The sequence below is a fragment of the Scyliorhinus torazame genome, chromosome 6 (assembly GCF_047496885.1).
Source record: "Scyliorhinus torazame isolate Kashiwa2021f chromosome 6, sScyTor2.1, whole genome shotgun sequence".
Classification (NCBI taxonomy): Eukaryota; Metazoa; Chordata; class Chondrichthyes; order Carcharhiniformes; family Scyliorhinidae; genus Scyliorhinus; species Scyliorhinus torazame.
The window spans coordinates 76,424,674-77,001,389 of record NC_092712.1 but is presented as its reverse complement, the minus strand read 5'-3'; the positions used below and the strand labels follow the sequence as shown (position 1 = coordinate 77,001,389).

The 576,716-nt window shown below is 47.7% G+C and overlaps 1 protein-coding gene and 1 non-coding gene across 4 annotated transcripts; one reads left to right on the top strand and one right to left on the bottom strand.

The window, feature by feature from the left end:
* Window positions 1-178,951: 178,951 nt before the first annotated feature.
* Window positions 178,952-507,846, bottom strand: LOC140424848 (enhancer of polycomb homolog 1-like). Of its 3 annotated transcripts, none has more exons than XR_011947709.1 (15): window positions 410,771-411,310; window positions 303,444-303,603; window positions 246,927-247,072; window positions 246,301-246,507; window positions 242,809-242,957; window positions 241,191-241,350; window positions 240,600-240,776; window positions 239,265-239,354; window positions 232,783-232,931; window positions 225,040-225,395; window positions 191,608-191,726; window positions 189,924-190,059; window positions 185,747-186,113; window positions 183,891-184,043; window positions 178,952-180,352 (listed from the first exon to the last, which is right to left on the bottom strand). XR_011947709.1 is itself a non-coding variant. In XM_072508345.1 (15 exons), the coding sequence occupies exons 2-15, from the start codon at window positions 437,077-437,079 to the stop codon at window positions 180,280-180,282; spliced, it is 2,340 nt and encodes a 779-aa protein (XP_072364446.1). In that variant the 5' UTR covers window positions 437,080-437,163; window positions 507,669-507,846; the 3' UTR covers window positions 178,952-180,279. The 3 variants fall into 3 exon arrangements, 2 of the variants coding, with proteins under 2 accessions (XP_072364446.1, XP_072364445.1); XM_072508345.1 differs by lacking the exons at window positions 183,891-184,043; window positions 410,771-411,310 and adding exons at window positions 437,029-437,163; window positions 507,669-507,846; XM_072508344.1 differs by lacking the exon at window positions 183,891-184,043 and having other exon boundaries at window positions 410,771-411,309.
* On the top strand, window positions 454,809-455,006 carry LOC140425882 (U2 spliceosomal RNA). Its single transcript, XR_011948046.1, has one exon. It is a non-coding gene; the product is annotated as a U2 spliceosomal RNA (small nuclear RNA).
* Window positions 507,847-576,716: the final 68,870 nt, after the last annotated feature.

Genomic DNA, 576,716 nt, shown 5'->3' with positions numbered 1-576,716 from the left:
TTTGAACCAGCAAACCAGCTTTTCATAAATTGCGTACCAAATCCTGAAATCTCTTCCTTCCTTGGCAATTCTCCATTTAGCTTGGAACTTGTGAGTAACTACATTTGTAATTAGCAAAGAAAGGAAGACACGGTCCTCGTTCTGTTCAACAGTTACTATGAATACATTTGTACTCGTGAAGGTTGAATCAATAAATAGTGAAGTGTAACAGCGATAAACACAAAAAGCAATGAGACTGTCCTGACTTAGTAGCTAACGGTATCACATGATCTGGTATTGACATCACAAAACCCCAGGTTCAATCCTGACCTCTGCTCAGTTGGAAACGGTCATTATCTTTAGTGTACCTGTGAATTACATGAACACCATAGCCAAATTGATCAGTAATAATAATCTTTATTATTGTCACAAGTAGGCTTACATTAACCGTGCAATGAAGTTACTGTGAAAATCCCCTAGTCGCCACATTCCGGCGCTTGTTCGGGTACACTGAAGGAGAATTCAGAATGTCCAATTCACCTAACAAGCACGTCTTTCGGGATTTTTGGGAGGAAACCAGTGCACCCAGAGGAAACCCATGCAGACACGGGGAGAACGTGCAGACTCCTCACAGAGAGTGACCCAAGCTAGGAATCGAACCCGGGTCCCTGGTGCTGTGAAGCAACATTACGAACCAACTGTGCTACCGTGCTGCCCTAAAAAAAAACATTTCCTTCAATACCAAAGGATATCTTTGTATTCTCTACAGTCTTCTGCTAATCCAGCTGAGGTATGGAAGGAACAATGATTAAATCAATGATTATAACAATGATTATACTGAGAGGTGTTGAACTTGTGTGTTAGTATAGTGTGTGAGTCAATGTTTTGCTGAGATAAACTCCTTCCAGGCTGGTACAGTTCACACCAATCACTTTGCTGCCCATCAGTGTATTGATCTGGTGGCTCGTGCCCACTGATCAGTGAATGCAGTAAAACAGAACTTCCCAATTCCATTCAATTGCTGAAGTACAAGGTGGGATAAATGGCCTCCATGTTCTCTCTCAACTATTGTCTATAATTCAGCAGCCTTCATGAAAAGAAGACCAGGTCCATGTGGTGCAATGTGTAATGCCCCTGACTCTGAGACAAGCTCCGGGTTGAGTCGCACTTCAGGACTTGATGGCCAAGGAAGGTGTGTCCATAACACAGGAACAGGAGTGTTATTCTTTGCAGAATTCCCAGCTTCTGACCTGCTCTTGTAGCTACAGTATTTATGTGGCTGGTCCAGTTTGGTTTCTGGCTTATGGTGACCCTCAGGATTTTGATAGTGGGGATTTAGAGATGGTGGTGCCATTGAATATCAAGGGGGATTGGTTAGATTCTCTTTTGTTGGAAATGGTCATTGCCTTGAACATGTGTGACACAAAAGGTTACTTTTCATTTATCAGCTCTAGCCAGAGTGTTGTCCAGGTCTTGCTGCATATGGACATGGACTGCTTCAAATCTGAGGAGTCACGAATGGTGCTGAATATTGTGCAGTCATCCACAAACGTCCCCATGTCTGACCTTATAATGGAAGGAATTCCATTGATGAACAGCTGAAGATGATTGGGCCTAGGACACTATCCTGAGGAACTCCAGCAGTGATGTTTCAAGACTTAGATAATTGACTTCCAACCACCACAACCATCTTTCTTTGTGCTAGGTTATGACTCCAACCAGTGGAGAGTTTCCCCCGGATTCCCATTAACTTCAATTTTGCCAAGGCTACTTTATGCCATACTTGATCAAATGCTGCCTTGAAGTTAAGGGCAGTCACTTTAACCTCACCTCATGGGTTCAGCTCTTTTGTCCATGTTTGGTCCATGGCTGTAATGAGGTCAGGAGCTGAGTGGCCCAGGCAGAATCCCAACTGTGCATTAGCGAGCAGGTTATTGCTGAGTAACAGGTCTTCATAGCACTGTCCACCACACCTTCTATCACTTTGCTAATGATCAAGAGAAGACTGATGGGGCAGTCTTTGGCAGGGTTGGATTTGTTCTGCTTTTGTTTCTCTCCATAGACATCTATTGTCTTCTATGCAATCCACTATGAAAGTAATTGGTTAACTTTAATATCAATCACTCAATGCCTTATACCAGTATTTTTCGAACTTTTCTTCCGGGACCCACTTTTACCAATCGGCCAACTTTCGGGACACTCGCTGGCCGACCTTCATGACCCACGCCGGCCGACATTCGTGACCCATCATTTTCTCTTACCTTTAATGCGAGAGATGAACCTGCTTGGTCCTTATGATCTCACTTGTAGCCACCTGGGTTGGCCACTTCCCGACTTAAAATGGAGATCCGCAAAGACTACAGGGAAATTCAGCCAACACAGGCAAAAACTAGCAGGTGCAAAGTCTCCTGTGTATTATACTTTGCAGAAACCCAGACAGCACTGAAACCAGCAGCCATCTGCATATTAATGAGCGATCCCGGGAACAATTGGAAACAGTTAAGGTAAACAAGGCCAAGCCAGACTCCTCGGCGCCAGCAGGAGCCAAGACAAAGGAAGGCCAACGGATACTTAGGAACTGCCCAGCGATCAGGGAACAGCTCCAGTATTGGAGAAATCCATCCAAGTGATCAGAACGCAGTCCAATCACTTGGAACCAGACACGGGGTCCGCCCCGAACTGCGTGAAGCCCCCAGGGACTATAGAGTCCCCAAGTTCAAATCGTCCTTCTTGGCAGGGTCACTCAGCAACTCGAACCAACCCTTGACAGTGACCTGCCTAGCTGCTGCACCAACCAAGTAAGTCTCCAGCCAACGCACGCTACGAGATAGGCGCTCCGAGCTACCAGTCCATACCAGCTTTGAAGCCTGCAGACTCAGAACCTGAACGAAAGGCCATTTTTTCCCCTGACCTGGTGGGCCAGTCCAAAGCTAAGTATAGGTCTATAGTGTTAGAGATAGTCTAGAAAGTAGAGTTTATGCATGAGGAGTGATTTACTGTGTATAATAAATGTGTTTTGATTTGAAACTTAATAACTGGTGTGTTGAGTTATTGATCATTACTTGAACTTGAACCTCGTGGTGGTATCATAAAGATACCTGGCGACTCTAGAGCAAAGGTTATAAAACAGAGCAAATTAAGTAAAGACGCAACGAGCAACATTTAAGAGCCAACCAAAAGTTAGCAACACACTCCAATCAGCCCATTTCCTTTGAGCCAGAATTGAACCAGCGACCTGAGGATATCTTTGTACACTCTACAGTCCTCTGCTCTACCAGCTGAGCTATTGAAGGAACAATGATTACATCAATGATTATAACAATTATTAAACTGAGAGGTGTTGAACTTGTGTGTTAGTATAGTGTGTGAGTCAATGTTTTGCTGAGATAAACTCCTTCCAGGCTGGTACAGTTCACACCAATCACTTTGCTGCCCATCAGTGTATTGATCTGGTGGCTCGTGCCCACTGCTCAGTGAATGCAGTGTAACAGAACTTCCCAATTCCATTCAATTGCTGAAGTACAAGGGGGGATAAATGGCCTCCACGTTCTCTCTCAACTATTGTCTATAATTCAGCAGCCTTCATGAAAAGAAGACCAGGTCCATGTGGTGCACTGTGTAATGCCCCTGACTCTGAGACAAGCTCCGGATCGAGTCGCACTTCAGGACCTGATGGCCAAGGAAGGTGTGTCCATAACACGCCAGACAGGTTAAGCCCAGGACGATCAAGCTCCCAGTTCCTCTGTTGCCCTGGGTCTAAGCCCCTGAGCTGAGATCCAGGGTGATGACATGGCGATCAGAATATACCCCAACAATTGTATCTGCAACGTGTACGGTTTGATTCTCAGGACAGTCGCCAGCCTGTCCATGGTGGAGGCTTGGTACTCTGAAGAGTAGGTGATTGCAGCACTCTTTACCTGGATGGACACCTCCACAGTCCAGGCCACAGCACTTTGGTATGCAAGCCATATCTTCACGGACATCACGCTGCACATCCAGTGTCTGCCACCTATGGCTAACTCCAGAGGTTCATCATCTGACTCGGAATCAGTCTCTGGATCAGCTTGGGCCCTCCGCCTACTGCCCGAGGCCTGCCCCATCACATTCTCTAACCGCCACACTTACAATCCTGAAGTGTCCTCACAAGTGCATACAGTACCCCTGTCCGATACACTGCACCCTGCCGAAGTGCCAGTATCTGCAATGGTGCTGGGTGCCAAGAGAAGATGTGACGGTGCACCCTCCGAGGGTCGCTCCTTGGAGGAGGATGGATGTTGGTGAATGGTCTCCTATAGAGTCATGGCTGAAAAGGCCTCTCCTGTAATGAACATAAATTATTCAGGGGGTCACCGGTTAACATATTGCTAAATGCATGACGTCTAATCTCTTGACTCGCATGCCCCATCTCACAGCCAGTCATGCATTAATTACGTCTGTGGAAACAAAGCATCAGTGAACAGAGATGTGGACTCGCTCATGATAATAACTGTCCAAGGTGTCGAGTGTGCAATCCCAGCACCAAACACTGTGCATTTATCCATTACACCTTTAAACCGCACTGGCCATTGAATCTCATCACCCAATATGATACTTTTGCCATCTTACCAGAACCAGGCGTCCCTCCAATCTCGCCATTGCCTATACTCCTCGAAATCTGATTGTCTACAAAGGACAGCTCTTGTTCCTCAACGGTGTTGAGGGTCTCTAGCCTTGCAATGCTGCACCTGTGCGGGGGTGCACGTGGACATTCTTGGCTTGCTTCTCTTGAAAAGATTTGGCATGGAGTTGGCATCAGCAATCTCAACTGGTCACATATCTTTTCTCAGCATCATTATCACATGAGTCCATAGCCAGCTGAAGCCAATGCGCAAATGCCAGAATGTAACCGTGCCAACCAACTGCCAACCAAAGTAACAACTGCATTAAGCCCAGAGAATGCCAGCAGGTCTGGCACCACTTGTGGAGAGAAAAGCAGAGATAACGTTTCGAGCACATATGACTTGTTCAGAACTCTGAAGAAGTTATCTGCACTGGAAATGATCCCTCTGTTTCCCTCTCCACAGATGATGCCAGACCTGCTGACTTATCCCATCATTCTCTGCTGTTTTTCAGATTTTCAGTTTCCGCAGTTTTATGCTTCATCCTTTTTACTGGTTGGAATGATCCATGGCGCGGTTCAGGACAGCTCTGCGCCTGTGTAAACATCGCTTTTTTACACCTGACCCACACTGGGCACATCTCACTCATACTGATGCCATGACAACCTCACCAGGTCATTGAATCTTTCCTGACACTGAGTCCAGCTCCGCCTGACCACAACAACACTGGTGACATCCCCAGGCACCTGCTCTCACGCAGCATGCATCGTCTACGATTCCTCCTCTTGCCGCCACTCTGAATGAGGTGCTCACATCTAGCCTCCACTACATGGAAGAGTGCACCGAGGGCCAGGTCCGTGTAACTGGGGACAACTTTGCTCCTTCTGGGGCAACTTTACCCTTGCTCCGATGCTGCAGACGTCTATGCATGGGAATATGAAATAAATGCACAAATCCTCAATGTATACAGATAGTAGACTTGCTGGATTATTAAACTTGAGTTCTTGTGAGGCTTCAGATGGCCGGCAGATGGCCGGCAGACATAAGGCACTGAGACCAGTGGGACTGTAGTAGTGGGACTGCTGTAGTCCATGAGGCTTCAACAAAGAGGAATGTTTCAGATAGCAGTGCTCTAGGTGGTAGAGGACAAGGGTTTGGATGGTGCTGTTGAAGGGGCCTTGATGAGTTGCAACCATATCAACAACTACCTCAATGGAGGAGCTTTTGTGGACAGAGCACTGAGACACTGTGGAGCACATGAGATGAATGGACTCCCCCATTCGCATCCTATAATTCAACAGTGCCTCAGATAACTCCAACATGTGGGCACACATCCCACATTGGTTCTCCAGGTAGAGTCACCTGTTTTGAGATTCCCTAGGGTCTACATCTCTGCTATGCTGAGCAGGAATGCACCTGTTCTTCATCCACCATTAGAGACTGGCCACGGCTGACTTTGCATCCTCCTGTTCCGACGTGGTCCACTTCACCTTGCGCAAGTATCCACTGAGGTACAAGAAATGGCTGTGCTGGTGGAGGAGGCACTGGTCAGATGTGGCATTGCAGGCCTCAGGCGTCTTCCTCCTCTGACCCCTCCGGAATTTGTGCTTGATGTTGTGTGGGCTCCTCCCGCTCTGCAGCTGGCCTGTGGAGCACATAAGAGCCTTGTCTCCGGCGGGCTCCGTCTCCAGCATTCCAATGGTTTGCCACACTCACCGGATCAAAGTGTCAGCTCCTCAAAATGTGACAATTCCTTGAGCTGGGCTATCCCACCATCCAGTCATGCCCCTTCGCTCTGACTGGCATTCATCGCCTGTTTGGGGAAATCTGCTGTTAAGTCTATGCCCCTCTCCTTCACCACTGGGCTAAATCGCTGGCTTTTAAAGCAGACCAAGGCAGGCCAGCAGCACGGTTCAATTCCCGTACCAGCCTCCCCGAACAGGCGCCGGAATGTGGCGACTAGGGGCTTTTCACAGCAACTTCATTTGAAGCCCACTTGTGACAATAAGCGATTTTCATTTTGCATTTCACTAGCTGCTTTACATTCAGAAGCAATGTGTCACTTTGTATTGCAAAAATATGCTTTATTTGTAAAATATCTGAAGGAACATGACAAACATTTCAAAATGACCATTACACAAAGTTCCATAATATTTCAGGTTCTTGACTTCCGGTTGCGGCTATGCTGAGCTGAGTCGCACGTTCGGCAGCTCCCGCCAGAAACGGACTTTTGGGCTCTTTTGAGGGGCCCCAGCGGCATTTGTTTGACGGTTCCCAGTGCGGGAAGGTGACAGTACGATTTCCCCGGCACTGTATGGATTGGACCAGGAGTGGAGCGGTGAAAAAAGTAATTTTGGTGCAGCGAAAAGTGCGAGGGAGGAAAGCCAAGATGGCGGCGGGTGGAGACCAGGCAGCGTGGGCGCAAGAGCAGCAGGAGTTTCTCAAGCGCTGCTTCACGGAATTGAAAGCAGAGCTGCTGGAGCCGATGAAGGCTTCGATCGACAAGCTGGTCGAGACCCGGAAGGCCCAAGGGGCGGCGATCCGGGAGGTGCGGCAGAAGGCCTCGGAGAATGAGGACGAGATATTGGGCCTGGCGGTGAAGGTGGAGGCGCACGAGGTGCGGCATAAGAAATGGCAGGAGAAGTTCGAGGACATGGAGAATCGGTCGAGGAGGAAGAATCTGCGGATTCTGGGTCTCCCGGAGGGAGTGGAGGGGTCGGATGCTGGAGCATATGTGGTCACGATGCTGAACACACTGATGGGCGCGGGTGCCTTCCCGAGGCCCCTGCAGCTGGATGGGGCCCACCGAGTCCTGGCGAGGAGGCCCAAGTCTAATGAGCCGCCGCGGGCGGTATTGGTGCGGTTCCACCGCTTGGTGGACAGGGAATGTGTCCTAAGATTGGTAAAAAAGGAGCGGAGCAGCAGGTGGGAGAATGCAGAGGTCCGTATATACCAGGACTGGAGCGCGGAGGTGGCCAAGAAGAGGGCCGGGTACAATCGGGCTAAGGCGGTTCTGCATCGGAAGGGGGTGAAATTCGGGATGCTGCAGCCGGCGCGACTGTGGGTCACGTTTAAGGACGGGCACCATTACTTTGAGACGCCGGAGGAGGCGTGGACCTTTATTCAGGCCGAAAAGTTGGACACAGACTGAGGGTCGGTTGTGAGGGGAGGTCGCGGGGTGTCTACTGTGGTTACTGTGCTTTGGGGGATGTTCTGTTCTGTTCTGTAATGTTTCCTTGGGTGCTGGGTGGGGTAGGGTGAATTGGTTCGAAGTGGGGGTTTTGTGAGAGTGTGGGCGTCGGTGGTTGGAAGGACGGGGCCCCATTGGGGGGAGGGGGGATGGGAGGCCCGAGGTGGGGAAGCTGGGATTAGGCCGCAAAAGCGAGCTGCGCCAGAGAGGGCAGGGCCGGATGATGGAAAGCGTGGGCTTTTTCCCGCGCTAGGGAAGGAAGGGGGCGGGGCCAGGGGGGAAGGGCGGTGTTGGAGAGGAGCGCCCGCTGATGGACAGGAGGGGGGGGCGGGGGAGACTACCACACTGGGGGGTCAATGGAGTGGCCGGGGTCAGCAGGAGTCAGCTGACTTACGGGAGTGCTATGGGGGGAGAAACGCAGCTAGGGGGGGACCTAGCTGGGGGGGGGGGGGGGGGGGGGGGACTGGGTTGCTGCTGCATTGGCCAAAGGGGGCTGGAGCTCGGAGAGAGAGTCGGGGCGGGGGTCTGCCGCTGGGGGGAATGGAGAGTGCGGGAGGCGCGGGTACGTGGCTGGCCTAGAAAAGGGGAATGCTAATCGGCAGGGGGGTGGTGCGGGAAGCCCCCGATCCGGCTGATAACTTGGAATGTGAGGGGCCTGAATGGGCCGGTCAAGAGGGCCCGTGTGTTCACGCACCTGAAGGGACTGAAGGCAGATGTGGTTATGCTCCAGGAGACGTATTTGAGGGTGGCAGATCAGGTTAGGCTGAGAAAGGGGTGGGTAGGGCAGGTTTTCCACTCGGGGTTGGACGCAAAGAATCGAGGGGTGGCGATTTTGGTGGGGAAGCAGGTGTTGTTTGAGGCGCTGAACATCGTGGTAGACAATGGAGGTAGGTATGTGATGGTGAGTGGTAAACTGCAGGGGGGTACGGGTGGTATTAGTGAATGTATATGCCCCGAATTGGGATGATGCCGGATTTAAACGGCACATGTTGGGCCGGATTCCGGACCTGGAGGTAGGGAGCTTGATAATGGGGGGGGGACTTCAACACGGTACTGGATCCAGCATTGGACCGCTCCAGGTCCAGGACGGGTAAGAGGCCGGCGGCGGCTAAGGTGCTGAGGAGGTTTATGGACCAGATGGGAGGAGTGGACCCATGGAGGTTTGTCAGGCCAGGGGCCAGGGAATTCTCTTTTTTTTCCCACGTCCATAAAGCCTACTCCCGGATAGACTTCTTCGTTATGAGCAGGGCACTAATCCCGAGGGTGGAGGGCACGGAGTATTCGGCCATAGCCATCTCAGACCATGCCCCGCATTGGGTGGAGCTGGAGCTAGTGGAGGAGAAGGACCAGCGCCCGCCGAGGTGCCTGGATGTGGGCTTGCTGGTGGATGAGGAGGTGAGCGGGCGGATCCGGGGGTGTATGGAAAGCTATCTAGAGGCTAACGATAATGGGGAGGTGCAGGTGGGGTGGTCTGGAAGGCATTGAAGGCGGTGATTAGGGGTGAGCTAATCTCCACTAGGGCCCACAAGGATAAAAAGGAGAGGAGAGAGAGGGAGATATTGGTGGGGGAGATTTTAAGGGTGGATAGGAGGTATGCAGAGGTCCCCGAGGAGGAACTATTCAAGGAGCCTCCAGGCCGAGTTCGACCTGTTGACCACCAAGAAGGCAGAGGTGCAGTGGAGGAAGGCGCAAGGGGCGGTGTATGAGTACGGGGAGAAGGCTAGCCGGATGTTGGCACACCAGCTTCGGAAGCGTGAAGCAGCGAGGGAGATGGGGGAGTTAGGGATAAAGGGGGGAACACGGTGCGGAGTGCGGTGGGAATAAATGGGGTATTTAGAGACTTTTATGAGGGGCTGTATAGGTCTGAGCCCCCGACGGAGGAGGGGGAGGAATGCGTCGATTTTTGGATCGGCTGAGGTTCCCGAGGGTGGAGGAGGAGCAGGTGGCTGGGCTTGGGGCTCCGGTAGGGCTGGAGGAGCTGGCTAAGGGGCTGGGGAGTATGCAGGCGGGGAAGGCACCGGGGCCAGATGGGTTCCCGGTGGAATTTTACCGGAAGTACATGGACCTGCTGGGCCCTCTATTAGTGAGGACTTTCAATGAGGCGAGGGAGGGGGCCCTACCCCCGACGATGTCCAGGGCGCTGATCTCGAAACGGGACAAGGACCCATTACAGTGTGGGTCGTATAGGCCAGTCTCTCTCCTCAACGTGGACGCGAAGCTGTTAGCGAAGGTGTTGGCTACCAGAATTGAGGACTGTGTCCCGGGGGTGATTCACGAGGACCAGACGGGTGTTGTTAAGGGAAGGCAGCTGAATACCAATGTGCGGAGGCTCCTTAACGTAATCATGATGCCTGCAGTGGATGAGAAGCGGAGATAGTGGCAGCGATGGATGCGGAAAAGGCCTTCGATAAGGTGGAGTGGGGTTACCTCTGGGAAGTGTTGAGGAGGTTTGGGTTCGGGGAGGGGTTCATTAGTTGGGTTAGGCTACTTTACGAAGCCCCGGTGGCGAGTGTGGGCACGAATCGGAGGAGGTTGGAATACTTTCGGCTGTACTGGGGGACGAGGCAGGGTTGCCCCCTATCCCCCTTGCTATTTGCATTGGCAATTGGGCCTTTGGCTATGGCTCTAAGGGAGTCCAGGAACTGGAGGGGGCTGGTCCATGGGGGGGAGGAACACCGGGTTTCATTGTATGCCGATGACCTGTTACTGTATGTGGCGGATCCAGTAGGGGGGATGCCGGAGGTGATGCGGATTCTCAGGGAGTTTGGGGACTTTTCCGGGTATAAGCTCAACGTGGGGAAGAGTGAGCTCTTCGTGGTACACCCATGGGACCAGGGAAGGGGGATAGACGAGGTTCCGCTGAAGAGGGAGGAAAGGAGTTTTCGGTACCTGGGAATCCAGGTGGCCAGGAGCTGGGGGGACCGACACAAGCTCAACTTGATGAGGCTGGTGGAACAGATGGAGGAGGAGTTTAAAAGGTGGGATATGCTGCCACTCTACTTGGCGGGTAGGGTACAGTCGGTGAAGATGACGGTGCTCCCGAGGTTCCTTTTTATATTCCAGTGCCTCCCCATCCTGATCCCTAAGGCCTTTTTTAAGCGGGTCAGTAGGAGCATCATGGGATTCGTGTGGGTGAAAAAGACCCCGAGGATGAGAAGTGTGTTTCTGGAGCGGAGTAGGGACAGAGGAGGGTTAGCGTTACCTAATCTGTGTGGGTATTACTGGGCTGCCAATGTGGCGATGATACGCAAGTGGGTAATGGAGGGGGAGGGGGCGGCGTGGAAGAGGCTGGAGATGGCGTCCTGTGTGGGCACAAGACTGAAAGCGCTGGTGACGGCACCGCTGCCGCTCCCGCCGACTAGGTACACCACGAGTCTGGTGTGGCGGCGACTTTGAAAATTTGGGTGCAGTGGAGGTGCTACAGGGGTGAGGTAGAGGCTTTGGTTTGGTCCCCGATCTGGGAGAACCATCGGTTCGTCCCGGGCAGAATGGATGGAGGGTTTCTGAGCTGGCATTGGGCAGGAATTAGAAGGATGGGGGACCTGTTTTTAGATGGAACGTTTGCGAGCCTTGGGGCGCTGGAGGAAAAATTTGGGCTTCCCCCCGGAAATGCCTTCAGGTACATGCAGGTAAGAGCGTTTGTAAGACGGCAGGTGAGGGAGTTCCCGCTGCTTCCAGCACTCAGGATCCAGGATAGGGTGCTCTCGGGGGTGTGGGTTGGAGAGGGCAGGGTCTCAGCGATCTACCAGGAGATGCAGGAGGACGGGGAGACCTCGGTGGAGGAGCTAAAGTGTAAATGGGAGGAGGAGCTTGGGGAGGAGATAGACGAGGGTATGTGGGCGGACACTCTGGGTAGGGGTAATTTTTCCTCTTGCGCTAGGCTTAGCCTGATACAATTTAAGGCTCTTCACAGAGCGCATATGACAGGGGCGAGGCTGAGCAGGTTCTTTGTGGTGGAAGGCAGGTGTGGGAGGTGCTGGGGGAGCCCAGCAAATCACACCCACATGTTCTGGGCGTGCCCGGCGCTGGATGGGTTCTGGAGGGGCATTGCGAGGACGGTGGCTAAGGTGGTGAACACCCGGGTTAAGCCGAGCTGGGGGCTTAGCACTATTTGGGGTATCGGACGAGCCGGGAGTGCAGGAGGCCGGTATTCTGGCCTTTGCGTCCCTGGTAGCCTGGCGGAGGATTCTGCTACAGTGGAAGGATGCGAGGCCCCCGAGCGTGGAATCCTGGATCAGCGACATGGCAGGGTTCATTAAGTTGGAGAGGGTAAAATTTGCCTCGAGAGGGTCTGTGCAAGAGTTCTTCAGGCGGTGGCAACCGTTCCTAGACTTTCCAGCGGGACGTTAAGAGGTGGTCAGCAGCAGCAACCCGGTTTGGTGGGGGGGGGGGGCGGTGGGGGGGGGGCGGGGGTGGAGAGTGGGGGTGTACTTTGTGTTTTCTACTGTGTTAATTGGATTGGATTGGATTTGTTTATTGTCACGTGTACCGAGGTACAGTGAAAAGTATTTTTCTGCGAGCAGCTCAACAGATCATTAAGTACATGAGAAGAAAAGGGAATAAAAGAAAATACATAATAGGGCAACACAACATATACAATGTAACTACATAAGCACTGGCATCGGATGAAGCATACAGGGTGTAGTGTTACTGAGGTCAGTCCATAAGAGGGTCATTTAGGAGTCTGGTGACAGTGGGGAAGAAGCTGTTTTTGAGTTTGTTCGTGCGTGTTCTCAGACTTCTGTATCTCCTGCCCGATGGAAGAAGTTGGGGCGTTAGGAGGTGGTCAGCAGCAGCAACCCGGTTGGGGGGGGGGGGGAGACTGGGGGTGTACATTATTGCTTAATGGGGGGTTTGTATATTGGGGGAATTTGTGATGTAGTTGTAAGATGTTTATTTATGTGTTCTTTGTTTTTCTTTTTTCTGTTGAAAATATGTAAAAATTTGAATAAAAATATTTCTAAAAAAAATAAAAATATTTCAGGTTCTTTACCTATGGCATGTTGCACTCTTGAGGTGATTCAATACAGTCAAAGAAACATTACAAACAGTTCAAAATGGTCATTACAAATGGTGCAATGGTATTTAAGTTGTCCTCTAACATCAAGTTGCACTCTGAGGTGCTTCAATACAATTGTGAAACATGTATTATTCACTGAATGCATTCAACGTGAGTCATTCAGTCTGAGGAGGCTCTGTACAATCCCCCTTCCCTTGGTTCATTGTGTCTGAAAGGTCTTAGACAACACCCTTTCCCCATTGTGCCTCTGTGGCAGCTGCCCCAAGCTTTAATTCATCCTGCGGCACATAGTCCTGGGCTTTGGAATGTGCCAGTCTGCAACACTCAGTTGGGGACAACACTGCACTTGAAGACCATCAGGTTTCGGACAGACAAAAGTGCGTCTTTCACCACATGCCATCTGGGTCCTGCACTATGTCCAGCCCGTCCTCACCATCCCCTGCTGTTAGCCACCCTCAGCCAAGCCTTCTTGGTGAGCCTTGTCGGCTTTCTGTTGCCGCTGGCAAGTGACAGAATGTTTCTTTCTATAGTCACCTCCTCCAGCAGGTCCTCCAATGATGTGTTGGGGAGGGGGATTGTTGGGACATTGGCCTGGCACAGGGTCCTCCTTGCCTATTCCCTTCTATGCAGCTTCCCCTTGCATTGTGGGAACAAAAGGCTACCTCAACCGAGAGGCAGGATTACAGGGCCCCGACCAATGGGCGGCCCTGCACCAGCCAGTGCATTGAACATCCAATCAGAGCCAGATTACTCTGCATTTGCTGACGTGGGCCTATCAGTAGGCAACACAGAAGTGAAATCAGACTCTGATTGGTGAGTCTCAAAGAACGGGATAACACTAGTCTGAAGGGTTAACTTGAGGCGCGCACTCATGAAGATTGAAGAGTGGCAACTAGGCAAGGAGGCAGAGGCTGCTGAGATTTTACCGTTTTTGCAAAAGGTGAGCAGGTTTGCAACTCAACTCAGGACAGGTCAGCAACTGCGTTGTGGTGTTGGGTGCTCTGAGGTACAGACGAACCAACACGGTTGCGATTGGTACAACGCAGTTTTATTCCAACCAACTATTCTTCGGCAGGTGCTGACCAGCCACCGTCTGGTAGGTGGATGCGGACATTGTCTCCAGGGGCCAGGAAGGAAAGATCATTCGCCCGTATGTCGTACGATCTCTTCTGGCGATCGCGCTGCAGTTGCATCCTATGCAGTATTGTTGGTGCCAGGATGGAAGGCACAGTGGTTCTGAGGGCGCGACCCATCAGCAGCTGTGCTGGTGAGAGACCAGTGGCTAGTGGGGCTGAGCGATAGGCCAGCAGGGCGAGGTAGAAGTCCGACCCGGCAGCAGCAGCCTTGCAGAGGAGCCGCTTGGCAATGTGAACGCCCTTCTCCGCCTTTCCATTGGACTGGGGATGCAGAGGGCTGGACGTCACGTGTGTGAAGCCATACGAGGCCGCAAAGGACGACCATTCATGGCTGGCAAAACAGGGCCCATTGTCCGACATGACAGTCATCGGAATGCCGTGGCGAGCAAAGGTGTCCTTGCAGGCCCTGATGACAGCAGACGACGTCAAATCGTGCAGGCGTATGACTTCAGGGTAGTTTGAGAAGTAGTCAACTATGATGACATAGTCCATGCCGAGCGCGTGAAATAGGTCGACACCCACCTTCGCCCAGGGGGACGTCACCAGCTCATGGGGCAGAAGCGTCTCAGGAGGTTGCGCCAGCTGAAACCTTTGGCAGGTTGTACAGTTGAGCACCATGTTGGCAATATCGTCACTGATGCCCGGCCAGTATACCGCCCCTCGAGCCCTCCGTCTGCACTTCTCGACCCAGAAGTGGCCTTTGTGTAGTTGATCGAGAACCAGCTGGCGCATGCTGTGCGGAATCACAATCGTACATTGTAGAACTGCGGGCACTGCCCTTTGAGCCATCCTCCCGTCATGTGGCGCATTACACGTTGTAGAAGGGGGTCGGCCGCTGTCTCTCAGCGGATGCGGGCCAGACTGGAGTCGTCAGCTGGCAGATTTGCTGCTGTAAAAGCCACCTGTGCCTCGACCTGACATACGAACCCCTCCGCATCTGGCGGCGTGCTCACTGCTCTGGATAGGGCATCCGCCACGATGAGGTCCTTCCCTGGAGTGTAGACCAGTTGGAAGTCGTACCTCCTGAGTTTAAGTAGGATGCACTGGAGGCGAGGGGTCATCTCGTTCAGGTCCTTGTTTATTATGCTGACCAGGGGGCGGTGGTCAGTTTCGACCGTGAACCGTGGAAGACCATAGACGTAATCGTGGAACTTGTCTAAACTGGTTAGCAAGCCCAGGCATTCTTTTTCGATTTGCGCGTAGCGCTGCTCTGTGGGGGTCATGGCCCGCGATGCATAGGCCACTGGGGCCCATGATGCCGTGTCATCCCTCTGCAGGAGCACTGCTCCAATGCCGGATTGGCTGGCATCAGTTGAGATTTTGGTGGCACGAGACGTGTCAAAAAACGCCAACACTGGTGCCGTAGTGAGTTTGCGTTTGAGCTCCTCCCATTCCAGCTGGTGTGTGTGTTGCCAGTGGAACTCTGTGGATTTTTTGACGAGGTGGCGCAGAGTCGTCGTGTGGGAGGCAAGGTTGGGAATGAACTTCCCCAGGAAGTTGACCATGCCAAGGAAGCGTAGGACAGCCTTCTTGTCGGCCGGCTGCGGCATGGCTGTGATGGCGCTCACCTTGTCTGCATCCGGACGGACCCCTGACCGGGAGATATGGTCCCCCAGGAACTTCAACTCGGTCTGACCAAAGGAGCACTTGGCTCGGTTGAGGCGCAGGCCGTTTTCACGTTTGCGGGCAAAATCGCGTTGGAGACGATGTATGTGCTCCTGCGGTGTGGTGGACCAGATGATGACATCGTCCATATATACGCGCACCCCTTCGATGCCTTCCATCATCTGCTCCATGATTCTATGGAAGACCGCGGATGCCGAGATGATGCCAAATGTCATCCGGTTGTAGCAGAATCTGCCGAAAGGGGTGTTGAAGGTACATAGCTTTCGGCTGGACGTGTCCAGTTGGATCTGCCAAAATCCTTTAGAAGCATCCAGTTTCGTGAATATCTTCGCCTGGGCCATTTCACTGGTGATCTCCTCCCGTTTGGGTATGGGATAATGTTCCCTCATAATATTATTATTGAGGTCTTTGGGGTCTATACAGATGCGGAGCTCGCTGGAGGTCTTCTTGACACACACCATGGAGCTGACCCATGGCGTGGGCTCCGTGACCCTGGATAGGACCCCTTGGTCCTGGAGATCCTGCAGCTGCTGCTTGAGGCAGTCTTTAAGTGGCGCAGGAACCCTGTGAGGTGCGGGAACGACCGGGATGGCGTCCGGTTTGAGGCGAATTCAGTCGGTGTATGGCAGTGTTCCCATGCCTTCGAATGCCTCCTGGTTGTGGGCGAGGAGCGATTGGAGCTGTGCGTAGAACTCTGCATCCGGGAAGTCAGACGTGCCGTCTGGAGAGAGAGAGTGGACTCGTTGCACGAGGTGGAGAGCCTTACATGCCTGTGCGCCCAGCAGAGAGTCCTTCGATGAGCCAACTATCTCAAACGAGAGTGTGGCCGTGTGTGTTTTGTGTGTCACCTGGAGCTGGCAGGATCCCATGACCGGGATAACGTTCCCGTTGTAGTCGACCACCTTGCACCGGGATGGCTGGATTGGTGGTCTGACCTTCATGGCATAAAAGGCTGACCATGCTATGAGGTTGGTGGAAGCGCCAGTGTCCAGGCGGAAAGTGATCGGCGATCAGTTGACCGTTAGGGTGGCACTCCATTCATCGCCCGGATTGATGCTGTTGACCCGGTTTGCATCAATGACCGCAACACGGAACATGTCCTGGTCATCTGTGTCATCGGTTTGGATGTCGTGATGTGGAGGCTGAATGGTCCGCACGTTCCTGCGAGGTTGTCGGAGATGTGGAAGATCAACAGGTTGAGCCGCTCGACAGTAGGCAGCGTAATGGCCCATCTTGCCACAGTGTAGGCATTGTCGGGTTTTTGCAGGACATTGCCCTTTTAAATGTGCAGCTCCACAGTTGCCGCACGTCATGACGTCATGGCGTTCGTTACGCCACTGTGCATGCGCAGTTCGGTCTTGCGTCGGTCGCGCCTGCGCAGCATGTCCCTCAGTGTTGCCGTAGGTTTTGGCGCGCACAAACGCGGGAGGCCTTAAAAAACGCGCCAAACGGCCGCCCTCGTCCGGGCCGCGGGCCGGGAGAAACTCGATTGCCTGGATGCGTTCGGCCTCGTGGGCGGCCTGGCTTGCCGATTCGATCGTGTGGGACCCCATCCGTGCCGATTCGGTCGTCTGAAATTGGGCATAGCGGCTGGTCGCATTTTCATGCAGGACACAGGCCTTTAATTTTTAGAAGCTGCTGGCGTAGGCCACTGGAGGCAACGCCAAAAATGATCTGGTCCCAGATCATGGACTCTGAGGTGGTGCCGTAACCGCAGGACTGCGCGAGTATGCGGAGGTGCGTCAGGAAGGACTGAAAGAGCTCATCCTTACCTTGCAGGCGCTGCTGAAAGACATACCTCTCAAAGCTTTCGTTGACCTCAACATTGAAGTGCTTGTCGAGCTTGAGGAGGACCGTGTCATATTTAGCTTTGTTCTCGCCTTCCGCGAACACCAAGGAGTTGTAGACATCGATGGCATGCTGACCTGCGGTAGTGAGGAGCATGGCAATCTTTGTTTCGTCCGAGGCGCCCTGTTTTTCATTGGCTTGCATGAAGAGTTCGAATCGCTGCTTGAAGAGCTTCCAATTTGTGCCCAGGTTCCCAGCGACTTGCAACGGCTGCGGTTTGTTGAGGGTGTCCATGGCTCAGGATGGCAGATTTGCCGGTAGGTATCGATTCACTCCTGGTATCATGAGGTGTTGGGTGCTCTGAGGTACAGACGAACCAACACGGTTGCGATTGGTACAACGCAGTTTTATTCCAACCAACTATTTATACATCATACTTGGTACTCAGCACGTTGTGACTGCGTGAGTGTCTTGCTAATGAGGTCCTGGCCCTGTGCTGTCTCCAGATGGACTGGCCAGGAAGTGTCGTGTTTCTTGTCTTATACTGTGTCTGCTCTTGTCTGTGATTGGCTGTCGTGTTATGTGTGCTAATTGGTCTGTTGGTCTGTCTATCATTATGTATGTGTTATGATGTATGTTTGAATATCATGACATGCGTGGCACAAGTCACCGAAAGCCGCTGAGCGAGATGAGCAGGCGACTTGACCCAGGGCTCAGGGCAGGCGAGCGACGCACCAAGAACCACCACGAGGTGAGGTCTGCTGCTAAGCGGACCAGGTGAGGCGAGCAGGTTTGCAAGTTGACCCAGTGCAGGCCATTAACAGCGAGGCACCAAAATCAAGCCACCATGAGGTGAGGTCAGCCGTTGGGAAGGCGAGGCGAGCAGCTTTGGATTTGATCAAGTGCAGGCCAGCAACAACGAGGCGCGAGGCATGACCCCCCCGTGACATTAAATGTAAGTGTTAATGAAATGTCTAAATCAACCACTAGAGGAAGCTAGAGCTTCAACTATATGAGACAGGCATTTTCAAAGTCGGGGGTGCAACCCGCGGGTGGGTCATGGCCGAACGTCGGGAGGGTCGCGGAGCTATCCGTCGTGGCGCTCCCAATTGCGCAAATCCGCACGCAACAGCAGCAGCAGCCGGCTTTTAACAATGCCGGCTGCTGCGGCCTTCAACATGGCTGTGAGCATATAAAACAAATGCGGCCGTGCACCGATGAGCGGGCACGCATGCGCAGTGCAGCCACATTTTTTTTAATATGCTCGCAGCCTTTTTGAAGGCCGCAGCAGCCGGCTTTGTTAAAGTCCGGCTGCAAAATGTTCGGGGAGAATGATGTGATTGGTTGCTTTCTGAACTTTGATGCTGATAAAGTGGAAGTCTCTTACTCCAAGAATGGTCAGGATCTGGGTGTCGCATTTCAGATTGGGAAATGACAGTCTCGCTGACAGAGTCTTATTTCCGCATGTTCTGTGCCACAATTGTGCTGTGGAGATTAACTTTGGACAGATGGAGACTCCATACTTTCCGACACCGGAAGGCTTCACCTTCATCCAACAGGTTCCATTGGAGGAGCGTGTACGAGGGCCAAAGGGACCCAAAACCATTTCCTCCATTTTGTTGCAGCAAACAAGGTAAGAGAAAATGTGGGTCACGAAGGTCGGTTGGCGTGGGTCGCGAAGGTTGGCTGGCGTGGGTCGCGAAGGCCGACTGGCCTTGGTCGGGAAGGCCGGCCAGGTCGGGTCCCGAAGGTTGGCAGGTTGGTAAAAATGGGTCCTCGGAAAAAAAGTTTGAAAAACGCTGATATAAGGCATTGATGCTAATCCTTGTGGGGAGAGATGTTAAGGAGATAACTAGAGTACAGACTGAAGGAAAGATAATGTGTATGAGAGCAGATCATAGTTAATGTAATAGTGTAGATATTAGAAGTAGATGAGTGTAGATTGTATGTTTATTATCAACTGTGTATTATATAGGAGTAAGTGTCAAATCCAATTAAGTAGTGTTAATAAATTTATAGCTTTGTTCAATTTATACGCTATTTGTGGTCTTTGTGAACACTATGCCAACCATCCTGAATTTAACTACACAAAGAACACCACACCCCCGAATCAAACTTGAGCCACGAGGGGATGACAAGTGAGGCAGGAGCTGCCTTGAAGACCCCAGGCAAGCAAAGTGAGTGAGATTGTGAGAATGGAGATTGTGGGAGAGACTGTGAGGGAATGGGGTTTGGGAGGGAGGGGAGGGAAGAGTGTGAGTGCGTGGAGGGAGGAAAGTGTGTGATGGGGTAGGGGGTCCACGGGGAGGGAGAGTTTGTGAGTTTGTGAGGAGGGAATGGGCAGGAGAAGAGCAGAATGAGTGCTGTTTGAAATCCAGAATCACAGCTTCATAGTTAAAGGATGAATCCAGTTTTTGCAGAGCTTGAACTGAAGCTGACAAAAACGTGGGATTGACTGTGTAAACGCCTGCTCATTCAGACACTTCATTAAAATCAAAATCAGCTTCTTTAGCAATCTGAAGCGACACTGTCAATCTGGCATCAAAAAAACAGAAAATTGAAGGCGAGGCAAGAGGACAAAGCTGGGCAAAAAGAGTTTGTCATTTTACTTTAAAAACTACGAATTATCAAATAATGCACAAACTGCACATTCAGCCTCATCCACAAGTATGGGTGAATTATCAGATTACTTAGACTTGCCGATTTCCGGAGAAACCACATTGCTTGAAAAAGTTGAATGCGACGTCAACTCTGAAATGACAACAGAAGTTGTCAATATTGTGGCTCAGGGAAGACCAACTTTTTAATGCACCAAACCTATGATAACTTCATCACTATAATGGCAGAGCGGCTCAGGAACCAATTCATAATGAAGTAAAAGATACCAAATCCTATTCCATAATAATTCACTCAACACCAAATGCGAGTCATGTGGACCAATTAACATTCATTTTAAGATATGTGACCAGCGATGGTGAAGCTGTTTTGTCCAGCTATAGTCCCACACTTATCAGTGTCTGAAGACAACAGTTTTGGAAATCATTGCAAATTTAGGTTTGGACATCAAAACACTGTCGTGGGCACAGCTTCGATAATGCCGCAAATATGGCAGGAAAATATTCATGTCCACAGGAAAGGTTGAACAATGCAAGCCCCTGTGCTGTATTCATCCCATGTTCCAGTCACTCCTTAAATTGAATCTGCAATGCTGCAGCTGAATTCTGTGGGGGAGCTATACATTTTTTTTGACTTTGTTCAAAATGTGCGTGTCAGTGGAAAATGTTGCACCCACACTTAGAGCAGGAAAGTGGAAAACATTTGACAGTCAAAATAATTTGTAACACCAGATGGTCCACTCATCCAGATGCTGTTTTGTCTTTGAAAATTAACTTTGCTGATATAAAGGAAACCTTATTAGACGTAACCGCATCAAATTCAGAAAAACCACATGTGAAAGCTGAAGCAAAATCCTTAGCCGAGAAGTTGGATATTGCTATTTTTACTGTTTTGTGAAACCATTTACTTCAAAGAATTAATGCCATCAGAAAATCACTGAAAAATGTTCATACAACTTTATTTGTTAGCCTCAGTTAAAACTTTTGTCATGGAAGTTCAAAATGACTATAGCTCGGTGGAAGCAGAGGCACTACATTAACAAAAAATTAGGACCCTCTGAAGTTGAGAAGTCTACAAGATACAGGAAGTTATTTTTCAATGTAACTAGCGACAATGAAATCATTTTAAAAGGGAAAGGGAAGTTCATCGTTGAGACTGCCATTGTTATTTGTAACACAATAATGATGCAATTGCAGAGTGGAAGTGAATCTCTGGAGAAAACTGTTGATTTATTTTGCGTGTTTTTTGACAGACGTTTGGATGAAAATGGTCAAATCTACTGCAGTAAGAAATTAAGAAATTCTACTGGGAGGACATAGACACAAATATTTTTGAAGGTGAAGTGAAATAATTCATTAATTTAATTGTTAATGATGAGCTCTGTGCTTCGAGATCACCAGCTGATTTGTGCAGACTTGTATGTGATGGCTTACAGGCAACTTTTCCAAACGTGGAAACCATTCTGAAAATATTTTTAGCAAACTTGTCACAAATGCCTCCAATGAACGATTTTTCTCTGTTTTGAAAAGAGTTGAAAATGATTTGCAATGAGTCAGGGATGAAAAGCAAGATGGCGCTGGAGTGAGCTCTCTCACTCAGATCCTCTTCGTACAACTCTTATAACCGCACTAACCCGCATTCTCCCCGTATTTGCGTGGATTTCACCTCCACAACCCAAAGATGTGCAGAGTAGGTGGATTGGCCACGCTAAATTGCCCCTTAAATGGAAAAAGTGAATTGGGTACTCTAAATTTATTTTTAAAAAGAAAAAAAAATAACCGCACTAAAACTTAAAACTTAATTCTGACACTAATACCATCTCTAACCTTTCTCTTTTATGTTCTCTTGCAGGTCTGAAGATACTCAGATGCCCGTGGACTGGCACAGATGACCCAACCAGACTTGTCCCGGCAGAATTCCTCCAACAGCCTGACCCTGGCCTCGACCTGGAAGTGAATGAGGCCCAACCTGGATGTCCAACCCCGACCTCGGCTCTCGGAGCATCCGACCAGGCCTTAGAAGAGATGCCAGCACCTGGGCCATCCAATTCAGCCGCCGGAATGCCCGACCCGGCCACCGACCACGAGACCTATCCCAACCCAGAGAGGCTCACTCAGCAACCCGACGCACAGAGGCACGCCTAGGGCCCCGACTTACCGGAGGATGGAAGGAAGAAGAATCGACATGGAGGTCCAACCAGACCTACTCCAAGGCCCAATTCCAGGAGCACCCGACAAGTCCACCAATGCTGGAACCGAACACGGGACCCGGTCCAACCTGACCCAGGAAGACCCTGCCTGCGACCCAAACCCGGAATAAAGACCCCCAAAACGGCGGAGACCCCATGCGAGGACCCGAACACAGCGAAAGGTACACCCATACTCGCGAATCCCCAGGGTCCGACCGGATCGCAAACATGCTCTTCCCCCGGCAACCCCAAAATCGCAACCAGCATCTGGGACACTGCCAGACGAGATCCCCAGCGCCCTGGCCCCCGTCAGATGCAAACACCTATCTTTCATAAGGCGAGACCACTGCCACCAGATCCCGGGACCACCCAGAAGCAGCTGCGAGGGAAGCGAGGGAAAGGCGGCGGTCTGCAGGTGAGACTAAAACAGTGGGGTTTCAAGTCTTCTTCTCCAGCATACACCTGGCAAATGTCCAAGTGATCGAAAACAAGCTGGACGAACTTAACGCTAGACATACCTCTCAGAACGGGCAGGAATTGAACGGTTTGGGAACCTATTCAATGGGGGAAGCTTTCAGAGCTTGGAGGGGTTGGTGGAGGAATTTGAGTTGCCCGCCGGGAATGGGGTCCGGTATTTACAGGTGAAGGATTTTGTCAGGAAGCAGGTACCGTCTTTCCCCACCTGCCGCCCCAGGGGCTACAGGACAAGGTGGCGTTGAAAATAGGGATAGGTGAGGGTAAAGCGTTGGAAAATTATAAGGAGTTGATGGACTGGGAGGGAGCCCCGATAGGGGTAGTGAAGCGAAAGTGGGAGGAAGAGTTGGGGAGGGAGGTGGAGGCTGGGGTGTGGGAGGAGACTTTGGGGAGGGTGAACGCATCCTCGTTGTGTGCTAGGCTTAGCCTTATTCAGTTCAAGGTGGTCCACAGGGCACATATGACTGTGGCCAGGCTGAGCCGGTTTTTTGAAGGGCTGGAGGATAGGTGTGGGTGGTGAGTGGGTGGGTCCGCGAATCATTTCCACATGTTTTGGGCCTGTCCGAAGCTTGGGGGACAACAGCACCTATACTTTCTCAGGAAACTAAGGAAATTCAGCATGTCCACATTGATTCTGAAGAACTTTTACAGATGCACCATAGAAAGCATCCTATCTGGCTGCATCACTGCCTGGTGTAGCAACTGCTCGGCCCAAGACCCTAAGAAACTACAAAGAGCCGTGAACACAGCCCAGTCATTCACACGAACCCGCCTCCCATCCATTGACTCGGTCTACACCTCCTGCTGTCTTGGGAAAGTGGGCAGCATAATCAAAGACCTCTCCCACCCGGGTAGTTCACTCTTCCAACTTCTTCCATCGGAGATGAAAGATACAAGGAGATACAAAAGTCTGAGAACAAGCACTAACAGATTCAAAAACAGCTTCTTCCCTGCTGTTACCAGACTCCTAAATGATCCTCTTATGGACTGATCTGATCTCTTCACGCATCTTCTCCACTGAGTACTACACTTCTGCATGCTTCACCCAATGCCTGTGTCTATGTATTTACGTTGTGTATTTATGTTTGTCCTATGTATTTTTTTCATGTATGGAATGATCTGTCTGGACTGTACGCAGAACAATACTTTTCACTGTATCTTGTTACACGTTACAATAACTAAATTCAGCAATTTTAACAATTGAAAGTGCGTCTTTACAGGATTTTACCTACGATGATGTATTGATGATTTTGTGAATAAAATGTGAAGAAAAAAGCTATCTAAATTGCCTTGCCAACAAGGGATGAAGCAGGTTAATCTTAAAAGTTTATTCGTCTTCCATATTCTCTTGTTTAAATTCTGTTTGTCAAAATGGACCATTGCTGGTCTGATATAATGGCTGCAGCTGGCCACGTGCTGATAGTTTTAACCACCATCGCTCTCAAGACTGGTCTTCAGAAAGTCTCCTCAAGGACATAGAATGGAATCCTGCCAGATAGAGGCAATGATATGGATTGGACTCACTGGGCACTCCACTCACGTGATTTATGGCAATAACGTCTTGAGTTTTGTGAGAGGAAGTAAGGAAGTAAACTTTATTTTTGAAGCTGAATGAGACTCTGAAATATACTGAATGGCAGCATATACATTTTGGTGTTTGGAGTATTTGTTCTGCATTGGACTGGCTGATTCTGTCCTGCATTGTTTGCACTGCAGTGATGTCATAGAGTCTTTGAATCATAGATACATAGAAGATAGGAGCAGGAGGAGGCCTTTTAGCCCTTCGAGCCTGCTCCGCCATTCATCACGATCCTGGCTGATCATCCAACTCAATAGCCTAATCCTGCTTTCTCAGCATTGCCTTTGATCCCATTCTCCCCAAGTGCTATACCCAGCCGCCTCTTGAATATATTCAAAGTTTTAGCATCAACTACTTCCTGTGGTAATGAATTCCACAGACTCACCGCTCTTTGTGTGAAGAAATGTCTCCTCCTCTCTGTCCAAAATGGTTTACTTTGAATCCGCATGCTGTGACCCCTGGTTCTGGACACACCTATCATTGGGAACATCTTCCCTGCATCTACCCTGTCTAGTCCTGTTAGAATTTTATAAGTCTCTATGAGATTCCCCCCCTCATTCTTCTGAACTCCAGCGAGAACAATCCCAACCTAGTCAATCTCTCCTCATATGACAGTCCCGCCATCCCTGGAATCAGTCTGGTAAACCTTCGCTGCACTCCCTCGAGAGCAAGAACATCCTTCCTCAGAGAAGGAGACCAAAACTGCACACAATACTCCCAAGTGTGGCCTCACCAAGGCACTGTACAATTGCAGCAACACATCCCTGCTTCTATACTCAAAACCTCTCGCAATGAAGGCCAACATACCATTTGCCTTCTTTACCACCTGCTGCATCTACTTGCTTACCTTCAGCGACTGGTGCTCAAGGACACCCAGTTCCCGCTGCACACTCCCCTTCCCAATTTACAACCATTCAGGTAGTAATCTGCCTTCCTGTTTTTGCTTCCAAAATGAACAACAGTGATGCACGATCAATGACCACTAAAGCGACGTTGTAGGCTTTACTAAGCTAGATGTTTCCCCCAGCAGCTCACGTACAGAATGAAGGCTGCTGGGGCAGCACGGGTTCTTATACCCTGCCTATCAGGGCAGAGGTATCATACATTCTACCAATAGAAAACATACAGTTTCCACCAATGGTGCTTTAGCCTGTCAGGTACCGTAATACCTATAATACCACATTCACCCCCTGTTAAAAAAGAGTCCAGCGGGGGTGGTGGCCTGAAACTACAAAACATGGCAACATGGTATAATTAGTTATGGAGGTACCGTAATACCTCCGTACAGTGTTTAGTAACTATTTACAATTCTGATAGCTATGTATATTTGATGGTTTATATTTACAGATTACAATTAAAATGAAGCAATCAGTCGATCGGGGGCCCTGGTCGTCCTCTGCGATCATCGGAGCTTCGGTGGTGACTCCGGTGGAGGCTTGGGCGTCTGTGACTCCGGGAGCGTGGCTTCGATCTCCATGGCAGCTTCGGCACCCCTAGACGCCGCTGGTGGGGAAAACGGTTGACCTGGGAAGGGAGCGCCTGCGGGGGGCGTCGGTGGGTGGGGGAGCCTAGACGGGGCCGGCGGAAGGACCGATCCTCCTGTAAGGTGCTGCGGTGGAGGGGAGGGTGGGACTGGCGGCTGGAATGTGCGTGGGGTTCCGGTGGGTGCCAGGTCCCGTAGGGAGATCGTATCTTGTTGGCCGTCGGGGTACGCCACGTAGGCGTACTGGGGGTTAGCATGGAGCAGATGGACCCTCTCGACCAACAGGCCCGACTTGTGCGCCCGCACGTGTTTTCGGAGCAGGATGGGTCCGGGAGCCGCCAGCCAGGTCGTGAGCGAGGTCCCTGAGGAGAACTTCCTGGGGAAGACAAGGAGATGTTCGTGAAGTGTCTGATTGGTGGTCGTACAAAGCAGTGACCGGATGGAGTGGAGGGCATCGGGAGGACTTCTTGCCAGCAGGAGACTGGGAGGTTCCTGGACCGTAGGGCCAGTAGGACGGTCTTCCAGACCGTTCCGTTCTCCCTCTCTACCTGTCCGTTACCCCGGGGGTTGTAACTGGTCGTCCTGCTCGAGGCGATGCCCTTGCTGAGCAGGAATTGACACAGTTCTTCGCTCATAAAGGAGGACCCCCTATCACTATGTATGTAAGCGGGGAACCCGAACAGTGCAAAGATGCTATGGAGGGCCTTGATGGCGGTGGTTGCGGTCATGTCAGGGCAGGGGATGGCAAATGGGAACCGGGAGTACTCGTCAATCACGTTCAGGAAGTACGTGTTGTGGTCAGTGGAGGGGAGGGGGCCTTTGAAGTCCATGCTGAGGCTTTCAAAGGAATGGGAAGCCTTTATCAGGTGCGCTTTCTCTGGCCGGTAGAAGTGCGGTTTGCACTCCGTGCAGATTTGGCAGTCCCTGGTGGCTGTGCTGACCTCCTCGATGGAGTAGGGCAGGTTGCGGGTCTTGACAAAATGGAAAAAGCGAGTGACCCCCGGGTGGCTGAGGTCCTTGTGGAGGGCTCGGAGGCGATCCACTTGTGCGGTGGCACATGTGCCGCGGGACAGGGCATCGGGAGGCTCGTTTAGCTTCCCGGGACGATACAAGATCTCGTAGTTGTAGGTGGAGAGTTCGATCCTCCAACGCAAGATCTTATCGTTTTTTATCTTGCCCCGCTGTGCATTATCGAACGTGAAAGCACCCGACCATTGGTCAGTGAGGAGAGTAAATCTCCTGCCGGCCAGGTAATGCCTCCAATGTCGCACAGCTTCTACTATGGCCTGCGCCTCCTTTTCGACTGAGGAGTGGCGGATTTCGGAAGCATGGAGGGTACGAGAGAAGAAGGCCACGGGTCTGCCCGCTTGGTTGAGGGAGGCCGCCAGAGCTACGTCGGGCACATCGCTCTCCACCTGGAAGGGGAGGGACTCATCGATGGCGTGCATCATGGCCTTTGCAATGTCTGCTTTGATGCGGTTGAAGGCCTGGCGGGCCTCCATCGACAGGGGAAAAGCTATGGATTGGATCAGGGGTCGGGCCTTGTCTGCGTAGTTGGGGACCCACTGGGCATAGTAGCTAAAAACCCTAGGCAATGTTTCAGGGCCTTGGGGCAGTGAGGGAGGGGGAACTCCATAAGGGGGCGCATGCGTTCAGGGTCAGGGCCTATAACTCCATTTTGCACTACGTAGCCGAGGATGGCTAGACGGTCGGTGCTAAACACGCATTTATCCTTGTTGTACGTAAGGTTAAGGATTTTAGCGGTCTGGAGAAATTTTCGGAGGTTGGTGTCGTGGTCCTGCTGGTCGTGGCCGCAGATGGTGACATTATCGAGATACGGGAATGTTGCCCGTAAACTGTACCGGTCAACCATTCGGTCCATGTCGCGCTGGAAGACCGAGACCCCGTTAGTGACATCGAAGGGAACCCTTGAGAAGTGATAGAGCCGCCCATCTGCCTCGAAGGCAGTGTATTTGTGGTCACTAGTGCGGATGGGGAGCTGGTGGGGTAGGCGGACTGGAGGTCCACTGTAGAGAAGACCTTATAATGCGCGATCCTGTTTACCAGGTCGGATATGCGGGGGAGAGGGTACGCGTCCAGTTGCGTAAACCTGTTGATGGTCTGACTGTAGTCGATGACCATCCTATGCTTCTCCCCGGTCTTTACCACCACTACTTGAGCTCTCCAGGGACTGTTGCTAGCTTCAATGACCCCTTCCCTCAGTGGCCTTTGCACCTCTGACCTAATAAAGATCTGGTCCTGGGCACTGTACCGTCTGCTCCTGGTGGCGACGGGTTTGCAATCTGGGGTGAGGTTCGCAAACAGGGAAGGCGGGTCGACCTTAAGGGTCGCAAGGCCGCAGACAGTAAGCGGGGGTATAGGGCCGCCGAATTGGAAAGTCAGACTTTGAAGGTTACACTGGAAGTCTAAACCCAGGACTGTAGCCGCGCAGAGGTGGGGAAGGACGTAGAGACGGAAACCTTTGAACTCCCTTCCCTGGACTGTGAGATTTGCCACACAGAACCCCTTTATCTCCACTGAGTGTGAACCAGAAGCCAGGGAGATTTTTTGATTAATGGGGTGGATGAGGAGAGAACAGCGCCTTACCGTGTCAGGGTGTATGAAGCTCTCCGTGCTCCCAGAGTTGATTAGTCAGCTCATCTTGTGCCCGTTGATGAATATGGTTGTCGTAGCAGTTGAGAGTGTTCGAGGCCGAGACTGATCCAGAGTCATCGAGGCTAATCGCAGCAGTTGAGAGTTCTCTTCGGGCAGTGCGTGGTTAGCCGAGCTGGGGTCCTTGGGGTTCATCCAAGATGGCGTCTCCCATTGGTCGCACATGGCTGGGGGTGGACAAAATGGCGCCACCCATCCCTCCGCGGAACAAGATGGCGGCACCCGGGATCCGCACGTGGCCCTGGGATATGAAGATGGCGGCGACCGCTGGCCGCACGGGGCCCATGGAGAAGTTAGTGGTTGCGGTCCGCATTCGCTGATGGAGACCGCGGCAACCGCCCAGGCCTGGCATACCCCCACAAAATGGCCCTTTTTGCCGCATCCCTTGCAGGTGGATGCGCAGGCCGGGCATCGCTGACGGGGGTGCTTTGCCTGCCCGCAAAAGTAGCAGCGGGGCCCCTCGGGGTTGCCAGGCCACCTTGCAGTGCAGGCCTGTGGGGGAATGGGGGAAGTCTCGGGGTCGGCCGCGGAGGGGTTCCACGCTGCCCAGGGGGCTGCCGCGCAGTCGGGAACGTGAGCACGGGCGTACCTGGAGGCCACGTCCAGGGAGCCTGCAAGGGCCTGTGCCTCCCTGAGACCCAGGGTGTCCTTTTCTAACAGACGCTGGCGGATTTGTAACGATAGCATACCTGCCACGAAAGCGTCCCGGACTAAGAGTTCCGTGTGTTCGCTTGCCGAAACTTGCGGGCAGCCACAGCTTCTGCCCAACACCAGGAGTGCACGGTAGAATTCCTCCAGCGATTCCCCAGGGGTTTGTCGCCTTGTTGCAAGCAGGTGCCGGGCGTAGACCTGGTTTACCGGGCGAATATAGTGTCCTTTTAGCAGCTCTATTGCTGCATCAAAGTCTTCCACTTCCTCGATAAGGATGTAAATCTCCGGGTTCACCCTTGAGTGCAGGACGTGCAGTTTCTGCTCTCCCGTGGGTGCGTTTACGGCCGTCTCGAGATACCCTTTAAAGCACACCAGCCAGTGCTTAAAGATTGCCGCTGAGTTCGCCGCGTGGGGGCTAAGTTGCAGACACGCCGGGCTGATTCGGAGCTTCATCCTTTCTTCTTAAAATCTTGCTTATTAAATTGATGCACGATCAATGACCACTAAAGCGAGGTTGTAGTCCAACTGAAGGCTTTAATAAGCTAGATGTTTCCCCTAGCAGCTCAGGTACAGAATGAAGGCTGCTGGGGCGTCACTGGTTCTTATACCCCGCCTATCAGAGCGGAGCTATCATACATTCTACCAAAGAAAGCATACAGTTTCCACCAATGGTGCTTTAGCCTGTCAGGTACCGTAATACCTATAATACCACAAACAGATACAGCACAGATAAGGCCCTTCGGCCTATCGCATCTGTGCCAGTCAAAAACAACCACCTAACCATTTTAATCCCATTTTCCAGCACTTGGCCTATAGCCGTGTAAGCCTTGGGATCATAAGTGCACATTTAAAAGTTCTTAAATTTTATGAGGATCTCTGCTTCCACCACCCTTTCAGGCAGCGAGTTTTCATAGATTTCATAGAATTTACAGTGCAGAAGGAGGCCATTCAGCCCATCGAGTCTGCACCGGCTCTTGGAAAGAGCACCCTACCCAAGGTCCATACCTCCACCCTATCCCCATAACCCAGTAACCCCACCCAACACTAAGGGCAATTTTGGACACGAAGGGCAATTTATCATGGCCAATCCACCTAACCTGCACATCTTTGGACTGTGGGAGGAAACCGGAGCACCCGGAGGAAACTCACGCACACACGGGGAGGATGTGCAGACTCCGCACAGACAGCGACCCAAGCCGGAATCGAACCTGAGACCCTGGAGCTGTGAAGCAATTGTGCTATCCACAATGCTACCATGCTGTTCCAAACTCCCATCACCCTCTGGGCAAAATGTTTTTCCTTGCATTCCCTCTGAACCTCCTATCCCTCACCTGAAATCTATGCCCCCTGGTCATTGACTCCTCCACCGAGGGGAAAGGTTTGTTCCTGTCTACCCTATCTATGCCCCTCAATCATGTCCCCCCTCATTCTCCTCTGCTCCAAGGGAAACAACCCAAGTCTATCCAATCTCTCTTCATACTAACACCCTCCAACCCAGGCAACAGCCTGGTAAATCTCTGTCAGCATGTCATCAAATGTCATCAGCTGATCTTCCTATCTCATTGCTCATCAGCCAGTTCCATGTCTACTCGCCTCAAGACACAGACACCACAATATTGACCAAGTGATAAGCTGGGTTTCCAATTCAGCAATTATTCATGCAAGGGTGTTTTTAAAGTTAAAAAGCAGTGATTAATCTGCATTTTCGTGGCTTCCGCCATTGTGTTCTGTGGGGCGAGGGTGGGTGGGGTCAGGAAGAACGTGAGGTTGTGTGGGGGGGGGGGGGGGGGGGCAGAAATGAAGGTGAGCAAGAGGCCTCATGAGCTGTAAATCTGTCTCCGGCCTCAGCAATGGCTGCTGCTCAGCATTTTAATTGGACACACTGCTTCCTATGTGACCACCATCCTGCCTCTGCCACTACCAACTGAATGCCGACTGAAACGCTGGGCCAATTAGCTTGTTCGCACATTTAAATTGCATCACGCACATGTTGCCGTGTGGTCCAGAGTCAGGATCTAGAAGTGACGGTGACATCAGGGTCCCGATCCTAGAATTGAAATTCCGTCCATAGAGTGGATGCCCCATTTAAACCTGGCTAATGACATCCTTGAAGCAAATGTGGGACAAAATATAAGGATTTGTACAATAAGGTTCATGTAAGCACCAAGATCATTTTTGTGCATACGACTTGCAGCTTGAAACAGCTTTTCAGATGTACAGACAGATCAGGAGCCAAATTACTGGACAGCAATCACAAGGTCTCTGCAAACATCACTTGCCATAAGCTACATTGTTTTGCTCCATTATGAAACTTAGCCACAGAGGAGGGCAATTGTTATAACCTCAATGGAGGTCCCGGGATCAGAATCGTACGGTTTTCCATGACTTCGCTGGAATATGAACTTCCCCTTTAAGGGTGCGGCGTTTCCCCTTAACAAGGAGAGCCCCATTTTGTATAAAAACCCTGACCTGGGTGCAGGTCAGGGAAGGAGACCCTTAGGGAAGTGGAGAAGTTTTGCATTTGTATCGCCAAAATCCTTGTTCGTTAATTTCTACTTATCGTTTGTGCATTCTGCTTATCGTGGATTCTGCTGTAATGTCAGTAGTCAGGCCAACACAATGCATGAAAGACCAATGCAGGTAGGCTGCTTGGTAAACCAGGTTCTCAAATATTTCACTTTTTATTCTGATACATTTCACTTACTAGGTGAGCTGTCTCTTTAAGGAACCTTTCTATTCACTTGTGCAAAACAAAATTGCCCCAAATCCCTTCAGCAACACTGTCCACTGCACCGCTTTAGGTACTTCTTCAGCCCTTACCCTCCTTCACACCAAATCCCATTTCCCCATCACCCCTGTGCTCACTAACTCATATTGACCTCTGACCTGATGACATCTTGATCTTTGTGCTCCTCCAATTCTGGCCTTTTGCATTCCCGTTTCAGCCAGGTTCAGCATTTGAAAATCGTAGCACCTTCATTAAACATTTTTTCCTGAAGGAGGTTAACATGTTTTACTTAGTCATTAATATTCCACATCCCATTCAACTCATTCATGCCTGATTCTCATTGTTATTGGACATAATGTACAAGACACATTGCTGTCCATTTCCCATTAGCATTGCATTGCTATTCTTAATCCTCGATCACCTATACAGGCTCCACTACTGACAACATCCACACTCGAAACACCCAGCTGCTTATATCAGCCAAAAAGTGATAACCATTATCTATTTGCATTACCACCCATTTCAGAGTTGCCAGTAACAGCATATTATGTGCTCTGATTATTTCAGGCAGAAACAGCTGTGTTTACTCACAAGTGCGCACCTCATTAGGATTTCTCTTTCATTAAATCTATATCTGTGTATCCCGCCCTATCTTCTAGTTTGGCATACTTTGCAATGTTGTTGCACTCTGATCTTTTTCACTCAATTCATATTCGCACAGGCTTTGCACTGCCAATCATTGATGTTGAGAAGAAAAGAACTAGAATCATAGAATGGCTCCACCATATCCCTGTAACCACATCCCACCTTTTTTTGGACACTAAGGGCAATTTATTATGGCCAATCCACCTAACCTGCACATCTTTGGACTGTGGGAGGAAACCGGAGCACCCGGAGGAAACCCACGCACACACGGGGGGAACGTGCAAGCTCCGCACAGACAGTGACCCAAGCCGGAAATCGAACCTGGGACCCTGGAGCTATGAAGCAACTGTGCTAACCACTCTGCTACCGTGCTACCCTACTTTCTGCATGAATCTTTCCAATTCCTGTTCTTCCACCACTCGCTTTGCTGCCATGTGGAAAGAATTGTATCGCGCAGAGAACTCTGATGTAATATAACGGTCAGTATAACACCTGAAGAAAGTTGCCTTTCTCTCTGTTTCTCCTCCTCTGATGATCCACCAGCACCGCCTCTGTTTCCAGCTTATTCAAAGGGAGTGGATCAGATGTCAACAAGAAACAATTGCATCTGCAACAATGACAGGATATTTCTGGGTTAAAAAATGTAGAAATGCCAATTTACAAGTAGAGCAAATGTTTGTTGAAGATTTCAACATTTGTAAAAATATTGGTACCTTATTCCATATTGTTAGAAATAGGATAATTACAGAACAGGAGGCTATTTTGCCTATCACACCCATACTAGCTCCCTTAAGGAGCTATCCAACCCCCCCCCCCCACCCGCCCCAACCCCCACCCACCCACCATCTCGTTGACAGGGTACTCAACAATGTGCGACACCTCTTTCCCCACCTCATCCCCTCCCTCCCAGAACCATGATAAGACCACCCTTGTCCTCACTTTTCATCCCATCAGCCTTTACATTCAAAGGATCATCATCCTCTGCCATTTCCACCAACACCAGCATGATGCTATCAATAAACACATATTCCCATCACCCCCCCTGCTCCTCAGTGACACCATGGCCTACTCCGCCATCACTCCAACCCTTCATTCTCTTCTCACGGCACCTTCCCATGCAATTGCAGAAGGTGCAACACCTGGCCATTTACCTTCTCCCTCCTCACGGTCCGAGGATCCAAACACTCCTTTCAGGTGAGGCAATGTTTCACTTGCACCTCCTTCAATTTGGTCAATAAGGGGATCGGGGCGAAGGGGAGAAATCAGGAGAATGGGGAGGAGAAAAATTTCAGAGATTTGTTTCCATGTTTGCTGTAGACTTTTTTTAACAAAGAAAAACAAATTAGAACCTATTGAAATTGTTCTCACTGTCTTGTATTTTGAATTGTCATTGCTATTTTGAGTAAAGTAGTTTTTAACCAATTGCTTTCCGTATGAAACAAACTCTCAGCCATGATTGAGTGATGGAGCAGATCCGATGGACGAAATGGCCTAATTCTGTCTTATCATATTCATTGCTCCCAATACGATCACTTCTACACTGGGGAGACTAAACGCAGAATGGTGATCACTTTGCGGAACATCTTTGTTCCTTCTGCAAGCATGACTCCAACCTCCGGTCACTTAGCATTTCTATCATTTGTATATGTCTTGGCCTGCTGCAAGGCTCCCAGCATAAATGGAAAGAACAATGCCTCATCTTCCAATTAGGTGCGTTACAGCCTTCTGGACTCAACATTACCCCGTAACTTCCTAAGAGTGCCAATTTCCAGCCGGGATTCAAAATCCCTCTCTGGGTGAGACTGAAGGGGGGAGGGTCGGACTGGACCAGAGATGGAGGGTTGGATCAGACCGGAGAAATGGGGGAGGGGGGTGGGGGGGGGGGGGGGGTCGGCTCGGGGATAGGGGGTGGCAGGTTGGGGGGGGGTGGGGAGGGCCCAGAGAGATGGGGGTGGGGGACAACCACGGGGGCGGGGCGGGGGGGGGGGGGGAAGGAGAGGGGACCTCAGAGGAGGGGAATGGCCGGAAAGGGGGGGTCAGTACGGGAGGGAGGGTTTGGACCGGGTCACACTTGGGGGGGGGGGGGCACACCAGGTCGCACCGGGAGCGGGTCGGGAAGTGGGGGGTTGTTTGGGCTGGGAAGGGGAAATCAGGCTGGGAGGATCTGGTCTAGTCGTGTGTGTGTGGGGAGTGTCCCATGCAAGGCTTTTTCTGGATTTTTCAAATAGTTACTCCGGAGTTAGAAGTGATTCTTTTCCTCTAACCCCTTCAGTGTAACTATCAGTGTAAAACTGGTAGAACCATCTGAAGTTAGTGATATAACCACTTCTGTCAGATGGTTCCCAGTCCAAGCAATTGTCCAGAGGAAGTTAACACATCTGTGTAATTGCCAGGTAAACCCTTACATGGAAACTTCCGAGAGCAGCGGTTCCCAACCTTTTCTGCACTGTAAATTCTATGCTTCTATGATTTTCCTTTATTTGAGCCACAGATCGTCATCAAAAGGTTTTGCGGACGCAAGTCATTTTATACATTACTGATGGAAGTCAAACTTATATATCAACAGGTCTTAAAAACGCAGCTATTTTTTAAAAAATAACATTTTAATTGAAGTTTTCATTTTATAAAACACAATATAAACAAATACATACAAAACCCCAACCCTTGAAAGAAAAAAAGCCCAAACCACAAAACCCCTTACCACCCACCCCCACCCCCGAACTATTGACTGACCAATTCCTAAAGATAGAAGACAAAGGTTGTCAGCCAGCAACCCCCGCTCAATGCGACACAAAGAAAAGCCCTTAGTCCCCTCAGATTCCTCCCCCACCCCCTCAACCCACTCCCCCTTTCCCCCCCAAACACCTGAAAGGAGCTGACCAGAAAAAGGGACTCCCTCCTCTCTGCTCCACTCCCCCTACCAAACAAACAAGATGGGCTCACAGAACCTTGACCAAACAAGTCCAACAAGCCCCAGCCCCAACCCCCAACCTCACTCCCATTCACTAGTTAAAACTCTATAGCTAGCAAAGGTAATAATAATAATAATCACTTATTGTCACAAGTAGGCTTCAACAAAGTTACTGTGAAAAGCCCCTGGTCGCCACATTCCGGCGCCTGTTCGGGGAGGCCGGTATGGGAATTGAACCTGCGCTGCTGGCCTTGTTCTGCATTACAAGCCAGCTGTTTAGCCCACTGTGCTAAACCAACCCCTATAAATTTAGAATATCCAATTATTTTTTTCCAATTAAGGGGCAATTGAGCGTGGCCAATTCACCTACACTGCACATCTTTGGGTTGTGGCCGTGAGACCCGCGCAGACACGGGGAGAATGTGCAAACTCCACATGGACAGTGACCCGGGGCAGGGATTGAACCCGGGTCCTCAGTGCAGTATGTAACAGTGCTAATCACGGCGCCACCAGCCGCTCAGGTAACCCCCACCCAGGGTGTACACTCAAAGAACAACGAGAAAATGCTCCCCGGCCTGTCCCGGCTACAGAAGAGTAAACAAAACCCAACACCCTTACAATACTCCCCGGGTCCCAAACATACAACAAATACAAACTACAACACATCTCAAACCAACCCTTCCCAACCACCCCATTAAAGTCCCAATCAAATCCATTTAATTGCTCTGAGGACGATCACCAGTGGCTTGGTTGCTGGGGCGAACAGAAGCGGGACAGCAGGCTTCCCTGTCTTGTGCTCCTGTGCAGCTGGAAGTATTTAGAGCTGGTGGTGTTAGTCCGCACACTCACCTTGGGAGTGCTGCACAGAAGTTTCACCCTGGCGGTGAACCCTGAACCAATCCCACACTGCTCCAGTACCTCAATGAGGTACTTCCACTCGACTCTGTCAAAGGCCTTTTTTGTGCCCAGGGAGATGATCACCTCTGGCGTTCTCTTGTGATGGGGGTCAGTATCTCATTCAGCAGGCGCCTGTGTTCGATGTTAGCTGCCTACTCTTGACAAAGCCTGTCAGGTCCTTTGCGACCACTCCTGTTATGCAGTTCTCCAGTCGCCTGGCCAGGATTTTGGGCAGGATTTTCGCTTCCACATTGAGCAGCGAGATGGGTCTGTATGACCCGCACTCAGTCAGTTTTTTAAAATTTAGTTCATGGGACATGCCAGCATTTATTGCCCATCCCAATTGCCCTTGAGGGGGACAGTTAAGAGTTAATCACATTCCTGTGGGTCTGGTGTCACATGTAGGCCAGACCAGGTAAGGACAGCAGATTTCTTTCCTAAAGGATATTAGTGAACCAGATGGGTTTTTAACAACAATCGACAATGGTTTCATGGTCATCATTAGACTTTTTAATTCCAGATTGAATTCAATTTCACTATCTGCAGTGGTGGGATTTGAACCTGGGCCCCCAGGGCAAGTGTAGTCAAGAAGGCATATGGCATGCTTGCCTTCATTGGCCGGGGCATTGAGTATAAGAATTGGCAAGTCATGTTGCAGCTGTATAGAACCTTAGTTAGGCCACACTTGGAGTATAGTGTTCAATTCTGGTCGCCACACTACCAGAAGGATGTGGAGGCTTTAGAGAGGGTGCAGAAGAGATTTACCAGAATGTTGCCTGGTATGGAGGGCATTAACTATGAGGAGCGGTTGAATAAACTCGGTTTGTTCTCACTGGAACGAAGGAGGTTGAGGGGAGACCTGATAGAGGTCTACAAAATTATGAGGGGCATAGACAGAGTGGATAGTCAGAGGCTTTTCCCCAGGGTAGAGGGGTCAATTACTAAGGGGCATAGGTTTAAGGTGAGAGGGGCAAGGTTTAGAGTAGATGTACGAGGCAAGTTTTTTACGCAGAGGATAGTGGGTGCCTGGAACTCGCTACCGGAGGAGGTGGTGGAAGCAGGGATGATAGTGACATTTAAGGGGCATCTTGACAAATACATGAATAGGATGGGAATAGAGGGATACGGACCCAGGAAGTGTAGAAGATTGTAATTTAGTCGGGCAGCATGGTCGGCATGGGCTTGGAGGGCCGAAGGGCCTGTTCCTGTGCTGTACATTTCTTTGTTCTTTGTTCTTTGTATTACTCTGGGTCTCTGGGTTACTACTCCAGTGACAATACCACTACGCCACTGGCTTTTCGGTATTCGCGAGTTTGCTAGTGTTGATGGCAGAGTGCCCCTTACTAGCGAGTCTGCGAACATCTCCCGCAAGTGCAGGGCAAGTGCTGGTGCAAATTTTCTGGAGAAGTCCACCGGGAATCCATCTGGTCCCAGTGCTTTCCTCGCCTGCATGGAGTTGATACTCTCCATGACTTCGCCCAGTTCTACAACTGGCAAGTCCAGTCCATCGAGGAACAGTTTCATCCCCGTGTTCCCCTTGGGGGGCTCGGAGGGGTATAGCCCCCGGTAAAAGGCCTTGAATGCTTTGTTCACCTTTTCCGGTTCGGCTACCAGCCTGCCCTTATTGTCCCTGATCGGTGCTATTTCCCTCGTGGATGCCTACCTTCTCAGCTGCTGAGCAAGCATGTGTCTGGCTTTGTCTTGGTGTTCGAAGAATGTCCCCTGTATCTGGCGGAGTTGGTGCACTGCTTTCCTCGTGGAGAGCAGGTCAAAGTCCATTTGTAGTTTTTTCCTCTCTGCGGAAGCTCTATGGTCAGGGCCCCGGATTACCGCCGGTCCACCTCCAGTATTGAGTCGACCAGCTTTTGCCTGGCCGCCCTCTCATTCCTGTCTCTGCATGCTTTGTAAGCGATAACCCGTCCCCTGATCACAGCCATCAGTGCCTCCCAGAAAACGGAGGGTGAGACCTCCCCGTTCTGGTTATTGGTAGTGTACCTGTCTATTGTTTTACAAAACCCCTTATCGGCCAGGACGGTCATGTCCAGCCTCCATGGGAGGCGCTGGGCATGGCCCGTCTCCAACTTCACATCCATGTATTGTGGAGTGTGGTCGGAGATTACAATTGCGGGGTATTCCCTTTTACTACCCTGGAAGCACCGATTTCCCCACTACAAACAAGCCAATCCGGGTATATAGTTTGTGTACCTGGGAGAAGAACTCCTTCTCCCCTGGTTGTGTGAACCTTCACGGGTCCACTACCCCCATCCGTTTCATGAAGGTGTCTAGTTCCGTTGTCATTTTTGATGTTTTCCCCGATTTGGGGTTTGACCTGTCTCTCCGTGGGTTCTGTATGAAGTTAAAGTCTCTCCCCCCCCTTCTGTGCCCTGCTGCTCTTGCCCCCACCTATCTGAGCCTTAGCTCCCACATTCAAATCGAGGTCACGCAGTCCCGCACAAATCGTCTTTTTAGAGTCTCAGTTTGCCAGGATGTCCGCTCCATCTCTGGCTTTACTGCTGTTCTCCAAGCCCGTGTCTATGGACAAATTTGACGGTGTAAAAAGGTGCAGTGAAATAGTGTTCCTTGCCCTGGAAGGTGCTCCATAGTTTAGCTGGGTACAGCATTCCGAATTTCATCCTGTTTTTGTACAGGGCCGCCTTCAATCTATTAAATTCCGCCCGGTGCTTGGTCAGGCCTTGTCCCTATGTCCTGGTAGATCCTGCTAGAACAGCTAAACACGTGGCTAAACAGCTGGTGTAGGAGGGAGGGTTTCCATTATCTGGACGACTGGGAGCTCTTCTGAGGCAGATGTGACCCGTATAAGAATGATGGGTTGCATCTAAACTGGAGAGGCATAAATATCTTGGCCGCGAGGTTTGCTCGTGTCACATGGGAGGGTTTAAACTAGTATGGCAGGGGGGTGGGTACTGGAGCAATAGGTCAGAAGGTGAAACCATTGAGAGAGAATTAGGGAATAGGGACAGTGTGGCTCTGAGGAAGAGCAGACAGGGAGATGTTGCTGAAAACAACGGGTCCGGTGGCCTGAATTGCATATGTTTTAATGCAAGAAGTATTAAGGGTAAGGCAGATGAACTTAGAGCTTGGATTAGTACTTAGAACTATGATGTTACAGAGGCCTGGTTGAGGAAAGGACAGGAGTGGCAGCTAAACGTTCCAGGATTTAGATGTTTCAGGCAGGATAGAGGGAATGTAAAAGGGGTGGCGGAGTTGCGCTACTGGTTAGGTAGAATATCACAGCTATTCTATGGGAGGACACCTCAGAGGGCAGCGAGGCTATATGGGTAGAGATCAGGAATAAGAAGGGTGCAGTCACAATGTTGGGGGTTTACTACAGGCCTCCCAACAGCCAGCGGTATATAAAGGAGCAGATAGGTAGACAGATTTTGGAAAGGAGTAAAAACAGCAGGGTTGTTGCGATGGGAGACTTCAACTTCCCCAATATTGACTGGGACTCACTTAGTGCTAGGGGCTTGGACGGAGCAGAATTTGTATGGAGCATCCAGGAGGGCTTCTTAAAACAATATGTAGATAGTTCAACTAGGGAAGGGGCTGTATTGGACCTGATATTGGAGAATAAGCCCGGCCAGGTGGTAGAAGTTTCAGTAGGGGAGCATTTCAGGAACAGTGACCACAATTCAGTAAGTTTTAAAGTGCTGGTGGACAAGGATAAGAGTGGTCCTAGGGTGAATGTGCTAAATTGGGGAAAGGCTAATTATAACAATATTAGGCAGGAACTGAAGAACCTAGATTGGGGGCAGATGTTTGAGGGAGAATCAACATCTGACATGTGGGAGGCTTTCAAGTGTCAGTTGAAAGGAATTCAGGACCGGCATGTTCCTGTGAGGAAGAAGGATAAATACGGCAATTTTCGGGAACCTTGGATAACGAGAGATATTGTAGGCCTCGTCAAAAAGAAAAAGGAGGCATTTGTCAGGGCTAAAAGGCTGGGAACAGACAAAGCCTGTGTGGAATATAAGGAAAGTAGGAAGGAACTTAAGCAAAGAGTCAGGAATGCTAGAAGGGGTCACAAAAAGTCATTGGCAAATAGGGTTAAGGAAAATCCCAGGGCTTTTTACACGTACATAAAAAGCAAGAGGGTAGCCAGGGAAAGGGTTGGCCCAATGAAGGATGGGCAAGGGAATCTATGTGTGGAGCCAGAGGAAATGGGTGAGGTACTAAATGAATACTTTGCATCAGTATTCACCAAAGAGAAGGAATGGTGGATGTTGAGTCTGGAGAAGGGTGTGTAGATAGCCTGGGTCACATTGAGATCCAAAAAGACGAGATGTTGGGCATCTTGAAAAATATTAAGGTAGATAAGTCCCCAGGGCCTGATGGGATCTACCCGAGCATACTGAAGGAGGCGAGAGAGGAAATTGTTGAAGCCTTGACAGAACTCTTTGGATCCTCACTGTCTTCAGGTGATGTCCCGGAGGACTGGAGAATAGCCAATGTTGTTCCTCTGTTTAAGAAGGGTAGCAAGGATAATCTAGGGAACTACAGGCCAGTGAGCCTTACGTCAGTGGTAGGGAAATTACTGGAGAGAATTCTTCTAGACAGGATCTACTCCCATTTGGAAGCAAATGGACGTATTAGTGAGAGGCAGCATGGTTTTGTGAAGGGGAAGTCGTGTCTCACTAACTTGATAGAGTTTTTCGAAGAGGTCACTAAGATGATTTATGCAGGTAGGGCAGTGGATGTTGTCTATATGGCCTTCAGTAAGGCCTTTGACAAGGTCCCCCATGGCAGACTGGTACAAAAGGTGAAGTCACACAGGATCAGGGGTGAGCTGGCAAGATGGATACAGAACTGGCTGGGTCATAGAAGGCAGAGAGTAACAATGGAAGGGTGCTTTTCTGATTGGAGGGCTGTGACTAATGGTGTTCCGCAGGGATCAGTGCTGGGACCTTTGCTCTTTGTAGTATATATAAATGATTTGGAGGAAAATGTAACTGGCCTGATTAGTAAGTTCGCAGACGACACAAAGTTTGGTGGAATTGCGGATAGCGATGAGGACTGTCAGAGGATACAGCAGGATTTAGATTGTTTGGAGACTTGGGCGGATAGATGGCAGATGGAGTGTAATCTGGACAAATGTGAGGTAAGGCATTTTGGAAGGTCTAATGCAGGTAGGGAATATACAGTGAATGGTAAACCCCTCAAGAGTATTGACAGTCAGAGAGATCTAGGTGTACAGGTCCACAGGTCACTGAAAGGGGCAAAACAGGTGGAGAAGGTAGTCAAGAAGGCAGACGGCATGCTTGCCTTCATTGGCCGGGGCATTGAGTATAAGAATTGGCAAGTCGTGTTGCAGCTGTATAGAACCTTAGTTAGGCACACTTGGAGTATAGTGTTCAATTCTGGTCGCCACACTACCAGAAGGATGTGGAGGCTTTAGAGAGGGTGCAGGAGAGATTTACCAGGTTGCTGCCTGGTATGGAGGGCATTAGCTATGAGGAGCGGTTGAATAAACTCGGTTTGTTCTCACTGGAACGACGGAAGTTGAGGGGCGACCTGATAGAGGTCGACAAAATTATGAGGGGCATAGACAGAGTGGATAGTCAGAGGCTTTTTCCCAGGGTAGAGGGGTCAATTACTAGGGGGCATAGGTTTAAGGTGCGAGGGGCAGGGTTTAGAGGAGATGTACGAGGCAAGTTATTTTACACAGAGGGTAGTGGTGCCTGGAACTCGCTGCCGGAGGTGGTGGTGGAAGCAGGGACGATAGGGACATTTAAGGGGCATCGTGACAAATACATGAATAGGATGGGAATAGAGGGATACGGACCCAAGAAGTGTAGAAGATTTTAGTTTAGACGGGCAGCATGGTCGGCACAGGCTTGGAGGGCCGAAGGACCTGTTCCTGTGCTGTACTTTTCTTTGTTCTTTGTTCTCATTTGCCGGACTTTTTAAAAAACTCTTTTTATTGGCATTTCTCTGGTCTTTGCCTGGTCTTCGATTTTCCCTTTTAGGATCCCCTGTGTTGCCACCAACCTTGCCACTTCCGATTCCAGTCATGATCCGGCCACTCTGGTCCATTGAGACCTTTCCCAGTTCCTTTATGGTGTTCCCCTGGGTCTCCAGCTGCCTCTCCACGTTATCCAGGGCGGCCTGCATGGCGATCAGTGCTTCCGCCACTGCCACCCTGACTGTTGCCCTCATGTTGGCCTTGATGGCCGCTTTGAGTTCTTAAAATTCCTTTGTAAGGAACTCCCTCACCCGCCCACTGGCGAGGCGGAGCTCCATGTGCGGCCTCGCGGTCCCCTTTTGTCGGACGTAGCTGGGTCTATGTCGCCTTGTGCATTCGTCGTCTCCCCTGTTTGCTTCTCCAGGCTTTTGTTGCCTTTCGCCTCTTTTCGAACCTTGGAGCTGCTACTGCTAGGCATCATTAGTTCTGTTGTTATTGGAAGTGGGTAAGGGGATGTTTCTTGCCCATTCTGGCGGATTATCTTTGGTTAAAAGTGCCTGAATGCAGGGCGGCACGTGGCACAATGGCTAGCACTGCTGCCTCATGGCGCCGAAGTTCGAATCCCAGCCCTGAGTCACTGTTCGTGTGGAGTTTGCACATTCTCCCCGTGTCTGCGTGGGTTTCATCCCCACAACCCAAAGATGTGCAAGTTAGGTGGATTGGCCACGCTAAATTGCCCCATAATTGTAAAAAAAAGAATTGGATACTCTCAATTTATATTTTTTAAAAGTGCCTAAATCCAAATTCTCAGTAGGATAGACCCTTTCATGTGTCTGCTCAGCACATCCCGTCACTGGAAGTCGATCCATCACTTAAGTAAGTCCCACCCCTATAATCAACTGATGCGAGTCAGGCTCAGGGATGGGCGGCAGCACCTTCTTAATGAAGTCTGTGTCATTGCAATTCGGCACATGTCCATTCATTAAGACCACGGGAGTGCCTGCCAACACCGCACTCACTATCTCCGCCCTGAGTCTACCACAATATTAGCCACCAAAAAGGTCACCCTCCTATTGATCAGCACCAAAGATCTTCAAAGCTCAAGTGGAACACTTGCCTCAACCACCCTTCTGCAGTCCTGTCTGGTCCCAAACTCTCAGATGTCTCTCCTGAAAGAAAACCACATCCGTCTTCAAACTCTTCAGATGGGCTCTGGACCTTTTAACTGGCCCATTTTACCTCCTCACATTCCATGTAACCACCCTGTTTGGGGGCCTCTGGGACCCCCCTCTACTATTACCAGCCAAATCTCAAGAGGAAGTCCACCAGCTCCAACTATTCCAGCTTCAGGCCCACCCAAGAGGGCCACCATCAGCCCCCCCTTAGCCAGGTCGTCAGCAATGCCTCCCCTCCACACCCTGCCCCACCTCCCTGAGCACCAAATGGACAACCAACCCAGCTCCAGCAAACCCCCCCCAACAAACAAAGAAAACCCAACCAATCTTGGCTTGTTACCTTAACGAACAAAAGAAACAACCCCCCCCCCACCTCAGGTAACCAGCCGCAGCTCTCTCCCACACTTTGCTCCCGTTAACTAGTATAACTGCTGGAAGGGTGACCCCCCCCCAAAGGGCTACCCTCCCCAACCTGGGGGAAAATCAAAGTTACAACACAATAGATCAGCAAACAGCCCCCCTACCCAAACCCATCTTTAATATAAAACATTTCAGGGAAAAAAACCCAACACAAAACCTACACCCAATCCCTCTCTCCCAAACATTTCCACCAATACAGTAAAAGACAAAACAGACGAAACACAAATCCAGACAAAAGGCAAAGAAATAGCAAAACAGATAAAAGAAAACCAACAATCAGATGTAATCAACAACATCGTTCAATTCTCCCCCTGTCCATACTTCTTTACAAAGTAATTCGCCACCTCCGTGTTGCGAAATAATAGTCCCGATCTTTGAATGTGACCTGAAGGCAAGCCGGGTGCACCACTCCAAAATGCACCTTGCTCTTGTAAAGAGTTGTCTCGGCCTTGTTAAACCCTGCACGCCTTTTTACCAGTTCTGCCACAACGTCCTGATGGCCCTCCCAACAACTCGCGTGTCCTTCGCCCACCTCAGGATCTTCCCCTTATCCAAGTATCTGTGGAGTCAGACTATCATCGCCCGTGGCGACTCCCCAGACCTCGGTTTCTGTCTCAACAACCAATGGGCCTGGTCCACTTCAGGAAGGTTCGCTAAGACTCCCTCCCCCATCCCAAACATCTTTGCCACATACTCTGTGGCACTTGTACCTTCTATGCCCTTCAGCAGCCTGACAATCCTCAAATTCTGACGTTTCAAAGAGCCTTTAGTGGAGTTGACCAGTGGATGTGATTTATTTAGACTTTCAGAAGGCCTTCGACAAGGTTTCGCATAGCAGATTGTGATGTAAAGTGAAAGCCATGGAATTACGGATAGTGACTTGAGATGGATAGAAATCGGGTTAGCAGACAGGAAGCAAAGAATTGGAATAAATGAGTCTCATTCCAAATGGCAGGCAGTGACTAGTAGGGTACAACAAGGATCAGTGCTAGGACCCCAGCTGTTCACATTATGATTTGGACAAGAGAACTTAGTGTATTATCATCAAATTTGCAAATGATACAAAGCTGTGTGGGAGGATGAGCTGGGAGCAGGATGCAGAGGTGCTTCAGCGTGATTTGAACAGGCTGAGTGAATGGGCATATGCATGGCAGATGCAATATAACGTGGATAAATGTGAAGTTATCCACTTCGGCAGCAAAAATAGGAAGGCAGATTATTACTTGAATGGCTGTAAATTGAGAGAGGTGGATACTCAGCAAGACCTTGGTGTTCTTGTACATCAGTCATTGAAAGTAAGCGCACAGATACAGCAGACAGTAAAGAAGGCAAATGGTATGTTGGCCTTCATAGTGAGAGGATTGGAGTTTTACTGCAGTTGTATAGGCCATTGGTGAGGCCACACCTGGAGTACTGTGTGCAGTTTTGGGTGTCTTTATCCGAGGAAGGATTTTCTTGCTTTGGCGGAAGTACAGTGAAGGTTTACCAGGCTGATTCCTGGGATGGGAAGACTGTCATATGAAGAGAGATTAAGTCGGTTAGGATTATATTCATTGGAGTTTAGAAGAGTGGGAGGGGATCTAATTCAAATTTATAAAATTCTAACAGGATTAGACAGGGTAGATTCAGAAAGAATGTTCCTGATGTTGGGCAAGTCGAGAACTAGGGGTCACAGTTTGATAATAAGGGGCAAACCTGAGAGGACTGATGTGAAGAGTAATGTCTTCACCCAGAGAGTGGTGAATCTGTGGAATTCACTACCACAGAAAGTAGTTGAGGCCAAAACATTGTGTAATTTCAAGAAGGAATTAGATTTAGCTCTTGGGGCTGAAGGGATTAAGGGATATAGGGGAAAGGTGGGATCAGCGTATTGAACTTGATGATCAGCCATGATCATAATGAATGGCGGAGCAGGCTCGAAGGGCCGAATGGCCTCCTCCTGTTTCTATTTTCTATGTATGTTTCTGCGTATTTTTAATGGAACTTTTAATGAGCAAAACTATTTCTGCAGAGCTAGTTGCTACCAGGTGCATTTGATAGCTATAATTAAAGTGTGTTAAATCTCCGCAGTAACTTTTCCAAAAAGAGAAAAAAATTAACATCTGTTCCTCCAACCACAACACAAGCAACATCTGAACTACCATCTGTGAAACGGATTTAAATCAATGGACAAAGAAAGATTAGCAATGAAAAATTCAAATTGGCTGCAGGGTGATTGTGGACAGGCTCCCAGATACACCAAATGAAAAGCCTGGAAACACACACAATGCGGCCTGACTGTGCGGCCAGCCATTGCACGGGAAAAGGATAATAATCATCAGAGTTAGTTGTAATGTGTGGCTTACTGGCATTTAAAAAAAAAAAATTTAGAGTACCCAATTCATTTTTTCAATTTAAGGGGGCAATTTAGTGTGTTCAAATCCTCCTACCTTGCACATCTTTGGGTTGTGGGGGTGAAACCCACGCAAACACGGGGAGAATATGCAAACTCCACACAGTGACAGTGACCCAGAGCCGGGATTGAAACCTGGGACCTCGGCGCTGTGAGGCTGCAGTGCTACCCACTGCGCCACCGTGCTGCCCCTACTGGCATTATGAAAAACATCAATGTCCCTCCAGCTTGTTAACTCCATCGTAAATTAATATTTTTTATTGGTGAGTCTTCCTTCAGTTCATTCCTGTACTTTGGGTGTCACACACAGGAACATAAGAAAGCGGAGCAGGGGTTGGCCATTCAGCCCCTCGAACCTGCTCTGCCATTGTATACGATCATGGCTGATCTGACTGTGACCTCAACCCCATTTTCCTTCCTATCCCCACAACCCTTAACCCATTGTCGATCAAAAATCTGTCTAACACAGCCCTGAATACACCCTGCCTTCACTGCTCACTGCGGAAGAAAATCCCAACCATTAATGACCCTTTGAGAGATGAAACCCTTCCTCATCTCCATCTTTAATAGGAGACCCCTGATTTTGAACTGTGGCCCTTAGTTCTAGATTTCCCCCCACAAAATGAAACATTCTCTCAGAATCCACCATGTGAAACTCCTTGAAATTTAATATGTTTCAATAAGATCAACTCTCATTCTTCTAAACCCCAATAAGTACAGGTTCAACCTGCTCAATCTTTCCTCATAAGACACCCCCTCGCATTCTCCCCCCCCCCCCCCCCCCCCCTCATCCCAGGAATCAGGCTAGTGGACCTTCTTTGAACTGTTTCCAATGCAAGCATGTTCATTGTTAAGTGTGGTGACCAAAACGTCACACAGTGCTATAGCTGGGGTCTCACCAATGCCCTGTATAGATGTTGCAAGACTTCCCTTGCAATAAAGGCCAACATTCCGTTTGCCTTCCTAATTACTCACTGTGCATGATTTATGTACAAGAACACACAGATCCCTCTGTATTACAGCATTTTGCAGGCACCATCAATTTAAATAATATTCTGCTTCTCTATTCTTCCTGCCAACATTGGCAACATTATACTCCATCTGACAATTTTGTGCCCACTCGCTTAAGCTACCTATATCCCACTGCAGATACTTTGTATCCTCCTCACAACTTGCTTTGCTACCTATCTTCGTACTATCAGCAAATTTGGCTACAATACAGTCTGTCCTGCCATCCAAGTTATTAATGCAGGGCACACAGAGGCCCCAGCACTGGTCCCTGTGGCACGCCACTAGTTACAGTTTGCTATCCTGAAAATGACCCATTTATTCCAAATCTGTTTCCTGTTAATTCAGCAATCCTCTCTCCACCCTAAGGTATCACTCCCAACACCATCAGTAATCACCTTTTATATGGCATCCTATTGAATGCTTTTTGGAAATCCAAATATACTTCATCTTCTGGATCCCCTATACCCACCTACATATCACATTCTCAAAGAACTCTAATATCAGAAAACGATGCTCCATGCCTGTGGCACTTAATGTAATTATTCTAATTTTATGTAGGCTTTTACATTTTCCATGCAAGTAAAGTGCCTTTAAAAGAATTCCATTGTAGGTAAAGCTTCCATTATAACCCCACACATTAGAGTGAAAACCAGCATTTTTACATACTTTTCTGTAAAGAAAAGCAATTATTCTTTGAGAGAATATTGCTCTTTAGCAGTTGATACCCATTAATAGCAGAAAAATGTGACATACATTGAGGAGGAAGCTTTTCCTCCCTATTTCCTGGATCAGGTGCAGGCAGCTTTAATCTGATAATTAAAGAGAAGAGCTTCCCGTTTACTCAGGGGTAAAGCTGTGAATATTAAGATCTTTATTGCCAGGGAGAAGCTATACTATTTATGGTGCACTTATCCTCCATGGTTCATGTTAGTGCAAAGCTGTATTTGGTATCAATAAACTCAAAAGTGGCCATATAATGGAGTCAGATTTAACTCATGAAAGCATTTAGGCAAAGTCAGATATTTGCAAGACCTTCCTGCGGGAGACTGTATCAGAACTGTTTGACGTAGGCATCATGGCACCTCCCGTTAGCATGCAGGATTCATGTATGTTCTGGGCAACTCAGTAGAGAGTTTATCGGAGGAGCTCATAATGCGACATGGTTGCCATCAATCACACCTTGGTCTTTGAGGAAGGCAGCAACATAATAGTGCAAGGCAAAGTGAATGAACACCTGCCCCATGTGGTTAGCACTGCTGCCTCACAGCACCAGGGACCTGGGTTCAATCACCCGCCTTGGATAACTGTCTGTGCGGAGTCTGCACATTCTCCCTGTGTCTGCGCGGGTTTCCTCCGGGTGCTCAGGTTTCCGCCCACAGTCCTAATCTGTGCAGGTTAGATGGATTGGACATGCAAAATTGCCCCTTAGTGTCCAAATGTTAGGTGGGGTTATGGGGCTAGATTGGGGGATTGGGTCGAGGTAGGGTGCGCTTTCGGAGGATCGGTGCAGACTCGATGGGCTGAATGGCCTCCTTTTGCACTCTGGAGATTTTATTCACACTCATCTCATATCTTCATGGGGTCTTTGTGACCTGTAAATTATTTGAAGTGTGTATCCTCTTCAAATGCTGTCTTACCCTCGATCCTCACCTTCATCCTGCAAAATTACAAGAAATGGAACGCCCATTGCAATTTTCACAACTGCAGCTCATTGTGTGGGGGTGTGGGAACATCCCCCAGTCCCTCTGGCCCTCAGATTGTCAGAGGCAAAGGGTCCTCCAACTAGATGAAAAGGGGGGGTGGGGGGGGAACTACCCCAAAAACTCTTTCCAAACTTCAGCAGTCGCTCCTCAAGGTTTCATTTTGTGCTGTCAGCTGCAAGGATGCACAGTTGCAATGCTCTCAGCGATACTGCCAACGGATATCCATCTTTATACACACCTTTGGTAAAATGAGTACAAGCCAGGGGTTATAGCACTGGAATGCTATTTATCCTCATTGGGATCTATGCTAATAACTGCCCATCAGCATCAAGGACTTCAGACTATGATGGAAATGCCATGCAGTTATTATGGAGGAGAAACATGAAAAAACAGGTCCCTTCCCAAAATGTACTTGTAAAATTGTCTGTAGAATTGAATTATGAAACTTGCATCTTCAGGGCACCAATACGCCGCTCGATCACGGCCCTGGTTGCAGCATGGACACCGGTGTAGCGGGTCTCCATGCTGATCCGTGGCATCCGGATAGGCGTCATCAGCCATGACTGCAGCGGATAACCACTGTCATCGGAGCAAACCCTCGAAGGTGTCAGAACCATCGAGCGTGGCAGGATGAAGGCGCCATGCATGTTGCCTGGGTATCAGGCGCAGACGTACATGATATGCAACTCGTGGTCGCACACCAGCTGTATGCTCATCGAGTGGAAATCCTTTCGGTTTGTGACCTTGGCCCAAATCCAGGGGGTGATTGATGCGCATGGGGACATGCGTCCCTTCAATCACCCCCTGGATTTGGGCCATCCTGGCGATGGCAGTGAACCCCACTGCCCAGGCATCCTGTCCACAATGAATTTGATATATTGTGCTGAGTGGGCATACAGGGCCTCCGTGACGGCGCAGTTGCACCAGTGCACCGAGGTCTGCGAGATCCCAGATAGGTCGCCACTCAGCGACTCGAAGGACTCTGTGGCATAAAGGTTCAGGGTGACCGTCACATTGACGTCGTTATCAAGCCACCGGGTCATGGAATTCTGTCGGGTGCCCGGCGCCGGCCATGATTTTCAGCTCGTGATTCTCCGCCCAACTGCATTTTGTGATTGGGGCAGCACGGTAGCATTGTGGATAGCACAATTGTTTCACAGCTCCAGGGTCCCAGGTTCGATTCCCGGCTTGGGTCACTGTCTGTGTGGAGTCTGCACATTCTCCCCGTGCGTGTGTTTCCTCCGGGTGCTCCGGTTTCCTCCCACAGTCCAAAGATGCGCAGGTTAGGTGGATTGGCCAATGCTAAATTGCCCTTAGTGTCCAAAATTGCCCTTAATATTGGGTGGGGTTACTGGGTTATGGGTATAGGGTGGAGGTGTGGACCTTGGGTAGGGTGCTCTTTCCAAGAGCCGGTGCAGACTCGATGGGCCGAATGGCATCCTCCTGCACTGTAAATTCTATGTAATCTATGTAATTCCGGCATCGCTGGATGGGGAACCCTGCCCTGGTTTTTCATTAGTCTGACATTTACATTGCTTAAGGTGCTACATAAAAGGTTAATAGGCAAGATAAAGGCTCATGGGGTTTAGTGACGTGTAATGAAGCAGACCTGATTAGGGAACTTAAGGTGAACTAATCCTTAGGGAGCAGTGTTCACAATATGATAGAATTTACCCTGCAGTTTGAGAGGGAGAAGCTGGAATCAAATGTAACGGTATTACAATTAAATAAGGGTAACTACAAAGACATGAAGGAGGTGCTGGCCAGTGTTGTTTGGAAAAGGAGACTAGCAGGGAAGACAGTGGAACAGCAATGGCAGGTGTTTTTGGGGGTCATTCCAGAGGCGCAACAGAAATTCATCCCAAGGAGGAGAAAACATGCTAAGAGGAGGACAAGGCATCCATGGCTGACAAGGGAAGTCAAGGAAAAGAAAAAGCAAACAGAGTGGTGAGGTTTAGTGGGAAAAGAGAGGATTGGGAAGCCTTTAAAAGCGAGCAGAGGACAACTAAAAAAGCAATAAGGGGGAGAAGATGAACTTTGAGTGCAAGCTAGCTAGTAATATAAAAGAAGAAAGCAAAAGTTTTTTCAATATATTAAAGGTAAGAGAGAGGCAAGAATAGACATTGGACCACTGGAAAATGTGGCTGGAGAAGTAATAATAGGAAACAAAGAAATGGCAGACGAACTGAATAGTTACTTTGCATCAGTCTTCACGGTGGAAGACACCAGTGGGATGCCAGAGCTCCAGAAGAACCAGGGGGCAGAGGTGAGTGCAGTGACCATTACTAAGGAGAAGGTTCTGGGGAAACTGAAAGGTCTGAAGTTGGATCAATCACCTGGACCGGATGGACTACACACCAGGGTTCTAAAAGAGATAGCTGAGGAGATTGAGGAGGCATTGGTGGTGATCTTTCAGGAATCACTGGAGGCAGGAAGGGTCCCAGAGGACTGGAAAGTGGCTAATGTAACACCGCTGTTTAAGGAGGGAGGGAGGCAGAAGACGGGAAATTATAGGCCAGATAACCTGACTTCGGTCATTGATAAGATTTTAGAGTCCATTATTAAAGATGAGATTGCGGAGTTCTTGGAAGTGCATGATAAAATAGGACTGAGTCAGCACGGCTTTGTCAAAGGGAGGTCGTGTCTGACAAATCTGTTAGCGTTCTTTGAGGAGGTAACAAGGAAGTTAGACAAAGGAGTACCAGTGGACGTGATTTATTTAGATTTCCAGAAGACCTTTGACAAGGTGCCGTATAGGACGTTGTTAAATAAGTTAAGAGTCCATGGTCTTAAGGGTAAGATCCTGGCATGGATAGAGGATTGGCTGACTGGCAGAAGGCAGAGAGTGGGGATAAAGGGGTCTTTTTCAGGATGGTAGCCGGTGACTAATGGTGTGCCTCAGGGGTCGGTGTTGGGACCACGACCTTTCACAATATACATTAATGATCCGGAAGGAGGAACTGAAGGCACTGTTGCTATGTTTGCAGATGATACAAAGATAGGCAGAGGGACAGGTAGTATTCAGGAAGCAGGGGGCGGGGGGGGGGGGGGGGGGGGGGGGGGGGGCTGCAGAAGGACTTGGACAGGTTAGGAGAGTGGGCAAAGAAGTGTCAGATGGACCCAGTTGAGACAGCACTTCGGGATAACCAAAATGTCATCCATGGCCCCCATCTGTGGCAATCACAGATTGCCCCCAGCCATGCTAGATACCACCTTTAAAGGATGGAGGTGAGACGGGGGCACATTGACGGTCGGGGACTTCAATGTAGGGCACAGACTGGCAACACTGGACGAACTGACGAAGAAGTGGAAACTAGCAAAAGGACAGGAATTGAGACAGCTCCAAATAAAGCACTTCCTCCGCAAAGAGACAGTAGAGTACCCCGGGGCCCCAGAAACCACACTACTGGAGGACCTGATAGGCACAAGCAACGAGAAGGGGGGGCTATGTCTGAAAATATACGGACAGCTACTGGACAGAGCTCGAACACCACTGGACGAGCCCAGACAAAAATGGGAGGCCGAACTGGGGACAGAGGTAGGATGGGGACTCTGGAGCGAAGCACTGAGCAGGGTGAGCTTCACCTCCTCCTGTGCAAGGCTAAGCCTAATGCAGCTCAAAGTGGTGCACAGAGCGCACCTGACCAGAACCCGAATGAGTAGGTTCTTCCCGGAGGTGGAGGACAAATGTGAGCGGTGCCAGAGGGGCCCGGCCAACCACACCCACATGTTTTGGGCTTGCCCCAAGCTTGCTGGGTTCTGGACAACCTTCTCCGAGGCAATGTCCAAGGTTGTGGGGGTGAGGGTGAAGCCATGCCCAATAGTGGCAATCTTCGGGGTATCGGAGCAGCCAGAGTTACACATGGAGAATGGGGCCAACGCCCTTGCTTTCGCTTCCCTAATCGCACGCCGGAGAATCCTGCTCGGCTGGCGATCGGCAGCACCACCCACAGCTGCAGACTGGCTCGCTGACCTCTCGGAATTTCTCCACCTGGAGAAGATTAAGTACGCCACCCGAGGGTCAGAGGAAGGCTTCCTGGATACTTGGGGGCAGTTCGTCGGTCTGTTCCAAAACCTGTTTGAGGCCAGCAGCGAGGTGGAAGCTCAGGGGGAAAAAAAAGATAGGTGGGGAACCAAAGGACTGCGCAACCCGAGGGGGGGGGGGTGCGGAAGGAAGGTGGGAAACTACAAGAGAAGAGGAAGGATGCTGAAGCCAATGGGAGGGGGCAGGGGAGGGAGGGTAGGGGGAGGAAGGGGAGGAGGGAGTGGGAGGGGGGGGAGGAAGGGGGGAAGGAAGAAGGGGGAATCATAGACCGATTCAGAGGGCAACAAAATGTACATTGAGTTCGTTAAATGAAGGACAAAACAAACCTCTGTAAAATAAAATAAATTAGCGCGGGCAAGAAAAATGTAATGTACATACACAACAACTGCTTATAAATGGGAGAAAAGCCAATAAAAAGAGTTTTTTTTAACAAGTGTCAGATGGAATACAATGTGGAAAAGTAAGGTTATGCACTTTAGTAGGAATAGAGGCATAGACTATTTTCTAAAGGGGAAAAGGTTTAGGAAATCAGAAGCACAAAGGGACTTAGGACTCCTAAGTCAAGATTCTCTTCAGGTTAACGTGCAGGATCAGGCAGCAATTCGGAAGGCAAATACAATGTTAGCATTCATGTCGAGAGGGCTAGAATACAAGAGCAGGGATTTACTTCTGAGGCTGTATAAGGCTCAGTTCAGACACCATTTGGAATATTGTGAGCAATTGTGGGCCCCGTATCCAAGGAAGGACGTGCTGATCTTGGAAAAGGTCCAGAGGAGGTTCACAAGAATGATCCCTGGAATGAAGGGTTTGTCACATGAGGAGCGGTTGAAGGCTCTGGGTCTGTACTCGATGGAGTTAGGAAGATGCGGGGGGATCTTATTGAAACGTACATGATACTGAGAGGCCTAGATAGAGTGGACATGAAGAGGATATTCCGACTCGTAGGAAAAACTAGAACCCGAGGCCACAGCCTCAGACTAAAGGGACGATCCTTTAAAACTGAGATGAGGAGGAATTTCTTCAGCCAGAGGGTGGTGAATTGATTATCATAGAATTTACAGTGCAGAAGGAGGCCATTCGGCCCATCGAGTCTGCACCGGCTCTTGGAAAGAGCACCCCACCCAAGGTCAACACCTCCACCCTATCCCCATAACCCAATAACCCCACCCAATACTAAGGGCAATTTTGGACACTAAGGGCAATTTATCATGGCCAATCCACCTAATCTGCACATCTTTGGACTGTGGGAGGAAACCGGAGCACCCGGAGGAAACCCACGCACACACGGGGAGGATGTGCAGACTCCGCACAGACAAGCTGGAATCGAACCTGGGACCTGGAGCTGTGAAGCAATTGTGCTATCCACAATGCTACCGTGCTGCCCTCTTTTTTTATTTAAAAGAGAATCTGTGGAACGCTTTGCGCAGAAGGCTGTGGAGGCCAAATCACGGAGTGTCTTTAAGGTAGAGATAGATAGATTCTTGATTAAAATGGGGATCAGGGGTTATGGGGAGAAGGCAGGAGAATGGGCATGAGAATGGGCATGAGAATGGGCATGAGCCATGATTGAATGGCACAGCAGACTCGATGGGCTGAATGGCCTAATTCTGCTCCTATGTCTTATGGTCTTATGAGATTGGACGTAGTATTTCTGCATGGGTACATATAGGATTTTAGGGGTATAAAACCCTTCTAATGAAAATTTCTAAGTTCTGAATTCTTAATTTCTTACACTAGGACCCTCAGCTTGACCTAACAAGGTATGAATAACTAGTGTTTATGAATCAAGTAGAATTTATTTCGCAAAGATTTATATAAAAATAACAGTGATGTCAACATGGAAGTCCCTAAAAAAAAAAAAAACCATGGAAGTCCCTCATTCCTGAAGTTCTTATGGGTCCTTGAGCGTTTCCAGCACCGGCCATGCATTCCCTTCTCTGTCTTTGAAATGATGTTAAACTGTGTCCAGAAGAGTCCTACTCCAGAAGCCATGGTAACACTGTGTTCTGGGCCAGGGTTTAGAGAATCCCAAAGTGTATCATGGAGTTCACCTGACCCACAACCTTAAATAGACTGTGGTATGGGGAGCACACGGCCCACTCTACAGGTGTGGTACTGCAGAAATGGACAAGTATTTTTAAAAAGCAAAACAATGTTTATTCTATGAACTCAAGTTAATCTTTTTAAAACATACAGTGAACATCTTAGCAACCATTAATTCAAATACAACCCCCAAAGAGTACAACACTAAGTAATGCTTACGCTGTTCTTTTAACATCCAGCAGGCTTACAAAAAAACATAACCTTTAACAGAAGCACATCAGGTTAAAGTCACTACTGAAAACATTCATAATTCTGAATTCACCAAATGATCAAGAGATAGTCTTTTCATTACAGAGCGAACAACAGTACAGCTGCTTTGTCTGACTTCAGCTCCAACACTGAAAATGAAACTAAAACACACCCTGCAGCAAGCAGCCCAAAATGAAAGTAAAAAGCTGACAGACAGCCCAGCTCCACCCACTCTCTGACATCACTGCAGTAATAAATACCCATTTCTTACCAAGGTACTCTCACTACAGATATTTATATGCACACCCATTTATAAACACCCATTTCTTAAAGGTACTCTCACATCCCACCTCCCCCCCCTCAAAAAAAATAAACCATCAACTTCAAGATGGTTTCATTTTTCACCTTTTCACTATCCTTTAAGAAATGCACACAGTAAATATAAATTTTTGTTTCAAAAAGCAACACACGCAAACAGGTATAATAATATAGTCCATTGTTTTTTTGTTTGCCTTCCTCCAACTGGAATCCTTCTCGATTGACAGTCTCTTTGGACAAGAAGCACGACCCGTCTATTTCTCTACGTCTCGTGTCATGAGAATGTCACTTTAAGAAATGTTTGGCTGCTCATATTACTGCAGTGATGTCAGATTGTGGGTGGAGCTGAGCTCTGGTTCTGCTTTTTAGTTTCACTTTGAGAAAAGCTTGGGTGTGTCTGTCTTTTTGGTTTCGTTTTCAGAGCTGGATAGCTGCAGTCACAGCCAGAAGGTGTATGAATATCTCTCTGTAATCTAAGGACTGTAAATCAATCCTGGTGATTTAAACTCATAACAGTAGTGACTTTAACCTGATGTGTTTCTTTTTAAAGGTTTGTTAAGTCTTCTGGGTGTTAAAAGGACAGCTTACAGATTACTTAGTGTTGTATTCTTTGGGGGTTGTATTTGAATTAATGGTTGCTAAGATGTTCACTGTTTGTTTTAGAAAGGTTAACTTGAGTTCATAGAATAAACATTATTTTGCTGTTTTAAAAAATACTTGTCCATTTCTGAAGTATCCCTCTTGTAGAGTGGGCCGTGTGCTCCCCATATCACTATCTTTTAAAAGTTGTGGGTCAGGTGAACTCCATGATACACTTTGGGGTTCTCCAAACCCTGGCCCATAACACTCGGCATTTCTCTTTAAAGTCAGATACTTTAGTTTAATCTGATCACAGAGTCCCTTGTAATCCTCCAACACATGAGCATTGGTTATCACAGCTTTCAGGCCGTCAAATGCCTTTTGAAAGTCCGCTGTCCACTGAAATTTTTGACATTTCTTTAGCAAGTCCATCAGTGGAGCAATCACGCTACAAACATTTTTCATCAATGTTCGATCAAATCTACTCATGCCAAGAAATCGCATTATTTCCCTTTAACTCGAGGGTATCGGAAAATCCTCAAGGAAAGAGATTTGGGCTTTTCCAAATTCACTTTTGGCTAGGTTTATCACCAAACCCGCCTCCTGAAGTCGATCAAATAACTCCAACAGATGTTTTAAATGTTCTTTCCGTGACTGGCTGAAAATTACCGGATCATCGATGTATACCGTAAGAATTGGGTAATCCTGAAACGACTTTGTTAGTTAGCCATTGAAATGTGGCTGGGGCGTTTTTCATGCCAAATGGCATAACTTTGAATTGGTATACACCATCCGGAGTCACAAAAGCTGAAATCTCCTTCGCCCTTTCGGATAAAGGTACCTGCCAGTAACCTTTAAGTAAATCCAATTTGGAAATAAAAGCTGATTGTCCCACTTTCTCAATGCAATCCTCCAAACGTGGGATAGGATAAGAGTCTGTTCTTGCAACTGCATTCACCTTTCTATAGTCCACACACAACCATTGGGTACCGTCTGGTTTAGGTACCATCACTATGGGTGAGCTCCATTGGCTGCAACCCACTTCAATTATGCCACTTTTAAGTATACTCTCCATCTCTTTGTTAACGTGTGCCAATTTTAAAGGGTTAAGTCTATATGGATGTTGTTTGATTAGAACAGCATTTCCCACATCTACATAATGTATAGCCATTTTAGTACTTCCCAATTTATCCCTACAAACTTGCCCACATGATATCAATAACTCTTTCAGGTCAGTTGGTTTTTCCTCTGGAAGGTAACTCAACAATTTATCCCAATTTTTAGGAACATCTTCATTTTCCAATTCAATTTGAGGTATGTCAAATTCACAGTCATCTGGATTTGGTTCGTCACTTTGAGTTAGAATCATTAAAACCTCCTCCTTTTTCTCTCCTTCTCTTTCAAAGTACCTTTTAAGCATATTCACATGACACACTCGGTGAGACTTCCTTCAATCTGGTGTTTTTACCACATAATTCATCTCACTTAATTTCCTTTCAATCTGATAAGGTCCACAAAACCTTGCTTTTAAAGGTCCACCTACCACTGGTAACAACACTAAAACTTTATCGCCACTGGCAAAACTATGAACTTTGGATTTCTTGTCCGCGACCCGTTTCATCACATTTTTTGCAACTTGTAAATGTTGTCTAGCCAATTCACCTGCTCTGTTTAATCGATCCCTAAAATTTGACACGTAATCCAATAATGTAATTTACGATTTCTCACTCACCAATATTTCCTGAATCAATTTAAGTGGTCCTCTTACCTCATGACCAAAAATTAGTTCAAAAGGACTGAATTTGGTTGTCTCATTAGGTGCATCCCTAATTGCAAACAGTGCGAATGGAATTCCTTTATTCCAATCCTCTGGATAATCTTGACAATAAGCCCTCGACATTGTCTTTAATGTCTGGTGCCACCTTTCTAACGCTCCCTGCGACTCTAGATGGTCCGCAGTTGATTTAAATTGTTTTATTCCTAAGCGATACCACCTTTCTAACGCTCCCTGCAATTCTGGATGGTACGCAGTTGATTTAAATTGTTTTATTCCTAAGCTATCCATAACTTCTTTGAATAACTTTGAGGTAAAATTTCATCCTTGATCCAATTGTATTTCTGTGGGTAGTCCATATATAGTAAAGAATTTAAGCAATTCCTCCACAATCTTTTTAGCTGTAATATTACGTACTGGAATGGCCTCTGGAAACTAGTAGACACATCCATTATAGTTAAAAGATATTGATTCCCACTTTTCGTTTTAGGAAGCGGTCCTAGGCAACCAATTTGGGCCCTTGTAAAAGGTTCCTCAAATGCTTGAATGAGTATTAAGGACGCTGGTTTTATCACTGCTTGAGGTTTCCCTATCATTTGACATGTGTGACATGATTGACAAAATTTAATGACATCTTTATGTAGTCCAGGCCAATAAAAATGTTTCTGGATTTTAGCTTGAGTTTTCCTTATTCCCAAATGACCTCCGACTGGTACCACATGTGCAACTCGCAACCTCCTTTCTAAACCCTACCGGCAATACTACTTGATGAACTTCTGCCCACTCTTCATCCGCCTGCATATGTAAAGGTCTCCATTTTCTCATCAAGACATTACTTTTACGGTAATAACACTCTGGTATACACTCAGATTCCTCTTCCATGTATGCTTTCTGATACATCCGTTTTATTTCTACATCTTTCTGTTCTAACTCCGCCAATTTTCCTGAGCTAAAAATATCCGCCTCATCCTCCACCTGTTTTTGTTCTTTTTCAACCAACTGATCAAAAATCGGTTCTGATAATTGCACTTCAACTTCATCTTCACTCTTTGATTTCTCCTCTTGTCTTAACCTATGACTTTGCGAGCTTGTTACTACACAATCTGGAAAAAACCCAGGATATTGTTCCTTCAACACTTCAGTTGTCTGATTTTCCACTGGCTTATCAACCACAGTAGGCATCACTCCCACCTGCGATCCAGCTATCTCATTACCCAAGATAAACTGTATTCCTGGACAAGATAGTTTCTCTGTTACTCCTACTACCACTTCACCACTCTTCACTGGACTTTCCAACCTTACCTTATATAATTGAACACTACTCCTCTCACCCTGAATTCCACATATTACCACCTTTTCTGGCAACATTCTTCCCAAACTACATAACTCCTCATCTCTTACCGTTAAAGATTGACTAGCTCCCGTATCTCTTAAAATTGTGACTTCTTTACCTGCTCCTCCTGGTACACATGAGTAAACTTTACAAGTAAATTCTTTAAAGACATCTGGCACCTTCTTATCAATCACCTCTTGATCAGGCTGTACAATCTTTTGCACCTCCTTCGCTTCACTTGGGCTTTCCTTTACCAATTTAACAAACCCCACTGTCTTATCCTGTTTTACCACATCAGCCTTCCCAGTGCTTTTCTTCAACCACCAACACTGTGACTTTACATGGCTTAGTTTATTACAATGAAAACATTTGAAACTTTTCATTTCTTTTCCACCCTCCTGGATTTCCTTTTCAATCGGAGGTACACTCTCCTTATTATCTCCCATCAGATCACCTTTACCTTTACCACTTGAGTATTTCTCATGTCCCCAGTTTCTATCCCTCACAGGCTGAAACTGATGTCAGAAACCAAACTTTGATTTATGAACTAATTCATAATCATCTGCCATTTCTGCTGCTAATCTTGCAGTTTTAACCCTCTGCTCTTCCACATGAGTTCTCACTAATCAGGAATTGAATTTTTAAACTCCTCCAAAAGTATAATTTCGCTGAGAGCTTCATACGTTTGGTCTATTTTCAAAGCCCTTATCCACCTATCAAAATTACTCTGTTTGATCCTTTCAAACTCCATGTATGTTTGACCAAATTCTTACCTTAAATTTCTAAACCATTGTCTGTAGGCTTCAGGCACGAGTTCATATGCACCTAAGATGGATTTTTTTCACCTCCTCATATGTCTCAGATACCTCCTCCGGTAGTGATGCAAACACTTCACTAGCCCTACCTACAAGCTTTGTTTGAATCAGTAATACCCACATGTCCTGTGGCCATTTCATTTGTTTAGCTACCTTCTCAACTGAAATGAAAAATGCTCTACTTCCTTCTCATCAAATCTTGGCAATGCTTGGACATATTTAAATAGATCCCCACCAAGCCTTTGACTATGACACTCTTTCTCACTATCCTCATCACTATCATCCAAATGTACGTTTTCCTTCATGCCTGCAAATTTTACCTGACTGTCATGTTTCATGGCCATTTTCTGAAGTTCAAACTCTCTCTCTTTATCTTTTCCCTGATCTGTATCTCCCTTTCTCTTTCTTCTCTCTCTCTTTCTTTTTCCTCTCTATCTCTTTCGTATTCAAGCTGCTTTAATTCTGTCTCATGTTCCATTTGTTTAATTTGTAACTGAATTTTTTCCATTTCCAATGAGTCAAACTGTATCTCAGGCAACTTTAAATGCTTAGCCACTGCCATAATTACCTCTTCTTTTCGCATTCTGTCAGGTAATGTTAACTGCAATGTTTTTGCCAAATCTAACAGTCTGCTTTTAGTCTCTGTCCATAAGGTACTGCGTGTGACCGTCTCCACCCCCAAAAACTTCTGAGCCTCTGAAAGAGCCATTGTCCTCAACACACTCCCTACTTAAACTAGAATACCACACCTGAAAAGCAACCACAATATGCTCGCCCCTCACTGTCTTTCAGTTCACTAAGCCAATCCAATAGATAGACTTTTATCCCCCTCGAGCCCCCAATTTGTTATGGGCCAGGGTTTAGAGAATGCCAAAGTTCACCTGGAGTTCACCTGACCCACAACCTTAAATAGACTGTGGTATGGGGAGCACACGGCCCACTCTACAGGTGTGGTACAGCAGAAATGGAAAAGTATTTTTTAAAAGCAAAACAATGTTTATTCTATGAACTCAAGGTAACCTTTTTAAAACAAACAGTGACCATCTTAGCAACCATTAATTCAAATACAACCCTCAAAGAATACAACACTAAGTAAAGCTTACGCTGTCCTTTTAACATCCAGAAGACTTACAAAAAAACATAACCTTTAACAGAAGCGCATCAGGTTAAAGTCACTACTGAAAACATTCATAATTCTAAATTCACCAAATGATCAAGCGATAGTCTTTTCATTACAGAGGGATCAACAGTGCAGCTGCGTTGTCTGACTTCAGCTCCAACACTGAAAATGAAACTAAAACACACCCTGCAGCAAACAGCCTAAAATGAAAGTAAAAAGCTGACAGACAGCCCAGCTCCACCTACTCTCTGACATCACTGCAGTAATAAACACCCATTTCTTAAAGGTACTCTCACTACAGATATTTATATACACATCCATTTATAAACACCCATTTCTGAAAGGTACTCTCACATGACAACTGTTCCGACAAAAATTATGATTTTCCAACTTTTATCCCCCCTTATCATTATTGCTCCTGTCTTATTTCGAAATAGCCTAAATTCGCTGGCTTAGGCTGCGAGTTATCTTATGCTCCCCCGGGCCCCAAAACTTACATTCCAAACAAATGATACATTTCCAATAGACACAGAACAGTCACAAAGTCACATCCTCTTTTCAATAGCGCACCTAATGTAAATATTCACGTGAACATATTGTAACCCATTCCCACAAATGCTAATCCCATTAAGGGCAAATGTTAAAAACAAGTCCTTCAACTTGGAGTAAAAAAACTCTTGCCTTGTGGGCTATTAAGATAACATACAGCTGCTTGAACTCAAGACTCTCGGCAACTTAAGGTTGTAAAACAAATTAAATGTAGTTTCTCACAAATAACAGCTGCAAAGTATCCCAATTGCCTTGATAGCCCATCATCTCACTGACAGAAATTCAAAGGAAACTATTTAATGCAAAAGGTGATTAATAAAATTCATAAATGTTCCAGACCAACAACAAACCCTAAAAATTAGAATTATCGAAATCGTACAGTCCCCACCTCCAGGAGGAATTTGTACTAAGACTGATTCCTTGCTTAGCCTATGTTTAATCTGACTCTATCCACTCAAAATTGGAAGTTTGATTGAAGCATTGCATCCGTTACATTAGAACTGAAACATGATGTAAGCCTTCATATTGGCCAAATGAGGACCGTACCAAAACCTTTACTCTAACTCAGCCAAATTAATCAAGATTTTAGTTGTGGAAACTGGTACCTTTGATCCCAAGGGATAATTCCTCACCAAAAATAACAAATTATTTTAACAACTACTTTCCCAATGTGACAATCATTTCTCGGGCACATCGTACTACATTTCCCATGCTAAATCCTCAATTATAGAAATGTTTATGGTGAATCAGTAAGTAAATAACCAGTGGTACCTGTCTTTTACCTTAACAATAATATTCCTTCTATAACTCTTCACAATCTCTCTCTAATCTGTTCTAAAACCCAAATTATATTCTCAATTCTCCAGTTATTCCCTAGAATCTATCATGTGATTATTCCCTATTGTTATTTTCCTAACTCTTCAATCTACTTAGACAAATTCATTTTATTTGGTTTTATTCCCTCTAACCAAGCATTGTTAAATAAGTTTCTCTAGAAAGTATTGGTCAACGACTTGATAATCAAAAAAATTATTTCTTACAATGCTAACCATCTTAACCATGTCACACTGTTGTCCAATAGCTGAGCAAGTTTGATATCTGTTCTTCACTGCGTTTCACCATGCATTTTTCCATGTTCATCATTCCACGCATTCTTGAAAAACACGTGTCCAACTATAACTGCACATTGGTATTGGTATTTGCATATTCAACATCCTGTCATCCTTCCTGGACTCCATATAAAAAAATTGTTTTTTTATAGTAATCAATTATTTTTCTTTTCCAATTGAGGGGCAATTTAGCGTGGCCAATCCACCTAACCAGCACATCTTTGGGTTCATAGAATCATAGAATTTACAGTGCAGGAGGCGGACATTCAGCCCATCGAGTCTGCACTGGCCCTTGGAAAGAACACCCTACTCAAGCCCACACCATCACTCTATCCCCGTAACCCAGTAACCCCACCCAACCTTTTTTTGGATACTAAGGGCAATTTATCAAGGCCAATCCACCTAACCTGCACATCTTTGGACTGTGGGAGGAAACCGGAGCACCCGGAGGAAACCCACGCAGACACGAGGAGAACGTGCAGACTCCGCACAGACAGTGACCCAAGATGGGAATCGAACCTGGAACCCTGGAGCTGTGAAGCAACTCTGCTAACCACTATGCTACCGCGCACTGTCTTTGGGTTGTGGGGGTGAAGCCCACGCAGACATGGGGAGAATGTGCAAACTCCACACGGACAGTGACCCAGAGCTGGGATTTGAACCCAGGTCCTCAGCACCACAGTCCCAGCGCGCCACATACCACCCGTATATATGCATATATATGCATGCGGGAGGTCACTGTCATAACTTGCACCCGCACGGGACATAAGGCGTGGGAACGATTGCACTCCTTGCGGAATACGGCTTCCCTGCTAAGGGGGTGGGGGAAGGTCAATTAACATTTCATATAAGGTTGGCCAGTCCGGGACGCCTCAGACCTGGTTGGGTACTACCGTATTCAACTCAATATGGACTCCCTGTGTCTTCATAAAACTGGCGACGAGGAGTAAAATTAGTCTGCTGTCAATGCTGCGGTCCTGTCGGTTCCACCACTTCTCTGCATTTGTGTATCCTTGTTGGTGTCTTGCTTTTTCGCCATGCCTCTGTTCGGGTGGCTGGGCGCGTATGACACCGGAGTTGTGGATTGGACTCAATATATGGAGGGGGTGCACTGTTCTTTTCCATGCAAATAACATCACGGAAGATGTGCGCCAGACGGTGATCCTGCTGACCACTTGGGGCATCCATATGTGTGGGGTCATTGGAAACTTACAGACCAGGCACCTGACATCCACACCTTTAACCAATTTGTAGCACTCGGCGGTCAGCACTTCAACCCAACACCGTTCATTATAGTCCAAAGGTATCACTTCAATACGGTGGAAAAAGCTCCGGGTAAGTCGGTCACCAAGTTAATGTCCCGACTTCCAAAAATCACCGAGTTCTGCAAATATGGGTCTACATTGTCTGAGATGTTGCGTGATTGCCTGGTCTGCGGCATCAACAATGCAGCGACACAGAAAAAGCTCTTGGTCAAGCCTTCCCTGATCCTCCAACAGGCACTACAAATATCCTTATCCCGTGAGAATGTGGAGCGAGAGGTTCAGAAGATTCAGGGCATGGAGGTCCATGCCCAGGGATGCGGTCCCTCCCGTTGAGCAACCTCCCGCCGCCTGGGTCGGACAGAGGACGAAACCCTGGCCTTTGATCGCAAGCCCGACAGTCGCGTCGGGAGCCATCCCTGTAGTCTGCTGAGGGCGAGGGTGCCCTGTCACGACCACAAACAGCAGGGATCCCAACAGTCCAGGTGCCCTGGCAGGGGTAGATATAAGCCTCAGGACTGGAATTGTCACCTAGTTGAGCTGGAAGAAGAGGTCACTATGCAGTTGCATTGTGTGACGGCACCCTGTGTGGCCCACATATGGCTCCCGGTACAGGTGAATGGACATGTATTGAGCATTGAGTTGGACACTGTGGCAGCAAATTCCTAGTGACTCAGAGCACCTTTGATCACATAAAACGGGGCATGCAAACTTTGGCAGACAACGGAGTCCCTGGGTGAGCACTCAGAGCCTGCGCAGACCAGCTGGCTCATGTATTCGCAGATATCGTCACCACCTCACTCCTCCGCTCTGAGGTCCCCATAATACCAGTACCAAAGAAGAACAAGGTAGCCTGCCTCAACGACTACCGACCGGTGGCCCTGACGTCTGTTCTCATGAAATGCTTCGAGCGGCTAGTCATGAGATGGATCACTGCCAGCCTCCCAGACGGTCTCGATCCACTGCAGTTTGCCTATCACAGCAACTGGCCCACAGCAGATGCTATCGCCCTGGCTCTACAATCTACACTCGAACACCTCGACAATAAGGACACCTATGTAAGACTGCTGTTCATCGACTACAGCTCCACCCTCAACACCATTATCCGGACAAGACTAATAACCAAACTCCGTAATCTTGGACTTGACCCCTCCCTGTGCAGCTGGATCCTCAACTTCCTCACCAACAGACCGCAATCTATCAGGATAGGCAACAGCAACTCCTCCGCAATGGTCCTCAGCACTGGAGCCCCGCAAGGATGTGTGCTCAGTCCTCCACTGTACTCCCTATACACCCATGACTGTGTGGCAAGATTTAACTCCAACTCAATCTATAAATTTGCGGATGATACAACTGTGATGGACCGTATCTCAAACAGGAGGGAGATAAATCACTTGGTTGCATGGTGTACCGAAAACAACCTCTCTCTAAATGTTGGAAAGACCAAGGAACTGATCATCGACTTCAGGAAGCCTAGAACGACAAACACTCCCGTCAGCATCAATGGCTCCGAAGTGGAGATGATCGATAGCTTTAAGTTCCTGGAGTTCACCATCACAGTCTGTCCTGGTCCACTCATGTTGATGCCATCACAGTCTGTCCTGGTCCACTCACGTTGATGCAACAGTCAAGAAAGCCCAACAGCGTCTCTACTTCCTACGGAAGCTAAAGAAATTTGGCATGTCTACATTGACTCTCACAAACTTCTACAGATGTGCGATAGAGAGCATCCTATCCGGCTGCATCGCAGCTTGGTATGGCAACTGCTCGGTCCAAGATCGCAAGAAACTGCAGAGTGTGGTGAACTCAGCCCAATGCATCACACAAGCTTGCTACCCCCACATTCATTGCGTATGCACCTCCCGCTGCCTCAGGACGGCAGATAGCATTATCAGAGACCCCTCCCACCCAGGCATTGCCTTCTTCCAGACCCTTCCATCAGGCAGAAGGTACAGAAGTCTGAAGCCCTGCACATCCAGACATAGGAACAGCTTCTTCCCCACAGCTACCAGACTCCTCAACGACTCCCCCTCGGACTGATCTGTTCCCTGTAAGAAGACTATTCACGACGCCCTATGCTGCTCTTGCTCATGTATTTGCTTTGTTTGGCCCCTTGTTCCGCACTGTAACCAATCACTGTTTGTCAATGTACCATTTGTCAATGTTCTCTGTTGATTATTCTTTTGCCTACTATGTACGTATTGTGTAAGTTCCCTCGGCTGCAGAAAAATACTTTTCACTGTACTTCGGTACATGACAATAAATCAAATCAAATCATAATCAAAACATGGTGGCTCATTTGGCCACCTACACCGGGAGATAACTGTGCATAGTTGGGACAACGTTGACTCCTGTTGTTTATGACCATCAATCGACTCACCTCCCCCTTATTGTTGTTCGAGGGGATGGTCCCAGCCTGCTGGGGCATGATTGGTTGCGCTATTGCTGTTATTTGCATTTGGACTGGCACACATTCTTCAGGTGGAGTTTGGCGGACTGTGCTAGGTGCGTGCCAACTTTTTCATCCCAGCTTGGGGAGCATAGAAAGGGCTGTGGTCAAAATGCAAGTTGACCCGGAGGCCCAGCTGCGCTCCTTCCAGGTTCTCTACGGCTTGGTGGAGAAGGTGGAAGCTGAGCTTGACAGGTTGGAGAGATTGGACATTATTCACCCACTGGGTGGCACCGGTGGTCCCAGTCATGAAACCGGACGGAACACCTTTGAGGGGATTACAAGTTGATAGTCAATACAGCTTCAATACTCGATCGCTACCCCATGCTTCGCATCAGCTATGCCAAACTTCTGGTGGGTGTCTGTTTACAAAACTAGGTATGAGTAATGCATATCTGCAACTTGAACTCAACAGGTCCTCTTGTCAATATGTTATGATAAATACACACTGGGGCCTTTGCAAGTACACCCGGCTGCCTTTGGGTGCCTCGTCGGCATGTGCGATATTACAACATGTCACGGAGAATATCCTGAGGGCGATGCAGCGCGTCGCAGTGTATTTGGACGATGTGTTGGTCACGGGTGCGCTTGCGGAATCTGGAGGCGGTGCTACGACGCGTCTCAGAGTTTCCTGTCCACCTGCGTCAGGCGAAGCGTGTGTTCGATGCAAGAGTGGTAGTTGCCAGATCCAGTTGGGTACCACTGGGAGCAGTGTTCCTTAAACCTTGCAAATAGCCGCTGCCGCTGCCGCTCCCTCCAAGGAGGTATACCACGAGCCCAGTAGTGGTGGCGGCCCTCAAAATTTGGGGGCAGTGGAGGTGGCATAGGGGGGGAAGTTAGGGCCTCGGCGTGGACCCCATTACAGGGGAACCACCGGTTCGCCCCAGGAAGAACAGGTGGAGGGAACAGGTTGGGGGACCTGTTTGTGGACGGGAAGTTCGCGAGCTTGGGTGAGCTGGAGGAGAAGTACGGGCTCCCCCCGGGGAACACCTTCCGGTACTTACAGGTAAGGGCGTTTGCCAGATGGCAGGTGATGGAATTCCCACGGCTACTGCCACACACAGTACAGGACAGGGTGCTCTCGGGGGGGTGGGTGGGAGTGGGGAAGATCTCGGAAACTTACCAGGTGATGCAGGAGGAGGAGGAGGCCTCCGTGGTGGAGTTGAAAGGTAAGTGGGAGGAGGAGTTGGGAGAGGAGATAGAAGAGGGGACGTGGGCAGATGCCCTAGGGAGGGGGAACTCTTCCTCTTCATGCGCGAGGCTCAGCCTCATACAGTTTAAGGTGCTGCACAGGGCACACATGACCAGGACAAGGATGAGCAGGTTCTTTGGGGGTGAGGACAGGTGTGTTGGGTGCTCAGGGAGCCCAGCAAATCACACCCATATGTTCTGGGCATGCCCAGCGCTGGAGGAATTTTGGAAGGGCGTAGCGAGGACGGTGTCGAGGGTGGTAGGATCCAGGGTCAAACCGGGCTGGGGGCTCGCAATATTTGGGGTGGCAGAGGAGTCGCGAGTGTAGGAGGCGAAAGAGGCCGGAATTCTGGCCTTTGCGTCCCTGGTAGCCCGGCGAAGGATTCTCCTTCAGTGGAAAGATACGAGACCCCCAAGCGTGGAATCCTGGATCAGCGATATGGCAGGGTTCATTAAATTGGAGAGGGTGAAATTCGCCTTGAGAGGGTCGGTACAAGGGCTCTTTAGGCGGTGGCAACCGTTCTTAGACTTTCTGGCAGAACGATAGACATTGGTCAATGGCAGCTGCAGCTCGGGGGGTGGGGGTTACTTTATTTTTGTTTATGTTATTTACACTGGAAGGGTCTGAGGGGGTGTATACACCTGGTGTCTGAAGTCAGGGTGTTAATGTTAATTTATTATTTAGGTACAGGGGGAGAGGGGTTTGGGGGGTTGCTTTTTTAGATTGTGTTTTGTACTTAACCCTGTTGGGTTCTTTTTTCTTTCTCATTTTGTAATTGATATTTTATGAAAACCTTTAATAAATTTTTTTTTTTTTTTTTAAACCTTGCAAATAAACCTTTGTTTCCTTTGTTACAACTTGGTGTGCACTCCCCACGACTTCATAAAAGTCGCCATGGCAGAGTATTTGCTTACCTCCCACTTCATGGTCTCAATGCCTTGGCCAAAATACCAAATCCAAATCTCTGGGGGGGAAAAAACTCATGAACAAGGCACAAACATAACCAAGAGAAGCCCATCAAATTACTAATTGAATCAACACTTTCCTGACTCTTACTAAAACTTACATTCAAACCAGAATACACCCATAATATTTATCCCAATTTATTGTGGTGAATTTTCCCTTTATCTCTTACTCTCAGTCACTTGTTTTTTATACAGTTTACACATTAGTTATCATCCTATCTCATTCGTAAGCACTGAAAAAACATTACTTTCGATACAATGTAGAACTTTCCCCTCAGAAATTAAACATTACGTCTGATTCCAGGCCGTAACATTTTCTGTTTGTTTCTTCATTTTAATTATTTGGCACAGCTGTCTTTTCAATTCTGAATTTCTAATAATCATAGCCGAAACTTTTGTCTCCTCTTCGCATAATTTAAGTTAGCTGTCACCTTAAGGCTCAAATAACACAGTACAGTTAAAGTAGCTCATGTGGTTACCACACCTTTACCCGTGCATTGTGCAGTGGAAACTTACCTCATCATCGGTCTTTAAAAAATTTTTTTTTAAAATTCCAATTAAGGGGCAATTTAGCGTGGCCAATCCACCTATCCTGCACTTGTTTGTGTTGTGAGGATGAAACGCACGCAAACACGGTGAGAATGTGCAAACTCCACTTGGATAGTGACCTGGGGCCAGGATCGAACCCGGGTCCTCGGCGCCGTGAGGCAGCAGTGCTAACCACTGCACCACCGTGCCGCCCCGCCTCATCATTGTTCTCGACCACTCTTTCTTTCCCCTCGTTCATGAATAGTGTGATCTGCACAAATTTCACATTTTCCTCTTCTAACATAATTTTGTTTTCCATTCCATAACCCCAGATAATTAAATCTTATCTGTTGCAACTTCATTGACACCTCCCATCTGCAAATCACTTCACGCGTGAAAATGGGACACTCCTAATCCTTTTACATAAAGTCTTTATTCCTAAATTATTAACATGTAAATACATAGAATTAAAACAACAGGTTATGCATGTTCACATTGGCTTGACCTTAGACAACATTTTACTCATTATAGGTGGCCTGCCAAAAAACAAATGTTGCTTTTATATAAATTGTTCCCAATTTAAATAGAGACATTATAAACTGAGAATATGTTCAATTTACCTCTTCAAAGGTACTCAAAAGCCACCCAGATTGTCTTTTCATCACCCTTTGTTTATCAAAAATTAAAATTTATATATTTATTTTTATTCTTATTTATGGGATGTGGGTGTCGCTGGCTAGGCCAGCATTTATTACCCATCCCTAGTTGCTCTTGAGAAGGTGGTGGTGAGCTTCCTTTATGAATGGCTGCAGTTCCCAAGGTGTAGGTATACCCACAGTGCTATTAGGGTGGGAGTTCCAGGATTTTGACCCTGCAAAGTGAAAGAATGCCAATATATTCTCAAGTCAGGATGATGAGTGACTAGCAGGGCAATTTCCAGGTTGTGATGTTCCCGGTTTTCTACTGCTCTTGTCCTTTTAGATGGTAGTGATAGTGGGTTTGGTAGGTGCTGCCCAAGGAACCTTGGTGAGTTACTGCAGTGCATCTTGTCGGTGGTGGAGGGATTGAATGTTTGTGAAAGGGGGAGCAATCAAGCGGGCTGCTTTGTTCTGGATGGTGTTGAGGTTCTTGAGTGTAGTTGGAGGTGCACTCATCCAGGCAAATGGAGAGTATTCCATTACACTCTTGACTTGTGCCTTGTAGATGGTGGATGGGCTTTGGGGAGTCAGGAGGTGAGTTACCCCCTGCAAGATTCCCAGCCTTTAACTTGCTGTTGTTGCCACAGTATTTATATGGCTAGTCCAGTTCAGTTTCTAGTTAATGGTAACCCCCTAGCATGTTGATATTGTGTGTTATGTATTTACATTAATTCTTATTAGGTCGAGTGAAGCTATGTTGTTTCAATGTATTCGCAGGAAGTGACATCATAAGTCCTAGCATTGGAAACAGAGAGAAGAACAGCCATGTAAGAGATAACAACACGCTGTAAATAAAGCTCCGTGGTTTTAAACCTCTTCTCTCTAAAATCACACCTCCGTAACACAACAGTGGAGGATTCAGTGATGGTAATGCCATTAAATATCAAGGGGCAATAGTTAGATATCTCTTGTTGGAGATGGTCATTGCCTGACACCTGTGTGGTGCAAATATAACTTGAGGTTTGTCAAGCCTGGATATTGTCCTGGTCTTATTGCATTTGCACGCTGAGTCCTTTAGTATCTGAGAAGTTGTGAATGGTGCTGAACATTGTGTAGTCATCTGCAAACAACCCATTTCTGACCTTATGATTGTCATAATATACACCAGTACATCATGGTGCAGATACACACACACTGATGGACACACAGCGGGACCAATCAACACACACAACACCGCAGCCAATCACCAGTTAGAGCACACTCACTATATAGACAGGGGGCATCAGAGTTCCCACTCATTCGGGATACAGTCTCCTACAAGGACAGAGTTTACAGCTTACAGCACAGATCCTCACCATGTGCTGAGTGCATAGACTGGTTCGGACAGGCATCGGTCTTTAGTTTAATCTAACATTGTGTTAACCCACAGTGAAAGTATGTTCAACAGTTTCTAACTTAATAAAATAGCGTTACACTATATTAAGTGTTGGTGGCCTGTATGTGTTCCACGGATCCAGAGCACCCAACACATCATGATACCAGGAGTTGAGGGATATTAGAACTTCTTAGACCTACCTGCAAGTGATCTGCCTTCCACCAGCATACAGCCATCCTGCAAAATTGACAGCGTCCGCCCGCCGCCGCCGCTCAAATCACCAGTAACCTCGGGGCCAACTGGAAGATATTCAAACAACGCTTCCAGCTCTACCTGGAAGCCACAGATCGGGAAGCTGCCTCAGACACCAGGAAGATCGCTCTCTTCCTATCCACGGCCGGGGAACATGCCATCCACATTTTCAATTCTCTCACCTTTGCTGATGATGAAGATAAATCAAAATTCAAGACGGTCCTCCTCAAGTTTGACACTCACTGCAACAGAGAGGTGAATGAAAGTTTTAAGCATTATGTATTCCAACAGCGTTTGCAGGGTAAGGATGAACCTTTCCAGTTCTTTCTCACCCACCTCCGCATCCTTGCGCAGTCCTGTAATTACGGGCCCACCTCCAACTCCATGATACGCGACCAGATCGATTTCGGTGTTCAGTCGGACCCCCTACGCCAGCAGCTCCTCAAGGTGAAGCAGCTCACCCTGGCGACCACCATCGAGACATGCGTGCTACACGAACACTCCACTAGTCGGTATTCCCACATCCAAGCGGCTGAAACGGCGCGGCAAGGTCCCCACGAGGCAGAACGGGTCCAAGCAATCGAGCAACTCCATGGCCTCAGCCTGGATGAGGGCGGCCATTTCACGCGCTTTTCGCAGACTCCCTCGCTTGTGCACACCGAACAAGGGGACGGCGACGTCGACGAACTTACTGCGCAGGCGCGCACCACGTACGGCCACACCGCGCATGCACGGTGGTGCAGCGAACGTACTGACGCTACAACGTGCGGCAACTGTGGCTCCGCCCACTTAAAGCGGCAATGTCCTGCCAAATCCCGACGATGCCTGTGATGTGGCAAACTTGACCACTATGCTACTTTATGCAGATCAGCTCAGCCTGCCAATTCGTTTCGCTCCAGCCAGCTGCGCAGGAATTTCCGGGCCATTCAACCCACGGTCACCGAGTCCGATGCGGACCTACTACCCGATATTGACACCGAGGACCCGAAGGCGCCTTTTCGAGTCGGTATCGTTATAAAAAACAGGATGTCCCTGAAGCAAAGACACCAGCCGCTGTTGGTGTACATCATCGATCCAGACGATGAGTGGCGTGCCACCCTGACGGTCAACCGGTCCCAAATACGACTCCGCCTGGACACTGGTGCCTCCGCCAATCTTATTGACCTCCAAAGCCTTTGTCTCAAACCAGCCATCCTGCCATCAGCCTGCCAGCTATTAGATTACAATGGCAATGCCATTGCTGCCACCAGCTCGTGTCAACTTGAAGTGACGCACAAGTCACGCAAAGCCATCCTTCCCTTTGAAATCGTGGGCTCCTCGAAAGCCTCCCTGCTTGGCGCGCAGGCATGCAAACTGTTGAACCTAGTCAGAGAGTTCACTCTCTCTCTCCTGCTGACGCGTCTGCCTTTCAGGACACCGAATTCAGGACGCAGCTCGACGCCATTATCAACCAGCACCACAACGTCTTCGAGGGCATGGGCACGCTCCCGTACACCTACAAGATTTTATTAAAACCGAATGCCACGCCTGTGGTGCACGCACCTCGCAGGGTCCCAGCACCCCTTAAGGACTGCCTCAAGCAGCAGCTTCAGGACCTCCAGAACCAAGGAGTGATTTCCAAAGTCACGGAACCGACCGACTGGGTCAGTTCCATGGTATGTGTAAAAAAGCCTTCCGGCGAATTGAGAATTTGCATTGATCCCAAGGATCTAAATCGCAATATCATGAGGGAGCATTATCCAATTCCCAAGCGTGAAGAGCTCCCATGTGAGATGGCTCGGGCCAAGCTCTTCACCAAACTCGACGCCTCAAAAGGATTCTGGCAAATCCAGCTCGATTAATCCAGCAGGAAACTCTGCACATTTAATACCCCTTTTGGCAGATATTGTTACAACAGGATGCCGTTTGGGATCATCTCTGCATCAGAAGTGTTCCATAGGATTATGGAACAAATGATGGAAGTCATTGAAGTTGTTCGCGTCTATGTCGATGACATAATCATTTGGTCCACCACCCCGCAGGAGCATGTTAGTCGCCTCCAGCTCGTATTCCGACGTATACATGAGCAGGGCCTCCGCCTCAACAGGGCCAAATGCTCTTTTGGTCAGACGGAACTCAAGTTCCTCGGAGACCACATCTCCCAATTGGGCGTGCAGCCGGATGCGGACAAGGTGGCTGCCATCACAGCTATGAAACCACCAGAGGACAAGAAGGCGGTCCTCCGATTTATGGGCATGGTCAATTTTTTAGGGAAGTTTTTCCCTAACCTCACCTCTCATACCACGGCTCTCAGGAACCTGGTCAGGAAGACGACAGACTTCCAATGGCTCCCTGCCCACGAGCGCGAATGGGGAGAACTCAAAACAAAACTGACCACGGCCCCGGTCTTAGCTTTCTTTGATCCAGCAAAGGAAACCAAACGTTCGACCAATGCCAGTCAATCTGGCATTAGGGCAGTGCTCCTTCAACGTGATGAGGCCTCATCATGGGCCCCCGTTGCATATGCGTCACGCGCCATGACCCCCACGGAGCAACGCTACGCGCAGATAGGAAAGGAGTGCCTGGGCCTTTTGACCGGTGTGGTTAAGTTTCATGATTATGTGTACGGGCTTCCTCAATTCACCGTCGAGACCGACCATTGCCCGCTGGTCAATTTAATACAGAAAGACTTGAACGACATGACACCTCGCCTCCAGCGTATTCTTCTAAAGTTCCGGCGATATGACTTCCAGCTGGTATACACACCAGGCAAAGACCTCATCATTGCTGATGCTCTCTCCAGGGCAGTCAACACTCCATGTGACCCAGCGGGATTTGTCTGCCAGGTTGACGCCCATGTGGCATTCGCGGCCTCCAATCTACCTGCCACGGATGAACGCCTCGTCCAAATTCGCCGCGAGACGGCGGCTGACCCCTTGCCACAGCGTGTCATGCGCCTCCTAACAGATGGGTGGCTCAAGGGCCAATGCCCTCAGTTCTATAATGTCAGAGATGATCTGGCGGTAGTAGATGGGGTTCTTCTAAAACTGGACCGCATTGTCATCCCGCATAGCATGCGCCAACTTGTCCTGGAACAACTACACGAGGGCCACCTTGGCATGAAAAAGTGCCGCCGACGGGCCCGAGAGGCAGTGTACTGGCCCGGCATTAATGAGGACATAGCCAACACAGTGCTCAACTGCCCCACTTGTCAGCGCTTCCAGCCAGCCCAACCACGTGAGACCCTGCAGCCCCATGAGTTGGTCACGTCACCATGGACCAAGGTGGGCATCGACCTATTCCACGCGCTGGGTAGAGACTATGTCCTCATCGTGGACTACTTTTCGAATTACCCGGAGGTGATACGGTTGCACGACATCACCTCGTCTGCAGTCATTCTTGCATGTAAAGAAACCTTTTCTCGACAAGGCATCCCGCTCACGGTTATGTCAGACAATGGCCCTGCTTCGCCAGCCAGGAATGGTCCAACTTTGCCAGGCAGTACAATTTTGCTCATGTGACATCCAATCCCCTGTACCCCCAATCCAACGGCAAAGCGGAGAAGGGAGTACATATAGTCAAACGGCTCCTATGCAAGGCTGCTGATGCTGGGTCCGATTTCCACCTTGCCTTGCTGGCCTAGCGCTCCGCCCCACTGTCCACTGGCCTGTCGCCAGCCCAGTTACTCATGGGCCGTGCCCTGAGGACGACGGTGCCGTCCAGCCATGTCCCAGACCTCGACCACGTTCCGGTCCTTCGCCGGATGCAGATGTCTCGTGCACAGCACAAGGCGGCTCATGACTCCCGTGCAGCTGATCTCCCTGCTCAGGCTCCAGATGACAACGTCCGCGTCCATCTTCCGGATGGGGGCTGGTCTGCAACCGCTGTTGTCCTTCGGCAGGTGGCCCCCCCCCGCGTTCCTGGTTCGTCTACTGGATGGCTCTATTCTGCGCCGCTATCGACGCGCCCTTCGTCTCGTTCCACGCTCGCCACGTGATCCTCCACTGTCGCCTCGCCCTCCTGCTGACCCTGCCACGGACTATGCAGAGCTCCCTGTCACTCTGCATCCCCCTGACTCTGACGCAGTCCAGCCCACTCCTGAACCGGCGGCTCTCGACCCACCCTTGAGGCGGTCAACCAGAATTCGTCGCCCACCTCAGAGACTTGATTTATGAATTTTGCGGAATTAGAAACTCTCTGAATTGTTTTGTTGCTTTGTTTGATCATTTCCCTGGTTTGTATATAGTGTTGATCTCGTTACTCTTGTTGCATACTGCTTCTCTGCACCAGGCACCTTCCCATGTAAATAGCTTAGTTCTCATGTACATAGTCCTGTAAATATGTCTTCGCACCCCACACGTAGTTAGGAACATTCTCACCACACATTATTTATTGCCACACACCCACATTTTTTTATATAAAAGGGGGGATGTCATAATATACACCAGTATATCATGGTGCAGATACACACACACTGATGGACACACAGCAAGACCAATCAACACACACAACACCTCAGCCAATCACCAGTTAGAGCACACTCACTATAAAGACAGGGGGCATCAGAGTTCCCGCTCATTAGGGATGCAGCCTCCTACAAGGACAGAGCTTACAGCTTACAGCACAGATCCTCACCATGTGCTGAGTACATAGACTGGTTCGGTCAGACATAGGTCTTTAGTTTAATCTAACATCGTGTTAACCCACAGTGAAAGTATGTTCAACAGTTTCTAACTTAATAAAATAGCGTTGCACTATTTTAAGTGTTGGTGGCCTGTATGTGTTCCACGGATCCAGAGCATCAATGATGGAAGGAAGGTCTTTGATGAAGCAGCTGAAGATGGTCGGGCGTAGGACACTACCTTGAGGAACTCCTGCAGTGATGTCCTGGAGCTGAGATAATTGACCTCCAAACACCACAACCATCTTCCTTTGTGCTAGGTATATATATTTTTAATTTTAGAGCACCCAATTCAATTTTTCCAATTAAGGGGCAATTTAGTGTGGCCAATCCACCTACCCTGCACATCTTTGAGTTGTAGGGGCGAAACCCATGCAAACACGACTTTGTGCCAGGTATGACCCAAACCAGCGGAGGATTTTCCCCTTGATTCCCATTGACTCCAGTTCAGCTAGGGCTCCTGGATGCCATACTCGGTCAAATGTTGCCTTGATGTCAAGGGCAGTCACTCTGTCCACCTCTGGTATCTATCCTCTTAAAACTCAGGTACCTTTCCCTTTGAGTGCATGGAAAAGCAACTCATATCAATTTATTTAATCAATTCAAAATCAGGAGCAATTACACCCAGGCGTGGTGGTTTTACAATTATCAGAAACAGTAGTGTCTACAGTAGATATGGAAGTTAACTGTAACTATTTACAAATACTTTAGCCCTCAGCTCTCCCCCTCAAATGGGGAAAGCAGCCTATGGGAGTGTGGCGACTTTACTTAGATTCAATCTTAACAGCTCCAAACTGAAATCAAAACAGAATAGTCAAAGAAAATAGAGGACATAGTTTAATAAAGTCGCAGCATTCCCGATCATGGGAGAAGCACACAACGGCCACACTGTAATTAAAACAAAGATAAAAATGGGAATTCTCACAAGAAATGCTGAAACGTTTGTGAGTTAACAAACAACCTTTTTCAGCCACTGGCGACCTTTGAAGTTCCCACTTGGAACCGCAACTAAAGATGAGAAAGCTCACATTTTATTTGTCCCAGCAACACCCCTCTCCTGCCAGATCAAAGCAATTGCTTTAACAACTGAAACAGCCATTCTAAACCATTTTCATAACTGATCCTTTTCCGAACGAAAACACGCATTAAACAAGCAGCTTTAAAACAATTAACAGAACGAGACCGCAAAGGATTAACTAATGTCATGCAGTGACACAGGCACGCGATGCAGACAGGAAAGGTCAAACAGGACACCACAATGCACAGATAGAAACTTGGTCAGATACAGGTTTTCCTTTTCACACAGCCTGGCCATTTTACTGTGAGTGGCCCAGCACAATTCCACCCAACCATTTTCTTTAGCCCCAAATCGCTTTTATATTTTTCAGTTTCTCTTTGTACATGAAAAAGAGCTACAGCCGCATAACCAATTAGTTTAAACACCTGGTCGGCCATTAACTCTTTTTGATTCACTTTGTGAAAGAATGCCAAAATATGATCGGACAACACCCCGGAGTTTGAACATAAAATACCACCCCCCCCACCTCTCCTCCCATTCCCCTCCCCCCACCCCACCCCTCCCCCCAACCCCCCACCTCTCCACCCCCACCCCCACCCTTCTCCCCCACCCCCCACCTCTCCCCCCCACCCCCCCCATCCCCCACCCCCACCCCCCAACTTCTCCCCCCCACCCCCTACCTCTCCCCCCCACCCCCTACCTCTCCCCCCCACCTTCCCCCCCCCCCCCCCACCTCTCTCCCCCCACGATAATATTGTGTTTCTTGAGTGTTGTTGGAGCTGCACTCATCCAGACAAGTGGATGAGTCCATTACACTCCTGACTTGTGCCTTGTAGATGGTGGACAGGCTTTGGGGGGTCGCCATACGATTCCTAGCCTTTGACCTGCCCTGGTAGCCATAGTATTAAGTGGCTAGTCCAGTTCAGTTTCAATAGTAATTCCCAGGATGTTGATTGCATCTTCCAAACCTGCGCATCGTTGAACACTAAGAGCAATTTATCTTGGCCAATCCACCTAACCTGCACATGTTTGGACTGTGGGGACGAAACCTACCCATACACGGGGAGAAATTGCAAACTCCACATAGTCACCTAAGGCCGGAATTGAACCCCACCCTTGGTGCTGTGAGGCAGCAGTGCTAACCACTGTGCCACTATGCCACCCTGCCTTGCAGGTTAGTTTGTGTGTCCTAGCGCTCCTACATAGCACCACTTCAATGTCTGCACCATGGCTGGTTGAAGATTGTTAACTTACAGTGGGCGAGACTGCAGATAGCCCTGCAGGATGACTTTGAGAAGCTTTGAGCCGAGAAAGCCTGAGGGGCCTGGTGGCCCAGTGATTGTGTCATAGAATTAGAAGTTACAGTACAGAAGAAGGCCATTCGGCCCATCGAGTCTGCGGCGGCCCTTGGAAAGAGCACCCTACCCAAGCCCACATCTCCACCCTATCCCCATAACCCAGTAACCCCACCTAACCTTTTTTGAACACTAAGGGCAATTTATCATGGCCAATCCACCTAACCTGCACAACTTTGGACTGTGGGAGGAAACCGGAGCCCCCGGAGGAAACCCACGCAAACACGGGGAGGACATGCAGACTCCGCACAAACAGTGATCCAAGCATGGAATCAAACCTGGGACCCTGGAGCTGTGAAGCAGCTGTGCTAACCACTGTGCTACCCTAGCATTGCTGCCTACGGCGCTGAGGACCCGGGTTCGATCCCGGCCCTGGGTCACTGTCAGTGTGGAGTTTGCACATCCTCCCCGTGTCTGTGTGGGTCTCACCCCACAACCCAAAGATGTGCAGGGTCGGTGATTTGGCCACGCTAAATTGTCCCTTAATTGGAAAAAAATTATTGGATATTCTAAATTTTTTTTTTTTAAAAGAGGTGAGAAAGTCCTGCTTTGGACTATACCATTGCAGCATGGGCAGCAGCAATATAGTCTGGCTGGCTGACAGGAAACAGCAATGGCACAGGGAGAGTAGCAGTGGTGGGTGGGGTCCTGATAAAGGCCAGCGGGTATGTGCTCCACATAGTCATTGCCATTTCCCCAGAATAGCATCTCAGCAATCCAAGAAATCTGCTGGAGCGTAAATTATTTCACGATTGCGAGACCCTTTGAGCACTGGTATCCATTGCCATGATGGCAGCAGTGTGAGCCTGCATTGCAGCAAGCTGAGATTGCATGACCTCCATTTGAGCTACCCCTGCAGCACTGAGACATTGGGTAGCTTCTGCTTGTGCTACAATGGAAGCTGAAACACTGGTCATCAGACGCTGCGCCATGGGTCTGCAAGAGGGTGTTGGCCAACACCAGCTCCACATTGGAAAGGGTGGACTCTGAGCCCAGTACCAAGTTGGTGTCTGGCCCCTCAATACTCCTTGACAGTGACAACAGGTTTTCTTGCTGGCCCGTCAATGCACAGGCATTTCTGTACACATTCCCACCAGCCTTTGATCTGTGGGCTGTGCCACTGTCGTCTTTGTCTGGACCCGTGTGCGACCTCACCCTTCCTTGAGCTGGCCCATGCCGCCTTTTCCCCCTGGCCTGGAGCCCGGAACAGTTGTGCCTGTTGGCCCACCCCAGGCATATCCTCCTCCTGATCTTTTCTCTAAAGAATATGCCGTGCCATTATCTGAGCTGCTCGTTGTGAGCGTGAAATTGAGTGCTGGTGTTTCTTGGACTTCACGCTCTTGCACAACTGGCTGGCCAGATGTCAGGTGTTGGGTGTCTGAAAAGAGATTGGCATAAGGGTAGGAAGGGATGGGGGATGAGGCGGTGCCTGATTACACCAATTGCAGCTTGTAGATCAGAAAACATTGTGGGATGGGGGGTTAGTGGGATATTGCAAAGGTAGATGAGACAGGTTAGGAACGTGCTGTTATTTTATATGTTTCTGATGCGACCATCAATTCACACGAGATGGAGAGTTGAAGTGAACAGTGGTTTTAATCAGCTAGAACTGTGCCTGCCTGCGACTGCTCTGCACTGAGAGCCGCCTGCAGGGCAGCGGATCTATATTTTGGGGCGATGGATAGTTACAAGGTAGCGAGGAAGGATCTAAAGAGAGAGCTAAGACGAGCAAGGAGGGGACATGAGAAGTATTTGGCAGGAAGGATCAAGGAAAACCCAAAAGCTTTCTATAGGTATGTCAGGAATAAGCGAATGACTAGGGAAAGAGTAGGACCAGTCAAGGACAGGGATGGGAAATTGTGTGTGGAGTCTGAAGAGATAGGCGAGATACTAAATGAATATTTTTCGTCAGTATTCACTCAGGAAAAAGATAATGTTGTGGAGGAGAATGCTGAGCCCCAGGCTAATAGAATAGATGGCATTGAGGTACGTAGGGAAGAGGTGTTGGCAATTCTGGACAGGCTGAAAATAGATAAGTCCCCGGGACCTGATGGGATTTATCCTAGGATTCTCTGGGAGGCCAGGGAAGAGATTGCTGGACCTTTGGCTTTGATTTTTATGTCATCATTGGCTACAGGAATAGTGCCAGAGGACTGGAGGACAGCAAATGTGGTCCCTTTGTTCAAAAAGGGGAGCAGAGACAACCCCGGCAACTATAGACCGGTGAGCCTCACGTCTGTAGTGGGTAAAGTCTTGGAGGGGATTATAAGAGACAAGATTTATAATCATCTAGATAGGAATAATATGATCAGGGATAGTCAGCATGGCTTTGTGAAGGGTAGGTCATGCCTCTCAAACCTTATTGAGTTCTTTGAGAAGGTGACTGAACAGGTAGACGAGGGTAGAGCAGTTGATGTGGTGTATATGGATTTCAGCAAAGCGTTTGATAAGGTTCCCCACGGTAGGCTATTGCAAAAAATACGGAGGCTGGGGATTGAGGGTGATTTAGAGATGTGGATCAGAAATTGGCTAGCTGAAAGAAGACAGAGGGTGGTGGTTGATGGGAAATGTTCAGAATGGAGTACAGTCACAAGTGGAGTACCACAAGGATCTGTTCTGGGGCCGTTGCTGTTTGTCATTTTTATCAATGACCTAGAGGAAGGCGCAGAAGGGTGGGTGAGTAAATTTGCAGACGATACTAAAGTCGGTGGTGTTGTCGATAGTGTGGAAGGATGTAGCAGGTTACAGAGGGATATAGATAAGCTGCAGAGCTGGGCTGAGAGGTGGCAAATGGAGTTTAATGTAGAGAAGTGTGAGGTGATTCACTTTGGAAGGAATAACAGGAATGCGGAATATTTGGCTAATGGTAAAGTTCTTGAAAGTGTGGATGAGCAGAGGGATCTAGGTGTCCATGTACATAGATCCCTGAAAGTTGCCACCCAGGTTGATAGGGCTGTGAAGAAGGCCTATGGAGTGTTGGCCTTTATTGGTAGAGGGATTGAGTTCCGGAGTCGGGAGGTCATGTTGCAGCTGTACAGAACTCTGGTACGGCCGCATTTGGAGTATTGCGTACAGTTCTGGTCACCGCATTATAGGAAGGACGTGGAGGCTTTGGAGCGGGTGCAGAGGAGATTTACCAGGATGTTGCCTGGTATGGAGGGAAAATCTTATGAGGAAAGGCTGATGGACTTGAGGTTGTTTTCGTTGGAGAGAAGAAGGTTAAGAGGAGACTTACTCGAGGCATACAAAATGATCAGGGGGTTGGATAGGGTGGACAGTGAGATCCTTCTCCCGCGGATGGATATGGCTGGCACGAGGGGACATAACTTTAAACTGAGGGGTAAGAGAGAGAGGACAGAGGTCAGAGGTAGGTTCTTTACGCAAAGAGTAGTGAGGCCGTGGAATGCCCTACCTGCTACAGTAGTGAACTCGCCAACATTGAGGGCATTTAAAAGTTTATTGGATAAACATATGGATGATAATGGCATAGTGTAGGTTAGATGGCTTTTGTTTCGGTGCAACATCGTGGGCCGAAGGGCCTGTACTGCGCTGTATTGTTCTATGTTCTATGTTCTATATACCCCTGAGGGGGCGGAGCCCACAAGGGCACCAACATGATACAATGCAATATAATGTAATACAATGGTCCGTAGGTGGAGCCCACAAGGGCATCATCATAGTACAACGCAATACAGTGGTGAATGGTTGCCGTAATACATTCACCACAGTTTCAACCTCACCATTGTTCACAGTCTCAACTGTAACCGTACAATGATTGCCAGCACTGTCTCCTCCACTGGGACTGAGGCTGTCCGTGGCTGAGTATTACCTTATCCTGTATTTTCCACTCGACAATTGGTTTTGGTTAGAAATCTCCTGTCGCATTCCCTGCTATCTCAGTAATATACGGACGGTACAACATGGTGTTCAGCGCCCTCTTCAATTACTACAGCTCTGACTCAAGGTGAAACATTCGCTCTGTGTACCTGCACAGCTATAGAATTCTGCACAAATTCCTTCCAAACAACCTTTTAAAAAGACCTTGATCCGTCTTTTTTCTTTATTCAGAGCGTTTGGAGTCCTGCTTTTAAAAGGAAAGCGTGCTCAGAGCTGCCGTACACATGAACAATTTTTGTCTTCCCCTCCCGTTCCATTCTTCTTCTTCACAATCTAGCCAAGGTTCATAGACAGAAGAATGTCAGCTGTCCGATGGGAGGCAAAAAGCAATTTGTATTCATCGCCTGTGCTGCAGATCAAGGCTTAAGGCAGGTGGGGCAGCAGAGTTCACAAAGTAGGTGTCATGACCATTAGAAAAAGAGCTGAGAGGAAATGGTTGAAATTTTGTTTCTCCATTTCTGTTATGGATTAAAATTAATACAAGATGCTGTGATCAAGGTTTTCAGCTGTGCACCTCCGCTGTGGTGTCTGTAATAATTCCAGGAGGTGCAGGGTGAAAGGAAAAGCAGCTTTATTGTCCAAAACAAATAAAGCCGCAGCGACGCTGTACAGTCCAGGGGCTGGGTTCTCCGAAATCGCGCTCGGCCGGAGATTAGGCGTTCGCCATGACAGGGCGATGCCCTCGCTACGGCGGCCATTACGGCGGCCATGTCGATGGACATCCACACCTGGCCGTGGCTGCTGAGTGGGAGGGGAAGCCTACCAGGATCAGGGGAGTGTGGGGGAAGGTGGGGGAGACAGGATGAGCGGCTGGGAACCACCCACCATGACAGGGCGATGCCCTCGCAATGGCCACCGTTACGACGGCCTTGCCGATGGGAAGCCACACCAGGCGCTGGCCCATTGCAGGCATCACGGCCGTTTGGGTGTTTGCCAGGCCCCTCGCCGGCCACCCCACCCTGCCAGCGGCCCCCGGTGAGGGCTGTGCCATGGAACGGTTGCCCTGGCGGGAGGGATGGACGACAGGTACGGAGGCACCGACGGGGCGGCGGTGGGGGGCATGCGTGGCTGGAGCGCATAGTGCCAACCGGGGCGACCATGTAGTCCATGGCAACTAGTTGTGGACGGCTGCATGCGTCATGATAACATAGAAAATAGAACATAGAAAAATACAGCACAGAACAGGACCTTCAGCCCACGATGTTGTGCTGAACTTTTGTCCTAGATTAAGAACAAATTAATCTACACCCCATCATTCTACCGTAATCCATGTACCTTTCCAATAGCCGCTTGAAGGTCCCTAATGTTTCCGACTCAACTACTTCCACAGGCAGTGCATTCCATGCCCCACTACTCTCTGGGTAAAGAACCTAACTCTGACATCCCCCCTATATCTTCCACCTTTCACCTTAAATTTATGTCCCCTTGTAATGGTTTGTTCCACCTGGGGAAAAAGTCTCTGACTGTCTACTCTTATCTATTCCCCTGATCATCTTATAAACCTCTATCAAGTCGCCCCTCATCCTTCTCTGTTCTAATGAGAAAAGGCCTAGCACCCTCAACCTTTCCTCGTAAGACCTACTCTCCATTCCAGGCAACATCCTGGTAAATCTCCTTTGCACCTTGTGGTATTATCAGGTATTGCTATACCTAAGAGGCTGATGACCATTGGTTAAACCTAGGAGTTTACCATTGGCTGTTGATACGTAGCTCCGCCCTGACAGGCAGAGTATAAGAACCGGTGCCATCCCAGCAGCCTTCACTTTCTGTACCGAAGCTGCTGGGGAACAAGTTCTAGTCGATTAAAGCCTTCAGTTATGAAATCACTTCGTCTTGAGTGTAATTGATCGTGCATCAATTTAATCGACTAGACTTAAGCTGGAAGGATGGATCTCCGAATCGGACCGGAGTGCCTACAACTCAGTCCCCACACGGAGAACTTGGCGGTGATATTTAAACACTGGCTGGCGTGCGTTAAAGGCTACCTCGAGACGGCCGGAGGCACCCCCTCAGGAGAACAGAAAATGCATCTCCTGCACTCAAGGGTCAGCCCTGGGATCTACACCCTTATCGAGAAGGCAGAGGACTATGATGCCGCGATCGAACTGTTAAAAGGTCATTATAACCGCCCTGTAAATCAGGTCTACGCACGTCACCTGCTTGCAACTAGACGGCAAAGCCCCGGGGAATCGTTGGAGGATTTCTACCGGGCGCTACTGGTGCTGGGCCGAAACTGTGGCTGCCCGCAAGTTTCGGGGAGCGAGCACATGGAACTTTTAATCAGGGATGCCTTCGTAGCAGGTATGAGCTCCTCAGAGATCCGCCAAAGACTCCTAGAAAAGGACACCCTGGGACTTAGAGAGGCACAGGCCCTGGCAGGGTCCATGGACGTAGCCTCCCAAAACGGCAGTCCTATGCACACGACCGCGCGGCGGCCCCCTGGGCTGCGTGGCACCCCACAGCGGCAGCTCCACAGACCTTCCTCCTGACCCCGCAGGCCTGCGCTGCGATTCAGCCCGCTAACGCCGCCGGGCCCCGCTGTTTCTTCTGGGGGCAGGCGAATCATCCCCACCAGCGCTGCCCGGCCCCCGCACCGCCACCTGCAAAGGGTGCGGCAAGAAGGGCTACTTTGTGGGGGTCTGCCAGGCCCGTGCCGTGGCCGCGTTCTCCAGTGACTCCCGACTGCCGCGGCAACCCCCCCTTCAGGCCCCGACCGGCCAGCGCTCACCGCCACCCCCCTATCCTAGGGCCACGTGCGACCCACGGGCGCGGCCATCTTGCCCCCCGGACACCACGCTGGATGGGTGGGCGCCACCATTTTGTCCATCCCCGCCGCCATCTTGTCCATCCCCGGCCACCATGTGCGACCCATGGGGTCGCCATCTTGGATGGGGCCCCAGGCCCCCAGCACGGCCGACTACACGCTGCCCAATCAGAACTCGCAACTGCTTAATCTGGCCTCGGTGACACTGGACCAAAGTCGACCTCGGACATTCGCAACAGCAACAACGGTCCTCATCAATGGTCACGAGACGTCTTGCCTGATTGACTCTGGGAGCACGGAAAGCTTTGTTCACCCCGACACTGTAAGGCGCTGTTCACTTGTTACCCACCCTGTAAACCAAAGGATCGCCCTGGCCTCCGGGTCACACTCGGTGGAGATAAAGTGGTTCTGCCGAGCGAACCTCACTGTCCAAGGCAGGAGATTCAACAATTTCCGCCTTTATGCCCTGCCGCACCTCTGCGCGGATACCCTCCTGGGGTTGGACTTCCAATGTAACTTGCAAAGCCTGACCTTTAAAAATTCGGCGGCCCTATACCCCCCCCTTACTGTCTGCGGCCTCGCGACCCTTAAGGTCGACCCGCCTTCCCTGTTTGCGAACCTCACCCCGGATTGCAAACCTGTCGCCACCAGGAGCAGACGGTACAGTGCCCAGGACCGGATCTTTATTAGGTCAGAGGTCCAAAGGCTACTGAGGGAAAGGGTAATTGAAGCCAGTAACAGCCCCTGGAGAGCTCAAGTAGTGGTGGTAAAGACCGGGGAGAAACAAAGGATGGTCATTGACTACAGTCAGACCATCAACAGGTTTACGCAGCTGGATACGTACCCTCTCCCCCGTATAGCCGACCTGGTAAACAGGATCGCGCAATACAAGGTCTTCTCCACGGTGGATCTCTAGTCCGCCTATCATCAGCTACCCCTCCGTAATAGTGACTGCAAGTACACTGCCTTCGAAGCAGATGAGCGGCTCTATCAATTTTTAAGAGTTCCCATTGGTGTCACTAATGTGGTCTCGGTCTTCCAGCGAGAGATGGACCGAATGGTTGAACGGTACGGCTTACGCGCAATGTTCCCGTATCTGGATAACGTCACTATCTGCGGCCACGACCAGCAGGAACACGACACCAACCTCTGCAAATTTCTCCAGACCGCGAAAATCCTTAACTTAACGTACAATAAGGATAAATGCGTATTTAACACTGACCGGCTAGCCATTCTAGGCTACGTAGTGCGAAATGGAGTTATAGAACATAGAACATAGAACGATACAGCACAGTATAGGCCCTTCGGCCCACGATGTTGCACCGAAACAAAAGCCATCTAACCTACACTATGCCATTATCATCCATATGCTTATCCAATAAACTTTTAAATGCCCTCAATGTTGGCGAGTTCACTACTGTTGCAGGTAGGGCATTCCACGGCCTCACCACTCTTTGCGTAAAGAACCTACCTCTGACCTCTGTCCTATATCTATTACCCCTCAGTTTAAAGCTATGTGCCCTCGTGCTAGCCATTTCCATCTGCGGGAGAAGGCTCTCACTGTCCACCCTATCTAACCCCCTGATCATTTTGTATGCCTCTATTAAGTCTCCTCTTAACTTTCTTCTCTCTAACGAAAACAACCTCAAGTCCATCAGCCTTTCCTCACAAGGGGCAAAATTCTCCGTTATCGGCGGAAAGTCTGCCGATCGGCGCAAAAAACGGCGCAAATCCGACTTGCGTCACGTCAGAAAAATGGGACAATAGTCTGCGGCCCGAAATGGGCTAGCAGCAACGTAACGGGATCCGCGCTTGCGCAGTGGTTCACGCCGTGCAGCGTCATACGCCCCGCACGGCGTGACGGCTCATAAGGCCGCGCTGCTCCCCCCCACCCGACCGCAACACCCGACCGCAACACCCGACTGGATGGCTGGCCGTCGCTCAGCCCCGAGGTTCGAGTCACGCGATGTGGAGGCGCTCCTGGACGCGGTGGAGCAGAGGAGGGACGCCCTGTATCCCGGGCACGGCCGCAGAGTTGCCCCACGCCACAGCCGGCGTCTGTGGAGGGAGGTGGCAGAGGCCGTCACCGCTGTGGCCCTGACACCACGGACAGGCACCCAGTGCCACAAGAAGGTGAACGACCTCGTCAGAGCAGGCAGGGTGAGCCTCCCCCATATCCCCCCTCCCCCATATCCCCCCTCCCCCATATCCCCCATATCCCCCCTCCCCCCATATCCCCCTTCCCCCCTCCCCCATATCCCCCCCTCCGCCATATCCCCCCTCCCCCATATCCCCCCTCCCCCATATCCCCCCTCCCCCATATCCCCCCTCCCCCATATCGCCCCATCCCCCATATTGCCCCCTCCCCCATATCGCCCCCTCCCCCATATCGCCCCCTCCCCCATATCCCCCATATCCCCCTCCCCCATATCCCCCCTCCCCCATATCCCCCCTCCCCCATATACCCCCTCCCCCATATCCCCCCTCCCCATATCCCCCATATCCCCCCTCCCCCATATCCCCCCCCTCCCCCATATCGCCCCCTCCCCCATATCCCCCATATCCCCCCTCCCCATATATCCCCTCCCCCATATCCCCCCTCCCCCATATCCCCCCTCCCCCATATCCCCCATATCCCCCCTCCCCCATATCCCCCCTCCCCCATATCCCCCCTCCCCCATATCCCCCATATCCCCATATCCCCAAGTGAATCCAGCCCTAACCTTAACCTCTGCAATGCACGCGCAACCGATGGCGTGCATTCATATACCTGCCTAACACTGTTGCCTTTTACCCCTGCCACCCCCCCCCAGGAGAAGCGCGCACACAACAATAGGGAGCATGTGAGGACTGGAGGAGGGCCCGCTGATGAGAGGCCACTGACCATACACGAGGAAAGGGCCCTGGAACTGGCTGGCGGACCTGAGGACCGGGAGGTTGCTGATGCAGAGGTCGGGGGCATACTAGCGAGTGAGCCACCGACAGCCCGTCCCCATATCCCCCCTCCCCTATATCCCCCTCCCCGTATCACCTGATCACTGCCTGATGTCTAACCATGCATGCTTCATTGTGTATCGCAGGACCAAACATCCAGGCACCCATCCCCGCAGATGCAGACCGCCCGCAGGATGCCCCTCGGAGACCACAGGAGACGGAGAGACCCGCACCCTCCAGCATGCGACGCCCGCAGGATGCCCCTCGGAGACCACAGGAGACGGAGAGACCCGCACCCTCCAGCATGCGACGCCCGCAGGATGCCCCTCGGAGACCACAGGAGACGGAGAGACCCGGACCCTCCAGCATGCGACGCCCGCAGGATGCCCCTCGCACACCACGGGAGACGGAGAGACCTGGAGCAACAGGGAGACGACACCCCTGTCACTTGCGGGAGCGACCACCCAGCGACGAGGGGGGCAGCCACAGGCCCCCGTCACATCCGAGCCAGGACACCACTACCCAGGACACCACTACCCAGGACACCACTACCCAGGACACCACTACCCAGGACACCCCTACCCGGGACAGCACTACCCAGGAAGACGAAATACCGGACAGTGACTCAGAGTGGATGGGTGGAGACGAACCCCCACCCCAAAGTGCCATGGACTCAGAGTGGGACGAAGAGCACGACACAACGCCACTGCTGTCACCAACACCCTCCACCATCGCAGAAACACTCACCACGGTTGGGCACTTTAGTGATGAGGCGTCTGATACACTCACTGGTGCGCACAACACAGCCGTCCCGGTACAGCAGGTGGAGGTAGGAGCAGCAGAGGGACCGGGCGGTCGGAGGGCAGCCCAGCCCAAGCGAACATCTGCCGCCCAGATGGATCCGGGTTCCTGCAGTTACCACACCCACACAGAGATCCGATGCAACCACCGACCCGGAGACGAGCGAAGAGGGTGACGGGCGGCTTGCGGCGGCTGCGGTCGCAGGTGGAGGAGTCCACCCGCGTCCAGGATCTGGGAGTGGTGCCGGTCATGCGTGCCACCCAGGCCGACACCGCATGGGTGGCGTCCGCGGTGGAGGCAATGGGTGCGACGGTGTCAGACATGGGGAACGGTTTGCGAGGCCTGGGACCTTCCGTGCAGGCGGCGTCTGTGGCCCAGGAAATGGCTGCCCTCTCACAGGAGGCCATGAGCCAGCGCCAGATGGCAGAGGCGCTCAACGCCATAGCCCAGTCTCTGCAGGCCATGGCCCAGTCTCAGCAGGCCATGGCCCAGTCTCTGCAGGCCATCGGCGCCAGTGGCCATGTGCGAGCCAGCGTCGCACTGTCACAGACAGGGTTTGCCAACCCCCTGGGCTCCATGGCTGCAAACCTGCAGACCCCTGTCGATACCAGCACGGGCCTCCAGGACTGGCAGCGCCAGATGTCGGGGGGGGCGTCGGATGGCCAGTCCGTTCGCATCCCCCACCCATGTAGAGGCCTGGGGGCCATCGGGCACCCCGAGGGAGAAGGAGGTGGTGTGGTCCGTCCCGGCTCCCTCTGTAGGGGAGGTCCCGGTACACCGCGACACCTCGGACTCCCCCCCTTCCGTCCCAGGTGCATCGGGTGGGCAACGGGCAGGACAGGCTGGCAGCTCGCCATCCCAGTCGCCCGGGCCGCAGCCTGGCCCATCTAGGCCAGGACGCCCCAGGAAACGGCCGCCAAAGGGATCCAGTGTCAGAGGGCAGGAATCACAGGAGTCCACCTCCAGTTCTGCTGTACCGTCTGGGGAACCACGTAGACGTAGTCAAAGGGCCCGTAAGGCCAAACAATTAGACACTGAATAAGTTGGCACGGGTGCAGGGCACAGATGAGTTTTAGGGGCTAGGGCACGTGCATGAACTCCTTTGGTTATTAAAGTCAATGTTACACCTACCGAAGCTGCCTTTGTGCTCTGTCCAAAGTGTGCGGGGGTGTCATGTACGTTGAGCGCAAGTGTGTGTGTGAGGGGTGGTCTTACCTCAGCCCCAGGTGAGTCTGCCCCCTTCCCCCTGGGCCGCCATCAACATCCCCCGGGCAGAGGACGGGACCGTGCACTGCAGTGTCACAGCCGCATGCAGGGATGGTCCGGGTGGATGGTGGTACTGTGGCCATGGGTCAGACATAGTCCAACGATGTAGAGCCAGGAGCTCATCGCAGGGCGGGTTGTCATCATCCTCCATGGCCTGCGATAGACACGCGTCCACCCGCAACTGGGTGAGCCCGGCCCGTTGTGCCGCAGGTGGATCGGCAATGGGGGGGGTGGTGTGCATGCGGGTGGGGTGGGTGGGGTTGGGGAGGGGGGTGAGGGTGCTGGGTGGGTGGATGGGTGGGGGGTGTGGGTGGTCGGCTGTTGCCATGGTGTGCGGTCTGTGGCCATACTACCCGATTCCCACGCCCATCTAGTCCGTGAAGCGGGCGGCTATCAGTCTGTCCCGTGCCCGCTGGGCCAGCCGGGACAGCCACCCGCCTGTGTCTACCCCGTCTGCCCTGACCATTGCCCCCATCCCCCTCATCTGGGGAGGACTGCGCCTCTTCCTGCTGCTCCTCCACTCCGCCCTCCTCTGCCTGCGGCACATCGCCCCTCTGCTGGGCTATGTTGTGCAGGACGCAGCACACCACAATGATGCGGCCGAGCCTATCTGACCGATACTGGAGGGCGCCCCCAGAGAGGTCCAGGCACCTGAAACGCATCTTCAGCACGCCAAAGCACCTCTCGATCACTCCCCTTGTCGCTACATGGGCATCATTGTAGCGGTTCTCCGCCTCATTGCGTGGCCTCCGTATAGGCGTCATCAGCCACGATCGCAATGGGTAGCCCCTGTCGCCCAGCAACCAGCCCCTCAGCCGGGGATGGCGTCCCTCGTACATGCCGGGGATGGATGACCGCGACAACACGAATGAGTCGTGTACACTGCCTGGGTGACGGGCGCAGACGTGCAGGATCATCGCAGACCACCTGTACGTTCATCGAATAGGTCCCCTTCCTATTAGTGAACACGGCCCTGTTATCTACAGGTGGCCGCACGGCGACGTGCATCCCATCGATCGCGCCCTGGACCATGGGGAACCCGGCCACGGCAGAGAAGCCCACGGCCCGGGCATCTTGGCTGGCCCGGTCCACGGGGAAGCGGATGTAGCGGTGCGCCATGGCATATAGGGCATCTGTCACTGCCCGGATGCACCGGTGCACCGATGTCTGCGATATGCCGGACAGGTCCCCACTCGGTGCCTGGAATGACCCCGTTGCATAAAAGTTCAGGGCCACCGTAACCTTGACGGACACGGGGAGAGGGTGTCCCCCGCCAGTGCCACGCGGTGACAGGTGTGCCAGCAGGTGGCAGATCTGTGCCACGGTTTCCCGGCTCATCCGGAGTCTCCTCCTGAATTCCCGGTCCTTGAGGTCCTGGTATGACTGCCGGGGCCGGTACACACGGGGTGCCCTCGGGTGCCTCCGTTGCCGTGGGGCCGCGACGTCCTCCTCCCCCTCCCCCTCCTCGTCCTATCGGTCAGGTGTCCCTCCAGCCTGGGCGGCTGCCGCCTGCACCTCTGCGGCAGCCTGCGCCGCCTCTCTGGCAGGCTCCTCCTCCTCATCCAGGGCAACATAGACATGAGCGGCTGCCACCACGGCGGCCAACATCGCTGGATGATCGGAAAACATGATGGCCTGGTGGGGGGGGAGGGGAACGATGACATGTCATCATTGCCCATATCCCCTCCTCCCCCCAGCCAGGTGGCATGGACCGCATGGGTCCAACTGTTGGAGGCTGGCACCTGGCCAGGTGGACCAACTCACTTGCCCTCCCATCCCCCTCCTCGGCACGGACCCCCCCACCCAACCTCCACCCCAGTACGGACCCCCCCAACCTCCACCCCGGCACGGACACCCCCCCAACCTCACCCCGGCACGGACCCCCCCCCAACCTCCACCCCAGCACGGACCCCCCCAACCTCCACCCCGGCACGGCACGGACCCCTCCCCAACCTCCACCCCGGCACGGACCCCCCCCCCAACCTCACCCCGGCACTGACCCCTCCCCCCAACCTCCACCCCAGCATGGACCCCCCCAACCTCCACCCCGGCACGGCACGGACCCCCCCCCAACCTCCACCCCGGCACGGACCCCCCCCCAACACGGACCCCCCCCCCAACCTCCACCCCAGCACGAACCCCCCCCCAACCTCTACACCGGCACGGCACGGACCCCCCCCCAACCTCCACCCCGGCACGGACCCCCCCCCCAACCTCACCCCGGCACGGCACGGACCCCCCCCCCAACCTCCACCCCGGCACGGACCCCCCCCCAACCTCACCCCGGCACGGACCCCCCCCAACCTCTACCCCAGCACGGACCCCCCCAACCTCCACCTCGGCACGGCACGGACCCCCCCCAACCTCCACCCTGGCACGGACCCCCCCCCCCCAACCTCCACCCCAGCACGGACCCCCCCAACCTCCACCCCGGCACGGCACGGACCCCCCCCCATCCACCTCCCCGGCACGGACCCCCTCCCGGCACTCCCCCAGAGCCCAGCCTACTCTAACCACCCCCCCGCCGCACACACACACACACAACCCGAGACACACCTCTCCTCACGCATTCAGACTGCGGCCACGCCATTGCCTGCCCAGAGCCAACCTCCCAGGCCGTCACTCACCTCCACGCTGGTCGGCGTGAGCCTGGAGCACCGGGTCACGCCGATGAAAAGGAGGTTTAATTTACGTCGACGTGAACGGTCATCACGTCGACGGGACTTCGGCCCATCCGGAAGGGAGAATATCAGCAGGCCGAAAATCGGCTGCCTTGCGCAGACCCGTGACATTCTCCGCGGCAGCGGCGACATTAACGCCCCGCCGACTTTTCTCCCTTCGGAGACTTCGGCAACCGGCGGGGGCGGGATTCACGGCGGCCAACGGCCATTCTCCGACCCTCTGGGGGGTCGGAGAATGACGCCCAAGATTTTCCCTCCATACCAGGCAACATCCTGGTAAATCTCCTCTGCACCCGCTCCAAGGCCTCCACGTCCTTCCTATAATGCGGTGACCAGAACTGTACGCAATACTCCAAATGCGGCCGTACCAGAGTTCTGTACAGCTGCAACATGACCTCCTGACTCCGGAACTCAATCCCTCTACCAATAAAGGCCAACACTCCATAGGCCTTCTTCACAACCCTATCAACCTGGGTGGCAACTTTCAGGGATCTATGTACATGGACACCTAGATCCCTCTGCTCATCCACACTTCCAAGAACTTTACCTTAGCCAAATATTCCGCATTCCTGTTATTACTTCCAAAGTGAATCACCTCACACTTCTCTACATTAAACTCCATTTGCCACCTCTCAGCCCAGCTCTGCAGCTTATCTATGTCCCTCTGGAACCTGCTACATCCTTCCGCACTGTCGACAACACCACCGACTTTAGTGTCGTCTGCAAATTTACTCACCCACCCTTCTGCGCCCTCCTCTTGGTCATTGATAAAAATGACGAACACCAATGGCCCCAGAACAGATCCTTGTGGTACACCACTAGTAACTGGACTCCATTCTGAACATTTCCCATCAACCACCACCCTCTGTCTTCTTTCAGCTAGACAATTTCTGATCCACATCTCTAAATCACCCTCAATCCCCAGCCTCCGTATTTTCTGCAACAGCCTACCGTGGGGAACCTTATCGAACGCTTTACTGAAATCCATATACACCACATCAACTGCTCTACCCTCGTCTACCTGTTCAGTCACCTTCTCAAAGAACTCGATAAGGTTTGTGAGGCATGACCTACCCTTCACAAAGCCACGCTGACTATCCCTGATTATATTATTCCTATCTAGATGATTATAAATCTTGTCTCTTATAATCCCCTCCAAGACTTTACCCACAACAAACGTGAGGCTCACCGGTCTATAGTTGCCGGGGTTGTCTCTACTCCCCTTTTTGAACAAAGGGACCACATTTGCTATCCTCCAGTCCTCTGGCACTATTCCTGTAGCCAATGATGACATAAAAATCAAAGCCAAAGGCCCAGCAATCTCTTCCCTGGCTTCCCAGAGAATCCTAGGATAAATCCCATCAGGCCCCGGGGACTTATCTATTTTCAGCCTGTCCAGAATTGCCAACACCTCTTCCCTCGTACCTCAATGCCATCTATTCTAATAGCCTGGGTCTCAGCATTCTCCTCCACAACATTATCTTTTTCCTGAGTGAATACTGACGAAAAATATTCATTTAGTATCTCGCCTATCTCTTCAGACTCCACACACAACTTCCCATCCCTGTCCTTGACTGGCCCTACTCTTACTCTAGTCATTCTTTTATTCCTGACATACCTATAGAAAGCTTTTGGGTTTTCCTTGATCCTACCTGCCAAATACTTCTCATGTCCCCTCCTTGCTCGTCTTAGCTCTCTCTTTAGATCCTTCCTCGCCACCTTGTAACTATCCATGGCCCCAACTGAAACTTCACACCTCATCTTCACATAGGCCTCCTTCTTCCTCTTAACAAGAGATTCCACTTCTTTGCTAAACCACGGTTCCCTCACTCGACGCCTTCCTCCCTGCCTGACCAGTACGTACTTATCAAGAACACGCAGTAGCTGATCCTTGAACAAGCTCCACTTATCCAGTGTGCCCAACACTTGTAGCCTACTTCTCCAACCTATCCCCCCCACAAGTCACGTCTAATGGCATCATAATTGTCCTTCCCCCAGCTATAACTCTTGCCCTGCGGTGTATACTTATCCCTTTCCATCATTAACGTAAACGTCACTGAATTGTGGTCACTGTCCCCAAAGTGCTCTCCTACCTCCAAATCCAACACCTGGCCTGGTTCATTACCCAAAACCAAATCCAAAGTGGCCTCGCCTCTTGTTGTCCTGTCAACATATTGTGTCAGGAAACCCTCCTGCACACACTGTACAAAAAACGACCCATCTAATGTACTCGAACTATATCTTTTCCAGTCAATATTTGGAAAGTTAAAGTCTCCCATAATAACTACCCTGTCACTTTCGCTCTTATCCAGAATCATCTTCGCCATCCTTTCCTCTACATCCCTAGAACTATTTGGAGGCCTATAGAAAACTCCCAACAGGGTGACCTCTCTTTTCCTGTTTCTAACCTCAGCCCATACTACCTCGGAAGAAGAGTCCCCACCTAGCATCCTCTCCGCCACCGTAATACTGCTCTTGACTAGCAGCGCCACACCTCCCCCTCTTTTGCCTCCTTCTCTGAGCTTACTAAAACACCTAAACCCCGGAACCTGCAACATCCATTCCTGTCCCTGCTCTATCCATGTCTCCGAAATGGCCACAACATCGAAGTCCCAGGTACCAACCCATGCTGCCAGTTGCCCTACCTTATTTCGTATACTCCTGGCATTGAAGTAGACACACTTCAAACCACCTACCTGAACACTGGCCCCCTCCTGCGACGTCAAATCTGTGCTCCTGACCTCTATACTCTCATTCTCCCTTACCCTAAAACTACAATCCAGGTTCCCGACCCTGAGTGCATGTGCCCCCTTATGGAGTTCCCCCTCCCTCACTGCCCCAAGGCCCTGAAGCGCTGCCTCGGGTTTTTCAGTTACTACGCCCAGTGGGTCCCGAACTACGCAGACAAAGCCCGACCCCTAATCCAGTCCACGACCTTCCCTCTGTCGACCGAGGCTCGCCAGGCTTTCAGCCGCATCAAAGCAGACATTGCAAAGGCCACGATGCGCGCCATTGACGAGTCCCTCCCCTTCCAGGTCGAGAGCGATTCGTCCGACGTAGCTCTGGCGGCCACCCTCAACCAAACGGGCAGGCCTGTGGCCTTCTTCTCCCGTACCCTCCATGCTTCCGAAATTCGCCATTCCTCGGTCGAAAAAGAGGCACAAGCCATAGTTGAAGCTGTGAGACATTGGAGGCATTACCTGGCCGGCAGGAGATTCACTCTCCTCACGGACCAACGGTCGGTTGCTTTCATGTTCGATAATGCCAGCGGGGCAAGATTAAGAACGACAAGATCTTGCGGTGGAGGATAGAACTCTCCACCTACAATTACGAGATCTTGTACCGTCCGGGGAAGCTAAACGAGCCTCCTGATGCCCTGTCCCGCGGCACTTGTGCCACTGCACAAGTGGACCGCCTCCGAGCCCTCCACGAGGACCTCTGCCACCCGGGGGTCACTCGTTTCTTCCACTTCATCAAGACCCGCAACCTGCCCTACTCCATCGAGGAGGTCAGGACAGTCACCAGGGACTGCCAAATCTGCGCGGAGTGCAAACCGCATTTCTACCGGCTAGAGAGGGTGCACCTGATAAAGGCTTCCCGTCCCTTTGAACGCCTCAGCATGGATTTCAAAGGCCCCCGCCCCTCCACCGACCGCAACACGTATTTCCTGAACGTGATTGACGAGTACTCCCGGTTCCCATTCGCCATCCCCTGCCCTGACATGACAGCAACCACCGTCATCAAGGCCCTCCATAGCATCTTTACACTGTTCGGTTTCCCCGCGTACATACACAGTGATAGGGGGTCCTCCTTTATGAGCGACGAACTGCGTCAATTCCTGCTCAGCAAGGGCATTGCCTCGAGCAGGACGACCAGTTACAACCCCCGGGGAAACGGACAGATGGAGAGGGAGAACGGAACAGTCTAGAAGACTGTTCTACTGGCCCTACGGTCCAGGAATCTCCCAGTCTCCCGCTGGCAAGAAGTCCTCCCGATGGCCCTCTACGCCATCGAGTCGCTGCTCTGTACAACTACCAATCAGACACCTCATGAACTTCTCCTTGTTTTCCCCAGGAAGTCCTCCTCCGGGACCTCGCTCCCAACCTGGCTAGCGACACCCGGACCCATCCTGCTTCGGAAGCACGTGCGGGCGCACAAGTCGGACCCGTTGGTCGAGAGGGTCCACCTGCTGCACGCTAACCCCCAGTACGCCTATGTGGCGTTCCCTGACGGCAGGCAAGATACAGTCTTCCTCCGGGACCTGGCGCCCGCCGGAACCCCACGCGCACCCGAACCATTACCCCCCCCCCCCCCCCCCCCCCACAGCACCTCACTGGAGGGTCAGTACTCCCGCCGCTCCTGCCTCGGCCCGCCCGCCGACGCCCCCTACAGGCGCCCCCCCCCGTGTCAACCGTTTACCCCAACAGCGCCGCCTAGGGGTGACGAAGCTGCCAGGGAGGCCGAAACCACGCTCCCGGAGTCGCACCCACCTGGACCCCCACCAGAATCACCACCGAAGCCCAGACGATCCAGAAAGACGACCAGGCCACCTGATCGACTGATTGCTTCGCTGTGACTTTAACCGTGAACGAACACTTTGTAAATATTCTCGACAGCCCTGTAAGGAGGTATCACGGTACCTCCATATCTGATCATACATGTTTAAGGCAACTGTTACCACTGGCCACCACCCCCGCCGGACTCGTTTTTAACAGGGGGTGAATGTGGTATTATCAGGTATTGCTGTATCTAAGAGGCTGATGACCATTGGTTAAACCTAGGAGTTTACCATTGGCTGTTGGTACGTAGCTCCGCCCTGACAGGCGGAGTATAAGAACTGGTGCCATCCCAGCAGCCTTCACTTTCTGTACCGAAGCTGCTGGGGAACAGTTCTAGTCGATTAAAGCCTTCAGTTATGAAATCACTTCGTCTTGAGTGTAATTGATCGCGCATCACACCTTTTCCAAAGCTTCCACAGCCTCCCTAAAATGAGGCGACCAGAACTGCACACAGTACTCCAAATGTGGCCTTACCAAGGTTTTGTACAGCTGCATCATCACCTCACAGCTCTTAAATTCAATCCCTCTGTTAATGAACGCTAGAACACCATAGGCCTTCTTCACAGCTCTATCCACTTGAGTGGCAACTTTCAAAGATCTATGAACATAGGCCTCTGCTCCTCCACATTGCCAAGAAGCCTACCATTAACCCTGTATTCCACATTCATGTTTGTCCTTCCAAAATGGACAACCTCACACTTTTCAGGGTTAAACTCCATCTGCCACTTCTCAGCCCAGCCCTATGTCTCTTTGCAGCCGACAACAGCCCTCCTCACTATCCACAACTCCACCAATCTTCGTATTGTCTGCAAATTTACTGACCCACCCTTCAACTCCCTCATCCAAGTCATTAATGAAAATCACAAACAGCAGAGGACCCAGAACTGATCCCTGCGGTACGCCACTGGTAACTGGGCTCCAGGTTGAATATTTGCCATCCACCACCACTCTCAGACTTCTATCGGTTAGCCAGTTTGTTATCCAACTGGCCAAATTTTCCACTATCCCATGCCTCCTTACTTTCTGCATAAGCCTACCATGGGGAGCCTTATCAAATGCCTTAATAAAATCCATGTACACTACATCCACTGCTTTACCTTCATCCACATGCTTGGTCACCTCCTCAAAGAATTCAATAAGACTTGTGAGGCAAGACCTACCCCTCACAAATCCGTGCTGACTATCCCTAATCAAGCAGTGTCTTTCCAGATGCTCAGAAATCCTATCCCTCAGTACCCTTTCCATTACTTTGCCTACCACCGAAGTAAGACTAACTGGCCTGTAATTCCCAGGGTTATCCCTATTCCCTTTTTTGAACAGGGGCACGACATTCGCCACTCTCCAATCCCCTGGTCCCACCCCTGTTGACAGTGAGGACGAAAAGATAATTGCCAATGGCTCTGCAATTTCATCTCTTGCTTCCCATAGAATCCTTGGATATATCCCGTCAGGCCCCGGGGACTTGTCTATCCTCAAGTTTTTCAAAATGCCCAACACATCTTCCTTCCTAACAAGTATCTCCTCAAGCTTACCAATCTGTTTCACACTGTCCTCTCCAACAATATGGCCCCTCTCATTCGTAAATACTGAAGAAAAGTACTCGTTCAAGACCTCTCCTATCTCTTCAGACTCAATACACAATCTCCCGCTACTGTCCTTGATTGGATCTACCCTTGCTCTAGTCATTCTCATATTTCTCACTTGTGTGTAAAAGGCCTTGGGGTTTTCCTTGATCCTACCCGCCAAAGATTTTTCATGCCCTCTCTTAGCTCTCCTAATCCTTTTCTTCAGTTTCCTCCTGGCTATCTTGTATCCCTCCAGCGCCCTTTCTGAACCTTGTTTCCTCAGCCTTACATAAGTCTCCTTCTTCCTCTTAACAAGACATTCAACGATCTTCCGGTTGCGGCTATGCGGAGCTAAGTCGCACGTTCGGCAGCTCCTGCAGAAAACTGACTTTTGGGCTCTTTTCAGGGCCCCCAACGGAATTTTTTCGATGTGTCCCGCTGTGGGAAGGAGAGTACAATAGTTCCCCGACAGTATATGGCTTTTACCAGGAGCGGGGCGACTAAAAAGGTGGTGGCGGACCCGAAGAAGGTGCGAGGGAAGAAGAACAAAATGGCGGCGGGTGGAGACCAGGCAGCGTGGATGCAGTGGGCGCAGGAGCAACAGGAGGTTATCCAGCGCTGCTTCAGGTAGATTAAAGCGGACCTGCTTGAGCCGATGAAGGCTTCTATTGATAAGCTGCTGGAGACACAGACGGCCCAGGGGGTGACTAAAGATCTCTGACAATGAGGACGAGATCTTAGGCCTGGCGGTAAAGGTGGAGGCGCACGAGGCGCTCCACAAGAAATGGCAGGAGCGGTTCGAGGAGATAGAGAATCGGTCGAGGCGGAAGAACTTGCGGATTCTGGGCCTCCCAGAGGGGCTGGAGGGGCCGGACGTGGGGGCCTATGTGGTCACCATGTTGAACTCGCTGATGGGAGCGGGGTCCTCCCAGGGGCCCCTGGAGCTGGAAGGGGCCCATAGAGTGTTGGCGAGGAGGCCCAAGGCTAACGAGCCTCCGCGGGCGGTGCTGGTGCGGTTCCATCGGTTCGTCGATCGGGAGTGTGTGCTCAGGTGGGCCAAGAAGGAGAGGAGGAGCAGGTGGGAGAACGCGGAGGTTCGGATATACCAGGACTGGAGTGCGGAGGTGGCGAAGAGGAGGGCCGGGTACAATCGAGCGAAGGCGGTGCTACACAGGAAGGGGGTGAAGTTTGGCATGTTGCAGCCGGCGCGACTGTGGGTTACCTACAAGGACCGGCACCATTATTTTGAGTCTCCGGTGGAGGTGTGGACTTTCTTCAGACCGAGAAGTTGGACACAGACTGAGGGTCGGGATGGGCGTTTGGGGATTGCGGTTGATCTGTTACTTTTTGAGGGGGGGTCCTTTGCACTTGTTTTTTTCTTTCTGGTTGGGTGAGGGTGGTGAGGGCGGGTTGGGCACTGATTTGGTTGGGTTGGTCGGGGGGGGGGGCTCTTGGAGGGGGGTAAGCAAATGGAACAGGGGTGGATGGCCGGCAGTGTGATGGGGCCCCGCGGGGGAGGGGGAGGCCCGAGTCGGGGGTAAGGGGACCGGGCCTGTAAAAGGAGCTGCGTCAGAGGTGGCGGGGCCGGGTAGGTGGTAAGCGCGGGCTTTTTCCCGCGCTGAAGACTGGAGGGGGCGGGGCCCGGGCGGGGAAGCGCGGGCTTTTTCCCACGCTTGGGATGGAAGGGGGAGGTGGAGAGCCTGCGGATGGGGAATGGAAGAGGAGGGCGTGTCACACAATGGGAGGAATCGAAGGAGAGGCGGGAGTGGCCGGGGTCAGCATGAGTCAGCTAACTTTCGGAAGTGCAATGGGGGGAGTAAAGCAGCTAAGAGGGGTCCTAGCCGGGGGTGGGGGGGGGGGGGCGGTGAGAGAGGGGGGGGAATCGAGTTGCTACTGCTATGGTCAAGGGGGAGCTGGAGCGAGTGGGGGGGGTCTGCCGCCGTGGGGAATGGGCTGAGCGTAGGGTGCGGGCACGTGGCTGGCCGAGAAGGGGTTATGGCTAGTCGGCGGGGGAGGGGGTGGGTCGCCCCCTGATCCGGCTGATAACCTGGAATGTAGGGCGACTGAATGGGCCGGTCAAGCGGGCCCGCGTACCTGAAGGGCTGAAGGCGGATGTGGTCATGCTTCAGGAGACACACCTGAAGGTGGCAGACCAGGTAAGATTGAGGAAAGGGTGGGTAGGTCAGGTGTTTCATTCGGGGTTGGATGCCAAAAATCGAGGGGTGGCGATCTTGGTGGGAAAGAAGGTGTCGTTCGAGGCGTCGAGCATTGTGGCAGATAATGGCGGTAGGTCCGTAATGGGTAGTGGTAAGCTGTAGGGAGAGGGTGGTACTGGTCAATGTGTATGCCCCGAACTGGGACGATGCGGGTTTGATGTGGCGCATGTCCGAGGAGATAGGAGAGGTGCTAAATGAATATTTTTCGTCAGTGTTCACACAGGAAAAAGACAATGTTGTCGAGGCGAATACTGAAATTCAGGCTACTAGACTAGAAGGGCTTGAGGTTCATAAGGAGATGGTGTTAGCAATTCTGGAAAGTATGAAAATAGATAAGTCCCCTGGGCCGGATGGGATTTATCCGAGGATTCTCTGGGAAGCTAGGGAGGAGATTGCTGAGCCTTTGGCTTTGATCTTTAAGTCATCTTTGTCTACAGGAATAGTGCCAGAAGACTGGAGGAGAGCAAATGTTGTCCCCTTGTTCAAGCAGGGGAGTAGAGACAACGCCGGTAACTATAGACCAGTGAGCCTTACTTCTGTTGTGGGCAAAATCTTGGAAAGGTTTATAAGAGATAGGATGTATAATCATCTGGAAAGGAATAATTTGATTAGAGATAGTCAACACGGTTTTGTGAAGGGTAGGTCATGCCTCACAAACCTTATTGAGTTCTTTGAGAAGGTGACCAAACAGGTGAATGAGGGTAAAGTAGTTGATGTGGTGTATATGGATTTCAGTAAAGCGTTTGATAAGGTTTCCCATGGTAGGCTACTGCAGAAAATACGGAGGCATGGAATTCAGGGTGATTTAGCCGTTTGGATCAGAAATTGGCTAGCTGGAAGAAGATAAAGGGTGGTGGTTGATGGGAAATGTTCAGACTGGAGTCCAGTTACTAGTGGTGTACCACAAGGATCTGTTTTGGGGCCACTGCTGTTTGTCATTTTTATTAATGACCTGAGGAGGGCGTAGAAGGATGGGTGAGTAAATTTGCAGATGACACTAAAGTCGGTGGAGTTGTGGACAGTGCGGAAGGATGTTACAAGATACAGAGGGACATGGATAAGCTGCAGCGCTGGGCTGAGAGGTGGCAAATGTAGTTTAATGCAGAAAAGTGTGAGGTGATTCATTTTGGAAGGAATAACAGGAAGACAGAGTACTGGGCTAATGGTAAGATTCTTGGCAGTGTGGATGAGCAGAGAGATCTCGGTGTCCATGTACATAGATCCCTGAAAGTTGCCACCCAGGTTGAGAGGGTTGTTAAGAAGGCGTACGGTGTGTTAGCTTTTATTGGTAGAGGGATTGAGTTTCGGAGCCATGAGGTCATGTTGCAGCTGTACAAAACTCTGGTGCGGCCGCATTTGGAGTATTGCGTGCAATTCTGGTCGCCGCATTATAGGAAGGATGTGGAAGTATTGGAAAGGGTGCAGAGGAGATTTACCAGAATGTTGCCTGGTATGGAGGGAAGATCTTCTGAGGAAAGGCTGAGGGACTTCAGGCTGTTTTCGTTGGAGAGAAGAAGGTAAAGAAGTGATTTAATTGAGGCATACAAGATGATCAGAGGATTGGATAGGGTGGACAGTGAGAGCCTTTTTCCTCGGATGGTGTTGCCTAGCATGAGGTGACATAGCTTTAAATTGAGGGGAGATAGATATAGGACAGATGTCAGAGGTATGTTCTTTACTCAGAGAGTAGTAAGGGCGTGGAATGCCCTGCCTTCAACAGTAGTGGACTCGCCAACACTAAGGGCATTCAAATGGTCATTGGATAGACAAATGGACGATAAGGGAATAGTGTAGATGGGCTTTAGAGTGGTTTCACAGGTCGGCGCAACATCGAGGGCCGAAGGGCCTGTACTGCGCTGTAATGTTCTATGTTCTAACCTTCACACATGTCCTCGGTAATCTTGCAAGAGCTTGCAGCAAAGGGAGGGTTACTAGGCATTCCTTTTTTTGAACTTCGAGAAATGTTTTTTCACTAAGGGATAATTAATTTAGAAATGCTCAAAACTGAAGTCCTGCTTGTAAAACAGAGAAATTTCGTGACAGATTATCGTGAGGTGTGGGCTGTAATGTTCTATGTTCTATGTTGGGTCGGATCCCAGATATGGAAGGGGATGGGAGGGGTGGACCCTTGGAGATTTGCAAGGCCGGGCAGGGGCTAGGGAATTTTCATTCTTCTCACATGTCCATAAGGCTTATTCCCGGATCGACTTTTTTTATTTTGAGCAGGGCGCTGATAGCAAGAGTAGAGGATACGGAGTATTCGGCAATAGCCATTTTGGATCACGCCCCGCATTGGGTGGACTTATAGCTGGGGGGAGGAGAGGGACCAGCGCCCGTTGTGGCGCTTGGAGGTGGGGTTGTTGGCGGACGAGGAGGTGAGTGAGCGGGTCCGAGGAAGCATAGAGAGGTACCTGGAGGCCAACGATAACGGGGAGGTCCGAGTGGGGATGGTATGGGAGGCGCTGAAGGCGGTGGTTAGGGGAAAGCTGATCTCCATTAGGGCCCAAAAGAGAGGAGGGAGCAGAGGGAGAGGCTGTTGGGGGAGATGGTGAGGGTAGGCAGGAGGTATGCGGAGGTGTCTGAGGAAGGACTGTTGAGGAAGAGGTGTAGCCTCCAGGCCGAATTCGACCTGGTGACCACCAGGAAGGCGGAGGTGCAGTGGAGGAAGGCCCAGGGGGCGATTTATGAATATGGGGAAAAGGAAAGCCGGATGCTGGCGCATCAGCTCCGGAGGCGGGACGCAGCTAGGGAGATCGGGGGAGTTAAGGATAGAGGAGGGAGTGTGGTGCGGAGTGGGGTTGGCATCAATGGGGGTCTTCAGGGACTTTTATGAGGAACGGTATTGGTCCGAGCCCCCACTGGAGGAGGGAGGGATGGGCCGCTTTCTGGACCAATTGAGGTTTCCGAAGGTGGAAGAGGGACTGGTGGCGGGATTGGGGGCCCCGATTGGGCTGGAGGAGCTGTCAAAGGGATAGGAAGCTTGCAGGTGGGGAAGGCACCGGGGCCGGATGGTTTCCCGGTCGAATTTTATAAAAAAATATATGGACCTGTTGGGCCCGTTGCTAGTTAGGACCTTTAATGAGGCAATGGAGGATGAGGCAATCGTCGGCCTTGCCCCCGACGATGTCCCGGGCACTGATCTCCTTGATCCTGAAGCGGGACAAAGATCCCCTGCAATGTGAGTCTTGCTAAATGTAGATGCCAAGGTGCTGGCGAATGTCTTAGCCACAAGGATTGAGGATTGTGTGCCGCAGATCATCCACGAAGACCAGACTGGGTTTGTGAAGGGGAGGCAGTTGAACGCGAACGTGCGGAGGCTTCTGAACGTTATCATGGTGCTGGCGAGGGAGGGAGAGGCGGAGATAGTGGTGGCGATGGACGCTGAGAAAGCCTTCGATAGGGTAGAGTGGGGGTACCTGTGGGAGGTGCTGAAGAGGTTCGGGTTTGGGGAGGGGCTCGTCAGCTGGGTTAGGCTGTTGTACGAGGTCCCGATGGCGAGTGTGGCCACGAACAGGAGGAGGTCTGAGTACTTTTGGTTGCACCGAGGGACGAGGCAGGGGTGTCCCCTGTCCCCCTTGCTCTTCGCACTGGCGATTGAACCCCTGGCTATGGCACTGAGGGAGTCGAGGAACTGGAGGGGGTTGGTGCAGGATGGGAAGGAGCATAGGGTGTCGCTCTATGCGGACGACTTGCTGTTATATGTGGCGGACCCGGTGGGGGGAATGCCGGAGATAATGAGGATCCTCAGGGAATTCGGGGATTTCTCGGGGTACAAGCTCAACATGGGGAAGAGTGAGCTGTTCGTGGTCCACCCAGGGGACCAGGAAAGGGGGATTGGTGAGCTCCCACTAAAAAGGGCGGAGAAGAGCTTCAGGTATTTGGGGGTCCAGGTGGCCAGGAGCTGGGGGGCCCTGCATAGGCTTAACTTCACAAGGCTGGTGGAGCAAATGGAGGAGGAGTTCAAGAGGTGGGATGTGTTTCCGCTGTCCTTGGCGGATAGGGTGCAGTCAGTCAAAATGACGGTGCTCCCAAGGTTTATGTTCCTGTTCCAGTGCCTCCTTGTGTTTATCCCGAAGGCCTTTTTTAGGCGGGTCAACAGGAGCATAATGGGGTTTGTGTGGGCGCGAGGGACTCCGAGGTTGAGAAGGGTGTTCTTGGAACGGAGTAGAGATAGGGGGGGGGCTGGCGCTGCCCAACATCTGTGAGTACTACTGTGCCGCCAATGCGACAATGGTGCGCAAGTGGGTGATGTAGGGGGAGGGGGCTGCATGGAAGAGGCTGGAGACGGCATCCTGTGCGGGTACGAGTCTGGGGGCGCTGGCAACGGCGCCGCTGCCGCTCCCTCCAAGGAGCTATACCACGAGCCCGGTAGTGACAGTTGCCCTCAAAATCTGGGGGCAGTGGAGGCAGCACAGGGGGGAAGTTGGGGCCTCGGTGTGGACCCCAATACGGGGGAACCACCGGTTCGTCCCAGGGAGGACAGATGGAGGGTTTTCAGGGTGGCACAGAGCAGGGATACGAAGGTTGGGAGACCTGTTTGTGGACGGGAAGTTTGCGAGCCTGGGTGAGTTGGAGGAGAAGTATGGGCTCCCCCCGGGGAACACCTTCAGGTACTTACAGGTAAGGGCATTTGCCAGGCAGCAGGTGGTGGAATTCCCGCAGCTGCTGCCACGCATTGTATATCCAACAATTGAATGGGATCATACAGGACACCCAAAAGCAACTTAAAAGATGGGGGCCAACTTTGGAGCAGCAAAATAAAGGCAGCTTCCATTGCAGTCATGTAAGGAAATATTTGCAGTCATGTAAGAAAATATTTGCAGTCATGTCAGGAAATATTTCATAATTTATTTGCTTAGCTTTCCCATAGTTATCACATTTAAGTCTAATTTGAACGAAGAACAGAAGCTACACAACATGTAGGCCAATGTTAAGGTCAGCCTGACTGTGATTCCTCTCTCTGATCAATATTAGTTTCCAGGAGCTGAATTGATCCCCCTATGTGCAATTTGGCACTTATAGGAAGATTAATTCATTTTTTAAAGCCTCTTGTTGCACATTTCTGGCTCTAATCATAGAATCCTTACAGTGCAGAAGGAGGCCAATTGACCCATCAAGAGCATCCTACCTAGGCCCACTCCCTCACCCCACCTAACCGTTGGGACATTAAGGGGAATTTAACATGACTAATTCACCTAACCTGCAATTCTTTGGACTGTGGGAGGAAAGCTGAGCACCTTGATGAAACTCACACACTTACGGGGGAACGTGCAAACTCCACACAGTCACCCAAGGTCGGAATTGAACCTGGATACCTGGTGCTAACGCCGCCCATGGTTCCTGTTTGTTCAACACTCTACTGCAGTCAGAACATGGGTCAGGGTCCATGGTTTGTCCAGCATGTCTGTGTCCATGTTGTAATATTTAACACTGGGGGACTGTGCCAGCTTTTGGACAGGAGCTGTTCTCATTCTGCATTCGTTTACACACCACAAGACATCTTTGTTTCATCATTTGTCAAATTACCCCATTCACTCTCATCCTGCCATCCTTGTCAATTTACCTGTCCTACCATGCACCTGAACACAAGCCTTTCCTTTTATTCTTTTGCCCTTCTCCTTTCACTTGCTTAAAACCAATTACTTGTCTTAGTAATGATGTGGAGATGCGGCGTTGGACTGGGGTGAGCACAGTAAGAAGTCTTACAACACCAGGTTAAAGTCCAACAAGTTTGTTTCGAATCACTAGTTTCAGAGTACTGCTTCTTCCTCGGGTGTCTTAGTAAGGTAATCGATCTGAAACGATAACTGTTTCTCCACAGATGCTGCCTGACCTGCTGAGTATTGCCAGCATTTTCTGTCTCCCTTCTGCCGCTGTGGAGTCCTATGTAGGTTTAGAAACATGCAGCTCTTTGTGGGGAAAATGTTATGTATCATTTTATGATCAAATTTGGAGCAAACTCTTTAATCAGAACAGGAGGTCCTGATAACTCGTGCAAGTCTACAAGCATGTTGCCTCTGCACTGAGGACCACCTAGGCTCTGGCAGCATGAGCTGGCACATTAATTACGTTGTGATATTCCAACATCTCTTTCAACGATTCAACTATGTGACTATTTATTGACTACAGCTCCGCCTTCAACACCATAATCCCAGCCAAGCTCATCAAAGCTCCAAAACCTAGGACTTGGCTCCCCACTCTGCAACTGGATCCTCGATTTTCTGACCAACAGACCACAATCAGTAAGAATGAACAACAACCCCTCCTCCACAATAGTCCTCAACACCGGGGCCCCGCAAGGCTGCGTACGTAGCCCCCTTACCCTACTCCCTGTACACACACGACTGCGTGGCGAAACTTGGTTCCAACTCCATCTACAAGTTTGTTGACGATACGACCATAGTGGGCCGGATCTCGAATAACGACGAGTCAGAATACAGGAGTGAGATAGAGAACCTAGTGGAGTGGTGGAGCGACAACAATCTCTCCCTCAATGCCAGCAAAACTAAAGAGCTGGTCATTGACTTCAGGAAGCAAAGTACTGTACACACCCCTGTCAGCATCAACGGTGCCGAGGTGGAGATGGTTAGCAGTTTCAAATTCCTAGGGGTGCACATCTCCAAAAATCTGTCCTGGTCCACCCACGTTGACGCTACCACCAAGAAAGCACAACAGCGCCTATACTTCCTCAGGAAATTCGACATGTCCACATTAACCCGTACCAACCTTTACAGATGCACCATAGAAAGCATCCTATCGGGCTGCATCACAGCCTGGTATGGCAACTGCTCGGCCCAGGACCGCAAGAAACTTCAGAGAGTTGTGAACACTGCCCAGTCCATCACACGAACCTGCCTCCCATCCATTGACTCCATCTACACCTCCCGCTGCCTGGGGAAAGCGGGCAGCATAATCAAAGATCCCTCCCACCCGGCTTACTCACTCTTCTAACTTCTTCCATCGGGCAGGAGATACAGAAGTCTGAGAGCACGCACGAACAGACTCAAAAACAGCTTCTTCCCCACTGTCACCAGACTCCTAATTGACCCTCTTATGGACTGATCTCATTAACACTACACCCTGTATGCTTCATCCGATGCCAGTGCTTATGTAGTTACATTGTATATGCTGTGTTGCCCTATTATGTATTTTCTTTTATTCCCCTTTCTTCCCATGTATTTAATGATGTGTTGAGCTGCTCGCAGAAAAATACTTTTCACTGTACCTCGGTACACGTGACAATAAACAAATTCAATCCAATCCACAGTACAGGACAGGGTGCTCTTGGGGGGGGTGGAAGATCTAGGAAACTTAGCAGGTGATGCAGGAGGAGGAGGAGGCCTCGGTGGTGGAGGTGAAAGGTAAATGGGAGGAGGAGTTGGGAGAGGAGATCGAGGAAGGGATGTGGGCAGATGCGCTAGGGAGGGTGAACTCTTCATCTTCGTGCGCGAGGCTCAGCCTCATACAGTTTAAGGTGCTGCACAGGGCACACATGACCGGGACAAGGATGAGCCGTTTTTTGGGGGTGAGGACAGGTGTGTTAGGTGCTCAGGGAGCCCTGCAAATCACACCCATATGTTCTGGGCATGCCCAGCGCTGGAGGAATTTTGGAAGGGCTTGGCGAGGACGGTATCGAGGGTGGTAGGATCCAGGGTCAGACCGGGTGGCTGGGGGCTCGCAATATTTGGGGTGGCAGAGGAGCTGGGAGTGCAGGAGGCGAAAGAGGCCGGAATTCTGGCCTTTGCGTCCCTGGTAGCCCGGCGAAGGATTCTTCTTCAATGGAAGGATGCGAGGCCCCCCAAGCGTGGAATCCTGGATCAGCGATATGGCAGGGTTCATTAAGTTGGAGAGGGTGAAATTCGCCTTGAGAGGGTCGGTACAAGGGTTCTTCAGACGGTGCCAACCGTTCTTAGACTTCCTGGCAGAACGGTAGATAATGGTCAATGGCAGCAACAACTCGGGGGTGGGGGGGGGTAACTTTATTTATGTTTATTTACACTGGGGGATCTGAGGGGGTGTATATATTTGCTATGTTGGCTCTGTGTTAAGTTGGGTGTTAATTTATTGTTTTCGTACAGGGGGGAGGGGGATATGGAGGGTTGTTTTTTGACTGTGTTAAGTATTTAACCCTGTTGGGTTCCTTTTTCATTTTGTTATTCATATTCTGTGAAAACCTTAATAAAAATTATTTTAAAAAAACAAAAACAAGACATTCAACCACTCTTGTCAACCATGGTTCCTTCACTCGACCATCTCTTCCCTGCCTAACAGGGACATACATACGAAGGACACGTAGTATCTGTTCCTTACATTCTGTTTCCCCTCACTCCCTGCAGATCATAATGCTTGGACACCACCCAGTGGCGTGGGCTGCTGCCCTGCATGTCGCCCTGTGGGAGTGTGAGCGGGGGCGGGCCACAGAGGGGCATGTGCCAGCCGCTCAGGCTGCAGGTCGGCCTGCCCGACAGGCCGAGGAGGAGGAACCAGACGAGGGGGAGCCGCAGGATGACGAGGGGGAGGAGAAGGAGGAGGAGTAGGGAGCACACTCCAGTGGAAACTACGTCCCCATCGCCAGTTGCAGCCAGCCCCAGCACAGCCCATGGCAGACCCTGGGGTCATTCCCCTTGATTCTTTTAAAATGTAGAGATCCCAAGGCTTTCCAAATGCTCAATTTCCATCTCTGTCTTAGTAAGCAGAGTATGGAACTGGCTGAGTCCTGAAATATTTGTTAATGACCTTGTACAAGCTACTGATCCCGAATTTAAACATTTCCAGCCAATTCAGTCGTATCTTTTGGAACTAATCCCTGCCCATGAGACTAGGTCCTGATCCTCGGGAAAACAGCAGCCTTTTTCTGTGGCTACAATAAAACTGTGTTAGTCATCTACAGGCGCCTCCTGGGTCTTCACACTGGCAATTACAATTCTGCACTTTCCAGCCGCACAGGAAAGAGAATGGAGAAGCTTTGAAAATGCCGCTCTTCAGGAAATTAGAGGCCTTTGATGCAAGCCAATATGCCAAATGAATGCGGTATTTCTTGCAGGCAAATGGCATCAGTGAAGAGGACCAATGGGAGGTAATCCTCCTGACAGCCTGCCAGCCCACTACCTTCAGCATAATCAACACTTACCCAGCAGCCCCAGACTCAAAGTAGTTTGATGAACTTGCCAATGGCAAATCATTACGACTCAAAATCGGCCGTGATAATGCAACGGTATCGGGTTAACACAGCTGTGAGAAACTGGGGGGAGTCGGTGTCGGAGTTCGGTCCATCCCTCTCTGAGATGTTGGTGTGCGGGAACGGTTGGTGTGCGGGATCGGTTGGTGTGCGGGATCGGTTGGTGTGCGGGATCGGTTGGTGTGCGGGATCGGTCGGTGGCGGGATCGGTCGGTGTGCGGGATCGGTCGGTGGCGGGATCGGTTGGTGTGCGGGATCGGTTGGTGTGCGGGATCGGTTGGTGTGCGGGATCGGTTGGTGTGCAGGATCGGTTGGTGTGCGGGATCGGTCGGTGTGCGGGATCGGTCGGTGTGCGGGATCGGTCGGTGTGCTGGATCGGTGGGTGTGCGGGATCGGTCGGTGTGCTGGATCGGTGGGTGTGCTGGATCGGTTGGTGTGCTGGATCGGTTGGTGTGCGGGATCGGTTGGTGTGCGGGATCGGTGGGTGTGCGGGATCGGTTAGTGTGCGGGATCGGTTGGTGTGCGGGATCGGTCGGTGTGCTGGATCGGTGGGTGTGCTGGATCGGTCGGTGTGCGGGATCGGTTAGTGTGCGGGATCGGTCGGTGTGCTGGATCGGTCGGTGTGCTGGATCGGTCGGTGTGCTGGATCGGTCGGTGTGCTGGATCGGTCGGTGTGCTGGATCGGTCGGTGTGCTGGATCGGTCGGTGTGCGGGATCGGTCGGTGTGCTGGATCGGTGGGTGTGCTGGATCGGTCGGTGTGCGGGATCGGTCGGTGTGCTGGATCGGTGGGTGTGCTGGATCGGTCGGTGTGCGGGATCGGTCGGTGTGCTGGATCGGTGGGTGTGCGGGATCGGTCGGTGTGCTGGATCGGTCGGTGTGCTGGATCGGTCGGTGTGCGGGATCGGTTGGTGTGCGGGGGATCGGTCGGTGTGCTGGATCGGTCGGTGTGCTGGATCGGTCGGTGTGCTGGATCGGTCGGTGTGCTGGATCGGTCGGTGTGCGGGATCGGTGGGTGTGCTGGATCGGTCGGTGTGCGGGATCGGTTGGTGTGCTGGATCGGTCGGTGTGCTGGATCGGTCGGTGTGCTGGATCGGTCGGTGTGCTGGATCGGTCGGTGTGCTGGATCGGTCGGTGTGCTGGATCGGTCGGTGTGCGGGATCGGTCGGTGTGCTGGATCGGTGGGTGTGCTGGATCGGTCGGTGTGCGGGATCGGTCGGTGTGCTGGATCGGTGGGTGTGCTGGATCGGTCGGTGTGCGGGATCGGTCGGTGTGCTGGATCGGTGGGTGTGCGGGATCGGTCGGTGTGCTGGATCGGTCGGTGTGCTGGATCGGTCGGTGTGCGGGATCGGTTGGTGTGCGGGGGATCGGTCGGTGTGCTGGATCGGTCGGTGTGCTGGATCGGTCGGTGTGCTGGATCGGTCGGTGTGCTGGATCGGTCGGTGTGCGGGATCGGTGGGTGTGCTGGATCGGTCGGTGTGCGGGATCGGTTGGTGTGCTGGATCGGTCGGTGTGCTGGATCGGTCGGTGTGCTGGATCGGTCGGTGTGCGGGATCGGTCGGTGTGCTGGATCGGTCGGTGTGCTGGATCGGTCGGTGTGCGGGATCGGTTGGTGTGCTGGATCGGTCGGTGTGCTGGATCGGTCGGTGTGCTGGATCGGTCGGTGTGCGGGATCGGTGGGTGTGCGGGATCGGTCGGTGTGCTGGATCGGTCGGTGTGCTGGATCGGTCGGTGTGCGGATCGGTTGGTGTGCTGGATCGGTGGGTGTGCAGGATCGGTCGGTGTGCGGGATCGGTTGGTGTGCTGGATCGGTCGGTGTGCTGGATCGGTCGGTGTGCGGGATCGGTCGGTGTGCGGGATCGGTCGGTGTGCAGGATCGGTCGGTGTGCGGGATCGGTCGGTGTGCTGGATCGGTCGGTGTGCTGGATCGGTCGGTGTGCTGGATCGGTCGGTGTGCTGGATCGGTCGGTGTGCTGGATCGGTCGGTGTGCGGGATCGGTGGGTGTGCTGGATCGGTCGGTGTGCTGGATCGGTCGGTGTGCTGGATCGGTCGGTGTGCTGGATCGGTCGGTGTGCTGGATCGGTCGGTGTGCGGGATCGGTTGGTGTGCTGGATCGGTCGGTGTGCTGGATCGTTCGGTGTGCTGGATCGGTCGGTGTGCGGGATCGGTCGGTGTGCTGGATCGGTGGGTGTGCTGGATCGGTCGGTGTGCAGGATCGGTCGGTGTGCTGGATCGGTCGGTGTGCTGGAACGGTCGGTGTGCGGGATCGGTCGGTGTGCTGGATCGGTGGGTGTGCGGGATCGGTCGGTGTGCTGGATCGGTCGGTGTGCTGGATCGGTTGGTGTGCTGGATCGGTGGGTGTGCTGGATCGGTCGGTGTGCTGGATCGGTCGGTGTGCTGGATCGGTCGGTGTGCTGGATCGGTCGGTGTGCTGGATCGGTCGGTGTGCAGGATCGGTGGGTGTGCTGGATCGGTCGGTGTGCTGGATCGGTCGGTGTGCAGGATCGGTTGGTGTGCTGGATCGGTTGGTGTGCTGGATCGGTCGGTGTGCTGGATCGGTGGGTGTGCTGGATCGGTCGGTGTGCTGGATCGGTTGGTGTGCTGGATCGGTCGGTGTGCGGGATCGGTCGGTGTGCTGGATCGGTGGGTGTGCTGGATCGGTTGGTGTGCAGGATCGGTCGGTGTGCGGGGGATCGGTCGGTGTGCGGGATCGGTCGGTGTGCGGGATCGGTCGGTGTGCAGGATCGGTTGGTGTGCTGGATCGGTCGGTGTGCTGGATCGGTCGGTGTGCTGGATCGGTTGGTGTGCAGGATCGGTGGGTGTGCGGGATCGGTCGGTGTGCTGGATCGGTCGGTGTGCGGGATCGGTCGGTGTGCTGGATCGGTGGGTGTGCTGGATCGGTTGGTGTGCAGGATCGGTCGGTGTGCGGGGGATCGGTGGGTGTGCTGGATCGGTTGGTGTGCTGGATCGGTCGGTGTGCGGGGGATCGGTCGGTGTGCAGGATCGGTTGGTGTGCTGGATCGGTTGGTGTGCTGGATCGGTCGGTGTGCTGGATCGGTCGGTGTGCTGGATCGGTTGGTGTGCTGGATCGGTTGGTGTGCGGGATCGGTGGGTGTGCAGGATCGGTCGGTGTGCTGGATCGGTCGGTGTGCTGGATCGGTCGGTGTGCTGGATCGGTTGGTGTGCTGGATCGGTGGGTGTGCTGGATCGGTGGGTGTGCTGGATCGGTCGGTGTGCGGGATCGGTAGGTGTGCGGGATCGGTTGGTGTGCGGGATCGGTTGGTGTGCTGGATCGGTCGGTGTGCGGGATCGGTAGGTGTGCGGGATCGGTCGGTGTGCTGGATCGGTGGGTGTGCTGGATCGGTTGGTGTGCTGGATCGGTCGGTGTGCTGGATCGGTCGGTGTGCTGGATCGGTCGGTGTGCGGGATCGGTTGGTGTGCTGGATCGGTTGGTGTGCGGGATCGGTTGGTGTGCGGGATCGGTCGGTGTGCTGGATCGGTGGGTGTGCGGGATCGGTTGGTGTGCAGGATCGGTCGGTGTGCGGATCGGTCGGTGTGCTGGATCGGTCGGTGTGCTGGATCGGTCGGTGTGCAGGATCGGTGGGTGTGCGGGATCGGTCGGTGTGCGGGATCGGTCGGTGTGCGGGATCGGTCGGTGTGCTGGATCGGTCGGTGTGCTGGATCGGTTGGTGTGCTGGATCGGTGGGTGTGCTGGATCGGTCGGTGTGCTGGATCGGTGGGTGTGCGGGATCGATCGGTGTGCGGGATCGGTCGGTGTGCTGGATCGGTTGGTGTGCTGGATCGGTCGGTGTGCTGGATCGGTCGGTGTGCTGGATCGGTCGGTGTGCTGGATCGGTCGGTGTGCAGGATCGGTCGGTGTGCTGGATCGGTTGGTGTGCTGGATCGGTTGGTGTGCTGGATCGGTCGGTGTGCTGGATCGGTCGGTGTGCGGGATCGGTCGGTGTGCTGGATCGGTCGGTGTGCTGGATCGGTCGGTGTGCGGGATCGGTCGGTGTGCTGGATCGGTCGGTGTGCTGGATCGGTCGGTGTGCTGGATCGGTCGGTGTGCGGGATCGGTGGGTGTGCGGGATCGGTCGGTGTGCTGGATCGGTCGGTGTGCTGGATCGGTGGGTGTGCGGGATCGGTCGGTGTGCTGGATCGGTGGGTGTGCGGGATCGGTCGGTGTGCTGGATCGGTGGGTGTGCGGGATCGGTTGGTGTGCTGGATCGGTGGGTGTGCTGGATCGGTCGGTGTGCGGGATCGGTTGGTGTGCGGGGGATCGGTCGGTGTGCTGGATCGGTGGGTGTGCTGGATCGGTCGGTGTGCTGGATCGGTTGGTGTGCGGGATCGGTGGGTGTGTGGGATCGGTCGGTGTGCTGGATCGGTTGGTGTGCGGGATCGGTTGGTGTGCAGGATCGGTTGGTGTGCTGGATCGGTCGGTGTGCTGGATCGGTCGGTGTGCTGGATCGGTTAGTGTGCGGGATCGGTTGGTGTGCAGGATCGGTTGGTGTGCGGGATCGGTTGGTGTGCGGGATCGGTCGGTGTGCAGGATCGGTTGGTGTGCGGGATCGGTTGGTGTGCGGGATCGGTTGGTGTGCTGGATCGGTGGGTGTGCAGGATCGGTTGGTGTGCTGGATCGGTGGGTGTGCAGGATCGGTCGGTGTGCAGGATCGGTTGGTGTGCGGGATCGGTTAGTGTGCGGGATCGGTTGGTGTGCTGGATCGGTGGGTGTGCAGGATCGGTGGGTGTGCAGGATCGGTTGGTGTGCTGGATCGGTGGGTGTGCAGGATCGGTTGGTGTGCTGGATCGGTGGGTGTGCAGGATCGGTCGGTGTGCAGGATCGGTTGGTGTGCTGGATCGGTTGGTGTGCGGGATCGGTCGGTGTGCTGGATCGGTGGGTGTGCAGGATCGGTTGGTGTGCAGGATCGGTCGGTGTGCTGGATCGGTCGGTGTGCGGGATCGGTTGGTGTGCTGGATCGGTTGGTGTGCTGGATCGTTCGGTGTGCGGGATCGGTTGGTGTGCTGGATCGGTCGGTGTGCTGGATCGGTTGGTGTGCTGTATCGGTCGGTGTGCTGGATCGGTTGGTGTGCTGGATCGGTCGGTGTGCGGGATCGGTTGGTGTGCTGGATCGGTCGGTGTGCGGGATCGGTCGGTGTGCTGGATCGGTCGGTGTGCTGGATCGGTCGGTGTGCTGGATCGGTCGGTGTGCGGGATCGGTCGGTGTGCTGGATCGGTGGGTGTGCGTGATCGGTCGGTGTGCTGGATCGGTCGGTGTGCTGGATCGGTTGGTGTGCTGGATCGGTCGGTGTGCGGGATCGGTGGGTGTGCGGGATCGGTCGGTGTGCTGGATCGGTTGGTGTGCGGGATCGGTCGGTGTGCTGGATCGGTGGGTGTGCAGGATCGGTTGGTGTGCGGGATCGGTGGGTGTGCGGGATCGGTCGGTGTGCTGGATCGGTCGGTGTGCTGGATCGGTTGGTGTGCGGGATCGGTCGGTGTGCTGGATCGGTCGGTGTGCAGGATCGGTCGGTGTGCTGGATCGGTTGGTGTGCGGGATCGGTGGGTGTGCAGGATCGGTTGGTGTGCGGGATCGGTGGGTGTGCGGGATCGGTCGGTGTGCTGGATCGGTGGGTGTGCAGGATCGGTTGGTGTGCGGGATCGGTGGGTGTGCGGGATCGGTCGGTGTGCTGGATCGGTGGGTGTGCTGGATCGGTCGGTGTGCTGGATCGGTCGGTGTGCTGGATCGGTCGGTGTGCTGGATCGGTCGGTGTGCTGGATCGGTGGGTGTGCTGGATCGGTCGGTGTGTGGGATCGGTCGGTGTGCTGGATCGGTGGGTGTGCTGGATCGGTCGGTGTGCTGGATCGGTCGGTGTGCAGGATCGGTCGGTGTGGGGGATCGGTCGGTGTGCAGGATCGGTCGGTGTGCTGGATCGGTCGGTGTGCGGGATCGGTGGGTGTGCTGGATCGGTCGGTGTGCTGGATCGGTCGGTGTGCTGGATCGGTCGGTGTGCTGGATCGGTCGGTGTGCTGGATCGGTCGGTGTGTGGGATCGGTCGGTGTGCTGGATCGGTCGGTGTGCTGGATCGGTTGGTGTGCTGGATCGGTCGGTGTGCTGGATCGGTCGGTGTGCAGGATCGGTGGGTGTGCTGGATCGGTGGGTGTGCTGGATCGGTTGGTGTGCTGGATCGGTCGGTGTGCAGGATCGGTGGGTGTGCGGGATCGGTCGGTGTGCTGGATCGGTTGGTGTGCTGGATCGGTCGGTGTGCTGGATCGGTCGGTGTGCTGGATCGGTTGGTGTGCTGGATCGGTTGGTGTGCTGGATCGGTCGGTGTGCTGGATCGGTCGGTGTGCTGGATCGGTTGGTGTGCTGGATCGGTAGGTGTGCTGGATCGGTCGGTGTGCTGGATCGGTAGGTGTGCGGGATCGGTCGGTGTGCTGGATCGGTCGGTGTGCTGGATCGGTAGGTGTGCTGGATCGGTCGGTGTGCTGGATCGGTAGGTGTGCTGGATCGGTCGGTGTGCTGGATCGGTCGGTGTGCTGGATCGGTGGGTGTGCTGGATCGGTCGGTGTGCTGGATCGGTCGGTGTGCTGGATCGGTTGGTGTGCTGGATCGGTTGGTGTGCTGGATCGGTGGGTGTGCTGGATCGGTCGGTGTGCTGGATCGGTCGGTGTGCTGGATCGGTCGGTGTGCTGGATCGGTAGGTGTGCTGGATCGGTTGGTGTGCTGGATCGGTAGGTGTGCTGGATCGGTCGGTGTGCTGGATCGGTCGGTGTGCTGGATCGGTGGGTGTGCTGGATCGGTCGGTGTGCTGGATCGGTCGGTGTGCTGGATCGGTTGGTGTGCTGGATCGGTAGGTGTGCTGGATCGGTCGGTGTGCTGGATCGGTGGGTGTGCTGGATCGGTCGGTGTGCTGGATCGGTCGGTGTGCTGGATCGGTTGGTGTGCTGGATCGGTAGGTGTGCTGGATCGGTCGGTGTGCTGGATCGGTCGGTGTGCTGGATCGGTCGGTGTGCTGGATCGGTGGGTGTGCTGGATCGGTCGGTGTGCAGGATCGGTCGGTGTGCTGGATCGGTGGGTGTGCTGGATCGGTCGGTGTGCTGGATCGGTTGGTGTGCTGGATCGGTGGGTGTGCTGGATCGGTCGGTGTGCTGGATCGGTCGGTGTGCTGGATCGGTTGGTGTGCTGGATCGGTGGGTGTGCTGGATCGGTCGGTGTGCTGGATCGGTTGGTGTGCTGGATCGGTCGGTGTGCAGGATCGGTCGGTGTGCTGGATCGGTGGGTGTGCTGGATCGGTCGGTGTGCTGGATCGGTCGGTGTGCTGGATCAGTTGGTGTGTGAGGGATCGGTCGGTGTGCTGGATCGGTTGGTGTGCTGGATCGGTCGGTGTGCTGGATCGGTCGGTGTGCTGGATCGGTGGGTGTGCTGGATCGGTCGGTGTGCGGGATCGGTAGGTGTGCTGGATCGGTGGGTGTGCTGGATCGGTTGGTGTGCTGGATCGGTGGGTGTGCTGGATCGGTCGGTGTGCTGGATCGGTCGGTGTGCGGGATCGGTCGGTGTGCTGGATCGGTCGGTGTGCGGGATCGGTGGGTGTGCTGGATCGGTGGGTGTGCGGGATCGGTTGGTGTGCTGGATCGGTTGGTGTGCTGGATCGGTCGGTGTGCTGGATCGGTTGGTGTGCTGGATCGGTTGGTGTGCTGGATCGGTGGGTGTGCTGGATCGGTCGGTGTGCTGGATCGGTCGGTGTGCTGGATCGGTGGGTGTGCGGGATCGGTGGGTGTGCTGGATCGGTCGGTGTGCTGGATCGGTCGGTGTGCTGGATCGGTGGGTGTGCTGGATCGGTCGGTGTGCGGGATCGGTGGGTGTGCTGGATCGGTCGGTGTGCGGGATCGGTCGGTGTGCTGGATCGGTCGGTGTGCTGGATCGGTCGGTGTGCGGGATCGGTCGGTGTGCGGGATCGGTGGGTGTGCAGGATCGGTCGGTGTGCTGGATCGGTGGGTGTGCTGGATCGGTCGGTGTGCGGGATCGGTCGGTGTGCTGGATCGGTGGGTGTGCTGGATCGGTGGGTGTGCTGGATCGGTCGGTGTGCTGGATCGGTCGGTGTGCGGGATCGGTGGGTGTGCAGGATCGGTCGGTGTGCTGGATCGGTGGGTGTGCTGGATCGGTCGGTGTGCGGGATCGGTCGGTGTGCTGGATCGGTCGGTGTGCTGGATCGGTTGGTGTGCTGGATCGGTCGGTGTGCGGGATCGGTCGGTGTGCTGGATCGGTCGGTGTGCTGGATCGGTCGGTGTGCTGGATCGGTGGGTGTGCTGGATCGGTCGGTGTGCTGGATCGGTTGGTGTGCTGGATCGGTCGGTGTGCTGGATCGGTGGGTGTGCAGGATCGGTCGGTGTGCTGGATCGGTGGGTGTGCTGGATCGGTCGGTGTGCTGGATCGGTCGGTGTGCTGGATCGGTGGGTGTGCTGGATCGGTCGGTGTGCTGGATCGGTCGGTGTGCTGGATCGGTGGGTGTGCTGGATCGGTTGGTGTGCTGGATCGGTCGGTGTGCTGGATCGGTTGGTGTGCTGGATCGGTGGGTGTGCTGGATCGGTGGGTGTGCGGGATCGGTTGGTGTGCTGGATCGGTCGGTGTGCTGGATCGGTTGGTGTGCGGGATCGGTCGGTGTGCTGGATCGGTCGGTGTGCGGGATCGGTTGGTGTGCTGGATCGGTTGGTGTGCTGGATCGGTGGGTGTGCGGGGGATCGGTCGGTGTGCTGGATCGGTCGGTGTGCTGGATCGGTCGGTGTGCGGGATCGGTTGGTGTGCTGGATCGGTCGGTGTGCTGGATCGGTCGGTGTGCAGGATCGGTTGGTGTGCAGGATCGGTTGGTGTGCTGGATCGGTGGGTGTGCGGGATCGGTTGGTGTGCAGGATCGGTTGGTGTGCAGGATCGGTTGGTGTGCAGGATCGGTTGGTGTGTTGGATCGGTCGGTGTGCATGATCGGTTGGTGTGCAGGATCGGTTGGTGTGCTGGATCGGTGGGTGTGCGGGATCGGTGGGTGTGCTGGATCGGTCGGTGTGCAGGATCGGTTGGTGTGCAGGATCGGTTGGTGTGCTGGATCGGTGGGTGTGCTGGATCGGTCGGTGTGCGGGATCGGTTGGTGTGCGGGATCGGTCGGTGTGCAGGATCGGTTGGCGTGCTGGATCGGTGGGTGTGCGGGATCGGTTGGTGTGCTGGATCGGTTGGTGTGCTGGATCGGTGGGTGTGCGGGATCGGTCGGTGTGCTGGATCGGTCGGTGTGCTGGATCGGTCGGTGTGCTGGATCGGTCGGTGTGCTGGATCGGTCGGTGTGCGGGATCGGTCGGTGTGCTGGATCGGTCGGTGTGCTGGATCGGTCGGTGTGCGGGATCGGTCGGTGTGCTGGATCGGTCGGTGTGCAGGATCGGTTGGTGTGCTGGATCGGTGGGTGTGCTGTATCGGTCGGTGTGCTGGATCGGTTGGTGTGCTGGATCGGTCGGTGTGCGGGATCGGTTGGTGTGCTGGATCGGTCGGTGTGCGGGATCGGTCGGTGTGCTGGATCGGTCGGTGTGCTGGATCGGTCGGTGTGCTGGATCGGTCGGTGTGCGGGATCGGTCGGTGTGCTGGATCGGTGGGTGTGCGTGATCGGTCGGTGTGCTGGATCGGTCGGTGTGCTGGATCGGTTGGTGTGCTGGATCGGTCGGTGTGCGGGATCGGTGGGTGTGCGGGATCGGTCGGTGTGCTGGATCGGTTGGTGTGCGGGATCGGTCGGTGTGCTGGATCGGTGGGTGTGCAGGATCGGTTGGTGTGCGGGATCGGTGGGTGTGCGGGATCGGTCGGTGTGCTGGATCGGTCGGTGTGCTGGATCGGTTGGTGTGCGGGATCGGTCGGTGTGCTGGATCGGTCGGTGTGCAGGATCGGTCGGTGTGCTGGATCGGTTGGTGTGCGGGATCGGTGGGTGTGCAGGATCGGTTGGTGTGCGGGATCGGTGGGTGTGCGGGATCGGTCGGTGTGCTGGATCGGTGGGTGTGCAGGATCGGTTGGTGTGCGGGATCGGTGGGTGTGCGGGATCGGTCGGTGTGCTGGATCGGTCGGTGTGCTGGATCGGTTGGTGTGCGGGATCGGTCGGTGTGCTGGATCGGTCGGTGTGCTGGATCGGTCGGTGTGCTGGATCGGTCGGTGTGCGGGATCGGTCGGTGTGCTGGATCGGTCGGTGTGCTGGATCGGTTGGTGTGCGGGATCGGTCGGTGTGCTGGATCGGTCGGTGTGCAGGATCGGTCGGTGTGCTGGATCGGTCGGTGTGCTGGATCGGTCGGTGTGCTGGATCGGTCGGTGTGCTGGATCGGTCGGTGTGCGGGATCGGTCGGTGTGCTGGATCGGTCGGTGTGCTGGATCGGTCGGTGTGCGGGATCGGTCGGTGTGCTGGATCGGTCGGTGTGCGGGATCGGTTGGTGTGCTGGATCGGTCGGTGTGCTGGATCGGTCGGTGTGCGGGATCGGTTGGTGTGCTGGATCGGTCGGTGTGCGGGATCGGTCGGTGTGCTGGATCGGTCGGTGTGCTGGATCGGTCGGTGTGCTGGATCGGTCGGTGTGCTGGATCGGTCGGTGTGCGGGATCGGTCGGTGTGCTGGATCGGTGGGGGTGCGTGATCGGTCGGTGTGCTGGATCGGTCGGTGTGCTGGATCGGTTGGTGTGCTGGATCGGTCGGTGTGCGGGATCGGTGGGTGTGCGGGATCGGTCGGTGTGCTGGATCGGTTGGTGTGCGGGATCGGTGGGTGTGCGGGATCGGTCGGTGTGCTGGATCGGTGGGTGTGCAGGATCGGTTGGTGTGCGGGATCGGTGGGTGTGCGGGATCGGTCGGTGTGCTGGATCGGTCGGTGTGCTGGATCGGTTGGTGTGCTGGATCGGTCGGTGTGCGGGATCGGTCGGTGTGCTGGATCGGTCGGTGTGCGGGATCGGTCGGTGTGCTGGATCGGTCGGTGTGCTGGATCGGTCGGTGTGCTGGATCGGTCGGTGTGCGGGATCGGTTGGTGTGCGGGATCGGTGGGTGTGCTGGATCGGTCGGTGTGCGGGATCGGTCGGTGTGCTGGATCGGTCGGTGTGCTGGATCGGTCGGTGTGCTGGATCGGTCGGTGTGCTGGATCGGTGGGTGTGCGGGATCGGTTGGTGTGCTGGATCGGTCGGTGTGCGGGATCGGTCGGTGTGCTGGATCGGTCGGTGTGCTGGATCGGTCGGTGTGCTGGATCGGTCGGTGTGCGGGGGATCGGTCGGTGTGCTGGATCGGTGGGTGTGCGGGATCGGTTGGTGTGCTGGATCGGTCGGTGTGCTGGATCGGTTGGTGTGCGGGATCGGTCGGTGTGCTGGATCGGTGGGTGTGCAGGATCGGTCGGTGTGCGGGATCGGTCGGTGTGCTGGATCGGTGGGTGTGCTGGATCGGTCGGTGTGCTGGATCGGTGGGTGTGCGGGATCGGTCGGTGTGCTGGATCGGTGGGTGTGCTGGATCGGTTGGTGTGCGGGATCGGTTGGTGTGCGGGATCGGTTGGTGTGCGGGATCGGTTGGTGTGCTGGATCGGTTGGTGTGCGGGATCGGTCGGTGTGCTGGATCGGTGGGTGTGCAGGATCGGTCGGTGTGCGGGATCGGTCGGTGTGCTGGATCGGTGGGTGTGCGGGATCGGTTGGTGTGCGGGATCGGTCGGTGTGCTGGATCGGTGGGTGTGCGGGATCGGTTGGTGTGCTGGATCGGTCGGTGTGCGGGATCGGTCGGTGTGCTGGATCGGTCGGTGTGCTGGATCGGTTGGTGTGCGGGATCGGTTGGTGTGCTGGATCGGTCGGTGTGCTGGATCGGTTGGTGTGCTGGATCGGTCGGTGTGCTGGATCGGTCTGTGTGCGGGATCGGTTGGTGTGCGGGATCGGTCGGTGTGCTGGATCGGTCGGTGTGCGGGATCGGTTGGTGTGCGGGATCGGTCGGTGTGCTGGATCGGTGGGTGTGCGGGATCGGTTGGTGTGCGGGATCGGTTGGTGTGCTGGATCGGTGGGTGTGCTGGATCGGTCGGTGTGCGGGATCGGTTGGTGTGCGGGATCGGTCGGTGTGCTGGATCGGTGGGTGTGCGGGATCGGTTGGTGTGCTGGATCGGTCGGTGTGCGGGATCGGTGGGTGTGCTGGATCGGTGGGTGTGCGGGATCGGTTGGTGTGCGGGATCGGTTGGTGTGCTGGATCGGTGGGTGTGCGGGATCGGTTGGTGTGCAGGATCGGTCGGTGTGCTGGATCGGTGGGTGTGCTGGATCGGTTGGTGTGCTGGATCGGTGGGTGTGCTGGATCGGTGGGTGTGCGGGATCGGTTGGTGTGCTGGATCGGTCGGTGTGCGGGATCGGTTGGTGTGCGGGATCGGTTGGTGTGCTGGATCGGTTGGTGTGCGGGATCGGTCGCTGTGCTGGATCGGTCGGTGTGCAGGATCGGTTGGTGTGCTGGATCGGTTGGTGTGCTGGATCGGTTGGTGTGCTGGATCGGTGGGTGTGCTGGATCGGTGGGTGTGCTGGATCGGTCGGTGTGCAGGATCGGTCGGTGTGCTGGATCGGTCGGTGTGCTGGATCGGTCGGTGTGCGGGATCGGTCGGTGTGCTGGATCGGTCGGTGTGCTGGATCGGTCGGTGTGCAGGATCGGTCGGTGTGCAGGATCGGTCGGTGTGCTGGATCGGTCGGTGTGCTGGATCGGTCGGTGTGCTGGATCGGTCGGTGTGCTGGATCGGTCGGTGTGCGGGATCGGTCGGTGTGCTGGATCGGTCGGTGTGCTGGATCGGTCGGTGTGCGGGATCGGTCGGTGTGCTGGATCGGTCGGTGTGCAGGATCGGTTGGTGTGCTGGATCGGTCGGTGTGCTGGATCGGTTGGTGTGCTGGATCGGTCGGTGTGCGGGATCGGTGGGTGTGCTGGATCGGTCGGTGTGCGGGATCGGTCGGTGTGCTGGATCGGTCGGTGTGCTGGATCGGTCGGTGTGCTGGATCGGTCGGTGTGCGGGATCGGTCGGTGTGCTGGATCGGTGGGTGTGCGTGATCGGTCGGTGTGCTGGATCGGTTGGTGTGCTGGATCGGTCGGTGTGCGGGATCGGTGGGTGTGCGGGATCGGTCGGTGTGCTGGATCGGTTGGTGTGCGGGATCGGTGGGTGTGCGGGATCGGTCGGTGTGCTGGATCGGTGGGTGTGCAGGATCGGTTGGTGTGCGGGATCGGTGGGTGTGCGGGATCGGTCGGTGTGCTGGATCGGTCGGTGTGCTGGATCGGTTGGTGTGCTGGATCGGTCGGTGTGCGGGATCGGTCGGTGTGCTGGATCGGTCGGTGTGCGGGATCGGTCGGTGTGCTGGATCGGTCGGTGTGCTGGATCGGTCGGTGTGCTGGATCGGTCGGTGTGCGGGATCGGTTGGTGTGCGGGATCGGTGGGTGTGCTGGATCGGTCGGTGTGCGGGATCGGTCGGTGTGCTGGATCGGTCGGTGTGCTGGATCGGTCGGTGTGCGGGATCGGTCGGTGTGCTGGATCGGTCGGTGTGCTGGATCGGTGGGTGTGCTGGATCGGTGGGTGTGCTGGATCGGTCGGTGTGCGGGATCGGTCGGTGTGCAGGATCGGTCGGTGTGCGGGATCGGTTGGTGTGCGGGATCGGTTGGTGTGCGGGATCGGTTGGTGTGCGGGATCGGTTGGTGTGCGGGATCGGTTAGTGTGCGGGATCGGTCGGTGTGCTGGATCGGTTGGTGTGCGGGATCGGTCGGTGTGCTGGATCGGTGGGTGTGCAGGATCGGTTGGTGTGCGGGATCGGTCGGTGTGCTGGATCGGTGGGTGTGCGGGATCGGTTGGTGTGCTGGATCGGTCGGTGTGCTGGATCGGTCGGTGTGCGGGATCGGTCGGTGTGCTGGATCGGTCGGTGTGCTGGATCGGTCGGTGTGCTGGATCGGTTGGTGTGCGGGGGATCGGTCGGTGTGCTGGATCGGTGGGTGTGCGGGATCGGTTGGTGTGCTGGATCGGTCGGTGTGCTGGATCGGTTGGTGTGCGGGATCGGTCGGTGTGCTGGATCGGTGGGTGTGCAGGATCGGTCGGTGTGCGGGATCGGTCGGTGTGCTGGATCGGTGGGTGTGCTGGATCGGTCGGTGTGCTGGATCGGTGGGTGTGCGGGATTGGTCGGTGTGCTGGATCGGTGGGTGTGCTGGATCGGTTGGTGTGCGGGATCGGTTGGTGTGCGGGATCGGTTGGTGTGCGGGATCGGTTGGTGTGCTGGATCGGTTGGTGTGCGGGATCGGTCGGTGTGCTGGATCGGTGGGTGTGCAGGATCGGTCGGTGTGCGGGATCGGTCGGTGTGCTGGATCGGTGGGTGTGCGGGATCGGTTGGTGTGCGGGATCGGTCGGTGTGCTGGATCGGTGGGTGTGCGGGATCGGTTGGTGTGCTGGATCGGTCGGTGTGCGGGATCGGTCGGTGTGCTGGATCGGTCGGTGTGCTGGATCGGTCGGTGTGCTGGATCGGTCGGTGTGCGGGATCGGTGGGTGTGCTGGATCGGTTGGTGTGCTGGATCGGTCGGTGTGCGGGATCGGTCGGTGTGCGGGGGATCGGTTGGTGTGCTGGATCGGTCGGTGTGCTGGATCGGTCGGTGTGCGGGATCGGTGGGTGTGCTGGATCGGTGGGTGTGCTGGATCGGTCGGTGTGCGGGATCGGTCGGTGTGCGGGATCGGTCGGTGTGCTGGATCGGTGGGTGTGCGGGATCGGTTGGTGTGCGGGATCGGTTGGTGTGCTGGATCGGTGGGTGTGCTGGATCGGTCGGTGTGCTGGATCGGTCGGTGTGCGGGATCGGTCGGTGTGCGTGATCGGTCGGTGTGCTGGATCGGTGGGTGTGCTGGATCGGTCGGTGTGCTGGATCGGTCGGTGTGCGGGATCGGTTGGTGTGCGGGATCGGTCGGTGTGCTGGATCGGTGGGTGTGCGGGATCGGTTGGTGTGCGGGATCGGTTGGTGTGCTGGATCGGTGGGTGTGCTGGATCGGTCGGTGTGCGGGATCGGTTGGTGTGCGGGATCGGTGGGTGTGCTGGATCGGTCGGTGTGCGGGATCGGTCGGTGTGCTGGATCGGTGGGTGTGCTGGATCGGTCGGTGTGCTGGATCGGTTGGTGTGCTGGATCGGTGGGTGTGCGGGATCGGTCGGTGTGCTGGATCGGTCGGTGTGCTGGATCGGTCGGTGTGCTGGATCGGTCGGTGTGCTGGATCGGTCGGTGTGCTGGATCGGTCGGTGTGCTGGATCGGTTGGTGTGCGGGATCGGTCGGTGTGCTGGATCGGTTGGTGTGCGGGATCGGTCGGTGTGCTGGATCGGTCGGTGTGCGGGATCGGTCGGTGTGCTGGATCGGTCGGTGTGCTGGATCGGTGGGTGTGCTGGATCGGTGGGTGTGCAGGATCGGTTGGTGTGCTGGATCGGTCGGTGTGCGGGATCGGTCGGTGTGCTGGATCGGTCGGTGTGCTGGATCGGTTGGTGTGCGGGATCGGTGGGTGTGCTGGATCGGTCGGTGTGCTGGATCGGTCGGTGTGCTGGATCGGTTGGTGTGCTGGATCGGTGGGTGTGCTGGATCGGTGGGTGTGCTGGATCGGTCGGTGTGCTGGATCGGTCGGTGTGCTGGATCGGTCGGTGTGCGGGATCGGTCGGTGTGCTGGATCGGTCGGTGTGCTGGATCGGTTGGTGTGCTGGATCGGTGGGTGTGCGGGATCGGTCGGTGTGCGGGATCGGTGGGTGTGCTGGATCGGTTGGTGTGCTGGATCGGTCGGTGTGCTGGATCGGTCGGTGTGCTGGATCGGTGGGTGTGCGGGATCGGTCGGTGTGCGGGATCGGTGGGTGTGCTGGATCGGTTGGTGTGCTGGATCGGTCGGTGTGCTGGATCGGTCGGTGTGCTGGATCGGTCGGTGTGCGGGATCGGTAGGTGTGCGGGATCGGTTGGTGTGCGGGATCGGTTGGTGTGCGGGATCGGTCGGTGTGCTGGATCGGTCGGTGTGCGGGATCGGTTGGTGTGCGGGATCGGTCGGTGTGCTGGATCGGTCGGTGTGCTGGATCGGTGGGTGTGCTGGATCGGTGGGTGTGCTGGATCGGTAGGTGTGCGGGATCGGTCGGTGTGCTGGATCGGTGGGTGTGCTGGATCGGTCGGTGTGCTGGATCGGTCGGTGTGCGGGGGATCGGTCGGTGTGCAGGATCGGTCGGTGTGCTGGATCGGTAGGTGTGCGGGATCGGTCGGTGTGCTGGATCGGTGGGTGTGCGGGATCGGTTGGTGTGCGGGATCGGTTGGTGTGCTGGATCGGTCGGTGTGCGGGATCGGTCGGTGTGCTGGATCGGTGGGTGTGTGGGATCGGTCGGTGTGCTGGATCGGTTGGTGTGCGGGATCGGTGGGTGTGCTGGATCGGTCGGTGTGCTGGATCGGTTGGTGTGCTGGATCGGTGGGTGTGCTGGATCGGTCGGTGTGCGGGATCGGTTGGTGTGCTGGATCGGTCGGTGTGCGGGATCGGTTGGTGTGCGGGATCGGTTGGTGTGCTGGATCGGTCGGTGTGCGGGATCGGTTGGTGTGCTGGATCGGTCGGTGTGCGGGATCGGTTGGTGTGCGGGATCCACAACCCGCAGGTGTGTGGGGCAACTCCGAGAGACCTGTTGGCAGAACCAACATTGTACCTGAAAAAGGGCATCGAGCTAGCCCTGTCACGTGGGAATGCTGAGAAGGGGGTTCAGGAGCTCAGGGTTCTGTGACTACAGCATCCATATCGTTGGACGACCCCCTCGTACTGGAGTGCAGCGCCCTCCGAGGGCAGCGCTGGCATGACCAGATTGTTTCCAAAGCAGCAACCAAGTACACAAAGTCACGTCTGGGCTCAATGGTCAAGGGCCATCACAGATCAGCGAGCCACCACCCTGGAGCATGATGGAGTGTACCAGCAGCAGAACGGGCAACAACCAAGGCTGTCAGAATCGACAAAGAATACGTCATCCTGGGCAGACGACAAGGTCACCCCGAGCCAGGGCCTTGCACGTGGCCCAGCTCAAGGAGGAAGACCTGATTTGGCTGAATTGCATCACATGGCACAGATTCAGATTAGACTTCAAGTCAACGGTCACCCCCCTGGAAATGGAGATCGACACAGGGGCTGGCGTCTCCATCATCATCAACAAATCTTCCTCTGGCTTCTTGCGTGGTACCAAGACCCGGCTGGCAATATATAGCGAAGAGCTGTTGATCATCATTGCGACCACATGACCCTGGGCACCAATGGCAGCAGACAGTCAGGCTTCCACTAATGGTGGTACATGGGCCAGGACCCAACCCGTTTGTCCACGATTGGCTGCGAGCAGTTTGCCTGGACGGATAACAAATCTTTCAATGGGCACCGGCAGCCTGTACTGGAATATCCGGAGGTTTTCCAGGAGGACCTGGGGAAAATAAAAAGGCCAGTGGAAGAATTTAATATGACCCGAGGCCCTGTCCAAATACTTCAGAGCACGACCAGTCTCCCCCTTGCTTGCAAAGGTGGAAACTGAATTACAATATTTGGAACGTTTGGGTATCACATGCCCAGTCAGATTTGCAGAGTGGGCTGCAATTAGGGGCAAGTTAGAGGTGGCCAATTGACCTAACCTGCACATCTTTGTGGGTTGTGGGGGCGAGATCCACGTGGACACTGGGAGAATGTGCAAATTCCACACAGACAATAACCCAGGGCCACAATCGAACCCGGGTCCTTGGCGCCGTGAGGCAGTAGTGCTAACCACTGCGCCACTGTGCCGCCCTGTGGACAGGACATATTCGCGGTACTCTGCCAACTTCCACAATCTAGCAAGAAATTCTGTAATGGCTTCTCCCAGTGTCCTCACAGCTGTGTTGAAATGGTAGCGTTGAAGGATTATGGATGGCTTTGAGTGGTAATGGTATCTCAGCAGGTGCACGAGCTCGTCGAATATTTTAGTGTCAGGGAACGCTGAGTAGGTTAAACTTTTGAATATGCTAACGTCGGGACCTCGCATGTCGTTAGGAAGATTAACCTTTGTCTCTCACCCCCTTTAATGTCATTGGCGCTGCTATAACCTGCCTGGATCCTATCGGTTTTGGCAATTGGTAACCCCATGATCCTCGAGAAATATAAGCTCCCCCAATGAGTGTGGCGGGACAATCATTAGCAGCACAACTGTGTAAATAGAGCTGGCCAGTGTGGGACCAGCTAGAGAGAGGGAACCAGTAGTGAACTGCTGGTACTTTGTACATATTGTTGTAAATACAGTTATTTTCTGTTTGACTCTACAAACGCGTGCTGGATTCTTCGTGGCCCTCACACAAAGCACAAAAGAATAGCGCATGTGCTCAGCATGCTGGCCCCAGTCCTCTACATTTGTACCACCATGTACCACCAAGGCTGTAAGAATCGACAAAGAATACGTCATCCTGGGCAGACGACAAGGTCACCTTGGGTCACCAGGGCCTTGCACGTGGCCCAGCTCAAGGAGGAAGACCTGATGTAGCTGAATTGCATCACGTGGCACAGATTTGGATTAGACTTCAAGTCAACGGTCACCCCCTGGAAATGGAGATCAACACAGGGGCTGGTCTTCCAAAGAAAGGCATTTCTGGGTTTGTTTTTTCTTACCGGAGTTATCTTCTGAAGTATAAAAAAGGCTGCTCCGAATCCCCTGCCTGATCCTCGTCGGCAGGGAATAATTCCAGGAGGCGCAGGCTAACTCTCAACAGGTGACCTCGCATTCTAGATTGCCCTACAAGGGAGAACATTTGGTCTATTTTTGCTTTATAAATGCCTTTTAGTATTTTATATACCTCAATCAGATCCCAATACATCCTTCTAAACTCCAGTGAGTATAAACCCCAAACTGTTCAATCTCTCCCTCGTACGTCCACACTTTCATTCCCGGAATCAATCTGGTGATGCCCCCGTGGTCTTTGTGAGGATTATAACACTATCCTTAAGCTGCCTGTGGAGACTGTCTCTTGGAAGTATGGTGCAGAATAGGTTTGCGTGAGATGTGGCCATTAGAGTTTAGTACAAAGAACTGATATGAATTACTGATATGCACTGTTAATCTAAGTTACCCACTTGTACACTTTCTAATGTACGGCAGCACGGTAGCATTGTGGATAGCACAATTGCTTCACAGCTCCAAGGTCCCAGGTTTGGTTCCCCGCTGGGTCACTGTCTGTGCGGAGTCTGCACATCCTCCCCGTGTGTGCGTGGGTTTCCTCCGGGTGCTCCGGTTTCCTCCCACAGTCCAAAGATGTGCAGGTGAGGTGGATTGGCCATGATAAATTGCCCTTAGTGTCCAAAATTGCCCTTAGCGTTGGGTGGGGTTACTGGGTTATGGGGATACGGTGGAAGTGTTGACCTTGGGCAGGGTGCTCTTTCCAAGAGCTGGTGTAGACTCGATGGGCCGAATGGCCTCCTTCTGCACTGTAAATTCTATGTGTGTACAATAGGCATTCGGTAACCCCAGACAGTAGTGACCAAATTTTGAAATGATGTTTGCTTGCTTGTAGTCACTAATCACCTAACGCATTCCTTCCTGGCCAGATGCTCACGTAGCTAATGAATTATTGATTTAACATCACCAAAAAGCCAAACCCATTATGGCTGGTGCTAAACAATGGCTGTCACAAGCAACCTGACTCCAGGGAGAAACAAAGACTCATTCCTACTGAAAGTCTCATTCTGCCTGGATTTATGGTCAGTTCAGACGCTGAAACTCCATTTACGTAACTGCAGCATCAGTGTGAAGCATTCAGCCCAACGTCATATTAGTTGGGGCTTTTTGTGAGAAAGTCACCTGTAATAAGCGAAAGCCTCACGAGTCTCCCATCTCCATTACTAAATTCATTTTGGTCATCAGAGCTCAGATTAGTATTTCCAGGTCTTGAGCAGCTGAGGCGATGTTTCTTATAAGTACTGTCGGAGGCCCTCAAAACCTTCTAAATGCCTCTCTTTGGTGAAGTGGGAAGAGCTGGAGTTTTACTCTTTGCTCTACCAGCTGTAGGTAGCTGTTGGCATGACCTCGCCCCCTCCTGATCATTGCCCCCCCCCCCCGGCCTTGGGTGACTGTCGGAGCGGAGTCTGCACTTTCTCCCCATGTCTGCGTGGGTTTCCTTCGGGTGCTCCGGTTTCCTCCAACAGGTTAGGTGGATTGGCCATGCTAAACTGCCCCTTAAGTGTCCAAAGATGTGCAGGTTAGGTGGGCTTGCGGGGATAGGACATGGGAGTAGACTTAGGTCAGGTGCTCTTTCCGAGGGTCGGTGCAGACTTGATGGGCCAAATAGGCTCCAACTGCACTGTAGGAATTCTATGGTTCTATGGTGTGAAACGCATTGGGGATTAACCCCACCATTCTCAGCTCCTTCATCAGCATCATTGTCGATTGTTGTAAAAACCCATCTGGTCCATGAATGTCCTTCAAGGAAAGAAATCTGCTGTCCTTATCTGGCCAGGCCTAAATGTGACTCCAGATCCACAGCAATGTGGTTGACTCTTAACTGGCCTCTGAAGAGCAATGAAGGATGGGCAATAAATGCTGGCACAGCCTGCGACGCCACATCCCGTGAACGAATTACAAAAAAAAAACCTCCACTGCTCTCCTCAACCTCTGTGTGTCTCAAGACATTTTGTGACTTGTAATGCCTCATATACTGGGGAAAAAAGATTTTCCCTTTCAAAATTACAGCAAAGGGCTTGTTTACTGTGTCGCTAAAGTCTCATGCACTTGTTGAATGTAACACCTGCTGGTGCATCTGCCAGGGAACAAGATGAGCAGTTATAGTAACCAACACTGAAACACATTCAGAGACACAGTGTTGTATTTCTAAGCTATAATTTGAAACATTAATGCTCAGTTCGAATAGTATTTTTAAAACACTTACTCCTCTTAACATAATGGGAGCCACAACCTATAAATACTGAAGCTTTAAACAACAAAAAAACAGCTCAACTCTCTGCCACGGCTTGCTGTAGCTGTCTCAGTTGGCTAAGTGAATAGTCAGATAATACATCTCGGTATCAAGTGATATAGTAGCTATTACTGTAAACAACGGAGCACCAGAATTGCTTTTCAAGAGTTTAAATTTCCTGTTTTTTTCTGAACAAGATGTTGGGGTGAATGGTGAGAGATTGTTTCCTTTGTGGGAGAGTCTAGGACCAGAGGGCATAATCTCAGAGTAAGGGGTCGTCCATTTAAGACAGAGATGAGGAGGAATTCCTTCCCTCAGAGAGTAGTGAATCTGGGAAGAGGGCAGCAACCTTCAAAAGAAGCTCTGTCATCAATAAGTGAAGAGGGGGAGGAGAGGGGGCGGGGGGTGGTTATGAAGCGAATTAGAAGCAATATATTTCTACTTGTTGATGACTAAAAATTTTAAATGAAGGCATCATATTAGCAAAGGTTTTTAGTTTCACAGGCAGTTGCTAGGATGTGGAATACCAAAAGCAAAGTGCAGACTGAACATCGAGTTATTTTTAAAAGTAAAGTGGACCATTATTTGAAAAAGAAACATTTTGAAGGGTATGCAGAAAGGGCAGGGACTAAGTGGATAGCTCTTAGGAAAGCCTGGCACAGGTCCGATAGCTCAAAAGACCTCAGTCAGTGCTGTTAAATTCTATGATAATGGTAAATAGGTTGGGACCAAAGGACAAAGCAACACAGACAATTTCTAAAGAGCTCTGAAATACACTCGATAGGAATTTTGTATTTAATTGAACAGCTCTGATTGCACAGTTGTTTAATTGCCGAGCATGGAAGTGAGCGACACAACCAAGGTCTGAAGTTCAATCCCCAATCTGTACCAAGTTAGCTGATCTTAGCAGCAGGAAAGGATTTGCATTTGTCATGTGTACCGAGGTACAGCGAAAAGCATTGTTCTGCGTACAGTTCAGGCAGATCGTTCCATACATGAAAACATAGAACATACCATAAATACATGATGTGAATACATAAACATAGACATCAGTGAAGCATACGGAGTGTAGTGCTACAACTGTAGAGAAGATGCATAGAGAGATCAGTTCAGTCCATAAGAGGGCCATTCAGGAGTCTGGTAACAGCGCGGAAGAAGCTGCTTTTGAATATATTAGTGCGTGTTCTCAAACTTTTGTATCTCCTGCCCGATGGAAGAGGTTGGAAGCGAGAATAACTCGGGTGGGAGGAGTTTTTAATTAAGCTGACCACTTTCCCAAGGCAGCGGGAGGTGTAGACAGAGTCAATGGATGGGAGGCAGGCTTGTGTAATGGACTGGGCTGTGTTCATGACTCTCTGATTCTTACAGTCTTGGGCCGAGCAGTTGCCATACCATACTGTGATGCAGCCAGATAGGATGCTTTCTATGGTGCATCTATAAAAATTGGAAAGAGCCATTGAGGACATGCCGAATTTCCTTAGTTTCCTGAGGAAGTATAGGTGCTGTTGTGCTTTCTTGGTTGGAGCGTTGCCGTGGGTGGACCAGGACTGATTGTTAGTGATGTGCACACCTAGGAATGTGAAGCTGTCAACCATCTCCATCGCGGCCCAGTTGATACAGACAACACTTCGCTTCCTGAAGTCAATGACCAGCTCCTTAGTTTTGCTGACATTGAGGGAGAGATTGTTGTCATTACACAACACCACTAGGTTCTCTATCTCCCTCCTGTATTCTGACTCATTGTTGTTCGAGATCCGGCCCACTACGGTTGTGTCATCAGCAAATTTGTAAAATGGAGTTGGAGCTGAATTTTGCCCCGTAGTCATACGTGTATAAGGAGTATAGTAGGGAGCTAGGTACACAGCGTTGGGGACACTGGTATTGAGAATTATCATGGAAGAGGTGTTGTTGTTTATTCTTACTGATTGTGGCTGTGGGTCAGGAAGCCGAGGATCCAGTTGCAAAGTGAGGAGCCGAGTCCTAGGTTTTGGAGTTCGGATATGAGCTTGGCTGGGATTATAGTGTTGAAACCGGAGCTGTAGTCAATAAATAGGAGTCTTATGTAGGAGTCCTTGTTGTCGAGATGCTCCAGGGATGAGTATAGGGCAAGGGAGATGGCGTCTGCTGTGGACTAATTGCGGCGGTATGCGAATTCCAGTGGATCTAGGCATTCTTGGAGTATGGAGTTGATGTGTCTCATTACCAACCTCTCGAAGTTCTTCATGAACGATGTCAGGGCCACAATGTGGAAATTGTTGAGGCGCATTGCCTGGTTCTTCTTTGACACCAGTATGATGGTGGTCTTCTTGAACCATGGAATTTACAATGCATAAGGAGACCATTCGGCCCATCAGGTCTTCACCAGCTCTTCGAAAGAGCACCCTACTTACGCCCACACCTCAAACCTATCCCCGTTACCCGGTATCCTCACCAACCTTTTTTTACACAATGGGGTAATTTAGCACGGCCAATCCACCTAACCTGCACATCTTTGGACTGTGGGAGGATACTGCAGCACCCGGAGGAAACCCACTCAGACACGGGGAGAAAATGCGAACTCCACACAGGCAGTCAGCCAAGGCTGGAATTGAACCTGGGACACTATAGCTGTGAGGCAGCAGAGCCACCGTGCTGTCCCAAAATTTGAGACTTTTATTGGAATTTCAGTTTCAGCATCTACCATGGCGGGGTTCAAACCCAGATTCCGTGAGCATGAACCTGGGTCTCTTGGCTACTAGCCTAGTGACAAAACCACTACACCACTGCCTCCCCCAATTGAAGCAGGTGGAAACCTCGGAACGGAGTAGGGAAGAGGTTGAAAATGTCCGCGAACGCACCCACCAGTTGGTCTGCGCCAGATCTGAGTGCACTGCCTCAGTCAGGGTCGGATCAGATTTGTTTATTGTCATGTCTACCGAGGTACAGTGAAAAATATTTTTCAGCGAGCAGCTCAAACAGATCATTTAATAAATTAAAAGAAAATAAAAAGAAAATACATAAAAGGGCAACGCAAGGTCCACAATGTAAATATATTACACCGGCATTGGGTGAAGCATACAGGGGTTATAGTGTTAATGAGGTCAGTCGATAAGAGGGTCGTTTAGGAGTCTGGTAACAATGGGGAAGACGCTATTTTTGAGTCTGTTCGTGCGTGTTCTCAGACTTTTGTATTGTTGCTCTCTTTGGTTGGCTCTGAACATGGTGGTCAATATGGTCGCCTTCCTTAATTCTAATTACGTTTGCTCTAGAGTCGCCAGGTATCTTTCTATACCGCACAAGGTTCAAACCAAATACTAATCAAAGACTCGATACACCAGTTAGTTAGTTCAAAGTCAATGCTTATTTATTTACACACATAGTTAACTATACTCATGCACGAAACTCTACAGACTAAACTATCACTACTGCTAAAGCCTATACTTAGCTTCGGGCGCCCACTCAGTCAGAGGAACAATGGCCGTTGTTCAGTTCTGAGGCTGCTGGGGTCGAAGTGGTAGAGGGGAACAGCTAAGGTCGTCTGTCTGGTAGCGAGCGTTGACCTTGGACTTACTTGCTTCTGGTGTAGCTGGTGGACAGGTCTCCCCTCGGTGAGAGCCGGGTCCAAGAGAACGATTCTCTCTTGGAGGCTCCTTCTTATACCCAAAGGGGCTTGGCGCTCTTTTGGGCAGGCCTTGAACTTGGCCCCAATCAATTGGGCCATTTCTTGATCCTTCCTATTGATCTCATCCAATAAAGGGGTGGATGCCCTGATGGCTGGGCGTGTCCTAGGTGGTCGTTGGCCTGCTTCGTTCTGGTCTCCTCTGGCGCCGGGGTGTCTGCCTTAGTATCGGTTACTCAAATGTTACTCTTTTGTCCCCGGAGATGGGCCATTAGTATGCTAATGGGCCTACAGTTTTGGTCTTGTCTGGGAGCTGCGGCTCCAAAATACAGACAAGCCCTGAAACTGCTTGTTTTCTCAGTATTGTCCATTTTCCCCTGCAATCTTTGCAAAATGTCCATTTTGTAATCGGGAAGTCGCCATCCCAGATGGCTACAGTATCTCCTGCCCAATGGAAGAAGTTGGAAGAGTGAGTAAGCCGGGTGGGTGGGTCTTTAATTATGCTGCCGGCTTTCCCCAGGCAGCGGGAGATGTAGACAGAGTTAATGGATGGGAGGCAGGTTTGTGTGATGGACTGGGCTGTGTTCACGACTCTCTGAAGTTTCTTGCGGTCTTGGGCTGAGCAGTTGCCATACCCAGGCTGTAATGCAGCCACGTTGGATGCTTTCTGGGGGTGGCGTCCATCAGTGGGGGTTGACCCTGGGCTGAGGGGGGGGGGGTACCCGTTACGGGGGGCAACCCCAGCCCCTGCCTGTCTGTCCCACTGACCACCCATAACACCCACTGACCATGGAGACCTCTGGCCACGCGGCTGATGGCTGCTGCTAATAGGGTGGTAGAGCGGGGAGGGGACCAGCACCCAGTCCCAGGTAAAGTTATGTGTGGAGTCCAGGCTGTGGGGTCCGGTGACCAGGATCCCCCACTGTGACCTGGGGAAGGGAGTGTTGGATGTAGGTAATGTGGGTTGTTGGGAGGAGGGGGGGTGGTGAAGGGAGCAATGGGGGACGGAGGGTCCCAGGTTGGAAGACAGCATTGGTTGTCAGTCTCTCCCCCTTTCCCAATTCCTGACAGATATTACACAGGATGGATGATATCTTGGACCGCCGGAAGCTGCCCTCGCAGTGCTGCTGGCAGGCCAGAGAAGGCAGCGGCAACAGCGTCGACAGAGACTCGAGGTGGCGGCCCATGTGCAGGGCCCCACCTCACGCCCTGAGAACGTGGCCACCCATCAGGCCAGAGGGGGAGGCTGGCGACAACCCAGGATGTACAGACATCTTTCGAACAGATGATAGACAGCATGTGCAGCAGGAGGCTCTGCCTCAACGAGGGGACAGTGCGGCACCTTTGCCAGCTCCTCATGGAGTCAGCACCACGTGGAGGAGAAGGTAACCACTCCTGGTGGCTGTCAAAGTCACCGCAGCCCTGAACGTCTACGCCTCAGGATCATTCCAGGGATCGAGCAGGGACTTGTGCGGCATCTCCCAAGCTACAGCCCACAGGTGCATCCATGGGGTCACCGATACCCTGTTTGCCCGGGCAGTGAACTTTGACATGGAGCAGGCCCGGCAAGATTCTTGGGCAGCAGGTTTCTCTGCCATCGCCAGGATGCCCCAGGTCCAGGGGGTAGTGGATGGCATGCATGTTGCCTTGGACCTCCATGCCCGGGGGCTGGGGCAGGGGATTGATGGTCAGCCCGCATTGCGGAGGAACGTTCCAGAGGAATCATATTTCTCGGGTTCTGTACATACGTATCCCCGACTGCCCCTTGCCCCTGATGGTGCTCCCCCCCTTTCCAACCCCTCCCCCCTTGCCCCTTGCCCCTTCACCCCATCCTCTCGCACCTCACCCCACGTTCCCCCTATCCCCCCCCGTGCCCTCTCAGTGATCGTTGACCTGATTAGCCTTCCACGCTCCACCCCTGTGTCTAGGCGGGATGCACATCAGAGGTGGAGGTAGATTGGTGCCTACCGCATCCCATGGCCTTTGATGACCTTGGTTGGAATCCTCCGGGGGCCTTGTTGGCGACACATGCCCCCGTCACCACTCCATAGGATGGCTCTGGAGTGGTATCCAGTGCCCCCTCCTCCCAGTTGGTGCCCATAAGTTAACTGGGGATGGAGGGGCAGTCGGGGTTCAATCCACCTGGCTTTGCCATCCCTGGCGGCTTCCAATGTCTGCGGTTTGGGTCAACACCCTCGGCGATGCTCGTCAGTGACTGGGACATGCCCTGGAGTGCCCGGCAATGCCCACCTGCGACTGGGACACCTCCCCCAATGACCGAGATATGCTCTAGAGTGCCACATACAGGTCCACCTGGGACTGGGACACATCCCCCAGCGACTGGGACATGCTGTCGAGGCGCTCAGCCATGGCTATCACTGACTTAGCCACGCATTGGACACCTCCACTCATGCTGCCGATGTCATGCAAGGACGATATAGACGGGCTGGTTAGATGGGCAGAAGTTTGGCAAATGGAATTTAACCATGAAAAATGTACGGTAATGTATTTTGGGAGCACTAACAAGGCAAGGGAGTATAGAATGGTAGGACCCTGGCAAGTACAGCGGATCAAAGGGACTTTGGTGTGCCGGTTCACAGATCTCTGAAGATGGCCGGACAGGTAGATAAGCTGGTTAGGAAGTCCTATGGGATCCTTACCTTTATTAACTGAGACATTGAATATAAGCGCAGGGAGGTTATGCTGGAGTTACATAAAATGCTGGTTAGACTCCAGCTGGAGTACTGTGTACAGTTCGGTCACCACATGTGAAGTGATTTCACTGGAGAGGGTGCAGAGGAGATTCACCAGGATGTTGCCTGGGCTGGAGAATTTCAGCTATCAAGAGAGACTAGATAGGCTGGGTTTGTTCCCTGGGGCAGCGAAGGTTGAGATGGGACCTGATTGAGGTGTATAAAATTATGAGGGGCAAACTGGACCCGGGCCCTCGGGAGGCCATATTCGGGGTGTCGGACCAGCCGGGGTTGGAAACTGGCACGGAGGCAGATGTTGTAGCCTTCGCCTCATTGATCGCCCGAAGGCGGATATGTTGGGGGGGAGATTAACCTCTCCACCCTGTGCCCTGGTGTGGCGGGGGGACCTGCTGGAACCCTTAACGCTTGAAAAGGTCAAATTTGAACTGAGGGGAAGGATGAAGGGATTCTACAATTCATGGGCGTTATTCATTATGCACTTTCGAGAATTGGATCACATCGAACATTAGGAGGGTTGGGGGCTGAGAGGGTTGGGGGGGGTGGGAGGGTTGGGGGGAGGGGACTGTATGTGTTAATGGTGACTATGGGTGATTCCTTTTTGTCATTTGTTTATGTTAACATGCGGGCCAATGTCTGGGGTTTGGTGGGAGGATGGGGTCGTTGTTATTGATATGGGTGTTGGCATTACATTCGTTACTGATTATTGTTTATTGTTGGGTGTAAATTTGGGAGAAAATGTGGAAAAGGAGGAGAATAAAAAAAAATGTTTAAAAAAAATTATGAGGGGCATAGATAGGGTGGATAAGAAGATATTTTTCCCCTTAGTGGAGGGATCAATAACCAGGGGGCATAGGCTTCTCAGGTAATGGGAAGGTGGTTTAGAGGGGATGTGAGGATGTGAGGGTTGTGGGGTTAGGGTGGGGGAGTCGGCCAAGGTAGAGGGCTCTTTCAGATGTTCGGTGCAGGTTGATGGACCGAATTGCCTCCTTCTGCACTGTAGGGATTCTATGGATTTAAGAAGATATTCAATTCCTCCCTACTAAAATATATTCTAGAGAGGAAGGATTGTAAGATGGGGAAAATGCACCCATGGCTAAATCAATGAAATTAAATGAAAATCGCCTATTGTCACGAGCAGGCTTCAATGAAGTTACTGTGAAAAGCCCCTAGTCGCCACATTCCGGCACCTGTTCGGAGAGGCTGGTACGGGAATTGAACTGTGCTGCTGGTCTGCCTTGGTCTGCTTTAAAAGCCAGCAATTTAGCCCAGTGAGCTAAACCAATAAGGAGGTTAAAGATAACGAAGGGGAAAACTAAGGCATACTATATTGTAAAGGTCAGTGGCAGACTGGAGGCTTGGGAAACTTTTAAAGACCAACAAATGGTTACTAAAAAAGTAATAAAAGAGCAAAGGTAAATTATAAAAGAAATCTAGCGGAAAATATAAAAACGAGTAGCAAAAGATTCTCTAATTATATAAAAAGGAAGAGAGAATCTAAAGTCAATGTTGGTCCTTTGGAGGATGAGACTGGGGAGTTAATAATGGGGTACTCAGAAATGGCAGAAACACTAAATCAATATTTTGCCTCGGTTTTCACTAGAGCCATTCCAAAAGTAACAGATAAAGCAAAGGTTGTCCAAAAAGAGGAACTTAAAACAATCGCCATCAGTAGGGAAAAAGTACTGAGCAAGCTGTTTTGGAATTCAAGGCAGACAAGTCCCCAGGGCCTGACGGTCTGTATCCGAGGGTCTTAAGGGAAGTGGCAGCAGGTATAGCGGAGGCACTGGTTATAACATTTCAAAATTCCATGGATTCTGGATAGGTTCCAGTGGATTGGAAAAAGGCTAATGTAACACCTTTGTTCAAAAAGAAAAAAAGGCCGAAAGTAGGAAACTATAGACCCTTTTGATTAATGTCTGTCGTTGGGAAACTGCTGGAATCCATTATTAAGGAAGCAGTAACAGGACATTTGGAAAGTCAAAACACAATCCATCAGAGTCAGCCTGGCTTTATGAAGGAAAAATCTTGTTGGGCTAATTTTCTGGAGTTCCTCAAAGATGGAACGAGCCAAGTGCATAACAGGGGTCCTGTAGGTGCAGTGTATCTGGACTTTCAGAACGCATTTGATAAGGTGCCACGCAAAACGTTAATACACAAGGTAAGATCCCACGGGGTTGGGGGTAATATATTGGCTTGGATAGAGGACTGGCTAACCAACAGAAAACAGAAAATGTGTATAAATCGGTGTTTTTCGTGACAAGCTGTAACTAGTGGTGTGCCACAGGGTTCGATCCTCAGGCCCAAACTACTTACAATTTATATCAACGACTTGGATGCAGGGATAGAAGGTACTATAGCCAAATCTGCAGACAACACTAAAATAGGTGGGAAAGCAAGTTGCAATTAGGAAGTAAGAAATTTACAAATGTATATGGATAGATGGAGTTTAACATGGATAAGTGTGAGGTTATCCATTTTGGTCAGAAGAATAAAAACGCAACTTATTTTCTAAATGGAGAGAAACTTCAAAATGCCGTGGTGCAGAGGGATCTGGTGTCCTCGTCCATGAATTGCAAAAGTTAGTATGCAGGTGCAGCAGGTAATAAGAAAGACAAATGGAATTTTGGCATTAATTGCGAATGGAATAGAACATAGAACATAGAACAATACAGCGCAGTACAGGCCCTTCGGCCCACGATGTTGCACCGAAACAAAAGCCATCTAACCTACACTATGCCATTATCATCCATATGTTTATCCAATAAACTTTTAAATGCCCTCAATGTTGGCGAGTTCACTACTGTAGCAGGTAGGGCATTCCACGGCCTCACTACTCTTTGCGTAAAGAACCTACCTCTGACCTCTGTCCTATATCTATTACCCCTCAGTTTAAAGTTATGTCCCCTCGTGCCAGCCATATCCATCTGCGGGAAAAGGCTCTCACTGTCCACCCTATCCAACCCCCTGATCATTTTGTATGCCTCTATTAAGTCTCCTCTTAACCTTCTTCTCTCCAACGAAAACAACCTCAAGTCCGTCAGCCTTTCCTCATAAGATTTTCCCTCCATACCAGGCAACATCCTGGTAAATCTCCTCTGCACCCGCTCCAAAGCCTCCACGTCCTTCCTATAATGCGGTGACCAGAACTGTACGCAATACTCCAAATGCGGCCGGACCAGAGTTCTGTACAGCTGCAACATGACCTCCCGACTCCGGAACTCAATCCCTCTACCAATAAAGGCCAACACTCCATAGGCCTTCTTCACAACCCTATCAACCTGGGTGGCAACTTTCAGGGATCTATGTACATGGACACCTAGATCCCTCTGCTCAGCCACACTTTCAAGAACTTTACCATTAGCCAAATATTCCGCATTCCTGTTATTCCTTCCAAAGTGAATCACCTCACACTTCTCTACATTAAACTCCATTTGCCTCCTCTCAGCCCAGCTCTGCAGCTTATCTATATCCCTCTGTAACCTGCTACATCCTTCCACACTATCGACAACACCACCGACTTTAGTATCGTCTACAAATTTACTCACCCACCCTTCTGCGCCTTCCTCTAGGTCATTGATAAAAATGACAAACAGCAACGGCCCCAGAACAGATCCTTGTGGTACTCCACTTGTGACTGTACTCCATTCTGAACATTTCCCATCAACCACCACCCTCTGTCTTCTTTCAGCTAGCCAATTTCTGATCCACATCTCTAAATCACCCTCAATCCCCAGCCTCCGTATTTTTTGCAATAGCCTACCGTGGGGAACCTTATCAAACGCTTTGCTGAAATCCATATACACCACATCAACTGCTCTACCCTCGTCTACCTGTTCAGTCACCTTCTCAAAGAACTCAATAAGGTTTGTGAGGCATGACCTACCCTTCACAAAGCCATGCTGACTATCCCTGATCATATTATTCCTATCTAGATGATTATAAATCTTGTCCCTTATAATCCCCTCCAAGACTTTACCCACTACAGACGTGAGGCTCACCGGTCTATAGTTGCCGGGGTTGTCTCTGCTCCCCTTTTTGAACAAAGGGACCACATTTGCTGTCCTCCAGTCCTCTGGCACTATTCCTGTCGCCAATGATGACATAAAAATCAAAGCCAAAGGTCCAGCAATCTCTTCCCTGGCCTCCCATAGAATCCTAGGATAAATCCCATCAGGTCCCGGGGACTTATCTATTTTCAGCCTGTCCAGAATTGCCAACACCTCTTCCCTACGTACCTCAATGCCATCTATTCTATTAGCCTGGGGCTCAGCATTCTCCTCCACAACATTATCTTTTTCCTGAGTGAATACTGACGAAAAATATTCATTTAGTATCTCGCCTATCTCTTCAGACTCCACACACAATTTCCCATCCCTGTCCTTGACTGGTCCTACTCTTTCCCTAGTCATTCGCTTATTCCTGACATACCTATAGAAAGCTTTTGGGTTTTCCTTGATCCTTCCTGCCAAATACTTCTCATGTCCCCTCCTTGCTCGTCTTAGCTCTCTCTTTAGATCCTTCCTCGCTACCTTGTAACTATCCATCGCCCCAACCGAAACTTCACACTTCATCTTCACATAGGCCTTCTTCTTCCTCTTAACAAGAGATTCCACTTCCTTGGTAAACCACGGTTCCCTCGCTCGACGCCTTCCTCCCTGTCTGACCGGTACATACTTATCAAGAACACGCAGTAGCTGATCCTTGAACAAGCCCCACTTATCCAGTGTGCCCAACACTTGCAGCCTACTTCTCCACCTTATCCCCCCCAAGTCACATCTAATGGCATCATAATTGCCCTTCCCCCAGCTATAACTCTTGCCCTGCGGTGTATACTTATCCCTTTCCATCATTAACGTAAACGTCACCGAATTGTGGTCACTGTCCCCAAAGTGCTCTCCTACCTCCAAATCCAACACCTGGCCTGGTTCATTACCCAAAACCAAATCCAACGTGGCCTCGCCTCTTGTTGGCCTGTCAACATATTGTTTCAGGAAACCCTCCTGCACACACTGTACAAAAAACGACCCATCTATTGTACTCGAACTATATATTTTCCAGTCAATATTTGGAAAGTTAAAGTCTCCCATAATAACTACCCTGTTACTTTCGCTCATATCCAGAATCATCTTCGCCATCCTTTCCTCTACATCCCTAGAACTATTAGGAGGCCTATAAAAAACTCCCAACAGGGTGACCTCTCCTTTCCTGTTTCTAACTTCAGCCAATACTACCTCGGAAGAAGAGTCCCCATCTAGCATCCTCTCCGCCACCGTAATACTGCTCTTGACTAGCAGCGCCACACCTCCCCCTCTTTTGCCTCCTTCTCTGAGCTTACTAAAACACCTAAACCCCGGAACCTGCAACATCCATTCCTGTCCCTGCTCTATCCATGTCTCCGAAATGGCCACAACATCGAAGTCCCAGGTACCAACCCACGCTGCCAGTTCCCCTACCTTGTTTCGTATACTCCTGGCATTGAAGTAGACACACTTCAAACCACCTACCTGAACGCTGGCCCCCTCCTGCGACGTCAAATCTGTGCTCCTGACCTCTATACTCTCATTCTCCCTTACCCTAAAACTACAATCCAGGTTCCCATGCCCCTGCTGCATTAGTTTAAACCCCCCCAAAGAGCACTAACAAATCTCCCCCCCAGGATATTTGTGCCCCTCAGGTTCAGATGTAGACCATCCTGTCTGTAGAGGTCCCACCTTCCCCAGAAAGAGCCCCAGTTATCCAAAAATCTGAAACCCTCCCGCCTGCACCATCCCTGTAGCCACGTGTTTAAATGCTCTCTCTCCCTATTCCTCATCTCACTATCACGTGGCACGGGCAACAACCCAGAGATAACAACTCTGTTTGTTCTAGTTCTGAGCTTCCATCCTAGCTCCCTGAAAGCCTGCCTGACATCCTTGTCCCCTTTCCTACCTATGTCGTTGGTGCCAATGTGGACCACGACTTGGGGCTGCTCCCCCTCCCCCTAAGGACCCGGAAAACACGATCCGAGACATCACGTACCCTTGCACCTGGGAGGCAACATACCAAACGTGAGTCTCTCACGCTCCCACAAAATCTCCTATCTGTGCCCCTGACTATAGAGTCCCCAATTACTAATGCTCTGCTCCTCTCCCCCCTTCCCTTCTGAGCAACAGGGACAGACTCCGTGCCAGAGGCCCGTACCCCATGGCTTACCCCTGGTAAGTCGTCCCCCCCACAAGTATCCAAAGCGGTATACTTGTTTCTCAGGGGAACGACCGCAGGGGATCCCTGCACTGACTGTTTTTTCCCAGTCCCTCTTACAGTTACCCACCTATCTCCAATCTTTGGTGTAACTAATTCCCTGAAGCTGCTATCTATGACCCCTTCTGCCTCCCGAATGATCCGAAGTTCTTCCAACTCCAGCTCCAGTTCCCTAACTCGGTCTTGGAGGAGCTGGAGATGGCAGCACTTCCTGCAGGTAAAATCAGCAGGGACACTAACTGCATCCCTCACCTCAAACATCCTGCAGGAGGAACATTGCACTCCCTTCCCTGCCATTCCTCTAACTTTCTACCAAGATCTGGCTAACAACTAAACTAAATTCTTATAATAAATAATAATAATATAATAAAAATATGGTACTTACCTCAGACCAATGGGTTTTATTATTAGGTTAGAGGAGGAGGGCGGGTGGGAGACACTACACGTGTAGTGTCTCGGGTTTCCTCTCCACCAGAATTTATTGGTGAGGGTCTTCCCAGACGTCCGCGGGTCGACTTCCTGATCCCGCCTAAAAAACTCCCAGCAATAGAGTATAAAAGTAGGGAAGTGCTGTTCCAACTGTATAGGACATTGTTTTGAGACCACATCTGGAGCACTGCGCACAGTTTTGCTCCCCTTACTTGAGGATGGATGTAAATGCATTAGAGACGGTTCAGAGAAGGTTCAGTAGATTGATTCCAGGGGTGAACGTCTTGTTTTTTACGAAGTGTTTGAACAGTTTAGGTCTATACTCTGTAAAGTTTAGAAGAATGAGGGGACATCTAATTGAAGTATATAAGATGTCAGAGGAGATTGTCAGGGTAGATGTAGAGCAGATGTTTCCTCTTGTTGGACATTTTAGAATGAGAGGCCATGGCGGGATTCTCCATTGGCTGACGCTGAAATTGGGAAAGGTGATTGGGCAGAGAATCGGTTCCAACGCCAAATTTTCGTCAGGAGCTGATTAGACGCCAAATCCTGATTTTCTATCACCTCGACAGTGTCGCCAATAATAATAATCTTTATTGTCACAAGTAAGCTTACATTAACACTGCAATGAAGTTATTGTGAAAATCCCCGAGTCCCCACATTCCAGCGCCTGTTCGGGTACACGGAGGGAGAATTCAGAATGTCCAAATTACGTAACGACATGTCTTTCGGGACTTGTGGAAGGAAACTGGAGCACCCGGAGGAACATATGTACAGTAGACACCGTTTACAAGTCAGCGGGCCCGACCCGGTTTTCTCCGGGGCCTCTGTGATTCTCCTCCTCCGATGGGCCAAGCCCCTGACGGCGAGGTTCACTTGTGGTTTTAAAAATCGTGAAATAGGCATGGTGGCTGCTGAGAGAGAGAGAGGAGGTAGGACCCGGAGAGGAGAGACTGCGGGCTGGCTGGGGCCTGCTAGGGCCGGGGGGGGCGGGGGGGACAGGGGGAAACAGGCTGAATGGCCGGGGAGACACTCCCACGGGATTGGGGCGGTGTCCAGGCATGGACCACCATTACGACGGCCACCTTGCTGTGCACCCCACTGATCACCCACCTTGTCCCCTGGTTCTGCAGTGTGACACCGGCCGTATGGGTGCCACCCCAGGATGCCCAAGCAACGGGGTTCGCCGCCATCGACTGGATGCCCCGGGTCAGGGGGTGATCGATGGGATGCATGTGCCCCTACGAGCACCTGCAGATGACAGGTTGCTCTACATAAACCGAAAGGGGTTCCACTCGATGAATGTACAGCTCGTGTGTGGCCATCAGCTGGGCATCATGCACATCTGCGCCCGATACCCGGGCAGTGTGCACGATACCTTCATCCTGGCACACCCGATGATTTCTGACATATTTCCCCCCCCCCCCGGATGGGGGTTGGCTCCTGGGCGACAGGGGTTATTCGCTGCGGTGGTGGCTGCTAACGCCTATCCGGACACCACAGACCCACGCGGAGACCCACTACAACAAAGCTCATACAGCGACCAGAGATGTGATCGAGCGGTGCTTGGGCCTCCTGAAGATGCGGTTCAGGTGCCTGGAGCGCTCTAGAGGCTGAGAGGGTCTCCCACATTGTGGTGGCCTGCTGCGTCATCCACAACATCACGCAACAGAGGAGCGATGTGCTGGAGGAGGAGCATCTCTGCCTTAAAGACACTCAGTGATTTGGCCTCGACAACCTTCTGCGGCAAAAAGTTCCACAGATTCACCACCCTCTGGCTGAAGAAATTCCTCCTCATCGCGGTTTTATTATCGCCTTTAGTCTGAATTGTGTCCTCTGCTTCTAGTTTTTCCTACAAGTGGAAACATCCTCTCCACGTCCACTCTATCCAGGCCTCGCAGTATCCTTTAAGTTTCAATTAGATCCCCCCCTCATCCTTCTAAACTCCAACGAGTACAGACCCAGCGTCCTCAGCCATTCCTCATACAACAAGCTGTTCATTCCAGGGATCAATCCGGACACTTTCCAAGGCCAGCACATCCTTCCTTGGAAACGGGGCCCATAATTGCTCACAATACTCCAAATGGGGTCTGAACTGAGCCTTATATAGCCTCATAAGTACATCCCTGGTCTTGTATTCTAGCCCTCTTAACATGAATACTAACATTGTATTTGTCTTCCTAACTGCAATTGAATCTGCATGTTAACCTTAAGAGAATTGTGAACAATGAATCCCAAGTCCCTTAGTGCGTCTGATTTCCTAAGCATATCTCCATTTAGAAAATAGTCTATGCCTCCATTTCTCCTTCCAAAGTGCATAACCTCACACTGTAGTCCATCTGCCACTTCTTTGTCCACTCTCCTAGCCTGTCCAAGTCCTTCTGCAGCCCACCAGCTTCCTCAAAACTACCTGCCCCTCTACAGATCTTTGTATCATCTGCAAACTTAGCAGCAGTGCCTTCAGTTCCTTCTTCCAGATCATTAATGTATATTGTGAAAAGTTGTGGTCAGCACCGACGCCTGAGGCTCACCACTAGTCACCGGCTGCCATCCTGAAAAAGACCCCTTTATCACCACTCTCTGCCTTCTGCCAGTCAGCCAATCCTCTATCCATGCCAGGATCTTACGTGTAACACCATGGGCTCTTACCTTATTTAACAGTCTCCTATGCGGCACCTTGTCAAAGGCCTTCTGGAAATCTAAATAAATCACATCTACTGGTTCTCCTTTGTTTAACTTCCTTGTTACTTCCTCAAAGAACTCTTCCTCTAACAGATTTGTCAGGCATGACCTCCCCTTGATGAAGCCGTGCTGACTCAGTCCTATTTTATCATGCACTTCCAAGTAATAATAATAATCATTTATTGTCACAAGTAGGCTTCAATGAAGTTACTGTGAAAAGCCCCTAGTCGCCACATTCCGGCACCTGTTCGGGGAGGCTGGAATGGGAATTGAACCCACGCTGCTGGTCTTGTTCTGCATTACAAGTCAGCTGTCTTAGCCCACTGTGCTAAGCCAGCCCCTAAACTCCGTGATCTCATCTTTAATAATGGACTCTAAAATCTTACCAATGTCCAAAGGCAGGCTAACTGGCCTATAATTTCCCGTCTTCTGCCTCACTCCCTTCTTTAACAGCTGTGTTACATTAGCCACTTTCCAGTCCTCTGGGACCCTCCCTGCCTCCAGTGATTACTGAAAGATCACCACCAATGCCTCCACAATCACCTGAGACATCTCTTTTAGAACCCTAGGGTGTAGTCCATCCGGTCCAGGCGATTTATCCACCTTCAGACCTTTCAGTTTGCCCAGAACCTTCTCCTTAGTAATGGTCACTGCACTCACCTCTGCCCCTGGTTCTCTCTGGAGCTCTGGCATCCCACTGGTATCTTCCATCGTGAAGACTGATGTAAAGTAACTATTCAATTCCTCTGCCTTTTCTTTGTTTCCTATTATTACTTCTCCAGCCACATTTTCCAGTGGTCCAATGTCTATTTTTGCCTCTCACTTACCTTTTATATATTGAAAAAAGCTCTTCCTATCTTCCTTTATATTACTAGCGAGCTTGCACTCGTACTTCATCTTCTCCCCCCTTATTGCTTTTTTAGTTGTCCTCTGCTCGCTTTTAAAGGCTTCCCAATCCTCTGGCTTCCCACTAATTCTCGCCACTTTGTATGCTGTTTCTTTAACTTTTATGCTGTCCTTGACTTCCCTTGTCAGCCATGGATGCCTTGTCCTCTCCTTAGCATGTTTCCACCTCCTTGGTATTTCTGATGTGTCGCCTGAATAACCCCCCAAAACGCCTGCCATTGCTGTTTCACTGTCTTCCCTGCTAGGCTCCTTTTCCAACCAACTCTGGCCAGCTCCTCCCTCATGTCTTTGTAGTTACCCTTATTTAATTGTAATACCGTTACATCGGATTGCAGCTTCTCCCTCTCAAACTGCAGGGTACATTCTATCATATTGTGGTCACTGTTCCCTAAGGGTTCCTTCACCTTAAGTTCACGAATCAAGTCTGCCTCATTACACATCACCAAATCCAGAATTGCCTGTTCCCTAGTGGGCTCTGTCGCAAGCTGCTCCGAAAAACCATCTCTTAAATATTCCACAAATTCCTTTTCTTGGGATCCACTACCAACCTTATATGTATACCAACATATTGTCACATACAGGGCATGGAGCCCAGGCAGGCACGGGGGAAACACATGAAACGACAGGGTTAGACAATCCGCACATGCAGCCCAGGGGGTGGGTAGGTGATGGCCTCAGTGGCCAGCTCACCCGTCCATGGCAGCCGGTATGGGTACCCGCATGTGGTGCAGGGTGGGGTTTGGCAGTCCTCTGGGAGTGGGGGAGGTAGGGTTACTGGTGTGTACAGAGGGGGGTTAGTGCCAGGACAGAATGCTGCCTACTCACCCTGGCTGCCCTGAGGAGGTTGTGCCGTTTTTTCTGCGTCCAGATGGTGCTGCCCACGGCGTTCACAGCCTCTGCCACCTGCGCCCTGGCACGATGAACGGCAGCAGCTGGCAGCCTCCTTCCCGGGCCAGGGTACAGGGTTATCTGCCACTCCTCCACTGCATCGAAGAGGGTCTCCAGCTCGGTGTCTGTGAATCTCGGGGCTGCTCTCGTCGCTGCCATCTTGTTGGCTGGAATGGTGTGCAAATCCGGCACCGTTTCCCATTAGAATCCATTGTGTTCCACGTGGCACGGTGCTAGCCCCTTAGCGGTAGCGGAATCGGTCAAGGTGCGCGCCGGTTTTTCTGTCGTAAAAGTCCAGGGATTCTGGGTTGGCGTCAACACTTAGTCTCAGAAACGGAGAATCCTGCCCCACAGTTTTAGGCTAAGGGGAGGCAGATTTAAAACCGAAATGAGGAGGAATTACTTTGCTCAAAGGATCATGAATCTGTGGAATTCTCTACCCCAGAGTCCAGTGGACACCACAACATGAAACAGATTTGAGAAGGAGGTAGATATGTTCTTAATTAGTAGCGGAACAAAGGGTTATGTGGAGAGGGCAGGAAGGTGGAGTTGAGGCAGAGATGAGATCAGCCATGATCGTATGGAGTGGCTTGAGGGGCGGAATTGCCTATTCCTGCTCTTAATTCTTATGTTCAATCCTGGGGATTTATTGGCTTTTAGTCTCTTAATTTTCTCCTATTCTTTTTCCTCTGCTGATAAAGTTCCACAGTCTTATCAGCCTTTTGGTTGCACTCTGCTTCTGATATGTAATTTGTGAAAACAGGCAAAATGTTTGTTCAATGATTCTGACATTTCCTCATCCCCATGAAAATGTATTCTGCCTTTGAGGGATCAGCTTGATAGTCTCCTTTGAGAATCTTTGCAAAGGGGAGGGTGCCGCCTGATATATGTGTAGGAGCGGCTGTGTTTTTGCAAACTCTGGCTCTACTCGTATTTAAAAAAAATAAATTTAGAGTACGCAATTCCTTTCTTTTTAAATTAAGGGATTTTTAGCGTGGCCAATCCACCTAGCCTGCACATCTTTGGGTTGTGGGGGCGAAACCCACGCAGACACGGGGAAAATGTGTAAATTCCACACGGACAGTGACCCAGGGCCGGGATTGAACCCGGGTCCTTGGCGCCGAGAGGCAGCTGTGCTAACCACTACGCCACCGTGCAGCCCTGGGAATCTATGGGATACGGACCCACGATCCTTTGTAATCCTATGATCCACTCCTGGTAGTTCTGGGTCTCCTTTTGTTTTGTTTTTCTTTTTTCTTAATAAGTTTAGAGTACCCAATTTATTTTTCCAATTGAGGGGCAATGTAGCGTGGCCAATCCACCTAGCCTGCACATCTTTGGGTTGTGGGGGCGAAACCCAAATGTGCAAACTCCATGATGCACGATCAATTGCACAAAGACTAAAGTTAGGTACAACTGTGGCTTTATTACAGTCAGATGCGTGGCCTCCTGCTGCAGCTGGCGAAATGGCAGGGCACTGGAGGTCATGCATATTTATACAGTTCTCCGTGGGCGGAGCCAGCCGGCAGGAGCTACCGGCGAACCTGTAGTGCAGGTCCTACCTTACATCTCCTGTTACAGTGGTTCACCACATTCACCCCCTGTTAAAAAAAGAGTCCGGCGGGGGTGACGTGAAACTATACACAATTAGTGCAATTATGTACAGTGGTAGGGAAAGAAAAGTCCATGTTGACGGTCCGGAGTCCGTCAAAGGTTCAGCCGGTCCGGTGCTTTGGTGCTTCGTTGGGAGCGGCGTAATGGTGGCGGCGAAGTCAGTGCTGGCGGTGGTGGAGGTGGCGGCGAAGTCGGTGCTGGCGGTGCTGATGCTGGCCAGTCATCGGGGAACTCCGGGAGCATGCCGAAGTCCTCTTCGTCCTCTTGTGCGGAAAAGGGGAGGGGTGGTCTGGTAGGGTCAATATTGGCGGCGCGACGGGAGGTGGGGGGGAAGGGGGCGCATTGGTGGGGGTGCGTGTTGGGGTGGAACCTGACGGTGCCAGGTCCCTGAGTGAGACAGTATCTTGGCGGCCGTCGGGGAACTCAACGTAGGCATATTGAGGGTTGGCGTGGAGCCGGTGAACCCTGTCCACCAAGGGGTCCGCCTTGTGGAGTCGGACGTGCCAACGGAGGAGGACCGGTCCTGGAGCAGCGAGCCAAGTCGGGAACGACACCCCGGATGTGGACTTCCTGGGGAAGGTAAAAACACGTTCATGGGGTGTGTTATTAGTGGCGGTGCACAATAGTGACCGGATGGAGTGCAGAGCGTCAGGGAGGACCTCTTGCCAGCGAGAGGCTGGGAAGTTCCTGGACCGTAGAGTCAGCTGGACGGCCCTCCAAACTGTCCCATTCTCCCGTTCTACTTGCCCGTTTCCCTGGGGGTTGTAGCTGGTCGTCCTGTTGGAGGCGATACCCCTGCTGAGCAGGAACTGACGCAGCTCATCGCTCATGAATGAGGATCCCCTGTCACTGTGGATGTAGGCGGGGAAACTGAACAGAGCGAAGGTGGTGCTGAGGGCCTTTATGATGGTGGCAGACAGCATATCGGGGCAGGGGATGGCGAAGGGGAATCTGGAGTACTCATCGACCACACTGAGAATGTACGTGTTACGGTCGGTGGAGGGGAGGGGCCCTTTGAAATCCACGCTGAGGCGTTCAAAGGGGCGGGAAGCCTTCACCAGGCGCGCACGGTCCGGCCGGTAGAAGTGCGGCTTGCACTCCGCACAGACCTGGCAGTCCCTGGTGACTGTCCTTACTTCCTCGATGGAGTAGGGCAGATTGTGAGCTTTGACCAGATGGTACAATCGAGTGACCCCCCCAGGTGACAAAGGCTGTCGTGTAGGGCCCGGAGTTGGTTCACTTGTGCGCTGGCACATGTACCTCGGGAGAGGGCGTCTGGGGGCTTGTTGAGCTTACCGGGGCGATACAAGATCTTGTAATTATAGGTGGAGAGCTTGATTCTCCACCGCAAGATGTTATCATTTTTGATCTTGCCCCGCTGTGTGTTATTGAACATGAAGGCTACCGACCGTTGGTCCGTAAGGAGAGTGAATCTCTTACCGGCCAGGTAATGCCTCCAATGCCGCACCGCTTCAACGATAGCTTGGGCCTCCTTCTCGACGGATGAGTGTCGAATTTCAGAGGCATGAAGGGTGCGTGAAAAGAATGCCACGGGTCTGCCTGCCTGGTTTAGAGTGGCGGCAAGGGCGACGTCTGAAGCATCGCTTTCTAATTGGAAAGGCAGTGACTCGTCCACTGCGTGCATCCCGGCCTTGGCGATGTCTGCTCTGATGCGGGCGAAAGCATGTTGTGCCTCGGCCGCATGGGGGAATTGGGTGGACTGAATGAGTGGGCGGGCCTTGTCCGCATAGTTTGGGACCCACTGAGCGTAGTAGGAAAAGAACCCCAGGCAACGTTTGAGGGCCTTGGGGCAGTGGAGGAGGGGAAGTTCCATGAGGGGGCGCATGCGCTTGGGGTCGGGCCCGAGAAGTCCGTTTTGGACTATATAGCCGAGAATGGCTAACCGGGTTGTGCTGAACACACACTTCTCTTTGTTGTAGGTCAGGTTGAGAAGAGTGGCAGTGCGGAGGAATTTATCGAGTTTGGCATCGTGGTCCTGCTGGTCATGGCCGCAGATGGTGACATTATCTAAGCACGGAAAGGTGGCCCGCAAACCGTACTGGTCGACCATTCGGTCCATCTCTCTTTGGAAGACCGAGACCCCATTTGTGACACCGAAAGGGACCCTAAGGAAGTGGTGGAGGTGACCGTCCGCCTCGAAGGCCGTGTATGGATGGTCCGACTTCCGGATGGGGAGCTGGTGGTAGGCGGATTTCAGGTCAATTGTTGAGAAGACCCGGTACTGCGCAATCTGATTGACCATATCAGATATGCGTGGGAGGGGGTACGCGTCGAGCTGCATGTACCGATTGATGGTCTGGCTGTAGTCCACGACCATCCTGTGTTTCTCCCCAGTTTTAACCACTACCACTTGGGCTCTCCAGGGGCTGTTGCTGGCCTCGATAATACCCTCCTTAAGAAGCCACTGGACTTTGGACCTGATGAAGATCTTGCCCTGGGTGATGTACCGTCTGCTCCTAGTGGCAACGGGCTTGCAATCCACTGTTAGATTGGCAAAAACCTTGAGGTTCGCGAGGCCACAAACGCTATGGGGGGTAAGGGCCCGCCGAATTTGAGGGTGAGGCTCTGGAGGTTGCACTGGAAGTCCAGGCCCAACAGGAGTGCAGCGCAGAGATTAGGAAGGACAGAGAGGCGGAAGTTACTAAATTCTACGCCCTGGACCATGAGAGTGGCTGTACAAAAGCCTCGGATCGGGACGGAGTGGGAACCGGAGGCAAGGAGATCCTTTGATTGGCAGGGTGGACCGCGAGGGAGCAGCGCCTTACCGTATCTGGGTGAACAAAGCTTTCGGTGCTCCCAGAGTCCAGCAGGCACGAGGTCGCATGGCCATTGATTTTAACTGTCGTTGACGCGGTGGCCAGGATGTGCGGGCGAGATTGGTCCAGCATCATCGAAGCGAGCTGCGGATAGCCATCGGATGCTTCAGGTGGCGAGTGTGTGCGGTTCCAATGTCGGGATGTCCAGAGACCCTGTGGGGAACAAGATGGCGGCGCCCATGGTGCGCACATTGTGGTGTCGGGACAAGATGGCGCCGCCCATGGTGCACACATTGCGGGGCCAGGCCAAGATGGCGGTGCCCATGGTGTGCACATTGTGGGGTTGGGACAAGATGGCGGTGCCCATGGTGTGCACATTGTGGGGTTGGGACAAGATGGCGGTGCCCATGGTGTGCACATTGTGGGGTTGGGACAAGATGGCGGCGCCCATTGGTCGCACATGGACCCGGGAGGAGAAGATGGCGGCTCCCATTGTGCATCTGGCGTGGGGGATGGGGCGATAGCGGGCGCGATCGCAGCGACTGCGTGGGCCTGACACACAGCCGCGAAGTGGCCCTTTTTACTGCAGGCTTTACAAACGGCAGTGCGGGCCGGGCAGTGTTGGCGGGGGTGCTTCTGCTGACCTCAGAAGTAGCAGCGGGGACCCCCGGGGTGCGCGGATCGGCGTGCGGCGCAGGTGTATTGCGAAGGCAGGGCCCCGGCTGAGGAGGTCGTCGGCGGGGTCCAGGAGGGGTAGGAAGGAGTAGAAGGGTGGGCAGCGTGGCGGGAGAGGTACGATTGTACGTTACGGGATGCGGCCGTCATGGAGAGCGCCAAGGTTTTCGTCTCCGCTGTCATGTTATACACCAGTATATCATGGTGCAGACACACACTGATGGACACACAGTGGGACCAATCAACATACACAACTCCGCAGCCAATCACCAGTGAGAACACACGCAAGATAAAGACAGGGGACATCAGAGTTCCTGCTGATTCGAGTAGCAGCTAGCCAGGAGCACAGAGCTCACAGCCACATTCACCATGTGCTGAGTGCATCAACTGGTTAGGATAAGGCAAAGGTCTTTAGTTAAAGCTCGTATCGTATTTACCCACAGTTCAAGTATTTTTAAATAGTTAACCTTTTAATAAAATAGTGTTGCACTACTTCAAGTGTTGGTGACCTGTATGTGATCCAGAACACCCAACACATCATCCGCCAGTTCGAGCGTGGCCCCTTCCAGCAACCATTCTCAGATGCGGTCCGACGCAATCCCCGTCACGAAGGCATCGCGCATGAGGAGATTTGCGTGTTCGGCGGCCGTGACGGCCTGACAGTCACAGTCCCGGACAAGTGGAATTAGGGCCCGCCAGAAGTCTTCGATGGACTCACCAGGTAGTTGCGAGCGGGTGGCAAGTACATGCCTGGCGAAGAGCGTGTTCGTCTTCTGCGCGTAGTGTTCTTTGAGGAGTTCCATTGCTTTTGTATAAGTCATGGCGTCTTGGATCAACGGGAACACGCTGGAGCTCAGTCTGGAGTACAGGACGTTTATCTTCTGAGCCTCCATTGGCACGATGTCCGCCACGTTGATGTAAGCCTCGAAACATGCTAGCCAGTGAGTAAAGTCTTTCCTGGCGTCGAGCGAGTGAGGATCCAGCTGCAGGCGATCGGGCTTAATTCGGATATCCATTCTGTGGACAATCTGACTGTAATAAATTGATGCACGATCAATTGCACAAAGACTAAAGTTGGGTACAACTGTGGCTTTATTACAGTCAGATGCGTGGCCTCCTGCTGCAGCTGGCGAAATGGCAGGGCACTGGAGGTCATACATATTTATACAGTTCTCCGTGGGCGGGGCCAGCCGGCAGGAGTTCCTGGCGAACCTGTAGTGCAGGTCCTACCTTACATCTCCTATTACAATGGTTCACCACACTCCACACGGACAGTGACCCAGAGCTGGGATTGAATCTGAGACCTCGGCGCCATGAGGCAGCAGTGCTACCCATTGCGCCACCGTGCTGCCCATTCTTTTTGGTTTTTTTGAGACATGTTGCCATTGCATGATCGTAATCCAAACATCATGTTGCTGATGATCTCTGTATAAATATATGGAATGATTTTTGTTCTGTATTGGGCCTGAGACTGGGGTTATGTTGCTTTGTGTGATATAGGTGTCACACCCTTTTACAACTGGGTTTTCACATATTTTCATTGTAAGTTTCCTTTTTTTAAATAAAAATATTGGTATAAAGAATCTGTGATTGGTTCCTGCATGGGTGCAGATGGGTGTGGTAGCCGAGTGGTTGCTGCCTTTGCCACTGCTGGAGTTGAGGGATATATATATTGGTGCATGCCAGAAAAATGTAACCTGAACCCACGTGGCAATTGCAAGCAATCACTGCATGGGAAGGTGTACACCATTTTATCATGTTTTCATGGCCTTATCCTGTTACTCCCCTCTTCTATGGCTGGGCTTACAGAGACCTGAAGTTACGTCCAATGATTGTGTTGAGCTGGTTATACGGCATTCTCCTGTCCCCCTTTGTATTCATGTATGCTGAGCCTTATTTTGTTTGCTGTGCTGTATCATTCCTGTGTTTTTGTTACATTGTTTGTCAAAATGTAAAATCTTAATAAACATAAGAAAAATTCCTGAAAAAAGCCATTACAGTCTATTTCTATATCCCTGGCTCTTGTACTCCATTTTTCACCCCTTCTTTTTTCAGTCAGTGGCTGGCACATGGTGTGAGCTGTCAGGAAAGGAGGTACGATTCGGTGTTGTGGCTTATAAAATTAACAGCATAGATAATAATAATAATATAATAATACACCCCACCCCACCCCGACCCCCATTGAGTCTGTGCCAGCTCACAGTCATTCCCCCGCTCTGTCCCTCTATTTATGTAAATTTCCTTCATACCCATCCGATTTCTTTGGGCTGTGTCTGACACCAACACCACTACTAGGTTGTGCACGACTCACCCATGCTCACACGTGGTCAAGTAAACACTGCTAATGACAGGACAGGCATCGGCCAGTAAAAAAATATGATGCTGCCCACAGTTAAGAAACATAAATAAACTCCATTGTTTCCAGTCAGGTAATGGCAACTTTGACAAGTAATTATCCCAATACAAACATACACTAACCAAACTGTTGTTGAACCAGGTTAGCGGGAGAGACTGGTTGGGATGGCAGCCCTCGGGTTAAAGTCCTCGTTCTTTGCTTCATTGGCAGAGATGTTGGGGCAGCAAGGTGGCATAGTTTAAAAAAAATAAATTTAAAGTATCCAATTCATATTTCCCAATAAAGGGGCAATTTAGCATGCCCAATCCACCTGACCTGCACATTTTTTTGGATTGTGGGGGTGAAATCCACGCAAACATGGGGAGAATGTGCAAACTCCACACGGACAGTGACCCAGGGCCAGGATCGAACCTGGGGCCTCGGCACCGTGAGGCAGCAGTGTTAATCACTGCACCACCTTGCTGCCCAAGCATGGTGGCATAGTGTTGGCACTGCTGTCTCACAGTTCAATTCCAGCTTTAGTTGACTGTCTGTGTGAAGTTTACACTTTTCCCCAGTGTTGGTGCGTGGGTTTCCTCCGGGTGCTCCGGTTTCCTCCCACAGTCAAAAGATATGGAGGTTAGGTAGATTGGCCACGTTAAATTGCCCCTTAGTATCAAAAGATTTGCAGATTAGGTGGGGCTATGGGGATAGGCCGGGGGTGCAGGCCAAGGTAGGGTGCTCTTTTAGTGGGTTGCTGCAGACGCAATGGGCTAAATGGTCTCCTTTTGATTCTATGTTACAGCAGTGGCAGAGCATCGCAGAGCTAACTGGTGGGCAAGCTGTGGTGGCACTGGACTCACAAAAAGGTGTAAAGGCAGTGCTGGGTCCCTCGGCCAAGGGGAAGGGGAGGGGAATGGGGCCTGTGTTATGCAGGAGCCTGTCCCCAGATTAGGAAGAAGGTCGCCCCTGTCCGACTCCCAAACCTCCTTGCCACTCACTTGAAGATTTCAGGACCGTGACAGGTCTCCATCACTCTCCAGGACCAAATGCCAAGACACTTCCTGTCTCTTCGTGACTAGGTACATTGCAGTCAATTAGTATCATCCTCACAGTTTTGTTTGCTACTCCACTGGCAAACTTGACATTTTACTCTTTATTCAAATAATCAACTCATCTATATATAGCAAAAAAGCAGTGGTCCTACTTCTGACATTTGGGGAACATTTCTCCCATCCTCCAGTCTGAAAAATAACCATTTACCAGGTCATGCTGTTTTCTGTTGTTAAGCCAATTGATGCAGCACAGAAACAGGCCCTTCAACCCACCATGTCAATGCTGACCAATCTTTTTAGCCAAGTTGATACTGATCCTCCTATTCTATGAGCCATAATTGGTTGATTGATTTATTGTCCATGTGACAATATATCAATCAATTTTGTGAACCAGCCTTTTATGTGGCACTTCGTCAAATGCTTTCTTAAAATCCATACAGAAAACATCCACTGCATTCCCTTTATCAACCTTCTCTGTTGCTTCATCAAATATTTCAATTAAATTAGTCAAATGGGATCTGGCCTAAAATCCATGCTGGCTCTCCTTATTAACTCAAACCTCTCCAAGTGCCCGTTTATTTTCCATGATAATTGTTTCTAAAATATTACCCACCATTAAAACTAATTGGCCCGCATTTGCCTATGTTAGCAAACACTGTCCACGCACCCTTTTTTGAATAAAAGCGGTCACATTTGCTACTCTCCAAACCTTGGCACCTCGGACCAGGGAAAATTATCTCCACCCCCACTTCCTTTACCAACCTGTGATGCAAACCAGACGACTTATCCACCCCAAGCTTAGCAGCTTACATCCTCCATCTCAATTTGCACCCATTCATTACCTCTACTTCTACTGATATTTTGTCAAGTATTCACTTCCAAACTCATTCTAGACTTGCTCACACCTCTAGGCTCCCCAATAGGATCCATCCCACCTCTTATTATCCACCTATTTACATGCCGGAAGATATTTTTTGGTTCCTTTTTATGTTAATTGTCTTTCTCTCATTCTCTTTGACAGATTTAGTTTCCTCTTTATTTTCCCACCTTATTTAATTACTTAACCACTTTATTTAATTTGGTTCTCACTTGGCGCACACATATGCTATTTTGTTTTATTTCATCCTATTCTTTTTTTTTTAAACAAACAATTTTATTGAGGTATTTTTTGGCATTGTAAACAGTTACAGATAACAGAAATGTGCAAACATCAATATAAAACCAATACTTCAATCAAACCATTCTGCACATGCCCGCTCCTCTCCCCTAGACACTACCCACCTATTTATCCCTCCTACTCTACTCTAATCTCTGCCCTCCCCCCCACCCCCTGCTGACGTTCACCTCCCACAAAGAAGTTGATGAATGGTTGCCAGCTTCGGGTGAACCCCAGTACAGATCCCCTCAAGGCGAACTTAATTTTTTCCAGTACCCAGAAAACTTGACATGTCCGAAAGCCATAGTTCGGTCTTCGGGGGTTTTGAGTCCCTCCATGCCAGCAGTATTCGCCACCGGGCTATCAGGGAAGCAATGGCCAGAACATCGGCCTCTTTCTCCCCCTGGACTCCCGGGTCTTCTGAAACCCCGAAAATTGCCACCTCTGGACTCATCATCACCCTTATTTTCAGCACCTGGGACATGACCCCCGCAAATCCCTCCCAGTACCCCCTAAGCTTAGGACATGCCCAAAATATGTGAACATGGTTCGCTGGTCCTCCCGCGCATCTAGCGCACTTGTCCTCTACCCCAAAGAATTTGCTCATCCGAGCTCCCGTCATGTGGGCCCGGTGAACGACCTTAAATTGAATCAGGCCGAGCCTGGCACATGTTGCGGTTGAATTTACCCTACTCAGGGCTTCCGCCCACAGCCCGTCCTCCATCTCCCCGCCGAGCTCCTCCTCCCATTTGAGTTTCAGTTCCTCCGTCTGGGACTCTTCCCCCTTCATGGGCACCTTGTAGATATCCAAGACTCTACCCTCTCCCACTTCTCCTCTAGAGACTATTCGGTCCTGGATCCCTATTGGCGGGAGGCGTGGGCAGGATGGGACCTGTCTGCGTACAAAGTCCCGCATCTGTAAGTACCTAAAGTCATTTCCTCATACCAGCCAAATTTCTCCTCCAAGCCCCTCAAACTCGCAAAGCTCCCCTCCAGGGACATATCGCCCACCCTCCCCACCGCCATGTTCGAAACCCTCCATGCATGTTCCCGGGGGCGAATCGATGGTTATCACATATTGGAGCCCAGACAGATGCACCCACCGCACCCCCAACATGCCTCCTCCACTGGCCCCATATCCGCAGGGCCGCCCCCACTACCGGGCTGGTGGAGTACCTGACCGGCGACAGCGGTAGGGGAGCCGTGACCAGGGCTGCCAAACTGGTGCCGCTGCACGAAGCCGCCTCCACTCACTCCCAGATAGACCCCGTACCCACCATCCACTTCCTTATCATGGCTATGTTAGCCGCCCAGTAGTAGTTGATCAGACTCGGCAATGCCAGTCCCCCCCTCGCTGCGGCTCCTTTCAAGCATCGCCTTCTTCATCCGCGGGGATTTTCCCGCCCAGACAAAGCTCATGATGATTTTGCCAGTCCTTCTGAAGAAGGACCGTGGGATAAAGATCGGGAGGCACCGGAAGATGAACAGAAATCTAGGGAGGACTGTCATCTTTACAGTCTGCACCTTCCCCGCCAGTGACAGCGGGAGTGCATCCCATCTCCGAAACTCCCTCTTCATTTGTTCCACCACCCTAGTCAAATTTAACTTGTGTAACCTGCCCCAGTCTCGTGCCACCTGTATGCCCAAGTACCGGAAACTTTCCTCCACCAGCCTAAATGGCAGCTCCTTCAGTCTATTCTCCTGGCCCCTCGCCTGCACCACAAACATCTCACTCTTGGCCATATTTAATTTGTACCCTGAAAACCGGCCAAACTTCCTCAATGTTTCCGGTATATTTTCCATCCAGGCCGGTGGGTCGGACACGTACAGGAGCAGGTCGTCCGCATAGAGAGAGACCCTATGTTCCATTCCCCCCCCTTGTCATTCCCTTCCACCTCTTTGCAGCTCTCAACGCCATCGCCAACGGCTCTATGGCCAGCGCGAACAGCAACGGGGAGAGTGGGCACCCCTGTCTGGTCCCGCGGTGTAGTCTGAAATAATCTGACATTATCCTGTTCGTCCTAGCTTTTGGGGCCTGGTGCAATAGTCTGACCCAATTAACCAGTCCCTCCCCGAACCCAAACCGTCCAAGCACCTCCCACAAATAGCCCCAGTCCACCCGGTCGAAGGCCTTCTCAGCGTCCATTGCCACCACTACCTCCACCTCCTTGCCCGTTGGGGGCATCGTGATCACATTAAGCAATCTTCTCAAGTTAGCTGTCAGCTGCCTGCCTTTCACAAACCCTGTCTGATCGTCCCCAATCACCTCCGGTACGCAGTCCTCAATTCTAAATCGCCAGGACCTTGGCCAGCAGCTTGGCATCCACATTGATCAGAGAGATTGACCTGTATGACCCGCAGGATTCCGGGTCCTTGTCCCGCTTCAATATCAGTGAGATGGTGACTTGCGACATCGTCAGTGGCAGGGTCCCTTGTCTCATTAAAAACCCTAGTCAGGACCTGTCCCACTATCTCAGAGAACTTCTTGTAAAACTCTACTGGGTATCCATCCGGTCCCGGGGCTTTCGCCGACTGCATGGCCTTTAGGCCCCCCCAATACCTCCTCCGCTCTAATCGGGGCCCCCAGCCCGTCCACTAGTCCCCTGCCTACTTTTGGGAAGGTTAGTCCATCCAGGAACCTTTGCATCTCCTCCGGCTCTTCCGGGGGTTCTGAAGTGTACAGCTTACTATAGAAGTCCCGAAATACCTTATTCAGTCCTGCCAGGTCCTCCACTCTGCTCCCCACCCCATCAACCACTCTACTTATTTCCCTCCCACTTCCTGAGTTACTGCGCTAGCAATCTGCTGGCCTTCTCCCCATGCTCATACACCACTCCCCTCGCCTTCCTAAGTTGTTCCACGGCCCTACTCATGGATAGCACCCCCAGTTCCACCTGCAATCTCCGTCTCTCCCGGAGTAGGTCCTCTCCCGGGGACCCCGCATGCTCCTCGTCTATCCGGTGAATTTCCCTAACCAATCTGTCCATTTCTGCTCTGTCCGCCCTGAGCCTGTGAGCCCGAATTGAGATCAGCTCCCCCCTCAGTACTGCCTTCAGCGCCTCCCACAGGGTCGCTGCTGAAACCTCCCCCGTATCGTTCACCTGTAAATAATTTTGCATACACTTCCGAAGTCTCTCATATCCCCTCCTCAGACAACAGTCCTACGTCTAACCTCCATTGCGGGCGTTGGTAATTCCCCCCCCCCCCCGACCTGCAGGTCCAGGCAGTGTGGGGCATGGCCCGAGATAGTGATTGCCGAGTATTCCGTATTCTTTACCTCCCCTACACAGTCCCTGCTCAAGATAAAAAAATCAATCCTAGAATATACTTTACGAAATTGCGAATAAAACGAGTAGCCCCTGCCCGTCGGCTGTCTGGCTCTCCATGGGTCCACTGCCCCCATTTGCTCCATGAACCCTTTCAGCTCCCTTGCCATTGCTGGGAGACTGCCCGTTCTGGGACATGACCGGTCCAGCCCCGGGTCAAGGACCGTATTAAAGTCCCCCCCCCCATTATCAACTTACGTGAGTCTAGGTCCGGGATCTTCCCCAGCACTCTTTTGATAAAGTCAACGTCGTCCCAGTTCGGCGCATATATGTTCACCAGCACCACTCTTCTCCCCTCCAGCTTGCCCCTTACCATAAGGAATCTGCTCCCGCCGTCTGCGATTACGCCCTCCGCCTCAAATTGAACCCGCTTATTGATCATAATTGCTACCCCATGGACTTAGAATCCAAGTCCGAGTGGAAGACCTGGCTGATCCAGCCCTTCCTTAGCCTTGTCTGGTCAGACACTTTCAGATGTGTCTCCTGCAACATAATTACATCCGCCTTTGGAGCCCGCAAATGCACGAACACACGTGCCCTTTTAACTGGCCCATTTAGTCCCCTGACATTCCAGGTGATCAGCCTGGTTGGGGGGCACAACCCCCCCCCCCCCCCCCCCCCCGCCGGTCAGCCATAACGTTTCTTGGGCCCGCCCCCGGCCCATGCGCCTCTTGGCTGCCTCCACCCCCGACCTACTTTCCATTACCTACTTCAGATCCCCCCCACGTCAGCAAAATAACTCTTCCCCCCAACCCCCCCCCCAGCAACATCCCCCCGATAACCCCACCCCTGCCATTCACTGGCTGTATTCTCCCCCCCCCCACCTGACTCCCTTGACTAGCCAATTTGCTAGCCCGGTGACTCGTCGCTCTGGCGCCCCCTTGTCTCACTCCCATTGTTTCCCCGACCTCATCTCCCCACTCCCTAGCACACCATCCCCACTCCGACCCACTGGAGCAGTCTCATTAAGATGGGAAAGATCAAACCAGATGTAAACATCAAACAGCAACACGAGGCTGCTCCAGGTACAATACAGTTCCAGCTGTGTACACAGAAAAATGTTAACACACGTCCCGTTCTGAACACCAAAATAAATATATATATATATATATATATATATATATATATATATATAACAACGCAATGACCCAGTACCCGTACATCCCCCATCCGAAACAAACATAAAAACCATAGACATAAATGAAATAAAAGCCCCCAACCAACATCTTTAATCCCCATAGCTGACCGGCCGCCCTTTTGTTACAAGACAGGCTCCAGCGCACTCAGAGCCCAACAAAAGGTACCCACCACACCAGAAGAGAAAAAAAGCAACAGAAAAAAGACCATTCAAAAGGCGGGGGGGGGGGGGGGGGGGGGGGGGTGGTTTGCGTCCGTGGGTCCTTTTTTAGAGACCAGCCCCTGATCCCTTGCGAAGTCCATCGCTTCTTCGGGCTCGGAGAAGTAGTGGTGTTGGCCCTGATGCGTAACCCAAAGACGGGCCGGGAAGAGCAGACCAAACTTCACGTGCTTTTTGAACAACAGCTCCTTAACTTGTTTAAAGGCTGCTCGCCGCCTGGCCACCTCCTGGCTTAGGTCCTGATAAATGCGAAGGACACGGTTATTCCACGTGCTGCTCTTAGCGCTCTTTGCCCACTGCAGCACCCGCTCCTTCTCCACAAACCTGTGGAACCTAATCACCATCGGACGGGGGGGCCCCCCAGGACGCACCTGTCTCGCCTGTACTCTGTGTGGTCCCTCCAGCTCCGGCGGTCGCGGACAGGCTTCAGCCCCCATCAGCTGCATCAACAGGTCCGCCACGAACGCTGTGGCATCAGCTCCCTCAGCCCCCTCCGGGAGGCCGATGATCCTCAGATTTTGTCTACGGGCTCTATATTTTCGAGCTCCAACTCTGTCCAGCAGTCTTCTCTGTCTCTCCTTCAACCCGTCGACTTCTAGCGCAGCAATCGTCTACGCGTCTGCCTGCTCCTCCACCGCTTCCCCCAGCTCCTTAACTTTTTCGTCCTGGGCATCCAGTCTCTGGTTCAGTTGATCCCCTGCCTTCTGAAGTGGGTCCAGGTTATCCCGCTTCAACGACTCAAAGCTGCTCTTTATCACCTCAGCATGTTTTCCAGCCCTTCCTGGATCGCCGGGTCAGAGGTCCGCCATCTTTGCTCCCGGGTCAGCTTCCCCTGCACCTTGCCTTTGTCTCTTCCTCTCCAGTTTGCGCTGCTTTCTGCTCTCCCGCAGTTCCATGCAGCTCTGCTCGCTCCTTAGCCCCCCGTGGCGTCCTTTCAGCGCTCCACAGCCCTGCAAAACCGGGGAACCAGGTCCTCAAATCCCGCCGGAGAGCCCCCAAATGTGCGGCTCACTCACTCATTGCCGCCACCGGAGGTTCTCATCCTATTCTTTATCACTTGCGTCATCTCAGGAGCGTTGGTTTTGGTTCTCTTTCCTATTGTCCTTGTTGGATGTACTTGGTCTGTACCTGAAGCACTTCATGATCACCCTTTGTTCCGAAAGGTTTCCAGTCAGTCTTTGGTCACTGCACCTCAGTTCAGTCATTTTCAAAGTCAGTCTCGACCCGTGGGCGAATTGCAGGGCATTGGTCACCGCGTTCCCCATCACGGCAAGTGCCCAATGACCGCGACAGGCTTTTAGAATGCAGGCCATTCCACGCATGCATTCCCCCTCAGGAGTACACAGGCCGAGAGAGGCAGAATGCTCACTTCTCTCCAGAAGCAGCGGCAGAGAGCAGACATCACGTGCTCTGGGTGCAAGAGATTCCTCTATTTTGTCGCTGCCAGCAGTGCTGGTGTGTATTGTGTTTGGTGTTCAATGTCCAGCAAGGAATCCACAGAACTGCTTGTGATTTGTCCAAACCAGGATATTTATTACTACATACGTGGTAAGGCAACAATCTGATACAGAGCAAGTTATCATGGCATTTCTTTATACTCCCCTGGAACTATCCCTATGCACGACTGTCCTCATGTATGTCTTACAACCTTCTCAGGATCACCGGATCTGCCCATATATTACATCGGAGTGCCTTGTCACATGACCACTGTCTCAAGGCCACATGGTGGATCTGTACCGCCACCAGCTGGTTGGAGGTCGCACCACCAACTATCTATAATGTTGTTTACAGGCGTATCAGCAGTGAGAGCTCCAGGGTCTCGGGTGACGAAGAAGCTGCAAACAGGAACAATGCCGTATGATTTCTGGAGGTATGGGTTTATTAATTGTGCTGCTGCAAATCAGGATGCAAAGTTTGCACGTGTTATATGTAGGAAATTATTGGCAAATGAAAGGTGTAAAATCCTTAAAACTTCAAAGGCAGCTGAAGATTAAGCATGGTGGGTTCGAGGACGTACCTCTTGATTTTTTTTTTCAACAGATGCAGTGAGAACTTAAATCATCAGCTGAAGTCCTCAGCAGAAATGTAACATTGAATGACAAAGCAGGTGAGATTGTGAGGAGCAAGCAGGCTCAACTGTCACATTAAAGGCAAGTGAAAACGGTGGGTCGTGAAGTTCAGGGGGCGTGGGTTGCAATGTTTGGGCAGCGTGTGTGCTGGTGCGAGTCCCGAACGATGGCCGGGCAAAAAAGTTTGAAAACACTGCCTTAGTTAGGCCCCGACTCATCATATTAAAATAGCTTTATTCCAATTTAGATATTTTACTTCAGATTGTTCCTTGCTCTTCAGGCATAAACCTTATGATTCACTCTTACTCAAGTGCTTCCCTTAGTGCTTGGGGCTGGAAACTTGGCAGATCTACTTTGGCCAAAAGTGCCTCGTTAGACTTAATTTTCACTCCAAGGGCAGGATGGAGTCAGGCCCACCAACCTCAGAAATGGATCCCAGGGGGCCATGGGAGCAATGGAGGTGTGCTGCTTAGAAAGCCAGCTCAGTTCTCTGGCATTTCAGCCTAGTCATTTTAGATGCGATTAGGCCCTATAGCTCTCAACACACATCTCTTCATGCCCCAGATACTCATATGCCAACTTATACTACCCAAACCATGGCCTCAAACCCCCATGCCAACTCATGGGCCCCCCACCCACCCACCCATTCTCCCAGCCACTCCCCAATGCCTCCGTCATAGCTACTCATCCAATATTGACCAGGAACAGGCTTCAAGGGCCATGTGGGGATTTAAAAAAAACTAACAATCTAATACAGCTCAGTCATGCACACTGGATAGTAAAAATGGACTCTCATGAGAAACTTAATCAAGTCGTTAAGCTCTTAAAAAAGCATCTACTCTGACCCCACGTTAAAGACAGCTAATCCCTTCATAGCCATCGAGATAATTGTAGGTTTTAAAACCGTTAAACATTCATGAAAATATAATAGCCCTAGGTGAAACGTCAACAAATATCTCTATTGAATCTAAACATGTAGATGGTCTATTCAACTACCGCAGAACCCCCCCTCCCCCTAGAATGGAAGTCATCGTCAACCCTGAGGGACTGCCAAAAAGCTGATCCACTTTTGTCAAGAGCATTTACATCTGCTTAATCAATTGAAAATCAATTAGAAATTGACTTCATGTGGACTTTGTTTTTGTAATAAATTTAGAGTACCCAATTATTATTTTTTCCCCCTCCAATTAAGGGGCAATTTTAGTGTGGCCAATCCACCTAACCTGCACATCTTTGGGTTGTGGTGGTGAAACCCACGCAGACATGGGAAAATGTGCAAACTCCACACGGACAGTGACCCAGAGCCGGGATCGAACCTGGGTCCTCAGCGTCGCAGTCCCAGTGCTAACCAATGGGTCACATGCCGCCCCTATGTGGACTTTTTAACAATTAGTCCCATTGTAAAAATGCTTGAAAAATATTACATCTTGCGGAATCAAGTGTAACTGGGGTTTAAACATCAGCGACTAGGGGATTTTCATAGTAACTTCATTGCAGTGTTAATGTAAGCGTACTTGTGACAATAATAAAGATCATTAATATGTCATAATTATTGAGCAACTTTATGGCTCAGAAAAAAACCTGATTTTATATTTGTAAAATGTCTCCATTCCACACTAAAAATACTCTTGGTTTTAAAATCAGATATTTCAGCTTCTACTTTACCTCCAAATGTCACAATCTTATTTAATTTTCTGCAAAACTAAATATTGAAGGATACCACCTGCTTGCCAATTCCTGGTTTGCTGTCGGTGATAATTCTTCAAAGTAACTGGCTGCTTAGTCTGATTGATATCACTGTTGCTGGACATCAGAGATCTTCAATAGGTGTCCAAGAATGAAATTAATCATGGGAGGGTGAAATGCACACAGATCGACAGAGCTTTGCGGGCACCCTTCTTAGATACTGGTGGCGAGCAGCATCACTTTGGCCCGTAATGTGCTGTCAGTGACAAGGTTGTTCATTGTAAAACAGGAGGGAAAATTTAAAAAATATTTAGAAATTTGCATATTTTGCTCCTGTAGAATATAACAAACCTTTCATTCTAGAAATTGTCACAAATGTTATCTTTTTGGACAAAGGGACTGTGCGTGCGTGTGGAGAGATCCAATCCTCTGCAGACGTTGCTTGTTGTCCTATCATGGTACCGACATGGATAGCCACTGAGATTTCAAGTGCTATTGACCAAATACAAAGTTATTGGAGCACAACACAGTGGGTATGTGTTTAGAAAACTACCATTAGTATCGGTCTAGATCCAATATGGTATTAAAGATGTTTCCTTATTTAAAAAAAAACAAAGAACATTACAGCAGAGGAACAGGCCCTTCGGCCCATCTAGCCTGCACCGATCCAGAATCCTTATTTTGACCTACTACTTATTGCCCAAATGATCTGTACCCCTCCTTTTCATGTGTGTATCAAGATACATCTTAAACATTGCTATTGTGCCTGCCTTCACCACCTCCAGCTTTCACCACCTCCACTGGCAACACGTTCCAGGCACTCACCAGCCTGTGTGTGAAAAACTTGCCCTACACATCTCCCCTAAACTTTACCCCTCTCACCTTGAACCTGTGCCCCCTTGTAATTGATTCTTCCACCCTGGGAAAAAGCTTCTGACTATTCACCCTGTCTATACACCTCCATTTTGTAGATCTCAATCAAGTCTCCCCTCAAACTGTCTTTACAACAAAAACATCAGAGTTTATTCAACCTCTCCTCGTAGCTAACACCCTCCAGACCAGGCAACATCCTGGTAAACGTTCTTAGCACTCTCCAAAGCATCCACATTCTTCTGGTAGTGGCGACCAGAACTGCTCTCAATATTCCAAATGTGGCTTAACTGTAACATGACCTGCCAACTCTTGTACTCAATGCCCCAGCCGATGAAGGCAAGCATGCAGTATGCCTTCTTGACCACCTTATCCATGTGCATTGCCACTTTCATGGAACTATGGACCGGAATGACCAGATCCCTATATGTCAATGCTCCCAAGGGTTCTGCATTTACTGTCTAATTCACGCCCAAATTTGATCTTCCAAAATGCATCACCTCGCATTTGTCCGGTGTGAACTCCATCTGCCATTTCTCAACTTTCCAATCGATCTACATTCGGCTGTATTCTTCAACAGTCCCCTTCACTAACTGCAACTCCACCTCTCTTAGTGTCATCTGCAAACTTGCTTATCAGACCATCTACATTTTCCTCCAGGTCATTTATATAAACAAGTGGTCCCAGCACTGATCCCTGTAGAACACTAGTTACAGACCTCCATTCTGAAAAACCTTCCACTGCTACTGTCTCCTGTTGCCAAGCCAGTTATCCATCCAGCTAGCACACCCTGAATCCCATGCAATTTTATCTTTTGTACCAGTCAGGTGATCTTGATCACTTCACCCACAAGAGAAAATTCGACTACTTGCATTTTTATAGCCTCACATAAGTAAAGTCTCATAGCACTGCACAAAAAAATAAAACCAAGCATGAGGCAAAGGAAGAATACTGGAATCACTTCATGCACAATCTTTTTTTTCTTTTTTAAATTTAGAGTACCCAATTCATTTTTTCCAATTAAGGGTCAATTTAGCGTGACCAATCCACCTACTCTGCACATCTTTTTTTTTTGGGTTGTGGGTGCGAAACCCACGCAAACACGGGGAGAATGTGCAAACTCCACACGGACAGTGACCCAGAGCCGGGATCGAACCTGGGACCCTCGGCGCCATGAGGCTGCAGTGCTAACCCACTGTGCCACCGTGCTGCTCCCCTTCATGCACAGTCTTAAAGGCTTTTCAGATTAAACAAGCCCCCAAAATGCTGATAATACTCAGATGATGACCTATGGAAAGAGAAACAAAGTTATGCTTATGGTCAATGACCTTTCATCAGTTTTGCTTTTGATGGGAGATAGCTAGCAACGTAAACTGGAGACAAAAGGAAAAATTGTACTAGTGTCCACTCTGCTCTGCACACATCTCAAAGCCAGCTGGTTCAGCTATGACACTATGGAAAGCGATCTTCGGAAGATTCATTGAAAGACTATTCTTGAGGAAAAGGCTGTGGCAAAGGTTTGAATATGGCTACTGCCAGGATATTTTCCGTACCAGCCTCCCCGAACAGGCGCCGGAATGTGGCGACTAGGGGCGTTTCACACTAACTTCATTTGAAGCCTACTTGTGACAATGTGCTATTTTCATTTCATTTTCATGCAATAGTACACATTGATTATCAAACCATCCTGGGAGTATGAAGGAAAGCAGTTCTACTACATGAACAAGTTTCCATTATAAACATATCCTGAACAGGTTACCATGCCTTCAGGCTGCATCAGCAACTCTGTATCCTTGTCACCAATTCCAGCACCCACCTTTCATCATGTCATTTGAAACTTCAGCAAAGCTTGCAATCCCCTAATCCTCTCAAACCCCAATACTAATATCTTCGCCTACGACCATCTGCTGCCAAAATCCTTATTCATGCTCCCCCAAAGCTCACCATGGCAGCTTCCCATAAATTTCAGGTAATCCAAAACTCCAATACCATAGTAATCTGCATCAAACCTGGCTCAACCATCTCCTGTGCTCATTTATATTGGTGTGTTGGATGACTCCAAATCAAACATAAAATTCTTATTTTCCTGTTCAATCCCCTCCAAACCACACCCCCTTCCTTTTTCCGCCTTTCCAGCCCTACAACCTCAGCTGGCCTCTTAAATACTCCCTACTCCCCTCCACTCCATTATTTGTGGCTATGGCTTAAACCGGCCAGGCCTCAAATCCTGGAATTCACTCCACAAACTTCCCCATCTTCGCCTTTAGGCTGCTCATTAAAACCCACATTTGACTGCAACACCTCCTCCTATGGCTCAAAATCAATATTTTGTCTTTACTGTGGGATATTTTTAAATGTTAAAGTCTGTATTCAGACTTATTTTTCAGACTGGAGGGTGGGAGATATGTTCCCCACACGTCAGTGCTAGGACCACTGCCTTTTTGCTATCTATCAGAGTTGTTTATTGGAAGAGAGTTTTAACAAGTTATTTCATCTCGGGATGAAGTTGACTTTCCAGGAGCTGAGCCTGAACTATTGCCTTGGTCTTAAAGGCCACCATGATAGCTATGCAATTGCCGTCTCTGGACGGCTTTGATCACTCATATGATAAATTTGTGTATCGTCTTAGCTATTTTCTGTTGAGCTCCCATTTCTACACAAATTTCTCTGTAGTCTGCAAGTTAGTTCCTTGGCTTGACTGACTGCATAATTTTGTGGAAAAATTAAATAACAGGGACCAAATCCAGAGTTTTCCTGGTAGTTGAGGACTAATGGCACAAATTTCAAAACCTCATTGTTCACTTCCATCACCTAAGTATCCAGTCAATACTGTTACGTGCTAGAGAATCTACAACAATGAGTTCAATACCACAGAATGGTTTATTTTCCTTGTATTTGCAACAAAATTCAAGGTAATCACTTCTAGAATCCTGCATTGCAAGTGCACTTTGCACCAAAGTTGTTTTGCAGTCCCTTTGAGTAATTCCACAAATCTTTGACGTTCAACAAGAATCCAAGCACTTGAATCTTACAATCTGTTGAATTCCATATCATACACTATTCTCCAGTGTTAAATGTTAAAGTTTGGTGGTGCAATTGTCACTGAATAGTCAATGTACAATGTAAAATAATGACTATAAATCAGCTGGTGTCCAGATAACAGTACCCAATACAAATTTCACTCATGTGTCTGACCAAGCTGGCATCAACTTGTATAAACCTGTCTCTAAAAATCCAAACTCTTTCATTCCTTTGATTCGGGTAATGGAAATTTAGCCTTGTTGCAAGCTGTTTGATATTCTTGACAGATACCACATTGGAGAAACACAATCGTACCCAAAGCTAAGGGTTTTGACTAGTCTCCGAAAGTTTAAAGCTGAAATCCTGGCAGAACAGTAATGAAGACATTATAGGCTAAAGATTCAGTTAAATCCAAATGGCTAATGGACTGCATTTCTCATCACAATGGGCCAGAATTTTATGCGTGTGGGTTCGGAGGTTGGGGCGATATTGCATAGACAAGATTCCCTCTGGGTTCCCACCTAAACCTGGTTGCAGTTTTACGCTGGAGGACACAGGAAGCCCACCCTTGGCCAAACCAACCTCGATTTTTAAGCTGGCAGTGAGAGGAGGGGCCTCTGTCAGACGGACACTACTAACTTGGGAAACCCTCACCCTTAAACTCCATGCACCCCCCCAGCCGTTCCCTACCTTTGCTGCCTGGGACCCCTGCAACCTACCTCCCAGAATTTAGTCCAGGCAGCACTCTGCTGTGCCTGGAGAGCTGCCGGTCAATCCGAGGCAGGACTTCTTCCCGAGTGAAGACAGAAATTTTGCTTTATGCCAACCATTGCTCGTTAGAGCATAATATGGTATTTGGGGCTACTGGAGTTGGTGGCAATGTGTCATCCTAAAAATTCAGGCAATGGATTTGCAGTCACAGAATCGGGTGAATCCACTAAACTGCAAGGCTCACTAAACAGAGTGGTGAAAGGATTTGGTAAGAATAGGAATTTGAGGTAAGGAAGTGCTAAGTAATTTAAACCAAAAGACAACAGCAAATAATCATTATAATGCATTAAACCTGCAGGAAGACATTAAACTCAACCGAGTAGAGGATAATATTAAAAGGGATCAGAATTACATTAAATAAATTCCTGGTGCTTGGATACTAATGCTAAACATGTGCAACAAGTCGATGAAATTGTTAAGAAAAATGATAGAACGGCTGAGACTTGTTGGCCTGCACTTCTTGCACCTTAAGGGAACTCAAAGGCACATGCAGAAGTAGCCTCGTTTCAAACTCAGGATTCCTAAGCTTAAAGAACAGTTGGGAGTCACTGCAGGGCATATAGGCCAAACAATTCCTAGAGTTATTCCAGGAGTTGGTCTCCCCTCAGCTACTGTACTCACGAGTGGGTGCCCATCTGACACAGAAGCGACTTTCAGGTGACACGGTAGCATAGTGGATAGCACAATTGCTTCACAGCTCCAGGGTCCCAGGTTCGATTCCAGCTTGGGTCACTTGTCTGTGCGGAGTCTGCACATCCTCCCCACGTGTGCTCCGGTTTCCTCCCACAGTCCAAAGATGTGCAGGTTAGGTGGATTGGCCATGATGAATTGCCCTTAGTGTCCAAAATTGCCCTTGGTGTTGGGTGGGGTTACTGGGTTAAGGGTGGAGGTGTTGACCTTGGGTAGGGTGCTCTTTCCAAGAGCCGGTGCAGACTTGATGGGCCGAATGGCCTCCTTCTGCACTGTAAATTCTATGATAAAAAGCACTGTTGTTTCACAGCACCAGACCCGGGTTCGATTCCCATCTTGGGCCACTGTGCAGAGTCTGCACATTCTCCCAGTGTCTGTATGGGTTTCTTCCGGGTGCTCCGGTTTCCTCCCAAGTCCCGAAAGACGTGCTTGTTAGGTGAATTGGACATTGAATTCTCCTTGGGTACCCAAACAGGCACCGGAGTGGCAACTAGGAGATTTTCACAGTAACTTCATTGCAGTGTTAATGGAAGCATACTTGTGACACTAATAAAAGATTATTAAAGCAAGTTTCCCATGGGTGTATGGTACACAAACACCATGGGCAACACCTAATGGGAGTTAGTCCAGAGGACTGTGGAATAAGTGACTGCATGCACCAGGGGTGGAGGTGGTATAGAAGTGGCGATTTTAACAGAGTGGGCATAGAGAATTCAAGTCATAGAATGCACAGCTATTTCTGCAATCATCAACATGAAGTCTTGCAATTGCATGCTGTTTCTCTGGTGTCAGGGTAAAAGATGTACGGTACAAAAATACAAGGACATATTGGAGGTGGCGTGGGGGAAAAGATCAGTCATGCTCTACTTTAGGAGCCAATGACTTAGCCATTTTGGACAGCTTTTCCAGAGCTAGAAAAGAACTTAAAGAGCAGGACCTCAAAAGTGGCATCTCTGGATTACCCCCAGTGCCATATGCTAGTGAGTATAGCAGTAGTGATACAAGTCAAGTTAAAGCATTGTTGGACAAACGGTGGGTGGAGAAGAGGGGTGGTTCAGGTTTCTGGGGCAGGAGGCACCTATACAAGATGGATGAACAACACCTGAACAAGACTGGAACAAATGCCCTCAGTGGGAAGTTAACTAGCATTATGGCTTTAAGTGAATTTGATAGGGGATGGGGGAAGGCACCAGGGTGAAGCACAAGAGGATGTACACAGCGGACTAGGCGAGACGAAGTGTTAGAATGGTGATTAGTTTCAAAATAGTTCATACATGTGAGAAATACAAAAGATGCTGGGATGGGTTTATGGTGCATATAAATGCCCAGTGTATGGAAATTGTTTTTTTTGCCAAGTTGCAAACAAAAATAGTCACAAGGAGGGGCGCCACGTGGTTAGCACTGGGACTGTGGCGCTGAGGACCCGGGTTCGAATCCCGGCCCTGGGTCACTGTCCGTGTGGAGTTTGCACATTCTCCCCGTATCTGCATGGGTTTCACCCCAACCCAAAAGATGTGCAGGTTAGGTGGATTGGCCACGCTAAATTGCCCCTTAATTGGAAAAAAAATAATTGGGTTACTCTAAATTTATAAACAAATAAGTCACAAGGATTATGATGTGGCAATAATGGAGACCTAGCTCAAACACAAGGAGGAATGGGTACATTACATCATAGCCATGAATATATTCAGGAAGGTTGGTAAAGAAAGGTAGAGATATATTGATCAAAGATACTGTTTAATCACGAGAAAGGGATGATACCTTTAGCGTTCAATGGCAATCTTGATGTTTCAAATTAAGGAATAGAGAAACTAGCACTCTACTGGGCTTATACTACAGGCCACCAAATAATGGGAAGGAGAATGTCAGAGAAAACTTGCAAATTACAGAAAGGCATAGCAACAATAGTGATAATGGGGGACTTTGGGAAAACAGCATCACGGGAAAGAGGGAGAGAAACTCCTTAATTCCAGCCCAACAAGCAATGCTGGATCTAGTTCTGGGGAATTAAGTAGTGCAGGTGGAGCATGTTTCAATGAGCGAGTATTTGGAAAACAGTGATATATTAGGTTTAGAGACATTATAGAACATGTCATGGAAAAAATGCAAAAATATGCAACTGGAGGGTGGCTAATTTATTTTAAGAGGGAGACCTGGCTGGAATCTACGAGGCAGGTAAACAATTAAGCAATGTGAGGCCTTCACTGATACTCATACTCTCAGGTAATGCCCCAAGCATCGCCATCACTATTCCTGCGTATGACCTGTCTCACTAGCAGCACCCAGTGGAGGTGGTGGGACAGTGGTATACAGTCAGGAGGAAGTTTCCCTGGGAGTCCTCAACATAGTCGCTGGACATCATGAAGTCTCATCGCACCAGGTCAAATATGGGAAAGGAAACCTCTTGCTGATTACCACACAGCCCCAGTCCGCTGGTGAATCAGTACTTCTCCACATTAACCACACTTAAAAAGGAAGCATTGACGGTGGCAAGCGCACAGAATGTAGTCTGGGTGGGGGACTTCAATGTCCATCATCTGGAGTGATTCGGAAGTAGCACCAGACCTGGCCAGGTCCTAGAGGATATAGCTGCTACTCGGGGACTGCAACAGTGGTGGGGGAAATCAAAAAAAAAAGGAAAACATTTAACTACCTCATCCTCACCAACCTGCCTGCCGAAGATGCATCTGTCCATGACAGTATCGGTATAGGTGACCACCATCCCATCTTCACATTGAGGATATCCTCCATCATGTTGTATGGCACTACCACCATGCTAAATGGGATAGACTTTGAACAGATCCAAGAACTCAAAGACTATGCATCCATGAGGCGCTGTGAGTCATCAGCAGCAGCAGAATTGTACTTAGCCACAATCTGTAACCTCATGGCCCAGCATATCCCCCATGCTACCATTACCTCCAAGCCAGGGGATCAACCCTGGTTCAATGAAATGTGCAGGAGAGCATGCCAGGAGCAACATCAGGCATACCTAAACATGGTGTTAACATGGTAAAGCAACACCACAGGATTACTTGCATGCCAAACATCATAAGCAGCAAGTGATAAACAGAGCTAAGCGATCCCACAACCAACAGATCAGACCTAATCGTTGTAGTTCTGCCAGATTCAGCAGTGAATGGTGGGAACAATTAAACAACTCACTGGAGGAGAAGACTCCACAAATATCCCCATCTTCAATGATGGACGAGCCCAGCACACCTAAGCAAAAAGCATTTGCAAAAATCTTCAGCCAGAAGTGCCGATCGGATGTGGAGGTCCCCAGCATCACAGATCGGAGTCTTCAGCCAATTCGATTCACTCCAAGTATTATCTAGAAATGGCTGAACGCACTGGATACTGCAAAGGCTACGCTATGTGCCCTAAAAATATTCCTGCAACAGTACGGTGCTCCAGAACCTGCCATGTCCCTCGTCAAGGTGTTTCCGTACAGCTACAAAACTGGTATCTACCCGGCAATGATGCAGCTCACTTTCTGATGGGCAATAAATGCTGGCCTAGCCAAGACGCCCACATCTCGTAAATTAATTTTTTTTTAATTCCCAAGGGAAGGAACCCCCAAACTGGAGCCCCTGAATGACAAAAGAGGCATTAAAATGAAAGGGAAAGGAAGTTTACAATATACGTCGGGTTCAATTTAGTAGATAATCGTGCTGAATACAAAAAGTAGAGGGAGACCTGAAAAAGGGAGATGGACAAAAGGGGTTTGAGAATAGCCAACATAAAACTTGTCTTTTCTAAACACAAATTGGGCGAGGAGAATCAAGGAAGAGTAGGGCCAAGAAAATCATCTTATGGGAGTAGAAGTACTAAATGAGCACTTTTCATCTGTCTTCACTATCATAGAATTTACAGTGCAGAAAGAGGTCATTTAGCCCATCGAGTCTGCACCGGCCTTTGGAAAGAGCACCCCATTTAAGCCCACACTTCCAACTTATCCCCGTAACCCCACCTAACCTTTTTTTTTTGGACACCAATGACAATTTAGCATGGCCAATCCACCTAACTAACCTGCACATCTTTGGACTGTGGAGGAAACCGGAGAACCTGGAGGAAACCCATGCAGACACGGAGAGAACGTGCAGACTCCGCACAGACAGTGACCCAAGCCAGGAATCAAACTGTGCTAACCACTGTGCTACCATGCTGCTTCATTAAGAGAGGATGCTGCCAATAATCAGTAAAATGAGGTAGCAACTGGCAAATTGGGTAGCATTAAACATAAGGGCACTTTGGGCAACAGTGCTCAAAGTAGAAAAAGTTGCCCAGTCAACTGGAGAATTGCAATTGTTACACCCCTTTTCAAAAGAAAGGTATAAGCTTGACAGCATCAACTCATCAATGGTGGGAAACATGTGGAGACATTAAATGAAGACAAAACTGTCACTTAATACAGGTAAATAAATGGAAACCACAACAGATTTTAAAGGCAAATTACTTCTTTGGTGAAGTAGAGTGTCAATTAACTTTCAAAAGGCATTTGATAAAGTACCATGTAACATACTTGCTAGCAAATTTAAAGCACTTGGGATAAATGGGGCAGTGGCTTCATGGATATGTAATCAGTTAAGGGACAGCAAGAAGTGAACAGGTTTTCCAGGCTGGAGGGGACATGCAATTGGTGTCCCCTTGGCAACATTTTCTTGGTATATAGGGCATAATTTTAACTTTACCACATGAGGCCTGTGTCATCTGAACACAGTGAGGAGAATAGTAACAGACTTCAGGCACGCAGATTGACGAAAAAAGCAGACACATGGCACATGAAATTTAACATACAAGTTTAGAATTTAACATGGGAACATGACCACCTCATCCTGCCTTGGAAGGATATCGCCACTCCTTCACTGTTGCTGGGTCAAAATCTTGAAATTCCCTTCCTCAGCACTGTGGCCGTTCCTATAACAGATGGCAAAGATTCAAGAAGGCAGCGTGAAGGGCAATTAGGGATGGGCAATAAATGCGGCCAAGCTAGTGATGGCCTCATCTCATGAACAAATAATAAAAATAGAAATGAGAACAGATTCACTTAAGAGCAACAATGTTATATTGAAGAATGCAGGAATGAGAAACCGAAATGCAGGAATGAGAAATGTGTAAACAAATCTTTAAACATGGCAGGATATGTTGAGAGGTATACAGCCGTTACAAATACAGGAATAAAGTACAATAGCAAAGGATGTCATGCAAAGGCTTTACAACACTGGTACCAGCCTCCCCAAACATGCGCCGGAATGTGGCGACGAGGGGCTTTTCACAGTAACTTCATTGAAGCCTACTTGTGACAGTGATTATTATTATGATGACGGTGGCTAATTCTGAACACAATTGGATGGCAAGGCGCTGAAGAAGGTGCAGAGGAAATTCACTAGAATGACACTAGGGATGTAAGACTTGTCATCTTGTGAGACAAGAGAAACTGGGGTTATTCTCCTTAGAGCAGGGAAAGATATGGGGAGATTTGACAAAGGTGTTGAAACTCTTGATGGGTTTTGACAGACTAACAAGAAACTATCTCCACTGACAAGAAAGGTTGGTAACCGGAGGATATAGATTTGGCAAAGAACCAGAAGCGACAGGAGAAAAACATTTTTACTTAGTGCTTGAACATGATCTGATCAATAACTTACAAAAGGAAATTGGATGAACACTTGAAAAAATTACTGGGAAAAAGTGGAAGACAGGATTAACTGGGTTGCTCTTTGAAAAAGCCAGGACAGACACAATGGGCCAGATTGCCTCCTCCTGTGCAGTATCACTCTTTGATAATTTAACAAGTTACTTCTGAATTTGTTTGATCTCTTGCTGTACTTACTGGAACTTCATGCAGATTTTACCGTTTAGGTCCATTTCTTGTTATGCATTAACTGAAATTTTGGTAGAATTAGAACAAGAGGTCTACATGTCCAGAGGAGAAAGGAAACATGTGACTATGATAATCATCCTCTGCACTGTATGTTGACAAGTTTGGAGCAGGCCTGACATTTCTGAAAGTCAAACAATGTTGGAAGACTTGGGAAAGTGATCACTGGCAAGCATCCAATGATGTTGAAAACAAAATTTTAAAACTAGAAGTTAGTAGCCACCTGCTAATGAGTGGGGGGCAACTGGCGCAAAGCCAACCCGATGAACCACAATTGAGATACAACAAATAACCACTGAATGATATTAAAAGTGGAGCAATGATAAAAGATAATTTTGAAAATTAACCTCCAAAAATATCAAATGCACAAACAACAATGCTGATGAACTGACCGCTACAGGACTATTAGGACAACAGATGATGAGGAAATATTTATATATGCAGACCACCTGGATAAGGTAGAGGAAATGTGGCACAAGATTTTTCAAGGGCCGCTGTCTCAAGGTGATCACTCTCCTCAAAGAAAGCAATATCTTATTTTTGTGGGCGCTTCACAAATGAGGAAGAATGTTCCCATTACCACAATGGTCAAACATATAAGTAATGACTAAGAGGCAATTATTTTCCAATGATCTAATTGTGCAATTCAATAAAGTAGTAAAAAGAAAATAATCAGAACAAAGTAATTACTGAAATTCAAACAAGGATCAATTTACTTTTTTTCAATATAAGCATTAGGTCTTGAAAAAGATGTATGCTATAAACTTAAGTTATTTATGAAGTGGTCCAATAAGTTACCTCCTCAAAGCATTACCAGCCACATAATTTCCCCCCAGATTTTTTTAATCTAACTTACCAGCATGGTAAAATGGTGAGAGCTCACATTTCATAATGCTTCAATTACAAAATACTGTAAATACACAAATTACTTTTCTTTCTAATGTAGCAAGAAAAATAACTCCAACACGGTACAAAATTTAAAAAAAAAACACAGCTGTTGGTCAACATATAATGCCCTGGGTTTATTTTGTGAGAGTTCTGTCACAATTCCAGGTGGGATTAAAAACCTTGAGGATAAATATGCCATTGGACTGGGCATTCAGACTCAGGTACTGACAAAGCACTAGTAGTAGTCTGTTAAGTACCAATCTCTTCACAGAAGAGAGGTCTATTATTTCCAAAGGAAGGCACCCGATATCGTGGTTCTGGCCTTATAGCCTTCACAAGAATCTGAAAGTAAAAGCTGGCTGTTTCAGAAACTGGAATGATGATACACGTACAGCAACTACTGCATTCATCTCCCTTATCTCCTTGTTGTTTCTTCTCTTTTTCACATGAACAAGTGAAGAATGAAGTCTGTGTGTACAGGAGCACAAAAAAGAAAAATACTTTTCACTGTACCTCGGTACACGTGACAATAAACAAATCCAATCCAATCCAACAAGAAAATTACAACTTTAACAGATACAAAAATAACAATGATGAATGAACAATGAAAAAAAGCTTGGGAAACTCTGATACAGCTCAGATTTGTTTTGAAGGAGGTCCAATTTGTTTAAACTCGAATGAGCAAAAAAAAACTAAGCAGCATACAAAATAATTAGTGCTAAAATAATTTTGCAGAAGCGTCTCTGCTTCTGAAAAAAGTGTGACTTCATTTCCAGCTTGTTACTTGCGTTAGAACAAATATAAGTGGAAGATCCCTATGTCTCCATGAAGTAGTTCCATCCCCATTTACAAACCAATGCCTTAATTTTCAAATCTGTATGTATGTCACCATTTTTACATGATACACAGAAACTCAGGGACCCAGAGGGGAACCAAGTATGTTCACCATATACAAAATACCGAGGAGTCCACAGCTACCTAACACATTTACTACAGCACAGGAACCAATGAAGGTACAGTGTACAAAACTGTAAACACAGCACAATAAATAGATAAAACAGCAGGTTCCGCACCATGCACATGATGTGATGACACTTCATCTCTATAGATCTCTCACATCTCACACTCTTACTGGTTGCAATTTTGTTTTTTTTCAAGTGCAAAGCATCACAAATGAACAGTTCAGTATTCAAGTAACATATATACAAGTGTATTACAAATATGCAGTACTGTACAGATAATTGCTGTATCATAATTTACAGATGTCAATTCCTATTAACAGTAACAAAAAAGCATGAGATGTGCATTGCCATCAAGTCCCTAGAGCTGCCATGGAAACGCAATGTGCTGCATTCCGCCATCCCTTGCATTCACAAACGCTATTGATGCATAGCACCTAAATGAGTTCCCAAGGCGGCAGCCGTCTTTGTGGACACTACGTTACTTCCATTGCCACTGTATTGTCTGCTATACTGTTTAGTGCTGGCTTTTCTGTGTCGTGGTTTTCCCTGGAGAAAAAGAGAAATAAACTGTTAGTCACTGCTCTGATCATTTATCATATTTTCTACATATAATACATAATGGCAGCAATGGATTACACTGACCTTGGCAGCAACCCAAATTTAACTAGATTTTATGAAGTCAGAGCTGAAATCTTTAGCAACTGCTTAAGAAAAAAAATGGTTAGTCTCCCACTGTCCCCATTCTATGTCTTGTACATGTATGGCCAACTAGTACAAGAGTCTGACGCGAGTGCTCAATTTCCATTCAAGCCCCTCCAACCTGGCCAGATATTTTGCTTTCTCTATGCAGCTGAATTGTCGGACTATTTATTCCTGTGTCATAATATTGTTCCTGTATGTATTTAAGTCATTGATCTTAATAATTTTCCAACGCTTTATCAAATAAGCCAATCTGCAAAGATCAGGGGCGACATTCTCCGACCCCCCGCCGGGTCGGAGAATCGCCGGGGGCTGGCGTGAATCCCGCCCCTGCCGGTTGCCGAAGTCTCCGGCACCCGAGATTCGGCGGGGGCGGGAATCGCGCCGCACCGGTTGGCGGGCCCCCCCGCTCGATTCTCCGGCCCGGGTGGGCCGAAGTCCCGCCGATAAATTGCCTGTCCCACCGGCGTAAATTAAATCACCTACCTTACAGGCGGGACAAGGCGGCGTGGGAGGGCTCCGGGGTCCTGGGGGGGGGGGGGGGGGGGGGAGGACGCGGGCCGATCTGGCCCCGGGGGAGAGGGTGCCCCCACGGTGGCCTGGCCCGCGATCGGGGCCCACCGATCCGCGGGCGGGCCTGTGCCGTGGGGGCACTCTTTCCCTTCCGCCTCCACCACTGCGGAGGTGGAAGAGACTCCCTCCACTGCGCATGCGTGGGAAACTGTCAGTGGCCGCTGACGCTCCCGCGCATGCGCCGCCCGGAGATGTCATTTCCGCGCCAGCTGGCGGGGCACCAAAGGCCGTTTCCGCCAGCTGGCGGGGCGGAAATTCCTCCGGCGTCGGCCTAGCCCCTCAATGTTGGGGCTCGGCCCCCAAAGATGCGGAGCATTCCGCACCTTTGGGGCGGCACGATGCCCGTCTGATTGGCGCCGTTTTGGGCGCCAGTCGGCGGACATCGCGGAGAATTTCGCCCCAGTAAACTGACACACCAAACAAATATAACCAAATCAAAGTTCTTCAATTTGACTGAAACTTGACCAGTAAAACAGACTTGATGATCTCAGTGAAATTAACACAATTTGAAGCAATAATAACCTCAGATGAGATTTTCAACCTGCTGTAGATAAAGCAACAACTAATAAAATGGGCTCACTGAATTAAAATAAAAACACTGTAATCTACAAAATATTTTGCACTATTTTATTTGAAATAACTTGACCCAATAAGGCATTTATGGCAAAAACATCTTCCTGCACCGGGATTATACCCTGGCTAGATGATCATGTGGCTTTTTCATTCCACTTGCTTCAACTGGGAATGGTTTTGAAGCAGAAAAGACAGCAATATTTGTAGACAATGGTATTGAGAGATGCCCACTTCTCTCACGCTAAAATTTGGAATTATTACGATAGTGTTTTGGAAAATCCTCCACTGCAATTCAATATTTTCAAGAGAGATTGCATAAAAGGCCACACCTCAAAAGTGATAATTATTCTGAATAATCCCAGAATACTTTCTCTTCTAGTTAACATTAAGTGTGCCTCGTGTTTGTGCTACAGCATGGCTGGAAGGCCAGTTTTCAGAACACACATTTGATTAATTGCCAACACGAAAGCTTGGATTGTTAAATGTAAACTGGATCCAGCAGTCTTGATGGAAAGGAACCAGCAAGTCATCTTTTCTTCAAGGAACTCTTCCTAGCAGCTTGAAGATAAGACAACAGAATGGAGTTTGGAACAGATTAAGCATTACACAAATTATGCAGTGTGGAGAGAGAATATAAATGGGCAGCACGGTAGCATTGTGGGGGCAGCACGGTAGCATTGTGGATAGCACAATTGCTTCACAGCTCCAGGGTCCCAGGTTCGATTCCGGCTTGGGTCTCTGTCTGTGCGGAGTCTGCACTTCCTCCCAGTGTGTGCGTGGGTTTCCTCCGGGTGCTCCGGTTTCCTCCCACAGTCCAAAGATGTGCAGGTTAGGTGGATTGACCATGATAAACTGCCCTTAGTGTCCAAAATTGCCCTTAGTGTTGGGTGGGGTTACTGGGTTATGGGGATAGGGTGGAGGTGTTGACCTTGGGTAGGGTGCTCTTTTCAAGAGCCGGTGCAGACTCGATGGGCCGAATGGCCCCCTTCTGGACTGTAAATTCTATGATAATAAACATCGGCATGGACCCAACATCAAAGTATTATATGCATTAAAGCAATAATACACTGACTGTATATTTTTCATAAATCTTTCAAGTTTATGTAATGCCTAACTTGAGTAAAGTGAAATAGACTAATCCAAGAATTGACCGTTAAACGTTTACAACCATTCTTTAAATGTCAAAGTGGAGAAACATAATTGTGTTGTAACTTAGTGAAACCTTAAATGCAGCATTGAATGAAGATCACAACACTTCTATGACAACTGCAAAGGTGCAACATATATAAGATAGGTAAAGGCCAGCTGGTCTGTCGAGCCTGTCCTACATAACATGGTGAAACTATACAACTATGCATTGCTCGGAGACAGGAAAAAAAAAGGAGAAAAAGAATCATAGGTCAATTTACGAAAAACTCCAGCAAATTCCTCTCTCCCCCAAAGATGATCAAGTTTCAGAAAGCCACAGTAATATAGAACACACCTCCTACAATAATTACATGATAGTCAATATTTGCATATGGAGATAAATATTTGCATATAGAGATTTTAAAAATCCAAGCTTTCAGTACATTCTGCTTATGACTTATTTCCATTCACCTGTGTACATTTTTTGTAGCTATACTACACATCTACTCCATTTATTGTTAATAAGAGAGAATGCCCACAAAATAGACCCAGAGTAGGCAGAGAGTTAAGTTATATATGCTTAGTATTCCCTGGGTAAAGGTCCATTATTTTGTTGCTTTAGCAAAGCACAGTGTAGATACTTAATTAAAAAGAATGGATTGGTCCTCCAAATTTCTTGCTAGCAGGATGATACATATATACACAGAGATTATTAGTTAATACTTTAACTACTAGGTTCTGTGTCAGAAGCAGTATATAAAGACAAAAACATTTTAATATCAGCTGCACAATCTTCAACAACAGCTATGAAGGACAATTTAATTAAGTTAAAACCACAAAGAAGATTAACCATGGATAGAGGCCATTTCTCCATCGTTTAATGCAATATTTAAAGATATCAAAGTTGAACTCACTGGACTGACTGAATGGTGGTCTTCAAAACTCCAAATCAGCCACATAAATTTAAGCAGATTTTTATAGCAAAATATATTTGTGAGGCTATGACAGCTGTTAATTTAAAAATGAAAATAAGGACTTTTTTCTTCCAAAAAGGGAAACGATCAGATTGCTCACTTAAAAAAATATAAAAAAACAAAAGCACTTTACTTGCCTCCCAACCTCCTGCTCCTACCCTTAAAGTTTCCCGATGTGCTGTAGTAAAGTCTCCTTTTATCACTCCTATTTCACCATCTGGGTGGCAACATCACGTCTCTATGGCGCTATGAATTGCAGGGCCAGTGACGTGTTTATGGAGAGACACTTCCTGCAGGTGTGATGTTTAAAGAGTGAGTCATCATCAATACCCTTCTATGTAAAAAATTCAAACCATTAAAGAATCATGATCAACTTTCAAATTTTCAGAATGTGGCAGGGCAGAGTTTTTTTCCACTTAAAACAGTAACATTTTGTGACATCACACCATTGGGCTTTAACTCCTTCAAACCAGTTCCTCAAATATTCACTCACCCTTATGAAAAAGGGTACTACTGATTGAGAGTTTCAGCGATATTTTGAAGTTTTCCTTTTTCTCTAAATGTGGTTCAAACTCCACAGAAAATAATCAAAACCATCTTGGGGAAGGTAGAGGGGAGAAAGAATCATAGGTGGCATAGCATAGCTCATAACATTCAATCACCATAAAAATACGTAAAATCCTTTTATACGGCCTGCTGCTTATAATGCTTTGAAGGCTACAAAGCATCGACATAACCTATATATATATATATTAGGTTATGTTAAAAAAAATATATAATTTTTTTTTTTTTTTTTTTTTAAATGAAAAAGGTAGCTAAACATTCTTTCCTCCATTGTTCAACCATTAGATTAAAATGAACTATCTCAAATAGTGGAAAACAAAAACAGGGGGCTTTTAGTGGTCAACAAAGCCAGTTTGAAGCACAAAGTGCCAAATCATTTTTCTCTAAATTAAGAAATAAAGACAACAATGCTTTAAAAAGCAGGCAAATTGCTCTATAGTTGCCTTTCAGAGAGTCTGAACAAATCTCATTGCAATACTGGCGGCTTGAAACCCAATTTTACAAAACAACATATTACACGGTCTACCATAGTCAGGTAGTTCACTCATGGGCTTGTCAAATTGCTTTGCTACAGACAAAACAAAATACTATATTGGTGTATTTTCTTTGACATGAACTTTCTCCACGCATTCCCAAAATTGCTTGGGTATGGTGCACATTATGCACATGTAGGTCACTGGCTAGAGGGAAATGGCAATGACAGCCAACCCTGAATCCAACCTTATAGTCTTACACATGTACTTCTCACTTGGGAAATCAATAACAATCAGATGAAATCCTGGCCACTTCCCTCATTGCTCTTTTCAAACCCAAGATTAACCATAACACCACTTTTCTTGCCCTGGTTGAAACCAGCTCACTCAAACAGTATGAAAGTGAGAGAAAAAAACCCAAAACCAGAATTCAAAATAACTCGCCACAATTACATTGAAAGATTAAAACTGAAAACAAGAGCTGCTGACCATAAATGGATTTCATTTTCCATGAATTTGAATATCACAAGGTGCTCGTGAACTAAATTTCTTGCTACAAGTGGGTGATGGGTATAAGCGGTTGCTACAGAAAACCCCAAATGGGTGAGAGACCAGAAGAGTAAGGATTGCATATAACTGAAGACTTCTGGATTTTCACATCCGTGATAAATCCCATTTGTTCTACAAATTCATTTCAGGATTTGGCTGCAATCATTTATTGGTCGATGGGAGAACAAAGGTCACTGTCCAGATAGATTATATTATAAAATATATATTTACTACAGCACACGAGGAAACTTGGCTGTTAAAAGGCAATACTCTTCTTCCATAACAGAGCCCATTTACAACCAAATCATGAATGTTATTCATCTGTCAACAGTGAATTTAAAGAAATGTTCAACATCGGGCCTCAACTGTGTAATCTATACTGCAAGTATTCAGAGAATGGAGCTTACCTTGGTACTCCATCCATGGAGGTAGAGCCTGGAACCTTGGGCATCTGACAATTTGCTGCTGTAGCCAGTTTTAAGGCAGATGTTGGAACAGTATTTAAAGTTCTAGGTATATGACGTGCATTCAGACTGGTGACAGAATTAACAGTAGCTACTGAGCTAGGTACACCTAGACGAAGGCTGTTGCCAAGCAGAACCTGAGGACTTGAGTTTGTAGCATTTCCATGGTGACTCAGTGCACTGTGGGAAGTTGCTGTCTGTGTGTTGCTGCAGGGTGGCAGTAAGGCTGAACCTGCTGCTGATGATGATTGACTGGTTTGTACAAGAGCCGTAGGCATGGTACTAGTGAGGTGTAAGCCCTTGTACGATCCTGAAGGAAAACAGAAACACAGAATTAGAACACTGGCATGATTTTGGGACCTGGGCAAGGAACAGTCAATCAAAAATTTGTGTAACTATTATAGTCAATATTTATATGCAATTTTCTAAAAAGGATCGGTCAACTGAAGAAATTAAGTATCAAGATTTATCAATATTCCAGTTTTCATTCATTTTATTTACAGACTACCAGAGCAAGTACCACAAAAAGCTAGAATAGTGGTGCAATTGACCAGTCTTCCTTGCATTTTTGCTTGCCATATATTTTGGTGGGTGGAAGTAGCAATAAGGATGGGCTGCAAGAAGTCTCCAAACTCTAGCACTGATGATGCGTCGAAAGATTCAAAGGGTGAGGCCCTCCAGGAAATATATTGTGGGATATATATCACTTTGTTTGCTTAGACCATCTGCCAGTATCGCCTACATGTGAAATTAACTTACTGTTCTATCTTCCAAAACCACATGCCCAGATTATTTTTTAAATGGGCATCGCTACAAAGCTTCCTTCCCACAACATCCTCACCTTAAGGTCAGCCGGTTTTCTTGAGCATTCTTTCCAAACAGGCACTGCTCTACTCCAATGACATTTAAATAGCAACCACAATTGAAGTCTGCACAAAAAATGTTAATTGCTCCCCCGCCTTGCTAACCTATCTGATTTTAAATAGTAGCCTGAACAAAAGTCAGGAGAAAATTAATTTAGTTATCACCGTGCTGCAAGAAAGAACTGTTGGAAATGCAATGATATGCTGCTTCAGTGAGTTTCAGTCTTTGGAAGTTGCTTTAGTAGGCTAACTCAGAGGGAAAACAGAAGTCGTGACACTCACCGTTTCCCTCGAACAAAATTTCTCAAAATATATATACAGCAGTTCACATTATGCATATTAATGTTACTGAAACAAGTATATAAATTGCTATGTTAAGGATAATTATTTCATTTAAAAATCATTTAAATATACATTGAATTAGATCAGAGGAGTTTTCTACTACAATGAGCCATTATTTGATGTAGTATGGTATCCAGCAGTATTTGTTTTTCTTACAAAACTTGCCCATACACATTTAGATTTAAATTTTTTGTGGGGTAAATTGCTGGACATGCCAGCTGATTGTGGTAGTGAGGTGAACAGGACTTGAGTAAATAAGTCAAACAGTGGTCTATCTCCTTATGTAATCAGATTGAAGGATTAGGAAATGCGCAGCGCCAGCAGTAAGGAGGTGATGCAAACTGGAGTGGGTGAATTCATGATCAAATCTAATACAGAAAGAGAATTAAAAAGGGAGAGAGCACAAGAGAGGAGAGAGAGCACAAGAAAGGAGAGGGAGAGAGCACACAAGAGAGGAGAGGGAGAGAGAGCACAAGAAAGGTGAGGGAGAGAGAGCACAAGAAAGGAGAGGGAGAGAGAGCACAAGAGAGGAGAGGGAGAGAGAGCACAAAAGAGAGGGAGAGAGAGCACAAAAGAGAGGGAGAGAGAGCACAAAAGAGAGGGAGAGAGAGCACAAAAGAGAGGGAGAAAGAGCACAAGAGGAGAGCGAGAGCACAAGAGGAGAGCGAGAGCACAAGAGGAGAGCGAGAGCACAAGAGGAGAGCGAGAGCACAAGAGGAGAGCGAGAGCACAAGAGGAGAGCGAGAGCACAAGAGGAGAGCGAGAGCACAAGAGGAGAGCGAGAGCACAAGAGGAGAGCGAGAGCACAAGAGAGAGAGAGAGAGCACAAGAGGAGAGAGAGAGAGAGCACAAGAGGAGAGAGAGAGAGAGCACAAGAGGAGAGAGAGAGAGAGCACAAGAGGAGAGAGAGAGAGAGAGCACAAGAGGAGAGAGAGAGAGAGAGCACAAGAGGAGAGAGAGAGAGAGAGCACAAGAGGAGAGAGAGAGAGCACAAGAGGAGAGAGAGAGCACGAGAGAGAGAGCACGAGAGAGAGAGCACGAGAGAGAGAGCACGAGAGAGAGAGCACAAGACGAGAGAGAGAGCACAAGACGAGAGAGAGAGCACAAGACGAGAGAGAGAGCACAAAGCGAGAGAGAGAGAGCACAAGGCGAGAGAGAGAGCACAAGACGAGAGAGAGAGCACAAGACGAGAGAGAGAGCACAAGACGAGAGAGAGAGCACAAGACGAGAGAGAGAGCACAAGACGAGAGAGAGAGCACGAGACGAGAGAGCACAAGACGAGAGAGAGCACGAGACGAGAGAGAGAGCACGAGACGAGAGAGAGCACAAGACGAGAGAGAGAGCACGAGAGAGCACAAGAGAGAGAGCATAAGAGAGAGCGAGCACGAGAGAGAGCATAAGAGAGAGCGAGCACGAGAGAGAGAGAGCACAAGAGAGAGAGAGCACGAGAGAGAGAGAGCACGAGAGAGAGCACGAGAGAGAGAGAGCACGAGAGAGAGCACGAGAGAGAGAGAGCACAAGAGAGAGAGAGCACGAGAGAGAGAGAGCACGAGAGAGAGCACGAGAGAGAGCGAGCACGAGAGAGAGAGAGCACGAGAGAGAGAGAGCACGAGAGAGAGAGAGCACGAGAGAGAGAGAGCACGAGAGAGAGAGAGCACGAGAGAGAGCACGAGAGAGAGAGAGCACGAGAGAGAGAGAGCACGAGAGAGAGAGAGCACGAGAGAGAGAGAGCACGAGAGAGAGAGAGCACGAGAGAGAGAGAGCACGAGAGAGAGAGAGCACGAGAGAGAGAGAGCACGAGAGAGAGAGCACGAGAGAGAGAGAGCACGAGAGAGAGAGAGCACGAGAGAGAGAGAGCACGAGAGAGAGAGAGCACGAGAGAGAGAGAGAGCACAAGAGAGAGAGCACGAGAGAGAGAGCACGAGAGAGAGAGCACGAGAGAGAGAGCACGAGAGAGAGAGCACGAGAGAGAGAGCACGAGAGAGAGAGCACGAGAGAGAGCACGAGAGAGAGAGCACGAGAGAGAGAGCACGAGAGAGAGAGCACGAGAGAGAGAGCACGAGAGAGAGAGCACGAGAGAGAGAGCACGAGAGAGAGAGCACGAGAGAGAGCACGAGAGAGAGCACGAGAGAGAGCACGAGAGAGAGAGGAGAGAGGAGAGAGCACAAAAGTGGAGAGAGAGAGTACAAGAGGGGGAGAGCGATAGGGAGAGAGAGAGAGCACAATAGAGAGAGACAGACAGACCCCTAAAAAAGTATTATATTTTAAATATTTATAACGTTTCCAATAATTCAAACCTAACGGAATGAAACTTAGCATTTGGAATAGTTAATTTTCAGTTCCAAATACCTAACAGTGATTAACATTTTTGTCATTAAAGGGCATCTGGTTTGAGATGGACAACACACACCTTTATGGCATGTTTAGTTTGTTCCCCCATGTGTATTTTCATGTTGTTCAATGCATTTCAATGATGCAGATAACTAGACGTCATTTTCATGAATTCAACAGCAAAGTAGCACAACGTGGGCAGAAACCTTTAGATATTTGAGTTTAACCCTGCCCCCTCTGTCCCTTGCCTGAAGTCACAGTACCATTTGTGAATAAATAACGGGCAGTGCCATTCACCTCACCATTATTTTGAAGCAAATTACGGCCCAACATGTTTATGCACATTTCATAGTACTGCAAATGCGAAGAAATAAACCCCACAAAAGTAACCACATTACACAAATTCTTCAAAGGAATTGCTGTACAGAACAGCAGAAAGGGCAATTCTTTACAATTTAAATTTAACATTTTGCTTTGATTCTAATTTCAGCAACCAGTACATATCAGGAGTACAATTTTGAAATTTATCACCCCGGATAGAGATCATGCCTATTTAACTTGTCATTTCGTGAAAATCAACTCACCTGAGGCTTGTAGGACACCATTGATTCCAAGCACTACTTCCTCCTTTACCTTGAAAGCCATCAATTGTTCTGACGTCATCAAAGCTGAAGCAGCAAATTGTGCACTAACTGAATCCAAAGTTTTTGAAACAGAACCCTGTCACATAAAAATTTAGGCAAATCAAATCACAACCGTGAAATATTCTTACAAATAACCTAAAATCCATACTAATTGAATAGAAAACAATTTACAATGCTAGGATCAGCATTGCAATATTTCAAATACACACATCTTACAAAATTCTCCAACAGCTTGATTTAACATTAAAAAAGCCTACAAAGGCATAAGGCATTGCTGTCTGAAACAAGGAGAACCCCCCAAAACATCCCCCATGAGTGTAACAGGTGCTACTTTTCTTTACTGAAATAATCTTGTTAAGTTTCCAGTAAGTAACAAGAATAGCACTGTTCATTTCAACAGCTTTGGATATACTCAGGAAGATATATATAAAATATTCTCCAAAAATATCAAGGATTTCTACAATATCACTCAGTATGTCAACTCCCTCTACATTTAAAAAAATAAATTTAGAGTATCTAATTCTTTTTTTTTCTAATTAAGGGACAAATTTAGCATGGCCAATCCACCTACCCTGCACATCTTTTGGCTTGCGGGGCTGAGGCCCAAGCAGACATCGGGAGAATGTGCAAACGCCACACGGATAGTGACCCAGGGTCAGGATCGAACCCAGGTCCTCAGCCCCGTGAGGCAGCAGTGCTAACCACTACACCACTGTGATGCACCAACTCTTCTACTTTACAGGCAAGCTTCGAACAAATTTTAATCACAAACCTCCAAGTCAACTGTGACACAATTCTAGAATACAATTGCAGTTACTTTCAGTTAAATATAATTTGCTCAAACTTCCTAAAACAATAAGTTAAAAATGAATTATGATTTACTGTGATACAATACTTTCAACTATAAATCTGAAATGTGTTGCAGAACAAGTAAAACTTCAACAATGCTGCCCATGTTTCTCTACTGCTGTTAATCTGCATCAGTTTGCACATTCTCCCAGTGTCTGCGTGGGTCTCACCCCCACAACCCAAAGATGTGCAGGATAGGTGAATTGGCCATATATTTTTATTAAAACAGTAAAAAAATATATACAGAGCCAAACGGTACAAAAAAAATGTATTTTGCGTTGGAGGAACAGGGTACCCTCCCCTCAGTACCAACGTACGGGGAGGGGGTGGATACTCTGATTATTAAAACAGTTCACAACGCAGTTGTACAAAAAAAAAAAAACTGTACAAGCACTAAACCTTGAGCTGAGAGACCAGATACCCGTGCCTCCGTACCAGGGAAAGGAAGGGGGTGGCCACGCTAAATTGCCCCTAATTGGAAAAATAAATAACTGGGTACTCTAAATTAAAGAAAATAAAATTTAAAAAAAGTTAATCTGCATCAGTCAGCTTCAATCTCTTTCAATTATATAATTTAGCAATATTTAAAGCCACAACTAATGGAGGAATCAAAAATGGTAATTATGTGCAGGATTTGAACCTTAATAAGGTTTGACATGGGGTTGCGTATTTAAAGTATTGCAATTTTCTAAAGGTTAATGATCTGAAGATATAATTTGTTGAGTGTAAATTGTTATGTGGTTTATGACATTACTTGAGCTCAGCTCATTCTTACCTGTGAAGCATTGGAGCCTGAATTACTATGTGCTAGCTGCTGCTGAATCTGTGCAAGCTGTTGTTTCTGCATCAGTACTAGCTGCTGTTGATGTTGCTGGTATTGTTCTGCTGTAAATGCTGAACACAAATTAATTTATTAAGGCAAATTTGATGCAAAAATAAGACTGTGAAAACAGACTTGCAATTACAGCCTTAAATTCAGTAAATAAAGATTCTACGTACAATGCGAGCCTACAAATTTACAGATACAAATTTTCCAATGTGCACCAAGTTTCTTTGTATGTGGATGATCTCCTGCTATATATTTCTGACCCGGTCGGGAGCTTTGATAGGATCATGGGGATTTGTGTCTCTTTTCGGGGTATAAGCTTAACATGGGGAAAAGTGAGATATTCACAATTAATGTCCGGGGACAGGAGAGGGATTTGGGGGTGTGGGCTGCTGCTTCAGTTAGTAGGGGCGAGTTTTCATTATCCTGGCGTGGAGTTGCGCTCAGCTGCACAAGTTTAATTTGGTTTGGTTGGAGGAGGGAATGAAGACGGACTTTAAGAGGCGGGATATGCTGCCATTGTTGTTGGCTAGTCGGGTCCAGATGGTAACAATGATGGTGTTGCTGAAGTTTTTGTTTGTGTTTCAGAACCTCCCCATCTTTGTGCCCAAATTTTTTTTAGGACGTTGAATGGGAGGATTTCAAGGTTGACATGGGTGGGTAAGGCTCTGCAAGGTAGGAAGGTGTTCTTGGAGAGGGATCGGTGGCACGTTGCCGAACGTGCAAAACTATTATTGGGCAGCGAATATTGCAATGGTTAGGAAATGTGCGATGGAGGAGCGATCGGTGTGGGGGCGGATGGAGGCAGCCTTGTGTAAAGAGATCAGTTTGAGCGCACTATTGCTGGCTTTCCGTTCTCACCGGCCAGGTATTTCACAAGCTCAGTGGTGATATCAGCGCTGAAGGTGTGGAGCCAGCACCGGCAACCTTTTAGAATGGAAGACATGCCTTTGTGGGCGCTGATTGTAGGTTTGCTCCGGCAGGGTTAGATGAGAGATTCTGGGGTGGTGGGAGGTGGGGTATTATAGGGATTTATTTGTTGGTGCGAAGTTTGTAGGCTTGGAGGAGCTGGAGGGGACATATCAGTTGCTGAAGGGGAATGGGGTTAGGCATCTGCAGGTGAGGGACTTCGAGGAAGGAGGTGCCTTCGTTTCTGGCGTTGCCACTCCTGTGCTGCAGGACCAACTCCTCTCTTAGGGGGAAAATAGGTGAGGGCAAGGTCTTGCATCTATACGGGGAACTGATGGAGAGAGAGAGAATGCCCTGGTGGAGGTTAGACGTACGGGAAGAGGGGCTGGGGAATGGAATATGGGTTAGCAGAGGGTTAATGTGTCCTCGTTGTGTGCAAGACTAAGTCTCATCCAGTTTAAAGTGGTACACAGGGCCCACATGACAGTGTCTAGGATGAGTCAGTTCTTTTCAGGGGTGGAGGATAGGTGTGACGGGGGTCGACACGAACCATGTTCATGTATTTTGGGCATGTCCGAGGTTGAGGGGCTTTTGGATGGAATTTGCAGATATGAAGTCAAAGAACTTGGGGATAATGGTAGCTCCGAGTCCGGAGTTGGCAATATTTGGAGTGTCAGAGGATCCGGGAGTGCAGGTGGGGAGAGAGGCCCATGTATTGCTCTTTGCCTCTCTGACAGTCCGGAGACTGATTTTACTGTGCTGGTGGGACTCGGAGCCGGCGAGCATAGGGGTGTGGGTGAGTGATTTGGCGGAGTTCATTCACTTAGAAAAGATCAAGTTCGACATTTTGGGGGGGGAGGGGGGGGAAAAGAGGGGTTTCACCTCTTTAAGGAGTATTGAGTTGCCAGTGGGGAGGTCTTTTTTCAGTTCAGGTTGGGTTAGGAGTTTAAAAAATGTGGGTGGAGGGAGGAAAGAGGGTGTTTAGGATGTTTTAATTATTTGCTGTTGGTTTGTATGTATATATTTGAAAAACTCCCCCAATAAAATGGTTTAAAAAAAAAACTGGCTGACAAGAACAACAATCAGAGCAAACCCTCATTCACGTCCACTTAACATAGAAGAATCTGTAAACATTGAGTACTGGCATACACAAGGCTCGAGTGCTCGACCATATTAAGGCGCACCAAGGAAATAGTTGGGATGCTACACTTGGTGGCACAATTTTTGGATCAATCAGGATATTTGAGGTGGGGAGTGAAGGACAGGGCAGAAGGGACAGAAAGCAGAGAGGAGAAAAACCTCGGCTTCTTTTTCAGATTTCTATCCAGTAATGCTAGGCTACAGTGAAAGTAATGAGAAAAGACAAGAGTAATCCACAAAAAAAAAAAAAAAAAAAAAAAAAAAAAAAAAAAAACTGCATTTCTTCTGCTCATCAGAATTTGATTTGAATATTCCACATCAAGTAAAAATCCATAAGATTTTACAACTGGAATCCTTGCATTGTTAGAAATTGCATTAATATGGATTACTGCATTGAGGACCATCACCCACAAAGCGTTTGATACATGTGCAAGTTGAGATCTTGAATAAAAAAATCTTTAAGTACAAAATTCTCAAAATAATAATCAACTCATTCGTAACATTAAATTATGAAAAGGGAAACCAGCCACATTAAAGAGCTGTTAGTTTTTATTACCTATAGCAGAACTGTCCCTTTCATATTGGAGGGATCTCAAACTGTTTACTTCAGTTTCCAGCTTTAAAAGGACAGGACAGTTAAAGCATTCCTCCATTTTTGCTAAGAATACGCTATACATCAGATGGTACAATAACTCTTGCAATCATAAACCAGCACATCATCCAAATTACTTCAAACCACATCATGGGAATGCAATAATTTAAACACAATTCCTGTTTTGCATCACACTGATACAATCAATTTGATAGGAAGCAGAACGTTTGCAACCTGACTCCCCATAGTAGAATATTTTCTGTATTACACAATTTTTAATTTCATCATTCTACTTGTGTGTAAATATAGTTGATGTAAAGACCACAAATTGCAGCCTTGGTGCCCAGCATCACCCACTTCTTTTAATGGAGAACTGTGTTGAATGTGCAGACTCAATGTTCAGCCATTTTGGCAGTAAATTATACCTCCAAATGAGAGCCATTGTAGTTGTAAGCATGTTTTAAAAATTGAGGAAATAATTTTGCATAACCTACACTTACAGCAAGGCCATCTTGGAACCTCATCACAATACATTTGAGTTACAGCTCTTGCAAGATCAAGACAAGTTAGATTAACTTCATCTTATTAAATAAAAAAGGGATATCATATTCGTTTCTGTGGTTCAATGTGTTTCTGCAAGATGTTTTGGAAATTTATCCCTGGATACACTATTTTGAGGAAAATTAGAATATTTTCACCGATGAAACACTGAAGTCTCAAATCACTCAAGATTGCAGTAGATGAACTATGACATTTCAGTCGTAGTCACTTAACGTTGGTGTGGGAGCAATGAGTTTTAATTCATGGGGCAGTGGCACCAGTGCTGGGGAAAGTGAGAGCTGTACCATTGGGATGATCTTTATCTGAATCATGCTAAGACATAATCGGGGGGGGGGGGGGGGGGGGGGGGGAAAGAGAGAATTGGGTGAGTGGCGAGAGAGAGAGAAGGGTGGAGGGGGGGGGGCAGGAGAGAGTCCGATAATTTGTACAAGGATACATCTAGAAAGGCTCGTTTACATTTGATTATAGCGTTCACACCTGTTTCATGGCAAAAGAAAAAGGGTGTTGAGAGGGTACCCGATGCACTTGGATGGTCACTGTGATTTTTGCTGCTCTAAATGTCTGGGAAACCCTATCATAGACATATGTGGGCCCACTACAGACAGAGAGAAAAATCTATAACGGGGAATAAGACAATGGCAGAGAAACTAAAATTGTGCGTCTGTCTTTACAGGGGAAGGTTAAATAGCCTCCCAGGAACACTGGAGGTTTAAGGGACTAACAAGAATGAGGATCTGAATGATATTGGTACAAACATACTGAAGAAATTAATGGGACTGAAAGTTGATACTTTCCCTGGGCTTGATGATCTACATCCCAGCATATTAAAAGAGATGGCGTTATAGTGGCAGAGTAGGTGGTCATCTTCAAAAATCCTACAGATTCTGGAACAGTTCTTGCAGATTGGAAGGTAGAAAATGTAACCCCACTATTCAAGAAAGATGGAGAGAAAATGGGGAACTACAGATCCGTTAACCTGACATTAGAGGTAGAGAAAATGCTGGAATCTATTAAAAAAGGATGTTACAACTGGACACTTAGAAAATAATGGTAGGATTGGGCAAAGTGGGCAGCACGGTAGCATAGTGGTTAGCATAGTTGCTGCACAGCTCCAGGGTCGATTCCCGGCTTGGGTCACTGTCTGTGCGGAGTCTGCACGTTCTCCCAGTGTCTGCGTGGGTTTCCTCCTGGTGCTCCGGTTTCCTCCCACAGTCCAAAGATATGCGGGTTAGGTGGATTGGCCATGCTAAATTGCCCTTAGTGCCCCAAAAAAGGTTAATTGGGGTTACTGGGTTAAGGAGATGGGGTGGAGGTGGTGAGCGCTTGAGTGGGGTGCTCTTTCCAAGAGCTGGTGCAGACTCGATGGGCCGAATAGCCTCCTTCTGCACTGTAAATTCTATGAAAGTCACATTGATTTATAAAGGGAAACCATGTTCGACAACCTTCTTGGGAACTTTAGGATACAAGTCGCAGGATAAGGGGGAAAATCTGTGGAGGTGGCGTATTTGGATAATTAGAATTCTTTCAGTAAGGTTCCATACAGGTTAGTAAGCAAATGGGGTTGGTAGTAATACACTGACATGGATTGAGAATTGGTTAACTGAGAGAAAACAGTATGAATAGACATGGCATTTTCAAGTCGACAGACTGTGACCAGTAGATTACTGCAAGAACCAGTGCTTGGGCCCCAGGTTTTCACAATCTGTACTAATAATTTGAATGTGGGGACCAAATATAATATTTCCAAGTTTGCTGATGACACAGAGCTAGGTGGGAATGGGCGTTGTGAGAAGGATGCAAAGATGTTTCAAGATAGGAAGCGCTGATCTTCAAAGGGACGTGGGCTTCCTTGTTCATGAGTTACTGAAATGAACATAACAGGTACAGCAAGCAATTAGTGAGGCAAACAGTATGTTGGTCTTTATTGCATTAAAATTTGAGTATAGGAGTAAAGCTTGCTAGTTATTCTTTTGACCCACTGCACCGGAAGTAGTGTGCATAGTTTTAATCTCCTTACCCAAGGAAGAATATACTTGCCATAGAGGGAATGCAATGAAGGTCCACCAGACTGATCTCTGGGATGGCAGGATTGTCTTGAAGAGGCTGGGCTTGTATTTTTTAAGCATGAAGCACACAACATTCTTACAGGGCTTGCTAGTTTAGACGCACGGAGGATGTTTCCCCTTTGGTGGTGTCGAGAACCAGGGGACATAAGGTTCAGAACAAAAAGTAGACTACTTAAGAAATGTGGAATAGAACATAGAACAGTACAAGCCCTTCAGCCCACAATGTTGTGCTGACCATTTATCCTAATCTAAGATCAACCTAACCTACACCCCTTCAATTTACTGCTTGTCCATGTGCCTGTCGAAGAGTTGCTTAAATATCCTTAATGACTCTGACTCCACCACTTCTGCTGGCAGTGCATTCCATACACCCACCACTGTGTAAAGAACCTACCTCTGACATCTCCCCTATACCTTCCTCCAATCACCTTAAAATTATGGCCCCTCGTGACGCAATTTCCACCCTGGGGAAAAGTCTCTGGCTATCCACTCTATCCATGCCTCTCATCATCTTGTACACCTCTACCAAGTGGGCAGCACGGTAGCATTGTGGACAGCACAATTGCTTCACAGCTCCAGGGTCCCAGGTTCGATTCTGGCTTGGGTCACTGTCTGTGCGGAGTCTGCACATCCTCCCAGTGTGTGCATGGGTTTCCTCCGGGTTCTCCAGTTTCCTCCCACAGTCCAAAGATGTGCAGGTTAGGTGGATTGGCCATGATAAATTGCCCTTAGTGTCCAAAATTGGCCTTAGTGTTGGGTGGGGTTACTGGGATAGGGTGGAGGTGTTGACCTTGGGTAGGGTACTTTTCCGGGGGCCGGTGTAGACTCGATGGGCAGAATGGCCTCCTTCTGCACTGTAAATTCTATGATATAACTATGATCTATAAGTCACCTCTCTGCCTTCTTCGCTCCAGTGAGAAAAGCCCCAGCTCCCTCAACCTTTCTTCATATGACATGCCCTCCAGTCCAGGCAGCATCCTGGTAAATTTCCTCTGTACCCTCTCCAAAGCATCCACATCCTTCCTATAATGAGGCGACCAGAACGGGACACAATATTCCAAGTGTGGTCTAACTAGAGTTTTATAAAGCTGCAGCAAAACCGAGGCTCTTACACTCAATCCCCCTGTTAATGAAAGCCAACACATCATACGCCTTCTTAACAGCCCTATCAACCTGGGTGGCAACTTTGAGGGATCTGTGTATGGGGACCCCAAGATCCCTCTGTTCCTCCACACTTCCAAGAATCCTGCCTTTAACCCTGTATTTAGCATTCAAAATCGACCTTCCAAAATCAATCACTTCACATTTATCAAGGTTGAACTCCATCTGCCACTTCTCACCCAGCTCTGCATCCTGTCAATGTCCTGTTGTAACCTGCAACAACCCTCAACACTATCTACAACTCCCCCAACCTTTGTGTCATCGGCAAATTTACTAACCCACCCTTCCACTTCCTCATCCAAGTCATTTATAAAAACCACAAAGAGCAGAGGTCCCAGAACAGATCCTTGCGAGACACCACTGGTCACCGACCACCAGGCAGAATACTTTCCATCCACTACCACTCGCCATCTTCTTTCGGCCAGCCAATTCTGTATCCACAGCCAAATTTCCCTGTATCCCATGCCCCCTAACTTTCTGAATAAGCCTACCATGGGGGAACCTTATCAAATGCCTTACTGAAATCCATATACACCACATCCACTGCCTGACCTTCAATGTGTCTCGTCACATCCTCAAAGAATTCAATGAGGCTTGTGAGGCATGGCCTGCCCCTCACAAAGCCATGCTGACTATCTTTAATCAAACTATGTTTTTCTAAATAATCATAAATCCTATCTCTCAAAATCCTTTCCAATATTTTGCTCACCAGACGCAAGACTGATGGGTCTGCAATTCCCAGGGATTTCCTTATTCCCTTTCTTGAACAGGGGAACAACAGTCACCTCCCTCCAATCATCCGGTACTAATCCAGTGGAGAGTGAGGATACAAAGATCATCGCCAACAGCGCAGCAATCTCCTCCCCCGCTTCCCGTAGTAATCTTGGGTACATTCAGTCAGGCCCAGGGGACTTATCTATCCTGATGCTTTTCAAAACTTGCAGCACATCCCCCTTCTTAATATCAACCTGTTCAAGTCTATTAACCTGGTTCACACTGTTCTCATGAACAACAAGGTCCCGCTCTCTCGTGAATACTGAAGCAAAGTATTCATTTAGGGCCACCCCATCTCCTCAGACTCGAGGCACAGTTCCCTCCACTATCCCTGATCGGCCCTACTCTCACTCTGATCATCCTCTTATTTCCCACACAAGTATAGAACGCCTTGGGGTTTTCCCTAATCCTTCCCGCCAGGACTTTTTCATGCCCCCTTCCAGCTCTCCTCAGTCCATTTTTGAGTTCCTTCCTGGCTACCTTGTAACCGTCTAGAGCCGAGTCAGATCCTTGCTTCCTCAACCTTATGCAAGCTTCCCTCTTCCTCTTGATTAGAAGCTCCACTTCTCTTGTCATCCAAGGCTCCTTCACCTTACCATTCCTTCCTCGTCTCAGTGGGACAAAACTATTCAGCACTCGCAGCAAGTGCTCCTTAAACAATCCCCACATTACTGTTGTGCATTTCCCCAAGAACAATTGTTCCCACTTTATGCTCCTCAGCTCCTGTCTAATAGCAGTATAATTTCCCCTCCCCCAATTAAATACCTTCCCATACTGTGCGTTCCTATCCCTCTCCATGACTATGGTAAAGGTCAAGGAGTTGTGGTCAGTCACCAAAATGCTCTCCCACCAAGACATCTGACACCTGGCCTGGTTCGTTGCCGAGCACCAAGTCCAATATGGCCTTCCCCCTAGTGGGCCTATCTACATATTGAGTCTGGAATCCTTCCTGTACACACCTTTCAAAATCTGCTCCATCCAAACCATTTGCACTAAGGAGGTTCCAGTCAATATTAGGGAAGTTGAAGTCACCCATGACAACAGCTCTGTTACTTCTGCACTTTTCCAAGATCTGCCGTCCAATCTGTTCCTCTATCTCTCTGCTGCTATTGGGGGGTCTATAGAAAACTCCCAATAAAGTGACTGCTCCTTTCTTGTTTTTGACTTCCACCCATACTGACTCAGTAGACAAACCCTCCTCAACTACCTCCTTTTCTGCAGCTATGGTGCACTCCCTAATTAACAGTGCCACTCCCCCTACTCTTTTACCCCCCTCCCTATTCTTCTGAAAACATCTAAACCCCGGAATATCTAACAACCATTTCTGTCCCTGTGAAATCCATGTCTCCGTAATGGCCACAATATCGTAGTTCCAAGTATTGATCCATGCTCTAAGTCAATCTCCCTTATTCCTGACGCTCCTTGCATTGAAACAGACACACTTTAACCCATTCCATTGAGTGCAACTTTGCCCTATCAACTGTCTATCCTTCCTCACAGACTTGCTGCATACTATTTCAGGGCAGCCTGTTCAACAGCTGCCCTATCCTCTGATCCATAGCTCTGGTTCCCATTCCCCTGCCAAACTAGTTTAAACCCTCCCAAAGAGCTCTAGCAAACCTCCCACACAGGATATTGGTGCCCCATCCAGTTTAGGTGCAATCCGTCCTTCATGTACAGGTCCCACCTTCCCCAGAAGATATCCCAATGATCCACATATCTGAAGCCTTCCCTCCTGCACCAGCCCTGTGGCCACGTGTTCAGCTGAACTTGCTCTCTGCTCCTTGCCTCACTTGGCACCGGTAGCAATCCGGAGATCACTACTCTGCTTGTCCTGCTCTTTAGCTTCCAACCTAACTCCCTAAAATCACTTTTTAGATCCTCATCCCTTTTCTTAGCTATGTCGTTGGTGCCTATGTGCACCACGACTTCTGGTTGCTCACTCTCCCCCTTAAGAATCCTGTAGACTCGATCAGAGATATCCCTGGCCCTGGCATCTGGGAGGCAACATACCTTCCGGGAGTCTCGCTCGCGACCACAGAATCTCCTATCCATTCCCCTAACCATAGAGTCTCCTATCACTATTGTTTTTCTATTCTCGCCCCTTCCCTTCTGAGCCACAGAGCCAGACTCAGTGCCGGAGACCTGGCCACTAAGGCCTTCCCCCGGTAGGTCATCCCCCCCAACAGCATCCAAAACGGTATACTTGTTTTGAAAGGGAACGGCCACGAGGGATCCCTGCACTGTCTGCCCATTCGTTTTCCTTCTCCTGACTGTAACCCAGCTACTCTTGTCCTGTACCTTGGGTGTAACTCTTCTTTATCACCCCCTCTGCGTCTCGGATGATCCGAAGTTCATCCAGCTCCAGAACGCGGTCTCGGAGGAGCTGGAGTTGGGTGCACTTCCCGCAGGTGTAGTCAGCAGGGACATCGGTGGTATCCCTCACCTCCCACATCCTACAGGAGGAGCATGCAACTGCTCTAGCCTCCATCCCCTCTGATCTTACATAATGTAGCTGCCCTGTGGACCAACTGGAACTCCACCCTCCGCTCTGCTCCCAGTCAGCTGCACTCTCTGTAAACTCCCGGCTCGCTCTTTGAGGAAATGAAATGAAAGGAGCACCTTGCTCCCTCCTCACCTAACTCCCTCAGTCACCAAACTCTCACTATAGCACTCAAATGCACCCAAATTCAGCACTCAGTGCAAACAAAGTCTGCACTGTAAGCTGGCTCACCTTTATACTGTGACTCTAGCCTCTGAAAACTGGCTAAATCTAATTAACAATGTTTGGAATTCTCTACCCCAGAGGGCTGCACAGGCACATTCAATGAGAATATTCAAGATAAGAGGAAGATAGATTTTGAGAAATTAAAGATGTCAATGGATATGGGGGCATTGCAGGAAAATGATTTTGAGGTAGATCAGTCATGATCTTGTTGAATGGCGGAGTAATCTTGAATGACCTACACCTGCTTCTATTTCCTATGTTCTGATCTAGAGTTTAAAGGTATTCTTCTAAACATACTAATCTTCTCAATTTCAATTTAGTGCTCACCCCTGGACCCCAACAAAAAACTATTGACATGCTTCCGTCTTCTATGGAGTTTTGTTCCAGCATTCTCAGGCTATTAAAAGGAAAATAAATTTGCCATATTTTCCAATTAAATTGAAGCAAGCAGCAAAAATCCAGTTCACAATTTTTTAATGCAAATTTTGTTACGATCCCCATTGAGACCAATAATCTTTGGAAGAAATACAACTTACAGTTAATAGTGGAATGAATGACAGTTCACCTTTAAGATGCTCATTGTAATAAAATTACTGAAGCACTATTGACCAACACTTTTTGTAGGCAAATTACACTTTAAACTGCAGTACAGAACCTTTAACAGAACTGGGGAAAATCAGGTACGTTACATTGTCCTTTAAGTAGACAGTCAATTCTCTTGAAACCAGCCCCAAAGTGATGCCTAGTTCTTGTAGGCTTACTTCCCTTTTCCTTTCTCATTCTCAATTTTTAATCCCAGAATGGTCCTTCACAGTGAGTGAGCTTTTCACAGAATCCCGACAGTGCAGAAAGTTGTCATTCGGCCCATTGAGTCCGCATTGACAGTCTGAAAGAGCACTCTGCCTAGGTCCTATCCCTGTAACCCCACCAACCTGCACATCTTTGGACACAAAGGGGCAATTTTTAACATGGCCAATACATTTATCCTGCACATCTTTGGACTGTGGGGAGAAAACTAGAACATAGAACGTTACAGCGCAGTACAGGCCCTTCGGCCCTCGATGTTGCGCCGACCTGTGAAACCACTCTAAAGCCCATCTACACTACCTGGAGGAAACCCACTCAGTCACCCAAGGCCGGAATCAAACTCTGGTCCCTGCTGCTGTAAGGCAGCAGTGCTCACCACTGTGCCACCATGCTGCCCTGGAGGTCCTTCTCTAGTGCAAGTTAGGCAAATCTTCCAGTGTCATTAAGTTTGGTTTTTCGAATCGAGGCACAAGCTCCAACTCATTCCAGTGCAGTGACCCACAGAGACTTTTAGCCACTTCGTGCTTCTCTTTCCCAAATCCTGATGGACAGTGCAAATGTTTCAGAAATATCTTAGAAACTCTTCCTCCCCTCAAAGCCCATCGCCCTAACAATGTGAATCCAGGGACTTTGAAAACCCTTGTCTATTCACCATCAGCACATAGGCGACTGCCATTGTCTTCATGTGTAAACACCTTGTGCCTTCTTCCTAGTAAAACAATCTGGGTCCCCTTTAATCTATCAGACAGATCACATGCTATTGAACATCAAATTAAAGACAATCCCAAAATATAACAGTACACTATTAAGCCCAGACAGCTTCTTGGATGAGAACGACAAATGAGTCAGTCGCAAGAATAGGGAAAAATGGAGTAACTGTATAGCTAAGAGTTGATCCAGATTGAGCTACACTTGAGTGATGAGAGGTTCGATCAGTTAGACGAACAGAGAAATCCACATGGCAGTAATGTTAGTCAAGATCCACTCTACCAAGTTTTAAAAGTAATTAGCCATCGACCTCTTGCATCAGGGGCTGGTTTAGCACAGGGCTAAAGAGCTGGCTTTTAAAGCAGACCAAGGCAGGCCAGCAGCACGGTTCAATTCCCGTACCAGCCTCCCCGAACAGGTGCTGGAATGTGGCGACATGGGGCTTTTCAGTTGAAGCCTACTTGTGACAATAAGCGATTTTCATTTCATTTCATTTCAGTTCAATTTATCCTGGAAAATTAGGCAGTCCAGAAGTAATTCTCATATTAACATGCATTCACTTATTCAGACTTGCTGTTGGAACTGAATAAGTCACATTAATTGCACATAGAGAAGTTTTCCTTTCTCCATGACGAGCTGATTGTTCAGAGAACACAAAATAGAAGATATAGCCAAAAAGTTAAAGTTCCAGAAGTGGAGCTGAGGCAACTAGAGGATCTGTAAGGAATCCATTGTCAACATCTTTGGCTACATGAAGCAGATGAGGTACGGGTCACGTGCTTGAGTCTTGTAGTTCAGCATGTCGGTCATTGGCCTGGCAATCAGGCCTTCAATCTGCAGCAGTTTCTCAATGCAAGAAACTCAGAGTAATGATGAACAGAACTGTGTGAATATATTGGGTCTGGAGTGAACTGAGTGGGTTGGGATAATCAATAATATTTTTATTCTTTTTAAAAATAAATTTAGAATACCCAATTCATTTTTTTCAATTAAGGGGCAATTTAGCGTGGCCACTCCACCTAGCTTGCACATCTTTGGGTTGTGGGGGCGAAACCCACGGAGATTTGCAAACTCCACACGGACAGTGACCCAGAGCCGGGATTGAACCTGGGACCTTGGCGCCGTGAGGCAGAAGGGCTAACCTTGGTGCCACCGTGCTGCCCCGAATCAATAATATTTAATCTAATTCTTTATTTGTAAAAGTTGGATTCTTTTGAATTGTTATTTATTTTGGCTTAGCAAGGAGGAATTGACAAAAACTGCCAGAACAACTCAGGATGAAGCATCAGCAGACTTTAACCAAGGATTTGCCTTCAGGTAGAACACACATATCATTATGTGGTAAAATAATGATCTTTATTAGTGTCACAAGTAGGCTTACATCAAGATTGCAATGAAGTTACTGTGAAAATCCCCTAGTCGCCACACTACGGTGCATGTTCGGGTACGTGGGAGGGAGAATTCAGAATTCACCTAACGAGTACGTCTTTCAGGACTTGTGGGATGAAACCGGAGCACCCGGAGGAAATCCACGCAGACACGGGGAGAACGTGCAGGCTCCACATAGTCATGACCCAAGCCGGGACGGAGGAACTTGCATTCATTAAAGAATATTTACAGAGGAAAAATTTATATTTCTGGTCTTTTCTGTGAAAGGTGGAGTGTTACATTGACACTGCAAAAACAAATTAGCCTTCCACATTAAGTAAAAAGGTTTTCTCTTTAGTAATTAATATAATGCAACCACAAGGTACTGGGATCCTCACACTACAATGGTTGTACTTTCACTATTTGCTGTTCAGTTGGCAACAATTCCCATTCACTGAGTTAATTTCAAAGGGCTTACCTATAAATACAAACTGCGATACACATGCTATCCAATTAAAGATTACACTCCAAATTTTAAAAAATGACATTTCTGAACTACTTCCATTAAAGGATCCACTGAGCAAATTGATCTCAGGTGTATCAGATATTTGTGAGATTTCAATACTTTCAGATTGTCTGAATACAGGGAGCTGGGGGCGGCTGATGAGAGGCAAATGGTGGTTTGCATGACTATGGCCTTAATAAGCAGCCTGTATATAAAACTTAATGCATGCCAAAAAGTGTGTTTTATATGGTATTGGTAAAACCATTCCCTCTCATCTTTGCACTTCAGGTATATCCAAGTACTTCATACAGCAAATTACTTTGAAGTACAATGACAGGCGTTTGGTATATATGGGTTAATATTGGAACCTTTTTTGATTCATCACATTAATTCATCCAGTCAACAAATAAATCACAGGAAATTCATGAGTCAAACAACATATACATAAACACCAGCTGAACAAGAATGAAAACCACCACTGAACTGAGGTTCAGGCTATACACTAGTTATCTTTCACATTTGTCAGGAAGGGAAATATTAAAATGAGCCATTTCCTACATCTTTCCTTTTCAGCTACGCTCGTCAACTTGGGCTTCTTTCTTTTCATCCACTTCCCCCCTTCCTCGATTTATCCAAATCTCTCAAAATACATAGAAACTTCACACTAATTATATTTGGTATTGATGCCTCATGTGCAATGGCACTGGGGATTGGCGAGTGAAGAAAAGTGGGTATGATTGAACACTGCGGAAATATTAAACTATATGAAATAACACAATCGTGCTATCTTAATTCCCAAATCTAAATTGTATAATGACTGGACATATTACAGGCTATAGAATTTATCACAAAATGATTTCAAGATATTAATGAATATGAATAGTTAGAATGCACAATCAAACAGGAAGCAAAGGAAATACAATAGGGATCCAATAAATAACAGCTCGCATGACTTACCAAATACCACAAACATATTGGCTATTTTTAAACTTCATGTAAAACCCTAAACCTGGGAAATATTAGTATAATATACAGCTCACAAGACCAAAGGAAAACCAAATAGAAAATGATTATAGCTGATACAACCTATCTACTGACATCTTAAATATAGCAACAATTTAAAAGGACAGTTAAAATTACCACACCTGATTCCTGGTCTGGCTTACCACAAAAACAGTGAAATGTAACAAAGTATTATTTTAAATTAGTCAAAAGTAATTTTGGAACTACTGACAAAACATTCAAAATAAACTTGAATAACAATTGTGAAAATCTTTCCACTTTTGACCGACAATTTGAATAGATATATGAATAGGAAAGGTTCAGAGGGATATGGGCCAAATGGGGTTAGCTTAGATGGGCTTTTTGGTTGGCATGGACCAGTTTGGGCCAAAGGGCCTGTCTCTCTGCCATAGATTCTTTGATTTTGAATATTTGTATTTTTACAACTGGACTGGCAAACTAATCGGTAACATTTTTTGAGAAAAAGATAAGATATAGGAGAAGTAGGCCACTTGGCCCATCAGTTTTGCTTCGCTATTCAATGAGAGCATGACTGATCTGATAATTATTTACTAATAAAAATCTGGCACATATACCATGGTACAGTGAAAAGATTCTGCATACAGACCGGATAGATCACTTCATACATATATGCATAAATACAATATACAAAAATAATTACAACTGCAAAAAGGAAAAACACAAAAGATTAATTTAATATATAAACGGGCCATTCTGTTCAGGGACAGCATGGTGGCACAGAGGTTAGCATTGCTGCCTCACAGCGCCAGGGACCCGGGTTCGAATTGTACGTTCTCCATGTATCTGCGTGGTTTCCTCCAGGTGCTCCGGTTTACTCCCACAGTTCAAAGATGTGCAGGTTAGGTGAATTGGCCATCTTAAAATTGTCCAAACATTAGGTGGGGTTACAGGGATAGAAGCAGGGGATTGAACTCAGGCAGGGTGCTCTATCGGAGCAAGGGCTGGTGCAGACTCGATGGTCTGAATGGCCTCCTTCTGTGCTGTAGGGATTCTATTCTATTAGCGCAGCAGGAAAAAAAAAGCTGTTTTTGAATCTGCTAGGATGAGTTTTCAAGCTTTTGTATCTTCTGCCTGATGGAAGAAGTTGGAAGCAAGAATAACCAAGTGGGAGGGGGTCTTTGATAATGCAGAAGGAGGCCATTTAGCCCGATCGAGTCTGCATAGACCATCTGAAAAAGCACCCCATCTAGGCCCATGGCCTCACCCCATCCCCATAACCTAGTAATCTGACCTAACCTTTTGGACACTAAGGGGCAATTTAACATGGCCAATCCACCAAACTTGCACATCTTTGGACTCCAGGAGGAAACCCATGCAAACACGGGGAGAACATGCAAACCATCCAGCCACCCAAGGCCAGAATTGTACCCAGGTCTCTGGTGCTGTGAGGCAGCAGTGCTACCCACTGTGCCACCGTGTCATCTGTCTCGGGGCTTAACAGGGAAGGTGCCGATAGGATCATCAAGGATTATGGGGCTAAGGCGGGAAAGTTGAGTTGAGAATTTGCCTCCGTAAATTAAGGAAATTCGGCTTGTCGACAGTGACTATTACCGATTTCTATAGATGCACCATAGAAAGCATCCTATCTGGTTACATCACAGCTTGGTATGGCAACTGTAACTTGGCAATAGTACATTCACTTCCCTCATCCAAGTCATTAATATATAGTGTAGATAATTGTGGCCCCATCACTTATCTCTGTGGCACACAACGAGTTAAATTGCCATCCTCCAAATGTTTCTCTTATCCCAACTCTTATGATCAAACTTCATCACTAACATTTACTGCAAAAGAACCACAACTAAGTGCAGCAAAACATTATGCATATTGGAGGCAGATGGTTTGAGAATTCATAATGCTTTAATAAGCTAACTTATGCTTGCAATCCATGTGCATGTGGTTCCATTTGCTCTCCATAAAGAGCTAGTGCTTTTGATAGCAGTAACATTTTGGCAGGACATTATTGGTCATTAACCTACTTTGCCAGGCCTTGCATCAAATATTGATGAGGAAATCTTCAAACTTTATAGCACCCTCCGACATCACTGATCACCTTCTGTCTTCTAAACTTTCTACAAGAGGTTTCCTTGTGATCTCTTCGACATTTCTCCAAACTTTTTAATGCTAACAAAAATGTCATAAAATTAGGGGCGGCACGGTGCTGCAGTGGATAGCACTGCTGCCTCACGACGCCAAGGACCCGGGTTCGATCCCGGCCCTGGTCACTGTCCATGTGGAGTTTGCACATTCGCCCCATGTCTGCCTAGGTCTCACCCCCACAACCCAAAGATGTGCTGGGTAGGTGGATTGGTCACACTAAATTGCCCCTTAATTGGAAAAAAATAATTGGGTATTTTAAATTTATAATAGTCATGATATTAGTCATTTCTTGGTCCTCAGGCACCATTTGCCCTGCTCAGCCTCCCACTACACCCCTCTGAAGGTCGTGAAGAATATTGTTAATGCTGCTTTATATTTTCCATTAGGTTTCTCTCATGCTACCTCTTTTGCTTCTTCACCTTTTTAATAAAAAAAACAAACAATCTATATCCATCTTTTATCCCCAAAACCTTTTATAACATGTTAGTTCTTTCCCCTCGATTATTTTCTGGGATAAACTGCCTGCGATGAAAAAAATCCCTTGAAGCATTGCCCTCTTTCTGTATCCTTTCCTCAAAATAGTTCCTCCAATTTTCTTAGTCTTAAAAATTAGCAAAAAGGCCCCAAAACACTCAGTTGACTTGTTGACTTATTGCCTCTTTTGAATCCAGTAATTGACTTCCCCCTCTTGCAAATTCCTAAAACCCCTGTTTAAGGAAACATTTTTGTAGGACTAATATACTCCCTTGCACTGTTCAGTCGGTTAATTATCGACAAGAGGATTTTAAATATTTTTGAAACCTCATTACAAAACCTATTGGTAGCAGAAAGCAGTAGATGCCCCTTATAAGGTAGCCTGCAACATTTCTACCAGGACCATGTTCACCATATCCACCCCAAAAAGTCTGCGAACTTCCTCTCAACAATGTACAAAGAACAAAGAAATGTACAGCACAGGAACAGGCCCTTCGGCCCTCCAAGCCCGTGCCGACCATACTGCCCGACTAAACTACAATCTTCTACACTTCCTGGGTCCGTATCCTTCTATTCCCATCCTATTCATATATTTGTCAAGATGCCCCTTAAATGTCCCTATCGTCCCTGCCTCCACTACCTCCTCCGGTAGTGAGTTCCAGGCACCCACTACCCTCTGCGTAAAAAACTTGCCTCGTACATCTACTCTAAACTTTGCCCCTCTCACATAGAAACATTCCTGCATTTAATTTATTCTTTCATGGGATTTGGGCATTGGTGGCAAGGCCAGCATTTGTTGCCCATCCCCAATTGCCCTTGAACGGAGTGGTTTGTCATGCATTTCAGAAGGGCAGTTAAGAGTCAACCAGTGTTGTGGGTCTGTAGTCACACACAGACCACAGCAGGTAAGGATGTTAGATTTTCTTCCCTTAAGGACATCAGTGAACCAGATAGATTTTTACAAAAATTGATGATGGTTTCATGGTCACCATTACGGCGATTTCAATTTTATTAAGTGAATTTAATTTCCATCAGCTGCCATGGTGGGATTTGAATCAGTGTCCCCAGGGCATTAGTCTAACCCTCTGGATTACTAGCTCAGTGACAATGCCAGTGCATGCTTACAGCTTCCAACACTCATTTTTACTGTAAAACTTAAGCCAGTTAAACCTGACTGCAAGTATCTCTTTTAAATGTTTCTTTAGAGTATTAAAACTAGTCACTATGAAATCTCAAATAAGGAGGAAATGCTGGAAAAACTCAGGTCAGGCAACATCTTTGGGAATGTGTGAAACCTTAGGAGAGCCATGGGGTGTTGGGTACAGGTTACTTATGCTGTAACCAAAATGGCTACTCTCGCAAAAATGTCATGTCATCTAAAGTTTTAAAAGGGTGCTCAAAAGTATTTGTTTTGGTACCTTTTTAATATTCACTCTTGGAAAGTTAAAACATTTACTTTTTTGTACTTGCATATAATTTTTAAAGCAACACGTGGCTGCATGGTGACCAAAGGAAAATCAAATGTGTGTTGAATTAAACAAGCAAATTTAACTCTTAAATGACTGCAAAGATTCTCTTGCACATGCGTACCATGGCCATTTAAACTCTTAAGATAAACATAATAATGGGCTAGATCTCTTTGGGAAGAGGAAAAATAGGGCTCTAGAAGCACATTACGCAATCAGCAAACCATCTATGAATTTCTCAACCATGGTTGGAGCATCGATGAGAAGCTGGAAAATTTGCCAACTACCGGTACTCTAAAAGAACAGCTGCAGATATTCATGCGCCTGCAGCCGCCAGAATTAAATTCGAGGACTTCTGAAAAAGTTAAAGAGTTCACAGTTGTTGTGCCACTGACAATCACAAAGAAACACTCCATCGTCTGGTATGCTATATAGTCTCAAATTAATCTAATGCCCAATAGACTGGGAGTTGATAAGTAGAAGAAACCTTATTCAGAAAACATTTGATCTATTCATTTCCATAATAAAGTCCACACAATGTTTACCCAAAACAACATATTAATCTAGAAGTGACAGACGAGTTTGTTTTACTGTACCTCATCTGCAGAAGCTTATCGACACAACTATGTTTGGTGTTAATTATTTTCTGTTAGCAGAGACAATTATACAGACACTGTGGTCCCACACCTCACGATAATCTGTCACGAAATTTCTCTGTTTTACAAGCAGGACTTCAGTTTTGAGCATTTCTAAATTAATTATCCCTTAGTGAAAAAACATTTCTCGAAGTTCAAAAAAAGGAATGCCTAGTAACCCTCCCTTTGCGGCAAGCTCTTGCAAGATTACCGAGGACGTGTGTGAAGGTTAGAACATAGAACATTACAGCGCAGTACAGGCCCTTCGGCCCTCGATGTTGCGCCGACCTGTGAAACCACTCTAAAGCCCATCTACACTATTCCCTTATCGTCCATTTGTCTATCCAATGACCATTTGAATGCCCTTAGTGTTGGCGAGTCCACTACTGTTGCAGGCAGGGCATTCCACGCCCTTACGACTCTGAGTAAAGAACCTACCTCTGACATCTGTGCTATATCTATCTCCTCTCAATTTAAAGCTATGTCCCCTCATGCTAGACATCACCATCCGAGGAAAAGGGCTCTCACTGTCCACCCTATCCAATCCTCTGATCATCTTGTATGCCTCAATTAAGTCACCTCTTAACCTTCTTCTCTCCAACGAAAACAGCCTCAAGTCCCTCAGCCTTTCCTCATAAGATCTTCCCTCCATACCAGGCAACATTCTGGTAAATCTCCTCTGCACCCTTTCCAATGCTTCCACATCCTTCCTATAATGCGGCGACCAGAATTGCACGCAATACTCCAAATGCGGCAGCACCAGAGTTTTGTACAGCTGCAACATGACCTCATGGCTCCGAAACTCAATCCCTCTATCAATAAAAGCTAACACACCGTACGCCTTCTTAACAACCCTCTCAACCTGGGTGGCAACTTTCAGGGATCTATGTACATGGACACCGAGATCTCTCTGCTCATCCACACTGCCAAGAATCTTACCATTAGCCCAGTACTCGGTCTTCCTGTTATTCCTTCCAAAATGAATCACCTCACACTTTTCTGCATTAAACTCCATTTGCCACCTCAGCCCAGCGCTGCAGCTTATCTATGTCCCTCTGTAACTTGTAACATCGTTCTGCACTGTCCACAACTCCACCGACTTTAGTGTCATCTGCAAATTTACTCACCCATCCTTCTACGCCCTCCTCAGGTCATTTATAAAAATGACAAACAGCAGTGGCCCCAAAACAGATCCTTGTGGTACACCACTAGTAACTGGACTCCAGTCTGAACATTTCCCATCAGCCACCACCCTTTGTCTTCTTCCAGCTAGCCAATGTCTGATCCAAACTGCGAAATCACCCTGAATCCCATGCCTCCATATTTTCTGCAGTAGCCTACTGTGGGGAACCTTATCAAACGCTTTACTGAAATCCATATACACCACATTAACTGCTTTACCCTCATCCACCTGATTGGTCACCTTCTCAAAGAACTCAATAAGGTTTGTGAGGCACGACCTACCCTTCACAAAACCATGTTGTCTATCTCTAATCAAATTATTCCTTTCCAGGTGATTCTACATCCAATCTCTTATAAACTTTTCCAAGATTTTGCCCACAACAGAAGTAAGGCTCACTGGTCTATAGTTACCGGGGTTGTCTCTACTCCCCTTCTTGAACAAGGGGACAACATTTGCTATCCTCCAGTCTTCTGGCACTATTCCTGTAGACAAAGATGACTTAAAGATCAAAGCCAAAGGCTCAGCAATCTCCTCCCTAGCTCCCCAGAGAATCCTCAGATAAATCCCATCCGGCCCAGGGGACTTATCTATTTTCACACTTTCCAGAATTGCTAACACCTCTTCCTTATGAACCTCAAGCCCTTCTAGCCTAGTAGCCTGAATCTCAGTATTCTCCTCGACAACATTGTCTTTTACCTGTGTGAATACTGACGAAAAATATTCATTTAGCACCTCTCCTATCTCCTCGGACTCCAAGCACAACTTCCCACTACTGTCCTTGACTGGCCCTACCCTTACCCTAGTCATTCGTTTATTCCTGACATATCTATAGAAATCATTAGGGTTACCCTTGATCCAACCTGCCAAAGACTTCTCATGTCCCTTCCTGGCTCTTCTTAGCTCTCTCTTTAGATTTGGTTTGCATAAAGGAGCTAGTTTTGATGGTCATTGTCGGCTGTTTTTATTTTTTGTTGCATGTTTTCGGGGGTACGTCACGTGATGGGAACAGCTGCATTTTCACATGCTCCAGCTCACCATAAGACAGGAGCAGAATTAGGCCATTCAGCCCATCAGGCCTGCTCCACAATTCGATCATGGCTGATATGTTGCGCATCCCCGTTCTCCTGCCTTATCCCCATAACCTCCGATTCCCTTATTAATCAAGAATTCTCCTTATTAATCAAGAACACCAGGTTTGTGCTTGAAGTGCTGTTATCTACAGGGCTACAGACTGGAAGGTGGAATTAGACAGTTCTTTCTTCGAACACAAGAACTAGGAGCAGGATTAGGCAATTTAGCCCCTTGAGCCTGCCCATGGTTCCATACTATCATGGCTGATCTGATCATGGCCTCATTTCCACCGTCCTATCCATTCTCTGTAACTCTTCAATCCATTACTAATTAAAAATCTGTCTAACTCCTCCTTCAATTTACTCTGTCCCAGCCGCTCTTGGCGTAACGAATTCCACGATTCACAACCCTTCCGGCTAAGTAATTTCTCCTCAACTCGGTTTTAAATTTGCTACCCCTTATCCTGAGACTATGACCTCTCATTCTAGAATGCCCCACAAGAGATAGCATCCGCTCCACGTCTACTTTATCCATACACTTAATCATCTTATATAGCTCAATTTGATCTCCCATCATTCTTCTAAATTCTAGAGAGCATAGGCCAAATCTCTCTTCAGAAGACAAATCCCTCCTCTCTGGAATCAATCTAGTGAACCTCTTCGGAACTGCCTCCAATCATCTTTCCTCAAATAAGGGGACCAAAACTGTGCACAACACTCCAGGTGCAGTCTCACCAATGCCGTGCACAGTTGCAACAACACGTCCTTACTTTTATACTCTATTCCTTTAGCTATAAGTGCCAACATTCCATTCACTTTCTTTATTACCTGCTGTAGTTGCATGCCAGTTTTCTGTGACTCATGCACAAGGAAACCCAAATCCCCCTGCACCAGAGCACCAGAAAGTATCTCCCCATTTAGAAAATAAGTTGGCCTTCCCATTTTCCCCAACCAAAATGGATGACCTCATATTTATCCACATTAAACTCCATCTGCCAAATTTTGGTCCACTAAGCTAACCTATCTATATCCATTTCTCAGTTTATTTCCTCATTGCAACTTAATGTCCCATCTATTTTAGTGTCAGCTGCACATTTAACCCATTAAAAAAATATATATCAGCGTGCACATTTCTTTTATGTCTTTTCTTGGCATACATTGTTTTTACTATCTCCTGTGATTTGTTGATCAGTGTTTCAGCACTATTGAGTCGAGACAAAATGTTTAAATCCTTGTTGATTTGTGGTGGCTGGGAGGAGTTGGGGTGGTGCTCTCTCATTAGTGGCACGGTTGCTTTTGGGAGGCTTCCTGCCCTGACGGCGCGGTGTGTTCCGAAGGATGATGACTGCGAGCAATGATGTCTATCTGTCCGAACATCTCGGCTCTGTGGCGGTCAGCAAAGCCCAATTTGAGGGACTGCACTTTTAATTCTGTCTCAGAGGCCTGGGGTTGGGTTGGCCTTCCGACTCCTGGTCATATGTTGTCATGTTCCTGATATTGGTCGATGGGGGTTGGAGATGGCTGAGTCCAGCAGGTCACCCCCCCTACTGGAGCCTGGGTTGTTGGCCGCCTGGGTTCAGGTGAGACGGCATGTCGGAAGCAATGAGGCTTCGTGCTTAGCTCGTTGGAATCCTTGGAAGATCCTGAAGAGTGCTCACCGCCCTTGATCCGGTTATATCCTTGATTCTGCTTTGTTTGTGCGCTGGTGAAGGAGGCTTTAACCTGATAACTGCCTCGCATCTCAGTTTTGCTTCCTGATAATTATATTGTCACCTCATGGTGTCGATTTAATTGCTTGGCAGGAAATGAATGATTCGGGTGTGATGTCTTGCACCACTGGTTGTCCTGATTTAACTAAGTTTATTATGTTAAGCTGAATGTTGAATTCATGATTTGTAAACCGTATATGTATCATAACGTATCCTGTTTTGGTTGGGGGGGGGGGGGGAAAGAGAGAGAGAGAGAGAGAGAGAGAGAGAGAGAGAGAGAGAGAGAGAGAGAGAGAGAGAGAGAGAAAGAGAGCCAGAGCTGAAGTATTAGTTCTGTCTTCGCTAGGTTCGATGAGGTCCCCCCAATGAGAACTACTTGTTTTTAGTTTGTTTAGCGCCTTTCCTTTTACAGGCTCCAGCAGACTAATTGCTATTCGGTTGAGGACTGGGATTTGTTTGACTAGAATTGATGTTTGGTGGTGCCTGGTCCTCTCCTTATCATTATGATCTGTTCTGGTGTGGGTCTGGAGAAGAGTTTAATTTGCGTTGTGAGTGTCAGTGGATTTTCCCTTTAGTTCTGATATGTTGTTTTCTTCTTTCTGTTATGTTCATTTGAAGCTATGAGTTTATGATATAGGTCTGTGATGTTGCCTGTATCCTGTTTGGTGCAGGAGTCCTATATCCATGGAGGGAATATGTTGGGGATTTTGTCCCCGATTCACCTGGTCATGTCTGTTGCCATTTTTGCAATGACTATTTTACACTGTACCTTTTTGTACATTGATACCCATGACTAGTTTTCCTCCTCTTGTTTGTTTTGAGGCAATTTTTGGAAAAATGGAAAATTCCAAAATTAATAATAATAATTTTGATATTGGAGGCAGTAGCTTCATTACTGGCCATTGCATACATTGGGCAAATCGTGTTTGCAGGAAATGGGCCTTTTACAAGCGGCATGGACAGCCAAATGTAGAAAATGGGTTATTACCCCAAGTAAAGCTTTAACTGGCAGTGAAGATGTTTATTATTCGAGCCATCTGGCCAATCTTAATTATGAAAATTAACTTTGCTGGACAGCGAGTATTCACATGTTTTGATTCTAATAGGACTTCCCTTCTGAATTTAAGATAATGAAATTTACTACAAGCATGCCATGACTTCTATCCTTGAGGTATGGGTAATGTTCAGATATGTAGCGTTCATTGCATACATTAACAAATATTGAAAGTTAACAAGACAACCTCCTGCTGCGAGGGTCAAGGATGTCTTAGAATCGGGCAGCACGGTGGCGCAGTGGGTTAGTACTGCGGCCTCACAGCGACGAGGTCCCAGGTTCGATCCCGGCTCTGGGTCACTGTCCGTGTGGAGTTTGCACATTCTCCCCATGTTTGAATGGGTTTCGCCCCCACAACCCAAAAATGTGCAAGCTAGGTGGATTGGCCACGCTAAATTGCCCCTTAATTAGTAAAATGAATTGGGTACTCAACTTTATTTTTAAAAAAGGATGTCTTGGAACTTGTACAGGACATCCTGGAGGAAGAGGGTGAACATCCAGTGGTCATGGTACACATTGGTACAAACGATATAGGTTAAAAAAAAGGGATGAGGTCCTAAAAACAGAATACAGGGAGCTAAGGAGAAAGTTAAGAAATCGGATTTCCAAGGTAGTGATCTCAGGATTACTACCGGTGCCACGTGCTAGCCAGAGTAGAAATGACAGGATCTATCGGTGCTAGGCCTTTTCTCATTAGAACGGAGAAGGATGAGGGGCGACTTGATAGAGGTTTATAAGATGGTCAGGGGAATAGATAGAGCAGACAGTCAGAGACTTTTTCCCCGGGTGGAACAAACCATTACAAGGGGACATAAATTTAAGGTGAATGGTGGAAGACATGGGGAGAGGGGAGGGGGGGGGGGGGGAAATGTCAGAGGTAGGTTCTTTACCCAGAGTAGTGGGGGCATGGAATTCACTGCCTGTGGAAGTAGTTGAGTCGGAAACATTAGGGACCTTCAAGCAGCTATTGAATAGGTACATGGATTACGGTAGAATGATGGGGTGTAGATTAATTTGTTCTTAATCTAGGACAAAAGTTTGGCACAACATCGTGGGCCAAAGGGCCTGTTCTGTGCTGTATTTTCTATGTTCTGTGTTCTAATACATAGCTAAAAGATGGTGTCTGGGGGGGGGGGGGTTTCAGATTCCTGGGTTATTGGGACCTGTTCTGGGGCAGGTTGGACCTGTACAAATTGGACAGGTTACATCTGGGCAGGACTGGGACTAATGTCCTAGGGGGAATATTTGCTTGAGCGGTTGGGAACTGTTTATACTAATGTTTTGGGGATAGGAACCTACCTAAGGAGTAAGAGAAGAAGGGAGCAAGGACAAAAACTAAATGTAGAAAGGGGAATAAGAGAAACCCATGGACAAAATTCAAACAGGGCTGCAGCGAAAAATATTGGGAGCAAGACAAAATGTTAAAAAGACAAGCTTAAAGGCTTTGTGCCTTAACGCGTGGAGCATTTGCAATAAAGTGGATGAACTAATCGCACAGATAGATGTAAACGGGTATGATATAATTGGGATTACGGAGACATGGCTGCAGGGTGACCAGGGATGGCAACTGAATGTCCCAGCTGTATTCAGTATTTAAAAAGGACAGGCAAAAAGGAAAAGGTGGTGGAGTGCCATTGTTGGTTAAAGAGGAAATTAATGAGAAAGGATATTAGCTCTGACAATGTAGAGTCTGTATGGGTGCGGTTGAGAAATACCAAGGGGCAAAAATCACCAGTGGGTGTCACATATAGGCCCCCGAACTGCAGTGGTGATGTTGGGAATGGCATTAAACAGGAAATTAGAGATGCACGTGATAAGGGAATATCTGTGATCATGGGTGATTTTAATCTGCACATAGATTGGGCAAATCAAATTAGCCACAGTAATGTAGAGGAGGAATTCCTGGAGTGTAGACAAAGAACAAAGAAAAGTACAGCACAGGAACAGGCCCTTCGGCTCTCCAAGCCTGTGCCGACCATGCTGCCCGTCTAAACTAAAATCTTCTACACTTCCGGGGTCCATGTTCCTCTATTCCCATCCTATTCATGTATTTGTCAAGATGCCCCTTAAATGTCACTACCGTCCTGGCTTCCACCACCACCTCCGGCAGAGAGTTTCAGGCGCCCACTACCCGGTGTAAAAAAAAAAAAAAAAAAAAAAAAAAACTTGCCTCGTACATCTCCTCTAAACCTTGCCCCTCGCACCTTAAACCTATGCCCCCTAGTAATTGACCCCTCTACCCTGGGAAAAAGGTCTCTGACTAACCACCCTGTCTGTGCCCCTCATAATTTTGTAGACCTCTATCAGGTCGCCCCTCAACCTCCGTCGTTCCAGTCAGAACAAGCCAAGTTTATTCAACCTCTCCTCATAGCTAATGCCCTCCATACCAGGCAACATCCTGGTAAATTTCTGCACCCTCTCTAAAGCCTCCACATCCTTCTGGTAGTGTGGCGACTAGAATTGAACACTATATTCCAAGTGTGGCCTAACTAAGGTTCTATACAGCTGCAACATGACTTGTCAATTTTTATACTCAATGCCCCGGCCAATGAAGGCAAGCATGCCATCTGCCTTCTTGACTACCTTCTCCACCAGTGTTGCCCCTTTCAGTGACCTGTGGACCTGTACACCTAGATCTCTCTGACTGTCAAGGGTTCTACCATTCACTGTATATTCCCTGCCTGCATTAGACCTTCCAAAATGCATTACCTCACATTTGTCCGGATTAAACTCCATCTGCCATCTCTCCGCCCAATTCTCCAAATGATCTAAATCCTGCTGTATCCTCTGACAGTCCTCATTGCTATCCGCAATTCCACCAACCTTTGTGTCATCCGCAAACTTACTAATCAGACCAGTTACATTTTCCTCCAAATCATATATGTATATATATATATATATATATATATATAAAAAAAAGAACAGAAGTCCCAGCACTGATCCCTGCGGAACACCACTAGTCACAGCCCTCCAATCAGAAAAGCACCCTTCCATTGCTACTCTCTGCCTTCTATGCCCTAGCCAGTTCTGTATCCATCTTGCCAGCTCACCTCTGATCCCGTGTGACTTCACCTTTTGTACCTGGCTGCCATGAGAGACCTTGTCAAAGGCCTTACTGAAGTCCATATGGCCAACATCCACTGCCCTACCTGCATCAATCATCTTTGTGACCTCTTCAAAAAACTCTATCAAGTTAGTGAGACACGAGCTCCCCTTCACAAAACCATGCTGCCTCTCGCTAATACGTCCATTTGCTTCCAAATGGGAGTAGACCCTGCCTCGAAGAATTCTCTCCAGTAATTTCCCTACCAGTGATGTAAGGCTCACCGGCCTGTAGTTCCCGGGATTATCCTTGCTACCCTTCTTAAAAAAGGAACAACATTGGCTTTTCTCCAGTCCTCCGGGACATCACCTGAAGACAGTGAGGATCGAAAGATTTCTGTCAAGGCCTCAGCAATTTGCTCTCTTGCCTCCTTCAGTATTCTGGGGTAGATCCCATCAGGCCTTGGGGACTTACCTACCGTAATATTTTTCAAGACGCCCAACACCTTGTCTTTGTGGATCTCAATGTGACCCAGGCTATCTACACACCCTTCTCCAGACTAAACGTCCACCAATTCCTTCTCTTTGGTGAATACTGATGCAAAGTATATTTAGTACCTCGCCCATTTCCTCTGGCTCCACACATATTCCCTCCCCTGTCCTTCAGTGGGCCAACCCTTTCCCTGGCTACCCTCTTGCTTTTTATGTACGTGTAAAAAGCCTTGGGATTTTCCTTAGCCCTATTTGCCAATGACTTTTCATGACCCCTTTTAGCCCTCCTGACTCCTTGCTCAAGTTCCTTCCTACTTTCCTTATATTCCACACAGGCTTAGTCTGTTCCCAGCCTTCTAGCCCTGACAAATGCCTCCTTTTTCTTTTTGACGAGAACTACAATATCTCTCGTTATCCAAGGTTCCTGAAATTTGCCATATTTATCCTTCTTCCTCACAGGAACATGCCAGTCCTGAATTCCTTTCAACTGACATTTGAAAGCCTCCCACATGTAAGGTGTTGATTTACCCTCAAACATCCGCCCCAATCTAGGTTCTTCAGTTCCCGCCTAATATTGTTATAATTAGCCTTCCCCCAATTTAGCACATTCACCCGAGGACCTCTCTTATCCTTGTCCACCAGCACTTTAAAACTTACTGAATTGTGGTCACTGTTCCCAAAATGCTCCCCCACTGAAACTTGTACCACCTGGCCGGGTTCATTCCCCAATACCAGGTCCAGTACAGTATGGGAAGGTTTTCTTGACCAATATGTGGAGGGACCAACTAGAGAGCAGGCCATCTTAGATTGGGTAGTGTAATGAGAAGGGAACCATTACCAATCTAGCTGCACGAGACCCTTTGAGGATGAGCAATACAACATGATAATTTTTTATCAAGATGGAGTGAAGTAGTTTATTCAGAGACCAGGGCGTTGAATCTTAATAAAGGAAACTATGAAGATATGAGGTGCGAGTAGGCTTTGATAGTTTGGGGAGAGATACTTAAAGGGATAGCAGTGGATCGGCAATGGCAAACATTCAAGGAATGCATAAGAGTAACAACTGTTTATTCCTGTCTGGCACAAAAGCAAAATGAGGGCCAATCGATTGCTTACAAAGGAAATTAGAGATAGTATCCAATCCAAGAAAGAAGCATACAGATTGGCCAAGAAAAATAATGGCCGTGATTCTCCGACCTCCCGCCGGGCCGGAGAATTGGCGGGGGGGCTGTGTGAATCGCACCACACCGCCCCGACGCCATTCTCCACCGGGCCGCATGGAGAATCACCGCAAACGGCTGTAGTGGCGATCCTCCGGCAGCGCCGCGATTCTCCGGCCTGCATGGGCCGAGAGGCCGTCCGAAAAAATTTGAGTCTGTAGCCAGTTAAAATGGCTAACTCCCGATTAGAATGGCCAAACCCCGATTAAAAATGGCAAACGGAAGAGGTTGATGGGAAAATCAGCCAACAGGACTCAAACAGGCAGCTGCAGGCAAAACTGTGTATTCGCCTCTGTGGAGGCGAGACAGAATCGATACATGCAGCCATCAACATAACACACCAGCCACCTGAATATAAATTAGCAATCCCCGGGAACAATGTGCAACAAATTAGACGCGCAAAGCTAACCCAGACTTTTCGGCGCCAGCAGGAGCCTACACAATGAGAGGTGAACGACCACCCCAAAAGCGCCCATCGATCAAGGAATCGCTCCAGCATTGGAGAATATCGAACCAAGTGATTGGGACAAAGTCCAATCACTTAGAACCAGGTACAGGGTCCGCCCCGAAAGGCGGGAAGCCCCTGGGGACTATAAGTATAGAGTCCAAGCTCAAATCGACCCTTCTTCTCCTCTCCGCACCCTTCGAGACCCTTCTGCTGACCTTCTACAACAGCCGCCAGAACTGCAAGTCTTACTCCAAAGCTCACTACGAGATAGGCACTCCTGACTATCGACCTGTACCCGCTTTGAATCCCGCAGGCTCAGAACCCATACGAAAGGCCATTCGTTTCCCTGACCTGGTGGGCCATTTCCAAAGTTAAGTATTGGCCTGTTAGTTGTAGTAAGTAGCTTAGAAGTAGAATTAATGTATAAGTATTGACTACTGTATCTAATAAATGTGCGTTGATTTAACTCTTACTAAGCGGTGTGTTGGATTATTGATCATTACTTGGACTTGAACCACGTGGCGGTATCAGAAAGATACCTGGCGACTCAAGAGCAAAGGTGATAGAACAAGAGCAATTAAACTAAGGCTAAAACGAGCAACAAGTCCCGCCAGCGCTCTGGGCCGGCGGGACCTCGGGGTTCGAAGAGTCCGGGCCTCCGTAGTGGCCTGGCCCGCGATCGGGGCCCACCGATCGGCAGGCTGGCCTCTCTGGTGCGGACCACTTTCCTTTCGCGCCGGCTCCTGGATCCCTGCGTCGACGCGTGGACCGACAGCTGAAGCGACATGGGCCGCTCCAGCACTGTGCTGGCCCCCCCCAGGACCCGAGAATCGGGTCTCGGATCCGGTGCCGAAGTAAAGTATTCCTGTTTTGGCGCCGGCATTCTGGCGCCGGACCAGAGAATCGTGGCCAATAGCTTAGAATTCCGCAAAAAGGGACCAAGGGATTGATTAAGAAGGGGAAAATACAGAACGAAAGTAAGCTTGCAGGGAACATAAAGACTGACACTAAGAGTTTCTGTAAGTTCGTGAAGAGAAAGATTGGTGAAGATGAAGCCCCTACAAACAGAAATGGGAGAATGTATATTAGGGGACAAAGAAATGGCTGAGCTACTGAATACATATGTTGGTTCAGTCTTCACAAAACAGGACACAAATCAAATACCAGAAATGTTGGTGAACACAGGGTTTACAGAGAGGAAGGAACTGAAGATCAATATTAGTAGAGAAATGGTATTGGGGAAATGGGAAGAATTGAGGGAGATCAATAATAGTAGAGAAATGGTGCTGGGGAAATTGATGGGATGGAAGGCTGATAAATCTCCAGGGCCTGATAATCTACATCCCAGTATACTTCAGGAAGTGGCTCTAGAAGTAGAGGATGCATTGGCAGTCATCTTCCAGGATTCTATACACTCTGGAGCAGTCGTTACAGATTGGAGGGTAGCTAATGTCACTCCAATATTCAAACAGGGAGGTAGAGAGAAAACAGGGAATTATATTAAGCCTAACATCGGTAGTGGGGAAAATTTTCGAAACCATTATCAAGGACTTTATAGCGGAGCATTTAGAAATCAGTGGTAGGATCAGACAGAGTCAGCATGGATTTATGAAGGGGGAATCATGCTTTGTCAAATCTATTGGAATTCTTTAGAGATGTAACTAGAGAGTTGACAAGGGGAAGCCAGTCAATGTGGTATATTTGGACTATCAGAAAGCGTTTGACGAAGTCCCACGTAAGAGATTATCGTGCAAGATTAAAGCGCATGGGATTGTGTGTGTGTGTGTGTGGGGGGGGGGGGGGGGGAAGAGAGGAGAGAGGAGGAGAGGAGAGGATGGAGATGGATAGAAAACTGGTTGGCAGGAAGGAAACAAAGAGTAGTAATCTTTTCAAATTGGTCCTTTTCAAATTGGCAGGCAGTAACTAGTGGGGTGCCAAAGGGATCTGTGCTGGGACTCCAGCTATTCACAATATATATTTATGTTTTGGACGAGGGAACAAAATGTAACATCTCAAAGTTTGCAGATGATACCAAGTTGGGTGGGAGGATGAACTGTGACGAGGATGCAGAGATCCTTCAGCAGGATCTGGACTGGTTGGATGAGTGGGCAATTCAATGGCAGATGCAATATAATTTGGATAAATGGGAGGTTATTCACTTTGGAAGCAAAATCAAGAAGGCAGATTACTACCCGAATGGCTGTAAATTGGGAGAGGTGTGTGTGCAGCGAGACCTGGGTGTCCTTATGCACCAGTCGCTGAAGGTAAGCATGCAGGTGAGGCAGGCGGTAAAGAAAGCAAATGGTATGTTGGCTTTCAATGCGAGAGGTTGAGTACAGGAGCAGGGATGTGTTGTTGCAATTATACAGGGCCTTGGGAGAGTAGAATAGTGTGCGCGGTTTTGGTCTCCTTTTCAGAGGAAGGATGTTCTTCTTGAGGGTGTGCAGTGAAGATTTACCAGGCTGATCCTGTGATCCTGGGGGGTAGCTCGACGTAGATTGACTAGGTTAGGATGTTTTTGCTGGAGTTCAGACAAATTGGGGGCGGGGGGGGGGGGGGGGGGGGGGGGGGGTTTATCTCATAAAATTCTAACAGGACTAGATAGGGTGGATGCAGGGATGATGTTCCCGATGATGGGTGTGTCCAGGACCAGGGGTCACAGTCTGAGGACTCAGGGTAGACCATTTAGGACAGAGATGAGACGACATTTCTTCACCCAAAGAGTGGTGAGCCTGTGGAATTCATTACCACAGGAAGTAGCTAGGCAAAGACATTGAATGCATTCAAGAGGCGGCTAGATACGGCAGTTGAGGCAAATGGGGTCAAATGTTATGGGGAGAAAGCAGGATCAGGCTACTGAGTCGGATGATCAGTCATGATCGTGACAAATGGCAGAGCAGGCTCGAAGGGCCGAATGGCTTCCTCCTGCTCCTATCTTCTATGTTTCTAATTCAACTTTATTAATTTTTCAGTAAAGCGCCTTCTCCTCATTTCTCAAAATGTAGGAACACAAAAATAAAGCGTGGACAGGAAGAGCATTTAGCCACAGCTTCCAACACAAGAAATAGGAGTAGACCATTTATCCCCTAGAACCTGCACTGCCATTCAATAAGATCAAAGCTGATCTGACTGTGGCCTCAACTTTACTTTGTTGCTGCCCCCACCCTGACGAAGTAGACCTCCTTGTAGATTAAAAATCAGATTGAATGGATTCAATGATCCACTGTTCCCGTGCAAGAGAATTCCAAAAACTAACAAATCTCAGAAGGAATTCCCCCTCATCTCAGTCTTAAATGGGGAGACCCCTTATTTTTAAACTATGTCCCCTAGTTTGAGATTCCCCACAAGGGGCAACATCCTTTCAACATTTGCTCCAATTAGCCTCTTCAGAATCTTGTTTCAATAGTGTCTTATTTTCACATCTGGAAATCACTTTCCCCTTACCACAGAAAAGCTAGGATTATTCCAACCAACCAGTCCTTCTCATGCTCATTCAGCAAGGTTACATTCATGAGTAACATTTACTACCTTTGACAATATAAATTGCTGTATATTTATTTTCACCAACAAACTAGTTGTTCATACAAGTGCGCATTGCATTTAGAATCACACTTTACCTACTAATAAAACAGTATATTGGGAGAAATAGAAACAACCTGCATTCCAATGGAGCTCACAACCATCAAGTGCTGAAACCATAATGCTGGGTTTTACGAGGAGAAAGTCCTTTTCCTCCCCGTTTCATTGCAAACTTTAAAACCTACTAAAGGAAGTTCAGATTTTCATGATTCCTAAAAGTTGAGAAAAATAGCTCCTCAGAAAATTAAACATTAATTTCCATTTATATTTTTGCAAAAAATAGAATTTCTGCTTCATGTTTATCCCATATTTTCAGAAACAAATGTGCTGTCACAAACATTCTGCTCAAACTTCCACACAACGACAGTCAATTTACATATAAATTTTATTAGCATCTGCTGAAGTATACTAAAAGAAAGACTTTGCAGACAGCTGTATTTAAGTCAGTCTTGGATTTCTCAAAATAATGAAATATTACATGCCTGAATTGCAATGCAATCACATGTTTATTGGATAAATTACTGTTTGAGTAATCACAGCACATACCACTATTGTGTGTTGAACCAGTGCCACTGCTTTTGCTGGAGACAGAGGTACTACATGGCTGGGTCCCAGGTTGTGCTGTTACGATTCGATTTACACCCCGATACAGCTTTCGGGAGAAGAGTTCATCACCATCATTGTCCTGAAGGGTTGGTGATCGGGGTCTGAAATGCCGCCACCGACATTCCTTAATGTTTGCTAGAATCTGCGTGAGGTCTCTAGAGGGGCGATCCGAGGTATTTATTTGTGAGGTATTGGCAAATTCATTAATTGGAGAGTGGGGTGGGGAAGATAGTATCTCAGGATCCAACTGATGAAGAACAACATCATTTTCTGTGTGCGCTCGGTCCAACAAAACCCTACAGGAAGAGGAAATGAAAGCACCCATGAACGTGGGATATTAATTCAGTATATGATTCATTACAAGGATTCTACCAGAAGTCAGCAAATAAAAAAAAAACCTGACATAGCTTCATTTAAAATTAAGAAAGTTGTTAAAGCAACAAAGTACACCACAGACATAAAATCAAAATCCTGAAAATTAGGAACCAGTGCAAAATTACTCACTTAAAAGCAAAATACCGCGGATGCTGGAAATCTGAAATAAAAACAGAAAATGCTAGATAAACTTGGGCCTGGCAGCATCAGAAGTTCTGTAGAAGGGTCATTTATTTCAGAAACATTAACTCTGTTTTTCTCCAAAGATGTTGCCAGACATGCTGAGTTTATCCAGCATTTTGTTTTTATTTCAAAATTACTCATTCCTCAGTTCCACTTTAATAATATTGAATTCAGAAATAACTTTGTCTTGGGGCGGCATGTGGCACAGTGGTTAGCACTGCTGCCTACAGCACGGAGGACCCGGGTTCGAATCCTGGCCCTGGGTCACTGTCAGTGTGGAGTTTGCACATTCTCCCAGTGTTTGCGTGGGTTTCACCTCTACAACTCAAAGGATGTGACGGGTAAGTGGATTGGCCACGCTAAATTGCCCCTTAATTGGAAAAAAAATAATCGGGTACTATAATTTTTTTTTTTTAAAAAGCAAAATAGCGTTGTCTCTATTGCAATTGTTTAAATAGAATTCTCTGCAAACGATATGCCCTGCCAAGGAATCCGACACGAAGACTAACAATGTTACCAAAGACTGTTATTAACATTGGACTGTACTTCTCCATGAGAAAATACTATTAATGACATTACAATGTTCTCTATTACTGATAAAATGGTCAAATCAAATCCCTATTAACTGCTGCACATGACAATCCAATCTGCTACAAGTTACATACTATGATGTTGCATATGCAACAAAACCCAACCCCTCGGTGACTTCCGGTTGCGGTGATGCCTTGCTAGCCGCACGCTTCGGCGGCTCCAGCTCTGACGGCCCTTCGGGCTCTTTTAAGAGCCCCAACGGGGAATTTTTTGACGACGCAACCCGGTGTGGAGTGTGAGAAGGGTGTCTCCCCCCCAACGAAGGAGGAAAAAACCGGCGGCGGCTGCAGCGCGAGGAATCGTCGACCAAAGGGTCAGAAAGAGAGAAGCACAAGATGGCGGCGGAGAAAGCACAGGCGACATGGGGGCCTGAGCAGGATGAAATTGTGAGACGGTGCGTGGAGCTGCTGAAGAGGGAGGTGCTGACCCCGATGCTACAGGCAATTGAGGGGCTCAAGGAGACACTAAAGACCCAGGAGACAGAGCTCCGCGTGGTGGAGCAGAAGGTGACAGATATTGAGGACGAGTGGCGTCATTCTCCAACCCCCCGCCGGGTCGGAGAATGGCCGTAGGCCGCCGTGAATCCCGCCCCCGCCGAAGTCTCCGGTACCGGAGATTGGGCAGGGGCGGGAATCTGGCCGCGCCGGTTGGCGGGACCCTCCGCTGGATTCTCCGGCCCGGATGGGCCGAAGTCCCGCCCAGAAAATGCCTGTCCCGCCGGCGTAAATCAAACCTGGTATTTACCGGAGGGACCAGGCGGCGTGGGCGGGCTCCGGGGTCCTGGGGGGATCTGACCCCGAGGGGTGCCCCCACGGTGGCCTGGCCCGCGATCGGGGCCCACCGATCCGCGGGCGGGCCTGTGCCGTGGGGGCACTCTTTCCCTTCCGCCTCCGCTACGGCCTCCACCATGGCGGAGGCGGAAGAGACTCTCCCCACTGCGCATGCGCGGGAAACTGACAGCGGCCGCTGATGCTCCCGCGCATGCGCCGGGAAACTGTCAGCGGCCGCTGACGCTCCCGCGCCGCATTTCCGCGCCAGCTGGCGGGGCAACAAACGCCATTTCCGCCAGCTGGCGGGGCGGAAATCCCTCCGGCGTCGGCCTAGCCCCTCAATGTTCAGGCTAGGCCGCCAAAGATGCGGAGCCGCACCTTTGGGCCGGCGCGATGCCCGTCTGATTGGCGCCGTGTTTGGCGCCAGTCGGCGGACATCGCGCCGTTGGGGGAGAATTTCGCCAGAGATCCTGGGCCTGGCGGTTAAGACACAGACGCACGAGGCACTTCATAAAAAGTGTACTGAAAGGATCGAGGCCCTAGAAAACGGAGCGCGAAGGAAGAACCTTCGGATACTGGGTCTCCCTGAGGGTGTGGAAGGAATGGACTGTGGAGCTTATGCAAGTACGATGCTGAGCTCACTGATGGGTGCTGAGGCCCCTACGGGCCCCTTGGAGGTGGAGTGGGCACATGGGATCCCGGCGAGAAGACCAAAAGCGGGAGAATCACCCAGGGCGATAATCGTGCGATTTTACCGCCTTAAGGATAGAGAAGAGGTCCTGAGATGGGCTAAAAAGGTGCGGAGTAGCAGATGGGAGAATGCAGTGGTATGGGTGTACCAGGATTGGAGTGCGGAGGTGGCGAGAAGGAGGGCGAGCTTTAACCGAGCCAAAGAGGTGTTGCATAAAAGGAAGGTGAAGTTCGGGATGCTGCAGCCGGCAAGACTATGGGTCACGTATCGGGAGAGACACCATTATTTCGAGACGGCGGAGGAAGCATGGACCTTTATCAAAGAGGAGAAATTGGATCGGAACTGAGGGACTGATGCTGCAGGAAATGTTATTGTTAATGTTATGGTTGGAGTTAATTGAGAAGTAAATTGGGAAGGGGGGAGACATTGGGAAATGTGGGCGCCGGTGAGGGGGGAAAGACGGGACATAGTTAGAGAATGGGGAAGGGGAGGGGGAAGGGAAAGGGAGCTGCGCCATAAGAGGCGGGTCAGGTAAAGGGATGTTCCCGCGCCAGAAAGAATAAGGCGGGAAGACAGGCGCAAGGGAGTTCCCCACACGGGGGGGTCGAGGAGTGAGCAGGAGTAGCCGGGGTCAGTTGAAGTCAGCTGACTTACGGAAGTAATATGGGGGGAGCAATCACGCTAGAAAGAGATCTAGCGGGGGGGGGGGGGGGGCAACTGGGTTGCTGCTGCGGAAATCCAAAAGGAAATGGCTAAAGAGTGGGTGGACGGGGATGGTGTGCGACGCTGGGGGAGCGAGCGGGAGCGAGGAGCCGGGATATGGGACTGGCCTAGAGAAGGTAATGGCTAGTCGACACGGGAGGGGGGCAGGCAGCCCCCTAGTGAGGCTGATCACGTGGAATGTGAGAGGCCTGAACGGACCGATAAAAAGGGCCCGAGTGCTCGCGCATTTGAAAGGACTAAGGGCAGACGTGGTTATGCTCCAAGAGACGCACTTAAAGGTGGTGGACCAAGTTAGGTTAAGGAAAGGATGGGTGGGACAGGTGTTCCACTCAGGACTAGACGCAAAGAATAGAGGGGTGGCTATTTTGGTGGGGAAACGGGTAGCATTTGAAGCAAAGAACCTCGTAGCAGATAGCGGAGGTAGATATGTAATGGTGAGTGGCAGGCTGGAGGGAATGGAGGTCGTGTTGGTTAATGTGTATGCCCCAAACTGGGATGATGCGGGATTTATGAGACGGATGCTGGGGCATATACCGGACCTGGAGGTAGGAAACTTGATTTTAGGAGGGGACTTTAATACGGTGCTGGACCCGGGGCTAGATAGATCCAGCTCAAGGACCGGAAGAAGGCCGGCAGCAGCCAAGGTACTTAAGGGGTTTATGGACCAAATGGGGGGAGTGGATCCATGGCGATTTCTTAGACCTAGGGCTAGGGAGTTCTCCTTCTTCTCCCATGTCCATAAAGTGTACTCCCGGATAGATTTTTTTGTTTTGGGAAGGTCGTTGATCTCTAGGGTGGAAGAAGCTGAGTACTCAGCCATAGCGGTTTCGGACCATGCCCCACATTGGGTGGACCTGGAATTAGGAGAGGAAAGGGAGCAGAGAACACTCTGGCGATTAGAGGTGGGACTGATGGCGGATGAGGGAGTGTGTGCAAGAGTGCGGGGGTGTATTGAGAGATACCTGGAGGTCAATGACGACGGCGAGGTCCCTGTGGGAGTGGTATGGGAAGCACTAAAAGCGGTGGTCAGAGGAGAGCTGATCTCCATTGGGGCCCACAGAAGGAAAACAGAGGCCAAGGAAAGGGAAAGATTACTGGGGGAGATTTTAAGGGTGGATAGGGAATTTGCAGAGACCCCGGAGGAGGAACTGTACAGGGAGAGGAGACGACTCCAGACGGAGTTTGACCTTCTGACCACCAGAAAGGCGGAGGTACTGTGGAGGAAGGCACAGGGGATGAGGTATGAATATGGGGAAAAGGCTAGTCGCCTGTTGGCTCATCAATTGCGAAAGAGGGCAGCAGCGAGGGAGATAGGAGGAATTAGAGACGAAAGGGGAGACAAGGTGCGAAGGGCAGGAAAGATAAATGAGGTGTTCAAGACCTTCTATGAGGGACTGTATAGGTCTCAACCCCCAGAGGGAGAGGAGGGGATGCGGCAGTTCCTGGACCAATTGAGGTTCCCGAAAGTGGAGGAGCAGGAGGTGGTAGGCCTGGGGGCACCGATTGGGGTGGACGAGGTTATTAAGGGACTGGGAAGCATGCAAGCAGGGAAGGCCCCGGGACCAGACGGGTTCCCGGTGGAAGATTACAGAAAATATGTGGACTTGTTGGCCCCGTTGATGGTGAGGACATGCAATGAGGCCAGGGAAGGGGGGACTCTACCCCCGACGCTGTCGGAGGCGACGATATCGCTAATTTTGAAGAGGAATAAAGATCCGTTGCAGTGCGGGTCCTATAGACCTATTTCATTATTGAACGTGGACGCCAAATTGCTGGCAAAGGTACTGGCATCGAGGATAGAGGACTGTGTCCCGGGGGTGGTGCACGAAGACCAGACAGGGTTCGTAAAAGGGAGACAACTGAATGTTAACGTGCGACGACTATTAGGGGTGATAATGATGCCCCCAGTGGAGGGGGAGGCAGAGATAGTGGCGGCAATGGATGCAGAGAAGGCATTTGATAGGGTGGAGTGGGAGTATTTATGGGAAGTGTTACGGAGGTTTGGGTTCGGGAACGGGTTTATTAGCTGGGTTAGACTTCTTTATGGGGCTCTAACGGCAAGTGTAGTTCCAGGTCGACAAAGATCGGAGTATTTCCGACTATATAGGGGAACAAGACAGGGATGCCCGCTGTCTCCATTGTTGTTCGCGTTGGCAATTGAACCTCTGGCCATGGCGTTGAGAGACTCCAGGAAATGGAGAGGGGTGATTAGAGGGGGAGAAGAACACCGAGTCTCGTTATACGCAGATGACCTATTGTTATACGTGTCGGACCCAGCGGGGGGGGATGATAGAGGTTATGCGAATTTTGAGGGGGTTCGGGGATTTCTCGGGGTATAGGCTAAACATGGGGAAGAGTGAATTATTTGTGATACATCCAGGGGACCAGAGTAGAGAGATAGAAGGCTTGTCTCTAAGGAAAGTGGAAAGAAACTTCCGATACCTGGGGATTCAGATCGCTAGGAGCTGGGGAACCTTGCACAGACTTAATCTGACACGGCTGGTAGAACAAATGGAGGAGGACTTCAAGAGGTGGGACATGCAGCCTCTGTCGCTGGCGGGCAGGGTGCAAGCAATCAAGATAATGGTCCTCCCGAGGTTCCTATTTGTATTTCAATGTCTCCCTATACTAATCACTAAGACCTTTTTTAATAAAATAGACAGGAGCATAACGAGCTTCGTGTGGGCAGGGAAAGTTCCGAGAGTAAGGAGGGGGTTCCTTCAGCGTAGTAGGGACAGAGGAGGATTGGCACTACCGAACTTGAGCGATTACTATTGGGCCGCCAATGTGGCAATGATACGTAAATGGATGATGGAGGGTGAGGGAGCGGCGTGGAAAAGACTGGAGAGAAAGTCCTGTAAAGGGACGAGTTTAGAGGCGCTGGTGACGGCGCCGCTACCGTTCTCACCTAAAAAGTTTACCACGAATCCGGTGGTGGCGGCAACATTGAACATCTGGGGACAGTGGAGGCGACAGAGAGGGGTGCGGGGAGCCCTGGTGGGGTCCCCAATCAGGAACAACCATAGGTTCGCCCCAGGAAGAATGGATGGAGGATTTCAGAGCTGGCACCAGTTGGGAATTAGGAGGGTGGGAGATTTGCGAGCTTGGGAGCATTGGAGGAAAAGTATGGGTTGCCCCGGGGAAATTTCTTGAGATATATGCAGGTGAGGGCATTTACTAGACAACAGGTGAGGGAATTTCCGCTGCTCCCGACACAGGGGATTCAGGACAGAGTGCTTTCAGGGGTGTGGGTCGGAGAGGGCAAGGTGTCAGAGATATACCGAGAGATGAGGGAAGAGGGGGAGGAGTCGGTGGGCGAACTAAAAGGAAAGTGGGAAGAAGAACTAGGGGAGGAGATAGAGGAGGGTATGTGGGCTGATGCCCTAAGCAGGGTAAATTCCTCTTCCTCATGCGCCAGGCTTAGCCTGATTCAATTTAAGGTGCTACATAGAGCACACATAACGGGAGCAAGATTGAGCAGGTTCTTTGGAGTGGAGGACAGATGTGGGAGGTGTGGTGGGAGCCCGGCAAACCACGCACATATGTTTTGGGCGTGCCCGGCACTGGAAGGGTATTGGAAGGGAGTGACGGGAGTGATTTCGAAGGTGGTGAAGGCCCGGGTGAAACCAGGCTGGGGGTTAGCTTTATTTGGAGTTGCGGATGAGCCAGGAGTGCAGGAGGCGAAAGAGGCCGACGTTGTGGCCTTTGCGTCCCTAGTAGCCCGGCGCAGGATCCTACTTATGTGGAAGGAGGCGAAACCCCCCGGACTGGAGGCTTGGGTAAATGATATGGCGGGGTTCATTAAACTGGAGCAGATAAAGTTTGCCCTTAGAGGGTCGGCTCAAGGGTTCACCAGGCGGTGGCAGCCATTTCTCGACTTCCTAGGGGAACATTAGAGGGAAGACAGATGACCAGCAGCAGCAACCCAGGGGGTGGGGGAGGGTTTAGTTTAGGTCAAAAGATAATGGGGTTTTGTTATTTGTGTATTGTTAAAAATTTCTTTATTGTTACGTTTGCTTTGTAAGAGGGGGAAAATTGTTGTTTGGAAAAAATTTTCAATAAAATATATTTTTTTAAAAACCCAACCCCTCACACTAATGCATTATTATGCAGTAGTGATAAACGCTTTACTGAGAAACAACCAAACAAGGTCGACAGAGGAAAACAGATCATTGGATTACTTAATTTTCATTATCCACTGCATTTAAGATTCCAACAGTTTTCAATAGTTTAAATTTCAGCACATAACCAATCTTTACTACAAAGCAGCATCTTATTGTTAAATATACTTAAGATTTCTGCAAGTGCAAGTTCCTCAATAGTTTAAAACAATCAACTAGATTTACTAACCTTCCGCCTCGTCCAACACGTCTTCGTGCAAAACCAATGCACCTCCTGGGGACAGTCAGTGTGGTGAGGCAGTATCTGTAGCGAATATCTCCTAATCCTCCCTTTTCTGGACTACACCATGGCCAGTTCCCGGTTTGATCCAAGCGAGGCTGAAAGAACATAAATTTACCTCAGTGAACCAAAGCATTTGTATTTTAGCAATACTTCCTTTTCCAATAATTATAATTCCCACTTTCAACTGGCTAATAAAGTCAGCACTGCATTTATAAAGAATACAGAAGCATGTTCTTTAACCATTTGTATTACACAAGCAATTCATACTGCTCAAGTGCAGAACTATTAAAAGTTTTCTATTTCAATACCCTGTACCATGAGTTTTGCTTTGTGAATAGGTTTCAAAATATAATGATAGATCTTCCAGTTGCAGAAGAGAGAATGGGAAGGAATGTTCTGTTTCAATCGATTTCGGGTTCAGGGCTTTTATTTAGAACTTCCTTCCAAATAACAACTTGCATTTACGTAGTGTATTAGCAGAAATCTTAATAATGGCTTAGCTCATGCAAAACTTGAACATAATTCCCGCTGACTTACATTGAGATAAGAAATGCATGCAAGTACAACCAATTAGAAGCATAAAAATAGGAGGCCATTCCGCCCTTTGAGCCTGCTCCACCATTCATTATGATCATGGCTGATCATCAAGTTCAATACCCTGACCCCGCCTTCTCCCCATAGCCTTTGATCCCTTTAGCCCCAAGAGCTATATCTAATTCCTTCTTGAAATTACACCATGTTTTGACCTCAAGTACTTTGTGGTAGCGAATTCCACAGATTCACCACTATCTGGGTGAAGAAATTTCTCCTCGCGTCAGCCCTAAAAGGTTTATCCTTTATCCTCAAACTATGGCCCCTAGTTCTGGACACCCCACCTTCAGGAACATTCTTTCTAAATCTACCCTGTCTAATCCGGTTAGAATTTTGTAAGTTTCTATGATATCTTCTAAACTCTTATGAATATAATCCTAACCGGTTTAGCCTCTCCTCATATGACAGTCCCGCCAACCCAGGAATCAACGTGGTAAACCTTTGTTGCACTCCCTCCATAACAAGAACATCCTTCCTCAGATACGGACACCAAAACTGCACACAATACTCCAGGCGTGGCCTCACCAATGCCCCAACAATTGCAGTAAAACATCTCTATTCCTGTACTCAAATCCCCTTGCTATGAAGGCCAACATACCATTTGCCTTCTTTACTGCCTGCTGTACCTGCATGCTTACTTCCAGCGACTGATGCACGAGAACACCAAGGTCTCGCTGAGTATCCACCTCGCTCAATTTACACCTGTTGGAAATAATAATCTGCCTTCCTATTTTTGATACCAAAGCGGATAACCTCTCAATTATCCACATTTTCCTGCATCTGCCATTCATATGCCCACTCACTCAGCCTGTCCAAATCCCGCTGAAGCATCTCTGCATCCTCCTCACAATTCACCTTCACACTCAACTTTGTATCACCTGCAAATTTGGAGATAATACATTTAGTTTCCTCAAATCATTAATACATAATGTGAAGCAGTTGGGGTCCTTGCACAGATCCCTGCGGTACTCAACTAGTCACTGCCTGCCAATCAGAAAAAGACCCATTTATTCCAACTTTTTGCTTCCCGTCTGCTAACCGGCTTTCTATCCAGCTCAAGACACTACCCATAATCCCTTGCGCTTTAACTTTACATATTAATCTGCTATCTGAAACCTTGTTGAAAACCTAGTCTAAATAAACCTCACCCACCGGTTCTCCCTGGTCAACTCTACTAGTTATATCTTCAAAGAATTCTAGCAGATTTATCAAGCATGATTTTCTTTCATAAATCCATGCTGACTTTGTCCGATTATACCACTGCTTTCCAAATGTGCTTTGAAATCCTTGATAATGGACTCCAGCAACTTCCCTACTACTGACGTTAGGCTCACTGGTCTATAGTTCCCCGTTTTCTCTCTACCTCCCTTTTAAATAGCGGGGTTACATTCGCTACCCAGCAATCTGTAGGAACCATTCAAGAGTCCAAAGAATTTCGGAAAATGACCACCAATGGATCTACTATTTCTAGGGCCACTTCCCTAAATACTCTGAGATGAAGATTATCAGGCCCTGGACATTTGTCCTCCTTCAATCCCATTAATTTCCCCAAAACTATTTCTTTACTAATACCAATTTCCTATCTTGCTTAATGATTGGTATGCTCCCTATTTGTTCAATTCTAATTTATAGCCATTATATTAATTGTAATTTAGTTAAGCACACAAAAATTTGCAGACAGATGTGCTTTAGGGATATGAGAGGGCGAGGACAAAATGTGCACCAGGTGCATCACTTTGGCATAGATTCCGCTCTTTTTATAGGTTTACATGGAATATAGCTTTCTCAGAAAATGAGCGGCTCACGTAATTATTGTCCAAATGTTAGGAATCTCCACCATTTTGTGGAAGTGACAATTCAATATTTTTTTTAAAAAGGTAGGGAAGAGAGAGAAATGAAAGGAGGAAGCTCAACAGGAAGACACATTTGAGGTCATGTGCTTGTACTATTCAGTGGCAGCATAGATAGATATTCATAGAATTTACAGTGCAGAAGGAGGCCATTCGGCCCATCGGGTCTGCGCCGGCTCTTGGAAAGAGCACCCTACCCAAGGTCAACACCTCCACCCTATCCCCATAACCCAGTAACCCCACCCAACATTAAGGGCAATTTGGAACACTAAGGGCAATCTATCATGGCCAATCCACCTAACCTGCACATCTTTGGACTGTGGGAGGAAACCCACGCACACACGGGGAGGATGTGCAGACTCCACACAGACAGTCACCCAAGCCGTGAATCGAACCTGGGACCCTGGAGCTGTGAAGCAATTGTGCTATCCACAATGCTACCGTGCTGCACTCCCAGGTTGAAACATTATGGCAGAACTCAAACACAATCTCGGGTAACAACATTATAAACCTAATGGTCCTTTAGATTGTAAATTAACTGAGGCTCTGTCTTTTCAAGTGGATTTAAAGGATCCTATGAAAAAGAACAAACAGAATGTATCCAGTGTCCTGGCCAATACGTATTCCTCAACCAGTATCTGAGAAACATACAAACTGGTCATTTATCAATTTATTGCTGTGTATTGACTGGCTGCCACATTTGCCTGGACCATATCACTAGGTTTATTGGCTGTGAAGCACTTTGGGACATCCTGACTACTTGTATTTATAGTGTTTTGAAAGTATTTCCTTCAATATCATTGTTTAATCTAATCGGAAGGTGATTCAGAGTAGATAAAAACAACTTCCAACACCCACAAATCAACGAAATGTGGCACATTTTAACTTTAAGATTTCCCTTATGGGTTCAGTCTATCAAGACTCAATACACAGACATACAAATAAGGAGTAGCAAATTGGCCTCTCTAACTTGCTCCGCCATTCAATAAAATCATGGTTTATCAGACTGTAACCTCAACTGCACATTCCTGCCTACCTTGGATAACCTTTCACCCCCTTGATCATCAAGAATCTGTTTAGCGCTGACTTAAAATATTTAAAGACTGCTTCCTTCACCTTTTGAAAAAGTGTTCAAAAGTCTCTCTACTCAGAGAATGAGATTCTCCCAATTGGTCTTAAACAAGCAACTCAAGTTTAGCCTGTCCAACCTTCCCCCATAAGACAACCTGCCCATTCCAAGTATTAGACTAGTAAACCTTCTCTGATCTACTTCCAAAGCATTTACAGCAAAGTATTTACAGCCTTCCTTAAATAAGGAGACCAATATTGCACACTGTAATCTCACCAAAGACCTGCGTAACTTAAGAATAACTCCTCTAACCTTTGTATTCAATTCCCTTCGCTGTAAACAATAGGCTCTTAGTTTTCTTAATTACTTGCTACACTTGCATACTAACCTTTTGCAACTCATTCCCTGCATCCTAGAGCTCTGCAATGTTTCACCATTTAGATAACGTGCTTTGTTATTCTTCCTGCCAAAGTGGACTATTCACATTTTGCCACATTATACTCAGCGTGCCAGATCTTTGCCCACTCACATAACCATATGCCTTTGTACCCTCCTTGCCATAGAATATTAGAATCTGTAGGAGGCCATTTGGGCCACTGAGTCTGCACCAGCCCTTGGAAAGAGCACCCTACTTAAGCCCACACCTCCAACCTATCCCCATAAACCAGTAACTCCACCAAACCTTTTTGACACTAAGGGGCAATTAAGCATGGCCAATCCACCTAACCTGCACATCTTTGGACTGTAGGAGGAAAACTGGAGCACCCAGAAGAAACCCACGCAGACACAGGGAGAAAGTGCAATCTCTACACAGTCACCCAAGGCTGGAATTGAACCCGGGACCCTGAAGCTATGAGGCAGCAGTGCTTGCCACTGTCCTCTTCATAACTTAATTTTCTATCTCTCTTTGTATAATTGGCAAATTTAGCAACCATGTCTTTGGTCCCTTTATCCAAGTAATTTATACAAATTGTAAAAAGTTGATGCCACAGCACTGATCCTTGTAGCAACACTAATCGTTACATCCTGCCAAACTAGAAAATGACCCATTTATGCCTACTGTTTCCAGTTGGCTAGCTAGAAGATCTTCTATCTGTGCCAATATGTTACCCTGTATACCACAAGTTTCTATTTTCTGCAATAACCTTTGATGTGGCACTTTATCAAATGCCTTCTGGAAATCTAATTACAGCACATCCACCGGTTCCCCATTATCCACAGTTCTTCAAAGACCTCCATTAAATTGGTTAAACACGATTTCCCTTTCAAAATCATGGGTGTTTGCACCTGATTACCTTGAATTTATCGAAGTGCCCTGCTATAGCATGTTTAATAATAGCTCCTAACATTGGTCATAGAGAAAATATTAAATTAACAGGCCAGGAATTTCCTGCTTTTCATCTCCATCATTGATTGAATAAAAGAGCTACTATTTGCTATTTTCCAATCTATTGGAAACGTCCCCGAATCTAGGGAATTTTGAAAAATTAAATATGCGAAGCTTAACAGACATCAGGAAATGGGCTACAAGGAGCTGAAGAATGATACTTTTAAGATCAAGCAAATTTTATTAAGCTATTTTAAAAACGTTTTGCTGGCAATTGAAAGAGTAAGGTTCAACGTGGATCACAAAGCTAACTAATCTGCGTTTTCCAATTTGCCTTTATTACCAGTTCTCAACAGACATACAAGATCACTTTTGATCAGGCTATTAACACATAAGTAATTAAAGCATGGAAGAACACGAAATGGTAGAAATTTAATAACTTGTATTGCTGCTCGCTACCAGAGTGTCAATAGGAATTCACGTTTAGGTTGGGCTCGGCTACATTGGAGAATATGCAATATTGATTAACTTTGCAATGCCCACATCTGGACAAATCTACACTACAATTACCCAAGTATAACAAAGATTGCTTGATAAATTAGCATTAGCACCAGAATTATTATTTAATGTTAGTTCAGCCCAAGTACATCAGTCAATTAATTGTGTTAGATTTGATAAAGACATTAATTTTTGGAGGAGGTTGTACAAAACTTGCTGCATGTCCAATTGGATTTGATTCAACAGTCTAGCCTAGGCGGGTACTTCTAATCTAAAAGAAGATATATTAAAATACTGAAACAATTTTAAGATATCAGCACAGTGGCAAGCACTGCTGCCTCACAGCTCCAGGGACCAGAGCTCAATTGCCACCTCTGGTGACGGTCTGTGTGGAGTTTGCACTTTCTTCCCGTGTCTGCGTGGGTTTCCTACGGGTGCTCCGGTTTCCTCCCACAGTCCAAAGATGTGCAGGTTATGTTGTCTGGCCATGCTAATTTGTCCCCTAGTGCCCAAAAAGTTAGGTGGGATTACTGGGATAGGTGGGGACTTGAGCTCAAGTAGGGTGCTCTTTCCAAGGGCCGATGCAAACTCGATGGGCCAAATGGCCTTCTTCTGCACTGTAGGGATTACTATTAAACACGGCAGCACAGTGGTTAGCACTGTTGCTTCACAGCTCCAGGGACCCAGGTTTGATTCCCGGCTTGGGGCACTGTCTGTGCGGAGCTTGCACATTCTTCCCGTGTGTGTGTGTGTGTGGGGGTTTCCTCCCACAAGTCCCAAAAGACGCGCTTGTTAGGTGAATTGGACATTCTGAATTCTTCCTCAGTGTACCCGAAGCAGGCGCTGGAGTATGGCGACTAGGGGATTTTCACAGTAACTTCATTGCAGTGTTAATGTAAGCCTACTTGTGACACTAATAAGATTTTTAAAAAAGATTTTAAAATGCCACGAGAGATCAAGAAAATTTAAACTATGCTGTAATTGCAAACATAACCACAAATATGTAACATTATGATGATTAAAACAAAGACAATATGGAATTACCTTTAAACAAAGATCTACCCTTGACACCATCTAATTTTTTGGCACTTACAGAATAGTACTGACATCCTGCTTTCCTTCGGAAAGCGAAAGGACCATCTGGATCATTCTCTTCCTCTGCTTCCGAGGATGCAGAATGGACCTTCAGCAAAAGAAAGATAGAATGCAAGGTTGAAATTGATTTCCAAAGGTTTAGCAGGTCTACTTTCCTGCAAAGATGGCTTATTGAGGCCCCTTTTCAGTCTGCCTCTGGCCAGCCCCTAACGAATGCAGAATTTCAGGTGCCTCCTATTGTGCCCAATGATATGCTTTGGACTAATAAGCCAGGGCTATGAAATTATAGTTTTCACTGCTGTAGTTCTACTTGCAACCCTAGCATGTTTGTGAATAAATCTCCCTGCTCCCATGCCAATCGAGTACCGCAGATTGCCACTGACCATCATTCTTACTGACCTCCCCCATCTCCCACAATGCTCAATATTTTAATCATATTGACCCCTTTTCCTTTCTGCCTTATCTGCCCTCTCGTCGCCCCTTCTCCTCCCTCACTCTTCTCTACTTCCACCTCAATTGCCACTATGCCCAACTTTAGTATTATGGGTGTACCATACAAGTCATTTTTTTCTAAGCTTCAGCTTAATTTTGACATCAATTCTTTTCTCTGCCCCATACCCCCAGGCCTCCTACTCTGCTCTGCCTTACTATGCTGTATATTCTCTCTTCAACTTGCCCATGTTTTTTCCATCTTGACAATCGCTCTAAGTCAGTTTTACCTTTCTTCTCATCCTCTAACTCTACTTGTCACACCCTCCCAGCCTCCAACCTTAACTCGAATTTCTGCACTGCCCCATGTCCCCAACTGGTAACTGCGTTCTCCTTCCCTTCTTTCCACAAACTCTCATCCACTGTTCCCCCCCAAAGTCTATGATCAAGCTCACCATCCACCCCTCCTCATTACCTACAGCTCCACACTGCAGACCTTCCGGTCCAATTATGCCTCACCTGCTTCAACTATGGACTGAATGCAGTCTCTACTCCTTCACCGGGGATTGATTATATTTTTAAAATCCTTAGGCCTCCGCACTATTTCTGAATCCAGATTTATATTGGATACTGGCTACGTAAACGTGACAATTCATAATTGCCTTCCTACTAATGGGTGGACTGCCATTCCATCACTGGTGGGAGAATTCAATTATAGTGTAATAGATAATTACAGTTATAGGTTTAGACCGAAGATTGTGTGAAAACAAGGACAGAATATATAACTTTAAACGGGTATGGAGTTATATCTGCATATCAGCTGCATAGAGATATTTAGTTTGTTACTGAACCAGGTACCGAAATTTCCCTCTGATTAATTTAATTGACTGAGCATGCTACAGACCTGTGAGAAGGGCTCTTCATCAGAGCTGGGAAAGTCATACTGGTTTATGTCCTTTGCATTAAAGACTGGCAGTGCAGCAGGGCTTGTTTGCTGAGGTGCAGCAGCAGTTGGTTGTAAGACTTTATGTTTTTTCTTCTCATATTTTCTCTTGGGTCGTATAATCTCCACATTCTCTTGCTACAACACAATTAGCATAGAAGAAACATTGAAATGTTGCAATTGCCAATGTAAGATGATTGTTATTAATTATATTAATTGTTATTAATGGTACCCACACACTAGGCCATTTTGCCTTTTGTAATGCAGCGATTCAAATATGTTTTAAAGAAATTTAGCATTTCCACTAAGTTAGTAACAGACCAAATTAATTGAATTACCAACTGCTTTGTTCTTAAATCTATTCATTCCAGTGCGAGATTTAGTCACATCACAAAATAAAATTCTTACCACTGTTCAGAACTGGACTTAACAGATGGCACCAGAACCCAATGGAGATTATCTTAAGCACACTACTTGCCTTTTAAAAAAAATGTTACCCTGACCGGCACAACCAAACTTTGCATTTGTTTTGGTAAGTGATCAAGTTCTCACCTTATTAACTTTAAATTCTTTAAACTCCATAAACTCTTGATGTTTAAACTGATTGCTATTAGATATCGGAATGATGGGCACAGTGTAGGTTGGTTTCACATGCTGCCGCTGCGCCATGACTTCAGATAAAATCTCGCCACTGAAGTCACCTAGACTGTGCCTACGGTTGCAAAGGGCATAATTTCAGTCAAATTACTCTTACAAACTTAGCTTATTGTGGTCTAGGACACAAAATGTGAAACACAACATCAGTCATATAACAAATTAGTATTTTGTCTACCTAAACAAACTGAACAAAAGGCAACTTTATTAGCAAGAGGCAAGTAAACTTCTAAAATACTGGCCTTTCCTGGGGGCGAAGACATGGGAAAAGATATTTTTTAAGAAAGCATGGCAGAAAATTCAGCTGTTTTACTTTATTATAAATTCTACTTATTCCTTTTACTACTCAACCAGAAATTAACTCTTCGATTGCTCTGCATATTATTCTCAATAGTTTACCCTGTTCACTTGCTGAGCTTATAGATGTGGTATTTTAACAAGCATCAAGATTATGTTTAAATTTTATATGAACAGATAATTGCAATGGATCTCCATTCAGTCAGAAAGCAAATTAATTCAGTCAGCCAAACACACTATCAACAGTTGAAATTGAGAGCTAGCCTCATTTATATTCCTGATGAGCATGGTCATGACAGTTAGAAGATGGCAACTGCCTATGCAGTTACAATTCCCATTATGCTACTCTCAAGCCAGAAAATCAACTCCATCCCAGAGATTCTCACTTTTTATTTAGGATGCGCACATACAAGTTTAAATGGAGGTAGCGGAAAGAGTTAGACGCATAAAAAAAGAGGCAGAGGATGACTGAAGGAAGGAGATAGAAACAGAGATTTGGTGCAAAAAGGGAAAGACATTGATAGCTAGTACAAAGTTTTACAGGAAACCAAATCTAAATTATTATTTTCTTGTCTATGGCAGTGCAGCAGGGCTTGTTTGCTGAGGTGCAGCAGCAGTTGGTTGTAAGACTATGTTTTTTCCAGAAAAAGATTACTTATAGAAACTTTTGTTAATAGCAAAAATAGAAAACAGAAGGCAAGCAAGTGATGCAACATAAGCATTCCAACATTTTCGACATTTAAAAAAATAAATTTGGAGTACCCAATTAATTTGTTCCAATTAAGGGTCAATTTAGCGTGGCCAATCCACCTACCCTGCACATCTTTGGGTTGTGGGGACGAAACTCACGCAAACAAGGGGAGAATGTGCAAACTCCACATGGACAGTGACCCAGAGCCGGGATCGAACCTGGGACCGTGGCGCCGTGAGGCAGCAGTGTTAACCACTGCTCCACCGTGCTGCCCTCCATTTTCAGCATATTACCAACACAGAAATGAATCCTCTGTGCTAGAATTCTCCCACAATATATTACCATGTACATTTTGTGGATTGAAACTACAAAAAAGTAGTGCATATATAAATTTAAGACAGACTAATTCCCATTATCAATTTAACAGGTAATATGCAAGCTTCGAAACTAATTCGAAAAATCTTCATTTTTTGCCATTTAAAAAAAAAATCAATGTACAAACGAATACATTATAGAACACTTATTTACCTTTTCTCTACAATTTCCAACGTTAGATGCAACAGCTCTCTTTTGCTTTTCTCTCTGCGTTTTATCATCTCCAAGATGGTTACAGCTCGACTCAGATCCCTTCGCAACTTCAGCATCTTTTCATACGAAGCTTCATCATTTTTACGATTCTGTAGGAAATGAAAAAGCCATTTAGTTCATTGTTTCATTAGACTCAAACAAATATAATATTAATTATATGAACATAATTATATGAACATATAAATTAGTAATAGGAGTAGGCCATTTGAATAGATCATGGCTCCGATTGTGGCCTCTGCTTTCCTGTCTACCCGCTATACAATTTGACTCCTTTGTCGGTCAAGAATCTATCCAACTCAGCCTTAAAAATATTAAATTATCGCTGTGTCAACTTGCCAACCAAAAACAGAATCACATTACATAAAACATGTGAGATAATGTTATTAGGAAATATTTCTGTGGAGAAGCATAAATATTGAATATACCGGCAATCTACTTCTAATCACTGATAGGGGTTTTGCGAACTTGACTAATTTACCTGTATAAATAAATCTCTACTTCAGTTGTGCATGCATTTACATACCAAAGTTTTGCGTGAAGATATAATGCAGCTAAAGGTAATGAAAAGCAGCACAAGTTGCAAAACTTTGTTAATTCCCAAAAATGCAAACAATAAGTCATTAGGTATCAAGTTTGAGGTGGCACGGTGGTTAGCACTGCTGCCTCACAATGCAGAGGACCCGGGTTCTATCAGTGTCAGTGTGGAATTTGCACATTCTCCCCGGGTCTGCATGGGTCTCACCCCCACAACCCAAAGATGTGCAGGATAGATAGATTGGCCACTCTAAATTGTCCCTTAATTTGAAAGAAAAAGAATTGGGCACTTAATTTTTTTTTAAAAGGGGCCAATTTTGGCTGTTCTTCCAGTCAGGTGAAAGAACAAAGAAAAATACAGCACAGGAACAGGTCCTTCAGCCCTCCAAGCCTGCGCCGACCATGCTGCCCGCCTAAACTAAAATCTTCAACACTTCTGGGGTCCATATCCCTCTATTCCCATCCTATTTATGTATTTATCAAGATGCCCCTTCAACGTCACTATCGTCCCTGCTTCAACCACCTCCTCCGGAAGAGAGTTCCAGGCAACCACTACCCTCTGCATAAAATACTTGCCTCGTACATCTACTCTAAACCTTGCTCCTCGCACCTTAAACCTATGCCCCCTAGTAATTGACCCCTCTACCCCAGGGAAAAGCCTCGGACTATCCACTCTGTATGCCCCTCATAATTTTGTAGACCTCTATCAGGTCGCCCCTCAACCTCCTTCGTTCCAGTGAGAACAAACCAAGTTTATTCAACCGCTCCTCATAGCTAATGCCCTCCATACCAGGCAACATTCTGGTAAATCTCTTCTGCACCCTCTCTAATGCCTTCTGGTAGTGTGGCAACCAGAATTGAACACTATACTCCAAGTGTGGCCTAACTAAGGTTCTATGCAGCTGCAACATGACTTGCCTGCCAAGGATCGCAGAATGTGCCATGCAAAGGTAGGCCATGAAACATGTGGAAGATATTATTTTTAAAACTTCCTCTCCAGTTACAGCATATCGAAAATTATTTATAGACCCACAAGTAGACTCTCAGAAAGACCCAGAGGCTTACAGCTAATTTACTCTAATCCAAAATGCATTCCACCACTGCATCCTATTACCAGATCTCAGCTCCACAAGCATTCTTCCCTCTTGACTATAGGGAGTATATTCATGCCAAGGTGATATCCAACAGCAAGACAGTGTAGAATATATAAAGATATTAGAATGCTCATGAAAATTTAAAAGAAAAAGCCAGCTGCAATTGCCCAGGCTTCAAAGCCATCGAAGCTAGCGGATTACGACTTCATCGGAAATAAATAACTTTGCTGTAGTTTCTAGATCAATTCCTTTGGCGCCAGAGTTCAGTTCTCACCATTTTGTTGTACATTCCAAGGCTCTCCTTTAAAAATCAGGAAAACACTGGAGAGCCCCCAAAATATATGGGCCTTGCAGTTATTATCCCAAGCTTTGCATCACCCTCAACAAACGTATGTGCAAACGGAGAGCTTGACTCAACAGCATTATAATGCTAATTATATTTATTAAGTAACTACTATTTTAAGCACATAAGAAAAAGGAACTGCAGATCATATGGCCCTTGAGCCTATTCTTCTATTTAATATGTTGGGTGGGGTTACTGGGTTATGGGGATATGGTGGAAGTGTGGACCTTGGGTCGGGTGTTCTTTCCAAGAGCCAGGGCAGACTCGATGGGCCGAATGGCCTCCTTCTGCACTGTTGATTCTATGATCATGGCTGATTAACTTAAAATGCATACTACACATCTGCCTGTTTTAGAAAGTCTCAAAATGCAACCATGTTGAACCATAATTTGGATCACAGACTATTAAAAAAAATTCCTGCAGCAAAACAGATTACATTAAACAGTCTGGACACTGTAGTTTGCATAAATTATAAAACTATTACAGCAGTATTTTAAACAGAATTTTTTAGTAAATGAAGTTTTGGAATTTATCTCATTTGCATTCCAGTGAAAACTTTATTAGCTTAAATGAAAATTTATATAAGCTGTAACTAAATTGGAGGAGTTAGGACTGCTTTCCTTGGGAGGGGATTTGATAAAGGCATTCAAAATCATAAGGTGTCTGGACGGAGTCAAGGGGAAAGAACTGCTTTTACTTTAGAATGGATGGCGAATGGATCGTGAATGAGGGGGCACAGATTTAAAGCAACTTTCAAAAGCAGCAAGAAAAATAAAAAGGATTTGTTTTTAAAGGCAGCAAGTGGTTAAAGGTCTGAATTGCATTGTCCGAGTGTGGTGGAGGCAAGTTCAATAAAAGCATTCAATGGGAATTAGATGGTTATCTGAAAATGAAGAGTGCAGGGTGATGGGGAGAAGAAGGCAGGAGAATGGCAGAGTGAATTGCACAGAGAGCCATTGCAGGCACAACAGGCTGAATGGCCCGCTTCTGCACTCAATTTGGAGATTCTCTGAACCACTAGCGTTGATATTCTTTTTCCTATTACGCATATGATCTTTTAAACCAATATATTATCAACAATAATTGATGCGTTAAGCTCCAAATTACAAATATTGTTATGGTGGTAAAATAGATTGACACTTGAATTTTTTCACTCGTAAAATATCAGTGCATTTCATTAATATCCACAAATCAGTAATTTAAAAAATAAAATCAGCTAATATTCATTGACGCACCGAGAATTTTGAATCTAAAAATATATTGTACCATTTACGGAAGGGAATTTTGTTAATGTCCCATACAACTGTTTCACATGCTCAAACTGAACCATCAGCATATCAACAAATCTTTCACTGCATCATTTCAAATCAAAGATAAATGAATTTTCAAAGGGGTTTTCTAAAGTGATTATTAGGTGCTAGATAAATGACAACTGGCAATCATGCATGGTTTCAAACAAACCTTTCTGGTTTGCATCTTTTCAGTTCTTCTCCTGAAAGCAACATAAGGATCGTTGGTACTGGAACCATCCCGTTTTTCCTGTTTTACAGTTGGGATAAGTGAACAACCTCTACAGTTTTTCCTTTTCCGAATCCAATACTCATACACTTCCCAGATGAGGTCATCATCCTCCTTCAATAGCAACTTTGCCTCCTGGAGAGTTACCAGCTAATAAAACAAATCAAAGTTCCTGTTAAAATACTGACTAAATTTAAACATTGCACTTTGTTCAACTTTATTCTAAAACAAAAAATGTTGGTAAAACTCAGCAGGTCTTACAGCATCTGCCGAGTGAGAAAACAGATTTAACATTCCAAGTCCAAATGACTCTTCCTCCCTCTGGAGTATTTTATTCTAAAACACACCCAAGTTCATATACCCATTTTGCTAGAGCAAGTCACACAGCAAACACCGAATTGTTGACATCCAATGTCTGCTGGACGAAATTATGAAGGCATCAGTCAAGAGCAACCAACCCCCTTCTTGCCCCCCAAAAGGACTATCATTTTTGATCTATATTAAAGGTGCACAATGCCAACATAAAGACACAATAAATGCAGCCATAGCAAGTTAAATAGTTTTCATACCTGCTGACCACTGCCTTTTTCTAGACGATCAATCATCTCCTCAAATTGTAGAGGAGTGATGTCCATCTTCTTCCTTAGTTTATTCACAAACGCTTCATCATCTGAATCCATATCATAATCTGGTTGCTCAGCGTCCAAGCTAAAAGCTGGATAAAAGAAAAGTACATTCAGAATTCAATCAAAGTTAGGGAATTCAATAGGACTCTGCATCTTTAATTTGATAATCATTTATGGAAAATTTAGCTTAATTTGATGCACTGAAATTACTGAGAAAAAAAACAACAAATATGTTGGTAATTATTACTCCCTTTTTTCTTTGTTTGGACAGGAAGACGAGGCAATTTTTTTTTGCTGGGCCCTACCAAACAATCAAAAATTAATGTACGAATTTATACAAGAAGCCAACTGTTTTTCTTTCTTTCCTAACATATAAAAGGAATGAAGGTTGCTTTATTTACTAAAAGGGCAATTTCAAGTTTTCAAAACATTTTCCCAAAGTTTAGAACACAGTATTCAAAATCAATTGCTGTCTGCCAAGGAAAACCACAATATTATTTTAAGCCATGAGAATGCAATGAAGTGTGCTAGCTAAAGTTGGGTTAAGGTACACAGAGATCGCAGAGTAGCCCAATTTTGAAAAGTTCAAAATTCATGAGTAATCAAAGTGAGGCATTCGACCTTAATACAGGAGTTACCGTTTCTCTCATTCCTACATATTCTTGCCTCAAACTAGCAGTCTGGAACTACTTTTGCAAAAGGTATCAAGTAAGCCTCTTCTCATATTAAAAAAGGTCACATTTTCAGCAAAGCACTACGTTTTACAACTCTTGCAATCAATAGTTTACATAATATGTCTCAATTTTGGAACTATCATTGGACATTTAGATTATATTCCGATCTTGATGTTTTTCCTTTAACATTTATAAATCAGCACATAATCCGTTATTCTTTCACATTTCAATATATTCTGCGGTAATTCCCGTCTCACATTTATCTCTCCAAATATTGCTTTCTTGAAAGAAAAATGTTATTTTCTTTTATTCTTTCAAAGGGGTTTGGCTGGGTCAGCATTTATTGCCCACCAATAATCACCTTTTGAGGTGTGGTGAACCACCTTCTTCAACTGCCACAGTCCAGCTGGTGGAGACCAGCCATTTTTAAACTCAGGGTCACGATCCACGGGTGAGTCGCAGAACAATCGGTCGCAGCGTTCACAATCAGCGAAAGTGCCCAAACCGACCACGACCAGCTTTTAAAAATGGTAGCCATGACCAGCTTTCAAGAATGCCAGTCATCCCGTGCATGCGTTGCGCAGCCCCGGAATCCAGCAGGGCTGCTTCCCCCGTACGTCGAACCTTGTTCCAGGAGCAGACTTTTTTAAAAAATCGATTAAGTCTTCCTGCCAGAAGGGGCAGCAGAGAGCCAGTCACACACCTGGTACACTGATGTCATGTATTCTGGGAATGAAACTTCCGTTTTGTAGCTTCCAGCAAACAAGCAACAGGACGTGAAGAACTGAAGATGGATCTTTTTGGACTAAGGAGGAGGGCTAGAGACACAAAGAGACCAGGATCTCACAAGTGAATCTGGAGAAAACTTCGCAGGAGAATCCACAGGACAAAGCAGTGCTGGTATGAGCTCCAGGATCTCTGATGAACAACCCATACAGAAATGTAACATTGAATGACAAAGCAAGTGAAATCGTGAGGACCAAGCATGCTCACCTGTCGCATGCATGCTCACCTGTCGCATTAAAGGTAAGCAAAAATGGTGGGTCACGAAGGTCAGCTGGCATGGGTCGCAAAAGTCATCCGGTTGCTTAAAAATGGGTCCCTGGAAAAAAAGTTTGAAATACACTGGTGTTGACACACCTAACATTGCTGTTATGAAGTCAAGTTCTAGTATTTTGATCCAGTGACAGTGAAGGAATGGTGGATAATATTCAAGTCAGGATGCGTGATTTGGAGGGAAGTTTGCAGGTGACAGTTTGCCCATGCATCTGCTGTCAATGGGTTTGGAAGGTGCAGTCGAAGGAGCCTTGGTGTGTTTCTGCAGTGCATCTCATGTGTGGTACATACTGTGGTGGAGGAAGTCAATATTTAAAGCTAGTGGACGGGATGTTAATCAGTGGCTACTTTGTTCTGGATGCTGTCAAGTTTCTCAAGTGTTGTTGGAAGTGCACTCATCTAGGCATATGAAGAGTATTCCATCACATTCTAAGCTTGTGTCTTGTAGATAAGGACAGGAGGCAAGTTACTCGCAGCAGAATCCCTAGCGTCTGATCTGCTCTTGTAAATGTAACTGGTCTGATTAGTACGTTTGCGGACGACACAAAGGTTGGTGGAATTGCGGATAGCGATGAGGACTGTCGGAGGATACAGCAGGATTTAGATTGTTTGGAGACTTGGGCGGAGAGATGGCAGATGGAGTTTAATCCGGACAAATGTGAGGTAATGCATTTTGGAAGGTCTAATACAGGTAGGGAATATATAGTGAATGGTAGAACCCTCAAGTGTATTGACAGTCAGAGAGATCTTGGTGTACAGCTCCACAGGTCACTGAAAGGGGCAACACAGGTGGAGAAGGTAGTCAAGAAGGCATACGGCATGCTTGCCTTCATTGGCCGGGGCATTGAGTATAAAAATTGGCAAGTCATGTTGCAGCTGTAAAGAACCTTAGTTAGGCCACACTTGGAATATAGTGTTCAATTCTGGTCACCACACTGCCAGAAGGATGTGGAGGCATTAGAGAGGGTGCAGAAGAGATTTACCAGGATGTTGCCTGGTATGGAGGGCATTAGCTATGAGGAGAGGTTGAATAAACTTGGTTTGTTCTCACTGGAACGAAGGAGGTTGAGGGGCGACCTGATAGAGGTCTACAAGATTATGAGGGGCATAGACAGTGGTAGTCAGAGACTTTTCCCCAGGGTAGAGGGGTCATAGGTTTAACGTGCGAGAGGCAAGGTTCAGAGGAGATGTGTGAGGTAAGTTTTTTTATTAAAAAAAACACAGTAGTGAGTGCCTGGAACCCGCTGCCGGAGGTGGTGGTGGAAGCAGGGACGATAGTGACATTTAAGGGGCATCTTGACAAATACATGAATATGATGAGAATAGAGGGTTACGGACCCTGGAAGTGTAGAAGATTTTAGTTTAGACGGTCAGCATGGTCGGCGCAGGCTTGGAGGGCCAAAGGGCCTGTTCCTGTGCTGTACTCTTCTTTGTTCTTAAACACCAGAATTTATATGGTTGGTCCAGTTGAGTTTCTGGTCAAAGGTAACCTAGGATACTGACTGGGGAATTCAGCCATGGTACTGCCATTGAATGTCATGGGGAAATGGTTAGATTTAGATTTTCTTTTGTTGGAGATGGTCATTGCCTGACACTTGTCTTGCACAAATGTAGTTTGCCACTTAGTCTGAATGTTTTATATTTCTTGCTGCATATGGACAGAGACTGCTTCAATACCCGAGAGGTTGCTAATGGTGAACATTATGCAATTATCAGCAAACTTCCCCCATTTCTGACCTCATGTTCTTTGATGAAGCATCTGAAGATGGTTGGGCATAGGACACTACTCTGAGGAACTGTGTGTGTCCTGGGACTGAGATGGTTGATCACCAACAAACACAATTGTTTTCCTTTGTGCCAGGCATGACTCCAACAAGTGAAGTTTTAACAATTTCCAGTGGCTTCAGTTCTGAACATAGAACATACAGTGCAGAAGGAGGCCATTCAGCCCATCAAGTCTGCACCGACCCACTTAAGCCCTCACTTCCACCATATCCACGTAACCCAATAACCCCATCTAACCCTTTTTGGTCACTAAGGGCAATTTATCATGGCCAATCCACCTAACCTGCATGTCTTTGGACTGCAGGAGGAAACTCCGGAGCACCCGGAGGAAACCCACGCAGACACGGGGAGAACGTGCAGACTCTGCACAGTGACCCAGCGAGGAATCGAACCTGGGACCTTGGTGCTGTTAAGCCACAGTGCTATCCACTTGTGCTACCTGTCATGATATGCAAACATGCAACCAATGCACACTCAGAATAGGACACAACCAATGGGCAGTCAGGACACTCAGAGGTGGCATCACCACAAGGTAGCATGACATAAACACTACAAAAGGGATGAGGCACTCACACCCTGCCTCTTTCCACAGACGGACACCTAGAGAGTTAGACAGGGTTGATCAGCAGCATCACACCCCAGCATGTGGCTTAGAGCAAGCTGGTACAGTTAGACTGAGTTACGACAGTTAGATTAGCAGAGAGTCGAACTCATTTGAGAACGGTGTTCATAGTTTAATAAACACATTGAACTAATTTCAGAGTCTGGAGCATCCCTTAATTAAGACTGCATCAAGTAGCAGCCTGTGTTATCCGAAGTAGCATAACACCACATACCAGGAGTGACCGTTCAATCTATTTAGTTCAACTCAGTAAGATCCGTGACAATCAGCTACTGAATAGAGGCACAATGGACAAGATTCAGGCTCCTCATCAGCTCAGGACCACCGGCAATCTTAGTGCCAACTGGCGATCATTCAAGCAGAAATTTCAACTATACGTGGAAGCATCCGACCTCAATGGCGCGACCGATGCTAGGAAGATAGCTCTTCTACTAACCATTGCTGGTGACCATGCGATAGAGATCTTCAACTCCTTTCACTTTTCCGAAGGGCAGGACAAAACAAAGTACCAAACCATCCTGGACAAATTCGACAGCCACTGCGAGATGGACGCCAACAAAATCTTCGAGCGCTACATCTTCAAGCAGAGGATGCAAGGTAAAGATGAATCCTTCAACTCCTATCTAACTTTAGACTGCTAGCGCAATCCTGCAACTTCGGTGATATCACTGACTCCATGATCAGAGACCAAATCGTTTTTGGAGTCCACTCTGATCCTCTGTGAGAGCAATTTCATTTCATTTCATTGTTGAAAATCAAGCACATGACCCTGCCAGTCGCGATTGAAACGTGTGCTGTGCATGAGCACCCTAAAAATCGCTATTCACAGTACAAAACGGCAGAAAGTGAAAAACAAGCCTCCCAAGAGGTGGTGTGTGTTCAGGCCATCTCCCAGATGCAGCGCCTCCACGTTGACGAAAGCGGCCATTTTGCACGCTCTTCCCAGGGCCCAACGCACGCGCAATGCAATCGGCAACACGAAGCGGCCGAAAACCGCACTGCGCAGGTGCAGACGTCCGAGAACCGGATGTCATGACGTGTGCGAACTGCGGCACCACCCATTAAAAAAAACAAACTGCCCTGCAAGAGGCAAACGCGGTTTAAACTGTGGGAAACCAAACCACTATGCAGCCCTGTGCAGATCTGCACCACCAGTCAGGAGCCAGCGCTCCCAATTCCGACAGCAGCGCATCAGAAGTGTGCAACACCAAATGCATGACTCTGATCCAGGCAGTACGACGGATCCAGATGATGAATACCTGGATAACACTTACCGAGTGGGCCTTATTATGAAGTGCGAATACGCCACACCGGACACATCGCGAATTCAATCAATCCTAGCCGTGGATTCCGAGGACGAATGTCATGCAGTGATGAAGGAGTCAACCACTGCCCCATCCAGTTTCGCAGATGGACTTCAAGAGAATCAAGAAGCCCCCCACAATCCTTCCAGCTGGCTGCAAACTCGTGGACTACAATGGAAACGCAATCAAGGCACTGGGGTCCTGCCATCTGCAGGTGTCCAGCCGACACACACAAGCAAGCTTACGCTTCGAGATTGTTAAACCAGACAGGGTGCCCTGCTAGGTGCGCACGCCTGCAAGCAACTGAACCTCATTCAAAGGGTCTACACCACGACACCGTCCCACTCAGATCTTCAGGCCAGCATCGACGACATCCTAACCCAGTACCCAGATGTATTTAGCGGGGTGGGCACGCTGCCGTACGGGTACAAGATTCTACTGCGGCCTGATTCCAAGCCACGTGTCCCTGCTCCACTGAGAGAGCACCTGAAGGCAGAGCTCACGAGTCTACAACAAAAAGGCATCATCTCCAAGGTCACTGAACCAACCTGACTGGGTCAGCTCGATGGCGTGCGTAAAGAAGTCTTCAAGGGACCTACGCATCTGCATTAACCCCAAGGATCTAAACTAAAACATTATGCGGGAACATTACCCCATCCCGACGAGGGAAGAAATCACGACTGAGATGGCACACGCGCGCTTCTTCACAAAATTGGATTGGATTTGTTTATTGTCACGTGTACAGAGAGGTACAGTGAAAAGTATTTTTCTGCGAGCAGCTCAACAGATCATTAAATACATGGGAAGAAAAGGGAATAAAAGAAAATACATAATAGGGCAACACAACATATACAATGTAACTACATAAGCACTGGCATCGGATGAAGCATACAGGGTGTAGTGTTAATGAGATCAGTCCATAAGAGGGTCATTTAGGAGTCTGGTGACAGTGGGGAAGAAGCTGTTTTTGAGACTGTTTGTGCGTGTTCTCAGACTTCTGTATCTCCTGCCCGATGGAAGAAGTTGGAAGAGTGAGTAAGCCGGGTGGGAGGGATCTTTGATTATGCTGCCTGCTTTCCCCAGGCAGCGGGAGGTGTAGATGGAGTCAATGGATGGACTGGGCGGTGTTCACGACTCTTTGAAGTTTCTTGCGGTCCTGGGCCGAGCAGTTGCCATACCAGGCTGTGATGCAGCCCAATAGGATGCTCTTTTTTTTTTATAAAATAAAAATATATTTATTCAAATTTTTCAACAAACCCCCCCCTCCAACAAGAAGAAACAAGAACACAACAATCAGAAATTATACACTGGATTTCCCCCATATACAGTAACCACCCATATAACATTTAAAAACACAATTAGAGAAAAAAAAACTCACCTTCACCCAAACGCCACCCCAAAAAGACCCCCCCCCCCCCCCCCCCGGGCTGCTGCTGACCTCCTCCTAACGCTCTGCGATATAGTCCAGGAACGTTTGCCACCGCCTGAGGAACCCTTGCACAGACCCTCGCAAGGCAAACTTTATGTTCTCCAGCTTGATGAACCCTGTCATGTCATTGATCCAAGCTTCCACATTAAGGGGCTTCGCATCTTTCCATAGTAGCAAAATCCTCCACATGGCTACCAGGGACGAAAAGGCCAGAACACCGGCCTCTTTTGCCTCCTGCACTCCCGGCTCGTCCGATACCCCAAATAATGCTAATCCCCAGCTCGGCTTGACCCGGGCGTTCACCACCTTGGACATAGTCCTCGCAAAACCCCTTCAAAACCCATCCAGCGCCGGGAACGACCAGAACATATGGACGTGATTTGCCGGGCTCCCCGAGCACCTCCCACATCTGTCCTCCACCCCAAAGAACCTACTCAACTTCGCCCTGTCATATGCGCTCTGTGAGTAACTTTGAACTGTATTAGGCTGAGCCTGGCGCAAGAGGAGGAAGAATTAACCCTACCAGGGCATCAGCCCACAGAACCTCATCTATCTCCTCCCCAAGCTCCTCCTCCCACTTGCCCTTTAACTCCTCCACCGAGGCCTTCTCCTCTTCCTTCAGCTCTTGGTAAATCGCCGAAAACTTGCCTTCTCCAACCCATACACCCGAAATCACCCTGTCCTGAATCCCACGTGCCGGAAGCAGCTGGAATTCCCTCACCTGCCGCCTCACAAACGCCCTCACTTGCATGTACCTGAAAGCTTTCCCCAGGGGTAGCCCAAACTTCTCCTCCACCGCCCCATGGCTCGCAAACGTCCCATCGATGAACAGGTCCCCCATTCTTCTAACCCCTGCCCGATGCCAGCTCCGAAATCCCCCATCCATCCTTCCCGGGACGAACCGATGATTCTCCCGAATCGGGGACCAAACCGAGGCTCCCACCTCGCCCGTGTCTTCTCCACTGCCCCCAGACCTTCAGCGTCGCCGCCACCACCGGACTCGTGGTGTACCTTGTCGGCGAGAGCGGCAGCGGTGCCGTCACCAGCGCCCTCAGGCTCGTGCCCACACAGGATGCCATCTCTAGCCTCTTCCACGCCGTCCCCTCTCCCTCCATTACCCACTTACGGATCATCGCCACATTGGCTGCCCAATAATAGCCACACAAATTTGGCAGCGCCAGCCCCCTCCTGTCCCTGCTGCGCTCCAGAAACACACTCTTCACCCTCGGGGTCTTATTCGCCCACACAAATCCCATGATGCACCTGCTTACCCGTTTGAAAAAGGTCTTGGGGATCATAATGGGAAGGCACTGGAACACAAAAAGAACCTCGGGAGGATCGTCATTTTGACCGACTGCACCCTACCCACTATTGAGAGTGGCAGCATATCCCATCTTTTAAAATCCTCCTCCATCTGCTCCACCAACCGCGTCAAATTGAGCTTGTGCAGGGCCCCCCAACTCCTAGCTACTTGGATCCCTAGGTACCGAAAGCTCTTCTCTGCCCTCTTCAGCGGTAGCTCGTCTATCCCCCTTCCCTGGTCCCCTGAATGCACCACAAAGAGCTCACTCTTCCCAACGTTGAGTTTATACCCTGAAAAGTCCCCCAAACTCCCTAAGGATCCGCATGACCTCCCCTCCACTGGATCCGCAACATTCAACAACAGGTCATCGGCATACAACTACACCCGGTGTTCCCCATTTCCTGGACTCCCTCAGTGCCATGGCCAGCGGCTCAATTGTCAGTGCAAACAACAAGGGGGATAAGGGGCACCCCTGCCTCGTCCCCTGGTACAGCTGAAAGCACTCCGACCTCCGCCGGTTCATAGCCACACTCGCCACCGGGGCTCTATATAGCAGCCTGACCCAACTGATGAACCCCTCCCCGAACCCAAACCTCCGCAACACTTCCAAAATATACTCCCACTCCACCCGATCAAAGGCCTTCTCCGCGTCCATAGCTGCCACTACCTCCGCTTCCCCCTCCACCAAGGGCATCATAATCACATTGAGGAGCTTCCGCACATTTGTATTTAGCTGCCTACCCTTCACAAATCCCGCCTGGTCCTGATGAATCACCCCCGGGACACAGTCCTCAATTCTCAAAGAAATCAGCGCCCTGGACATTATCGGGGGCAAGGTCCCCCCTCCCTCGCCTTATTAAAAGTCCTCACGAGCAACGGGCCGAGCAGGTCCACGTATTTCCTGTAAAATTCAACCGGGAACCCATCCGGCCCTGGGGCCTTCCCGCCTGCATGCTCCCCAATCCTTTAACCAGCTCATCCAGCCCAATCGGCGCCCCCAAATCAGCCACCTCCTCCTCCTCCACCGTCGGGAACCTCAACTGATCTAGGAATCGTCGCATCCCCTCCTCCCCCGCTGGGGGCTCAGACCTGTACAGATCCCCATAGAAGTCCCTAAATACCTCGTTTATTCTCACCGCACTCCACACCGTATTCCCCCCTCTATCCTTAACTCCACCAATCTTCCTCGCTGCCTCCCTCTTACGAAGCTGATGTGCCAGCATCCGACTCGCCTTCTCCCCATACTCATACGTCGCCCCCTGCGCTTTCCTCCACTGTGCCTCTGCTTTCCCCGTGGTCAACAGGTCGAATTCCGTCTGGAGGTTCCGTCGCTCCCTAAGTAGCCCCTCCTCGGGGGCCTCTGCATACCTCCTGTCCACCCTTAAAATCTCCCCACCAACCTCTCCCTTCCCTCTCTCTTCTCCCTGTGGGCCCTAATGGAGAATAACTCCTGACCATTGCTTTCAACGCCTCCCAGACTACCGCACCTGCACCTCCCCGTTGTCATTGTCCTCCAAATATCTTTCAATACACCCCCGCACCCGCCCTCATCCGCCAACAGTCCCACATCGAGGCGCCACAGCGGGCGCTGGTCCCTCTCCTCCCCCAACTCCAGCTACACCCAATGCGGGGCGTGGTCCGAGATGGCTATGGCCGAATATTCAGTTCCCTCCACTTTCGGGATTAGCGCCCTACTCAAAATGAAAAAATCTATCACAGCGGCCAGGCAAACCTCCATGGATCCACTCCTCCCATCTGGTCCATAAACCCCGAGCACCTTGGCCACAGCCGGCCTCTTACCCGTCCTGGACCTAAAACGGTCCAGTACCGTGTTGAAGTCCCCCCCGTTATCAAGCTTCCTACATCCAGATCCGGAATCCGACCCAGCATGTGTTTCATAAATCCGGCGTCATCCCAATTCGGGGCATATACGTTCACCAGTACCACCCGCACCCCCTGCAACCTACCACTCACCATCACATATCGACCTCCATTATCCACTACAATATTCAGTGCCTCGAACGACACCCGCTTCCCCACCAGTATTGCAACCCCCCCTGTTCTTTGCATCCAGCCCTGAATGAAAGACCTGCCCTACCCATCCCTTTCTCAGCCTAACCTGATCTGCCACCTTCAGATGTATCTCCTGGAGCATAACCACGTCTGCCTCCAGTCCCCGCCCCGACTACCTCTCCTACTTCCAGTTCCCCTTTGGCCAATGCAGCAGCAACCCAGTTCTCTTCTCCCCCCCCGCCCCCCCCAGATCTATGGGATGCATTCTATGGTGCATCTGTAAAAGTTGGTAAGGGTCAATGTGGACATGCCGAATTTCCTTAGTTACCGGAGGAAGTATAGGCGCTGTTGTGCTTTCTTGGTGGTAGCGTCGACGTGGGTGGACCAGGACAGATTTTTGGAGATGTGCACCCCATGGAATTTGAAACTGCTAACCATTTCCAGCTCGGCCTCGTTGATGCTGACAGGGGTGTGTACAGTACTTTGCTTCCCGAAGTCAATGACCAGCTCTTTAGTTTTGCTGACATTGAGGGAGAGATTGTTGTCGCTACACCACTCCACTAGGTTCTCTATCTCCTGCCAGACACATCCCAAGGATTTTGGCAAATCCAACTTGAAGAATCCAGCCGAAAGCTCTGCACCTTCAACCCACCTTTTGGCAGATTCTGCTACAACCGAATGCTAGTTGGCATCATCTCGGCATCAGAGATTTTCCATCGCATCATGGAACAGATGATGGAGGGAATAGAAGGGGTTCATGTCTACGTTGACAATATCATAATCTGGTCCACAACCCCAGAGGAACTTGTGTTGCGACTCAAGAAAGTATTCCGACGCATACATGAACATGGTCTCAAGCTAAACAGGTCCAAGTGTTGTTTTGGGACATCCACGCTGAAGTTCCTGGGCGTTCAGATTTTGCAACACTGTGCGCGTGGATACAGACAAAATTAAAGCCATCAAGGCAATGAAAGACCCCAAGGACAAGGCGGCAGTGCTGCACTTCCTGGGAATGGTCAATTTCCATGAAGTTCACCCCGAATTTGGCCACACACACCACAGCCCTATGCAACCTGGTGAAAATATCAACCGCCTTTGAGTGGAAGGCGGAGCACCGAACAGAGTGGCTGGAGCTGAAAGCCAAGCTCACCACTGCACCCGTCCTTGCATTCTTTGACCCAGACCGAGAGACCAAGATATCCACAGATGCAAGTCAGGATGGCATTGGGGCGGTGTTGCTTCAAAGAGACGACACGTCATCCTGGGTATCAGTAGCATACGCATCACGGGCAATGACACCCACTGAGACCAGATATGCGCAGATTGAGAAGGAGTGTTTAGGTCTTCTCACCGGCATCCTCAAATTATGTCTACGGCTTGCCAACATTTACTGTTGAGATGGATCATAGGCCTCTGGTCCACATCATCCAAAACTACCTGGACGACATGACACCTCGTTTGCAGAGAATTCTGCTCAAACTCCGGAGGTATGATTTCAATTTGGTGTACACACCTGGCAAGGAGCTCATCATCTCTGATGCATTGTCCCGCTCCGTCAACTCACCCAGTGAACCACTGGATATCATCCAGCACATTGAATTGCAGGTACAACTGTGTGTAAGCACTCTCCCGGCAACAGATGAGATGATCGTTCTCATCCGAGAAGAGACGACCAAAGACCCCCGTTGCAGCGAGTCATCCACAACCTCAGCAATGGCTGGCATAAGGGGAAATGCCCTCAATTCTACAATGTCAAGGACGACCTGACGCTGATCGACGGCATCCTGCTCAAGCTGGACAGGATAGTCATCCCGCTACATCTCCAGAGCATGGTGCTGCGGCAGATTCATGAGGGACACCTGAGCGTAGAAAAGTGCAGACGCAGGGCCCGTCAAGCTGTCTACTGGCCCGGCATCAACCAGGACATCACGGACATGGTCCTGAACTACGAAACCTCTGAGGTTCCAATCAGCGCAAAGAAAGGCGACGCTCCAACCACATGACCTAGAGACCTCTCCGTGGTCCAAAGCTGGCATTGACCTATTCCACGCGAATGGTCGCAACTATATCTTAATTATCGATTACTTTTTGAACTATCCGGAGGTGCTGAAGCTGCCAGGCCTCACCTCATGGACCGTCATCAAAGCGTGTAAAGAGACATTCTCACGGCATGGCATCCCGAATACCGTCATGAGCGACAATGGCCCGTGCTTCCACAGTTGAGAATAGTCCACGTTTGCCAGGAGCTGCAATTTAGGCATGTCACCTCCAGTCCGCACTATCCGCAGTCCAATGGCAAAGTCGAAAAAGGGGTGCACATCATTAAGCAGCTCATCCACAAGGCCTCGGACTCCGCTTCCGACATACACCTTGCACTACTTGCGTACTGGGCAACTCCCTTGTCCACTGGCATGTCACCAGTTCAACTGCTGATGAACAGAGACCTGCGGACGACGCTTCCAGCCATACACCTGCCCAACTTTGATCACCTCCCGGTGCTGCAGAAGATGCAGCAGCTTCGCGACAGCCAGAAGCAGGGCGATGACACACATGCCACCGATCTGGACGTGCTATCCGCAGCAGACACGGTCAGGATCAAGATACCGGATGGTGGATGGCCTGCTCCGGCTGTCGTCATTCAACAGGCCGCACCCAGATCCTATGTCATACGTATGGCTGATGGCTCCATTGTGCGAAGGAATCGAAGGGCACTGCGAAACGTCGCGTGCCCACAACCACTTTCCCCTCCATTTCCACATGTTGAATTGCCACCTCCAGACACCTTGAACCACGAGGCCACCAGTCGTGCCTCCCACTCGCCTGTCAAGACACCGTCATCCCCTCCACCACCTCTCTGGCGGTCCACGAGAATCAGATGCAAGCCTCAGAGACTGGACTTGTGAGCATTTGTTTTGTTTGTTCTGTATTCCTCAGTCAGTCACATTAGACAGACACATTCACATGTATATACATCTAAAAAAAAAAAAAGGGGACGATGTCATGATAAGCAAACATGCAACAAATGAACACTCAGAATAGGACACAACCAATGGGCAGTCAGGACACAAGGGGGCATGACATAAACACTATAAAAGGGATATAATAGTCACTCACACCCCGCCTATTTCCACAGACAGACACCTAGGAGAGTTAGACAGGGTTGATCAGCAGCATCACACCCCAGCACATGGCTTAGAGCAAGCTGGTACAATTAGACAGAGTTACTACAGTTAGATTAGCAGAGAGTCGAACTCATTTGAGAACTGTGTTAATAGTTCAATAAACACGTTGAACTAATTTCAGAGGCTGGAGCATCCTTTAGTTAAGACTGCATCAAGTAGCAGCCTGTGTTATCCGAAGCAGCATAACACAACACTACCGTGCTGCCCTATTTGCTAGGGCTCTTTGATGCCATAGTCAAACGCTACCTTGACGTGAAGGACGGTCAAGTTTAGTTCTTGTGTCCATATAAGGACCATAACTGTAATGAGTCAGGAGCAGAGTAGCCCTGTCGGAACTCAAATCCAACTTCGGTGAGCAGGTTATTGCTGGTTAGGTGCTGCTTGATAGCGCTGTTGACAAACCCCTCCCTCACTTTGCTGATGATTGAGACTGGGCCGATGGGACAGTAATTGGCTGGGTTGGATTAGTTTGCTTTTTGTGGACTTTTAATACTTAACAATCCACTCAAATATATTTCTCATCATTTATCCTTTTCACTCCCCTTTGTGAACTGAAGTTGCTTTTCCCTTAATATCCAAGCGTACCTGGGGTTGCAATCTCAAAACCATTTTTAAAATGCTGTTGAATTTACAGGATTGAGTCCCAGACATTATGGCCATCAGATATGCTACAAAGCACTGCCTGAAGTAGTGGTGGCAGCAGATTCAAAAGTAACTTTCTAATGGAATTGGGTAAATACTTCCAAGAAAATATTGTAGGGCTATGGGGAACAGCATTTGTGGAAAGTTCTGCCAAAGACACGGTGGACACACCATTTATTGAATGGACTTCTTCTAGTTATGCTATTCTGTAATTAAAATATAAAGAGAAATTTTAAATGCAGCATACAAAAGGTCTATGGAGAACTAAAGGCAAACATTACAAACAATGATGTCAGGTTTAAGCGATATGTTGTACATTGATTACTCAAGAGCAACTGAATTTTGCTTATTGTTCAAACTTTTCAGCAGAAATTGAGCCCTGGTCAGCACGGTGGCACAGTGGTTAGCACAGCTGCCTCACGGCGCCGCGGTCCCAAGTTCGATCCCGGCTCTGGGTCACTGTCCGTGTGGAGTTTGCAAATTCTCCCAGTGTTTGCGTGGGTTTCGCCCCCACAATCCAAAGATGTGCAGGGTAGGTGGATTGGCCACGCTAAATTGCCCCTTAATTGGGAAAAATGAATTGGGTACTCTAAATTTAAAAAAAAAGAAATTGAGCCCCGGAAGTTTATATTTTAGAGCATAAAGAGGATGTCAGCTCATTGTAGCAGCTCTTATAAAAAATTTTTATTTTTTTTTGTTTTTGTTTTTTAATAGAGAACCCAATTATTTTTTCCCCCCCAATTAAGGGGCAATTTAGCACGGCCAATCCACCTAAGCTCCTCAGCCTCGCAGTCCCAGTGCTAACCACTGCGTCACATACCACCCTTGTAGCTGCTCATTGATAAGAGCAATTCAAAACTAATCCCACTGGACCATGCGGTCCTTGAAACTTTTAAATTCTTCACCTTCAAATATTTATCCCCCATCTTTACTTCAACCGTTCTAATTTATATTAGCCTTACGAGGAGGATATTAAATTGATCCAATGTCACCACTTCCCAGATGAGAGAGGAAATAGGCTTCACCATCAAAGCCTTTCATAAATAAAAATCCCCTACTATCTTCTCTGCTTCAGTAGAGAAAACAACATGTTATGCTTCGCCTCAACTAGGGTTTCCTATCCCTGGTGAATCTATACCCGTATTCTCTCTGAAGCTTTGAAATCCGTTCCATCATGCCTAGATGGTAGAAGTGTGCCTTTTCCTCATCTAGCAATTTCCAAGTTATTTTCTAATGCAACACCTAAAACTTGGCACCGCACCCAATAGTAGCCTAACCAATGCTCTGTACAAATTGGTTACACTACTTAACTCTACATCCCTATTTAAAACACCCTAAATTTTACTGGCCTTTATTTTGGCAGCCATCTTTATTTGCACTCATACCCTCAGGGGGTCTCTTTGTCGACACTGAGCAGTATAAACTGCTGTTCTTTATTTTCCTCCCAAGATGCATTACTTCAAGCTACCAAATCAAATTGTATTTGTCACCTGTCTGCCAATCTTTGACTTCCTGAAGGTTTTTACAACCTCCTTAATATTTATTAAGCTCCTATCTTTGCGTCATTAGCAAATTCAAGACATGTACACCTCAGTGAAACGCATTTCCAACCTTTCTCCAATCCGAGAGCAACAAGTTACATTTCCTCCAACAATCCCCCCTTGAGGCACCTAATCATAAGTCTTCCAAAAATCAATATGCACAAATGGATGCTTCTTTTAAAGCTTCAACTGTCAAATATAATTTGCTCATAAAAATTCCATCCTGACCACCCTCAATTAATCTATGGATTCCAAGCGTTTACTCATAATTGGATTAATAATAACAAAGTAAAATATTTTGCAAGAGTAGAGACATTTTTTTCTTCAGGGCAGATAGTATTCTGCACAAGTCAGTACCATCACACACAATGAACTGCAAATGCAACTAGTTTATTGTACGGCTTAATGTTAAATTTTAGTTTTATACCTCACTCCCTTATCTGTCAATTTGTTTTTGTTTATAAGACTACCTAGAATGTACCTAGAAGGCCTCAGTTTTCAGTTAAGCCTATAAAAAGGACAACAGTACCCAAGTGAAACAAAGAAAAATGTATTTGAATTGAGTTGCCTAATAAAGAAAATACTTTTTGTTGATTTTACTCTGGGAGCTAGCAGCAAACATTGTTGACACTCCAATTCTTAGGAAACACAACTTCGCTAATTTGAAAATACAATTGCAAGAAAAATACTGAAAAGAGCATTTTGAAAAACTGAAAGCTTCTTACTGATCCAGAGATGTAATGAGGGGTTAGGAAAATGAACAGGTGCAAGGCTGCACATCACTGAAGACAATACCAAGTTGCAAGCATGGCCCACTGACATTTATATGCTACTTCCAAGCACCAATTCGGTTTCTCCATAACCATAAAAACTAGTCTGTACTTCTCCTGCAAGTCGATTAAAATGCAGAATGCACATGACTCCCATGCAAATTTGGCACCAAAAAGTGATACCCAATTTATTCACTTAAATAGTCAGTGTAATTAACTTTGCTGTTGACTTCATGGTTCCAATTGTTCTTAGATTAGAGGAATTGGAAAAGCTACAATCAAAATACAAACAAAGAACCCCTCCCCACCACCACAAAAAAAATTCACCACTTTTTCAATTTCCAAAACCAATATTCTGGAAGTCACTATTTTCAAATTGGCTTAATTCAGCATCCTATATTTCCATCTTTGTTGAGTGGATGCATACCAAATATATGCATTATAGCCGGAGCTTCTATTGTAACTCTTGCTCTGTTCGAAGAACAATTTACATCATGAGGAACCCTTGGGCTTTGTACACAGTGCTATCAATCACAGTAAAAGTGCCAGTAAGTAGCAAGGACATGAGGGTAACAGGCCCAAAACTGCTGTTGTGGAATAAAGATATGACAAGCCAGTGCAGATTCACCAGAATATTGGAACTAAATTGAGAGGCTGCATAAATTAAGCACATATTCACCTGCGTTTAGAAGGTCAAGGTAGATCCAAAGGGTGTTTATAATGAAGATTGGACAAAATAGAAAACTCAGAATTATAGAATTCAAGCTAAAAATGAAATGAAGAAACACTAATAATAATAATCTTTATTAGTGCCACAAGTAGGCTTACATTACACCCAATGAAGTTATGAAAATCCCCTCGTCGCCACAGTGTTCAGGTACACTGAGGGAGGAATTCTTCATGCCCAATTCACCTGACAAGCACGTCTTTCGGGACTTGTGGGAGGAAACCGGAACATCTGGAGGAAACCCACACAGACATGGCGAGAACATGCACTTTTGTACATGGGAGCATGTTTCCCTTTCAGCAAAATCTATGCCAATTGATAATTTCAAGTCTAAGGTCAATAGATTTTTAGGCAAGGATGTCGAGGGATGGGGAACAAAGGAGACAAATGGAGCTGAGGTACAGACCAGTCATATTTAAATGAATGGTGGAGTAGGTTCAGACGGTTGAATATAATTTACTCCTGTTCATAATTATTAAATGCAGTTTACTAAAATGCACATTTGTATATAAAAATAATTCCCTACAAATAATACTTTTTGGAAGAACTGTGACAATTCCAAACTTTCTGCCTTCAGCTTAGACTGAATGATGTGATCATCAGTATGACAGGGAGAATGAATTTTTAAAGCAGTTGATTTCCCCAAACTGGAAGTTGGAAAGTAGCTGCCAATCATTCGGCTAAAACTGCCACCCTCTTTGGTTTCAAGTATCACTGCGGCTCCCACGTCCACGGTGAATTCCAAAATATTGGAAAAAAGTACCAAAATGTCAATAATTGATTTATTAAGCAATAATAATTGCCTGGACCCCTGTGGAAAACAAATACTGCTGCTCCATTTACAATGCAGATAGATGTAAAATAGTATATCTCATTCTGGTTAGATTGCACTATCACAGTCCACTGAGAACAAGGGAAACACGCATACACAACACCATTAGTTTAATCCTTAGCGTCAAGGCCTAAGTTATAACGAAGGAGAAAATTGCTTCTTTTCTAGTTTGAAATTCCCATCTGAAGGATACAAGATATAATAATCTTTATTATTGTGACAAGTCGGCTTACGTTAACACTGCAACGAAGTCACTGTGAAAAGTCCCTAGTCGCCACACTCCGGCGCCTGTTCGGGTACACGGAGGGAGAATTCAGAATGTCCAATTCACCTAACAGCATGTCTTTTGGGACTTGTGGGAGGAAACCAGAGCATCCAGAGGAATCACAGACCGGGGGAGAATGTGCAGACTCTGCACAGACAGTGACCCAAGCCAGAAATCGAACCTGGGACCCTGGCATTGTGAAGTAACTGTGCTAACCATTGTGCTACCGTGCTGAATGGGATAGATTTCCAGGGGTGATGGGTCTCTGTGTCTATTCGGAACCCTGGATATCCGTTATCCTTTCTCAATTCCCAAATACAGAGGTCAAGTATGTGCTTTTTGCCACTTGTACTTTATTTGTCAGCTGTGCCACTGGTAATCTTATTTTCAATACAACATTTAGGCAGTTCTGACTAGCCCTGCAGCAAGCTAGTCAGATTGATTGTCTTTAGCGAATATAGTAGTTGAGTTTTCATTCAATTACAGATCGTGGTAATTCTTCAAACCATAATACACAGCATAACATAACTAAGTGATTTAAACAAAAGAAAGATGGTAATTAGCAAAAGCAAGCAGCAAAGAAATAGGTTTCAGAAATATAGATAGGGTGATTCCGGAATGAGTTTTTCCATCCTGGTAAGTGATTCTTAAGGAGATTATTATCCTAGAGGTCTGGCCTTTTTACTTCTGATTGGCTTTAACTAATTTATAATTCACTCTATTCAGCCAAACTGTCTGTCCATCAATTTAAGAGATACATGTATTTAAATATATTGGTGCCAATTTCCCATTCCATCGCTTGCCAATTTAATTAGAAAAACACAGTTTTCGTTAAATTATCAGCCCTAGACTGGCTGTTACTATAGAAACGGGACTACTCGTACTGGACAGCCGCCCAGTTTTTAACCATACAATTGGGCCTTTTAGCTAGTTGACGTCACTGACCTTGTACTTGCAAAATGTGAAACCTAAAATTGAATTAAAGAGTATTATCTTAACCCCGAGTGGATTCCCAGCTATTGTTGCACTGAAGTATGCTTAATAATTATAGTTAATTATTCTTAATGAGTTCTCAATTAAACCTCTATCATCTTCCCTTACTCTCATGCTTATAGCTGACTAGAAAAGTCAATTTCTATCAAGGGGAAAAAGGAAAAGGTATCAATTCTGAATCTACTGAAAGATGAAATGAGAAGACCATCGCGTATCCTATCCTGTTAAATCCGAAGATAGGCTGAATGGCCTTTCTATTTCAAACAATCTTTTGATTTTTGAACTGTAATGCAGATATACATTTGATACTTAACTTTCAGTCTTCCCAATGCTGCCACAGTTCCTCCAGGGTAAATCCCCCAGACTGTTTCAGTGGCGGCAATGCAAGGACAATTCTATTTATGTTTAAAATAAAAATGTTTTGCTTTCTTTAAGTTGCCTACATCATGTTACATTCTTTCATGGGGAGAATCCGTTCACTTTTCTTGTTGCTTTTTCCCCCCATCTAGGCCTGCTGTTGCAGAGACTTGGGTCTCTGCTCATTGCTCCCAATGCATTGGAAACCAATCCTTGCTACCCAATTACAAAGGTTATTTTGATTTTGAAGTCCAAAAGTTTAAAGGTTAGGAAGGTGCAGGGGGGATACAGGGTACTGTGGGAAAGAACATAAGAAATAGGAATACGGTCACTAGAGTCTACTCCATCATTCAATAGAACAATCATGACTGATCTCCAGCCTCAACTCCATTTTCCCACCCATTACCCATATCCCCAACGTTGACTCTCATATGTATATTAATGATCTGGATGCGAATGTATATGATCAGTAGGTTTGCAGATGACACAAATTATTAAGGAAGCAATATCAGGACATTTGGAAAGTGAAAACACAATCCATCAGAGTCAGCATGATTTTATGAAGTGCAAATCATGTTTGACTAATTTGCTATAGTTCTTTGAAGATTTAACAAGCAAAGTGGATAACGGGGCTTCGGTAGATTGATTGATTGATATTTGTCACGTATTGAAGTACAGTGAAAAGTATTATCTGGATTAACCCGGAGTGGATTCCCAGCTGTAGTATATCTGGACTTCCAGACGTTTGATAAAGGTGCCGCACAGAATGTTAATACACAAGGTTAGATCACATGGGTTCGGGGTAATTTATTAGCTTGGCTAGAAGACTGGCTAATGGACAGAAGACAGAGTCAAATTTTAAAAAAGTTTTTTGGGATGGCAATATGCAATTGATGGGATGCCAGAGGGTTCGGTCCTCGGCCCCCAACTATTTAGAATCTATATTAACGATTTGGATGTAGGGACAGAAGGTTCTTCAGCCACATTTGCAGATGACAGAAATAGGCGGGACAGTAAATTACAATGAGAACCTTACAAATAGATATAGATAGGTTAGGAGAGTGGGCTAAAATGTGGCAATGGAGTTTAGCGTGGATAAGTATGATGTCATGCATTTTGGTCGGACAAATGGAAGGCAACTTATGATCTAAATGGGGAGAGATTTCGGGGTGCTCTGGTGCAGAGGGATCTGGGTGCCCTTGTGCACGTGTTGCAGAAAACTAGCATGCAACTACAGCAGGTAATAAAGAAAGCAAAAGGAACGTCGGCATTTATAGCTAAAGGAATAGAGTATAAAGGTAAGGAAGCTTTGTTGCAACCATACAAGGCATTGGTGAGACTGCACCTGGAGTATTGTGCACAGTTTTGGTCCCCTTATTTGAGGAAAGATGAGGTGGCATTGAAGGCAGTTCAGAGGAGGTTCACTAGATTGATACCAGAGACGAGGGAGGGGTTTGTCTTACAAAGAGAGATTGAGCAGTTTAGGCCTATACTCTCTAGAATTTAGAAGAATGAGGGGAGATCAAATTGAGGTATACAAGATGATAAAAGGAACTGATAAAGTAGATATGGAACGGATGTTTCCTCTTGTGGGGCATTCTAGAAACGAGAGGTCATAGTCTCCGGATGCTGGGACAATGAGTAAATTTGAGGAGATAGACAGATTTTTAATTGGTAATGGGTTGAAGGGTTACAGAGAATGGGCAGGACGATAGAGGTGAGAACATGAGATCAACCATGTTCTTATTGAACAGTGGAACAGGCTCAAGAGGCTAAATTGCCTGCTCCTAGTTCTGATGTACTAAGAAATAACTATTCTATTCTGTATCGTTCTATGTTCGATCTGATTTCACCATCCAGCTCTTCTGTAGCCTTGTAGGTTAACAGCACCTCAAGCACAAATTTGGAGTTCTTTTTAAAAAATATATATATTTTATTAAAGTTTTTCGATCAAACAAAAATTTCCCATTTTACAACTTTGTGATAATATATACATTGATCGTCTTTTAAATAAATAATATGCTGACTAACAGCAACTGCCAACAACAAAATAAGAAACAACAGAAATAATAACTAAAATAGGAACTTTATGAAATCAAATATAAATAACTAATATATAAACACACACATAAAACCTGAGGACCCAAATGAGCCCTCCCCCCCCCCACGGGCTGCTGCTGCTGCCTTTCCTATTTTCCCTTATCGCTCTGCGAGATAGTCGAGGAACGGTTGCCACCGCCCGGTGAACCCCTGAGCCGAACCTCTTAATGCATATTTTATCAGCTCCAGTTTTATAAACCCTGCCATGTCGTTGATCCAGGCCTCCACACCCGGGGGCTTAGCTTCTTTCCACACAAGTAGAATCCTTCGCCGGGCTACTAGGGACGCAAAGGCCAACACGTCGGCCTCTCTCGCCTCCTGCACTCCCGGCTCATCTGCAACCACAAATATAGCCAACCCCCAGCTTGGTTTGACCCGGACCCCCACCACCTTAGAGATCACTTTTGCCACACCCACCCAGAACTCATGCAATACCAGACATGACCAAAACATGTGGGTGTGGTTCGCCAGGCTTCCCGCGCATCTTCCACTCCAAAAAACCTACTCAGCCTTGCTCCCGTCATATGCGTCCTGTGTAGAACCTTGAATTGTATCAGGCTGAGCCTGGCACACGAGGACGAAGAGTTTACACTACTTAGGGCATCTGCTCACAGCCCCTCCTCAATCTCTTCCCCCAGCTCCTCCTCCCATTTTCCCTTCAGCTCCTCTACCATCATCTCCCCCTCGTCTCTCATTTCCAATATATCTGACAGCCTACCATCACCCACCCATGCTCCCGAAATACTCTGTCCTGGATCTCTTGCGCCGGGACCTGCGGAAATTCCCTCATCTGTTGCCTCACAAATGCCCTCACTTGCATGTAGCGAAATGCATTCACAGGTGGCAACCCATATTTTTCTGTCAGTGCTCCCAGAGTCGCGAACGTCCCGTCTAAGAACAAGTCCTGCAATTTCGCAATTCCTGCTCGCTGCCAAGATTTAAATCCCCCATCTATCCTTCCCGGGACGAACCTATGGTTGTTCCTTATCGGGGAACACACTGAGGCACCCGTCACTCCCTTAAGTCGTCTCCACTGCCCCCAAATTGTCAGAGTTGCCACCACCACTGGGTTTGTGGTGTATTTTTTCGGGGAGAACGGTAACGGCGCCGTCGCCAGTGCTTTTAAGCTAGTTCCCCTACAGGACGCCATCTCCAGTCTTTTCCACGCCGCTCCTTCCCCTTCCCTCATCCACTTACATATCATTAACACGTTGGCGGCCCAATAATAATCACTTAGACTCGGCAGTGCCAGTCCCCCTCTGTCCCTACTGCGCTGCAGGAACCCCCTCTTTACTCTTGGGGTCTTTCCAGCCCACACAAAGCTCATAATACTCTTGTCCACCTTCTTAAAAAGGGCCTTTGTAATCAGTACAGGGAGGCACTGGAACAAAAAAGAAACCTCGGAAGGACCACCATTTTAACCGCCTGCACCCTGCCCGCCAATGACAGGGGCGCCATGTCCCACCTCCTAAAGTCCTCTTCCATCTGCTCTACCAGTCGTGCCAAGTTAAGCTTATGCAAGGTTCCCCAGTTCCTGGCCACCTGGATCCCTAAATACCGGAAATCTCTTCTTACCCTCAACGGTAAATCGTCTATTCCCCTGCCCTGTTCCCCAGGGTGCATCACAAACAGTTCACTCTTCCCCATATTCAATTTATATCCTGAAAATTCTCCAAACTCCCTGAGTGTCTGCATTATCTCAGGCATCCCCTCCACTGGGTCCGTGACATACAACAACAAATCATCCGCGTATAATGACACCCGATGCTCTTCTCCTCCTCTAAGTACCCCCCTCCACTTCCTAGAGCCCCTTAGCGCTATGGCCAATGGCTCAATTGTCAACGCAAACAGTAACGGGGACAGGGGACATCCCTGTCTTGTACCCCTATACAGTCGTAAGTGGTCAAATCGTTGCCTATTTGTAATCACACTTGCCACCGGGGCCCTGTACAGGAGCTGAACCCATCTAATGAACCCCTCTCCAAATCCAAATCTCCTCAGTACTTCCCACAGATAGTCCCACTCCACTCTATCAAATGCTTTCTCTGCATCCATCGCCACCACTATCTCTGCCTCCCCCTCCGGTGGGGGCATCATCACCCCCAACAGCCTCCGTATGTTAGCATTCAATTGCCTCCCTTTAACAAACCCCGTTTGATCATCATGCACCACCCCAGGGACACAGCCCTCTATCCTCATCGCCATCACCTTGGCCAAAAGCTTGGCATCTACGTTCAAGAGGGAGATAGGCCTGTATGACCCGCACTGCAGCGGGTCTTTGTCTCTTTTCAGGATCAGCGATATCATCACCTCCGACATCATAGAACATAGAACAATACAGCGCAGTACAGGCCCTTCGGCCCACGATGTTGCACCGAAACAAAAGCCATCTAACCTACACTATGCCATTATCATCCATATGTTTATCCAATAAACTTTTAAATGCCCTCAATGTTGGCAAGTTCACTACAGTAGCAGGTAGGGCATTCCACGGCCTCACTACTCTTTGCGTAAAGAACCTACCTCTGACCTCTGTCCTATATCTATTACCCCTCAGTTTAAAGTTATGTCCCCTCGTGCCAGCCATATCCATCCGCGGGAGAAGGCTCTCACTGTCCACCCTATCCAACCCCCTGATCATTTTGTATGCCTCTATTAAGTCTCCTCTTAACCTTCTTCTCTCCAACGAAAACAACCTCAAGTCCATCAGCCTTTCCTCATAAGATTTTCCCTCCATACCAGGCAACATCCTGGTAAATCTCCTCTGCACCCGCTCCAAAGCCTCCACGTCCTTCCTATAATGCGGTGACCAGAACTGTACGCAATACTCCAAATGCGGCCGTACCAGAGTTCTGTACAGCTGCAACATGACCTCCCGACTCCGGAACTCAATCCCTCTACCAATAAAGGCCAACACTCCATAGGCCTTCTTCACAACCCTATCAACCTGGGTGGCAACTTTCAGGGATCTATGTACATGGACACCTAGATCCCTCTGCTCATCCACACTTTCAAGAACTTTACCATTAGTCAAATATTCCGCATTCCTGTTATTCCTTCCAAAGTGAATCACCTCACACTTCTCTACATTAAACTCCTCTACATTAAACTCCATTTGCCACCTCTCAGCCCAGCTCTGCAGCTTATCTATATCCCTCTGTAACCTGCTACATCCTTCCACACTATCGACAACACCACCGACTTTAGTATCGTCTGCAAATTTACTCACCCACCCTTCTGCGCCTTCCTCTAGGTCATTGATAAAAATGACAAACAGCAACGGCCCCAGAACAGATCCTTGTGGTACTCCACTTGTGACTGTACTCCATTCTGAACATTTCCCATCAACCACCACCCTCTGTCTTCTTTCAGCTAGCCAATTTCTGATCCACATCTCGAAATCACCCTCAATCCCCAGCTTCCGTATTTTTTGCAATAGCCTACCGTGGGGAACCTTATCAAACGCTTTGCTGAAACCCATATACACCACATCAACTGCTCTACCCTCGTCTACCTGTTCAGTCACCTTCTCAAAGAACTCAATAAGGTTTGTGAGACATGACCTACCCTTCACAAAGCCATGCTGACTATCCCTGATCATATTATTCCTATCTAGATGATTATAAATCTTGTCTCTTATAATCCCCTCCAAGACTTTACCCACTACAGACGTGAGGCTCACCGGTCGATAGTTGCCGGGGTTGTCTCTGCTCCCCTTTTTGAACAAAGGGACCACATTTGCTGTCCTCCAGTCCTCTGGCACTATTCCTGTAGCCAATGATGACATAAAAATCAAAGCCAAAGGTCCAGCAATCTCTTCCCTGGCCTCCCAGAGAATCCTAGGATAAATCCCATCAGGTCCCGGGGACTTATCTATTTTCAGCCTGTCCAGAATTGCCAACACCTCTTCCCTACGTACCTCAATGCCATCTATTCTATTAGCCTGGGGCTCAGCATTCTCCTCCACAAAATTATCTTTTTCTTCGGGGGTAGTGTCCCCCTTTCCCTAGCCTCATTAAAGGTTCTCGTCAGAAGTGGGGCCGCAGGTCCACGTATTTCCTATAGAACTCCACCGGGAACCCATCCGGTCCCGGGGCCTTCCCTGCCTGCATGTTCCCAATTCCTTTTACCACCTCCTCCACCTCAATCTGCGCTCCCAGTCCTGTCATCTCCTGTTCCTCAACCTTCGGGAACTCCAGCTGGTCTAGGAAACGCATCATTTCCTCTTTCCTTTTTGGGGTTGAGCCTGATATAGCCTCTCGTAAAATACCTTAAACACCCTGTTCACCCTCTCCGCTCCCGTTTCCATCTTTCCCTCCTCGTCTCTAACCCCTCCGTGTTGGGCCAGCAGCCGGCTCGCCTTCTCTCCATATTCATACTGCACTCCCTGTGCCTTCCTCCATTGTGCCTCCGCCTTACCCGTGGTCACCAAGTCAAAGTCCGTGTGCAATCTCCGTCTTTACCTGTATAGCCCTTCATCTGGAGCCTCCGCATATTGCCTATCCACCCTCAAAATCTCCCCCAACAATCTCTCCCTTTCTTTACCCTCTTGTTTCCCCTTATGGGCCCTTATGGAGATCAGCTCCCCTCTAACCACCGCCTTCAGCGCCTCCCAGACCACTCCCCACCTGGACCTCTCCGTCATCATTGATCTCTAGGTACCTTTCAATACATCCCCTCACCCTTCCACATACCCCCTCATCCGCCAACAGTCCCATATCTAATCTCCAGAGTGGGCGCTGCTCCTTTTCCTCTCCTACTTCCGGATCTACCCAATGTGGGGCATGATCTGAAATGGCTATAGCCGAATACTCCGTTCCTGCCACCTTCGGGATCAGCGCCCTTCCCAGGACAAAGAAATCTATCCGGGAGTACACTTTGTGGACATGGGAGAAGAAGGAAAACTCTTTACTCCTTGGTCTAGTAAATCTCCAGGGATCCACTCCTCCCATCTGCTCCATAAAGCCCTTAAGCACCTTGGCCGCTGCCGACCTCCTCCACCACGGTCCTAGATCTGGACCGGTCCAGCCCTGGGTCCAGCACCGTGTTGAAGTCCCCCCCCATTACCAACTTTCCCATCTCCAGGTCCGGGATGCGCCCCAACATACGCCTCAAAGTTCGCATCATCCCAGTTCGGAGCATATACGTTCACCAGCACCACCGCCTCACCTTGCAATCTGCCACTCACCATCACGTATCTACCCCACTGTCCGCCACTATGGTCTTCGCCTCAAACAATACCCGTTTCCCCACCAGTATTGCCACCCCTCTATTTTTCGCATCCAAGCCCGAGTGGAATACCTGTCCCACCCATCATTTTCTTAATCTGACCTGATCCGCCAGTTTCAGGTGGGTCTCCTGAAGCATGACCATGTCTGCCTTTAGCTTCTTTAGGTGCGCAAATACCCTTGCCCTCTTAATCGGCCCATTCAACCCTCTTACGTTCCACGTGATCAACCGAGTTGGGGGGCTCTTTTACCCCCCCCCTCCCCCTCTGGCTGACCTCGGCTTCCCCCGTTTATCCTTAGCCTCCCATTATGTGAGGCCCCCTCCTTCCTGCGCCCCCTTTCCCGCCACAATTTCCATAGCGTGGGAACAAAGCCCGCGCTTCCCTCTCGGCCCCGCCCCTGATGGCGCAGCTCCCTCTCTCCTTCCCCCACCGGCGCCCACATTTCTTCGTGTCCCACCCCCTTCGAGGGGAAAGAAAATTTCCCCCCATCTGATTCACAGTCCCTTGCCACCACCTCGCTACTTCATTTCAAACACTCTTTCTCAAATCTAGTCCAACTTCTGCTCTTCAATAAATGTCCACGCCTCCTCTGCCGTCTCGAAGTAGTGGTGTTTACCCTGGTGTGTAACCCAGTTTGGCCGGCTGCAACATTCCGAATTTCACTTTCCTCTTGTGGAGCACTGCCTTGGCCCGATTGAAACTCGCCCTCCTTCTCGCCACCTCCGCACTCCAATCCTGATACACGCGGATCACCGCGTTCTCCCACCTGCTGCTCCGTGTCTTTTTCGCCCATCTCAGGACCATCTCCCTGTCCTTGTAGCGGTGGAACCTCACCACTATTGCTCGAGGTATTTCTCCTGCCTTTTGGTCTTCTCACGAGGACTCGGTACGCTCCCTCCACTTCCAGGGGCCCGTCGGGGCCTCAGCTCCCATTAAGGTATGGAGCATCGTGCTCACATACGCCCCAACGTCCGCTCCCTCTGCCCCTTCGGGAAGACCCAAGATTCTTAAGTTCTTCCTCCAGGGCTTCCAGTCTCTCCATACACCTCTTATGCAGTGCCTCGTGCGTCTCCGTCTTCACCACCAAGCCCTGTATCTCGTCCTCGTTTTCAGCAGCTTTTGCCTTCACTCCACGGAGCTCCATCTCTCGGATCTTCTGCGCCTCCTTTAACCCCTCAATCGCCTGCAGCATCAGCGCCAGCACCTCCTTCTTGAGCTCCTCCACACATCGCCGGAGGAACCCCTGCTGTTCCAGGCCCCATACCAACTGGCCGCCCTCTTGCTTCTCACTTCCCTTCTTTGCTGCTGCTCCAGAGGATCCTCTACAATCTGGCCACTATTATTTCTTCTATCCATTCACATCCGGGGGGGACTCCCTTCTATGTCGCCTCACAGAAAATTGCCGTTGGGGCTCCCGATAAGAGCCCAAAAGTCCGTTAAAACGGGAGGTGCCGAAACGTGCAACTTAGCTGGTCATCGCCGCACCCGGAAGTCCCAAATTTGGCGTTCTTGATCAACAATGTTTTCAATTAACATTGATTAATATGGATGTTATGGGGGAGGGGAAGGCAGGATTGGATTGGATTTGTTTATTGTCGTGTGTACCGAGGTACAGTGGAAAGTATTGTCTGCGTACAGTTCACAGATCATTCCATGCATGAAAAAATACATAGGGCAAACATAAATACAAAATGTAAATGCATAAACACAGGCATCGCGTGAAGCATACAGGAGTGTAGTACTACTCAGTAGAGAAGATGTGTGAAGAGAACAGATCAGTCCATAAGAGGGTCGTTTCAGAGTTGAGCCAAATTTTGCCACATAGTCGTGTGTATAGGGAGTATAGCATGCGGCTAAGCACACAGCCTTGCGGGGCCCCGGTATTGAGGACTATTGTGGAGGAGCTGTTGGTGTTTATCCTTATTGATTGTGGTCTATGGGTTAGAAAGTCAAGGAACCAGTTGCAGAGTGAGGAGCCAAGTCCTAGGTTGTGGAGCTTTGATATGAGCGTGGCTGGGATTATGGTGTTGAAAGCAGAGCTGTAGTCAGTGAATAGGTCTCGGACGTTGAGAATGGGGATGCGGAACCTACCAGCCATGATCAAATGGCAGAGCAGGTTCAACCAGGCCAAATGGCCTAATTCTGCTCCAATATCTCATAGTTTTATTATGGTGTGGTAAACAGTGAGGAGGAAAGCTGGTGAGGTTGGCAGAACAGTGGCAAATAGAATCTAACCGTAAAAATGTGTGTGAGGTAATGCATTTTGGGAGGACTAACAAGGCAAGGGAGTATACAATGAATGGTAGGGCCCTACGCAGTACAGGGGATCAGAGGAACCTTGGGATACTTGTCTTTATTAACCTGAGGAATAGACTATAAGTGCAGGGAGGTTACGAAGGAGCTGCATAAAATGCTGGTTAGGCCACAGCTGGAGTACTGTACGCCGTTCTGGTCACCACACTATAGGAAGTGATTGCACTGGAGAGAGTGCAGAGGAGATTCAACAAAATGTTGCTTGGGATGGAGCATTCCAGCTATCAGGAAAGGCTGGGGTTATTTTCCTTGGAGCAGAGAAGGCCTAATTCAGGTGTATGAGGGGCATTACTAGAGGGGTCAAGAACTAGGGGGTATAAGTTTGAGGCAACGGACAGGAGATTTACAAAAGATGAGTGGGGGGGAACCTTTTCACCCAGAATCCCTAGTGCAGGCAGCCATTCGGTCAATCAGGTCTGCACTGGGCCTTGGAAAGAGTACCCTATCTAGGCGCATGCCCACCCCTATCCTCGTAACCCAGTAACCCCACCTAACCTTTTGGACACAAAGGGGCAATTTAGCATTGACAATCCAGCTAACCTGCCCATCATTGGACTGTGGAAGGAAACCGGAACCGAGGGGAAACCCCGCGGACACGGGAAGAAAATGCAAACGCCACACAGATCTGGAGCACCCAGAGGGAACCTACTCAGATGTGGGGAGAAAATGCAAACTCGACACAGACAATCACCCGAGGCCAGAATTGAACCGGGTCCCTGGTGCCGAGGCAGCAGTGCTAACCATTGTACACCGTGATGCCCACCAGAGGGTGGTGGGAATCTGGAATTCACTGCCTGAAAAGGATGGTAGGGAACCTGACAACATTTAAGAAAGTATTTAGATGGACTTCCGGTGGCGGCTATGAGGGAGTGAATCACACATTCGGTGGCTCTCACTCCGGCTGGCTTTTTGGACCTGGTTTCCCCGACTTTTCGGAACTTTTGAGCGCTAGAAAAGACGGCCACAAAGTTGCTGATTGAAGCGTGTGGAACTGTATGGAAACAAAGAAGAGCAGAAAGCAACGAAAGCAGGAAAAAGGGGCAGAGACAAAGTGGTGTGGGAGCTGACCCGGGTGGACCGCGGACCAGACGATCCAAGCAGCGCTGAACAATATGCTGCAGGCCATAAAAGGAAGTTTTGAAGATATGAAGCGGGATAACTTAGAACCGCTTCAGAAAGCAGTGGAGCAAGTGAACCAAAGGCTAGAGGCCTAGGACAAAAAGGTCAAGGAGCTGGAGCAAGCTGTGGAGGAACAGGCGGACACACAAACGATCGCTGCAATAGAGATGGATGGGTTGAAGGAGCGACAGAGAAGGCTGCTTGACAGCCTTGAAGACCTGGAAAACAGAGACCGCAGACAAAATTTGAGAGTTATTGGCCTCCCAGAGGGGGCCGAAGGTGCGGATGCCACGACGTTTGTGGCAGACCTGTTGCAGCAGCTGATGGGGGCTAACTCCTTTCCGCAACCGCTGGAGCTGGATGGGGCACACAGAGTGCAGGTGAGGCAGCCGCGACCAGGGGGGCTCCCCCCCCAACCAGTGGTGGTCAGGTTCCACAGGTTCACAGACAAGGAGCGGGTCCTTCAGTGGGCAAAGAGTACAAAGAGCTGTACATGGAACAACAATATCCTGCGCATCTATCAAAACCTGAGTCAGGAAGTGGCCAGGCGGCGAGCAGCGTTTAAAAGAATTAAAGAGATTTTGTTCAAAAAGCACGTGAAGTTCGGTCTGCTTTTCCCAGCGCGGCTGTGGGTCACACACCAGAGCCAGCATTACTACTTTATGGATCCCGATGAGGCGATGGAGTTCGCAAAGGATCAGGGACTGGTGCCGAACGGAGGGCTCACGGATCAAAGTCAGAGTACTATTGTTTGCACAAAGGGAACAGCATTAGAGCTAGAGCAGGCTTGGGTCTTTGTTTGATTGCCCTTGTTTTTTGTTTGATCTCCTGTATTGCAGAGAGAGAGAGAGAGACTGCTCGAGAGGACACATCAGGGGAATGGGTGTGGATGGGGGGTGGAGATGAGCTCGGGGGAACAATGGGAGCGAGACAAGTGGGCGCCGGAGGGATGAGTCACCGGGCTAGCGGGAGGCTAGTCAAGGGAGTCAGGTGAGGGGAATGCATACAGCCAATTTTTGGCAGAGGTTGGGTTACAGAGGGGTGTTGTTGCTGCTTGCTGCAGGGGGTGGGGGTGAGGGTAGTCCTGGTGAATGTATATGCTTCAAATTGGGACGACGCGGACTTCATTAAATGGGTGCTGGGGAAAATCCCAGACTTAGATTCACACAAGCTGATCATGGGTGGGGACTTCAACACGGTCCTCGACCCCGGACTAGACAGGTCATGCTCCAGAACGGGTAGTCTCCCAGCGATGGCAAGGGAACTGAGGGGGTTCTTGGAGCAGATGGGGGGGTAGACCCATGGAGAGCCAGACGGCCGACGGGAAGGGAATATTTGTTCTCCTCGCATGTTCATAAAGTATACTCTAGAATAGATTTTTACATCATGAGCAGGGACTGTGTAGGCAGGGTAAAAAACACGGAGTACTCGGCGCTCACCATCTTGGATCATGCCCCACACTGGGTTGACATGCAGGTCTGCAAAGGGAGCTACCAGCGCCCACAATGGAGGTTGGATGTAGGATTGCTAGCGGAGGAGTGGGTGTGCGAGAGACTGCGGAAGTGCACGCAGGACTACCTGCAGGTTAATGACACAGAGGAAGTCTCAGCAGTGACCCTGTGGGAGGAGCTGAAGGCGGTGGTAAGGGGGAGCTGATTTCAATTCGGGCCCACAGAGATAGAACGGACGGAGCGGAAATGGACAGACTGGTCAAGGAGATCCACCAGACAGATAGGGGATATGCACAGGCCCCGAGGGAGGACCTACTTAGAGATAGACGGAGACTGCAGGCCGAGCTGGGAGTGTTGTCCATGAGCAAAGCAGTGGAACTCAGGAAGGGAAAGGATGTGGTCTATAAGCATGGGGAGAAAGCTAGTGGAATGCTTGCGCAGCAATTCAGGAGGAAGGAAGTGGCCAGAGAAATAGGCAGGGTAGTGGACGGCACGGGGAAAAGACTGGATGACCCGTCAGGACTGAAGGTGTTTCCGGAGTTTGACAGCAAGCTCTATACCTCGGAACCCCCTGGGGAGCCGGAGGAGATGAAGCGTTTCTTAGATGGACTGACCTTCCCAAGAGTGGGTAGGGGGCTGGTAGACGGACTGGGGGCCCCGATCAGAGCTGAGGAAGTACTGGGGAGCTTGAAGGCCATGCAGCCGGGTAAATCCCCAGGGCCGGATGGATACCCAGCAGAGTTCTACAAAAAGTTATCGGAGATAGTGGGGCCGGTGCTGACTAGGGTATTTAACGAGGCGTGGGACAGAGGGACTTTACCCCCGACAATGTCACAGGCTACCATTTCGCTGATATTAAAACGGGATAAAGACCCGGAAGCGTGTGGGTCATACAGACCAATCTCCCTGATCAACGTCGACGCCAAGCTCCTGGCTAAGGTCTTGGCGCTTAGAATTGAGGACTGTGTCCTGGAGGTCATCGGGGAAGACCAAACAGGGTTTGTTAAAGGCAGACAGCTGGTGGCCAACTTGAGAAGACTACTCAATGTGATCATGATGCCCCCAGAGGGCAGAGGTAGAGGCAGTGGTGGCAATGGATGCCGAGAAGGCCTTTGACCAGGTGAAGTGGGACTATTTGTGGGAGGCACTTGGACGGTTTGGGTTCGGGGAGGGCTTTGTTGACTGGGTTAGACTATTGTACCAGGCCCCAAAAGCTAGCGTGAGAACGAATAGGACAACATCAGAGTACTTTAGACTACACCAGGGGACCAGACAGGGATGTCCACTCTCCCCATTGCTGTTTGCACTGGCTACAGAACCTCTGGTGATTGCCCTGAGAGCTGTGAGGGGGTGGAAGGGAATAATTAGGGGAGGGGTGGAGCACAGGGTATCGCTATACACGGACGACCTGCTCCTGTACGTATCGGACCCGCTGGCTGGGATGGACTGTAGACTAGGAATATTGAGAGAATTTGGCAGGTTTTCAGGGTACAAACTGAACATGACTAAGAGCGAGATGTTTGTCGTGCAGGCGAGGGGCTAGAACAGGTTGAAGGAGCTGCCATTTAGGATGGTTGGAGAAAGTTTCCGATACTTAGGGATACAGGTGGCACGAGACTGGGGCAGGCTGCATAAGCTAAATTTGACTAGAGTGCTGGAGCAAACGAAGAGCGAGTTTAGGAGATGGGATGCACTCCCACTATCACTTGCGGGAAGATGCAGACGTTAAAGATGACAATCCTCCCAAGACTGCTGTTTATTTTTCAGTGCCTCCCAATTTTCATCCCGCGTTCCTTCTTCAAAAGGGTCAACAAGTTTATTATGGGCTTTGTCTGGGCAGCGAAGTCCCCGCGGGTGAAGAGAGCGATGCTGGAGAGGAACCGTAGCGAGGGGGCTGGCGCTGCCGAACCTCAGCAACTACTACTGGGCGGCCAACACAGCCATGGCAAGGAGTTGGATGGTGGGTACGGGGTCTATTTAGGGGCAAGTGGAGGCGGCTTCATACAGGGCACCAGTTTGGCAGCCCTGGTCACGGCCCCCCTACCGCTCCCGCCGGCCAGGAACTCCACCAGCCGGTAGTGGTGGCAGCCCTGCGGATCTGGGGCCAGTGGAAGAGGCATGTAGGGGAGGTGGGAGCATCGGTCTGGTCTCCAATATGCGACAACCACCGATTCGGCCCTGGGATTATGGATTCCGAGCGTGGTGGCGGGCGGGGGTGGGAAGGATGGGCGATATGTTCTTGGTGGGGGGAGCTTCTCGAGCATGAGGGCCTTGGAGGAGAAATTCAGACTAGTAAGAGGGAATGACTTTCAGTACTTGCAAGTGCGTGACTTCATACGCAGACAGGTCCCATCCTTCCCACGCCTCCCACTAAATGGGATTCAGGACAGAGTAGTCTCCAGGGGAGAGGTAGGAGAGGGGAAAGTCTCGGATATTTACCGAGAACGTATGAAAGGGGAGGAGTCCCGGACAGAGGAACTGAAGCTCAAGTGGGAGGAGGAACTCGACGAGGAGATGGAGGAGGGGGTATGGGCGGAAGCCCCAAGTACATAAATTCAACTGCAACATGTGCTAGGCTCAGCCTGATTCAGTTCAAGGTCGTCCACCGGGCCCACATGACGGTGGCCCGGATGAGTAAATTTTTTGGGGTAGAGGACAAGTGCGCTAGGTGTGCGGGAGGGCCAGCGAATCACATACACATGTTCTGGGCATGCCCAAAACTTAGGAGATACTGGGAGGGATTTGTGGACGTCATGTCCCAGGTACTGAAAACTAGGGTGGTGGTGAGTCCAGTGGTGGCAATTTTTGGGGTTTCGGAAGACCCGGGGTTCCGGGATGAGAGGGAGGCCGGCGACTTGGCCTTTGCTTCCCTGGTAGCCTGGTGACGTATATTGCTGGCATGGAGGGACTCAAAGCCCCCAAAGACCGAAGCATGGCTTTCGGACATGTCGAGCTTTTTGGGGTTGGAAAAAATTAAGTTCGCCATGAGAGGATCTGTATTAGGGCTCGCCCGAAGGTGGCAACAATTCATCGACTTCTTCGCGGGGAATTAAACGTCAAGGGGGGGGGGTAAGATTAGAGTATAATAGGAGGGATAAATAGGCAGGTACTGGTTACGAGAGAGGATTGGTCTTTTGCACTATGTTTCTGTTTTGGGTTGATATTTGCACATTACTGTATACTGTATACAATGCCAAAAATACCTTAATAAAATGGTGTATTGAGAAAAAAACGTATATGCCACGAACTTTATGAAGCGTATGTTGGGGCGCATCCCGGACCTGGAGATGGGAAAGTTGGTAAGGGGGGGAGACTTCAACACGGTGCTGGACCCAGGGCTGGACCGGTCCAGATCAAGGACCGGGAGGAAGCCGGCAGCGGCCAAGGTGCTTAAGGGCTTTATGGAGCAGATGGGAGGAGTAGATCCCTGGAGAATTACCAGACCGAGGAGTAAAGAGTTTTCCTTCTTCCCCCACGTCCATAGAGTGTACTCCCGGATAGATTTCTTTGTCCTGGGAAGGGCACTGATCCCGAAGGTGGCAGGAGCGGAGTACTCGGCTATAGCCATTTCAGATCATGCCCCACATTGGGTAGATCTGGAACTAGGTGAGGAAAAGGAGCAACGCCCACTTGGGAGATTGGACATGGGACTGTTGGCGGACGAGGGGGTATGTGGAAGGGTGAGGGCATGTATTGAAAGATACCTAGAGGTCAATGATGACGGAGAGGTCCAGGTGGGAGTAGTCTGGGAGGCGCTGAAAGCGGTGGTGAGAGGGGAGCTGATCTCCATAAAGGCCCATAAGGGGAAACAAGAGGGTAAAGAAAGGGAGAGTCTGATTGGGGAGATTTTGAGGGTGGATAGGCAATATGCGGAGGCTCCGGACGAAGGGCTATACAGGGAAAGACGGAGACTACACACGGACTTTGACTTGTTGACCACGGGTAAGGCGGAGACGCAGTGGAGGAAGGCACAGGGAGTACAGTATGAATACGGAGAGAAGGCGAGCCGACTGCTGGCCCAACAACTTAGGAAGAGGGGGGCGGCGAGAGAGATCGGAGGAGTTAGAGACGAGGAGGGAAGGATGGAACAGAGAGCGGAGAGGGTGAACGGGGTATTTAAGGTATTCTACGAGAGGCTGTATAAGGCCCAACCCCCGGAAGGGAAAGAGGGAATGATGCATTTCCTAGACCAGTTGGAGTTCCCGAAGGTTGAGGAGCAGGAGAGGACAGGACTGGGTGCGCAGATTGAGGTAGAGGAGGTGCTAAAAGGAATCGGGAGCATGCAGGCAGGGAAGGCCCCGGGACCAGATGGGTTCCCGGTGGAATTTTATAGAAAATATGTGGACCTGCTGGCCCCACTCCTGACGAGAACCTTTAATGAGGCTAAGGAAAGGGGGACACTACCCCCGACGATGTCGGAGGCGACGATATCGTTGATCCTGAAAAGAGACAAAGATCCACTGCAGTGCGGGTCATACAGGACGATCTCCCTCCTGAACGTAGATGCCAAGTTATTGGCCAAAGTGATGGCGACAAGGGTAGAGGACTGTGTCCCTGGGGTGGTGCATGGTGACCAAACAGGATTTGTTAAAGGGAGGCAATTGAATACTAATATACGGAGGTTGTTAGGGGTGATGATGATGCCCCCACCGGAGGGGGAGGCGGAGATAGTGGTGGCTATGGATGCAGAGAAGGCATTTGATAGAGTGGAGTGGGACTATCTGTGGGAGGTACTGAAGAGATTTGGATTTGGAGAGGGGTTCATTAGATGGGTTCGGCTCCTATACGGGGCTCCGGTGGCAAGTGTGATTACGAACAGGCAACGATCCGACTACATAGGGGCAGAAGACAGGGGTGCCCCCTGTCCCCGTTACTGTTTGCGTTGGCAATTGAGCCATTGGCTGAGGGGCTCCAGGAAGTAGAGAGGGGTACTTAGAGGAGGAGAAGAACATCGGGTGTCATTATACGCGGATGATCTGCTGTTATATGTCGCGGACCCAGTGGAGGGGATGCCTGAGATAATGCAGACACTCAGGGAGTTTGGAGAGTTTTCGGGATACAAACTGAATATGGGGAAGAGTGAACTGTTTGTGATGCACCCCGGGGAACAGGGCAGGGGAATAGACGAGCTGCCGCTGAGGGTGGTAACAAGAGATTTCCGGTATTTAGGGATCCAGGTGGCCAGGGACTGGGGAACCTTGTATAAGCTTAACTTGATGCGACTAGTAGTGCAGATGGAGGAGGACTTTAAGAGGTGGGATATGGTGCCCCCGTCATTGGCGGGCAGGGTGCAGGCGGTTAAAATGGTGGTCCTCCCGAGGTTTCTTTTTGTGTTTCAGTGCCTCCCCATACTGATTACAAAGACCTTTTTTAAGAAGGTGGACAAGAGTATTATGAGCTTTGTGTGGGCCGGAAAGACCCCAAGGGTAAAGAGGGGGTTCCTGCAGCGCAGTAGAGATCGAGGGGGATTGGCACTGCCGAGTCTGAGTGATTATTATTGGGCCGCTAACGTGTCAATGATATGTAAGTGGATGAGGGAAGAAGGAGCGGCGTGGAAAAGGCTTGAGATGGCGTCCTGTAGGGGAACTAGCTTAAAAGCACTGGCAACGGCGCCGCTACCGTTCTCCCAGAAAAAGTACACCACAAACCCAGTGGTGGTGGCGACTCTGAAGATTTGGGGGCAGTGGAGACGACATAGGGGAGTGACGGGGGCCTCAGTGTGGTCCCCGATAAGGAACAACCACAGGTTCGTCCCGGGAAGGATAGACGGGGGATTTCAATCTTGGCAGCGAGCAGGAATTGCGAAACTGAAGGACTTGTTCTTGGAAGGGACGTTCGCGAGTCTGTGAGCACTAACAGAAAAATACGGGTTGCCACCTGGGAATGCATTTCGTTATATGCAAGTGAGGGCATTTGTGAGGTAACAGATAAGGGAATTTCCGCAACTCCCAGCGCAAGGGATCCAGGACAGAGTGATTTCGGGGGCATGGTTGGGTGACGGTAAGGTGTCCGATATATACTGGGAAATGAGAGACGAGGGGGAGACGATGATAGAGGAACTGAAAGGAAAATGGGAGGAGGAGCTGGGGGAAGAGATTGAGGAGGGGCTGTGGGCAGATGCCCTAAGTAGGGTAAATTCTTCATCCTCGTGTGCCAGGCTCAGCCTGATCCAATTCAAGGTACTACACAGGGCGCATATGACGGGAGCAAGATTGAGCAGGTTTTTTAGGGTGGAGGATAGGTGCGGGAGGTGCGCGGGAAGCCCTGCGAACCACACCCACATGTTTTGGTCATGTCCGGTATTGCACGGGTTCTGGGTGGGTGTGGCAAAAGTGATTTCAAAGGTGGTGGGGGTCCGGGTCGAACCAAGCTGGGGGTTGGCTATATTCGGGGTTGCAGATGAGCAGGGAGTGCAGGAGGCGAGAGAGGCCGATGTTTTGGCCTTTGCGTCCCTAGTAGCCCGGCGAAGGATTCTACTTATGTGGAAAGAAGCTAAACCCCCGGGCGTGAAGGCCTGGATAAACAACATGGCAGGGTTTATAAAATTGGAGCGGATAAAGTACGCACTAAGAGGTTCGGCTCAGGGGTTCACCAGGCGGTGGCAACCGTTCCTCGACTATCTCGCAGAGCGATAAGGGAAAATAGGAAAGACAACAGCAGCAACCCGGGGGGGGTGCATTTGGGTCTTTGGGGGTTCTTTGTGTGTTGCTACATAATTGTTGTTCATATTTATCTTCTCAATGTTACTATTTCTTTGTTTTTTATTTGTGTTGGCACTTGCCATTAGTCAATATATTATTTTAAAAACGATGTATATACTGTTACAAAGTTGTAAAAATGGAAAAATGTTGGTTGAGCGAAAAACTTTAATAAAATATATTTTAAAAAAAAGAAAATATTTCTATGTCTGGCATATTTCTTATGATAATCTATTTTGCTGCTGCCTCCAAGTGACCAACACGTAGCCACTCTCCTTTGTATATACTTGCAAAAGCTCTAACAAGCTGTTCTGGTTAGTTTACACTTATATTCTTTTTCAATTTTTAATAACTTTGGTGGGAATATGATGAAACTGACAGAGAAAACAGCGATGAGAAACAATGAACCATAGAGTTGTTACAGCAAATGGTCAAACATTTGGCAAAAGAGGCGGGTTTCAAGGGGTCTTAATTGAGCGAAGACTGATAGGCAGGGAGGGGAGGCGAAGAGAGGATATTCCAGATTTTAGGGCATTGGCAATTGAAGGCACACCCACTAATGGTGCAACAATTAGAATCAAGGATTCTCATGAGGCTAGAATCAGAGGAATGCAAATATCGAAGAGGCTGGGAGCTTGATAAGATTACAGAGATAGTGATGAAACTAAGAATTTGGAAGCAAAGGTGCAAATTAAAAAATCGAGGCATTGCTTAACTGAGCCATTATCGGCAAGCAAAGACAGGAACTTGGTGCAAGTTAGAGGACATAGACAATTGAGTTCTGAACTTAACAGTCCAGGCAGGAGCCCATTAGAATAATCAAGTCTAGAGGTAACAAAGACTTGGATGAAGGTGCATGGCAAGAGAGCAGAAAAACCCTGGAAACGTATTTACTGGACTCGTCATCAGAAACATTAGTTTACAGACACCCCTTGCTGATTTGTTTCTCCTGAGTCAAAAGGAATTATTTTAGAAAGTTAGAAAGGAAAGAATAGCAGCTAAAAAAAGCAGAAAACAAAGAACAGGAAAGGTAGGCATAGACAAACATCAACATAAATATCATAGCCCTACCTTTTAAGGGAGCAACTCATGGGAGATCCATTATAAACAAAAAAAGGCACATTAACTTACTAATTTAGGTATTCAAAATGACTTTCACTCAGATTTCAATTATTTGCAAAAGCTTTGTTCCTGGTTCTCTTTACATTTCTGATGCTTTAAACCCCACGTGATATTTACTTTACACTATCCTGCAATCTTCTTTCCCCAGGCTGGGGTGTCATTATGCTCCATCCTGCTTAGCTGCTCTATATACGGTTTGAACTTGGCCCAGTTATGCTGGTTGGTTGCCAATGCACGAGTGTTTCATTTATTAATAGTTTGGATGTTTTTTCCCCCACCATCACCTGTTACTCTCTTAATGGGAGTAATACTCTCAACACCTAGTTTTCTTCTATAGCTCCTCATATCCTCTCCACGCTCATCAATGCCCTGTGCTTCCACGTCAGACACATATTCTCCTACATCCAGGTCCAGCAAAATATTTCCATTTCCCCCTAAGTATTGTGAGCAATGCTATAGAAAAAAGACATTCTTTGGTAATAGTAGCAGTCGGATGCCAACATCCTGGGCTGGATGCTCCGTTTTGCCGGCAGCCCGGGGGTTTCCCGACAGCGTGGGGCTGCCCCACAATGGGAAACCCCATTGACCGGCCGGCGTAACGCAGCATCCCGCCGGCGGGGTGAACCTGAAATATGGCGCGGCAAGGTGGAGAATCCAGTCCCCCGGTCTTGAAATTAACCTTTGATATGAAAAAGGTAAAATGGTGAGGGTCTCCCAGTCGAGTTCTGAAAAGATAAATCTAGATGAAGCATTTGACCAGAATAATAGCAGCTTGTGATGACAAGGACACTGGATCGATCATGCTTTGGTCAGTAAATAGAAAATAAATACCAGGAGTTTGAGCAATTTCAATTTACTTGCCAGTTAGGCTGTAGCATAACACTGCCCTTATTTAAGAATGGCAAATGTTGGTAATGGAAATGTTACACTGGTGCTGCAGAGGGAGCTTTACCATGCAGCTGCCTGTGCAGCACCTGGCCTGGAAGTGCTCGACACCATTAGCTATCTGAATTGTGTTCCATTCTCCAGCTGGGTGAGCAATATCCACAAGGAGTATATGAAAAATTAACCTAGTCTTTATAATCAATAATAGCTATCAGCTGTAACATGTGTTACTTTGCACAGTAATAATATTTGGGAAAATTCTGTTTTTTTAATTCATTAAAATTTTGTTTTACAAGTCCATGCATGAATGTGATTTCACATAATTGTGATTATGATTTTGGAAAGCATTTTGTTTATTTTAATTCAGATTCCAGAAGTTTAGCTTCTCAGAAACGGCTCCTAACACTCCCTATTTTTCTAGTTTTATGAAAAACAGATTTAACAGCCAAAATGCTGAGATTCAAATCATGCACACCAGCAAGTATTCCCTCATTGTACTGAAGTGTCAGCCTAGATTGTTCAAATCTCCAGAGTAGGGCTTGAACCTTAACCTTTCAACTCAGAGACAAGAATGCTACTGAGTCAATGACAATAAACGTAAAGATCAATACCAGTCAGCTCAAGAATTTGAATACTCCAGAAATGTCAACAGTTTAATTGTTAAACTAATGATTTTGCACTAAACAAATTTCGAATAAATTTGGTTTATTCCCACTGTAAGTGTTGAAGATCCATAACAAGATTAAAGCTAGAGTTGCATTACTTTCAAACATGGATTTTTACATTGAACTATTATTCGCAGCTGTAGATCAACATAACGGCTAGTTGTGTCGGCGATATACCAGGAGATGAAAGAAGAGGGGGAGGCTTTGGTAGAGGAGCTGAAGGGTAAATGGGAGGAGGAGTTGGGGGAGGAAATTGAGGAGGGGCTATGGGCTGATGCCCCAAGTAGGGTTAATTCCTCTTCGTGTGCCAGGCTTAGCCTGATACAATTTAAGGTGGTTCATAGAGCGCATATGACGGGGGCGAGGCTGAGTAGGTTCTTTGGGGTGGAGGCCGGCATTCTGGCCTTTGCGTCCCTAGTAGCCCGACGAAGGATCTTGCTAATGTGGAAGGAGGCGAAGCCCCCCAGCGTGGAGGCCTGGATAAACGACATGGCTGGGTTTATCAAGTTGGAAAGGATAAAGTTTGCCTTGAGAGGGTCTGCGCAGGGGGTTCTACAGGCGGTGGCAACCGTTCCTAGACCATCTCGCGGAGCATTAGATGAAGGTCGGACAGCAGCAACAGCAACCCGGGGGGGGTGGGGGTGGGGAGATCGTTCGTGTGTGGGGGGGGGGGGGGGGGGGGGGGTTCCTTTGGGGGGCATTTGAGCAAGAAAACACATGAATGATCCAGAAACTGACATGTACGGGAAGAACCAATGTACAAAGTTCTGTATCTTATTGACTTGCCATGTTCATGTCTTGCCACGCGAGTTCTCTTTCTTTTCTTTGTTACGGGGGGGGGGGGTTTGTTAGTAAGGTGGAAAATATTGTTGAAAAATTCTTAATAAAAACATATTTTAAAAAAAAACATAACGGCTAGTTACTTGGGTAACGCAGTCTAAATAAATTCCCAAATAACACCATCAATATAAATCATATAAAGCATCCAAATGCTTTAGAGAGCCTATATGAATCATAATTTATGAAAAGGGTCCTTGGGTGTGATAAAAGGTCAGAATTTTATGTTTAGCTGCCAGCTCTCAGCAATCTCCCATGTAATGAACACAGATTACATTTTTAGACAGCAAGCATTGCAGCCCAAGGGTAAAATAAAGACAACAATGCATAAAAAGGCTAGCTCACTCAAATTCAAAGCTACAACAGGGAAGAGCTCTGGCTGTGCTTAGATTGTCTGGTGAAATTAGGCAACATGGGAAACAAATAATCACCATTTATATTTTACAAATGGAATGGTGGCACTGCAATTTGCCTTGGCAAGATTTCAGAATTCTCCAAGCAGATACGAGAGAAGAGCAGGGAGGTGTGACAGTATTAAGAATTATGTTACTAGTTCTTTAAAGAAAGGATACACTAGATAGTTCTAGGACAAAATCTATTTGGTTTGTGTTAAAGAAACAGAGGGGGAGCTATTACATTGCTGAGAGTTCATTTTCATATAGCACCAAACAACAAGGAGAAAGTGGAGCAGATTTCTGAACTATTTTCCATGTCATGTAACAAAAAGCATGGCAGGGGACCATGTAATGTGGGTGTGGGATTAGCACCTTTTCAACTGGCTCTGGTGATATTCTCTTGTAATCCTTCTTTTGTCCTGTTTGTGCAGCACATCCTTGCTTAATCCGGGAGTTAATACTCCATAGTGTATCCCTCGAAAATTTTTGGATGATTATTCGGAGAAATATTGCCAAGGAATTCTAAGAAATATGGTGATAAAAGGGATGCAATGGGGGCGCAGCCACCTTCTCGATAGGTTGAGTGGGTTATTGACCCGGCGCTTTCCAAGGTGCTGCAAATGACAACCGCAAACATCAACAACAATCAGAATACTCAACAATAAATGTGACTTGCTGACACAGAATCTAAGCGCTCAGAGGCTAAGCTGCATAATAACAAAAGGGTCCATGAAATGGAGGATAAAATCCTGAACGGTGCAAATGCTGCTTCCACAGAGCAAGGTCAGCCAAGATCTGATTGAATGGTGGAGCAGGCTCAAAGGGCTGAATTGCCTACTTCTGTTCCTAATTCTTATGCTCCTATATTGAAAGTAATGATCTCACAATACACAACAATGTGGATCTTGATATTTATCCTATCATGTTTATGTGGCCTTATCCTCTCTCTCTTTCCCCCCCACCCCCCATTTTCTCCCATCTATAAATGGAGGCACTAGTTCTCGAGGACTGTTGTTCTCAATATTTACCCCTGCCTGCCTATGTTCTTGCGTTTACAGAAATATTTGTCCTGTACTGTACCAGTTTGTTTTGAAAATTTGTTACCTGAAAAATGGTAAAACTCTAATAAATATATTAAAAATGTTGTGGCAATATTAGGAGACTTTAATTACCCTGATAACGACTGGGAGAGGTACAGAAGTCAGAGAAGGAAATTAATTTCTAGTGTACTGGAGAACTCCTTGATCAATATGCTTCCATTTCAACAAGAAAAGCAGCAGTGTTGGATTTGGTTCTGGAAAATGAAGTAGGGCAAGTGGAGCATGTTGCAGCAAGAGATTAGTGACCACAACATAATTCAATTTACCGTAATTATGGAAAGAGGCCATAATTATGGAAAGAAAATAGATAGCAAAAATGCTTAAACATCGCCTAGCTGATGGCCCGAAGGCGGGTCCTGTTGGGTTGGAGGTCAGCTTCTCCGCCCCTGTGCCTTGGTGTTACGGGTGGGACCTGATGGAGCTTTTAAACACTCGAGAAGGTGAAGTTTGAGTTGAGGGGAAGGATGGAAGGGTTCTACAATTCATGGTCTTTGTTTAGCATGCACTTGCAAGAATTGGATGACATTGAATATTAGAGGGTGGTGGGGGGGGGTTGGACTGTATAGGTTATTGGGGATTATATATGGGATGACTGTGGATTCTTTCTTGTTTTGTATTTGAGATGTTGAGGGTTGGTAGAATAAAGGGGTTGTTGGTCAGGGGATTGCCGCTGTATCTGTTTTGTTGGTTGTATATTTGATGAAAATGCTAAAATGGTGAATAAAATTTTTTATTTTTTATAAATAAAATAATTCTTAGAGGAAGATTCAATTTCTGTAATTTAAGGAACCAAGTACAGGTAGATGGGCAAAGACAATTGCACAGTAAAACAAAAATAAGGCATGGAAAGCATTCAGGGAAGATAGTTCAAGTGCAACCTAGGCGCACACACTCCTTTAGAGAGAAAAGGTCAAGCATCTGAAGCAAATGTGTCCTAGACGACTAAATAAACATCAAAATAAAACAATGTGTTATGATAAAAGCAGGAGCAGGATTCAGTTAATACTATGTACAATCCAGGAGGAAATTGAAAAAGTTAATACGAGGGGCAGAGAGAAATTACAAGAAAAGATTAGTAGGTAACATAAAAGCAAATTACAGAAGATGCTGGAATCTGAAACAAAAACAGAAAATGCTGGACAACCTCAGTAGGTCTGACAGCATCTACAGGGAGAGAACAGCTAACGTTTTGAGTCTGGGTGACTGTCAAAGCTAGAGAGAACTGGAAATGGGGTGAGATTTATACGGTTGGGGCAGGGGTGGTTGGGGGGGGGTGGGAGAAGAGAAAGAGGGTGCAGCGGGGCAGGATAGCGATAGGTGGAGATTGACAAAGATGCTGTGGATAAAAAGACAAAGGGAATGTAAAATGGTGGCGATCATGACTAAGAAGGGTGCTGATAATGGTACATTAAGAGATCAGAATATATTAATGGCAGAACAAAGGTAAGCGGTGTGTAAAAAGGACAACTTCGAAGAGGGAACAAATGGCTCCAGTGAGGTGGGGAGCAGATAACATTATGTTTTAGGGTTCAATTTAAACATTTCATATCAAGCATAAGTAGTTAGCTAGGGAAGAAGTTGGGTCAAACTAAGATTCCAAAGAGAAATTTTCATTCCTGTGAAGAACATGCCTAAGACATTAAATTAGTTCCTTGCAACAATGGAAGCAGGTGGGCGTGAAGATTGCACTAAAAGTTAGAGGCAGGATAATAAGAAATGTACTAAAACATTACTGAAAAATAGTAAGTCACCTGGTCTAATACTTGTTTTTCGCAAGTTAAGTACAAACAATAACCAAATAGCTTTGTGTAGTACCTGCCTTCTCTCCAAAATCCTTAACACCTTTGGTTAAAAAAGAATCACAAGATTTAAAAGTACCTGATTAGCATCAGTTGACGGCTGTAATCAGAGTTCCAAACTTGTTTCTTCGTTTGCATGTAGGTTTGCTAAGGTCACTCCTGAAAACCCTAGCCCTAATTTTTTTGATTAATCCCCAGTCCTGGACTTCTTAATCCTATCTTTCCGCTTAATACCTTGAAAACTTTGATTCTATTACCCTCTAACATTTTAAATTTCACAGAACACAATCCGAGTACATGTAATCTCTATTCTACTTTGTAGTTTAACCTGGAGTGCAGGAATCATTCTTATCAATCTATGCTGCACCATCTTGATTGCCAATATATACTTCCCAACGGTGTAGTGCTCAGAAGTGCTACTGGTGTTCCAAGGGGAAGCGGTTAGCTCAGTTGGCTGGTTTGTGGTCCCGAGCGACGCCAACAGCACTGATTCAATTCTCCTACCAGCCAAGGTTACCTGAACGCCCGCCTTCTCAACCTGGTCTCTCATCTGAGGTGCGGGAATCCTTAGGTTAAATCACCACCAGTCAGCTCTCTCGCTCATAAATTCATAAAATATAGTTGCAGAATTAGGCCATTCGGCCTATCGAGTTTGCTCCGCCATTCTATCATGGCTGACATGTTCCAGCCAGAACATCTCCTCCCTAGAATACATGACCCAGGAGTAGGCAATTTAGCCCCCCACACCTAAACATCTTCAATGTGATCATGGTTGATCCCATCCTGGCTTCAACTCCATCATCCTGCCCGTTCTCCATAACTCTTCAACCCATTACCAATTAAAAATCAGTCTAACTCCTCCTTAAATTTGCTCACTGTCCCTGCATCCACCGCACTCTTGGGTAGCGAATTCCACAGATTCACAACCCTTTTGGGTGAAGTAGTTTCTTCTCATATTCCAAGATTGTTTTAGAATGCCCCACAAGAGGAAGCATCAGCTCCACATCTACCTTATCCATACCTCATTTAGAACTCCCCTCATTCTTCTAAACTGGTATAGGCCTAAACTGTTCAATCACTCCTCATACGACAAACCCCTCATCTCTAGAATCAATCTAATGAACCTCATCTGAGCTGCCTCCAATGCCACTCCATCTTTCTTCAAATAAGGGGACCAAAACAGTGCACAATACTGTAGGTGCAGTCTTACCAATTCCTTGTATAGTTTCAACAACACCTCCCCTTACCTTTATAGTATATTCCTTTTGCTATAAATGGCAACATTTTCTATGACTCATGCATAAGGACACCCAGATCCCTCAGCATCGGAGCACCCCAAAGTCTCTCCCCATTTAGATAATAAGTTTAGATAATAAGATTGCAAGAAACTGCAGAGTGTGAACTCAGCCCAACGCATCACACAAGCTTGCCACCCTCACATTGATTCTGTATACACCTCCCGCTGCCTCAGGAAGGCAGACAGCATTATTAGAGACCCCTCCCACCCAGGCATTGCCTTCTTCCACACCCTTCCATCAGGCAGAAGGTACAGAAGTCTGAAGACCCGCACATCCAGACATAGGTACAGCTTCCTCCCCACAGCTACAAGACTCCTCCGCGGACTGATCTGTTCCCTGTAAGAACACTATTCACAACGCCCTATGCTGCTCTTGCTCATGTATTTGCTTTGTTTGGCCCCTTGTTCCGCACTGTAACCAATCACTGTTTGTCGATGTATCATTTGTCAATGTTCTCTGTTGATTATTCTTTTTGTCTATGTACGTACTGGTCGCAGAAAAATACTTATCACTGTACTTCAGTACGGGACAATAAATCAAATCAAATCAGTTGCCTTTCCATTTTTTCGACCAAAATGCATGACCTCACACTTATCCACGCTAAACTCCACCTGCCATATTTTGGCCCACTCTCTTAACCTATCTATATCCATTTATAGGGTTCTTATTTCCTCGTTGCAAATTACTGTCCCACATATTTAGGTGTCATCTGCAAATTTGGCTATAGAACCTTCTACCCCTGCATCCAAGTCATTAATATAGAATGTAAATAGCTGGGGCCCAAGGACCGAACCCTGTGGCACCCCACTAGTTACATCTTGCTAACCAGAAAAAGACCCATTTATCCCGACTCTGTCTCCTGGCCGCCAGCCAGTCTTCTATCTAAGCTAATAAATTGTGCAGCACCTTATCAAACGCCTTCCGGAGTCCAGGCATACGCCATCTACAGGATCCCAATTATCCACTTTGCTTGTTACAAAGAGGAGAGTAACCTATGGTCCTCTTTGACTATGGCAACTTTCACTGATATATTCCAGGTGTGGTCTAACTTAGAGCTTTGTGCAACTTAACTTCTACCCCCTTGTTTCCAGTCCTCTAGATAAAAGGTTTATGATACTGTTCACGATTATGATGACCCAAGTACCTTTAAATCCCTATGGACCTCCACTGATTCCTAGCTCAATCCTAAATGGTCTTAACCTGCAACCCAAGATTGTGCTCCCTGGTTCTAGATTCTCCAACCAGGAAAAACCATCCTCCCAGCATCTACTCTGTCCAGCCCTTTTGAAAGGTATAAAATTCAATCATATCTCCTCTCAACTCTAGTGAATACTGGCTCAGTCAAACCAATCTCAGTGAATACTGGCCCAATCAAACCAATCTCAGGGAAAACTGGCCCAGTCAAACCAATCTCTCCTCATAGGACAGTCCCGCCAACTCCGGTATCTGCCTAGAGAACCACTACTGCATTCCCTCCATGGAAGTTATTATTTTTTGAGTAGAGACACAGAAATGGCACATAATACCCCAGGTATCACCAAGTCCCTGCATAACTGCAGCAAGACAATCCTACTTCTGCACTCAAATACTTTTGCAATGAAGTCAACATAACATTTGCCATCCTAATTGTTTGTTATACCCCCACTTCCATTGACTGGTGTACAAAGACGACCTTGGTACACCCACACTTGGTACTCTCTACAGTTGCAATGCAGCAACTCATCAGGGTACTTCAGCAGCATCTCTCAAACTAGTTGCAGCAGGTAGATGAGAACAGCCTCATTTCCACATCTCCATCCTTTGTTTAAGGTCAAAGTTCTTGAACTCCTTATTCATCAGCATTGTGTAAATTAGCTTCACCACTGATTGCAGCAGTTCAAAAAGGCAGCCCATCACCTCCTTCACTGTTACGTGAAGGCTGTGCAGTGAGGATGGAAAGAGAAATGCCCAAAAGACCAAATTAAAAATGCAAAGGGACACAGTTGTAGGACTGTAGAGGATTAGAGATAAGGAGGGACACAGTCATGAGGGGATTTGAACATGGGATTCAGCAGTAGACGGGTGGAAATAGGTAGAAAGGAAAAGTGGAAGTAAACTGATTTTGCAATGGAATATACAGATTAGAAATTCAATTCAGGGCGAATAGATCACCGCCAAGTTCAAACAGTCAAACAACCTGAGACAAAGGCCAGGATGGTGAATGGAATTGGTGACGAGGCCAAAAATGGCAGCTACACAAGTGGTATTACAGTATTGTTGGATAGCAGTTTCTAAACTGCTCGGTCATAGACATTTGCACTACATGCATATACTACAACTTAGTAACTTTAAAAATAAAATATGCAATAAACTAATGAGAGAAGCATTTCTAAAACAGACTCTGCAAATTCTAAAATCAATATATGTTGCAAGGAATTACATCAATCTCAATAAGCATACGTGCCAAAAATCAAAAGTAAATATAGTGAATTCAATTTTATAAGCACACTGTTTACAAAAAGAAATTAGTGATACCAGCTAAAACTAGTAGTCCGAGGTGAGCTAAAAGCTACAAATGGCTCTTATTGGAGACCAACCTCCTATTTTGCCACCATAAGACATAGGAACAGAATTAGGCCATTCAGCCCATCGAGACTGCTCCATCATTCAATTCGCTCAACTCCACTTTCCTGCCAATAACCCTCTATTCCCTTACTGATTAAAAATCTGTATCTCAGCCTTGAACATACACCAAGCCCTCTGGGGCAGGCATTGTCAAACCCGGGGGGCTCGACCCGTGGGCGGGTGTTGGGAGAGTCGTGGAGCCGTCCGTCGCAGCGCTCCCGATCGCGCAAATCCGCGCGCAACAGCTGCAGCAGCCGGCTTTTAATAACGCCGGCTGCAAGCGGCCTTCTAAATGTGCAAGAACAGATTTTTTAAAATTTGGTCGCTCTGCGCATGCGTGCCCGATCGTCGGTGCACATGCACAACTATGCACACTGATGATCGGGCACACACGCGCAGTACTGCCGCATTTTTGTTTTTATGGTCGTAACCTTTTTTCTTCAAGTTCGGAGGGGCCAAAGGGACAAAGGAACCATTGGGGCCAAAGGGACCCAAAACCATTTCCTCCATTTTTGTCAGCAACAAAAAAGGTAAGAGAAAATGGTGGCCAGCGTTGGTCGCGAAGGTCGGCCGGCGTGGGTCGCCAAGGGTCGGCCGGCGTGGGTCGCCAAGGTCGGCCGGGTTGGGTCCCGAAGGTTGGCCGGTTGGTAAAAATGGGTCCCCGAAAAAAAAGTTTGAAAAACACTGCTCTGGGGTAAAGAATTACACTTTCACTACCCTCAGAAGAAATTCCTCCTTTTATCGGACTAATGGGCCTTACTCTGATTATGCCCTCTTGTTTCTAGAATCTCCAACAAGGGAAAACAACCTCTCAGCACTTAAACTGTCAAGAAGGTCACCCCTCATTCGTCTAAACTCCGCGTATAGGCTCAACCTCTCATAAGAAAATCCCTTCATGCCCAGAATCAACCTTACGAACCTTCTCTAGAGTGCCTCCAATGCCAGTGTATATTTCCATATATAAGAGGACCAAAACAGTTCAAGTATTCTAGGTGTGGTCCAACTAGTTTTAGCAGGATTTCCCCATTTTTATGCTCCAATCCCTTTGAAATAATCCCATTACCTGAACTTGCATGCTGGCTTTCTGATTTATGCACGCAGACCCCAAATCCCCCACATGGTACTTACATAGTGAACATCTTAGCAACCATTAATTCAAATACAACCCCAAAGAATACAACACTAAGTAATTCTTTAAGCTTTCCTTTTAAACACCCATAAGACTTAAAACACCTTTTACCAGAAGAAAATCAGGTTAAAGTCACTATTGTTATTAGTTTTAAAATCACCAGGAACGATTTACAGTCTTTAGATTACAGAGACTCTAATACACCTTCTGACTGTGACTGCAGCTATCCAGATCTGAAAACGAAACTAAAACACACCCTGCAGCAAACAGCCTAAAACAAAATTAAAAGCGGACAGACAGCCCAGCTCCACCCACTCTCTGACATCACTGCAGTAATAAACACCCATTTCTTAAAGGTACTCTCACATGACAACACACACACAAATATAAATATATACACACACACACACACACACACACACACACACACACACATATATTTATATAGACATATACATATATATATATATACACACACACATACTAGAGAGAGAGGGAGGGAGAGACCATAAGACATGGGAGCAGAATTAGGATACTCGGCCCATCGAGTCTGCTCTGCCATTCAATCATGGCTGATATTTTCTCATCCCCATAACCCCTGATCCCCCAAACTTTAGGGTGCTTCGAGTACCTCCAGGCTAGCAATATCCATCTCCGGGATACCAGGGAGGCAAAGGCCAAGACCTCAGCCTCTCTTGCCCCCTGGACTCCGGGATCTTCCGACACTCCAAAGATTGCCACCTCTGGAGTCGGCACCACCCGTGTTTTTAGTACCGTGGACATGACATTTGCAAAACCCTGCCAGAATCCCCTAAGCTTCGGGCATGTCCAAAATATATGGGACATGATTTGCTGCCCCACCCTGTACACCTCACACACCTGCCCTCTACCCCAAAACATATGCTCATCTGGGCCACTATGTGTTCCCGGTGAACTACCTTAAATTGTATCAGGCAAAGCCTGGCACATGATGAGGATGTGTTAACTCTGCTCAAAGCATCTGCCCACAGACCCACATCCATCTCTCCCCCTAGCTCATCTTCTTACCTGCCCGTTAGCTCCTAGAACATACAGTGCAGAAGGAGGCCATTAGGCCCATCGAGTCTGCACCGACCCACTTAAGCCCTCACTTTCACCCTATCCCTGTAACCCAATAACCCCTCCTAACCTTTTTGGACATTTAAGGGCAATTTGGCATGGCCAATCCACCTAACCCGCATGTTTTTGGACTGAGGAGGCAACCGGAGCACCTGGAGGAAACCCACACAGACACTGGGAGAACGTGCAGACTCCTCAGACAGTGGCCCAGGGGGGAATCGAACATGGGACTCTGGCGCGGTGAAGCCACAGTGCTAGCCACTTGTGCTACCATGCTGTCCTCTATCCGAGTTTCCTCCGACTCCATAAGCTCTTTGTAGATGTCCGATACCTTCCCCTCTCCCACCTCCGTTCTGGAAACTACCCTGTCCCGTATCCCGTGTAGATAGGAGTGGAAAGGTCGCACCTGCCGTTGCAAAAATTCCTGTACCTACATACACCTGAATCCATTTCCTGCTGGCAGTTCAAACTTCTCTAATTCTTCAAACAAGGGAAGCTCCCATCTATGAATAGTATACTAATATACTACCCCCCCATCCTCTCAGTCCCCGCTCCCTGCCATCCCCAAACCCCCCCATCCAGCCTTCCCGGAACAAACCTATGGTTATTGCAAATCGGGGCCCAGACTGATGCTCCCTCCATTCTCATATGTTTTCTCCACTGCCCCCAGACTTGTGTCCTTGCATGATGCCGCCTCTACTCGCTCCCACACTGACACCCCCCCCCCACAACCGACTCACTTCCTAACCATGGCTATATTTGCCGCCCAGTAATAGTTGCTAAAGTTCAGCAGTGCCAACCTACCCTCCCCTCGACTACGCTCCAGCAACACTTTCTTCACTCACGGGGTTTTACCTGCCCACACAAAGCCCAAAATCACCTTGTTTAACCATCTTAAAAAGCCCTTGGGATAAAGATGGGGAGGCATTGAAAAAACACAAATCTGGGGAGGACTGTCATTTTCACAGTCTGCACCTTCCTAGCCAGTGACAGCGGGAGCATGTCCCACCTTCTGCTCAGTAAAGTCCTCCTTCGTTTGCTCTATTAGACGGGTCACATTTAGCTTATGTCGTGTCTCCCATTCCCGTGCCACCTGGATTCCCAGATAGCGGAAACTCCCTCCCACCACTCTAAACTGCAGCTCTCCCCATCTCCTCTCCTGCCCCCTCGTCTGGATCGAGAAAATCTCACTTTTCCCCATATTCAATATATACCCCGAAAACCAGCCAAATTCCCCTAAGATCCACATAATGTCCCCCATTCCCCCTAACGGGTCTGAAATATACAGGAGCAGTTCGTTGGCATGCTTGGTACAACAGCCGAACACAATCAATGAAGCCCTGCCCAAACTCGAACCGTCATAACACCTCCCACAAATAATTCCACTCCACCCGGTCAAAGGCCTTTTCCGCATCCATTGCAACCACCACCTCCATATCCTATCCCATCCCTCCCACCCCCCGGGCACCATGATAACATTTGAGAGAGAGAGAGAGAGAGAGAGAGAGAGAGAGAGAGAGAGAGAGAGAGAGAGAGAGAGAGAGAGAGAGAGAGAGAGAGAGAGAGAATCCTTCATCCATGCTAATATACTACCCCACCACTCCCGCAATATCAAAATCCTTGATAAAACCTACTGAGCAGATGTGGCCCAGAATGTGACCTGGTGGAACAATAGTAACCACAATTTCTAACCTCCCCACCAGCACCTCTACCACCAAAAAGGAAAAGGTTAGGAAGACAAAATAAGTAAGAGCAGGTCAGTGCAGAAGCAGAAATGGAAAGGCACACAGAGAAGGGGAAAGTCACATGGAATGTTTTGGAAATGCTGCTTGCATTTCATGAAAGCATTACTGATTCATGGCATTTCAGGAAAGCGTTACTGATTCATGATGTGGAGATGCTGGCGTGGACTGGTGTGGGCACAGTAAGAAGTCTTACAACACCAAGTTAAAGTCCAACAGGTTTGTTTTGAATCACTAGCTTTCTGAGCGCAGCTCCGTCCTCAGGTGATTCACTTGGTTGTAAGACTTCTTGCTGATTCATGGAAGGGGAAACGGAGCATTGAATGTTTTTGAAATGCTGCTTGCAAAGTTAGAGACTTTTAGTTAACACAATAAGAATAAATGAATATATGACTTTTAACCAGCATGTTGTGCAGTTATGCCAAAATGGGAAATATTAGGTATATTTAGGAACATTAAATTGAGCAAACAGAAACGGGCAGTGATTTTGTTAAAGCAAATTTTGTGAAGATAATTGGAGGATGGTCCATGAATATTAAGTACTGTATCAGAAAATCCCCACAACTGGTGCAGCTGAGCAACCACAAAGAATCACAGAATAATATAAAGAGGCCCATCAAGTCTGCACAGACGCATGAAAAAACCTGACCTGCCTACCTAATCCCCATTTTCCAGCACTTGGCCCATAGCCTTCAATGTTAAGACATGCCAAGTGCTCATCCAGGTGCTTTTTAAAGGATGAGAGGCAACCCACCTCTACCATCCTCCCAAGCAATGCATTCCAGATTGTTGCCACCCTCTGGGTAAAAAGGTTTTTCCTCAAATCCCCCCTGAAACCTCCTGCCCCTCATCTTGAACTTGTGATCCCTCATAACTGACCCTTCAACTAAGGTGAAAAGCTGTTCTCTACCACCGCCCCCCCCCCCCCCCCCCCCCCCCCCCCCCGGGCCATGCCCCTCAATCTTGTACACCTTGATCATGTCACCCCCTCCATCTTCTCTGCTCCAGCGAAAACAATCCAACCTCTCTCCATAACTTAAAATGTTCCATCCGAGGCAACATTCTGGTGAATCAGTCCTGCACCCGCTCCAGTACAATCACAACGTTCCTAAAATGTGGTGACCAGAATTGCACAGTATTCCAACTGTGGCCTCACTAAAGTTCTACACAACTCCAACATGGCCTCCCTGCTTTTGTAATCAATGCCTCGATTGACAAAGGCAAGTGTCTCATATGCCTTTTTCACCACCCTATTGACCTGCTCTTCTGCTTTCAAACATCACACCAAGATCCCTTTGTTCCTCAGAACCTCCCCGTGTCAGGCTGTTCATTGAATACTTCTTTGTCACATTGCCCTTCCCAAAGTGCATCACCTCACACTTTCCAGGGTTAAATTCCATCTGCCACTTTCATCCCGCCTATATCTTCCTGTAACCCAAGACACTCAACTTCACTATTAACCAACCAGCCAATTGTTGTGTCATCCGTAAACTTACTAATCCTACCCTACAGTCATCTCTGTTGTTTATATAAATGACAGACAATAAGGGACCCAGCACAGATCCTTCTGGTATGCCACTGGACACTTGCTTCCAGTCACTAAAGCAGTTGTCATCACCCTCCATCTCCAACAGCCAAGCCAATTTTGAATCCACCATATCAAGTTACCCGTATCCCATGAGCATCCTCCTTCTTTGTAAGTCTCTCCTGTGGGACCTTGTCAAGGCTTTGCTGAAATCCATGTAAATTACATTTACATGTAAACTACATCAACAAAAATGTATCAGATCAGGCAAGCATTCTTCTATGTTAAACAACACAACATAAAAAAGTAAGACTCACACATTTAAAAAAAACTGTGCACAACCAGTTTTTCCACAGGAGACATCAACCATAAGTAATCTGCATTCTTAGCCACAGATGCCTCTCTCCCAATGTCTACACAGTTTATTTCCTGCTGCAAAACACACATGGACTTTAGGCAAGAGAAAAGAACAAAGAAAGGTACAGCACAGGCCCAGGCCCTCCAAGCCTGCGCCGACCCTGCTGCCCGTCTAAACTAAAATCTTCTACACCTCTGGGTGCGTATCTCTCTATTCCCATCCTATTCATGTATTTGTCAAGATGCCCCTTAAATGTCACTATCGTCCCTGCTTCCACCACCACCTCCGGCAGCGGGTTCCAGGCACCCACTACCCTCTGCGTAAAAAACTTGCCTCGTACATCTCCTCTAAACCTTGCCTCTCGCACGTTAAACCTATGACCCCTCTACCCTGGGGAAAAGTCTCTGACTATCACTGTCTATGCCCCTCATAATCTTGTAGACCTCTATCAGGTCGCCCCTCAACCTCCTTCGTTCCAGTGAGAACAAACTGAGTTTATTCAACCGCTCCTCATAGCTAATACCAGGCAACATCCTGGTAAATCTCTTCTGCACCCTCTCTAAAGCCTCCACATCCTTCTGGTAGTGTGGCGACCAGAATTGAACACTATACTCCAAGTGAGGTCTAACTGAGGTTCTATACAGCTGCAACATGACTTGCCAATTCTTATACTCAATGCCCCGGCCAATGAAGGCAAGCATGGCGTATGCCTTCTTGACTACCTTCTCCACCTGTGTTGCCCCTTTCAGTGACCTGTACACCTAGATCTCTCAGTCTGTCAATACTCGAGGGTTCTACCATTCACTGTATATTCCCTGCCTGCATTAGACCTTCCAAAATGCATTACCTCACATTTGTCTGGATTAAACTCCATCTGCCATCTCTCCACCCAAGTCTCCAAACGATCTAAATCCTGCTGTATCCTCTGACAGTCCTCATCGCTATCCGCAATTCCACCAACCTTTATGTCGTCCTCAAACTTACTAATCAGACCAGTTACATTTTCCTCCAAATCATTTATATATCCTACGAACAGCAAAGGTCCCAGCACTGATCCCTGCGGAACGCCACTGGTCACAGCCCTCCAATCAGAAATGCACCCTTCCATTGCTACTCTCCGCCTTCTATGACCTAGCCAGTTCTGTATCCATCTTGCCAGCTCACCTCTGATCCTGTGTGACTTTACCTTGTGTACCAGTCTGCCACGAGGAACCTTGTCAAAGAATTTACTGAAGTCCATATAGACAACAGATCCAAACTCAACTGCAATGGTTTGAATGATCAATGACTGCACAAATCAATACACAAAATGAAGAAAGGCCACTTGAAATAAGTTAGTATGGCTCCATACACCAGCCTGAGCCCCTATGTCAGGAAGTAGAAGCAGTTAGAGAAGTCAAGCTTCCAACTGTTGCTTCCAGGAACTTAACCATTACAGTTCATTTTAATTTAACAGTCCTGAATAAGTGCGCTTTAAATTTCAGATTTAGCACTTACGCTGTATGTGAATAAGCTGCTTTGGCATCTTGAACTCCCCACTGTAGACAGACTCATAGTAGGCAATGTTGCTTTCCGCCTCTGGGACAGGAATGACCATATTATCCCTTTTCTCTCCATAAACCTGTTGTGCTGAAATAGCCCGCTGGAGATGGTGCTCCTGAAAAGTTTGAAAACAGAAACCCAGTATTAATGTACAGCATAGAACATACAACAGTACAGCACAGAACAGGCCCTTCAGACCTCGATGTTGTGCCGAGCATTGTCCAAAACCAAGATCCAAGCTATCCCACTCCCTGTCATTCTGGTGCGCTCCATGTGCCTATCCAATAATCGCTTGAAAGTTCCTAGTGTCCACTACTCCACCAATCTTGGTCTCATCAGCAAATCTACTGACCCACCCTTCAGCCCCCTCCTCCAAGTCATTGTAATATTTCTTAGTGCTATAATAGTGTTTCTGTGATAACACAGCATTTTTCATGAACTTATATCTGCACTGGCACTTTAAAAAATGTAGACATTGAATGGTCATTATGCAGTATGCCCTGCTCGACCTCAGGTTTTTGAAAAAACAGTTTAGCTGTAATTATATCCAACATTCCTCCTAAATCCATAAAGTTATCCCCTAAATCCAGTAGGGGAACTGGCAGCATGGGTTGGTACCTGGGACTTCGATGTTGTGGCCATTTCGGAGACATGGATAGAGCAGGGACAGGAATGGATGTTGCAGGTTCCGGGGTTTGGTGTTTTAGGAAGCTCAGAGAAGGAGGCAAAAGAGGGGGAGGTGTGGCGCTGCTAGTCAAGAGCAGTATTACGGTGGCAGAGAGGATGCTAGGTGGGGACTCTTCTTCCGAGGTAGTATGGGCTGAAGTTAGAAACAGGAAAGGAGAGGTCACCCTGTTGGGAGTTTTTTTATAGGCCTCCTAATAGTTCTAGGGATGTAGATGAAAGGATGGCGAAGATGATTCTGGATAAGAGCGACAGTAACAGGGTAGTTATTATGGGAGACTTTAACTTTCCAAATATTGACTGGAAAAGATATAGTTCGAGTACATTAGATGGGTCGTTTTTTGTACAGTGTATGCAGGAGGGTTTCCTGAAACAATATGTTGACAGGCCAACAAGAGGAGAGGCCACGTTGGATTTGGTTTTGGGTAATGAACCAGGCCAGGTGTTGGATTTGGAGGTAGGAGAGCACTTTGGGGACAGTGACCACAATTCGGTGACGTTTACGTTAATGATGGAAAGGGATAAGTATACACCGCAGGGCAAGAGTTACAGCTGGGGGAAGGGCAATTATGATGCCATTAGACGTGACTTGGGGGGGATAAGGTGAAGAAGTAGGCTGCAAGTGTTGGGCACACTGGATAAGTGTGGGAAATTGTGTGTGGAGTCTGAAGAGATAGGCGAGATACTAAATGAATATTTTTCGTCAGTATTCACTCAGGAAAAAGATAATGTTGTGGAGGAGAATGCTGAGCCCCAGGCTAATAGAATAGATGGCATTGAGGTATGTAGGGAAGAGGTGTTGGCAATTCTGGACAGGCTGAAAATAGATAAGTCCCCGGGACCTGATGGGATTTATCCTAGGATTCTCTGGGAGGCCAGGGAAGAGACTGCTGGACCTTTAGCTTTGATTTTTATGTCATCATTGGCTACAGGAATAGTGCCAGAGGACTGGAGGACAGCAAATGTGGTCCCTTTGTTCAAAAAGGGGAGCAGAGACAACCCTGGCAACTATAGATCGGTGAGCCTCACGTCTGTAGTGGGTAAAGTCTTGGAGGGGATTATAAGAGACAAGATTTATAATCATCTAGATTGGAATAATATGATCAGGGATAGTCAGCATGGCTTTGTGAAGGGTAGGTCATGCCTCACAAACCTTATCGAGTTCTTTGAGAAGGTGACTGAACAGGTAGACGAGGGTAGAGCAGTTGATGTGGTGTATATGGATTTCAGCAAAGCGTTTGATAAGGTTCCCCACGGTAGGCTATTGCAGAAAATACGGAGGCTGGGGATTGAGGGTGATTTAGAGATGTGGATCAGAAATTGGCTAGCTGAAAGAAGACAGAGGGTGGTGGTTGATGGGAAATGTTCAGAATGGAGTACAGTCACAAGTGGAGTACCACAAGGATCAGTTCTGGGGCCGTTGCTGTTTGTCATTTTTATCAATGACCTAGAGGAAGGCACAGAAGGGTGGGTGAGTAAATTTGCAGACGATACTAAAGTCGGTGGTGTTGTCGATAGTGTGGAAGGATGTAGCAGGTTACAGAGGGATATAGATAAGCTGCAGAGCTGGGCTGAGAGGTGGCAAATGGAGTTTAATGTAGAGAAGTGTGAGGTGATTCACTTTGGAAGGAATAACAGGAATGCGGAATATTTGGCTAATGGTAAAGTTCTTGAAAGTGTGGATGAGCAGAGGGATCTAGGTGTCCATGTACATAGATCCCTGAAAGTTGCCACCCAGGTTGATAGGGTTGTGAAGAAGGTCTATGCAGTGTTGGCCTTTATTGGTAGAGGGATTGAGTTCCGGAGTCGGGAGGTCATGTTGCAGCTGTACAGAACTCTGGTACGGCCGCATTTGGAGTATTGCGTACAGTTCTGGTCACCGCATTATAGGAAGGACGTGGAGGCTTTGGAGCGGGTGCAGAGGAGATTTACCAGGATGTTGCCTGGTATGGACGGAAAATCTTATGAGGAAAGGCTGATGGACTTGAGGTTGTTTTCGTTGGAGAGAAGAAGGTTAAGAGGAGACTTAATAGAGGCATACAAAATGATCAGGGGGTTGGATAGAGTGGACAGTGAGAGCCTTCTCCCGCGGATGGATATGGCTGGCACGAGGGGACATAACTTTAAACTGAGGGGTAATAGATATAGGAGAGGTCAGAGGTAGGTTCTTTACGCAAAGAGTAGTGAGGCCGTGGAATGCCCTACCTGCTACAGTAGTGAACTCGCCAACATTGAGGGCATTTAAAAGTTTATTGGATAAACATATGGATGATAATGGCATAGTGTAGATTAGATGGCTTTTGTTTCGGTGCAACATCGTGGGCCGAAGGGCCTGTACTGCGCTGTATTGTTCTATGTTCCAAAACAAATCTCCAGCCATCTTTTTTTGGGGGGGGGGGGGGGGGGGGGGGGCAATTAAAGAAAAATCATCAGACAACATCCCTTAAATCTTTATAGACGAATTTGTACCATGACATCTAGAACTGTGCATTTTTTTTTCCATTGGATCATATTTTTTTCAGCAGTGTTTTCCAATTCTGTCAGAGCTGACCCTTAATAAAATATCTTTTCATGGAAATCTTGCACTCTGTACAGGTGGGACACCACTCAAATAGGAATAACCAGGAAACCACCATCACTGGTCTTATTTACAAACAAGATTCCTAAATTTACACTTCCAGCCGAGGTCACCGAACTGTAATCTAGAATGGAAATGGTCAATGTTCAATGCCATAACAGGGACTGCCAAATCCTTTGTGGAATCCATACAACCACACTGTAACTTGGGAGATTAGAGACACATGCAAACTGCATTTCGCAGCTACTCACAACATGACCCTGCTGAGCCATTACATGGCAAGCAAAACAGACGATTATGAATGTGATATAACTACGTTAAATATATATGAACTTATCATAGAATTTACAGCGCAGAAGGAGGCCATTCGGCCCATCGAGTCTGCACCGGCTCTTGGAAAGAGCACCCTACTCAAGGTCAACACCTCCACCCTATCCCCATAACCCAGTAACCCCACCCAACACGAAGGGCAATTTTGGACACCAAGGGCAATTTATCATGGCCAATCCACCTAACCTGCACATCTTTGGGCTGTGGGAGGAAACCGGAGCACCTGGAGGAAACCCACGCACACACGGGGAGGATGTGCAGACTCCGCACAGACAGTGACCCAAGCCGGAATCGAACCTGGGACCCTGGAGCTGTGAAGCAATTGTGCTATCCACAATGCTACCGTGCTGCCCTTGAAGATCAAAAAGATATAAAAACTCCTCAGTTGATTATGCATGTAGATAGTATACCATAGCTTTATATACAAGTTTTGCTAAAGCATTAGTTACATAGAACATAGAAAATACAGCACAGAACAGGCCCTTCGGCCCACGATGTTGTGCCGAACCTTTGTCCTAGATTAATCATAGATTATCATTGAATTTACAGTGCAGAAGGAGGCCATTCGGCCCCCCGAGTCTGCACCAGCTCTTGGAAAGAGCACCCTACCCAAACTCAACACCTCCACCCAACACCAAGGGCAATTTGGACATTAAGGGCAATTTATCATCGGCCAATTCACCTAACCCGCACATCTTTGGACTGTGGGAGGAAACCGGAGCACCCGGAGGAAACCCACGCAGACACGGGGAGGACGTGCAGACTCCGCACAGACAATGACCCAAGCCGGAATCGAACCTGGGACCATGGATCTGTGAAGCAATTGTGCTATCCACAATGCTACCGTGCTGCCCTTAAGAACAAATAAATCTACACTATATCATTTTCCCGTAATCCATGTACCTATCCAACAGCTGCTTGAAGGTCCCTAATGTTTCCGACTCAACTACTTCCACAGGCAGTGCATTCCATGCCCCCACTACTCTCTGGGTAAAGAACCTACCTCTGATATCCCTCCTATATCTTCCACCTTAAATTTATGTCCCCTTGTAATGGTGTGTTCCACCTGGGGAAAAAGTCTCTGACTGTCTACTCTATCTATTCCCCTGATCATCTTATAAACCTCTATCAAGTCGCCCCTCATCCTTCTCCGCTCTAATGAGAAAAGGCCTAGCACCCTCAACCTTTCCTCGTAAGACCTACTCTCCATTCCAGGCAACATCCTGGTAAATCTTCTTTGCACCTTTTCCAGAGCTTCCACATCCTTCCTAAAATGAGGCGACCAGAACTGTACACAGTACTCCAAATGTGGCCGTACCAAAGTTTTGTACAGCTGCATCATCACCTCACGGCTCTTAAATTCAATCCCTCTGTTAATGAACGCGAGCACACCATAGGCCTTCTTCACAGCTCTATCCACTTGAGTGGCAACTTTCAAAGATGTATGAACATAGACCCCAAGGTCTCTCTGCTCCTCCACAATGCCAAGAACTCTACCGTTAACCCTGTATTCCGCATTCATATTTGTCCTTCCAAAATGGACAACCTCACACTTTTCAGGGTTAAACTCCATTTGCCACTTCTCAGCCCAGCTCTGCATCCTATCTATGTCTCTTTGCAGCCGACAACAGCCCTCCTTACTATCCACAACTCCACCAATCTTCGTATCGTCTGCAAATTTACTGACCCACCCTTCAACTCCCTCATCCAAGTCAATAATGAAAATCACAAACAGCAGAGGACCCAGAACTGATCCCTGCGGTACACCACTGGTAACTGGGATCCAGGCTGAATATTTGCCATCCACCATATTTGCCATTCTCAATCTTCTAACTTAATTATAGAATCATGGGATCTTACAGTGCAGGTGGCCCATTCGGCACATAGAGTCTGCACCATACCCGTCAAAAGAGCCCAATCCCCTGCCCTATCACCCCACCGAACCGTTGGACACTAGGGGCAATTTTAGCATAGCCAATCACCCCAACCTGCACATCTTTGGACTGCGAGGGGAAACCAGAGCACCCGGAGGAAACCAACACACAGAGAGAACATGCAAATGCCAAACAGTCAGTCACCTAAGGTTGGAATCAACCCAGGTCCCTGGCGCTGTGAGGCAGCCCTGCTAACCACTGTTGCCACAATGTTGGATGTAGTGCCAGTATTTTTGGAAGGTGTATATTTTTGTGTGAAGTGGGAACTGAGTTTAATTGAATATTTGTGGGTGGATTACTTCTATAGTCAGCAAACATATTCCTGAACTCGTGCATCACTACATACAAAAGTTAACATTTTAATCTATGTTCCTGTTCAAAATAAATTAAAGGATGTATTTATAGTCTTAATTCAAGAGAGGTAGATACATGCCTCATTACTGATGTCTCTTGTCGGTTTGCAAGATTGAAGGAGCTGGGAGCGAAGTATGGGCTGGAGCAGGGGGAAGTATTTAGATACATGCAGGTTCGAGACTTTGCCAGAAAAGGAGATACAGAGCTTCCCAGTAAAGCCGTAGAGCCGGCATCCACATTGCTGGAGGAGGTGCTGACCACAGGGGGACTGGAGAAGGGGGTAGTATCGGCGGTTTACAGGGCTATTTTGGAAGAGAAGACACCGTTGGAAAGGATCAAGGCCGGGGGCGGGGGCGGGGAAGAGTTGGGAGAGGGTACGGGGGAGGGGTTCCGTTGTGAATTGATCTGGAGGGTGTGGAGGAGGGGTTCTGGTGTGAGGTTCTCCGGAGGGTGAATGCCTCCAATTGGATTACATTGAACATTGGGGGGGGGGGGCTGTGTATGTTGGATGGAGGGGACTCTGTGTTAATGGTGGACTATGGATGGTCATTTGTTTATGTTAACATGCGTGCTAATGTTTGGGGGTATGGTGGGAGGATGGGATCGTTGTTATTGATATGGGGATTGACATTGCATTCGTTACTGATTGTTGTTTATTGTTGGGTGCAAATTTGGGAGAAAATGTGAAAAAGGAGAATTAAAAAAATTTTTTTTTTTTTTTAAATTACCGATGTCTCTCTCATTTGGCCCATTTCAATGTTTCATACTTCATTCAGATCTGGTTAGAAATCACTTTAAAGCAGTGATTTTGTAAACTATATTTGTGTGATGCAATATTCCATTCCAGTGACATCACAGATTGAAACAAAGCAAATTAGTGATATCGCAAAATGAAACATTGCCACAAAATCTACATTAAACTGCTTTCAATTTACAAAACCATGGGCACCAAATCTTGTATTAAAAGGTTGATGTGGGACATCTTGGCTATGAGTTTCTCTTATCTTTGGATTGACTGCAGGAGATTGAAGAGGTCTGCCAACAAATAACATTCTATCTAAGACTAGGCATTCATTCCTGTATGTCACCTTTCAGTGAATGGCAACAATGCCATTGCACCCATTTATAGCAGATCAGTGCAACCGATAACAGTTGGATTGGATTTGTTTATTGTACAGTGAAAAGTATTTTTCTGCGAGCAGCTCAACGGGTCATTAAATACATGGGAAGAAAAGGGAATAAAAGAAAATACATAATAGGGCAACACAGCATATACAATGTAACTACATAAGCACTGGCATCAATGAAGCATACAGGGTGTAGTGTTACTGAGGTCAGTCCATAAGAGGGTCATTTAGGAGTCTGGTGACAGTGGGTAAGAAGCTGTTTTTGAGACTGTTCGTGCGTGCTCTCAGACTTCTGTATCTCCTGCCCGATGGAAGAAGTTAGAAGGGTGAGTAAGCCGGGTGGGAGGGATCTTTGATTATGCTGCCCGCTTTCCCCAGGCAGCGGGAGGTGTAGATGGAGTCAATGGATGGGAGGCAGGTTCGTGTGATGGACTGGGCGGTGTTCACAACTCTCTGAAGTTTCTTGCGGTCCTGGGCCGAGCAGTTGCCATACCAGGCTGTGATGCAGCCCGATAGGATGCTTTCTATGGTGCATCTGTAAAAGTTGGTACGGGTTAATGTGGACATGTCGAATTTCCTGAGGAAGTATAGGCGCGGTTGTGCTTTCTTGGTGGTAGCGTCAACGTGGGTGGACCAGGACAGATGTTTGGAGATGTGTATCCCTAGGAATTTGAAACTGCAAAGCATCTCCACCTCGGCCCTGTTGACGCTGACAGGGGTGTGTACAGTACTTTGCTTCCTGAAGTCAATGACCAGCTCTTTCGTTTTGCTGGCATTGCGGGAGAGGTTGTTGTCGCTCCACCACTCCACTAGATTCTCTATCTCCCGCCTGTATTCTGACTCGTCGTTATTCGAGATCCGGCCCACTATGGTCGTATCGTCAGCAAACTTGTAGATGGAGTTGGAACCAAGTTTCGCCACACAGTCGTGTGTGTACAGGGAGTAGGGTAAGGGGGCTACGTACGCAGCCTTGCAGGACCCCGGTGTTGAGGACTATTGTGGAGGAGGTGTTGTTGTTCATTCTTACTGATTGTGGTCTGTTGGTCAGAAAATCGAGGATCCAGTTGCAGAATGGGGAGCCAAGTCCTAGGTTTTGGAGCTTTGATGAGCTTGGCTGGGATTATGGTGTTGTAGTCAATAAATAGTCACATAGTTGAATCGTTGAAAGAGATGTTGGAATATCACAACGTAATTAATGTGCCAGCTCATGCTGCCAGAGCCTAGGTGGTCCTCAGTGCAGAGGCAACATGCTTGTAGACTTGCACGAGTTATCAGGACCTCCTGTTCTGATCAAAGAGTTTGCTCCAAATTTGATCATAAAATGATACATAACATTTTCCCCACAAAGAGCTGCATGTTTCTAAACCTACATAGGACTCCACAGCGGCAGAAGGGAGACAGAAAATGCTGGCAATACTCAGCAGGTCAGGCAGCATCTGTGGAGAAACAGTTATCGTTTCAGATCGATTACCTTACTAAGACACCCGAGGAAGAAGCAGTACTCTGAAAGCTAGTGATTCGAAACAAGCTTGTTGGACTTTAACCTGGTGTTGTAAGACTTCTTACTGTGCTCACCCCAGTCCAACGCCGCATCTCCACATCATTACTAAGACAAGTAATTGGTTTTAAGCAAGTGAAAGGAGAAGGGCAAAAGAATAAAAGGAAAGGCTTGTGTTCAGGTGCATGGTAGGACAGGTAAATTGACAAGGATGGCAGGATGAGAGTGAATGGGGTAATTTGACAAATGATGAAACAAAGATGTCTTGTGGTGTGTAAACGAATGCAGAATGAGAACAGCTCCTGTCCAAAAGCTGGCACAGTCCCCCAGTGTTAAATATTACAACATGGACACAGACATGCTGGACAAACCATGGACCCTGACCCATGTTCTGACTGCAGTAGAGTGTTGAACAAACAGGAACCATGGGCGGCGTTAGCACCGGGTATCCAGGTTCAATTCCGACCTTGGGTGACTGTGTGGAGTTTGCACGTTCCCCCGTAAGTGTGTGGGTTTCATCAAGGTGCTCAGCTTTCCTCCCACAGTCCAAAGAATTGCAGGTTATGTGAATTAGTCATGTTAAATTCCCCTTAATGTCCCAACGGTTAGGTGGGGTGAGGGAGTGGGCCTAGGTAGGATGCTCTTGATGGGTCAATTGGCCTCCTTCTGCACTGTAAGGATTCTATGATTAGAGCCAGAAATGTGCAACAAGAGGCTTTAAAAAATGAATTAATCTTCCTATAAGTGCCTAATTGCACATAGGGGGATCAATTCAGCTCCTGGAAACTAATATTGATCAGGGAGAGGAATCACAGTCAGGCTGACCTTAACATTGGCCTACATGTTGTGTAGCTTCTGTTGTTCTTCGTTCAAATTAGACTTAAATGTGATAACTATGGGAAAGCTAAGCAAATAAATTATGAAATATTTCCTGACATGACTGCAAATATTTTCTTGCATGACTGCAAATATTTCCTTACATGACTGCAATGGAAGCTGCCTTTATTTTGCTGCTCCAAAGTTGGCCCCCATCTTTTAAGTTGCTTTTGGGTGTCCTGTATGATCCCATTCAATTGTTGGATTAGAAACTTTCCAGTAATTTTTAAAAAACAGTAAGAAGTCTTACAACACCAGGTTAAAGTCCAACAGGTTTGTTTCAAACACTAGCTTTCGGAGCACTGCGCCTTCCTCAGGTGAATGAAGAGGTATGTTCCAGAAATATATATATATATATATATATATATAGACAAATTCAAAGATGCAAGACAATGCTTAGAATGCGTTTTTGTGTGGGTTTAGAAACGGCAGCTATTTATGGAATACATTATTCATCATTTTATGAAGAAAATTGAAGCAAATTCCTCAGGGCAATTTTTTGTCAAGCTGCAAGCTGAGTTTTTCCCAGGAATAGTATAGTATGCCAGAGGCACCCCACAAATTGTCCATTGAACATTGTGGACCACTATTTAGTCTGACTAAACTGATCCAATGGCACAAAAAATTGTCATAGGCACCTTTCACAAGATCATATTTATAGATAAGCTGCCCATTCCGGCCACTTAATACATCATGCAAGTTTTCTTCAAGTACAGCCAAGAGTAGAGATGAAGGAAGTGATTGTGGTGGTCAAACTGGAGAAATCGTGAAGAGGGAGAGTTGGTGGATTGGAGCGCAAGGCAGACATTTCAAATTCCTACGAGATATTTCATGCTCGCTTTGCAACCAATGGCACTGAGGGAACCCAAGGTCTAAAGAGAATGTTTTAATGTTTAAATTGCAACTCAAAAGAAAAAGCACCAATTATTAAACGAGTACCTGATTTGCCTCATCATTCACAGACTACCACCTGCGCATCCTACCATCCCCCACCACCCATTCAAACCTGCACAGATAGAAACTGTTTGGGGAATGGAATGAAGCGAAGGGAATATGGAGGTCGAAGGTGAGAATGAACAATTCAAGTTTGAAATGCTCAATGAAAACTGTTCTTGCTCACTGCAGTTAATAGTTGATTAGCAACAAGGGGTTCCCAAGCAGGTCTCCTCAGAAACCGCATTAGGGAACTGGAGCTGGATGAACTTCAGATCATTCGGGAGGCAGAGGTGGTCATAGATAGAAGCTTCAGGGATGTAGTTACTCCGAAGAATAAAGATAGATGGGTGACGGTGAGAGGGGCTGGGAGAAAGCAGTCAGTACAGGGATCCCCTGTGGTCGTTCCCCTTAGTAACAAGTATACCGCTTTGGATACTGTTTGGGGGGGGGGGGGGGGGGATGACTTACCAGGGGTAAGCCATGGGGTACAGGTCTCTGGCACAGAGTCTGTCCCTGTTGCTCAGGAGGGCAGGGGGAGAGGAGCACAGCATTACTCATTGGAGACTCCATAGTTAGGGGGATAGATAGGAGATTCTGTGGGAACGAGAGAGACTCGCGGTTGGTGTGTTGCCTCCCAGGTGCCAGGGTCCGTGATGTCTCGGATCGTGTTTTCGGGATCCTTAAGGGGGAGGGGAAGCAGCCCCAAGTCGTGGTCACGTAGGTACCAACGACATAGTTGGAAAAGGGATAGGGATGCAAGGCAGGAATTCAGGGAGCTAGGGTGGAAACTTAGATCTAGGACAAGCAGAGTTATTATCTCTGGGTTGTTACCTGTGCCACGTGCTAGCGAGACGAGGAATAGGGAGAGAGAGGAGTTGAACACGTGGCTACAGGGATGGTGCAGGAGGGAGGGTTTCAGATTTCTGGATAATTGGGGCTCATTCTGGGGTCGGTGGGACCTCTACAAACGGGATGGTCTACACCTGGACCAGAGGGGTATGAATATCCTTTTGGGGGGGGGAGGGGAGGAGGAGAGAATTTGCTAATGCTCTTCAGGAGGGTTTAAACTAGTTCAGCAGGGGCTTGGGAACCTGAATTGTAGCTCCAGTACACAGGAGGTTGAGAGTAGCGAGGTCATGAGACAGTTTTCACAGTTGCAGGAGTGTACCGGCAGGCAAGGTGGTGGTTTAAAGTGTGTCTCCTTCAATGCCAGGAGCATCCGGAATAAGGTGGGTGAACTTGCGGCATGGGTTGGCACATGGGACTTCGATGTTGTGGCCATTTCGGAGACATGGATAGAACAGGGACAGGAATGGTTTATGCAGGTGCCGGGGTTTAGATATTTCAGTAAGCTCAGGGAAGGTGGTAAAAGAGGGGGAGGGGTGGCAGTTAGTCAAGGACAGTATTACGGTGGCAGAAAGGACGTTTGATGAGGACTCGTCTACTGAGGTAGTATGGGCTGGTTAGAAACAGGAAAGGAGGTCACCCTCTTAGGGGTTTTCTATAGGCCTCCGAAAAGTTCCAGAGATGTAGAGGAAAGGGTTGCAAAGATGCTTCTGGATAGGAGCGAAAGCAACAGGGTAGTTGTTATGGGGGAACTTTCCAAATATTGACTGGAAACGCTATAGTTAGAGTACTTTAGATGGGTCCGTTTTTGTCCAATGTGTGCAGGAGAGTTTCCTGACCCAGTATGTAGATAGGCCAACGAGAGGCGAGGCCATTTTGGATTTGGTACTGGGTAATGAACCAGGACAGGTGTTAGATTTGGAGGTAGGTGAGCACTTTGGTGATAGTGACCACAATTCGATTACGTTTACTTTAGTGATGGAAAGGGATAGGTATATACCGCAGGGCAAGAGTTATATCTGGGGGAAAGGCAATTATGATGCGATGAGGCAAGACTTAGGATGCATCGGATGGAGAGGAAAACTACAGGGGATGGGCACAATGGAAATGTGGAGCTCTGCGTGTCCTTGATAATTATGTACCTGTCAGGCTGGGAGGAAGTGGTCGAGCAAGGGAACCGTGGTTTACTAAAGCAGTCGAAACACTTGTCAAGAGGAAGAAGGAGGCTTATGTAAAGATGAGACATGAAGGTTCAGTTAGGGCGCACAAGAGTTACAAGTTAGCTAGGAAGGACCTAAAGAGAGAGCTAAGAGTCAGGAGGGGACATCAGACGTCTTTGGCAGGTATGATCAAGGATAACCCTAAAGCTTTCTAGAGATATGTCACGAATAAAAGAATGACTAGGGTAAGAGTAGGGCCAGTCAAGGACAGTAGCAGGAAGTTGTGCGTGGAGTCCGAGGAGATACGAGAGATGCTAAATGAATATTTTTTGTCAGTATTCACACAGGAAAAAGATAATGTTGTCGAGGAGAATACTGAGATTCAGGCTACTAGACTAGAAGGGCATGAGGTTCATAAGGAGGAGGTGTTAGCAATTCTGGAAAGTCTGAAAATAGATAAGTTCCCTGGACCGGGTGGGATTTATCCTAGGATTCTCTGGGAAGCTAGGGAGGAGATTGCTGAGCCTTTGGCTTTGATCTTGAAGTCATATTTGTCCACAGGAATAGTGCCAGAAGACTGGAGGAGAGCAAATGTTGTCCCCTTGTTCAAGAAGGGAAGTAGAGACAACCCCGGTAACTATAGACCAGTGAGCTTTACTTCTGTTGTGGGCAAAATCTTGGAAAGCTTTATAAGAGATAGGATGTATAATCATCTGGAAAGGAATAATTTGATTAGAGATAGCCAACACGGTTTTGTAAAGGGTAGGTCATGCCTCACAAACCTTATTGAGTTCTTTGAGAAGGTGACCAAACAGGTTGATGAGGGTAAAGCAGTTGATGTGGTGTGTATGGATTTCAGTAAAGTGTTTGATAAAGTTCCCCACGGTAGGCTACTGCAGAAAATACGGAGGCATGGGATTCAGGGTGATTGAATCCCATGCCTCCGTTTGGATCAGAAATTGGCTAGCTGGATGAAGGCAAAGGGTGGTGGCTGATGGGAAATGTTCAGACTGGAGTCCAGTTACCAGTGGTGTACCACAAGGATCTGTTTTGGGGCCACTGCTGTTTGTCATTTTTATAAATGACCTGAGGAGGGCATAGAAGGATGGGGGAGTAAATTTGTAGATGACACTAAAGTCGGTGGAGTTGTGGACAGTGCGGAAGGATGTTACAAGTTACAGAGGGTCATAGATAAGCTGCAGCGCTGGGCTGAGAGGTGGCAAATGGAGTTTAATGCAGAAAAGTGTGAGGTGATTCATTTTGGAAGGAATAACAGGAAGACAGAGTACTGGGCTAATGGTAAGATTCTTGGCAGCGTGGATGAGCAGAGATCTCAGTGTCCATGTACATAGATCCCTGAAAGTTGCCACCCAGGTTGAGAGGGTTAAGAAGGCATATGGTGGGTTAGCGTTTATTGGCAGAGGGATTGAGTTTCGGAGCCATGAGGTCATGTTGCAGCTGTACAAAACTCTGGTGCTGCCGCATTTGGAGTATTGCGTGCAATTCTGGTCGCCGCATTATAGGAAGGATGTGGAAGCATTGGAAAGGGTGTAGAGGAGATTTACCAGAATGTTGCCTGGTATGGAGGGAAGATCTTATGAGGAAAGGCTGAGGGACTTGAGGCTGTTTTCGTCAGAGAGAAGAAGGTTAAGAGGAGACTTAATTGAGGCATAAAAGATGATCAGAGGATTGGATAGGGTGGACAGTGAGCGCCTTTTTCCTCGGATGGTGATGCCTAGCACGAGGGGACATAGCTTTAAATTGAGGGGAGATAGATATAGGACAGATGTCAGAGGTAGGTTCTTTACTCAGAGAGTAGTAAGGGTGTGGAATGCCCTGCCTGCAACAGTAGTGGACTCGCCAACACTAAGGGCATTCAAATGGTCATTGGATAGACATATGGACAATAAGGGAATAGTGTAGATGGGCTTTAGAGTGGTTTCACAGGTCAGCGCAACATCGAGGGCCGAACGGCCTGTACTACGTTGTAGATCAGACCAAGACATACCTAGTCACCTGGAATGTGTAAGGGGGTTTACTTTGGTCACAATGGATAGTACGTCATACTCTTTTCTCCACTCACGAACCCTTTAGCTCTTGGCGCATCCAGCACTCCAACAGCAAGTGTGGCTTACAGCCCTAGGCTGAATCCTTGCTCCATCATCCACTAACTCAGGATGACTGGAGGGGGAAAATAGTATATAAACAAAGAACAATACAGCACAGGAACAGGCCCGTCGGCCCTCCAAGCCTGCCCTGAACAACTGCCTGTATCCTTCTATACCCAGTCTGTTCATGTGCCTACCCAGATAGGTCTTAAAAAGGTCGCTAATGTATCTGCCTCAACCACCTCACTTGGCAGTGCATTCCAGGCCACCACCACTGTGTAAAAAACTTCCTCTGCACATCTGCAATGAACCTTTCCCCCCCTCACCTTGAACCTGCGCCCCCTTGCAATTATAATTTCCTCCCTGGGAAAAAGCCTCCCACTGTTCACCCTATCTACACCCCTCATAATTTTATACACTTCTATCAGGTCGCCCTTCAGCCACCATCTCTCTAGGGAGAACAATTCCACTTTATACAATCTCTCCACATAGCTAATACCCTCCATACCAAGCAACATCCTGGTAAACCTTTTCTGTACTCTCTCCAAAGGCTCCACATCCTTCTGGTAGTGCGGTCACCATAATTGGACATAGTATTCCAAATGTGACCTAACCAACGTTCTATATAATTGTAACATAATTTGAGCTTTTATACTCTATGCTCCATCCTGAGAAGGCAAGCATGCCATATGCTTTCTTTACCATACTTTCCACCTGTGCTGCCACTTTTAAAGATCTGTGGACCTGCACACCCAGATCTCGGTGTGTCTATGCGCCTGATGGTTCTGCCATTTATCTTATAGCTCCCACCTGATTTGGATCTACCAAAATACATCACCTCGCATTTGTCCGGGTTAAATTCCATCTGCCATTTCTCTGCCCAATTTTGCAGCCTATCTATATCCTGTTGTATTCTCTGACAATCTTCTTCACCATCCGCAACTGCTGCAATCTTAGTATCATCCGCAAACTTGCTAATCAGACCTGCTACATTTTCTTCAAAGTCATTTAGATACATTACAAAGAGCAGAGGTCCCAGAACTGATCCCTACGGAACACTAGTTACAGACCTCCATTCAAAAAAATACCCTTCCACTGCTACCCTTGTTCTTCTATAGCCAAGCCAGTTCTGGATCCATCCAGCTAGTTCACCCCTAACCCCATGTGATCTAATCTTTTGCACCAGCCTGTCATGAGGGACCTTATCTAGCCTGTTGTAATTAATATCCTGAGTGACTTTGAAAAATAACTTGACTGCACTCTAGAAGACCTGACTTAATATTCACAGAGGGTCTCTGCAAATCACAGGCATTAACACAGATTAACCACTTCCAGAAGTCCCCTCCAAAGAGTAATATCTCAAAGCACAAATTCTACAATTTTAAATGAAAACAAGAGGGAATAAAATTAACAGAACAAGACGCCTTCAGATTTGAAATGAACCTGCCAAAACAAAAATGCGTTGCAACAATTTCTAGTAAAGCAGTTCTATATCTATCCAACACCTCAATTACAAAAAACTGTAATTTTGAAAATAAATTCTGAATTTTGACCTGCAATGAATCTGGAGAGGCCCTCAGGTTAATGTGAAGCGTGCACCCAAATGGCTACTCCCATGACATCACTTCTAGCAGGAAGAGAAACCTTATTAAAATGTGGCATGATTGGTGACCAACAAATGGGTGAATATGTGTAGCTCTTCCAAATACACTTTCTTCCACAACTCAGTGGAACTCTACAAGTCAACAGGTTAGCAGGCCGCTGTCCCACATTTAAATAAACTGATATGGGCATCACTGACAAGACCAGCATGGACAGCATTGTAGCACAGTGGTTAACACGGTTGCTCCACAGCACCAGGGACCTGGGTTCGATTCACGGCTTGGGTCACTGTCTGCGGAGTCTGCACGTTTTCCCTGTGTCTGTGTGGGTTTCCTCCGAGTGCTCCGGTTTCCACCCACAAATCCTGAAAGACGGGATTGTTAAGCGGATTGAACATTCTGAATTCTCCTTCAGTGTGCCCGAACAGGCGCCGTAGTGTGGGGACTAGGGTGATTTTTGCAAGCCTACTTATGACAATAATAAATAATTATTTGTTGCCTATCCCCAATTGTCTTTGAATTGAGTGGCTAGGAAGGCCATTTCAGAGAGCATGAAGAGTCAACAACATTGCGAGAGGTCTGGAGTCACATGTAACCTACACCAAGTAAGAACAGCAGATTTCCTTCCCTAAAAGGCACCAGTGAAACCGATAGGCTTTCAACAATAATCGATGATAGTTTCATTGGCACCATTACTGAAACTAGCTTCCAATTTCAGGTTTAATTCATCGAATTACAACACTTATTGCTACATCCAACCTGCATTATTTTCTCTTTCACCACCTATAAATAAAACACGGGAAACTTTATTCTTAAATTAAAGCCCCAGGTCCAAAATGATATTTGTACTTAATACACTTCTAAATTTTAAATAATTAATGTTCCTCATAATTTCACTACACTCAAAATGTGGGCTCACCAATTATACAAAATTAGAATAACTTGTATCAATGTTCAGAATTGGATAATTACCTACTTAATTGCCTCAACTTAACTAGAAACAGCAAATAAATATTCCCATCACTGCTGCATAGGGACAGTTCACCAAATGCACATTTATTCTATCAAGCACCAGGTTGATCTACATTCAATTCAAAGTCAAGACTAATCTTCATTGGTCAAAGCTATGTTTCTCTTATATTTGCTGTAGTGTCCATATTATTTGGTGACCTGGGAGCTTAAGTCAATTTACCATCGATATTTTCTCACTAAACCACTGAGGGAATTCGGTTTAATCCCAGCAATTGAATTTCTTGCTCACAGATTGTCCCAAGTTTTTTAATAAATATTTCCAATTAAGGGGCAATTAAGCGTGTACAGCACTAAGATTCATTTATATAACGCTTTTCTGATCACCGGATATCTCAAAGTACAATCTACCATTTACTGCCACCATTACTATAGAGAGCTAGCAAAACACAAAGATTAACAGACATTCTACAAAAGAGTGGAAAATGAGTCAGGATTATGGTTATGAATCATTACCAGAAACTCAACAGATGGTAGAGCAACAAAGATTCAGTGGGTGAAGCAAGGAAATGTTATTTCAATGTTCAACCATTCTATTTAATAGGGAATCCCAATGACTTGGATATCGCAAGATAGATGAAAATAATCTACAATACACCAATTGCTGATAAGAAGAATGGCAAGAGATGCCTGGCAATTATTTTTTCTTTTATAAATCGGAAAATTTGGATGATAAATGGAAAAACTTCCAAAGGTGACAACAATCCGCATGAACACCCACGAAAGATAATCTTCTAAAATTGATCTCCAATTAATAAGGATAATTGGTCAAGCAGACCAAATGGTTGAACATCACACATGGGGCATAACTATAAGGTTCAGGGTGGGAGATATCGGAGGGATGTCCGAGGTAAGTTCTTTACTCAGAGTGCTTAGGGTGTGGAATGGACTGCCTGCTGTGATAGTGGTGTCAGACACTTTAGGAACTTTCAAGTGGTTATTGGTGTGTATATCAATAACATATCAATAAATATCAGAATGTCACACAATAAATTGCTCATTACAAAATCATTTCTGTGCAATGCTAAATTCATGTGGAATAGAACGTTAAGCAGAAGTGCAGCATTACAGAAGTGTGAAGCCTTTAACAGTAAAGCATGATTCAATAGGTTTTGGTAGTGTGGGCTGGCATAATCTGCTTCCATAGAACATAGAACAGTACAGCACAGAACAGGCCCTTCGGCCCTCGATGTTGTGCCGAGCTTTATCCGAAACCAAGATCAAGCTATCCCACTCCCTGTCATTCTGGTGTGCTCCATGTGCCTATCCAATAACCGCTTGAAAGTTCCGAAAGTGTCTGACACCACTATCACAGCAGGCAGTCCATTCCACACCCTAAGCACTCTCTGAGTAAAGAACTTACCTCAGACATCCCTCCTATATCTCCCACTCGGAACCTTATAGTTATGCCCCATGTGTACACTAATGAGACACACCTCAGTCACAGAATTTACAGGATGATGGTCTTGGGATTGTCATCAGCCCAGGAGAATGTTACCAGTGGGGTATCACAGGGCCGGTTTTGTGACCGCTCTTGTTCAATACCTGATTAGACAGCAGTGCTGAGCACATTATGAAAGTGGTAAATTTCAATGCTGAACAGGGTAAGCTACAGGAGGATATTAATATACTTCATATTTGGCCAGACAAGCAACATGTGGCAATTAATATTGAAAATGTAGAATGGAGACACCAAAATAAAAGGGAGAGTCCACTTTGAATGAAAATAAATATTTATGGAAATTGTAAAACCTGAAAGCCCGATCTTCAATCAAGAAGCAATCACAAGTCTCAGTATCAACAAGTAAATCAAATTAGATATTAGGATGTTTTAAAATGTTAATATCAATCCAAAATAGCAGAACATTGCTCCCATTTTAAAAAATTATTGGCGCAACTCCATTTTGGATAGTGCACCAATGTTGGGTCACTGCAGTACAAAATAGGATATTGCAGGAATTGGAAGAATACAGAACAGTACAGGATACAACTAGAATAACCGAAGGATTGGGTTATGCTGAACAAACTACTTAAATTGGGCATGTTCTCACAAGAGGAGAATGTTGAGAAGCAATAAAATGGCTGTTTTCAGTGTTCTAAAGGGGTTATCTAATGTTGAGCATGACAAGCAGTTACATTTTATCCAGATCAGTGAAACTACAGGAATTGGCCTTGGTCTGAAAGCAATGGATGAATTAAAATCTAATCGGCGGAAACACTATTTCAGCAAGCACAGCCCCTCTAGGGCATTGGTATTCACGACAGGACCCACACAAGTCTTTCCTGCGGTCTCCCTGGGCTGTTTTTCTGTACTGCATTATGATAATAAACTGACTGCCTAAGTTAGACGTTCCCAAAGGGGCCATGATCAATGAACAAATGGGATCAAGAGTTCCTCCCTTCAATGGCAGCAGTGCCGACTGTGAAGCAGAAACACTGGTATGGCATCCTGAGATTGGTTCAAAGTCTCCACGACAGGTGAATGCATATTTTTCTTCTTGTATGGTTCAGAGGGTGCGGCCCAAGGGACTGAGTCCAAGACCCCAGCGCTGCCTCCACCAGGGCCTGCAAAACAATTGTGGAAGCCTCCCTCCCCAATACTGCCCAATCAATGTTTTTAAAAAAAATATACATCACAATCGGCCCATGCTATTTTCCCAGCAAATGCCACTGCCCTATGGAGACATGGAAACAGTGTGCTGATTTATTCAAATGAAATTAGATAATTCATGCCAGAAAATAGTTTGTGATACAGTAAACAAGTAGCTGGAGTCTCATCTTGTGTGAATGCAGTAATGCTTTGGCAGAATAGGCGACTTTGGACCTATAGTTTACAAAAGTTCTCTGGGATGGCTATTCTCTCACCTAATGTCTGGAGAAGTCATAAATTAATTTGATAAGATGTTTGCCATGATCAGTCAATAACTCTATTACTGTTGCATTATGCAACTTCCAGTATGGCAGAAAGCAAACTAAACGATCTGGGTTTTTTTTGGTCTCATAATTCTTATGATTCTGCTACTGACGCTCTCATCCATTGGCCTTTGTCACCGCCGGACCTTAACCATTCCTTGCTGCACTCTCATCCTCGATTTAAATTGTAAAATTATCAAAATTCAGAACTGTTGCATTTATCAAATCCAGCACCGCACTCACCTCAATTACTTCTGTCCACCTAGATCTACATAAATTCTAAACCCCCATGAACCACAAAGTTCTCTATTTAAGTTTGCTCATAGTCTCAACCCTTTCTATCTCTGCAATCTCATCCAACCCTACACCTAAATCAGCCTCGTCTTTTGCACTGTTATGCTGGGCTCAGACATTATTGAAGATGGGAGACACTCGAGTCTCCTCCTCCTTTTAGTTGTTGAATTTCCCACCACAGTTTGCGTCTGGATGCAGCAGGCCTGCAGAGCTTTGATCTGATCCATTGGTTGTGGAATTGCTTAACCCTGTCTGCAGCATGTTGCTTCTGCTATCTAGTCTGGTCCTTCATTGCAGCTTCACCAAGTTGGCATCTCATTTTTTAGTTATACATGGTTCTTTCGCCTTTCAAAATTATAATTTTGTTAGTTTAACTTGCAACAGTGGCAGACTTGGCTGCTTTTACCTGCCAACGGTTGGACTGTATTATGAAATAATGCTAGGATCTGAATTATATTTGCTACAATGAGGCCAACAAAGTATAGGCCATGTAATCCAAGGCTGAAGTAATAGTGCCACGTTGTGATGATGGCAAACTGTTCTGCGTACATGACACAGCAGTGGCAATACATTTGAGCATTACAGCTTGAAGTGTGAAGACAAATGTTGCCAGATGTTCACTTCAAGTGCATGAGTTTCCACCAGCTATATAGCAAGATACAGCAAGACTGCAGGTGGTCTAATTACAGCTTAAACTACCAATATGTGCACCATCACAATACTTCTACTTCATTTAATTACTTCATCGAATGGCCTTGGTGTGGTGCAATCTTTCTGCCAAACATTCTGGTTTGCTTATTTTGAACAGTGTTGTTCAGAAATCCTGCCAGAAGCAGCTACATCAACTGTTTAAGAATAAAATTCTATAAAACTAAAATAAATATCCCCTACAGCATTCTTAAGCTATCGCACAGACAAGTGATTGTATATATAATTTTGTTTCCAAAGTATGCTGAATTATATGGTGAAGCTGAATTATATTTTGGAGCCAAATTAACAATAAGTAAATTGTATATGTGGAAAATGCATGTATATGTGGCTGTTTAATTTCAAAGTAGCTGGACAAACATTAAACTAACCAATACACCATGCTTAGATTTCATTAATTAAATACACTATACAAGTTGTTGCAGGGCTGCCACCACTACTACTTACATGGCAGTTAGCCTGACAAACAGCAGCTTTAAAATGGACAGTTATACAGTTGAACTAAAAATGTAGCCTGAATTGTCAGCTGTTGGTAGCAGCTGTAAGTTCTAAAGGTCCAGAATCACTAAATCTGCAAATTTAAATAACCATTGCACTAGCAGCTCAGAGATGTCAAGTCCTCTCAAAATGACTTTTGTAGAAAATACTGCACATGCAATGGAGTTTGCAACTGCAGCATATTAGACAATCCAGTTATTTGTTTATTTGGCACTCAGAAAAGCAATAAGAACATAAGAACTAGGAGCAGAAGTAGGCCTTCTGGCCCCTCAAGCCTGCTCCGCCATTCAATGAGATCATGGCTGATCTTTTGTGGACTCAGCTCCACTTTCCGGCCTCGAACACCATAACCCTTAATCCCTTTATTCGTCAAAAAACTATCTATCTTTATCTTTTTAAAAATATATATTTTATTCAAGACTTTTTTGGCCAAACATAGCAGTACATAGTTTTTCTTTTAAACAACAATAAAGCAATATAAACAGTGGCCAATTTTTAACAAATAAATAAATTATATATAAACAGAAACAAAAACAAAACTAAATGGCAACTGCCTTGTCAAAAATAGTTACTCTCCAAAGATACAATCCAACAGTCCAATATACATTACCTATAACCAATGTCTATACATATACGATAACATCCCTGAGAGCCCGCCCGGATCCTCCCCGCCCTCCCCCGGGTTGCTGCTGTTGTCTGTCTTCCTTTTCATTCCCTCCATCGTTCTGTGAGGTAGTCGGCGAACAGTTGCCACCGCCTGGTGAACCCTTGAGCCGAACCCCTTAATACGAACTTGATCCGTTCTAACTTTATAAACCCTGCCATGTCGTTTATCCAGGTCTCCACGCCCGGGGGTTTGGCTTCCTTCCACATAAGCAGTATCCTGCGCCGGGCTACTAGGGACGCAAAGGCCAAAACATCAGCCTCTCTCTCCTCCTGCACTCCCGGCTCTTCTGCAACCCCGAATATAGCCAACCCCCAGCTTGGCTCGACCCGGACCCCCACCACCTTCGAAAGCACCTTCGCCACCCCCACCCAGAACCCCTGTAATGCCGGACATGACCAAAACATGTGGGTGTGATTCGCTGGGCTTCGAGCATCTCCCACACCTATCCTCTACCCCGAAAAATTTACTGAGCCGTGCTCCAGTCATATGCGCCCTGTGCAGAACCTTGAATTGTATCAGGCTTAGCCTGGCACACGAGGACGACGAGTTTACCCTACGTAGGGCATCAGCCCACAGCCCCTCCTCAATCTCCTCCCCCAGCTCCCCTTCCCACTTCCCTTTCAGCTCATCTACCATGATCTCCCCTTCGTCCCTCATTTCCCTGTATATGTCCGACACCCTACCATCCCTCACCCATGTCTCTGAGATCACTCTATCCTGCACCTCCTGCGCCGGGAGCTGCGGGAATTCCCTCACCTGTTGCCTCGCAAAAGCCCTCAGTTGCATATACCGAAATGCATTCCCTTGGGGCAACCCATATTTTTCCGTCAGCGCTCCCAGACTCGCAAACGTCCCATCTACGAACAGCTCTCTCAATTGTACTACCCCAGCTCTTTGCCATGCTCCAAATCCCCCATCCATTCTCCCCGGAACAAACCAATGGTTATTTCTTATCGGGGACTGCACCGAGGCTCCCGTCTTTCCCCTATGCCGTCTCCACTGCCCCCAAATTTTTAATGTTGCCACCACCACCGGGCTTGTAATGTATTTCTTCGGTGAAAACAGCAACGGTGCCGTCACCATTGCTTGTAAACTGGTCCCCTTGCAGGACGCCCTCTCCAATCTCTTCCACGCCGCTCCCTCCCCTTCTCCCATCCACTTACACACCATTGAAATATTGGCGGCCCAGTAATAATCATTTAGGCTCGGTAGTGCCAGCCCCCCCCCATCCCTACTACGCTGCAAGAACCCCCTCCTCACTCTCGGGGTCTACCCGGCCCACACAAAACTCAATGCTTTTCTCGATTCTCTTAAAAAAAGCCTTCGTGACCATCACCGGGAGGCACTGAAACACAAAGAGGAATCTCGGGAGAACCACCATTTTAACCGCCTGCACCCTACCTGCCAGTGACAGGGACACCATGTCCCATCTCTTGAAGTCCTCCTCCATCTGTTCCACCAATCGTGTTAAATTAAGCCGGTGTAAGGTTCCCCAATTCTTGGCTATCTGAATCCCCAAGTACCGGAAGTCTCTTGTTACCTTCCTCAGTGGTAAATCCTCTATTTCCTTGCTCTGCTCCCCGGATGCACCACAAACAACTCACTTTTCCCCATGTTCAATTTATACCCCAAAAAGAGGTATGTTCCAGAAACACATATAGACAAATTCAAAGATGCCAAACAATGCTTGGAATGCGACCATTAGCAGGTGATTAAATCTTTACAGGTCCAGAGATGGGGTGAACCCAGGTTAAAGAGGTATGAATTGCATCAAGCCAGGACAGTTGGTAGGATTACCTCATGATGCTCCACTTCTCCAGCTTCCACCCTAAACACATTAAAGAAGCCATCCCCTATGGACGAGCGCTCCGTATACACAGGATCTGCTCAGACGAGGAGGAGCGTAACAGCCATCTACAGACGTTGAAAGATGCCCTCGTACGAACGGGATATGGCACTCGACTCATCGATCGACAGTTCCAACGCGCCACAGCGAAAAACCGCACCGACCTCCTCAGAAGACAAACATGGGACACAACCGACAGAATACCCTTCGTCGTCCAGTACTTCCCCGGAGCGGAGAAACTACGTCATCTTCTTCACAGCCTTCAACACGTCATTGATGACGATGAACATCTTGTCAAGGTCATCCCCACACCCCCACTACTTGCCTTCAAACAACCGCGCAACCTCAAACGAACCATTGTTTGCAGCAAACTACCCAGTCTTCAGAACAGTGACCACGACACCACACAACCCTGCCATGGCAATCTCTGCAAGACGTGCCAGATCATCGACATGGATACCACTATTACACGTGAGAACACCACCCACCAGGTACGCGGTACATACTCGTGCGACTCGGCCAACGTTGTCTACCTCATACGCTGCAGGAAAGGATGTCCCGAAGCGTGGTACATTGGCGAGACCATGCAGACGCTGCGACAACGAATGAACGGACATCGCGCAACAATCACCAGGCAGGAATGTTCCCTTCCAGTCGGGGAACACTTCAGCAGTCAAGGGCATTCAGCCTCTGATCTCCGGGTAAGCGTTCTCCAAGGCGGCCTTCAGGACGCGCGACATCGCAGAACAGAAACTTATAGCCAAGTTCCGCACACATGAGTGCAGCCTCAACCGGGACCTGGGATTCATGTCGCATTACATTCATCCCCCACCATCTGGCCTGCGAAATCCTACCAACTGTCCTGGCTTGATGCAATTCACACCTCTTTAACCTGGGGTCACCCCATTTGGCATCTTTGAATTTGTCTATATATATGTGTTTCTGGAACATACCTCTTCATTCACCTGAGGAAGGAGCAGCGCTCCGAAAGCTAGTGACATCGAAACAAACCTGTTGGACTTTAATCTGGTGTCGTAAGACTTCGTACATTTAAAAGAGAAATGGGCCTATAGGACCCGCATTGCAGCGGGTCTTTTTCCTTCTTTAGGAGGAGCGATATCGCTGCCTGACATAGTCGGGGGCAACTGCCCCCTTTCCCTAGCCTCATTAAAGGTTCTCGTCAGAAGCTGGGCCAACAAGTCCATATACTTCCTATAAAATTTCACCGGGAATCCGTCTGGTCCCGGGGCCTTCCCCGCCTGCATGCTCTCAATCCCTTTCACTACCTCCTCCATCTCAATCTGTGCTCCCAGTCCCACCCTCTCCTGTTCCTCCACCTTAGGGAATTCCAGCTGATCCAGAAAGCTCAGCATTCTCTTCTTCCCTTCCGGGGGCTGAGCTTTGTATAATCTTTCATAGAATGCCTTGAACACCCAATTCACTCTCTCCGCTCCATCGCTCCCTCCTCATCTCTCACCCCCCTATCTCCCTCGCTGCTCCCCTCTTCCTCAGTTGGTGGGCCAGCAACCGGCTCGCCTTCTCCCCATATTCGTACTGTACACCCTGTGCCTTCCTCCACTGTGCCTCTGCAGTACCCGTTGTCAGCAAGTCAAATTCTACATGTAACCTTTGCCTTTCCCTGTACAGTCCCTCCTCCGGTGCCTCCGCATATTGTCTGTCCACCCTCAAAAGTTCTTTCAGCAACCGCTCCCTTTCCCTACCCTCCTGCTTTCCTTTATGTGCCCCGATTGATATCAGCTCCCCTCTAACCACTGCCTTCAACGCCTCCCAAACCACTCCCACCTGAACCTCCCCATTGTCATTGAGCTCCAAGTACCTTTCAATACACCCCCTCACCCTTAAACACACCCCCTCATCTGCCAATAATCCCAGGTCCATTCTCCAGGGCGGGTGCTGTTCTTTTTCCTCCCCTATCCACAGGTCCACCCAATGTGGAGCGTGGTCCGAGATAGCTATAGCCGTGTACTCCGTCCCTGTCACCTTCGGGATCAGCGCCCTTCCCAAAACAAAAAAGTCTATCCGTGAATATACTTTATGGACATAGGAGAAAAACGAGAACTCCTTACTCCTAGGCCTGCTAAATCTCCAGGCATCTACTCCTCCCATCTGCTCCATAAAGTCCTTGAGCACCCTAGCTGCAGCCGGCCTCCTCCCGGTCCTGGACCTCGATCTGTCCAGCCCTGGGTCCAGCACCGTATTGAAGTCTCCCCCCCATTACCAACTTTCCCGCCTCTAGGTCCGGGATACGTCCCAACATACGCCTCATAAAATTGGCATCATCCCAGTTCGGGGCATATACATTTACTAGGACCACCACCTCCCCTTGCAATCTGCCACTCACCATCACGTATCTACCCCCACTATCCGCCACTATGGTTTTTACCTCAAACAGTACCCGTTTCCCCACTAATATAGCCACCCCCCTGTTCTTTGCGTCTAACCCCGAATGAAACACCTGCCCCACCCATCCTTTGCGTAGTCTGACCTGGTCTATCAGTTTCAAATGCTTCTCCTGCAACATAACCACATCTGCCTTTAATTTCTTTAGGTGTGCGAGTACCCGTGCCCTTTTAATCGGCCCGTTCAGCCCTCTCACATTCCACGTGATCAGCCGGGTTGGGGGGCTCTTTACCCCCTCCCCCCCTTGTCGACTAGCCATCCCCTTTTTTAATCCAGCTCCTCACCCGGTTCCCACGTAGCCGTATCTCCCCCCGACGGCGCCCTCCCGCCCCTACCACTCCACCCCATACCAGCTCCCCCTTCTCCCCAGCAGCAGCAACCCAGTTACACCCCCACCCCCCCGCTAGATCCTTTTCTAGCGTAATTGCACCCCCCATGTTGCTCCCAGAAGTCAGCAAACTCTGGCTGACCTCGGCCCCCACTGTGCGAGGCCCCCTCCTTCCTGCTTCCCTGTTCCCGCCATGATTACCATAGCGCGGAAACAAAGCCCGCATTTCCCACTTGGCCCCACCCCTAATGGCCGGCGCCCACAATTCCTCATCCTCCCTCCCCCGTCTCCCCCACGACATGGGGAAGAGAGAAAAGTTACAGGGTTGCAAGATTAACAACTTGAGAGATCATCCCTTCCCCCTTTTCCCCCCCTTCACCCCACCACTTTGTCCCAAACGTTCTTTTTTTGGCCCGCCTATTCCAGCTTCTCCTCCACAATAAATGTCCACGCCTCTTCTGCCGTCTCAAAGTAGTGGTGCTTCCCTTGGTGTGTGACCCACAGTCTTGCCGGCTGCAACATTCCAAATTTGACCTTCCTTTTGTGAAGCACCGCCTTGGCCCGATTAAAACTTGCCCTCCTTCTCGCCACCTCCGCACTCCAATCTTGATATACGCGGATCACCGCGTTCTCCCACTTACTGCTCCGAGTTTTCTTCGCCCATCTGAGGACCATCTCTCTGTCATTATATCGGAGAAATCTCACCACTATGGGTTGAGGTATTTCTCCAGCCCTCGGTCTTCGCGTCATAACTCGATAAGCACCCTCCACCTCCAACCCATCCTCCGATCCCATTAACGAGTGTAGCATCGTGCTCACATATGCCCCGACGTCCGCCCCTTCTGCACCTTCGGGAAGACCAAGAATCCTTAAATTCTTCCTCCTCGCATTATTCTCCAGCACCTCCAGCCTTTCCACTCACCTTTTGTGTTGTGCCTCGTGCATCTCTGTCTTCACCACCAGGCCCTGTATTTAGTCTTCATTTTCAGCGGCCTTTGCCTTCACGACCCGAAGCTCCTGCTCCTGGGTCTTTTGTTCCTCCTTTAGCCCTTCAATCGCCTGTAATATCGGGGCCAGCAGCTCCTTCTTCATCTCCTTTTTAAGTTCTTCCACACAGCGTCGCAGGAACTCTTGGTCAGGGCCCCATACTAGACGGCCACCTTCCGACGCCATCTTGCTTTGTGCTTGCCTTCCTTGCCGCTGCTCTAGAGGATCCTCCGCAATCCGGCCACTTTCCTCTCCTTTTTCCATCCGCGTCCAGGGGGAATTCCCTTCTGGTTTACCTCAGTGTTTTTAGCCGTTAAAATTGCCGTTGGGGTTCCTATTAAGAGCCCAAAAGTCTGTTCCACCGGGAGCTGCCGAAACGTGCGACTTAGCTGGTCATCGCCGCACCCGGAAGTTATCTATCTTTATCTTAAAAACATTTAATGAAGGAGCCTCAACTGCTTCACTGGGCAAGGAATTCCATAGATTCACAACCCTTTGGGTGAAGAAGTTCCTCCTAAGCCCAGTCCTAAATCTACTTCCCCTTATTTTGAGGCTATGCCCCCAGTTCTGCTTTCACCCGCCAGTGGAAACAACCTGCCCGCATCTATCCTATCCCCTTCATAATTTTATATGTTTCTATAAGATCCCCCCGCAGCCTTCTAAATTCCACCGAGTACAGTCCCAGTCTACTCAAACTCTCCTCGTAACCCAGCCCCTTCAGCTCTGGGACTAACCTAGTGAATCTCCTCTGCACACCCTCCAGCACCAGTACGTCCTTTCTCAGGTAAGGAGACCAAAACTGAACACAATACTCCAGGCGTGGCCTCACTAACACCTTATACAATTGCAGCATAACCTCCCTAGTCTTAAACTCCATCAATCTAATAATGAAGGACAAAACTCAATTTGCCTTCTTAATCACCTGTTGCACCTGTAAAACAACTTTTTGCGACTCATGCACTCGCACACCCAGGTCTCTCTGCACAGCGGCATGTTTTAATATTTTATCATTTAAATAATAATCCAGTTTGCTATTATTCCTACCAAAATGGATAACCTCACATTTGTCAACATTGTATTCCACCTGTCAGACCCTAGCCCATTCACTTAGCCTATCTAAATCCCTCTGCAGACTTCCAGTATCCTCTGAACTTTGTGCTTTACCACTCATCTTAGTGTCGTCTGCAAACTTGGGACACATTGCACTTGGTCCCCAACTCCAAATCATCTATGTAAATTGTGGACCCAACACTGATCCCTGAGGGCCAACCAGAGAAACACCCATTAATCCCCACTCTTTGCTTTCTATTAATTAACCAATCCTCTATCCATGCTACTACTTTACCCTTAATGCCATGCATCTTTATCTTATGCAGCAATCTTTTGTGTGGCACCTTGTCAAAAGCTTTCTGGAAATCCAGATATACCACATCTATTGGCTCCCCGTTATCTACCTCATTGGTAATGCCCTCAAAAAATTCCACTAAATTAGTTAGGCACGACCTGCCCTTTATGAGCCCATGCTGCGTCTGCCCAATGGGACAATTTCCATCCAGATGCCTCGCTATTTCTTCCTTGATGATAGATTCCAGCATCTTCCCTACTACTGAAGTTAAACTGGCCTATAATTACCCGCTTTCAGCCTGACTCCTTTTTTAAATAGTGGTGTCACGTTTGCTAATTTCCAATCCGATGGGACCACTCCAAAGTCTAGTGAATTTTGGTAAATTATCACTAGTGCATTTGCAATTTCCCTAGCCATCTCTTTTAGTACTCTGGGATGCATTCCATCAGGGCCAGGAGACTGGTCTACCTTTAGCCCCATTAGCTTGCCTCACTACTTCCTTAGTGATAACAATCATCTCAAGGTCCTCACCTGTCATAGCCTCATTTCCATCAGTCACTGGCATGTTATTTGTGTCTTCCACTGTGAAGACCGACCCAAAAAACCTGTTCAGTTCCTCAGCCATTTCCTCATCTCCCATTATTAAATCTCCCTTCTCATCCTCTAAAGGACCAATATTTACCTTAGCCACTCTTTTTTGTTTTACATATTTGTAGAAACTTTTACCATCTGTTTTTATATTTTGAGCAAGTTTACGCTCATAATCTATCTTACTCTTCTTTATAGCTTTTTTAGTAGCTTTCGGTTGCCCCCTCAAGATTTTCCAGTCCTCTAGTCTCCCACTAATCTTTGCCACTTTGTGTGCAATGATAATACCAGTCACAGAATACCACTAATTCACCTGCAAGTGCTGTCCTTTAAAAATAATTATACCATGCTGCCTCAAACTATACTTGCATACCCATCAGAATTGGTACATGATCACACATTCCACTAAAAAAACAGAACCCAGATGAGAGTCAATGTTGAAACAACAGTACTCTGTTCTTTGCAGCATTGACTTCCCCTTTCCTGGTGTTAAGTTAAAGCTGGCGCTAAGTCAAGGAGTTCTCCAAGCATCCAGCAACAGTGAGCTCATCCTGTGGGGTGGGCAACCGATGAATTACATTGACGTAGTCTCACAGACAAGCGAGGAAATAAAATACACACTACCCTTTGCTTTTCCTAAAATTCTAAACGGGAACGAAAAAGTGTTTTGGACATTCTTTTTTTTTTTTAATTCCAATTAAGGGGCAATTCCTGCACATCTTTGTGTTGTGGAGGTAAGATGAGACCCACGCATACACGGGGAGAATGTGCAAACTCTACATGGACAGTGACCGGGGGGGGGGGGTGCGCTGGGTCCTCCGTGCCATGAGGCAGCAGTGCTAACCACCTCGCCATCATATCACCCACAATGATTAGGATACTATGGGATTGAAAAATTTTTCAAATGTGGATAATATTGGAGAAATGTGACATTCCTTCTCATGAATGATAAAACTCTACATTGCCCCATCAGGCACTCACGCCCAGGAAGGTCCAGCTCAGGTTAGATACAGAATAAAGCTAATCAGCTGCTGATGCCTTCCTCCATGCCTGTTAACTCTAGACTTGATTATTTTAATACATCCCTAGATAGCCTCCTAAACTCTACCTTCTGTTAACTTAACCACATTATTGCCTTTGTCACAACTTGCACTGCCCCGTGCTTGTGCTTGCTGATCTAAAGGGGCTCCTGATTAAACAACGCCTTGATTTAAAATATTTCATACTTAAAATCCTTTCATGACCCCTTCCCTTCTTATCTGTTGTCTCTGCCAACCGAGCCCTCAGAGAAGGGTTGCATAGTGGTTATCACACTGCCCAAATAATCCAATGGTCTGAGCTAATGTCCCACGGACAAGTTCAAACTGTCAGAACACCATGTTTAAATTCAATGAATCTGAAATAAAAACTGATCAGTTATGTGACCATGAAACTGTCAAGATTGTCTTTGAAGTCCACTTGTTACATTAATGTCCTTTAGGGATCAGAATCTGCCATCCTTACTCAGTCTCACTTAAATGTGACTCAAGGCCACAGCAATAGATAGTTTTTTGAAGAATAAAGGGATTAAGGGTTATGGTGTTCGGGCCGGAAAGTGGAGCTGAGTCCACAAAAGATCAGCCATGATCTCATTGAATGGTGGAGCAGGCTCGAGGGGCCAGATGGCCTACTCCTGCTCCTAGTTCTTATGTTCTTAATGCGGTTGATTCTTTCTTATGAAATGGCCTAGCAATCCACTTAGTTATATTCAACCTGTACAACCAAAGGGACTGGAGGTGAGCAATACATGCTGGCTGGCCTTGCCAGTGACCCCAAAGTCCAGTGAATGAATAAAAAAATCTGGTCTATTGAGCATCCCTGATCACTTCACCCACCATTGGTGACCATAGCTTCAGCTGCCTGGATCTTGAGCTCTAGAATTCCCTCCCTACAACCTCTGCACCTCAAGATGCTGTTTAAAACCCAACTCTTTGGCCAATTTGGTCATCTGCCCCAATATCTCATGTTTTGTGTGAGAGCATTCCTGTGAAACACCTTGGGGTATTTTATCACGTTAAAAGCACTACATAAATACAAGCTTTTTGGCTTCAGGGTCAGGGATTCTTCAGCAGTAATTATGAAATTGGTACACCTTTAGAACATACAGTGCAGAACGTACAGTTAAAAACCTACTTGCATCTCAAGAATCATAACGTTTCCCCAAGGATTTTAATTATGAAAAAGACCAATATCACCTGTTCAGTGATTTCTACTTGATTGCAGTCTGCAGGGACTTCAACAGTTTATTGTATTAAGTGTAGAATCATTGACAACAACTTCTGGATTTCAGTATTTAACTGAAGGTGCAAGAACCCTTTAAGACACATTTCGCAAGTAAAAAACTATTGAAATGATCCCTAAAAGACTCCAGTGGTTGCTGTTTGTTTCAGAGGCATAATGGCTGAGCATAGAGTTTTGTCTATGTTACTATGGCAAATTCAATTTTGCACAGTGGCACAGTGCTTAGCACTGCTGCCTTACAGTTCCAGGGACCAGGGTTCAATTCCAGCCTTGGTCGACTGTGTGTGGGGTTTGCACTTTCTCCCAGTGTCTGCGTGGGTTTCCTCCCACAGGACAAAGATGTGCAGGTTAGGTGGATTGGCCATCCTAAATTACCCCTCAGTGTCCAAAAGGTTAGGTGGGGTTGCTGGATTACAGGGATAGGGTGGAGGCGTGGCTTAAGTAGGGTGCTCTTTCCAAGGGCCGGTGCAGACTCGATGGGCCAAATGGTCTCCTTCTGCACTGTAAATTCTATAAGAACTCAATGCGAGAAATATTTTTGAGATTTTATAATGTCCACAGATGGCCTGTGAAATTAGTTTGAAACTAGTAGATAATCGTTTATTAAGAGATTCTAGTTTAAAGAAAGAGAATTGCATTTAATATAGCACCCATCTCAGGAATCCAAAAGTGCTTTATAACCACATGCACAAGTCGTAACAGTTTCACATAACAGACTGCTTCTTCCATGCAATAGCTTATGTATAATTTCAACTGTAGCTGTGAAGTACATTTTATTTCAATCTTTTACAAAACTGCAGGGATGGTCAGGTGGAGGAAAAGGAAGGTCTGGGATAGGTCAGAATGCAGGGAAATTATATGACAATGATGTCGTCATGGAACAAAAGGCAATGAGTCATATTGAACATGAAGCGTTAACCGTTTCTCTCCAGATTAGGGGCAGCACGGTAGCATTGTGGATAGCACAATTGCTTCACAGCTCCAGGGTCCCAGGTTCGATTCCCGGCTTGGGTCACTGTCTGTGCGGAGTCTGCACGTTCTCCTTGTGTGCGTGGGTTTCCGCCGGGTGCTCCGGTTTCCTCCCACAGGCAAAGGATGTGCAGGTTAGGTGGACTGGCCATGCTAAATTGCCCATAGTGTCCAAAATTGCCCATAGTGTCCAAAACTGCCCTTAGTGTTGGGTGGGGTTACTGGGTTATGGGGATAGGGTGGAGGTGTGGACCTTGGGTTGGGTGCTCTTTCCAAGAACCGGTGCAGACTCGACGGGCCGAATGGCCTCCTTCTGCACTGTAAATTCTATGAACTCTATAAATTCTATGAACTCTATGTTGCCAGACCTGGAGTTTTTCTAGCATTTTTAAATTTCAGATCTCCAGCATCAACAGTACTTTGGTTTTATTTTATTATTTTTTTGTGATGGGGTAACTATTGGCCAGTGATAACTTGTCTGCCATAGGATCATTTACATCTGAGCAGGTTGATGGGGCCTAGGATGGGCAACAAATGCTGGCCTAGCCAGCGAAGCCCACATTCCATAAAAATGAACTTTTAAAACATCTGAAATATAGCAACTCCAACACTGCCTCAATGCCACACTGGAATGTCAGCCTTGATTTGTGCATTCTGGCTCTTGGTCAAGAATTTGTAGGAGGAAAATATGCTACCAACTGAGCCACAACCAACAGAGGGACTGACAGGTTAGTAGACTGGAGATGTCATGATTAAATGGCAGGTGAGGCACCATGAGAAGAGTGAGGGGAAATATACAGTGAATGGTGAAAGTGGAGTGAGACCAAGAGTGCCAGATATACAAATCTTGAAAAAATGATAAATAAAGCTGCAAGAAAAAAAGTATGTTGAGTTGGACATTTTGCAACAGAACAACAAAGCGTTATGTTAAACCCACCAAACCACTGGTAGTGTGAGTTATAATACTGTGCTCATTTTGGGCACCCTAATTTAGAAAGGCAACAAGAGGGAGCACAGAAGCAATTAACCAAAATGATACAAGGGATGACCTGATCGAGGAAAGTAAATAAACTGGATCAAAGTTAGAAAAGGTAAGACATGTTCAAATTATGATGGATTAAATAAGATGGAAAAAATATTTCCATTGGCCAGTATGTATCTAGAGTAGACTTGCCCAACGTTTTTGCTCGAGGGCCACACTAACATACTTTTCCGGGGCCGGTGAACAAATTTAAAAAGGTACCGTTTGACACGGCAATAGACAATATCAATTTCAAAACAATTGTTGAGCTAAACTGCAGTAATGTCGTAGCGATAAAGTGTTTAAATTTTAAAAAGTAATAAAAAACAAATGGCATGAGAGGGTCAGTACTTGTTTGTGGGCATGTGTATGTGCTGGGGTGTGGTGGTGAGAATGGGAAAACGGAGATTGGGCGTAAGGCCGATACGCATTCACCTCAGTGCCATGTAGTCACTCACACACACACACCTCCCCAGGCCAGACATGACATTGTCCTCCTCCTTAAGAAAACTGAGACCACCCAAGGGCTGGGCAGCTCTCAATTTGGAGTACCCAACAGCATCACCAACTCCTCCACTCCCCAGCTGTGAGTGTCACACACACCAGCTGAAAACTCCCGTAGACCCCGACCACCCCCCCCCCCCTCCAAAACCAGTTCCCAGTAATTGGCTTCAACTCTAGCCTGGTACTCACTCCCTCCTCCCGTCTGAAGGTTTACTTTGCAGTTTTCTCCCAGGTTAGAGCAGGGGCCGCTCTATGATGCCACGGTCGATTAGGCTACCATCATTCTCTCTTCCTCTCCCCATGTTCCCGGCCTCCCATCTGCTCGCTCAGGTTCCCAGCCTCCTGCCCACATGGCCTAGTTCCTGCCCATGCACTTGCCCAGGTTCCCAACAGCTCTGCCCCATCACTACCACTGAATTTGCTTTTCCGTTCCAAGCTCCCCAACCATAAACGGGTATTAAAAAATTACCCGCCAATTTATGTTTAGTTTGTCCAATCAATCATAGGCGGGTCTCTCCATGCATTAGCAGGTGATTTACTGAGCAGACCCGAGTATTCTCTAAAATTTGTTTCTGGGAAATTTGAATTGTTGGCTACATTTGGAGGGCATGTCAGGCCACTTAAAAATGCCTCGCAGGCCACATCTTGGACAAGTCTGATCAAGAGCAATGTTTTTCGAATTTTCCCCGGGACCCACTTTTGCCAACTGACCGACCTTTGGGACCCACATCGGCTGACCTTTGAGAGTCCGACATGTTCACCATACCCAGTCTATCTTGAATCATGGCAGTGTTTGGGACAGTCAGCTTTCTAGCCCCAGGCAAGGGAAGGAAAGAAAATCTTCTAGTTTCCCCGTTCTTAAGGGGCTGGTTTAGCGCAGTGGGCTAAACAGCTGGCTTGTAATGCAGAACAATGCCAGCAGCGTGGGTTCAATTCCCGTACCGCCCTCCCCGAACAGGCGCTGGAATGTGGTGACTAGGGGCTTTTCACAGTAACGCCTACTTGCGACAATAAGCAATTATTATTATTCTTAATCACTATCCAGTAGCCCCTGGTGCATTGAATTTGTCAGCATTGAGGACAGGATCAGATATGCCTGCGATATCCTCCTATCTATAAAACGTTCACTGTCCATAAAGAATAATTACTCGAGTGATACTGGAGGTATTTTGCATTAATAAATTGTTAATCCTGGGGGGGGGGGGGGGGGGGGAGAAACATTTTGTATATGTTCAATGCATGGCCGATTTTCACTGGGTGCTTTCTGTCTCGGCTCCCTACCTACTTATATAATCTCCTGTAAAATCCAGGGATCAAACCAACATATGAAGACTCCCAGGAGGAGCAGCTGCAGTTTCTTGCTGAATATTTTCTCCATTGAGGATTTGCCCACATAACCCAACACCTCTGACTCCAGAGCAACAACCTTGGCTAGTCCCTTAAAGCTCTGTGCCCGGACTTCCGGTTGCGGCGATGCCAGCTAAGCCGCATACTTCGGCGGCTCCAGCTCAAACGGACCTTCGGGCTCTTTTAAGAGCCCCAATGGGAAATGTTTTCAGGACGAAACCCGGTGTGGGGTGAGTTAACAGGGAGCCCCCCCCCCCAACGAAACAGAAAAATATCGGCGGCGGTGGCTACATCGCGAAGAATCCTCGAGGAAAGGGACAGGAGGGAAAAAAGCAGCAAGATGGCGGCGGAGAATGCCCAGGCGACATGGGGGCCCGATCAAGACGAATTCTTAAGGTGGTGTGTGGAGCTACTTAGGAAGGAGGTGCTGACCCCGATGCTACAGGCAATTGAGGGGCTTAAGGAGGCACAAAGGACCCAGGAGACGGAGCTCCGCGTGGTGGAGCAGAAGGTGACGGATAATGAAGACGAGATCCTGGGCCTGGCGGTCAAAACACAGACGCACGAGGCGCTCCACAAAAAGTGCATTGAAAGGATTGAGGCCCTAGAAAACAGAGCACGAAGGAAGAACCTTCGGATCCTGGGTCTCCCCGAGGAAGTGGAAGGAGTGGACTGCGGGGCATACGTGAGCACGATGCTAAGCGCGTTGATGGGAGCTGAGGCCCCTTCGGGCCCCTTAGAAGTGGAGAGGGCTCATCGGGTCCCTGCGAGGAGACCAAAGGCGGGAGAACCACCTAGGGCGACAATCGTGCAATTTCATCGCTTCAATGATAGAGAAGTGGTTCTGAGAGGGGCCAAAAAGGTACGGAGTAGTAGATAGGAGAATGCGGTGGTACGGGTGTACCAGGATTGGAGTGCGGAGGTGGCGAGAAGGAGGGCGAGTTTTAATCGAGCCAAGGAGGTGCTACACAAGGTGAAGTTCGGGATGCTGCAGCCGGCGCGACTATGGGTCACGTACCAGGAGAGACATCACTACTTCGAAACGGCGGAAGAAGCATGGACCTTTATTAAAGACGAGAAACTGGATCGGAACTGAGGGACTGATCTTAGAGGGGAAATGACACTGTCGATGTATATAGGGATGTAAATTGGGATTGGGGGGGGGGGGACACACTAAGAAATGTGGGCGCCGGTGGGGAGAAAGAGACATAGGCGGGGGATGAGGAATGGGAGTGGGGCAGTAGAGGGAGCTGCGCCACAAGAGGCGGGACAACTACAGAGAATATGGGGCCTACTGCCCTTGTTCCCGCGCCAGAAAGGTGATGGCGGGAAGATAGGCGCAAGGTAGATGGGAGTTCCCCACACGGGGAGGGGGAGGGGGGGGGGGGGGGTCAAGGAGTGAGCGGGAGAAGCTGGGGTCAGTTGAAGTCAGCTGACTTTCGGAAGTAATATGGGGGGAGCAATCACTCTAGATGGGGATCTAGCCGGGAGGTTGGGGGGGGATAACTGGGTTGCTGCTGCAGAAATCAAAGAGGAACTGGTATAAGAAAGGGTGGTCGGGGCTGGTATGCGCCACCTGGGGAACGGGTGGGAGCGCGGAATCGGGACGTGGGACTGGCCTAGAGAGGGTGATGGCTAGCCGACACGGGAAGGGGGCAGGTAGCCCCCCAGTGCGAACATGAGAGGCCTAAATGGACCGATTAAAAGGGCCCGAGTGTTCGCGCACTTGAAAGGACTGAGGGCAGACGTGGCTATGCTTCAGGAGACGCACCTGAAGGTGGCGGACCAAGTTAGGTTAAGGAAAGGATGGGTGGGACAGGTGTTCCATTCAGGGCTGGATGCAAAGAATAGAGGGGTGGCCATACTGGTGGGGAAACGGGTATCATTCGAAGCTAGGAGCATTGTAGCAGATAGTGGAGGCAGATGTGTGATGGTGAGTGGCAGGCTGGAGGGAACGGAGGTTGTGTTGGTTAACGTATATGCCCCGAATTGGAATGATGCGGGATTCATGAAGCGGATGCTGGGACGTATCCCGGACCTGGAGGTAGGAAACTTGATAATGGGGGGAGACTTCAACACCGTGCTGGACCCAGGGTTAGATAGATCTAGATCCAAGACCGGAAGAAGGCCGGCAGCGGCCAAGGTGCTTAAGGGGTTTATGGACCAAATGGGGGGAGTGGATCCATGGCGATTTGCTAGACCGAAGGCCAGGGAGTTCTCCTTCTTCTCCCATGTTCACAAGGTGTACTCCCGGATAGATTTTTTTGTTTTGGGAAGGTTGTTGATCTCGAGGGCGGAAGAAACTGAGTATTCAGCCATAGCTATCTCAGATCATGCCCCACATTGGGTGGACCTGGAACTAGGAGAGGAGAGGGAGCAGCGTGCACTCTGGCGATTAGATGTGGGATTGCTGGCGGATGAGGGAGTCTGTGGAAGGGTGCGGGGATGTATCGAGAGATACCTGGAGGCCAATGACGACGGGGAGGTCCGAGTGGGAGTGGTATGGGAAGCACGAAAGGCGGTGGTCAGAGGAGAGCTGATCTCCATCAGGGCCCACAAAGGGAAAACAGAGGCCAAGGAAAGGGAAAGATTACTGGGGGAGATTTTAAGGGTGGATAAAGAATACGCGGAGGCCCCGGAGGAGGGACTATACAGGGAGAGACGACGACTCCAGACCGAGTTTGACCTGCTGACCACTAGGAGGGTGGAGGTGCTGTGGAGGAAGGCACAGGGGATGAGATACGAATATGGGGAAAAGGCTAGTCACCTGTTGGCCCATCAGCTGCGAAAGAGGACAGCGGCGAGGGAGATCGGGGGAATTAGAGACGAAAAGGGAGCTACGGTGCGGAGAGCAGGCAAGATAAACGAGGTGTTTAAGACCTTTTACGAAAGACCTTATAGGTCCCAACCCCCGGAGGGAAAAGAGGAGATGCGGCAGTTTTTGGACCACTTAAGGTTCCCGAGGGTGGAGGAGCAGGAGGTGGAAGGCCTGGGGGCACCAATTGTGGTGGACGAGGTTACCAAGGGGCTGGGGAACATGCAGGCAGGGAAGGCCCCGGGACCAGATGGGTTCCCGGTGGAATTTTATAGAAAATATGTGGACTTGCTGGCCCCGCTGTTGGTGAGGACTTTTAACGAGGCCAGGGAAGGAGGGACTCTACCCCCGACAATGTCGGAGGCGACGATATCGCTAATTTTGAAGCGGGATAAAGATCCGCTGCAGTGCAGGTCCTATAGGCCTATTTCACTACTAAATGTAGACGCCAAATTGCTAGCAAAGGTGCTGGCAACGAGGATAGAGGACTGTGTCCCGGGGGTGGTGCACGAAGACCAGACAGGATTCGTAAAGGGGAGACAACTAAATGTTAACGTGCGACAGCTATGAGGGGTGATAATGATGCCCCCAGCAGAGGGGGAGGCAGAGATAGTGGCGGCAATGGATGCAGAGAAGGCATTTGATAGGGTGGAGTGGGAGTATCTATGGGAGGTGCTGAGGAGGTTCGGGTTCGGGGCCGGGTTTGTTAGCTGGGTCAAACTCCTCTATGGGGCCCCAACGGCAAGTGTGGTCACGGGTCGGCAAAGATCGGAGTATTTCCGACTATACAGGGGAACAAGACAGGGATGCCCGCTATCTCCATTACTGTTCGCATTGGCAATTGAACCACTGGCCATGGCGCTGAGAGACTCCAGAAAATGGAGAGGGGTGATTAGAGGGGGAGAAGAACATCGAGTGTCACTCTACGCAGATGACCTACTGCTGTATGTGACGGACCCAGTGGGGGGGGATGACAGAGGTCATGCAGACATTGAGGGAGTTCGGAGATTTCTCGGGATATAGGCTTAACATGGGAAAGAGTGAACTTTTTGTGATACACCCTGGAGACCAGAGTAGAGGGATAGATGGCCTGCCTTTAAGGAGAGTGGAAAGAAACTTTCGATACCTGGGGATTCAGACAGCCAGGAGCTGGGGGACCTTGCACAGACTTAATCTGACACGATTGGTGGAACAAATGGAAGAGGATTTCAAGAGGTGGGACATGCAGCCACTGTCACTGGCGGGCAGAGTGCAGGCAATTAAGATGATGGTCCTCCCGAGGTTCCTATTTGTATTCCAATGTCTCCCTATACTGATCACGAAGGCCTTCTTTAAAAAAAAATAGACAGGGGCATCACCAGCTTCGTGTGGGCAGGGAAAGTTTCGAGGGTAAGGAGGGGGTTCTTACAACGTAGTAGAGACAGAGGGGGACTGGCGCTGCCGAATTTGGGCGACTACTACTGGGCCGCCAATGTGGCGATGATCCGTAAATGGATGATAGAAGGAGAGGGAGCGGCGTGGAAAAGATTAGAGAGGAAGTCCTGTAAAGGGACGAGTCTAGAGGCGCTGGTGGCGGCGCCACTACCGTTCTCACCAAAAACATTTACCACGAACCCAGTGGTGGCGGCAACATTAAATATCTGGGGGCAATGGAGGCGACAGAGAGGTGTGCTGGGTGCCTTGGTGGGGTCCCCAATTAGGAACAACCATAGATTTGCCCCAGGGAGAATGGATGGAGGATTCCAGAGCTGGCACCAGTTGGGAATTAGGAGGGTGGGAGATTTATTTATAGACGGGACGTTTGCGAGCTTGGGAGCGTTGGAGGAAAAGTATAAGCTGCCCCGGGGAAATTTCTTTAGGTATATGCAGGTGAGGGCGTTCACAAGACAACAGGTGAGGGAATTTCCATTGCTCCCGACACAGGGGATCCAGGATAGAATGCTCTCGGGGGTGTGGGTCGGGGAGGGCAAGGTGTAAGAGGGGGAGGAGCTGGTGGGCGAACTGAAAGGAAAATGGGAAGAGCAGCTCGGGGAGGAGATAGAGGAGGGTCTCTGGGCGGATGCCCTAAGCAGGGTAAATTCCTCTTCCTCGTGTGCCAGGCTTAGCCTGATTCAATTTAAGGTGCTGCATAGAGCACACATAACGGGAACAAGGTTGAGCAGGTTCTTCGGAGTGGAGGACAAGTGCGGCGGAAGCCCGGCAAACCACACGCATATGTTCTGGCTGTGCCCGGCACTGGAGGGGTATTGGAGGGGAGTGATCTCGAAGGTGGTGAAGGTCCGGGTCAAACCAGGCTGGGGGTTAGCTTTATTTGGAGTTGCGGATGAGCCGGGAGCGCAGGAGGCGAAAGAGGCCGATGTCGTGGCCTTTGCGTCCCTAGTAGCCCGGCGTAGGATTTTACTCATGTGGAAGGAAGCGAAACCCCCCGGACTGGAGGCCTGGATAAACGACATGGCGGGGTTCATTAAACTGGAGCAGATTAAGTTTGCGCTGAGAGGATAGGCTCAAGGGTTCACCAGACGGTGGCAACCGTTCCTCGACTACCTAGCGGAACGTTAGAGGGAAGATAGATGACCAGCAGCAGCAACCCGAGGGGGGGGGGGGGGGGGAGAAGTTTCATTTTATGTTATTTGGTTAGTTTACCATGTTAGTTAGTTACTCTTTATTAGACTGTAGTTATCATGTTACTTGTACTGTTAACTTTTCTTTTTGTTTGATGTGCAAGGGGAAAAATTGTGAATGAAAAATTTCAATAAAATATATTTTAAATAAAGCTCTGTGCCCGCCAGACCTGTTGTCTTCTTCTCCTTCTGTCTCTCTTCTCCTCTTCCTACCCCCCTCCCCTCACCCCCCCTCTCTCCTCGCCCTCCCCCCTTCCCCCCCCTTCTCTTCCTCCCCCCCTCCCCTCCCTTCCCCCCTCTACCAGTTACAGTCCTTTCCATCAGTGAAGTGCTGCTTTGATGTCTTATGCAATTGGTTCCTTATTCAGGTTGCTCTCATGGAGAACAAGGAATCTGTCTCTTCCCCAATTCTAGATACTGTTTCCATCCCTGTAGAGACCGTTTTGACTGCAAGGAAATTAGAATTTTGGCTGCAAGGATCTCCCAAAATTTAAGACTTACTGCAATAGAACACCAAAAGCAACATTGTCTCATACTTTTTCGTAGGCAACTGAGCCTCTATTCAGCCCTTTAAACTTTTAAGATGACTAAAAATCCCCTTGGTTTGTTGGCTCTGTTCCTTAACGGTACACTTTATTCTCCAGGAGCCGGCCCAAAGATATTTTCTGCTTCTGATGGCTTGCTTCCATTCCCAGCCAGATAACTTCTAAACCCCAAACAGACTTCCAGTGAGGGCCACCCTGGAGATTCCTCCCTCAAGTGTAAGCTGGGCAAACATGGTCTCTGCAATGCAAGCGGGAGGACAATTAGTGAACAACAGAGACTGCCTGGTTGCTGCCTTCTCCCTGCTTGCTCTCAAATTCTTGCAGGTCGACTTGTCTGAGGCTCAGGGATATCTTAAGGCATGGTTTTTCAAAGTGCTCTGTCATGGGCGGGTTGCAAAGCGATCGGTTGCATCATGCCCGATCATCGGGAAAAGGGCCCAACGGCCGCTATCAGCTTTTACATGGAAACACAATAGGAGGAATCAGAGGAGCCTTTCGAGCTTGCTCTGCCATTTATTGTGATCATGGCTGACCATCCAACTCAATAGCCTGATCCCGCACCCATCCACCCCCTCCCCATATCCTTTCCATTTGCCCCAAGTGCAATAGCTAACTGCTTCTCGAAAACATACAATGCTTTGGCTTCAACTACTTCCTGTGGTAACAAATCCACAGGCAGAGAATGGCAGCCACCCCCAATTTTTAAATGAAAACAAATGAAGCTGAGTGGAGTCTACCAGCCAGGTCTTGCCACAGAGGTCACTCACCCTACATGGTTAACATCTTGTACGTGCTTTTGGCAGCAAATCACGGAGCAGAGGTGCTTCCATTTTGTAACTGCTGGCAAGAGGGCTGTGAAGATGGATAGAGACGGCCAGAGACTCAAATAGGCAGTGTATCTACTGGGCAGGATCTCACACCTGAATCTGGAGAGCGCTGCTCAGGAGAGCCCAGGGCAGGACAGAGCAGTGTTAGTGCTAGCTCAATACATAGCTCCAGGGCCTCTGGTTAACTGTCTAAAGTGAAGCTTAAACTTGGGCACAAAGCAGCAATGATGATTTCTTGTCAATTGTGCCAATGCAAAGCCTGTGTGTTTTAAATGCAGCGTAGTACCGGCAAATGAGTGGAGAAGTTTCAGATTTTGAAAGAGATGTGGCAGGTGAAAAGTTCCTTTGAGGTTGAGACCCCAAGAGTCAGTTATTAACTTAAGAGCGAACTCCAAATGAAAACGACTACGCTGCTGCACCGGAATTAGGATACCATATTAAAAACATGGCAAACGCCCATGAGGCTGTCAGCATTCTGGAGTAGCATCTCCCACGTGTATCCAGTGCTGAGTAAAACAAGCATTTTGTTGCTATTGTCCTTCACGGCAACCTACATGCGAGAGGTTGAATTTACCATTTTAATCAAGATGAAGACGGCAAAAAGGAGCTGGTTGAAGTCTGCACTTGATATGCACATTGCCCTCTCCTGAAGCGAGATTGTGATGGCCAAACAGGCTCCCTTTCATATTAAAGGTTAAGCAGCTGTGACATGCCCGTACCAGCCTCCCCGAACAGGCGCCAGAATGTGGCGACTAGGGGCTTTTCACAGGAACTTCATTTGAAGCCCACTTGTGACAATAAACAATTTTTTTTTAAAAATATTTTTATTCTCCTCCTTTTTCACATTTTCTCCCACATTTACACCCATCAACAATAAACAATAATCAGCAAGATATGTCAATCCCCATAACAACAACGATCCCATCCGCCCACCAACCCCCAAACATCAGCCCGCATGTTTACATAAACAAATGACAAAAATGAATCAGTGATTACCCGTAGTCACCCTTAATCTACACAGCCCCCCAACCCCCCAACTAATGTTCGATGTTATCCAGTTCTTGAAAGTGCATAATAAATAGTGCCCATGACTTGTAGAACCCCTCCGAGCTTCCCCTCAGTTCGAACTTAACCTTCTCAAGGGTCAAGTATTCCAACAGGTCCCCCCCGCTACGCCAGGGCACTGGGTGGAGAGGCTGCTCTCCATCCCAGCAGGATCCACCTTCGGGCGATCAACGAGGCGAAGGCTATGATATCTGTCTCCGCTCCAGTTTCCAACCCTGGCTGGTCCGACACCCCGAATATGGCCTCCTGGGGACCCGGGTCCAGTTTCACACGCACCACCTTGGAAATTACCCTAAACACCTCCTTCCAGTACTGCCCTAGCTTTGGACAGGACCAAAACATATGAACGTGATTCGCGTCTCTCTTCCCCCCCCCGCAACACACACACCTCTACTCCTTCAAAAAATTGGCTCATCCTCACCCTCGTGAGGTGCGCTCTATATACCACCTTCAGCTGTATCAGCCCCAACCTCGCACATGAGGTGGAGGCAGTCACTCTCCGGAGCACCGCACACCAGACCCCCTCCTCTATAACCTCTCCCAGCTCTTCGTCTCACTTTGCTTTGATCCCTTCCAGTCGTGCCTTATCCTCTTCCAAAATAGCGCCGTACACCGCTGACACTGCCCCCTTCTCCAGTCCCCTTGTCGTGAACACCTCCTCCAGCAATGTGGAGGCCGGTTCCTCTGAGAAGCTCTGTATCTCCTTCCTGGCAAAATCCCAAACCTGCATGTACCTAAACACTTCTCCCTGCTCTCGCCCATACTTCGCTTCCAGCTCCCTCAATCCTGCAAACCGACCCCGAAGAAACAAATCTTTTAGCGTCTTAATCCCCTTCTCTTCCCATTTCCGAAAACTTCCATCCCACCTCCCTGGCTCAAATCGGTGGTTCTCCCGAATCGGCATTTCCCTTGACCCTAAACCCAACCCGAAGTGTTGGCGAAACTGCCTCCAGATTTTCAATGAAGCTATTATTACCGAACTCCCTGAATACTTCCCCTGAGCTATCGGGAGCGGCGCTGTTGCAAGTGCCTTCAGCCCCGACCCCCTGCACAAACTCTCCTCCATTCTGACCCACTGAGAATCAACCCCTCTGACCCAGATCCGCACTTTCTCCACGTTCGCCGCCCAGTAGTAGTACAACAGGTTCGGGAGACCCAAACCCCTGCCTGCCTTCCCCTCTGTAGCAGCACCTTTCTCACTCTGGCCACCTTCCCTCCCCATATGAATGAGGTAATCCTTCCCTCAATCTCCCTGAAAAAAGACTTTGGCAGGAAAATAGGTAGACATTGAAAAATAAACAGGAATCGCGGCAACACATTTATTTTAACCGCCTGTACCCGACCCGCCAGTGACAGAGGAAGGCCATCCCATCTTGCCAGATCGGCTTTCACTTTCCCCACCAAACTAATGATGTTGTACCTGCGAAGCCTCCCCCACTCCCGGGCAACCTGCACCCCCAGATACCTAAAATGAGTCCCTGCTCTACTGAATGGCAGCCCCCCCCACCCCTGGCCGAGACACCACAAAGTACTCACTCTTGTCCAGGTTCAACTTGTACCTCGAGAAAGACCAAAATACCCGCAGTAGCTCCAATATTCCTCCTATCGATGCACTCGGCTCCGACACATACAGCAGCAAGTCGTTGGCATACAAGGACACCCGATGTTCTATCCCCCCCCCCCCCCCGCACTATTCCTTTCCATGCTCCCGACCTTCTCAATGCGATGGCCAACGGCTCAATCGCCAGTGCAAACAGCAGGGGGGACATTGGACATCCCTGTCTCATCCCACGGTGGAGAGAAAAGCATCTCAAACTGATATTATTTGTGCAGACACTCGCCTTCGGTTCCTTATATAATAGCTTTACCCAGTTCACAAACCTTGGTCCAATCCCAAACCACTCCAGCACTGCCATCAGGTACCCCCATTCTACCTGATCAAACACCTTCTCGGTGTCCAATGCCACAACTACCTCTGTTTCCTTTCTTTCCGCCGGTGCCATAACAACGTTCAAAACCTTCCTAATGTTCGAAAACAGCTGCCTCCCTTTCACGAACCCAGTCTGATTGATCCTCCCCTATCACCTTCGGAAGGCACTCTTCCAGCCTACCCACCAGTACCTTCGCCAACACTTTTGCGTCCACATTCAGAAGTGATATGGGCCGATACAACCCACACTCCGTCGGATCCTTATCTTTTTTTAGTAACACAAATCGATGCCTGCCCCAAGGTTTGCGGCAACACCCCCTTCCCTATCGCCTCCTTAAACATCCCCACCATCAGGGGTGCCAACCTATCCTTAAATTTTTTATAATATTCCACGGAAAACCCATCCGGCCCTGCCACCTTCCCCGACTGCATCCTCCCAATCGCATCCTTTATCTCCTGCTCCACTATTGCTCCTTCTAATGTAGCCCTGTCCCCCTCCCCTAGCCTTGGGTACTCCAACCCATCTAGAAATTCCTGCATCTCACAGTCTCCCCGAGTGGCTCTGACTTGTACAACCTCTCATAAAACTCCTCAAAAACCTTGTTAATCAGCACTGGGGCCACCACCAACTTCCCTTCCCTATCCTTCACCTGAAGAATTTCCCTTGCCGTTGCCTCCCTCCGGAGCTGACCTGCTAACTTACCTTATCATGCCTCATCTCCATGTTCATAAATTGCACCCATTGCTCGTCTCAGTTGGCGCACCGCCTTCCTGGTGGACAGTCGGTCGAAGCTCGCCTGTAGTTCCTTCCTCTTTTCCAGCTTCGCCGGGTCCCCATCCTCTGCATACCTCCTATCTACCTCCAATATCTCATCTATTACCCTCTGCCGCTCCAACCTCTCCTCTTTATCCACCCTGGCCATAAACGAAATTACCTCACCTCTCACCACCGCCTTTAGAGCCTCCCAGACGACTGCCTTAGACACCTCACCCGTACAATTGAAACCTACATATTCCTTAATTATCTTTTCAATTTTCTCACAGAACACTTGGTTCCCCAAAAGCCCCACATACAGTTTCCACCCCTGTCTCTGCACTGCCCCCTTCTCCAGCACCATATCCACCCAATGTGGAGCGTGATCGGACACTGCAATTGTAGAGTATTCCGACCCCTTGACTCCAGCCAGCAAAGCCTTCCCCACCACAAAAAAGTCGATCCGCGAGTATACCTTATGGACCGCTGAGAAAAACGAATACTCCCGTTCCCTTGGGTGCAGGAACCTCCAAGGGTCTATCCCTCCCATTTCCACCATTAGCCCAGCCAGTGCCCCCCCTGATGGGACCAGCAAGCGCGGCCGTGATCTGTCCAACCTTGGCTCCTACACCAAGTTCCAGTCCCCTCCCCCCCCCCGGCCCCCCCCCAAACAATCAGTTCATGCGTGTCCAAGTCGGGAATAGCCCCAAACACCTTCCTCGCGAATCCCACATCGTCCCAATTGGGACCGTATACACTTAACAGCGCCACTAATCTCCCCTCCAGCGCCCCCGTCACAATCACATATCTACCCCCCTGATCTGCCACCACTTTCTCCATCTGGAAGCTTACCCTTTTCCTGACCAGCACCACTACCCCTCGAGCCCTTCCATCAAATCCGGAGTGAAACACTTGGCTAACCCAGCCCTTTTTAAGTCTCACCTGGTCCTTCACCCTCAAGTGAGTCTCCTGCAGCGTTGCTACATCGGCTTTCAAACTTTTAAGATGTGCAAGCACCCTTGACCTCTTGACCGGACCTCCTAGCCCTCTCACGTTCCATGTGACTATCCTTACTGGGGGTCTCTCTTCCTTCCCCCCTCCCCCCCACCTTTCTTATCCACCATCACCATACCACCGGGCCCTGCCCCATAAGCCTGACGTGCCCCTGTCCATTGTTAACATCGAACCCCTTCTCTCCCCCCCCCCTCCCAAGAACCCCCCCCTACAAAAACATCCCCCAACATCCATCCCTCCACCCCCTCTTGCTCGCCTCGTAGGCCCATTGAAGCCTGCTATCCAGGCTCCAACGTCCGCAGTCCTCCTCTCACCTCACCCCCGTTCACTAACTCACTTTACTTAGCTAGCGGGGGTGGCTCCCTCCGCCAAGACCTCTCGCCCCCTTCCATCCAGTCCCAGAGAAACACCAAAACCAACCCAACAATCCAACCCCTACAATTCACTAACATAACATTTAACCGTCGCAACACAGAACGCCATTAACTTGAACTCTGTAACAATGCAAAGAGAAGTAAATTTCAATACAAATCAGTAAAAAGAAAGTTGTAACATTTGTTCATTTTCCAGCCGCTCAAACACAGTCCACAGTCTCTCTTCCAGTTCCGCTCTTCACGTCTGTCCCAAGCCTTCTGCCCTCACGAACGCCTCAGCCGCCTCCGCTGTCTCAAAATAAAAGTCTTTGGCGTTATATGTTACTCTCAACTTCGCCGGGTACACCACACCATATCACACCCCTTCTTGTACAAAGCCGCCTACACTCGCCCAAACGCCGCTCGTCTTTTTGCCAACTCCACCGTCAAATCCTGGTAGGTCCGAATCGCAGTACCATCCCACAGCACCTCACGCTCCTGCTTCGCCCAGCTTAATACTTTCTACTTCATGCAAAACTTATGGAAGCAGATAATTACTGCCCTTGGTTGCTCGTTCACTTTGGGCTTCGGCCTTAATGACCGATGAGCTCGGTCTAGCTCGTACAGGGTGGGGCTCTCACCCGCCCCCATCAGCTCCGCCAACATCTTAGCGAAGTATTGTGTTGGCCTTGGGCCCTCGGTCCCTTCGGGCAAGCCCACAATTCTCAAATTGTGCCGCCTTGAGCGGTTTTCCAAGTCTTCCAGCTTTGCTCGGAGTCCTCTGTTAACCTCCACCACCCTCCGCAGCTCGTCCCCCATCGAGGTGACCTGGTCAGCTCGTCCCCCATCGAGGTGACCTGGTCGTTGTGTCGTGTCACGGCCTCCACCACCTCCTTCATCTTCTCGCCCTGCTCTCTCACCTCGGCCGATGCCTTTGCCACCTCCACCAGGCCGATTGCCTCCTCCACCAATGACCTCAACACGACCGCCAACTCTTTTCTCAAGGCCTCCATGTGCCTCAAACTGTTTTTCCAGCTCCACCGCCATCACCTCGGTCATCTTCTCCACCGTAAGTAGTGCGGCCCCGCCTTGCAGTTCAGCTTCCGCCATCCTGTCAACACTTTTGCTCGTCTTCTCCTTCGGCGGCGAACCCGCGTTTCCTCCTTTCTTCGACGCTGCTCTTCGCATCCTGTAGCGGCTTATTGTTTCTTATCTTCTTTCTTTTCTCCTCTCTCCCCCTTCACCCTCCTGCCCTTCATCAATCTGACATTCTTCTCTTTTGAGAGAGAAAAAAGGGGGGGGGGGAAAAGAGGAAGAAAAAAAAAAAAAAAACTTTCACCAAACGTCCTTAAATCTTCTTTCTTTCTCCTCTGCATTCATCTGGGACCAGCCTTCAACCTTCTTTCTTACAATAAACAATTTTAATTTTAATTTCATTTTCCTGTATCGTGAAGGTCAGCCGACGTGGGTCGCAAAGGTTGGCAAAAGTGGGTCCCAGGGGGAAAAAAAGATTGAAAAACACTGCCTTAAGGAAACCCTGTAAGCTATTACTTCAATAGCTTTATATGGCCTGTTCCTCTCGCAAAGCCCATCTCCATGGCAATGCAAATTAAATCGTATCCAGGCAGAAATGTTGATTAAGGGGTGGCACGGTGGCGGTGGTTAGCACTGCTGCCTACATCGCCGAGGACCCGGGTTCGATCCCGGCCCCGGGTCTGTGTGGAGTTTGCACATTCCCCGTGTCTGCCTGGGTCTACCCCCACAACCCAAAGGTGTGCAGATTAGGTGGATTGGCCACGCTAAATTGTCCCTTAAATGGAAAATTTAAAGTACTCTTAAATTTATTAAAAAAAGAAATGTTGATTCATTGTCTACTAAACACCCAACTCCATTCCATCTTGGAATTAAATAGACATTCCTGACACCTCATGAGACTTGTAAACCAAATGTTGACCCACGGATATCACCGACGGCCCTTGCCATCATCCATGGTGTTAACATCTTGCACCTTCTTTCCACTAAAACAACCTGGGTCCTCCTTTAACAACCAAGCCACCCAATCTTGCTGTTGGGCAGAATTAGAACAGGTCACATGATCCCCTTCATTCCTCCATTTTATACTAAACTGAGGACACTTCCAGAACTTATACTAACTTTGCTACCCATCAATATTAACAGCATATTCAAGCAGTGAAACAACTGCCGGACCACATGCATTCAATTAGTTGCATTGGCCGAGGAGCTCACAATAATGTGGGTTATAATCTTTTTTGCATATAATTTTTTTAAGATATCTGCGTGTTGAGATTAGGCTTTTACAGTAAAGGCTTTCTGGTTCACTGCCTGATTGTACTGTATTATAAATATCTGGCTCTGGATACTCAATTTCAAGCTAAAAACAGTTCCCGAGACAGTTACTTTATATATGAATGGCTCTCCTGCCATGGTATATTTAAATTCAAACTTACACTGTAGCTTTTGAGTACTTTAAATACAACAACTTTCTATTACATAGGTCCTTTAGCATAGGTCCTTTAGCATAGAAACTGTGTTCCCATCACCGCTAATGCAGTGCTTCCCATTGTCAGCATTCTAAGACTGCAGGGAAAACCCCGTCTGCAATGTCAATTAGTCCTTATGTGACACTGGGCATGCACTGAGTTTAAATGGCATATCACTTGCACAATACAAGACAAGCTGAGATGCAGACCTGTCTGCTCTTCCATGTGCAGTTAAGGAGAGTCTGTAGCACCCTCCCAGGTGCTTTTTGTGTGATCTCCTGCTGTCGGAGATCTGACAGGTTGCAGACCTAGGGCGTCATTCTCCGACCCCCCAGCGGGTCGGAGAATGGCCGTTAGCCGCCGTGCATCCCGCCCCCGCTGGTTGCCGAAGTCTCCGGTACCGGATATTCGGCGGGGGCGGGAATTGGGCCGCGCCGGTTGGCGGGCCCCCCCGCTGGATTCTCCGGCCCGGATGGGCCGAAGTCCCGCCGATAAATTGCCTGTCCCGCCGGCGTAAATTAGAGTACCTATTTACCGGCGGGACAAGGCGGCGTCGGCGGGCTCCGGGGTCCTTAGGGGGGGCGCGGGGTGCTCTGGCCCCAGAGAGTGCCCCCACGGTGGCCTGGCCCGCGATCGGGGCCCACCGATCAGCAGGCGGGCCTGTGCCGTGGGGGCGCTCTTTCCCTTCCGCCTCCGCCACGGTCTCCACCGTCAGCGGCCGCTAACGCTCCCGCGCATGCGCCGCCCCGACATGTCATTTCCGCGCCAGCTGGCGGGGCAACAAAGGCCGTTTCCGCCAGCTGGCGGGACGGAAATCCCTCCGGCGCCGGCCTAGCCCCTCAATGTCGGGGCTCGGCCCCCAAAGATGCGGAGCAGTCCGCACCTTTGGGGCGGCGCGATGCCCGTCCGATTGGCGCCGTTTTGGGCGCCAGTCGGCGGACATCGCGCCGTTTGGGGAGAATTTTGCCCCTAGTGTTTCACAAGGTGGATAGCTGTTAAGACAGAGGAGAGAGCAAGTTCAGAGATTAAAGTCTTCATCAAAATGTTATTTAGGAGTAAATAAAAAGTAGTTGGAAATCAGAAAGAAATGATTGGTGAGTAATATGCTGATTTCCAAAGTAACTGCAAAATATGAGGACTAGCTAATGTTGGGGGTGCATTTTTTTGTCCTGTGTGTCTGCGGAGAAACTAAAAGTTGGGATCGGCAGTGTCTTTTATTTTTTCCACATTGTCCACCCATCTCTGGCACATCTAAAGTCATGGGTCAGTAATTCAATAGAGATTTTAAAGTGTAATGTTAGTTATTTTTTTCTTGCTATCAGACAAGTACATCCGAGCAAACTTTTATGAACTGATGTATAAATGAAAATTGCTGATGTACTGTGGAACAGGGGAAGCTTCTGAATATTGAACTGCTCTCCCTCTCCCCTTCCCGCCCTCCCCCCAAAAAAAAACATTTCAGCATCTGAGACAGTGGAGAGAATGGGTGGAATAATCAGTGAAGAGTAACCAAATTAACTAGCTAGGCGGGAATTAATAGATGTGGAAAAGAAGCGAGCTTGTATAAATCCATGAGATCTCGTACTGTGTCTTTCAAAAAAAAAAAATTTAGAGTACCCAATTCATTTTTTCCAATTATGGGGCAATTTAGCGTGGCCAATGCACCTACCCTGCACATCTTTGGGTTGTGGGGGTGAAACCCAGGCAAACACAGGGAGAATGTGCAAACTGCACACTGACAGTAACCCAGAGCCGGATCGAACCTGGGACCTCGGCACCGTGATGCAGCAGTGCTAACCACTGCGCAACCGTGCTATCCCGAGATCTCCACCGTGTCTGCCGGTCTGAAACATCTTAATTCGCAGTCTGCTGCTGGGATGGAGAGGGGGGGGGGGGGGTCAATTATGGACAGGTATTGACACCAAATCAGGCAGGAGTTCAAGAGTGACTGATCAGAAATGCAGGGTTTTGGTGGTTTGGCCTGAAGCAGTTCATCTGTTGGCAGGACATCAGTCTCCATGAAGTGACTTCAATAGCATGTCTTCCGGTTGGGGAAACAGGAGCACATCACGATGCCACAATGGAACATCTGAGAAAATAATTAATATCTGAGAAAACTTGGTTCGATGTCCATTTTGTCTGATTAATGATATCCAGAACAGTTAGTTCACTAGTTGTCTTTGGAGCAGTTGTAATGTGGTCCGCATTTATCAATTTTGGTCAACTGGTTTGTAACGGTGTACATTGAAGTTGAATAAATTGCATTTAAGCCAACTATAAATCAAGATTTGAATGTCACTATCTTGAGATTTATGGCCGTTTTATTTACAAGAACCACATATAGCTCCCTTGCAGTTATATCAGTTATTTATTCTGTCATGTGAGAGTACCTTTAAGAAATGGATGTGTATATAAATATCTGCAGTGAGAGTACCTTTAAGAAATGGGTGTTTACTATTGCAGTGATGTCAGAGAGTGGGTGGAGCTGGGCTGTCGGTCAGCTTTTTATTTTCGTTTTAGGCGGTTTGTTGCAGGGTGTTTTATAGTTTCGTTTTCAGAGCTGGATAGTTGCAGTCAGCCAGAAGGCGTGTGAATCTCTCTGTAATCTAAAGACTGTAAATCGATCCTGGCGATTTAAAGCTAATAACAGTAATGACTTTAACCTGATGTGCTTCTGGTAAAAGGTGTTTTAAGTCTTATGGTGTTAAAAGGAAAGTTTAAAGGATTACTTAGTGTTGTATTCTTTGGGGGTTGTATTTGAATTAATGGTTGCCAAGATGTTCACTGGATGTTTTAAAAAGGTTAACTTGAGTTCATAGAATCAACATTGTTTTGCTTAACAAAAAAATTTTTTAAAACTTGTTCATTTCTGCAGTACCACACCTGGAGTGGGCCTGTGCTCCCCATACCACAATCTATTAAAAGTTGTGGGTCAGGTGAACTCCATGATACACTTTGGGGTTCTCGAAACCCTGGCCCATAACAATTCTCCTCTCCTCGGTCTTTTTCCTCCATTTCTTCCTCAGGGCAACGTCCATCGATGAATGCAGTTTCATAATTGTTGGTAGCCCTCAGTATCGCTCGACTAACTATTCTTCATGTGTGACCCTGGACAATGAATTATCATAGAAAGACACAGACAGATCTGATCCCGTCCTCACTCAATGCTGACATAAATTCAATGCCTACTGGATAGTAATAAGAACAGGAACAGGAACCCAATTCTTTTCTTCCAATTTGGGTCACTGTCTGTGTGGAGTCTGCACGTTCTCCCAGTGTCTGCATGGGTGCTCTGGTTTCCTCCCACAGTCCGAAGTTGTGCAGGTAAGGTGGATTAGCCATGCTAAATTGCCCTCAAGTGTCCAAAAAGGTTAGGTGGGGTTACTGGGATAGGAGGAGGTCTAGGCTTAAAGTAGAATTATCTCGGAGGGCCGGTGCATTCTCGATGGGCTGAATGGCCTCCTTCTGCACTGTAAATTCCATGATTCTATGAATTAAGGGGCAATTTAGCGTGGCCAATTCACCTATCCTGCACATCTTTTTGGGTTGTGGGGATGAGACCCACGCAGACATGGAGAGAATGTGCAAACTCCAAATGGACAGTGGCCAGGAGTGACCAGGTGGCAGGATCGAACAGGGTCCATGGCGCCATGAGGAAGAACGGGAATATTAGATGATTTTCTTTCCCCCCCTAGTGTTACAAACACTGGCTTGATTCAGGATAGACTGGGTAATCGTACGTGTCGTGGGCCCCGAAGGTCAGCCAGTTGGCAAACGTGGATCCCGGGAAATGAAGTTTGAAAAACAGAGGAAGGCAGAAGCACAAAGGAATTTGCACACAAGGGAAATTTGAACTGTGAAAACTGCATGGGAATGGGGAGCCAAAGACAGTCAATAGTGCCGGCAGAGATGAAGCCACAGATATGGAGGAAGGGAAGCAATGGAATATTCAGGTCTGGAGGTTACAAAGTGCAGCCACCTGGGATGGCCACGTCCCGATTACAAAATGGACACTTTGCAAAGAATGCAGGGAAAAATGGACAATACCGAGAAAGCAAGCAGGTGCAAGGTTTGTCTGTTGATTGGAGCTATAGCTCCCAGACAAGACCGAGACTGCAGAACCATCTACATACTAATGAGCCATCCCCGGGAACAAAAAGGCAACATTTAGGTAAACAATGCTGAGACAGACACCCGCCGCGACGCCAGAGGAGACTAAAACAAGGCAGACCAACGGCCATCTAGGACACGCCCAGCAACCAGGAAACCCACCCTTCTATTGGAGGAAAATCGATAAGAACGATTGGGAAACGGTCCAATTAATTGGGGCCAAGTTCAAGGCCCGCCCAAAAGTGCCCGAAGCCCCTTTTGGGTATAAAAAGGATTCCCCAAGAGAGAATCGCTCTCTTGGCTGTGGCTCTCAGCGAGGAGAGACCTGCCAAAGCTGCCCCAGACCAAGTAAGTTCCAAGTCAGCGCACGCTACGAGATAAATGCTCCTAGTTGCTATCCTGTAACAGCTCAACCCAGCAGCCTCAGAACCGAGCAACGGCCATTGTTCGTCTGACTGAGTGGGCGCCCGAAGCTAAGCATAGGCTTTTAGCAGTAGTGATAGTTTAGTCTGTAGAGTTTATGCACGAGTATATTTGACTGTGTGTGTAAATAAATGAGCATTGATTTTGATTTTGAACTTACTAACTGGTGTATCGAGTCTTTGATCAGTATTCGGTTTTGAACCTTGTGGCGGTATCGAAAGATACCTGGCGGCTCTTGAGCAAACGTAATTAAACAGAGCCAAATTAAGAAACAACAGTAACGAGCAACATTTACTGGCGACTCCACCGGGACTCGACTTAGAAGTGGCCTAACAGATTCTGAATGCCCCTCACATGGACTGATCTGTTCTCTTCAAACATCTTCTCTGCGCAGTACTGCACTTTATGTATGCTCATATTTTTTTCATGTATGGAATGATCTGTCTGGACTGCATGCAGAAAATACGTGTACTGGGGTACACTGAAAAGGTGAGAATAAAACAAATCCAATCATATTACTCCTCATAGTAGGAAATCTTACAATAACCAAGTCCAACAGGTTTGTTTGGAGTCCATAAGACCACAAGACATAGGAGCAGAATTAGGCCACTTGGCCCATCGAGTTTGCTCCGCCATTCAATCATGGCTGATATTTTCTCGTCCCCATTCTCCTGCCTTCTCCCCATAACCCCTGATCCCCTTATTAATCAAGAACCTATCTATCTCGGTCTTAAAGACACTCAGTGAATTGGCCTTCACCACCTGCGGTAAAAAGAGTTCCACAGATTCACCACCCTCTGGCTGAAGAAAGTCCTCCTCATCTCTGTTTTAAAGGATCGTCCCTTTAGTCTGAGATGGTGTCCTCTGGTTCTAGTTTTTCCTACAAGTGGAAACATCCTCTCCACGTCCACTCTATCCAGGTCTCGCAGTATCTTGTAAGTTTCAATAAGATCCCCTCTCATCCTTCTAAACTCCAACGAGTACAGACGCAGAGTCCTCAAACGTTCCCCATACGACAAGTTCTTCATTCCAGGGATCATTCTTGTGAACCTCCTCTGGACCCTTTCCAAGGCCAATATCCTTCCTTAGATACAGGGCCCAAAACTGCTCATAATACTCCAAATGGGGTCTGACCAGAGCCTTATACAGCCTCAGAAGTAAATCCTTGCTCTTGTATTCTAGCCCTCTTGACATGAATGCTAACATTGCATTTGCCTTCCGAATTGCTGACTGATCCTACACGTTAACCTGAAGAGAATGCTAACATTGTATTGACTCACCCGATGAAGGAGCTGCACTCCGAAAGCTAGTGACGCCAAACAAACCTGTTTGGACTTTAACCTGATGTTGTAAGACTTCTTACTGTGCCCACCCCAGTCCAACGCTGGCATCTCCACATTATTACTCATGCAAGGGGACCAAAACTATACACAGTATCCTAGGTGGCACAGCATGGCAGCACAGTAGTTAGCACTTGGATTTCCGCTTGGGTCATTGCCTGTGCAGAGCGTCTATGTTGGTTTCCTCTGGGTGCTCCGGTTTCCTCCCACAAGTCCCGAAAGAGGTGCTTGTTAGGTGAATTGGACATTCTGAATTCTCCCTCGGTTTACCCGAACTGGCGCCAGAATGTGGCAGCTAGGGGATTTTCACAGTAATGCATTGCAGTATTAATGTAAGCCTACTTGTGACTATAATAAAGGTTATTATTGTTTTGTCGCACCAATACCCTGTGCAGATGTAGCAAGGACTTCCCTACTTTTATACTCCAACCCCCTTGCAATGAAGGTCAACATTCAGTTTGCCTTCCCGACTATTCGGTGTACCTACATACTAACTTTGTGATTCATGCACAAGGCCACAGATCCCTTTGTAACACTACATTCAATGGCCTGAAGTATGAGCAAATGTGCAAAAGAAAATTATTTTGTTGGGCTGAAGAGGGATATACATCTAGAATAGGTGACACAGATGGCACAGATGAGGCAGTTCAAGAATATTAAGACAAAGATAGCAGAGATAGGCGAGAGTGACATGATACAGGCAGCTGAGCTTATGAGCATGTTTCTGACAAGCAAGGGCACTAGATCAATTATGTTTAGAGGTAACACAAGTGGCTAAGGGGCACAGTCACACTTAGCCACTTGTATTTCACTGAATATTGGGACACGACCATTTTCTGTTATACTTTTTTCACAAATAACATGTATAACAGAAAATGGTTGTGTCCCAATATTGTTTAGGGTGACATTACTTAAGCTTTGGGACAATGGTTTGAGGACTTGCGCATCATCCCAATCAAAACAAATACATAAATTTGCATTATTAATGCTATATTTATTCTAGTGATTTCAAACATTTTATGGATTAATTTCCTCAGAATGTCACCATATTGTATAAAAATCCAGAGCCAAATAGTCCAGGGTATGCAATAGTATCCACTGCGAAGGGTAAATGGGACCTCCTCTTGTGCAAGGATGAGCCTGATACAGTTTAAGGTGGTGGGAAGGAGAAGGGTAGAGTGGGTTAGGATAGAGGAGGAATCTTGTAAGGGGTCAGTTTGAGGGCAATGGTGATGGCAGCATTGCCAATGGCTCCAACTAGGTTACAGAGAGCCTAGTGGTGCAGTCCACGGTGAAGATATGGAATCAGCTGAGGAGGCATTTTAGGACGGTGCGAGAATCATGGGTTTGAGCCGGAGGGGATGGATAGTGTATGTAGGTGGTGGAGGGAGGTGGGGCTGGTCAAGGTGTGGGATTTGTATTTGAAGGAAGGGTTCGCCAGTCTGGAGGAGCTACGGGAGAGGGAAGAGCTGCCGATGGGTAGGGAGTTCAAGTATCTGCAGGTTAGGGACTTTGCACGGAAGGTCTGGAGGGGGTTCCCTAGGTTGCCTGGATACACCCTGCTGGAGTGACTGCTGCTTCTGGATGTGGAAGGGGAGGGAAAAATTGGGGATATATTCAAGTAGCTGGGGGAGCAGGGCGGTGATGGGTGGTGAAGATCAAGGAGAAATGGGAAGCAGAGTTGGGAATGGAGATCAACTGGGGAGTATGAAGTGAGGCACTGCGAAGGGTAAATAGGACCTCCTCTTGTGCAAGGATGAACCTGATACAGTTTAAGGTGGTGCACAGGGTGCATATGACTCAGGCGAGAATGAATGGGTTCTTTCAGGGGGTAGCAGATGAGTGAGAGGTGTGGGCGGGGCCAGCGAATCACGAGCCCACGTTTTGGGGTTGCGAAAAATTGGGAAGATTCTGCACGGGAGTGTTCGCAGACTTAGCCAGGATAGTGGAGGAGGTGGGCCCGGACCCTATGGTGGCAATATTTGGGGTTTCGGAGAAGCCGGAGCTCATGGAATGGAGGAAGGCTGATGTCGTGGCCTTCCCCTCTCTGATTGCACGGCGACGAATTTTGCTGGAGTGGCGGTCGGCATCGCCACCAGGGGTAGCAGCATGGTTGGGTGACCTGTACGACTTCCTGCGATTAGAGAAGATAAAGTATAAGTTATGGGGCTCAGCAGGGGAGTTTGAGAAAAGGTGGGGGATGTTTGCGACCTTGTTTGAGGAGCTATTCGTCACAGGGGGCTGTGGGCGGAAATCTGCACAGACTGTAAGGTTGATTGTTGGGAAGTATGTTTCCCGGGGTGTTTACTTGCTGTAAGCTGCTTTGATACAAGTTTGTAATAAAATAAGTTTTTAAAAATCAGGTCATGCACCAGAATACTATCTGCTATCAATATTTAATGGTGACAACATGCATCAGCTGATGACTAGAAAAGAACAGTTAACCCTAAACTGATCTAGCTTCGTCCTAAAGTTCAACTTCCCAAATGCTGACAGCTACTTCCAAACTGCGCACACAAGGCAAAAGTCTATTGGAAGATTGCCGTATTAGAATTTTGATGCAAGGTTCTGCAGAATTTGCAACAGAATTAGATGTCCTAGTTTGTGCATGCTTTGGAAAAGTGCCCAAAGTAAACAACTTTTATGTGAGCGCAGCCAACCCAGATAAATGCACTTCTTGCAGCTGGCTAACATAAACTGAAACTGAAATTGTCACGTACGTTTACCAGATGAAAATTCTTACATTTTCTTGGACTTCCCAATTGTTTGAATAGGTTAGAAATTCATGTAGTTAATTTACTGGAACATGGGGATATGTACTATTGCTGATGTTAAGGATCACAAGTTAACCCAAGCATTCATAGCTCAACTCCGATCTATACGTACACACTTCGGGCACACTCCCATAACTCTTATGGGGATGATCAAGTGCTTTTAGAACTTTTTGGAAGCATTAACATTTTTAATAACCTTAAGTTTCAACTGTCAACCTTACTACAGCGACACAACACCACACTCATTCCCCACTCCCAGCCGTATTTATTAGTCATTGGTGAAAGAACTAGCTTGAAATGAAAACAAAATATGCTTGGGCACACATTTTCAAAAATTATTCAGTAACCACGTAGAACTTAAACATGAAACTTACACACCATTTGATTTGTGAAGATTCCAAATTAGCTTTAGTCAATTCAATAGATGTGTTAAATGAGGACAGAAGTTATAGCACATCATTTACTAAATAAAGATGTGAAAATCCCAAGAGATGGCTGACATACGCTAGCAATAAAGGTTTAATTTCCCACTGTGCATTCATCAATGCCATGAGCCAAAATACTTGGAGATAATTGCAACATCTACATCGGAGTCCTTTCATTATTGGCATAACCGACTAAGAACTTGGGGAGCAGGGATGAAAGGTGCATAGAATGCTTGCTTCCTGCTTATTATTGCTCAGACAAGACAGTGATTTAAAGAGAACAACCAAACTAGTTCATGAGCTTCTATACCCGTTAAACAAAAAAAAATTACAACTCTTCCCTTGAAATTAAATTCAAAAGAGTATGCAGAAAGACCAGATTAAAATTGGCCTGATTATTAAAATTTTACTGTCCGAGGACAAAGATTTTACCCATTACTATTTCGGAGTGAGAGCAAATGTGGGGCATAACAATTAGCTTCAATTAGATACTGGATACACATTGATATGCTAAAATTCTTACATCACCATGCACATCTGGTCAACTAAATGGGGATACAGAATGTATCAAGTAAAATGTTGACAGGAAATTTGTCCTGATTTCTTAATATAACACAAATCAACATATACACATAAATATGGACAAAATTCATAACTTACAATGAGGGCAAAAGTACAGATCTCCCTCCAGGTTCAAATATACCCTCTCCTTTCAGCTCAGTTCACCTGAACACAGTACTTAGCCCCATCTCTGAGCAATGCCGGGCTAATCACAGAGTCATATCTAAACTTTATCCTGACAGGTGGTGGTCATGCACAATTGGGAGGATGAGGCCCAGCCTAGTGTTCAACAACCAATACCTGAAAACATACTCAAGTACAAATCACAAATTCAAGAACACTCAAACAGCAGATAAATATCCAACTGAGCAATAACTAGCTGGATAACAATTGTAACACTGAAAACAATTAGCCCACAAAGGTGAAATACTTTAGACATTGAGCCAACAGTTAACATAGAAACAAAGAAGCAGGAAGAGGCCATCCGGCCCTTTGAGCCTGTCTGCTGTTCATCATCATGGCTGATCATCCAATTCTGTAACCTGTACCCCGCCTTCCCACTCCACCCCACCCCATGTCCTTTGATTCCCCCTTCAGCCCAATTGCTATATCTAACTGCTTCTTGAAAACAAGGTTTTGGCCTCAACTACTTTGTGGTAACAAACTCCACAAGCTGATCATAATACCAGAAAATATAGGAGCAGAATTAGGTCATTTGACCTATCGAGTCTGCTCTGCCATTCAATCATGGCCGATACATTTCTCATCCCCATTCTCCTGCCTTCTGCCCGTAACCCCTAATCTTCTTATTAATCAAGAACCCATCTATCTCTATCTTAAAAACACTCAAGTGACTTGGCCTCCACAGCCTTCTGCGGCAATGCATTCCACAGACTCACCCTCTGGCTGAAGAAATTTCTCCGCATCTCGGTTTTAAAAGATCGTCCCTTCAGTCTGAGGCTGTGCCCACAAATTCTAGTTTTTCCTACTAGTGGAAACATCCTCTCCACATTTACTCTATCTAGGCCTCTCAGTATCCGGTGATCCCCTCTCATCCTTCTAAACTCCATCGAGTACAGACACAGAGTTCTCAACCGCTCCTCATATGACAAGTCCTTCATTCGGGGATCATTCTTGTGAACCTCCTCTGGACCCACTCCCAAGGTCAGCACATCCTTCCTTAGATATGCGGCCCAAAACTGCTCACAATATTCCAAATAGGGTCTTACCAGAGCCCTATACACCCTCAGCAGTATATCCCTGCTCTGTAATCTAACCCTCTCGATATGAATGCTAACATTGCATTTGGCTTCCTAACTGCCAACTGAACCAGTCTTTGGGTGAAGAAATTGCTCATCTCTGTCTTGAACAGAGTACCCTATATCCGCAGTATGTGACCCCCCACCAGCGGCAACATCCTTCTTGCATTTATCCAGTCTAGTCCTGTTGGAATTTTATAAGTTTCTATGAGATCCCCCTCGCAATTCTGAATTCCAACCCAACGAACTCAATCTCTCCTCCGGCCATCCCAGGAATCAGGCTGGTAAACCTTCTCTGCACTCCTTCTAGAGCAAGGACATTCTTCCTCAGACAAGGAGACAAAAACTGCACACAGGTGTGACCTCACCAAGGCCCTGTATAATTGCAGCAAGACATCCCTGCTCCTGCATGCGAATCCTCAACATCCCATCGTCCTCCTCTACTGTCTGCTCACTTGCACGCTTACCTTCAACGACTAGCATTAGAGGACACCCAGGTCTCGTTGGACATTCCCCTCTTTCAATATCTGGCATTCAGATCATAATCTGCCTTCCTGATTTTGCTACCAAAGTGGATAGCCTTGCATTTATCCCAATTATACTGCAACTGCCATTCATTTGCCCACTCTCTCAACTTATCCAAATCACAATGACTGATCTCTGCATTCACCTCAGCTTACCCTCCCTAGCCAGCTTTGTCATCTGCAAATTTGGATATCTAGATATTCCCAGCATCGATCCCTGCGGTACCCCATCAGTCACTGCCTGCCATTTGGAAAAATATCCATTTATTCCTACTCTTTGTTTCCTGTCTGCCAACCAGTTTTCTATGCATCTCAATACACTACCTCTAATCCCACGTGCTTTAATTTTACACACTAATCTCATACGTGGGACTTTGTCGAAAGCCTTCTGAAAGTCCAAATGTGACATCCACTGCTTCCCCTGCCGCCACCTCCCTCGTCAACTCTACCAGTTACATCCTCAAAAGAATTCCAGATTTTTCCAGCATAATTCCCCTTTCATAAATCACTGCTGACTCTGTCCGATCCTGCCACTGTTTTCCAAGTGCCCTGCTGTAGAATCTTTGATAATGGATTACAGAATTTTCCCCACAACCGAAGCCAAACTTACTGGTCTATAATTCCCCGTTTACTCTCTACCGCTCTTGTTAAGTCGTAAGGTTACATTAGCTACTCTCCAATCTGTAGGAACTACCCCAGAATCTTGGAAGATGACCAGCAACGCATCCTCTATTTCTCAGGCCCCTTCCTCAAGTACTCTGGGATGTAGATTACCAGCCCTGGGGATTTTTGGCTTCAATCCCATCAATTTCCCCAACACCATTTCTCTAATATTGATCTCCTTCAGTTTCTCCCTCTCACTAAACGCTGTGTTCTCCAACATTTCTGCTTTCTTATTTGGGTCCTCATTTATGAAGACAGAACCAAAGTATGTATAATAATAATCTTTATTGTCACAAGTAGGCTTACATAGCAATGAACATAAGAACTAGGAACAGGAGTAGGCCATCTGGCCCCTCGAGCCTGCTCCGCCATTTAATGAGATCATGGCTGATCTTTGTGGACTCAGCTCCACTCTCCAGCCCGTACACCATATCCCCGAATCCCTTTATTCTTTAGAAAGGCATCTATCTTTTTCTTAAAAACGTTTAAAGAAGGAGCCTCAACTGCTTCACTGGGCAAGGAATTCCAGAGATTCACAACCCTTTGGGTGAAGAAGTTCCTCCTAAACTCAGTCCTAAATCTACTTCTCCTTATTTTGAGGCTATGCCCCCTAGTTCTGCTTTCCCCGACCAGTGGAAACAACCTGCCCGCATCTATCCCATCTATTCCCTTCATAATTTTATATGTCTCAATAAGATCCCCCTGCATCCTTCTAAACTCCAATGAGTACAGTCCCAGTCTACTCAACCTCTCATCATAATCTAATCCCCTCAACTCTGGGATCAACCTAGTGATTCTCCTCTGCACTCCCTCCAGTGCCAATATGTCCTTTCCCGGGAAAAGAGACCAAAACTGAACACAATACTCCAGATGCGGCCTTACCAACACCCTATACAATTGCAGCATAACCTCACTAGTCTTGAACTCCATCCCTCTAGCAATGAAAGACAAAACTCGATTAGCCTTCTTAATCACCTGTTGCACCTGCACACCAACTTTTTGCGACTCGTGCACCAGCACACCCAGGTCCCTCTGCACAGCAGCATGTTTTAACATCTTACCGTTTAAATAATAATCCATTCTGCTGTTATTCCTCCCAAAATGGATAGCCTCACACTTGGCAACATTGAATTCCATCTGCCAGACCCTAGCCCATTCACCTAACCTATCCAAATCTTTCTGCAGACTTCCGGTATCCTCTGCACTTTTTGCTTTACCACGCATCTTAGTGTCATCTGCAAACTTTGACACATTGCACTTGGTCCCCAGCTCCAAATCGTCTATGTAAATTGTGAACAACTGCGGGCCCAACACGGATCCTTGAGGGACCCCACTAGTTACAGGTTGCCAACCAGAGAAACACCCATTTATCCCCACTCTCTGCTTTCTGTTAGTTAACCAATCCTCTACCATGCTACCACTTTACCCTCAATGCCATGCATCTTTAGTTTATGCAGCAACCTTTTGTGTGGCACCTTGTCAAAAGCTTTCTGGAAATCCAGATATACCACATCCATTGTCTCCCCGTTATCTACTGCACTGGTAACGTCCTCAAAAAATTCTACCAAATTAGTCAGACACGACCTACCCTTTATGAACCCATGCTGCGTCTGCCCAATGGGGCAATTTCCCTCCAGGTGCCCCGCTATTTCCTCCTTAATGATAGATTCCAGCACGTTCCCTACAACCGAAGTTAAGCTTACCGGCCTATAATTACTCGCTTTCTGCCGACCTCCTTTTTTAAACAGTGGTGTCACGTTTGCTACTTTCCAATCCTCTGGGACCACCCCAGAGTCTAGTGAATTTTGATAAATTATCACTAGTGCGTTTACAATTTCCCTAGCCATCTCTTTTAACACTCTGGGATGCATCCCATCAGGGCCAGGAGACTTGTCTACCTTTAGCCCCATTAGCTTGCCCAATACTGCCTCCTTAGTGATTACAATCATCTCAAGGTCCTCACCTATCATATCCTTATTTCCATCAGTCACTGGCATGTTATTTGTGTCCTCCACTGTGAAGACTGCCCCCCAAAAAACGGTTCAGCTCCTCAGCCATTTCCCAGTCTCCTATTATTAAATCCCCCTTCTCATCTTCCAAAGGACCAATATTTATGAAGTTACTGTGAAAAGCCCCTAGTTGACACATTCCAGCGCCTGTTTGGGTACACATAGGGAAAAAATTCAGAATGTCCAAATTACCTAATAGCACGTCTTTTGGGACTAGTGGGAGGAAACCCACGCAGACACGGGGAAAACATGCAGACTTCGCACAAACAGTGACCCAGCCGGGATTCATACCTGGGACCCTGGCGCTGTGCTAACCGTGCTGCCCATGGATTTAGTTGGTCAGTCATTTTTTAGCCCCCCGTTATAAAATCCCCTGTTTCGGTCTGTAAGGGGCCTACATTTGTCTTCATCAATCCTTTCCTCGTCACATACCTATTGAAACTTTGAGTCAGTCATGTTTCCTGCAAGCTTATCCTTTTACTTTATTTCTCTCCCCCCCCCCCCCATCTTAATCAGTCCATCATGGTCCTCCTTTGCTGAATTCTAAACTGCTTGCAATCTTCAGGTCTGCTGTGTTTCTTGGCCAATTTGTTTGCTCTTCCTTGGATCTAATAAATAAATTTCCCTTGTAAGACATGGTTCGGCCACCTTTCCAGTTTTACTTCGCCAGACAGGAATAAACCATTGTTGCAGTTCACCCATGCGCTCCTTGACTGTTTGCCATTTACTATCCACCATCATCCCTTTCAGTGGTGTTGCCCAATCTTTCAGTCAACTCGCGCCTCACGTCGTCGTGTCTCAGAATCACATATGACACTCTCCACCTTGATGAAGAATTCTATCATGCTCTGGTCGCTCATCCCCAAGGGGTCTCGGACAACTAGATGGCCAATAATTTATCTCTCAGTCTAGGATGGTCTCTTCTCTAGTTGGCTCCTCAATATATTGATCCAGAAAACCATCCCCATATACACATCAGGAATTCCTCCTCTACGACCTAGTGACTTGTCCCATCTATATGCAAATGAATTTCCGGTTTAATGCAATTCCCACAATCACCACAACAGTTTGCAGGGTTTATATTCAATCCCTAATGATTTTTGCCCCTTGGTGTTTCTCAGCTGTACCCAGATCGATAATATCCTCCCTCACTATTCTGTTCATTTCCTCTTTAACCAACAATGCAATGCCACCTCCTTTTCCTTTTTATCTGTCTTTCCCAAATACAGAATACCTCTGGATATTTAGTGACCATTCCTGGTCACCCTGCACCCATGTCTCCATAATCCCAACTAGATCATATCCGTTATATCTATTTGCGGCACGATTAATTCATCCACTTTATTGCAAATGCTCTGCAAGCTAAGGCACAAAGCCTTTAGGTTTGCACTTTAACATTATTTGTCCCATTCCCACTACTTTTCACTGTGGCCCTGTTTGAATCTGACCCTTGGTTTCTTTGCCCACCACTTTTCACATCCCCCTTTATCTTTTGTTTTATCCTCAATTCCTTCTCCTCTGACTCCTTGAATAGGTGCCCACCCCCCTGCCATTTTAGTTTAAGCCTTCCCCAGCCACTCTAGCAAATACTCCCCCTATAATAATGAAAGACCCCTTAAACAAATAACTTGTTATTCCAACCAAACCAACATCTTATAACTTTTGTCTGTGACAAATATTAAATCAGTGATCAAGTTTTTGAAACATTTTCCTAAGCTGTCTAATTCAAATCACCCACCTGCTTAAATCTTGATGAAAACCTCAAAGCAATATTTAGATCTCTATAACAATAACCTGAAAGAGCTTATGAAATTAAGGTACATCGCCACCCCCCCCCCCCCTGCACCCCAAACTAATGTGCAATATGAGAATTTAACTATCAACATGCTTTACTCATATAATGCACCCATTAGTTCCTCGGATTTGGTTCAACACCCAGCATGCTCTTATTTTAGACCAAGTTTTGATGCATTATACTATTTGCAAATACTACCACATTATAAAAATAGAGCAATACAATTTAGGTTGCACAATTTTCCAATTTAAATGATACAAATTGTAAGTATCAAATCAGAATACAAAAGCCTGGAAAAATAGGTTTAAATATATCACGTTAGGAAATCTAAAATAGTATTTGCATAACCAATTCATAACAGAAGCATAGCACACAATCATTTACAAGTTACTGTTTTACTACAGAGAGCTACAGCAGCAAGCTGTATTTTTATTGATGTGGTTTTCTACAAAATTATTTGAGGAGCCTTTAGCTTTGTACACTGTTCCATCACTCAAAAGGCAGCCTAAACACAAAAATCACCAAAAACTCCATGCCGCTGCAGGGACCTCCAGGTATTAAAAATGAGCAAGTTGAAAAAACAAACACATGGGTATAGTTTCTTCTGTTTGCCCAAAGAAATTCAGAAAAATCCCCCTTCCAGCTACACATCATAGTACTAATAGAAACAACAGCTACCACCAGACTTCTATAAAAGCAAATTATTACAGATGCTGGAAATCTGAAGTGATAATAGAAATCGCATTGGAGAACTCAGATCAGGCATTATCTATGTACAGGGTTAATGTTTTAACTCAACTGAAAGATGATCGACCTGAAAAGATAGCTCTATCTCTCTCCACATATACTGTCTGACCTGCTCAGTGTTGAGACTGGTTAGCCTATTGCACTCCCACAAGACACCCAGATCTCAAAATAAAAACAGAAAATACTGGAAACATTCAGCATGTCAGACAGTATTTGTAGAGAGAACAGTTACCATTTACACGGTAACCAGGTCCGATGAAAGGTCATTGACCTGAAACACAAATACCGCTCTCTTCAGATGCAGCTTGAACTGAATGCTTTCATCATTTTGTTTTTAATTTGAGACTGTTAAGAGTTTCGCTTTCGATCTGGAGGGTTTTCACTTAACAATAGCCGAATAACTTTTTCCATGTGAAAATATTAAGTTCTAGCATTCAAAATTAAAACAATAAAGCTCCTTTGGTATCAATTACTGCGTCCTTGCTTCCAAAATGGAAACCATTGCAAAAATTTGGATCATAAGAGACTTTAACATCTCAAAATGTTAGGGAGTATTAAACAAATAAAAAAGCTTGATACACTGCAGATATTGTTCCAGCAGGCTCTTCTCGTCCCACAGAGGGATGTGGGTTTTGTTACAGGGGACTGGATTTAATGGAGATGATGGGCATCTCGCCTGCTAGATCACGAGCTGAGGAGCCCTGCATCACCTCTTTTCAGGAAGGCACACCGAACTAAGTGCCATCCAGACATTTGGAAGACTAACATCAGACCTCCTGAAGAAGTGGCGGCTACCAAGAGCCACCGGTCGAATGGTCCGGTATGACACCTGCCCAGAGTCCAATATCATCGCCAGATGTAATGCCATAGGCGAGCGATGGTGGTGGGGAGTCCACAAAAGAAACCCTGCATGGGTGTGTCTGCCATAACCCCAAATGGCAAGGCAATGGCAGCGGAAAGGGGCCCCTTTAGTGGGCATTAATTAGCGATGGGATGGGAAAGCAGTTTGCAGCTCTTTCCACCAGGTGCTTAAATCAGGATGGGGCAGGGTGGTACGGATCCCACCCTCTGCTCAATTAAATGCGCTGTTTCTAAACTGGCCATAGGGGGTAGGTATTAAATTCACCCTGTGTCTCACATGATCTATTTTGTTGCCAGCTCCCAAGTTATTGGTCCCACCTAGCAGTCAGCAAACGGTAAGTAAACTCAGCAGATTAATTAAACATCCAGGAAGATTCACTTTAACTAGTCCAACAAACGGCACTAAAGGCAGAGTCCTAGTAGCACTGTTTTGAGCGCACACATAAACACCCCATCACCCACAATAAAAAACTAAATCCATTTCACATCCATCTAATACAGAAACTTAATTTGGACATAATACAGGAATAGCAGCACTCTATTTACCAAAGCAGCTCAAGTTGCTCAGCCATTTGTTGCAGGTCAATATAAAGTCAGGCATTCTGGACACGACTAAGCATATTTTGCAAGTCAGTTTCACAGTGAAACTTACAGGAAGTTTGGGAGCACTTTGCCTGCTCAGTCAAAATTTTAAAAAGCACAATTCTAACTAGGAACGGCAAAGTGAAACAATGACCAGCAATTGGCAGTACAGTAGCACAGTTACTTCACAACTCCAGGGTCCCAGGTTTGATTACTCGGCTTAGGTCACTGTGCGGAGTCTGCACGGGTTTCCTCCAGGTGATCTGGTTTCCTCCCACAGTCCCAAGATGTGCAGGTTAGGTGGATTGGCCATGACAAATTGCCCTCAAGTGACCCAAAAAGGTTAGCTGGGGTTACTGGGATAGGTAGAGGCGTGGGCTTATGTAGGGTTCTCTTTCTAAGAGCCAGTGCAGACTCAATGGGCCAAATGGCCTCCTTCGGCACTGTAAATTCTATGACCAACCTTACTATGAAAGAAATTGTTGCACTACAAGCATAGAAGCCAAGTATCCCAAAATACAGCCACAAAATGCCATTGAGCCAGGTTGCAGAATCAGAAGACACCTTTCACAGTCACCATAATGCAACATAAATGTCAAAAAGGTAGCAACCAATTTTCATACAGCAAACTTCCACAAACTGCAATTCAATGACCACATAATTTATTTTGTGCAATGTTGATTTGAGAGCCAAATACTGACCAGGACTCCTGCAAGTCTTTGAATTAAATCTACAGAGCCACCGGTAGAGCCTCAACTCAACATATCTGAAAAATGGCACCTTGAGTGCAGCACTCCCTTTTGCGTTCATGTCCTGGCACAGGATTTGAACTTACAACTTTATGATTCAGGGGCAAGAGCACTACCAACTGAATCACGGACGGACACATTCACTATAGTGAAAAGCAGTTCTGTGGCATAGCAAGTGCTGGTACTTTGGTCAAGGTTTACTATCATAATCTCAGCTGGTACAAGTAGTTGTTTTCGGTTGGGGGAGTGGCCTTGGAGAGGGAAAGAAGGAAGCAAAGAAGAATTCAAAACAATTTCCAAATATAAATCATTTCCAAAGAGAAACCACATGTGGGAATTCACATGTTTGCAAACGCTTCTATTAGGTGTCAGCTGTGGCTCACTGGTTGCATCTTAGCGCAAAGTCAAAACGTTGTGGGTACAAATCCCACTTGAGATTCAAATACAAAATCTCAGCAGTCACTCCAGTACAACACTGAGGGAATGCTACACTATTGGATGTGCGACTTTCCGATAACATGTTAAACAGAGTCCGGTATTTCCTTTCAAATGGACATGAAAGATCTCATGGCATTATTTGAGGACAACAAAGTTCTCAACCAACATTACCAAAGAATAGATTCTCCGCCCATTACCTCTTTGTGGGGTCATACTGTGTCCACGTTGCCTGCCATAGTTTGTGCTGCCCCGAGGTTATGAAAAGCAGTACATAATATTTTTATTTTCGTTCATTCTGGCAGCTCTAGTCCATTCAGGGAAACAATTGTGCACAAGGATAGTTCTAGGAATGAAACACATGCCAGGTTTCAAGTCCATTGAATCAAGACAAGTTTGTGGAGGGCATACTGGTTTAAGGGTTTCCAAAATGTAATAGTTCTATTGAAATGAAATGAAAATCGCTTATTGTCAAAAGTAGGCTTCAATGAAGTTACTGTGAAAAGATCCGAGTCGCTACATTCCGGCGCCTGTTCAGGGAGGCTGGCACGGGAATTGAACCATGTTGCCTTGGTCTGCTTTAAAAGCTAGTTATTTAGTTCAGTGTGCTAAACCAGCCCCTAGGCTGGTTTGTAGGCAATATCAATGGATTTTGCTGAAAATGTTATTTTAGATGGTACAATTAGAGTGATATCAAGGTAATTGCTGCAACAGAAAATGATAGAAATACTCAGCAGGCCAGGCAGCATCACAGAACAGAAAAAAGGTCAGAGCATAAACAGGTCATAAAATATTTTCTCCTTTCATGGATGCTGCCTGATCCAAGTATTCCCAGCATTTTCTGGTTTTATTTCAGATTCCCAACATACAAATTGTGTAATTGCTGAAATAAGTTTGTGGTTTAGTGGCTCGTTGTGTGGCATTTGCTGGTTGATTCCAGCTGTTAGTAATTATGCTACTCACTGATGATCATTTTTTCTTACTCGCATTATCACAATTTTTTCAGCACCCTTCCTTGCATTAGGGCACATAGTGAAAGTAGAACATTTCCCCATACGCAATAGATACGCACATTTATAAAAAGTGACCGCTACAATAAAAGAAAGCTGTATTTAAGTTGCATGTTCAAACTAGGAAAATGCCCGATGCCAACTCTGCTTGGAGCTACTGCAAGCACTTTATCTTGAATCTTCGTGCAGCCTAAGGAACTGGGACTTCAGTTTGAAAACTACATAATGCAGCAACCAGTTCACAGGCAGATGAACACCCAAAAAATACTGTAATAACAAAAAAAAGTGTCCAGCTAAATTTAATATAATGGATCGTAGCCTGTTCGAAACCAAGTGATTTTTATAATTTCAGACTTTTTGTTACAAGTACAAAACATCATTCATTTGTATCCAATTGCTTGAAATCTGAAATGCATTAAATAAAATCTTACTTCTGTATTCAACTGTCTACAGAAGGAGAGGGGAGAGAGAGAAAAAGAGGTCAAGATCAAGGTTCCGATAAGGGACAATGGTTTCTCATGGCAGGAGGGTCGATAGAGAGGAGACAGATTTAATATAATTGGTAAAAATGACGAATGGCAATTCGAGGGGCAAAAACTAGGAGTTACGATGATCTGGGATGCACAGCCTTAAAAAGGGTTTAATATCAGATTCAATATATATATATATATTATTTTTAAACAGGACTGAAAAAATACTTGGAAGAGAGAACATGTGCAGGGTTATGGAGAAATAGCACACAGTGGGACTAACTGAATAACTTCCAATGGGCTGCTACAGGCATGACTGCTGAAAGAATGATACATACAGGAGACTATTCAATGATTTGTAATGGAAATCACTTATATAAGTGATTGCAATTACACAATCCCACCAGTAGTGCTGCTATAGTACCTCAGTTTAGCGACTTCTCGGTGTGAACACCGATGTTGCAACAAACTACTTCACAGCTTCCCAAACTGGTATAACATTTGTCAAGTATTACACAGAAAGTACAGAATACAATATTTTCAAATAGTACTTGTATCCCTAAGCCAGTGTCTTTAGCTGCACCACTAGAGCCCGCCCCCGTCCCAACGACCTACCTGTAAACTACACGCTACACTTGCTCATCTCCCCATGTGCAACTGACTGGCAAGTATATTTATAAGCATATGGAGTATATTCCACTCCGTCTATTCACCTTGGACATATACATGTTGCAGCATATTATATTTGTAGCTACAGCACAATTCCAAAAACTGGCCAACACTAGAGGTATCAGATCGTGTCCACAGGTATGGGTGAGAAGGGAAAAATCATCTGTGATCAGTTTAGTTCTTTTAAAATCAGCTACAAAAAAATATAGGTTTATTAAAGTATTGTAGTGCTCATGTGCCAGTATAACTATCGCTACTGTACATGCAGGACCACCAATAATACTATTCACATGAAAATTGAAAATCCACAATAAAAATTAATTTCCAAGCTTAACTATGAACAATGAAAGTCATATTGGTTAATGGTCATACACAAATCCACTGGGAAACCTAGTTGAGGAACATGAACATTATTTCACATTGGATCATGAATATGCCAATACTAGAACAAAAAAGCAATTAAATAAATTCACATTTCTAACAATGTAAATTTTGGCATTAATGTAAAGTACAGCACATGTGAAAACACCAATGCAGCCACGAAGGACTGGACAGCAGTTTCTTGTGCTGCACTGCTCTTTGATTCTATGAAATCTTATTTAAACCCAAAAGTATCTTTTAACTTCTTTCCAATATGATTTGTTTCTACATTTACAATGGCGGCTACCAGTCTGGTGGAAGAATGAATCCAACATCTGGAGTGATTGAAGGCGCATGCTGCAGAGTAATTTTCATTGAGCCATACACAGTGATGATAAAACATATTACGATGTCGCTTTCACATAAAAAAAACCCTCAAGCCTCTAAATCGATTGCCTGTTCAATGAATTTTCTGCAGGGAAGACCAGGTAACATGTTTTGCATATTTTTCTTTGCTTTAATTAAAAAGGCATGTTTTGAAACATAACAGAATCAAATTACCCCTGACCACGCTCAATTTTGTTTTACCAGAAAAAAAAAATCACTTGACGATGTCTCACTGCATGATTAATCTCCAGCCTTACAGTAAATTTTTAAGGCCAGGTATCTTATTGAAATTGTTAACCCATACCTAACCCCATAATCCCAATACACAAGGCCTAGCATGCAACTAACGTCTTGCAGCCTGAGGCAAGAGCACACGTGCCAGCTGGCCACTGAGCATGCACACCAGCCAGCCAGAAGGAAATGGAGAAGAGGAGGATTGGTGCGATCACGCAGCCGTTTGCACATGTATTGGGTCTGCAGGTGGTCCCATGAATAGCCACCATCAGGTTGATTGGGAATAGTATGTAGACTACCACACAACTTTAATAGAATCATTAAATCCCTACAGTGCAGGAGGCCATTCAGCCCATCGAATCATCACCAACCCTCCGAAAGAGCATCCTACCTAGGCCCAATCCCCCACCCTAAATGGTAGCAGTGGTTAACAGGGTGGCTTCACAGCGCCAGGGTCCCAGGTTCGATTCCCGGCTTGGGTTACTGTCTGTACGGAGTCTGCACGTTCTCCCCGGGTCTGCGTGGGTTTTCTCCGGGTGCTCTGGTTTCCTCCCACAAGTCCCGAAAGACATGCTGTTAAGTCATTTGGACATTCTGAATTCTCAGTGTACACGAACAGGCGCCGGAATATGGTGACTAGGGGCTTTTCACAGTAACTTCATTGCAGCGTTAATGTAAGCTACTTGTGAAAATAAAAATTATTGTTAATATTATAAGGGGCAATTTAGAATGGCTAATCTACCTAACCTGCACATCTTTGGACTGTGGGAGAAAATCGGAGCACCCAGAAGAAACCCTCACAGACATGGGGAGAATATGCAAACTCCACACAGACAGTCCTAGAGGTTGGAATTGACCCCATGCCCCTGACGCTGAGGCAGCGGTGCTAGGCGGCACAGAGATTTTTAAGGCACTTGAAGGTAGAATATAATTTTGGTAAAATCCTTTCATGTTAGAAATGAACAACAAATTTTACAATTGCCCATTTGAGACACTGTCCACTTTCTCTGCCTTACTTTCAGAATTTACTGCATTATGGATTTTGTACATTTCAGCTATTGTAGCATTTTAAAAACAGAACCACCACTGGGTGTGATTCAATATTTAAAACACAGGGTCAGTTATACCTGAATGTTGATAGCCCGACATAAAATGGAGAAACCAGCCCAGCACATTTAACAAATAGCGGTTTGTTCTTTGTAGTTGCACAGAAATAAGTCTGTATGTTTACAGCACAAATAATTACACATCCAAAGTCATAGCCAAAGTGCTTCCCTCATAATTAAATCCCTTAAGCCCTGGTATTACGCCGGTGAATCTGCTTAGTAAACCTCCCAGAGCCAATATATTTTTCCTAGAGTTTCAATGCCCATAACTGATCAAGGCTTTGTACAACTGCCAAGTATTGCCCCTTCTCCTTTAAGCAACTTCCTCGAGATAAAAGTCAGTATTGCAGTAGCTTAATGGAGGTGTGGTTGTTTTTGGGTAGACATATAAATCCCTCTGCTCTTCCAAAGTTCCAGGTCTCTTAGCACTAAGAAAACATTTTGATCTTTTGCCCAGATCCAAAGTCCATGACCTCACATTTCCCCCATATTAGTCTCCACCTGGCATAGTTTTGCACGGCCACTTAAATCCAGGGGGGCACTCCTTTTGCAAAGCGTTCACCCATCGACAACTATCGATGCACAATGCCCTCTACCTTCATCTGAGTTACTTGTGTATATATACTGCATCTTTCCTCAAATCATTCTTTTTTTAATATTTTGACTTAAATTCTCATGACTCATCATGAGAGGTCACCCACCCACACACATCCTTTTTAATTGTAAAGTGACCAGAAATGCAGATTTGATAGTGGATTGTAAAGCAGTAGCACATTTTTTAGATATGCACTTCATTGTTCTGGCTATATATCCTCAAATTTTAATTGTGTTTTTTTAAAAACAGTTTCATAAAAGTAGCACGTTCCTTTCTAACTACCCCATGCATTTCATCGCCATGCCAATGTATAAAAACCACACAAGTACTAATTTTAAGTTACTAATTTTTCTACTAAGCCTTTCAAAAAAATCTGGCATAAATCTGAAATGTTCTCTTTAAAAAAATCACTTTAGATTACTTAATACAAATAATACAGAATATGCAGCAATTTTTGAAAATGAAAAATCAATTCAAGTTAACTATTTTAGATTACATCCTCTTGGGGCTAAATTCAAAACCCGCGCTATCACATCCCAAAAGCAGCACAGGTATCATTCAAGCCCATTGATTGAAATTCAGGCTGCACGTCAACTTTCTGCTACCTGCTCGTTTGAATGAATATTTTCTGTGCATCCAGCACAAACTGAACTGTAATTCAATATGGAACCCAAAATCGTAACTTCCTGTACTTTTAATACGAGATCCATGGGGACTGAATCTGGTGCTCAGTCATGCAACAGGTGAATCTGGCCTTGGAAATAGTAACAAATGAAACTTGGGAGTGACTGTAGTTGACTCAGATGCTCAAAGGACAGTGGGAGCAGATAGTCAACGGTCAATGCCAGGTATCCACAGACTCCCCAGAGTGCAGGAGGCCATTTGGCCCACCCCCGCCCTATCCTCATAACCCCACACATCGATCATGGCCAATCCACCTAATCTGCATATCTTTGGACTGTGGGAGGAAACCGGAGCACCCACAGGAAACCCATGCAAACACAGGAGAACGTGCAAACTACACAGTCACCCAAGGCCGGAATCAAACCCAGGGCCCTGGCGCTGTGAGGCAGCAGTGCTAAGCACTGTGCCCCCGTGTCAAACCGGAGGACCTGGTCTCAGCGCTGCAACAAGTTAAATGGTTTCAGCAACACCACCATTCATTTACCAATAATTGCAAACAAGCCTCATAACTAACATGCATATGCTTTATCTCACGTTCTCACACATTTATAGTACTGCTGCAAGTCGCATATCAACAGCCCACGTCTTGGAAAGTCAGTATTCAAATCTGATAGCCGCATTAGCCAAACATATTGCTCAATACTCACTGCCACTTTTCCCTCGCTCTTGCTGAAGATGGCTCACAATCAAGGGCGACCCATTAATGGCAAGATCAGCATACGGTGAGGCACCAGGCACAAGTGGTCTGCTGGCAGGACAGGGTGAAACACCACTGTGGGAAGTGAGAGTGACGTCAGAGCATGAACATGCTCAGGAAGGCAGCACAATGTCTTGTACAGTCGCAACAACACTTCCTTACCTTTATATTTCTTTAGCTATTGATGCCAACATTCCATTTGCTTTCTTTATTGCCTGCTGTACCTGCATGCTAGTTTTCTGCTACTCATGCACGCGGACATCCGGATCCCTCTGCACCGGGGCACCCTGAAGTCTCTTCCCCATTTAGATAATAAGTTGCCGTCCCATTTTTCCAACCAAAATGCATGACCTCACACTTCTACGTTAAACTCCTTCTGCCACTGCCACATTTTGGCCCATTCACCTAAGCTATCTATATCCGTTTGTAAAGTTCTTATTTCCTCACTGTCCCAAGAATGTCATCTGCAAATTTGGCTACAGAACCTTCTATCTCTATATCCAAGTCATTCATATAGAATGTAAATAGTTGGGGTCCCAAGGACCGAACTTTGGCACCCCACTAGTTACATCTTGCCATCAGAAAAGACCCATTTATCCCGATTCTCAGTCTTCTGTCCATCAGCCGGTCTTCTATCCAACCTAATAAATTACCGCATATCCCATGTGATCTAACCTTGCTAATTAACCTTCTGTGCAGCACCTTATCAAACACCTTAGTGGAAGTCCAGATATAATACATTTACAGGATCCCCACTATCCACTTGACTTGTTATATCTTCGAAGATCTCTAGCAAATTAGTCGAACATGATTTACCTTCATAAAACCATGTTGACTCTGATGGATTGCGTTTTGACTTTCTAAATGACCTGATATTACTTATTTAATAATGGATTCTAACAATTTCCCAATAACAGATGTTAAACTAACTGGTCTGTAATTTCCTACATTCTGCCTCTCTCCTTTTTTGAATAAGGGCGTTACATTAGCATTTTTCCAATCCACTGGAACCTTTCCCGTGTCTACGGAATTTTGAAATATTATAACCAATGGATCCACCATCTCCGCTGGCACTTCCTTTATCACCCCAAGATGGTAGGGTAGGACAGTTGCTTCACAGCAAGGTTCAAGTAATTGCCTCGAGAGTAAATTTTGCAATAATACCATCTACCAAATGAGTTTCACATCCAGATCATTTATCAAAAGGTAGAAACAATAAGGGCCAAGTATTGATGCTTGCAGAATCTTCTTTTGCCTACCTGACATTAAACTTTTCCATAAGCACTCTACCTACTTATTCAGTTCCACATTCTATTCTCACTTCCATTCACCTTGTTAATTAGACATCTATACCCTAGGAAGTTTCAGCACCTACTTGACATCCTCAAAGAAATAGAACTTTGGCAACCGGGATCTTGCCTTCTAAATTCATGCAGGGGGTTGCCTTATTTTCTATTATACTACATGGTCACAGGCGCATTATTTTTGTGTATTACTGGCATTAGGTTAAAAGTCTTTAGTTCTCTGGATCAGATATAGTAACATTACTGCCTCACAGCACCAAGGACCCGGTTTTGATTCTGTCCTTGGGTGACTGTGCAGAGTCTGCACATTCTCCCCGTGTCTGCATGGGTTTCCTCCCACAGTCCACAGATGTGCAGGTAGGTGGATTGATCAATGCGTGGGATTACAGGGATCGAAAGTGGACCTAGGAGTGCTGTTTTGGAGAGTTGGTGCAGACTCGATGGGCTGAATGGCCTTCTTCTACACTAAGAATTCTATGTTCCTGCACCCCCACACACACCACCTTTGGACCTATGCCAACTGAGCAAGATGATTAGTTAAATAGAATGGGAGCTAACCAAAGAGCTAACCATTTGGCAGTAGCTTCAAAATCCACTATGGTATTCAGTGTACTAAAGTTGGACAATAAGTTAGCATTATAGTTTAATTAGAGAGACAAGTAAAACAATATTTTGTCATTTCCATTCTTAAGAATTCAAATGGTTTTCCAAAAAAATTATAATTTTAGACCAACTTTTAATATTGCAATTCTACCTAGAAAGCCAAATAGTGCATTCACCTACAAGTGTACCACTTTCTCCTCAAAAATCAACATATGATTTTGTGAATTTGCCTTCCTAAAGTATTTCTGTACCATGAATGTAATACCAAATTTATGAAATTCTAGATTATTCAACCATTACAATACCATAGGTTGCAGGAACGGTTTTACTTCCTGGCTATATTAAGAACTGAAAAGAATGTTAGAAAGGACAGTGATCTAACAGGAATTAACGGATGAATTATTTAGCACCCATTGTACATTTATATATACTATATATTAAATATTATACACATACACTGATGACATTTGTCTGAGTGGGAGTTGGACTGCACCCAAGGTGTATGCCACTTCTGAACACTGTATAATGGTCAACTTGCAATGACTGATCTTTTTCCTTCTGATGGGCTCTCTTTTCCGCCACATGGTCATTTCTTGCATCCTCTGCTTTTGCCACGCCCTTGACAGTTTGTCTCCAGACACGCAGCAACGACTTCCTTCCCAATCCCACGCATCTCCTGACACACAGCAACGACTTCCTTCCCAATCCCACGCATCTCTGATGTCGGTCAACTTGAGGTCTCGCTTGCAGACATTCTCTCAACTGTTGTTCTCCCGTTGATAGCAGGTTCACCACAAAGCATGCCTTTGGAATCACGGCAGAAATCTATTTGGTTCACATGACTCTGCTTTTGGAGTCACCGCCGCAAGCTCAAGAGGGCAAACATGCTGGGGATTTTACATGCTGGTGTACTTGTACATTGGCACACAGCCCTGCCAAGATGTGCCCAAAATGAGAGGCAGCAGAGGTGGAAGCTGTTCAGTGGTTTCTCTTGGCTTGCATAGGTTGCTACAGTAAAAGGAGGGTGCTGAGAATGTATGCCTGGTACATGGGGAGCTTTGTATTTTGCTGTTTCCTCTTGGATCAGATTTGACGCCGAAATGTTGAGATGACAACTGTGGCCTTCGCAATTCTAGTACAAATTTTGGCATCAAGGGACAGATTGGTGGGATTTGAAGCTGCCTTGCAACCACCTGATCAATGTTCTCAATGCTAACGCTGGTCTGTACATTAAAACTCCTTGCAAACCCAGGTATACTGATCTACAAGCTGCTGCAACTGAACTCAAACAGGATTGCCATTATGGAGTCATCAGCAAACGGCCAAATCATGAACTACAACATTAGTAATTTGGTTTTGGTGCAGTTGTGCTCTGCTGAACAGCTTGCCACAAGATCTGGCACCCAGGCAGAAACCCTCATTTGAGTTGCTGAAAGCATGGATTAGCAGCATAGAGAAAAATATGCCAGATAGCACCAGGTGATGAATGTAGAAAGAGTTATATATTTTATATGTTGCAGTAAATATTAAAAGAACTTAGGTTAAGGTATCCAGACTGTCTACTAAAGCTGTACAAGAGTCATAAAACAGGAGGTCACGATGCATTCACTTGTGGTCTAATGGAATTGTGTTATGATTGTTTGAGATTCCCCAGAGTAGATAATTTATGAGGGGTTATATTTAGACCTAGCAAGGTCAGGATGGCCGAGCGGTCTAAGGCGTTCAGGTCACAGCCTCCTCTGGAGGTGTGGATTAGAATACCACTTCTAACAAATATTTAGACCTAGCTAAGCAGTTGGATACATGATTTAATTAATCGGAGGAGCCAGGTCTGCCTGTAGTTTTACGACAGGATTTGTGTAAACGGCAGAATGAGTTTTGCCAGATGCTGCTAGGTGGAGAAGAACAGGTTCCACTCCTGAAAATGATCTCTCTCTCTCTCCCCAAAAGTCTTTACACAACTAAGTAATCTGTTTACTAGCTTTATTTATTTATTTTAAATATTTTTATTCTCCTCGTTTTTCACATTTTCTCCCAAATTTACACCCACCAACAATAAGCAGTAACGAATACAATGTCAATCCCCATGTCAACAACTATCCCATCCTTCCACCAAACAGCAGCCCACATGTTAACATAAACAAATAACAGAAAGGAATCAGAGATCACCCATAGTCAGCATTAACACACAGTCCACCTCCCACCAACCCCCCTAATGTCCAATTCTTGAAAGTGCATAATGAATAACGCCCATGAATTGTAGAACCCCTCCATCCTTCCCCTCAGTTCAAGAGTTAACCTTCTCAAGAGTTAAGAATTCCAGCAGGTCCCCCTGCCACGCGAAGACACAGGGTGGAGAGGTTGATCTCCATCCCAACAGGATCCACCTTCAGGCGATCAACGAGGCAAAGGCTCCAACATCTGCCTCTGCACCCGTTTCCAACCCCGGCTGGTCCAACACCCCGAATATGGCCGCCCGAGGGCCAGGTCCAGTTTCAAGTGCACTACTTTAGAGATTACCCTTAAAAAAAAAAAAAAACTTTTGGTAATCCTCCTGCTTTGGACAGGTGCAATACATGTGAATGTGGTTTGCACCCCCACCGGGCAACATTCACACACATCTTCTACTCCCTCAAGGAGACAGCTCATTCTCACCCTTGAGCTGTGCTCTATATACCGCCTTCACCTGTATCAGCACCAACCTCATGCACGAGGTGGAGGTATTCACTCTCCGGAGCACCTCACACCAGAACCCCTCCTCCATACCCTCTCCTAACTCTTCCTCCCACTTTGCTTTGATCCCTTCCAGTGGTGCCTTCTCCTCTTCCAAAGTAGCCCCGTAAACCACTGACACTACCCCCTTCTCCAATCTCCCTGTCGTCAGCACCTCCGCTATCTTAAAGTGGCATTTGAACTATATTTAGTTGCTTAATTGGAGTTAGTAGCTGGCATAGATAGTTAAGTTTTCCCTTGTGTTTAAGAACTGTTTAACTCATAATTATAACGCCATTTTCTTTGATGTTAACGTGTTAATTCGGTGCTTAAATTAAAGTTTGTTTTAACATAAAAGATACATAAGAACTAGGAGCAGGAGTAGGAGTAGGCCATCTGGCCCCTCGAGCCTGCTCCACCATTCAATGAGATCATGGCTGATCTTTTGTGGACTCAGCTCCTATTGGTAAGAGTCAACTGATCAGCTTTACAAATTTTTTACAAATTGTTTGGTATCCTAACAAATGTTTGCCGTCTGGGTCCAGTGTCTTACACAGGAGTTGGCCCCGCTTTACCCTACTGCCAATCTTGAAAGTATCTGATATTGTTCCATTGCAACCGACAAAATAGCTTGCTCTAATGAAAGAAGAAATTATGCACAGAAGCCCAGGCGGGCAGACTATGAATCGGTCTGCTAGCGTGATCGAAGGCCTTGGGGAGGTCTATAAAGGCAATATAGGTCATGTGCACTTTTGTGACATTGCACCTGCAACTGCTGCAATGAAAGAATCATGTCAATGTCAGCTTGGAGGCCACACAAACTGGATCAAGTGCTGTCAGGGTGTGCAATCTAGTCAGAGCAATGACCTTCCCCACAATACTTAACCAGGACATGCCTCAGCAACTTTTACAGTCACTGCTGTTCACGTTTTGCTTGTAAAAGATGACTATTATTGCACCACACGTCTTGAGGCACAAATCTTTCAGAGACACAGTTCATGGAGATGCTGCAGCAGTAATGATTTTCCATATTTGATTTCAGATGGAAAGTCATGACTTCCTGCGGCTTTACCATTGGCAAGATGGCCAATGGCCTTGAGCTCGACTATGGTGAGCTCTAACTTCAGTTCATCCAGGACAGGAAAGTCTATAATGCTGCTGAGCTTCTTCAGTGACAACATCCTCCATTGCATAGACCTCTAGTAGCTCCACCCACCTTTCCATCTGCTAAGTTAATTGATGATCATCCCTGGCTTTGTCTGCAAGGGGGTGATTTGATTGCTGCTGCTGTTACTTCGGTGATTCCTTCATACATCCCTTGATTCAGTGGTCGATTGCATGCTGCTGCAGAGTTTCAACCACTTTTAACTGGTTCAGTGATGAGCAGTCTGATTAGACTGGGTTCTTGCAGCTCCGACCGTATCCAGGTTGTTTGCTAGGGACTCGCTTGTAATTCAGGAGGGGTTTCCTCTTGGTTGCAGTAACAGTCTCCAGTTAAAGTCCAGTAAGATTCAAACAATTCATATTTCCTCTTTCCCAGTATGCAACAAGTGCAGTTATAGATGGTGTTGTGCACATGATCCCTCATTGACACCACTCTCTGGCTTTGGTCATTGTTGTCCATTGGAGCCTGAACGAAGATGTTGAGGAACTCCTGTGTCCTTTCTGGGTCAGTGGTGCACATACTAATCGGAGGATGACATTTTTCTTGAAGTGATATGGTTTCCTTGGTTGAACCCTGACCTTGTTACACACCAGGAAGTGGTCAGTGTCACAGTCTGGGCTACAAGTAGTGAGGTCACTGTTGAGGGCGATATATCTGGGAGATCTAGCTGGTGCCACTAATAGGGCATGATCTCATATGTCTCCAGGACACCTTGTGGTATGCCATGGTTTGGACGTAGCTGTTAGAAGCAGAATAATGGTAACAACTTGGCTCCAGCAACCTGACCATTTTCATTCATCGTGCCAAATCCCTGGTGCCCTATGCACATTGGCCAAGCTGTGTAGTTGGCACCCACTCTTGCCTGGAGGTCCCCTGGAAGGTACAGTCCCTCAGTGCTGGGAATTAGATTAGCATGGATCCGCAAAGTATCCAGTTACACGTCACCACCAGGAGGCATTGCAAGTCAGTGATAGGAGAGGTTCTCGCACACTGCTTTATTTCTGCAATAGTTATACTCTGAGCCAGCGCTGAGTTGAAAGCAAGGAGGTGACAAGCAGACTGGCCATTAAAGACCACCCAATATGCTAACACACTTGATGCATCACATCAACCAGAAACACATACAAATACAATGTTTTTAAGATGATATATCTGAACATTGCATAGAATCGGACAAACGGAAATATGACCAAAATGGCATATTAAGCAAACATTGCAAACATGTACTTGGTTATTCAAAATACCACAGGCTTACAACACAATGGAATGCTAACTTGCAATGGGTTGATGGAAAACATTAAGAGAATTGAATTCCCACAATATTTTTCATGCAGTCACTTGGTAGTAGGGAACTTGAATAATGCTGAGAAGACATGTTACCAAAACATTTTATTTTGTACTCAGCAGGACAAACAAAAACACCAAATTCCAAATGATCACAACTTATACCACAAGAGGAAAGCAAATCCACGATTGGCAGAGATGTTGCCATGAAGAAAACAATGATGAACCATAGGCTCAAAAAAAGGGGGCAAGGCTTGAACATATTCCTTTGCTTGGAGAGAAGAGGCCCTGCATAACAAAATGCCTGTTAGAGGCAATTCCACAATTGGGCAGCACTTGCTGAGCAATCCCAAGTACACCAACAATTACACTAGCACGTAATTTAAGAGTCATATTTTTAACCTGGCTCATTTAAACTTGCTAGAAGAGACATTTATTCATTTGCGGAGAATCTCTGCAAAAGGATTGCGTTCCGGTCTTTTCGGAATTACCCAAGAGCTTGTGAAAACTATAGTCTGTTGGTTTCTCTATGGCAATGCCTTACCTAGAGCAGATTTGTCAACCAATCAGCACTCTTTTCTTCTGTATTATAAAGTGTTGTAACATTTTGAAATTTGGTGTTCTTGCACTTGTCCTGACATGCGCAAGATAAAAGATTTCAGCAGCGTCTTCTCAGCAATATTTTTCACTATCATGGCTTGCATCTTTTTTTAATATAAAGAGTACATACCTCATCTTAAGCTATATTTTATAAGGTGTCCTATAATCCAGAAAAAAATTACAGCTCTAATATACCGTACATGCAATATAAATTTAGAGCTACAAGAGCACGCCCAGCCAATTGTTTTTTAAAATAAATTCAGAGTATCCAATTCATTTTTTTCCCAATTAAGGGGCAATTTAGCGTGGCCAATCTACCCATCTTTGGATTGTGGGGGTGAAACCCACGCAGACACGGGGAGAATGTGCAAACTCCACACGGACATTGACCCGGGGCTGGGATTGAACCCGGGTCCTCGGCACTGTGTGAAGCCAATTGTTTAGCAGCATCTTCCTCAGACTTCTGAAATATGTATTTAAAGGAATATTTGCTCCCTATTCTACTCCCATACACAATTGATATCAAGAAATGACAACATCTACTCTCACCTTTCACAAATGTCCACGGTGATTCTCTCAGCTATATGCTCTTTCTGGCACAATTTGTGAGAAGGTAGAACTACCGACCTAATCATACACCATATTATGGCTTTCACATTTCATCTTCTCTTTCTGTCCTACCATCTCAATTGTAATGCAAGCTTCAGGGTACAGTATGCTATTTTTCTAAAGAAAACAAAATTGCGTAGGATAAATACACAGAGGTCATTCAGCCCAGCTAGTCCATGCCAGTGTATATGCTGAACTTGAGCATCTTCCAATCTTTCCTCATCTAAATCTACCACCGTAAGCCTTTATTCTCTTTTCCTTTATATGCTAGTCTAGATCCCATTAAATGCATCTATACTATATGCTTCAAGTACTCAGAGGGAGTGAGCTCCACATCATCTGAACTCTCTGGGTAAAGACGTTTCTTCTGAATTCTCTGGTGACTATTGGCCCAGAATAATCTATTGATTTCAAACTGGGACAAATGCACCAGGCAATCCAACTCCTCTATCACATTCACTAAAATCCTATCCAAGCTGGTGGTTTAGCATTGGAATTGCCAGCTCCAATACAATAAAACTTCAGGATTCGAAGTCCACAACTTTAATAAATAAAGCTGTATGCAATTAATTTACCATGTTTGCCTCTTAGTTGCTTCTGAATAATGAAAAAAGCAAAACAGAAAATGAGCATGAACACCACAACTGGTTTGGATGATTTTCTGGACTAGTCAACATTTTTAATATTCTAAATGGGCTAAACTGTCAATATATCTGACAAAGTGAGCTTCCATTCAAAGAGGGGCTGGGAAGCCTTGCACAATTAATTAAAATGTCTTCATATTATTTTTAAAAGAAAACAGAGGTGAAACACAAGTATGTTTAAAATATGTTCTGGATAGTAAGCAAGCTATTTAATGAATAAACATTGTATTAAGAGTTCAAAGTCACAAAACAGAGGCCAAGGAAAGGGAAAGATTACTGGGGGAGATTTTAAGGGTGGATAGGGAATTTGCAGAGACCCTGGAGGAGGAATTGTACAGGGAGAGGAGACGACTCCAGACGGAGTTTGACCTTCTGACCACCAGAAAGGCGGAGGTACTGTGGAGGAAGGCACAGGGGGAGGTATGAATATGGGGAAAAGGCTAGTCGCCTGTTGGCTCATCAATTGCGAAAGAGGGCAGCAGCGAGGGAGATAGGAGGAATTAGAGACGAAAGGGGAGACACGGTGCGAAGGGCAGGAAAGATAAATGAGGTGTTCAAGACCTCCTATGAGGAACTGTATAGGTCTCAACCCCCAGAGAGAGAGGAGGGGATGCGGCAGTTCCTGGACCAATTGAGGTTCCCGAAAGTGGAGGAGCGGGAGGTGGTAGGGCTGGACGAGGTTATTAAGGGACTGGGAAGCATGCAAGCAGGGAAGGCCCCGGGACCAGACGGGTTCCCGGTGGAATATTACAGAAAATATGTGGACTTGTTGGCCCCGTTGATGGTGAGGACGTTCAATGAGGCCAGGAAAGGGGGGACTCTACCCCCGACGATGTCGGAGGCGACGATATCGTTAATTTTGAAGAGGGATAAAGATCCGTTGCAGTGCGGGTCCTATAGACCCATTTCATTATTGAACGTGGACGCCAAATTGCTGGCAAAGGTACTGGCATCGAGGATAGAGGACTGTGTCCCGGGGGTGGTGCACGAAGACCAGACAGGGTTCGTAAAAGGGAGACAACTGAATGTTAACGTGCGACGACTATTAGGGGTGATAATGATGCCCCCAGTGGAGGGGGAGGCAGAGATAGTGGCGGCAATGGACGCAGAGAAGGCATTTGATAGGGTGGAGTGGGAGTATGTATGGGAAGTGTTAAGGAGGTTTGGGTACGGGTTTATTAGCTGGGTTAGACTTCTTTATGGGGCTCCAACGGCAAGTGTAGTTCCAGGTCGACAAAGATCGGAGTATTTCCGACTATATAGGGGAACAAGACAGGGATGCCCCTGTCTCCATTGTTGTTCGCGTTGGCAATTGAACCTCTGGCCATGGCGTTGAGAGATTCCAGGAAACGGAGAGGGGTGATTAGAGGGGGAGAAGAAAACAGAGTCTCGTTATACGCGGATGACCTATTGTTATACGTGTCGGACCCAGCGGGGGGGATGATAGAGGTTATGCGAATTTTGAGGGGGTTCGGGGATTTCTCGGGGTATAGGCTAAACATGGGGAAGAGTGAATTATTTGTGATACATCCAGGGGACCAGAGTAGAGAGATAGAAGGCTTGCCTCTAAGGAAAGTGGAAAGAAACTTCCGATACCTGGGGATTCAGATCGCAAGGAGCTGGGGAACCTTGCACAGACTTAATCTGACACGGTTGGTAGAACAAATGGAGGAGGACTTCAAGAGGTGGGACATGCAGCCTCTATCGCTGGCGGGCAGGGTGCAAGCAATTAAGATGATGGTCCTCCCGAGGTTCTTATTTGTATTTCAATGTCTCCCTATACTAATCACCAAGACCTTTTTTAATAAAATAGACAGGAGCATCACGAGCTTCGTGTGGGCAGGGAAAGTTCCGAGAGTAAGGAGGGGGTTCCTTCAGCGTAGTAGGGACAGAGGCGGATTGGCACTACCGCACTTGGGCGATTACTATTGGGCCGCCAATGTGGCAATGATACGTAAATGGATGATGGAGGGTGAGGGAGCGGCGTGGAAAAGACTGGAGAGAAAGTCCTGTAAAGGGACGAGTTTAGAGGCGCTGGTGACGGCGCCGCTACCGATCTCACCTAAAACGTTTACCACGAACCCGGTGGTGGCGGCAACATTGAATATCTGGGGACAGTGGAGGCGACAGAGAGGGATGCGGGGAGCCCTGGTGGGGTCCCCAATCAGTAACAACCATAGGTTCGCCCCAGGAAGAATGGATGGAGGATTTCAGAGCTGGTACCAGTTGGGAATTAGGAGGGTGGGAGATTTATTTATAGATGGGACTTTTGCGAGCTTGGGAGCATTGGAGGAAAAGTATGGGTTGCCCCGGGGAAATTTCTTGAGATATATGCAGGTGAGGGCGTTTACTAGACAACAGGTGAGGGAATTTCTGTTGCTCCCGACACAGGGGATACAGGACAGGGTGCTTTCAGGGGTGTGGGTCGGAGAGGGCAAGGTGTCAGAGATTTACCGAGAGCTGAGGGAAGAGGGGGAGGAGTCGGTGGGCGAACTAAAAGGAAAGTGGGAAGAACAACTAGGGGAGGAGATAGAGGAGGGTATGTGGGCTGATGCCCTAAGCAGGGTAAATTCCTCTTCCTCATGCGCCAGGCTTAGCCTGATTCAATTTAAGGTGCTACATAGAGCACACATAACGGGAGCAAGATTGAGCAGGTTCTTTGGAGTGGAGGACAAATGTGGGAGGTGTGGCGGGAGCCCGGCAAACCACGCACATATGTTTTGGGCGTGCCCGGCACTAGAAGGGTATTGGAAGGGAGTGACGGGAGTGATTTCTAGGGTGGTGAAGGTCCGGGTCAAACCAGGCTGGGGGTTAGCTCTATTTGGAGTTGCGGAAGAGCCGGGAGTGCAGGAGGCGAAAGAGGCCGACGTTGTGGCCTTTGCATCCCTAGTAGCCCGGCGCAGGATCCTACTCATGTGGAAGGAGGCGAAACCCCCCCCGGACTAGAGGCCTGGGTAAATGATATGGCGGGGTTCATTAAACTGGAGCAGATAAAGTTTGTCCTGAGAGGATCGGCCCAAGGGTTCACCAGGCGGTGGCAGCCATTTCTCGACTACCTAGGGGAACGTTAGAGGGAAGACAGATGACCAGCAGCAGCAACCCAGGGGGAAGGGGGGGGGGGGGGGTTTAGTTTAGTTTAGGTCAAAGATAAAGAGGTTTTGTTACTTGTGTATTGTTAAAAATTTCTGTATTGTTATTGTTGCGTTTGCTTCGTAAGAGGGGAAAAATTGTTGTTTGAGAAAAAAATTTCAATAAAACATTTTTAAAAAAAGAGTTCAAAGTTACAAACTTCAAGCAAAATTGGAGAAGGTATATCATAGAATTTACAGTGAAGGAGGCCATTCGGCCCATCGAGTCTGCACCGGCTCTTGGAAAGAGCACCCTACCCAAGGTCCACACCTCCACGCTATCTTCATAACCCAGTAACCCCACCCAACACCAAGGGCAATTTTGGACACTAAGGGCAATTTAGCATGGCCAATCCACCTAACCTGCACATCTTTGGACTGTGGGAGGAAACCCACGCACACACAGGGAGGATGTGCAGACTCCGCACAGACAGTGACCCAAGCCGGAATCGAACCTGGGACCCTGGAGCGGTGAAGCAATTGTGCTACCCACAATGTTACTGTGCTGCCCGTAAGTAGACTCCAAATAGTTAGCTGACTTGGGCTCAAGTGACACTTTAAAATGCCAATTCTGTTCAGGTGGGAGAAGGACGACAAAGAAAACATGGCACTGTTGAAATGTGTTAATATGGAAGGTGGAAGGAGCACCTTGCATGTTTAGTAGAGGATATGCAGGGAAGGGGTTAGACATTAAAGTTTGTCAATCTGAATAGCGCTAATCTGCATTTATAATAATCTTTATTGTCACAAGTAGGCTTACATTAACACTGCAATGAAGTTACTGTGAAAAGCCCTTTGGGGGACGGCGAGAGTTTAAGCCAAGTAAAATAGAAAGACACGTTGCCCAATCTACAGAGCACCGTGCCAGAATCAATGGAATGTCATTTTATCACCCAAATGACGTGGGATGAGGAATAAATAAAGCTCCCCAACCCGGTTCTTCCTTACATAGCGCTATTAAGGTCATTTATTTCTGCTTGAGAGGGAAGATAACCAGGGTCTCAATTTAATGTCTTATATAAAAGATAGGGAGCAGTCATCCATTAATGCATGGAATTGTCAAGTCTAAATTATGTGCTCAAGTAACTGGAGTAAGTCTTGATTACAACACCCCCTACACAGGTCATTAGCTATCAAACATCTCGAATACAGTACCAAAATAAGTGCACCTTGGATTGCATATAATCTTGGCAAACTCAGCATCATGGCTCTTTACTGTTTTGGAAGACAATCAGAACCAAATCTTTGAGGTTTAGCTCCCTCTATTTCTGCTTCTGAGTCCACTTTCCACAAAAACTACTCAGGACAAAATCTGGTTGCAGCCATTTGCAATCACATTTAATGACCGCCATTTCAGGAGGTCGTCTCCATGGTATGGATATCACTGTTATACTCTTACCTTTCCAACATGGTTAACGCCTCCGATTAAATTACTTCTCATGTGGTCACTTCATCTATGTCGCAGTTCAAGCTGTAGCCCAATTTTCATCTATATCCTTTGGTTCATTATTTACATACAAGTCCCACCAAGCTGTAATCACAACTGCAATTTTTCAAGTCAATGGTCCATTCATGGAAGAGCAAGACCTCAAGATTATCAGCAAATTTGCATCCCTGCCCCCAAGTCGATCACCTCCGTGACTCGTTGCTCAGGTCAAATACATCCATGCACAACCTCACGGTTCTTTTGGTCCAGTTCAGAACTTTAAATCAAACATGGTAACAACAATCTTGTCCCATCTAACCCCCGCTTAACAATTGCAACAATATAAACAGAAAATGCTGGAAATATCTATGGACTCGATGTCTGAGGTTGGTAACATAAGAAACGCAACAATGATCAACAGAATAGTTCTACACTAAATAGTAACTTATCCAAAACCAAACTTCAAACACACCATTCAAAATACGGACTTTCATCTGCAAGTCCACCAAGGCCTTGACCTTGTCCCTCCTACATTTTGCATTAGGTTATGCACGAGTGTACAATCTCCATTCATAAGTCAGATGAAAACAGCCATTTTAGACGGCATTGGCTATAATAGAGGAGATCTGGCAGGACTCAACCAGTGCCGACAGAAAAAGGGAGAGCATCCAACAGCATTTGCTGGACGCCTCTGGATCCACTTTACCGCTGTATTCGGTGAGTTAGCCCGCACCCGTTTATCAGCTGACGATATGGCCAAATGGGCCCGTACGCTAGTATCCCATGGAACAGAGGCAGGACAGAAGGCATGTGCCAGTTACGACCCCTCAGGCCCGGCACACAATGAAGTATGGGTTCTGAAACGATTAGCGAGAGCTTGGGAACAGTCTATACAAAGACAGACCAAGAACCTTACATTCGACCCAGTTAATAGATGTATATGGAAAATGACTAGAGCAGCACACGCCCCGCCACACTCGCAGTTGACTATGCACACAGAATTAGCTCAGTAGGAAAGTACTGGTTTGATCCACAAACCATTACCACAGACAAACAGGTGAGAGAAGTCTTGAAAAGACAGAAAGCATTGTTTGCCCAGCACAAGCACGACTGCGGCAAAATCCCAGTAGTGGTTATTACAGGTTCCGATCCTAAGCCCCAGAAACAGTACGGCTTCCCCCAGCAAGCTGAGGGAGAGATAGCCAAGGTAATCCAAAGTTTATTAAACCAAGGAATGATTCAACCCGTAACATCGACGAACAATGCCCTGATTTGGCCAGTAAGGAAACCAGATGCTTCATGGCGACGGACCATCGATTATAGGGAATTGAACAAAGAGCAGGAGAGAGTAGGCGCCACAATGAATCCAGTAAGGGCACACCAAGACCCCGCATGGGTAAATGAAGGCAGAAGTAACGCGCAGCACCCTAAAGCACAGGAATGTTATAACTGCGGACACGAGGGACAATATGCCCGAGAATGCAATGCCCCCCCCCCCCCCGAAAGAGCAACGGAATCAGCACACAAATGCCCCCTTACAATGCCAGACCCATCCACAGTGTTAGCGCTCGAGCAGATAATTTGGCCACGAACAGCACCGATTGACCGTGTTTGGGCTCCCTAACTTGGGTCTGCGGTACCCTTTGGGATAAATCCGGAAGACCGGTAGAACATAGAAAATACAGCACAGAACAGGCCCTTCGGCCCACGATGTTGTGCCGAACCTTCGTCCTAGATCAATCATAGATTATCATTGAATTTACAGTGCAGAAGGAGGCCATTCGGCCCTTTGAGTCTGCACCGGCTCCTGGAAAGAGCACCCTACCCAAACTCAACACCTCCACCCAACACCAAGGGCAATTTTGGACATTAAGGGCAATTTATCATTGGCCAATTCACCTAACCTGCACATCTTTGGACTGTGGGAGGAAACCGGAGCACCCGGAGGAAACCCACGCAGACACGGGGAGGATGTGCAGACTCCGCACAGACAGTGACCCAAGCCGGAATCGAACCTGGGACCCTGGAGCTGTGAAGCATTGTGCTATCCACAATGCTACCGTGCTGCCCTTAAGAACAAATAAATCTACACTATATCATTTTACCGTAATCCATGTACCTATCCAAAAGCTGCTTGAAGGTCCCTAATGTTTCCGACTCAACCACTTCCACAGGCAGTGCATTCCATGCCCCCACTACTCTCTGGGCAAAGAACCTACCTCTGATATCCCCCTATATCTTCCACCTTTCACCTTAAATTTATGTCCCCTTGTAATGGTTTGTTCCACACGGGGAAAAAGTCTCTGACTGTCTACTCTATCTATTCCCCTGATCATCTTATAAACCTCTATCAAGTCGCCCCTCATCCTTCTCCGTTCTAATGAGAAAAGGCCTAGCACCCTCAACCTTTCCTCGTAAGACCTACTCTCCATTCCAGGCAACATCCTGGTAATCGTCTTTGCACCTTTTCCAAAGCTTCCACATCCTTCCTAAAATGAGGCGACCAGAACTGTACACAGTACTCCAAATGTGGCCTTACCAAAGTTTTGTACAGCTGCAATTTTCGGGAACCTTGGATGACGAGTGATATTGTAGGCCTCGTCAAAAAGAAAAAGGAGGCATTTGTCAGGGCTAAAAGGCTGGGAACAGACGAAGCCTGTGTGGCATATAAGGAAAGTAGGAAGGAACTTAAGCAAGGAGTCAGGAGGGCTAGAAGGGGTCATGAAAAGTCATTGGCAAATAGGGTTAAGGAAAATCCCAACGCTTTTTACACGTACATAAAAAGCAAGAGGGTAGCCAGGGAAAGGGTTGGCCCACTGAAGGATAGGCAAGGGAATCTATGTGTAGAGCCAGAGGAAATGGGCGAGGTACTAAATGAATACTTTGCATCAGTATTCACCAAAGAGAAGGAATTGGTAGATGTTGAGTCTGGAGAAGGGGGTGTAGATAGCCTGGGTCACATTGTGATCCAAAAAGACGAGGTGTTGGGTGTCTTAAAAGATATTAAGGTAGATAAGTCCCCAGGGCCTGATGGGATCTACCCCAGAATACTGAAGGAGGCTGGAGAGGAAATTGCTGAGGCCTTGACAGAAATCTTTGGATCCTCGCTGTCTTCAGGGGATGTCCCGGAGGACTGGAGAATAGCCAATGTTGTTCCTCTGTTTAAGAAGGGTAGCAAGGATAATCCCGGGAACTACAGGCCGGTGAGCCTTACTTCAGTGGTAGGGAAATTACTGGAGAGAATTCTTCGAGACAGGATCTACTCCCATTTGGAAGCAAATGGACGTATTAGTGAGAGGCAGCACGGTTTTGTGAAGGGGAGGTCGTGTCTCACTAACTTGATAGAGTTTTTCGAGGAGGTCACGAAGATGATTGATGCAGGTAGGGCAGTAGATGTTGTCTATATGGACTTCAGTAAGGCCTTTGACAAGGTCCCTCATGGTAGACTAGTACAAAAGGTGAAGTCACACGGGATCAGGGGTGAACTGGCAAGGTGGATACAGAACTGGCTAGGCCATAGAAGGCAGAGGGTAGCAATGGAGGGATGCTTTTCTAATTGGAGGGCTGTGACCAGTGGTGTTCCACAGGGATCAGTGCTGGGACCTTTGCTCTTTGTAGTATATATAAATGATTTGGAGGAAAATGTAACTGGTCTGATTAGTAAGTTTGCAGACGACACAAAGGTTGGTGGAATTGCGGATAGCGATGAGGACTGTCTGAGGATACAGCAGGATTTAGATTGTCTGGAGACCTGGGCGGAGAGATGGCAGATGGAGTTTAATCCGGACAAATGTGAGGTCATGCATTTTGGAAGGGCTAATGCAGGTAGGGAATATACAGTGAATGGTAGAACCCTCAAGAGTATTGAAAGTCAAAGAGATCTAGGAGTACAGGTCCACAGGTCATTGAAAGGGGCAACACAGGTGGAGAAGGTAGTCAAGAAGGCATACGGCATGCTTGCCTTCATTGGCCGGGGCATTGAGTATAAGAATTGGCAAGTCATGTTGCAGCTGTATAGAACCTTAGTTAGGCCACACTTGGAGTATAGTGTTCAATTCTGGTCGCCACACTACCAGAAGGATGTGGAGGCTTTAGAGAGGGTGCAGAAGAGATTTACCAGAATGTTGCCTGGTATGGAGGGCATAAGCTATGAGGAGCGATTGAATAAACTCGGTTTGTTCTCACTGGAACGAAGGAGGTTGAGGGGCGACCTGATAGAGGTATACAAAATTATGAGGGGCATAGACAGAATGGATAGTCAGAGGCTTTTCCCCAGGGTAGAGGGGTCAATTACTAGGGGGCATAGGTTTAAGGTGAGAGGGGCAAGGTTTAGAGTAGATGTACGAGGCAAGTTTTTTTACGCAGAGGGTAGTGGGTGCCTGGAACTCACTACCGGAGGAGGTAGTGGAAGCAGGGACGATAGGGACATTTAAGGGGCATCTTGACAAATATATGAATAGGATGGGAATAGAAGGATACGGACCCAGGAAGCGTAGAAGATTGTAGTTTAGTCGGGCAGTATGGTCGGCACGGGCTTGGAGGGCCGAAGGGCCTGTTCCTGTGCTGTACATTTCTTTGTTCTTTGTTCATCACCTCACGGCTCTTAAATTCAATCCCTCTGTTAATGAACGCGAGCACACCATAGGCCTTCTTCACAGCTCTATCCACTGGAGTGGCAACTTTCAAAGATGTATGAACATAGACTCCAAGATCTCTCTGCTCCTCCACATTGCCAAGAACTCTACCGTTAACCCTGTATTCCGCATTCATATTTGTCCTTCCAAAATGGACAACCTCACACTTTTCAGGGTTAAACTCCATCTGCCACTTCTCAGCCCAGCTCTGCATCCTATCTATGTCTCTTTGCAGCCGACAACAGCCCTCCTCACTATCCACAACTCCACCAATCTTCGTATCGTCTGCAAATTTACTGACCCACCCTTCAACTCCCTCATCCAAGTCATTAATGAAAATCACAAACAGCAGAGGACCCAGAACTGATCCCTGCGGTACGCCACTGGTAACTGGGATCCAAGCTGAATATTTACCATCCACCACCGGTAGTTGCAGGAACAGTCCGGGGACACCCAGTAGAGTTCCTGTGGGACACAGGAGGGTCCCAAACCACGTAAAACTCCTCCACCATGTACCAGAGAGAGATATGGCCCACTACGGATGCCATTACCCTTAGTGGCTTTACAGGTCACCTCCAGCAGGGAGACATCACAGCCGCTGTGGATGTAGATTGGCAATATTCAAACAAAACACTCGGTCGTTTTAGTAGATTTACCCCAGGCAGCAGAACATATCCTGAGCATAGATTTCATGAGTGCAGACAACCTTATATTCGACCCAGTTAATAGATGTATATGGAAAATGACTAGAGCAGCACGCACCCTGCCACACTCACAGTAGGAGACTATGCACACAGAATTAGCTCAGTAGGAGAGTACTGGTTTGATCCACAAACCATTACCACAGACAAACAGGTGAGAGAAGTCTTGAAAAGACAGAAAGCATTGTTTGCCCAGCACAAGCACGACTGCGGCAAAATCCCAGGAGTGGTTAACATTACAGGTTCCGATCTTAAGCCCCAGTAACAGTACGGCTTCCCCCAGCAAGCCGAGGGAGAGATAGCCAAGGTAATCCAAAGTTTATTGAACCAAGGAATGATTCAACCCGTAGCATCGACGAACAATGCCCTGATTTGGCCAGTAAGGAAACCAGATGCTTCAGGGCGACTGACCATCGATTATAGGGAATTGAACAAAGTGACTCCACTAGCAGCCCCCACCGTTGCCACGAGACCATGTTAAAACAGGGACTCCAGTCGAACTTTTTCACAGTATTGGACATTAGCAATGGCTTTTGGTCCATACCACTGGACAAAACAGGCCAGTATAAATTTCGTTCACTTTCCAGGGACAGCAGTACATGTGGACGTGCCTTCCACAACTCCCCCTCCATTTTTCAGACCATTGGCGAACGGCTTATCAAAAGTTTCCCGCCCTGAATGCCTTGATCAGTATGTGGACGACTTGCTCCTCCAGACTGACACCAAGGAAGAGCACATTTCGCTTCTTTCGGAATTATTAGGACTACTCGCAACAATTGGATGCAAAATTAACCCCAAGAAAGCCCAAATCCTCCATGAAAAAGTCACATATTTAGGTACAGTCATCACACATGGGAAGCATGAAATAGAACATAGCCGCATAGACTCGATTGTAAAATTGCCCTTGCCCCAAAATGTTACAGCACGCTGGTCATTTTTAGGACTGGTTGGATATTGTAGAAACCACAGACGGTTTCGCCATGAAAGCAGCCCCACTTTCCGAGCTCCTAAAGAAACAGGCCCCATGGAAATGGCTTCCACAGCACACGGATGCCGTGGATGCATTGAAACGTGCCCTGACCACAGCCCCCGCTCTGCAAGCCCCAGATCCACACTCCCCATACGCGATAGAGGTAGCGACCACCAACTGAACTTTTCAGCCGTACTCCTGCAGGAAAGGCACGATCGTTTAGGACCCATAGCCTTTGCCTCACGAGTTTTAGATCCAATAGAACAGGCATTTTCAGCCTGCGAAAGGCACCTACTAGCAGTTTTCTAGGCAGCCGAGTTGGCAGCCATCGCTTACATTGTCCAGCACCCCGATTTGATCCCGACCCCAGCAGACATGTATTCAGACAGTTTGTACGTCTGCAACAGCCTGCCAGAATTCCTACCCCTGTGGGAATCTAGAGGATTTATTTCCGCCGATGGAAAAACCTCTACCCTCAGTGCCATTACCCAAATATATCCTCCAGACAGCGAAAGGCAGAAAATATGGCATAGTTAAAGTAAGAAGTCACCATCGTTCCTCCCCACCCGGTAACGTGAAAGCTGACGTCCTAGCGAAGACAGACTCACGACATGGCCACTTTTGGCAACCCCCCCCCCGAGAGTGGCCCAGTACACGCAGTTCAGGTCTCACAGACCAACATTCAAGACCTAGCCCAAGCACAGAAGGGAGACGACACTTTGAAGGAAATTTAAAAAAGGCAACTTCCCAGCTCCCTACAAAGTTTAAAAATTCTTTAACGATTCAGGAGGGAATCGTTTAAAAGATGGCAATTATGTAGTCCCCACCCAGGACAGGAATGAGATTATTTGTAAATTCCATGACGGACATGGACACCAAGGGATAGAATCCACCCTTGCCCACCTCCGACCTTTCTGCTGGTGGCCTGATTTAAAGTCCGACATATCCCATTACGTTGAGAATTGCTCGATTTGTGCACAAAACCCGGACAGAGATGCAAAAAAAGCCCAGCTACGACACACCCGCCCTGTAAATGGCCAGTGGACATATTTGCAGTTAGATTATATTGGTAACCGCCCCCCCCCCCCCCCGCAGAAATGGATACAAATGTGTTGGTTGTAATCGACACATTTACGAAATGGGTCGAAGCGTTCCCCTCGAGAACAAGTACAGCCAAGGCCACGGCAAAGATCCTAACCGAGCAAATTTTCACCAGATAGGGACTCCCCTGTAGTATTGAGTCGGACCAAGGTTCGCACTTTACAGGCAGGGTCATGATAAATGTCATGACAATTTTTGGTATAAAGCAAGTTCCACATTGCCTATCACCCGCAGTCCAGCGGCATTGTGGAACGCATGAACCGGACACTAAAGGCCACACTTAGGAAAATGGTGCAGCAGCACAACACGACATGGGACACAGTGCTCCCATTCGCACTGATGTTTATTAGGAACACGGTGTCGAGTTCGACAGGTTATAGCCCCCATACCCTCATGACCGGACGACCCATGAAGGGTACCGAGTATTTATCTGGACTTGGCCAGCCCCGCAGTCACCGTCCTCACCAATGAGAAAGCAGTCCAGCACATGTCAGAAAATATTAAAGCAGCACAGCTCGCTGCAGCTGTTCGACTGGGCGCTAAATGAAAGCAGAGTAAGACCTGCTTTGATAACGCAGTACACCCGACAGAGTATGCAGTCGGACAGCAAGTCATTATCTCCTTATACAACCCCAGCTCATTCTTCCCCCCCAGATTTGCAGGACCCTATTCAATCTTGGACAAAGTAAGCCCCTCAGTTTATAAAATCACATATTTGAATGGGAAGTCAGGATGGTTTCATGTAAATCAGCTTACGGTTTATGGAATGCAGTGCAGCCACTCGCACCACCTCTCATTGGCAATGGCAGACAACGAAGACCCGCCCACTGACAACCCAATCCCGCCCTCCCCCAGCAGCAACAGCACGTCCACAGACACGACCTTGACCCCGCCCCCAGGAACAAATTTCACCCCAACGCTTGATTCGGCTGCTAGCGACAGCATAACTGGCGCCCCTGAGAGACCCGAACAATGGACACACAGACCAGGCCCCAGTCACTACAGCCCCAGAGACACCGACCATATGTTCAGCCCCTTCGAGACGATTTATTTGCCCTCACCGGAACCAGACCACCACCCGACGATAGCGACGCCCCCCCTTGCCCCACAGAACATGAAATACTGGCACCGTGATAATTCCTGCCGCCTGACACGGAATGACGAAATGGACCCCACATCGGCACATGCCGCATTGGCACGAAAACTCCATGCACGAGTTTGGCACCTGGGAGATGGTGATGACTCAGAGTCTGACTCCCACCATGGTAACCCCTTTGAGAACCTTTTTGGAATGGAACCTTGGTGTCCAGATGATGAGTCAGGAACCGATTGAGATTTACGGTGTTCTATATTCTGATGGAACTTGCCTGCTTTTATCTTTAGTTTGTTTCTAAATGTTGTACGTTCTCTCTTGTACGATTTTGTGTCAGCCTCACGGATAATTTCTTGATGCAGTAATGACTACTCTTCTGAATCCACATGGCAATTAAAGAAGCAAGTTTGTTAGAGCCCATATATTTACAAATTCTTACTGCTCTTGGAAGGTCACGCAGGCAGTGGAGTAAGGGCACTTATCCCCGCCCTGCCTGAGGAGCCCCTATACATTTGGTCAGCCAAGCTCGGGTAGTGGAGTAACGGCTCGGGTCACCGCCCTACCCGGGGATTCCACCCATTCTTGCCCTGCCGCGGATCATACGCACCCCATTCGGAGAACTGTTTTCGAAACTTGTGCTGTTCTTTTTCATGTCTGGTTTAAAGAATGCACTTTGCCACTACTTTTGCCCCTTTCCGGCAACCCTTTGGTTGCTATCCCCCCCACAAATTGACATGTCAGAATCACTTGGTTGAAAAACGAGTTTGCAGAGGACGGAGAAACTGTCCACCCACTCAGCCCATCAAACACAGACTGCAAGAATGCTCGCACTGTGACACAGAACTTTTTTCGGATGTCTTGTATCCCAAATGGTTGGTTTTTTAAAAAGAATGAGGGAGTCACATATGGTGACGATTCTAAAGGGAAATTGATGAGGAGGAGAAACAGACAAACGAGATGTTAAGCAACAAGATAATCACAGATATTATGCTTGTACCCCTAGGAAGATACGAAGATTCTTAAAGACGGAGAAAAGCACCAACAAAATGAAGACGAACCTGATGATCTGCACCATGATCGTCACTGGAACAGTACAGTTGCGCGTTACCCACCTCTACCTCCCTCACCACACAGGCCCCGAACACAACACCCCTAGCCCGGACACTACGCCACAGACAGACACTGCCACTGATACCCCCACATGGTGTGAGAATCTAGTTAAATGGTACTCCCTGTCATACACAGTAGAAGCCTTACTGGTGATAGCTATATTGTGCAGTGTCATCCAGATAATCAGACTGCGGAAATAGAGAAGGAGAGCCTCCCGCACTCCAGTATACACATTTAGAGCCCCTTTCCTCGGACTCCAGCAAACCCCAAACCCCTTCCTCCCTAATAAATTCCGCAGTTGTTGTTTCTTTAATAAAGTTACTTCTTTGTACAGACACTTGATAAGTAGGAATGTGATGCTGTTATCGGTTATATTTTTTGTATTGTAAGACAAGTTCTTTTGATTGTTAAATAGCAGCACGTGTAGTCTAGTTAGAGACAGTTAGAGGTTCCCCTTTTTTTGTGTAAGGAGAATGGAATATAGGTTTGAATGTTAAATGCCCCCTTAGGAATTTTTAGAGATGTGTTGTATTAAGGAAATTTAGGTAAATATTTTGACCCATAGGACAGAGTAGGGTAGAACCTGGCCTTGATTGAGGGTACCCAGCATGTCAGAGAACAGGAGAAGACCCAGCAGTGTGATCCTTCACGCTTTGCGTTGAGGATCAAGAGGATGGAATGTAGCCATCTGGGATGGCCACTTACAACCAGGGACAGAGAAACTCGCAAAGCCTAGCGGGTAAAATAGACAAAGCAAGATTCAGGCAGGCTCAGAGCCTGAAATGTATATTTGATAGCAAGGAGTCCAGACGATATCGAAACTCCAACCAATTAGCATTTTGATGGGTCGATTAGCATTTGATGGCCCATCTCCACCAAGACAAAGGACTCGTACTTGAGCGACCGATACAGTCCCAGACATTTCCGCGCCACTCGCTGTTGTAGGGAAGCGTAAACAACAGGGTCAGTGACCGCTTGGGACACACCCAGCCATCCAGGCACCCGCCCGTTTATTGGTTAGAAATCGAACATAGTGATCGGGGATCACCCAATTAGTGGGGTCCAAACTGAAGGACTGCCCAAAAGGGCGCAAAAAGCCCCTAAGTATAAGAGAGTCCGCCATATGTTCGTCCTCTCTTGGACCTGGCACCCTGGCTACGTCCGTTTCCAAGTGCAGCACCACCAGAAGCAAGTCAAAGTTCAATGCTCGCTACCAGACGGATGAGCCTAGCTTGAGCAGCAGTTACTTCCCCAGACTTGATATATCCAGAATAGAACAGCGGCCACTGTTCCTCTGACCCAAGCCGGGTTCCTGACGTTAAGTACAGGTTGTCTTAGTCGATAGGTGTAGTTAACTAGTAGTTTACGTTGCATGACTAATTGTGTGTAAATAAAGTACCCTTGACCTTGAACTAACTAACTGGTGTTCGGCTCTTTGATCAGTAGCCGGTTGAACCTTGTGGTAGTATCATTTGATACCTGGCGACTCTGAGCATTAGAATGTAGATACCAAAAGAAAGGAGGACAAACTCACTGATTGCCGTAGTTAGAGCAGAGCCACAGAAAAGGCAACAATACTTGAACAGATGTTGATGAATTGAAAAGAAATAAATTCACGACCAAGAAAGCCAAATACGCTTTTATGGTTTAAAATCAAGGAAATATTACACGCTAAATTATGTCACAGGAATTCGCCACAGGCAGCACAATGGCACAGTGGTTAGCAGGGTCGGTGCAGGCTCGATGGACTGAATGGCTTTCTTCTACACCATAGGGATTTTATGAATTTGTAAAACATGTGAATATTTCATGAACAGCCAACAGGCAAAATGTACAAAGTAAAATTGTAGATTCTGATCTTCTAAACTTGAATCACATCTGACCTACACAGCACGTGGGTGAGATATTGTGCAGTAATGGGGACTATTGTCCCAGATGACCATAGGTTACTTTCCCCAGAGAGCTGACTTGTGGGTCACCACACCTCAGCCGACGTTGAGAAGGTGGACCTTCATGAATAACCTCAGTCAGTATGGGCATTTGCCTTGCCCTGCATCACAAGCCAGCTGTCCAGTCAACTTTGCTAAATTCAGTACCATCACAATGTTTCAACAGGTGCACATGTACAAGCATATTTTTGCTTCCATCGTGCATTGCCACCCATATGCAAAACTAACCATGCAACATTGAATCCCAAAGGAAATGCGTCAAAATCTAAAAATTTCAAATGAATAGCTAAATAAGAACTGCACACAATTTTTTAAATGTCCCCGGTCCACTATTCCTCTACCTGTGTTTTGAAAGTATCAAAATGCACCCCCAGCACTTCCTTATTTTCGCACCAACTGCACAGCGTGTCTTATGTACCTGTAGAGTAATCTGCGTAGTTTGGAAGATGGCATGATGGGAAATCAGACAAATTATGCATCTGGCCGACCTATTCTAAATTCAGCAAAATACTTTATTCCCTTATAGATTCAAACTTTTCCCATCCCCAAATTAAAAACACCAATTCCAAAACATATTTTCATCCTCTTAAGAGTTCCGCCGTGGAAGAAATGGACTTTAGTCTATATATGACTTGTGAAATACACATCTTCAATTTCTTTAATTGCTGCAACCGATTTAAAATTGTTGCTACAACCAATTCAAAATTGTACAAGTCATAAAATGACATCTGATTCACAATTATATCATCCCTGATAAACCTGACTTCATGGTTCGCTGACATCCCTTATGGGCTTGTAACATCAACAATGTATTAAACATTTCCAAAAATGCATTCGAGAGCAAACATCAATGCCCTATTCAGTTTTCTGCCAGTGAAAAGTTCTGAAAGAATGATTGGAAAAATGTTCATGGCCATCAGTTACAATTAACCTGTGTCCTTATGGCTTAAAAAAATTCATCAGCAGTCACTTCACATATTCAAGATCAAAAATCTAACTCCAAAGTCAACAATCTCCCTGTGTTTAACCATCTTGAACTGATCTAGCTGTAAGCTATTGTCTATGAAAGGCACAAATGCACAACAAGTCCACAAAACCAGCCTGTCAACTTGCGTAGTAGATAGAAATGCCCATAACATTTCTACTTTCTGTTCCCTCCCCAGCCACTCCATCCAGGTGGATAAATGAAGTCAGAGACATCTAAGCATTAAAGCAAAAATCATGAAGTGTAAAATGTTAATGGCATTTTGATGCAAAATGATTTGATTACTTTAATAGTTTAAAACATTTCTGTTCAACTTAAACATTTAAGAATTTATAACGTTTCCAGACAGAGTAGCATTATAAAGGTCTCAATACATCTAGCAGAGCAATTCTGTAGTTTTGAGCAGGAAAACGTTTGAAGATTCCTCGTCCTGGCAAACGTTGAAGGAACAGCCCTTAACATTTGTGACCTTTCTGACTATGTCCAGTCGCTAAATGACCAGAAGGCATATTTGAAGTTAACAATCCAGTGAAATAAATGTACAAGCTGTTGAGATTGTAGAGATTACACAGATCTGTTTTTACAGGAGGAACTAAATTATTCATAACAGAACCACACTATGGAAAGAAATCCAAATCTGGCTTCATGCAATTCCAACATAATGGAAGTGCCCCCATACTTTGGTTCAAAATGTTACATTTGCAAGATGCATATCACACAACAACTTTAAGTTAGAAACATAGATTTACAGTGCAGGAGGCCATTCGGCCATCGAGTCTGCACCGACCCGTGGAAACACCCTACACCTCCACTCTATCCTGTAACCCAGTAGCCGCACCTAACCTTTTTGGACACCAAGGGCAATTTAGCATGAGCAATACACCTAACCTGCACATCTTTGGAACGTGGGAGGAAACCGGAGCACCCGGAGGAAACTCACAGACATGGGAGAACGTGCAGACTCCGCACAGAAATTGACCCAAGCCAGGAATCGAACCTGGGACCCTGGAGCGGTGCAGCAACTGTGCTAACCACTGTGCTACCATGCTGTCCAATAATCAACACTGGACAAATGGATGATTACACCTCCATAAAAAATACTAAAGGCAGCAATTTCAAAATAAAGTCATGCAAATTGGGATGATTCCAAATTTCAAGAACAATTAGCTGGTACTTCCACCACGATATCTAATTATTCCAGGTATCAAACAAATGTTAGAAAACTATACATTAGCCCAACTATCATCCTCAACCCCATAATAAGCAGAGCATTATATTCATTTCTCCAAATATTTTGGCATTAATTTTGGAAACTGTACCAGCACAATTTAAACAAATCAGTTTCTGATAGTTGTCCTGTGTTAATTATGGCAGATTGCTCAACAGAAACATGAACTTTAACATTTGTTGTGTGAGACATCTTTCACATGTAATATTTTGAACCAAAGTATGTCAGCACCTCATGGTTCTATTATGAATCATTTAGCTCCCCCTGTAAAAACAGATCTGTATGGAATTGCTGCATCTTAAGTAATAACAGCTCTAGTATCCAGATTTCTAAATTTGTAAAAAAAAATATAACGGAACAAAACTCCATACACCAAATAAAATTACCGTGCATTTACAGAAGTGTTTTCCAGTGCAATGTTATGCCCAATTGTGCTGTAGTCTCTTTATTTTAAACAGCTATTATAACAGATGAATAAAAGTATAGTCGCCTTAGTCCCAGATGACCATAGGCTGCTTTTCCTTTTGAGGGGGAGAGCTGACTGGTGGTGATTTAACCAAAGGATCACCACGAGTGGCAAGGTTGAGAAGGCATGAATATCATCAACCAGTACAGGAATTGAATCTGCGCTGCTGGCCTCGCTCTGCATCACGAACCAGCTGTCCAGTCAACTGAGATAAACCGGCCCCAGATGAATATTTCACTATAGGATGGACCAACTGGAGTCAGGATGTATTCAGAAATCCAAAACAACGCAGTAAGGCCATGACAATTTAGATTGGTTATTTCAGCACATTAAAAACAATATTCTTATTTTTTTTAATCCTATACCTCAAATAAAGTCATCTAATCATGGGTTTATTTGACCAACATGCATGTTTGATGAACAACTAGTTTGGTTTCAGTTTTTATTCAGAGCCCCATTTCAGGTTGTTAATGTATTGAAAACTAAAGGTAGTCTGCTTATTTTTTTTTGGGGGGGGGGGCAATGATTGACCAGATTACCTTACACCTGGTCAGACATGTCTCAACGGCAGCACATTTACCTGGGTCACAAAGTCTCCAAAAACTTGTGTACCACCTCAACTGACAATCAAGTGCAGAACTCAATTGACAATCCAGTGCAGAAGCGAAGAGTGTGGACTACTGAAGATGCATTATTTTCAGTTCTGATTACCCACCTCATAATATGCACAGTATCTTTTATGGCCCAAAGTCAATTCAGCTATTGTGAGTGACATTAACCAAGGATAAATATTGGCCAGAATGCTGGGAGAACTCCCCAGCTCTCCATGAATAATGCCTTGGAATTCTTTATGTTTACCTTAAGAGGTCATGTAGAATTCGGATTTAAGGTTTAATCTGAAAGATCTGGCACGCCCTTAATACAGCATTGAAATGCCTCCATAAATTATAAATTCTAGATTTTTAATCCACAACCGTCAGACCTAAATGCAAGAGTGGAATCACAAAGCTGAGTATAAAAGATCCTTTGGCACTGGTCAAAACCAAAGAGTATTTTCCCTGGCCAATATTGATCAAACAAAATCAGTGAAATGCTTCAATTTATACAATCTTGTATAAGATTTGTTTGCAGTGCCTTGAAACTGGAAGGCGCTGGCAAAATATAATTTAATTCCATCACATATACTAATTTTGAACCTAACGTATTTCAGAAGCGAAGCACAAATAGGCATTTACGAAGAAGCTAAAAAACAAACCTCAAGATGTATGACCACCAAATTTAGCACCGAAGACCAAGTGAGACTATACCATGTCATTTAAAAAGTGAACTGGATAAGTATTTGGAAAGAACAATTATAAAATGCAAGAAGAGCGATGACCTCAATGATTTTCACATTAACTTCATTGCAGTGTTAATGCACTCCTACTTTGGACAATAAAGATTATTATTATGACCTTTGAAGCCTTTGAATACTGGGCACACCAATTCCAAAATTTAAGTATGACACAAATTTGGAAGCATTGCAAACTGAGGGGATAGTGTAGAACTTTAAAAAGTACATAGACACAGTTGGTGGAACGGACAGACAAGTGGCAGATAAAGTCAATGAACGGGCAGATGATTCAATTTGGTAAGAAGAACATGGAGACAATACAAAATAAAAACTCTAAAGGAGACGCAGCAGCAGAAGAACTGGGGTATGACACATGAGCAGATAAACTTGGGTAAGTGTGTAGAAATCACTGAAGATGGGCGGCACGTGACAGTGGTTAGCACTGCAGCCTACGGCACCGAGGACCCGGGTTTGAATCCCGGCCCCAGGTCACTGTCCATGTGATTTGCACATTTCTCCCGTGACTGTATGGGTTTCACCCCCACAGCCCAAAGATGTGTAGGCTAGGTGGATTGGCCACACTAAATTGCCCCTTAATTGGAAAAGAATAATTGGGTACTCAATTTTTTTTTTTTTAAATCACTGAAGATGGCAGGGCAGGTAAGAGTGGTTAATTAAGCAGACAGTATCCCAGACTTCATTAATACGGGCATACTGCCTTGGAGAGGGCAGAGAAAAAATGTAATAGAGGTATTCAAGATCAAGCGCCCTTTGTAGGTCAGTATACACTTGATGGGCCGAATGTCCTCCTTCTGCACTCTAGGGATTCTATGATCATGAGGTGCTGGACAGAGTAGATCGGAAAACCTGTTTCCACTCATGGAAGGATTGAGAATGAAAGGGCACAGATTTAAAGTAATTGACAAAAGAAACTACAACACGATAAATCTTTTTTCAGTGAGTTCAGGTCTGGAATGCATTGCCCAAGCGCAAGGTGGTGGCAGGTTCAATTGAGGCATTCAAAAGAGAATTAAGACTATTTACCGAAAAGCAAGAATGTGCAGTTATTGGGGGGGTGTGGCACACAGTAAATTGATCAGAGCCAGCGCAAGAATGAACCAAATAGCCTCCATCTACATTAATAAAATTATGAAACAGAATTTGACAGCCACAATTGACAGCTCTCAATGGGCAACAGGTTGCAATGCTTTTATTTATGCTGTAATTCAAAGATTTAATATATAATCCATATTTTTTATTAGACTGATGCACATCCAGCACATTTATTCCAGTGTCAGTAAATGTTTATATTAGATCCATTTGAATGGTGAAAAAACAATGAAGGCAACATAATGAATGCACCTCTGATTTATATTAATGCCTCAAGTTCCAGAAATGTTACATTTTAGACACCATCACATATAAACTATATTGCACAGAATTCAATCTCACACCTTTGCTGACAGCTTGGTGTTTTTAAAAATGTAAACTACTACGATTGGATCTTGGTTAGATACTACAACATGTTGTACCTCAGCAGCTTCATCTCCAACTGTTTGGACAGCGTTGTAATTTTACTGAGCATTGTGGAGATTATCCAAGCACACCAAAACAGTAGGCATTCAACCTCTAGAATTCTAACAAGTTACACTTCATCGCTTGAAAATAAACTTTTAATGTCACACGAAAAGCTGCCATTCACAACCTTCGATAGAAGGCCCACGTGAAAAGATGTTAAACAGGAAGACATTAACCGTTTCTGCACACACTTAACTGTAGCAGATTGACAATGCAGAATTCTCCCTTCAGTCACGAAAAACTTGCGTACGTGTTGAGATTTTTAAAAAAGTGATGCTGCCACAATCAGTAATTCGCTGTGTTGTACCGCTTTGCAACAGAGCCCTTATGCACCAATGCGAAAAGAAAACGCCCCCCAACAACACACGAGAAAACTGTTCCGAGTGGAGAGCTACACTCAAAAAAAACTTGTCTGCTGTCCATTCCCCCACCTCCCCTCCCCCACATTCCCGCTCTCTAGCGCCACCCCGCCGCTGGAGCGGAGCTCGGGCCCAACCCAGAGACTGAGACAGAGAAACACAACAAAATGGCCGGCCCGCCAGTCACGTGACCTTTTGTACTCCAAGGGGGTGAAAAATATTTTCTTTACAAAATTAAACGCCTGGTTTCCTCCTCCCTCCCCCGCCACCCCCGCCCAGGAAGTCGACGGTCTTCAACGCCATCGGGGTTTTTTCACCCCCCCAAAAAAAAAAGGAAAAACAACAACTGCAGCAGCGGCGGGCCGTCGCCTGAGCGGAGGGATAAAGTGTGGGTGGTTCCGGGGGCCCCCGTCTCTCCGAAGGTTGCGTTTCCGCGGCCCGGCCCCATGTTTGGGAGGAAGCGAGCTGAAGCCGTGTAATGGCGTCCGCGCAACCTGCGCACACAGGAACATCGCCCCCACCCCCCCTCCCGCTCGCCCACCCGCCCTAAAATACAACACGGTCTTGTTTTTTAAAAAATGTTCAAAACATATACACACACATCAATCCAACCCACCCCATGCACCTACCGATTCCTCCTCCTTCTCCATCCCCGTGGGCATCTGGGGCACCGCTCGGTTGATGGAGGCATATTCGTGCAGATCCGGCAAATCCTCGCACCGATACACGGGCAGAGGTTTCGATGCATCGAGCGCCCTTGCCCGAAACGACAGTTTGCTCATTATTCTCGACTCTCCCCTCGGTTTGTATGTGCGTGTTCGCGGCGGATTACAAACCCAAACACCACCGCGGGAGCAGAGAGAGATGGGAGGGGAGAGGATTGGATTTGGAAAGAAATATATAAATATATATATATAATGCGCTTTTTTTTTCTTAGTCGTCGATGAAATGTTGACGCCTACACCCGGTAAAACCTACACGGAGCCGCCCGGAACCTATCATGGATGATAGACTGGAGATCCTAGTTCCATTCCGTGAAGAGAAAGCGGGGGTTGGAAGCGGAAAAAAGGCGGTTTTTCCCCCGGTCCGTTTAGGTTCCTTTTGTCGGCTTCAATACGCCATGGCCAACATGGCGGTCATTAAAGTCCAGCCATCCCACAATGCACAGCAACAGGGACGAGGCTCGGCCCGGCTGCGCGCGCAGCGCACTCCCCCCCTCGCCAAGCCAGACAGCCGGCCGGCGGTCGGTTGGCAGGGAGGGAGTTCTTGCCGCTCCGCTCGGCCCCCGACCAACGGCTCACCAAACACAACCCCCGCTACCGATTTTCGTCTGGCCGTAATCAACCGCCCTGCCGTCGGCCACACCGTGCAAATGTTCTCATTCCCACCACCATTACGAGGAGGCCCCCCCCCCCCCAAAACCTTTTCAAATATTTCCACACCGCTTTGTCCCCTGACAAAAAGATCGGCTCCACAGGTTTTTTTTAAACTCTACTTTAAATCCGAGTCTGCGATTTCGGCTCCCTTTAAAATAAATCAATCATCATGACGATCGACCGTATTTCTATTAGTTCCCCTTCTGCCCGTTTCTGTTCGCTCCCTAATTCAACTACGCCACAACATGGATGCCCTCAGTCACAGCAACTTTCCGATAAGCTGTTGGAAACGGCGCCCTCTACAACAGTCAGAAGTACCAGCGCTTGGTTCTTTTTTTTAAATGCTCTGTTGGGAAAAGGGGAAGTGTCACATGTCTCGTACAATAAATACAGTTGAAATCTCAATGGGCAGGTTGTAATCTGTCACAGGGCATTGCGCAACTCGGAGTAAACAATTGCAAAGCTTCCTGCAAGGCTCGCCTGTTAATTTGTGCTGCCAGCATTTTTTTCCTAATACAAAGATCATCACTCGAATCAGAAAAATGTACAAGGAAAAATCTGAGAACGTAACTATGAAAGTACAATTCAAAATCTATTACAAACTTGAATTCGTTTTGCATCTAAACACAAAATTGACAATTCCTTGCATGTTAGTAGAAATTCAATGTTATTTTTTTGCAATATAATTTCCCAGCCTATCCATAACTAAAGAACGGAATAAACATTTCTAATGCTATATTTATTACACAATGCACTATTTTGCAGATTTACATTTGAATAAACCAAAACGGCTACTCTAATATACCATAATTCATTCGAATTGCATACCAGTTAAACTGGTATGGACAGACCAATGCAACAATTTTTTTGAGAAAGGACCAGGGCAACTATTAAACCAAGAAACAATCTGAAGTACAGAGTTTGGGGAAGTGTTTATATTTTGGTAGATCACTCATGGATCTTATAAATAAAAGACTTGGCAAGGCAGTTGACAGGAGCCATGATTTGCTGGTGAAAAATGACAAATTATTCAAACTAAGTTTGGTACTTTGCAGAACAGAAGGCCATTCGGTCCATCGAGTCTGCACTGGCCCCTGGAAAGAGTACCCTTCTTAAACCCATGCCTCTACCTTATCCCCGTAACCCAGTAATCCCACCTAACATTTTGGACACGGAGGGCAATTTAGCATGGCCAATCCACCTAACCTGCACATCTTTGGACGGAGCACCCAGAGGAAACCCACGCAGACACAGGGAGAAAGTGCAAACTACACAGTCAACTGAGGCTGGAATTGAATCGGATCCCTGGAGCTGTGAGGCAGCAGTGCCACCCATGTACTTCTATGCCACACACACTGCATCTTCTATGTCTGTGCTCCATATATCATCTCGATTACTTGTGGGTTTTTTTACATTTAGAGTACCCAATTCATTTTTTCCAATTAAGGGGCAATTGAGCGTAGCCAATCCACCTACTTTGCACATCTTTGGGTTTTGGGGGCTCAACCCACACAAACACAGGGAGAATATGCAAACTCCACATGGACAGTGACCCAGAGCCGGGATCGAAACTGGGACCTCGGGTCGAGAGACAGCAATGCTAACCACTGCGCCACCATGCTGCCCTCGATTACTTGTGTTTTGATCTTATATACCTACTTTACATCTAGCAATTAAAAATCTAGAATCCAAAATTGAACATCGCAAAGGCATTATCAGATGAGGTTGATATACAATATACCAAATATTTAATTTCCATTTGCTCCAATGTTTCATATACAAGCTAATCTTATTTCTGCAGTGTCTGTTGTCAAGTAACTATTCCATATTAGGTTATACTTCGTAAATAGTGAAGCTATATTTTGCAGAGTTTGAGCTGCCAATGTCCTTAACATATAAATATAGAAAACAGCATTTTACAGGGCGGCATGTGGCGCAGTGGTTAGCACTGGGACTGCGGCGCGGAGGACCCGGGTTCGAATCCCAGCCCTGGGTCACTGTCATTGTAGAGTTTGCACATTCTCACCATGTCTGCGTGGGTTTCACCCCCACAACCCAAAGATGTACAGGTGAGGTGGATTGGCCATGCTAAATTGCAATTGGAAAACAAATAATAATTGGGTACTCTAAATTTACAAAAAAAAAGAAAACAGCATTTTACTAGCATTCCATTGGTTGTGATAAACCAAGTGATTCATAATTTACTGCACAAGCAGCCTACACTCAATCGGCAGCAAAGTGATAAAAGGGATCAACAGCACTATCTAGCAGCACTTACTTTCCAATAATATGTTAATTAATACAGACTTGTCTCAGAATCTCATTACAGCCTTCATTTAAGCATGGTGAAGGAGTGAATTACAGAGGTGAGATAAGTGTTGACATCAAGGCAACATTGGCTGAAGTGTGACACCCAAGAGCCCTGATAAAATTGAAGTCAATAGGAAACAAGGGGAAAATGATCAAATGGCTGGGGTCACACTTAGCAGTTATAACCATCTTCCTTTTGAGCGGAGGTCCATTATCTCAGACCCAGGACATCGCTGTATTGTCACAGCAGTCATTTGGCTGTCCAAATGAGCAATTCACAGAGTGATGCTTCCCCCACCTTCTCTTCATAATTCTACACATTCCTCCTTTTCAGAAATAATCCAATTTCCTCTTGAATGCCTTGATTGATTGACCCTATCTCCACCACACTCTCAGGCAGTGATTGCAGATCTTAACTACACTCGATACGAAAAAGTTTCTCCTCAAAACTCCATTGCTTCTTTTGCCAATTACCTCAAATCTGTGCCCTCTCGTTCTCGATGCTTCCATCAATGAGAAGCATTTTCCCCCATCCACTCTGTCAGACGTCTCATGATTTTTAATGCCTATCAAATCTCCCCTTTAGCTTCTCTTCACCAATGACAACAGTCCCAACTGCTCATATATACATTAATCAGTTATTTTATAAAGACTTTTGTGCTTTTTCAAAATGGACAATGGCTGAGCAGTCAAAATGATTCAGCTTGCAACAATTTCACAGTAACAATGACCATGTAGATGGTGAATCTGCTCTAGCTATGTTCAAACAAAGGCAAGCCTCTGTTTACCTTAAGTGCAGACACTGACACTTTGTTGATAAATTCAGCACACAATTTGGCAAACAACTAGACACCACTAACAGGAGATGAGAAGAATCAATGAATCCATTGTGGGTGCTCTACATTGAAGGTAGAATGTTGGCCAGGGCTATGTGCCAAACTCCCTTGCTCTACTTTGAAGATGTGGAGATATTGGCGTTGGACTGGGGTGAGCACAGTAAGAAGTCTTACAACACCAGGTTAAAGTCCAACAGGTTTGTTTCAAATCATTAGCTTTCGGAGCACTGCTCCTTCCTCAGGTGAATGAAGAGGTAGGTTCCAGAAACATATATCTATATAGACAAAGTCAAAGATGCAAGGAGGGGGTGAATGTAATGCGACATGAATCCAAGGTCCTGGTTGAGGCCGTTGAAGAGTTTCTTGAGATATTTTACCTTTACCTGAACAAGTCTATTTAATACCTCATCTGAAAGGAGACACCTACAGCAATGCAGTACTCTCTCTTTACTGCACCAATTGTGAGTTTCTGCTAAAGTCCTGGATAAAATTACATCACAATATATCACTGGATGTTTTTAGCACTGAGTCAGCAATCATGGCATGTTTTACTAGCATTTTAAGAACATGATGGTCCATTTATGCATGGGGTGGTTTAGCACAGGGCTAAAGAGCTGGCTTTTAAAGCAGACCAAGGCAAGCCAGCAGCACGGTTCAATTCCCGTACCAACCTCCCCGAACAGGCTCCGGAATGTGGCGACTAGGGGCTTTCCACAGTAACTTCATTGAAGCCTACTTGTGACAATAAGCGATTTCCATTCCATTTAGCATTTTAAGTTTCAAGCATTTCCAGTCATTTTATATGACTAGATGCTAAGAACGGGCTCCAAACATTATTGAAGTCCACGTCACTCAGAACCATCATAATGTTTCATTTTGAAAAATTGAGTGGACTTGCTAACCGAATCATGAATTCATGTGAATAATGGTGGAGCCAGCATAACTAGGGCTGTGTGGTTGGCAGCAGGGGGGGGGGGGGGGGGGGGGTGACAGTAGGACAAATTTAAAATCTTTTTATCTAAATACATGAAGCATTCAGAACAAAATTAATGAGTTAACAGAGCAAATAGAGACAAAAGGGTATGATTTGGTGGTGATTACTGAGACATGATTACAAGGAGACCAGGTCTGGGAATTGAATATCCACGGGTACTCAGTATTTCAGAAAGATAGACTGAAAGGAAAAGGAGGTGGTGCAGTTGGTGAAGAAAGTAAGAAGTCTTACAGCACCAGATTAAAGTCCCAACAGGTTTGTTTCAAATCACTAGTTTTCAGAGCACTGCTCCTTCCTCAAGTGAATTGAGAGGTAGGAAGAGGTGAAGAAAGTGCAGCTGATGAGCAGTGGCAGTTGTTTGACTTAATTCCACACAACTAAAATTTATTCCAGAGAGGAAGAAAGATGGCAAGAGGGGTAAAATAAATCCATGCCAGAGCAAGGAGGTTGAGGACAATATAAAGACAAAAGCTAAGGTATACCATGTTGCAAAGACCAGTATCAGGCTGGAAGTTTGGGAAACTTTCAAACATTAACAAAGGGTTACTAAAAAAGTAATAAAAAGAGCCAAGGTAAATTATGAAAGAAAGCTAACGCACAATATCAAAAAGGATAGCAAAAGCTTCTGTAAGTACATAAACGGGAAGAGAGTCGCTAAAGTGAATGTTGGTCCCTTGGACGAGGAAACTGGAGAGTTAATAGTGGGGAACACAAAAACGGCAGAGATGCTAAATCAATATTTTGCCTTAGTTTTCATGCACGAGGACACTAGTACCATTTCTATAGGAACGGTAATTCAGAGGTAATAGAAAAAGTGGAACTTAGAACAAACAACAACAATGGGGAATCAGTATTCAGCAAACTATTTGGATTGAAGGCAGACAAGTCCCCAGGGCCTGATGGCTTACATAATAATACTAATAATCTTTAGTGTCACCAAGTGGGCTTATATTAACACTGAAATGAAGTTACTATGAAAAGCCCGTAGTCGCCACATTCCAGCACTTGTTTGGGTACACAGAGGGAGAATTCAGAATGTCCAAATTGCCGAACAGCACATCTTTTGGGACTTGTGGGTGGAAACCAGAGCACCCGGAGGAAACCCACGCAGACACGGGGAGAACGTGCAGACTCCGCACAGTCAGTGACCCAAGCCAGGAATCGAACCTGGGACCCTGGCGTTGTGAAGCACCGTACCATCCTAGGGTGTTAAGGAAGTGCTAGTGGAGATAGCAGATCCATTGGTTATAATATTCGAAAATTCCCTAGGCACGGGAAAGGTTCCAGTGGATTGGGAAAATGCTAATGTAACGCCCTTATTCGAAAAGGGAGAGAGGCAGAATGTAGGAAATTATAGACCGGTTAGTTTAACATCTGTTATTGGGAAATTGTTAAATCCATTATTAAGGAAGTAATGTCAGGTCATTTGGAAAGTCAAAATGCAACCCATCAGAGTCAGCATGGTTTTATGAAGGTAAATAATGCTCGACTAATTTGCTAGAGTTCTTCGAAGATATAAGAAGCCAAGTGGATATTGGGAATCCTGTAAATGCAGTCTCCGGAAGGCGTGTGATAAGGTGCTGCACAGGTAGGTTCATTCACATGGTTAGATCACATGGGATTAGGGGTAATTTATTAGCTTGGATAGAAGACAGGCTGACGGACAGAAGACTGAGAATCGGGATAAATGGGTCTTTTCTGGATGGCAAGATGTAACTAGTGGGGTGCCAGTGGGTTCAGTCCTTGGGCCCCAACTATTTACAATTTGTATTAACGACTTGGATACAGGCTAGAAGGTTCTATAGCCAAATTTGCAGATTACATTCTTGGGACAGTAAATTACAATGAGGAAATAAGAACTTTACAAATGGGTATAGATAGGTTAGGTGAGTGGGCCAAAATGTGGCAGATGGAGTTTAACGTGGATAAGTGAGAGGTCATGCATTTTGGTCGGAAAAATGGGGCAGCAACTTATTATCTAAATAGGGAAGAGACTTTGCGGTGCTCCAGTGCAGAGGAATCTGGGTGTCCTCATGCACAAGTCACAGAGTCACAGAAAACTAACAGGTACATCAGGCAATAAAGAAAGCAAATGGAATGTTGGCATCTATAGCTATAGGAAGAGAGTATATAAAGGTTGTACACAAGACATTGATGAGATCGCACCTGGAGTATTGTGCGCAGGTTTGGTCCTCTTATTTGAGGAAAGATGTAGCAGCATTGGAGGCAGTTCAGAGGAGCTTCATTGGATTGATTCCAGAGATGTGTTTATCTTAAGAGAGATTGAACAATTTCGGCCTATACTAAGGGCAATTTAGCATAGTCAATCCATCTAACCTGCACATCTTTTGACTGTGGGAGGAAACTGGAGCACCCGGAGGAAACCCTCGCAGACACGGGGAGAACGTGCAGACTCCACACAGACAGTAACCTAAGCCAGGAATCGAATCTGGCACTGTGAAGCAACCGTGCTAACCACTGTGCGACCATGCAGACCAAAGCTCAACAGTAACGGAGTTAGGGGATTTATTGGAGCTTGGAGTCCAAACAAGGCAGGTACAGCCACAAATAATGGGGTTACACAATGATCCCGAGGTGGAGGGACACAGTTCTTCTTGGACTGGCAGAGGGTTGAAGTTATAGGGTAGGGAGGGCCAGAGAGCGCAGGTTAGAATTTAGACAGCAGAGCATTGGATGAGCTTGTTTGGAATGAAAGACAGGAGGATAACCAGGAGAACACTGAATAGTCAAGTCTGGGGGTATCAAAAGCACAGAAAAAGGTTTCGGCAGCAGATAAAATGAGGCAGGAGTGGAGAGAGACAGAGTGTAGCTGAGGTAGAAGCAGGTAGTATTCGTGTTGGGGCGGATACAGAATTCGTAGCTCAGCTCCAGAACAAATAAGACATCGAGGTTGTGGTGTCAGATTTTAGTATTTTTCAAAACCATGGGGCGCGATTCTCCACTCCCGCGCCGGTTGGGAGAATCGCCTGGGACGCCAAAATTTCCCGCGACGCCGGTCCGACGCCCTCCCACAATTCTCCCAAGCGGCGGGAACGGCCCCGTCGAGTTCCGCGGGTCGCAGGCCGGAGAATCGCCCGAGACACCCAAAATGGCGATTCTCCGGCACCCCTGCTATTCTCAGGCCCGGATGGGCCGAGCAGCCAGCCCAAAACGGCGGGTTCCCCCCGGCGCCGTCCACACCTGGTCGCTGCCGTCGGGAACGGCGCGGGAACGCTGGGGGGGGGGGGGGTCCTGCACCGGGGGGTACCTCAAATGTGGGGTGGCCCGCGATCGGTGCCCACCGATTGTCGGGCCGTCCTCTCTGAAGGAGGACCTCCTTTCTTCCGCAGCCCCGCAAGATCCGTCTGCCATCTTCTTGCGGGGCGGACTCGGAGAGGACGGCAACCACGCATGCGCGGGTGACGCCAATTATGCGGCGCCGGCCGCGTCATGTATGCGGGGCCGCCTTTACGCGGCGACAAGGCCTGGCGCGTGTAAATGACGCGGCCCCGCTCCTAGCCCATTATCGGGCCCTGAATCGGTCGGGATAGGGGCCGTTTCGCGCCGTCGTCAACCTCGACAGCGTTGACGATGGCGTGGACACTTCGGCGCGGGAGTGGAGAATCCCACCCCCGGTCCCAGAATACTGCTAGTATTGTATCATTGCCATAATGGGACGATGGTTTCTAAGGCTCGGGGAGCCCAAAGTAAGCAAAAGTAAAGAACATTTATTTTACAACAATTATATGCGCGAGTATATACATCAGGTACTCTCTCCTGTCAGTCAGTTCTAGACTGGCCAACCTTTTATAAAAGTATGGGTAAACTACCTGCCCCTAGCAGGGGGAGCTCAGACTCCTCAAGAAGCATGGGGAAAACAATCATCCCTATACCGGATGTCCCATGCTTGTTATTATGGAAGGAAAAACCCGAGTAATCACAGGCCAGTTGGCCTACCCCTGGTGGTAAGTAACTAATTGGAAAAAAATTCTGAAACATGTATAAATTGTCATTTATAGAAATATGGATTAATCAAATGCAGTCAACATGGATTTAAGGGGAATATCGTATCTGATTAACAAATTATTTTAGGAAGCAAGTCGGGTCAATGAGAGTAGTGCACTGATGTAATCTACATGGATTTTAGCAAGGCTTATGACAAGGTTCCACATGGCAAGCTGAAGTACAAGTTAAAAGTTCAAGAGAAAGTGACAAATTGGATCCACCACTGGCTCAGTGGCAGGGAGAAAATGTTTATGGTCAATAGGTGCTTTTGCTATGAGAAGACGGTTTCCACTTGGGTTCTGCAGGGCTCAAAACTAGGTGTTTCTTGTTGTGTTTTAAGATTAACAACTTAGACTTAAATGTAGGGGCATGAATAAGGAGATTGCAGAAGATTCAAAAAAATTAGCCATATGGTTAATCATGAGGAACAAAAGTTGTAGGTTACAGGAAGTACTCAATGGACTGCTCCAGTGCAGAGGGCGGAGTGTTCTCATGCACAAGTCACAGAAAACAAGCATGCAGATACTGCAGGTAATAAAGAAAGCAAACGGAACGTTGCCATTTATAGCTATAGGAATAAAGTATAAAAGGTAAGGGAGTGTTTTGCAACTGTACAAGGCATTGCTGACAAAAATAGCCAAATGGAATACAGTCCGGAGAATGGGAGAGGTCATGCATTTGGGAGGGAGAACAAGGCAAAGTGTACAATAAATGGAAGGATTCTGAAAGTGTAAAAGAAACGAGGGACTAAGGAGCGGATCGTAAAGATAGCAAGGCAGGTAGGTGAGATGGTTAAGGAGGATATGGGATACTTTCAGTTATTGATTGAGGTCTAGCGAATAAGAGGAAGTTATGCTCGAACCATATAAAAAACACTTGTTGGACCAAGGATGTTGCCAGGAATGGAAACATTGAGCTGTGAAGAAAGATCGGATAGGCTGGGGGTTTTCTTTTTGGAACAAAGGCGGCCAAGCGGAGATTTAATTGGTGTGTGTAATTATGAGGGGCCTAGACAGAATGGCCAGGAATTTCCATGAGCAGAGAATAATCACATTCAAAGTACCTGGTGGAACGAGTGCAAAACTGACTATCTGAAAAGGGTCATGGGACAGCAGCCCTTGACATATTTAAAAACATACTTGGATCACCTACAGGGCTACAAGACTAAAGCTGAAAGATAGGATCAGACCGGATAGCTTTTTTTTTTAAAGCCAGCACAGATGTGATGGCCTCCTTCCGTGCCACAAAACATTTCTAATCCGGCTACTCTGCTTAACCAGCCCATGCTGGTGTTCTTGGTCCACCCCAGTCTCCTTCCAACTCCACAACAACTCTATTCCCTTCTCCCTCATCTACATATCTCTCTTACCCTAAAATGCATCGGTGTTATTCACCTCAACTAGAGCTCTACATTCTCACTACTCACTGGGTCGAGATTTTCCCCCGAAACCCCTGTTCAATTAGTTGGTGTCTATCTTACATTGACGACTTCTAGCTTTACTCCTCCCTCAAGTGGAAACGCTCTACTTTATCAAAATGTTTCAGAATTCTAAAGACCTATAATATGTCACCTCTCAACCTTTTTGTTTAAGTGACAAAAGACACACCCTGTTCTTATTTCCAGTTAGGTGACTAATGTCCCTGCTAAACTTAGTTGCACATACATTATTTTAAATCTGCAATGATGATGCCAATGAATTACTCTGGGTAGCTGTTGCAGCCTTCCAGAAGTTTAGATCCCCAGGATTATGTAATTAATTTTCCGAAGTCACTCCCAAAGGTTTGATTTCACTAATTAAAGTCAGATTAATAAAATGGCATGCAATGAAGGTTAATAGCCGTATGTTTTCTATTTGCAAACTGGAAACATGACGTACTTTCTATAAAATGTCAGATGAATTTATGACGGTATGATTTGTTAATAGGAGGTTAAATGTTTTTTGGGTGATTTCCATGTTGCTCTACGTGACCTAATCAAACTTGTACGGCTTGCCAACTAGAAGTTATGTACTCCGATCAGGGTAATTGATCATTATGTCTCTGAACTATGACCATTAGTTTTAAGTAGGGATCACAAACCTCTGATCATTGATGGTGTTCCAAAAGCTCAAAGGCAAATTTCAAGGTTAAGATCAGATCAAGAAGAGAGTCAATTTCAACTTTATATCCACTGATCTTGTGCTTCCTTCCACTAGGCTAGAAGGAAGTGTCTATTAGAAACTACACTCTGAGGAAATATCTATCTAAAATAGGGCTACATAATTATGTTACTCATGCTCTATTTGACCACACCATCACTGGCAGCAAGGAATTGCTAAACATTCCTTTAAACTTTCTTTTTAAAGTAAAATAAATGTCCATGATGTAGGGGTAACATATTAACACAGATAGAAGATTGGCTGATGCTGGAATCTGAAACTGGGGCTGGTTTAGCACAGGGCTAAAGAGCTGGCTTTTAAAGCAGACCAAGGCAGGCCAGCAGCACGGTTCAATTCCCGTACCAGCCTCCCCGAACAGGTGCCGGAATGTGGCGACTAGGGGCTTTTCACAGTAACTTCATTTGAAGCCTACTTGTGACAATAAGCGATTTTCATTTCATTTCATTTCAAAAACAAAAAATACTGGACAATCTCAGCAGGTCTGACAGCCTCTGTGGAGAGAAAAGGGAGCTAACGTTTTGAGTCTGGGTGACTTTTTGTTAAAGCTAGAGAGAACTGGAAATGAGGTCAGATTTATTTACGGTATTTCACGAGCTTAACGGCAAATTTCAAGAAGATTGGCTGGCTTGTAGAAAACGGAGAATGCATAAATAGTTACTTTTCAGATTGGTAGGATGTGATGAGTAGAATCCCGCAAGAGACATTAACATTTTACAATTTATTTAAATTACTTAGAAGGGAGTGAAGGCATGGTAGCTAAATCCTCATATGACAGTGAAAGAGAGGAAAGTATGTTATGAAGAGGACACAAGATGAATATAGGTCTTGGTGAGTTCCTGCAGTGCATCTTGTAGATGTACACACTTGTTACAACAATAAACATCCTGGGGGTTACCATTGATCATAAACAGAACTGGTCTAGCCATATTAATACTGTGGCTGCTAGGGCAGGTCAAAGGCTAGGAATCCTACTGCAAATAACTCCCCAAAGTCTGTCCATAATCTACAAGGCACAAGTTAGAATATTCTCCACTTGCCTGGATGAATGTAGCTCCAATAACACTAAGAAGCTCAACATCATCCAGGACAAAGCAGCCCACCTGATTGCTCCCTCTTCCACAAACATTCAAACCCTCCATCACTGACAAACAGTGGCAGCAGTGTGTACATCTACAAGATGCACTGCTGTAACTCACCAAGGTTCCTTAGACAGCACCTTCCAAACCCGCGACCACTACTGTCTAGAAGGACAAGAGCAGCAGATATCTGGGAACGCCACCAACTGGAGATTCCTCTCCAAGTCACTCACCACCCTGACTTGGAAATATATTGGTGTTCCTTCGCTGTCACTGGGACAACATCCTGGAACTCCCTAACAGTACGGTGGATGGACCTACACCTCAAGGACTGCAGCAGTTCAAGAAGGCAACTTACCACCACCTTCGGAAGGGCAACTAGGGATGGGCAATAAATGCTGGCCTAACCAGTGACACCCACATCCCGTAAATTAATTTTAAAAAACAGTGCATCAGTGGTGGAGGGAGTGAATGGTTGTGGTTGCTTTATCTTGGATGATATTGAGCTTTGAATGTTGGAGCTGCACTCATCTGTCACCTTGTAATAATCTGTTTCTTGAGAATTTTCACTGCATGTGTGTTTATCCACACAAGATTAAGAGGTCTTAAATGGATAAAAGCTTCTTGTATCGATATTATGAATGACTGTGATTGATTTGAGTGCTATTAGGAGAAGATAAAAGAGAGTCAAAATATTTCATAGATGTTAATAATAATGCCCGATAGTGCAGAAGACCATTCGGCCATCGAGTCTGCACCGACCCTCCGAAAGAGAACCCTACTTAAGCCCATTCTCCCTCAACTCCGCGCATTGACATCTTTGGACTGTGGGAGGAAACCAAAGCACCAGGAGGAAACCAACGCAGAGAAAACATGCAAACTCCACCGTCACCCAAGGCCAAAACTGAACCCGGTTCCCTGGCACTATGAGGCAGCAGTGCTAACCACTGTGCCACCGTGCCATCCCGCACAGGCACTAAGAATATTGAATGGATTTTTCTTCAGTTCATGACTCAAGATTGGGGTTTCCCATAGTTCATGACTCCTCAGAGACTGTGAACTATATCTATTTACGGAAGGGGCCCAGCTCCGGTAAATTGTGTGGTATGGGGCGTTTGAACATCCTACTTCCACAATTCAGCTGGCAAGACCGGTTGTGTTCCCTCACCTTTACCCTATGCCTGCCAATTTGCCAGAATTGGGAAGGGGGCAGGAATCCTGGAAACTGGTCCCAACCCCTACTTTTAAAGGGTTTTCAATTCGGAGTGAAATTCTGAGCCATTCTTCTCTCTCCGCAGCTACTGCCAGATTCCTTGAAGTATCTCCAGCATTGGGGTGGCACGGTGGCGCAGTGGTGAGCACTGCTGCCTCACGGCGCTGAGGACCCAGGTTCAAACCCAGCCCCGGGTCACTGTCCGTGTGGAGCTTGCACATTTTCCCCAGCGTCTGCGTGGATCTCACCCCCACAACCCAAAGCTGTGCAGGCTCAGTGGATTGACCATGCTAAATTGCCCCTTAATTGGGAAAGAAAAAGAATTAGACACTAAATTTATAAAAATTAAAATAAAAAATAAAAAAAGTATTTCCAGTGTTTTCGTTTTTTTTTTAAATTTCAGATTTCCAGCATCTGCAATTCTTGCTCTGGTAACTCTACAAGTTTTTGACCTGCTTCTGCCCTCTCTTCAGTTTCCCTTCATGTTATCGAAGATGGCAATTTCTTGCTTGCTTGGAGTCATCTGCTGTGCATTCTTGCATTGCTGAAGAGCCCGATTTCAGAACCTGCATGGCTTTCCACAGTGTGGGGAAGGATGAATGGCCTGATTTTGTTGGGACTTCAAGTTTTTTTTGCCTTTTATCCTTGCTGCCTGAATCCTTTGTTGATCGAAGGAAGCAACACCACTCCTTACTCTCCAGATAATTGTTTCCAAGAGAAAGACTGGGGTAAAAATGCAAAAGACAGAACTTCCTCTCCCTACCTGCATCTATATTGCTGATATATGAACGCTATAGATACTTCTCTTTGTTCTGGTTACAATCTGTGCTTAGGATCAAGTTCTGCTAGTTGTTGTTCCTGCAAGGTCCATATGCCTGACAAGAATTTCAGGTTTTGTAACTGTTTAGCTCTGGAACTAAACCTTCAATCTATTTGTGTCGCTGTCCATCTTTGTGGGGGGAAACACATATACATTTTATTCATGCTAACTTGTTTTTGCAAATATTAGTAAATGGGAGAATTACCCTCAGTGTTGAGACAGAACTCAGATAACTTTTCTTTGTAACTGGGCCAAAATATTTCAGTTCAAGGTGTGATTAATGCTGGAAAAAACTGGATACTGCCAAAAACAAATATTAATTGCTTAAAATATAAAACTTTGGTCATAAAAATAGCCTTGTAAGTAAATAATTAAATCATAAGAGCTATATAAAATTAATTACATTACTTGAAAGTTCTGGAATCAAGAAGCTTCTATAACCAAACCACAATAGGTTAATGTGAAATGCAATTTCAGCACAAGAATGGGTGGCAGGACTGGACAGAATATAAAGAACAGCTAAGAAAAACTAAAAGATTAATGGGGAAAAATTAAGAGTGTGAGAGAAACCTACCACGAAACATAAAAACAGATAGTAAGAGTTCCTGTAGATATTTAAATAAGAAGAGTTAACAAAGTGAGTGTTGGTCCAATCGAATGAGAGTCTGGAGAATTAATAATGGAAAATAAGGATATGGCAGATGAATTGAATAGTTATTTTGCATTGGTCCCCATGATAATTATGAAGGCAGGAGAATGGGGATGAGAAAATATCAGCCATGATTGAATGGCAGAACAGACTCGATGGGCCGAGTGGCCTAATTCTGCCCCTATGTCTGATGGTCTTATTTTTTTTATTAAATATTTTATTGAAAATTTTTGGTCAACCAACACAGTACATTGTGCATTCTTTACACAATATTATAACAACACAAATAACAATGACCTATTTTATAAACAAAAAATGAATAAATAATAAATAACAAAAATGAAAACTAGCCCTAATTGGCAACTGCCTTGTCACAAGTAACACTCTCCAAAAATATAATTTAACAGTCCAATATATAATTATCTGTAGCAACGACCTATACATACTATACAGTATATATTAACAACCCTGAGAGTCCTTCTGGTTCCTCCTCCCCCCCCCTCCCACCCCTCCCCGATCCTGGGCTGCTGCTGCTGCCTTCTTTTTCCCATTCCGTCTATCTTTCTGCGAGGTATTCGACGAACGGTTGCCACCGCCTGGTGAACCCTTGAGCCGACCCCCTTAGGACGAACTTAATCCGCTCTAGCTTTATAAACCCCGCCATGTCATTTATCCAGGTCTCCACCCCCGGGGGCTTGGCTTCTTTCCACATTAGCAATATCCTGCGCCGGGCTACTAGGGACGCAAAGGCCAAAACATCGGCCTCTCTCGCCTCCTGCACTCCCGGCTCTTGTGCAACCCCAAATATAGCCAACCCCCAGCTTGGTTCGACCCGGACTCCTACTACTTTTGAAAGCACCTTTGTCACCCCCATCCAAAACCTCTGTAGTGCCGGGCATGACCAAAACATATGGGTATGATTCGCTGGGCTTCTCGAGCACCTCGCACACCTATCCTCCACCCCAAAAAATTTACTGAGCCGTGCTCCAGTCATATGTGCCCTGTGTAATACCTTAAACTGAATCAGGCTTAGCCTGGCACACGAGGACGACGAGTTTACCCTGCTTAGGGCATCTGCCCACAGCCCCTCCTCGATCTCCTCCCCCAGCTCTTCTTCCCATTTCCCTTTTAGTTCATCTACCATAGTCTCCCCTTCGTCCCTCATTTCCCTATATATATCTGACACCTTACCATCCCCCACCCATGTCTTTGAGATCACTCTGTCCTGCACCTCTTGTGTCGGGAGCTGCGGGAATTCCCTCACCTGTTGCCTCGCAAAAGCCCTCAGTTGCATATACCTGAATGCATTCCCTTGGGGCAACCCATATTTCTCGGTCAGCGCTCCCAGACTCGCGAACTTCCCATCCACAAACAGATCTTTCAGTTGCGTTATTCCTGCTCTTTGCCACATTCCATATCCCCCATCCATTCCCCCCGGGGCAAACCTATGGTTGTTTCTTATCGGGGACCCCCCCAAGGCTCCAGTCTTTCCCCTATGCCGTCTCCACTGTCCCCAAATCTTCAGTGTAGCCACCACCACCGGGCTTGTGGTGTAGTTCCTCGGTGAGAACGGCAATGGGGCTGTCACCATAGCCTGTAGGCTAGTCCCCCTACAGGACGCCCTCTCTAATCTCTTCCACGCCGCTCCCTCCTCCTCTCCCATCCACTTACTCACCATTGAAATATTAGCGGCCCAATAATACTCACTTAGGCTCGGTAGTGCCAGCCCCCCCCTATCCCTGCTACGCTGTAAGAATCCCTTCCTCACTCTCGGGGTCTTCCCGGCCCACACAAAACCCATGATGCTCTTTTCAATCCTTTTAAAAAAAGCCTTCGTGATCACCACCGGGAGGCACTGAAACACAAAGAGGAATCTCGGGAGGACCACCATCTTAACCGCCTGCACCCTCCCTGCCATTGACAGGGATACCATATCCCATCTCTTGAAATCCTCCTCCATCTGTTCCACCAACCGCGTTAAATTTAACCTATGCAATGTGCCCCAATTCTTGGCTATCTGGATCCCCAGGTAACGAAAGTCCCTTGTTACCTTCCTCAGCGGTAGGTCCTCTATTTCTCTACTCTGCTCCCCTGGATGCACCACAAACAACTCACTTTTCCCATGTTCAATTTATACCCTGAAAAATCCCCAAACTCCCCAAGTATCCGCATTATTTCTGGCATCCCCTCCGCCGGGTCCGCCACGTATAGTAGCAAATCGTCCGCATACAAAGATACCCGGTGCTCTTCTCCTCCCCTAAGTACTCCCCTCCACTTCTTGGAACCCCTCAACGCTATCGCCAGGGGCTCAATCGCCAGTGCAAATAATAATGGGGACAGAGGGCATCCCTGCCTTGTCCCTCTATGGAGCCGAAAATATGCAGATCCCCGTCCATTCGTGACCACGCTCGCCACTGGGGCCCTATACAACAGCTGCACCCATCTAACATACCCCTCTCCAAAACCAAATCTCCTCAACACCTCCCACAAATAATCCCACTCCACTCTACCAAATGCTTTCTCGGCATCCATCGCCACTACTATCTCCGTTTCTCCCTCTGGTGGGGCCATCATCATTACCCCTAACAACCTCTGTATATTCGTGTTCAGCTGTCTCCCCTTCACAAACCCAGTTTGGTCCTCGTGGATCACCCCCGGGACACATTCCTCTATTCTCATTGCCATTACCTTGGCCAGGACCTTGGCATCTACATTTAGGAGGGAAATAGGTCTATAGGACCCGCATTGTAGCGGGTCCTTTTCCTTCTTTAAGAGAAGCGATATCGTTGCTTCAGACATAGTCGGGGGCAGTTGTCCCCTTTCCTTTGCCTCATTAAAGGTCCTCGTCAGTACCGGGGCGAGCAAGTCCACATATTTTCTATAGAATTCGACTGGGAATCCATCCGGTCCCGGGGCCTTTCCCGCCTGCATGCTCCTAATTCCTTTCACCACTTCTTCTACCTCGATCTGTGCTCCCAGTCCCACCCTTTCCTGCTCTTCCACCTTGGGAAATTCCAGCCGATCCAAGAAGCCCATCATTCTCTCCCTCCCATCCGGGGGTTGAGCTTCATATAATTTTTTATAAAATGTCTTGAACACTCCATTCACTCTCTCCGCTCCCCGCTCCATCTCTCCTTCCTCATCCCTCACTCCCCCTATTTCCCTCGCTGCTCCCCTTTTCCTCAATTGGTGTGCCAGCAACCTGCTCGCCTTCTCCCCATATTCGTACTGTACACCCTGTGCCTTCCTCCATTGTGCCTCTGCAGTGCCTGTAGTCAGCAAGTCAAATTCTACATGTAGCCTTTGCCTTTCCCTGTACAGTCCCTCCTCCGGTGCTTCCGCATATTGTCTGTCCACCCTCAAAAGTTCTTGCAGCAACCGCTCCCGTTCCTTACTCTCCTGCTTCCCTTTATGTGCCCTTATTGATATCAGCTCCCCTCTAACCACCGCCTTCAACGCCTCCCAGACCACTCCCACCTGGACCTCCCCATTATCATTGAGTTCCAAGTACTTTTCAATGCACCCCCTCACCCTTAGACACACCCCCTCATCTGCCATTAGTCCCATGTCCATTCTCCAGGGTGGGCGCCCTCCTGTTTCCTCCCCTATCTCCAAGTCCACCCAGTGTGGAGCGTGATCCGAAATGGCTATAGCCGTATACTCCGTTCCCCTCACCTTCGGGATCAATGCCCTACCCAGCACAAAAAAGTCTATTCGCGAGTAGACTTTATGGACATAGGAGAAAAACGAGAACTCCTTACTCCTAGGTCTGCTAAATCTCCACGGGTCTACACCTCCCATCTGCTCCATAAAATCTTTAAGCACCTTGGCTGCTGCCGGCCTCCTTCCAGTCCTGGACTGCGACCTATCCAGCCCTGGTTCCAACACCATATTAAAATCTCCCCCCATTATCAGCTTTCCCATCTCTAGGTCCGGAATGCGTCCTAGCATCCGCCTCATAAAATTGGCATCATCCCAGTTCGGGGCATATACGTTTACCAAAACCACCGTCTCCCCCTGTAGTTTGCCACTCACCATCACGTATCTGCCCCCGTTATCCGCCACTATAGTCTTTGCCTCGAACATTACCCGCTTCCCCACTAATATAGCCACCCCCCTGTTTTTCGCATCTAGCCCCGAATGGAACACCTGCCCCACCCATCCTTTGCGTAGCCTAGCCTGGTCTATCAGTTTCAGGTGCGTTTCCTGTAACATAACCACATCTGCCTTAAGTTTCTTAAGGTGTGCGAGTACCCGTGCCCTCTTTATCGGCCCGTTCAGCCCTCTCACGTTCCACGTGATCAGCCGAGTTGGGGGGCTTCCTACCCCCCCCCTTATCGATTAGCCATCACCTTTTTCCAGCTCCTCACCCAGTTCCCACGCAGCTGTATCTCCCCCAGGCGGTGCCCCCCCGCCCATCCTCTCCCATACCAGCTCCCCCCTCTCCCCAGCAGCAGCAACCCAGTAATTCCCCCCTCCCACCCCCCCCCCCCCCCGCTAGATCCCCCGCTAGCGTAATTACTCCCCCCATGTTGCTCCCAGAAGTCAGCAAACTCTGGCTGACCTCGGCTTCCCCCCGTGACCTCGGCTCGCACCGTGCGACGCCCCCTCCTTCCTGCTTCTCTATTCCCGCCATGATTATCATAGCGCGGGAACCAAGCCCGCGCTTCTCCCTTGGCCCCGCCCCCAATGGCCAACGCCCCATCTCCTCCACCTCCCCTCCTCCCCCCATCACCACCTGTGGGAGAGAGAAAAGTTACCACATCGCAGGATTAGTACATAAAACCCCTCTTTGCCCCCCACATTCGCCCCACCACTTTGTTCGAACGTTCTTGTTAATAACCCGCTCATTCCAGTTTTTCTTCCACAATAAAAGTCCACGCTTCATCCGCCGTCTCAAAGTAGTGGTGCCTCCCTCGATATGTGACCCACAGTCTTGCCGGTTGCAGCATTCCAAATTTTATCTTCTTTTTATGAAGCACCGCCTTGGCCCGATTAAAGCTCGCCCTCCTTCTCGCCACCTCCGCACTCCAGTCTTGATAAACGCGGATCAGCGCGTTCTCCCATTTACTGCTCAGAGTTTTCTTCGCCCATCTAAGGACCATTTCTCTATCCTTAAAACGGAGGAATCTCACCACTATGGCTCTGGGAATTTCTCCTGCTCTCGGTCCTCGCGCCATCACTCGGTATGCTCCCTCCACCTCCAACGGACCCGCCGGGGCCTCCGCTCCCATTAACGAGTGCAGCATCGTGCTCACATATGCCCCGACGTCCGCTCCCTCCACACCTTCAGGAAGACCAAGAATCCTCAGGTTGTTCCTCCTTGCGTTGTTTTCCAGTGCCTCCAACCTTTCCACACATCGTTTCTGATGTGCCTCCTGCGTCTCCGTCTTCACCACCAGGCCCTGTATATCGTCCTCATTCTCGGCTGCCTTTGCCTTCACGACCCGAAGCTCCCGCTCCTGGGTCTTTTGTTCCTCCTTTAGCCCTTCGATCGCCTGTAGTATCGGGGCCAACAGCTCTTTCTTCATTTCCCTTTTTTATCTCTTCCACACAGCATTTCAAGAACTCTTGTTGTTCAGGGCCCCATGTTAAACTGCCACCTTCCGACGCCATCTTGGTTTTTGCTTGCCTTCCTTGCCGCTGTTCTAAAGGATCCACTGCAATCTGGCCACTCTCTCCTCCTTTTTCCATCCGTATCCAGGGGGGATTCCCTTCTGGTTTACCGCACAGTGTTTTTAGCCGTCAAAATTGCCGTTGGGGCTCCTATCAAGAGCCCAAAAGTCCGTTTCACAGGGAGCTGCCGAAACGTGCGACTCAGCTGGTCATCGCCGCACCCGGAAGTCTCTCTTATGGTCTTATAAAGGATACAAGTATCTTATGATCCCAAGGCTATGGACCAAATGCTGGGAAATGGGATTAGAATAGTGAGGTGGTTGTTTTTGACCGGCACAGGCTTAATGGGCCAAAGGGCCTTTTCTGTGCTGTATGACTCCACGACTAACATCCCACAAAAGGGCTGTAAATGAGGAATTGGAAAGGAGGCAGGTACTTAGAAAGTTACAATCACCAGGCAAGGGACACTTGGCAAATTGTTGGAGCTGTGAATGGACAAATTCCTGCGTCCTGATGGACTTCATCTTAGGCTCTTAAAAGAAGTGGCTAGTGTGTTATCGGTGCATTGATTTTTAATTTTCCATTGGATTGGAAAAATGGCAAATGTAACTCCTTTTTTCAAAAAGGGAGGGAAACAGAAAGCAGGAAACTATAGGGAAGTAGCTTAACATGTGGCAATGGGAAAATGTTAGACACCATTACTAAAGATGTTACGGAGTGCACAAAGAAAAAAAATCAAGGCAATCAGGCAGAATCAACATGGTCGTGTGAAAGGGCAGTCATGTTTAACCAATTTACTGGAAGTTCCTTGAAGGAATCACATGTCTATGGATAAAGGGAAACTGGCGGATGTACTGTCGTTCAATTTTAAAAAGACATTTTAAGATGCCATATCAAAGGTTACTGTGGAAAATAAAATCTCATGGTATCAGAGGTAACATATTGGGGCACGATTCTTTAGCTGTGTTGCGTTCGAGAGAGAGCACAACGCAGCCGGAGAATCCCGGGTGAAGCCCCTCGTGGGCTTCCTGGCAACCTCCGCACCTCGCAGGATACAACCAAGTCCCGTGAGGCGTCGGAATCGGAACTCCGCCCAAAAGGGGTGATAAGAAATGGCGCTCGCTAAAGTAGGTTTTAAATCTACTTACGGCCTACCTACCCAGTGATGATGACAGACGCGAGTCGGAAGAGTAAACTGTGGCTTTAATTAGCTAAAAGACACCTGCTGGCAGCCGGTCCCAGAATGAGGGCAGGGCTGCAGGTTAGCCACCTTTATACTGGAGCCCGAGGGGCGGAGCCACAGGCTGAGCCAGCAGGGACAAACCCAGACATGTAACAAACAGTAAGAACAGCAAGTACAATAAGTAAGAACAGTAAGTACAATATAATACAGTGGTTTACCACATTCACCCCGTTAAAAAAAAAAAGAGTCCGGCCGGGGTGAAGTGGACGGGTCGAATTAGAGATCGAGCCTGTCGGGGGCTTTGACCTTCCGCTGTGATCACCTCAGTCCCGGCTGTGGTGAGGACACTGCTGTCGGATGAAGTGTTGAGGCCTGAGTGTCCAGGAGCATGTCGTCTTCCGGATAAGTAGTAACGGAGGGAGACGGTGTAGAGTCGGGGGTAGTGGTGATGGTCGCTGGTGAACCTGCGGGTGCCAAGTCCCGAAGGGAGACTGTGTCCTCCTGCCCGTCATGGTGTGCCACGTAGGCACATTGGGGGTTAGCATGGAGGAGAAGGACCTGTTCGACCAGGGGATCCAACTTGTGACTCCTCGCATGTTTCCGGAGGAGGACGAGCCCTGGAACCGTCAGCCAGGACGGGAGCGAGACCCTTGAGGTGGACCTCCTGGGGAAGACAAACATTCTCTCGTGAGGTGTCGCATTGGTGGCAGTACACAGGAGCGACTGGATGGAGTGGAGTGCATCGGGAAGGACTTCCTGCCAGCGAGAGACAGGGAGACTTCTAGACCGAAGGGCAAGAAGGACAGCCTTCCAGACCGTGGCGTTCTCCCTCTCCACCTGTCCGTTTCTCCGGGAGTTGTAGCTGCTAGTTCTGCTTGAGGCGACGCCCTTGCTGGGCAGGAACTGATGCAGCTCATCACTCATGAAGGAGGAACCCCGATCACTGTGGATGGACTTGGGGAAACTGAACAAGGTGAAGAGGCCGTGCAGGGCCTTGATGACTGTGGCAGAGGTCATGTCAGGGCACGGGATGGCGAAAGGGAAACGTGAGTACTCATCAACGATGTTGAGAAAGTACACATTACGGTCAGTGGAGGGGAGGGGCCCTTTGAAATCGACACTGAGGAGCTCAAAGGTTTTTTTTAACCAGGTGTGCTCTGTCTCGCCGATAGAAGTGCGGTTTACACTCCGCGCAGACCTGGCAGTCCCTGGTCATGGTCCTGACCTCCTCGATGGAGTACGGCAGGTTGCGGGCCTTGATAAAAATTTTAAAACGGGTGACCCCCGGGTGACAGAGGTCATTGTGGAGGGCCCAAAGTCGGTCTACTTGTGCGCTGGCACATGTAACGCGGGATAGGGCATCTGGGGGCGCATTGAGCTTCCCAGGTCGATACAAGATATCATAATTATAGGTGGAGGGTTCGATCCTCCACCTTAGGATCTTGTCATTCTTGATCTTGTCCCGCTGTGTATTATTGAACATGGCTTTAATCAGCTAAAAGATACCTGCTGGCAGCCGGTCCCAGAATGAGGGCAGGGCTGCAGGTTAGCTACATTTATACTTGAGCCCGAGGGGCGGAGCCACAGGCGGAGCCAGCAGGGACAAACCCAGACATGTAACAAACAGTAAGAACAGTAAGTACAATAAGTAAGAACAGTAAGTACAATATAATACTGTGGTTTACCACACCAGGGAGGCACGATAGCACAGTGGTCAACACAGTTGCTTCACAGTTCCAGGGTCCCAGGTTCAATTCCCGTCTTGGGTCACTGTCTGTGTGGAATCTGCACGTTCTCCCAGTGTCTGCGTGGGTTTCCTCCGGGTACTCCGGTTTTCTCCCAGTCCAAAGATGTGCCGGTTAGGTGGATTGGTCACGCTAATTTGCCCTTAGTGTCCAAAAGGGTTGGGTGGGGTTGCGGAGATAGGGTAGAGGTGTGCGCTTAGGTAGGGTGCTCTTTACAAGGGCTGGTGCAGACTCGATGGGCAGAATGGTCTCCTTCTGCACTGTAAATTCTGACTCTATGATCTACCGGCCTCCCTCGGTTCACTATACTACCGTGCTGCCCAATTGACTCATTGATTCTGCACCGACTATCTGAAAGAGCTTTTTACCTAGTCAAGCCTAGAGGTAACAAGGTCAGCCGGCAAGCTCAGGCACTGGTCAAGTTGGGCAATGTTATGGAGGTAGAAATAGGTAGTCTTCGAGATGGCGCAGATATGGTGGCTCTTCATAAAAGATGAGGAATTGCTGATATTTATTTTTAAATGTACATCCAACTTAATTAAAGTAATTGAGTTATAAATATCATGTATGACTGAAGATGCAGTACACTTTCTCTACATGTAGAGGTCTCTAGTTCATTTTGTAAAGAGGTACAATAACGGTACAGTCAGCAATCAGGAATGCAAACGTTTGATTTTCTGTGTTGACAGTTGAGGGAAGGGAGAAATGACGATTCCTGGTGTCCGAATAATACAGCATATTTATGTAGCATGTGAAACAGAAATAAATTCTACTACACTGGAAGAAAAACATCCAGCAGTAAAAACTAGTGTGCAACTGCTAATAAGTAATTAATCTAATCTCAAAATCTCCCTGATACTGCTTCCATTTCAAAATGGAAAATTATTTCCCTTTGCACAATGACTTGGCCTATTAGAGAGAGAAATAAACTAGAATATCAATCAGAATGCACTAATAAAGGTTGTTCCTCTCCATCGAGGATCTGCCGATTCTGCAACAATAATGCACAATGTTGTTTGGATACCATAATAAAGAATTGTTTTTCTGACTAAACGATTACATATCTAGATCATAGTAAATATTATCTCAACCAATGTATCAATGAATAAGTACAAATTCAGCCCCATCTATAGCATCACCTCAGAGGGATACTTTATTCAGAAATGAGTTAGGCTGTCAAATTTCCTAACTGAGGCACAATCTCATAAAATGTACCCATGAAATTTTATTGAACATGTATTCCTAGCTACAGTACCCAAATTGCTAGCGAAACTCAAGTTTCGTATTCACTATCAGAGTTATTTAGTGTCAAATTTTAAAGAATGGACAGCAGCACCACCAAGGCAATTTGTATATTTACTATCTAAACATTTTGCATTTGGGAGCATATAGGGGGTAAGGAAAAGTGATCCAATACTTTGTTTCAATTCTAGAAGATGTCCTTTAGGGAAGGAAATCTGCCATCCTTACCTGGTCTGGCCTACACGTGACTCCAGGTCCTCAGCAATGTGGTTGACTCTTAACTTCCCTCTCATGGGCAATAAATGCTGGCCCAGCCAGCGAAGCCCACATCCCATTAACAAATAAGGAAAAAAATGAATGGTAGATGCTAATATATAATTGAACCGATTCTTTTTTTTTTAAAAAGGCTAAACTTTGGATTGTTTTATGGATAAAGCCACTGAAATATCCAGGTTCTTGCAAACACCCAAAATTATCTTGGAAGGGGAAACATTTTTAAAACTTAGGATGGTGATCATTTTCAGCTTATTATAGTGCTTTTGTGTCAATGCTGCTCAGTGGCCAGATTTGTGTAATATGTGAATGCATTTTATTTTAACGCAGAAGTAAATGGAGCTGGTATAATTAGTATTCTAATGAGAAGTCAATTACTCTCATTGTCAGCAGTAGCAAACAACAATCAACGTCAGTCCAATACACTACCATATACTTGAGCAAAGGATGGCAGGTGCAGGTTCAATAGTAAGGGAATTAGAAAAAAAAAAATAGCAAAAGAACTGGGAAATAGAATTAATTGGTAGCGCTACCTCCCTCCCCTTCAGTCTCTTTCCCACTCTCTCCTCCACTTCCCATCCTACCCTGCAAAATATGCAATTTTAACTTTAAAAAGCACTTTGTTGAACCTTTTTAAAAATGCTACAGTTTCATAATTCTGCCATTTACGATATCAGCCAAACTGACCACTTTCACTTACAGGTACATTCATATTTGCATACAGCTGAATGTACCTCATCTGTACTTCCACAATGTACCAGCCATGGTATACACTACATCTCTTGGCATTGTATTTAGGTTTACTATTTCAGATCACATTCTATAGGATGTTCCACTGATGGCAATACCAATGTTCTGGATCAGGGTTTGATGATTTAAGTTTAGCATTCCAATCCCATTTAGGGACAAAACAATTAATCTCACACAAAAGCAAAGATAGTCCAATTTTTCAGGCAAATTAATGAAATGCTACACATTACACCACATAGTACAGCATTTTAAATCCACATGTGAAGCACCATGAAGCATACAAATCCTCCAATAAAGCTAACATGGGATCTTGGGCAATGCCCCAATTTACAAAGACAGATTACCCAATAATGCAACAACAGGCAATGATCTTAAAGTTTATACAGAATGCAAAACAATTCAAGTCATAACTCATGGACTTATAATGAAAATAAAGTTGCTAATGAGAATATATACATGTTAGAATGAAGATATTCAGCAACAGATGCTTTTCAATTTAATAAAAATCAGCAATGCATCACAAATACTGAGGCACAATCAATCGATTGCACCACATTAAAGTGGTCACTCATAGCCTTGTGTAAAATCTTGCAAGGGGCACACTAATGCACTTTATATGTAAAGACTTGTAAAGACTTACCAAGCAAGTATCCTTTAGTGGGATCATCAAGGCTTCGGTTAAAATTAACATGCAATATCCAACCCATGTTTACTGAATAAATTGGTACGGTTTCCTTTAAGATGTCCGTTGGTGAGTCCCAATGGAAAGAAAGGCCTGCAAGTATAAAAACCATTTCAGTAACATTTCTTTTGACATTGTGGCATATAACTATGTGACATATGTTGTGTTATGTACTCTGGGATAACACAGGCTGCAACTCGATACAGCTTTGACCAAAAGATACTCCAAACTTTGAAGTAAGTTTAATGTGATTTATTGAACCATTAGCACAGTTCTCTATGAGTTCGACTCTCCTGCTAATCTTGCTATAGTAACTCAGTCTAAATAACCAGTCTGCTCTAAGCCACGTGGTGGGTGTGGTCCTTCTGATCTGCCCCTGTCCTACTCTCTAAGTGTCTGTCTGTGGAAAGAGAAAGAGCATGTGTGCCCTGTACTTTTATATGGGTTGTATAATGCCCCCTTGTGGTAGTGTCACCTCTGGCTGTCTTGACTGCCCATTGGTCATGTCCTATTCTATGTGTTCATTAGCTGTATGTCTTGCATGCCATGACGTCTCTGGTGCTCCCTCTAGTGTTTACTTAGTCGTAGTGTATTACATTAACCCCTTGTGATTTACAGTGATGCATATCACCACAACATATAACTACAGAAATGCTAATTTCAACTACATTCAGTTCCAAGCAAAGAAAGAGCAGGATTTACCTGCATTTCATAATTAGCATAATTTGTCTAATATGTAGCTTAAATATCGGGTGGATAAATATATAACTTTAGGTCATATTCATTCGTTTTAGTGATGCAAGAAGTAACTTTAAAAGGCACTTTGTGTCAACTGGAATATATATAACCCTGTATATCTCAACGGTTACTCAAGCATCCACTTGCTTTACCCTGGATACTTGAGGAAAGAAAATCATACTCTATTACACAGGATTTATTTTTCCTTTGTAGTGACAAAATTCAAACTTACTGTATGTGCTTCACACTCATTAAAATGTACGGATTGACAATTATACTGCTGGATTTTACTATATACTGTCAGGAAATGAGCAGCACAAATGCATTTAACTGGAAACTAATGGCAAAAGAAACAGAAAGTAATGCAGACAAAGTTAGAAGATGAACGGCGGGAGAAAGCTCGTATCCAGCAAAAACACCAGCTCCGAACAGTTGGACAGAAAGGCAGAATTGTAATTCTCTCCAAGATCTCAAATAAAATCATTTTTGGTTCTTGAGAACAGTCCGGCAACACCCTCGAGAGTTCCTGACCAGGTAGTTTTGAGATATAGGAGGATTACTGTTAACATTTATCCCTTTGTTCTCATCATATATTCGTACTGCATTAAAGGAGGTCATTTGTACAAAAGTTAAAAAGTCTTATTACAAACTGTATAATTTTTGACGGGCACCCTGCTCCTCCACGTGATGTGTTGTTTCAGTCCTTGCCAACAGACTCAGCACGCAAATCACTGTAAATGGTGTGAACTTGGGGGATTTGCCCACTAGTCCCACATTAGAGATAGCTAAAATGGTTAGGGCTAGCACATTCAGGAGGGAGGGAGTTTTTAAAGTTGTGTAATAGATGATAATTACTTCCAAACAACCTCTTTAGTCCTGAAAAATTAATTTTGCAAGTTTGGAGTCTTATTTCCTCAAAATAATCCAGAGGCGGCCAGAATTAGAGGAGTGAAGATATCTCAGCGGATTGTCAGTCTGGTGGGGATTACAGAGAGACAAGAGGGCAATGGCCATAAAGGAATTTGAAAGTAAGGATGAGGGTTTAAAAAATCAAGATGTTGCTTGGTCAGGAGCAAGTCAGCAAGCACGGGGTGATAGGGGAATGGAACTCTGTGTGAGTTAAGACACGGACAGCAGAGCTTTGGATGACTTCAAGTATACAGAGCATAGAATGTGGGTGACCAGCCAGTAGGGCACTGGAATAATCGAATCTAGAGGTAACCATAGAATTTAGTGCAGAAGATGGCCATTCTGCCCATCGAGTCTGCACCGGCCCTTGGAAAGAGCACCCTCCACCCAATCCCCGTAACCCCACCTAACCTTTTTGGACACTAAGGGGAATTTTGCATTGCCAATCCACCTAACCTGCACATCTTTAGACTGTGGGAGGAAACCGGATCACCCGGGAGGAAACCCACGCAGACACAGGGAGAACGTGCAAACTCCACACAGACAGTGGTCCAAGCCGGGAATCGAATCTGGGACCCTGGAGCTGTGAAGCAACAGTGCTGCCCACTGTGCCACCATGCTGCCTGCACGGTAATGAGACAGGAAGGACAGTTTCAGCAGCAGATTACCATTGCAGTGAAGTTATGGGTAGAAATAGGCAGTCTTTGTGCTGGCACAAATGAGGTCTGAAGTTTTTCCTGGGGGTCAAAAGTGACAATAAGGTGGCAAACAGACGGGTTTAAGAATGTTGCCAGGGAGTGGGATGAGTCATAAATAAAAGCAACATACTGCAGATTCTGGAAATCTGAAATAAAAGGGATGGTGTCAGTAGTTAGGGAATGGAGTTTGGAGTGGGGACCGATAACAAATGGTTTAAAAGAACAAATAAATTTACAGCACAGGAACAGGCCCTTCGGCCCTCCCAGCCTGCGCCTATCCAGATCCTTTATCTAAACCGGTCTTCTATTTTCCAAGGATCTACTTACCTCTGTTCCCCGCCCATTCATATACCTGTCTAGATGCATCTTAAATGATGCTATCGTGCCCGCCTCTACCACCTCCGCTGGCAAAGCGTTCCAGGCACCCACCACCCTCTGCGTAAAAAACTTTCCACGCACATCTCCCTTAAACTTTCCCCCTCTCAACTTGAAATAGTGACCACTTGTAATTGACACCCCCACTCTTGGAAAAAGCTTGTTGCTATCCACCCTGTCCATACCCCTCATAATTTTGTAGACCTCAATCAGGTCCCCCCTCAACCTCCGTCTTTCCAACGAAAACAATCCTAATCTACTCAACCTTTCTTCATAGCTGGCACCCTCCATCCAGGCAACATCCTGGTGAACCTCCTCTGCACCCTCTCTAAAGCATTCACATCCTTCTGGTAATGTGGTGACCAGAACTGCACGCAGCATTCCAAATGTGGCCTAATCAAAGTCCTATACAACTGTAACATGACCTGCCGACTCTTGTACTCAATACCCCGTCCGATGAAGGCAAGCATGCTGTATGCCTTCTTGAAGTAGTCTTAAAATTTAATACCTTAATTGGACTGGTTAAAGAGCACCGCCATTGCCAATGGATGCAATAGGTCTCCTGTAAACTGAGACATATTGAAACAGATGTTGGAATCAGACATGTTTCCACTGAAAAAGACCTAGAAAACGCCTGTGAACGGTTATACCCTAATTAAATTGCAAAAGCCATTCTTCGCTGTTGAGACAAAACTTTGACTCAATGTAAAATGACATTGTTTCACTTCAAGAAGCAACACTCATTACAACCTTTACAATCAATCAAATAAACAACATGTATTCACAGAAACACACACCATTCCAAATATAATGTATTTCGAAATAAATCATTTATCAAGTTGGTTTAGAATAATTGTACATTTGACCTTGAGAGATGCAGAGAGAAAAATTGTAATAAATGCTTGACCATTCTCAACTTTAAATCTCATTCACTAACGTAATCCAGGGGCTGGATTTGCTGTTATTGGGACCACGTCCCCACACATTCGTGAACACCATGGACTTTCACGCCAGAAAAACTGGCGTGAAAGGCCCACGTATTCCTAGTCCTGCAGGGGGCTATCAGGGACCTGGCTTAAAGCTTTTGCTGCAGATACGGGCCCCCGCATTTACGGGTCAGAGGCCGCGCATGCACACGGCGGAGGCCTCCAGCAGCCACGTCGTACTCCATGGCGGACTCAGACCACGGAGCTGGTCACTAAATATAGACCCCCGCCTGCGTGCCCGGCCCTGACCGCCTGCCCAAACATTGCCCGGCCGCGTACAAGGCCCCCCCCCCCGGGAGAATGGCGGAGCGAGCCTTCAGCAGTGGCCTCAGGTCGGTGCAAGACGGCGTGGCGCACTCAGAGTACGCCGCTTTTCGGGGCTCGCACAATTCCATGCGGGGAAATGGATTCGCCTCCCCGGCACCAGCCACGATTTCGGCATTGGGGTATGGAGAATCCAGCCCCAGATCTTTAACTACAATATTGTAGTAGTTTAAGAAATTGCCTTTAGTGGACATACGAAGAGATACAATATGATCCATCATAAAAAGAGAGGTTAATGTGGAACAGATAGTAGTTACTATTGAAAGGTGTTGTTCACACATAGTCGAAATGTAACATGGGATTCTTGCCTTTCTGTTGCTCCCACCACTGCCAACACCCCTAATGCCAACACAGCACAGATTTTGGGTGGTTAGTTGAAAGGCAGTTGGTGCAACTTGATGGCCTCATCGCACCCGACTTGGCGTGGGGGGCAAGGCTTTTTGAATCTCACGAGAGGCCTCTCACAATTTTTACGATGCTCGAAATGCCTCGTGAGATTTAACGGAGACCCACGACACATCTCGCACTCACAGAGCGTGATCCAGATTTGCATATTTAAATAAGCTAATAGACTCATTTAAATATGTGGGATTCTCCCGGCATTCGGGGCCTAACGGCCGTGCCTCGGAGGCCTCGCCAGAATGCCGTTTAGTACTGGTTTCCACAAACGTGGGCCAGTCGTAATGGCACTTGGAGATGAGAGGGTTCTCCCAGCCTATTCGAGACCCCCGGTGGTCAGGGACAGGGCAGGGTGGCAACCTGGCACTCCCTCCGTCACCCAGGCACTGCCACCAGCCTGCCGCCCGTGGCAAGGATCAGGCCCGGGGGGGGGGGCCTTACTAGGTGGAGAGGGTGTGTGTTCCCGGGGACCTCCCTTAGGTTTGGGGGGGGTGAGAAAAGGAAGAGATTAGGGCAGCCAGACAAATGCTCGCCGGCAGGAATTGATTCTAAGTGCGGCCTCGGCAGACAGAAACGTCCAGAGGTAAAGTGCTGTTGAATAGCCGGGTGTTGCTCGGCACTGTAGCCACGAGAAATATTCAGCTAAACGTGCCTAAAACCGCACATAAGATTTTTTTTCCAGTTAAACCGCGCCCAGTCTATTTAAACAATTACAAGTAGGATCAATGTGGCACATAACAAAATTGCTGGTTTCCATATGCTGTAATTGGAAGGAATTCTGTACAGGAGTCTAGCACTGATTTTGGTTTTGCATTTATTAATTTTAATTTCGTCCTATTTTGGGGTGGGGGGGTGGGCTGAAAGAAGATGATTTTTTTTTTCCTGGCATCAGTGGCTTAGAAAGAATGCTCAGTTACATTTTAACTACTCTATGTTCAACAGCCAGGGGGAGCTTGACAACATATCAAACACTAACTACACAGCATTTATTTATTTTCCAACTCTACACATTAGCAGGAATGTTCTGATGTGCATAGGATGGTTTCATTTCTAACTGCCAGAGGTTATTGTGGGCATTAACTGACACAGCAGTTAGCATGAATGCAACCATGCAGGTAGCATTAAGAATGAAGTGGCTTAAGAATTAATTTTAGAAAAATCATGCAACTTGCAAAGTACAGTATGTGACATTCCCGTTACTTCATTTGTGTAAATCAACAGTCCCTGAATCATATCCAACCCTGCTGCACACACACCATTTTGTTCTGTGGTGCCAGTCGCTACAATCCTTCACTTCCTCTGCACTTGCTGCATTGTTATAGCTTTACAGATGGTGGATTACTTCCACCAAATTTTCTCGTAGTTTCTCATACTAGCAGGCAGAGACTTGAAACACATTCTCTGTTCTGTACACAGAGTCATACGTGGCAACCTAAAAAAAAAAGCAAGAGCTGACCAATAGTTTTAAAAAGCTGACAACACAAAACAGGACCTAAATATAGGCCTATGACATGCCTCAGTACTCAGCACGAGCCAGTGCTATTCTTGGTTACTCTTCCCTGCTCTTCTCTCCTTGCTGTTATACTCCCCTCTGTCCATTATACCATCCGACAGGCAGGATCCAAATTAAAACAACCGTATATGTTTTATATAGTGCCTTCAACACAAGGCACTCCACGGGAGTATTATGAACAAAGTATGTCACAAGTACACAAGAGATAGGAGCAGACCATAATAATAATCATCTTTATTGTCACAATTATTATCATCACATTAACTCTGCAATGAAGTTACTGTGAAAACTGTGAAGTTACAGCCTTCCAATCCTGAAGCACCCGCCATTCAATATGATCATGGTTAACCTTGGACTTCAGCTTCACTCCCCACCAAGCCACAAGGTGATATTACACTAGATGATCAAAAGCTTGGTCAAAGAGCTATGTTTTAGAATACCGCATGCGCCTCCCTCAAATTTGAGAAAGAGAACTGGAGATGGGGGAGGGGAACTGGAGATGGGGGAGGGGAAGTATCTTCCACTCCCAGTGGTCTGACAGTAGGTGGCGGCTGCATTCACATGGGCTGACTCTCACATGAACAGGAGGGTCAAGGGAAGGAAGCCTGGCTATGAGGGATGAACAGCACAAAAGCTGTTTGAATGGAATGGTGGTTTCATAGAATCCCTACAGAGCAGAAGGAGGCCATTTGGCCCATTGAGTCTGCACCGACTCTTGGAAAGAACACCCTTCTTAAGCCCACGCCTCCACCCTATTCCATGACCCAGTAACCCCACCTAACCTTTTGGACACAATTTACCATAGCCAATCCACCTAACCGGCATATCTTTGGACTGTGGGAGGAAACCGGACAATGGACAGTGACCCGAGGCCGGAATTGAACCCAGGTCCCTGGAGCTGTGAGACAGCAGTGCTTATCACTGTGCCACCATGCTGCTCTATATTTTCATTGAAATAATGATGAGCAATCACTGGCTTGAAATGTTAACCATTTCGCATTAAGGGCAGCACGGTGGCACAGTGGTTAGTACTGTTATCTCACGGCGCCGAGGTGCCAGGTTCGATCCCAGCTCTGAGTCACTGCCCGATTGGAGTTCGCAGATTCTCCCAGTGTTTGCGTGGGTTTCACCCCCACAACCCAAAGATGTGCAGAGTAGGTGGATTGGCCACACAAAATTGCCCCTTAAATTGAAAAAATGGATTGGTACTCTAATTTTTAAAAAAAACTATTTAGCATTAAATAGGTCCAAATAGCATGTTGTTTTTGCTTCTCTTCCTGCAGACTTTCATCTGTTTGCACAGCGAGGTTTTACCTGGAACCAGAAACTTATAGTTGAGGGGTGCCACTCCACATCAAAGAATTTACAGTGCAGAAGGAGGCCATTCGGCCCATCAAGTCTGCACCGGCCCTTACAAAGCCCACGTATCTACCGTAACCCCATAACCCAGTAACCTCCACTTAACATATTTTGGACATTAAGGGAAATTTATCATAGCCAATCCACCTAACCCGCACAACTTTGGACTGTGGGAGGAAACCGGAGCATCCGGAAGAAAGCCACGCACACACGGGGAGAATGTGCAGACTTCGCACAGACAGTGACCCAGCTGGGAATCGAACCTGGGACCCTGGAGCTGTGAAGCAACTGTGCTAACCACTATGCTACCATGCTGCCCCCAAAAGGTTGACAACCGCAGCCATCCTGAAGTGCCCTTGAACTGTGGATAATTAAGAGTCTGGAGTCACGTGTAGGCCAGTAGATTTCCTTTTCTAAAGGACATTACTGAGGCTAGCATCAATTGAATTTACATTTGGCTGGCATGGTGGGATTTGAACCCATGTCCCCAGAGAATGGTGTCTGGGCCTCTGGATTACTTGTCCAGTGACATTACCACTGCACCATTGTCTCCCAGGGCTTTCTTCCACTCTTACCGCCAACCGCTGGCATGCTGGAAGGATTTTGTAGGTTCATACTCCACCTGTTAGCAGCTTCATGGGCACATTCTTTGGTATCTCGAGTCCTGGGTGGGACCTGAACCCAGAGCTTCTGGCTCAGAGGCAGGGACACTAATCATTGCAGCACAATACCTCTATAATTAGCATGTGCCTTCAGTGCTAATGGTGCAATTTATGCATGTGTAAATGGTCTGCATAGTGTTTCTAATCATGCTTATTTTTGTACATTCAGCTTGCATGTCTAACTCCATCCCCAACAATTCAACTCTGCAGTTATATGAAATCCTCACACCCTGAAATTTCCCTCACTGGGAACGCATACATTGGTGTCCACCAGCGTAAAATGAGTGGGAAGATACCTCAATAGCATGAGTTAGGCAAATTGCAAGTGCCATTTCAGATACATCTCTAGTGTGCACCTATTCAAAACCTGCTGACAACTCAGGTGGTGACCCATATTTTTCCCCCCTCCCCTAGAGCAAGGTTGGGGGATGGAAATAATCGGCAGTAATTTTGTTTTCAAATTACAAATTCTCTTTGAAGCCGATATTGGACCCCACCAATGAGGCCCACATAAGAGGCCAGTATGCCTCAATCGAAATTGGCTGCCATTCCTACATGGGAGCCCAGTTCAGGAGCAAGAGTGAAATCACCTGCCGATCCGAAGGACCATGCAGAGTAAAATCACGGAAATAACAGAGACCCGGTGCAATCACAGCTCCACTGTTTTTCTTGCAGTCTTGCCTTGCCCCTCTGGGCTAACACGGAGAAAGGCAGAAGACCTAGACAACTTTAGCCTGCATGTTTTTCACTGCATCAACCATAAAATTCTGCTTTCAGTGAATCCTATGCTATCTTTGCACGTTTAATAATAAAAATAAAATATTGGAAGAGCATTTTGTGCAACAAATAACATTGCTGTACAGTTCAGAGACTTGTCCTGTAATTTTAGTTAATGGAAGAGAGGAGTTTGGGCAGCACAAGTGGATAGCACTGTGGATTCACAGCACCAGGGTCCCAGGTTCGATTCCCCGCTGGGTCACGGAGTCTGCACGTTCTCCCCATGCCTGCGTGGGTTTCCTCCGGGTGCTCCGGTTTCCTCCCACACTCCAAAGACGGGCAGGTTAGGTGGATTGGCCATGATAAGTTGCCCTTAGTGACCAAAAGCGTTAGGAGGGGTTATTGGGTTACGGGGATAGGGTGGAAGTGAGGGCTTAAGTGGGTCAGTGCAAACTCGATGGGCCGAATGGCCCCTTCCTGCACTGTATGGTCTATTACTATTACTTAGTTTGTCACTGATGGGTAATGAATCCAGGGATACCAACAAGAAATGCTACATATTGGTACAGTAAACCTCTGGTATTCTGCACAGTATACAAGCATTGAAAAAAAATAATCTTTATTAGTGTAGGCTTACATTAACACTGCAATGAAGTTACGGTGAAAAGCCCCTTGTTACCACACTACGGCGCCTGTTCGGGTACACCGAAGGAGAATTCAGAATGTCCAATTCACCTCACCACACCACGTCTTTCGGGACTTGTGGGAGGAAACCGGAGCACCCGGAGGAAACCCACGCAGACATGGGGAAACGTGCAGACTCCGCACAGACAGTGGCCCAAGCAGGAATCAAATCTGGGACCCTGGCGCTGTGGAGCAACATTGCTGACGACTGTGCTATAGTTCAAACTCTCTGTCCACACGTTAGGTTGAATTTCATCAACTGTTTCAGCTATATGTGTAATGCAAATAGTCCCAAATGCAAGATGAACCTACAGAGAAGTAGCTGGAAAAATGGGTACCAGACCTTAACCACTGGTTGTGTAAAGGTGTTTAGATGCTTTTCCTCATGTTACCTCTGGGTTTTTGGTCAATCACTTTAAAACAGTGTTCGCCGGTTCTTGATCCTTCCACCAATAGGACGTTTCTCCCCATCAACATCGTCCAGACCCCTCATGATTCCATCAAATCTCCTCGACTGTATATTTTTGAGCAAATAATATAGCTTAACTGTGTTCATTTCATTCTTATGTGGGAATCGCTGGCTAGGCCAGCATTTGCTCATCCCTTATTACCCTAGAGAAGATAGTGGTGAGGCGCTGTCTAAACCATTGCAATCTATGTCGTGTTGGTACACCCACACAATGCTATTAGTGAGGGAATTCCAGGATTTTGATCTGGTGACAGCGAATGAACAGTGAGTTCGAAGTCAGGATGGTGTGTAACTTGGAAGGGAACTTGTAGGTGGTGGTGTTCCTATAAGTCAGCTGCCCTCATCCTTCTAGGGCAGTGATATTCACTATGCGGCTCTTGGGCGGTTTGTTCCCCACACTCATCTTTCAGGTGCTTCGTCCTCAGGAAGAGAGAGAAGAAAAAATTTAATCCAGCCGATGGGAGCGTTATCCACCAGCTGGAGACCCGGCAAGAGTCCTGCATTTCCTCCTTTGAGCGAAGCCCACTGCATTAAGTACCAATCAAGCACTTCAGTGTCCTGCGGTAGGACTTCCAATGATCAAGGACCCAGGGCAGAAATCCCAATCCCAAGAGCTACCAGTCAGAGGCAGACAACAGCACATTGTCATCAGTATCATAGAAGTTAGCGTGCAGAAGGAGGCCATTTGGCCCCTCGGGTCTGCACCGGCCCTTGGAAAGAGCACCCTACCTAACCCCATGCCTCCACCCTATCCCTGTAACCCCACCTAACCTTTTGGACACTAAAGGGGCAATTTAGCATGGCCAATCCACCTAACCTGCACATCTTTGGACTATGGGAGGAAATCGGAATACCCGGAGGAAACCCACGCAGACACAGGGAGAACGTGCAAACACCACACAGTCACCAGAGGCCGGAATTGAACCGGGGTCCCTGGAGTTATGAGGCAGCAGTGCCAAGTGCCAGAAAAAGTTTCCAGTCCCTCTTAAACAATGACATAAGGGACATGGATTGAAGAAATATTTGAGGTGCTCATTGCAGCTGGACATAATAAAGAACGAGCACTTCACTACCAGTTTAATCCACATTGCACGATCATCAACTCAACTGTCACATGGAATTCAAAGTGTGGAACTTCAGCTGAAAAGTGGATGAAACAGCTCCAGCCACCAACACATCGGTGCAGAATTTGCAGCTGCCAGCAATGCAGCCACCAGTGACCCAGGATCAGAGAGTAAACCAAGCCACAGGTGAGTGAGGCAGGATGGGTGTCACGGCGGAGTTTCCACCCAACATCATTAGAATAGACGGAAAATTTTAGATTTAAATGTTTTTATTACAACACACGTTAATCTCCTGTAATTGTTTTTGTGTTTTCATACCAATATATCTTTTTGAAGAAATAAATCTCGATAAATTTTTTTTGTTCTTTAGTGGAATGAGTTTTTTTTTTTAAATTAGCAAAATAGCAAGGCCAGTTTTAGGGAATAGGAGAGGGGTCGCTGATTGGAAGGTGCTGTCAAAAAAGGAGAGAGAGAGAGTTGTTGGGGGTACATGTGTAGGGGGTACACATTGCTAACGATGTGCATCGGTGGTGGAGACGGTGAAAGTTGAAGGTGGTGGAAGTGGGGGGCCAATCAAGCGGGCTGCTTTGTCCTGGATGGTGTCGAGCTTTACGAGTGTTGTTGGAGCTGCACTCATCCAGGCAAGTGGACCATATTCCATCACATTCCTGACTTATGCCTTGTAGATAGTGGATAGGCTTTGGGAAGTCAGGGATTCCCAGCTGCTAACCTGCTCTTGTAGCCACAGTACTTATCGGACTAGTCCCGTTTAATTTCTGGTCAATGGCAACCCCCAGGACATTGCTATTGAGGGATTCAGCGATGCAATCATGGTTGAATGTCATGGGGAGATGGTTGGATTTTCTCTTGTTGGAGATGGTAATTGTCTGGGACTTATGTGGTGCACATGTTCCTTGCTACTTTTCATCCCAAGCCTAAATATTGTCCAAGTCTTGCACATATGGACACAGACTATCAGTTTCTGAGGAGTTACAAATGGTGCTGAACATCAGGGATCATCTCCACCTCTGATATTATGATGGAGGGAGTCATTGATGAAGCAGCTGAAGATGGTTGGGCCTAGGACACTACACTGAGAAACTTCTGCATTTGGGATAATCAGTTTCCCTCAACCACAAGCATCTTCCTTTGAACTAAGTTACGATTTCAAACAATGAAGAGCTTTCTTCCTGATTCCTACCGACTTGAATTTTGCTAGGGCTCCTTGATGCCACACATGATGCCAACAGATTAGCCAAGAGTCAACTGTGGCTCATCATCACATTTTTTGAATAGCAAACAAAGAGTAACAGACATGGCCATTGAGCACATGATCTCAATATACCCAATCACCTCTACTTCAATTTTTGGTACTTTTGAAGAAATCCAGAAGATAAAGAACATGTGGCGGGAAGTGAATGCTTGAGAGATCATCACTGCATGCAAAGCTTTTTTGAAGCACCAGGGCCATCAATGGACCAGGATCAAATGGGAAAACTCCCCTTCGTTTACAGGGTGGCATTTCTATTCTGAAAAATTACAGTGTTATCCATCAATGCTAGAAAGAACATTTTTGAACACAAGACCATAAGATATAGAAGCAGAATTAGGTCATTCGGCCCATCAAGTCTGCTCCACCATTCAATCATGACTGATGTGTTTCTCAGACCCATTTTCCTGCCTTTCCCCCCATCATAATCCCTGATCCCTTATTAATCAAGAACCTATATGTCTTAAACTCCTCAACTTTGAAATCACAGTGACTATTTCACCTGTGCCCTGTGGTAGAATCCACGGGTGAGTCACTATCAATGGGTGAGCAGCAACAAGCAATCAAACCAATTTTTAAAAAAACATTATCTGCAGCCCTGATGGTATTCCTATCGAGGTCTTCAAAGCTGGTAGACTTTTGCTCACATCAATACTACAGGCACTCACACTACAGTTTTGGGAGAAGGAAAGAACTCCCACCATACCCCCACCCCCTTTCCAGAGGAATCTCCGACATAACCTTTAAATCCAAGAAAAATGTTCAGAACACCACCAGGAATTGCATTTGACTCAGTAAATCGTGATTCTCTGGATTCTGCTCCAAGGGTTTAGATCACAATCTTGCAATTGCTTCATGATGATATGACTGTAACGGTCTTCAGTGGAAGACCTGAAAGATACACCTTCAAAATCCAGACTGGGGTCAAACAAGGCTGTGTGATAGCCCCCATACTATTCACAATTAACTAGATGGTAGCTATTCACCTCAAAAGATGAAATGAAATGAAATGAAAATCGCTTATTGTCACAAGTAGGCTTCAAATGAAGTTACTGTGAAAAGCCCCTAGTCACCACATTCCGGCGCCTGTTCGGGGAGGCTGGTACGGGAAACAGATCAGATGCCCTTCGATGTCAGAATGAAATTTAGATGGAAAATTCATTAACCGCAGTCAAAATGCCAAAGTTAAACTGACCATCATAAACAGACAAGACCTACAGTTTGAGAATGACCCACTCTGCATCAGGTTTACAAGCCACTCTCAACTTCAATTCTCCATACAAAAAACTTGGCACGTACTTGAAACAAAAACCCCCATCAACCCACAGCCAAATATTCCAACTCCCATACACACTGAAACATTGTACAGAGTGGAAAGCAGACACTGTGGCCAGCTTGACCAATTGAAACATCCATGCCAGGTGAAGACAAGAAAGCACCTAACCAATAACAAGTAGCTCAAACAAGCACGTTGCCCCAAGGGGCAACCAGCAGCTAACAGCGTTCTGGATTTCTAGATGCTGGAAGGCTTCAAGGGTTATGGGGAGAGTGCGGGTATGACGTTGAGAGAGTGGATCGGCCATGATCATACGGGGGAGCAGGCTCGAAGGACTGAATAACTTACTTTGGCTCCTATTTTCTATGAATGGAGAACAAGGACAGACTGATTGCATCTTATTGTGTGAGGCAATATTCTCAGCAATCATTTCGATGAGGAAGTGGCCACAGCTGGGCAAAAATCTAGGTTTCCCGCAGATGAGCTTAATGGCAGAATTCCAGATTTTCGTGAAAGACTGCAACACTTTACACTGGCTAATGGTAGATGTTTGTTAAGTGTCAATATATATGACGTACATTGGCCTGTATTGTGCATTTCTATTAAAGTCCATGCCTGCAGCTAAAGGAATCATCACTGTAGCCACAGTTTTTAAAAAATAATTTACAGTACTCAATTATTTTATTTTTTCCCCCAATTAAGGGGCAATTTAGCATGGCCAATCCACCTAACCTTCACATCTTTTGGGTTGTGGGGGTAAAACCCACACAGACACGGGGAGAATGTGCAAACTCCACACGGACAGTGACCCAGGGCCAGGATTCGAACCCGGGTCCTCAGCGCCGCAGTCCCAGTGCTAACCACTGCACCGCCGTGCTGCCCTACTGTAGCCACAGTTTTAGTGAGCAAACTCTAATAGAAATTTCTATTCAGGACAGGGACAGATGGGGGTGACAGGAGAGCGAGATGGTTTATAACACTCCCAATCCTCAGCTTTATTAGTATTTCTTGCCACATTATGGGATGGGAGGGATTCTCTGTTCTGGAACCTAAGTGCTCCTGCCAAGGGTGTATGAGGACTAAGAGCGAGTCTCTCTCCTTTACCACGTAAACATATGCATGGTGGAGAGCTGGCCGGATTCCGGTTTGGGCCACCATTCTCAGCAGACAGCGTGATCCAGAGGTCCGCTTCCCCACTGACAGAGTGGCATCCTCCCCGCACCATGGGAATAATGGGTCAACCCACACAACACAGATACATGAGGGTGACCTGACCCCCCACCCCCACCCCCCCCCCCCCCCCCCCCCCAACCCCAGGACAGACTCCCCAGCCTCCCAATCAGACACCCCTGCCTGAAAAGTGAAAAGCATTCCAGGCATGCTGCCTCAGACAAAATCCTTTAAAGCAGCAACTGTTAAAAGTGACAGGGGCTTCCTCGAAAGCCAAGTACAGTTGAAAGGGTTTCAAATCCCCCTACAGTCATTGAAATACAAAATTTCCATTCAATTTCACACAGCAATACATTTCACTAGCTAGTGACTGACAGTTTAATGGTCCAGACACAGATGCTTGATGGATTGTTTATTTATTTTACCCGTCACCCTTGAATGCATCTCCATTCCTCTGCTTTGATGTTTATAAACACTCTTGCCATGATTGACAGCTTCCCACCACATCAAAAGGTTTCTGCTGTGAAAAAGAGGAAGTGAAACCACTCAGCGCTGGGCACCAATCCGTTTTCGGGGGACGCTCAATTCAGGGATTCCTGATCGGAGCGGAGATTAATGAACAATCCTGACCTATATTTCTCTTCCTTTAATCTGATAATTCCTTAGTAAACCACAGATGGATTGTTCTGCTGAGTTGTCTTTTTAGTGGAATCCATGTTTCACATTTTGGATTGTTTCTTTCACTGTTTCCACTATTTAATCACCATACCTTTTAGTCTATTTACCCAATCAACCTTAGCCAGTTCTCCCCTCATACCAATTTAATTGCTTTTGTTTAGGTTTAAAGATTAGTGTTTGGGACTGGAGTATGGCACTTTTAATATGAAACGCAAATGTATTAGGATTGCTCTTGCCCAATGGATTATTGTACTATGTGATTATGAGTTAGACTTGCCTCATTTCCTGTGTGCATCATCATGAGTTAAATTTTTCACAATGTGACAGATTGCACAGTTGTCTGAGTAATAGGGGTGCATTCACAGCAATTAGAAGATTGCCACAGCACGCGCGCATGCACACACACACACACACACACACACGCGCGCGCACCCCCCCCGCCCCAAAATCAAACCTGGGTTCCTGACGCTGTGAGGCAGCAATGCTACCCATCAAACCATTTGTTTTTATTACTATTCTGAACAGACATATCATACCAAAATAAAAGCGATCCGATTACCTGACAAGAGCAATAATTATAGCATCTATAACTCCAGTCCAATGTTGAATTGTAAACAACTTAAATTATATCACTAGAAATCGGTTGGGTAATAATGTCTGCTAGACTAAGTCCCAACTTTCACTTAGAGTGGAGTGTGGGGACATGGCAAGCCCCATGACATTGCCAGTACGAGAATTGTGAAATACTTGGCTGCTCTCTCAATTCCGTAAATGCACAATTCCTGGCACAGTTTGAGGTACAATACGAAGTAGGTAACAGCATAGAAGGAAGCCATTTGGCCTATCATGTCTGCACCGTCTTTCTGAATGAGCAACTACCACATGCTGTTCCTCCACCTTCTGCCTGTAATCCTGAACATTCTTCTTTTTCAGAGAACAGCAATTCCATTTTGAATGCTTCAATTAAACCCGCCTCCACCACACTCTCAGGCAATGCATTCCAGACCGGACCTTTTTCTGAGCCAGACAGGAGAGCCCAGAACTGGTCGCAACACTCCAGCTGAGGTCAACTAGTGACTTCTACAAATTCAACATAACCACTTGATCTTGTACTCTATGGCCCGATTAATAAAGCCCATGAAACTGCTGGATGCTTTATTATCGGCTTTCTCAACCTGTTCTGCCACTCTCAATGAGTTATGCACATATACATTTAGGTCTATCTGCTCCTGCAGGGGGGCACGATAGCAGTGGTTAGCACAGTTGCTTCACAGCTCCAAAGTCCCAGGTTCGATTCCCAGCTTGGGTCACTGTCTCTGCGGAGTCTGCACTTTCTCCCCGTGTCTGCGTGGGTTTCCTCCGGGTGCTCAGATTTCCTCCCACAGTCCAAAGATGTGCAGGCTAGGTGGATTGGCCATGCTAAACTGCCCTTAATGTCCAAAATGGTTGGGTGGGGTTACTGGGATAGGGTGGAGGTGTGGGCTTAGGTAGGGTGCTCTTTCCAAGGGCCGGTGCAGGCTTTGTGGGCCGAACTGTAAATTCTATGATTCTGTGCACCCCTATTTAAATCAGGGATGCATTGTTCAAAGTAAAGTTACATCCTCCAACCTACAATATATTTTTTACAACTATGGAAAAGTTTTTGACAATGGAGGAGCCGGACTTTCCATTTTTTAGATAACTTAGGTTCCAGTTAAGGTAGTGGGGGGACTATCAGGGAGCAATAGAGTCAATACGGGTAGGTGCCACCAGAATCACTGCCGGATTCAATCGATGAGGAACATGGGAAGGACAGGGGAGGGGGTGTAACAAGGGGAGGAAGCAACAGCAGCTTCGAATAGATTGTAGCCACAAATGAGGCATCAGCTTACTTCTCCACAACTCCACCGATTTGCTCAAGGCTCTGCCCTGAGACTTTACAGAGTCTCTGTATTGCAGTTCCAATTACATGCTCCCATTCCTTTCATCCTGACTTGTAGAACATTCAAACCAGAATGCAGCAGAAGGTTCCCTGTGTAACTTGTACAGACCTGCATGATGTTCCTGTGACCTTGCACAAACTGCATAATGTTCCTGTGACCTTGCACAGACCGCATGATGTCCCTGTTATCAGCCACTAAGTGCACATTAGTGGAGTAGCATCCTTTTCCGTTCATGGGAATTGCTGGCTGGTGTTCTGGTGCTCTGATGGCACCATGTGTGCAATCAAAGATACCCTGTTTGCAAGGTAAGCCAGTCATTGTTGCAAAATCCTGTGCGTTCTCCTTTTAATTCTAGAGGTCACTGGGGAAGGTAACATTCTGCTCTCTTCTGAAAAAAGGGCAGTCAGTTGTTTAATGTGGGCTGGGAAATAGGACTTATGATCTATGTAGCAATCTAAAAAGGATCCAATGATGATAAAATTTACGGCTGTGGAAACTGAAGGGCCATTGAAAAAGCATGGTCCGATCGCTTCTCGGCCTTTTGGCTAAGATCAAGTGTAGTAGCCTTGTGGCTCAGATCTGGTATGTCTCTCTTGTGGGGACCATGAATTGGATTCAATTTGAATTTGAATTGGTTTTTGGAGCAGGTAAGGAGCTGGATTAGGGGTTCGCCCCTGACCACACTCTGAGCTCTGGCTTTGTAACTCTGAAAAAGTAATTAAAAAAAAGAAAAACCATGTCTCCCTGGTCCAGCAGGTTACAGAGATCTTCAAAACCTGTCTGGAGAAGTGCATCCAACACTGTTCATGCAGGTCCAAGCAGATTGCAGAACTCTACAGTACAGAGGGATCTGGGTATCCTGGTACTTGAATCACAAAAAGTTAGTATGCAGGTACAGCAAGTGATTAAGGAAGACAAATGGAACATTGGTGTTTATTGTAAGGGGTATAGAGTATAAAAGTAGAAGAGTGTTGCTACAGCTGTACAGGGCCTTAGTGAGACAGCATCTGGAATAGGGTATACAGATTTAGTCTCATTACTTTAGGATATAACTGCAATAGTTCAGAGAAGATTCACTTGACTGATTCCTAAGATGAAGGGATTAGCTTATAAGGAAAGGTTGAGCAGGTTGGGCCTATACTATTGGAATTTAGAAGAATCTTATTGAAACATATAAATAAGATATAGGGGATTTGATAGTTTGGATGCTAGAATTAGGGGATACTGTTTAAAAATTAGGCATCCCCCATTGAAGACTGAAATGAGGAGAACGTTTCTCCTCAAAAGGTTCTTTAGTGGAATTCTTTTCCCCAGAGCGTAGTGGAGGCTGGGTCATTGAGTATTTTCAAATTGAGATTGATACATTGTTGATTAACAAGGGAGTCGAATGTTGCCTGGTTTGTGTCTGTGTGGGTGTGTGCGGCGGGAGGGCACAGACAGGAAAGTGGAGATGAGGCCGCAATCAGATCAGCCATGATCTTATCAAATGGTGGAGCAAGCACAAGTGGCCAAATAGCTTATTGTTGCACCTAATTCTCATGATCAAGGTTCATGCACCCTGTGTGCCATCATGTGAGATATCCCTTGACCTGCTGGACTCGATTTGTTTATTGTCATGTGTACCGAGGTACAGTGAAAAGTATTGTTCTGCGTCCAGTTCAGACAGATCATTCCATACACAAAAAGAAAATACATAGGACAAACATAAAATACACAATGTAAATACAAAGACATAGGGTAAAGCATAAAGGAGTGTAGTGCTACTCAGTAGAGAAGATGTATGAAGAGTTCAGTTCAGTCCATATGAGGGTCATTTAGGAGTCTGGTAACAGCGGGGAAGAAGTTGTTTTTGAATCTGTTAGTGCGTGTTCTCAGACTTTTGTATCGCCTGCCCGACAGAAGAAGTGGGAAGAGTGAATAAGCCGGGCGGGAGGGACTCTTTGATTATGCTGCCCGCTTTCCCCAGGCAGCGGGAAGTGTAGACGGAGTCAATGGATGGGATGTGCGTTCGCGTGATGGACTGGGCTGTGTTCATGACTCTCTGTAGTTTCTTACGGTCTTGGGCCGAGCAATTGCCATACCAGGCTGTGATGCAGCCAGATAGGATGCTTTCTGTAGTGTTAAGTTATTAAGAGTCAATGTGGACATGCCAAATTTCCTTAGTTTCCCGAGAAGGTATAGACGCTGTTGTGCTTTCTTGGTCGTAGCATCGACATGGGTGGACCAGGACAGATTGTTGGTGATGTGCACACCTAGGAATTTGAAGCTGTCAACCATCTCCACCTTGGCACCATTGATGGAGACAGGGTGGTTGCTTAAATTACTGCTGTTGCACCTCCTCAATTCTTCCTCAATCCTCAAAAAAAGTAACAGCAATCACACCAATATGTAGAAAAGGCTTACAAGAGCAGAAAGACTAAATTGGAATGTAATTGGAAACTCCCCTTGAAAACCAGACCAGACATGAGCACAGCCTCTGATCCAGTGAGCTGCAACCGAGAGCTCCTTTTTATACATATACCTTCACTAAGAAGCTTTCATTCACCAATACAGCAAGGAAGTCTTCCACAAAAATCAGTAAAATTAGGGGTCCAGATGACATCATTGAGGTGTGAGGTTGTAATGTTAATGAGCATCCTGGATAGGCAACTGTTGCAGAATCCGAAATATATTTTTTAAGTGGGCAGAAATGATTTAGTAATGCTGCAGCATGTATCCAGAGACAAGTTTAACATGTGAACTGATAGACAGGCAGAGTTAAAAATTGCACAGCGTTCATCTTGATCTCTGCATTGTCATAGGAACAAGCTTTGATGCCAGGATGACTTTACAACAACTTAAATCATGGATTAGGATAAGTGGCCAGCGCAACATCATGGGCCGAAGGACCGGTACTGTGCTGTACTGTTCTATATTCTGGCACAACATCGTGGGCAGAAGGGCCTGTATTGTGCTGTACTGTTCTATATTCTATAAGCCTTGACAGAAAGATTACAAATAATATAATTCAATATATGTGTTGTTAAATTTGTCTATTTACTTACTATGGTTGCTCCCAAAGGGGTACATCTGTACAAAAAAGGTAAAAATAAAATTCTCAAACAGAAAATGGAGTTTAAAGAAAGTATAAATTCTGCACTAAAGGTTAATGTGGTTCACAATTAAAAGATAAAAGAAATTAGTTGAACGAATGTGGATTAATTAAGGAAATCAGTATGCATTTGTCAAGGGAGAATTGTGTTTAACCTGCTTGAGTTTTCTTTCATGAGGCAAGAGAGATTTGATAAAGGTAATGTGGTTGATGGGGTGTATATGAGTTGCCAAAAGACTTTTGATAAAGTGCCACATAACAGGCTTGCCAGCAAAGTTAAAGCCCATGGAATAAAGGGTCAGATGCAACAATGATAAGGAGTTGACTGAGTGACAAGACAGTAGCGGTCAACAGTTGTTTTTCAGTCTCAGTGGGGGTTCTTTTGGGTTGATACCAGGACTGTCACTTTTCTTCATCTATATTAATGATCTAGACTTGGGTGACAATTTAAAAATCTGCAGATCATAAGTATTCTGAAAGGTCAGGAGGATAATGTTAAATTCCAACGAGGACAGACGGAGATTGGTGGAATGCGTGAACAAATGGGTGACATATTTTAATGCAGAGAAGTGTGAAATGGCACGGTTTGGTAGGAACAGTGAAGAGGAGCAAGGTTGAGCATCCCTTATTCAAAATACTTGGGGCAGAGTGCGTATCAGATTTCGGAATTTTTCAGAGTTCGGAATATAGTATGCTTCTGCGGTGCGTTGGGACCTGCGCATCGCCCGGGTACCTTCCCAGAACCTTTTGGGATATCCCACTCGTGATGTCAAGTTGGCGCTCGAAGAAAAGTGCAGATTTTGGATAAGGGATACGCAGCCTGTATGAGATAAAGGATACAATTCTATAGAGGACGCAGGAGGAGACACTTTTGATCACAACGAGGGACGGTGGAAAGGCAATTTGAGAAAGGAATTATTAAAGCGTAGAGGATCCTGTGCTTTATAAACAGATGTGTAGAGTACAAAGGTTATGACGAACTTCATAAAACACTGGTTTCACCTCAACTGAGTTCGAGAGTTCTTCAATTCTGGGTACCCCACTTTACGAAAGATGTGAGGGCACTTGAGGGGATACAAATTAGGTTTCAAGAATGGTTCCAGGGATGAGGAACTTTAGTTAGGTAAACACATCAAGAAGGACAACCCCAGTTTCTCCAGAGGAGAGAAGATCAAGACGAGACTTGATCGAGATGCTTCTTTTCAAAATGATGTGGGCTCTGGACAGAGTAGGTCAGGAGAAACTGTTCCCATTTGTGGAAATGTTGGCAACCAAAGGTCATTTAAAGGTGAATGGCAAGAGGAGGAAAAACTTATTTTCACCCATGTATTGTGGGGTTAGGATCTGGAATGCACTGCCAAAGAGTTTGTGGAGGAGGACGATCCAATTGTGGTTTCAAAACAAAATTGAATAATTATCTGAACTGAAGAAAAATGCATGGGCATGAGGAAAGAGAATGGGAGTGGGACGGAGTTGTTGTTGCAGAGACTATTCTACACGTTGTCCTGTAACTATTCTACAGGTTGAGCTTTGGGGCCGATGGCTTCCCAACAATATGACTGCATTTAAGCTGTTGGGAGAGATTTGTTGGCACTGAAGAGCAAGCAGTAAAGATCATTCAATAAGAAATACATAAAGTTGGGTGAAGTTGCTCTAGGATGAAGATACATTTCTGGAAGTGTTGCATTTCGGCTGCCCTGCTGTCAGCTCATTAAAGAACTCAAAGAATCATGCAAGTAAAAGCAACAGTTGGCCTTTTCTACCCTACTATATTAATATACGCACTTCAGGACCGGCATTCAAAGACTCGAGTGTTTCAGTCTAATTTTTGTCATTTCCAAAGGTTACTGAGCAGAATGGCAATCTACTGCTGAGGTAGTGCTATGCAAGTTGCCAAAAGCAAGCAAGGGGTCAGCAGGTCCATCAGTAAAGCTATAAATTCCTGCACGAGTTAACAATGTCTTTAGGGGCAGCACGGTGGCACAGTGGTAGCACTGCAGTCTCACGGCGCCGAGGTCACAGGTTCGATCCCGGCTCTGGGTCACTGTCCATGTGAAGTTTGCACATTCTCCCCGTGTTTGCGTGGGTTTTGCCCCAACACAAGATGTGCAAGATAGGTGGATTGAATACGCCAAATTGCCCCTTAATTGGGAAAAAAATGAATTGGGTACTCTAAATTTATATTTAAAAAAACAATGGCCGAAATTCTCCGTAATCGGCACGATGTCCACCGACCGGCAGCAAAAACAGCGCAAATCAGTCCGGTATCGCACCGCCCAAAAGGTGCGGAATCCTCCGCATCTTGAGCGGCTGAGCCCTAACCTGGAGGGGCTAGGCCCGCGCCGGACTGATTTCCGCCCCGCCAGCTGGCGGGAAAGGCCTTTGGTGCCCCGCCAGCTGGCGCGGAAATGACATTGCCGGGCGGCGCATGCGCGGGAGCGTCAGCGGCTGCTCACGGCATCCCCGCGCATGCGCAGTGGAGGGGGTCTCTTCCACCTCTGCCATGGTGGAGACCATGGCGAAGGCGGAAGGAAAAGAGTGCCCCCACGGCACAGGCCCGCCCGCGGATCGGTGGGCCCCGATCGCGGGCCAGGCCACCGTGGGGGCACCCCCCGGGGCCAGATCGCCCCGCGCCCCCCCCCCAGGACCCCGGAGCCCGCACGCGCCGCCTTGTCTCACCGGTAAGAGAGGTGGTTAATCCACGCCGGCGGGACAGGCATTCCAGCAGCGGGACTTCGGCCCATCCGGGCCCGCCGATTCTCGGCCCAGGATTGGCCGAGCGGCCATCGTAAAAACGCCGAGTCCCGCCGGCGCCGTCCATACCTGCTCTCAGCCGGCGGGAACTCGGTGTTGAAGGTTCGGGGGCAGCCTGGCCCGCGATCGGGACCCACCGATCAGCAGGCCGACCTCTCTGGCTGGGGGCCTCCTTTCCTACACGCCGGCCCCTGTAGCCCTGCGCCATGTTGTGTCGGGGCCAACGCGTTGAAGGAGGCCACTGCGCATGCGCACATTGGCGCCACTGCACATGCGCACATTGGCGCCACTGCACATGCGCACATTGGCGCCACTGCACATGCGCACCACTGCACATGCGCACATTGGCGCCACTGCACATGCGCGGTTCCCGCGGCGCCCAGTTCGCGCCGGGATCGGCAGCTGGAGCGGCGTCAACCACTCCAGTGCCGTGCTGGCCCCCTGTAGGGGCCAGATTTAGTCCTCGGCTCTGCCCGTTCACGCAGACGTAAAACGCGACGGCGTTGACACTCTGCCGCGGGATTAGAGAATCGAAAGTGAGCAGCTCCAACAATGTAACACTCTCTCAGTACTATACAGATACCAACCTAATAGATGTACTCGAGGCTTCGGAGTGGTTATAAAGGCAGAACCTTCTGATGGAAGAGGAAAGGTTGCTACTGCGGAGCCAAGGTTAAAACAAACTCGAGATCACAGTCGCCCTCAGTGGGTAATGGACATCAGTAAGTCACAGCTCCTGCTTGGGCCAAGACATTTACAATATAGGTTGATCTGACTGTGTCTTGGCCATTAGCATAGGGGCAGCACATTGGTTAACACTGCTGCCTCTCAGCGCCAGGGACCTGGGTTCAATTCCAATAATAATAATTGCTTATTGTCACAAGTAGGCTTCAATTAAGTTACTGTGAAAAGCCCCTAGTCGCCACATTCCAGCACCTGTTCGGGGAGCCTGGTACGGGAATTGAAGCGTGCTGCTGGTCTTGTTCTGCTTTACAAGCCAATTATTTAGCCCACTGTGCTAAGCCAGCCCCCCATCCAGCCTTGGATGTGGAGTTTGAACATTCTTCCAGTCTCCTCCAGGTTCTTTGGTTTACTCCCAGTCCAAAAACGTGTAGGTTAGGTGGAGTACAGGGTGGGGCGAGGGAAATGGGTCTAGGTAGGATCGGTGCAGACCCAATGGGCCGAATGGCCTCCGTCTGCACTGCTGGGATTATAGGAATGTCAATGTTTGCACTTCTACACCTTGGCTGGTTGAATGAAACTAAAATGGTCGTCAAAAAGGATATTCAGACAGAGGTTGGTTTTGCGATGTATTCTGACCTCCAAATAAGAGAGCTAATCTTGGACGGCAGAGGAAAACTGGTAAAGAATATTTTTTTAAAAGGTGAAAGAAAGTTGTAATTAATTTAAAATCTTTTTTCATATCGGTGTACTAAGATTACCAGTCTGTGCTGACTTAGCTGATCTTAATCAGGACCGTGTGGCCTCGTTCAACAACTCAGTCGAGGCAAAATATTTATATACTTTTTTTTTTAAAATCAACCAAGGCTTCCACTCTTGATCGAGCCCAAAAAGGAGAGAAAATTATGAAATTTATAATTAATTACCTTGTGTTAATCGGCTTTTGGTGTGGAACATTAATCTAAAAGCACAATAACTAGTTAATGGCGTCTGAAAGTCCCTAGAGTTGCCACCGTTTAAGAATGAAAGTAATCAGATTAGGGAAATTCCACACAAATCACATGTAAAAAGAAATAAGCATCAAGGTTGCCTGCAATTTAAAAGCATAAAACATTTATTAGCAATAAGTAACTTGGTAACATGGAAATCCTAAGATCCTTGAAGCCTCAATACTCGGCCAGAGGATCTCATGGGGTCATCAAATTTCTCCAACTATTCACAGATGTCTGCATTTTCAAAATGTTCTGACTCACTAATATTGTTTCTGCTGCTGACAACTAATGAAACCTACATCATATTCTGTTGTTTTTCTTTCGGTACTAGACAGTCTTTTAAAAATTAAAATGGGAGTCTGCGATTTATCAATGTTTACACTGCACCCACCACCACACAAACATCTCATACTATTGATTCAATAAAATTACTGGACATAACAATTCATTTCACATTTGAATCATCGAATAGAAGCCAACAGAAATGTTTCATATCAGTTTTATTCATTTAAATGATTGCGTCCTGCTTTGGGGCAACTTCCAGCACTAGGACACATAAATCAATCACTTGATTACAGAGCTTGATGAGTATTTCCATGCAATTAATCATGGGTAATATGTCAATAAACTCTGAAATAATGAGCATGTAATCAATTGTTATAATTGGCACAGCCAATTTACTTCCAAAACATAACCGGAGATGGAGGTCCAATTTAAATTAACATATTGTTTCTGATAAGAGTGTGGAAAATCAAACAACTTGTAAAAAAAAAAATAAGTTACAGATCTTTTTCAGACATATTACAGTGCATATCCAATATGCAGGAAGAAAAACTTTAAAGCACAAAAAATCCACTTCTAGAACCATAGAAATTACAACACTTCAGCCCAATACCACTTGTTTCATCTCTGCAATTGGTACCATCTAATCAAATTCCATTTCTCCATAACCTTTTACATTATTCCAAAGATGCAAGAAGAACCAAGGTTATCTGGTGTTTTTAGGATGCATGGTGGCTGGGCCTGTTGACTTCATACCTTTTTGTTGCCCATTTTCAGTCCCAATTTTTGTTTTTAAGTATTGTTGCCGCCACCCCCCCCCCCCCCCCCCCCCCAAACCCCTCCTCTTAATAATAGTGGTCAAACTTTTAAGCATGACCATCATTCTATTGCAACTGCAAAATGGCTGTTAAGTGGTTCCACCTACTTATGACGGACTATCCTTCAGGTGCTTCTAAAAAAGTACAAGCATTTTATTTTTCTTACTTTGAATGTCAGCCTTTTCATATTCCGCCTTCTTAATCCTGTTTCCTTTGTATACCTTTCATATTTTGATATATTATTCAACAAAACATTTTGTCCTACCTGCCCTGCCCACACAAACTTAATTTTGTCGAAGCATTTGCAGTAACTGCATTTACACATAGCATGATTTGCCAGCCAAAATATCCCAACTGCAAACCCGAAAGTTTTTTTTCATGCACGTGATGTGTAAGTTCAAAGCTTCTCCTTGCTGGTATGTAGTAAAAATAAGGAATTTCCCATCACCTTTGGGCTTGGAAGTAAAAGAAAGGTTGGTGTAAGAGAAAAGAGAAAAACTAGGGGCACGATTTAATCGAATGAGAACAGAGTTCCGTAATGAGAGCGTTTAGCCGGGTATTTCCTGGCACTTGCAGCACCGAGAGACACCATGCTATCCATCGGGACGTTGGTTCTATTTGGGGCCTCAGCACAGAATACCCCGACGAGGCCACATTTAATTCCTTTTTCTACACTGAGGAGCTCCACTCGCCGCCGGAAGTGTTTCAGTGCAGGAGATCAGGAAGCCATTTTTAAATGGTGACCCCCCACCCCACCCAACATGACAGCCAAACCCTACCCCTCAAGCCCCAACTCACCTATAAAGGGGCCCTCAAGCTCCCTCCCCGCACCTGAGAAAAATGCCAGCTTGGCAACTGCCAGCCTAGCACCCTGGCATGCAGGCTGGACCCAGGTGGCACCAGCACTGCCAGGGTGCCAACCTGCCAAGAGAGCAAGCATCTGAGGGTGTCCGATCCCCTGGGAGACCCCCTAAAGTACTGTGCTGTCTGGTCCCCATTTGTGGAGACCATCACTGAACGGTGCTCACCCAAGGTCTTCGAGGTGAAGGGGTCAGATCCCAACGCCTCGGGTAGATCATGGGAGAGCATATTAGAGCGAGACTAGCTGTCACACTCTAATATGCAGATTTGCAAAATAGTGATTCCATCCCTTTGATCGTGACATCTCGTTAGATTATATTAGATCTCAGGAAGCGCGGCGCACTGGGTAGATCCAGGAAGAGGGATTTCCTGACATCTACCAGCCACACTGCGCTGCCTTTTGGGCGCAATGCGACCGGTAGATCGCGTGCTAGGTATTTCTTTTTTTTAAAAATATTTTATTGAAAATTTTTGGCCAACCATCACCGTACATTGTGTATCCTTTACACAATAATATAACCGTATAAATAACAATGACCTGTTTTATAAACAAAGAATAAATAATATATAACAAAAACGAAAACTAAAACTAAATGGCAACTGCCTTGTCTCAGATAAACACTCTCCAAAAATATGATTTAACAGTCCAATATACAATTATTTATAGCAACGACCTATACATATTATACATATATATTAACAACCCTGAGAGTCCTTCTGGTTCCTCCCCCCCTCCGCTGCTGCTGCTAACTTCTTCTTTTCCATTCCCTCTATCTTTCTGTGACGTATTCGATGAACGGTTGCCACCGCCTGGTGAACCCTTGAGCCGATCCCCTTAGGACGAACTTAATCCGTTCCAGCTTTATAAACCCTGCCATGTCATTTATCCAGGTCTCCACCCCCGGGGGCTTGGCTTCCTTCCACATCAACAGTATCCTGCGCCGGGCTACTAGGGACGCAAAGGCCAAAACATCGGCCTCTCTCGCCTCCTGCACTCCCGGCTCTTGTGCAACCCCAAATATAGCCAACCCCCAGCTTGGTTCGACCTGGACCCCCACTACTTTCGAAAGCACATTTGTCACCCCCACCCAGAACCCCTGTAGTGCCGGACATGACCAGAACATGTGGGTGTGATTCGCTGGGCTTCTCGAGCATCTCGCACACCTATCCTCTACCCCAAAAAATTTACTGAGCCGTGCTCCAGTCATATGCGCCCTGTGTAACACCTTAAATTGAATCAGGCTTAGCCTGGCACACGAGGGCGATGAGTTTACCCTACTTAGGGCATCCGCCCACAGACCCTTCTCAATCTCCTCCCCCAGCTCTTCTTCCCATTTCCCTTTCAGCTCATCTACCATAATCTCCCCCTCGTCCCTCATTTCCCTATATATATCTGACACCTTACCGTCCCCCACCCATGTCTTTGAGATCACTCTGTCCTGCACCTCATTCGTCGGGAGCTGCGGGAATTCCCTCACCTGTTGCCTCGCAAAAGCCCTCAGTTGCATATACCGGAATGCATTCCCTTGGGGCAACCCATATTTCTCGGTCAGCGCTCCCAGACTTGCGAACTTCCCATCCACAAACAGATCTTTCAGTTGCGTTACTCCTGCTCTTTGCCATATTCCAAATCCCCCATCCATTCTCCCCGGGGCAAACCTATGGTTATTTCTTATCGGGGACCCCACCAAGGCTCCAGTCTTTCCCCTATGCCGTCTCCACTGTCCCCAAATTTTCAAAGTCGCCACCACCACCGGGCTTGTGGTGTATTTCTTCGGTGAGAACGGCAATGGGGCCGTCACCATAGCTTGTAGGCTAGTCCCCCTACAGGACGCCCTCTCCAATCTCTTCTCCCATCCACTTACTCACCATTGAGATATTGGCGGCCCAGTAGTACTCACTTAGGCTCGGTAGTGCCAGCGCCCCCCTATCCCTACTACGCTGTAAGAATCCCTTCCTCACTCTCGGGGTCTTCCCGGCCCACACAAAACTCATGATACTCTTTTCGATCCTTTTGAAAAAAGCCTTCACGATCACCACCGGGAGGCACTGAAACACAAAGAGAAATCTCGGGAGGACTACCATTTTAACCGCCTGCACCCTCCCTGCCAGTGACAGGGATACCATGTCCCATCTCTTGAAGTCCTCCTCCATTTGTTCCACCAATCGCGTTAAATTTAACCTATGCAATGTACCCCAATTCTTGGCTATCTGGATCCCCAAGTAACGAAAGTCCCTTGTTACCTTCCTCAGCGGAAAGTCCTCTATTTCTTTGCTCTGCTCCCCTGGATGCACCACAAACAACTCACTTTTCCCCATGTTCAGTTTATATCCTGAGAATTCTCCAAACTCCCGAAGTGTCCGCATTATCTCTGGCATCCCCTCCGCCGGGTCCGCTACATATAACAACAAATCATCCGCATACAGAGATACCCGGTGTTCTTCTCCTCCTCTAAGTACTCCCCTCCACTTCTTGGAACCCCTCAATGCTATTGCCAGGGGCTCAATCGCCAGTGGAAACAATAATGGGGACAGAGGGCATCCCTGCCTTGTCCCTCTATGGAGCCGAAAGTATGCAGATCCCCGTCCATTCGTGACCACACTCGCCACTGGGGCCCTATACAACAGCTGCACCCATCCAACATATTCATCTCCAAAACCAAATCTCCTCAGCACCTCCCACAAATAATCCCACTCCACTCTATCAAATACTTTCTCGGCATCCATCGCCACCACTATCTCCGCTTCCCCCTCTGGTGGGGGCATCATCATTACCCCTAGCAGCCTCCGTATATTCGTATTCAGCTGTCTCCCCTTCACAAACCCAGTTTGGTCCTCATGGACCACCCTCGGGACACAATCCTCTATCCTCATTGCCATTACCTTGGCCAGGATCTTGGCATCTACATTTAGGAGGGAAATAGGTCTATAGGACCCGCATTGCAGCGGGTCCTTTTCCTTCTTTAGGAGAAGCGATATCGTTGCCTCAGACATAGTCGGGGGCAGCTGTCCCCTTTCCTTTGCCTCATTAAAGGTCCTCATCAGTAGCGGGGCGAGCAAGTCCACATATTTTCTATAGAATTCGACTGGGAATCCATCCGGTCCCGGGGCCTTTCCCGCCTGCATGCTCCTAATTCCTTTCACTACTTCCTCTATTTCAATCTGTGCTCCCAGTCCCACCCTTTCCTGCTCCTCCACCTTGGGAAATTCCAGCCGGTCCAGAAAGCCCATCATTCTCTCCTTCCCATCCGGGGGTTGAGCTTCATATAATTTTTTATAAAATGCCTTGAACACTCCATTCACTCTCTCCGCTCCCCGCTCCATCTCTCCTTCCTCATCCCTCACTCCCCCTATTTCCCTCGCTGCTCCCCTTTTCCTCAATTGGTGGGCCAGCAACCTGCTCGCCTTCTCCCCATATTCGTACTGTACACCCTATGCCTTCCTCCACTGTGCCTCTGCAGTACCCGTTGTCAGCAGGTCAAATTCTACGTGTAGCCTTTGCCTTTCCCTGTACAGTCCCTCCTCCGGTGCCTCCGCATATTGCCTGTCCACCCTCAGAAGTTCTTGCAGCAACCGCTCCCGTTCCCTACTCTCCTGCTTTCCTTTATGTGCCCTTATTGATATCTCTCCCCTCTAACCACTGCCTTCAGCGCCTCCCAGACCACTCCCACCTGGACCTCCCCATTATTATTGAGTTCCAAGTACTTTTCAATGCACCCCCTCACCCTTAGACACACACCCTCATCTGCCATTAGTCCCATGTCCATTCTCCAGGGTGGGCGCCCTTCTGTTTCCTCCCCTATCTCCAAGTCCACCCAATGTGGAGCGTGATCCGAAATGGCTATAGCCGTATACTCCGTTCCCCTCACCTTCGGGATCAACGCCCTTCCCAAAACAAAAAAGTCTATTCGCGAATAGACTTTGTGGACATAGGAGAAAAACGAAAACTCCGTACTCCTAGGTCTGCTAAATCTCCACGGGTCTACTCCTCCCATCTGCTCCATAAAATCTTTAAGCACCTTGGCTGCTGCCGGCCTCCTTCCAGTCCTGGACCTCGACCTGTCCAGCCCTGGTTCCAGCACCGTATTGAAATCTCCTGCCATTACCAACTTTCCCACCTCTAGGTCCGGGATGCGTCCTAGCATACGCCTCATAAAATTGGCATCATCCCAGTTCGGGGCATATACGTTTACCAAAACCACCGTCTCCCCCTGTAGTTTGCCACTCACCATCACGTATCTGCCCCCGCTATCCGCCACTATAGTCTTTGCCTCAAACATTACCCGCTTCCCCACTAATATAGCCACCCCCCTGTTTTTCGCATCTAGCCCCGAATGGAACACCTGCCCCACCCAACCTTTGCGTAGTCTCACCTGGTCTATCAGTTTCAAGTGCGTTTCCTGTAACATAACCACGTCTGCCTTAAGTTTCTTAAGGTGTGCGAGTACCCGTGCCCTCTTTATCGGCCCGTTCAGCCCTCTCACGTTCCACGTGATCAGCCGGGTTGGGGGGCTTTTTACCCCCCCCCCCTTGTCGATTAGCCATCCCCTTTTTCCAGCTCCTCACCCGGTTCCCACGCAGCTGTGTCCCCCCCAGGCGGTGCCCCCCCGCCCATCCCACCCCATACCAGCTCCCCCCTCTCCCCAGCAGCAGCAGCCCAATAGTTCCCCCCTCCCACCCTCCCCCCCGCTAGATCCCCCACTAGCGTAGTTACACCCCCCATGTTGCTCCCAGAAGTCAGCAAACTCTGGCCGACCTCGGCTTCCCCCCCGTGACCTCGGCTCGCACCGTGCGACGCCCCCTCCTTCCTGCTTCCCTAGTCCCGCCATGATTATCATAGCGCGGGAACCGAGCCCACGCTTCCCCCTTGGCCCCGCCCCCAATGGTCAACGCCCCATCTCCTCCACCTCCTTTCCTCCCCCCACCACCTCCTGTGGAAGAGAAAAGTTACCACATCGCAGGATTAATAACATAAAACTCCTCTTTCCCCCCTTTTTACCCCCCTCTTCGCCCCCCATACTCGCCCCACCACTTTGTTTCAAACATTCTTTTTTTTAATAACCCGCTCATTCCAATTTTTCTTCCACGATAAAAGTCCACGCCTCATCCGCCGTCTCAAAGTAGTGGTGCCTCCCTTGATATGTGACCCACAGTCTTGCCGGTTGCAGCATTCCGAATTTTATCTTCTTTTTGTGAAGCACCGCCTTGGCCCGATTAAAGCTCGCCCTCCTTCTCGCCACCTCCGCACTCCAGTCTTGGTATACGCGGATCACCGCGTTCTCCCACTTACTGCTCCGAGTTTTCTTTGCCCATCTAAGGACCATCTCTTTGTCCTTAAAACGGAGGAATCTCACCACTATGGCTCTAGGAATTTCTCCTGCTCTCGGTCCTCGCGCCATCACTCGGTATGCTCCCTCCACCTCCAGCGGACCCGCCGGGGCCTCCGCTCCCATTAACGAGTGCAGCATCGTGCTCACATATGCCCCGACGTCCGCTCCCTCCGCACCTTCAGGAAGACCAAGAATCCTTAGGTTGTTCCTCCTCGCGTTGTTCTCCAGCGCCTCCAGCCTTTCCACACATCGTTTATGGTGTGCCTCGTGCATCTCCGTCTTCACCACCAGGCCCTGTATGTCGTCCTCATTCTCGGCAGCCTTTGCCTTCACGACCCGAAGCTCTCGCTCCTGGGTCTTTTGCTCCTCCTTTAGCCCTTCGATCGCCTGTAATATCGGGGCCAACAGGTCCTTCTTCATTTCCTTTTTGAGTTCTTCCACGCAGCGTTTCAAAAATTCGTGTTGTTCAGGGCCCCATATTGGCCACCTTCCGACGCCATCTTGGTTTTTGCTTGCCTTCCTTGCCGCTGCTCTAAAGGATCCACCGCAATCCGGCCACCTTCCTCTCCTTTTTTCATCCGTATCCAGGGGGGATTCCCTTCTGGTTCACCGCACAGTACTTTTAGCCGTTAAAATTGCCATTGGGGCTCTTATTAAGAGCCCAAAAGTCCGTTCCACCGGGAGCTGCCGAAACGTGCAACTCAGCTGGTCATCGCCGCACCCAGAAGCTCCGTGCTAGGTATTTCATCCATCATCTATTTGTAGTTTAAAAGAAAAATGGACTTTCAAGAAGAACTTCCTGTCTACAATGATATTGCATCTAATTAACATAGCTGCTCGGTCACATAATCTGCAATATTGCATTGCTTTATGGTAATCCAGAGAGCCTGAGACAAATCTCAATGCTTGGGGAGTTTTCCCTTCCCACTCCCCAATTTTGAAGCAACATTAAAGTACCATTAAATAAAAATGTTACTGATGAACATGGTAACATAGTGGAGACTCATGTTATTCTTCACACGGCCCTTTACACTCCATAAATATACCTTAAAATACAGAATTTGCAGTCATCTAAAAACAGAATGCTTTTGGTTTAAATTACTATTGAAATAAATTAATGTTTGCAAAAAGAGAGATTTTAAAAACTGACATCTATTAGATTACAATCCCCATACTGCATCTCAGCAATAAACATGAAACGTCCATGAAACAAAAATTTCCTCAGGATTTCTTTTTTTTTTTTTTTTTAAAACTGGATTGAGAAAAGGCAAATCAAACAGGAAAAATCAACAACTGATAAACTGATTTTTTTTTAAAACTTCCACAGATCCTCATAGGTTTCATTATGGGTGTATTAAAAATACCCCAGGAATGCCAGAGGGAGCAGGGGGAAATCAATGCTGAAAGGAATCAATCACAGTGCAAGGAGAGTTGGATTACTCTTTTCAAAACTGCAAAGTTAGGGCTGTCTGCTTCGTAGGTGTGTCAGCGGTGTTGGAACAACAAGGAGCAGCTGTGACACTCCAAAGCCTCAGTTAGGGCATGCACAGTACACCTGCCATTGCCATGCCGATGACCTTGTCACCACAATTTGGAGAACAGACCCGCAACCTTAAACTTCAAGTGGTCCTTCTGCCATGATTGTCCACCAGCAGAGCAGACCCTTTCGAATGTTGATCCCCTGACACATTTATAGCTAAAGTACTGAATGTTCCGGGCAGCAAATGCACTAAAATAATGAAAGACAATCCAAATGCAAGGTGTTCACAGTGACTGTAAAAGCCTCAAAATAGGAAACCGGAGAAATTTGAAAACACAAGCAGGATCCTTAAAGATCTGCTGTAATCTGCAATAAGTTTACTTGGAACACTAGGGAGTGAAGACCCTTCTGTTGCCATGGGTTTGGGATCGCCTAAAGAGGGCTCCACCCCATTACAAAACAGGAAGGATAGTGTGGTGGGTCACAGGTTCGATTGCTCCTACTCCACTGAGCTGCCATTTTTGTTATGGAAGACATCAAATAGACAACAGATGTGAAAAGGAAGGGAAAGCACCAATAATTACGCCAAATTTTGTGCACCACTTTGCAGCTGGCCATGGTCGGGGTGGCCCAGGATCAAGTTACTCAATCTTGTGAAACAATGTAGTGCAAGGTGCCTTATTAACTTGCTGAAAGCACAGGAAAAGCACATCTACTTGATGTCTCTCATCCATGATTCCAATATTTTCACTGCACTATCTATTTTGTATTTCTGATGGTCACTTTTCTTTCCTAGTGATCATAAAGAGCATCTCTTCTGATTTCTTCTAGCACCTTCCCATTATGGACGTCAGGCTGATAGGCTTGCCTGCAGATGCTGGAAATCTGAAAGGTTAACAGAACCTACTTGAAATATTTAGGAGATCTGTCAGCATGTGCGGAGAGTCTCAAATGCTTCAGGTCCATGCACATTAACTCTCTTTCTCCACAAATGCTGTCAAACCAGCTGTGTGTTGTCAGCATTTCATGTTCTTAATACTCCAATTCCCTGGTTCGGATATTCCCTTGATTTTTGAAAACTGCAACCATAAGCTAGCGTCCAGCCCAAAGGATCCAACTCCACTCTATCGAACAATTGAAGATACAAGCCATGGTCTTACCGCTTCTCTTTAATCACACTTGAATGGATAATATCTGGCTCTGGAGGCATATCAACTTTGAGTTTTTGTATTATATCCAAAATTGCCTGAATTCTTGTTGGTGCTGTTTAATGCACAACAACTCACATGTTGAACTTGAACATCACTTACAAGAATATAGATTGCTGTGAAATAGTCATTCAGCATTTCTGCCATAACCCGTGAATCAGTTTGAATCTGCCTGGTGGTATTCTTTATAGTGACACTTTTCATTCCTTAATTGTCTTTTAACAAAACTGACAAAGCTTTTGCCTTTACGCAACATCTCGTCATGAAATCTCTTGGCAACTTTTATCAGTTTTACGGTGGATTGGGAAAATCAAATGGGCAGACGTAACCATGAGGAAGAATTCAGAGTGTATTGGGAGAATTTCCAAGAACAATACGTTATGGCTCTAACCAGGGATCAGGCTATCTGGGATCTGGTCATGTGTAACAATCTCAGAGTTAAAGATCCTCACGGAAACAATGACCACAGCATAGTAAAATTTAGCATTCAGTTTGAGAGTGAGAAACTTGTGCCAGAAACAACTGTGCTAACCCAAGGGTGATTACAAACAAATAATACAGAGTTGGCTGGAGTGGACTGGGAAAGGAGTTTAGCAGAAAAGACAGTTGATTAGCAATGGCAGACGTTTATGACTCACAACTATGATATATCCCAGTGAGGAAGAATGATTCTAGGAAGGGGATAAATCACCCATGGTTAACCAATCAAGTTACGGATGGTATTAAATTGAAAGAAAGGCGACCTAGGGCGCTATGCTCCCAAAAAGGAACACGATCCCCTCGCAAACGCATTTAGCCGCTTGATTCCCAACACCCGCAGTGCCAAGAAACCCATGGCTATTCAACCAGGGGCCTGAACGGGGAACGCGCAGCCGAGGCCGCACATAGCCCCATTTTGTGCAGTGGGGGAGCTCCACTCGCTGGAACTCCCCATTGTATCGAGAGGCCCCCTGAAGGGCATACAGCTGGGGGCTTCCGATCCCTTGGGAGACCCCCATGAGTGCAGTTCCATCTAGTCCCTGTTTGTGGGGACCAGTGCTGAGTGACACTCACCCGAGGTCCCTTGAGGTGGAAGGGATGAATCCCAAAGCTTCAGGAGTTTGCACATTAGAGTGAGAATAACTGCCTCCTCTAATATGCAGATTTACCAAAACGTGATCCCGCCCATTAAGTGGGCAGGATTTACATTGCAGCGTCTCGCGAGATCGCATTGTATCTGGAGGCCTGGCTAACCAGGTCGATCCCGGGAGCAGGGTTTCCCGGCTTTCATTGGCCACGCTGCGCCACGCTACTTTTCAGGCACAGTATGGCCATTGGATCGCGCCCATAAAATGTGGCAAATGTTTTGTGGCAAGCCAGAGGATTGGAAAAGTTTTTTAAATCACCAAAAGCTGACCAAAAAATAAAGAGGGAGAAGATAAATTATTTATTTTATAAATTTAGAGTACCCAATTCATTTTTCCAATTAAGGGGCAATTTAACGTGACCAATCCACCTACCCTGTATATTTTTGGATTGTGGGGGCGAAACCCTCCACACGGACAGTAACCTAGAGCCTGGATTGAACCTGGGACCTCAGCACCGTGAGACAGCAGTGCTATTAACTGCGCCACCGTGCTGCCCTGAGAAGATAAATTAGGAGGGTAAACTTGTAAATACAAAAACAGACAGCAACAGTTTCTTTAAATGTAAACAAAGTAAGAAAGAGGCCAAAGTGAACATAGGCCTCTTAGAAAATGACACAGGGAAAATAGCAATGAGGAACCAGGAAATGGCAGAAGAGTTAAATACATACTTTGTACTTCAAGATGGAAGACACCAATAGCATTCCAAAAATATCAAATAATCAAGGGTAAAAGGGGACGGGGTGGGGAAATAAATACAATAACTGTCACTAAAGAAAGATTACTCAGGAAACTAATGGGGCTAAGGGCCGATAAGTCCCCGGACCTGATGGGTCCATCATATAGGATGTAATAGCAGAGCTTTCAGAAATGTATAATCAAGCAGAGTTAGCAATGGCTTCATGAAGAGGAAATCATGCCTGACCAATTAGAATTATTTGATGTGACAACGAACAGTATAGTTAAAGGAGAACCAATAGATGTAATATACTTGAGATTTCCAAAAAGTATTCGATAAGGTACCGCACAAAAAGCTACTTGGTGTTGTGGGTAGTATATTAGCATGGAAAGGGGGTTGGCTAACTGATAGAAGAGAGTTGGGATAGGAGGGGCATTTTCTGGATTGCAACCTGTCGCTAGTGGTGCCGCAGGGATCAGTGCTGGGGGGGAACACAATTATTTACTATTATATATTAATGACTTGGACAAGGGGAATTAAATGTGCTATTGCCAAGTTTGCAGATGACAAAAATATGTGGAAAGGCAAGTGGTGAGGATGACAGAATCTACAGAGGGGTATAGACAGGTTAAGCAAATAAGCAAAACCTTGGTAGGTGGAATATAATGGAGGAACATGTGAATTTATGCACTTGAGTAGGACGAATTAAGGAGCGGAATATTATTTAAATGGAGAAAGACTGCAGAAAACTGTAGCACAGAGGGAATTCTGGGTCCTTGTGCATAAATCATAAAAAGCTAGCATGCGAGTTCAGCAGATAATAGGGAAGGCAAATGGAATGTTGGCCGGGAAGTTATACAAGGCACTAATTAGACCACACCTAGAATACTGCGTAGTTTTTGTCCCCCTTATCCAAGGAAAGATATACTGGCATTTGAGGGAGTCCAGAGAAGGTTTACTAAATTAATCCTGGGTAGGGAAGGTTTTCTTATAAGAAATTGAGTAGATTGGGCCTGTACACATTGGAGTTTAGAAGAATAACAGGTGACCTTACTGAGACATATAGGATTCTCAGGGGGATTGATAGGGTAGATGCAGAGAGGTTGTTTCCCCTTGTGGGAGAGTCTAGGATCAGAGGGCATAATCAGTTTAAGGGGTCATCAATTTAAAACAGAGATCAGGAGAAATTTTTTCTAGGGTAGTGAATCTGCAGAATGCTTTACCACAGACGGCTGTGGCGGCTGAGTTATTAACTTTGTTGAAGATGGAGATAGACAGATTTTTAATCAGAATGAAATCAAGGGTTAGGAGGAAGGTGGGAAAGTGGAGTTGAGGATCGTCGTATCAGATCAGTCATGATCTCATTGAATGGTAGAGCAGGCTCTGTAGGCAATTGGCTACTTGGACTCCTACATCCTATGGCCTTATTATTCAGGAAGACAATGGGCTTGATTCTCTCTCGGCAGGATCCTCAGTTTCGCTGGCAGCCCACACACGCCCCCAGATTTCCCGATGACCCACAATGGGAAACCTCATTGGCAGGCTGCCGGAACGGAGGATCCCGCTGCCGGTGGGGGCATTCTACACCAGAAAACGGGTGTGGCGGGAGGGAGAATCCTGCCCAAAGTTTCAGCTTCTCTTCTTCACTTAAGAAGATAGTCTTCTTAAACTATCCTTGCTTTCAACAATGTGTAGAAAGCGACCACAGACTTTTTTCTATCACAAAGATCTAGACCAACCATTTAGATATCCCTCCTGCTTGCCAGTTTTCCCCCAGCTCCCCAGGACAAACTTCATCTTTGGTTCCCCCTTAAATTCAAATCATTCTCTATTTTCTTTCCCAATGCCCCTCATGCTCCTCCCAAGTTCCAGGAAACACACACCTCTTGATGCTAAACTCTATTCCTACTAAATTGCTGTAAGAAGTCTTACAACACCAGATTAAAATCCAACAGGTTTATTTGGAATCACTAGCTTTTGGAGAGTAGCTCCTTAGTCAGGTGAGTGTTCTAAACTCTAAATGAGTACAGGCCCTATCTACACAATTTCTCCTAAGAAAAACCCCCTTACCCAGGATTAATTCAGTGAACCCACTCTGGACTCTCTCACCCAATAAAGGAGCTGCGCTCCGAAAGCTAGAGATTCCAAATAAACCTGTTGGACTTTAACCTGGTGTTGTAAGACTTCTTACTGTGACTACTCCAGTCCAACACCGGCATCTCCACATCATGGCTATTAAATTGCTGACCACCCAACTTCTCTTCCTGGCTCCCATAACTCAGGTATTGTTCCCCTCGCCTTCAAATCTACCATAATCACACATCTCCTTAATGCAAACAAACAGTGCAGTGCCCATCTCCAACCTTCCTTTCCATTCCAAACTCTTTGAACCGGTTGTTGCCTTACAAATTTTGCCCATCTTTCTTGGAACTTCACATCTGAGCCAGGTCTCCACCTTTGCCATATCAGCAAAACCTGTTCTTACCAAAGTCATAGATTACATTGTAGATAGTTAATTGAGAGATAAATTACCCATCCTCATCCTTCTTACATGTTCCATCACAAAATTCTGCTCCAAAGACTCTCCACTGACATCTGGCTGGGTTGTATGGTCATCCATCCCGTCATAGCTAGAGAACCTTATCTTTCCTATTTCCATACCATTACCTCTGGTGTCCCCACAAGGGTCTATCTTGTCCCCTTCCTATTCCTCATCTACATCATCAAAAAGTGCAACATCACTTTCCACATGTATACCAATAACACCAAGGTCCCTAAAGACAGCAGTTCAAGAAGGCAAGGTTGTAAAGAAAGCACATGAAATGCTCTCCTTCATTGGCAGAGATAGAGAACACAAAAGGAAGGATATAATGTTGGAATTGTATAAAACACTGGTGGGGCCACAACTGGAGCATTCGGAGCAGTTCTGGACAGCACATTACAGGAAAGGCGTACTTGCTCTGGAGATAATGGAAAGGAGGTTTACAAGTATGTTGCCAGGGCTAGAAGAGTGTGGCTACGATGAGAAATCGGATAGGTTGGAGTTATTTTCCTTAGAACAAAGGCAGCGGAGCGGTGATTAAGGTGTACAACATCATGAGGAGATAGATACAGTGGACAGAATAACATTTTGTTTCTCTTGGCAGAGAATTCTAGAACCAAGAGACATAGATTCAAGATAAGTAGCTGAAGGTATAGAGAGGACATGAGGAAGAACTTTTATTTTAACACAGAGGGCAGTGGGTGCCTGTAATTCGCTACCCAGTTGTTGGTGGAGGCAGAGACCCTAAACTCTTTATAAAGAAGTGCAGGTTAGGTGGATTGGCCATGCTAAATTGCCCCATGAGTGTCCAAAGATGCACAGGTTAGATGGGGCTACGGAGATAAGGTGGGGGAGTGGGCCGAAGTAGGGTGCTCTTTCAGAGGGTTGGTGCAAATTCGATGGGCCGAATGGCCTCCTTCTAGACTGTAGAAATTCTATGGTAAGCTACAGGGCTATGGGCCGGGTGCAGGAAGGCGGGATTAGAAAGGGCACCTGGGTGTCCTCAGGCTGGCATGAACAAGTTGGGACGAATGGCCTCCTTCTGCACAGCAACTTTTCTATGGTTCTACATCACCCCTTCTCAATCGTTTTGCTGTCTCTAAATTGTCATCCATTACTATGAGCAAAATCTTCCTCCAACCAAATACTGGGAAGACAGTAGCTGTGGTCTTTGGTCCCTATCACAAACACTGTTCCTTGCCGCCAACTTCATCCATCTCTCTCACTGGCAACTGGAGGAGGCTGAACCAAATGGTTTGCCACTGTGCTGTCTTATTTGACCCAGAGATGAGCTTCCCATCACATATCCTCACCATTCCAAAGACCATCTCAGTAATTTCACAGCTTCCTAACACATATCCTCACCATTCCTAAGACGATCTCTGTAATTCCACACTTTTCTACCGCTAGAATTCTCAAACAAGCCTTTGTTGCCTTCAGTTCAGCCTCCCATATTCTACTCTCCATACACTTTTTTTCCCATAAATTTGGAGTATCCAATTCATTTTTTCCAATTAAGGGGCAATTTAGCGTGGCCAATACACCGACCCTGCACATCTTTTGGGTTGTGGGGGAGAAACCCACTCAAACACGGGGAGACTGTGCAAACTCCACACGGACAGTGACCCAGAGCCGGGATCGAACCTGGGACCTCGGCGCCGTGAGGCTACCCTCCATAAATTTGAGGTTATTCAAAACTCTGCTACCCACGTCCGTACTCGCACCAGGTCATGGTCACCCATGCTCGCTGACCGAGATTATTTCTCTGCTGAGCAATGCCTCAATGATAAAATTCTCATCTTGTTTTTAAATCCCTCCAAGGCCTCATTCATCTCTATCAGTGATCCCATCCAGCATTACAGACACCGAGATTTTTGTGCTCCGCCAACTTTAGCCTCTCGACCACCCCGGATTTTAAATGCTTCATCATTGGTAGCCATGCCTTCAGCTGTAAAGCCCTGAATGCTGCAATTCACTCCCTCAACATTGCCACCTTTTTTACCCTGGTTCCTCTTTTACCACTTAAAACCTACCTCATTGACCAAGCTTTATGTCAACCAGTCTATTATCTCATTCTGCTACTCATCGTGAAATGTTGTTTGATAATGCTTATTTTAGGATGTTTTGTGTTAAAGGTCCTATTACAAACACAAATAGTTGTTGGTGTATCACTCAATTGTATTCAATTCATGTCCCTGTTCTTTCTTCAACCTTCACTGCCATTCAACCTGAAAACACTTCTGAAATGATGAGTGAAAGCTGCAATCCGGAGATCAAATCTATCGTCAAGATGATGGGACTCTCCTCATGCCAATAAACATAGACATCAGAAAATATATCCAACACTTTCTCCTGCTTGTATTCCAATGGTTTAGCTATGTAATTCAACATTCAATTTCCTTTACACTCTGCATTGTTCAAAAAGGTTCAGCCATCAAGTCTATTAAGTGTTTGAAGCAGTGGTGGGCAACCTATCGCCAGGGGACCAAATACGGCCCATCTGGGTTCGGATTGCGGCCCACGAGACATTTTGTTGACTGTTGCCCATGTCCAGGGTTGCCACAAATTTCCATCCATGTAATTTTTTTCCTACCGGTATGACTGAAGTGACACACACGTTACGGAAGGTTGCACACAACATTGGACACAGGAAGGGCATCAAAGTGTAAATATTTATTTTGTTTTTACAATTTGAAGTTGATAGTTCTATTAATCTATTATTCATTATGAAATACATGGCACATATTAAAATGTATTGAATCTTATTCATAGGGTCATGGTTAGTGAACAAGTCGGACTTCAATCTTGCAGCGCACCAAGATGGAGGGCCACTCATGCGGCGCACACAGTTGCCTAGGTTGAACATCACTGGTTTGGTGTCTCTTTTGGCTTCATCTGCCCGAGCATTATATATCTAAAACTTGAATATTTCCTCACGTGTTCCAACAACAAGTGCTCATGGTTGTAGGACTTAGCCTTGAAAGAGGATCATCAATATATTCACACTCATTAGTCAACTAGTAAAGTCAACTAGTAATGTAAACTTACAAAAGTTTAATTATCAATTAGACTTTGCAGTCTTAAAACCATACGTTTACAAGACAGATGATCAGCACTTGGTCGATAGTGTTACGCTCGTCTTTACAAGCTCTCCAAACGTAACCCCACCAGTAGCAGATGGACTATATAATGTTCCTGTGCTGCCAGAAGACCATATACTCTGACTAACCATGATCAGTTCAAGTTTCACAGGTAGAAGTCAAAGCAATCTAGATAAATAATATATTGAAAACAGTACATAATACCCAGACATCACTGTTACAAATTTCGTAAGTGCTGGGGCTTCAGCAATGCAACCTGAAACTAATGGAAATATTTTAATCCGCAAAGTTCACCTACCAAACAATTAAACTGAAATGACTTGGTTAAGTAAATACAACCTCAAAGGAAATGCAAACTTGCACCTCAAGTATACACAACTTCAATTATAAAACTCAACTTCCAATTTACCCTGATCACAACAAAGGGGATCAGCTCTCTTTTTGTAGCTTTTGGGCAGTTTGGGCTACAAGGTGGTTACAAATTGGATATGGACAATTTGTGGGTGTGGGGAGTGTGATGTGCAATTACCCTTCCAATCGAGATGATGTCCGTCTCCCAGTGTCTCTGTGGGTTTTCTCCGGGTGCTCTGAAGATGTGCGGGTTAGGTGAATTGGCCATGCTAAATTGCCCCTTAGTGTCTAAAGATGTGCAGGTTAGGTGGGGATATGGCAGGGTGCTCTTTAAGAGGGTCGGTGCAGACTCGATGGGCTGAATTGCTTCCTTCTGCACTGTAGATATTCTATGCCTCTATTCTATTCTATGTAGGCTGCACATTACCTCATGTTGTCTGCTCATCTCCACGACTGAGTGCAGCCCAGCACTGAATGCACTGCCGACTGGTTCCACGCGCAGCAGGGTATCCAGGTTTGTGCAAGACTAATACAAGCTAACGCTAGCCTACACTTCTTAAAGCCTCATGAGCGGGAGGTGCATTCCCACTCATACAGGGAGAAGAACTGCTTGTGAACGGGTTTTTCAGGAGGGGAACAATGGAGCAGCAAGCTAGGGTCTCTGATACAGCACAGGAGATATTAATGACAGAAGTGAAAAGGAGGAGAAAGCACAATTTTTGCAGGGAACCAGGAAACCCGCCAGGCATGCACTTCGAAGCGAATGAGAATGAATAGACATGGAGATCAATGTGCGGTTTCAGACCCCAAAAACTTGGCTACATCGCTGGAAAATGGTCCAATAACCTCACGTGTGGTCAAAGTCAGTGAATGCATCTTCAAATGCCATCTACTACCCACATCACCAACACTGCTCAATGCACCACTGCCCATGACCCAACAACATTTTGCGAGTCCAAAGGGCAGCACATTGGTGCAGTGGTTAGCACTGCTGTCTCCGGGCGCCGAGGACCCGGGTTCCATCCTGGCCCCTGGTCACTGTCCCTGTGGAGTTTGTACATTCTCCACGTGCTTGCGTGGGTCCTACTCCCACAATCCAAAAAGATGTGCAGGGTAGGTGAATTGGCCACACTAAATTGGGAAAGAAGAATTGGGTACGCTAACTTTAAGAAAAACATTGTGCAAGTCCCGACTGCTCAATCTTCATATGCTCCAGTTCACGCTCACTAATACCACTGCTCAAACCCGCCACTGTTATTGCAGCTTCCATATACTACGCCTCTATGATAGACACACCAGCCAAATACATTTCACCACATTGACTTTTACTCTTCAATGGCATATTGCAGGGATAAAAGAAAAAAAAAAAAACTGGCAGTGGGCAGGCAGACCTGTATGTCCTTAGCCCTGTGGAGGAATAGTGCTGGGAACAACTAAAGTATCCATAACAGAGGTCAAAGCCAAAGGCATTATTGAAGCCAAAGGACAAGTATATATTCCTCACTTACATACCTTCTCAAATTGCACTTTATCCTCACCCCAACCCTGGAATGCTGTACAGGCTGCAGACAATGTGACCATGCACCGCTTGCTTCTCCTCCCTCCACTCATGTCAACCCTCTCCACTTCAGCATTTTTGATTTCTGATACGGAAGACCTGTCACCTGGCTAGCCACTTGTAATAATGTACTTTCAGAGACTTCATTAGAAACACAAAAGGATTTACTAATAAGAATTGTACAGCAACCACACAACTGCACCTAGTCCCCTACATGTCTCCTGCCTAATCACCCTCTGGGGTGATTACACACTCAATCCCAATTGGTCCCCAAGCCAGGTGACCCTTACCCTGCTGTGTTGCCCTGAAAAGGACAATTACCGCACCACTGCAGCTGGACTAATGGGTGAGAACAAGAGCAGACAACAGTGCCACCAGCTCTAAAATATCTGGATAACATAACAACTATCGCAACTTATTTTAATACCCTAGGATGCAACAACCAGATCCAGGAGATAAAAGTTCCTCCTCCCTTTTGCCCCTTTATTTTCTCCTATTCTTGGGATGCTCTCTACATTATAAAGTCATTATACAAAGTAGATACAAAGTAGTTGTTCACATTTTATGCCATTTTATTAATCCCCCAGTCTCACCCTAAGGGACCAATGTTTATTTTAGTTATTCTCTCCCTATTCCCATACTTGTGGAAACTCTCACTGTCTTCTTAATATTTCTTGCTCATTTTCACCTTCTAATTTCTCTGCTTTTGAGTCATCCTTTGATTAATGTGACCCATGTCAGGGCGATGCAGTCTGCAGGCTCTCAGCCGAGAGCTATTAGAGGCCATCCTGCAAGGACATTGCAGTCTCCTCCCCTGAAGGTCAGCAGCCTTCCACCTGTGTTGCTGCGTGGGACCAGGGACCCGAGTTCAATTCCGGGCTTGGGTCACTGTTTGTGCGGAGTCAGCACGTTCTCCCCGTGTCTGTGTGGGTTTCCTCCCACAAGTCCCGAAAGACTTGCTTGTTAGGTGAATTGGACATTGTGAATTCTCCCTCTGTATACCCGAACAGGCGCCGGAATGTGACTAGGGGCTTTTCACAGTAACTTCATTGCAGTGTTAATGTAAGCCTACGTGTGACACTAATAAAGATTCTTATTAATATTATGCCAGGCAAATAGTAATAATAATAATCTTTATTGTCACAAGGAGGAAACCCACGCAGACACAGGGAGAACATGCAGACTCCGCACAGACAGCGGCCCAAGCCATGAATCGAACCTGGGACCCTGTGAAGCAACAGTGCTAACCACTGCACTACCATGTTGCAGGAAAGGCACACACTAAAGAAAACATAAAAGGGTGAAAAATTGAGATTCATACGTATGAAATAATTCTTTTATTTTAAGATTTTAGTCAAGATGATACTGAGATGGTCCAGAATTGTAGGATGAACAGGATGTGTGCAGCAACGTTGATCTTGGGACTTTTCCAGGGAAACTGGAGCCTCATGAGACACAAATGGATAGGCCATCCAGATGATGTTCAGGATGCCTTCCTTTGTTATGGTTACAATTGTTATTTGGGGATACTGATGGCATGATCCATGATGTTCCTGGTCACAGCATAGCTCTCATTCTATGAGTGGCACCTGTGTGTGGTGCGGTCAGATGGGAGGCATGAGCCACGTGTAGTGTCAATCACCAAGCCATCACCCTCTTGTTTAACTTTGTCTGGAATTGCAGACCTGCACAGGATAAAAGGAATTCACCAATATGAAGGTGTGTGCATGATCACAATTAACTGCAAGTTCAGGCAGTGGAGCTCTTTGCAGTTTGAGTAAATATGTGGCTCCCAGAGAGCCACATGCATGTTGTTGACAGTTCCCTGCACCACTAGGAAGCCTGCTACACCACTTTCTGCTTCTGTGCTCAAAGAGAAAACAATAAAATGTCCTCTCTGTATACAGGGCCTTGGAAAATATTGCCAGTGTCATAGCTCCAACCTAGAACAATCTTGAGGCATTGAAATCAAGACCCGGGAGCCAGCGGCAGCACCTTCTTTGCTTTGGTCGACAGTCCCGGTTAGAGGAGGTATCACAAGTTAGAGACCGCCTCCTTGGTGAAACTACAGACTCCGCTCCAGACTAAGGTGTGTCTAGGGCAGTGTTCTTCAAACTCGGGGGCGCGACCCGCGGGTGGGTCACGGGCGGGGTCGCCCTTCGCGAAATCCCCGCGCAGCAGCCGGCTTTTAATAACGCCGGCTGCAAGCAGCCTTTAAAATGGCTGCGAACATGTAAATAAAATTCGGCCGCATCGCACGATCATCGGCGCACATGCGCAAAACTATGCGCATGCGCGCCGATGGTCGGGCGCCCATGCGCAGTGCGGCCGCTATTTTTTTTTTTTTTTTTTTAAACGGTTGCAGCTTTTTGTTTTACAAGTTCGGAGGTTTTTTTATTCATTAAAATTTTTTTTTACAAGTTCGGGGGGGGGGGGGGGGGTTATTTAATAAAATTTTACAGGAAAAAAATGCAGAACTTTGGACAGATTGAGACTCCATACTTCCCGACACTGGAAGGCTTCACCTTCATCCAACAGGTTCCATTGGAGGAGCGTGTACGAGAGCCAAAGGGACCCAAAACCATTTCCTCCATTTTTATCAGCAGCAAACAAGGTAAGAGAAAATGGTGGGTCGCTCAGGTCAGCCGGCGTTGGGACCCGAAGGTTGGCCTGTTGGTAAAAATGGGTCCCCGGAATGAAAGTTTTAAGAACAGTGATCTAGGGCGTGGTCTCTGAAGACTCTAGGTGGTGTGGCATCTGTTGACAGCCCTCATCCTCCTCCTACCTCTGCATACAGCTTCTGCTCCATTTCCACATCATGCCAGAGAGAAACCTTACTAAAGCTTCACGACGGAGAAAGCTTTCTGCTGAGAAGCATTTAAAATCCGGTCCACCCTTGTAAAAAGTCCAGCACCATTCCTTGACCCAAAGAACTTGCAGGAGCTCTTCCAAAAAAGTACTTCTACTAACTCTTCAGTAGCTTAAAAAAAAGTAAAAAGCATCTAATCTAAAAGTTCCATGGTGACCGCTTAGTGAGGGAGGATCAATCGTTCAGCTGTTGCAGAGTGGCAGGAGGACCTGAAAAGCCCAAAATTGCCAGCCAGGCCTCAAATCAGCTGTTGATGTTGACTGATGTCACGATGCTCACTCTGCATGCTTTCAGCACATGCAAGGGGAGCTGGTTTTATTGTCCTTCCTAACAGGGTGATTGATGCAGACTATGCCAGAAGTTAACTGGATGGATCCTAACCATTTTTTAAAAACAAATGGCAAAACTATTTTGCAGCCCAGATATGCAAGCATGCCGTGAGAAAGAGGTGGCTTCATCCGGTCTCCTGAAAGGTTCCGAATAAATTTTCTGGCATAAACCAATTTAACTGTCAACGGATTGTTACATTTACCATGGGGCCAGTTAGCGCAGTTGGTTAGATCGCTGGTTTGTAATGCAGAGCGAGGCCAGCAGCATGGGTTCAATTCAACTAAGGTTACTCTGCCTTCTCAACCTTGCCCTTCGCCTGAGGTGTGGTGACCTTCAGGTTACATCACCACCAGTCAACTCTCTCTCAAAGGAGAGCAGCCTATGGTCCTGTGGGACTGTGGCGACATTTACATTTACCATGTCTTCCAAGCTGTGAACTTTTTCTAATCGGCTGCTCTATTGTTAAGTAAATATAGCTTGTCAAATGTAATATCTCACACTGTTTAATTTTCTTCCATTTTGACTTAATAGCAGCATGCTACGTAGATTTCTGGTTCTCTCAGAAACAAGCTCAGCGGTACCGCAGCTTTGCAAAAAAGAGATTACACTTAATTGTCATCGCTTAGAATAGTAGCACAATGATGGTTATGTTACTGAAACAGGCCTTGTTAATTGCCCAGAGGCGAGTTCTGCTGGGGTGGAGGTCTCCAACCCCACCCAGTGCCTCGACATGGTTAGGGGACCTAATGGAGTTTCTGTAGCTGGAGAAGGTCAAATACACCATGAGGGGATCTGTCAAGGGATTTTACCAGAGGTGGCGGTCTTTCATTGCTTATTTTAAGGAACTAATCACCGTCAGTTGCTGGGGACGGGCAAATGGGTTGTGTGGGTTTGTATTCTTTTTAGTACCTTTTCCTGGAATGTTCTATTTGTGGATTTGTAAAAATTTTAATTTATTGTAATATTTGGTAAAATTGAAAAACGTCAATTTAAAGGTGTTACTGAACCAGGAGCTTATATTCTAGAAAATTCAAAGTCAAATGTTACATACAGAGAAAATAGAAGCAGTAGGCTGCCATTCGGCCCTTTGAACCTGCTGTGCCATGGCAGCTTGAAAATTCCATTCTGAGAATTGAATTCAAGTTTTTTTTTAAATAACCTAGAAATACAGATAATCGGTTAAAACAATCACAAAACTGTTGGGAACGTTGCAAAAAGAAAAAACAGAAATTGTTCACCTATTCTGACCTGATCTGTCCCATATCAATATGGTATTTTAACTGCTCTCTGAAGCCTAGCAAACCACTCAGTATATCAAACTGCTGCAAGACAGTAGTCAAGAACCACTTCTCACGGCAATCAAGAACAGGCAATAAATGCTGACCGTGTTCACAAAACCAAGATTTTTAAGAATATATAAAATGCCAACTAGAAAGCACAATTAGAATATCCATTTTGGATGTAGGAAAGATTCCAAAAGTGTTGCAACGATCCCTGTAGAGACCAATAATTTTTTTTTATTAAAGATATGCAAATTCCCAGTGATCAACCAGGTGGCATAAAAGAGGCAAAAGATTTAGAGGGGATTTGAGGGAAACCTTTTTCACCCAGAGGTTGGTGGGAATCTGGAACTCACCGCCTGAAAAAAGTGTGGTAGACAGGGGAACCCTCAATATTTCAGAAGCATTTAGATGAGCACTTGAAAGGCCCAGCATACAAGGCTACGGACCAAGTGCTGGAAAATGGGATTGGAACAGATAGATGCTCGTTGGCCGGCACAGACATGATGGGCTGAAGGGCCTCTTTCTGTGCTGTCAAAGTCCAAGTTTTAAAATTATTATAGTAACAAACTAAAAGAAAGATCGACTAGGCTATGGGGGGGCATGGTAGCACAGTGGTTAGCACTGTTGCTTCACAGCGCCAGGGCCCCAGGTCCGATTCCCGGCTTGGGTTACTGTCTGCGTGGAGTCTGCACGTTCTCCCTGTGTCTGTGTGGGTTTCCTCCAGGTGCTCCGGTTTCTTCCCACAAGTCCCGAAAGATGTGCAGTTAGGTCATTTGGACATTCTGAATTCTCCCGGTGTACCCGAACAGGCGCCGGAATGTGGCGACTAGAGGCTTTTCACAGTACCTTCATTGCAGTGTTAATGTAAGACTACTTTTCTCCCTAGTTCTCCCTCAACTAGATTCAGATTCTCCCTGGCAGCTTAACACAGAGCAGCTTTTCCCCCGTTGTTTGTAATGGCTGCTGTTATCGGTCTGTCTCTCCCAGACTTTCCCTCTGTTCCTGTTTGAAGTCATGAGACGGAAAATCTGCAACAACTAGAACATCTGCTTCTGCCTTTATTTTCAGGTGATAAACCTGGAACATCAATTTAACAGCACTGGACTTGGGCCCCATAGTAACAACAGACAGGTTTGCTGTTGTTGGGCAAAACACGTAGCAAATCGTAAGTCTCTCTTCATTACTCCATTTAACGGAAACCTTAAAAATGCATTCATAGGATATGGGTGTCATTGGCTAGGCCAACATCATCCTGGGCTGGTACATGGTTGGCATTGCTGTCTCAGTGCCAGGGACCAGAGTTCAATTCCAGCCTCGGATGACTGTCTGTGTGGGGTTTGCACTTTCTGCCAGTGTCTGCGTGGATTTCCTCCAGGTGCTCCAATTTCCTCCCACAGTCCAACGGTGTGCAGGTTAGGTGGACTGGCCATACTAAATTGCCCCATAGTGTGCAGTTTAGGTGGGGTTACAGGGATAGGGTGGGTGAGTGGACCTTGGTAGGATGCTCTTTCAGGAGGTCGGTGCAGACCCGATCGGCCGAATGGCCTCTTTCTACACTGTAGGGATTCTATGGTTCTAATTGCCCTTGGGTAGGTGGTGATGAGCTACCTTCTTGAACTGCTGCAGTCCATGTGGTGTAGGTACACACTGTGCTATTAGGAAGGGAGTTCCAGAATTTTGATCCAGTGACAGTGAAGGAACAGCGATAGATTTCCACGACAGAATAATGAACGACATGGAAGGGACCCTCCAGGTGGTGGGCTTCCCATGTTTATGTTGTCCTTGTAGATGGTAGCGATCGTGGGTTTGGAAGGTGCTCTCTAGGTTCCAGCAGTGCATCTTGTAGATGGTACACACTGCTACTCTGCGTCAGTGGTAGAGTGAATGTTTGTAGATGGGATACCAATCAAGTGGACTGCTTTACCCTGGATGGCATCAAGCCTCTCGAGTACATACAGTGTCTATCAAAAACTATCATCTGCACTCATCCAGCTAAGTGCAGTGTGTTGCATCAAACTCCTCCTTCCTGTCTTGTGCATTGTAGTTCGTGGACAGGCACTGGAGAAGTCAGGCAAGGAGTTACTAGCCTCTGACCTGCTCTTGTAGCCACATTATTTATATGGCTAGTCCAGTTCTGGCCAATAGTAACTCTCAGGAGTATTCAGCGATGGTAATGCCATTCAATGTCAAGACGTGATGGTTAGATTCTCTGTTGTTGGAGATGTCATTGCCTGGCACGTGTGGCACAAATGTTACTTGCCACTTATCAGCCGAAGCCTGGGTATTGTCCAGGTCTTGTTGCATTCGGAATGAATTGCTTCAGTACCTGAATGGCTGCAAATGTTGCTGAACATTGGGACTGTTTGAACATCCCCACTTCTGACCTTATCATAGAATTTACAGTGCAGAAGGAGGCCATTCGGCCCATCGAGTCTGCACCGGCTCTTGGAAAGAGCACCCTACCAAAGGTCAACACCTCCACCCTATCCCCATAACCCAGTGACCCCACCCAACACGAAGGGCAATTTTGGACACCAAGGGCAATTTATCATGGCCAATCCACCTAACCTGCACATCTTTGGACTGTGGGAGGAAACCGGAGCACCCGGAGGAAACCCACGCACACACGGGGAGGATGTGCAGACTCCGCACAGACAGTGACCCAAGCCGGAATCGAACCTGGGACCCTGGAGCTGTGAAGCAATTGTGCTATCCACAATGCTACCGTGCTGCCCACTTATGACGGATGGATGCTTCTGTCCATGAAGGCACTGGCAGGAGTGAACGCCGCACAGTCCTTTTGGAGACAAAGTTCTGCCTTCACCCTCCATCATGTTGTGTGGCACTACCACCTTGCCAAATGGCATACAATTCGAGCAGGTCTAGCTACTCAAGACTGGGCATCCTTGAGGTGCTGTGGCCCATCAGTAGCAACAGCATTGTATTCAACTACCATCTGTAACCTCATGGCTTGACATATCCTCCATTCTATCATTACTACCAAGCCAGGGGATCAACCCCGGTTCAATGAAGTCCGGACAGTGGCTGGACAGAGAACTCCTAGATGACTGCTTAGTGTTGCAATGATTAGTCTCTGACCATGATAAAATCCTTCCTATGTTAAATGTGACTCAGCCACTGTAGATTTTTCAACTGAGTCCACTGATTGAGCTTTGCTGGGATGCACTATTTGAATGCCCCCTTAGGTACCAAGTACAATTCTTACTGTCGCATCAGGATTAAGGCTCCAGAAGAAAGTTTTGGGCCACTTCCAGTTGGACTTGTGCCTCCCCCACTCCTTATGAGCAAGTTCCTTCCCCTGCCTCCATGTTTACCTGCCAGTCTCAACACTTGAACTGCAGGTGCTTCACTAGAAAACATACTTGTGCTTCTCTGCTGGCCAATCCACCACTCAGCTGCTCAAATCCCAAAATCTACCAGAGTTTAATTAGTTATTTAATTAGTCATGTCCGATTTTAAAAGTGCCATGTTTGAGTTGGGCAATTGATTTGCGGAGAACAGTACATGGGAACATGAGTACGTCATTTAGCCTCTTGACCCCATTCCATTTTTCACAGCTGATCTGTGACCCAACTACCGCCCTATATTCATCATCAATAAAAATATTTTTATTGAAGAAATTTTCCTTCAACAAATTAAACAACAAACACAAAAGGTACAACACGTGAATAGCACAATCAATAATTAACAACCCCAAAATTCCCAACCCTTCAACATATAACTAAAAAACCCACCAACCCCCCCCTCAAACAGCTGACGGTGACCAACTCTCTTAAAAAGGAAATGAATGGCTGCCATCTCGAGTAGAACCCTTCTACCGACCCTCTAATGGTGTACTTGACCATCTCTCGATATAGGAACTCCACTAGGTCATTCAACCAGACTGAGGCACTGGGTAGAGTGAGAGAACTCCTCTCCAGCAGAACTTGCCTCTGGGCTATCAATGAGGTAAAGGTGAGATTGTCCACCTTCAACCCCATCTGCAGCACCGGCGAGTCCAAAACCCTGAAAATGGCCACCAGCAAACAAGGCTCCAGCTTGATATCAAAAATCCCTGACATGGTGTTAAAGAAAAAGAGACCAAGAAGCTTACAATTTAATGACCAATCTTTCACATGAAGGGTTGCCAATTTTCACTTCTGAAATGTCGGACTCTATACAGTATTTGTCCTAGTCCTAGGCTCCTCAACCTTCCATGGATTGCCACCTTGCCGTGGTCAAGGGGCTTGAACATTCTGTTGATCCCAAGAGCGAGTCTTAAAACAGGGTCACACATGACAGTAAAGTCAGAGGGGAAGAACCAGACAAAGCACAATCCGAAATAATTCCTCAACAGCAGATCAGGTGGCAGATACTTATATGCTAACAATGGCTGCGAAGGTAACAGTAGGGAGATCCCCAGTCGTCGAGGTTCCCTTTCCACTGGAATTGTACCTACCCTCTGTCAAGGAACAGGTGTCTGCTGAAGTTAAATTCGGAACCTGAAATGTACGAACCCTTGTAGATAGCAGCAACAAAAAAAATGGACTGGGCAACTGCCCTGGTTGCCCATGAACTCAGGCACTTAAGCATTCTCCTCACTGCCCTCCAAGAGACCCGAAGGACAGGCAAAGGGAAGCTGTGGAAAGAAGGCGGTGGTTACACCTTATTCCGGAGAGGAAAACCCGATGATCAGCCCAGGATGCATGGAATTGGATTCACCATCAAGAATGAACTCATCAACCAACAATGAGCACTCTGTTGGCAAAGAACGCCTCATGATTCTCCTTCTACAAATTGCCAAGAACCAACAGGCAATGGTCATGAATGCCTATGGCTCAACCCTTGATGCCAATGAGTCCAAAGGCAACTTTGGACACCATAATCTCCAACATTCCTTTTTTTTTTTACATAAATAAATTTAGTGTATCCAATTAGTTTTATTCCAATTAAGGGGCAAATCTCCAACATTCCTAAGGAAGATAAGATCATCCTCCTTGGGGACTTCAACGTCCGGTTTGAAAAGGACGCTCAACTCCAGAAAGGAACCATCAGAAAAGAAAAAAAAAAAGAGTTGGGAATTGCAACTCTAACAGAGTTCTCCTGCTCAGCAAATGCGTGGAACACCAGTTTGTAATCACCAACACACTGTTCCGGCAAAAAGACAAGTTAAGACTTCCTGGAAGCATCCACAATCAAAGCCCTGGCACACATCGATTACGCCATCGACCGATCCAGAGCCAAAAAGGATACCCTCATCACCAAAGTGGTGACCGGTGGACAGACCATCAGCTCATTTTCTCCTCTATGTCCATCATAGAGCTGGTTTAGCACAGTGGGGCTGGTTTAGCACAGTGGGCTAAACAGCTGACTTGTAATGCAGAACAAGACCAGCAGCGTGGGTTCAATTACCGTACCGGCCTCCCCAAACAGGTGCCGGAATGTGGCAACTAGGGGCTTTTCACAGTAACTTTATTGAAGCCTACTTGTGACAATAAGCGATTATTATTATTAACTTCACCAGCAGCAGTGGAAGATGAAGAAACAGCTCAGAAAAAGCAACAGTGTGGCTTCAAGAGCCAAGCATGCTAACAAACTTCCAACAATGTCTTCTCCAAAGCATTCATTCGAATGGATTGGAGGAAAACTGGAAAGTGCTGAAGACAGCCATCATTTCAAGCTGTGAAGAATCCATCAGCTAGTGGAAGATCAGAAAACACCAAGACTTGTTTGACAAGAATGCCAGCATTCAAGACCTCATCGACAAGATGAGGGAAACGCTCCATGCTTGGCAAAACAACCGCAGGCAGGCAAAAAGGAGAACTCACTAAACAGCCAAGGCAGAGGTACAAAGAGAGTTTGGGAAATCAAGAACCCATGGTAAACCGAGAAAACTAAGGAGCTACAACTTCTCACCAACATGCATGACACCCGGGGCTTCATTCCACCAAGGCGATATATGGATCCAACACCCTCAGCCTCAAACCAGTGCAGAGTAAGGACGGAACCCTTTTGAGAGACAGAGAAAGCATCAGCCTTCAATGGAAAGAACACTTCAAAAGAACTCAGTGTTACAATCATAGATGAGGAAGCGAGGGAATTCCCAACTCCCCATCAAAATGATCTTGGACTCGCACCAAGCGTGTATTAAGTCAAAGCCACCGGCAAACACACGAAGAATGGAAAAGCTTCAGGAATGGATTGGATTCCAGTGGAGATTTTGAAATCTGGAGGAGAAGACATCATCCATCATCTCCATCAGCAGTTCTTGATAATCTGGGACAGAGAAGAAATGCCTGCCACCCTCAAGGATTCCATCATCACCACCATCTTCAAGGAAAGGAGATAAAATGGATTATGGGAACTATAAAGGAATCTCCCTAGTCTCCATCTCTGGGAAGAACATTTGTCTGTCTGAATCCTCGCTAGCCACCTTCTCCCAGTCTCTGAAGGAATGCTTCCGGAAAGCCAGTGTAGAACAATGAACATAATTTTCACTGCTTGACAACTTCAAGAAAAACTTAAGGAGCAACTTCAACTATTCTACAGGATCTTCATCGATTTGCCCCAGGCTTTTAACTCAGTTAATCTGTAAGTGCTGGAAGTGCTATGCAAGATCCTATCAAAGGCCAGCTGTCCAGAAAATTCATCAACACCCTCCAACTCCTCCACGACAAAAAGTCAGCAGCAATTCTCACTGATGGAAATAAGACAGAAATCTTCGAGCTCAAGACTAGAGTCAAGCAGGGATGCGTCATTGCCCAACCCACCCAAGGGCAAGATCAAGTCTCTCCCTCCAAAAAGATCAATGGAGAAACCCTCCCAAATGTAGAACATTTCCCCAACTTGGGGAACCACCACTCATCTAAGGCTGACATTGACGCAGAGATCCAATATTGTATCCAATCTGCGAGTGCCACACCTTCGGACACCTAAGGATGAGAGTCTTCAACGACCGAACATTTGTGCTGATACCAAGATCCTCATGTACTAGGCAGTCATCCTCCCAACTCTTCGATATGGTTCCGAAACTTGGACTATGTACTGATGCCATCTCAAGGCCTTGGGAGGACAGGCGTACTAACATCAGCATCTTTGAAGGAGCCAAGAGCACCAGCATCGAGGCCATGATCATCTGAAACAAACTCCGCAGGACTGGTCATGAGTTTAGGATACCCGGGTCTGACTGTTAAAGCATATCTTCTTTGCCCAGCTCAAGGAAGGCTCCCAAACAGGAGGACAACAAAGGAAGTGTTTCAAAGACACCCTGAAGGCTTACCTCAAGAAATGCAATATAGACGTTAACTCCTGGTAGATCCAGCCTCCTACTTGGAGGAACCTCCTGATTGAAGGGACACAATTCTTCGAGAACATCTAATGCCAAGAGGAGATCTGGAAAAGGAGCCTGAGAAAGGAATACCAGAGATCTGGAGTCAAAAGGACGGATCCCACCTCCCAGAAACAGCTGCCAAGTGTGCGGTCAGAGATATGGCTCTAGGATCGGGCTCAGTCACGCAAGGATCCACAGAACCCATGACCAGTGACACAGAATGTCTTCGGTGGACAATCATTTTCGTTGGTGAGTGATCGCCAAAGCGACTCCTCAAGCATTATCTATCCTATTTATTCTCTCAATTTTTTTTCCCCTAATTAGTGTGGCCAATCCACCTACCCAGATCTTTGGGTTGTTGAGGTGAGACCACGCACACACCGGGAGAATGTGCAACTCCACAGGAGAGTGACCCGAGGCCGGGATCAAACCCGGGTTCTCGGTGCCGTGAGGCAGCAGTACTAACCACTACGCCACCGCGCCACCATTTATTCTCCTTAATACCTCAACTTTGAATGAATTACTCAACCTTTTAAATTCCAGGCAATATAACCTTTGTTTGTGTAATCTCTCCATGTTACTTACCCCTTTAGAGTCCAGATATTCTGGTAAATCAACGTTACACTTCCTCCACAGCCAATACATCCTTCCGGTGGTGTGGTGCCTAGAACTGCTGGCAGTACTCCAGGTGTGGTCTAAACAGGGTCATGGATAGCTGAAAGATGATTTCTGCACCCTAATATTCTAGTCAATCTGGCTTCCTAGCTGGTTCACTAACCCTCACCATTTCTGCTTTCCAGCAAGTTCACTAGCCATTCACCTACTGGATTAACAATTACGTTGCTATGGATGACATCACAAAATAACTTCAAAAGTGACAATTCCCTCCCCTCCAAAGCCACACCCCATTCTATGGCTACCAAAAATGCAAGCCTCCCAAAAACTCAAGCCAGCTTGTTCACAATAAACCACTCCCAAGGATTTAATTATTCAAGGAAAAATGTCAATGTAATGTAGTCTTTAAAAACATCTATTAAACTATTTAACATAAAATCTAGGAACATATTTAAACAGTTACAATTTTCCAGCATTTCCATCTTCACATGGATCAGAGTGCATGAAGACAGACCTCCACAGATATAATTTTATTGAACAATCGCATCACAAAGAGAATAAGTGAATGTTTTGTGTGTAAAACTCAAGAACAAATGCTTCAGAATACCGTATCAATACAAAGTGTTAATTTCTTTATTTAATGCAGACTGGAATCCAAAGATAATATATTAATATTGAAACATAAAAAGTGATTAAATAAGAATTTACACTCTCAAATTCTCAAACAATGAGTTCCCAATCACTGAGGCATACTTCCTAGCAGTTGCTTTCAGAGCCCAAGAGGAAACATGTTCGTGTCCAGTCAGGGAATGATTTATAGCACACAGGAGATGAAGGGGGAAAAATACAGAATTCTGTTTTTTTACACTAGAGATAAGAAAAATCGAACCAAAAAGGGAACAGGCAGCCACATCATTACTTATTATGTGAAATAAAATGAAGTCTTCATAACAATTTGCAAAACACTCCACCATTTGTGTGGGTGTCTGGAAGGCAAACAGTTTATACATTCATAGTGAGATGCATGGTTATTCAAAGCTCTCAGATCACCAATTAGAATGTAACATATCTCACTGAATTTCATCTCCATCTTATCTTCAACTTATTTACTGTGCTCTTGGCTTTAAAAAAAAATAGCCACAGTTCTGAAATACAAAATGGTTTTGGTTTAGCTCAGTCAGCTGGACAGCTGGTTCGTGATGCAGAGCGAGGCCAGCAGCACGGGTTAAATTCCTGTACTGGCTGAGGTTACTCATGCAAGCCCTGCCTTCTCAACCTTTCCCCTCACCTGAGGTGTGGTGACCCTTGGGTTAAACCACCACCAGTCAGCTCTCAAAGGAGAGAGCAGCCTAATGGTCCTCTGGAATGGTGGCGATTTACATTTTTATTGGTGGCAAAGTGGTTAGCACTGCTGCCTCACAGTGCCAGGGACACAGGCTCTATTCCTACCTCTGGTTAGTCTGTGTGGAGTGTGCACATTCTCCTCATGTCTGGTGCATTGGTTTCCTCCCACAATCCAAACATGGGCAGGCAGAGCATTTATTTGAGGCAGAGGATCAGGAGAAGAAAAGAGAACTCACATTTCTGCACTGTCTTCATGGAAGTCTATGGCTATAACCGAGAGCAGCCCATTTACTTCTATTCCAGTTAATATCTGTTCTTTGCAATAAAGCCAATAGGTAAGACACCTGTCAGTGGTAAAACTGTGGAAAAATGCAGCAACAGCTAATATTTTACTCCCCAATAGATCTTTGTGACAATAGCTTTAACGATGTCACAGCAGCTTCCTTATGACCTTCACAAAAGAGCTCAACTACAAAATCAGTGATGTGCATAAAAATATATACATTTTTCAGCAGTGCAATGACAATGTATATTCAAGCATTAGAATGGAGGGCTGGCAGCCAGAGTTCTAGTGACGCGCATATCTGATACTTACATGGAGAGAAACCAGAAAGAACTTGGGCATCTTAAAAGGAGTGGGTACAGGTCTGTGTGCATCGTGTCTGAAGGGGTGGTGCAGGGAAATCCCCAATGAATACTCTGTTCCACTCTCATTAGTCAGCTAACAACTGCCGTGGCAGTGGACAACATTTTGTATAATTTCCCCAACCCAAAAAATAAGATTTAAGCTAGAAACAGCTAAGCTGATACACTGGTTTTCTGACCCAAAAATGAAGGTTGAGCTGCATTGGTCCTAAATAATAAAATGAATTTGATCAGATTCAAACAGTCCCCAATGCCTTAATTCATCACTAATTGACAATTCCACTCCCTCAAGTTGGTTGGTGTGATAAATAAAACTGACACAGTAGAAGATAATATTCTGACATTAGACAGAATAAAGGGCCTCCCTAGATCTACCTTGCAGTATATGTCGGACACTGGATGCCAAATATCTACAGCCATTATTCCCATACCAAAAATGCGTTTAATTGACGTAAAATTTACTTCTGGTATGGAAAAAAATGTACTTAGTTGCCAATTACACAGCTCTAATGCAGCTTTTCTTCTAAGAGCAGGTCGTTACCTTTACTTGCTTGACACAGGATCAACAATCCTCACCTTTGGGCAGGAAGAAGGAAAAGAAATCTAATCTTGATATTTTTATGTTCTAATAATTGTCATAACAAAAGTTCCACATCAGAACAATTATTCGCATTCTAGAACAGATTTTCAAAGAACAATCTGTTCTAGAATTAGTTACGTAGCAGAGATTTTATTTAGAAAATACCAATAACAAGGAATCAAGAGCTTGGGGGCTGCAAGTTTCTTTCTCAAAAACGGTCAGCCATCTCAAATACAACAGAGTGAAGCTAATGTCACTGATCAACATGAAAAATTCTCAACTCCAACACCTAGTGCATCATTCATAAAAATATAGCCCTTCCAATAACCAATTATATCTATGTTTCTAGGGCAGCATGATGGCACAGTGGTTAGCCCTGCTGCCTCACGGTACCGAGGTCCCAGGTTCAATCCCAGCTCTGGGTCACTGTCCGAGTGGAGTTTGTACATTCTCCCCGTGTTTGCGTGGGTTTCGCCCCGACAACCCAAAGATGTGCAGAGTAGGTCAATTGGCCACCCGAAATTGCCCCTTAATTGGAAAAAAACGAATTGGGTACTCTCAATTTATTTTTTAAAAATCTATGTTTCTTTGCGCTCTTCTTTCTCCAATCTTTTTAAAATTAATATACGGGATTGGGCATCGCTGGTTAGGCCAGCATTTTTTGCCCATCCAGAGTTGCCCTTCAGAAGGTGATGGCGAGTTGCCTTCTTGAACCGCTGCAGTCCCAGAGGTGTAGGTACACGCACAGTGCTGTTTAACAGGGAGTTCCAGGATGTTGTCCCAGCAACAGTGAAGGAATGGCGATATATTTCCAAGTCAGGATGGTGAGTCACTTGGAGCAGAACCTCCACGTGGTGGGGTTCCCAGGTATCTGCTGCCCTTTTTCTTCTAGATGGTAGCGGTCGTGGGTTTGAAAGATGCTGCGTAAGGAACCTTGGCGAGTTCCTGCAGTGCATCTTGTAGATGGCACACATGGCTGTCACTGTTCATCGGTGGAGGAGGTGGGATTGAATGTTTGTGGACGGGGTAGCAATCAAGTGGGTTGCTTCGTCCTGGATGGTGTTGAGCCGGAGTGTTGTTGGAGCTGCACTCATCCAGGCAAGTGGGTGACTTGTGCCTTATAGATGATGAACAGGCTTTTTGGGGAGGGGAGGGGGCGCGTCAAGAGTAAGTTACTCGCTGCAGGATTCCTAGTATTTGAACTGCTCTGGTAGCCACAGTATTAATGTGACTAGTCTAGTTCAGTTTCTGATCAATGGTAACCCCCAAGATGTTGATTGTAGGGAGATTCGGTGATGGTAGTGCCATTGAATGTCAAGGGACGATGGTTAGATCATCTTTTGTAGGAGATGGTCATTGCCTGGCACAAATGTAACTTTCCTTTTGTCAGCCCAAGCCTGGATACTGTCTAGGTCTTGCTGCATTTGGACAAGGACTGCTTCATTATGAGGAGCCGTGAATGGTGCTGAACATTAGTCATAGAATCCCTACAGTGTAGGAGGAGGCCATTTGGCCCATCGGGTTTACACCGACCCTTTGAATGAGCACTCTACCCATTTAAGAATGTCCACCCCACCCTATCCCCATAATCCCAAACCTAACCTGCACATCCCTAGACATGAAGGGGCAATTTAACATGGTCAATCCGCCTAACCTGCACATCTTTGGACTGTGGGGGGCAGCAGTGCTAACCACTGTGCCACCATGCCACCCAGAATGTGCAAACTCCTCACAGTGACCAGAGGCCAGAATTGAACCCAGGTCCCTGGCACCGTGAGGCAGCAGTGCTAACCACTGTGCCACATGCAGTCATCTGCGAACATCCCCACGTATGGCCTTGTGATGGAAGAGAGGTCATTGATGAAGCAGCTGAAGATGGTTGGGCCTAGGACACTACCCTGAAGAACTCTTGCAGCAATGTCCTGAAGCTGAGATGATGGACCTCCAACCATCTTCCTTTGTGCCAGGTATTACTCCATCCTGTGGAGTATTCTCCCCCTGATTCCCATTGATCCCAGTTTTGCTAGGGCTCCTTGATGCGATACTCGGTCAAATGTTGCCTTGATGTCAAGGGCAGTCACTCTCACCTTACCTCGGACATTCAGCTCTTGGGGCGGCACAGTAGCACAATGGTTAGCACTGTTGCTTCACAGCATCACGGACCTGGGTTTGATTCCCGGCTTGGTTCATCATCTGTGCGGAGCCTGCATGTTCTCCCCGTGCCTGCGTGGGTTTCCTCCGGGTGCTCCAGTTTCCTCCCACAAGCCCTGAAAGACGTGCTTGTTAGGTGAATTGGACATTCGGAATTCTCCCTCAGTGTACCCAAACAGGCGCCGGTGTGTGGCGACTTGGGGATTTTCACAGAAACTTCATTGCAGTGTTCATGTAAGCCCACTTGTGAAACTAATAAAGATTATTATTATTGTCCATGCTTGCAACAAGACTGCAATGAGATCAGGAGCTGAGTGACCCTGGCAGAAGCCAAACTGAGCCTCCGTGAGCAGGTTATTTATTGCTGAAGTGCTACTTGATAGCCCTGTTGATGACACCTTCCATCACTTTGTTGATGATGGAGAGTAGACAAAGAGTGGTAATTGGCTGGGTTGGATTTGTCCTGTTCCTTGTGTACAGGACACACTTGGGGATTTTCCACATTACCAGGTAGATGCCAGTGTTGTAGCTGTACTGGAACAGCTTGGCTAGAGGAGCGGCAAGTTCTGGAGTACAAGTCTTCAGTACTAGCCAAAATATTGTCCGAGTCCGTAGCCTTTGCAGTATCCAGTATCTTCAGCCATTTCCTGATATCACGTGGACTGAGTCGGATTGGCTGAAGACTGACATCTGTGATGCTGGGGTCCCCCGAAGGAGACAGAGATGGATCATCCTCTCGGCACTTCTGGCTGAAGGTTGTTGTGAATGCTTCACTTTGTCTTTTGCACAGATGTGCTTGGTTCCTTCATCATGGAGGATGGGGATATTTTTGGAGCCTCCTCCTCCAGCGAGTTGTTTAATTGTCCACCACCATTCACGGCTGATGTGTTCATTATGGGATCGCTTAGCTCTGTCTATTACTTGCTGTTTGGCACACAAATAGTCCTGTGTTTAGAGCTTCACCAGGTTGACACCTCATTTTTCGGTATGCCTGGTGTTCATCCTTGCATGCTCTGCTGCACCCTTCATTGAACCAGGATTGATCCCCTGGCTTGGTGGTAATGGTAGAGTGGGGGATATGGCAGGCCATGAGGTTGCAGATTGAGTACAATTCTGCTGATGACAGCACCTCATGGATGCCCAGTCTTGAGATGCTACAGCTATTCAAATTCTATCCCATTTAGCACAGTTGTAGTGCCACACAACACGATGGAGGATTTCCTTAATGTGAAGACGGGACTTAATAATAATTGCTTGTCACAAGTAGGCTTCAAATGAAGTTACTGTGAAAAGCCCCTAGTCGCCATATACCGGCGCCTGTTCGGGGAGGGCGGTACGGGAATTGAACCCGCGCTGCTGGCCTTGTTCTGCATTACAAGTCAGCTGTTTAGCCCACTGTGCTAAACCAGCTTCGTCTCCACAAGGATCGTGCGATGGTCACTTCTACCGATACTGTCATGGGCAGATGCATCTGCAGCAGGCAGATTGGTGAGGATGAGGTTGTATGTTTTTCCCTCTTGGTTCCCTCACCACCTGCTGCAGACCTAGCCTGGCACCCATGTCCTTTAGGACCCAGCCAGTTCAGTTTATGGTGGTATTACCAAACCACTCTTGGTTATGGACATTGAAGTCCCCACCCAGAGTATATTCTGTGCCCTTGCCACCCTCAGTGCTTCCTCCACGTGGTGTTCAACATGGAGGAGTACGGATTCATCAGCTGATGGACATTACGTAGTAATCAGTTGGGGTTTCCTTGCCCATGTCTAACCTGAAGCCATGTGACTTCAAGGGCTCCAAAGTCGATGTTGAGGACTCCCAGGGTAACATCCACCTGACAGTATGCCACTGTGCCATGCCACCTCTGCTGGGTCTGTCTTGCCGGTGAGACAGGACATAACAAGGAACGGTGACAGTGGTGTCTAGGACATTGTAATATATGGATTCGGTGAGTATGACTAGGTTAGATTGTTGCATGACTAGTCTGTGAGATAGCTCTCCCAACTTTGGCACATCTTACTGAAATACTTGCTCATTATTGCTGTTCTGATGAAGGGCGATAGCCAAAAGGTTAATCTGTACTTAACAACAAATGTAGATGGACCTACAGACACTGAGTTTTCAGAATTTGTTTTGTTCAATTATTCTCTACAAGGCAGAATTATATATCGACTTGAAGACCTGGTAATAAAATTGTAATTTGACCAAAAACCTTAAATAATCATATCATCCAAAATAGACACGTGTTTCACTGGAAACAGTTTTTGAGCACGAGTCCAAGATTGACTGGACAGGGAAATCAAATGCCCAAGCATCAACCCAATATTCCCTCAATTAAAATTGAAGCACTAACTGGTTGGGTTATAAAATTACATAATGGAAACGTTTATTATAGGATTTCTTAATTAGTAATAGAGTTACTGCATATTCCAAAGTGGATGGTTTGTACAACATGAGCTTTGATGTGAACGAACACAAAAAGCTCCAACACCAACAAGTAGCTGGAGTGATTTAACATTCCCCACAGTCAACTGTAGCTAAATCTATTCTGTTTGGAGAGCAAAGGTTGTTTTAAGGGATTTATTTGCTTTGGTAAACATTAGAAATAAGGTATAGTTTTATGTGTGTTTAATTTAATGTTTCTGTGCCTGGAACGGTAAAAAATATAGTTAGATTCAAGCTACTCAAAGGTATTTGTATATGTGGGGGTTGGTTTCAATTCCAACTGTGATTCTATTGTGCTTAGAGAGGGCTACGGCATGGAGAATAAATAAAAGGAATAAACATGTGAGTATTGCTTAGCAACTGGAAGCCCTTTTAAGGATAAAAAGTGTTTTAATGTTTAGTTTAGCTGGATATATTGCAGTTGGAGACAGGGCACCAAGTAGTGGACCACTCTCAACTCTGCCAGGAGAAGCTAGAATAAACACTGGAGTTGCAAAGAAGCAAGCCTCCGAAGGAACAAGTTACAGTCAAGATAACCAGGGAATTGGTACAGGAGAATGTTTACAATGACTGGCGTTAAGAGAACAGAGACCAAAGTATTTATAAGAATTCAAGGAAGACCAAGTGCTCTGAGTTAAGACACAATTGCAGTAACCAGATTTAAAGTGGGGCAGAAGCCTTCAAAGGTAAATGAAATGCTTGATGCCATTTTAATAAGAGTCTGGAATTGAGAGTTAAAGCAATTGGTTAACAGTTTGTACAATATTCAAGACAAAGAAATCCTAAAAGGGGTTGGTGTAAAATCCTGGGCTGGATTCACTGTTAAAAAGTAGAATGGAAGCTTTGTTTAAAAGAGCCATTTGTAAAACTTGGATTTCGGAATGTAAACCACTAAGAGAAAGCATCACTATGCAAGAAGAGTTTAAAGCATATTTTTGGGAGTGGAGTTTGGAAATTCTTGTGTGACAATCATTTGAGAGGATTCGGAGGAGAAATCCACAAACACTAACTTGGGTTCGGAGTGGAGAGTGTATTTGACCAGAGCCAATCTGTCTGCTTAAAGGGTGTTAATGAGAATATTGTAGATCAAGAGGGACTTTGCAATCAGTGTTCATCTTAAAACCCTTGTGTATTTTTTAAGTTAAGGGAGGAGTATTGTATAATAATCCAACTTTTTATGTTTAATAAATGTTTCTTCTAGTTGTTAAAACTAATTAGCTGTCCTGTGATTCTGTTCCTCCACCTTCTTTTAAAAAGTAAAGTAACTGTCTTTTGAGACAGGGTTCCATTCTGGGATCTTTCGGTCCAGTTATAACATCCTCTGGGATCATAACACTTCTACAACCATTCGTAGCCGGTACCTTGACCATTGGAAGCCATTCAGGTCCCAAAAACACAGTTTTGAGCTCTCCTACAGATATTGAGCAATGCAGCTCTTGCATATAGATGCAGACATTTCCTGACCTCTTAGATGCTGAATCATGTTGGGAGGCCAAGTCCACAAGTGTTGGTATTCTGCCCAAATGACCATTCTTCATGAGTGAAGCTGCACAATACGTGTTGGCAAGGCATTGATCAAAAGGATATGGTGGGTGAAATTGATCATGGCCTTGTCTGACATCCACATTGATGCACATTTCAGCAGGAATCACAAAGTACTAAGATACAGGAATTTAAGTGATTCTCCCTCCCTTTACTTGGGATGTCAAGGCATTGGAGCACAGAGATTTACCAGAATGATCCCACAGATGAGAGACTTTAGTTATGTGAAGAAACTGGAGAAGCTAGGTTTGTTCTCCTTAGAGCAGACAAGCCAAGATGACATTTAACAAATGTATTCAAAATTGAGTAAACAAGAAGAAACTGTTTCTACTGGCAGATGATTTGGTACCCAAACTTAAGATAAGTGATACAAAAACCAGAGGGGAGATTTTTTGTTTAATGCAGCATGTAATGGTCTGCAATGAACTCCATAAAGGGGCCGTCAAAGGAAATTCAAGAACAACATTTTAAAAGGAACTGGATGCCTACTTGCAAATGAAACAATGGAACCACAGAGAAAGAGTAGAGGAGTGGGACTTAACAAATAGGTCTTCGCTTCCCCCACCCCCCTCCAAAAGAACTGGATGCATGCGTGAAATGGTCCCCTTCTGTGCTGTATGAAACTAGCCTGGGGTCACTGGAACTGCAACTGAGGGCAACTAACTCAGCAAATATCAAAGACATAAGGGTTTCTTATCTTCTATTGCATTTTTTAATTACAAAGATTAAAATGAGATCTGATTGGTTAATTCCCTTTCCTCCACCCTCCAGAAATTAAGAAAATAAAAGCTCAAGGCCAAAATTCACAACTGAGTAAAAGAGTAGATGAGATGAATAAATTATAGGAAAATGCAATTGTCAGAGAATTGTACTGTTCAGTCCCTCAAGCCTGCTTCAACAAGATAATGAAGATAATGGCCAATCTGTGTTTTCAATTCCACATTTCCACCTACCCCCAATAACCTTTGATTCCCTTGCCTAACAAGAATCTATATACGCCTACTTTCAAAATATTCAAGTTAGTTGCCTCCACTGCCTTCTGAGACAGAGTCCCAAAGCCGCTTGCTTAAACCTCAGAAATAAAAGTTTGCGTCCTAAAAAGGATGACTCTTAAAACAGTGGCCCCTCATTGTGGACTCGCTCACCGGGATTGAGTTTTAAAATCCAGAAAATAAGAGGTAGGAAGAAGGCAGACAGCAAGATAAAGGAAGAGCTCCTTTGTTCCGACGTCCTGGATAAGAATGAGTAAGAGTGTATGGAGTCTGGACTTAAACAGCTAGGGCACAGAAAGGCAAAATATGTTGGCCAGTGTATTTGAAACGTGAAATGAATGTAAAATTCAAGTCCAGAGGAGAATTTCATTGGAACTGGTCTTGAAGGAAAGAAAATGCATTTTTAATCCTGGCATTCAGCGCACACTTTTTCTCTGTCGCAAGTCTCAATTTCTGGTGTTCCTCATGGATCCAATCACTGAGGCAGTCACGTCAACACATCAGAACATCTACAAGGCATGAAAGCGGTATCAAAATGGTGGATGCAAAAGGAGATGAAAAAAATGTTACTGCTGAAAAGTGAAATATTTCCTATTTCAAGCACCTGGCAAACAGTCCCATTTAAAACACAACATTGGTAAAATTTATGAGTAAAATGTATACTACTTTGCACCAATGCGCCACAATTTCAATCTCAGGGCAACAAAAACTGCAGCAGCATAACATCTTCCACTTTCTACACCATTTATCCTTGTGCCTTAGGAGTGACATTATCGAATTATGGGGCAGTGCCGTGATGCAAGTATTTGTGGGCTAAATATCAGGTTAAGATATTTAAGAGTGCCATGTTTAATTTAATGTAGAATCCTTGCAACCAGTAAGTAGAGATTGTTTTTTTAAATAAATTTTTATAGTACCCAATTCATTTTCTTTGCCAATTAATGGGCAATTTAGCGTGGCCAAACTACCTACCCTGCACATCTTTGGGTTGTGGGGGCGATACCCACGTAGACACAGGGAAAATGTTCAAACTCCATACGGACAGTGACCCGGGATCGAACCCAGGTCCTCGGCGCCATGAGGCAGCAGTGCTAACCACTGCACCACCATGCTGCCCTTAGAGAGAAGATTTTCAACAAGTCAGTCTGGGATGGAGTTGATTAATATTCAACATATACAAGTACACTACTATTAGTATAGAATATTGAAGGATGAACTGATCAAGGTGTCTAAACTATTTTTAAAATGATAATGATTTTCTCTGGTGGGGGAAATAAAGAAGACAACGTGTTCTTACAATGAAAACTAGCCATTCAGGATCAAAATCACGAACCATTTTTTCAAAGGATAACACAAATCTGGAACTCTTGCCGCAAAAATCTGTGAATGCTATAAAAATTGGAGCTTTGCTGACTTAGATGGATACATTTTGTTACGGAAGGGTATCAGTGAATATGGAGCAAAGGTGGGTGAGTATAAGGAGTTAGGGAGCAGCCATGATCTAATTGAGTGGTGGAGTAGGTTTAATAGACTGAATGTTCCTATGGACCAGAGGTGAGAGGGTGCACCAAAGCATCCTTTACAATTTTTAATATCACACTAGTATACTTTATATTGAATATATTCACCTTTCTCCTTTAAAAAAGCAACAGCAATCCATGGTAACTTCAATTACAGAATGGGAGTTATAATGTAAACCCGTCAAACTAAACAGACAGTAAATAAAGGCACACCCTTACAGTCCTGAGTTATATATGGTAGAAGAGACACAAAATGGATTCACAGTATGAAATTGAGTCCACCATTTCATCAGTGCTCCTTGTGTTTTCATAACCAAGGATATAGTGAGGTGATGACTGCAGTCGCTTCTGTGTATCTATGTCAGAATCCATGGCCAAAGGTCTATGTTGCAATGGTTTTCTACATGCTTCATTTTAAGAGGGCAGGCAAAAATATTCTTTACAATTTCACCACACAAGTGAGTAGGAAACCTTATTTGCTGCAGCAAGTTGAATGAACAGCTGTTTTCTTCTTGGTGGTTCTAATTCAAATCTAAATTTATCTTTGAACACAAATGAACACAGATGTTGACAACCAATGTGAATTATGATCACGTAACTCTTGGGCAACAGAGGGTCTATGATTTGAGCCCTTACTGGCACAATGAAATATTTCTGGTATTTTTTAAAATTCATTTCGTCTCTTTTTAATGAAATTGCAGACCATTGTTCTCAGTAATTTTAGAAATAAATAATCTAATTCTCCTGCAGAGGTAGCTCAGTACATGGTACCTTCCACGTATTCAAAAAATACTGGTCAGACATGGTGAGGTGCCCTGGCGCACACAGTATCTCAGAACTAGTCTCCGGCTCCATTGATTTGTTTAGAAATAACAATGTAAATTTGACTGTAAATAACTGCTCTTTTGCAAATATGGAACGACAATGGCCACACACACACTCATCCTCCATGATCCTATCCCAGTGTTGTAAGATGTCTCCAGAGTAGTGAGATCTGGGTGATATTTCCACATATGTACAAGAGATTTAACAATGTTGGTTTTAAACACTTCTATCTTCAAGTCCATCATCTATTGCGTTAAAATCAAATCACCCCAGCTTTAACTCCAACTCAAGACCTCGAGTTTTAAATCCAAGATGCACCGTGCCCCTATATGTAATTATTTTAGAAACGTTTCACATACAAGGAGAAAATCAACCCACTGGGCGTTTACTTGGGGCGGGGAAGAGAGACACTGATCCTGTGTCATAATGAAAACTATGCAACCTTTTATTTTATCTGCATTGACCATTATTACCACCGTCACTTTTTACATTACAAAACTTGGAAAGGAAAAAAAATGGCACCTGGTTTCTGCAGTAATACATCTCCCCGATTCAATAACGTATATGCATATTATTTTTAACTCAATAGAAAAGGTTGAGATAAGTTACAAAGAATCGTTTGAAGATTTACAAAGAGGAGGAACAGGGAGTAGAGAGAGATCCATCGGATTCTCAGTAAAATGAAAGTGCTCCCGTTTGATACAATGTAACCAATTCCCCGCCCCTGGTTAGAAGCAGGCAGTAAATTTTAAACAGGGGCCCCACCAAGATGAGCGGAAGATCATGGTTTTTTTTTAAAAAAGGTTCAATAATCCCAAGGCAAAAATGGAAGGTTAGGAGGGCAGAGTGGGCGCCTTTTTCCTTCTCTCTATTTCTCTCCCTCAGCCTGTAAATCCCCGCTACCACCACCACCCCCCTCCTCCATTCGCACTTAAAATAAAAAGAATACGCTGTATTTTATTGATTTTATACCCCCCCCCCCCCAATTTTTTTCCTCCTCTCGCCCTCCCACCTCTTTTCAATTTAGCCAAATCGACATTAAAAATCCAAAGTCCCTCAGAAGCACAAAACAGCGCCACCAACAACAGTCAGTCAATGCAAACAATCCGAGCGTCGGTAAATGTACCACCGTGTGCAAAGAAAAAAAGAATTAAAAATAAATAAATAAGCCCGAATACGTTAGAAAATATGCCCAACTTTTAAAGGTTTTAAAAGCCCAATTAGACGGGCTAAGATCCTATAACACACTAAAAATATAATGGGGGGGAAAGAGAGAGGAGAGAGCGACAGTACTCCAGACCTGGGCACCAATGGCGCGGAACACGGAACACGAATTCGCAAGACAAGAGGAGCAGCGACCATTAGTCCAGTCATAACTTAATATAAAGCGAGCTAAAGATGTCACCCAGCACCCCCTCTCACTCTCAAAGCCAAGGGTAGCCAACAGTGTCTCAGCGCTCCAAATCTCACCACCACCATCTTCATTATGAAAAGAGTTACAATTATCATCCTAGAATTCAACATGGAAAATTAAATCAATGTTTCCACATTTTTTCCCCCCTAAAAAGTACAACAAACGTCGGAATCTTGTTTCTAGAATCTCATTTTGACTGCTACTCCTGTTTTGGAGAAGGGGGGGGGGGGGTGGGAGGAAAAGAGAGAAAGAGGGGGGGAATCCCGACTCGATCCCAATAAAGTTATTTAGGAAACTATCGATGATATTGGTCTCGTATTACTGGACGGTGTGAAATATATATATATATTTTTTTAAATCATGTTGGAAATTCCCTTCCCCTCAGCATTCTCTTCAAAAGAAACTGCTGGCAATTATCAGTATCTTTAGCCACGATTGACGCGACAGCATGGGCGGAATCGAGCTCAATGCAAAAGGGAATAGACTCGTCATCTTTCCCCATGCTGCTGTTAAATTACAATATATCTATATACTCACATACCTAACCCAAGTTGCGCTAGACGAGATTTTAATTAGCTTGAAATCTGTGAATTTAAAACGAGGATGGAGAATTTTATACATGTGGATTTTTTTTTGTGTGGAAAAACTCACCCAGTCTGGATCCAGGGAGGATGTTGACAAGCCCTGTCCGAAAGGATTATCAGAAGATCTGATGTTACTTGCCTTTTTAGTAACAACACAGACACGATGCGGCCAACCTATTTTATAATATCAAACAGCCCCAGCCGATCGCTGTTTGCAAACGTTTGGTTGCCCTTCCCACCTGACAGCACAGCTTTCTGATCAGAGGAGGAGGAGGTATAAAGAGGGGGGGGGGGGGGGGGCAAGGAGGGTGGAACCAGCCGTGTGTTATCACCAAGATTTAAACACAACCACAGAAGACTTGGGGTTAACAAATTTGCAATGGCTAATAGGCGCATTGTGATTGGGTGGCGAGTGTCACCAATCACCTGTAGCGAGGCCATGGCTGGTGAGCTCACTTTCAATGGCACAAGTTGAGGTTTTGCAACAAGAATCCGCGGCGAATAACCCAGTTTTCCTCCATATCGGTCTCTTTTCCATCGCACTGTATCTATTTTTTTCATAAATCGGAAACAATCCTTGTGGAATGTTTCTGCTTTTGGCTTAATCGGTTTTTTTTTTTCTTAGCCACACCCTCCCCAGAGCACGATTTTTATGATGCAATAATATTCGCAGAATTTTTTAAACTATCTTTCATTTTACACAATTTATACTGCTCCACGTGAGGCCCGTGTCCCCCCGCCCCCTCTCTAAGCTTGTTTTTAAATGTGTCTTTAAAACAGAAAAGGCCGAGGGAGGGCGAACAGTGTGGATTTGACTACGTTACAAAGGGGGTGGCGACTGTGTGGAGTGAACTGTTGGTAAGGCAATGGAGTGAGTGTGGTCTTTTTTAAAGGGAACATTAGATAGATATTTGAGACTGGGTGACTGAGAAGCATCGTTTCTGGAGTGCAGTTTTTTTTAATACATTCAGGGGAAGTGGACATCGCTGATTCCCCCCCCCCCCCCCCCAATTGCCCTTGAACTGAATAGCTTGCTCGGCCACCTTGTCCAGTGACAATGACACTCCGCCACTGCCTCCCCAGTTGTACTTTGCTAGCTTCTAAAATATCAGTAAAATTCATGGGCGCAATTTAATGGAAATGAAACAGAGTCCCATTTTTGGGTGCATTAAGTCAGATGAACAAGAGTCTGCTTCCTTCCCAGGCCTCGGCAAGGAATGCCTCGCTGAGGCCGCACGTAGGGTTAGTTGCACGAACGTGCTCAGTTCGCCAGTGCAGGAAGAGATCAGGGCGCCATTGACCCCGCCAGCACACCAATTAGGGGGTCCTCGAGACCCCGCACATCACCTCATAAGGGCAGGCACCCTCAGGCCTGATCCCTAGCAAGATGCGACTGCTATGCTGGCAGTGTCACAGTGCCCAGATGACAGGGTACCACCCTGCCCAGAGTCCGATAACCCCCCCCCCCCCCCCCAAGTGCTGGTACGCCTTGTCCACGTTTGTGCAAACCAGGGCTAAACACATCCGCTCAGGGTCTCTGAGGCAAGGCATTAAATCCCGTGCCATGGAAAACTCCGGCGCAGACATATTCAAGTGACACTTTGTGATATCTTGTTAGATCGCGAGGTGTGACATGGCCAGTAAATCTTCAGAGAGGCCACTTGTGAGATTTACCGGCTGCATCGCGTCACGTGTTGGGTGCAACAAAGCCACTAGATTGTGCCTTCTACTTTCAAACCAATGAATTTGGTTACAAGGTGGATCAGGTGATCAGATCAGATAGCTTGAGAACCAGGTTTATGGAGATGATCCTCCTAAGTTCTTGCAGGCATTTGGTTGATACATTTTGTATCATGAGAGTGGGTCCAGATGGTCAAACAAAATAACATTAAAATGTTGTATCGGCCTGAATACAGGCTCCTCCTGTGTTTCGGCCATACTCCAACTCAGGCCACCCCTTCCCAAATAAAGAATATAGAAATGCTGCAAAATATGCAAAAATAAATTTAAAGGTTTGACCATAAAATACTGGAAACCATCCAATGAACAAATTGCTGGTTGACAACCATTTACAAGATACAAAATTCAACACGGCTTATCCTTCCACAAAACAATTTTAAAAGATGAGCAGTTCTTCCGTCATATTGCTTGATGCAATTTGGCAGTTTTTATCAGAGCAGGGCTTTATGACAAGTGGCAACACCAGGGACACTGATTTATCAGCACTTGGAGAAACTGTGAGACCTGGAAGTGCAGGAAAGAGGGTCCAGTTTACAAGGTTACCCTCTCATGACCCAAACATTATTTTGTGAATGGGGGTGGGAGTGATCCCCAGGCCATGGGTGAACAGGTTGGGTCTGATGTTTCCAACAATGTTGGAAAGCAAGGTTCTTGGAAGACAAGGGCAATTCCTGTGAAATGGGATCCCGAGAAGAGGGATCCTACAATTTGCGAGGATTATCATAGAAGAGAATCATGGAGTCTCTACAGTGCAGAAGGTGGCCATTCAGCCCACCAAGTCTGAACCAACTCTTCAAAAGAACACTCTACCTGGGCCCACTCCCCCATCCTATCCCCACAACCGACACATTTCTGGACACTAAGGGGCAATTTAGCATGGCCAATTCACCTAACCTGCATATCTTTGGACCCTTTATCTTTTAAAATAAATTTAGAGTGCCCAATTCATTTTTTACAATTAAGGGGCAATTTAGCATGGCCAATCCACCTACCCTGCACACCTTTGGATTGTGGGGGCGAAACCCACGCAAACACGGGGAAATTGTGCAAACTCCACACGGACAGTGACCCAGAGCTGGGATCGAACCTGGGACCTTGGCGCCATGAGGCAACAGGGCTAACCCACTGCGCCACCCTCTTTGGACCCTTTATGAAGGGTGATATCAAGTTTAGGATATATTGGTAACGATTCTCGATCAAGGAGAATGAAAATGTTATCTAGATATCTATAAATCTGGAAGTCGCAGAATCTGGAAATGGGGGAAGTCTCTGGGTGGCAGAATAAGGCTTTTAAGGATGAATTTTTGTTTCTAGACTGTAATGGCCAGAAAACTGGAGACAAACAGTTCCTCATCTGCATGTGCTAGGAATGTAGAAGAGTAAAAGTTACCCTTTGGTGCACTGTTAATCAGCTTGCCATTTTATAAAGTATCCAACCAAGATAAATTTCAGTAAAATGTTCGGTTGCAAAACCCTAAAGGTTTTGTTGCTTTCGTGATCTGCAAGTTGATCTCTGCGCAAAGAAAATCCCGAGAGCTTCTAAAACAGTACAGAAGGAAGAGTATATTTTTTATTGTGCACAACATCATAGAATAAAATCTTAGAATGGCTACTGCACAGAAAGATGCCATTCAGCCCATCCGGTCATTTCTGGCCCACTGAAGGAAAAATTCACCTCTTGCTCGTCCTCCCCTTTTCCCCAAAGTCCTGTACATTTTCCAATTTCAGATAATGCCTTTTTAAAGCCTCATTTATCCCGACCTGTACCATACTCTCAGGCAGTTCAATCCTAACCACTCACTGTGTGAAAAAAAGCTTTCCCTCCTATCGCGATTGCTTCTTTGGCAATAACCTTCAATCTGTGGCCTCTAGTTCATGCTTTTTTCATCAATGGGAACAATTTCTCTTTTTTTCATTTCCCAGGATGTGAACATTGCTGACTAAGCCAATTTATTGCGCTTCCCTATTTTCCCTCAAGCAGGTGGTGGTGAATCACCTTCTTGAACAGCTGCAGCCTTTGGAGTCAGAGAAATCTACAGCATAGAAAAGGCCCTTCAGTCCATAGCCGGTTAAATACAACCACCTAACCATTCTAATCCCATTTTCCAGCACTTGGCTCATAGCCTTGTATGCCTTGGGATCGCAAGTGCACATCTAAATACTTGTTAAATATTATGAGGGTCTCTGCCTCCACCATCCTTTCAAGCAGTGAGTTCCAGACCCCCACCACTGTTTGGGTCAAACGATTTTCACTCACATCCCCTCTAAACTCCCTAACCTTTACCTTAAATCTATGCCCCTTGATCATTGATTCCTCTGCCAAGGGAAAAAGTTTGTTCCTGTGGACTCTATCTATGCTCCTCATAATTCTACACAGCTCCATCATGTCCCCCCTCAGTCTCCTCTGCTCTAAGGAAAACAACCCAAGTCATCCAATCTCTCTTCATAATTAAAACTCTCCAGCCCAGGCAACATCCTGGTAAATCTCCTCTGAACTCTTTCCAGTGTTATCACATCCCTCCTAAAATGTGGATTCCAGAACTGCACACAATATTCTAGCTGTGGCCTAACCAACATTCTATACAGTTCCAGCATAACCTCCCTGCTCGATGCTTCAGCTAATAAAGGCAAGTATACCATCACTGTATCCACCTGCTCAGCCACCTTCAGGGACCAGTGTATATGCACACCAAGATCCCTTTGATCCTCAGTGCTTCCCAGGATCCTGCCGTTTATCATGTATTTCCTTGCCTTGTTTGTCATGCCCAAGTGCATCACCTCAGACTTATCCTGATTGAATTCCATTTGCCACTGATCAGCCCATCTGATCAGTCAGTCTACATCCTCCTGTAATCGAAGGCTATCCTCTTCACTATTTACCACCCCACCAATTTTTGTATCATCCATGAACTTACTGATCAACCCTCCTACATTCATATCAAAATCATTTCTATATACCACAATCAGGAAGGGCCCCAACACTGATCGCTGCAGGACCCCACTGGACACAGGCTCCCAGTCAGAAAAACACAACTCGACCATCACCCTCTGCTTCCTGCCACTCAGCCAATTTTAGACCAATTTGCCAGATTTCCTTGGATCGCATGGGCTCTTACCTTTGTTGCCAGTCTCCCATGTGGGACCTTATCAAAAGCTTTGCTGAAGTCCAAGTAGACTACGTCAAATGCATTTCCCTCATCTACACATCTGGTCACCTCTTCAAAAAACGAAATCAATTGGTCAGACACGAACTCCCCTTAACACAACCATGCTGACTGTTCTTGATTAATCCCTGCCTCTCCAAATGCAGTTTAATTCTGACACTCAGAATTGCTTCCAATAGTTTCCCCACCACTGAGGGTAGACTGACTGACCTGTAGTTTCCTGGTTTATCCCTTCCTCCCTTCCACCGGTGGCACAGTGGTTAGCACTGCTGCCTCACAGCTCCAGGGACCCGGGTTCAATTCCTCGGGTGACTGTCTGTGTGGAGCTAGAACTTTCTCCAAGTGTCTGCGCGGGTTTCCTCCGGGTGCTCCAGTTTCCTCCCACTGTCCAAAGATGTGCAGGTTAGGTGGCTTGGCCATGCTAAATTGCCCTTTGCGTCCAAAAAGGTTAGGTGGGGTTACTGGGCTACGGGGATAAGGTGGGGTTACTGGGCTACGGGGATAGGGTGGAGGTGTGGGCTTAAGTAGGGTGCTCTTTGCAAGGGCTGGTGTAGACATGATAGGCCGAATGGCCTCCTTCTGCACTGTAAATTCTAGGATTCTTGAATAATGGTACCACATTGGCTATCCTCCAGCCCTCCAGCACCTCTCCCATGGCAGAGAGGAATTGAAAATTATTGGCTGCGCCCCTGCTATTTCTTTTCTTTTTTTTAATATAAATTTAGAGTGCCCAATTAATTTTTTCCAATTAAGGGACAATTTAGCGTGGCCAGTTCACCGAACCTGCACATCTATGGGTTGTGGGGGCGAAACCCAGCAAACATGGGGAGAATGTGCAAACTCCACACTGACAGTGACCCAGAGCTGGGATCGAACCTGGGACCTCAGCGCCGTGAGGCAGTAGTGCTAACCACTGCACCACCGTGCTGCCCCCCCCCCCCCCCCTCCTCCTCCCTTGCCTCACTCAGTGGCCTAGGATACATTTCATCTGGTACTGGATATTTGTCTACCTTTAAGCCTGCCATACCACTCAGAACCTCCTCTCTGTCTATGTTAATCGTTTTAATTTTATTACAGTCCTTCTCCTTGATTTCTATACCCACACTTTCCTCTCATGAGTGAACACTGACACAAAGTATTCCATCGGGCAAGAGAAATGAAAGTCTGAGAACACGCACTAACAGATTCAAAAACAGCATCTTCCCCTGTTACCAGACTCCTAAATGACCGTCTTATGGACTAATCCGATCTCTTCACACATCTTCTCGACTGTGTAGAACTGCACTTCTGTATGCTTCACCCGATGCCTGTGTCTATGTATTTACATTGTGTATTTTATGTTTACCCTATGTATTTTCTTTTCATGTACGGAATGATCTGTCTGAACTGTACGCGGAACAATACTTTTCACTGTACCTCGGTACACGTGACAATAAACAAATCCAATCCAATCATTTAGAATCTTTCTTACATCCTCATGCCCCAGACACAAATTACCATTGTGGTCCTTAATGGGCCCTACTCTTTCCCTAGTTGTTCTTTTACCCTTAATGTACATGTAAAACAACTTCGGATTTTCCATTATTTTACCTGCCAGTATCCTTTCATGTCCCCTTATTGCTCTCCTAATTTTCTTTTTAAGTTCCCTTTTGCATATTCAATACGCCTCTCGGGATCCTGCTGTTTTTAGCCCTCGATATCTGTCATGAGCCTCCCTTTTTCTACTTATCCAATGTTGTATTTCCTTCAATATCCAGAGTTCACTGGATTTGTTGGTCCCACCCTTTTCTTGATTAGAAGATATTGACCCTACACTCTCCCTATTTCCTTCTTGAATGTGTCCCACTGTTCTGTCACAGATTTACCTAAAACTGTCCGCTCCCAGTCCACTCTGGCCAAATCATAGCTGATCTTATTAAAATCGGCCTTTCCCCAGTTTAGAACTTTGATTTCAGACCCATCCTTGTCCTTTTCCGTGACAATCTTTAATCAGTGAGTTATGATCACTGTTTGCAAAATCTCCCCCACTAATACTTCAACCGCTTGCCCGGCTTCATTACCTAAAATTAAGTCCAGGACCATGTAGTGAAGGTACATCCGCAGTGCCATTAGGAAGGGCATTCCCGAATCTTAACCCAGTGACAATGAAGGAATGGCAATATAGTTCCAAGTCAGGGTGGTGAGTGGCTTGGAGGGAAACTTACAGATGGTGGTGTTTCCATGCATCTGCTGCCCTTGTCCTTCTAGGTGGTAGAAGTCATGGGTTTGGAAGGTGCTGCCAAAGGAGCCTTGGTGAGTTGCTGCTGTGCATCTTATGGATGGTGTACACTGCTGCTGCTGTTCGTCGATGATGGAGTGCGTGAATGTTTATTGTGGCGGATGGGGTGTCAATTAAGTGGATTGTTTTGTCCTGGATGGTTTCAAGCTTCTTCAGTGTTGTTGGAACAGGCAAACCCTAAATAAAGCCTATTAGACTCCAAATACAAGAGAAAACATGGTGGCAGGAGGTCAAGCAGAAAATCGGCAAGTGAAGACTGCAGACGTGAAAGACCCACAAAGCCTTAGAAAAAGGACAAGAAGAAAAAAGGTTGAGGAATGGGGCATCGTGGGTGCAGCAGATGCAAGCTGGCTCACAGACCTGGAATCCAGATAGCAGTGAGAGCAGAACACATCCACAAGCCAAATTATCGAAGCAACAAAATATCCAGAGACCAGGGGCAGGATTCTCCAGTCGCCAACGCTGAAATTGCGTTCAGCGTTCGGCGATTGGCCAGAGAATACCTGATTCCGACCAAATTGGGGACGGCGCCACTTTCATGATGCTCTGCCCCCTCCAAAGCGGCGTACTCTGTGAGTACGCCGCGCGCCGTACCGATGGCCTCAGGGCATTGCCTGAGACCCACCCCCCGATGCTCCGTCCCCGACCGGCCGACTTCCCGACGGCGTCGGTCGCATGTGATATCATCCGTCGGGAACTCGGCGTGGCAGCTGCGGACTCAGTCCAGCACCGCCAAAGTCAGGGAAGTGCCGATCCGCAGGCATGGGGAACTTTGACAGGGGCTGAGGGCACTGTTGGGGGTGGTCCAGGGTGCACGAGCCAGCCAAAGGAGGGGCTCTATTTTGCAGGCCGGGTCCGCGAGCGGCCAGCGCCATGTTGCAAGGCGCAGCTGCTGCAGGCCGCTGCCGTGCGCATGCACGGCCGCGGACCCGGCAATTCTCCGGGCCATATCGGCAGATAGAGCCTGGTGCTCTACACTGCTCGGCTGCTAGTCCCCAGCCAAACGGAGGATCAGTGGCCGTTTTATGGCAAATTTTCAGTCGTTAAAAGCCACCGTTCCCATGCCGGCATGGGGACATAGCCTCAGGATCGGAGAATCCAGCCCCACGAGTCTACATTGTGACTCCCAGAACCTTTCTGAAGTGCAGAACACTCGTGACAAGGTTAAAGGCCTTGAACCCCTGTATGTTATACAGAACCAGGAGCCATTACTGTGCAGCAGAAAATAATGTTTGCAGTTGAGTCTGATTTACAAGGTAGATGAAACTGCTGATGAGCAGTCCAGTAATGTATTCAGGAATGGATTTCTAACCCTATTTTCAGGCTTAGGAAAGCTGAAGACAGAATATCATGTAACCATAAGGGTGCATACTAAACCTGTATTCCTCTTCACAATGAGGAAGGTCTCCCACCCACTCTTCGACAAAATCAGGAGCGAGACTGAACATATGTTACAACAAGGGGTCATCTCTCCAGTACCCATAACGACAAAGTGGTGTTCTGGAATAGTCACAGTGCCAAAGCCATTTTAACATACTGCCTCATTCTCTCTGATTTTTAGACCCACCAACGTGGCCTGTGGACCCCCCCCCCCCCCCCCCCCAATGCTGCACTTCATCAGGCAGGGCACCACGTGCCTGATACCTGGCAGTGCGAACCTGACACCCAGGCACCTTGGCACTGCCAGCCTGGCATCCTGCCAGTGCCCCTGTCAACCTGGAAGTGCCACATGGACACCTTGGAAGTGCCAGAGTGGCAGTGTCAGTGTGCAGGCTGGCACTTCAAATCTGACAGGGACACTGACAGGGTGCCAGGGTGGCAGCGGGAGTACCAGAGTACTGCCCTTCCCACAGCCCGACCACCCAGGAGACTCCAATGAACTGGGAGATACCCCCCTGCCAGGTGCCTTAATGTCTGGTCCATGTTTGTGTGGACCAATGCTAAATGGCGCTATGGCGAGGTCTCCCAGGCTTTCGACCCCGGGCCTTGGGAGAATCTGGCGCCGACATATTTAAATGAGCGTAACTGCTCACTTAAATATGTAAATCTGGATCCCGCCCAGCAAGGACTAGATTCGGGTAGCGACATCTCGCAAGATCGCGTTAGATTTTGCGAGGCACACCGGGCATCGCAAATCTTGGGAGAGTCGGCCTCATTGCGTCCCGAGACAGGCATGATGATGCCCTTCGATTGGGCCCATCATCTTCAAACTTGGGTATGGTGCAGATTCAAGTTCAAAAAATTGGACAAAGAAGTCCAGTTTACAGGACACAGAGAAAAGTAATGCAACCATTGGGGGAGAAGCATTAGCAACCATGTGGGCCTGTGAGATGTTCTCTGATTATGTCTTGGGATTAAGGTTTAAAATTGAAACTGACCACAAACCTTTGGTTATTCTTCTTAACCTAAAGGAAATTGCAAAAACGGCACCTAGAGTTCAACATTTTAGACTGAGGCTCATATTGCACGGTTCAGTTACTGAGCATGTTCAAGGGAAAACCAGACAATAGTAGATGAGCTATTAAGAATAACAGTGAAGGCTGTGTGGAGTTTGCACATTCTCCCTGTGTCTGTGTGGGTTTCATCCTCACAACCCAAAGATGTGTAGGCTAGGTGGATTGGCCACGCTAAATTGCCCCTTAATTGGAAAAAATAATTGGGTATTCTAAATTTATATTAAAAAAATAGAATACCAGTGAAGGAGATAAACTGGAAGATTTAATTTTTATTGAGGAAGTGGAAGCATGTACTTCGCTTATTACTAAACACTTACCAGACACGGAAAAAAGATTATAGGAGATTAAACAAGCACAACAACTGAACGAAGAATGCATCCAAATAAAAGGGTGTCAGAACAGATGGCCAAATTATACTCCTAACAGGTAAAGGTAAAACCGCCATAGTCCCAGATGACCATAGGCTGCTTTCCCCTTTGAGGGGGAGAGCTAACTGGTGGTGATTTAACCTGAGGATCACTACACCTCAGTCGGGCGGGGGGGGCAAGGTTGAGAAGACCTTCATGAATAACCTTGGCTGGTACGGGAATTGAACCCACGCCGCTGGCCTTGATCTGCATCACAAACCAGCTGTCTAGCCAACTAAGTTAAACGTGCCCCCTAACAAACAAGTACCCTGCCAATATTTCAAAAAGAGAAAACATTTAGGCCCCAAAGGCAAGAAGTAACAGGGGGTGCGATTCTCCGGAAGGCTTTCTGAGTGTGGTAGCGAGCAGGAACTGCCGTGAGCGTCCTGGTGCTCAGCCCAGAGAAGCCAACAACACTATTCAACATTAATTGCCCCCCCCCCCCCCCCCCCCACCCCCCGCTCCACAGGCTTCTTGCTGCAAATGAAGGCTCGCCAGCTGATTCACCGTGACTGCGTTTGCCAGCCCTCCATTAACGAGGTCGAGCAGCACTTAAGCAACACTTGCTCAGCCAACCCCAGTCAGCTCGCAACAATGGGGCCGAGAAGACCAGCCCCAAGATTCGGGTATGCAGACCTGGGGAGGCTCCCAGATGAGGTGGAGGCCAGGTGAGATGTCCTGTTTCCCTAAGGGTCCCGGAGGGGAAGCCACAGGGCAGTCAGTGCTGCCTGAGACGAGGTGGCAGTGGCCGTAAGCTCCGGGAGTGTGACCAGGAGGACTGTGCTCCAGTGCCGAAAAAAGGTCAATGACCTACACTAGGCAGCACTGGTGAGTAGACACCAGCGCCCCCCCCGCAACCACCACCACCAACTCGCCATGCGGCCCCAACCCTCCCTTCAACCCCTCTCCATTCAACCCTTCCGTCACACATCCCCTCATGCCACTGTGCACCACACATGCATCTAACGTTGCCATCTCTGTTTCTCCTCAGGAAAAACTCTCCCACAACCGTTAGGAGAGGGCCCAGACTGGCGGAGGTGTACCAGACATAAGAACCCTCACCTCCTTCAAGGTGCGGGCCCTGGAGGTGTCTGAGGTGGCCGAGCGGTCAGCCACGCGGAGGTTGGCAGAAGCCGCAGAGGTGAGCAACCATCGGACCCCACCGGAGGACCTGTCAAACATGAGTTGTTACTGCCTTACTGACTGACCCATCCCTCCAACTGACCACATCTCCATTGTCCCGCATGTCCTCCAGCCAAAGGCATCGGCCAATCCCGGGTGGCCCCCTCTCCAGGAGATCACTTCAGAGGGGAGCTCTGAGGGAGACACGATTGAGGCATCACAGCTTTCATCCCCACCCTCCACCAGCACAGATACATGCACCTTGATGGGAAACCTGAGTTGTCAGGCTTCTGGGGCACAATCTGGTGAGCACATCAGGTGGAGGCAGGGACCCCCAGGCGAGACAGCAGTCGAAGGCCTACTGGATCCCAGGACCCAGCTGGGTCCCTGCCTGATGCTGAGCCTCTGGTACAGGGTTAACCCAAGCTGCTGAAGACATTAGGGTGCAGTCAGGACATTCAGAGGGAGATATCAGTGACACTCCAACAGGTCCACAGCCAATCGGAGGAGTCCCAGAGGCTACAGACACTGGAGATGTCTCCGGCAATATCTGGCACCGAGGCCAACACTGCTAGGGTGGCGACCGCAGTGGAGAGTCTGGTGCACAATGTCAGCACCATTAGTGAAGGTGTCCAAGGCGTCACGCAGTCAGTGACGGCCATGGCTGAGGGTCTAGGCAGAATGCCCGACTCGCTGGGGGATGTCACCCAGTGCCAGGCTGACCTTAATGAGGTGCTGCAGGACATGTCCTGCTCTCGGATGGGAATGGCCTACGTGCTGCAAAGGCTGTCCCAGTCGCAGGTGGGCATAGCCGAGGCACAGCAGAGCCTAGCCCAATCACTGAGGAGCATCGCCAAGGGCGACGACACGATCGTGCAGGCTTCGTGGAACTGCCAGGGCTGGCAGAGCCAGATGATTCAGGAGCAGCCGGGGCTTGAACTAGCTTCTGTCCCATGGTGAATCCCAGAGCCCTATTCACACTGATCGGGAGGAGGGGCTGCTGGGAGCCAAGCCGGACCCAACCCATCGAGTGATGATGGTGGCCACCAGCTCCCCTGAGTTCCGCCCTTCTGATGAGGCCACGTCTCACAGTCAGCACACGGGACAGGGCAGCAGAGCTGTGTACACGCTGCCGACAGTTGAGCCGGGGCCCTCCAACACCAGAGTCCCCACAGGAAGCCCACCTGAGGCATCGAAGGCCACTGGACAAGGTAAGCAGCTGGCTGCCTCCACCTCTGATGCGCATCCTGGGGATACACCTAGATGTAGCGGTAGAGCAAGGAAGGCCAAGCAGACCGAGGATTACGGAGGGCACCGGAGGAGGGGAGGGAGGGAGGTAGGGGGTGAGGCGGAGGGGAAGGCAGCACCATCGGGAGAGTGGGGAATTGTATAACACATTAAACACCTTTGAGCACAACCATTATGACACTTCTGTCATTTTCTTCCACAGTGCGGGCCGACCTCTGAACACTTGGCCCATCTCTCTAGACGTCTCTCCCTCCCACCCCGGGCACACCGCGTGCAGGTGACAGGTGTGAGGGAGCATTCAGCAGACAGGCAGGGCCAGATTGAGGAGCACCGGCGCTCAGCTCTCTGCGGGTTATCATCATCCTCCTGCCCTCAACAACGACCCGCTGATAGTGCCGACACAGTCCCAGTGCCCTGGAGTGATGGGACACATCCCCTGGGTGTTCGGATGTTGGCTGCTGCGTGTGTGGTGTTGTCTCCCACAGGGTTCAGGCACAGTGTCCAGGCATCAAGGTGTGATTGGGATGCTAGGCAATGACTCCCACGTGCTACATGGCCCACCCGGGAATCCACTTTGGATGTGTGAAGTGCTCACTTAACCATGATAGCTAATTCCCTATAATAGATAGCCTTCAGCAGCACGGCCAGATGCCTCTGCAGTCAGTGGTGGTTATGGGTGGTCGGTGGGGCAGACTGGCAGGCACAAGGGTTGCCCCGGAATGAATTCATACGATCTAGCGGCCGGCATGCTGGTGCCGTGCGCGGTTTCCTCCCCGGTTGCACCCCCGTGCCTCCCACCCACCCTCCCATGGCGGCCCATGCCTGCGGAGGGTCCCCCACCACTAGCCGGGACTCCCCCCCACCCCCTCAGCTGAGAGTCCTCCACCCGCCGCCGAGCACTGGGGTGACAAGCCCAGCACCCCCGAGCTCTTTGCTTGTGATCAAGGATGGCTACTCAGCTCCTCGGCAGAACCCTTCCGCCAGGTTCACATTATTGAAAAGGAGTACTAATCATCGCCAGCCTGAACACTTGCTGGGGAGGTTACTGAATCATGGGAGGCTATTGGATTTAAAAACATTTTTTAAAAAAATAAAAAATGAGAGTACCCAATTATTTTTTTTCCAATTAAGGGGCAATTTAGCATGGCCAATCTAGCTAACCTGCACATCTTTTGGTTCTGGGGGTGAAACCCACGCAGACACTGGGAGAATGTGCAAACTCCGTATGGACAGTGATCCAGGGTCGGGATTCGAACCCGGGTCCTCAACGCCATAGTTCCAGTGCTAACCACTGCACCACATGCTGTCCATTGGGAGGCTGTTGGGTATGGGGTGGCTCCCGTTAATTGTCCGGAAATAGGGCTTAAGTGGTGATAATTTGTTTCTCTCCACGCTACGCTGGGATCCTGATTTCGTCTAGGGGAGCGGCTGATTGCATCGCAACCTGTTTGGCTCCTGGTACAGCTCTCGTTTTCGGCCTCTCCTGCTAGTCACCGGCCTCGTTTTGCTCTAGCAAGAGCGTAACAAAGCTGGGGAACCGCGCCCAAAGAAGTGAATTACTCACCTCAGAATTCATAGCCTTCTGACCTGCTCTTATACCCACTGTATTTGTATGGCAGGTGCAGTTCAGTTTCTGATCAGGGGTACCCCCAAGATGTTGAAAGCTGGGAATTCAGAGTTAATAATGCTATTGAATGTCAAGGTGAGATGGTTGGACCCTCTCTTGTTATGGGTGGTCATTGCATGGCACTTGTGTGAACATAGAACATTACAGCGCAGTACAGGCCCTTCGGCCCTCGATGTTGCGCCGACCTGTGAAACCACTCTAAAGCCCATTTACACGATTCCCTTATCATCCATCTGTCTATCCAATGACCAGTTGAAGGCCCTTAGTGTTGGTGAGTCCACTACTGTTGCAGGCAGGGCATTCCACGCCCTTACTACTCTCTGAGTAAAGAACCTACCTCTGACATGTGTCCTATATCTATCTCCCCTCAATTTAAAGCTATGTCCCCTCGTGCTAGACATCACCATCTGAGGAAAAAGGCTCACTGTCCACCCTATCCAATCCTTTGATCATCTTGTATGCCTCAATTAAGTCACCTCTTAACCTTCTTCTCTCTAACGAAAGCAGTCTCAAGTCCCTCAGCCTTTCCTCATAAGATCTTCCCTCCATACCAGGCAACGTTCTGGTAAATCTCCTCTGCACCCTTTCCAATGCTTCCACATCCTTCCTATAATGCAGCGACCAGAATTGCACGCAATACTCCAAATGCGGCCGTGTGTATATAACTTGCCACTTATCAGCCCAAGCTTGAAGGTTGTCCTGGTCTTGCTGCACATGGACACAGACTACTTCTGTATCTGAGGAGTTGTGAATATGCTGAATATTGTGGAACCACCAACAAATATCTCCACTTCTGGCCTTATGATGGAGGGAAGGTCTCCTTATCTACTCTGTCCTGGCCCCTCATGATTTTGAATACCTCTATTAAATCTCCTCTCAACCTTACTTCTCCAAGGAGAACAGTTCCAACTTCTCCAATCTTTCTCCTGAAGTTTGTGTTCGTCCCTGGAACTAAAATATATAACCAAAACAAGGAGGAAAGAACTAAAAATATATATACCTTATCAAGAAAAATATCTCCCTGTGTTTTCTAACAACCAACAAATAAAACACAGTTTCTGCTAGTCATACTGCCCTCACAAGTGTCGTTTAAGCAGTTTATTAAAGGAAATAGCATTTGCTAACAAATATCATCACTTGTGTGAAATAATGCTGTGGAATTACAGTGTCAAATTCTTTCAAAATCAAAGACACTGTCAAATCCTCACAGGGTGAAGGAACCTTATACACGTCAAGTGATGTCACTGCATATACATTGCATGCTGGGAAATCTGCAGGTTGCACACAATATCCTGCAGGAGTTTCAGTTTCTATTGCCCATTTGGTCTAGCATCCCCTAGGGTACCACTGGTTTCAGTACCTGTTTATTTTGTCATCATCATGATTGTTGTATAGCAACTTAAAGCAAAACATTTGCACCTCATAAAATATTACATCTTTCTTTGCTTTAAAATTGTTATTTTAAATTGTACTGTATATGGCCACTTATTTGTGCACCTTGCACAATTACTTCATTTCAAATAATTTCAGGATGGATCCCTTGTCTGTAAAGTCATTGGGAGGACATGTCATCTAGCTTGTCTTTCGGTTTCCTTCACAGATATATATTTTCTCAAGCAGGTGATACAGCCAGAAGCATATTTCTTTGCTGTAAAAGATATAACTTGCAAATTATAACTTCCATTATACTGCTGGTGCTATACCTTTTTAAAAATAATGTCAACCACCCCAAGCCCCTCTTTATTATTATTATTAATATTATTATGACCATTTTAATGTTTGTTGCCTCCCTCTCTGCTTCTCCATTTTCCCACCTAAATACACTTGTATAAGTCACATCGACATCACTATATAGGCATTGTATTTTTGGAGAGGCCTTTGTAGGGGGTCTCCATTTATAGACCACATCAGAACTCAAATGATTATTTTGTTTAACATCTGTGACCATACACACACCAATATGGTACAGATGTTTAGCCAGATTTCCTCTCTTTTTAGATAGTACACAAATATATTTAAAAGCAAAAATGGTTACATTCTGGCACAGTGGTTAGCACTGCTGCCTCACAGTGCCAGGGACCTGGATTCAATTGTGGCCTTGGGTAACAGTCTGTGTGGAGTTTGCACTTTCTCCCCGTGTCTCCGTGGGTTTCCTCCGGGTGCTCCGGTTTCCTCCCACAGTCCAAAGATGTGCAGGTTAGATGGATTGGCCATGCTAAATTGCCCCTTAGTGTCCAAAATGTTAGGTGGGGTTTAGAGAATAGGGCGGGGGCCTGACCCTAGGTGGGGGTGCTCTTTCAGAGAGTCCGTGCAGACTCGATGGGCTGAATGGCCTCCTTCTGCACTGCAAGGATTCTATGATTCTCGAATGATGATGGGTCTCTTTTTATGTTATAATTATGTAAGTTACTAATTACCAGTGGCTAGTAACATAGTATCATAGGAATGAGTGTTGAACAGCTCCAACTACAAGTGTAAGGGGCACATGGATGGCTTGTCAACAGGACTAAGACCATCAGATCAGTAGCCTCTGCCAGTCTTCTTCCTGTGGTGTTGTAACCTCTTTAAGGGGCGTTTCCCTGAAAAGGTCATGTGGCACACTGGTCCAATGGGGAGCAGAGTTGGAGACTTGCCTGGACTTATTCCAGCAGTTGGAGTTCATGCCTGGGGAGTTAAGACCTTTGTTTCTTTGCTCTGTAATGTGCACAGTTGTTCTGTTAATAAACCTTTGTCAGGTCACCGAGCCGAGTTCAGGTTTGACCTCACTATCCCTTCCTAGCCTGCCAGGCTGAAGTTCCTCTATGGCTCCTCCCTGCCTTAGCCCTAAACTTGCAGTTTTCTCGAATTTCTCATCTACTTCCCATCATGCCCTCTCTGAGATTATCTTGTCCATTAGACCCATATTCTGGTCTTTTGACCTTATTCCCATTAAAGTACTGACCAACTTCCTGGCTCCCATGTTAGCTGACATTGTTAATGGTTGTCTCTGCTTGGGTTCTGTACCTTTCTCCTTCAAATCCGCTTGATGCACGATCAATGACCACTAAAGCGAGGTTGTAGTCCACCTGAAGGCTTTAATAAGCTAGATGTTTTCCCCAGCAGCTCAGGTACAGAAAGAGGGCTGCTGGGGCGGCACAGGCTCTTATACCCCGCCTTGCAGGGCGGAGCTACCATACAGCTTGACCAATAGAAAACATACAATATCTAGCAATGGTGTTCCAGCATTACCAGGTACCGTAATACCTCTACACAGACTACCACATTCACGCCCTGTTAAAAAAGAGTCCGGCTGGGGTGGTGGCTTGATATTACAAAGTGGTAACACGGTAGAAATTATAGTTATGGAGGTATCGTAATACCTCCGTACAGCGCTTTTGTCTTATTGTCGTAACTATTTACAAATTCACAATTAACTATATACACTTTAAAATGAAGCAATCAGTCGATCGGGGGCCCTGGTCATCCTCTGTGATCGTCGAAGCTCTGGTGGTGGCACCGGTGGAGGCTCGGGCATTTGTGACTCCGGGAGCATGGCCTCGATCTCTGTGGCAGTTTTGACACCCCTAGACGGCGCTGGTGGGGAAAACGGTTGACCTGGGAAGGGACCGTCTGCGGGGTGCGTCGGTGGGCGGGTGGGGGGGGGGGACCTAGACTGGGCCGGCGGAAGAACCGATCCTCCTGGGAAGGGGGCGGCTGTAAGGTGCACCAGTGGGAGGGAGGGTGGGACTGGTGGCTGGGGTGTGCGTGGGGACCCGGCGGGCGCCAGGTCTCGTAGGGAGACTGTATGTTGGCGGCCATCGGGGTACGCCACGTAGGCGAACTGGGGGTTAGCGTGCAGAAGACTGACACTCTCGACCAACGGGTCCGATTTGTGCGCCCGCACGTGTTTTCGGAGCTGGATAGGTCCGGGAGATGCCAGCCAGGTCAGGAGCAAGGTCCCAGAGGAGGACTTCCTGGGGAAGACAAGGAGACGTTCGTGAGGTGTTTGGTCGGTAGTGGTACAAAGCAGTGACCGGATGGAGTGGAGGGCATCCGGGTGGACATCCTGCCAGTGGGTGACTGGGAGATCCCTGGACCGTAGGGCCAGTAGGACGGTCTTCCAGATCGTTCCGTTCTCCCTCTCTACCTGTCCGTTACCCCGGGGGTTGTAACTGGTTGTCCTGCTCGAGGCGATGCCCTTGCTGAGCAGGAATTGACGCAGTTCGTCTCTCATAAAGGAGGACCCCTATCATTATGTATGTAAGCGGGGAACCCGAACAGCATAAAGATGCTATGGAGGGCCTTGATGACGGTGGTTGCGGTCATGTCGGGGCAGGGGATGGCGAATGGGAACTGGGAGTACTCGAATCACGTTCAGGAAGTACGTGTTGCGGTCGGTGGAGGGGAGGGGGCCTTTGAAGTCCATACTGAGGCGTTCAAAGGGACGGGGAGCCTTTATCAGGTGCACTTTCTCTGGCCTGTAGAAGTGCGGTTTGCACTCCGCGCAGATTTGGCAGTCCCTGGTGGCTGTCCTGACCTCCTCGATGGAGTAGGGCAGGTTGCGGGTCTTGATAAAGTGGAAGAAGCGAGTGACCCCTGGGTGGCAGAGGTCCTCGTGGAGGGCTCGGAGGCGGTCCACTTGTGCGTTGGCACATGTGCCGCGGGACAGGGCATCAGGAGGCTCGTTTAGCTTCCCGGGACGATACAAGATCTCGTAGTTATAGGTGGAGAGTTCGATCCTCCACCGCAAGATCTTATCGTTTTTTATCTTGCCCCGCTGTGCATTATCGAACATGAAAGCAACCGACTGTTGGTCAGTGAGGAGAGTAAATCTCCTGCCGGCCAGGTAATGCCTCCAATGTCGCACAGCTTCTATTATGGCCTGGGCCTCCTTTTCGACTGAGGAGTGGCGGATTTTGGAAGCATGGAGGGTACGTGAGACGAAGGCCACGGGTCTGCCCGCTTGGTTGAGGGTGGCCGCCAGAGCTACGTCAGACGCGTCACTCTCGACCTGGAAGGGGAGGGACTCGTCGATGGCGTGCATCGTGGCCTTTGCAATGTCTGCTTTGATGCGGCTAAAGGCCTGGCGGGTCTCTATCGACAGGGGAAAAATTGTGGATTGGATCAGGGGACGGGCCTTGTCCGCGTAGTTGGGGACCCACTGGGCATAGTAAGGGAAAAACCCTAGGCAGCACTTCAGGGCCTTGGAGCAGTGAGGGAGGGGGAACTCCATAAGGGGGCGCATGCGTTCAGGGTCGGGGCCATTTGGCACTACGTAGCCGAGAATGGCTAGACGGTCGGTGCTAAACACGCATTTATCCTTGTTATACGTAAGGTTAAGGATCTTTGCGGTCTGGAGGAATTTTCGGAGGTTGGTGTCGTGGTCCTGCTGGTCGTGGCTGCAGATGGTGACATTATCGAGATACGGAAATGTTGCCCGTAAACCGTACCGGTGAACCATTCGGTCCATCTCGCGCTGGAAGACCGAGACCCCGTTAGTGACACCGAAGGGAACCCTTAAGAAGTGGTAGAGCCGCCCATCTGCCTCGAAGGCAGTGTACTTACGGTCACTCGTGCGGATGGGGAGCTGGTGGTAGGCGGACTTAAGATCCACCGTGGAGAAGACCTTGTAATGCAATCCTGTTTACCAGGTCGGATATGCGGGGGAGAGGGTACGCGTCCAGCTGCGAACACCTGTTGATGGTCTGCCTGTAGTCGATGACCATCCTATGCTTCTCCCCGGTCTTTACCACCACTACTTGAGCTCTCCAGGGACTATTGCTAGCTTCAATGACTCCTTCCCTCAGTAGCCTTTGGACCTCTGACCTAATAAAGATCCGATCCTGGGCACTGTACCGTCTGCTCCTGGTGGCGATGGGTTTGCAATCCGGGGTGAGGTTCGCAAACATGGAAGGTGGGTCGACCGTAAGGGTCGCGAGGCCGCAGACAGTGAGAGGGGCTATAGGACTGCCGAATTTGAAAGTTAGACTTTGGAGATTGCACTAGAAGTCTAACCCTAGGTGTGTGGCCGCGTAGAGGTGGGGAAGGACGTAGAGCTGGTAATTTTTAAACTCCCTTCCCTGGACCGTGATATTTGCTACACAAAACCCCTTTATCTCTACCGAGTGGGAACCGGAGGCCAGGGAGATTTTTTGATTAACGGGGTGGATGGGGAGAGAACAACGCCTTACCGTGTCGGGGTGTATGAAGCTCTCCGTGCTCCCAGAGTCGATTAAGCAGGACATCTCGTGCCCGTTGATTAGTACTGTTGTTGTAGCAGTTGAGAGTGTTCGAGGCCGGGACTGGTCCAGGGTCACCGAGGCTAATCGCGGCAGCAGTTGAGTGTTTTCTTCGGGCGGTGTGTGGTCAGTCGAGCTGGGGTCCTGGGAGTCCATCCAAGATGGTGGCGCCCATTGGTCGCACATGGCTGGGGGTGCACAAAATGGCGGCGCCCATCCATCGCACGCAGATGGCGGTGCCCGTTGGCCGCACGGGGACTGTGGAGAGAGTTGTGATGGTGGTCCGCATTCGTCACCGGAGACCGCAGCGACCGCACCGGCCTGGCATACCACCACAAAGTGGCCCTTTTTACCGCATCCCTTGCAGGTGGATGCGCGGGCCGGACAGCTCTGCCGGGGGTGCTTGGCCTGCCCGCAAATGTAGCAGCGGGGCCCCCCGGTGTTGCCAGGCTGCCTTGCAGCTTGTGGGGGTTGGGCGATGTCTCGGGGTTGGCTGCGGAGGGGTTCCACGCTGCCCAGGGGACTGCCGCGCGGTCGGGGACGTAAGCGCAGGCCTTTCGGGAGGCCACATCCTGGGAGCGTGCAAGGGCCCTTGCCTCCTTGAGGCCTAGGGTGTCTTTCTCCAGCAATCGCTGGCGGATTTGGGAGGACAGCATACCTGCCACGAAAGCGTCCCGGATCAAAAGTTCTGTGTGGTCGCTCGCCGAAACTTGCGGGCAGCTGCAGTTTCTCCCCAACACCAGGAGCGCATGGTAGAATTCTTCCAGCGATTCCCCAGGGATTTGTCGCCTCGTTGCTAGCAGATGTTGGGCGTAGACCTGGTTTACCGGGCGAATATAATGTCCTTTTAGCAGCTCTATTGCTGCATCAAACTTGTCCGCGTCCTCGATGAGGGTGTAAATTTCCGGGCTCACCCTCGAGTGCAGGACTTGCAATTTCTGTTCTCCCGTGGGTGTGTTTTCGGCCGTTCCGAGATATCCGTTAAAACATGCCAGCCAGTGTTGCCGCTGAGTTTGCCGTGTGGGGGCTGAGTTGCAGACACTCTGGCTTGATTCAGAGCTCCATCCTTTTAAATCTAGCTTATTAAATTGATGCACGATCAATGACCACTAAAGCGAAGTTGTAGTCCAACTGAAGGCTTTAATAAGCTAGATGTTTCCCCCAGCAGCTCAGGTACAGAACGAGGGCTGCTGGGGCGGCATGAGCTCTTATACCCCGCCTTGCAGGGCGGAGCTACCATACAGCTTGACGAATAGGAAACAAACAATATCTACCAATGGTGTTCCAGCAATACCAGGTACCGTAATACCTATACACAGACTACCACACTGCTCTCATCACCCCTCTTCAAAAACTGACCTTTAACCCCCTCCCAGTTTGAAAACTACCACTCCACCTCCAACCTCCCCCTCCAAAGTCCTTGAATGTTTTGCCATCGCCCACATTTATGTCCATCTTCCCAGGAACTCCATGTTTGAATCTCTCATCAAGTTTCCAGCACTACCACAATGCCAAGATGGCTCTTTTCAAAGTCACAAATGACATCCTACATGACTGACCGAGACAAACTATCCCTCTTTGCACCGCTTGCCCTGTCTGTGGCCTTTGACACAGTTGATCACATCATCCGTCTCCAGTGACTCTCCATCATTGTCCAGCTGTGTGGGACTGCACTCACCCGGTTCAATTGTGGGATTTATTGGCTGTTCACGCCGCTGGGAAACCCAGTCTCACGCCGGCGCACGGGTTTTAGCCCATGTTCTCTGTGCTCCCCCAAATTCTGGCCTCTTGGAAACCCCCAATTGTAATCCTACCACTATGCATGGCCATGCCTTCAACAGCCTCATGTTAAACTCTGGAATTTCCTCCTTAAATCTTTTTGTCTCTCTAAGTCTATTCTCCTTTAAGATGTTCCATAAAACCTACTTCTTTGACCAAGTTTTTGATCACCTATTCTAATATCTCGATGTGACTTTATATCAAATTTTGTTAGCTAGCACTCCTGTGAAGATCATGGGATGGGATGTTTTATTCTATTAAAGGTGTTTATATGAGTGCAGTTTGCTGTGTTTGTAGGCTGGTTGTCATGTGGGTAAACAAGGCAACCAATTAGCACACAGCAGGATCCCTCAAACAGTGATGAAAATGGCAATGGGTTATTTTACTTTGATCTTGTTGATCGGAGAAGGAGGGAAGGGAGACCTCCTTATATTGAAGCCAGACTTTCTGGCCTCTTTGGAAGGTAAGGAGCTGAGGCACTACAAATGTGCTGTAGAATGAGCCTATCATTCCCATGCAAAAAGAAAGAAGAGCTTGGTTTATCAGTTTTCACAACCTCTGGATTCCCCAAATTGCTTCACAGTCAATGATGCCCTTTTCAAGTGAAGCTTGTATAATGGCTTTCAGGAGTGTCTTTTTGGGGACCAGGATCACAGGAAGTCCTCACCTAGATGACACCTCCGGTTCATCAGCTGCCACAATTGAAGCAGACACAGGACTCCCCCGAACATGACCATTTTGAAACTAGAAACCAAACCTCTAGACACTAATCTAATTCTAGGCTATTCTCCAAACTCTCTGATTAAATATGAGGCAAGGATCCACCAAATATGGGGCAGTGGTTAGCACTGAGACTGCGGCGCTGAGGACCCGAGTTCGAATCCCGGCCCTGGATCGCTGTCCGTGTGGAGTTTGCACATTCTCCCCATGTCTGCGTGGGTTTCACCCCTGTGGTAGTCACCACTAGTGGTATATTATATGTATTACGGCACTGCCCGTATATTAGAGGTACAATGGTAAATCCCTGCCTGCTGGCTCCACCCCAGCAGGCGGCGTATAAATGTGTCTGCTCTCCTGTGCTGCAGCATTCTGGTTCCAGCTGCGGGAGGCACAACATCTTGTTCAATAAAGCCTCGATTGTTCCACCATTCTCGTCTTGTGGTAATTGACGGTGCCTCAATTTATTGAACAAGATTTTTAAAACGATGGATCTCCGCATCAAGCCTGATCGCCTGCAGCTGAACCCTCAAGCAGCCAACGCCACGTCCAACTTCGACCACTGGCTAGCCTGCTTCGAAGGCTACCTCAGAGCACCCGCTGAAGAACCCTCGGACGCGCAGAAGCTCCAAGTCCTCTATTCACGGGTGAGCCCTGACATTTTCCCCTCATCCGGGATGCGCCCACCTACTCCGAAGCAATGGAGCTCCTGAAGGGACATTACGTTCGACCGGCGAACCAAGTGTACGCCAGGCACCTCCTGGCCACGAGACAGCAACTCCCCGGGGAGACTCTGGATGATTTCTTGCGTGCCCTGCAGATCCTAGGTAAGAACTGTGATTGCCAGGCAGTTTCGGCAGTCCAGCACACCAAACGTTTAATTCGAGACACTTGCGTCGCGGGCATGAAGTCTGCGTACGTCCACCAGCGGCTACTGGAAGGGGGTACGCTTGATCTTGCGGGGACCAGGCAGCTCGCTAATTCGTTAGAAGTGGCCTCCTGTAACGTTCAGTCCTACGCCCCCGACCGCGCGGCACCCTCGTGGGCATCGTGGGCCCCACTAGCTGCCGACTCCAGCTCACCGCAAGCCTGCGCAGCGCGGCAGCCAGCCAACTCTGGGGGGCCCCAAGTGTTATTTTTGCGGACAAAACAAACACCCCAGGCAGTGCTGCCCGCCGCGAGCACGACCTGCAACGGGTGTGGGAAGAAAGGACACTTCGTTTCAGTTTGCCAGGCCCGGTCGGTCGCCTCTATTTCCAGGCCCGGCGCTTCTACACCCCCCACGTGCGACCCAGGGGCACCGCCATTTCCCCCTTCACAAGACACGTGTGGCCTGTGGGCGCCGCCATCTTTGATGCCGCCCACCATGTGCGCTCAGTGGGCGCCGCCATCTTCGGCGCCATTTTGGATGGCGCCTCAGGACCCCTGCTCATCTGGCCGTTCACCGCCTGCCGCTACTTCCGCCACCGCAGACCAGCCCGGGACCTCCTAGCATCTTCCGCAGCTCGCCTCTATCACCCTAGATTAGTCCCGGCCCACAACCTCGCGACCGCGACGACGACGGTGAAGATCGATGGGCACGAGACGACCTGCCTCTTTGACTCCGGGAGCACAGAGAGCTTCATCCACCCCACTACGGTAAGGCGCTGCTCCCTCCCGGTACACCCCGTCACCCAGAAAATCTCCCTGGCCTCAAGATCCCATTCTGTGGAAATCCGGGGGTACTGTATCGCGACCCTCACCGTCCAAGGCATAGAGTTCAGCAACTTCCGGCTCCATTTCCTCCCCCACCTCTGCGCTGCCCTGTTGCTCGGCCTGGATTTTCAGTGCCATACCCAAAGCCTTACTTTAAAATTCGGCGGACCCCTACCCCACTCACCGTCTGCGGCCTCACGACCCTTAAGGTCGATACACCCTCCCTGTTTGCGAACCTCACCCCGGACTGCAAACCCGTTGCCACTAGGAGCAGACGGTACAGTGCGCAGGACAGGACCTTCATCAGGTCGGAGGTCCAACGGCTTCTGCGGGAGGAGGTCATTGAGGCCAGCAACAGTCCCAGGAGAGTTCAAGTGGTGGTAGTGAAGACTGGGGAGAAGCACGGGATGGTCATTGACTACAGTCAGACCATCAATCAGTACACACAGCTCGACGCGTACCCCCTCCCACGCATATCTGACATGGTCAATCAGATTGCGCAGTATCGGGTCTTTTCCACAGTGGACTTGAAGTCTGCCTATCACCAGCTCCCCATCCACCCGGAGGACCGCCAATACACTGTGTTCGATGCAGATGGCTGCCTCTCACTTCCTTAGGGTTCCTTTCGACGTCACTAATGGGGTCTTGGTCTTCCAGCGAGAGATGGAACGAATGGTTGACCGGTACGGACTGCAGGCCACCTTCCTGTACCTAGATAACGTCACCATCTGCGGCCACGATCAGCAGGACCACGACGCAAACCTCCAAAAATTCCTCCATATCGCCAAACTCCTTAATCTCACATACAATAAGGAGAAATGCGTGTTTCGCACCAACCTCTTAGCCATCCTTGGCTATGTAGTGGAAAATGGAGTCCTAAGGCCCGACCCCAACCGCATGCGCCCCCTCCTGGAACTCCCTCTCCCCCATTGCCCCAAGGCCCTGAAACAATGCCTGGGGGTTTTCTCCTATTACGCCCAGTGGGTCCCAGCGGACAAGGCCCGCCCACTCATTCAGTCCACAGTTTTTCCCCTGACGGCTGAGGCCCGCCAGACCTTCAACTGCATCAAGGCGGATATCGCCAAGGCCACGATGCACGCGGTCAATGAGTCCCTCCCCTTCCAGGTGGAGAGCGATGCATCGGGCGTGGCTCTGGCCGCCACCCTCAACCAGGCAGGCAGGCCCGTGGCATTCTTTTCCCGCACCCTCCATGCCTCTGAAATTCGGCACTCCTCTGTCGAAAAGGAGGCCCAAGCCATTGTGGAAGCTGTGCGACATTGGAGGCATTACCTGGCCGGCAGGAGATTCACTCTCCTCACTGACCAATGGTCGGTTGCCTTTATGTTTAATAATACACAGCGGGGCAAGATCAAAAATGACAAGATCTTGAGGCGGAGGATCGAGCTCTCCACCTATAATTATCAAAGAATTTACAGTGCAGAAGGAGGCCATTCGGCCCATCGAGTCTGCACCGGCTCTTGGAAAGAGCACCACACCCAAGGTCAACACCTCCACCCTATCCCCATAACCCAGTAACCCCACCCAACACCAAGGGCAATTTTGGACACTAAGGGCAATTGATCATGGCCAGTCCACCTAACCTGCACATCTTTGGACTGTGGGAGGAAACCGGAGCACCCGGAGGAAACCCACGTACACACGGGGAGGATGTGCAGACTCCACTCAGACAGTGACCCAAGCCGGAATCGAACCTAGGACCCTGGAGCTGTGAAGCGATTGTGCTATCCACAACGCTACCGTGCTGCCCCGAAGTGAAAATCGCTTATTGTCACAAGTAGGCTTCAAATGAAGTTACTGTGAAAAGCCCCTAGTCGCCAATTCCACGGTTCCAAAACTACGGCTGTTATGAGATCTTGTATCGCTTGGGGAAGCTCAACGAACCCCCTGGTGCCCTATCCCGCGGTACATGTGCCAGCGCACAAGTGGACCGACTCCAGGCTCTCCACTATGACCTCTGCCACCCGGGGGTCACCCGGTTCTTCCATTTTATCAAGGCCCGCAACCTGCCTTACTCCATTGAGGAGGTCAGGACCGACACCAGAGACTGCCAAGTCCGCGCAGAGTGCATGCCGCACTTCTACCGGCCAGATCAAGCGCACCTGGTGAAGGCCTCCCGCCCGTTTGAACGCCTCTGTGTGGACTTCAAAGGCCCCTGCCCTCCACCGACCGCAACACGTATTTCCTGAATGTGATTGATGCGTACTCCCGGTTCCCTTTCGCCATCCCATGCCCCGATATGACTTCTGCCACAGTAATCAAAGCCCTGCACAGCATCTTCACTCTGTTCCGTTTCCCCATGTACATCCACAGTGATCGGGGATCCTCTTTCATGAGTGATGAGCTGCGTCAGTTCCTGCTCAGCAAGGGCATCGCCTCGAGCAGGATGACCAGCTACAACCCTCGGGGAAACGGGCAGGTGGAGAGGGAGAACGGGACGGTCTGGAAGACTGTCCTGCTGGCCCTGCGGTCTAAAAATCTCCCGGTCTCCCTCTGGCAGGAGGTCCTCCCCGACACCCCCCACTCCATCCGTTCGCTCCTCTGTACCGTGACTAATGAGACCCCTCACGAACGTGTGTTTGCCTTCCCCAGGAAGTCCACCTCCGGGGTCTCGCTCCCAAGATGGCTGACAGTTCCTGGACCCGTCCTCCTCCAGAAGCATGTGCGGACCCATAAGTCGGACCTTGGTCGAAAAGTCCACCCCTTACATGCAAACCCGCAGTACGCCTACGTGGCACATCCCAACGGGCACCAAGACACAGTCTCCCTCCGGGACCTGGCACCCGCGGGATCCCCACCCACAACCCCCGCCCTGACACCGCGCCCCCCCTCCCCCCTGGTAGTCTCATTCACCCCTGCGCCACTCACCCTCCCTCCAGCGAACCTCACCGCAGCCCCCACCCCTGCAGGATCTGTCCTCCCACTGGTTCCACTCAGGGGTGACGAAGACGAGGACAACACACTCGCGGAATCGCAGGTGACCAAGTCGGCGCCCACATCACCACCAGGACTGAGGCGATCGCAGAGGAGGGTCAAGGCCCCCGACAGACTGAACTGGTAATGTTTCCACCACCCCAGCCGGACTCTTTTTTTTAAAAAATAGGGAATGAATGTGGTAGTCACCACCAGTGGTATATTATATGTATTATGGCACTGCCCGTATATTAGAGGTACATGGGTAAATCCCTGCCTGCTGGCTCCGCCCAGTCGGTGGTGTATAAATGTGTGTGCTCGCCGGTGCTGCAGCCATTCTGGTTCCAGCTACAGGAGGCACAACATCTTGTTCAATAAAGCCTCGATTGTTTCACCATTCTCATTTTGTGGTAATTGACGGTACATCAACCCCCACAACCCAAAGATGTGCAGGTTAGGTGGACTGGCCATATCTTTTTATTAAAACAGCAAAACATATATACAAGGCCAAACGGTACAAACACTAATTTTGTGTTGGAGAAACAGGGTACCCTCCCCTCAGTACCAACGTACGGGGAGGGGGTTAGGATACTCTGATTATTAAAACAGTTCACAACACAATTGTACAAAAAACAAATGGTACAAGCACTAAACTTTGCGCTGGAGAGACCAGATACCCTCGCCTCTGTACCAACAGAAGGGAAAGGAAGGGGGTGTGGTGGGGAGAGAGGGAACGTTGGGTGGTGGGGAGGGCCTAATAGGGCACTGCCTGAACTATCTACGGAGGCAGAAAAACAAAAGAACCTTCAATTGGATGTGCCAGATTCCGGGAGTCCCCCAGAGGAGGCGAGGGGCGACACAGTGCCATGCAAGAGTGAGCCCTGCACCCCACTGCAGAGAGCCTCATGTGCACCCCCCGCTCCCGACACTGGGCGGCAAATTGCCCCTTGATTGGAAGAAAAAAAATAATTGTGTACTCTAAATTTATTTTTAAAAAGAATGCACCAAATAAGGGAGGAGCATTGGGACCCGCTAATTCCCCCTTTTTGTATTCTGTTCAATCTTCACCATTTTCTGTTTTTAAAACTTGAAACACACAAAGCTAGAAACGACAGCTGCTAACAATAGCTAACAAATGCTTGATTTGTTAATGTGCCAACCTTTTTGAAATTGGTTGAAGATTGCTCTGAGCTGCTTGGTGGTGACAGGCTGCAGTTGCACCTTCCGAATGATCATCTTTCAGTACTATCCTCTGATTAATCTGATTGCTTTGACAAAATCCAGTTCGGCACACTACTGACCTGATCGGTGAATAAGGAAACCTTCCCAATTCCTGCGATAAAGGCTGAGTTCCTTCTTGTCCAATTCTAGCAGCATGTCATATTGGTTTAAACACTGTCAGTTTAAAACAATGGCAATTGGGAAGTCTGAATATCTCCAAGATTACATTCATCTCATTGCCATTTGCCATGTGCAAGATGACTGCAGTGTTTGCCCATGTAACATTGCCTGGATTTTGCAGTGGGCTGTTTCAAAGAAATCTCCATAGTAAGAACTTTAACTCTCGGATTGGCATCCTTCCATCTGTGAGAGGTAATGGAAATGCAGCCTCAGAGCCTTGGTGAGGTCAGATGAGATTATCTGCTGGCCCTTGTTTGACGGTTGAACAAGATGATTCTGGGAAGGCAAAGTCTGCAAAATATGAAGTTGTCCCTTGCTGGTGGAGCGTGATGACCTCTGCTGATGTCTTGTCTGCAGGGCTCTCCTCTATTTGGAGTTTCTGAAACAATATTCCTCGCAGCGGCAAATTCCTGCCCACAGCTGAAGTTGCCATTTGCACCAATCATCAGCTAGACCTTTCCACTTGGCATGATAGATGTTGAGAACGTTCATGTCTCTTTTGATGACATCCTTGAACTGGAGCCTTCGGTGCCCTGCTGGTCTCTTGGCATGAGTTCCCTGCCCAAATGGCTTATCTTTGGGGATGCAGCCATCTTCCATCCTGCACACATGCCCAAACCAGCGGAACCTTCTTTGCTTGATTAATTCTGTCTGTGTTTAATGGGATGTGGTGAACGTATTGCTGCTACAATTCACCACTGTATTGTATTGTATTATGTTGATGCCCTTGTGTGCTCCGCCCCCTCAGGGGTGGTATATAGATCTGCAGCCTGTAGGTGGCACTCAGTACAGAGCAGTCGCAGGCAGGCACAGATCTAGCTTATTAAAACCACTGTTCACTTCTACTAATCGTCTCGTGTGAATTGATGGTCGCATCAATTTAATAAGCTAAGATATCGCAATGGAAGCCGCCCTCAAACCTGATCGACTGGAACTCGACCCCCAGGCAGCCGAAGCCAAAGGAATCTTTTCACACTGGCTCCGCTGCTTTGAGGCCTACCTCGCCGCCTCCTCCTCGCCCCCCTCCACCGAGGCACAGAAGCTGAGTTTCCTCCACGCCCGGGTGAGCCACAGAATCTCTGTACTAATTGAAGACACGACCACGTACGCAGACGTGGCATCTCCTCACCACACGCCGTCAACACCCCGGGGAATCGCTGGAGGAATATCTACGCGACCTGAGGGTACTCGCTCGAAACTGCAACTACAGGGATGTCACGGCCTCGCAGCACATGGAACTCGCCATCCGGGACACCTGTGTGGCTGGAGTCAGGTCCAACTATGTCAGACAGCGCTTGCTCGAAAAGGGCGCCCTCGACCTAGAAGAAATGGTAAAACTATCCACCTCATTAGAGGTAGCCTTCCAGAGCCTAAATGCTTTCCCCTCCGACCACGCGATTTCCTCGTGGGCGCCGGAAGCGCGACCATCACCCGACCCGAGGGTGTCCCAGGCCTGTGCCGCGTGGCTGCCTGCCCACCCCGGGGGGCCGTCTTGCTATTTCTGTGATCAGAACCAGCACCCCAGGCAGCGTTGCCCAGCTCAGAACGCGACCTGCAGCGACTTCGGCAAGAAAGGATATTTTGCCAAAGTCTGCTTGGCCCGACCCAAAGTTCCAAAATCGCAGGTCCGACTCACAGGCCTGCAGACCCCGCAGCGTGGCTGCGTGTCTGCCGGTAACACCCCCTTCTGACGCGTCATCCACCTCGTGCTGCCCGTGGGGGCCTCCATCTTTAACCCTACCCGACACGTGCGACTCATGGGGGCCGCCATCTTGGCCGCCATCTTCAACGCCACCGACACGTGCGACCGACAGGGGCCGCCATCTTGGACCACCCCGCTACCACCGGCCACGCCGGCTACCTGCAGCTTGGCGCTGTCACTCTCGACCAGTCACGGCCCAAGCACCTCGAACTCCATGATAACCGTCTGGGTCAATGGGCACAAAACGCCTTGTCTGTTTGACTCTGGAAGCACGGAGAGCTTCATCCATCTGGACATGGTAAGGCGCTGTTCCCTCAAGATTTCCCCCGCATCCCAAACAATCTCCCTTGCGTCTGGATCACATTCATTGCAGATCAGGGGGTACTGTGCCGCGAACCTTGCGATACAGGGCGCCGAGTACGCCAATTTTAAACTCGATGTCCTCCCCCATCTCTGCGCTCCTCTCTTGTTAGGAGTGGATTTCCAGTGCAAACTCAGAAGCCTGACCCTGAAGTTGGGCGGACCCTTACCCCCTCTCACCGTATGTAGCCTCGCGACCCTTAAGGTCACTCCTCCCTCGCTCTTCGCGAACCTCACCGCCGACTGTAAACCTGTCGCCAGCAGGAGCAGGTGGGACAGTGCCCAGGACAGGACTTTTATCAAGTCAGAGGTCCAGTGGCTCCTGAGGGAGGGGATCATCGAGGCCAGGAATAGCCCCTGGAGAGCCCAGGTGGTGGTCGTCAGGACCGGGGAAAAGAACCGGATGGTTGTAGACTACAGCCAGCCATAAACCGGTACACGCAACTCGATGCCTACCCCCTTCCCCGGATAGCGGACATGGTTAATCAGATTGCACACTACCGGGCTTTCTCCACGGTAGATCTGAAGTCCGCATACCACCAGCTTGCGATCCACCCGGAAGACCAACACTACACTGCCTTCGAGGCAGACGGCCGCCTCTTCCACTTCCTCAGGGTCCCCTTCGGCGTCACCAATGGGGTCTCGGTATTGCAAAGAACGATGGACCGAATGGTTGACCAGTACGGGCTGTGGGCCACGTTCCCGTGCTTGGATAACTTCACCATCTGCGGCCATGATCAGCAGGACCACGACGCTAACCTTCAGAAGTTCCTCCAAACCGCCCAAGCCCTCAATCTCACCTACAACAAGGAGAAATGCGTTTTCCGCACAACCCGACTAGCCATCCTCGGCTATGTTGTGGAAAACGGAGTCCTAGGGCCCGACCCCGACCACATGCGCCCCCTCCTGCAACTTCCCCTTCCCCAGTGCCCCAAGGCCCTGAAAAGATGCCTGGGGTTCTTTTCATATTATGCCCAGTGGGTCCGCAACTATGCGGACAAAGCCCGCCCACTATTAAAGCCACCATCTTTCCCCTGACGATTGAGGCCCACCTGGCCTTCAGCCGCATCAAGGCAGACATTACTAAGGCCGCGATGCACGCGGTGGACGAGTCCATCCACTTCCAGGTGGAAAGCGACGCGTCAGATGTCGCCCTGGCCGCTACCCATAACCAGGCAGGCAGGCCCGTGGCCTTCTTTTCCCTTACCCTTAATGCCTCCGAGATTCGACACTCCTCTGTCGAAAAGGAAGCTCAAACCATTGTAGAAGCTGTGCGGCATTGGAGGCACTACCTGGCCGGTAGGAGGTACACCCTCGTCACCGACCAACGATCGGTAGCCTTTATGTTCAACAACACACAGCGGAGCAAGATCAAGAATGATAAAATCTTGAGGTGGAGAATCGAACTCTCCACCTATAATTACGATATCGTGTATCATCCTGGGAAGCTCAATGAGCCCCCAGATGCCCTGTTCCACGGCACATGCGCCAGCGCGCTAGATGACCGACTTCGGGCCATCCACAATGACCTCTGTCACCCGGGGGTCACCCGGCTTCTACACTTCATCAAGGCCCGCAACCTGCCCTACCCCACCGAGGAGGTCAGGGCCATGACCAGGGACTGCCAGGTCTGCATGGAGTGCAAGCCGCACTTCTATCGGTCAGACAAGGCCCACCTGATGAAGGCATCCCGCCCCTTTGAGTGCCTCAGCGTCTATTTCAAAGGGCCCCTCCCCTCCACTGACCGCAACGTGTATTTTCTCAACGTCGTTGACGAGTACTCCCGTTTCCCCTTTGCCATCCCATGCCCCGACATGACCTCGGCCACTGTCATTAAGGCCCTGCACAGCATCTTCACCCTGTTCGGTTTCCCCACTTACGTCCTCAGTGACCGGGGCTCCTCGTTTATGAGCGATGAGGTGCGTCAGTAACTGCTCGGTAAGAGCATTGCCTCGAGCAGGACGACCAGCTACAACCCTGGGGGTAACAGACAGGTGGAGAGGGAGAACGCGACGGTATGGAAGGCCGTCCTTCTGGCCCTACGGTCTAGAAGTCTCCTGGTTTCCCGCTGGCAGGAGGTCCTCCCCGACGCACTCCACTCCATTCGGTCGCTCCTCTGCACAGCCACGAACGAGACCCCTCACGACCATCTATTTGTCTTCCCCAGAAAATCCACCTCCGGGGTCTCGTTTCCCTCCTGGCTGACAACACCGGGGCCTGTCCTCCTCCGGAAGCACGTGAGGGGCCATAAGTCCGACCCCCTGGTCAAGAGGGTCCAGCTCCTTCCCGCCAACCCTCAGTAAGTCTACGTGGCGCCCTGCGACAAGATACAGTCTCCCTCCGGGATCTGGCGCCCACCGGTTCCCCAGCGACCATTATCTACACCCCCCCCCCTACACCGAACACCGCCCTCACCCCTACACGGCCTACACCCCTCATCGCCGACCCACCGTGATGAAGCTCCAGATGACATGCTCCCGGAGTCAACGAGCCCAACACCTGTGCCCGCAGCGAAGCCGGAGCTGAGGCGATCACAGAGAACGATCAAGGCGCCGGACAGACTTGATCCGTGAGCCCACTTCATCCCCCGCTGGACTTCAATTTTTTAGCAGGGGGTGAATGTGGTGAACGTATTGCTGCTACAATTCACCACTGTATTGTATTGTTTTATGTTGATGCCCTTGTGGGTTCTGCCTGTGGCTCCGCCCCCTCAGGGGTAGTATACAGATCTGCAGCCTATAGGCGGCACTCAGTACAGAGCAGTCGCAGGCAGGCACAGATCTAGCTTATTAAAACCACTGTTCACTTCTACTAATCATCTCGTGTGAATTGATGATTGCATCATGGGGTTTGAGAATGAGTTTAGATAGTTAGAATGTGGTGCAGAATGATGTCAATGGCAAAGGTTCAATTCCCATTCTGGCTCTGGTAATGCATAGAGGCCCACCTCCTTGCCTGGGGGGTCCATTTACCAGAAACTAAATTGGACGAGCCACATTAATACTGTTGATACAAGAGTAGGTCAGAGGCTAGCAATCCTGTGGGGAGTAACTTACCTCCTGTCCACCATTTACAAGACATAAGTCAGGAGTGTAATGGAATACTCCCCACTTGCCTGGATGAGTGCAGCTCCAACAACACTCAAGAAGCTCGACACCACCCAGGACAAAGCAGCCCGCTTGATTGCTCCCCCTTCCACAAACATTCAATCCCTCCACCACCGACTAACAGTGGCTGCCGTGTACCATCTCAAAGATGCACTGCAGTAACTCGCCAAGGTTCCTTAGGCAGCACCTTCCAAACCCACGACCGTTACCATCTAGAAGGATAAGAGCAGCAGATACCTGGGAACAGCGCCACCTGGAGGTTCCCCTCTGAGTCACTCACCATCCTGACTTGGAAGTATAGTCGCTGGATCAAAACCCTGGAGTTCCCTCCCTAACAGCACTGTGGGTGTACCTACACCTCAGGGACTGCAGCGGTTCAAGAAGGCAGCTCACACCACCTTCTGAAGGGCAAATAGGGATGGGCAATAAATGCTGGCCTAACCAGTGATGCCCACATCCTGTAAAATGAAAATGAGAAAAGACAGAATCAGAGTTATGGTGCCTTGCAGACTATGACTAATTAACTTAATAGAGAGGTGATTTGCAGAGATGTTGTCAAGCTGTCCAAGCAGCCAATCACATTAAAGGATTTTCATTGTCATCAAACCTGGGAATTAAAAGCACGAGTAATCAAATCACACTAAAATTTACAGCAAGCAAAATAAAGATTGGAAAATACACATGTGATTGATGTGAAAGATGAGAAACAAAATATTAAAATCTGTATATACAATTTTAAAATCTTTTAATTAATCATAATGGTGACATTTGCCAACATTCCACAAATATAAAATAATTTCTTCAATTGTTCAGCAGTACTTATTACACACATCATTTAAAAAAAATTTAGAGTGCCCAATTATTTTTTCCGAATCAAGGGGCAATTTAACGTGGCCAATCCACCTAACCTGCTCATCTTTGGGTTGTGGGAGTAAAACCCCCGCAGACACGGGGAGAATGTGCAAGCTCCACACGGACAGTGACCCGGGGACGGAATCGAGCTTATTACACATATCACTGTCAAACTTAATTACATCACATTGAGCAAGATTTAATTTTTTAAAAGGAGTTTCTAACAGCAAATTAAAGCAAGTTCTTGCTGGATCGATTGATTATACTGATCTTGGAGGTGATCCACAGTGCATCCTGTGACAGAGCAGTGAGTGACAGACTGTAACTTCAGTGAGCTACTGCACTTCTGCTAAATCCTGGTGTTATGCCCAGATTCAAAAGGGTAATCACAACACTGACAGTTTGCTGTAAAAAGCCTCACAGATCCTGGACCAATAATCATTGCATTTCAAAGCTATTTATGTTATATCAAGTACGTTAAAATGCAAAAAGGTGCTATATATATGCAAATCTAGATTGGCAGGTCATGCCACCATTTTCTGAATTTAAATTCATTGAACTTATGAACTTAGCAACTCGTGCAGTTGAGTTATGCTTTAATAACACCATGTATGCCCAAATAGATAATATTACTATGAGACCCCCTCTAGGCCCAGTTTTGTCGCTTTCCATGATAAACACATTTTCGATGACTCTTTGCCCGTTTCTGAAACAGAGATGGTACATTTGCTATAATTGAATCTGCAGCTGGATGTAGATCCAGACCACGCTCAAATTCACCTCTGAAATGGAGCAACTCAACTAGCTCCCTTTCTCCGATGTGCCAGTTGAGAAATCTGCTAATGGATCCTCTAGTGTCTAGAGGTGGCCCAGTGGTTAGCACTACTGCCTCACAGCACTAGGGACCTGGGTTCAGTTCCAGCCTTGGGTGACTGTGTGGAGTTTTCACATTCTCCCCCATGTCTGCGTGGGTTTCCTCCGGGTGCTTCGGTTTTCTCTCACAGTCCAAAGATGTGCGGGCTAGGTGGATTGGCTATGCTAAATTTCCCCTTAGCGTCCAAAGATGTGCAGGTTAGGTGGGGTTAGGCTAAAAGGGCAGAAGAGTGGGCCTAGGTGGGGTGCTCTTTTGGAGGGTCGGTGCAGACTCGATGGGCCAAATGGCCTCCTTCTACACTGTAGGGATTCTACAGAATCCTACCTTTACTGGTCAACATTCATGTTGGGATTCGTACAGCTTCATGCACAGTAAGTTTGACCTTATTGGCAATATCACAAAATAGGATCTGAGCCATTGGTCATGTTGCAGGCTTGATGCTGAAATGTGTTGTATCAAAGCCATACTGTGGGATAATGGCTATCCCTAGATCAGATCCCTGTGCAAACTCACAAATGGGCCGAAGGCTTCCACGTTCAGACTTGATTACCCTGGAAGGATAAAGTGTCTCAAACATTTGGGCAACAGGTGAAGCAAGCTTTGTCAGCTGCTACTAAGCAGTAGCAACATGAGTGGTATTTTCTGCTAACAGTATGCTACTCCCAAACCAAACAGATTACCACATGTGTAAGGATTATGAACTTCAGTGGCACTGCAACACCAGGCATGTAGGCAATATGTCCAAATGACTGGCGGATCATACCATGTTCACATGTTCTGGGGGTGTGCAATGTTTGGTAGCTTCTGGGAGGCGGTGTTTGAGAGTCTGTCAGGGATTGTGGGGGTGAGGATGACGCCAGACGCTATGGTGACGATCTTTGGGGTATCGGAGGCGCCAGGGCTGCAAGAATGCCTGATTGCCCAGCTCCGGATACTATTAGTTTGAGGTCGGCTGCGCCACCAGGCTTTGTGACATGCTTGGGGGATCTGTATGAATTTCTTAGGCTGGAGAAGATAACGTTCTCTCTTAGCGGGGTCGTTTCTGTCCGTGTTTGAGGAATTGTCTTCACAGGGGGTGGGGGGGATTAAAAGTGGGAAAATCAAACAAACCATATGTATTTTGTTTATTTTGTGCTATGTTACTGTGTTTTCGTGTGTTTGGAATAAAATATGTTTTAAAAAGAGAATCACGCAAACAACCAATTTAAGATTTATCAGTCAGACTCATAATGTGACGCATCAACACTTGCTGGAAGCCACATATATTGCCCTCTGCAGGCAAAGGGAAATTGACCCGGTCTTGCTCTGTTTTAAAATGAAATAGCCTGGGCAAACAATAGCTCTTCTTGGAAACACCTCAGCTAATTAGAGTGGACCAATCTCATACAGTAGAAATTTGAAATTTGGCATTCTTGCATCTGTCCTGATGAATGCTAGATGAAACATTTCGACAGTATGTCTGTTTTTCAACAATACTCAAGTTCTGTACCACCAAGGGAAGGAATGTTTGATCCTTGTCTGATGGATAGAAAGTTGTTGTAACCTGCCCGGATCCTATTGGCTGGGACAATTGGATACCCATGTTTCTTGGGGAATATGAGCTCCCCCAATGAGGGGGGCAGGACAATCGCTAGAAGTTGCAGCTGCATAAATAGAGCTGGCCAGTGTGGTGCCGGCTATAGATGGAATCAGTGTGAACTACTGCTACTGTGTACATATTGTTGTTAATAAAGTTATTTTCTGTTTGACTCTACAAACTCACATTGGATTCTTTGTGGCCCTCACAAAAACAGTGCATCTTTTGTTTTACACAGTTGAAGAAATTATGAAGCAGAGATTTTGAGGACCGTCACTGGACTTACATCATTACTTTATTTTTGTCCAGGTTAAATTGATTGCCTACCCTTTGGGCAGGATTTTGTGTTTTGGGTTGAGATCTCGATGGTGATGTTGGTGTCAAATGGTGGTCTGTGTTGGGAGCAGTCAGCCATTATTGTCCAGAGGATTCGCTTGCCATCCAATTAAGGATGGTGGGTGGAATCTCGAATAGGAGGCTTGCCAGAACGTCAGACAGTTACTGGGCTTCCAATGCCATGGGGGACCCAAATGCCAACAGGGAAATTCCAGTCTGCCTCTGATCCATGGCCTATACTCGCCTCTTCATTAACTTCGTCAAACCAACACCAGAGGTGATCGTCTCCCTGGACGCAGAAAAGTCCTTTGACAAAGTCGAATGGAAGTACCTCCTCGAGGTACTGGAATGGTTTGGGCTAGGAGCAGGATTCACTGTCTGGGTGAGACTCCTGTACAACGCTCCCAAAGCGACGATTCAAACTAACACCACTAGCTCTGAATACTTCCAGCTACAAAGAGTCACAAGGCTGGGATGCCCACTGTCCCAGCTCCTGTTTGCACTAGCAACCGAACCCCGGGCGAAAGCCCTAAGGGGTGCGAAAAACTGGAAGGGCGTCCAAAGAGGAGACAGAGAGCACAGAGTCTTGCTCTATATGGATGACCTGCTCCTGTACATCTCAAAGCCACAGGGAGGGCTGAAAGCAATCGTGTGGATCCTGAAAGAGTTCGGAACCTCCTCAGGTTACAGAGTTAACCTGGGCAAAAGTGAGACATTCCCAGTGAACCCAAACGGGGGAGGGGCAGAGCTGGAGGGGCTCCCGTTCAAAATAGCCCAAAACAGATTCTGATACCTGGGGACCCAGATAGCCAGAAACTGGACACAAATCCACAAATGGAACCTGACCAGCCTGGTGGAGGAAGTCAAAAAGGACCTGCAGAGGTGGGACACACTCCCACTCTCCCTGGCGGGCAGAGTGCAGGCAATCAAAATGAACGTGCTGCCGAGGTTCCTCTTCCTGTTTAGGTCCATACCGATCTTCATCCCCAAGGCCTTCTTCCGGAACCTAGATAGCTTAATTATGGTGTTTGTGTATGTGTTTGTGTGTGTGGCTGTCTGTGTGTGTGTGTGTGTGTGTGTGTGGTGGTGGTGGTGGTGGGTGGGTGGTGGGTGGGGGGTGGGGGGGGTGGGGGGGAGGGGTGGGGGGGAGGGGTGGGGAGTGGGGGTGGGGGGGGTGGGGGGGGAGGGGTGGGGGGGGGTGGGGGGGGGTGGGGGGATGGGGGTGTGGGGGGGGTGTGGGGGGTGGGGGGGGTGTGGGGGGTGGGGGGGGGGGTGGGGGGGGGTGGGGGGGGGAGTGGGGGGGGGGTGGGGGGGGTGGGGGGTGGGGGGGGGTGGGGGGGGGGGGGTGGGGGGGGTGGGGGGTGGGGGGGGTGGGGTGGGGGGGTGGGGGGGGGTGGGGGGGTGGGGGGGGGTGGGGGGGTGGGGGGGGGGATGGGGGTGGGGTGGGGGGGGGGTGAGAATCCAACAGTCCCCAAATCAACACTGCAAAGGAGGAAAATTAAGGGAGACCTGGCGTTGTCAAACCTGCAATATTACCACTGGGCAGCAACAGTGGAAAGAGTGAGGGGATGGGTGCACGAGCCCAACTCGGAGCGGGTACAGATGGAGGAGGGCTCCTGCAAGGGACCAACCCTTCGGACCCTGGTCATGGTAGCACTCCCGTCCCCTCGGCGAAATACATATCTAGCCAGTGGTAATGGCCACACTGAAAACATTGGGCCAGCTAAGGCAACATTTTGGACTAACCGGGATGTCTCCCATGGCCACCATCTGTGGTAACCACAGATTCCCGGAGTCAGAAAATGGAGACAGGACGGGGGAACACTCACAGTTAGAGACTTCTACGCACAGACTAGCGACGGTGAACAAACTGATGGAGGAATGGGAATTGCCGACAGGACAGGAAATGAGACACAAATAAAACATTTCCTGCGCAAAGAGACAATAGGATACTCCAGTGCCCCGGAGACTACATTACTATAAGACCTGATGACCATGGACAGTAAGGAGGAGAGACTCTGTGGGAAAATATACAGACAGCTACTGGACAGAGCTTGAACACCAGTGGACAAGACCAGACACAAATGGGAGGACGAACTGGGGATGGAAGTGTGGTGTGGACTCTGGAGCGAAGCACTGAGCAGGGCCAACTCCACCTCCTCCTGCGCAATGCTTAGCCTCATGCAGTTCAAAGTGGTGCACAGAGCACACCTGGCCAGAACCCGAATGAGCAGGTTCTTCCCGGAGGTGGAGGACAAATGTGAGCGGTGCCAGAGGGGCCCGGCCAACCACACCCACATGTTCTGGGCTTGTCCCATACTTGCTGGGTTCTGGACCGCCCCGAGCCCCTCACTCATCCACCAAACAAAAGTAAAGTAAGACAAAAGCCTTTTTGCGTTACCCTGTACAATAAATAAACACGAGCGTCAATGTACATAATGTTGAAAATGCCAATAAAAAGATTTTTAAAAAAAACTTAGTCAACTACCAGCTGCTTGTGAGCCCCGATCTGGCCTGCCCCAAAATGGCCCCGGGGTGGGGGCACGGTAGCACAGTGGTTAGCACTGTTGCTTCACAGTACCAGGGTCACAGGTTCGATTCCCGGCTTGGGTCACTGTCTGTGCGGAGTCTGCACGTTCTCCCTGTGTCTGCGTGGGTTTCCTCCGGGTGCTCCGGTTTCCTCCCACAAATCCTGAAAGACGCGCTGTTAGGTGAATTGGACATCTGAATTCTCCCTCTGTGTACCCGAACAGGCGCCAGAATGTGGCGACTAGGGACCTTTCACAGTAACCTCATTGCAGTGTTAATGTAAGCCTACTTGTGACAATAAAGATAATTAAAGAATAATGGTATGCCAACCGATGGTGTGGAATTTAATCTGTCTGCCTCCTTTTCCATCCATCTATCAAGGCAAAATCCCTGTCTTGGTCTTGGTGTCATCTGCAAATTTAATAACCATGCCTCCTAAATTCTCATCCAAATCCTTAATAAAAGTAACAAATAACAGTGGACCCAGCACTAATCCCTGAGGCACACTGCTGGTCACAGGCCTCCAGTTTGAAAAACACCCCTCCACAACCTCCCTTTGGCTTCGGTCGCCAAGCCAATTTTGTATCCAATTGGCTACCTTACCCTCGATCCAGCGAGATTTAACCTTATGCAACAACCTACCATGCGGTACCTTGTCAAAGGCCTTGCTAAAGTCCATGTAGACAACGTCGACCGCACTGCCCTCATCTACCTTCTTGGTTACCCCATCAAAAAGCTCAATCAAACTCGTGAGACATGGGTTTCCACTCACAAAGTCATGCTGCCTGTCATTAATCAGTCCTTGCCTCTCTAAATGCGTGTAGATCATGTCTCTCAAAATGCCTTCCTGACAACTTACCCACCACCGGTCTGTAGTTCCAGGCTTTTCCCTGCGACATTTCTTAAACAAAGGCACACCATTTGCTTACCTCCAATCTTCAGGCACCTCACCTGTGGCTGTCGACGATTCAAATATCTCTGCTAGGAAACCCACACTTTCCTCCTTAGCCTCCCACAACGTCCTGGGATACATTTAATCAGGTCTCGGGGATTTATCTACCTTGATGCGCTTTGAGACTTCCAGTACCTCCTTCTTTGTAATATGTACACTCCTCAAGACATGACTATTTATTTCCCCAAACATCCATGCCTTTGTCAACAGTAAATACCGATGGGAAATATTCATTTAGGATCTCAACCATCTCTTGTGGATCCGCACATAGATGACCTTGTAGATCCTTAAGAGGCCCTACTCTCTCCCTAGTTACTCTTTTGTCCATTTTAAACTGATTATTCACCACTGGAATGGGAAGGTACTTTCTGAACTTCACTGTTCAGTTGAGAGCTCGCTGCATTTTATATTCTAGCGAGGAAAGTAAGTAATTGGACTGAAGATTCATAATTCAGGTAGCCCAGCCATATCAGTTCTTACAGGTGAATACACATAACAACATTTCTAACCCTTCTCATCTTCATAAACCATATGTTTATCTAATATGGTGTAACTTGAAAGTCTGTTACTTTATATACACTAATAGCTTAATGGTATATATGTTACTTAGTTTGTTGTTAATCAATGCACCTGTACTCATTTTACTTGACGGTATCTTTACCACAGTGGCCTAAAGGAAGATCATTAGTCTGCATGTGCACTGTACAGGTACAAACTTCCCAGAACATCCATTCATCATTGTTTGACATCCAGTGTACGCAAAGCCTGCCGACGTGATGAACATCCTTATTTAGGTTTAAGTCAGTTATTAAAACGCTCAGTGCAAATCACAAGATAAAACTTTGTGGTTAATCAAGGAGAGAGTGCTAGGTGAAGAAGACCTTAAAACATTCATTTCAAAAGCAAAATCACATTTTCAACTTTGTTTTAAAGCTGTATACTAGGCCATAAAACAAGTGTAGCAAGATGCAACTGTAATAAAGGCAGAGGCCCTAGTGATTGCTGTGACCAAAAAAGGACTTGGAGAATATGTAGTGCGCTGCCAATGGCTAACACATTTCCTATAATCTAATACATTTTCCAAGAACCTTAATTCAGTTGGCATCATATTTTGGAGGGAACGCAGAAGAGTTTACTAGAATAATAAGGAACTTTGTTTTATTAATTCATTGGATGTGGGCATCAGCCAGCATTCATTGCCTATCACTAATTGCCCTTGAGCTGAGTGGCTTGCTGGGCCATTTCAGAGGGCTGTTAAGAGTCAACCACATTGCTGTGGGTCTGGGGTCCAGGTAAGGATGGTAGATTTTCTTCTCTAAAGCACATTAGTGAACCAGATGGGTTTTTGCAATATTAGACTTTTAATTCCAGATTTTTATTGAATTCAAATTTCACCAACTTCTGTGGTGGGGATTTGAACCCAGAGCATTGCTCCATGTGTCTAGACCACTACACCATCACCTCCCCAGAGGCGATTGTTCTCCTTTATGCAGTGAAGGTTAAAAGGAGATTTAAGCAAGGTGTTCAATTTTTATAGGACATCAAGAGAAGTGCTTTCCACTGGCACGTCAACCAGTAACTAATGATAATAATCTTTATTGTCACAAGTAGACTTACATGAACACTGCAAAGAAGTTACTGTGAATGCCCCTAGTCGCCACATTCCGACACCTGTTCGGGTACACAGAGGGAGAATTCAGAATGTCCAATTCACCTAACAGTGCAACTTTTGGGACTGGTGGGAGGAAACTGGAGCACCCGGAGGGAACCCCCGCAGACACGAGGAGACCGTGCAGACTCCACACAGACAGTGACCCAAGCCGGGAATCAAACCTGAGACCCTGGCACTGTGAAGCAACAGTGCTAACCACTGTGCTACCTGCCGCCCCAATAGAGGATTTAACAGACAGGGAGCAGAGAGTGAGCATAAATGAAGCATTTTTAAGTCGGCAATTTGAGACTAGTGGAGTGCAGCAAGGCTCAGTGTTGGGGCCTCAGTTATTCCAATCTCATCAATGATTGAGATTAAGGGATAGAGAGTAATGTATCTAAGTTTGCTGATGATACAAAGCTAGGTGGGGAAAAGCTCTGGCTGTGACACAGAGAGGCTGCAAAGAGAGATAGACAGGTTAAGTGAGTGGGCAACAAGATGGCACATGGAGTATATTGTGGGGAAGAGTGAAGTTATTCATTTTGGTCGTAAAAATAGGAAAGCTCAATCTTTTTAAAAGGTGTAAAGCTTGTAAAGTGGTTGATGTTCAAAGAGACTTGGGCATGCTTGTATCCGGCACAGAAAAATTAAGCATGCAGCTATCAGAAAAGCAGATGGCATTTTGGCTGTTATTGTAAAGAGACTGGAGTACAGGACTAAAGAAGTCTTGCTCCAATTGCACAGTGCTTTGGTGAGATCACATCTGGAGTACTGTTTGCAGTTTTGGTTCCATATTTAAGGAAGGATATTCCCCTATAGGAGGCACTGCAGCGAAGGTCACTAAATTGGTCCCTGTGATGAGAGGGTTGTCCTATGACGAGAGAGTGAGTAAATGGGGTCTATATTCTCTGGAGTTTAGAAGATCACATTGCAACCTACAAGATTCTGAAGGGGTTTTATAGGGTGGAAGCTGAGGGATTGTTTCTGAATCTAAAACACGGGGGCAAAGTTTAAGGATAAGGGGCCGATCATTTAGGACTGACATGAGGAGAAATTACCTCACTCAAATGGTTGTGGATCTTTGGAACGCTCTACCTCGGTAAGTTGCGGTTGTTTCATTGTTGAATACATTTAAGTCTGGGACAGACAGATTGGGTGGGGTTCTCCGGCACGTTCGCCCGGCAACAGGAGAATCCCGCTCGAGGTCAATGCATTTTTCCATTGTCGGCGTCTCACCCGTGGCGTTCTTGTGGCGGGCAGGGTGGAAGAATCCAGCCCACTTTCTGGTCACTCAGAGAATTGAGGGATAAGGGCAGTGGGCAGGAAAGTGAAGGTGATTAGCCATGATCGTATTAAAAGATGGGGCAGGCTCAATTGGCCATATGGTCTACTTCTGCTTCTATTTTTTGTTCTCTTGACCTACACTCTCTTAAAGGGTGGTGGAAGTAGATTCAATAGTAACTTTCAAAAGGGAACAGGATATATTCCTTGAAAAGGAAACATTTGCAGGGCTATGGGGAAAGGTAGCCTCATTGGATAGCTCTTTCAAAGAACCGGTGTCGACATGATGGATTGAATGGCCTCCTTTTGATTCTGTAACATTCTATAATAATATTGGGGTCCAGCTGAAACAGTGATTCTGGATTACGTGTCAACATCTCCTGGATTGGGATGGGCTCAATTTTACAGATTTACAGCCAAACATGGGCGGGATTCTCCACTCCCGTGCCGAAGTGGCCGCGCCGTCGTGAATGCCGTCGAGGTTCACGATGGCGCGAAATGGCCCCGATCCCGACAGATTCAGGCCCTGACAATGGGCCAGGATCGGGGCCATGCCATCTACACGCACCAGGCCTTGTCGCCCGCGTAAAGGCGGCGCTGCATAGATGACGCGGCCGGCGCTGCATAACGGGCGTCATCCGCGCATGCGCGGGTTGGCCGGCGCCAACCCGCACATGCGTGGTTGTCGTCCTCTCTAAGTCCGCCCCGCAAGAAAATGTCTGACGGATCTTGCAGGGCAGCGGAAGGAAGGAGGTCCTCCTTCAGAGAGGACGGCCCAACGATCGGTGGGCACCGATCGCGGGCCACCCCACATTTGAGGAACCCCCCGGTGCAGGATCCCCCCTCGCCCCCCCCGCAGGCCGCCCCCCCAGCGTTCACGCACTGTTCACAACGGCAGCGACCAGGTGTGGACGGCGCCGGGGGGAACCCGCCGTTTTGACCTGGCCGCTCGGCCCATCCGGGCCTGAGAATAGCGGGGGTGCCGGAGAATCGCCATTTTGGGTGTCTCCAGCGATTCTCCGGCCTGCGGCCTGCGGAACTCGACCGGGCCGTTCCCGCCGCTTGGGAGGGCGTCGGACCGGCGTCCCGGGAAATTTCGGCGGCCGAGGTGATTCTCCCAACCGGCGCGGGAGTGGAGAATCCTGCCCCACGTTTTTAAAAGTATTGTAAACTTAACTTGCACTACCATAACACTGCCCCCTACTGGCTCAAAACAAAGTAATCTATTGCAACATTGTCACTGAAATGATGATGTCGCTCTGAATCGACTTCTGATTTACTGCATCACAAGATATTCACAAATGAGGAGGGGCATTCAACTCCTAGTTCATCCATCCAGAAGCACCCTGCGACCTCATATTTCTTGAATTATTTCATGAATTCTGCATCAGCGAGTCTGTTTCATGTATTGGTCGCCCTTTTTTTGATATTATTCCTAATTTGTTCTAGTTTGAAACTGTGGTTTTTTACTTATTGAAAAAAAAGTAATTTTGTGGAGCTACCCTCCATACCCTTAACTGTCCAACATGTGTAACTTCATAGGGTCGTTTCTCAGATGCCTCCTTCCCAGATTCCAAAGCAAGAATTTCCCTCTTTTTCCTCAAACTTAGATCTTTAACTATGGAAGTCAGCCTTGTTGCTCATCTCTACACATCTCTTGTCCTTGACTGGCTTCATTGTCCTGCATCATCACAATACTGCATTTCCTCTGACTTGACATAACTCCCCCAACATGTCTTTACAATTCTCCATCTTGCCACCCTCTTAACCAGTTTCTTGTCTGTTTCCAAAGTTTACCCTGAATATCCACAGCATCGAGGTTGACTGATGGTCTTTCCTGTGGGACTTGTGAAATGCCTTTTGGAAATCTAGACACATGTATTGAAGCTTTCCACAGACCCCTTGGGATGGTTCTTCCCCAAAAAGGTCAAGGGGGTTAAAACAATCTTCTGAACCTGCGTTGGCTTTTGTTTTACAAGGCCATTATTCTACCGCATTAATGATAGTCAAGTGAGTCTAACTGGTTTATTATTGCCGGTCTGTTTATCCCCTTTTTTTGAATACACAGAGACCGCCTGAGAATCCATAAAATCCCTAGAGTGCAGAAGGAGGCTATTTGGCCCATTGAGTCTGCACTGGCCCTCCGAAAGAGTACCTAGCTCACTCCCCCGCTCTATCTGCATAACCCCAACTCACCAGCACCTCTTTGGACATTAAGGGGCAATTTTTAGCATGGCCAATTCACCTAAACTGCACATCTTTGGACTGTGGGAGAAAACCAGAGCACCCAGAGTAAACCCATGCAGACATGGGGAGAACGTGCAAACTCCACAAAGATAATCACCCAAGGCCGGAATCGAACCTGGGCCTCTGATGCTGTGAAGCAGCAATGCTCACCACTGTGCCACCATGCCGCCCACAGTCATGTGACAAGTGACTCTTTTATAGTAGTTACCAATGCCTCAGCATGCACCTCTCTAAACTCAGCACTGAGTAATAAATACCATCTATCTGTAAGGACGTGACAATATTGATCCCTTATAGCTTTCCTAAGATTTCTGTCAAATTTAAGTCCAAATTGTTGATTTTACTTTAGTTATGTCTTTTAGAAGAAGTTTACATTACAATCACTGTATATACTTAAGCTGTGGCATTTTACTTAGTTCAGAATGAAACAGGTTTATTTCAAATTGATTGTGTAGTGGTAATGTCACTGGATTAGTAACCTGGAGGCTGAGGCTAATGTGCTGGGGACATGGGTTCAAATCCCACAGCAGCAGGTAGGATTTGAATTGAATTAACAAATCTGGAATTAAAAGCTAGTCTTAGTAATGGTGACCATGAAACAATTCTCCTGAAAACCCAACTGGCTCGCTAATGTTCCTTTAGGGAAGGAAATCTGCCATCCTTACCTGTCTATCCAATGTGTGACTCCAGACCCACTGACTCTGAAATGGCTGCTCAGTCCACCGGACACTCTGCTATGAAGCCCCTCCCTAATAGCGCTGTGGGGTACCTACACCACAAGGACTGCAGCGGTTCAAGAAGGCAGCGCACTACCACCTTCTCAAGGGCAATTAGAGATGGGCAATAAATGCTGGCCGAGACTGCGATACCCACATTTTCTTTTTAAGTCCATGTTTGAACAATGTGACTGAATCCTAAAGCCATGTTTCAGAGTAAATTGAATAGAGTGTATAATATGATCTGCAATTATTTTGAACAATATCGATCTTGTTAGAGGTTTCTGCCTTCCTTGAAGGCTTTGATCTCTCGATGAATAGGGTTCTATAGATACCCTGACCAAGTGGAGTTCTTCACACATGAACTGAAATGGTGGCCCCTAAAATTCGACAGTCCCTGCACTTCAACTGGAATCATGCCTGCCCTTTTACGCTGATCCAACCAGACTACATGTTCTCAGAGATAAGGCAACTTAATAGCACAGCACTACCTGACACCTGCAGTTCTGTGGGCACATCTTGAATGCCACTTGCGACCCAACATCCACCTCTGAAAAACTATGCCTCGTCTGGGAGGGGACGTGGTCTTGAGGTCATCGGAACCTGGAAGCCTTGACGATCAGCTGCAAGTGGCCCCTTTTAAAAGGAACTTTGGAAGCTCAGGTGACTTCTCTGAGCTTGACTGCCATGATGGTCCCCACTGAACTCTCGTGATATGTTCTATCAGGGGGAGGCTGAAGATCTAGGAACTCCCAGAATAGGAAGCCAATGACCAAGTCCAATCCCCCCTGACATGAAGCGATAACCCTATAAGGCTTGGTACCAGCAGCACAGACTAGCTGCTGGTGTATTTGGTCATGGGAGGCCTTTTTACCAAACTTCAGCACTCACAGGAATGGGGAGGAGAACTGGGATTGATACCCCCTCACATTTCTCACTCTTGCTTGTAATTCCCACTGCAGTAAAATGATCTTCCCTAAGGACAGGAGGAAGAGGACAACCTCTCCAAACATGTAGGTGTGGATGGACGTGGCCAAGGAAGTCAGGAGCTGAGGTGTGTTCCCTCCAACCTGGAGACAGTTCTCCGAGGATCCGGGGCCTCATGAGGCAGGAAAAGTGAATGGCACAATGCCTTAGGAGCCAAGCCCCATGGTCTTTCTGAGCATTTTCCTGATCTACACCATTCATTCCTCTCTCTCTCCAGGCATTCCACATCCCCATCTGAAGAGCCAACAGTCACATCACCCTCAGCCTAGTTGCATTTCACACCCATACCTCACCATCATCCTGCAACCATGGTGTCCTTCCCTCTTCTCCACACAAGTCATTACTATTGCTCACATCTTGGGCAGCACGATAGCACAGTGGATAGCACAGTTGCTTCCCAGCTCCAGATCCCAGGTTCGATTCCCGGCTTGGATCACTGTCTGTGTGGAGTCTGCACGTTCTCCCTGTGTCTGCATGGGTTCCTCTGGGTGCTCCGGTTTCCTCCCACAGTCCAAAAATGTGCAGGTTAGGTGGATTGGCCATGCTAAATTGCCCTTGGTGTCCAAAAAGATTAAGTGGGGTTACTGGGTTACGGGGATAGGGTTGAGGTGTGGCCTTGGGTAGGGTGCTCTTTTCAAGGGCCGGTGCAGATTGATGGGCCGAATCGCCTCCTTCAGCACTGTAAATTCTATGACCTCTCTGCATTCTCGCCTTGAAGGAGGAGAGAGCACACTCCTCAAGGAGAAGCGGGTTGGCGGAGATGGGTGGGGATGGGGGGGGGGGGGGGGGGGGGTGCAGCAGTGGTCCTCTATTGAGAGGCCAGTGACAGCACCTGGCAATGTGTGCCCACCAGGTCGACTGAGAATGTGGTCTTATTCCAGGAGCAGTGACCTACCATGAACAACTGAGCCTTCTGGGCACTAGTTCTCATACATGCCAAAGGAGCTGACCTTCTGCCTGTAGGCCCAGTGTTGGGGGTATCTTACATGCTTCTATCTGGATCTCGGTGTCCATCCCCGCTGCCCTATGGAGGGGCATGTTGTAGAGGAGAACTGGTGCCAAAGCTGCTGGTGTTGTCCTGCTGCTGCAGCTGTTGGTGGTCTACTTGACCCTCAGTAGAGGCGGTAGGTGGAGCTGCAATAGGTGAAGGCTGGCACTAGAGAAGAGTAACTGAAAGTGAGTGAAGTGTTGCAAGTGAGGTGCCTTCCTCGAAGTTGGCAAAACACCTGTCAAGCAACGAAAGCACTCTCTGGGAGAAGAAGTGCCGCGAAGAGCAGTCTCCCTTCTGGCCATGGTTGAAGCTCTTCAGTGTAACTAATCAAAGCCTTCCCAGCTTGTCAGCTTCACCGATGAAGCTCTCCCTGCTGTGCATTTGACTTGGTGACCCTTGGCATGTTGTTGATAGCTTAGGAAACTTGTTCCATGGGGTGGAAATCCAAGATAGTGCGAAAGCAGCACATAATTGGCTTCTTAACAATCTTAACAACCCAATTACTTACCTAATCAAACCAAGGGGGCTCCTCACTTGTCTTCCAAGGCCTCACGGGGAAAGTCGGAAGAGGATGGGATCACATCGGAATCCTAACCTGATGTCAGTTTCGAAGATCTTTCCACCCTGATCACCCTTGAAAGTCTCCTAATGGGTTGGGAAATTTCTCTCACTATTTTTAGCATCAGGCATTTAATTTTAATTTTCTATCCCAATTAATTTAATCCAAACAGTGTAATATGATTTGGATCGCCAATCTGACCTGCTTCTATATATGTTCTAATTAATTTTCTTTTTACTGCACACTAACCTTGGTGCATTTGTTTTTTCTTTTTTTTTAAATATTTTAGTGAGGCATTTATGTATTCACACCACAAACATAATCACAAAACAAAACAACCCAACAAGGCTGCAAATACCAAACTCAACCAAATACCTAACACCCCACCATCCCGTCCCCACTTCCCAGCCCCCATGCCTCCCCATTCCAACCCCCCCCCCCCCTGCTGGACAAGCGGATCTTCTGACAATCCACAGATCGCCACTTCTGGACTAGGGACCATCTTCACCTTCAGGACCTCCAACGTAACGTTGGCGAACTCCTGCCAGAATCCCCCAAGCTTCGGACAGACCCACTGCCCACGCCTATCCTCCACCCCTTCAAAGAACCTGCTCATCCTGGCCATAGTCATATGTGCCCTGTGGACCACCTTGAACTGGATAGCGCACAACGAGGATGCATTCACCCTCCTCAAAGCCTCCTCCTACAGCCCAGCCACCGCCTCCCTACCCAGCTCCTCTTCCCGCTTATGCTTCACCACCCCTATCGGGGCTCCTTCCCAATTCATCAACTCCTTGTAAATTTTTGACACCTTCCCCTCCCCTACCCCTGTTCTTGACACCACCTTTTCCTGTAGCCCCTGGGGTGGCAGGTGAGGAAAGGACGGTACCTGCTTCAAGACCAAGTCCCTCACCTGCAAGTACTGGAACTCAATCCTGACGGGCAGTTGGAGTTCCTCCTACAAGCTCAGGAAGCTGCCCTCAATGACTAGGTCCCCGAACTGCTCGGCCCCTGCCCGCTGCCACCCCCAAAACCCCCCATCCAACCCCCTGGAACAAACCAGTGGTTCCCACATATTGGTGCCTAAACCGAGGCCCCCTCCAGCCTCAGGTGCTGCCGCCACTGTCCCCGCACCCTCAGGGCCGCCACCATCACCGGGCTTGTGGAGTACCTGGCCGGCGAGAACGGCAAAGGCGCCGTCAACAATGCCCCTAAACACGTATCCTTGCAAGAGGCTGCCTCCATCCGCTCCCACACCGACCTCTCCCCCACTACCCATTTCCTAACCATATTTGCATTTGTTTTTTCAGCAGTAAGATTGTATAGGATTATATGGGATATGATTATACACAAGCTCCTTCCTGGCTTTCCTCATCTAAATCTATCCTCTATTCCCATCTCCCTCATATACATGTCTGGTCTCCCCTTCAATGTATCGACAGTATTCTCTTCAATGGTAGAAAGATCCACAATCTCACCACTCTTTGGCTAAAGAAGTTTCTTCTGAATTCCCTATTGGATTTCTTTGTGACTGTCTTATATTGATAGCCTGGTTCTGGAGCTGCTGTTCCTTACAAGTGGAAACACTGGGCTGAATTTTTCCATGCCCCTGCCGATGATATCAATAGCAGGGGGAAGGAAAATTTGGCGGGAGGCCTAAAAGTTTATTTCACGCTGGTGTAAGTTTACAGTGAGACGTTCCAATGCTGCCCGCTGCGGCGGATCGAGAATCCCGCTGGTTGAATCCAACTTGCATCCTGCTCATAGGATGCAAATGAAGGCCCAACTGGAATCTTCACCCCACACCCCATTCTACGTGGCGCAGCGGAAAAACGCACTGGTCCGGAACACCTGTGGACCAATATGGGGTGTGCATAAATCGGGTCTTACCTGAAGAAGGCATGGGGCTGCCTTTGGAGTTTGCGGATGGAGGCTGCCAGTGATGCTGGATCATAAAATACCATAGCAGTGGGTGAAGGGAGCATCTATCAGGAGAATCTTTGAAGAAGTCCATCTTCCAGCCTCAGAGTGTTCCCGGAGGTCCATTTTATTTCCTCGATAATGGGTCAGTGATGCCAGTCCTCCTTTAAATATGGCATGCCGATATGACAACGGGACACATGCCATCAAGCCTGCCCCATCACGGAGGACAGTGCTAAACCCCCAGATGCATAATTAATTGGGTGGCACAGTACATAGTACTGCTGCCTCTCAGTGCTAGGGACCCGGGTTCTGGGTGACTGCATGGAGTTTGCACGTTCTCGCCGTGTCTGCGTGGTTTTCCTCCGGGTGCTCCGGTTTCCTCCCACAGTCCAAATATGTGCAGATTAGGTGGATTGGCCATGCTCATTGCCCCTTAGTGTGTAAAAGGTTAGGTGGGGTTACTGGGTTTCCGGGATTAGGGTAGGGACGTGGGTCGAGGTAGGGTGCTCTTACAGAGGGCCGGTGCAGACTCGATGGGCTGAATGGCCTCCTTCTGCACTGTGGGGATTCTATGATTCTATGAATTGCGCCAGGGATGAAAAATCTGGCGTGTTTTCTCCACTGGCCTCCACAGCGGGAAACACTCCCCTTCCCCAACCTTTGATAATAATCAAAGACCTCGATTAGGAGTGCCCTGAGCCAGATTTCTTCATGATGAAAGAAGCCCAGCCTGTTGATCCTTTCCTGAACTGTATACCCGAGCATTTCTAGTATCATACCCTGTAGACTTTCTCTGCAACCCAGTGCATCTAAATCCTTTTCGATTTGTTGGAAGGTGATGGAAAATTTTGGAGAAATGCATCACAATGGCTCAACAGTTCCTGTGCTCGTCCTGGATGATGGTGAGTCTTCTGACCCATTCCCAGTCACCAATGAGAGAGAGAGAAAACGCTGAGTGCTTGGTTTGCTTTTCTATGGCCTTGCAAACCTATGGTGCAACCTTTAGTGATTGATGCATTTGTACGGGTTGGTCCCTTTGTTCCTTTACCCCACCTAGACTCACACCACCCAAATAATAAATAACCTTCCCGTTCTTCCCGCCAAAAATATACTATCGCACGTTTATTCCTGTTGAACTTCATTTGCCAATTATTTGCTCGTTCTGCAAGTTTATTAATGTCCTCCTGAATTTGTTGCAATCCTCATGAATACTGATGATACTCCCCAATGTGGTGTCAACTGCAAAGTGTGTTTTTTATTCTAAAGTGCAAATGGTTAATGTAAATTGTGAACACCAGTGTCTGCTTGTGGAACACCACCTTCGGCCACCCTGAGTAACTATCCGCTATTCACACTCACTGTGCTGAAGCCCGTTAGCAATCCATTCTGCCATTCGACTCGCGACTCAGCATTTTCAGATCTTATTCATTAGTTTATTATGGGACCTATTCAAAGGGCTTTTGAAATGCACAGAATTTACAGCACAGCAGAGGCCCTTCGGCCCATTGAGTCTGCACCGACACATGAAAATCCTGCCTGCCTACCTAATCCCATTTTCCAGCACTTGACTCATAGCCTTGAATGTTATGCCAAGTGCTCATCCAGGTACTTTTTAAAGTACCCCTCCATCACCCCCCCCAGGCAGTGCATTCCAGACTGTCACCACCCTCCTCACATCCCCCTAAACCTACTGCCCCACACCTTGACCTTGTGTCCCCTCGTGGCTGACCCTTCAACTAAGGGGAACAGCTGCTCCCTATCCACCATGTCCATGCCCCTCATAATCTTGTACACCTCGATCAGGTCGCCCCTCAGTCTTCTCCGCTCCAGTGAAAACAACCCAAGCATATCCAACCTCTCTTCATAACATCCCAGGTAAAATCCTGGTGAATCTCCTCTGCGCCCGCTCCAGTGCAATCACATCGTTCCTATAATGTGGCGTCCAGAATTGCACACAGTATTCCAGCTGTGGCCTCACCAAAGTTCTATACAACTCCAACATGACCTCCCTGGTTTTGTAATCTATGCCTCGATTGATAAAGGCAAGTGTCCCATATGCCTTTTTCACCATCCTATTAACCCTCCCTCCAGCCTTCAGAGATCTAAGGACAAAAACGCTAAGGTCCCATGGTTCCTCGGAACTTCCCAGTACCATGCCATTCATTGAATACTTCCTTATCAAATTTCTGCATCCAAAGTGTATCACCTTACACTTTTCCAGGCTAAATTAACTATACTGCATTACCATTGTCTACTCTCTCTGTCACCTCCTCAAAATATACCATAGGATTGGTAAAGCAAAATTACATCTTTTGAAATCTATGTTCTCATTATTGTATTTTTCATTTCTAAATGTTCTTCTATTCTCTTTATTAGTTGGGATTTCATTATTTGTCCTGCTATTGATGTTAAAGTGACTAGTTTGAATTCCCTGAGCATGTTCTATTCCCCTTCATAAGTACAGCTTTCCATCAGTCCTCTGGCACTACACCATTCTCCAACAAATTCTTTAATATGTGTAGTAATGTCTCTGCTCTCTTTTCCTAGGTTCTTTCAAAATACACGGATGCCATCCATCGGCCCAAGGGTTTTATCCTCTCCAAGTTGAATTAGTTTACTTACTACATCCTATTTTTTACTTTAAATGCACTGATCTTATACTCATCTCATCATTCAGTGTATGTCCCTGGTAAATATTGAAGTGAAATAATTATTTAAGCTTTCTACCATCTCACTATCATTACAAATACAATCTGTGAGACGGCAGCCCTGTCCTGGGCCTCGGCCAGCACCTGCACAGAATGCCCCAGGCCTTGGACATGCTGATCCATTGCCAAAATCCTCGCCCCAGTTCCTCCACCACTGACGCGACCTGTGCAATATTTGCCTGGGTGGCAAGCATGGTCGGCACCACTTCCTGCTCCTGCAACTGCACCTACAGGTGTTGGATGCTCGCGGACAACCCCTCATGTAGACCCTGGCTCTGTGACTGCTATAGATGGGACTGTCGACTATCTGTTCCAGAATCCCGAAACTCATTTGGATAGCAGCTAGTCCCTGGGGTCAGCCCGCCCTCTGACTCTCCCCCCCCCCCGGAGTTCCTACCCCCACCGGATATACCGGAGCAGCTATGTAGTGCGCACCAGAGGGTGTCCCAGGAGCGTCTTCACTAACGTACCCAAACGAAGTGTGTGTCTCTGGGATGGTGCAGGGTGTTGGAGATAGCTGTGACGGGAAATCAGTGTCATCCTCGGACTCGAGCTCTGGGGTGTTTTCGGTCTTGCTCGAGGACTCCTGTGCGTGCTGCTGTCCTCATTGCTGTTGGCACATGAGGGGGGGTGGGGAGCTGCTCAGGCTGTGGCACTGGCTGGGACGGGGCACACCAGATGAACCCACCCCATCTCCAGCGGGTCCTGCAAGACACAAGGCAAGATGTCTGATTAGACCGCGGGCGCGGGGCCTGGGATGGTGGGGATGATGGTGGTGGGGGGGGGGGTGAGTTGACACACATGTCACAGGGAACCGCAACTCAGCGGTGTCTCGCTCCCTCGCCCGCGGCCGACCTCCATCCCGGCGATTTACCTTTCCTCTGGGCCACCGAACACATCTCGGGCCCTCTGCTCAGCCACAGTCAAGGGCCGCAGGTCCGGCAGTCCCCCTCCAGTTTTCTCTCACTCCCGGCGGTTATGGGTGGGGACGGGACGGGACGGGGGGACGACATTGTTAGACAGTCCGCGCATGCAGCCCAGGAGGCAGATAGCTGGTGGCCTCAGTGGCCATGGCACCCGGCCATGTTAGCCGGTATGGGGGTATGGGTGCAGGCATGTGGTAAAGGGTAGGCATTCGGCTGCGCTCCGGGTGTGGGTTATGGGTGTGTGAGTTGGGGGTTGGTGCCAGGGGCACAGTGCTGCCTACTCACCCTGGCCGCCCTGAGGAGGCTGTGCAGTTTTTTCCAGCACTGTTGGTCGGTCTGGATGATGTTGCTCACGGCGCTGGCAGCCTCTGCCACCTGATCCCAGGCACGGCAAACAGCGGAGGCTGGCAGCCTCCTTCCCAGACCGCCTCTCTTCACTACATCCAGGTGGGTCTCCAGCTCGGTGTCTGTGAATCTTGCGCCAAACATCTTGCTGCTATCTTGTTGGCTGGGATGATGTGTGTGGGAGTGAAGTGTATATATGCGGCTGCAGATTGTCAGCCTCCTGAGTATCAATCATGAATCCGGGTACTCCAGCACTGTTTCTCATTGGAATCGATTGTGTTCCACGTGGCACTGGTGCTAGCCCCTCAACAATCGCTGAATTGGTCCAGGTGTGGCGCCAGTTTTGCTGTCGTAGAACTCCCCGAATCCTGCCCCGGCATCAACACTTACGCCTCAGGAACGGGGAATACTGCTGGTGGTCCTTTAAAAAAAAATCAAATATGAGAAATTAAAAAGAGTGGTCTCGTTACAATTAAATTTATTTTTAAGGAACAAATTGTGCATCCTCCAGATTTACCATAAGTATCTGAAGACAATTCAGATAGAATTAGATTTGTTTCATGAACTGAACAAGTCTCATTTGGGGATTAAGATAACCTTACTTTTTTTTTTAGAAAATATTTTATTGAGGCATTTATAATTTTAACATTTTAATATTCTAAACAACAGAGCGGTCCAACACACGCAAAAACCCCACAGTAACATACCCAACTTCCCCCCCGCCCTAACTCCTAGCTACCACTATATTAGATTCCCTGCCCTTCCATGCCTCCCCTTCCCCCCCCGCCCCCTCTGCTGACGGTCAGTTTTCCTTAAAGAAGTCGATGAACGGCTGCCACCTCCGAGCAAACCCCTGTAATGAACCCCTTAAAGTGAACTTAATCTTCTCTAGCCTGAGAAACTCTGCCATGTCACTGACCCACACCCCGACTTTGGAGGCTCCAAGTCCCTCCAGCCCAGCAAAATCCGTCTCCGGGCCACCAGGGAGGCAAAGGCCAAAACGTCGGCCTCTCTCCCCCCCTGGACTCCCGGATCTTCCGACACTCCAAATATTGCAACCTCTGGACTCGGAGTCACCCTCCCTTCCAGAACATCTGACATGACTTCTGAGAATCCCTGCCAAAATCCCCTCAGCTTCGGACAAGCCCAAAACATATGTACATGATTCGCCGGACCTCCCCTGCACCTCCCACACCTGTCCTCCACCTCCTCAAAAACCGGACCACAGTCCACATAGACACATACATAGACACAGACCACATATGAGCCCTGTGGACCACCTTGAATGAGATCAGGCTGAGCAAGATAACCTTACGTTAATATTTAATGGGTATCCTTATCTCTGTAACAATTAAAGCTTAAATTTGGATTTTCTGATAGGAATAAGAACTAGTTGTTTTCTTTTATTTTACATCTATCAAGTGTTGCAATTTATGCTTCCACCTAAACATTGAACTGCATGTTGGCTTCTTTTAATAATCTTTTATACATTTTAAACTTTATATTGAATCATAAATATTTCTGTGTCAATCACTCAAAGAACCCAACTCTATATTCCCTCCTGGGAAGGAATTTCTACTGTATGATACCAGGGTAAATGTGGGAATCTGGATAAAGTTTTTAAAAGATAAAATAAATAATTAGTTAATAAAAAATAAATTAGAAATGAAAAATGAAATGAAAATCGCTTATTGTCACAAGTAGGCTTTAAATGAAGTTACTGTGAAAAGCCCCTAGTCGCCACATTCCGGCGCCTGTTCAGGGAGGCTGGTACGGGAATTGAACCGTGCTGCTGGCCTGCCTTGGTCTGCTTTTAAAAGCCAGCTCTTTAGCCCTGTGCTAAACCAGCCCCTGATAATAATAATCGCTTATTGTCACAAGTAGGCTTCAATGAAGTTACTGTGAAAAGCCCCTAGTCGCCACATTCCGGCGCCTGTTCGAGGAGGCCGGTATGGGAATTGAACCCATGCTGCTGGCATTGTTCTGCATTACAAGCAGGCTGTTTAGCCCACTGTGCTAAACCAGCCCCAGTTGATGACCAGAGGTAGAATTTTATGCTCCACGTAAGGCGGGTTCTGAGGCGAGGGGAGTTGGGGGAGAGAGGGGAGCACAAAATTGAATGGACGGAAATCCCCCCCTACCCAAACCCAGATGCAAATTTTGCATTTGGGTGGGCAGGGTGGCAGGCAGGAAACCCACCAATTCACTTATTAGGGCCCTTAAGTGGCCATCATTTAATGGCCGCTTAAGGGCCTTATTAGATTTAGATTTATTGTCACATGTACCGAGGTACAGTGCAAAGTATTGTTCTGCGTACATTCCAGGCCAATTGTTCCATGCATGAAAAAGCATAGGACATACGATAAATACACAATGTAAATACATAGACACAGACATCGGGCAAGCCAACTAGATGAGAGAAGATGCATAGAGAGATTAGTTCAGTCCATAAGAGGGCAGGAGTCTGGTAACAGCGGGGAAGAAGCTGTTTTTGAATCTGTTAGTGCATGTTCTCAGACTTTTGTATCTTCTGCCCGATGGAAAAGGTTGGAAGAGAGAATAACCCAGGTGGGAGGGGCTTTGATTATACTGCCCGCTTTCCCCAGGCAGCGGGAGGGGTAGACAGAGTCAATGGATAGGAGGCAGGTTTGTGTGATGGACTGTGACTGTTCATGACTCTCTGTAGTTTTGTACGGTCTTGGGCCAAGCAGTTGCCATGCCAGGCTGTGATGCAGCCAGATAGGATGCTTTCCATGGCGCATCTGTAAAAATTGGGAGGAGTCAAGTGGCCATGCCGAATTTCCTTAGTTTCCTGAGGAAATGTAGGCTCTGTTGTGCTTTCTTGGTGGTAGCGTCGACGTGGGTGGACCAGGACGGATTGTTGGTGGTGTGTACACCTAGGAATATGAAGCTGTCAACCATTATCCTGCCCAGCCTCACATTTTAGGCTGGCGGGAGTGGGTGCGGTAAGGGTGGGAAAGTAACATTTACACTGCAGCGCTGGGACTGGCTGGTTGAAGAGCTGTTGATCAATCTGACTGGCTGACAGCTCTCACAAGCAGAAATTCCTTCCTAACGAAGGAAGTCCCACCCACTGCCAAGCAACACTCAAGTGAGTGTTAAATGGCAATGGGGGTTAGGTGCCAACTCTTGGGATGGCGATTCTACCCCCACACTGCAGACCCAGCTAAGTGGCTTTGGATTCTGACTCTATCTGCCTGAGACTGGGGGGCTAATTGGGAGATACTCATGGTCTGGAATAGTCCCAAAGAAGGCTAGGATTGTAATACGTTGCAGGCAGCTATAAGTGTAATGGGCGGCGAACACCATTTTTTTTACTGCTTATTGTGTTCAGTGTTCGATGTCTAGCAAGGAATCCAGAGAACTGCTTGTGACTTGTCCAAACCAGGATCTTAATTTTTTTTTTAACAAACAATTTTATTGAGGTCTTTTAGGCATAAAGAAAAAGTGACATTGTACAGTACAAAAAAAAGAAGTCAAGACACAAATTAAACATAGTGCAAACCACGGCTCTGTTCACGCAAGGATGCCTCAATATCCCCCTACTCTACTCTACCCTAGCACCCCCCTCTACCCTAGGCCCCCCCCCCCCCCTCCCCCCTCCCCCCCCCCCCCCCCCTCCGGCTGACGCTTACTCCTCTGCGAACAAGTCAATAAATGGCTGCCACCTTCGGGTGAACCCTAATAGCGAACCTCTCAAGGCGAACTGGACTTTCTCTAGGCCAAGAAAGCTCGCCATGTCCGATAGTCATACCTCAGCCCTTGGGGGCTTTGCTTCCCTCCATGCTAACAGTATTCGTCGCCAGGCTACCAGGGAAGCAAAGGACAGAACTTCGGCCTCTCTCCCTTCCTGGACTCCTGGGTCCTCCGAAACCCCAAAGATTGCCACCTCAGGGCTCATTACCACCCCAGTTTTCAATACCCGGGACATGACATCTGCGAATCCCTGCCAGTACCCCCTGAGTTTAGGGCACGACCAGAACATGTGTACGCCGTCGTAGGCGGCGGGGCACGCCGGTCAGGTAGCGGGCGTGGAACTCTTAGCAGTGCCCGTCTGTTGCGCCGTAGCAGGGAGCCATCAGCCATGCGGACACCGAATGATCTTGGGGCCACTTGTTGGAGCACAACAGCTGTGGCTGACCAGCCGCCCTTAGGCAACTGTACGCGAACATGATCAGTTGGGGCCAGCTCAGGCAGATCCGTGGCATGGGCATCGTAGGTGGCTTTCTGTTGGGCCCGTGACTGCTGCATTTTCTGTAGGACCGTGAGGTGATCAAGGTCGGGAACGTGGATGGCTGGAACTGTGGTCCTCAGAGTGCGATTCATGCGCATCTGGGCTGGAGACAATCCAGTGGACAGTGGGGTCGCCCTGTATGCCAGCATCGCCAGGGTAAAATCGGAGTCTGAATCTGCAGCTTTGCACAGCAGCCGCTTTACAATGTGGACCCCTTTCTCGGCCTTCCCGTTTGACTGCGGGTAGTGGGGACTGGAGGTAACGTGCCGGAAGTTGTAGGACTGCGAAATCAGACCATTCCTGGTTGTAAAAGCAAGGACTGTTGTCGCTCATTACTGTGAGTGGTATCCCATGCCTGGCGAACATTACTTTGCAGGCTTTGATTACCGCCTTCGACGTGTGGTTGGACAGTTTCACTACTTCTGGGTAACTGGAGAAGTAGTCGACCAGGAGTATGGCGTGGAAAAGGTCTACACCGACTTTGGACCACGGAGAGGTCACAATCTCGTGCTGCTGCAACGTTTCTTTGGGTTGAGCTGGCTGAAACATCTGACAGGTAGGGCAATTGAGGACTGTGTCGGCAATGTCCAGGCTGATGCCCGGCCAATAGACTGCCTCCCCTGCTCTGCGTCAGCATTTCTCGACCCCAAGGTGACCCCCATGGAGTTGGCCCAGCACCATAGCACACATACTGTGAGGAATTACGATTCTGTCGAGTTTCAGAAGGATTCCCCCCCCCCACCGTCAGGCCATCTTTTACGTAATAGAACTGGGGACATTGTCCCTTCTGCCAGCCATTGCTGAGGTGCTGCATCACGCGCTGCAGCAGAGGATCCTTGGCTGTCTCCTCACGAATTTGGACCACCCGTTCGTTGGAGGCCGGAAGGTTCGAGGCACACAACTGCACTTGGGCTTCTATGTGGCAGATGAAGTCACTTTGTTCATGCGGTGTGGTAATGAACCTGGACAGGGCATCTGCAACGATCAGCTCTTTACCTGGCGTGTAGACCAGTTCGAAGTCGTAGCGGCGTCGCTTTAGAAGAATACGCTGTAACCGAGGTGTCATGTTGTTTAAATCCTTCTGGATTATGTGGACTAGAGGCCTGTGGTCCGTCTCTACTGTGAATTTCGGCAGGCCATAAACAAAGTCGTGGAACTTGACTATCCCTGTTAGGAGGCCCAGACACTCCTTCTCAATCTGGGCGTACCATTGCTCAGTGGGCATCATGGCCCTGGAGGCATACACCACTGGAGCCCAGGACGAGGAGTCATCTCGCTGAAGGAGCACCGCCCCACTGCCGCCCTGGCTTGCATCAGTTGATATCTTGGTTTCCTTGGTTGGGTCGAAGAATGCTAGGACCGGGGCTGTCGTGAGTTTTGCTTTCAGCTAGCGCCATTCCTCTTCATGCATGGGCAGCCACTGGAATTCCATCGACTTTTTGACGAGGTGGTGGAGGGCCATGGTGTGGGATGCCATATTGGGAATTAATTTCCCGAGGAAGTTGACCATTCCGAGAAAGCAGAGGACCGCCTTTTTGTCCTCCGGGGTCTTCATGGTGTTGATCGCCGAGACCTTGTCGGCGTCTGGCCGTACGCCCTGCTGCGAGATGTGGTCACCGAGGAATTTGATCTCCGATTGACCAAATGAGCACTTGGCCTTGTTGAGCTGAAGACCATGTTCATGGATTCTTTGGAATACCTTTTTGAGGCGAGCGATGTGTTCCTGGGGCGTTGTGGACCAGATAATGACATCGTCAACGTACACTCGCACCCCCTCGATGCCCTCCATTATCTGCTCCATGATGCGATGAAATACTTCGGAGACAGATATGATGCCAAAAGGCATCCGGTTGTAGCAGTAACGACCAAACGGGGTGTTGAACGTCCACAACTTGCGACTGGACGCCAAAAACCCTTGGAGGTGTCGAGCTCAGTAAAGAATTTGGCATGAGCCATCTCACTGGTCAACTCTTCTCGTTTTGGTATTGGGTAACGCTCCCTCATGATGTTGCGGTTTAGATCCTTAGGGTCAATGCAAATGCGAAGCTCCCCTGACGGCTTCTTGACGCAGACCATGGAGCTGACCCAGTCTGTGAGCTCTGTAACCTTTAATATGATGCCCTGGTCTTGGAGGTCCTGTAATTGCTTCTTCAGACGATCCTTGCGGGGTGCCGGCAACCGTCGAGGTGCATGAATTACAGGGGTGGCGTTCGGCTTGAGCAGGATTTTGTATCGGTATGGGAGCATGCCCATTCCGTCGAATACGGTATGGAACTTCATGATGATGTCATCTATGTTGGCTTGCAAGTTTCCTTCGGGCGAGGCCGTCGCCGGTGATGATGACATGGTGTGGATGCGTTGAACCAGGTTCAGCAGCTTGCAGGCACGAGCACCGAGCAGAGATGCTCTGTCAGGCCCGACGATTTCAAACCGCAGCGTCACCTTGATCGCCTTATTGGATACCCCTAGTTGACACGAGCCACTGGCAGCTATGGTGTTGCCATTGTAGTCAAGGAGCTGGCAGGCCTGTGGAAGAATGCTTGGTTTGGGGCGGATGGTGTCGAGGTCGGATTTCGAGATGAGTTCGCCGATTCGCCGGTGTCCAGTTTGAACCGGATGCTGGCCTTGTTCACTGTGAGGACAGCAGACCACTCGTCGTCGGGATCCACACTGAGGATCAAGAGGCGTTGCATAGGTGTGGTGGAAGGCAGCGTATGTGTATTTATGATGCCGGTATGGGGACTTGAGGCACTCAGCATCAGGGTATGTTGGGCTGTCGGGATCGGAATCTGGCATGCCTTGTTGTATTGAGCGGACACTTCTGCGCCGCAGCTGGGATCACTGGCTGCTGAGCGGTGGAGCAGATCTGCAAAGGGCTGCGTAGTGGCCAAGCTTGCCACACTGTAGACACCGGCGTCCTTTTGCCGGACATTGCTGCTTTAAATGGGCGGAGCCACAATTCGGACACGTCATGACGCCGACATCAGCGCGTTCCGTGCGCCATCGCGCATGCGCAGCAGTGCGGTCGGTCGACGTACGCACCTGCGCAGTCGGGTTGTTGGGCTCGTCGTCTACTCGGTCGTGGCGCGCATGCGCAGGGACCCGGGAAGAGTGCGCGAAACGGCCACTCTCCTCGATGCTCAGGCCCTGCATTTGTGCAATGGCCTGCACCCATTCCGCCTCGTGGGAGGCCAGCTTCGCATTTTCTGCCGCCCTGATGTCGGAGTAACGATTCCTAGCACGCTCATGGACAACGCACGTCTCGATAGCGACAGAGAGGGTCAACTGTTTGACTTTCAGGAACTGCTGCCGAAGGGAGTCGGAGTGGACCCCAAAAAGGATCTGATCCCAGATCATGGAATCAGCCGTCGAGTCATAGTTACATGACTGCGCGAGGATGCGGAGATGGGTCAGAAAGGATTGAAAAGGTTCATCCTTACCCTGAAGCCTCTGCTGGAAAACGTACCGTTCAAAGCTCTCATTCACCTCAGTGTCGCAGTGGCTGTCAAACTTCAGCAGGACTGTTTTGAATTTCGTTTTGTCTTCGCCGTCAGTGAACATGAGGGAGTTGTAGATGTGGATGGCGTGGTCCCCCGCAGTGGAGAGAAATAGCACGATCTTCCTGGCATCCGATGCTGCTTCGAGGTCGGTGGCCTCAATGTACCAGAGGAACTTTTGCTTGAAGAGCTTCCAATTTGCACCGAGGTTGCCGGAGATGCGGAGCTGCGGAGGAGGCTGGATGTTTTCCGGATGGCTGCTTGTTGGTCAATGCTGATTCACTCGAGGTAGGTCTGTCAATTTTCAGTATCACTCCGGAGTACCATGATGTGTTAGGCAGGTCGGTTCGGTGTGGACTGCACTTGATGCAGCAATGCGAGAAACAGACCTCTAACACTGTAGAAGATCCAACACGGTTTTATTGAACGATAGAACTAACATACATATTTAACTGTGGGTCGACACTATACTGAATTGATTGGAGACCTTGTACTAGCCTGACCAGACTTACTAGCTACCGCATGGCGTTTGCACTGTGCGAGCTCGTGGACTCTGACTGTCTCAGTGGCTGGGTCCCGAGAGAGCGGGAAACCTAGTGCCCTCTGGCTTTATAGTGGTGGTGTCCTATCTGGTGATTGGCTGCACTGTGCTGTGTGCTCACTGGTCATCCTGTGTGTCAATCACTGCCTGTCTGCACTTCATTATATACATGCGTGGATATTATGACATGCACCAGTCTGCGTACAAAATCCCGCACCTGCAAGTATCTAAATTTGTTCCCCATCGCCAGCCCAAACTTCTCCAGCACCCTCATGCTCGGAAAGCTTCCTTCCAGGAACAGATCCCCCATCCTCACAATCTCCACCCTCCTCCACAGTCGATACCCCCCGTCCATGTTCCCCGGGGCAAATCGTTGGTTGCTGCAGATTGGGGTCCACACCGATGCTCTTACCTCCCCTACGTGCCTCCTCCACTGGCCCCAGATCCGAAGAGCCGCCACCACTATCGGGCTGGTGGAGTACCGTGCCGGCGGAAGCAGCAGAGGCGCCGTGACCAGGGCTGCTAAGCTAGTGCCCCTGCACGATGCAGCCTCCATCCGCTCCCAAACCGACCCCGCACCCACCATCCATTTCCTTATCATCGCGATGTTGGCCGCCCAGTAATAGTTGCTGAGGTTCGGCAACACCAGCTACCCTTCTCCTCTGTTCCTTTCAAGCATCACCCTCTTCACCCACGGGGACTTCCCCACCCATACAAATCCCAGAATAATTTTATTCAGCCTCTTAAAAGAAGGACTGCGGGATAAAGATGGGGAGTCACTGAAAAACAAACAAGAACCGCGGGAGAATCGTCATCTTAACAGTCTGCACCCTCCCCGCCAATGACAGCGGGAGCGTATCCCACCTCCGGACCTCCTCCCTCACTCGTTCCACCAGTCGGGACAGGTTGAGCTTATGCAACTTGCCCCAGTTCCGTGCCACCTGAATCCCCAAATATCGGAAACTCTCCCCCTCTAGCCTGAACGGCAACCCCTTCAGCCTCCTCTCCTGCCCCCTCGCCTGTATTACAAACAACTTGCTCTTAGCCATGTTCAGTTTGCATCCGGAGAACCGGCCAAATTCCCTCAGGGTTGCCATAATACCGTCCATCCCCACCATTGGGTCCGATACGTATAACAGCAGATCATCTGCGTATAACGAGACTCTATGTTCCACTCCCCCCGGACCAGCCCTTTCCAGCCCCTAGAAGCTCTCAGTGCAATTGCCAGCAGCTCTATGGCCAGCGCAAACAGCAGTGGGGAGAGAGGGCAGCCCTGTATTGTCCCACGGTGCAGTCTAAAGTAGTCCGATGTCATCCTGTTCGTCCTAACACTTGCCTCCGGGGCCCGATACAATAGCCTAACCTAGTCGATGAACCCCCCCCCCGAACCCGAACCGTCCTAGTACCTCCCACAGATAATCCCACTCGACCCGGTCAAAAGCCTTTTCAGCATCCATGGCTACCACTATCTCTACCTCCCTACTCTCCGGGGGCATCATAATCACGTTGGGCAGCCTTCTTCGGTTGGCCACCAGCTGCCTCCCCTTTACAAACCCGGTTTGGTCCTCCCCAATTACATCCGGGACACAGTCCTCAATTCTGGTCGCCAAGATCTTGGCCAGTAACTTGGCGTCTACGTTGATCAAAGAGATCGGCCTGTATGACCCACAAGCCTCCGGGTCCTTATCCCGTTTCAGAATAAGCAAGATGGTGGCCTGCGACATCGTCGGGGGTAAACTCCCTCTGTCTCTTGCCTCGTTAAAGACCCTGACCAGCACCGGCCCCACTATCCCAGCAAATATTTTGTAAAACTCCACCGGATACCCGTCCGGCCCCGGGGTTTTACCCGACTGCATGACCTTCAGGCCCCACAATACCTCTTCGATCCTGACCAGGGCCCCCAGTCTGTCCACCAACCCCCTCCCCACTCTTGGGAAGGTCAGTCCGTCCAGGAATCGCCTCATCCCCCCCGGTCCCCCGGGGGGGTTCTGAGGTGTACAGCTTCCTATGAAAGTCCCTAAAGACCTTGTTCAGCCCTGCCGGGTCACCCACTAGATTACCCTCCCCATCCACTACCCTCCCTATTTCCCTAGCCGCTTCCTTATTCCTTAGTTGTTGCGCAAGCATTCTACTGGCCTTCTCCCCATGCTCATAAATCGTGCCTTTTATCTTTCTAAGCTGCTCTACAGCCTTGCCTGTAGTCAGCACCCCAAATTCGACCTGCAGCCTCTGTCGTTTCCTGAGTAACTCTGGCCTCAGGGATTCCGCGTAACTCCTGTCCGTCCGTAGAATTTCCTTAATCAGTCGGTCCGTCTCTGCCCTGTCTGTCCTGTCCCTGTATGCCCGGATTGAAATCAGCTCCCCTTAAACCAGGATCTTTATTACGACACACGTGGTAAGGGAACGATCTGATACACAGCAAGTTGCCATGGAGTTTCTTTATACTCCCCTGGAACTACCCCTGTGCCCGACTATTCTCATGTACGTTTTATAACCATCTGTGGTCACGGATCAGCCCTGGCTTATATTTGAGTGCTTTGTCACATGACCATGACCTCAAAACCACATGGTGGACCTGTACCACCACCTGCTGGTTGGAGTCATGCCACCAACTATCTACAATATTGTTTACAGGCATATCACCACACTGCTGACCACAAAATCCAACCTCTGTTGCCCTCCAAGTTAATATCTATTTTTGCTTTGAGGTGGGAGTTAGCACACTGTATTGGTTTAGCATGGAGCTTCCTTCAGCACCTGAATCCAAATGCTCAAGGTCCATCCCTTGAGGCAAGCACATTTTCTCTTCTTTGGACATCAATCTCCATATATTACTGATAGTGGACCTGCGCCCGAAGCAAACACTTTCTCTGCAATTTGCTGACTGTTTTCCGGTTGATGATGCTTTGGAGGAGCCTAGAAACTTTCCCTAAGTGCAGTTTGTGAAATCAGCAGTGGAAAACTAGACTTTGGAGCCATGATTAACTGTATGACGATGTAGGTTTAGCTCCTCAAATGTTGTCAGGTTAATTCCATATTCTTTACAACTGGAGTTTTACTGCACACGGTTGAACAAAAATAAACTGAGGTTTTGTCAGTTATACTCGATATGTCAATAACATACTGTAAAACGGAGCAGCTAATGGCATTTACATTTACCGTGGATTAGTTGATGTTACCTGTGCTACTAATGCAACTCAATGTGACTGTATGACTGCAAATGCATTTTCTTTGAAGCATATTCTGTTTCCACAGGTTTAATTATGCAGTGGTCGCACTCAGCATCAAATCTTTTCCAAAGCTTGAAATGTGGCAGAATAGGGCTTTTGCGAGAGTCAGATTCACAATGAAGCATGCCATATTTAATTTTGTTCATTTTCACATTTGTCAGGTTATCATATAATATGTGAACAGATGGCTCTTGCACTTAACTCATCTTGAGCAGCTATTTCTCCTTGGCATTAAACATTGGCAATGACACATTAGCAGAGGTGGCACAGGAATGCAGTGCAAGTGAGTGTGAATCAGAGTTTGAATATTAAAAGGAAAGCTCTAATCAACATATGCCTTTGCTGTGTACAATGGGGAATTAGTGCTTAACTGCTATTGTGATGGCCTAGATTGTAATGTTCACAAATACTAAATTTTGCAAAGCGAAGGGCAATTATTCACATAATAGCTTATTAAATGTGTTCAGTGGCCTAACCAGGGAGACACGACCTGGCTTCAAAAAGTAACAATGCAGCTGCAGATAGGAAAGACTATTTGGCCCATCTGAGCCTATCCATCCAGAATAATCGAAGATCTCCTCAATGCAGCATTGAACTGGCTCTAAAATAATTTCACCGTCAATATTCTTTCCCATTACCTTCGGACTACTAGCCTCAAGGCTGAGGTGGTTTTGGAGCTTGTAACCACTTCAACCTACCGTTCCCCAAACAGGGGAATTTGGAGGTCGTATAGAAGAAGGCTAAATACCATTGAGGGATTCATCTGACAGATTTTGACTGAACAATGACATCGCTGCAACTTAGTGAAAACTGATACATCCTCCTGTTATATACGTGCTGCTATTTGAGGTAGGGTCTGGTTTCAGTGTCGGTGCTGTAATGTAAATTCAATACAATTCCACCACACAAGCAGCTGCATTCCATCTGAGAGGTGGTGCTTGGCTCTTCCTTTGGTGATATCAAAGTGAGCTTTGGGCAGCACGATAGCCCAGTAGATAGCACAGTTGCTTCACAGCTCCAGGGTCCCAGGTTCGATTCCCAGCTTGGGTCACTGTGTGGAGTCTGCATGTTTCCTCCAGGTGCTCCGGTTTCCTCCCACAGTCCAAAGATGTGCAGTGTTATAACCTGCCTACTTACCATTGGCTGGGGACTAATGACAATCCCACAATCCTGTGGGAGTATGAGCTTCCCCAATGAGAGGGGCGGAGAAACCATTAGTAAACTCCAAGTATAAATAAAGCTGGCCAGTTTAGGAACCAGCAGGAAGGAGTGTGCAGCAAGGGAAGTTGTTGCTGCTGTTATATATATATATATATATATATATATAATATATATATATGTTATTGTAAATAAATGTTATTACTTTGTATCCTTAAAACTCGTGCTGGATTCTTCGTGGCCCTCACAAAACTGGTGACGAAGATTAAAGTGAATAGCTGTCTACACTGCTGAAGCCACCTCCCTGGATTTTTGTTGGATACAGGTTGGAAGTTGTTTTCTATTATACCATGCCTCTGTACGGACGTTTCGATGTTTTTGATGCTGCGCTGGAAAGCTGGAACCAGTACACACAACGGATGCGTTACTATTTACGGGCAAACAATATTACCGAAAACGAGCGCCAGGTGGTCATATTGCTCACAGCCTGCGGCCCGCATACGTTTGGGGTGATTAGGAGCCTTACGTACCCAGCTGCGCCGGACACCAAAACGTTTGATGTAGTGGGGCAACATTTTAACCCAACCCTGTCCACGATAGTCCAGCGTTACCAGTTTAATACCGCTGAGAGGACCCCTGGAGAAGGCCTTGCCAATTTTCTATCCAGGCTACGCAGGATTGCGGAGTACTGTGACTATGGTGAGACCTTGTCAGAAATGTTACCCGACCGTTTGGTTTGCGGTATTAACAATGCGGCCACCCAGAGAAAGTTGTTAGCTGAGCCAACATTGACTTTTCAACAGGCCATTCAAATAGTATTGTCCCGAGAGAGCGCAGAACGGGGAGTGCAGGAGCTACAGGGAATGGAAGTGCATGCCTTGGGGCGCAACCCCTTCCGTCCGAAAACGTCCCCCCGCACTCCTGTGGTACCTTGGGCGAGGCAACGTCCGGACCGACGCCAGTGGCCGTCGGACATTCCTCCCCGAAGGGAGCCTTCTCCAGAACCAATGGATGAGGAGTCATGTCCGT

What these genes read in the sequence shown, in the direction of transcription:
- LOC140424848 (XM_072508344.1), bottom strand. Translation starts at nt 410,923, where the DNA reads ATGAGCAAACTGTCGTTTCGGGCAAGGGCGCTCGATGCATCGAAACCT. An exon ending in GCAGCTTATTCACATACAGC is followed by an intron (nt 247,073 to 303,443) that starts GTAAGTGCTAAA and finishes TCTTTTATCCAG; the next exon opens with CTTTTAGCTTGGACGCTGAG. An exon ending in CGTGTTGGACGAGGCGGAAG is followed by an intron (nt 225,396 to 232,782) that starts GTTAGTAAATCT and finishes CTCTTCCTGTAG; the next exon opens with GGTTTTGTTGGACCGAGCGC.